Source organism: Ovis canadensis, chromosome 15 (assembly GCF_042477335.2).
Source record: "Ovis canadensis isolate MfBH-ARS-UI-01 breed Bighorn chromosome 15, ARS-UI_OviCan_v2, whole genome shotgun sequence".
NCBI classification, from domain to species: domain Eukaryota; kingdom Metazoa; phylum Chordata; class Mammalia; order Artiodactyla; family Bovidae; genus Ovis; species Ovis canadensis.
In genome coordinates this window covers 42,233,557-42,785,399 of record NC_091259.1, presented here as the reverse complement: position 1 = coordinate 42,785,399, position 551,843 = coordinate 42,233,557, and the positions used below count along the sequence as shown (strand labels likewise).

The window sequence follows — 551,843 nt, the reverse complement described above, 5'->3', positions numbered from 1 at the left end:
CTCCTTAACCCTTTCCTTGCCTCTCCCATCCGCTGTGTCAGCACCTGCCCCAGCTTCAGGCTTCTCCCCCAGGCCTAGATCCCGGGCCTGTTCTCCCACCTGTGGCCCTGGCTTTTACATCTCCCTAAACCTCTGACCACACGAGCCTTGAAGCCTCACACACTTGTGGTGATTTAAGGGAAGCCAATTGCAAACATAGCCCCAACCAAAAAGGAACAACTTCAAGGTGAAGGTTAAATGCTGCCTGAGTAAGCTCACTGGCCATATCTTTCCTCAGGAAATCTCAGAGCAGAGTGTTTCCTTCTTCCAACCTTCTTTTCAGAATTCCAGCTCCCCTATTCCTTGCTTGCTTGGGTTTTCCAACATGGGAAGATGGAGAAGCAGGAGGACCCAACTCCTTTTTTTTTTTTTTTAAATGAATAGCAACTCAGATCTTTTCTTGGGCTGAAACATGATAGAAGTTTATCTCTTTCTTACTATGGAAAATGAAAAGTAGATGTTCCTGTGTAGCTAGAACCTCGCATCCAAAATGATGCAGAGACCCCGGCTCCTCTGTCTTGAGGGTCCGCCATCTTCAGCACGAGCCTTTAAAAAGTGCTGTGCTTGTCTGCACCCCAGGAGGAGCGCAGGGAGCATGAACTGCAGGTTTGAGGGAGCAGGACTGAATGTGTCTGGCTCTCTTCCACTCACATCCCACTGGCCAGAACTCAGGTACATGGCCACACCTAACTGCAAGGGAGGCTGGGAGACGTGGTCCAGCTGTACGCTCAGGAAGAAGTGGAGGTGGGTCTCGTGGGCGGTGTCTTCTCAGTGAGGAGGTAGAGACAGTGTGGACAATGCTAGGGAGTCTGGCTGAGGAAACAGAAAAGAGACAGGGCGTAAGGTCAAAGCAAAGTTTGCTTGTTTGCTGGTTTGAGGAGGGCAGTAATTTGACCATGTATCCTGGAAGGAGCCAGTGCAGAGAGAAGGTTTCGCTGGGAAAGAGATCTAGGCTCTTAGAGGTCCCGTGGGTGGCACCAGGAGAGACAGTGATCGACAAAGCTGCCTCTGGCTGGGTAGGCCCTGCCCTGGATCTCTGTTTATCTCTGTGCCCCCAGTGTCTAACACAGGGCACTGAAAAAAGAGAAATAACATGCCTTTAAACGTGAAAGCAAAGGACCCGGGCAGCAAGAAGTTAAAGGGTATGGGGTGGGCTGAGCTGGGAGCCAGGTGCCCCCCACATACTGTGGCAGTGCCAGTTAATCCCCTGCAGCAGGCAGGAGGCCTGCACAGCTGTCTTTCCCAAGCTGGAACCATACCCTACCCGGCCATTTGCCCAGAGGTCTGGGCAACCCGTGGATGGGGGTAGGGGCGGGGGTGATAGGTGGGCAACACGGTGGGTGCTGGAATAGCCCCTGCACCCTTGGAGAACTTGTTCTCCAGAGCTGAGCATCCTCTGGGCTTGTTTCTCAGCTCTCATTCTCCGTGAAGACCCACCTCCCTCTGGGCTGAGTGTCCTCCCCAGGCAGCTAAATCCAAACTCTGTCTCTGTTCCTCCCACACCATGTCTGTTCCCGCCTCTGCCTGTGGCCTGTGCCTCACCCGGAATGTCCTTGTCCTCCTTCCCTCTAGGCAGCTCCTCTCACCCTTCAGACTAGCCTAGACTCCTACCTCACTGCAAAACTCCAGCCCACAGGATCCTTCTGTGGCCGTTAGCACCACCCCGTACCCCCAGCCCTACATTCTGATTCCCTTGGGTGTCCCATGCCAGCCTGTGTCTGTGCTCTGCTCAGGGAAGAGGGAGGCAGTCCAGCCTCCAGCATGTATTTATTATTCACCCATATCTCATTTACAACACAGGAGGAAGCTAAGGCTCAGAGAGGTTAAGCAACTGCACAGCTCTAGAGTGAGGGAGGCAGAACTTGAGCCCATGCTTGCTTAACTCCAGAGCCCACACTCATACTTTCCTTCTTAACTCTAGAGGAACAGGAGCATGAAGAGGGTCGTGGGGTGCCTGGTAGCTAGTGTCCCAGCCCCTTCTCTAGGAGGCCAGAGGGGACAGTGGAAAGAGGGCTCTAGTCTCTCTTCGGTTAGTTACCAGTTATAGGAATGCTGGAAAATTTCAAGCCTCCATCCCTCATTGTGAAGGGGGCTGACAGGTTCTGCATCCTAAGCTTGGCATGAGGGTCAAGTGAGCTCATGGATGGGAACGGGCTGGACAACTGCAGAGGCTGTGACTCTGTGTGAGGCTGCCTGGCTGAGCCAGGAGATCTCGGCCCAGCTGCGCCCAGAACAGGAGAATAAAAGGGGCTGGGAGTCCCACCCAGCCACAGCCCACCCTTCATCCAGGAGCTCCAAGGCTCATTGCTAGACTTTGCCTCTTCTGGGCCCCAGCCTGCGGCGCACCCAGCCTCCGCTCTACCTGAAGTCGGCCACCATTTACAGACTATTGGAGATGAAGACAGAACAGGAGGCCTTGGAAGAGCCTGGACTATGGGGCCAGGCTCTGTCTCTGAGCAGCTGTGTGATTCCTTCTCTCCAAATTCTCAGTTTCCTTGTCACTAAAATGGGAGAATGTGGCAAAGTGATGGTGAGAATGTTTCTGGATAAAGCCTCTGGCCTATGGTAGCTGTTGAATAGAACTACTATTACCACTGTGGACAGAACCTTAAAGATCAGCTTCAAATTCCACATTTTCAGGAGCAGCAAATAGATCCTAGAGAGACAGTGACTTATACAAGCTCTCACTGCAAAGTGAGCCAAGGTGGAGGAAGAATCAAATGACTCCAAACCCAGTGCTCGCTTCACTTCCTCCTCCAGGGAGTCTTCCCTGAGCTCCAACCCAAGCCGGGCCTCCCAGCTTCCACCTCACTGTCTCTGTCTCTGCTGCTCTCTGAGACACCTGCTGGGGCTTTGTCTCCTTCTGAGACAGGGCCTGAGCCTCTTGCTCTTGCTCTAGCCTCTCCAACAGTAACTAACACAAGGCTGGCTCCTCTGCAAGGTGTTCAGACCCAACCCGGGGATGTTCCTGGGATTTGGTCGAACTGGACGACATCCACTACCAGGATGGAGGGGAGCGAGGAGTAAGAGAGGGAAGGGTTAAAGGCTTGGCAGCTGGGGAGGGCAGCCTGCAGACACCCAGCCCAGCACTGGGAGGCCTGCACCATTCCATTCCTTTGCAGATCAGTTACACCCAGCTGTCTCCCTCCCCACCGCCAGTGCCCCTTGGATTAGGCGGGAAAGGATCCCCGGCCTGCAGCCTGCACACGGCCCATGGGGAACAGCGCCTGCAGCCCACGCCTCTGCGACAGCTGCTGAGTGTCAGACAAGAACATAGATCAGCAGGATCCTGGCAGAGGTGCCCCTAGCCCAGGCCCTGCCCCCAACATGTGCAGGAGGGGCTGCCTGAGGAGAAAGGGGGTCTGCAAGGGATTTGGGAGGTACAGGGAAGGGACTGCTCCCAAAAATATCTCCTCTGCCCATATGTCACTGTGCCTCAAATGCCACCATTAGACATTTTAGAAACTTTGGGTCTTCAAAGATTCCAATTAAAGCTACACTCCATGGAGTAGCTGGCATGCTTATGCACTGCTTGATGGAACTGTCTTGATAAAATTCAGGAAATATTTATTAAAGTATGGAGTCCTTCAAAAACTGTCTATTCCTTTGTCTCAGTAGTTCCACCATGGACTTTCACTTAAAGAAAAATGTAACTTAAGCAGTTTATAATATGGAAACATATTCTGGGGTATAGTTTCAAGATTAAAAACATTAATGGCCTGACTATGCTCAGATTACTCAAAAAAGCCATATGAAATGACAAAGAAAAATTTTAAACTAGAAAATTAGTACCTGTAATGAAAAATATGAAATAATTCCATCAATAGGTCAGATATGTGACATTTCTGAAAGCTGTGAAGCACAGTGTACAGGTTGGAAAGACTGATTGTTTTCCAGTTATGGTTGCTTCATTTACTAGTTTTGTGACCTTGGGAAGTTACTGAACTTCTCTGAACTTCAGTTTCTTGAACTGTAAAATTGGAATAATAATTATAATAGTTATGAGGATTATGCAAAGACTTTAAAAGTTCCTATGTGGGAAACATCCTTGTGATCCTTTCATAAGAGGAACCAGCATCACCCAACGAATGAATGGTATGGTATGTTTCTCCCCACTTTCCACCTACATAGTTGCTGGGGAACCCCACAGGGTGCCAATTCTAATTAATCTTGACTTTTACTATAAATATTATCAATCAATTAAAGCTCACTGGCTATTTGGACAAAAATAGTGTCCAAGTTGAGATAGCAGGGGAAATTTCCCTCAATGAAATACCACTAATTCAAGAAACAAGAAGGACATGAATAGTATTCTTATTAACATTCCCAGGATATTTATGTATCCATAAAATAGGAGGCTTATATGTAAAAATGCAGTAAAAAAAAATGTGTGTTTTAGCAATTGAAAACATTCATGACCTCACAACAGAATACTCTGCAACTGCTGACTTGCCTGGCAATTATAAGCAACTAGAAAAATTGGACAAAATACAATAAATTTGTGTCTTCAGACATCGGACAACAAGCAGTGCAGGGCTGGGATCCCCAAGGCAAGGGCAACAAATGAAGTGAATCTTACTAGAAAGCTCCATCTTTCTTCCTGGAGGTGTTTTCTGGAACAAAGAGGGGGAAGCCCCGGAAGAGTATGGCGGTCCCACGGAGCTGAGAAGACAGAGATCAAATTCAGAAAGTCTGAGGCAGCTGGGATTTGTGCGGCAGACTACCAGAGCAGAGGTTGCTGTGTAGAGAAAGAGCTCCAGAAACCTGCATAGATTAAGTCTGATGTTGAATACTAAGTGTACACATGTAGGGTGCACATTCATAAGGTTGAGAGGAGAATTATAAATTAATTGTCAACTGAGCAGTTCCTGGAGCTTATACAGGGCTGGGAGAAATTCAAGTGCTGACCAGAGTGAAGAGACCTCACTGAACATCAGTGTACTTAACTGACTCTCCAGAAAGGGTCATCCCTTAGAAATAGGACTGGATAAATAGAAATAGGAATGAGTAAACACTAACCCTAGAGTAAATCCTACCCTAAGCCTACCCTAACCAAGCACAGAAACACACCTCAAACTGATCCTGTTGTTACACAAGTAACTATAAGACCCAACAAAGTCTAAATATTCTTTAGAAAAAAAAATCCAGACATGTGACAACATAATAATGTCTAGAATTCAATTAAAAATTACTAGGCATGCAAAGAGGCTGGAAAATGTGACTCACAACAATGACAGTAATCAGTTCAATGGAAACAGACATGAAGCAACAAAGGTGATGATAAAAGCCGACAAGCACTCTAAAATAGCTATTACAAATATGCTCAAAAAGCAGAGAAAAATATGAAACTACTAAGGAAAAAAAAAGAAAGATATAAATAAAGAAAATGGAACTTTCAGAGGTGAAAACACAAAATGTTAAATGAGATTAAGAATAGATTAGAGATTTCAGAAGAAAAGATCAGTGAACTTGAAGACATAATAAGAGAAAATACCTAAAATAAATCATGGGCTGAAAAAATGAATAGTGTCTCAGTGGCCTGATGAAGGGACTTTAAAATCCATGTAATTTAAGGCCCTGAAGGAGAGAAGAAGGGAAAGAAAAGAAATAATGGCTGAATCCAGGATATATATAGAACTTCTGTAACTCAACAACAACAACAACAAAAACCACAATTTTTTTTAAAGGCAAAGAACTTGAACAGGCATTTCTCCAAAGAAATGTATATATCCAAATGGACAATAAGCACAAGAAAAGATGCTCACCATCAATAATCATTAGGGAAATGAGACTCAAAACACAATGAGATACCATACTCATAAGTATAGCTACTATTCAAAAAAGAAGTAACAAGTATTGGTGAGGATGCAGAGAAACCTGAACATTTATTTGCACACGGTTGGTGAACATATAAAATGCTCCAGCATATAAAATGAAAATCCCTCCAGGAAGAAAGATGGAGCTTTCTAGTAAGATTCACTTCATTTGTGGCCCTTGCCTTGGGGATTCCATAGTTGTACAGCCACTATGGAAAGGAAGGCTTTCTCTTAAAATTAAAATAAAATTAGCATATGATCCAGAAATCTACTTCTGGGCATATATTTTAAAGATTTCATAGTAGGGATACAACAGATATTTGTACACTTACATTTATAGCAGCTTTATTCACAATAATCAAAACACAGAAGCAGCCCACATCTCCACTGATGGATGAATGGATAAACACTCAATGCTTATGCATACAATGGAATATTATTCAACTTCAAACAGGAAGAAAAGTCTAACAGTTGCTAAGGATGAACATCATGCTAAACGAACATAGCCAGTTACAAAAGGAAAAATAGTGTATGATTACACTTACACGGTACTTAGAATAGCTTAGCTTTGTGGTTAGCCAATGAATTGGATGTAAGTTATGCTTAAACACTTCAAAATCCACAAGGTCCATACTCTGCCTGCTGGCCTCTATGTAGGCTGACAAGTGCACTCAAACTTGCAGTCATGGAATTGACATAGTGACAGTTTATTTTTCTGGGCTCCAAAATTACTGCGGATGGTGACTGCAGCCATGAAATTAAAATACCCTTGCTCCTTGGAAGAAAAACTGTGACAAACCTAGACAGCATATTAAAAAGCAAAGACATCACTTTGCCGACAAAGGCCAATAAAGGCAAAGCTATGGTTTTTCTACTAATCAGGTACAGATGTGAGAGTTGGGCCATAAAGAAGGATGAGCACTGAAGATTGATGCTTTTGAATTGTGGTGCTGAAGAAGACACTTGAGAGTCCCTTGGACTGCAAGGAGATCAAACCAGTCAATCCTAAAGGAAATCAATCCTGAATATTCATTGGAAGGACTGATGCTGAAGCTGAAGCTCCAATACTTTGGCCACCTGAATTGAAGAGCTGACTTATTGGAAAAGACCCCAATGCTGGGAAAGATTGAGGGCAAAAGAAGAGGGCAGCAGCAGATGAGATGGTTAGATAGCATCACCGACTCAATGGACATGAACTTGAGCAAATTCTGGGAGATAGTGGAGGACAGAGGAGCCTGGTGTGCTTCAGTCTATGGGATCACAAAGAGTCAGACTCAACTTAGCAACTGAACAACAAAAACAAAAATAACAAATTGACATAAGAATAACATATAGATCAATAGAGTAGGACTGAAAGCCAAGGAGTAAACCCAAACATTTATGGTGAATTAATTTTTTGACACGCATGCCATTACAATTCAATGGAGAATAGTCTTTTCAGCAAATAGTGCTGGAACAACAAGATGGCCATGTGAAAAAAGTGAAGTTGAACCCATTCCTTACACTATATACAAAGATTGACTCCAAATGGATTATAAACCTAAATGTAAGAGGTAAGACAATAAAAAAACTCTAAGAAAAAAATACAAGTAAATTTCCATGACATTGGGTTAAGCAAAGTCATCTTAGATGTGATATTAAAAGCTCAAGAGACAAAAGAAAAATAGATACCTTGAACTTCACCAAAATGAAAACTTTTGTTCTTCAAAAGACATCAGAAAAGTAAAACAAAAAATAAACAAACAAAAAACCCACTCCACAGATGGGAAAAAATATTTGCAAACTTTATTTCTGATAAGGGACTTGTATCCATAATGAACTATCCATAACAAAGAATTCCTACACATCAATATTAAATAACAACAGCAACAAAACTCAGATAAACCAGTTTTTAAAATGGGCAAAAAATCTGAATAGGCTTTCTCCAAAGAATGTATATCAATGTTCAAAAAGCACATGAAAACATGATCATTAGTCATCGAGGAAATGCAAATAAAATGCACATTCTTGCATCCACTAGAATGGCTATAATCAAAAAGTCAGATAATAATAGGTATTGGAGAAGATATGAACAAATTGAAATCTGTATACATTGCTATCAGGAGTGTAAAATGATGCAGCTACTTTGCAAATGGCCTAGTTGTTTCTCAAAATTTTAATCAAATGTTTTTCATTGTTGTTGTTGTCCAGTCATTAAGTCGTGTCTGACTATTTGTGACCTCATGGACTGAAGCATGCCAGGCTTTCCTGTCCTTCACCATCTCCTGGAGTTTGCTCAGATTCATGTCCATTGAGTCAGTGATGCTATCTGCCATCTCATCCCCTGCTGCCCTCTTCTCCTTTTGTCCTCAATCTTTCCCAGCATCAGGGCCTTTTCCAATGGGTCAGTTTTCAGTGGTTTTCATATGATCCTGCAATTCCACTCCTAGGTATAAACCCAAGTGAAATGAAGATATATGTCACACAGAAAAAATTCTGAGAAAGATTAATTACCAAAACTCACTCAAAAAGGAACAAAAAATATGTAGGACCTATATCAAGTGAATAATCTGACTTGATAAGCAAAATTTGTCCCACAAAGAAAACCCTAGGCCCAGATATCTTCACTGTTGAATTCTATCAAACATTTAAGAAATAAATAACACAAATTCCTACACAAACTCTTTCAGAAAAAAGAGAAGGAGGGAAAACTTCCCAAATTATTTTACAAGGCTGGTATTACCTTGATACCAAAGCCAGCAGAGACATGAACATCCTAATGTCTCACATGAACATGGGTGTGTGCGTGCATTTATGCATGCTCAGTCGTGTCTGACATTTTGCAGCCCTGTGGGCTACAACCCGCCAAGCTCCTCTGTCCATGGGATTTCCCAGGCAAAAATACTGGAGGGGGTTGCCATTTTCTCCTTCAGAGGATCCTCTCAACCCAGGAATCAAACCCATGTCTCCTGTGTCTCCTGCATTGGCAGACAGGTTCTTTAACACTTAGCCACCTGGGAAGCCCAAACATGGCTGCAGAACTCCTTAAAAAGAATATTGGCAAACAAAATCCAGCAACTTGTAAAAGGGATTGTATACTATGACCAAGTGGAGTATTTCAGGGATACAAGTTGGTTTAACATCCCCAAATCAAGTAATAATATTAATAAAGTGAAGAACTAGTTCCAAGATTATCTCAATAGGCACAGAAAAAGCATCTGACAAAATCCAACAGCCATCCATTAAAAGAAAATACTCTCAGAAAAGTAGGAACAGAAGGAAGCTTCTTAAACCAGATAAAGGCATCTCAAAATTTCTCAACTAATGTCACACTTAATGACCAGAGGCAGAATATTTTCCACTAAGAGATTCTACCAGTGCAATAAAGTAAAAAAAGAAATTAAAAGCATACAAAGTGGAAAGGCAAAAATAATATTGTCTTTATTCATAAATTATATAATCATCTATGTATAGAATCTTAAGGAACTACAAAAACAAGCTACTAGAACTATTAACACAATTCAAACTCAATATGTGAAACTCAATTATATTGCTATATAATAGCAACAATCTGAAAATAAAATTATGAAAACAATGCTAATCACAATAATATAAAAAAGAATAAAAGAGTTTGGAGTACATTTAAGAAACCTGCAAGACCTAGATACTGAAAAGTAAAAAACATTACTGAGAGAATTTAAAGATGTGAATGAATGGAGAGCTATATCTTCTTCATGTATTGGAAGACTTGATATTGTTAAAGTGGCAATTTCACTCCAATTGAAATTCTCATCAATTCTTGTCTCTAGTCTATTTATCTGTAGCTCCATTTTGTTTTCAAGATTTTGGATCATCTTTACTATTATTGATCAACCTCCCAAAGTAACAGAAATAAAAACAAAAGTAAACAAATGGGACCTAATTAAACTTAAAAGCTTTTGCACAACGAAGAAAACTATAAGCAAGGTGAAAAGGCAGGCTTCAGAATGGGAGAAAATAATAGCAAATGAAGCAACTGACAAAGAATTAATCTCCAAAATATACAAGCAACTCTTGCAGCTCAATACCAGAAAAATAAATGATTCAATCAAAAAATGGGCCAAAGAGCTAAACAGACATTTCTCCAGAAAAGACATACAGATGGCTAACAAACACATGAAAAAATGCTCAACATCACTCATTATCAGAGAAATGCAAATCAAAACCACAATGAGGTACCATCTCAAGCAGGTCAGAATAGCTGCCATCAAAACGTCTACAAACAATAAATGCTGGAGAGGGTATGGAGAAAAGGGGATCCTGTTACACTGTTGGTGGGAATGCAAACTAGTACAGCCACTATGGAGAACAGTGTGGAGATTCCTTAAAAAACTGGAAATAGAACTGCCATATGACCCAGCAATCCCACTGCTGGGCATACACACCAAGGAAACCAGAATTGAAAGAGACACATGTACCCCAATGTTCATCGCAGAACTGTTTACATAGCTAGGACATAGAAGCAGCCTAGATGTCCATTGGCAGACAAATAGATAAGGAAGTTAGGTACATATACACAAGGGATTATTCAGTTCAGTTCAGTCACTCAGTCGTGTCCAACTCTTTGCGACCCCATGAATCGTAGCACACCAGGCCTCCCTGTCCTTCACCAACTCCCGGAGTTCACTCAAACTCATGTCCACTGAGCTGGTGATGCCATCCAACCATCTCATCCTCTATCATCCCCGTCTCCTCTCGAACTCAATCCTTCCCAGCATCAGGGTCTTTTCAAACGAGTCAGCTCTTTGCATCAGGTGGCCAAAGTATTAGAGTTTCAGCTTCAACACCAGTCTTTCCAATGAACACCCAGGACTAATCTCCTTTAGGATGGACTGGTTGGACCTCCTTGCAGTCCAAGGGACTCTCAAGAGTCTTCTCCAACACCACAGTTCAAAAGCATCAATTGTTTGGCACTCAGCCTTTTTTATGGTCCAACTTTCACATCCATACATGACCACTGGAAAACCATAGCCTTGACTAGACGGACCTTTGTTGACAAAGTAATGTCTCTGCTTTTTAATATGCTGTCTAGGTTGTTCATAACTTTCCTTCCAGGGAGTAAGCATCTTTTAATTTCATGGCTGCAATCACCAGCTGCAGTAACATTGGAGCCCAGAAAAATAAAGACAGCCACTGTTTCCACTGTTTCCCCATCTATTTGCCATGAAGTGATAGGACCGGATGCCATGATCTTAGTTTTCTGAATGTTGAGCTTTAAGCCAACTTTTTCACTCTCCTCTTTCACTTTCATCAAGAGGCTCTTTAGTTCCTCTTCACTTTCTGCCATAAGGGTGGTATCATCTGCATATCTGAGGTTATTGATATTTCTCCTGGCAATCTTGATTTCGGCTGTGCTTCCTCCAGCCCAGCGTTTCTCATGATGTACTCTGCATATAAGTTAAATAAGCAGGGTGACAATATACAGCCTTGATGTACTCCTTTTCCTATTTGGAACCAGTCTGTTGCTCCATGTCCAGTTCTAACTGTTGCTTCCTGACCTGCATATAGGTTTCTCAAGAGGCAGGTCAGGTGGTCTGATATTCCCACCTCTTTCAGATTCTTCCACAGTTTATTGTGATCCACACAAGAGAATATTACTCAGCTATAAAAAAGGAATGCATTTGAGTCAGTTCCAATGAAGTGGATGAAACTGGAGCCTATTATACAGAGTGAAGTAAGCTAGAATGAGAAACACTAATAGAATATATTAACGCATATATATGGAATTGAGAAAGACAGTAACGATGACCCTATATACAATATACCAAAGAGACACAGATGTAAAGAACAGACTTCTGGACAATGAGGGAGAAGGCAAGGGTGGGACAATATGAGAGAATAGCACTGAAACATGTATATTACCACATGTAAAATAGATGACCAGTGCAAATTTGATGCATGAAGCAGGCACCCAAAGCTGGTGCTCTGGGACAACCCAGAGCAATGGATTGGGCAGGGAAGTGGGAGGGGGGTCCAAGACGGTGGGGCACCTGTACATCCATGGCTGATTCATGTTGATGTACGGCAAAAGCCACTGCAATATTATAAAGTAATTAGCATCCAATTAAAATAAATTAATTAATTTAAAAAAAGAGAAATTCTCATCAAAATCCCAGCAAGCTTGTTTTGTAGAATGTGACAAGCTGATCCTAAAACACATATGGGAATGTAAAGACCCAGATCAGACAAGACAACTTGGTAAAGATAAAAGCTGGAAAACTTACACTGTCTTTATTCAAAACTTACTATAAAGTGACCATAATCCAGATAATGCGGTATGGTCCTAAGGGTATGTGTGTGTGTGTATATATATATATATATATATATACCAATGAACTAAAACAGAAACTTCAGAAATACACCCACATAACAATAAGAAGTCTAAAAAAGCAATTCTACCATGAACAAAATCTCATTTGACATTTAAATATATATGATGGCAAACAAACACAAGTAAAGAGTCTCAACATCATTTGTTATTAGTGAAATCCAAATTAAAACCATAATGAGATTATACTACATACCCTCTAGAACGTCCACATACTGAAAGACTGACCCATCAAGTTTTGGCGAGAATGTGGATAAATGGAATCCTTGTTTCACTTTGCTAGTGAAAATGGAAAATCGTATAGCCACTTTAGTAACCGGTGTGTGAGTTGCTTTAAAAGTTAAGCACAGGGCTTCCCTGGTGGCTCAATGGTAGAGAATCCGCCTGCTGATACAGGAGACACAGGTTCAATTCCTGGTCTCAGAAGATCCCACATGCCAGGGAGGAACTAAGCCTATATGCCACAACTATTAAGCCTGTGCTCTAGAGCCCAGGAACCTCAACTACTGAGCCCACATGCCCACGAGCTCTAGAATCCATGCTCCACAACAAAAGAAGCCACTTCAATTAGAAGCCCATGCACCACAACTAGAGAGCAGCCCCCGCTTGCTGTAACTAGAGAAAAACCAATGGCAGCAATGAAAATCCAGCACAGCCATAAATAAACAAATGTTCTTTAAAAAGTTAAGCACATTCTTTGATCAGTTTGCTCGATCAAAAATATTTGTGTTCTGCCTTCGTTCATGCTGCCCAACCCATAGTTCCTGCACTTTTCAATAGTTCAGCTTCATGGGCTCTGATATTCCCACAACCCTGACATACAGTCTACATCACTAGCCAGCATGTGTGTGTGTCCACCCACGTACACGTGCAACAGAAACTTCCTCACACAATACTACACTGCTTGTAGGCAACACTTTCTGGCATGTCAAAATCCACTGGGTTTTGAAAAATTCTTATTGTATTCACTCAACTGACTTCTAACTAGTAGTAAACTGTAGTTTGAAAAACACCTCCAAAGTCAGGATAAAGGCACATCAGTTTACCTACACTGACTTTCTAAAGTTCAAGTTATCCTGTACGGACTGACCTTGATCTTCAAGTTGCTTTACATACTCAGAGGATAATGTTTTAGACAAACATACATAGGTTGAAAAAAGGAAGCACTAACCACTTAGAGTGGATTGATAGATTCCCATCACTGTCGGAGGCCTGTGGTTCAGGACCGGAACATGGAGCCATCCATGGATGTTTTTAGCAGCTCCTGAGTTCTGATTTCAAAGTCAACCATGTGTCTGATTAAAAAATAATTCACTCCAGGGAGATCAAATTCACTGAAAGTTACCTTCCTGCAGGACTTGGTTGTAGACATAGTTTAGGGTAGAGTACCCATAGCTCAGTCAGCAAAAAGTCTTTCTGTAATGCAGGAGACCCGGGTTCAAATCCTGGGTCAGGAAGATCTCTTGGAGAAGGAAATGGCAACCAGCTCCAGTATTCTTGCCTGGAGAATCCCATAGACAGAGGAGCCTGGCAGTCAACAGTCCATAGGGTTTAGTCACTAAGTGACTAAACCACCGTCACCACAAGGAAAAGGAAGGGTGTGTACCTGACTACAACCGTAAACAACAGGAAACAATAGCAACAATTCTGTGAGTGGAAGAAGGGATGGCTGAGTACAAACCTCCATATGAGATAATGCACCAGATGAAGCAAGAGAAGGGGCCGAGCATAAAGATTCAGTTCAATTCAGTTCAGTCACTCAGTCATGTCCAACTCTTTGCGACCCCATGAACCACAGCACACCAGGCCTCCCTGTCCTTCACCAGCTCCCGGAGTCCACCCAAACCCATGTCCATTGAATCAGTGATGCCATCCAACCATCTCATCCTCTGTCATCCCCCTCTCCTCTCGAACTCAATCCTTCCCAGCATCAGGGTCTTTTCAAATGAGTCAGCTCTTCGCATCAGGTGGCCAAAGTATTGGAGTTTCAGCTTCAACATTAGTCCTTCCAATGAACACCCAGGACTGATTTCCTTTAGGATGGACTGGTTGGATCTTCTTGCAGTCCAAGGGACTCTCAAGAGTCTTCTCCAACACCACAGTTCAAAAGCATCAATTGTTTGGCGCTCAGCCTTTTTTATGGTCCAACTCTCACATCCATACATGACCACTGGAAAACCATAGCCTTGACTAGACGGACCTTTGTTGACAAAGTAATGTCTCTGCTTTTTAATATGCTGTCTAGGTTGTTCATAACTTTCCTTCCAGGGAGTAAGCATCTTTTAATTTCATGGCTGCAATCACCAGCTGCAGTAACATTGGAGCCCAGAAAAATAAAGGCAGCCACTGTTTCCCCATCTATTTGCCATGAAGTGATAGGACCGGATGCCATGATCTTAGTTTTCTGAATGTTGAGCTTTAAGCCAACTTTTTCACTCTCCTCTTTCACTTTCATCAAGAGGCTTTTTAGCTCCATTTCTCTTTCTGCCATAAGGGTGGTGTCATCTGCATATCTGAGGTTATTGATATTTCTCCCAGCAATCTTGATTCTAGCTTGTGCTTCCTCCAGCCCAGCGTTTCTCATGATGTACTCTGCATATAAGTTAAATAAGCAGGGTGACACTATACAGCCCTGATGTACTCCTTTTCCTATTTGGAACCAATCTGTTGTTCCAGGTCCAGTTCTCTAACTGTTGCTTCCTGACCTGCATATAGGTTTCTCAAGAGGCAGGTCAGGTGGTCTGGTATTCCCATCTCTTTCAGAATTTTCCACAGTTTATTGTGATCCACACAGTCAAAGGCTTTGGTATAATCAATAAAGCAGAAATAGATGTTTTTCTGGAACTCTCTTGCTTTTTCAATGATCCAGCAGATGTTGGCAATTTGATCTCTTGTTCCTCTGCCTTTTCTAAAACCAGCATAAAGGTTAAGTAATGCAAACTAGAAGTGCAGAGAGCAGTCTGGATATGAGGGTAAACAGAGCCAGGGCATGTTATGACTTTTAAGGGAGGATATGGTTCAACATATTAACTATTCTCCCTTCCACCCATTGTACTATCTTCCATTCTAAGGCTGCTCTGGGAATTCAGTTGAACACACAAACAGCACGATAACAGATGGTGAGCAATTACTGATTGCAGTGATGGTTACAGAGCTGTATAAACTGCATTATACTTAATAATAAAAGACTAAAGGCTTTCTCCCTACATCTGAGAACAAAGGAAGGATATCTGTTCTTATAACTTCTATTCAGCATTGCACTGGAAATTCTATCCAGTGAAGTTAGGCAAGAAAAAGAAATAAGAGGTAGCAGCAGAGTCACAGATACAGAGAACAAGCTAGCAGATACCAGTGGGGAGAGAGACAGATGGGAGAGGCCATACAAGGCTGGGGATACAAGAGAAAAAAAATTATTATGGGATTTTAGGAAATCATGTGTACAGACTTTCGAAAATTGTAAAGCATTAGAGGATTTAAAGAATCTTACTTTCAATAAAAAGTTTTTAAGGTTAAAAAATAAAGTAATTTAAAACACTTTTAAAGAAATACAAGGTATAAAGAGTGGAGAGGAAAAAATAAAAGTGTCTCTGTTTACAGATGACATAATTGTTTCCGCAGAAAATCCCAAAGGGTCCACCAAGAAGCAACAGAACAAAGTGAGTTTAGCAAAGTGGTAGGATATAAGGTCAACATATCGTCAATAAGGAATTTGAAATCACACTTTAAAATAAGTCCTGCGTCTGCCAGGGCTACCATAGACTGAGTGGCATAAATAACACGTTTATTTTCTCATAGTTATGAAAGTTGGGAAGCCCAAGATCAAGATGTAGAGGTCTTTGACTCTCCATTCTCCTACATTGCTACTGGTCTTTGTCATGAGCAGCCACTGAAGGTTCAGGAAGAAGAGCCTGTATGTGAACATGAACCACCCTTTTGTCTGTTGCTCCCACAATCTCTGTACTTCTGTAATCATCCACATGTAGCCTTTAGCAATCTAAAACTTTTATCTCCCGAAATAAGTCAGAGAAGGACAAATACTATATAATCTTACTTAGGCATACAGATATAGAGAACTGATTGGTGATTTCCAGGAGTAGGGGGTTGGGGATGGGGGAAATGAGTCACAGAGGTCAAAAGGTACAAGCTTTTCAGTTATAAAATAAAGTCATGGGAACTATAGTTAATAATAGTGTGCTGGATATTTGGAAGCGGCTAAGAGAGCAAATCTTAAAAGTTCTTCTCACAAGGAAAAAAAAAATAGTTTGCAGCTATGTATGGTGACAGATACTAACAAGACACTGTGGTGATCATTTCACAATATATACAAGTATTGAATCATCAGGTTGTACACCTGAAACAAAAATAATGTTATACATTATTATACCTCAATAAAAAATAAATTCATTTGATGAATCAAAAATAAAAATTTTCTCTCTTTTCTTTTTACCTTTCTCTATGGCACCCTGGTGGCTCAGATGGTAAAGAATCTGCCTGCAATTTAGGAGACCCAGCTTTGTTCCCTGGGTCGGGTAAATCCCCTGGAGAAGGGAATGGCTACCCATTCCAGTATTCTTGCCTGGAGAATTCCATGGACAGATGAGTCTGGCGGGCTATAGTCCATGCAGTCGCAAAGAGTCAACAGACACAACTGAAGCGGTTGAGCACACATACCTAGGTCTCCTGCTCTACCAGAGGTAAGCAAATGCTCACTGTCTGTCTCTGCCTGAAGGGCCTTGTCTTCCCTGAAATTTCAACCTGCTTGGTTACCCTGAATCCTCCACTCTGGATAGGTTATTAGTTATTTCCTGCTACATAACAAATCATCCCCCAAAGGTACCAGCTTAAAGCAGTATAGGAGAAATATTATCTCACCATTTCCATGTCTCAGAAATATGAGAGTGGCTTGATGGGGTGGTTCTGGTTCAGAGTCTCTTATAAGGTTGCTGTCTAGCTGTCAGCCAGGGCTATAGACAGCTCAGGACTTGAATAGGGCTGAAGAACTCTCCCCAGCTCATGCCTGCAGCTGTCAGCAGGCTTCAGTGCATTGCTGGCTGTTGTTGAGATTTCAATTCCTTGCTATGTGGATCTTTCCGTGGGTCTGCTAATAGCATGGCAGCTTGCTCCTGCAGAGCAAATGATGAGAGAGAGAAAGAGAGGGAAGAAGGAGAGATAGCAAGGGAGAGGGAGAACTCAAGACAGAATACCACCTTCTTTTATCACTTAATCTTGGACACGACAAAGCATCACTGCTGTAATATTTTATGGCGTACGCAGGCTGACCCTGGAAGGGTATAAGTACACAAGGGTATAAATACCAGGAAATAGGGGTCACTGGGGACCATCTTGGAAGGTGGTCACTACAGACAGTTTCAAGAAATGCAGTAGTTTTGTAGTTTATCCAACTTTTTCTTTTTGTTAGTACAGGAACAATGAGGGACTCTCCAGTTTTCCACACCCCAGGCATAAGCAGAAGCCTTGAAACTGTATTTAAACTCCTGTCTTACACTTCTCACTTCTTTGTTTTCTTGCTCTGTATTTTGAGAGAATTCCTTGGCACTATTTTTTAGTTCGCTGATGCTATCTTGATTATGTTCATCAGGCTTTCCATTATTTTTTCCCCTACCAGTGAGGTTTTTACTTCCAAGAAAACTTGAGTGTTTTTTTTAAAATTTATTATAATGTATTATATGGGATTAATTATGCAAGTGTTTGATAACTGCTGTTGGTCCAGGGATGGTGATATGACTCAAAGTTACTCAAGTAGACTCAAGAAAAATACTTATATTCTATGGTTGAAGGGAGATTATTTTCCTCTTTCCCATTAAATTGAGTAAACAGGTAAAAATTCCTCTTTTCTGCTTGCAGTTACTTCATGACTAGGAGACAACCACCTTATGACATGGATTAAAGCAAAGCTGAAAAAGATTTTGAGGCTTGGATGCCATGGTTGAGATCCTATATCAACCAATCCTGAGGCCCACTTTATCTCTGAACTTCTTGCAAATGAGTTACTAGATTCTCTCATTGTTTGATCCAGTTTGAGATGGGTTTTCCTGTAGCAAGATCCATCCTGTACCCATGTAGTCAGTCTTCCATTACTGAATGAATCCCTACTTCAAGCAAACAGAAAAAGAATCACACAGATGGGAACCTGATAAGAATGGGCTTCCATTAATGTAAATTGGTACAACCGCTATAAAAAACAGTACAGAGTAAGACAGAGTTGCCATATGACCCAGCACTCCCACTCCTGGGCATATATCCAGAAAAACTCTAATTTGAAAAAATTACATGCGCCCCAATGTTCACAGCAGTGCTATTCACAATAGTCAAGGCATGGAAGCAACCTAAATGTTCATCAGCAGATGAATGGATAAAGAAGACGTGGTACACATATATAATGGGATATTACTTAGCCAAAGAATGAAGTAATGCCATTTGCAGCAACATGGATGTATCTAGAGATTACCACACTAAGTGAAACAAGTCAGAAAGAAAAAGACAAATGTCATATGATATCACTTAATATGTGGACTCCAAAATATGATATAAATTAATTTATTTACAAAACAGAAACAGACTCACAGACATAGAAAACAAACCTATGGTTACCAAAGGGGAAAGATGGGCAGATAAATTAGGAATTTGGGATTAGCCAGTACAAACAACTACATGTAAATTAAACAAGATCCTACTGTATAGCACATGGAACTATATTCAATATCTGTAATAAACTATAATGAAAAGAATATTAAAAGGATATATATATATGTAAAATGGAATCACTTTGCTGTATACCAGGAATTAACACATTACAAATCAACTACACTTCAATTAAAAAAAAGAATAGACTCCCATTAACATTGCCTTTATTCTTAGCCTCACTCTTCTCACTCCTTCTTTTACAAACTGATCCTTAACTTTGCCTCCCTCCCACTCCTCATCTCCAATGAGTGGAACTCAGAGCTGTCATGAAACACCTTCAGGACAACTCTGGCTCTCACTGACCATGAAGCCAATTCAGCCCCTGACTTAGAAAGGTGAAGCATCTTTGATGCCTGTTTCAGGGCTTCACACTAGTCAGACTCGTAACTGAGAGCCTTGCTGCCCATTCTCATCTGTCCTTGTTTGATCGCTCTCCTCTCTTAGGGCCCTCATATTCCTCTACATACAATCATTGAAAAACAAAAATAAAAGTATTAGTTACTAAGTCATGTCTGATTCTTCAGAACCTCATGGACCATAGCCAGCCAGGCTCCTCTGTCTGTAGGATTCTCCACGCAAGAATACTGGAGTAGGTAGTCATTTCCTTCTCCAGGGGATCTTCCCAACCCAGGGATCGAACCAGGATCTCCTGCATTGCAGGCAGATTCTTTACTGTCTGAGCCACCAGGGAAGGCTGTACAATAATGGGGCTGGACCATATGTCTCAAGGTCTCTCTTAGTTCTGACATTCTAGGATTCCTGTACTCTGAGATACAATAAACTCTATCTATTCTGGTTACTCAACACTCCATTCTGCATTTGGCACAGAGCCTTTCAGCACTGGTCTCCTGCACTATATTGTATGATCAGCATGGAGGGAGGAAGACAGAAGACCAAGTTCCCAAAGCTTCTGGCTCATGGCCCTGGAAGTCCCTGACTTCAGGCAGCTGATAACAGGGCAGCCTTTGCCAGGACTCACTCCCTTACTGGCCAAAAGGATTGTCCCTAGTCTATTGAGACACCCAGGGTATGAACAAACATGCCAAGAAATGATTTCCTCATCCCACGTGGGATGTGGGATGATGAAAGGGAAGACTAGGGTGATGGAAGGACACTTGGGAGATGAGAAGGAGTGGATTGGAAATCCCAAGGGGGCAGAGTCGGTCTATGAGATCTCAGTTCTCTCCCCATCACCTGGGAGCTCAGTTGGCCTTTTCCTCCCCCAGCCTCTCCCCGGCAGCTACATCAGCATCCCACCCCTCCCTATCCTGAGCCTTGCTCCAATTTCAAAGCTTTCTCCAGCCCCAGCTGGGTGGGGAGACCAAGGAGGGGAGAAGGTATAACTTTTGTCCTATTTTTGGGAGGGGATGTAAAGAAGGAGCTGGGTGAAAGAAGGCAAAGAAGTAGAGCCTTTTGAAATGAAAACCAGGCCAAGTTCATCAGAGATTAATGTAGGAAGCACTCCACTCATCTGATAGGGCCCAGATGGTGGGCAGACTTGTTGAGCTCGCTGACAGATCGTGATGGTCCACAGCCTGCCTCCTACTTCTCACCCTCATCTTGGAGAAAGAGATGCAGGCTTACCCCCTCAGGAACTTTGGGGTGCCCCACGGCTGACTCCAGACCAGCTGGGGCACCAGAACTCTAACTATAGGCTCTTTATGCCAACGGCTCATAAGCATGAGCCCGTACATGCCCATAGGCACCCACACACACAGAAAGGGGAAAAGAACAGACATGTGACCCAGGCTCCATCTTCCATGGGAAGCCTGGCCTGGAAAAGAAAGAAGCAGACTCTGGGCTCGCTCACTAGCCAGAAGTTGGTGGAAAGAGCGTTATAGCCATCATCGCAGCTTGAAGCCCTCCCTCCATCTCCCCGTGGGCTCAGTCACTGCTCCATCTCTTTCTTTCTCTTTCTAGCCAGGCTGACGCTAGCCAGAGCTGTCTCTATTCCCAGTCCTGCACTTCCTCATCCCTACTCACTCAACTCCTTGCCATCTGGATTCCACTCTCTTCATCCCAAGAAAGCTCTTCTGTTCCAACCATGTCCCTGCTAACTTGCAGGGACGTGTCACATCTCAGTTCTCAATGGTCTGGACCTCTCTGCATTATAAGACAAACTGGCAGCTCCCTCCTTGAGCGTCCCTCTCCTTCCAGCGGAGCTCTTCTGGTCTCCCGGCTGTCCTGCATCTGTCTTCTTCATTGGCTTTTCTCCTTTTGCCTTTCCAATGCCTTCTTTCTTGTTCCTCTTGGCACTGTCCTCAGTTCCCTTCTCTCTAGACACTCTCCCTGACACAGGTCTTCTCTCCCAAAGTCTTTAAACACCAGCTCTAGGCTGATGCATCCCAGAGCAACATTACCAGCCTCAGTCTCCCTCTGAGCCCCTGGTTTATCCAACCATCTGCCTCCTGAGAGCCCATTCTAGGCACCTAAAACTCAACCCAGCCCAGATTGTGGTCCTTATCTTTCCCTCAACTTCTCCTCCTGAGTTCCCCATCTCAGGAAAGGACACCACTGTCTATACAGTGGCCAGAGTCAGAAATCTGAGACTCACCACACCTTGCACATCCTCACCGCCAACAAGGTCTGTTGACTCTACCTCCTAAATAGTACTTGGACTCTGCTTCTTTCCATGCTCAATGCCCTCAGGTCCCCACATCTCCTCCTTTCTCTCCTGAAAAATTGTCAGCAGCTCCTATCTGATCATGCCGCCTCCATCCTTGCTCTTCTCCAATCCATCTTTCAAAAACATCACATGATAATCATTCTAATGCTATCATATTAGACAACATCCCCCCACCCCCCAGCTCCAATCCATTCATTGGATGCAGTTGACACTGCTTACCCTGCCGTTCAAGGTCCTACATATTTACCTCTAGTCTACTGTCCTGAGTGACAGTAAATAAGAAATATTTCTCTTATATGTTATTTCTCTTACATGTTACCCCTTATGCAATTCCCATGCACCCTACAATCCAGCCACAAAGATGTACTGCTCTCTCTATGCCTTGGCTCAAAGTGCTTAAAATTATTTTCCAGCTTTTTGTCTGGAAAACCCAGATGCCACCTTGTCCAGGAAGTCTTCCCAATTTACCAAGAAACAGGACTGTCTTGTCTGAGTTCTCATGGCCTCTTTCACTTGCCTCTAATGCAGCATTTATATTGACTTCTATTTTAACTCTTGGAGTTCTCCTTTCTTGGCTAAATTGTGATCTCCTTCAGAGTATAAATAATGTCTGAATCATCTTCATATAACCATTCTGTTGTTGTTGTTCAGTGGCTCAGTTGTGTCTGACTCTTTGCAACCCCATGAACTGCAGCATGTCAGGCTTTCCTGTCCTTCACCATCTCCCCAAGCTCACTCAAACTCGTGTCCACTGAGTCATTGATGCCACCCAACCATCTCATCCTCTTGTTCCCTTCTCCTCCTGCCTTCAGTCTTTCCCAGCATCAGGCTCTTTTCAAATGAGTCAGCTCTTCGCATCAGGTGGCCAAAGCATTGGAGTTTCAGCTTCAGCATCAGTCCTTCCAATAAATATTCAGGACTGATCTCCTTTAGGATTGACTGGTTGGATCTCCTTGCTGTCCAAGGAACTCTCAAGAGTCTTCTCCCACACCACAGTTCAAAAGCATCAGTTGTTTGGCACTCAGCCTTCTTTATGGTCCAACTCTCATATCCATACTTGACTACTGGAAAAACCATAGCTTTGACTACATGGACCTTTGTTGGCAAAGTAATGTCTCTGCTTTTTAATATTCTGTCTAGGTTTGTCACAGCTTTTCTTCCAAGGAGCAAGCATCTTTTAATTTCATGGCTGCAGTCACCATCTGCAGTGACTTTGGAGCCCATGAAATAGTCTATCACTGTTTTCATTCTGTAGCCCAGGGCTTAATGGGTGATGAAAACCCTTTGATGTTTAGCTAATTGATTCTATCAAGTATTGTGGCTGCCTTCCCTATTTCCCTATGCTGATTGGAGGATCCTGAGTACCAGTCTAGTTGACCCCAGAAAGAACATAAGCAGAGCAATTCTTTCCAAAATGGGTGTCTTTACTAGCATAAGCAATACTATGAACATCTTTGCACATAAAGCTATTTCTATATTTTGAATTCTTTTCTTGGGACAACTAAGAAAGAACAGCAATCAGACTACCTGATTTTCTCAGGGAAAGGATAAGCCCCAAGAGTGGGATAAGCCTTCTTTGCAGGTCCTCTTGGCTTCCCAAGTGGTGCAGTGGTAAGGAATCCACCTGCTAATGCAGGAGATGCAAGAGAAACAGGTTTGATCACTCGCTTGAGAAGATCTCCTGGAGCAGGAAATGGCAAGCCACTCCAGTATTCTTGCCTGGAGAATTCCATGGACAGAGGAGCCTGGCAGACTATGGTCCATGGCGTCACAAAGAGCCAGACTGGACTGAGGAAACAATCATACACACTCACATGCACTTGGGTACCTACCCTGGATCATACCACCAACCAGTGATTACAGGTGTCACATCTTATTAAACAGTTACAGAACATGGTGCCAAGAAGACCCGGGGACATGATGGAATGATTCTACACCATTGTGGGTGAGAATGCATGGCTCAGGGAAGGAGAGTAGCTCATCCAAGATTGTTCAAGAACATGACTAAGCCAAGTCTAAGGACCAGGGTTTCCTGAGTGTCATGCCTTGCTCTTGCTTCTGGCATCTCATGCCTTCTTTGGAATAGCAAGCAATTAACAATCCCCTGAGGGTAAGGCTAAAGACAGTTGCAAGAAAGAGTGAAGGTTCTGGGGGAAGCAGAACCCTTGAGGATAGGAAACAGTTGGCTTCTCCGAGGAAGGAGACCTTCACAACTTCTTCCATTCCCCTGTCTTCACAGGGCAGTACCTAGGTTCTTCCCCAAGGAGACGGGAATAGCAGGTGGGACTGAGGCACTTAAAGGATGCGGTGGAATCACCCTGTCCTCTCTTCATCATTCTTAAGATAATACATAGTATTAACAACGACAGTAATAATAAACATTTAATTGTCTAAACCTCTCAATATCGAGCCATCATGTTATTCTTATCTTCATTTTACACATTTGTAAATAGGTTCAAAGAAGTCAACCAACTTGTCTTAAGCCACACAACAAAGACTGGAAAGTCCTCGAAGCTGGGAAAGATTAGAAAGCAAGAGAAGGGCATGACAGCTGAATGGCATCACTGACTCAATAGACAGGAGCCTGAGCAAACTCTGGGAGATGGTGAAGGATAGGGAAGCCTGGTGGCTGCAGTCCGCGGGGTCGCAAAGAGCTGAACACGACTGAGCAACTGAACAAGAGACTGAAATGCGGATCTGCCAGATGACAAAGCCTACAAGACAGAAGTTTCCCAGCTTACAGCCAGTCTCAAGCCAGATATTTGCTGGGCAGGAGAGGCAGGAGTCCTGAGTGCAGACCCCTCACCTCAGAAAGAGTTGTGGTGAAGAATAAAATAGATAGATGTGAGCATACATCCATGGACACCTGACTGACGACAAAGATACCACTGCAGTGCCATAGGGACGTGATAATATTCTCGGTAAACAGTGCTGGATCAGTTGGATATCCATAGAGAAAAACATAATGCTGAACCCCTCCACCTCATACACAAAATCAACTCTGCTTGGATTACAGATCTAAATGTGAAATGTCAAACACCAAAGCTTAAAAAAAAAAAAAAAAGGAACATTTTGGAAATCACTTTGGCAAGTGATTTCCCAGGCAAGAATACTGGAGTGGATTGCCATTTCTTTCTCCAGGGGAATCTTCACAACCCTGGGATCAAACCCACATCTCCTGCATTGGCAGGCAGATTCTTTGCCACTGAGTCACTAGGGAAGCCCAGGGAATTGTAAATTAAAACAACAATGAGACAGAGTCCACTACAGACCATTCAGTTCAGTTCAGTTCAGTTCGGTGGCTCAGTCATGCCCGACTCTTTGCGACCCCATGAATCGCAGCACACCAGGCCTCCCTGTCCATCACCAACTCCCGGATTTTACCCAAACTCATGTCCATTGTGTTGGTGATGCCATCCAGCCATTTCATCCTCTGTCGTCCCCTTCTCCTCCTGCCCCCAATCCCTCCCAGTGTCAGGGTCTTTTCCAGTGAGTCAACTCTTCGCATCAGGTGGCCAAAGTATTGGAGTTTCAGCTTCAGCATCAGCTCTTTCAATGAACACACAGGACTGATCTCCTTTAGGATGGACTGGTTGGATCTCCTTGCAGTGCAAGGGACTCTCAAGAATCTTCTCCAACACCACAGTTCAAAATGAGCATCAGAAGGCCCCAAATCCTAAATACAAATAATACCAAATGCTTACAAGAATGTGGAGCAACAGGAACTTTCATTCATTGCTGGTGGGAATACAAAATGGTACAGACAGTGTGGAAGACAGTCTGGTTGCTGCTGCTGCTGCTGCTTGCTTCAGTCGTGTCTGACTCTGTGTGACCCTGTAGATGGCCTCCTACCAGGCTCCTCTGTCCCTGGGATTCTCCAGGCAAGAACACTGGAGTGGGTTGCCATTTCCTTCTCCGATGCATGAAAGTGAAAATTCAAAGTGAAGTCATTCACTTGTGTCCTACTCTTAGCGACCTCATGGACTGCAGCCTACCAGGCTCCTCCGTCCATGGGATTTCCCAGGCAAGAGTAATGGAGTGGGGTGCCATTGGAAGACAGTCTGGTAGTTTTTTATAAAACTAAATGTATTCATACCATACCACTGATCTAGCAATCAATCACACTTGGTATATACCCCTAAGAGTTGAAAATTTATGTCTGCACAGAAAAACTGCACATGGATGTTTATAAGTAGCTTTATTCATTTACCAAAACTTGAAAGTAACCAAGATGTTCTTCAATAGGTGAGCTGATAGATAAACTGTGGGATATCCAGATGGAGTATTATCCAGCACTAAAAAGCAAATGAGCTATCAAGCCATGAAAAGACATGGAGGAAACTTAATGGTATATTACTAAGTGAGAGAAGCCAATTTCAAAAGGCTACATACAATACTGCATTCTAGAAAAGGGAAAACTATAGAGATAATAAGAAGATCAGTGTTTGCAGGGATGAAGGGGAGGGAGAGTTGAATAGGCAGAGCATAGTGGATTTTCAGGACTGTGAAACTCTTCTGTATGATACTATGATGGCAAATACATGTCATCATACATCTGTCTACACCATAGAATCTACAACACCAAAAGCGAACCCTAATGTAAACTATAGGCTTCAGATGATAATTATGTGTCAATGTAGATTTACTGATTATAACAGATGGACCACTCTGGTGCAGGATGTTGATAGTGGAGAGGGTGCACATGTGTAGGGGCAGAGGGTTTTAGGAACTTCTTGTACTTGCCACTCAATTTTGGTGAGAAATTACAACTGCTCTTAAAAAAAAAAAGCCTTAAAAAAAGGTGACACACAGATTGCAAGAGACTATTGCAACGCAAATAGCCAACAAAGCACTCATATACAAACTCTTACAAATCAATGAGGGAAAAAAGACAAAGTAATTAAAAAAAAATTCACCAAGACTTGAGTAGATACTTCTCAAAAAAATTTATTTTCAAGTGGCCAGTAAATGTATGAAATGCTGCTCAGCTTCACTAGTTCTTAAGGAAACGCAAATTAAACCTATCACACAATATCACATGCATTCCATTACATGACTAAAAGGAAAATGACAGAAAATCCCAAGATTTGGTAAGGATGTGGAAGCCAGGACTTTGTGAACTGCTAATGGGAATGTAAATTGGTAGAATCATTTTGGAAAATTGATTTGCAGTATGTATCAAAGATAAACATATGGACAGCCTAAGGTCCAGCAATTGCACTCTTCAGTATATGCCCAGCAGAAATGCTTATATATATTCATCCAAAGATAGACCAGAATGTTCATAATAGCACCATTCATAGCAGACAAAAATTGGAACCCATCAAAAGTGTCTACCAACAGTACAATGGGTAAATAAATTGTGAGACACCGAAGAATACAATAATGAGAATAAACAAATTATACCTACTGTGTAGCAACAAGAACAAATCTTGTAAACATAAGTTTCAGTGAAAGAACCCAGAAATAAAAGTATAGTGTATGGTATCATTCAGATAAATTTCAAATCCAGGGGAAACCGTTTGTAGTGATGGAACATTTCTGTGTCCTGATTGTGATGGTGCTTACATGTATGTGATAAAATTTTATAGAACTATATACCAAACAAAGCTATACATAAACCTGGTGAAAGCTGAATAGATCTGTAGCTAAGTTTCTATCATTGTATACTGATGTCAGTTTCCTGGTTTTGATAATATACTATAGTTCTGTGATATATTATTGGGGGAAGCTAGGTAAAAAATATTCAGGAATTCTCTGTACTACTTTTGCAGCTTAGGAGTCTAAGATTGTTTAAAAAAATTTTTTTAAACAGATAAAATCAAGGGTGCAAAAGTTAGGAGAGTAATTTCCCATTGGGGAGTCAGAGGGACTGGAAGGGGTCATAGGATCTTCTGCAATACTGTAATGGTTTGTTTCTTAATATGGGGGGGGGGGGTAACAACACAGACACGTTCATTTTATGAAAATTCATCAATCTGTACACTTATGTATATTTTTTCTATGTATACTATACTTCAATAAAAAGGTTTTTTTAAAATATATATTTTTAAAAAACAATGATAGGAGCTTGGTCCAGTGTCCAGCACACTATAAAGCCTAGGAAGAGTGTTTCTCTGTCTGTGGTTTTCTCCTGCCTAACTCTCCTGTCAGGTTCTAACTTGTGTTGTCCCTACTGTGGTCATGTCCAGGTGAGCACAGTTCATAAAAAAGCCCCCTTAACCCATAAACTCCAAGACTAGGAATTCCAGGCAGATATTAGGGAATAACAAGACCTTCTGGCAGGACAAATACACTGCAGTACAAAGTTTCAGGTGCCTCCACTCAGGACTGAGCACAATAAAGAAGACTTATTGTAAATACTAGGCACATAATTTTACTAATAACCAATAATTGGTTTATTGGTTAAAACAAAAATACACCTCCTGAAAAAAAAAACTCTGAAAATCTAAAACAAATCTTGACAGTATAATATTCAAACAATATTCTATTGCTGTGAAGAATTTTATACAAATTACAAAGGGTATACTCTGATCTTGCAATGCCTCTGAGCGGGAGAAAGTTCAGTTATTTGAGCTTTTTTAATAAGCTGTGTTACACTCACAACTGATGCTGCTTCCCATAGTTCCTCAAAAGACTTTAATTTTTTCTAATTTGGAGAAAGAATATTCTTCCAAAGTCGAAAGGCATAAAAATTGTTCAGACTGTAGATTACATTTCAGAAAATCGGGTGCTTAGACTGTAATATTTCACAGTAACCATCCTAGCAAATTCAGGCTTATTTTTTGTCATTTAGCATTTAATGATTTTACACAAAGCAGCATTCTTAATACTTCTGAAGGATCACTTGGAAGTCCTTTTACATTGTTAGTGTGCCTGCTACACTGGATTTTTTCACCCAGTTTTAGTGGGTTTGGAGTAAGACATGCAAACGAAGCTGGACTTTGCCTCTGGAAATATTTGGTCTTGATAGGCAGCTAGTGTATCAATTACAGGATGAAAAATGATGAACTATAATCCTTTCCTCTAAAGAATCTGCAGATCAGAGAACCATCATATGCTCAACAGCAGATGACACAAAAATGTTTAAAGTATTATCCTTTCAACCAGGAGAGTTTCACAATGTGGGAAATATGGTTTAAAACAGTTGAGTTTTGCATAGGCTTTAAGACAATGCCATTGGCCACTGTACACTTTAGTAATAACTGGATTACGATTTATGCATCACAGGCCAGATACACAAGAAAATATACTTCTGTTTATTACTCTCTAAGCATTCTTTTTCTTAATTCAAAGTTCCCTAACAGATGCAGGTAGGAGAAAAACTGTACTCCAACTCTCCTAGTTAAAAAATGCTGTGCGTAAGTTCTCTCTGTGGTAGTTACTCAGTCCTTCAAGATGCTCCACACTCACTCCTCTGTCTCTGCTCCCTGAGTGCTACAGGGACCCCTGGAGGAGAGAGGTCTCTGGCCTGGCTTCTGCTGGGGAAAGGGGAGCTCAACCCACCAGGCTTCTGGTCACAAACCTCATCCATTGCTATGACTGGACACCTTGCAGTCTGTGCTGAGCACAGGCAGATAACTCAGTGATTGCTTTGTGGGAGATGATTGTTTTCTCCAGCTTCAGCTGCTACCTGGACCTCCAGTTTTGGGCTGCTAACTGCAGCGTCTTGTCGTGGGATCCTCATGCCTCCTCACAATGGGGGAGTCCTTGCGTCTCCACACCATGACCGCCAATCCTCAGTTCTCAGCCACTTTCTCTGTTTGCCAGAGACCTGTAGAGGCTTTGGGATCTCTTCCATAGCATGTGAAGACCACTTCAGGCTACCAGTCCAGATATGTCTTACAGCCAGACGGCGAGAGTGGGAGAAAGTGCAACAGTGGCATGAATGTCTGCAGCATTTCCTGATGTTGGTGGTAGATAAGTATTTCCTCTGCGGCATCTTTCATCTTCCTTCTCTATATCCCTGGGGCTAAGGCAGCACCCTCATCTTATGTTATCTTTTCCTAGCAACTGAAGGGCTCTCAGCTTCCCCCTCCTGTCTGTCAGGGCTGCTCTTACATCATCCTCTCCTCCTTCCCCACTCCAGCCCTACAACCTCAAGGTTGATGGTGGAAATGCTATAGGGCACAAGCCCAAACCACTTGGTATTACTGTGTGTGTGTATACACACACATATATATATAAAATCCCTGACACATGATTCTGCAGATTTCCATATACTTTCAGCTAACAAGCAACCAAGTCCCAAAGGACCAATAGATACTGACACAGTGGTCTAGCTGTATCAATGTTCACACAAGCTTCCAGATTCTTCTTGCAAAGAGCAGGCAATGACCAGTTCACGTAGGACCTTCCAATATACTGACCAGGTATATGTATATTATTTTTGCACATGAAAATGATTGCATAGGACAACCTAACCCTAAGATTTTAGAGTTGGATAAGGGAATGGCAATCCACTCCAGTTTTCTTGCCTGGAGAATCCCATGGACAGAGATGCCTGGAGGGCTGCAGTCCATGGGATTGCAGAGTCAGACACGACTGAGCAACTAATGCAACACAAGATTTTAGAGTAATAAATACAGGTGAAACATTCTTTGACAAAGTCTAAATTCCGAAAGCTGGATTTGACCAATACAGCAATTTCCTGTACCCTTAAAAAAAAACCCACTGGTGTTTTAATTTTTATCAGAACAATGCATTTTGCTTTCATAGCTGCTTAACAAAGTAAGGACTAGGAGGATAGTTATTGTTATTGGACAATTGACAGAATGTTGTATTAATGGATGGTGCAAAGATACACTTTAATACACCTTAGATCTTACTTCCTCTGTTGTTTAATTGTTGTACATCATGATACTGTAGTCATGTGTTTGAAACCAGAGTCTTCATCCTATATTTGAATCCTACGCAAGTATGCATTTCTTCCTTTTCTAATGCTTTCATGTTCATTTTAAAACGCTTTAGAGTATTTAACAGCCACAGCCAATATTCTTGCCACTCCTGAATCACATCATTCTCTCAGAGCACTGGTCTTAATGCAATGTCTTAATACCTCCTCTTCCCTGTCTTGAGCCTCTAGTCTACACATGAAGACTCTGCCTGCTACTCATGAAGAACAGGTCCAGGTAGGACCAGCCTCTGAGGTTGTCCACATCCAGAAAGAGAAGAACTGCATCCATGAGATCACTGACCACCATCCAGGTCTTCGCATTGGCTGATCTTTGGACAGTATCCTTAACCACTTAGGACTGGGTCTTTATTATTCTACCAGTTTCCTTCTCTCTAAATGCACAATATAAACAGCTAATACTTGTTGAGAATGTATTACGTGCCAAATATTTTATATTCATTATCTCCTTTAATCCTCATAACATGTAGATACTATGTACTGTGTGTGTGTGTTAGTCACATACACACACACACACACCTAGTCGTAGATACTATGTACTCTGTGTGTGTGTGTGTGTGTGTGTGTGTGTGTGTGTGTGTGTGTGTGTGTTAGTCTAACTCTTTGGGACCCCATGGACTGTAGCCCGCCAGGCTCCTCTGTCCATGGAATTCTCTAGGCAAGAATACTGGAGTGGGTTATCATTCTGTTCTCCAAGTATGTATTACTACTACCCCTATCTTGTATCTGTGGAAAGTGAGGCTCAGAAAACTTAAGTAACCCATCTGAAATCACACAGCCAGCAAATTATATTTGAACCCATCTAACTGCAATGCTCTCAGCTATTAAATTTAAGGCATACCAAAGTCAAATAGTTGGTCTATGCTGCTGCTGCTGCTAAGTCGCTTCAGTCGTGTCCGACTCTGTGCGACCCCATAGACGGCAGCCCACCAGGCTCCCCCGTCCCTGGGACTCTCGAGGCAAGAACACTGGAGAGGGTTGCCATTTCCTTCTCCAATGCGTGAAAGTGAAAAGTGAAAGGGAAGTCGCTCAGTTGTGTCCGACTCATAATCACAAAGCTAAAACGGGTCTAATCTGGGATTCAAATCCAGAGCTCATCTATCTCCAATCCTTACTTCCTCACCCTACAAGACGGGAAGCGGGCATTTTAAAGTCGGTTTATTAGAGTTGCATAAATGCAGAAGATCATAGCAGGAATTATTAGCCTTTAAGTAGAAATTATTTCAAAGGTGTGCGAGAGCTGGGTTCTTCCCACTGACTGGCTGGTGGGACTTACCAACCAGAAAAGGCGATCTTTGGTGAGCACATGGTGGATTCGACCAATGAAAGCTGCACATTGTGAGGAGTGGGTGGTAGATCTGACCAATCAGTAACTTCAAAAAGGGCCCTAGTCGGTGAAACTGACAAATCGAGGAGTCACAGCTAGACCTGCATCTCTGAGCTGGGAACGTTCTCCTTGGAAAGGTAATCTGACTTCCAAAATGGCTAAAGGCCACTCTGAGCTCTGACTGGCGCCAGGGTTCCAGGAAACAGGTCGGAGGCCATTCCCGCGCCAGCAGCAACTGCCAGCACGCCTTTGCTCATAGATTAGCCATGAGGTCAACCGTTTCAGTGACTCACCTCGTGAAAATGAGGCGGCAGTGTCAGGCCTTACTGTTTCTCTGTAAGCATTTAAATTGATTTTTACAGCTGGTTAAATTCTCCCCTTTGTTTTTATACAGAGGCTTAGGATATGGCTGGATATCAGCTCCAAAGATGTTACCAGGTAAAACAGTCCCCCACTCCAAGCAAGATGGGAGCCTCTGGGATCAATGAAACTGGCTCACCGAAACTGTGGCCAGGTAATGATCTACCTGAGACAGCTCCACGGGTGAGAGCTTGGGGAGAGTCACCACCAAGGACTGAGGGAGCTCCCTAACTAGAGACAGAGACAGCCACATCCTGAAACACCCTGCTCAGTGATGACCCCACCCATTGCCCCAAATTGAGATCACGTGCCTCCCATTTGGACAGAAATTTCAAGAGCTCCTGGAATTTTATATATGGAGAATCTCCATGGAAGGAGATCCTGGCTCCTGTGTCCCTCTAAGTTTATTTTCTGTTCAAAGTTCTTTTTTCCTTTGCCACCATATCCCCTACCTCACCCTTGCACACAAACGAGGTGCTGCTCCCAATTCACACAGCCTTCCAGGCATCACATCAGGTTAGTTTGGGTCACTCTGAAAGCAGAACAAGCAAGGCAAGGATTTGATGGAGGTGGTCTACTCAGGTGACCCCAGGAAGAAGTGTGGAGTAGGAAGAGCGAACCAGGGAAATAGGAAAAGCCAAAATGAGGGTGTGTTTCCTTCAGGCCTGTAGGCATAGCAGGCTCGAGTCCACTGGAACCTCTGAGAAGGCAGCAGATGCCTCGCAGAAGGGTCCACTCCATGTATGATAGCTGGAGTCTTTGTCTTCCCCCCACCCCCCTCACTGATTGGGAAGTTGTTCCTGGGGAAGTTAACTCCCTTACGCTTCCGGGTAGCATTTGCAGGCTGTGAGAAAGCTTGTGTGGTGTAGGAGATAACCCTGAATCAGAATCAGAAAGACTCTGGCTCTGCTTGAGGGAGGACACTGAGAATGAGTCAGAGCTCACATAGTTCCACATAGGTCTGTCCTCTTCGGCTGTGACTGAAATCAGAGGCAGGCCAGGCGCTGGCGGAGCAGACAACACTGGCTACACACCCTGACTGCAGCCCTCCTGAACAGTGTTACAGACGCTGAGGGAAAGCAACAGGGAAATAAAGTCAAAAGGAACAAAAAATGTGAACCCAAACTGAAGTATGGAGGGCTTCACACTTCTACCCAAAAGGCACTGGAGAAAACCATATGACTTTTGAACTCTAAATATTTGGGTTCAAATCTACTTAGTAAATTAGTGACATTAGGTATGCTACCTGACTGCTTTAAGCCTGTTTCCCCAAATATATGATAGGTATAAAAATGCTTACCTTATAAAAACAGTGATGTGCAAAGCCCCTCAGACATAGTACGCCCTTCCTCAACATATGGCAGCTCTTGCCAAAGGGCCAGCATGTTTTCCACACCCTCAGCCACCTGGAAGCCCCAGATCATCTCTGAGGAAAGGAGGCTATTTCACCTTTTCTAGATAGGAGCTGCCTAACATCCTGGGGCTTTGAAGGCCAAGACCTCATAGCTCTATGGTCTCTGCCGTCCTCCCCCTCAGAACCTCAACAAAACCACTTCTTGTCTTAGATATTAGGTTCGAATCATTTAAGAGGAACAAGGGAAGCAGGTGTGAGTGAGATATGTAAAATCTGGGTATTTAAAAAATGAAATTATGTGGGAAAGATCAGTCTTTAGGAAACTAGTCTTTTTTCTCAACTCAGTTCAGTTCAGTTCAGTCGCTCAGTCATATCTGACTCTTTGCGACCCCATGAATCGCAGCACGCCAACCTAGACAGCATATTCAAAAGCAGAGACATTTCTTTGCCGACTAAGCTCCGTCTAGTCAAGGCTATGGTTTTTCCCGTGGTCGTGTTTGGATGTGAGAGTTGGACTGTGAAGAAGGCTGAGTGCTGAAGAATTGATGTTTTTGAACTGTGGTGTTGGAGAAGACTCTTGAGAGTCCCTTGGACTGCAAGGAGATCCAACCAGTCCATTCTGAAGGAGATCAGCCCTGGGATTTCTTTGGAGGGACTGATGCTGAAGCTGAAACTCCAATACTTTGACCACCTCATGCGAAGAGTTGACTCACTGGAAAAGACTCTGATGCTGGGAGGGATTGGGGGCAGGAGGAGAAGGGGACGACCGAGGATGAGATGGCTGGATGGCATCAGTGACTCAATGGACATGAGTCTGAGTGAACTCCGGGAGTTGGTGATGGACAGGCAGGCCTGGCATGCTACAATTCATGGGGTCACAGAGAGTCAGACACGACTGAGCGACTGAACTGAACTGAACTGAACTGAGTACTAAAGAAAAACTTCAAACTTTCCTCTATAAAATTTTCTGTTTCATGGTCTAGGTGTCCATACTTCAGGATGAAGTAATAACCTTTGGGTGACCATGATAATAAGCAAACTCAGATTCCAGAGACGAGTGTTCCTATGCGTCAGATCCATCCATCTGTGTTCCTCAATTGTGCTGAAGTGTTACATCTATAAAATACATTTTAAAAACATATTGCTCTTATTTCAATTATTTCCATATTTTTATTCCTGCTACTCCCTAAATTTCCAAATTCCAATGACCTGAAATTGGACTTCTTTAATCTGGGTTAAAAGGATCATGTGCTTTGGTTCAAAACTTCCCTCCCCTGATCTCCTCTGTCTGGTGTCTGGGGTTGGATGGGAGCCCCCATATCAGACCCCATCACCCAGACAATGGTCTGCAGAAACACTTCTTCGGGAGGAGCAAGGGAAAGAGCCTGGACTGTAACCAAAGAGATCAGAGCTCTAGGTAAGCTCTTCCATGGACAGGTTGTGTGACCTTGGGCAGGTGACTCGCCTTCTGGGCCCCAGTTCCTGTTCTTTAAGGTAAGGCACTTAGACAAGAGGTGCTCTGAGAATAAGTGGATATGATCCTTGGGGGCCTAGGCAGAGGTCCCTGGATAGCTGGGATTTCCTGAGCTCCGCCATGGCGTCCCTGGTTTGGCTAGGGGCTCCCGCAGGGCAGGATCACGTTGCCCCAGATTCCAGGACTGGCTGCAGCACAGACCCAGGATCGGGTGACAGATCCATCCAGCCTGGACTGGCTCAATCTCTCAGCTACAGCCGCAGCCATGGGGGCTGGAAAACCAGAGCTAATGCAAGCCAGCTGGAGGCCAGGACAAGATTGATGAAGGACAGGGAGAGGATTTGGCCAGGGGGTTGGGGGACAAGAGCATAATTAGTCCTGCCTGCTTCCCAGAGGCCCCCAAGCTGGGTAAACCTCATTAATTGGGAACCCCCAGTGGGGAATTCCTGCTCATGACCCAGGGAAGGAAGGGCTTGTTAGGAGTTAATTAGGAGTAGAAGTGCCAATCAGGGAAAGTGTTTAAACTATTAAATGACTAAGCACCTGTTTACTTACAAACAACTGATATGTCAATTATCCAAGCATCAAAGAAGGCCCCCTAGATAGTGATTACCAATCTCGGGTGATCCTCAAGGTCATCTAGGAAACTTGTAAGCATCCATCTCCAAAACAGTGATCCTGATAGGTCAGCCAAGGTTGAGAACCACTGCCCTAAGCTAGCCACTAGCCCAGGATCTCTTGGCCCAATCTCAGTGGCTACTTGTAAGCAAGCAATAAGTAACACCCAACAACTACTATAGCTATTGCTCTTTCTGTAATTAATTTAACATTTACTAGGCACCAAAAATAATGTTTTGCGTTTAGAATGACTTCTTTTAATCCTCATAATAGCCATTTGTGGTAGGTGTTGTTATCACTTGGCTACAGAAGATGAAATAATTGAATTCAAATAGAGGGAAAACTCACTAAAAATAATGGTAAGTGGCAGAGATTGTATTTGATCCCAGATATTTTAACTCCAGAGCTCAAATCTTTACTGTTTTAATGGTCCCCAAAGCCCTTCCTGTCCTTTGGCTGAATAAGACAAATACTCTATTAGGCTTTTAAAGATAGTCATAGGACTATTCAAGATATTGTCCATTATATTGATGTCACCGAAAGGGGACATTAACTGATTCAAAGATTCTAGGTTTATGGCTTCCGCGCCTAGGCCATTTTCCTTTAGACAAGACTATCACCTGGAATTATGGATTAGAAGGAAGAAAAGAGGCCAGTCCCAGTGCAAAATGTCAACACATGTGCCCAGGTATTCAAAATGCTAAAAGCACTGGGCTCTAATCACAGCCACACCACGGACCCCAAGTGTGACCTGGAGCAAGGCACTGAACTTCTGTGGGTCTCAGTTTACCCATCTGTCAAATGGGAATGCTGCTAACTGTTTGCCTTCTGCTTTGTAAGAAACAAGTGAGTGGACTGTAAGCGAGGGAAAAGAGATTTCTCTGTAAGGAACTGTTCCAACTGATGTGGGGCATTCTTGATGTTAGGGAGCTTCTCACACAATTATGTGGCATCTTAGGGCTTGATAAGATGGCCTTTTAGGCCCCAGAGCCAATCTTCCCCTCCCTGGGTTGCAGGATGCTAAAGAAAGCACTTCCTAATTTTCTTTAGAAAACTGGCAAGATGGTTGACCAGATGGCCCCCCTTGGTCTTCCTGTGTGACACCTAGATTTGACTTTACTGGTTGAGCAGACCTAGCCCTACCCCTCAGGCCAACGGCAGCTTCTTCCAGAGCCAGCCTCACCTAGGGGCCCCATCCAGATGCCCGTTTAGTTCCCTTCCGGCCCTAGCGGAGGCATGAGCCTCCCCCGCCTCCTGCTCACTCCTCGCTCCTCGGCCGCCAGCCCAGCAGCTGTTGCCTCAGATCAGTGTGGACCATCTAATCCCCTCTCTAGAGCCCTGGCCCCCTCCTCAGGCAGTAAATTAAGGAGGATGTAAGAACAGAGGGCACCAGCGTCAGCAGAGCGGCATCCAAAACATCCTCCCCCACCCTGTGCCTGAGTCATAAGGCCCTGAACTGGCCCCCCTCTCTGCCTGGGGTGAGGGAGGAGGTGGCAAGGAGAACCAGGCATAAGGGAAGAGGGAAGCCGGAACCCAGAGGATGGAAAGGGTGTGGGGACTATGCAGAAGAACCAGGCTGGACTCCTAGAGGTGTTCTCGCTCAACTGCCTTCCCTGTCACCTGTGTGAGGCCCCAAATCCATACACCAGTGTGATAGGGCACGGAGCCTGCACGTTAGCTTCTTTGTCATGCCCTGCCTGCCTAACTCCACCTCTTCCACATGCCACACCCCTAACTGTCATGTCTCCATCCCTTAAGTGGACAGAGAATAGTCAACTGACAAGAATAGGGAACACCTCACTCTAGGACCCACCCCAAATCCCTGTGTTGAGGGGCTGTGGTGGAAGGAGCTGTGCTAACCTCCTGCCCCTAAGAGCAAGATCTATAGGGCCGACCTTAGAATTCTATCATTCTCTGACTTTAAAACACCATCTAAGACTGTCTACACATATGATGTATTGAAGTTCACACCAAGAGCTTCCCGGCCTGACACTGATCTACCAAAAACTGAAACTGGAGGAAGAGGGAGAAAGATGGCCAGATAAAACGATGTGGCACCTACTGGTCTGACCTAGAAAGAAGAGCCACCCAGCTTTTCAGAGATGCACCCTGGGAGGAGGAGCTGGCAAATATTGCAGTGGCTTTCGATGTAGAGATCAGAGTTGGGTGATGAACCGCATGAGCTTGAGATTTTAAGTCAGCAAAGTCAATATCATCTTTTAGACTTCATGGAGACATAGTGGGATGAGGACTCAGCCCTCAGAAACCAGATGGAAACATTTCACGTGCACAAAGAAAATGAATCTGTTGAGAGAGAAGAACAGACAATCCTGTGTGTCAAAAGCATCAATGTTTGTGTTTCAGCCCTGCTTTAAATACCATGTATATGCTGATGGCTATCCAATTTCTATCTTCAGCCAAGATTTCTCAACTAAACTTCGAACTTATATTAGCCTGCTTGATATCATCACTTGGATATACAATAAAGCTCTCAACCTTAACTCATCCAAAACTGAACTCCTGATCTGCTCTACGAAGCTTGCTCTACATATAACCTTTTCCATCTGAGCTTGCGGCAATGCCACCCATCATGTTGCTCAGGTAAAACACTACCTTTGAATCTTCTCTTTGTCTCTCCTCTCCATTCCCACATCCAGTCTGTCATGAGATCCTGTTGGCTCTACTTTCAAAAACTGTATCAAAAAGCTGACTACTTCTCACTCTCTCCACCACTCCCAATCCAGACCAAGCTGTAGCCATCTCTCACTGCAGAAGAGGTCTTGTGCAAGACCTCTTGTTTCTAACCTCTCTCCCCTGGCCAACACCCTATCTCCCCACCCGACCTGTTCTAAGCACAACAGCTAGGGGAATCCTTTGAAAATGCAAGTTAGTTCTTCATAATTTTTCTGCTCAAAACTCTTCAAGGCTCCACATTTCTTTCAGACTAAAATCCAAAGTCCTGGCAATGCCTGCAAAGCTCTACATGGTCTTGTTTCATCCACACTTGGCCTTCATCTCCTGCTCCTCTTCCTCTTTCTCTGCCCCAGGTATATTGACCACCTTGTTATTTCTCAAACTTGGTAGACATGCTTCTGCCTTAGAACCACCTTTGTAATTTTTCTCACTACCTGCAATATTCTCCCACCAGGTATCTGCCTTCCTAACTCCTCCTTCCAAAGACTCCTTCAGGTCTTTGCTCAAATTTCACCTTTTCAACAAGCCAAAGTCTGCCCTGATTATCCTTCAACTACAGTCAGTTTCCCTCTTCCAGCAGCCTGATCTCCCATACCACAATCTACTTTTCTTCTGTTTTTAATATATAACACAAATACACACAAAGTATATAATTCACTATTTACTATCTTTATGCTTGTTGCCGTCTCTCCCAGCTGAAAGGTAGTGACACAAGACCTGTATTTTGTTCACTGTTGTATCCCAGGTGCCTAGAACAAAACCTAGCCCATTCCTGAATGAATCAAGGTGGGGAAGGGGAGAAGAAAGTCGCCTAAAGCTCACCGGCCACGTTATAGAAATGGAGTTTGGCATATTGAAGCATGTCCCAGGGCTGACCCAGAGACCTATGTAAGCACATGAGGTCTCCATCCATCCAGATGTCCTGCTACAAGGGACTTAATGGCTAAAAGTCAAACATGCTGCAGACTCTGAGGTGCCTTCAGCACAGCTATAGTTATGACTGATTCAACCGAAAAGGGCAAAAACTAGAAGTAGCTTACTCACAATATTCCCCTGATTTATTCTGTGTATGCTGCCCTGTTACAACAGGATAACTGTCCTAGTTCTTGATTTAGTCCCACCTCTTAACATTAGATGTCTGTCCTCCCACCCAGGGTGGTTCCAGACCTACCTCATGACAATGCCATTTATTGATTCTTTGCCACTCAACTCAAATGGCTTCTTTTGTGGTCAACTTTTTCCCCATTTCCATTTTTGCCATCTGGCTTTGAGGAAGCACCTTTATTAGATTTCTATTGCTGTAGAACAAGTCACCCCAAACTTAGTGGATTTAAACCTTATCTACTCAATATCAACTGTCATTAGGGAAATGCAAGCTAAAGCCACAAAGAAGAAATACTTCATCCTTGCTAGGATGGTTTTAATTTAAAAAAAAAAGAGAGAGAGAGAGAATTAACAGTTGTTCATGGGGATGGAGAAATTGGAATCCTCACACACAACTTGTGGGAGTGTAAAAGTGTGCAGTTACTTTGGGAAGCAGTCTGGCAGTTCCTCAAAAAGTTGAACATAGGGTTATTATGTGACTCAGCAATTCTGCTCCTAGGTATATGCTTAAGAGAATTGTAAATGTGAGTCCACATAAAAACCTGTTCATGAATGTTCAGAGTGCTTTCTTCATAATAACCAAAAAGTAGAAACAACCCAAATATCTATCAACTGTTGAATGGATAAATATAATGTGCTGTATCTATACAAGGGATTATTACTCATCCATAAAAAGGAGTGAAAGACTGATACATACTACAATTTGGATGAATCTTGGAAATATTATGCTAAGCAAAAGGAGCCAGATGCAAAAGGCTGCATATTACATGATCCTATTTATATGAAATGTTCAGAATAGGCAAATGCATATATACAGAAAATGGATTAGTGTTTGCCAGGGGCTGGAGGAAGTGAGGATCAGGGAATGACTACTTAACAGGCTTCATTTGGGGGAGGTGAGTAAAATGTTCTGGAATTATACAGCGATGATGGTTGCACACTTTATGAATATACTAAAAAGCATCGAATTATACACTTTAAAATATTCATTAATTAGTTCATGGTTCTGTAGATCGGATGTCCGGACAGACTTGGCTGGGCTCTAATCTCAAGGACTTACAAGCCTGAAATGAAGGTGTGGAGGGTGGCATGAGGTGTATTCTAAGAATCAGCTTCCAAACATACTTGCTTGTTGGCAGAGTCCAGTCCTTGTGATTATAGAGCTGGGGTCCCTGTTGCCTGCTGTCTCTCAGCACCTGCACGCCACCTGCGTTCCTTCTCACATGGCCCCCTCTACCTCCAAGCTAACAAATCAGAGCTCTGAGTCCTCCTTATGCTTCAGATCTCTCTGACTTCCCTTTCTGCCACCAGGGTGTGAGAGTTCCTTGCTGGCAACGACTTGTGTGAGTAGGTTAGGCCCCCTCAGATAATCACCCCTTTTTAAGGTCAACTGTATAACACACAGCATAATACAATCAGGGGAGTGTATTGTATCTCATCACATCCTCAGATTCTAGGGATTAAAGTGTGGCATCTTGGGAGCCATTCCTGGGAATTCTGTCACAACAGCACCTGATAAATATTTGAGGTGGACTTGCTGACAGTTTGATCTCCCAGAGGAGCAAGCATTCCTGAGCACCTGTTCCACTTTGATGCTGGGAGTTCCATGAATGACCCTCTTGTCTTCCTGGTCCCTAGCCCAGCCCCAGCACAGGATACACACTCCATGAATACTCACCAAGTATTTGCTGAACTGTCCCTACCCTACAGTAGGTCTCTGTTCAGCTGAGAAGACAGAACCATAAACACATGGGAAAGCTTCAAGTGCTGGTCACTGTGAGAGGAGGGTATGCGTGCTAGGGGCACATGGGAGGCCATTTCTTTGAAACTAGTCTTGACTTAGATGAAGAGAAGAGATAGGAACCCTGAAAGAAAGTAACCACGTCACCTTAGAACTTGTGATAACCACAGAGATTATCTGCATGAGATAATGCCAAGCATGTGCCCAGTTTTGGAAAGGCAAATTATAGAAAGTGGGAGAGCAGACAAACTCCCAAGAGCAGATATGTTATTCAACGGTAACATTATTTTTCAGTTTAATTTCAAATGACTCCCAAGAAGAAAATTGGGGGCAGTTCGGGGGGAAGGGTCATATCCAAGGAGAACAGTCTAGATAATAGGGCCTCTGCCAAGTGTCTTCTGGTGACTGCACTCGTTCTTTCAACAAGCATCTCCTGAGAGCACAGTGATAGGTGGGCTAATTCAGGGACAACCACACTGTGATAGGTGATCTCTGCCTCCTGGTTTAATGTAATCCCTCCCCTTTGAATATGAATATCAGTGGAAGTAATGGAAGTTACTTCCAAGATCAGGTTATAAAAAGGTGCATCTTCTGGGAGGGGGTTGGGATTTCAGCCCAGGTGTCTTTGTCTGCCTATTTTGTCTGGGGCACCAGAATCTGCTAAGTGGTCTTCACAGCATTATCCAGTCCAGTGTTGCTGCCCCTGTGGCCCCCGGGTATCCAGGTCAGGTCACGGCTGTGCTTTCCAGTGTAGTAGCCATCACCCACCACAAGCATTTGAGACCTGGAGTTGAGAAGCACTCTCATTAAGACCAACTGGCAGTTCGGAAGTGATTTGGCCCAGATAAGAAGAAAATGGGAGGCAAATAATCCTTCTATACCTGTGAGGGTTTGGGAGTCTCCTGTGGAGGCGTGGGTTGACAGTGGCCTGCTGTGGGGTCAGAGGCACTGGCAGCAGCAATATCAAAAGACACATCTTTGTTTTGGGTGCATTCTCTGTCTCTTTCCTCTCTCTGATCACTCACTCTGAGAGAAGCCAGCTGCCATGTTGCAACTTGCCCCATGGAGAGTCCCTCATGGCAAGGAACTGACATCTCCAGCCAACAGCCAGCACAGAACTGAGGCCTGCCAACAGCCACATGAGTGAGCTGGACATGGATCTGCTCCTAGTCTTGCCACAAGATAACGTTAGCCCCAGCCAACACCTTAGTTACAGCCTGAGAGAAACCCTGGGCTAAGCTGCTGCTGGACTCCTGACCCACAGAAACAGCAGGGTAATAAAAGTTTATTGTTTTCAGCTGGTAAATTTGACTGTATTTTGTTGTGCAACAATAGATAACTAGTACAGGAAGCTTTATACTAGAAGTGACAGTACTTTACAACAGTTATGATAAAGAATAGAAATGAAGAATATACCTCAAATCAGAGGCAAGACATGCACCTGAGGATAAAACAAAGACAGGGCTCGACAGGAGGGAGTCAGGAGGGGAGAGGACTCATGCGGTGTGAGAGTTGGGAAAATGCTCAAGGTGGAAAACAGGATTTCTTGAGTTTTGTTTAGAAGCAGAATAAAGAAGACTTCCTGTCGGGGTGAGAGTGGTGAGAACGCCCCAACTTTATCCTGCATCTGTTGCCTCCACTGGGATCATGAGCCTCATTCATTCATTGCTCAAAGGCTGCCAAGAGCAGACTTGGTTTGGTTGCAGCAGACTGAAGAAGGAGATGCTGAATAAGATTGTTCTAGAACCGAAACCTCTGCCAAGTGCAGTCTTCTCTTTAGGCCCCAAGAAATCCCAAGAGCATGTGAAGTGAGATTGTTGAAGTGCTATGGGTGGCCCTTAGGAAGATCTGGAGGATGGAAGAGGTCATACGGGATGGAGCAGATGTCCTGATTTTCAGAAAGAAGGAGGCGGATCCATAGATACATGGGCTGGGGGTCCTGACCCGGGGAGAGGGTCTAGCCTAGATTCTGAAGAGAAGATGGTGAGTCCCAGGCCCCAGCCCAGCATCCCCTAAACAACTCAGGTCTAGCCTTGTGCAGTTTCTTAGTTTTTAAACAGCAAAGCATGAGCAATCATACCTGACCAGGATCCAGGGAAGGCTGTGGAAATGGCATATCCTGATTTCATCTGCCAGTTGACATCTCCTAATGTGGAAAGTGGAATAAAAGTAGTTTTAGGGATATTTATAAACATTTAAACAGTTATGACCAGAAATGACCAATTAAAGGAAAATTATCACTGAGAATATCCCAGAAACCTGTCAGCCCCCACTGGTTAATAATATTAACAGTTAGCATGTATTATGGATTTCTATTGTATTAATACTAGAAACCATTCTGAGTACTTTCCATGGATTGTTTCATCTGATTCTCAAAACAATCCTATAAGATGGATATTTACTATCAGTTCTATTGAACAGATGGAGAATCTGAGGTCCAGGGAAATTAAGTCACTTGACAAAGTCACCCAGTTAGGATATCACAGAGTCAGGGCTGGCAACCCAGACTGCCTGCCTTCATCTTTATCATGGGGCCCTGTGGCCACAGAGAAGGCAATGCCCATGTTGTCATACCTGGGAAGAAGCATCTTGGCTCAGCTTGCATGAGAATGAAGCAGGCTCAGACATGGGCATGCATGCCTGCAATCCCTGTGTCTGTCTGTGTTATGTGAATCTGCATAATATTAACCTGATATTTGTGTGCCTGTGTGGTCTGAACCAGCAGGTTGTTGGGGAAAATCTGAAAGGAAGGAGGCAGGGCACAGCAGCCCTGATCATACAGTGCCCAGGGTGCAGCGAAGCAGCAGGAAGTTGGTCAGTGGGTCAGGCAGGCGGTCACCCGAGCAGGAGGGTGACAGGTGGGCAGGGCTGTCGGGGGTGACTGGCCGGCTCCCACCTGCCAGGGCTGTCCATCAGCACCAATGCTGACAGTGCCTGAGGCCAGGACCCCCGCCAGGCCAGTCCCAGATGTGCACCCTTCCAGGGGACATCCCAAGGTGGCAGAGACCCCCTGCCCACAGCCAGTCCCAAGCCTTGGCCAAGCCCTAGGCACCCAGATTCCACCTTGTTCTCTCTCACTCATCCCCCATGCATTCATGCATCCTCAGTCGCTCAGTCGTGTCTGACTCTTTTGTGACCCCATGGACTGTAGCCTACCAGGCTCCTCTGTCCATGGGATTTCCCAGGCAAGAATACTGGAGTGGGTTGTCATTTCCTCTTCAAGGGGATCATTCCCACCCAGGGATTGAACCTGCGACTCCTGTGTCTCCTGGCAGGCAGATTCTTTACCACTGAGCCACCTGGGAAGCCCACTCATCCCCATGCTGCTGCTGCTGCTGCTGCTGCTGCTGCTGCTGCTTCTGCGTCGTGTCTGACTCTGTGTGACCCCATAGACGGCAGCCCACCAGGCTCACCCGTCCCTGGGATTCTCCAGGCAAGAACACTGGAGTGGGTTAACATTTCCTTCTCCAATGCATGAAAGTGAAAAGTGAAAGTGAAGTCACTCAGTTGTGTCGGACTCTTAGCGACCCTACGGACTGTAGCCCACCAGGCTCCTCCGCCCATGGGATCTTCCAGGCAAGAGTACTGGAGTGGGGTGGCATTGTCTTTTCCGACTCATCCCCATACCAGAGGCTAAAAGTTGCCTTGGACGACTCAGACAGTGAAAGCTAAATAATGGGATGAGACGGGGTGGGGACACATAGCCAGTGGGTGCCCTTCTACATTCATCTGCCTTCAACATTCAGGTGACAGGAAGTACATGACCTTGCTATCGTTATGGGATTGGAAAAGACAAAAGCTTCTCGGAGGTCATCTCAATCACACTTCTTTATTTTTCAGACAAGGAAAACTGAGATTCAAAGAGGCCACAGAATACCTCTGAAGGTCCTGGGATCCATCCCAAGGTCCAGCAAGAGTCGGAAATCTAGAACTGAAGTTCAGCTTCCCTGGGGGGAGATGACTTCTGCCTGGGAACAGGATGAGCAGTTGGAGGCTGGAAATATGTGTGGTGGGGGAAGAGGGGATCCTGGAACTTTACAGATCCAAGTAGGGGAGGGGGACCCCAGCTCTGGCCAGCAGAAGGGGCAGGGCGGGTAAATGAGAGGGGTGAGGCGTGAGGAGGGTGGAGCCCAAGTCAAATCCGGTGGAGGAGTGGGCACGGAGCTGGCATCGAATGGCTCTGGGGCAGAGTAGGGCACCGCCGGTCTTGCAGTGGAGAGACTGGAATGGGGTCGCGGAGGTGCGGGGAGCTCTAACCAGCCGAGGACCCAGATGGCGGCTGTAGTGGGAGGAGCTGGGGGCGGGGCAGTGGGGCGCTAAGGGCTAGATAGGGTGGGAGCCCAAGGTCAGTGTCTGCGGAGGAAGCGCGAGGGTTGCCCGGGACTGGGGAGGTGGGAGCCGGGTGGAGGGTGGGGAAGGCCCCGCGGTGGGCTGGGGCTGCGGTGATGGGCGGCGCGTGGCCGGCCGCCCCCAGCTGTGGCGTCGCTCAGGCCCGGCTTAGCGGGCCAGGGCCAGGGATTAGGGGCAGTGGCCGCACCTGGCGGGGCGGCCGCAGGGCTAATGCTGTGTGACCGCGCGGCCCCGCCCGACAACTGGCTCCCTCCCGCCGAGCAGGGCGTGTGCGCGGGGGTGTGCGGCCGCGGGCGCGTGCGCACGTGTGCCACCGGGGGCCCTGCGGCTGTCGCTGATGGCCGGAGGCTGCGCGGGCCTGAGAGGGTCTCAGCAGTGAGCTGCCGGGGGGCAGTGGTTTGAAGGTGTGTGGGGACTTAGAGGGGCACGTGGGGGCCACGTGACTGTGTGCCACTGGGACAGCCATCACCTTGTGATGGTGTCTCTCGGGTCCGATTCCCAGGGGCTCTGACTGAGTGTGTCTCTCCGACACGACAGTTTCTGTTATCACCCTGTGCTGACCGTGTGCCACTGTCCAGGACCTTAAGGCTACTGTGAGACCCACAGACTCTACAGGGATGTCTCTGTGTCTTTAGCATCAGGAAGAACGTCCACCTTCCCTGGGCCGGGTGCCCACATCCCCTGTGCAGACGTAGCCTTTGCAGCAGTCTCCTCCCTCAAGCTCTTTCCCCACAGCAGTGTCTCCGCCATGTATCCTCCTGGTGCTGAGTGGGGCTCTCTAAATTCAGACCTGCCCCCTCAAACCCATCTGGAACCCAGCGCCTTAGCTTAGGGGCCCCAGACTTGCTTTCACATGGCCGAAATAACCAGATCTTGGCAAAGTCAGAATTGAAAATTCTTATCTAATGTCGCAGATAAGCCTCTGAGCCCTTGCACCTGCGGTTCCCTAGGCTTCCCTGGCGGCTCAGACGTAAAGCATCTGCCTGCAATGCAGGAGAGCCGGGCTCCATCCCTGGGTTGAGAAGATTCCCCTGGAGAAGGAAATGGCAATCCACCCCAGTATTCTTGCCTGGAGAATCCCATGGACAGAGGAGTCTGGTAGGCTACAGTCCACAGGGTTGCAGAAAGTTGGACAGGACAGAGCAACTTCACCTTCTTTCTTTTCTGCCTAGAAGAAGGTCCCTCCCTTTCCTAGAAGGCAGGAGCCACCTCCACCAGGAAGCCCTTCCTGTAGCACCAGCCCAGCCCGCTCTTTTCTCTCCTTGAAGAACCTTGGATCACACCTGGCTTAGGCCACTCCAGTGTCATCTGCATCTCCTGGAGACAGGAGCTTCCTGAGAAAAGGCAGCTCTAGACACATGATAACAGAGAATGCTCTCTGAGCGGAGACGCTGGGCAGGCAGAGACATGGACCCTGCCCCTGCCCACCGATAACTAGCAGAGGCTGCTGGGGACCTCATTTCTAAGAGGCAGCAGAGTCTGGCTCACTCCTCCACATACACTCGTGTCCTCTGTCCTTCCAGGGAGGCTCCAAGCTGCTGGAGCAGCCCTAGGCGCCCAGCAGTGAGAAGCTGGGCTGAGCTGTCCTCACCCGCCCTCCGGCCTCACCCTGGCCCTTCCCCGGTACTGTCTGCAGAAGCCAGGCCCCACAGCAGGTGCCTGGACAGACTTGGAGAGCAGGCCTGGGCGCAGCGGGCCAGCCTCTAGCCAAGAACAAGACTCGTAGAGAAACAAGTTCCCAAATCCTCCTCTTCCTCCTTCTCCCTGCCCCCTCCTTGTGTGCTAAATTGCTTCAGTTGTGTCCAACTCTTGGCGACCCCATGAAGCCCGCCAGGCTCCTCTGTCCATGGGATTTCTCAGGCAAGAATACTGGAGTGGGTTGCCAGACCCTCCTCCAGGGGATCTTTCCGACCCAGGGATCGAACCTGTGTCTCTTATGTCTCTTGACTTGGCAGGTGGGTTCTTTACCACTAGTGCCCTTTTCTGCGTGCTTATTGTCTGCCTTACACAGTGCTTGACGCTGTAGGTACACTATTTAATCCTAAAGCAATCCCAAAATGTGGGTGTTACCATCCCCAACTTTCCAATGACACAGTAATGATTCAGAGAGTTCAGATGCCTTGTCCAAGGTCACCTCACTAGCCAGAGGCAGAGTGAGGATTCCCACTCAGATCTGTCTATGCCCTTGTCCCCCGTGCTGACCCTTGGATGCTGCTCTCATCCCCATGAATGGTGACTTCGGCAGACCTCTGCCTCCCATATTAGGTGGGAGCTGTGGGTGCAGGCAAGGCTCCCTCTCAACTGCCCCAGTGGAGGCATTGGAAATGCTAATGGATGGTGTTACCTTGGCTGTTAGTATGGCAAGTGAGTGAAGTGAAGTCACTTAGTTGTGTCCAACTCTCTGTGACCCCATGGACTGCAGCCTACCAGGCTCCTCTGTCCATGGGATTTTCCAGGCAAGAGTACTGGAGTGGGTTGCCAGCATGGCAAGTGGTAGCCTTCAAGTCCCAGCTCTATCTTACCTGCTCTATGACCTTGGGACACTAATCCTCCATCCCTGTTTCCTCATCTATAAAATGGAAGAGATAACCGACCTCTAGTGTTAGGAGTGGAGTTAACTCAGAAGTAGTTCTTGTCATACAGTAGGCAGTATATGTGTTAGATATTATTGTTGGTATTGTCTCCCACTAGCCTAGAAGTCACTTTACCCTGGTAACCAACACAACATTTTAAATCTTTTCCAGATTCTTTTCTGCTATGGGTTATAGCTGCTTAGTTGCTCAGTCACATCCAACTCTGCAGCCACATGGACTGTAGCCCGCCAGGCTCCTCTGTCCATGGGATTCTCCAGGCAGGAATACTGTTGTGGGTTGCCATGTCCTCCTCTAGGGGATCTTCCTGACCCAGGGATCGAATCCACGTCTCTTGCGTCTCCTGCACTGGCAGATGAATTTTTTTTTTTACCACTGGAGCCACCTGAGAAGCCCATAAGTTATTATATGCTATTGAATATAGTTTCCTGTGCTATACAATAGGACCTTGTTGTTTATTTTGTATAAAGTAGTGTGGACACCCCATCTTTGGATCCAGGGTAGGGGCTACAAGCAGCATAGTCCCCTGGCCCACATACCCTTCAGGTCCCAGGGCAGAAGGCAGACAGAGCCTCCTCCACTGTGTGGGAAACCGCCCCCCACACACACCCTGGGACCAAGATGCCTCCTTCTCACCCTTTTCTGGGTCTTCCCTGAGTAACTGGCAGCTTAGGCTTTGGGAATGGTGTCAAGTGGACCAGAAGTCACCCAGGAGATATCCCAAGCCAAACTTCTTTAGAAACAGAATCCTACCTTCAGATCCATAAAGCAGATGTGGGCATGCCATTTTGTTGTTACAAGTTAATTTTACCAGTTCAAATGTATAGTTCTTATTTCTTGTAAGGAACACTGTTTGTCTCTATCAGCTACAACTGAGCCTGGCACAGGCTAGGCCCTCAATAAATAATTGTTGATGGAATGGATAGTCAATTGGTAGGGGGGAAATGAGGTTATTTCGATAAATACGAATATGTGAGATGGGGTCACTAAGATAATTGGAGAATCCTACTGGGCTGAAATGCTCATCCAGCCTTTGTGGTAGCCCCGAGGCACTTCTGAACGGCCCAGGACTCCACCAAGCATAGTTTGAAAACAACTTGTCCAGCTCTCCTTTTAGTGAATGAGGACAGAGGGTCAGCAGCAAAGCTGGGCTGAACCCAGGCCTCCTGCTTCCTGTCCCAGGGCTCCCTTTCATCCTCTCAAACCCTCAGCATGATGCATTCTGGAGCCATGATGCAATGTGGTCCTTCCTGATCATTTTGCCCTGGGTGCCAGCGGCCCACCATCCTGTTCCAGACATTTCCCACCAGCCTCTGCCCCAGGCTGGAGCCAGGAGGGAGCCAGGCCCTTCCCAACTGACTCCAGTCCGGGCTCTGTTCCTAATGTGTGTCATCTGGCGAAGGAAGGCCCATGGCCCAAGACCCTTCTTGGAACCCTAAGTGGCAGGCATTCCCAGTGGGTTCCAGGTTAGGGTGGGTGAGGAGTAGGGGGATGGGTACAGCCAACGAGGGCCTCGGCAAGGGGGGGATCCAGAAGCGCCCCACATCATGGGCCCCACAGCAGTTGGGGGCATTTATGGGCCTTCCTATAAACTTCTGAGAGGGTAACTTTATCCTGCTTCTTTCGGCCAAGTATTCTCCTCCAGCAGCTGGTCACAAAGCTGGTTAATCTCCCAGAGTGCTCAGCCTAAAACCCGTGACTCACAGCACAGCCAGTGTGGGGGAGGGGGCAGCCGCCTCCAAAACGTGGCGCCCAGAGTCAGCTGTTCTGGGGGCCTTCTCGAGTTTCTCCAACTCAGGTCTGATATTCGGGGCTCTGCCTCCCTTCCCAGAGTCCTGCTCCTCACTGACCCCTAGATTCGAGCCATGAGATGCTGGGGCCCTGGGAGGAGGGCCAGCTCCATGCCTTGGCTTTGGCCAAGACCTCAGGCTGTCCCCAGGAATGACCAGCAGGCAGTGGCCTTCAAGGGAAGGGTGAGGTTTCAAGTGTAACTCTGGGAGTGAGCAGAGGAAGCCCTACAGCTGGGGGACCCTTACCTGTACGTACCTGAAAAAATTCCCTTCAACTATGACCCCCTCGCTTCAGAGCTGCTGTTGCTTTGTCAGTGTGTGACTTGAAGCCCATGAGTAATGGCTGAAGCAGGCTTGCAAAAAGTAACACAAATGTCAAGTAGCCTGATGTGGGCAGAATAAAATACAAGAGCTTTAAGGGAAAAAAGTGAAATGGCCTTGGAGTTGTAGAGACTTGGGTTCAAGTCCCAACTCTGCCACTTGTTAGTTGAATGACTTCTCTGAGCCTCAGTTTCTTCATCTGTAAAATGGGCTGAGTAATAGTACTAACTTCGGTGAGTTAATGTGAGAATCAGATGAGACTCAGTTTTGCCTACTTAGTAGGTGGGAGCTATGAATATTATTACCGATATCATCATCATCATCATCATTGCTCAGAAGGCAAAAGGCACATTTTTATTTGTCAAGGACTTGTGTCTGTAGTTGTAGGGAAGCTAATGGTTTGAAAGTCTTTCAGTGACTCTTCTCATCTGACAGGAATCTATGTAGATGAGCAGGACACTGCAAATGATCAGCGAATGTCTGTCAACCAGTGACACTGTGCTCATCGAGGCTGAAGACCAAACTCAAGAAAGAGCCATGGCAGGTACCTGAGGGAAGGGCTCTACCAAGTAAAGCACACATCTTTGTCACCCTTTGCTGCTGTGTCCCTAGCAATTCTCAGTATCTTCTACTCTATCCCAACGGTCCTGGAAGCAGCCTAAGATTCCTGTGTGAGGAGGAACTAACCACTTAGCAGTTCCCTTCATGGGCCAGGCAGGCCTCTGTTAGACTCACCTATCTGACCACATCTGATGTTCATGGGGAAGACACACCATTGTGTCCAGAGGGTAAACTAATCACATTAGGAGACCTAGTTCCTCGCGCCTAATGCTCATTGTCCCCACTGTCGTGAGACTCTGCAGCTCTTCACATCAAGAGGCCTATGTCTTCATCCCTCGGTTCTCAGTTCAATCAGGTAACTTGTTGTGGCTCCCAAGGGGCTTGAGCAGAGGTTTGGAAACATGCTACATGCTTTGGCTTGCACTTTTGCACCACTTCTCTCACCATGAAAACATGCCCAGCCAGCCTGCGGGATGATGACAGACCTGCAGAGAAGAACTGAGTCACCCCAGTCAAGACCAGCATGGAGCAGCCACAACAGGTGAGGAGCCCAGCTGAGCCCACAGCAGCCCTATCCGCATAGCCCACCTGCAGATTCATAAACTAAATGCTTATTGTTTGAAGCCACTGAGTTGTGGAGTGGAACATGACATATAAGCGTTATCATAGGAATAGATAATAGACACAAACCTTTTTCAAAAAATAGACTTTATTTTTTAGAGTAGTTTTCAGTTCATTTCAGTTGAGTCGCTCAGTAGTGTCCGACTCTTTGCGACCCCATGAATCGCAGCATGCCAGGCCTCCCTGTTCATCACCAACCCCCGGAGTCCACTCAAACTCATGCCCATAGAGTCGGTGGTGCCATCCAGCCATCTCATCCTCTGTCGTCCCCTTCTCCTCCTGCCCCCAATCCCTCCCAGCATCAGGGTCTTTTCCAGTGAGTCAGCTCTTCGCATCAGGTGGCCAAAGTACTGGACTTTCAGCTTCAACATCAGTCCTTCCAATGAACACCCGGGACTGATCTCCTTTACGATGGACTGGTTGGATTTCCTTGCAGGCCAAGGGACTCTCAAGAGTCTTCTCCAACACCACAGTTCAAAAGCATCAATTCTTCAGCACTTAGCTTTCTTCACAGTCCAACTCTCACATCCATACATGACTACTGGAAAAACCATAGCCTTGACTAAACAGACCTTTGTTAGCAAAAGAATGTCTCTGCTTTTGAATATGCTATCTAGGTTGGTCATAACTTTCCTTCCAAGGAGTAAGCGTCTTTTAATTTCATGGCTGTAATCACCATCTGCAGTGATTTGGGAGCCCCCAAAAATAAAGTCTGACACTGTTTCCACTGTTTCCCCATCTATTTCCCATGAAGTGATGGGACCAGATGCCATGATCTTCGTTTTCTGAATGTTGAGCTTTAAGCCAACTTTTTCACTCTCCTCTTTCACTTTCATCAAGAGGCTTTTTAGTTCTTCTTCACTTTCTGCCATAAGGGTGGTGTCATCTGCATATCTGAGGTTATTAATATTTCTTCCGGCAATCTTGATTCCAGCTTGTGCTTCTTCCAGCCCAGCGTTTCTCATGATGTACTCTGCATATAAGTTAAATAAGCAGGGTGACAATATACAGCCTTAGCTTTTCCTATTTGGAACCAGTCTGTTGTTCCATGTCCAGTTCTAACTGTTGCTTCCTGACCTGCATACAGGTTTCTCAAGAGGCAGGTCAGGTGTTCTGGTATTTCCATCTCTTTCAGAATTTTTCACAGTTTATTGTGATCCACACAGTCAAAGGCTTTGGAATAGTCAATAAAGCAGAAATAAATGTTTTTCTGGAACTCTCTTGCTTTTTCAATAATCCAGCGGATGTTGGCAATTTGATCTCTTGTCCCTCTGCCTTTTCTAAAACTAGCTTGAACATCTGGAAATTCATGGTTCATATATTGCTGAAGCGTGGTTTGGAGAATTTTGAGTATTACTTTACTAGCGTGTGAAATGAGTGCAATTGTGCGGTAGTTTGAGCATTATTTGACATTGCCTTTCTTTGGGACTGGAATGAAAACTGACCTTTTCCAGATTCACAGAAGAATTGAGTGGAAAGTAGAGAGGATTCCCATCTATCCACCATCCCCCTTAACACACACAATCTCCCCAGCTATCAGCATCCTGATACATTATTTGTCACCATCAATCAACCTTCATTGACACATCATAATCACCCAACGGCCATAGTTTTTATCAGGGTTCACTCTTGGTGCCTTCATCTCATGCTGTGCTCCTTAGTCTCTCAGTCGACTCTTTGCAACCCCCATGGACTGTAGCCCACCAGGCTTCTCTGTCCATGGGAATTCCCCAGGCAAGAATACTGGAGTGGGTTGCCATGCCCTTCTCCAGGAGATCTTCCCAACCCAGGGACTGAACCCAGGTCTCTCACATTTGCAGTGGATTCTTTACCATCTGAACCATCAAGGAAGCCCCTTATATCCTATAAGTTTAGACAAATTTATTGTGATATGTATCTACCATTATAGTTTCAAAGAGAATAGTCTTACTGCCTTGAAACCCCTGTGCTCTGCCTATTCATGTGTTCCTCCTGCCTGACCCTTGGCAATCATTGTTTTTTTGCTTTTTTTAGGATATCATATAGTTGGAATCATACAGTATGTAATGTTTTCTTCCACTTAGCAATATGCACTTAAGTTTTCTTCATGTCTTTTCATGGCTAGATAGATCATTTCTTTCTAGTACTGAATAATAATTCATTGTTGGATGTACCAGTTTATTTATGCATTGCCCTGCTGAAGGACATCTTGGTTGCTTTCTAGTTTTGATATACCATTTTTAGGTGAGGAAACGGAAGCTCAAAGTGGTTAAGTAGTACATAGCCATAAGTGGCAGGTTTGGGATTCAAATTTAGGTTTCATTCCAGAAATCACAAACTGAGGGGTGTAGGATCTCTCTAAACATTCAATAGGTGGACACCACCACTGAGTTGTGGACAGGTGCAACCTTAAACATAGCAGTTTATTGATTCCTTACTATGTTCCCAGCTCTGTGCTTTGGATCCACTTTTCATACAAGCTCTTATTTAATATCCACAACAGCACTTTGACAAATGTAAATTTACATATGTGGAGAGAGAGGCTCAGAGAGATTAAGGAGCTTGCCAAAGTCACATAGTCAGTAGCAGAATCGTCATAGGCAGCTTGACTCCCAGATCCCACAGTCTTAACCATACTATTGACATTACTTCCCTTCCTGTGGCTCTTATTTTTCATCTTTCTTAAAGGTTACTCCAGAATCTCTGCTTCCATCTCAGGGGCACACCACCTGCTAGCCTGGGGAACAGTCACCAACCTCTTGGCCATCTCTGCAAAGTGAAGAAAACTATCCTTGCTTACCTAGCAGGAGTTTGTTGTTGTTCAATCCCTCAGTCATGTCCAATTCTTTGCAACCCCATAGACTGCAGCACACCAGCCTTCCCTGTCCTTCCCCATCTCCTGGAGCTTGCTTAAACTCATGCGCATTGAGTCAGTGATGCCATCCAACCATCTCATCCTGTCATCCCCTTCTCCTCCTGCCTTCAGTATGTCTCAGCACCAGGGTCTTTTCTAATGAGTTGGCTCTTCGCATCAGGTGGACAAAGTATTGGAGCTTCAGCTTCAGCATCAGTCTCTCCAATGAATATTCAGGATTGATTTCCTTTAGGACCGACCAGCATGATCTCCTTGCAGTCCAAGGGACTCTCAAGAGCCTTCTTCAAAACCACAGTATTCCAAAAGCATCAGTTCTTCAACAATGGGCTTTCTTTATATCCAACTCTCACATCCATATGTGACTACTGGAAAAACCATAGATTTGACTTTATGGGCCTTTGTTGGCAAAGTGATGTCTCTGCTTTTTAGTATACTGTCTAGGTTTGTCATAGATTTCTCCCAAGGAGCGGGCATCTTTTAATGTCATGGCTGCAGTCACCAACTGCAGTGATTTTGGAGCTCAAGAAAATAAAGTCTGTCACTGTTTCCATTGTTTCCCCATCTATTTGCCATGAAGTGATCGGACTGGAAGCCATGATCTTAGTTTTCTGAATGTTGAGTTTTAAGCCCGCTTTTTCACTCTCTTCTTTCACCTTCATCAAGAGCTTCTTTAATTCCTCTTCACTTTCTGCCATAAGGGTGGTGTCATCTCCATATCTGAGGTTATTGATATTTCTCCTGGCGATCTTGATTCCAGCTTGTGCTTCATCCAGCCCGGCATTTCACATGGCGTACTCTGCATTAAATTAAATAAGCAGGGTGACAATATACAGCCTTGATGTACTCCTTTCCCAATTTTGAACCAGTCCGTTGTTCCATGGCTGGTTCTAATTGTTGCTTCTTGACCCTCATACCAGTTTCTCAGCAGACAGGTAAGGTGGTCTGGTATTCCCATCTCTTTAAGAATTTTCCATGGTTTGTTGTGATCTACACAGTCAAAGGCTTTAGCATAGTCAATGAAGCAGAAGTACATATTCTTCTGGAATTCTTTTGCTTCTATGATCCAATGGATGTTGGCAATTTGATTTCTGGTTCCCCTGCCTTTTCTCAATCCATCTTGGACATCTGGAATTTCTCTGTTCACATACTGTTGAAGCCTAGTTTGGAGAATTTTGAGCATTACTTTGCTAGTGTGTGAGACGAGTGCAATTGTGCAGTAGTTTGAACATTCTTTGGCATTGCCTTTCTTTGGGATTGGAATGAAAACTGACCTTTTCCAGTCCTGTAAGTTTCCCAAATTTGCTGGCATATTGAGTGCAGCACTTTCACAGCATCATCTTTTAGGATTTTAAATAACTCTGCTGAGTTTTCCCAGAGAAGGCACTGGCACCCCACTCCAGTACTCTTGCCTGGAAAATCCCATGAACAGAGGAGCCTGGTGGGCTGCAGTCAATGGAGTCATGAACAGTCAGACATGACTGAGCAACTTCACTTTCACTTTTCACTTTCATGCATTAGAGAAGGAAATGGCAACTCACTCCAGTGTTCTTGCCTGGAGAATCCCAGGGACAGGGGAGCCTGGTGGGCTGCTATCTATGGGGTCGCACAGAGTCAGACACGACTGAAGCGACGCAGCAGCAGCAGCAGCAGCAGCAGCTGTTTTCCAAATTTGCTGATATATTGAGTGCAGCACTTTCACAGCATCCTCTTTTAGGATTTTAAATAACTCAGCTGGAATTCCATCACCTCCACTACCTCTGTTCATAGTGATACTTCCTAAGGCCCACTTGACTTCACATTCCAGGATGTTTGGCTCTAGGTAAGTGATCACACCATTGTGGTTATCTAGGTCAGTAAGATCTTTTTTAAAAGATATATAAATATAGTTCTTCTGTGTATTCTTGCCCCCTCTTCTTAGTGTCTTCTGCTTCTGTTAGGTCCATACCATTTCTGTCCTTTATCGAGCCCATCTTTTCATGAAACGTTCCCTTGGTATATCTAATTTATTTGAAGAGATCTCTAGTCTTTCCCATTCTGTTATTTTACTCTATTTCTTTGCATTGATGGCTGAGGAAGGCTTTCTTATCTCACCTTACTGTTCTTTGGAACTCTGCATTCAGATGGGTATATCTTTCCTTTTCTCCTTTACCTTTCACTTCTCTTCCTTTCTCAGCTATTTGTAAAGCCTCCTAAGACAACTATTTTGCCTTTCTGGATTTCTTTTTCTTGGAGAAAAAGCAGCAATTCAGTCCAGCAAAGATTTCTTGTCTCCTTTGTTTATGCCTGCATAGTTTCCTGGATGTGTCTCAGCCACCACACTTACCATGTGCTTTATACAGTTTATTTCGTCAGGACCCATGTCATTTCCAGACACATAGTAGAGATGCATATAATTAGGATATAGCTTAAGCTGCTGAAACAACAAAGATGACTAAAAGTACAGTTTGTTTATTTCCTACATAAAATTCCAGGGAGGGGCCAAAGACTTGTAGGGAATAACAATACTGGGGATCCAGGTTCTTTCTATTTTGTTGCTTTGTGATCTTTAGTAAATAACTTCCATCACATGATCTAAAATTGTTATATTAGTTTCCTATCACTGCTGAAACAAAGTGCCACAAACTTAGTGGTTTAAAATAACTAGAGGGATGGGATGGCAAAGGATGGTGGAATGAGAAGGTGGCTCAAGAGGGAGGGGATATATGTGTACTTATGGTTGATTCACTTTGTTGTACAGTGAAACCAACACAACATTGTAAAGCAACTACCCTCCAATTTAAAACAAAACCAAAAACATACACACACCTAGAGCCAGACATCTTGGAGTGTGAAATCAAGGGAGCCTTATAAGGCATTACTATGAACAAAGCTAGTGGAGGTGATAAAATTCCAGCTGAGCTATTTCAAATCCTAAAAGATGATGCTGTTAAAATACTGCACTCAGTAGGTCAGCAAATTTTAAAAACTCAGCAATGGCCATAGGATTGGAAAAGGTCAGTTTTCATTTCAATCCTAAAGAAGGACAATGCCAAAGAATGCTCAAACTACCGTACAGTTGTGCTCATTTCACATACTAGCAAAGTAATGCTCAAAATTTTTCAAGCTAGGATTCAGCAGAACATGAACTAAGAACTTCCCAGGGTACAAACTGGATTTAGAAAAGGCAGAGGAACCAGAGATCAAATTGCTAACATTTGTTGGATCATAGAATAAGCAAGAGAATTCCAAAAAGACATCTACTTCTGCTTCATTGACTATGCTAAAGCCTTTGACTGTGTAGATCACAACAAACCATGGAAAATTCTTAAAGAGATGGGAATACCAGACCACCTTACCTGTCTCCTGAGAAACCGGTATGCAGGTTGGAAAGTAAGTTAGAACCAGCCATGGAACAATGGACTGGTTCAAAGTTAGGAAAGGAGTACATCAAGGCTGTATATTGTCACCCTGGTTATTTAACTTATATGCAGAGTACCTCATGTGAAATGTCAGGCTGGATGAAGTACAAGCTGAAATCAGGATTGCTGGCAGAAATATCAACAACCTCAGATACGCAGATGACACTACTCTAATGATAGGAAGTGACAAGGAACTAAAAAGGATCTTGATGAAGGTGAAAGAGAAGAGTGAAAAAGCCAGCTTAAAACTCAACATTTCAAAAAACTAAGATCATGGCATCCTGTCCTATCACTTCATGGCAAATAGATGGGAAAAAAAGTGGAAACAGTGCAGATTTTATTTTGGGGGCTTCAAAATCACTGCAGATGGTGACTACAACCATGAAATTAAAAGATGCTTACTCCTTAGAAGGAAAGTTATGACCAACTTAGACAGCATATTAAAAAGCAGAGACATTACTTTGCCAACAAAGGTCCATCTAGTCAAAGCTATGGTTTTTCCAGTAGTCATGTATGGATGTGAGAGTTGGACCATAAAAAAGGCTGAGCACCGAAGGACTGATGCTTTTGATCTGTGATGTTGGAGAAGACTCTTGAGAGTCCCCTGGACTGCAAGGAGATCAAGCCAGTCAATCCTAAAGGAGATCAGCCCTGAACATTCATTGGAAGGACTGATGCTGAAGCTGAAGCTCCAATACTTTGTCCACCTGATGCGAAGAACTGACTCATTGGAAAAGACCCTGATGTTGGGAAAGATTGAGTGTAGGAGGAGAAGGAGGGCAACAGAGGATGGAGACGGTTGGACGGCATCACCGACTCAATGACCATGAGTTTGAGCAAACTTCGGAAGACAGTGAAGAATAAACACCACCACCATTATCTTACAAGTGGCCTTCCAGGGCTAAGATTGAGGTGCTGGCAGAGCAGCATCCCTTTGCAAGGCTTTGGAGGGTAACTCTTTCCTTCCCTGTTCCAGCTTCTAGAAGCCATCTGCATTCCTTGGCTCATGGCCACATCACTCTGACGGGTGCTTCTGTAACCAGTCTTCTTCTCTGATTTCCTGCTTCTGCCTTTTCCTTTATGGACTCTTGTGATTACCTTGGGCTCACCTAGGGAATGCAGGAATATCTCCCTATCAAGATCTCTAAGTTAATCACACCTGAAAAGTCCTCTATGCCATGTGATCCACAGGTTCTGGAGATTAGAAAAGGGATGTCTTTGGTGGCCCATTAATCTAACACAGATGGCCACTCCAGCTCCTGTCATTCACCCTTATTCCAACCAATGGGGAGGAGGAAAGGAGAAGTCATAACCAAGAAGTTGCTTACAAAGTCCTTCCATTCATATGTGAAAGTTCCATTCAGAACTTACTCACATGGCCACAGATAGCTGCAAGGAAATCTGGAAAATGCAGGCTTCTGGTTGTGTTTCAGTCTAAAAATTATATTAGTAAACAAAACAGCAACAAAACAAACAAACAAACATATGCCACAGAGGTGCAATCAGGAAACTCCAGACTATAGGAAACTCTGCAGGACAAAAACCCCAGCTTTTGTTTGGCCACGCCGCAAGGGTTGTGGGATCTTACTTCCCAACCAGGGATTGAGCTGGACCACAACAGTGGAAGTGCCCAGTCCTAACCACTGGACCACCGGAGAACTCCCTAAAAAATCGAGGTTTTGTTTTTCAATTAATAAATTACAAAGGAAGAAAGATATTGAAGTTAGATTTACAGGGGCTTAAAAAGATGACCCAATCACAATGTGTAAGCCCAATTTGGATCATGGGTCAAGCAAACAAATAAACAAATAAAAACGTATCTGAGATAATTGGAAATTTGATTATTGTTTGGATATTTGGTGGTAAAAGGAGTTACTATCAATTTTTTAAGTAGCCTGATGGTATTGTGCTTATGACAACAAAAGTTCTGATCTTTTAGAAATACATAATCAGATATGCACAAGTGAAATGATATAATGTCTGAAATTTGTTCCACGACAGGAGGGGAAAAAGGGGACAGTGCACGAACAGGTCAGCTTTGGATATGAGCTAATGGTTGTCAGAGCTGGTAGCCAGGCTCTTTACACTGCTATGTCTCTTTCTACATTTGAAGTTATTCATAATTTCAAAAAACTGTAAAAAAAAAAAAAAAGGAAGAAGAAGGAATTTTGGTTAGGGAGGGAATAAGAGGCAGAGGAGGGGCTGAGTGGACAGGGAGCATATTTGATGGGTCCAGCATGACCCCAAGCCCAGATGTCTCTTCCCATGTTCTCCCCACCTCCCTGGCCTCTGGGACAAGCCACTGAGCCCCCAAGCCCAATCAGCTAAGGAGGGACAGTGAGACTAGAGACTTCTGAGCCTGGCAGATCAGAGGTCAGATGTCAGGGCAAAGGTGGCCACCTTTTGACCACAGAGAAACCAAATCAATGTCAGCCCCTGGTGACCTTACAATTGCCCATGCCCAGCATATGGGAGTGTCCTTGCTTAGAGGGCATGAAGTGGGGGCAAATTCATCCTTATCTATTCAGAGAATCCTGGGCATAAAGGGTCCTCAAGAAGCCATCAAATCCTTTCCCCTGTCTCCAAGATCTGGGCTTCCAAGAGCTGGCCAGATGTGTAGAACCAGGAGACCAGAGTTCCCTACCCAGGGCCTCCATAGCTAAGCCTTGGTGAGCCCTGGACAAGTTGCCTAGAACCCTGGGCCTCAGATTTCTACACTATACAGCAGGGATGAATGTTGTTACTGGTGTTGGGGTGGGGCAGGGCCATGGCCACTGAGCTGGGCACTTTGCTGGACCCCAGCCTTTTCCAGGGCTGCCTTCCACAGAGCTGCCTCCTCTGGCCTCTCCCAGCCCCCGCTCCCCCCCACCCCGCCCTGCCCGCACCAGCCTCGCTGCATCTGTCATCAGCCTACTCTGCTCCCCTCCCCGGGCCAGGCTTTGTTTGGGGGCGACTGGCAGGCTGCCCATGTGCACGGTGGAGGCAGCGACACCCACTGCGGCAGACAAGGCTTCACGGCTATATGGTTCCCCACGTTTCCAGCAGCCTTGTGCCCGCCATGGCCCCCGGCTCCAAAAGGTTCAGAGCCCAGAATAACCAGGCCAGCCCCCACACTGCCCCATCCTCACCCCACCCTCTGCTTACTCAGAGTTTCCATCCAAAGGGAGAGCTCGCCAGGCAAAAATAATTCCCAAGCCCCTACTGAGCACCGTGAGATGGGCCTCACTCAAGGATGCCACAAGCCTTGGCATATTGATCCGTTACAATCCTGAGAGATGGGCACCAGGAGTAGTCACGTTTGACAGCTAAGAAAGGTGAGACTCAGAGAAGGAAAGTGACTTCCCCCAAGGGAAGTGAGGGGCAGGGCCGGCATTTGAGTCTTTGTCCGTTGGAAGTCCAGTGGAGGTGCTGGGAGCACAGCTCCAGGCACCAGTGACCCAGCCTCTGTGTCAAGGAAGAGCAGCATCATATTCTCCAAGGCCACATTCAGGCAGGGCCTGAGAGAAGGCACGCCACACCTTCAAGCAAAGCCGAGGACTGACATTCATGGCCCCCCAGTGCTCCTTGCAGTGGGGACCCTCATGTTAACTGCCTTTCCAGTCTGAGGAACAGACTTCCACAGCTATGCTGAGCATCCCCCTCACGCAGGGCTCCCTTTCACTCACCCCCGCCCCGCTGGGCCAGCGGACAGATCAAAGGAAAGGCCTCTGCTCTGCATGCCAAGAAGGGAGCCCCAATAGGGAGGCAGGGAGGCCAAGCAGGCAGGGACCCCTGGCCAGACCCCTCCCTGAATGAGAGTAGAGACAGGAGGCCAATGTCTCTCTCCTTGTCCAGAGAGTGAGCCCCAAGTAGGGGTGTGGAAGGATTCAGGGCTGGGCAACCCCAAGCACAGCAAACACTCTGGTTTGGGCTCCAGTCCAGCCTCTCTTTCTGCACAAACTCGCTGTCCTCTTCCTGCAAGCCCTCCTTACACAACTCTCTGCCCACGACTGCACCCATTGTCCTACCTGGGAAACTAGTGGGCTTCACCTCAGAAGGGGGGCCCATTTATCCTTCTGGGGGGTCTGAGACCACAGGTGTCAAATGACCAGAGGAACCCCAGATAGTGTCTGTCAGCCACATGGGGACATCCTCTGGCCTGGCTTGGGCTGGTCTCTAAGCCTAGAATGTTGTTCCCTTCAGTAATCCTACTGGGCAACTCTGCTTACCCTCCAACACCTCAGGAAGAAGTATTCCCACACATCCTCATTGGGGCAGTCTTCACAGCTATCCACAGGAGAGTTCCTTACCCCTTTCAGGGGTGTTTTGAGGATTCACTCATGAGTCTTCCTCCTCCCACTTGATGGAACTCCCAGAGACCCTGTCTGAATCGGCTTCAGATCTTGCTGCATTGCCCAGCTTGGAGCCTGCAACCAGAGTGGCTGCTTATGGAGGAATGGAGGGAAGGGTAGGCCGGTTGGGGCACCTGGGCCATAAATCTCTTGCCCAAACTAAAGGGGAGACAGGAATCGAGGAGGCTTCATGAAGCAGGGCAGGATGTAGGGCAGAGACAGATGACAGATGTCCAGGGCAGCCTGGGTACCAGTCATGAGGCTCTCTGCTGTCTGTCTCTGCCAGGAAACCCCTGTCCTGGGCGCCACTGGCCAAGGGTGGGCAGGTTTGGGGGAGAGAATCAGGCCTCCCCCAGGCGCCCGACCTCCCCTCAGAGGCGTGTGCCTGGGGCAGCTGCTGGGGGCAGCAGCTGGTGTCTGTCCCTGGAGCCCAGCGGCTGTGTGTGCCTTAATCCTGGTTCCGTGGAGCCCCCAGGCTGGCAGGTGGGCTGATTAGGCAGAGAGGAGGCAACGGGATTGTGGGGAGGAACTGAGGCCCCTCCCCAGACCCCACAGCTGCCCACTGGATCCTGCCACGTGTGCCGGCCCTATGGCCGGGCCCCCCATCGCTAGCTCTTCCCTCGGCCCTGAGCTGCTCCTCCTCAACCCTGACATGGAGGCCTGACCTTCTCTCAGCAGGAAGACTCAGCTTAAAAAGTTCAAAGTAGAAACTGCAGGAAAAAGATGGATGCCACCGCCAATACGCCCACTTAGTATCTTTTTTCCTCGATGGAGTAGGGGAATTCCAGGTACATAGGTGGAGACAAGTGTTTACACTGAGACAAAGGTACAGATGTTGTTGTTCGGTGGCTAAGTTGTGTCCAACTCTTTGCAATCCTGTGGACGACGGCATGCCAGGCTTCTTTGGAGTCTTCAGGAGTTTGTTCAAGTTCATGTCCATTGAGTCAGTGATGCTATGCAACCTTAAGTCTGTGATGTATCCAAGGTATAGTTGTACCTGGCCTAGAATACAAGCATGTGGGACACAGGAGTGTTCCATAAGGTTGGTGTGCACAGTGTATAAGGTATACGTGTTTGTGAGGTATACATGGAGTGTGAGGTATACACATTGAATATGATGTGTAATGAGTGTAAGAAGCATGCACAGTGTAGACGATACGCCCTCTATATAGGATATACAGATGTATGAGGTGGGCATGGGGTGGGAGATACAGACAGAATGTGAGTCGTACATGCTGTGTGAGATGTGCCCAGAGTGTGACTGAGGTGTCCATGGGGTGTGAGGTGCACGCGGTGCGACAGATGTCCTTGGTGTCCATAGATGCATGGAGGGACGGCAGTGAGGGCAACGGCCCTTCCGAGGAAACGCGCCTGGCAGCTCTGTCCTTGGCCCTCCTGTGGGCTGTCATAGGCAGAGGAGACAGACAGACATCTGGTTTTTCACAGATCCTTACGTGCACAGAGTGGAGGGTGACTTGGAGAGGCCTCTTCCTCGACCTTCTGCAGCATCCACACCATCTTAGCGCAAGGACGATGCGCATACTTTGATAATATTATTTCTTGTGCCTGACTTAAATCTGTGATGCTTCAAGTTAAATTTGCATTTTAGAAATTATTTTTGAGAGTATATTCGGTGAGGATGGTGAACTCTCCTTTCATGAAGTTCTTCTCACCCCAGGAGCCTAAAGCACTCAGCCTGGAAGGCTAATTAGCACCTTCCAGAACCCTGCCTGCATTAGCACCTCTGGTCATTAAGCTCTTGTCACCTTATTTGTGCAGTTTAGTAAACCAGAGCAAGTTTGTACTTCAGACTTCAGGAACCTGGGTCCATGAAGACCTCTGTGCTCACCTGTGTGACTGAGAAAGGCTTTAATTACATTAAGGATAAGCTTGAAGGGCAAGAGACTGTATGAGTGAAATCCGTAGGTCTTTCCAGAAGCCAAGCATCAGCGGTTCAGAATCTGGGCCTCAGCTTTCCCTGCCTCAGTTAAACAGTCAGGGCTCCCATTAATTTCCCTTCCCTGGCTTCTCAGGGCTTGGAGAAGAACCTGGAGGTGGGAGGGATACCCAGAGACTGAGGTGTGTGTGCAGCGAGGTGCGCTTGGCCCCGGTGTGAGTTGGGGTAGGCAGGGTGAAAATCTGTGCAGCCTGTGGGGAGACATGCCCTTCCCTCCCCTCAGTGCCAAGCTCTCTCCCAAGCCTTCCACCTACTCTGTCAACACGCAACGCCTGGTACACGTGTTTCTGTGTGAACAAAGCATCACATCCTCACCTCACCCTGTCATTATGTCACCCATCCAAGCCATCCCCAAGCCCCATCTCACGCCACCCTCTCACCCTTAGCCTGCGTACACAGCATCAGACATTCAGGCCAAGGGCTCCTAGAACAGTGGAAGCCACACCTGTCTCTTCCTCAATGAATCATCTGCTTCTGGCGGAGGCAGTTATCCTAGAGAAGATGCTCAACGGTGATCTGTTCTCCCCACCCAGAACTTTCTTCCCCAGATGGGCATGAGGCTGGCTCCCAAGCCTCTTTTACCTCTTCGCTCAAATGTCACTGTGTCAACCTGACCCCTCTGTTTAATTCTGCCCTGGCGCCCCAGGTCCACTCACCCTGCTCTGCTTTCAAAATCTCTGTGCCTCCTAACCTACTCCATGATTTACTTATTAGAGTGCTTATTGTTTAGTCTGCCTGTTAGACTGTCAGCTCCACGAGGGCAGGGTTTGTTCTCTGCTTATACTTCCTGGCACAGAAGGTGCTGTGTAAATATTTGCTGAATGAGTGAACGAAGCACAGAGCGGATGGCCGGCACTGGGCATACGCCCCACTGTGCGCATACCACTCCATGAAGTCCCACCCTGCACACGAGGGGGTGCAGGATATCATTTGTGGTCTCCCTGTCCCCTTCCCTGTCCAACTCCCAGTTGCACCCCTTTTCTCCAACTCCCAGTTCAACTACTAGACTCCCAAGCCCTGTTTGTATGTGGGAGGCTGGGGAGTAGGGTAAAGTGGGAAATACGGCCACCTGTGGAGGATCTCTGGGACCCTGCCGTGAATCTAGGACCACATCTATTACTGTCCTCAACCCAGACTGGCCTCAGTTCAGGACTAGGGATCTCATTGGCAGAGACAGAACAGGGTTATCGAGGTGGATCCAGGGGCAGGAAGGGGAAGCTGGGAGGCAGAGGAGATCTGAAGCTGGCTGTCCCCCACCTGGCCCGCTCCTGTGTTCACCCCCTGACCCTGTGTCTTGTGCCCTCCCCCAGCAGATACATGGCCTGTGCCAGCCCCGGGGGAAGAGGCCACAGGTCCAGCCTGGGCAAGGGCAGGGTGCTTGAAGACCGGGGCAGGTGTAGGCTGGATTGGGTTTCCAGAGGCTATATATATATAAAGGCTGCCGGGTGCCCTGGAGCTGGCTGCTCCCTGAGGGTGCAACTCTGTGGGGCCCAGCCAGGCATGCATTCCTGCCCAGAGGCCGGCTCTCCATTTATAGCCGCAGGCAGGCAGGCCAAGGGAATTGAGGAGGGAGGACTGGAAAGGGTGGAGAGAGAAGAGAGCCCTCCCTCCCTCCCTGCTGCCAAAGGAGCCCCTCATTGTAAAGACCAGAAGCAAACTCGGGCAGGATGAGGTGTGCCCTTGCTCCAGACCACACTGCCCACCACTCTGCTTAGCCCTGAGATGGAAGGAGAGGTACTGGGGGAAGCCCACTCCATAGGTCCCCCAGTCCGTTGCTGTTGGCCTCTCCCAAAACAAGTCCTTGACTAGACTCTACAATGTAAGAGCTTGGACTCTTTCTGCTTCCAGACTTGACATCTTTTTCCCTCTCTGCCCCCAAGCCAGCACTACAACTAAAAGGTCCGAGGTCCCTGGGCAGACACATTTCTCCCTAATCTTTTGCAACAGGGATGGGATGGTGGTGTTGGCAAACCTTTGCCAAAAGATGTGGTGGCATGTCCAAGAGAGTGACCCCAAGCAGGCATGGGGGCCAGCCCTGGAAAGGTCTGTAAAGGTCACCAAGTTCAGTATTTCCCAAGCTCTTCAAGCAGCCAAAGACTTGCTGCAAACAAAATCCCACTTGGAAGTCTAATAGAAAAATGGCATCATACCCCCAGAATGTGTATGCATTTTAAAACCATGCTTTCTAATTTCCAGAGAAGATGAAGCTACAAATCAAGTCAAAAACTGTCAATGGAGTTTAGATTTCTAAGCCAAAAGAGATAAAATATTAAATGTGTTTGGTAAGTTTGAACATGCAACATTTACTTATTGTAAAGGCACCTTGATGACAGCCCTGAGGTGGTTTTTATGAATGCAAAACACAAAAAGCAAAGTTCTGATCGTTTAAGTGTCAGAATCTAATATATTTCTGTGTTTTCTTTGCTTGCTCAGGTTTGAGAAGAATCCAGATCTGCATGAATAAATGGCTTGAAGAGCTTTACCTGGAAATCTCATGGTACCCTTCAATTAAAGACTTTGATTCATTTATCCAAGAAACATTTATTGAGTGCCTACTATGTGCCTACCTTCCCAGGTGGTGCAGTGGTAAAGAATCTGCCTGCCAACGCAGGAGACCTGGGTTCATTCCTTGGGTTGGAAAGATCCCCTGGAGGAGGAAATGGCAACCCACTCCAGTATTCTTGCCTGGAAAATTCCATGGACAAAGGGGCCTGTGGGCTACAGTCTATGGGGTCTCAAAGAGTCAAACACAACTGAGCACACACACATGAGCACACACACATGTACACACACAGACACACAGACAGACACACACACACACAGTGTGCCAGGCATTCTGCTGAGGCTTGAACCAGTGGGAAGAAACATTTATTTCAAACTAAATTACTAATATGATAACTATTCACATTCCTCATTGTAAATTTAAGTCAAAGGAAAAGACTCAAGTTTATTATAAGCACCAAATGTTCCTATAGTATGCTATGACAATATTGCAGCAGGCCATGCATATTTGATGAACTAAAGATCATTCTTCAGGCAGATGGACCTGAGTCTTTCCTGGGAAGAGTGACCCAGCATGAACGTCTAATCGTGTATGCGACAATCTTGTTCAGAAGAAATACATGCAGCCTCATTAATGACACTTTTCAAGATGTTCAAATATATGCATAGAGACTCAAGGCTATGAGGCCACCCATTCAATCATTTGACATTTATCAAGTTTCTACTATGTGACAGCCACTCTGATGGTTTCAGAGTATACCATGGTGAACAAAGCATCCTTGACTTCTTGGGGCCACATCAATCAATGAACGAACCAACTAAGAAGTTAAGAGTGGCTGTGCTAAGAAGAAAATGAGCAGGGTGACGTGACTCAGCTACCATAGAGAGGATAGTCAGAGATATCCCAAGCAGGCGAGTTTGAGCTGAGACCTGATATATAAAAAGCAGCCAGTCTTGGGAAGGGCTTGGCAGAGAAGCAGCAAGTATAAAGCATCAAGGTAGGACCATGCTCAGAGTGTTGGCAGACAGGAAAGAAGGTCAGGCTAGCACTGAATGATCGAAGGGGATGGTGGGTCCAGGCGCAACTGCAGAGATGGGCTAAGGCCAGTTCATGTAGGGCCTGATAGCCCAGGTGAGGAGATGATAGTTTATTTAAAATGCAATGGGAAGCTTTATGGAATTTGAAGTAGGACAGAAATATAATCCCATGTACATGTTTAAAAGATTATTCAAGCCGCTGTGTATTGAATGGATCCTACTGAGACAAGAGTGGAAGTGAGAGGAGGAACCAGGAGGCTATGGAGGGCATCCAGGCCAGCAGTGTGGCAGTGTAGTCCAGAATGGTTACAGTGGAGATGCAGAGACTTGAGCGATGTCTTAGAGGTGGCATGGTCAGGCTACCCATGGGCCTAGACCTCCCCTTTGACACTCCAGCCTCATAAACCCCCTCCCTACTCGACCTTTCTACCTGGATGTTGAAAATGCATTTCAAATATTGTGCCATCCTGAACTCTGGGTCTGCCACCTACAATCCTGCTCTTCTCCAATTCCATTCTTCCAGGAGTCATCCAAATTTCTCTTGCCTACATCCAATCACAAAGAAACTGTGAAGATTCCATTCCAGTGGTCAGCACCATGACCACCCAGATTTAAGCCACAATCACCACTCACCTGGATTATTTCAGTGGCCTCCTAGTTGGTCTCCCTGCTGCGCCTTTGCCCTCCATAGCCAGCTTGCTCCTGTTAAAATGTAATTCTTTGCTGCTCAACCTTTCTGGTGACTTTCCATCTCAGAATACAAATCCTTTGCTCCCTCTCTGACCCCATATCTTACCACTCTCACATTTTCTCACTCTGCTTCAGATATACCAGCCTCCTTCATGTACTTTAAAGCTGATGAACAGTCCTTTCCCAGGACCGTTGCACATGCTCTTCCTTCTATCTGACTCCAGATAGCTGCTTCTGCCCTCCCTTCAGTCTGGTCTCTGCTCAAATGGAATCAAGCTAGAGAGGTCTTCCCGGACCACTCCACATAATGAAATAATTTCCATCACTTTTTTCCCTGTCTTGCTTTATTTTCCTTCATTGAACTTATAACCTCCTGACATCATACATTTCCTTGCTTATTTGTTTATTATCTGCCAACTAACCCTACAGTGTGAGCACCATGAGAGCAGAGCCTTGATTTTGTTCATTGCTGTATCCCCAACACCTAGACCAGTATTTGGTACACAGTGGACACTCCATGAGGTGTGCTGAATGAATAAATGAAGATGGTGCTATGGAGTGAGAGGAGGTGAGCACTTCCTAAAGGGGGACCTTCGGCACTACTAGTGCCAGAGGTGTAGAAGTGGCAGAGAAGTAAAGAAGATAGGGCTCCAGAAGAGAAGAGAAGGACTAAATTCTCAGAGCACAGAGGGACAGTGGACAGCTTCCAGAAGTTAGTGGGAAAGGAACAAGGATCACTCTTGCTTATATCTTTGGGCTCCAGGGGGAGAGACCCAGTAGAGGTGTCTGGTCCAAGAGATCTCTAGCCCAGGTGTGGAGAGGAAGGTGTGGACTGAAGTTCCAGGAAGAGGCTGAGCCACCCTACAGGACTGGAGAGGGAGCCCACCCCAGAGCTTGTGAGAGAGCCAGAGTTCCAGAGTTCCAGGCTGCCTCTTCCTTCTATTACTAGTCTCTCCCGTGGTCCTGCCAAGAAGGCAATGGCACCCCACTCCAGTACTCTTGCCTGGAAAATCCCATGGACAGAGGAGCCTGGTGGGCTGCAATCCATGGGGTCGCTAAGAGTTGGCACGACTGAGCGACTTCACTTTCACTTTTCACTTTCATACATTGGAGAAGGAAATGGCAACCCACTCCAGTGTTCTTGCCTGGAGAATCCCAGGGACGGGGGAGCCTGGTGGGCTGTCGTCTCTGGGGTCGCACAGAGTCAGACACGACTGAAGCAACTTAGCAGCAGCAGTAGCAGTCCGTGGTCCTGGCTGGGGAGAAATGCCCTGAGACCTTCACAGGAGCCTAGCCCTAAGACTACCTTGGCCTCCATAGGAGCTCAGTGCCCCAGCTGACAGCGGAGAGGGCTATAAGAAGCACAACTTCCAGCTGTCCAGCTGGTGTCAACGACAGAAGCAAGCCCTCTTGTTAGTATATCCTTGCACCTCGGACTGAGGGCTTCCACATCTTCGCTCTCTTTAGATTCTCACCGCCCCACCCCCTCAACCCTGCAATCACTCTGAGAGATCGCTATTAATATCCTCAGATTTACAAAGTGGGGAAACTGAGGTTCAGAAGGAGATGTGACTTCCACAAAATCACACAGGGAACTGTGGGGTTCTGCTCATTGGTCTGCAAACTCCGCTCTCAAAGACTCCACCCTGAAGTCAGGTTCTCAGGTGGTCTCGGCGTTCTAAGCCTTTGTGCAATGAACTTTCCCTTTTTTCCCCAGCAGAAGAGACATCGCGGCTGAGACCCGCACTGGACATCTCCCTGCGGAAACGCGCAGGTTGAATTGGGCAGAAGTTTGTCTCCTTCCCTTCAGACTGGGACAGGCCCTGAGTTTGGAGAGATTGGCACGAAGCTTTGGCAGCGATCATCGACTCCTGTGTAGATGCGGCTGGGTTTCCAAGCGAGCAGAGAAAATGGGCCCGCGACCCTCTGAGTGATTCCCTTGGCAGGAGCTGGCCAAGTGGTACAACGGCAACGTTCAGTCTCAGGTTCCCCCACTTGGACTGAGTCTCATTTCTCGTTGCTCATCTTCCTGCCTCTGACTCTAGCTTTCTGCTCTCTTAATGTCTCTCAATGCCTCTTGGGTTTACCCCCTCACCGTCTCACTAACTTAGCTTTGAGTGTACCTCTGCCTTATCGCAGTGTGTCTCTTTCCAAATCTCTCCCGATCTGATTTCTACCCCTATCCTGCTCCTGGGTCCCCACAAATCAGTGGACCAAGGGGACCCCAAAGTCAGCCCAAAGGTAAGCGCGCGTTGCCAGCGTTTCCCCCGGAAACACGAGGAGTCCAGGGCTGGAGAAATTTGGAAAGAGTGTGCCCGGGAGCCAAGTGCAGTTGCGTTGGGCTGCCAGCCTCTGCCTTCCTCCCCGCCTGGGGAGGGGCCCGAGCGCTCGCGCGCGGGTGTCAAGGGGTAGGGGGCTGGCCAGTCTCTGGCCCCAGCTGCCACCCTGGGGATCCCAAGCTCCTCCCTGCTCTGTTCCTATTGGCCTCGGGCGCCCCCGCCCCTAGCCGCTAGCTGGGGCTCGGGGGCCCTTAGGCTACTACGGGATAAATAGCCCTGGGAGCCTGGTGTGAAGGTAGGGGTGGGGAGGCCTCAGGGCGCTGCCGCGGCTCTCCTCGCCGTCCGTCCCTCAGGCGGGACAGGACCGGGGAGGGTGAGGAACAGCTGGTTATACATTCAGACCCTCAGTGCTTTGCTCTCTCATTGCCGGGGCTCCAGAACCGCAGTAAGTTTCTGGCAACCCCTGCCGCTGCCGCTGAGGCTGGGCAAAGCCAGGACCGCGCCGCCCCACGCCGGGATATGGAGCTGCTGTCGCCGCCGCTCCGCGACGTAGACTTGACGGGCCCCGACGGCTCTCTCTGCAACTTTGCAACAGCGGATGACTTCTATGATGACCCGTGTTTCGACTCCCCGGATCTGCGCTTCTTCGAGGACCTGGATCCGCGCCTCGTGCACGTGGGCGCGCTCCTGAAGCCGGAGGAACACTCTCACTTCCCTGCAGCGGCGCACCCGGCCCCGGGCGCGCGCGAGGACGAACATGTGCGCGCGCCCAGCGGGCACCACCAGGCGGGCCGCTGTTTACTGTGGGCCTGCAAGGCGTGCAAACGCAAGACGACTAACGCCGACCGCCGCAAGGCTGCTACCATGCGCGAGCGGCGCCGCCTGAGCAAAGTCAACGAGGCCTTCGAGACGCTCAAACGCTGCACGTCTAGCAACCCAAACCAGCGGCTGCCCAAGGTGGAGATCCTGCGCAACGCAATCCGCTATATCGAAGGCCTGCAGGCGCTGCTTCGCGACCAGGACGCCGCGCCTCCCGGCGCTGCCGCTGCCTTTTACGCGCCTGGCCCGTTGCCCCCCGGCCGCAGCGGCGAACACTACAGCGGCGACTCGGACGCTTCCAGTCCGCGCTCCAACTGTTCCGACGGCATGGTAAGGCCAGGACCCTGGGCTAGAGAAGTGCGGGCAGCTCTTGGTATATCAGGAATGTGTTTACGAGAGGGCAAGGAGCTGGCCATCTGGTAGGGAGGGTTGGGCGGGGAACCTTCCAGGGAGTGGACCCCCGGTGGAGTCCACTGCCACCCCAAGCAGCTGTCACTGGGATGGCCTAGGGCTTTGGGGACGCACAGGAAGAATACGATCCACCCGATTGGGGGCACTGTTAGAACACTGCTGCGCCGACACGAAAATCTGCTTTTTCTCCTCTAATCCCTGTTGCCGAAATGCAGATTTGTGCTCCTGGGTGACTGTCTGCCCTCTCTTTGGCCCGGCATGCTGCAGACAGCTCCTGCCCACCCTTGCTCCCGAACCCAGTCAGATCCGGGCCCGGAACTCTCGTTGCTGAGATTTGGGGAGTTGGGGAGTCGGGGAGGGGGCGGCTGCAGGGAATGGAGCTCCTGCCCTGCGCAGTTCCCAGGCCTGACTCGGTCTTCCTTTCCATTTGCAGATGGACTACAGCGGCCCCCCGAGTGGTGCCCGGCGACGGAACTGCTACGACCGCGCTTACTACAGCGAGGCGCCCAATGGTGCGTAATCGCGCCTCCTTCCCCATCCCTTTTGAGCTACTCTGGCTTCTCTTTATCTAAGACCTCCTTGCCCCCATCCTGGGAGATGGTACCGGGAATGAAATACTAAGCATGTAGTTCCCTCCTTTTTCATCCTGAAGTTTCGTGGGATCCTCACGAATTCTGGCTGGCCCTCAGTTTCCCCGTCTGCCTCAAAGCACTGAACTCGGAGGTGGGAGACTTATGCACCCCCGCATACTAACCTACCCCTCCCCGCGCAGAACCCCGGCCCGGGAAGAGCGCTGCGGTGTCGAGCCTCGACTGCCTGTCCAGCATCGTGGAGCGCATCTCCACCGAGAGCCCCGCAGCGCCCGCGCTTCTACTGGCCGACGCGCCGCCGGAGTCGTCTCCCGGCCCGCAGGAGGCGGCCGCCGGGAGCGAGGTGGAGTGCGGCACCCCCGCCCCTTCCCCCGACACTGCCCCTCAGGGCCTCGCGGGCGCGAACCCCAACCCGATTTACCAGGTGCTCTGAGGGGTTGGGCGGCCTCATCGGGGGGCGCCGCTGCCCACGGGCCCGAGGGATGGTGCCCCTAGGGTCCCTCGCGCCCAAAAGATTGCGCTTAAGTGCCAACCACTCTCCTCCCAACAGCGCTTTAAAAGCGACCCTCCCGAGGTAGGAGAGGCGAGGGAACTGTTGTGTTTCCGCCTCCCGCACCCCAGGGCAAGGACATGGTCCTTCCCCCCCACCACCCCCGCCCCCCCGCCCCACTCAGCGCTCTTCCCTGAGACCCGCTGTGGTGGCCACTTGATGTTACTCCGTGGGCCAGAGCTGACCCTTGAAGAGCCAGGCCCTTCCTCTTCCTCGCCCCCTCCCCCATGGCGGGGTGGGGCCCACGCAGGCCTAAGCCCCGCCCCCAAGACCCCCGACCGCTTACAGGGGCGTGCCCCTCCTTTCCGGAGCCCCCTGGTGACTTTAGCTGTTTCCCGCCGCTCCCTTCCCAAGTGTTAACGGGTGTAACGGTAACCACTCCCACCCCCCAACCCCCACCCCCGGTTCAGGACCACTTTTTGTAATACTTTTGTAATCTATTCCTGTAAATAAGAGTTGCTTTGCCAGAGCAGGAGCCCCTCGGGCTGTATTTATCTCTGAGGCATGGTGTGCGGTGCGACAGGGACTTTGTATGTTTATACGGCAGGCAGGCGAGCCGCGGGCGCTCGCTCAGGTGTTCGAAATAAAGACGCTAATTTATACCGCGGTGGCTCCGGCTTTCGCTAGGGTTGGGGACTGGATTTTGACAGCGAGGGAAATCCGCAAACTGGGCCAGCTGTACCGCAGCGACCCCTGTAGGCGGCAGACGGACTGCAAGGAGGAAGCTTGAGGCCTTTGGGAGGAAGGGGCGTGTATGTTTCTATTACGTGAGGAGGTTCTGACCATAACAGCTCGTCACAGCACACAGATCAGTAGTTCTCCTGTCGGGATGGATATTGGAGCGATCTGAGCAGTTAATAAAAGGTCCATGAGATTCTGATGTAAAATATCTGCCCCCCAGATACCCCCAGCCAGGTACCGGTATTTTTCAAAACTACTCAGTTCATGCCGAAGTGCATACCTTTGAGAATCACGCCCCTCCAGACACAGAGTGAAGCCAGGTATGGTGTCCAGAAGGATCCCTGGAAAATTATGTCTTCCAGATGCCACTCGAAATCCTCATAGGTATCATAAGGGGCTTAGAGCATTATGAGGGAAAACGAAATGAGTGTAAAGGGGTACCTCCAGGCTCTCGGTGATGGGTGTGATCACGAAAGGACAGCAGGGAAGGCCAGGCAGGCACAGACACATCTACTGTCGGATCTCATAAGAAGACACGGGTCCAGAGCCTGCAGGGAGAGGGGAGCGTGCACAGCTGCATCATCACAGGTGGCATCAGTGCTGGTTTCAAGCTATAAACACTCTGAGAGCTGAGAAGGGGCTTCTGATTTAGTCAGGGTGCTGGAGAGGGCTTCCTGGAAGAGGTGCCACTTGAACTGTGTCCTGAGGAACAAAAGACGACGCATGCCCAATGCCACTGACCTCCCCTCACACACATACACACGGGGGACACACAGACATACTCAGGGAACACACACACACAGAAGTACCTCTGGGAGGGCACCCCGGATGGATGGCTTGGCAAAAGTTCAGCCCAACCCCAACCCCTAATTCACATACACGTGTCACCAGGACCTCAATGGCTCCTATAATCCCACTACTACAAACGTTTTTTTCCCTGAAAACCTTATAGGCCCACTTTCAAGGGCTCCTCTCACCCAGGAGGGGCAGATGTGAAGAGTGCCTGGGGAATGCAGGCAATACATAATGGCAGAAGGAAGAGCCGGGGTTCTGCTCTCTGCTCTAGGAGAGCCTCAGCTCTCCCCCGTGTAGGGCCCCTGGGGAGCCACCCAGGGCTCTTTGCTGCTACTAATGATTCTCCACTTTTCATCTGGCTGCCACCCCAGATGTGCCTTGGGGTTCCTTACACTCCCTTGAGACCCCTTGGGGCTCATTCATGAATTTATTCATTCAAATGATGCCAGGTGCCAGGCTGGGTGAAGACAGAGACTCGTGGACACAGTTCTGACCTTGGGATGCACCCAGACATTTTGGGAGGCTGGATCTTTTAGCAACTGGTTACACGGTGATGAATTAAGTGCTAGAATGGGGACGTACGTGGAGAGGAGTACAGTAGGAACAGAAGGTATAGACAGCAAGCAGCCCCTAATAAGAATCTTGAAGGAGCTGGCCAGGAAAGAGCTGCCAAAGAAGGATGCTCCAAGCTAAGGATATAGCAAAGGCCAAAGGCCCAGAGGTGACAGAAGGTAAACTATGCCTTCACACAACGGGCCAGAGGTGAGATGGGGAAAACACAGAGGTGGGGCCACAATGGACCTCAATTAGGCTTTATCCTGAAGGCCATAGGGAGCCACAGACGAATCTAACCAGGGGAAGGATACAAAGAAATGTGTATTTTAGGAAGACCAGTCTGCGCTGGCAGAATGGATAGGAGGGAACAAGACTGGAGACTTGTCAGGAGGCCACCAGGGTTGCTCAGAGGAGGCATGGTATGGCCTGAACTGGGGTAGTGACTGGGGATGGGAGAGAAAGAGGAATAGAGACAGTGGTGCCAGATAAAGTGTAGGTGTTGACAGGACACCGGAGAACCTTGAGGGCAGAGTTCCTACCTTCACAGAGCTTAAAGAGGGAAACAGCCACTAGACAGAGACTCAAGTGATGTTAGAAATGGTGGGTAATATCATAAGAAGAAACAAAGGGAGGGCGCAGTGGGAGATGATGATGGAGTATGAGAGAGTAATCCAGCAAAGGGAGGAGGAGACAGAGCTTCTGCACTAAGGAACCAGTAGTTTAGAGGGTTATGGGCTCCTGTATATAAGAAGAAGGCCCCAGTAGCCTATAGGGTTACTACAGCCTATAGAGAGCTAGTGTGCAATTTGAAAAGGGGGTCTCCTCTTCCCCAAGGATGCTGTCCTGCACAAGGGTTCACGGCTAGGGACAGACAGCAGGCTGGCCTTCACCCCTCTCTCACCCTCACGGCCAGGTGCACTGAACTCTTCACAGAGCCTTGTGTCTGGAGGCCCTGAGGAAGGCGGGAGAAGGAGCCAAGGGTGACCCTGGACTCTTGTTTGCTTCAGGGTGGAAGGTGGTGCTGTTATAGAGATAGAGGCCTCTGCAGAAGAAGAAGCAGGCATGGGGGCAGACTTAGTCAAGGACACTTTGGTTACAAGTGACAGAAACCCAATTCAAACAAGGTTAAACCCTACAGGGAATATGTTGGAAGGACGAAGGGCCGTTCACATAAGGGAGCAGGGCTGCAAGCACCACAGCACCAGTGGGCCTTGAGAGCTGGGACTGGAGCCCCTCTTGCTCTTCGACACACCTCCTTCTTGCCTTCTCTGTCTCTCCTGGTCCATATTGGTTTTCTGCAGCAACTCAGGGGGTTACCTCACCATTTAACTCTACTTTGAAAATTCCCAGAAAAAAACTTCAACTAGATCAGCTTAAATCATGAGGGAAGATTTGAACCCATGCAGAGAGGTTCCAGAGATTGCATGCTTAGTGGCCCGGCCCTAGAGCCTCTGCAGAGGAAGTAAGGAGAGGAAGAGAGCATGTCAGGATGCAGGGGAGTAGCTAGAGAGTAGCCACCAGAGTGGCTCAGATGGTGAAGAATCCACCTGCCAATGCAGAAGACCTGGGTTAGATCCCCGGACTGGGAAGATCCACTGCAGGAGCCCACGGCAATCCACCCCAGTATTCTTGCTTGGAAAATCCCATGCACAGAGGAGCCTGGTAGGCTACATTCCACGGGGTTGCAAAGTCAGACGTGACAGAGTGACTAACACTTTCAGCTAGAGATCAAATCACCCCATGAATGATGGGGTTTGAGGTCCCCTCCTGACCTGTTTTTCATCTCAGTTCCCTGGGCAGGGCCAGAAGTGGGGGACATCTAGCTGAACCCCATTTGCAGTGTAGATGAAACATCCCTGCTCTTGGGGCCATTTCTGCCTGGGCTGGATCTGAGGAGACACTGGGCCATGCTCTCCGTAGAGGCATGTGTGTGTCTGTACACACGTGTGCTCACACAACAGCACACAAGTCCTCAGAACATACCGTCAAAGCTGGTATTCCTGGAAGCTAAGGACATTTAAGCTTTAGGTCCAGTCCTGTCCCTGGCATAAAAAGCCCTAGAAATAGGTTCACATGGTTTAGTTTTTTTTTTTTTTTCCACATATTTCAAAGTAAAATATTTTAGGAAACTGGTTATGACCATTGTTTCTATTCTGACTTCCTCCCTCATGTTGGGTGGCATTTATGGGCATGTTGAGGTCCTCTCAAGAGGTGTACAGCTTGTTTGGGTATAGTGGAATATATTTAAAATAAATGAAATATAAAACAGAAGCAGTAACAATGAACAATGAAATAAATTACAATGATTCTGACATTGAGAAGACAATTGTACCCCTAACATCTACTTAGATCATACCAAATGGAGCTGTTACCCTCGTAAGTTCAAGGAATTTTTCTTAATTTTGAACAGGCTGCATTCTTCATATTTAAACCTGTCTTTCTTATCAAAGCCCATCTGAGAACTCTTTTAGAATTAATAAGCCCTTTTACATGTGAAAATACTGTATATTTTGTTAGTGTAATTTAATTCCTTAAAATTTGAAATATATCTATAATCTATTGAATAATGATTAAATACAAATTTTTGCTTTCAGGTTCTTTGTTAGTATGCTTAAAGGTATAATTTTATTCTATCTTCATTAGAGGAATGATAAGTTGAAATTCCATTGTTAAAAATTATTTTTAAAAAGGATGCTACTCTTGTAGCATTAAATTTCATTATCTTTAGCATAAAGAGAAAATGATTATTTTCCTGTGGAGCTAGAGTGATACAGGCAGTGCGGTAAACATTATTCTCTAAAGAGTTATGCAGAGCCTTGACTCGCCGTATACATCTATATAGTTTTAAATATTTTTGATGTCATATCCTAGGACAAATTATAGATGGAATTGTCTCTGACTAACATTCACTTAATTCTTAATTATGTAAAATAATACCAGTATAAAATACTGGCAGGTTTCCCTGGTGGCTCAGTGGTGAAGAACTCACCTGTCAATGTGGAGGATGCAAGTTCCATCCCTGGGTCAGGAGGGTCCCCTGGAGAAGGAAATGGCAACCCACTCCAGTGTTCTTGCCCAGGAAATCCCATGGACAGAGGAATCTGGCAGGCAATAGTCCACGGGGTTGCAAAAAGAGTCGAACACGACTTAGCAAATAAACAACAACAGCAAAAAGCAATTTATTAAAAGAGATAACTTTCAAAGGGAATTATTGATAAGACTCTTGCATTGTTGGTAATCTCATCAACAAAGAAGAGTGAATTATCTGAGCATATTGAAAAAACGATTTAAGTTTTTTGCTGGTCTAACACAAAATAGTTACATCAACAAAGAATAAAATTCATAATATGCCACTATAACATGACCTCCAGTTCAGTTCAGTTCAGTTCAGTCGCTCAGTCATGTCCAACTCTGTGACCCCATGAATCGCAGCGTGCCACGCCTCCTTGTCCATCACCAACTCCTGGAGTTCACTCAGACTCACGTCCATCGAGTCAGTGATGCCATCCAGCCATCTCATCCTCTGTCTTCCCCTTCTCCTCCTGCCCCCAATCCCTCCCAGCATCAGAGTCTTTTCCAATGAGTCAACTCTTCGCATGAGGTGGCCAGAGTACTGGAGTTTCAGCTTTAGCATCATTCCTTCCAAAGAACACCCAGGGCTGATCTCCTTTAGAATGGACTGGTTGGATCTCCTTGCTTAGCATCAACAAATTTTTAAATGAACATTACCAATTTAAAAGCATTTATAATTAATCACCACACAGGAAAGCTGAAAATACCTTGAACTCCTATAGTCCACAGATGAGAGAAATTTGATGGAGCTTCTGCCAAATTTGACAATTTTAAAAGTGTACATTTTAGATACACTTTCCAATAGATGTTTCCAATAGAGTGGTACGCCTGAAAGAAACTTTCCTAAATTATCAATGATATCAAAACAAGTTTTGATCAACTGTGCTGAGGGAGAGACTGAATTAGCTCTTAATTCTCTATCTAGAAAATGACATTATAGAACCACATGAAGAGGAAATTAAAGAATATACAGCCTGACCGGATACGACTGAGCGACTTCACTTTCACTTTTCACTTTCAGGCATTGGAGAAGGAAATGGCAACCCACTCCAGTGTTCTTGCCTGGAGAATCCCAGGGACGGGGGAGCCTGGTGGGCTGTCGTCTCTGGGGTCGCACAGAGTCAGACACGACTGAAGCAACTTAGCAGCATGGGTGGAAAGGGGTGGGCAAGACTGAAAAAGGCAAAAAAAAAAAAAAGAGAGAGAGAGAGAGAGAGAGAGATCCAGAAGAGGAAGGCAGAAAGGATGAGGAGATGAGAAGGAAGAGAAAGACCAAAATGGTGATGGCAATAATGATGGAAAAAAATAAACTGGTTCTATCTCAAGTTTTTCTCTCCTATAAAACACTTAAATCCTCGGCACACAGCTCACTAGTATTAAGGGGAACAGTGTGAGGCTGTGTAGTATTTGGTTTTATACCATACAGCGTCACTTTTGTATAGTTAAATTTATTCCCCAGATAACATTTAACTGTGGATATTAGTTCACAAAGAACTTTCCCAGTATAAGTGAGGTGCAAGTCCCAGCTGATGTCAATGGCCACATGTTTTCCAGGATGTGGGCCTGGCTGTGCTGCTGACCAGCTCTGAGACCTTGGGAATGTGGCTTCACCCTTTTGGACTTGAGCTCTCTCTCTGTGTGTGTAATGAATTAGTGAATTTAAAAAGTATGTTCCAGTTCTGAAACTAACTTAAAGCATTTCAGAGAAAGAAAAAGATAACAAAATAAGTCACTACAGATAAGGGAGCTGGCACCATGACAGATTCTTCTTAGCATAAGCAAATTATTTATAGCCTCCTGGTTTATTAATCCTTCTTTTACTTTTCACAATTAAAAAAATAAGGGATATAATTTACATATCACAAAATTCACACTGGTAAAGTGTTGAATTCAATGGTTTGTACTATAGCCACCGCCATAGCAACCATCATTATTATCAAATTCCAAAACATTACTCCCCAAAGAAACCCATAGCCCTTAGCTGTCACTCCCCCTCTCTCTTCTCGCCCCAGCCCAAGGCAACCACTCAGTTATTGTCTGTCCCTATGAACTGGCCTATTCTGGACATTTGACATGAATGGAACCGCACACTAGGCGACCTTTGGTGCATGGCTTCCTTCACTTAGCACGTTTTCAAGGTTCATCCATAGTGTAGCAGCTTAAAAGTACTTCATTCCTTTTTATAGCTGAATAATATTCTACTGTGTGAATACATCATATTTTGTTTGTCCATTCATCAAGTGATAGATATTTGGCTTGTCTCCATTTTTTTTAGCTCTTATGAATAATGCTGTTATAAACAGTTGTGTGCAACTTACTGTGTAAACATAGGATTTTAATTCTTTTGGGGGTATACTTAAAAGTGAAATTGTTGGGTATATCATAACTCTATGTTTAAATTTTAGAGAAACTATCAAAGTCTTCCCCAAAGCAGCTGTACCATTTCACATTCCCATCAGCAAGGTATGAGTGTTCCAATTTCTCTGCTTCCTCAACAAGTGCTGTTATGGTCTTTTATTCTAGTTGTCCTCGTGGGTGTGAACTGTATCTCATTGTGGTTTGATTTGCATTTCCTTAATGACTAACGATGTTAGCATTTTTTATGTTCTTCTTGGCTATTTGTATATCTTCTTTGGAGAAATGTCTATTCAAATCTTATGTCCATTTTAAAATGAGGTCATTTGTCTTTTTATTATTGAGTTATGAGGGTTTTTATATATTCTAGATACTAGACCCTTATCAGATACATAGTCTGAAAATATTTTCTCTCTTTTTATGGATTGTCTTTTCTCTTTGTTGATATTGTTTCCTGAAGCACAAAAGTCTTTTTGGTTTTGGAGTCCAATTTATCTATATTTTCCTTTTGCTGCTTGTATTTGAGGCATCATATCTAAGAAACCATGACCTAATTCAAGGAAGAATTTTATAGTTTTAGCTCTCACATTTTAGGTGTTCATTTAGTTTTAGTTGATTTTTCTAGAGGATCTGAAGAGGGGATCCAACTTCATTCTTTCGCATGTGGGTAGCCAACTGTTCCAGTGCTATTCGTTGAAAAGACTCTTCTTTCTTCCATTGAATTGTCTTGGCACCGTTGGCAAAAATTAAATGACTATAAAATGTATGGGCTTATTGCTGGACTCTCAATTCTATTCCATTGATCTGCGTATCTATCCTTATGCCAGTACCACACAGTCTGATTACATAGCTTCATAGTAAGTTTTGAAATGAGGAAGTGTGAATCCTCCAAGTTTGTTCTTCTTCAAGATTATTTTGGCTACTCTGGGTCCCATCCATTTCATGAACGTGTCTGAATAACCCAGTCCTGATGGTATTTTCAGTAGTCGCAAACCTTGCCTGATACACTATGGGAGGCTGTAAAGTGGCATGTAAATTTAAAGCAGATTCATGTTGATGCACAGAAAGAAATAGTTATAAGGGAGGATGATGATTTTTTTTTCATTTTCAGCCATATTTGATGAAGCTTTAATACAACAAATGTGGTTTTGTTAACTGAACATCATTTGGTAGTTGCAAAAAAAGTTGCAACTGTTTTCATTGGTATTATGAATGCTTCCAAGTAAATACAGCATATTTAAAAGTATTATGTAGGTGTGTTAGAAAGTTAATAACAATATTAAGCTATTGTTTTTCTGGATTTTATAAAACATTTTTGGTATTTGTTGGCTTTCTAAATTTTACATTTGGTCCTGATTTCTTCTCTAAGTCTCAATAAATATTCACTTTTGTACATAACTTTCTGGTTTTTTTTTTTTAATGTGACCCCAACCCCTCTCCCCAACCCTCACCTCCGTGCCCCACCAAATGTCTAAACTTCAGGCCTCCCTGGTAGCTCAGCTTGTAAAGAATCTGCCTGCAATACAGGAGACCCTGGTTCGATTTCTGGGTTGGGAAGATCCACTGAAGAAGGGGAAGGCCACCCACTCCAGTATTCTGGCCTGGAGAATTCCATGGATGGAGGAGCCTGGTAGGCTACAGTCCATGGGGTTGCAAAGAGTCGGACGGACACAACTGAGCGACTTTCACATTCACTTTCACTTTCCGGACTCACAGAATCTGGACCCAGCCCTGCAAGGCTTGCCAACCAAGCTTACCTGCAGGCTGACTCAGACATGAGGGCCCAGGAGAACACACAAGGTTCCTATAGGGAGTCGCAGAGGGGGAAAGACTCTTGGTACAGCCATGCATCTCCAGCTACTTCTGGGAGAACTCGGTGGTGCCGACTGGTCCTGTGGGGACACTCTTGCTGTAGTGCCCACATCCACCCATTTTTCCTACATTTGCACACCTGACCATCCTATGCATCCTTCACCACAGCTATCATCATTTCCCACTCCTCACCTCCCTCCTACATTTAAGAACAAGAGGCCAGGTGTTGAGGTCCTTCTTCTTCAAAGTCAAGGCCAGGGAGGGCTGATGCTCTGCCCCTGAGGCCATATTGCCACTGAGCAACGGGCTTGGCTGTGAATGGCAGGAGCCCAGGAGAGAGACACAGGATAAGGCTGGTCACAGAGGGTTTGGAGGAGATGGGCAAACCGAGGGAAGGGGGATGAGGGAAGGAGAGGAAGTTAATGAGAGAGGCTAGCTCACTGAATCCTCACAAAATACTCCCTTTACACAGCTGAGGAAACAGAAGTGTGGAGAGAGAATGTGGCTAGTTTACACAGCTAGTAAGTAGCAAAATGAGCTTTGTAACCAAATTACTCTCCGTCAGTGGTTCTTGCAACCAGAGGAAGTTTTACCCTCTCCAAGGAGTTTTGACAATATCCACAGACCTTTCTGATTTGTCCTGAATGGGGAAGGAGTTCTACTGACATCTGGGCTTCCCTGGTGGCTTGGTGGTAAAGAATCTGCCTGCAATGCAGGAGGCCTGGGTTCAGTCCCCGGGCTGGAAAGATCCCCTGGAGAAGGGAAAGGCTACCGACTCCAGTATTCTGGCCTGGAGAATTCCATGGACTGTATAGTCCATGGGGTTGCAAAGAGTAGGACACGACTGAGAGACTTTCACTTTCTACTGACATCTAGTGGGTAGAGGCTAGGAATGCTACTAGACCTCCTAGGAGAGCCCCACGACAAAGGATAATCTGGTCCAAAATGTGAATAGTGCAGAGATTGACAAACCCTGCTCTCACACTTGCCTGGAAGATTCTTTACCTTGGCCCTTTCCTAGACTTTCGCTGGACTAAGAGATCTGAGATCCACTCGCCAAGGATCACAGGAAAAAAACAACTGTGCGCCCCACCCCATTCCCAGCTTCGGCACCAGGCTCAGTGCTCGCATCTGACAGCCACCGTCACCAGTTTCCAACTATGGCACCTCTAGTTTCACCCTCCCCTGTCCATCGGAGGGAGGAGTTCTGATCTGCAGAAGAGATAGGCCTGTGTGGTGCACTACTTATTACCTCCCCAAAGCCTGCTCTGTGCCCTGGTTAGGTTAGTTTTCAGATTTGGCCACAAGATGGCACCCCAACCCACCAGGAATATGAAGGCTCTTGGCCTTGGAGAGAGCACATGGGATGGGCCAACCTGTATCAAGGCCTGCTGGCTCTGGGCTTGGGCCAGTTCCAGAGCCTAGCAGGACCAGATCTAAGGTCTGCAAGGGCCAGGTGTGAGAACACAGGCCAAACTTGGCTTCAAGACTCCCTTCACCTCTTTCTAGCCCATATTCTGCCTTAGTTCATTCTTCATCACTCCCATCAACCCCCTCCTCCAGCCTCAACAAGAGAAATGACAGAGCTGAGGTGTTATGATATAGGGCTTATTATTATCCATCAATAAAGAAACTGACACAGAGAAGTTGAGTAATTTGCCCAAGGTCATAGCTAGTCAACGGTGGAGCTAGGATTTGAACACAAGTAATTTGGCTCCAAGGTTTATGCTCTTGACCACTGAATAACATCACCCCACTGTTAGTTCACTGTACCCTGAGCCCTGCCTGTATGCTCTTTAGTATCAGCCACTGATACCAAAGACACTCTGCATAGTACCATTGCTTTCCTCTGCAAGGGAGGGAGCAAATGTCTACGAGTAAGAGGAACAGCTCAAAAGTGGTGATGTTCTCATCTGGGCCGAGGGTCTGTGGTTAGTCTGTGGGTAAGAGGCTAAGGCTCTGTTCAGTGGTTCCTCCTCCCAACCCCCATTTCTCTCGGGTTATTTCCCTTCCCCCACGCCATGATGCCCTCTTGGTTTTTCTGGGCTTTATGCAAATGCCAGCCTTCTCACAGTGTGAAGAGGAAGTGAGAGAAGGAACTTTTATGTCTCTGCTTAGGATAGAGAAGGGGGGCATCATTTGGGGCCTCAGAGTGTCATCAAGGATGAAGGTGGGACAGCATGGGGCATCTCATGGGCAGCTACCCTCTCCCACCTGGGAGGCTCCTCTTTCTGAGCCAGCTCTGCTTACCTTATAGGGGATTTTAGGTGCGATGGATACACTTTCACACTCCCCCTCCCTCCAGCCCTGTCCTGCTTCTTTCTCTAGCCCTACATGGCCAGGCCTGACCAGGCCTTCTTCCAGCTTCCCTCTCCTAAGCACCCTTTGCCTCTCTCTGCCTCTCCCTCTGCTCCTACCCACCCCCTGGGGCATGCTTCAGTTTCCCATTATGGTTCACCATGGGGTAGAAGCCTGAGTGGGGTCTGCACTGACTCCCCAAGAAAACCTGGGTGGGTTTCCCCTTGACTCAGCCCTGGTGTAGGGCTCCAGACTCCTATGGCCTCTCACACGAGGATTCTAGGAGCCCAGCCCCTCTCCTGGCCTTTCTCAAATCACCCCGCCCTCAATGAGGAGCTACTGTGGCTCTGTGCACTGTGAGGGGAAGCAAGCAGGGAGCCCTGGTGCAGCTGAGAGCTCTTTCCTGAGGAAATGAAGTAAGCTACAGTGGAGGCTAAGGAGCCACAGGCTGATCCATGTGGCCCTGCAGGAGAGGGAAGAGGTGGAGCCCTGTGCCCCTCTGGTTGGCAGAATCACAAAAAGCTTCCATGGGGAGAAGAGGGACTGGATATCTGGCTGGAAGGAAGGGAAGGTTTGAAAAGGCTTCGGTCTTGTGTCTCCCCATCTTGATTTCTCCCAGCTCTGTGTGTGTGAAAGAGAGACCATCTCTCTGTGTCCATCTTTTTCTGTCCCTTCTGGGGACTCTGTTTCTCCGTTTTATCACCTCCTTGGGTTAAGGCAGAACTTTGTGACAGAACTATGTCCTGGGAATCTGAATTTGGGCCAACCTGGGCTGCACCAGGTCCGGCCTCCTCTTGGGTAGGGGGTGGGATTCACACTGATCAGGGTGAGAGGACACTGAAAAACACTCTCACCTTTGTATTACTCTGAAGTCATCGTATTGAAGGGGAAACATCTCCCCTTTACAAGAAGAATACAGATCAATCTCTGGAGGGAGGAAGTGCCATCCTGGCCCCGGACTCCAGCTCTCTCTGTGCCTCTGCCCATCTCTGCCCTTGTTTCTGCCATAACTCCACCTCTCTCTGTCTCTCAGTTGTCCTTCCATGACCCTTCGTCTCTTGCTCTGCCCCTTGCCCCTCTCCAAACCTCTCCATTCCTCTAGACCTTTGCCCCAGCACACACAGCTTTCCCTAGAGCTGGGCTGGGATTCCCCTGGCAAGTAAGGACAGAGATGCCTGCAGCACAGCTTCGTCCCCAAGCCCACAAGCAGGTCTGTGGGTCAGTGTCGAGGGACAGTTGTCTGCACAGTGAGCAAGTGCCGACAGGTAAATAGAGCCTCGTGTCTTCTTAATTAAATCGCCCTTTGCCCAGGCAGCCTTGTGTTCGATTGGGCTGGGCTGGATCAATAAGTCTCTTTTCCCAGCACAGCCACCCCTGGAGCTGGGCCTGACCTCCCTAGCCCTGTCCTGGCCCACCTGCCCACTTTCCTGACTGCCTGGAGCCCCTGGAGGGGCTTGTGCCTCTCTGCCTGGGACCAAGCCTGGAACAAGTAAGGAGTGAAGGGGTGATGGCTTCATTGAGTAAACTGAGGGACTGCCAGCAAACATGGGCTGAGAAGGCCCAAAGTGCAGCTCCCACCCCAGCATCAACGGTGAAGCCCAGAATCACCGCAGGGGGCTGCTCCTATATAGCCCCCAGATATTGCATCAGCCTCCCCTCCAGTGTAGCTGAAACCCTTCGAGAAAGGCGGCCTGTCAATGTTCAGGACCACTAGGAGTTGCTTCTTCTCACCTCTAAGGACAGAATCCCCACTAAGGATCCTGGACTAGTGTGGAAGGATCAGTGAGCTGGGATCAATATGCGCAATGAGGCACTCAAGGGAGACTAGGGTCAGCCTGGAGTTAAGAAGGGCCCAGGGTCAGAAAAGGGTCGAAAGGGGTTAATAGGGGTCCAGGATTATTAGGTTGTTAGCAGATGGCTTAGAGGACAATACAACCTAGTGGAGATGTGTGTAGTGTATAGGGGAGCGCGGAGAATTTGGAATCCATGCAATAGGGTACCTATGAAAGCGACATGGGGACTCCAGGTTCCCTGGAAAGGTCGATATTAAAGAACTGCTTGGAGCGATCCGGATCGAGGTGTCTCTAATAGCGGTCAAGGGTGTTTCATTTCACTAGGGAATCAGACAGTCCCTAGTTGGGAAAGACAGGGGCGGGTACCAAACCGCCTTCTCACCTCAATTTGACCCAGGGGCGCGGGTCGAGACGTCTCCCAGAGCCCCCACCCACTGAGTGGCGCTCCCCAGGGCGGAGCGTTGGCGGGTTCCTCTCTCCCACCCCTCCCCGGGAGCCGCAGGATGGGTGCCCGGCTGGCGCCCCCAGCGCCGGGGTTGAAGGAGGCCGGGCTCCGCGCGGGCCTGGGAGAGGGGCGCGGAATCAGGGCTTTTTAGGACCCAGCGCGGCGCCTCCCTCCGGGGGCGAGTGCGGCTGCGCGCGCCGTGTGCCCGTGTCCGGAGAGCGGCGGGCTGGACGCGGACCGCGCGAGCGAGCCAGCGAGCCAGCTAAGCCCAGCAGCAGCCCCGGCAGCAGCAGCGTCGCGGGCGGCGGCCGCCGCCGCTCCGCGCCTCGCCTCCCCGGCCTCACCAGCCTTGCCTCGCCGCGCCCAGACCCGCCACCCTCGCCTCCCCGGCCCGACCGCCGCAGCCCCCTCGCCTCGGTCAACAGCGCCAACCGCCTGCCCGAAGCAGGGCGCAGAGCGCAGGGCGCAGAGGCACCGGAGTCAGTGCCCGCCGGCCCCGCAGACGGAGCCCAGTCGGGAGAACCCTAGCCCGGCCCCGCGCAGCTCCGCAACAGTCCGGGAGCTGTCCCTTCAGCACCGCCGCCGGAGCCGGAGCCTGAGTCGGAGCGCAATCCAGCGGAGAGCCCCAGATCCAACCGGAGCGCACGGAGCGCAGCGCTCCGCGGCAGCAGCACCGAACAGCACCCCTGGTGCCCCTGCCCGGGGGGCCCGCCATCTCCTTCGAGAGGCGGGGAGAAGGAGAGAGGAGGGCGGGCGAGCGGACAGGCGCGCCTGCCGCCGGGGGGAGCAGGCAGCCAGGCAAGGAGAGGGAGGGGGCCGGAGTCCGCCCTGCGCCCCTAGCTGCAGCCGGGCCACGCAGGGAGGAAGGCAGCGGGCATCCATCTCCCCCGCGCCGAGAGCGCGCTGCGACGACCACCTCACAGCAGAGCGCGAGTTTCCCGGCTCCCTCTCCTTTCCCCTCCCCCTTCCAGGAGCTGATCTATGTCCGGCCCTGGAAGCAGCTGACCTTCCCCCGGATAGCTTTGTGTCGATTTCTCTATCTTCCCGCTGAGATGGGGACGGGAGCCCGGCCCCCCCACCCTCTTTTTCCTCCTCCCGGGGCTCGCCGCTGAGCGCCGCCTCCCCATCCCTCAACCCCTTCCCTCCCTCCCTCCCTCCCTTCTTTCCTCCTCTGCCTCCTCCGCAGCCGGACTAGCTCCCTCCCACATCTGGCGCCCGGAGACCCTGGGGATCCCGCGCACACTCCCTTGAACCAGCACCCTACAGAAAGCGCCCTGAAGGGCTTGGGTTGCTCTCGGAGTAGCCGGAGCCGCGGTCCTCTGTCCCCCCGACGGCTTGGGGGGAGGGGGGAGGAGGCCGCGCGCCCCCCTCCCCGGCGCCAACTCCCCCTGGCGGCCGCTCCCATGGGTGTCGCTGGGCCGCGCCATGCCTAAGGAGGCGCCGCGATGGGCCAAGGGGACGAAAGCGAGCGCATCGTGATCAACGTGGGCGGCACGCGCCACCAGACGTACCGCTCGACGCTGCGCACGCTGCCCGGCACGCGGCTCGCCTGGCTGGCGGAGCCCGACGCCCACAGCCACTTCGACTATGACCCGCGCGCAGACGAGTTCTTTTTCGACCGCCACCCCGGCGTCTTCGCGCACATCCTGAACTACTACCGCACGGGCAAGCTGCACTGCCCGGCCGACGTGTGCGGGCCACTCTACGAGGAGGAGCTGGCCTTCTGGGGCATCGACGAGACCGACGTGGAGCCGTGCTGCTGGATGACTTACCGCCAGCACCGCGACGCCGAGGAGGCGCTGGACAGCTTCGGCGGCGCGCCCCTGGACAACAGCGCGGAAGACGCGGACGCCGACGGCCCCGGCGACTCAGGCGACGGCGAGGACGAGTTGGAGATGACCAAGCGCCTGGCGCTCAGCGACTCCCCGGACGGACGGCCTGGCGGCTTCTGGCGCCGCTGGCAGCCGCGCATCTGGGCCCTCTTCGAGGACCCCTACTCATCCCGCTACGCGAGGGTAAGTGACAACTTAGCCGTGAGAAGAGTGGGGCGGGGAAGGCAGCGTCCTCTGCCTCCCTCGGGCAGGTTTGGATGCTCAAACTGGTGCCGGGGGAGTCGCAGCAGAAAGGAGGATGTTTGTGCGCGTGTGGCCGAGACAGAGTGACTCTCCTCAAGGGTGGCTAGCTTTGTACACATGTAAAGGCCTGTGTATTTCTGAATTGAGTATGTGTGAGTGAGTGTGAATGGGTGTGTTTGTGTGCATGAGTTGATGTATTTCTGAATTGAGTATGTGTAAGTGAGTGTGAATGGGTGTGTTTGTGTGCATGAGTTGATGTATTTCTGAGTTGAGTATGTATAAGTGAGAGTGAATGGGTGTGTTTGTGTGCATGTGTGCATGAGTTGGTAGTGTGGCATGTTTATGTAAGTGTGGTGGTGTATATTTGGGTGGTAAGGTATGCGGTGAGAATGAGTGAGCGTGTGTTGTGTGTTTGAGTGTGCAGGCGTGCCTGTGCATGCGCATTGCCATCTCCGCAGGTGTACAGGTGAAGCTCTGAACTGTCCTTTAGATTTGGGTGTGGGGAGGGAAGTAGGAGCCCTTCCTCTCTCCCAGGTAAGGGGCTTGTGGGACCAGCTAGGGCCCACAGAAGAGGGCTTGAGACCTGATCTGCTGCCTGAGATGGACCACCCCACCCTGGGAAGCAGCCTCAGACCATCCCAGGGAGATGGTCAAGGGGCAGTCTTTATGGCTAATTAGCTGATAGATGGGGTGGGAGGGAGGGTGTGATCCCTCTGAGACCTGCTGCTGGAAACAGAGCCTGCCCTTCTTCCTTGTCAAAAGGAGAGAGGGCTGGAGGGGGCCTCTGGGCTTCTGCCTGTGCTGCCTCTAAGACCTGTCCGGACAGGGAGGGTGTCTACAGGGGTGTGACAGGGAGGTATGTCTTCATCAGCCACTCCCCTTTAGTGACAGCAGCTTGTTGCCAGGGAGAAAGGGCACCCTGCTGCCCACCCTGGCCCATCAACTGGCTCCTCCAATCAGTTCCCTCAAATGTAAAGAGAGAGAGGGGGCCTGATGAATTCTAAGGGTCTTTGCTGCTTAGCTGAGTCCAAAAGGGAGACAGGGGTAGCAGCCACCTACCCTGGAAGAAACCCCTCTTGCCTTTGCTAGGCTTTGCCCTCAGAGATCTGAACAGAGGGGAAGGGTCAGAGCTGGGAATTTAAAGCAGAGTCCCTCCCCCATGTGTGAGCCACCCCTTAATCCCCTCCCAGGCAAGACATTACCTTCAATGCCCAATCTCCTTTACTGCTGCACACCCCTTCCCTCCTGCTCTGGGAACCAGGGATGGAGGTTCGGGCAGGGGAGGGAGCAGGAGTGCCTGCCTGGCTGACTTCAGTGGGGTGAAGGGACCAGGGGGCACTGAAGCGTCCACAGCAGGAAAAGGCTGTTTAGGCATAGGCCTGATGGACGTATTACTGAGATCTAACACTCAGTGTTTTAGCATCTGAGGGAGAGGGCAACAGGTCTTATATATTAAATCCTAGGTCAGATCTGTGTGTGTTTGGGGCGGAGAGGGGGTGTGTGGAGATGCAGTAATAGGGAGAGAGTTAAACCCTCTGTTTTGGAAAGCCTGCCCAAGGTCACCCAGGGAGTTAGAGGCCTTGGTGTACTGTGACCCAAGTCCCCTGGGACCCCGTCCTCCACTCAGTTGGCCACCAGCTCCCTGCCATCTCCAGAGGAGACTGGGATCCTCAGAGGTCTCCCCCCTCCCCTCTCCTGACAGAGGCCACCATAGCCAGGGGATTATGTAACTGGAAGCTGTAGCTGAGCTGTGAGGAGGGGCAGGAGAAAGGGGACTGGGAGGTTGAACTGGGGCATGTGGGGGCAGGGGGCAGGGGACAGGGGTTGCAGAGGCCCAGGTTAGAGCAGCTGCCCATTAGCCTGCATTTGACCTTGGGAAGCATCTTGCTACCATCACCACCCCCTTGTCCCCAGAAGCAAGGAGTAGGCCCAACTTCCATATGGTCCTCTCCACCTCCTGGTGCCCTAGCAAGAGGCTGAGTCCCCCACCCAACTCCTGGGGTCAGCTTCAGGGCTCTGCCCCTAGCCCCTGAGTTTCAGGATAGGCAGGGGTCATGTGGGAGATATTATAGCCCCCTACCCCGCCCATCTCCTCCCACAGGCCATCCCCCCATGCAGATACATGAGTTGACTAAAAGGGGTCGTGTTGGTGTACAGAGTCTTACAGAAAAGCCCTGGTTCTCTCCAGCATCCATTGAAGAGCAGCCTGAGGGAAAAGTTGAGCAGTGGGTGGGGGTGGGGGGTGGGGGGGTGTGTAGAAGGTGCCCCTTCAGCCTGTCTGTGCGACATTCTTTCCCCAGTGGCCACATAGAGTTGTTCCAGCTCCCTTGGGTGACAGCTGAGGACACTGGGGCCTGCCCAAGGGCACACAGGAAGTGAGGGCAGAGCCTGGATTAGAACCCAGGCTTCCCGCTGCACACCCGGCTGGCCTAGCTGCATTGCGCTGCCTCTCTGCGGCTCATCTGCGCAGAGCCCAGCCGGCTGCCCGCCCAAACTCCCTCCTCCGTCTCGGCTCCACCGCTGCCCCCTTTGTTTACCCCTCCCCCTCGCGGGCCCCAGGCCGCCTCAGATTGCTGTGTAGGGATTCAGATGTTTATTCAGGATTCCAGACCAGAATCCTGTGTGTGACATTGTAGATGTGTGTGAAAGACAAGCTGTATGTGTGAGAATCTGTGTAAGAGAGATTCTGTGTGGGTGTGAGAGGGTCTTCATGTGTGTGTGTGTGTGTGTGTGTATGTGTGTGTGTAAGGCCACATGAGAATAAAAGCATGTGTGAGTGAGACTCGGGGGGTGGGTGCGTGTGTGTGTTGAGATTGACTATGTGAGAGAGATTCTGTGTGTTTCTGTATCAGAATAATCCCGTGTGAATGTGAAAAAGACAGATTCCGTGGGTTTTGAAAGATGGACTTTGCGTGTGAGAATGGGACTGTGTGGGAGAGAGTGCATGTATAAGAGAGAGGGGGGACTGTGTGTGTCAGAGAGCTGCTCTGTGCATGTGTGCGAGAGCAGGGTTCTTGGGGAGGGTGTGAGAGACTTGAGGTGAGTGTATTTCTGTGTGTGGCGGGTGGGACACAGGAAGCTCTGCACGTAAGGTTGCGTGCGTGAGACCTTCTGTGTGAGAGGCTGTGGCGGGGAGCTCTATGTGTGTGACAGAGACCCTGTGGGTATGTGAGGCGCGTGTGAGGCAGGAGCTCTGTGCGGGAACCTGGTGTCACTGTGGCTGTGTGCACTTGTATGGGAGAGGGGCTTTGGGTTACCTGTGTGTGTGTGCCTTAAGGGAGGTGAAACTCAGACCCGCTTCCTGCCTGCTGCCTTTATCTCCTGGGGCTTCTGAGCTGCCGTAGTGAGTGGTTTTGCCCCCATCTCCCATCCTCAGTGGAAACGCTGCTCTAGCCCAGGCCAGATAGTTGTTGGTGCACAGTGAGGCCACCACACTGCAGGCCTTAGTGGTGGCCCTGGGAGATAGGGCGAACCAGGCTGGTGGGAGGTTCTGTCTGAACTCTTTGGAGGTGACAGTGCTAGCCAGAGCTGCTGGTTTGCTGGCCCCTCTCTCCTACTGGTTCCTGGATTCCCAGGCTGAGGGAGTGAGGGGTAGGGAAGTGAGCTGGGGCAGGATGAGCCCAACTTGTCTTTTGGCATGAGGGGTCATGCCCCAGACACACACAAGCAAAAGATGACGATGACACTTTGTGGTGAGGGCCGTGAAGGGGCTTCCTGGGACTGTGAGAGTAAGAACTATCCCGGAGGAGGTAACTCGGGGATGGACTTTGAGGTGCAAGTAGGAATTACCCAGGCAGAGGGCAGGGAACAGCAGTGCTAGCATGCAAAACTGTGGAGGTGTGGGAGCAGGCAGGGTCATGTGGGAGCAGCCTGGAGCAGCCCAGCCTTGAAAACTGCCCTCCTCTCTCCCCTGGGGGCCAGCACAGGTCTGAGGCTCTTGGCTTTTATCTTTGATGTTCATGTTGTCATCAGGAGCATTGTTTGGTGTCAAGTCACACATCACCAGTGGTGTGCCCTGTGCTACAGACCACAGAGTGTCCTGTGCATGTGTGTGTGTTGATGTGTGGACATCTCTCCCCCAAAGTCACTTGACTTTCCAGTGACAAAGAAGTGCCAGTGACCCCAAGCTTGGGAAGCCCCACTTCCACCCACCCCACTGCCCAGCTCTCCTCTGACACCAGGTCTCCATCTCTCTTTCTTGTCCCCACCTGTTTGGAACCTGATGTAGTTCTCCTCTCCCCCAACCCCCTGGGAAGGATCCTCCTCCGGCAGCTGGGATGAATTGCCCAGCCAGAGACTTCGGCCCTCCCTTGGGTCCCAGCTGACACTGGGCTCTTGGCTTGGCATGTGGAGGGACTGGGGACAGGGGTGCTAATTTATGGGCACATGTGAAGGAGACCCATGAGCAGGGCAGAAGGGCTCGGTACCTTCCCCTCTGGCCACTCTAAGCACTCCTCACCAAGTGTGTCCACCATCCGGTGTTCCTCACCTTCTTGCAATGTTTTGACAGGTGTCCGCATGTCTTTGAATGGTAGACAGCCTCCCCTGCGCCAGCCCCCCAACCAGTAATGAAGTTGAAGTGAAGTCGCTCAGTCGTGTCCAACTCTTTGCGACCCCATGGACTATAGCCTATCAGGCTCCTCCGTCCATGGGATTTTCCAGGCAAGAGTACTGGAGTGGGTTGCCATTTCCTTCTCCGGAGAATCTTCCCTACCCAGGGATTGAACCCGGGTCTCCTGTATTGTGGGCAGATGCTTTATCCTCTAAGCCACCAGGGAAGCCCTCCAACCAGTGATGAAAGTCACCAACCGAGTGTCTTCTAGTGAGTTCCTCAGCCTCTTCACCTCTAAAATGGGCATAATGATAGAACCTGTCCCAGAGGTTGATGGAAAGATTAACTGAGTTACCTGCCTGTTGGTGGAAAGCCCCAAGTCACAGGGCCTGGCATGCAGTCAGTGCTCAATAAATGCTGGCTTCTGTTATTAAACTCCTGTTGGTCGGATTAGCATTTCACTCCATGACTTTCTCTAAGCTCCACCCTTTGCCCTCTGTCCTATGCCCACTATCCTGGTTTCCAGCCATCTTTGTGTCCCTCAGGCCCACCCTCCTGTAGCTTCCCGACTCCTGTCCTGCCTCCAGCCCCTGGCCCTTCCATGTCATCCTCCACTTGTAAGCCGCAGAGATCTCTTCAACTCACAAATCTGTCAGCTCACAGCCTTGCCTGCTTAAAACCCGTCGGTGCTTGCCCAGCCCATTTGTGGCCCCTCGGGCCCTGCCTGTCTCTCTAGGCTCCTCTGGCCTGGCTCTCTCCATCACATCAGATGAGCTTCAGTCATCCTGGCTGCAATTCAGTTTCTTGCACATGACAGGTCCCCCTGCCTCACGGCCTTTGCATATGCTGTTCCCTTTTTCCTCCTGAGTTGCCCCTCTTTATCCCTGACACCCCTCCTCAAACCTCAGCTCCCTGGCAATGCCTTTCTGGACCCCATAGGCTGGGTCTAGGACCAGAGTCCTTCCCTTTAAAGTAGCAATCTAGTGTGTAACAAAATGCTCATTAACAGTCTTGCTTGATTCCAATCTGTCTCCTGCTCCAGAATCTAAGCTTCTTACATACTCAGCTTAATAGGAGCCATTATTGAAACAGATGAGGAAGGCGAGGCCCAAAGAGGCGTGCTTTGTCCAAGGTCACGTGTGACCAAGTTAGGGGGCTGGTTTAGAAACTCAGGTCTCTACCTCCTGGTTCCGTGGCTGGAAGCCCCGTCTACCTTACAACACCTCAGCGAGTACCGGGGTCTCGCACTCTTGGGGCAGGAATATGTGCTCCCTAACTCTGGGCAGTCTAGAATATGCCAGAGCTTTAGAGGAGACTGGCCTGATCCTCCAAGAGAGGGAAGTATGTTGTTTCAGAGGTGGGGGAAGGGAGCTGGTGGGGGCTCATTCCAGGGCCCACTGCCTGGACCAAGGATCTCGGGGCCTCCCAAGACAGATGAATATAGTGCTATGACTATTCTGAGCAGCCCCATGACCAGCGTATTCACTCTGGACCAAAAGGTCATGGCCTCAGGCTGCAGCCTCCCATGGGCCCTGGGCCAGCCTGACCACACCCTGGGTGCGGGCTCCAGGGAAAGGGGAACCTAAGAGGCTCTGGGGACGGTGAGATGCCCGGTCCTAGTGCCGGGGAACCACTTGCGGGGAGGGACCGCCGTTCACATGCACAGGGCTGTTGGGTGCTGCCAGGCCACCTCTAGCTACTGCCCTCATCCGGCAGAGGAAAATCAGGCTCCGAGCAGGGAAGACACTTGCCTAAGACCACACAGCCCATCAACGAGGCTCAAACTCCAACCCAAGCCTCTTGGCCTAGGGGCTGGCCATTTGTATTTATTTGCTCTGTCAGTTTTAAGAGAATGTTAAATTCCACCTGGGCAGCAGTTAGCTGCCCTCCTTCCTCCCTTCCCCACTCCCCTCCCAGGGCCCAGTACAGCTGGTAGAGACCTCTCTTACCCAGTCAACCCCTACTTGGCCCAGATCCTGTATTCATCCCCCAGGCAAGATTTTCCAGAAGCCCCTTTCTTGAGTCACCATACTAATGGCTACTGTTTACTACCCAGGTGGTGTTAGTGGTAAAGAACTCTCCTGCCAATGCAGGATATTTAAGAGACTCAAATTCAATCCCTGGGTCGGGAAGATCTCCTGGAGCAGGAAAGGGCAACCCACTCCTGTATTCTTGCCTGGAGAATGCCACACACAGAGGATCCTGGCAGGCTACAGTCCATAACGTCACAGAGAGTCAGACACAACCGAAGCGACTTAGCACACATGCACTTTATTTACTAAAGCACTTACTATGTATCAGACAGCCTTAAGGGTTTGATTTACGTATTCTCATTCAATTGTCAAACGAACACCCATGGAGCTGTACCATGATTATCACACCAATGTCCCAGATGAGGCTGTTGCAGCTCAGAGAGGTTAAGTAGCCTTTCCAAGGTCATTGTAGACCCTGAGTAGTGGACCAGCATTTAGCTGTAGGACCACCTGACCCCGGAGTTCCATCCATAACCACAATTCAGTACCGCCTCTTGTCGCTATTCCAGGGAACTGGGGGCTGTGGCTGGCTGTGGCACAGGCTTGGGTTTCCTTCTGTTTTCCTTCCTCCTTCAGCAAACTCTCTTTCCCAGAAACCTGTTCGGGAATCCTGCTCTGCAGTTCTGGCCCCTGAACCATGGCAGGTGAAGGCCCAGCCTGGTGGGGTAAGATGATGCCCTGGCAGCCCCCAAGAAGAGGCTTTTCAGAAGGTGCCTCTCCTGCCCCTGCCAGCCGTGCAGGCCCCCGGAAATGGCTGGGGGGCTTGGGAGGATCAGAAGTTATCCTACAAGAGGTGACACCTGGTGAGCATGCTGGCTCCTCCTCAGCTCCGCATTCGAGGCCTTCTGCTCTGGAAGCCGGCCACGGGTCCTGCTGCTCCCTTCTGCCAGGCTCCTCCCTTCTGCCAGGCTCCTCCCTGACCTCATCTTCAGCCCTCAGTCCAGCCTCTGGGTTTTTGCTCATCTATTCCCTCTCCCAGTAGCCTTTCTAGTTTTTGCTGAACCGAAAATCCATTCCCCCAGGTCCCTAATGCTTAGCCTGACTACTCCTGCCCTCTGTGACTCCTTTGGAAGTGCATGGTTTGGGTTGGGCAAGAAGTCACCAGGCTTGCCTGATTTGAGCTGACGGTCAGTAGGTCACTCCTGGGGGCCTGTGGCTTAGCACCAGCCCACAGACGAGGAGAGATGAGGCCGCAGACAGGACCCCCGTTGTGGGCATGAGGCAACTACACCAGGGCAAGATCTGTAGCCAGGCCACTAAGCCAACCAGGCTCCCATAGGCAGGTTCAGGCTATAGTTTCTCTCCCTTTGGAAGATAGTTCAGTTCAGGTCAGTCATTCAGTCGTGTCCGACTCTTTGCAACCCCATGAATTGCAGCACACCAGGCCTCCTTGTCCATCACCAACTCCCGGAGTTTACTCAAACTCATGTCCATCGAGTCGGTGATGCCATCCAGCCATCTCATCCTCTGTCGTCCCCTTCTCCTCCTGCCCCCAAGCCCTCCCAGCATCAGGGTCTTTTCCAATGTGAAGAGTCAACTCTGCATGAGGTGGCCAGAGTATTGGAGTTTCAGCTTCAACATCAGTCCTTCCAATGAACACCCAGGACTGATCTCCTTTAGAGTGGACTGGTAGAGGACCTTCTAAATCAGCAGTCCCCAACCTTTTTGACCGCAGGGACCAGTTTTGTGGAAAGCAGTTTTTCCATGAACCAGGGTGGAGGATGGGTTCAGGATGATTCAAGCACAATACATTTATTATACATTTTATTTCTATTATTATTATATCAGCCCCACTTCAGGTTATAGGGCATTAGATCTCAGAGACTGGGGACCCCTGTTCTAAATGACCACCAAGTCCCTTCACCACTCTGACACTCCAGGAGTCTAGAGTTCCAAGCTTCAGCTTCCCAAAGGCACTGTGGGAGCCAGGCTGTGCATGCATGCTAAGCTGCTTCAGTTGTCTCTGACTTTCTGGGACCCTGTGGACCATAACTCGCCAGGCTCCTCTATCCATGGGATTCTCCAGGCATGAATACTGGAGTGGGTTGCCATGCCCTCCTCCAGGGGATCTTCCTAACCCAAGGACTGAACCTGCATCTCTTGTGTCTCTTGCATTGACAGGCAGGTTCTTTACCACTAGTGCCACCTGGGAAAGCCCCGGGAGCTGGGTTAGTCCTTACCTATTTCTCCTTCCACATTCTGGGCCCAGCTCCTCTCTAGGGCACATATGAGCTCTCCTGGTGTCAAGCGGGCAGGAGCCCAGGGGAGGGGGTCTGAGAAGCTTCCTCCTCCATTCATTCAGGCTCCCGTAGTAATCCCGTCCTGCCTGGCGTCGCCATAGGCACTGGACCCCTTGGAGTCACCGGGTGTGTAGACACCCCCAGTCCTCTCATGGCATAAACCGGGGGGTACCACCTCCCTATGGTGTGCTTGCTCTGGCCCAGCGGGTGGCACCTACAGCTCTCTTCTCCAGGCCCTTCTCTTAGCTGTCTGCCCTTCACGAGTTGCAGAAAGGTGTACTGAGAGACCAGATGCTATGCCAGACTCTAGGAGCTGAAGCAGGGCAGGCTAGGGCTATCTTCGATGGTGCTGGGGCACTGCTGAGAAGGGAGGCAGTGGGCTGCTGCTGTGCTGGAAGGGCCAGGGGTGTTTGCAATCATTGTAATGGGGCTAGAGGGGTGTTTGCTGGGGACCCCCATCCGTGGCTAACTTTCAGTTTACTTCAGTTCAGTTCAGTCGCTCAGTCGTGCCCAACTCTTTGCGACCCCATGAATCGCAGCACGCCAGGCCTCCCTGTCCATCACCAACTCCCGGAGTTCACTCAGACTCACGTCCATCGAGACAGTGATGCCATCCAGCCATCTCATCCTCTGTCATCCCCTTCTCCTCCTGCCCCCAATCCCTCCCAGCATCAGGGTCTTTTCCAATGAGTCAACTCTTCGCATCAGGTGGCCAAAGTACTGGAGTTTCAGCTTCAGCATCAGTCCCTCCAAAGAAATCCCAGGGCTGATCTCCTTCAGAATGGACTGGTTGGATCTCCTTGCAGTCCAAGGAACTCTCAAGAGTCTTCTCCAACACCACAGTTCAAAAGCGTTAATTCTTCGGTTTACTTAGGATCCTTCAAAAACATCAGGCTTGAACTTCCCTGGCAATCCACTGGTTACGATTCCACACTCCCAACACAGAGCACAGGTTCAGTCCTTGGTCAGGGAAGATCCCACATGCTGAGCAGCCAAAAGCAGAAGACAGGTCCAACTCCTGGGCTCTGTCCCTGGAGAACTTGACTCCTGGGTCTGGAAGGAGATGGTCAGGATACTTATGCTCCAGAGTCTGTTCTCTGGCGATGCTGATACTCAGAGAAGGAGGATTTGCCTTGGGGTCTGGGACACAGGCATTGTTGCTCCTCAGTGTGGACCTCTGACCAAGAGAATCAACATCACCTAGGCACGTGGTAAAAAGAAAACGTTTCAGGTCCCAGCCCTGCCCCCAGTCCTACTGATTCAGAATCTGCGTTTTAACAAGATCTTCAGATGAATCATACGCACACCAGATTCTGAGAAGTGCTGAGGCAGGAAACCGTTCCCAGTGGAGGGGAAGTATCAGGACACAGAGAGGCCTGGACGGGTGTCTGTGGGTTGGCAGAGCTTCATGGGTGATTCTGATCTTTCCTTGTGCCCAAGACACTGACATCGGGGTGATGGGCCTGGAGGGTGAGCCCCCAGCTGGATAAATGACAGCCGCTTCCATCCGGGTGCTGAGACCAAAAACCTCGGCACCCATCCTTGATTCCTCTTTTTCTCTCACACATCAGCAAATCCTGTTGTCTCCGTGCTGAAAATACAGCCAGAAGCCGACCTCGTCACATTGCCTCCACCGCTACCTCCCTAGCTGAAGCCACCATTGTCTCCCCCCGCACCCCGGATTCCTGTGAACAGTCCGCCTGCTTCTGCCCTTTGCAGCGCCTTCTGCACACAGCAGCCAGGGCCCTCCGCCTGTCAGGTTGAGCCACCCCTGTGCTCTGCTCACTCAGGGAGCAGCCCAGGCCCCTACAAGGGTTATAAGGCTCCGCAGGAGCTGCCCGCACCCAGCTCTGTTTCCTCCCCACTCATCTGGCTCCTTGGTTTTCCGCCAGCGCAGTGCTCGTGCTTCTGCCTCAAGACCTGTCCTCTCACCCTGCCTTCTACCTGGAGCACTTTCCTCTCACTGTTTACTCCCTCACCTCCATTAGGCCTGTACTCAGAGGTCGTCTGCTCAGGTTGCACCCTTGCGATCCCTTCCCCCATTTCTTGCTTTCCCGTTTTCTTCTTGGCATTTAACAGCATCCAACTGTATTTTATTATTGACCTTGTTTATTGTCCACTTCCCCCACTAGAATATGTTGTTGTTCAGTTGCCCAGCCGTGTCCAACTCTTTGTAACCCATGAACTGCAGCACACCAGGCTTCCCTGTCCTTCACTATCTCCTGGAGTTTACTCAAACTCATGTCCATCACATCGGTGAAGCCATCCAACCATCTCATCCTCTGTTGTCCCCTTCTCCTCCTGCCTTCAATCTTTCCCAGCATCGGGGTCTTTTCCAATGAAATAGTAAAGAATGTTCTACTAGAATATAAACTCTATATTCTTATATAAGAATAAAAGCTTCACTAGAATTTAAGCTCCAGGAAGACAGGGATTTTTGTCTTTTACCCATTGTTCTGTGCTTGGTACCTGGAATAGGGCCTGGCACATAGCGGGTTCTAAATACATAGTCATTGGGAGAATAGATAAGGAGACCAGAGTTGAAGACCTAGGCCAGACATCAGCATCATGCTTCAGAGCCTATTACTGGCTGACCCGGTCCTTCTTTGCCTCACCTGGGAGCACAAGCCCTCCATCCCAACTCACTGCCCACAACCAGAGCTCAGAGACTGAAAAAGTATTTTTGAAAACCAGGATGTGCAAGCTCTTGGGATGATGACATTGTGCATTGCAAGGACTCTGAGCTCTCACGTCCACTTGGTCCAGCCGAATGCCCACATCTGACTTCCTTTGGGACTCTGTTTCTCCTAAAGACTAGCCAGGTTCTTTTTCTCCCTCTCCTTCCCCACCTCCTTCTCCGTTCACCTCCTTCCCTTGCTTTACCGCTCCCATTGACCCCTTTCCTCTGTCAGCTGTGTTTGCGTGAAGTTCTAGGTATTAGTTACTGGCTTTCAATACAGACTCATCCCCTGGAAGTCCTCGGATGCCTTTTGTCCCAAATTCCCCTGCTTAAAGCCACAGTCCTGTGTTCAGTAGAAAGTGCATGGGCTTCGGGGCCGGCCCCCACTTCCTAGTGACCCAGTCTTAGCGATATGCCCTGGAGCCCCGTTCTCTCCTTAAAAGCCTGGCCTCTTGAGCCAGGAGGCCTGCATTCGAATCCCAGCCCCACTTCCTCTTTTCAGCTGTGTGACCTTGGACAAGTTCCCTAACCTGTCTGTGCCTCAAGAGAGGGTTATTAATAGCACCTGACTCATAGGGAAGTCGGGAGGATTGAATGTGTTAAGCACTTAGCCCAGAACCCGAAACATAATAAGTGCTTAATTATCGTGGGTTCCATTATTGTCTTTTTAACAGTGCGTGGCTCTAGAAGAACCAAATCCTGGCCTGTTCACTACCTGCTTCCTTTTTCAGCAAATGACTCTCCCTTTAATACCTCTCTGAGGGTCACCTCACCTACTTGGCCCCAGGGGCCCCTTCTTCCAGAATCATCTCTCTCCCAGGAACCAGATCTCAGTGGTGTCGTCTTTGGAGGCAGGCCTGGATTCCGTCTTGGTCCTGCCGTAAACCTGCCGTGTGCCATGGGCAGGTCATAGCCCTCTTCAGAGGGCTTGGCACCCCCTCTGTTGTCACGGGCCACTCACACCTGCTCTGCCTCCCTCTCCAGGCGTAGCGGGGTGGGGAGAGAGACAGATGATGGAACTCCCGCCCACGGGCAGAGAGGGAGGGAGGCCGCTGACATCAGGCTGTGGTCAGGAGCCAAGCCCAGGGACCTAAGGTGCTGAGAAGTGTGCCAGTGTGGCGGGGGTGGTGGGCCGTGTCCAGGCATCCCAGTGCAGGGTGTTGAGACATATCTTTGCAGGGGATGCGCAGGCTCAGGGAGCAGTGGCAGCAGGGCCCAGGCCGACCCCAGGAGCTGCTGGGGCCTCGGGGCTAAGGACTGGGGCTCCTGTTGGTGCCAGTGGGCAGTACCTATCCTCAGGCTGGACTGCCCCACCAGGCTGAGTGGGAACAGTCTAATTTTAGCTGGAGTAGCCCCAGACAACTGAGCTCAGGGGACCAGAGCCAACCTTGCTGGACCCAGAGTCTAATACTCTGTCAGCCGGGCCCACGGCAGCCAGAGGAAGCTCACTCAAGCCTCAGGGCCTCAGATGCATGCCCCTTCTTCCCTGGCTTAACTTGGCCCTTCCCTGCCAGCCTGGCAACCCTAATTCTGCTTTACTTTCCCCCTGACCCTCTGCCCATGGTGCACTCCATCTCACCTTCTACCTCCCCCATCCACAGTGTAGGAAGGGACTGCTGTCCCTACATCCCGACTGTCCACATGAAGACAGTCTGTGTGGTTCCCCTGCCAGGGGGCTGCTCTTAGCACCTGGTCATTCATTCCACAAATATTTATTGAGCACCTACTTACTAGGTTGCAGACACTGTTCTAGAAGCTGAGAGTGGAGCAAAGAATAAAGCAGTCAAGAATCCCTGCCCTCAAGAAGCTTACATTCTCAAGCAGGGAGAATAAAAAGAAAGAAATACATGTACTATTTCGTGTGTCGGATGGTAAGCAGTGCTAGGGGGCTATACAACAGAGGGAAGACCCGGGGAAGGCTGGAGGTGGTGACTTAACTCCTGTGGCAGGGAAGGCCTCCCTGGGAAGGTGATGTTTCAGCAAAGACTTGCAGGAGGAGAGGGAGGAAGACATGTGGCATCTGCAGAGCAGAGTAGATGGGACAGGTAAAAACCCCAAGCAGGTGTGTGCCTGGGGTTCAAGGCGCAGAGAGAGACCAGGGTCCAGGGCTGAACTGGGGGACGGTAGGAGGAGAGCAGAGCTCCGCACAGCCCCCCGGGGTGCCTGACAGTGGGGTCTTACCCACAGTGCGTGTCCTTCCAGCACTTGGCTGTGCTCACATCTGCACTGCCATCTCCTCCCCTCTCCTGGCCAAAGGCACTGCCCAGTCTGGACCTCCAGGAAGCTGGGCCTCAGGGAAGGGCTCTTGCTTCACCATCCTGGGGGACCTCTGTCCTCTCCTCAAAGGCAGCTGCGCCCAGGAGGAGACACTGGGGCCACATGGGGCTGCCACCAGGGTAGGGGTGGAAGGGTGAGCTGCTCTCTGAGGGGTTGTTGGGCTGGAAGTTGGTGAGGGAGTCAGAGGTGAGGGGCCCGTTCAGGCAAAGGTCCTGTCTGCAGTTTCCTGTGGCAGAACCCTCACTCCGAGTGTGCTGAGAGAGATGGTTAGTGTGGTGGTGATGGGCCAGACTGGAGCCAGGCTTGCCAGGGTCCAAATGTAGCTCTATTGGCTGTGAGCCGTATGACCTTGTCAGCCTTGGCTGCCTCAGCTGTAAAGGGTGTTCTGCAGACGCTGGCCTCACCTGCTGTGGGGGGTTCTGAGAACATGAACCTGATGTCTGTGAAGAGAGGTGCTGTAACGGGGGGCTTCAGTGGTTCCCCAGGGCCCTTCTCTGCCTGTGCAGGTGGTACAGTGGGGGAGTGGGACTCCCTTGGACCTTGTCAGCAGGACAGGACTGAACATACAGCCTCCTGCAGGGGCTGCTATCTTAGCACTTAGAGATGAGTGTTTTATGCTCAACCTCAGGGGCTCTCTGAGCAGCTGGGAAGAACACAGCCACCCACTGGGTCACCTGGAGACTGCCTGAGCCCTGGGCTGAGGGCTGCCCTTTTGGAAGCCCACAGGGCTGTCATCTGCTAAGGGTCAGCCCTGGACAGCGTGCTTCTCCTCGTGGTGCCGTGGGCACTGGTCACATGGACCCTGAGTGGCCCGCACCCCTGGAATATGGCCCTTGTCCTTCTGGGCCTTAGTTGCCTCACCTATAAAGTGTACATGATGGTGTCACCTGCTTCTCGGAGATGCTGGAAGAACCCACTTAGACCAGAGGCAGAAAAGTAGTTTCTGAGGGAGAAAATACAGTCAGAACAGGGCTGTGGTTGGGTGTGGGGTCCATGAGGGGAGACCAGATCCCAAAGGCGGAGGGAATGTGAGGAGCGGACAGGGTGGGATGAGAGGACAAGCCTTGGATCTGGCTGGGCCTGGCTTTTGGTGCCCCCCACCTCAGTGTGGGCTTGGGCAGGTGGTCTTGAGCCATTTTCTCCTATGTGAGACGGGGAAGAGTCCCAGAGGGGTGGAGCCCTCGGCACGGAGCCCGGTACACAGAAGGTGCTCGCCAGGGGTTGGAGCTGGCTGTCTAGGGCACACTGAACCTAGTCCTGGGTTCAGATTCCCTGGGGATGGTGGTATAAGGAGGCCTGGCTGAGCCGCAGACAGGGAGGCAGCCGTAGAAGCCTTGTCCGGTAGCCCCATAACCTCAGGGTCATGAACCACTGTCACCAATGATATATTTAGTGGCGCAAAGGTCAGAAATGCCACTGGCTTCCCTTCTAGGCGGCAGGAATCATGTCTCCTGAGGCCTGGCTGTCACCAAGAAGATATTTTTTCCTTGACTGGCAGTCTGGGGATCTGAGTAAAGGCCTCAGTGTAAGAAGTCACCATGGTTTATACTGACTTGCTGAGGCTTTCCACGTCCAGGGCTCTTCCCAGACCCTGTTGCGCTACCCCAGGAAATGCCACCCTTGACTTCAAGGCAGCAGAGGAAGTCCTATCTCTCACTAAATGGAAACATTCTAGAGGATGGGATTTGGATGCTGAGGACTTCAGGGTAGAAGGCAGGGTGGAGCCACCCAGCCTATCTGTGGGTTTGCTGATACAAGGAATGGATGGTTTGTGGAGTGAAGGAGCTGGAAGCTAGGGGCAGGGACTGGCCTGGGGAACTGGCTCAATCTCAAAGGTGAGAGGCTCTGATGGAGCAGAACCAGGACAGGCTGGAAAGAAATTGCAGGAAGAACCATGTGACAGGGAGGTCCTCAGGGCCTGGGGGTTTTCCAGGCTCTCTGCAGCCACTGGAGGAGGCCGTGAGAGGAGGATTGGCCTTCAGTCCCTGAGGATTGACCTCAGACCGCACTGAGCATACCTGTGGTTTCAATCTGTTCTGGGGTGGGGAGGCCGCTCTTTCTCCTCAGGTCCCCAGCCTTGGCAAGCAGGCTTCCTTAATACCTCTGATGTGCTGGCTGAGGAGGGGCTCTCCTGAGACCCTGGATGAGCCTGGCTCAGGTATGCTGAGGTCCATCCACACCCAACTGCTTTTCTCCATCAATCCCCAAGCTCTAGACACAAACTCCAAGGCTTTTAATTGCCTAACAAGGGCCAGTCAAGGGACCATGGACATGGGGGGCCAAGAGTTGAGCTTAGCAAGGCTTGGCAGCTTAGATGCAGCTAGTCTGGAGCTGAGGCTCTCACTTTGCATAAGGCACAGTGCTGAGCCTACCAGGCCCCCTCCCCAAGCCCTGCTTCAGCGTTCCCCAGCACCAGGCTGCACCCGCTGCACACATGTGCACACACACACACACACACACACACACTGGCCCTGGCGATCTCCCTGGGAAACCAGGTCCCAGTGAGAGTGCCTGGTGTGCTGCTAACTGCTCATTACAGTCACAGCTACAGCTAAGTATAGCTCCAGCACACACAAGGCCAAGACAACAGGGAGAGTCTTTCCATAAAACAGTTCCGCATGCAAACACATAAACACTCGCACACGCGTGCTCCCCACGCTCATGGGCTCGGACACCCATGAACCCATACTTGCCCCAATGCAAAGTTTTACTCATTCACCCAGGCAGTCATTCAGTCAGTGTTTATCCAGGGGTGAGGCGTTTGGTTAAGAGCATGTGTTTTGGAGTCATGGAAAGCTGGATTTCAAATCCTAACTCCATCACCTTCCGGGTATCTGATCATGGGCAACTTCTTCAACCTCTCTGAGCCTCAGTTTCCTTCTTTGTGAAATTGGGATGGTAACTGCAGTATGGACCTCTGAGATGGTGCAGGGGCCAATGAGATGGGGCACTGGGAGTGCTGACGATGAGTCCAGCTCAGGATGCAGCACTCAGTGGATGTTTTCACCCTCACTATTGAATTCCTACTATGTGCCTTCCCCAGTGCCGGAAGCTTTATTTAAAGCTGTGACTTCTGGAGGTTCCTGTGAAACGTAAAATAGGCACTCAGTGAATGCACGAAGCTTGAATGAATGACCATGTGAGTGAAAGCTGCATCCGTGGCTCGCTGGATGAAAGACTCCATGCTCACTTGTCTCTCGTTCAGGCTGTGTCTCTGGTAGGACTGAGATGTTCTTACGGGTAACATGGGGATCCTACAAGAGGAGCTGGAGCGGGTCTGGGCCCCCTCTCATTTTGCAGATGGGGAAATGGCAGCACAATGGCACCCGGCAGCGGGCATCGTCCAGGCCGAACATTCGGCCCTGAGTCTAGAGCTACCGCCATGAGCCAGCCTAGCACAGCAACCCAGTGCAGTGGATGGTATCTGGCTCAGCCACAGCCTCTGAGTCTCTGAGCCTGCTCAGGCCACAGGCCCGGTCCCGGCTTGGGCAAACACAGGAGTCATACAGCCGCAGCAGAGCCTTGGCTGGGGCTGTCGGGCAGTCTGGGACCTCTGGGCTGGCCCTAGACAGCACTCCATCCACTGGGGCAGGGGCTGGAACTGGCATGGGAACATGAAATTTCCAACCTGGGTAGGAAACAAGATTCAGGATTTGAGGGCAGTGTCACCGTTCCCTACCTTTGAATAGGCCAGCAGCTGAACTGCCTGGCCTTTCTCCTCCCATCACACCTCCTCAAAAAGAAAGTGACATTTCCTGGTTCTTTTTTAAGCCCAGGCTGGCTGGGCCAGGCCCGGGTGTGGGGTGGGGAGGGGGCGGGCGGCACCAGGAGTCACACAGCCCGAGTCTCTCCTCACCTTGAGTGATCTCGAGGTGCTGGGAATAGACATGGTCTCATCTCCTCGCCATGTGTCCCAGATTCCAGCATCCTCACCCCACAGCCTGCACTCGGGTTTTGAATTTCATGTTCCCATGCCAGTTCTGCCCCCTAGGCAGGACTCAGGCTGCTGAATTCCGCAGTAAGCGCCTTCAGCTGGCAGCCTGCTGGGAGGGGAGACTGTCTGGCCTCTGAAAAGGAACTTTGGTGCCCTTGTGCCCATTCCCCTCATTCATGTTCTCAGCCGGTAACGGTGCAGGTCTTTGCCCCTGGACAAGAGATGAGTGTGACTGGGCCTGCCACCTGTGTAGACATGAGTCTGCTGTCAACGAGTATACCCGCTGCCAGTGTAGACCTGGATCTGCTCTCGGTCACAGTGCCCCTTGCCAGTGTAACACACCACCTCTATGGGAATGAAGCTGATGACAACACAGCGAAATGATTAGTGACTGCATCCAAGACCAGGTTCGTCACGGATTCATGGAGAGAGATTATGCCTTTACCAGCGTGGATATTGATCTGCTGCGAGTGTGGCCAGTGCTGGTGTAAACACAAGTTTGAAGCCAACGACTGCACGCGTTGCAAAGTAGAAGCAGATGCTGTATAAGTGAGTCTGTGACTGCGTGCGCTGCCCGTGCAGGCAAGGGAAAGTGGGCGTCAGAGGGGGTGATCTCCTGAGGAGGCTAAGGGAGTTGCTGTGCCCACTATGTAGACAGATGGGTTGAGGCAAGCAGATGCATAGGATGGGAAGCTGTGCTCTTGCTTAGCTGTGCCCCTGGTTCCCAAGGAAGGGACCCCTCTTCCCCTACTAGTGTGGAGCGTGTGACTTGAGTCTAACGGCAGGGCCAGTCCTGATCCTCTGATCTGACCGCCGCATGGGCCTTACATGCTAAGGGGGAGAAAGGCAAACAACAGACATGAAAATGAGCGAATTGGATGGTGTGAAGTGCCAACATTGTCCAGGTGGATGCTTAGAATGGGTAAGTGTTGCTGTATATACCTCGTACTTCAGTAAAGCTGGGGAGAGTTAGTGTTTGCCAAAGGGGGGCGTGCTCCATGGGGCGAGCAGAAGAAGGAGAATCAGATCCGCGTGGGGTGCTGGCTGACATTTTAGAGTGGTCAGTGGGCCGCGTGCAATGGCAGGAGAACGAGCCACGAGGACGCTGGGGAAGGGCACCCTGGGCTGGTGTGAGGGCCCTCAGGCGGGCGTGTGTCTGGCATGTTTAAGGATTGTGTTTGAGGAGGCGGTGTGGCTGGAACAAGCCAAGGGGGACAGCGATAGGAGATGAGCTTGGAGGCGAATGGAGAACCCAATCCCGTGGGGACCTCAGGGTGTTGTGAGGCTCTTCCTCCAAGAGAAACGGGGAGCTGAAGCAGGGTTTTGAGCAGAGAAATGACACAATCAGATTTACATTTTAAAAGGATCATGTGGCTGCTGTGTTGAAAACACTCCGAGAGCTCCAGGAATATTGGAAGCTGAGGGACCAGTTAAGAGGCTCTTACCGTAAATCTACGGATGGGGTGGTAATTGTGGTGGTGGGAAGTGGTCAGATTCTGGATTTATTTAGATCTGAGCCAACAGAATTTCCTTACAATTAAATGTGAGGTGTGACAGAAAGAGAGGTGTCAAGGATGACTCCAGGGTTTTTTGGCAAGAATGTCCTGGGAGGATAGAGTTGCCATCTCTTGCAATGCAGAAGGCTGCCGGCAGTGGGGGTGGTATATAGGAGCTTATTTGATGTGCTGAGCTGCAGAGACGCTAGTAGATCTCCACCACAGAGACGCGAGGGAGGTGGGTGCTGGAGTCCTGACGCAGATAAGCGTTTGGGAGTGTGCAGTTAGTGGTATTTGAATAGGTGATGGTATTTAAGCTTTCAAACTGGATGGGTCACTAAGGGAATGCGTGTCAATGGAGAAGAGCACCAAGGACTGCACTCTGGAGCACCCCACAAGTTAAAGGCTGGGGACAAGTTTGCCAAGGATGTCAAGAAGGAGCAGCCAGTGAGGTGGGAGGAAAATCAAGAGACTGTGGGGACCTGGAAAGTGTGACAGAAAAGAGGGAGTGGTGAGCTGTTTTAGAGGCTGCTGATGGTCAAGGAAGGCAAGGATGGGGAATTGTTCCTGTTCTTTCTGCTTAGAATGCTTGTCCTTGGACCTTGCATTTCCCTAGTGATTTTTACCTACCTTTCCAACCCCTGTACCCTTGTCACTTCCTCCTGGAGGCCTCTCCAGTTCCCAGGCTTGTTGTTAAAAGCCCATCGAATGCTGTGTGCATTCCCCTCAAAGTCCTCATCTCCTCATACAAATATGTACTTGCCTGCCTGGCTATTTGATAAATGTCAGTCTTTCCCAGCAAGACGTATGGCTGTTTTTGCTCACCTTGTATCCAGTGCCTGGCACAGGCCTGGGGTAAAGCTTAAATATTTTTTGGAGGAAACACAGGTGGGCAGTCAGCTGTGGTCCCACCTGTATTGTGTCCACTGCCCTCCCTGACCTGTCCCCCTTGGGGTCATCTTTTTGTGTCTCTCAACACACACACACGCACACATATGTACACACACATGCATACCCTATGGGGAGTCAGGACCCTTGACTCAGTGCAAAACCATAAGTGAGCCCTAGGGGAAAACTTCCCTGTGGATTCCTAGTGGACACTTCGTAGAGCATGGAGCCTCAGTTTTCTGATCTACCAAATGGGGGCAATAAAGGCTGTCCTACTGATGGCCCAGCTAGTGTGTGTGTGTGAGAGAGAGAGAGAGAGAGGGAGCGCGCGCACGCACACACACACACACACACACGCACACACACACGCATGCACGCGCATGCACAGTGTTTATATGGGATTCAAAATATGAAGATATTGTAAACTTTAGCCAGCTGTTCCTATGACATTATAATGGGAAGACAAATGTCTTCGTCCAAGGGTTGCCTGGATGGATATGAAAGAGATTTATAAATGGAAGCCCTGGAGTATGGTGGTTTTAGCATCAGGGAGACCTGGTTTCAAATTCTGCCTATTGCTTCCCAGCTGGGTGGGGTTTTATTTATTTATTTTTTTGCACACATCTTAACCAATCTGAGCCTCAATTTTCTCATCTGCTAAATGGAGTTACTGACGCCTCCCCTGGGGAGGTTTTTAAAGATAAATGAGATCATGTTTGCGAGAGTAGTCGTTATTCCTTTACGGCAGAGGTCAGTGAGGCTCAATGGAGCCCGGTACTCTCACCACTGAGGCGGCTGTGAGCGCTGAAAAAGGCCACGCGTGCCATCCATGTGGCCACCTGCAAGTGGGTGCCTAACACAATCAGGCTCTGAAACAGGCCGGGAGCTGGCCCAAGATAGGAAGCATGGATGGAGCCAGAGGAAGCCTGGCACGTGGGAGGGACAGCTCAGGGTGGGCCCTGTGGCCTATCTGCAGGTGTGGGCAGGGCTGTCAGAGGGAGGAAGTGTCCTGGTGACCCCAGAGGGCAGAACTGGGATCCCTGGCAGAAAGAGGCAGGGAGGCTGGCTTAAATAAGAAATACCTGTCTGGATAGCTGTCCAAAGACAGAATGTAGTCTCAAGGGCTCCTGTCACTGGTGGTCACCAGCAGAGACATCTGCTCTGGGTTATTGACCCAGCCCCAGAGGGAGTGCCTTCCTGCTCACTTCCTCATCTGGGAGTCTGAGTCAGGTGTTTCTTATTCCAGTCTGTGGCACAAGAAGGTTTGAGGCCCATGAGACACACGTACAACAGAATCCTTAGAAATAAGGAAGGAAAGAAAAGAAAATGTGAGTTGGATAATGAAAACAAGAAATAGCAACTCTCCATACTTCCCTGATGGCTCAGATGGTAAAGCATCTGCCTATGATGTGGGAGACCCGGGTTTGATCCCTGGGTCAGGAAGACCTCCTGGAGGAGGAAATGGCAACCCACTCCAGTATTCTTGCCTGGAAAATCCCATGGACAGAGGAGCCTGGTAGGCTACAATCCATGGGGTCACAACGAGTCAGACAAGACTGAGTGACTTCACTTTCACTTTCATACCTAGGTAAATGATGGGTTCAGCCTTGAGCATCAAATTTAACTGAGCTTCCTGGCAGTCAGAGCAAAAGAGGAAATATGAAGGGTTCCATAAGTCATCATTTGCTAATAGGAAAGTAGACAAGCTCATCCGGAAACAGACATAGTTCTATATCCTAAACTAGAAGAGGAATTTCCCATGTGGAAGACTGGTATTCCTCCAAGTTTAAGATAATGGGAGGGTTTCCACCTTGCAGTGCAGGAGATGCAGGTTTGATCCCTGGTCCAGGAAGATCCCCACATGCCGAAGGGAAACTAAGCCCAAACGCCACAGCTACTGAGCTCTGGAGTCCGAGAGCCGCAACTGCTGAGCCTGTGTGCTGCAGCTCCTGAAGCCCACTTGTCCTAGAGCCCGTGCTCCACAGCAAGAGGGGCCGCCTCAATGAGAAGCCCATGCCCCGCAACCAGAGAAAGCCCACATGCAGCAACGAAGACCCAGCGCAGCCGAAAAGAAAAACAAGTTAAACGTTTAAAAGATGCTAATGGAAGATGTTTACTGTCCATTTTCCAGCAGGAACCCTCAGGTCACAGGAGCAGGTGGGAAGGGCACCTTCTCGGGGGCCCTGACACCTGGTCTCCTTGGCCTGAGGCACGGCAGGGGAGCTCTGTGACCGCACAGCCCCGCTCCTCTGAGGCTCCGGGGCTTGTGGCTGACTGAGGTCGAAGCCAAGCTGGAGCAGCCTCATTCATCTCATAGGGCACAGCCAGGCCAATCTGCACTGTGGACATTTTCCATGGCTGTCTAAGGAGCCTTTGGAGGGTCTGAAATGCAGGGCTTTGGAGCAAAACCAATCCTGCCACTGAGAACCTCTGACATCTGGAGCAAGAATCTTCTCTTCCCTAAACCCCAGACTCGTCTGAAAAGCACTAATAACAGCAGAACTTACCTCCCTGGGCTGGCTTGTGGTTTACATGAGACACGATGCTAAGAGAGCCCCAGGAAGCCTGCTCGACAACAGGAAGCTCCATCATCATTTTGTCACCCGAGTTAGGGCCAGGAAGCACGGAGCTCACTGTGTGACCTTGGGTGTCCTTTCCCGTCAAGCCTCATTTCCTCGCAGTCCTCAGCCTGGGGCTCACATGGAAGACCCCACGGAAGTGGGCCTGTTGATCACCCCCACTCTGAGCAGCATGAGGCTGCAGTGCTGGGTCTGGGACATGGCCCCATCTTGGGCTGTGACCCTGGGAAACAGGCTCTGCAGGGCCAGGTGTTGGCTCTCCACAAGACTGTCATTTTCTTCTGGTTTGTTGTTTGCAGGCAAGTAGTTGCAACAGGAGCAAAAAAAAAAAATAGAGGGAAAAAACCTAAATTAGACACATTTCTCCCTTTAGCTGTTGCTGCTGTTCCTTGCAATCACTCCCCCACCCCCAACAATTTGGGTGGAAAAAACCCAAAATGCTGTGTTTGGATTTTTGTGGAGGGAAGCCTTGGCCCAGCTCCTGGAATACCAGTGTGCAAGGGAACTGGCAGTCTTGGGGTTTCTCCCTGCCCTGGAATTCCACCCTGGATCTGGGAAAGCCCTAGACACTCGGCCTTTCCCCAAGTGCCTCCTTGTGCCTTGCTTCCTGGGGCATGTTATTATTCTTATGATTGTCCCCATTTGAAGAAGGATGGGATTGAGCCTCTGCAAAGTGACTTGCCTGCCCTCACACAGCCAGTGGCAGAGCTGGGATTTGAACTCAGGTCTCAGAAGTCAAGCCAGGGACTCTCTCCCTTCTACCATGCCACCTACTTTCCAGCCCCCAGTGTGGTCTCAGGCTGAAGAGGTCCCTTGTGCATCAGAGCTACCGGGCACTTGGGTCTCACTGGCCTCGTGGATCCCAAAGTCCAGGACGGGGCTGGCAGCATCAGAGCCACAGAAGACATAGATTAAAGATAAATGTCCAGCCCTGCCCACTGCTGTGTGTACAGCCCAGGACTCTGCATTTGAGTCTCTGCTCAGTCCTGCTTCCCCAGCATAGTGGCCTCTACCCACCCCTGTCTCCTTTGTGCTATACCAAACGCCCCAGAGAGGGCCTCTTACTCCCTGCTTTCCCTTCATGCTTCTGGGGGCTCTGGGTTAGCTCTCCCCCTAAGTTCTCCTTGTTGCTAAATCCAGAAAGTTCTCCCTGACCCTGTCCTGCCCGTCTCTAAGGAAACATGGCTCCCTTGTCCTCAGGGGCCAGGGCTGACTTCCGATGGGCAGGCTTGGGCAGGAGTGTGGACTCGTCCTCACTTGTGTCGTATGGCTGAGCATGGGCATGGGGTGACTCTCTGAAGGACCAGGGTGCTGTTTTGTGATGGGAGTGGGGGCAGGGGGGCAGGTCCGCCTGAGTCTCCCAGGTGCCTCCAACTCAGCGATTCCCTGACCATAAGATTCTCAGCTTTTACATCTGACGTGCTCTGATGCTGCAGGTGCTATTTTGATGGGAGAGGGCCAGAGGTGGGAGAGGTCCACCTCTGGTTCATAGGGACTGAAGCAGCGTGTTCAGACACCTCCTTCTTTCTTTCTGTGTGCTGTTTCTTCTTAATCACAGCCACCCAGAGGCAGGGGATATTATCTTCCCCCTCCCTGTCCAGGAATGAAGGCTCAGAAAGGGGTGCTGTCCAAGGTCAGCAGCCAGGCCAGGCTCCAAACTCAAGCTGGTCTCACCTCGAGGTCCAGCCGTTTCTGCTCCAGCGGCTGCCTCCTTTGACAAGTCAGATGTATAGTACAATGGGAAGCATCTCCTGCCTGCTGCTCCCTGAACTGGGTGCCAAGAGGGCAGGATCAGTGAGAAGGACCAGGGCTGGAATGCGGATGCTGGACAGAGCACTCAGGATGCAGCCAGGCCTCTGACTGGGCATTCATAGTGGAGGCATTTATTAATGGACCAAAAAGGAGATGGACCCCAAAGAGCCTCCTGTCCCCCTCAGAGCCCTCAGCTAGGCCAGTACAGTGTGGGCGTGCCCAGCCTAAGGAAGCCCAGACAAGCCTAATTCAGTTTCCAAACTCAACTCGACCGACAATTTATTTAGGCCAATTGGCCATCCCGCTTGCTCTGCATCACTGACTCTGCATGGATTAACTTAAACGCAGCACACCCCTGCTGGGCAGATTTAATTAGGCAGAAAAACTGACCTGACGCCTCTAGGGGCTTGGGGCCTGGACACCAGCCAGGGCTCCCCTGATTAGTCCCACTGGCCGGAGCCTTGCCCAGTGTCAGTATCCTCAGAAGTGACCAAGTCCAGCCCTACTGTACCAAGATGAAACTGAGGCTCAGAGAGGGGAGGTGATCTGCCAAGGTCACACAGCGAGGGAATGGCCAGATCAGCATGTTGGCCCACGCACCACATCACAACCATGGCCTTACTTCTGGAATGCCAAACTGCAAGAACACAGATTCCCCACGGTGAACCCCTGAACAGTTCTGAAAGACAAGCACAATTTTCTAAAGATGACTGTGATATAAATAATTTATAATGAAAGTCACAGCACATCTTGGTCATTTTAATAGATAGTAAATTGCCTTTCTGATTTATAGTTTTAGGGGTGGGGTTACGATAAAAATAACTTGGTGATTTATAAAACATCTTCTTAAGTCAACAGATCGTTAGTAGGTTTGTCTGACTTTACAGCCAACAGTCTCACCACCCTGGTTACCATAGAAACAGGATGCCTCTCTCTGTTGCCATGGCTACCTCTTTCTAGAACACAATTGGTGGGTCTCTCACAGTTTGTGATTCTGAAAAAAAGAAAGAAGAAAAGCCAGAACTACCAGTTTGGGTTTATGCTGCCTTATCAGGCAATATTGCCTGCACTGTCTTGAAATTTCTCAGAGTAACCTCTGAGGTGCGGCCAGACTGGGTGACGGCTGGCCCTGGGCTGCCAGGCAAAGCTCCCTTTGTGGCCGCCTGTTAGACTAGACGCTCAGGAGGGTCAGCCTTCCAGCTGGTCTGGGTCCTCGATGTGGGGGCATATAGCTACTGCTGCTGGAGAGGGCTGGGGAGAAAGGATAGGGTCTGGCAAATGGCAGGAAATCAGGAATTGGTGGGTGACAGGCAGGTCTAGGGATAGGAAATCAGGAGTCTGGGCAGGGAGGCAGGCTGAGGGCATCAGGGAAGGCTGGGGAGGCTGAGGCGGGCTGGGACTGCCATCCTGTGGGAGAGTCAGACTTTGAGTCAGTCACACCCAGCGGGGGTGAGGCGGGCAGAGGAGGGGCCAGCTGTGCAGCGACGCCCGGCGTTCGGGGTGTTTGTGGGAGGCACGCTGTGTGGTGACCATCCGTGTGCTCTGAGTGTATACGCGGAGGGAGTGTGGGGGCTGTGTGGGTGTGTGCCTCACGGCACAGCGCCTGCGTGCTCGTGCCCGACGGGCAGTGACGTGTTCCAGTACAATCCGTCTGCCCTGTGTTTTCTGTGTGTGTGTGGTCAGGACCCTGGGCTGTAGTTTGTGTGGTCACTCGTCACAGGTGTGTGCTTAGGTAATGGGTCAGGTGCCTACTCTGGGCAGCAGTGTGTGTCTGGGGGTGACCGTCCTCAGGTGCCCAGCCCTTGACGGCAGCTCCTATATTCCAGCCAGCTTGGGGGGCTAAAAACACAGCTCTGTGCACAAGGGAGCTGGCCTTAACTGTGTCTGGATGACTCGATCTTGGAGCTTGACACCCATAGCTTGGACTCTGTGTGCCAGCCCAGGGTGCCGCAGGGACAGCTCCTAAGGCTCACTGCCTGGGCCTGCCGGGCAGAGGTTCCCTCTCTGCCAGGGGTCAGCTGATTCTGGGAACTCCCCATCCTTGTGCATCCACCCTGTCCCTCTGGCTGAGCTCCCTGAACAAGTTGTGGTCGTCTCTCAGCCTGCCCTCTCTGGGTCTGCCAGAACACGGTGGGCCAGATAGAGATGCAGGCTGGGCCATCTGAGGCTGCTGTCGGCATTGATTCCCCGAGCAAGATGGGGCAGCCTCCCCGCCCCAGGCACTAGCGAGCACTGGGCACCGAGGCCCAAGACCATTTCAGGCATTCTGGGCTCCAGCCTGTGGATTCAGGTATGCTGGTTCTCTCTCTCACTGGGGACAGACATAACCTGACCTCAGGGAGTCCGAGCTATGGGTGTCAAGCTCCAAGACTGAGCCATCCGGACCCCATCAGAGCCGGCTCCCTAGTGCACAGAGCTGTGTTTTTAGCCCCCAAAGCTTTGGCATCTCTGGTGGTGGACAGAGCTTAGACAGTGGAGCCGGATCAACTTGGGTCCAAGCCTCAGCTTCATCACTAGCCTTAAACCTTGGTTTAGTCCCTGAACCTCTCTGTTTCCTTCTTGACACAATAAGGTACAACCACCTGTCTCACCAGCTCTGTGGGAAGGTTAAAGGTGCACAGTAGGCCTTTTAGCTTCTTCTTTTTTTTTTTTAATGGATGTACTGGGTCTTTGTTACTGTGCACGGGCTTTCTCCAGTTGTGGCGAGTTGGGGCTGCTCTTCTTCGCTTGGGCTTCTCCTTACAGCGGCCCTTCTTATTGCAGAGCACAGGCTGTGGGGCATGTGGGCTTCGGCAGTTGCAGCTCATGGGCTCTAGAGCACAGGCTCCGTAGCTGTGGTGAACAGTCTCAGTTGCCACGGCATGTGGGACCTTCCCCAACCAGGGATCAAACCTGCGTCCCTGCATTGGCAGGCAGATTCTTAATGGCTAGACCACCAGGGAAGCCCCAGGCCTTTAGCTTAGACAGCTTCTCCTCTCTCCTTCGTGGCTCAGCTTCCCCGAGGATGGGCGGGAGGGCACTAGGAACTTGCTTGGCCATGGGCTCTTGCTTTGGCTTTGATGCACTGGGCTGACTTGCTAGTCGCTAGGCTTAGGAGATTGTGGCAGTCTGAGCAAGCTGGGGCGCTTTTCTCCACAGTGATCCGAAGGGCCCACTTGGACCCAGATGTTGCTGGGGCCCTGCCTGTGATAAGGGACTAGGTGCCAGCAGCAGAGCCTAGGAAGCCTGACTTCCACCTCCCCAGCTAGTATCTGACTCTAAGGCTGATCGCTGCTGCCCACCCCAGCACCCCCACTCCTTGGTCACTGAGGCCCAGAGAGGAAAGAATCTGAAAGGGATGGCCATTGATCCCTGAGAACCCAGGATTTGTCTATCCTAATTTCAGAAGACCTGATTGCTTCCTGGGCCTCAGTTTTCCTGTCAAGACCTGTTGTTCAAGAAGAGCCAATGGGTGTAGAGCTCTGAGGGCCTTTGAGGGCACCTGGGAGGAAGTGAGAAGCCCCCAGGGACATCAGTGCCCTCTCTGGGCTGTTCCTATGAGGCTCCCCAAGCACTAATGAGCACAAGTTGGAGACAGCCTTGCTGCCTCCCTGGGGGAAATTTAGAGGCTCCTTGGGCGGTTGGGTGGGGGGACTTCATTTGCTGCCTCCTAAGGGCCTCAGGGCCAAGAAGAAGTCTCCCCGGGAGAGGTGTCCCAGGAGAAGGGCTACTTAGTGGGGCACTGATGGGTAGATGGGTGTTTCCACGTGGAGATCAGCAGGAACACCCTGGAGGAAAGGGCAGCAGGTGCAGAGACACCGAGACGGAAGGTCAGAAATGGCAGAGGGTTGCATGTGGCAAGAATGTTGGGTGCTTGCAGGGAGAGGTCCCTGGGAAGTCAATGCGGTCAGGGCACAGGGAGCCTCACAGGCTAGGCTGAGAAGTCAGGGCTTTTCTCTGTGGCCAGATGGCCAAGCAGAGAGCTGGGATTCCGGTGGTTGCCCCCTCTGATAACTGGGTGGATGCTGTACTCGTGGCTGAGATTGAAGCCTACCGTATGCTGGCCTTTATGGCAGTGACCCCATTGAGAGAGAGTCCCATGTGCATGGAGGGGACAAAGGAGGACAGCTGTGGGACGATTTAAGAAGGGGATGCCATGGCTGATGGAGCAGAGAGGAGAGACAGCGCCTCCTGCCTTCCACCACTGGCCAGGATCAGGAGCCCAGAGGTGCAGCAGGCCCAGCCTCTTGGCATCGTTTAGAAACTCACAGTGTCCATGTTCCTCTCCTCTCTCAAAAAGACCAGGGCAGGAACATGACCTGGCCCTGGGAGTCTGGGCTGTGAATTCCAAGCTCTAAGATGGGGCCCTTCAGAGGGAATCTGAGGCCAAATACCCAGCATTTGGGGAAGTGTTCCTGGCTCCAAGAGCTTTGACAACTGCTAAAGGAAAAAGTGCTGGAGCTGGATGAACCTGGATCAGAGTTGGTGACCTCTTCCAGTGGCTTCCAGTTTGCTTTCCTGGCCTGCCCCTGTGGTGTCCCAGGTCAGCACTATCTGGACCCTTTAAGTGCTATTTCCAGAGTCGAAAAACCTGGCTTAAGTCCCCGCACTGCCCCCATCTTGTCCAAACCCCATGTACTTCACAGGGCTGATGGGGGCTCACCTTTTCAACCCACTGCATTTTACTTGTCTCTGTGTGTGTCCTTTATCTTCAGCTGTGCAGGGGGCTCCCTGGGGGCAGGGCTGAGGTCTTATTGCGCTCTGTGCTGGGCATAGCCTGGCGCTCGGTGAGGAATGGAAGGAAAAAAGTATGGATGGGTGGATGGATGGACAGGTAGATAGATGGGTAGGTGGAAGGAAGGAAGGGAGGGAGGAAGGAAAAAGAGAGAAGGAAGAGACGAATGAATAAATGCATGTCAGATGGAAAAGAGGGAGAGAAGGGAGGAGGAGCAAAGGAAGGGATAGAAGAAGGGAGAAAAGAAGGATAAATGAATATGTGGATAAAAAGGAGGGAGAGAGGGTAGAAGGAAGGATGAGTGGGTGAAAGGGATAAAGAAAGGAAGAAACAAAGAAAGGGAAGAAGGGAGGATGGATGGAAGGAAGAAGGCAGAGGGGTCACACTGGATAGTAGTCAAGTATCGAGTTTTTTAAAATTGCATGACTCTCTAAAGCCAGCAGGAGCCAGCATGCCATGATGAGTGGCCTGGGTAGATCATTTCCTGTTTCTGTGCCCCAGACTTCCCATTTATAGCATGCAGTGTCTTGGGCCAGATCATCTCTGAAGGCTGCTCTTACTCTGGTATTCTAAAATGCTGACTTTGTCCCTTCCCCTCTCCTCTCCCTTTCTGTCAACCTGGAATGTGTCTTTGAAGGTCCACACAGCTCTTCATTTCTAGATCTGTGCTAGGTTGGGTGTCAGGATGGCCACGGTCGACCCAGACAGGGTCACCACCGAGTGGGGAGCTACGTCAATACAAACCAAAGAAATTACTAGAAGCAGCACGCTGCCTCTTGTGGCAGATAAAGAGTGGCGCCTTGGCACTCCTTGAAGTTTTCTGTGAAGGCAGCTCTGGAGAATGAACTTGCTACCCATTCTAGTCTGTAGCCCAGAACCGCCTCCAGGGAGATGGCCTTACGCCGTTCATGGTCTGTCTTGACAGGCTGGGAGGAGGGGAGTCCAGAGGGGAGGGAAGCAGCAGGAACATGAAGGCTGGGTTCCTGGGGAAGAATCCCCTGGCCAGGGTTCATCTACCAAGGGCAGTGTTAAAGTTCCATGATCCCACACTGGAGGCTGTAAGAAGAGCCCTCGTCTGGAATTCAGTCTGAGAGGGAAGGTTTGAAACTCTGACAGCTGCTTGATTTTCTTTCCTAGGGTACCCATGTTTGCTTGTGGCTGGAGAAGCCCAGTGGGTCATCAGGTGGGGATGAGAGTGACCGAACCAAACCACAAGGTCTCCTGAACCTCTCTCAGGGGGCAGGTCCAGAGCAGGCCATTCTGGACAGACTGGGTTATCCTGGCCATTTCCTTCTCACCCGGGTGGGGGATCTCAAAGGACCAGGCACCCACGTATGTTTGGAAAACCTCAGTTCCCCAGCAGCTTCTTCCTTCCTCCCACCCACCCACTTCCCCTGGGGCCAGCCGGCCGCAGCAGGAGCAAAGCCACCTCTATGGTTTATGGTGCATTTGAGGACCCCTGGTCCCATTCTCCTTATGCCTGAATCTTCAACCTAGTATCTCTGACAAATGACTATTTAGTCTTTATTTCTGTATCTCCAGGATGGGTAACTCACTTCCAATACACGATGTGAGTTCCTGGGACAATAGAGAGGAGTGGGTAAAGGAGCTGTGTGAGGCCTTGGGGAAGATACATCTTTTGCAGTTCATCATAGGATAGAATATGAAGAGACTGCCTGCATGAGGTACAGATCCATGAAAAAGAGAGTGAACAGCCTAGCCTAGGGATGGAAGAAAGGTGGGAAATGTTGTCTTTGTGGGGCCTGGCTCCACCATAGCTTCCCTACCCTCCTTTCTTTGCAACCTCAGCCTCAGCCACCTAGGTCACTTTTATCAGTGGTGGGGTGGGGTACTAAAAGCTTTAATAAATCACATCTAGAGTGCAACGTCTCAACAAAGGAGAAGTTCATTTCCCACCCGTGTATTTAGTAGGTGTCTTTCCAGGGACCCAGCTACTTTCTTATGGTGGCCTTGCTGGCTTCCTTGGGCTTCAGCATTTGACTGGCAATCAGGGAAAGAGAGAGGGCATGAAAGGTTGAGCAGGAAGGTTTTGTGAGCCAGGGTGGGCCTTCACGCACACCCTTTTGTGCACTGGCCTGAGACCAGTCATATGACCCCGCCCAGCCTGGAGGGCAGGCTGGGAAATTATGGTCTAGCCACTCATCCAGGAAGAAAGGAAAGGCATTTGTCAAGACAGCGAAATCTCCGCCACAGCCTCTTAACCCTTCAGGTCTCTTAAGCCCATACTCCACGCTCTGAAGAGGGAAGGGTAGCCTGCCTGCCTGGCCCATGTCAGAAGGGGCGTCCTGCAGGCATCTTGCCCAGCCTGGCCCCAGACTGGACCTGGCCCAGAGGTACCCAGTCTCTCTGCTTCGGGGGTAGGGCCTCCCCTCTGACACTGTGTGTTTCTCCTCCACAGTATGTGGCCTTTGCCTCCCTGTTCTTCATCCTGGTCTCCATCACTACCTTCTGCCTGGAGACCCACGAGCGCTTCAACCCCATCGTGAACAAGACGGAGATCGAGAACGTGCGGAACGGCACGCAAGTGCGCTACTACCGGGAGGCGGAGACGGAGGCCTTCCTCACCTACATCGAGGGCGTCTGCGTGGTCTGGTTCACCTTCGAGTTCCTCATGCGAGTGGTCTTCTGCCCCAACAAGGTGGAGTTCATCAAGAACTCGCTCAACATCATCGACTTTGTGGCCATCCTCCCCTTCTACCTGGAGGTAGGGCTGAGCGGCCTGTCCTCTAAGGCTGCCAAGGATGTGCTGGGCTTCCTGCGCGTCGTCCGCTTCGTGCGTATCCTGCGCATCTTCAAGCTGACCCGCCACTTCGTGGGGCTCCGGGTCTTGGGCCACACTCTACGAGCCAGCACCAATGAGTTCTTACTGCTCATCATCTTCCTGGCTCTGGGCGTCCTGATCTTCGCCACCATGATCTACTATGCTGAGAGGATAGGGGCTCAGCCCAATGACCCCAGCGCCAGTGAGCACACCCACTTTAAGAACATCCCCATCGGCTTCTGGTGGGCTGTGGTCACCATGACGACGCTGGGCTACGGAGACATGTACCCGCAGACGTGGTCCGGCATGCTGGTGGGAGCACTGTGTGCGCTGGCGGGCGTGCTGACCATCGCCATGCCCGTGCCCGTCATCGTGAACAATTTTGGGATGTATTACTCCTTAGCCATGGCTAAGCAGAAACTACCAAAGAAAAAAAAGAAGCATATTCCGCGGCCACCGCAGCTGGGATCTCCCAATTATTGTAAATCTGTCGTAAACTCTCCACATCACAGTACTCAGAGTGACACATGCCCGCTGGCCCAGGAAGAGATTTTAGAAATTAACAGAGCAGGTAGGAAACCGCTTAGAGGCATGTCGATCTGACCTTTCACCTCTGCCCCCTGTAGCGATGACTCCAGATTCAGTCAGACTGCTTCCTTAGTTCCGTGGGTGACTCTGGACCCCACGCTCAGTCTCGAGGTGTGGCGTCTGGGGGCCCAGGGAGATGCTGGGCAGCCAAATTCACGAGGCGAGAGCCTGCTAGAACCTCACTGGTGGCCCCCGGTAAGGAGGTTGACACACTGGTCTCGTGGGGTTCTGAAGAGATGCCACGGCCCGCGAGGTTGCTGAGGACTCTCTTAGCAGGAGCCCAGGGGCTCCGCTGCTCGATGGGCAGGAGTTGGGCATGAGTCGCTGACTCAGGCCACTGACCCAGAGTCACGGCGGGGTGGGGTGGGTGTGATTGGGAAATGCCAGACAGCTGCCCATTTGGTCTTTACATGGCTCCCTTCGGGCAGTGCACATGGCACGGATGGTGCCTGGGCTCTGGCAGGAGGTCCCTGCAGAGACAGCAGCAAGGATTCTCACCCCCCAGCAGAGCCTGTCTCCATAGCTGAGTAGCATTCCTGCTCCGATGCCGGCTGCCTAGCTCCAGGCGCGTCCTCGGAGACGCCTCTTGCCCTCCGTAACAAGCTTACTCACCCCACAGCATGCGGAACCAGCTCATCTTCTACCACCACTCTAGAGTTTAGCGTTTATCTTTAGGAACCTGTTGGAGTGACTCTAGCTTTCACGTTGTCTGTTTGGGTTGATGGTCCAGTGGGAGTTTCCGGTGGCCTTCTTTCTGATGGAAGCGGCTGGTGAGCGAAGGACTAGAGGGGGCCACCACCCGGGCAGCTTAGATGAAAGCGCTTCAGACCAGCAACAACCTCCCACTGAGAGTGTTCCCTGTTTCCGGCGGTAGGGACTGCAGCAGCAATACACGACATCCCAACCAGTGTACGCCCACTTTCCCGTGAATTCAGTGGGGGTCAGGGAGGGGGGAGGGGGGCCATGAAACAATACTAGTCACCGTGGGATATATTCTCATATTCCATGGCTAGTGGCTCGTTATGGGACTATCTCAGTTTTATGAGAACCTGCACACAGCACATAAAGTTGATCATGGGGCTCTGGTCCGAAGATAAAAAGCCCATAGTCTACCTCTACCCATGGAATACCATCGACTTATTCTGTGGACACAGGGAGTTGAAGGGAATGAATGGCCCAGAACAGCATGGCAACGCTGAGCTCAGAAGGAGTGCCGGGGCGAGGGAGGGCTGAGTGGGTGACAGGTAGTGTGTAGTCTGCAGAAGATACCCCTGTGCCCAGGGCAGGAGGTAGGGGCTGCAGGCTCCCTCAGCCCTAGAGGAGCAAGTTGTCCCCTGGTTTGAATGGCCTCCCCAGTGGCTGACTGATTCTTTCTTCCCTGATGCCCCACTCTCTGGCCCACCACCCCATCCTCCTCCTCATCCGGCTTCATCCCATAGCTATTCTGCCCAGAGTGGTACCCCCAAAGTCCACGTCTCTGTCTGAGGTCTTTCTAGCCCCTTCACCTGGTCCCATACCCCTTCCCACTCCCTGGGATCCCTGTAGACACCTGAGAGGAATGTGGCTAGTGTTCTGGGCTGGGCCAGGAGCAGGACAGGGGTCTCAGAGGCTGGAATGGGAGGGCCTGGGGTGGGGCTGGACTCCTCAGCCAATGCATGGCTTCTGCTTAGCCAGCCAGGCATGGGCCGTGGAAAGCCCCTGCCCCACCTCTCTGCTTTGGATCATCTTGCCCTCCTGTTCAACCTCAGGAGCACTGTCACAGCGAGGAAAATTCCTGGGGCTCTGGGCAAGGGTCTGGGTGGGCCTTGCCCCTAGCTTCACTACAGGCCTCAGCAGGAAGAGTTGAGCCTGAGTGGCATCACCGTAGCACTCCTTGGCCCCCTGTCCCATCCTCCCCAGTGATTCACTCCAGTCGGGCACAAACCCTTCAGTCCCACACAGTGCCAGCACTCTCCATGTGCTGAGGGCACGTGTGCACGCACACACACACATGCACACACGCACACACACACGCACACACACGTGTACACATGCATGCGCGCACACACAGTGCAGATGTGTGTTCTGATATGTACACCAGCTAGCCCCAGGACACAGGCCCTCTTCCCGGAAAGCCTGTGCCCTCCTCCCAGAGCCCCTGCACCCTACCACCACGACAGCCCTGGCCCCAGGTCTCAGGGATCCAGACTGCCCTGGCTTAAGCCAGGTACTTGGAGCCCTTCTCTCTGCGGCCCAGATGCCTCACTCCCTCCCGTCCCCCACACTCTGCCTCCTCCCCTTTCCCAAGTTCTTATTGCTCCTAGGGGTGCTGTCTTGACATCCCAGACCTGCTCTGAGCCTGGTCCCTCACCAGAACCCTCCTCCCTCTGAAAGCTGGTGTGTGAGAACGAAATTATCACCCAAGTGATGAGGATAAGTGTGTGATCCTTAGGGGGTGTCTCCCTATCTCTGCATCCCCGAGTCTCTTTCTGTTGGCCTCCTTTTCTGCTTACAGCTATGCTCCTTGAGGGGCATGGGGTTGGGGTGTGTTGGTGAGTGAGTGCGGGGGAGGCCAGAACTGAGGAAGGCAAATGTGATGGGAGGCTGGACCCTGCAGGAACTGAGAGCTGAGATGCAGTCCCCAAAACCTTGACAACCTTTCTCCACCCCAAGGACAGTCAGTTGGCCCAGTGAGACCTGGGGTTCTCCATTTCTACCTTTAGAACCTGGGTTGGGGCAAAGTGCAACATGCTGGGCTCTGAGGGCACTCCCTGCCCAGGGTCAGATTCCTGGGACTTAGGCAAGCCGTCCCAGTCATGCCGGCAACACCCTCCCCTCCTCTCCCCTCCCCTTCTTGGTCTCTCCTGCAGCCTCAGGTTGAGTGTCTGGTATCCTCGGTACCAAGGCTGACGTGGCCCCAGTGTTTGGGGGGTTTGTCCCGGCAGGGGTTGTAGGGTCTCATGGGAGGATGCCAGGATGGCACCCCCATGGTCAGGGACTGGGGTTGATAGTCCAGGAGAAGCTGCTTCTCTCGCAGAAAGGGGGTCCCTCCCCGACCTGCAGTCGGGGGCCCAGACCCCCTGCTCTGGGCAGTTCAGAGTGCTCCCTCTGTCCTGCCATGTGCATTCACGTATGTCTCGTCCATCTCTGCTCCTGTGATGTGGGCTGCTCCTCTGTGGTGCTGCGTCTGGGGCTGTGGGGTCCCACCATAGGTGAGCAGGGGGCTGGCACAGGGGACGGGTGGTGGCCAAACCTCCCCCTTCCTGTCCATCAGCACCTAGGGCAGCAGCGAGGTCCTGAAAAGCACCCCTGTCTGGGTCTGCCCCGAGCTGGGACAGAGCTGCCCCTGCAGCCTCCAGGGTCTGCCCTGAGCAGCTGAGTTCAAAGCGCCCCCTGCCCCGGCCCTCCACGTCTCGCCTGCTGGCTGCAGTGGGTGTGGGAAGTGGTGTACCCCCCGGGGCAGGGGAGGTGGCGGGATTGGGACAGGGGTGACCAGGCAGGGTGTGGGCAGGGCCCCTCTGCAGGGGCTAACCAAGTTTCTGCTCAGATGCAGGGCCAGGGTGGGCAGCGGGGGGCCCTGAGTGGGGTCAGCGAGGCCCCCAGGTGGCTTAGGGGGAAGAAGCGGAGAAATAAGGGGCCCTGAGGCCAGGACTGGGTGTTCTTTTCTGTGTTGTTCACATGCTCTCTCTTTCTCTCTCTCCACTAATCATGTTTCTCTCTCTCTCTCCTCGTTCTGTTGCATGACTTGTGCCGGTTCTTGTGATTGTATTCAGCTCGTGTCTCTCACAGACCGTCCCCAGTTAACCTGGGGCTTTTACCCTGAGCCCCCAGCTGGGCAGCCCCCCTCTGGGGGACTAAACCCAAGGACATTCCCAGCCACCCCACCTGCCCCACCCTAGCCCTGCGTGCGCCCCCGGCGCCCGCTGCTGGTGTGAACAGTAAGTACCTTGGTGGTGCCTGGAGACCAGGGCACACAAGCCAGCCTGCTGGCTCAGGGCCGGACATCGGGTTCTCCTTGCTCCAAAGTTTAAAAAAAAATGACCCTCTCGCGGACACTCATCTCTCTCAGCCCATTTCAAAGCCTGGAAACCATCTTTGTGAGATGCTGCCCATGCTGCCATTTCATCATCGCAGGCCCTCGGGTCTAGTGGGGGCCAAGGGGCCCTGGGCCAGGGAGGGCAGGGCTCCCAGCCTTCTGGGGAGCAGGTGGGAACTGAGGGACCTGGTGACCATCTCATCTAAAGGACAAGGTCAGGGTATGAGGGGGCATTCTTGGGTGAGCTGGCGCCTCTGGCTTTTTTCATGAGTTCCCCAGGTTTGGTGAGCTGGCCACTTCTTGGCCAGTCTCTTTTCCAGCCCTCCTCTGGAGTTGGGGAGGGAGAGTATGGTTCCCAGTTTCTGAGAGCACCCCACATCGCAGAGAAGCCCACAGCCCAGGGAGGCTGGCTCCTTCAAAGAGCAGGACCCAAACACTCCCACCCAGGCTCGGCCTCTTCTCAGAGGACGTGTTTGGGAGAAGAAGCAGGCTCTGAGAAGGGAAGGGGGTCTGGCTCACACCCACCCAGGCAGCCCCCTCAGCTGCCCCCTGGCCCGACCCCTGCAGGGAAACCAGCCTCAACTTCAGGTCCTCTAAAGGCTGTGGGAGCTGGCTGCCGCAGGGGCACGGCACTGGGGGCAGAGTCACATGGAGGGTCTCAGGCTTGGCTACCCAACCCTGGGTGAGCCCTGCAGGCGGTAGATACCTCTGCTGGCAGGCGATGGCCAGTGGAGAGATCGCAAGTTCTGGCTCTCCCCCAGATGGAGGTGCTGCCTGGTAGGACTTGCTGTTTTCCCCTAGAAGAAAATGTGCACAGGGTACTATGGGCTCCAACTTCCGTCCCCCTATCCACTGCCTCCTCCCTTGAACTTCATTCCCCTCTCCCCAGAGACCATTGGGAGGGCCAGCCAGACTGGGAGGCAGGGCCAGGCTGGTCTGTGTGAGCACCTGTGTGCCCTCAGACACACCCCCAGTGTTAGGCCGTGCCCAGTTCCCCAGAGAGGCCCCAACCCCAGTCACGTGGTATCCGAGTTACCCTGGTAACTGGCCTTTCTGGTTCAGAGTGAATTGGGGACTGAAGCCCCTGGGATTTGTCAAGAAACACACTGTACATGAAATGCTTTGCCATCTTGTACGACAGACTTTTTTTTTAAGTTCCAAAATTATGATGGGATTTTTTTTTTTTGGATTTGCTTTACGAATAAACCTGATTGGTCCATTTCTCTTTTGACTGACTGCCTCTTTGTAGTGACATGATGTGTACACGGGTGGTGGTCCCGCCCGCGGGCACGCCGAGTGTGTGCACACGGAGAAGGATCACTTCTGCGTGTAGTTACATGATGTGAACAGGGTCACGGAGGAGGGTCAAACCGAGTGGAGACTCTCTCCAGCTTTTTGCCCCTCTTTAGCCTTTCAGAGGGCCTCCCCCTGTGCTCACACCCATGTTGGGCCTGTCTTCCCTTGAGGCTCTCACCCTGGAGGAAGTCTTTGAGGAAACCGCAGGCTTCCCTCGTAACTCAGTCGGTGAAGAATCTGCCTGCAATGCAGGAGACACGGGTTTGATTCTTGGGTTGAGAAGATCCCCTGGAGAAGGAAATGGCAACCCGCTCCAGTATTCTTGCCTGGAAAATCCCATGGACAGAGGAGCCTGGTAGGCTACACAGTCCATGCAGTCACAAGAGTCGGACACGACTTAGCAACTAAACCACCACTACCACCACCAGGGCCCACCTTGGGGACTGAGTCGGTGCCACCCTAACCAGGAAGAGTCTGCTTGGAGGGCAGAAAGCCGGGGAGGGGTCCCCAAGAGTGATGGGTGGGGACAGAGGCCGACAGAGCCCTCTCTGCCAGCTCCAGAGGCATCCACGATGCTGCTCTTGGATTTGGGGGAGCGCCCTGCTCTGGCCAGAGCTGCGCCCTCACCAAATGTGCCCCCACACTTCTTCCCAGGTTCCTTCTCAGGCTACCGCAGAGGCCAAGACTCGTCTTCCCCACCCGAGTCCATCAGCCGCTGTTGTCTTTACACATCCATTTGCTCTGCTTTGCGGGGGACGCTGCCGAGAGGAGACGGAGGAATGGGAGCCCCTCCCAGACCTTGGCTGCTGTCACTGCCTCATGCCTGCATTCTTGTTGCGCCTGTGCAAGCTGACGAGGCCTGCTTGAGGCAGAGTGAGGTGGAAGACCCTGGCGTGGTCTGGGTGGTGATCGGAGTGGACTGAGTGACCAGCTTAAGTCTGTACGGAGAGGGAGCTGATCGAGTGGTCAGCTGCATGGGGGACCAGGAGGCTGCGTGACCAGGCCTAGTCTGTATGGGTGATGGAGCATAGAGAGTGATCGGATTAGGTCCATATGGGGGTGGAATAGAGTGATCAGATAGGGTGTGGTGGGGGACAGCGTAAAGCAAATGACCAGAGAGGATCCCAAGGGCCTGGAGTGGAGTTGACCTTGGGGTTCGGGCGGGGCCCAGGGATGCCTGAGCAGACAGCTGGATGTGGAGGGGGCAGCCGGGCTCTGGTCAGCAGCGGAGGGATCAAAACAGGCTGCCACTCTGGACAGGAGTGTTTCTGCGTGTCTGTCTGTCTTCTCCCTGAGCTCTGTGTCTGGCCCTCTACCCATGATCGCATCCACACCATCCTGTCTCATCGGCCCCGCCTTGGACGTTGGGCCTGGCCCCTCAGCACCGCGCTTGCTGGGCCCATCACCAACTCATCTTTTTGCAAACTTTGAGCAAACCCAGGAACCCTCCTCCCCAGCACTGTGGGCAGCCCAAAGGCTGCCCGAACGAGCTGGGAACCTCCAGCCTTGTGCCTCTCCGGCTCACTTTTCCGTCCTCAGTCATGGGCTGCCCTTTGCTGATGTCCCACTCTGGCCTGTCCCCCTCCCCCTGCACTAAACAGTTTTCAGTGTCTCAATAGCTTCTGCTTATATGTTTGAAGATTCCAAACTGAATGGGGAGGTGGCGAAGGCCGCGCTGGCGAACGAAGACTGCCCCCACATAGACCAGGCCCTCACTCCCGATGAGGGCCTGCCTTTTACGCGCTCGGGCACCCGCGAGAGATACGGACCCTGCTTCCTCTTATCAACTGGGGAGTACGCGTGCCCACCTGGTGGAGGAGTGAGAAAGGGTATGTAGAGGAGGCCGGGGTGCTCTGCGTCAGCAGGCCTGCCTCGAGCTCCTGCACAGGGGTGGGTGGGGCGGCGGGTGAGGGGTGCTGAGGGGCAGGCAGGCACACTGAGGGGGGCAAGGAGCAGGAAGAGCCCCAGGGTCGGCCCCCGGAGGTCTGAGTCCCACCCTCCCCAAGTGGGACGGCAGACTGGCAGAGAGAACCTGAGGTCCACGCAGCTGTGGGTTGGAATTGAGCTCGGGGGTAGGAGGGGACTTGAGGACAGGCTGGCCGACTATGTTCCCCCAAGGCAGAGGGGTACCCAGAGATGTGGGAAGGTTCTCGACTTCCCCCAGGCTACTCTGGCAGATGGCAGGTCAGACCCCAAAGGCAAAGTGATCTCCCCTGTCTCTTGGCTGGGGAGACCAACAGGGTAGGCATGGGCTGGCTGGGACCTTGTGGGCCTAGCCACCCAAAATCCATGTTCTGGAAGAGGCATTCTCTAAAGAGAATCCATAGACCAGTTGGGGTGGGGGGCAGTCATGACGAGAGAGAGATAGCTTAAAGGCTTGGCAGTGAGGTCAGCGTCCTTGCATAGGTAAGGTATGTGCCAGTCAGGACACTGCCAGTGGCAGATAGGAAACTAGCCAAGAGGAGGTGGTTACGTACGGCTCTGTGCAGCCCCTTCCGCTCCGAACACCCATTTAGCGGCCCCAGGTGTGGTCAGCGCCCCCTTGTGGTTGGTGAAGGCGGAGCTCCGTGGTGGTCAGGGTTGGATCAGACCCTTGTCTTATAAACCGACCTCCTGGGGACAAGGCTTCCAAAAGAGCTTGAGCATGGACTGGGGAGAGGTTTGGGGCGGGGGCTCAGCGCACCCTAGGGATCCAGGCTCCGGACACTGGGCAGGGCCTGGAAGGTGGAGGAAGCCATACTCAGCACAGCGGGCTGGCTGGGCGGCTCATGCATGTTGGGGAGCGGCTCACAGGCTCACACAGGATGGTTGCATGCTGACTGGGGTGAACGGGTTGGGCTAGAGAGTTGGCTTTTTAGAGCAACAGTTGGTATAGCTGGTGGCCATTCACAACTGCTCCAGTATTTGAAATGGTTCAATAATATGCGAGGAGAAAATAGAGAATTCAAAATAAAGGGCAAACCCAGAAGGGGAGAGGCAGCCCACATGGAGACGGGGAAGTCCTTCTGGTGCTTGGTGTGCTCTCCTGATCCAGGCTGGCCTCTGCTTCCTTGCCCTGCCTGGAGGGCCCATGGACCCCAGTGCGGCATACCACGCTCCGCATGGTGCTGCATGGAAGGGGGGCTGCTGGCCTGGGGGCTGCCTGCCCCATCCTCAGCACCTTCCATGGATAGGCCTGAAGCTCCCCTTCACAATCGGCTTTCTCCCAAGTGGAGGCTCTAGAAAACCAGGATCAGGGGCAAGCCCAGGGGATGGGAGAGGAAGGCACTTTCCCCATGGCTGTGCTCTGCTGGTAAGGTCTCATGGGGCTGCCTGTCTCCCTCATCTTGAATGTTAGATCAGTCTGTATGGCCTGAAAGAGCAGATAGGAGAGTTTCTTGACGGGGCTTCCGGAAGCCCAGGGTGTGTGGGACAGAAGCAGCCCGTAGGGAGCAAGGAGTCCGATGGCAACCACTGTCTGCAGGTGGTACCCACTCCGCAGTCCCCCAGAGGCACTGAGGGTGGGGAGCCCCCACCCACATCCACCTGGTCCCGCTCTCATGGAGTCATGACAGCCGCTGAGGACTTGCTTTTCTCAGGATAATGCCAGGCCATGAGCTGTGTGCGGGGTAGAGAACAGTTAGGGGCTCAACCCATTCCCCCAGGAGGGAGAGAAAGAGGCGTGCTGGGCTGGCTCACTGCATGGGAGAACCAAGCCAACTGGAGAAGATCCTGCCTGCCTCTGCATGCGGCTGTTCGGTCTTTCCTCCTCCTTCCTTAAAAACTAAGTACCAAGCGGGATGGGAAAGCCAAGAAGAGAAGCTCAAGTGTTAATTGTATTCTTTACATACAGATCTTTGCAAAGAAAGCCCTGTCATTGCTAAGTATATGCCGACAGAGGCTGTGAGAGTGACTTGACCAGGCGACTTGGCCCAGGACACTGGTGGCTATTAAGCATCTGGGTGGACCTGCAGCCCCTCCTCGCCCTCGGACAGAGTAAATTCACGCCATGCAGGTTTGCCGGACGAGTCCGAGTGGCCCAGGCCTTGTACTAGGACGGACGTAGCTTTTCTACGGCCAAATGGTAACCGACCGTAGAGGATTTCTTTTCCTTCTTTTCCTTTTTTTTTTTTTAAAAACAACAACAACAACAACAACTTTTAATTTATTCGGGGAGGGGGTGGGATGGAGGGGTTCCTTAGCATGACTTGCATGAAGTTCAACAGAAAACCCAGCAATCCAAACCCACGAACCCACCCCCCAACAACTGTATGATTACCCTAAACCATGACAACATGAAGAAAAACAAGCAAGAGTCCTCTATTTTCTTTCAAAGCTCTTTCTTTTTATACATGTTGTTGGAGCCAAACTGTAAAGGCGTTCGGTAGAAACCTGTACGGTTTTTTTGGGAGGGGAAGGGAATGAGCAGGGTGGGGGCAGGAGTGGGGATGAGTAATGGATTGCTTCCCTTTTGTACACGGAAATTCGGAGATTCGAGAGTAAAGGTTCCCAAAAGGGCAGTCGGTCAGTCGTTGGTCATATTGACCTCACCTTCATAGTTCATCTCTCACGTGGAAACTGAAAACTTTGCTCCAAGTAGAATTGTGGAAATGCACTGCCGCCTTCTTCCCTCTGTTTGGCATGCTTGCGACCCAGCGGACGTCTCCCCAAGATCCCTGACAGCGGCTAGTCTAGGTTGATTCGATCATCTTAGCAGTGTGTAGATTCAGTGTGACCAACTCTCATAACAAATTGTTCATAGTAGATAATCAACACCGTATGGATTTTTCAAGTGTTCTTTCAGAGCACCAAAAAAGATCAGGACTGTGGGAAGGCCAGTCCTCCTCCACCTTTATCAAGGCACAACCCGGCATTGTATGCAATTTAGTACTTCAGAGTTTAACAAAAAAACAAACAAAAAACAAAAAAACTGCATGCCCAATGTTATGCAAAGCGATTCTAGCATGAAATAAATTTTGTATCATGGTTTCTGTATAGTCTAAAGCAGATTTGTTTTCCTGAAGCAATCGGAGGTTTGCAGAGACGCAGTTCTGCATCTCGAATAAATATAGTATTTTCCCAACAGAAACAGAGGACAGTAGCTTGGCTTTGGTCTGATTCTAAAATTAGTGGTGGGGTGGGGGGTGGGGAAGGATGATATTTTTGAAAAACACATGCTTGAGTTGAAAAAAAAAATGCAACATCTCAAGCTCTCACTGCAGCTCGCAACATTCCTGGAAAGAGAGCAATGCTGCTTTAGTTCAGCACCCTCCCCTCCCTGGGCCCTGGCCCTCGATAATAAAAAGCTGACTTTGGACATAAAGCATGAATTTGGGTTTTTATTGCCTCCAGCAGTGTCACAACTCGGTTCTGGGCCCCTGGTCGGGCCTTCTGCGGCTGGGCTGGGCTGGGCTGAGCCGGAGCCCTGGCTCCTCTGGTCTCAGGGACCCATCCAAGGTGCAGGCTGTCCTCTCACTGGGAGAAAGCCAGGACCGCTCTGACCACCCCACCCTGCCCCTCCCCAGATCCTGTTGGTTGGGTGTGGGGGGAGGCAGCCCTCAGGAGGAATCAACAAAAAAGGCCTTGACCTAAGACGGGCCCATCCTCTGGGGATTCACCAACATGGAAACGTCTCTATGGATCCTGCCGTATTCATGACCCTTGAATCTAGTTATGTGGAGTTCCTAACCCCTGCCCCTGCCACTGCCCTTCATGTAGACCATGGTCACCTCCCTCCTAGGGCCATTCTTGAATCTGATGGAGCCAGAGGCAGGGGTCTGATGGGTCTGAGTGCCCCACCCAGCTGTACCCTTGCTGGGCACTGTCCGGCAGCCACCCCATCACATACCCCTCATTCAGCCTGGTGGCATCTTGGAAGGGGTGCAGGCCTCTCCTAGAGTCTTGATTTGCTCACTTGGTCTTGATTTGCTTGGGTATTTCATTTGGTTTTGGTCAGGGGTAGGGTGGGGATCGGAGTTCCAATTCTTAGAGAATCATTAGAGAATCTCAGGTGGTAAAGTCCCTAATGGTCATGGCAGGCCACCTCTGAACACTTTACAGATGAGAAATTGAGGCCCAGATCAGGGGCCTCTGACCAGGACCACACACAAGTGGAGGTCAGTTCCTCCCGGATTTCCATTCCCTCGATCCCTGCCAGTATGGCCAAGTCAACAGTCATATGGTGGGTAGAAGTCCGAAGGTGGGTGTCGAGTTCTCACCCAACAGTTTCTCATCCCCTCTGAGCACTTACCTCAACTTCTCAGCTCCCTGTGCAGTCCAGCCACCAATGAATAGGGAGTGATGAGTGCAGCAGTGAGCAAGACCTCTACCCAGGGGTCACGCTGCCACAGAGCTGCCTAATCCACTCCACCTGAATAACAGCCATTCATAAGCATCAGGACAGAGAGCCAAGCGGTGTCAGCAGCTGCAGGGAGGCCAGAGTTCCTTCGACCTGGGGTCCGTCCTGGGAGAAGTGCCTCTGGTGGACTCAGGTGGGGCTTGGCACGAGGCCATTTGGAATAGGGGTTTTCAGGGACACGGGAGCTGATGGGGAACAGGGATTAACATACACTGAGCATCTGTCATGTGCAGGACACCCGAGACAAGCTGTCTGATGAGGACCCACAATAACTCAACATGCCCATTATAGAGGCAAGAGAAGAGGCACAGAAAGATAAAGTCACTGGTTCAAAGCCACGCAGCTGATGAATGATGAAGCTAAGTTTTTAACCCAGGTCTGACTCCAGAGCTTAGGTGAAGCCATCTCAAGTCCTCATTGAGGACTTCCTGGGCCTGGAGGTGGAATTGATTGGAACACCGGAGTTATTGGTCCTGAATACCAGGGTCCTCAGGCCATGGGTGTGACAGAAGGGCTATTTACCTGCTGCTCTGAGCTTTCCATGCACATATTTGACTACCTCAATTTCCCGCTTAAACACCTGTTGTCCTGAGAATGAAGCCAGAGTTCCTTAAATTGGCTGGCAAGGCCCTCCGGATCTCCTCTCGCAACTCTCACCTCTCTGTGCTCTGGTCGCTGGGGAATTTGGACACTGCCCTTTAGGACCTGGAACCCCCTTTCCACTTTCTGACTCACTACCCTCCAATTTCTATTTATCACTAAGTCACTTCACTCAGAAGTGGTGGATGCAGGTGGAGGGCTTTACTCTGAGCCCCTGGCCTGGGTTCACCATTCTCAAGCACAGCCTCATCAAATTTTGACCTGATAACCCACTGGGACTGAAGGTGGTGCGGTGTTAAGGGGAGCCGGAGTGCCTGGGAAGGGAGCCTGTGTGGCAGGTTAGGATGTAAACATCCCCAAAACCTGGTATGTGGCTGCCCTTCAACAGTCATTCCAGGAACCTCAGACCTGTGAGCACACAGGGGATCTCACTCCCCTCTCTTTCTTCCTTCCCTCATTCTCATAGGGCAGCATGGTGGGGGGAGGGGGAAGGCCAATCAGCTTAGTCTAGCAGAAAAAAAATCATTCTTAGAGATCAGTGGGCATTTTCTCAAGCTGGCTTCTATGGCTCATTAGCTAATCACCGTCAAATGATTGGCTATCCACAGCATAGTTAACAAACATTTGTTAGAGATGAAAGCAGAGGGTGGGTGGGGGTGAGGGCATCTTAGAGCTCACGCGTTCAGCCTCTCCACCCTATGGTAACCCTAAGTGTGTACTGACCAGCTCATTCATTATTACCCATTGGGCACGTCCTCTGTCCCAGGACCCGTCCTTGGTGAAGGGTTCCAGAATCAACCAAGACCTGGTCCCTTGCTCATGAAGAGCTCGAGACCTAGTAGGAATGAAGGGCTTGGGCATCTACAAGTCTGTGAATAACCAATAGGGTTCAGAGGACCCCAAAAGTCTGGGAGACACTGCCAACAGCCTCTCACCCCACTGAAAGCCCTGGGGCTTTCCGGTGCTGCTCTGATCCGGCCAGTGAGCTGACATGGAGAAGCCTGTCCACTGCTGTCACCAGAGGGGACTGAAGGGTCCGAGGTGTCGTCTACTGCCAAGAGCCATTCATTCTGGCATGAGTGGATTAGCTGGGCTCCACAGGCTTCTAAGAAGAGTCTGGCTCAGGTTCTGAGGCTTAGGGCCAGTGCACCACCTTACCCTGACTCAGGCTGGGAAGGAGCCCCACGATCTTGTGCCCACAAAGAAGCCTTGGCAGGAGCATGAGGGCTCAGCAGCAGAGGCTTCAGGGTTCAGATCTCTTCCAGCAGGTGCCAGAACAGGTAGGGAGAACTCTACACGGCTGTGCTGCAAGACAGACTGCATGTGGGTTCCTCAGGCATGGAAACCCTGTCTAGAAGGTACGGCCTGAGGACTCACCCATGTGGGGCTGCCTCTGATGCAGACCATTCAGCCTGTAGGATAGCAGGTGGCAGCCAGTAATGGTGGACTTGCTCCAGTTTGGGTCATTTCTGGGCCATCCGATTACTCCATCTCAGAAGGCTTGGTCTCCTTGGCAAGACCAGCTCAGTGTCCAGACAAGCCCTTCCTTCCACTCTGGAAGTGCTTAGAGGTTGTACTGGCCTCTACTGGTCCTGAGATGTGGGAGGACCAAAGGCTTTGCTGGCCAGCGCAGTGATGTAGACTCTAGGCACTGGTGTTCAAGGTCAGCCACTGGCCATGGGTGGTCTCTAGGTGCAGGCCTGAGGAGCTCAGGGTGGCCCTCATCCCCACTCTCCTGAGTCGAACCCCCTGCTGATCTCAGGACCACCCCTTGTCTGTACTCCTTTCCTGGCTCAAAGTACTGGATGGGTCACCTCTCGATTAGGACCCTGGGTCAGGAGTGAGGTGTGTGACCTTAAGATGGTCCCTTCCCCTTTTGGGGCCTCTCTTTTCCCACATGAACAACAAAAATGTTGGATAAGAGCAGTGGTTTTAAAACTTTTTCAAGGACCCCTTGTCAAGTGAAATCATATGTGAAGCCAGGTTAAAATGATGCTGCTGTGAATAAGGTTGAGGCGGGGAGGGGGGGGGGCGGGGCAGACCTCTGTGTAGTGGCTTTCCTTTACCCACAGCCCACGCGGTGGCCACTGTCAGGAGGTTGCTCTCAGTCTCAGGAGACTGCTAGGGTCTGGAATACAGTTTAGAGGCCACTAGGCTAGAAGGTGATTACAGTCCTCCAGTCATGATGTTCTGGGCCTTTGTAATATTCTCAAGCCTTTGGAGCCTAGCATTCGCAGATTCAAATGCTCTTCTGAGTCAGAAGGAGGCGCTGTGCAATGCACCACAGCCCTGGCTGGCTGGTTGGTGATACTGCCCCCCAGGGAAAGCCACTTTCTGAGGCCTCTGGACAAAGGCCTGCTGGCAGTCACAGCAGAGGGAAAGGTGCCATGGCCCCCAGAGCCATAGCCGCCACCAGGGAAGCCTGAGGCCTGTGGTCTGGCCTGGCCCCCATTTCACCCGAAGGCCCTCTTCCTGCAGAAGCCAAGGGCCTGGGGGGCAGAGCTCAGGGGTTAGGGCTCTTGATGCTGCTTTCCCTTAAGTTCCCCCCCTCCACAGGGTCCTGGTCCCTCACCCAGAAATACAGCTTGGCAACTACAGTCACACAGACTGGCTGCAGAGTCCTGCCTGGCTCAGAGGAAGACACTGACCTTGGGAGTTTCATTGGTTCTGAAGATTCCCTCGTCTGGCCCAGGGGTCTCTTTGGCCTGGTCTTTCCAGAAGTCTTGTCTCTTCCTCCACTTACTCATCTACACTTCCTCCACTCCCGCTCCAGAGCCCTCTCCCTCGGTCCCAGTCACCAAGGGAAGAACTCTATCCTGTCCAAGGATTCAGTCACCGGATCAGGGTACATCAAACCAGGGTACCTTGAACCAGCAGACTGTATGCTCTGGATGCTGAGAATGAAACCCCAGAGCTGAACTTTCTGTCCCTACCAGTTAGGGACAGGCTGGAGACTTCTTGCTGCTTCCTATGTCCTTGGGTAAAGACCTCTCATGCACTGGGTAGAAATGATGTCTGTTTCTAGAGCCCAGACACCAGGCAGGCAGCCACCCATCATTCTGGTCTTGTCGGCCCACCTACAGTGCCTCCTGAATCCCTCTCAGGATTGCTGCAACCTGACAAAGCAATTCTCCAGGGACACGTTAGGTGGGTAAGGTCACTTTATTCAAGGGTCTCTGCCACAAGCCCCCCATTTCTGAACCTGTCAGATTGGGCTTGGGGAGAAGTTTCTGCGTGTCTTTCCTTCTGGTTTCTTTCTTGCTCCATGGCTACTTGAGATCTGGCTTCCTCGATGGCGTCCGGGGAAGGACTGGTGACCCTGGGGTGCTGGCCCAGGTCAGGGAGGGCTGGCAGCTGGCAAAGGGCCAGGGAGTGGCCAGCCCCACAGCCCACATGGAGTCCCAAGGAGGAAGGCAGGCCCGGCACGGGCTTCGGGGCCCAGACATCCGCTTCGGTGCCGTCCCCGCACATGCCATGCTCGTTCCAGCCCCAGGAGTGACACACGCCACCTGAGACAGAGACAGAAACAGCCTGTTGTAGCCGTGGTTCTGGGGAACAGGCCCAAAACACTCCCCCTGGGGTGCGGTATCCCCAAGGACCCCAGGTTACACCTGAGGAAACCAAAGCTCGGCCGCACCTGGGGGCCTGCCCGCCCTCCTGGCTTCCTCCCCTGCCCTTCCGGGGCTGCTCTACTTCACTCCCCCCACCCTCCACCTTCCTGCCTCAAACCTGGCTCTCCTCCTTGGCCCCTCCTTCTCCCTCCCCCTACAGGCACCTCTCTCTCTCTTGCATGGCCGGCGTTTGCAAGCGCGCGCACACACACACACACACACACACACACACACACACACTCCTAGACCCGCCAATTCTGCCTCTGAAACTCTCTCCAATCCTTCCCCACCCCTCCATCTCCTGATCCCAACCCCATTTTCTCTCATCTGGGTCACACCAACAGCCAACTAACCAGGCTGCTCACCATCCACTCTGATCTTCAAGGAGCATCAGGATAATCTCTGACAACGGCAGATCTAACCAGGTCACTCCCCTGCTTCAACCCTTCACTGACTTCCCACCGCCCTTAAAGACCTTTTCTGGCCAGTGAGGCAGAGTGGTCTGGCTCTGGACCAGCCTGCGGGGCTCCCCTTTCACACTGTCCCCACCCCATTGCATGCCAGAACCCCTGCTTCCTTCAGCTCCTAACACATGCCCTGCAGGACTGACCTTTCTCTCCAAGTCCCGGCTTTGCTGGGCTTTACATCCCCCTCATGCTTCAGATTCTGTTTAGATCATGCTCAGAGGCCGGATTTCCCGGCACCCAGTCAGCCTGGATTCCTGTCATCGCCCTTGTACTTTTCCCTGTGGGCGGTGGATAGATGGTCTGGGTGGTGATGGGTTTATTCGCCACTCCTCACAAGACTGTCTGCCCTACAGAGAGGGAGGAACATGGATGCTCTGTTCACTGCCCTATCTCAGTTGTGGCTCAACAAGGTTCACTGAATTGATCAACAATTAAAGAACTCAGACTCCTACAGCCAATCTCTGAGCCAGCATTTGAGCGCATGTCTCTCCGAAAGCCCATGAGGCTCCCACCCCATCGCAGCACCTCTTCCTAGGTTTTGGACCCTTTCCTGGAGTCTAACTAAACTCACTCACATTTTTCTATGGTTGTTAAAAAAAAATTTTTTTTTTCTGGATATAAAAGTAATACATCTTCGTGGTAAAAGCGAGGGGGGGTGTAGAGACAAATATGGATAGGTGTAAAGAAAAGCAGACTCCTAGAATCTTGCCCACTGCAATGAATATTTTAACTATTTTATTTTACTTTTTTTGGCTGCACAACACAGTATGTGGGATCTTAACTCCCCGATCAGGAATTGACCCATGCCTCCTGCATCTTAACCACTGGACCGCCAGTGAATATTCCCACTATGAATATTTTCAGTCTCTCTTTCAAATCTTCAATTTGTGAAACCTGTAAATATTTGTGCACATATCATCTTGCTTTTCTGCCTTAATAACATAAACATTTCTCCATAGAATTACAGATTATTCAAAAAGTAAATTAAAAATAAATTGTTTGAAATTTTGAAAATACTCAATATGCAGAAAAGTACAAATAATTTAACAGAAAGACATGTTCCCCAATCAGATTTAGAACATAAGTTAACATTTTACCATATCTGTTTCAACCTTTAAAAAAATAAATTATAAAGATACCATTTAAGACCCACCTCTCATCCTTGGCCCTCCTTCCAGGAAGTAACCACTATTTGAAGTTGGTGTACATTGCCTGCATGCTTGTTTTATATTTTTCTACATATATGTGTCCTTAAGTACAATGTAATATTTTTAGTTTGTTTTAAAGATTTACATAAGTAGCGTCACTCAAATATATCTTTTGTTGTAACTTGCTCTTTATACCATTGTTTTTGAAATCTATCTCAGCTGATAGTTACAGATTTAGTTCATTTATTTCAACTGTGCGTAGTATTTTATTATGCATAAATCATATTTTACTCACCCATTTCCCTTCTGATGGACAGTTCTTTAATGATGATCATTGCTGCTATTTTATCACACAATATATAATTTACAACAATCCTATTACTATTGTTGCCACTATAAACGGCACTGCAGTGTGGAACACGTGTCCTTATACAAACTGGTGTTTGTGCACACTGATCCCTAGAAGTGTGAGTGTGGTGGAATCACACGTCTACATTTACCAGGTATGGCCAAGGGCTTCCCAGGTGGCTCAGTGGTAAAGCATCCGCCAGCCAGTGCAGGAGCCACTGGTGACGTGGGCTTGGTCCTTGGGTCGGGAAGATCCCCTGGAGGAGGAAATGGCAACCCACTCCAGCATCTTGTCAGGATAATCTCATAGACAGAGGAGCCTGGTGGGCTACAGTCCGTGCGGGTGACAGAGAGTCAGACGCGACTGGGCACGCGTGCAGGTACGGCGAAACCGCTCCTCACTGTGGCTGCAGCCTCATGGTTCATAGTCCCATCAGCAGTGGAGATGAATTTGTTTCCTTCTATCTTTGCCGTTACATTCTTTCAATTCTTATTAAATACATGTAATTATTTTGCAATTTTGACTACTAGTGAGATGAAGCATCTCTTTATGATACTACCCCTAAATTGCTTCTTCTATGTATTGTGTGTTTCCATTCTTTCATTCTTTGCCTGTTTTTGGTTGCTTGCCTTTTCTTTCTTCCTAATTTGTAAGTGTTCTTTGTGTATTCTTTTGTTTATATAATCCTTTGTTATAAGCATCGTGTCTTCTCCCAGAAGTCTGTGGTGTCTCTTCACTTTGTTTATGGTGTCTTTTGTTATAAAGATTATTTAAAATGACTGCCTAGTTTTGCCCATTACGGAGATTAAAGTTTCCTTAACCTGCATTTTATTATCAGATAGGTTGTTGCTAATTTTTCATTATTTTGTATAACATTTCTATGAACATCTTTGTGCATGATTCTTTGCCTACATTTCTAATTATTTTCTCAAATTAAGATTCTTAGAATGGGAATTTCTGGTCAAATGGCATGGACATTTTTGAGATTCCTGAGTATTGCTTTGAGTACTGCCAGAATACTTTACACAAAGGCCACTCGAATATAACTACAGCAATCTGTGCGAATCTCTGTAGCACTCCAGTATTGTCAGTAGTTATTCATTATTATAATATTTTAAAATATTTTCTAATTTGAAGGCAAAGATTATTACTCAAAGATTATTCAGTCACTCAGTTGTGTCTGATTCTTTGCAACCCCATGAATCGCAGCACACCAGGCCTCCCTGTCCATCATTATCATTATTTTTATTGTACTTTTCTCATTCCCACTGAAACTGAAAAATAATTCTTATTTTTCTCAGATATCTGTATTTCCTCTTTTGTGTACTTTCTGCTTTACAAGTTTTCCCTGTTTTGCATAGAAGAGTTTAAGTGTTCAGACCCAAAAGCCAGATGGCCTGGGTTCAAAATCGCAACTCCTCCATGTATTAGCTGTGACCCTGGGCGAGTTACTTAGCTTCTCTGAGCTTCAGTCTCATCTGTTAAATGGGGATAATAATAGTATCTTTTTTATAAAGTTTATACATACTTATTCATTTGCACTGTTTCTACTGTTTCCCCATCTATTTGCCATGAAGTGATGGGACCAGATGCCATGATCTTCGTTTTCTGAATGTTGAGCTTTAAGCCAACTTTTCCACTCTCTTCTTTCACTTTCATCAAGAGGCTTTTTAGTTCCTCTTCACTTTTTGCCATAAGGGTGGTGTCATCTGCATATCTGAGGTGATTGATATTTCTCCCAGCAATCTTGATTCCAGCTTGTGCTTCTTCCAGCCCAGTGTTTCTCGTGATGTACTCTGCATAGAAGTTAAATAAGCAGGGTGACAATATACAGCCTTGACGTACTCCTTTTCCTATTTGGAACCAGTCTGTTGTTCCATGTCCAGTTCTAACTGTTGCTTCCTGACCTGCATATAGGTTTCTCAAGAGGCAGGTCAGATGGTCTGGTATTCCCATCTCTTTCAGAATCTTCCACAGTTTATAGTGATCCCCACAGTCAAAGGCTTCGGCATAGTCAATAAAGCAGAAATAGATGTTTTTCTGGAATTCTTGTCAGACTTTTTATTTTTTTGGGCTCCAAAATCACTGCAGATGGTGACTGCAGCCATGAAATTAAAAGACACTTACTTCTTGGAAGTAAAGTTATGACCACCCTCGATAGCATATTCAAAAGCAGAGACATTACTTTGCCAACAAAGGTCCATATAGTCAAGGCTATGGTTTTTCCAGTAGTCATGTATGGATGTGAGAGTTGGACTGTGAAGAAAGTTGAGCACCAAAGAATTGATGCTTTTAAACTGTGGTGTTGGAGAAGACTCTTGAGAGACCCTTGGACTGCAAGGAGATCCAACCAGTCCATTCTAAAGGAGATCAGTCCTGGGTGTTCATTGGAAGGACTGATGCTGAGGCTGAAACTCCAATACTTTGGCCACCTCATGTGAAGAGTTGACTCGTTGGAAAAGACCCTGATGCTGGGAGGGACTGGGGACAGGAGGAGAAGGGGACGACAGAGGATGACATGGCTGGATGGTATCACTGACTCGATGGACATGAGTTTCAGTGAACTCTGGGAGTTGGTGATAGACAGGGAGGCCTGGTATGCTGCGGCTCATGGGGTTGCAAAGAGTCGGACACGACTGAGCAACTGAACTGAACTGATTCATTTACAAGGATTAAACGAAAAAGTATATATATAAAATACATGTATCGCAGTCCGCCCTTATGTGCAGGGGACACTTTTCAAGACCCTCAGTGAATGCCTGAAACCATGGATAGTACCAAATCCTATACTGGTTCTTCCTATAATAGTGGGCAGGTACCATGTACTGCATGGATGGGCTGCACAAAGGGTTCATTTACATCCTGGGCAGGATGGAGCAGGACAGAGCAAGTTTTCATTACATTACTCGGAATGGCATGCAATTCAAACCTTGTAAATTGTTTACTGCTGGAATTTTCCATTTAATATTGACTGACCATGGTTGACAGTGGGTAACTGAAACCACAGAAAGCAAAATTGTGGATGAGGGGGCACTACTGCACTAAATAAATATTTGCCATTATTGTTCTCAAGAGCCTTACTAAGATTATTTTAAGAGTATTAATTCTGTGTATATGTGGCATAAATATTTTTTCCCTCAGTTTTATTTAAAATTTTGCTTTGGGTGTTTTGATGTAAAACATAAATTTTATGGTGCCACATAGTACAATTTCTTGCTCTTTTATCTAATCATTTCTCCCATTGCTGTAAGAATTGGAAGCCCATCCCCATCCAGATTAGAAAATACTTTGATTGGTTTTTTTTTCAATGATCTGAGTTTGTAATTATCTTTACATTTCACTCATTAGCCACTGAAAAATCTGTTTTGTGGACCACTCTTTCACAGAGGGAGCCTGGCTGGCCTGGGATTACCCTTCTTCCTTTTCCCTGGGAGGAAGGCAGTCATTAGCCAAAAGCTTGGGCTTGGGGAAACACAGATGTCTGCCTGTTTGGCCCATGAGTGAGGAAATGCACACAGAGAGGATGAGCCCCAGGCTGCAAGTCCTGCAGTTCAGCAGGCGTTTCATCCAGGCCGATCTGAGGCACAAGGTGGACAGTGGGACAGGCTTCAGACCTGTGGGCTTCATTCGGCACCTGCTGTGGGCTTTGCGCCCGGCCCTGGTGCGGCACCAGCTGACAGTCAGCAGGAATGGGGGTGGGAGGAAGGCAGCGCTGACCTAGCAGCAGGACATGGCACAATGGGCACCTGGCAGGCCCCTCTCCTCCTGCCAAAGGAAACGCTCTGAGGAAGCCATGTGCAGGGCTGGGGTAGCCCACTGGGTTGAGAAGCCTGGCACAGGCTCAGATACAGCTTCTTCCAGCCCTCCCAAAGAGGCTGGCATGAGGGTAGGTGCTTTATATTCTTTATCTCACTTTATTCCAACAATCCTGTAGGGCAGTCACGCTTCAAAGATTAATCTCATTTTAGAGATTATGAAACTGAGGCTCTAGAACCCAGGAGGTGTGGCTCCAGAATCTATGCTAAACTCTGCATGTTCTATATCAGGGCTTGCCGAATTTATTCTGTAAAGGCAGACAGGAAATACTTCAGGTTTGATGGTCTCATACAGTCTCTGTTGCCTATTCTTATTCTTTATTACAAGACTTTAAAAATCATTCTTAGCTTGCGAGGCCATACAAAACAGGCCATGAATTAGATCTGGCCCATGGCTTGTAACCCACCAGCCCCTGGGACATATATAACACATACTATGGATGACTGTGGACTATGCTACGCTTGCCCCGGTTCTCACATCACCACACAGCTGTGTGACAATGGCACGTCTGTCCCCACCTCCCTCACGGGCTCCTAGGAGGAGGCCCACGTGCGCTGATATACATTGATGCCCTGGCACCCTGCCTGACACATAGGGACAGCTCACACCCACATGAGAAGGAGGAAAAGGCAAGGAAGGCCATGCTGGTGGGAAACCCTCCCCGTAGATGGGGAGGCTGAGGGTGGAATGACAAGTCAAGGGTTCCCCAACACTGCAAAGAAACCTCCTGTAGAAAAAGACCAGGCTGCTGAACTTGGAGAGTGAAAGATGGGCTGCCCTGTAATAGAAGGGCTCACCCAAGACTAAAGTTCTGAGCTCCTCCAGCATTTTAGAAGATGTTTCACACACATACCCGCCTCCCACCCTCACTGACGGCCACCTATTCAGGGGCACAGTGAAGACGGGAGGGCCCTCTGGGCTCAGCAAGGTGCTACTGTTCTCATGTAGAGGTGGGAGCCCATGACAAGTCTCCTCCTAAGCTAACTGGCATATGGGACACCCAGTTTCCAAAACAAGTGCATTCATGACTCCTGGAGTTACACAGGGATCTCTGCAGTGTGTCTGGCACTCACCAGGCTCTCGAGAACACTGAGATCTCACCTGATTGACCCAGAGCTGCTCCACGGGACCTGGGACACCTGTCTGAGCCTTGGGTCTCAATCTCTTCAGTCGTGTCCAACTCTTTGCAACCCTATGGACCAACCATAGCCTGCCAGGCTCCTCTGTCCACGGGGTTCTCCAGGCAAGAATACTGGAGTAGGTTGCCATGCCCTCCTCCTGGGGATCTTCCCAACCCAGGGATCAAACCCCTGCAACTCCTGTATTCCAGGTGGATGCTTTACCACTGAGTCACCGGGGAAGCTCCGAGACTTGGGTAGAGAGCTCATAGATACAGAAGGATTCCTCAACCTCTAGAGTTCAGTGCCCTGCCTATGGGGCTCAGCGGAGCTGATTTGGGCTGTGACAAGTGACAAAGCTTAGAGCCCACCACACTTGCATCAGCCTAAGAGCCCTGCGGGCAGCAGAATCTCAGGGTGGGATGGTCCCTGGCACAGGTTGGACACAGCACCTCAATCTGTTCAGGTCTGTGGCACCTGCCTGAGCTTCTTGGCAACCTGGGTCCTCACAGGGCCTTATGGTGCTGGGACTGCAGCCCAGCGCTAGGAAGAGGGCAGCTTTTCTGTGGGGAGCGTACTTACCTAGAAGAGGCAAACACCTGAGCATGTGTGGCAGAAACCCTTGGTTGTCCCTGAACCACAGAATTGAGACTATATTTCCCTACTTCTTATACAGTGGAGTGTGGCCAATGAGTTGTTCATTGTTCAGTTGCTAAGCCGTGTCCAATTCTTCGTGACCCCATGGCTTTCCTGCCCTTCACTATCTCCCGGAGTTTGCTCAATTCATGTCCATTGAGTCAGTGATGCCATCCAACCATCTCACCCTCTGTTGTCCCCTTCTCCTCCTGCCTTCGATCTTTCCCAGCATCAGGGTCTTTTCTAAGGAGTCAGTTCTTCATATCAGGTGACCAAAGTATTGGAGCTCCGGCTTCAGCATCAGTATTGGAGCTTCAGCTTCCAATGAATGTTCAGGGTTGATTTCCTTTAGGATTGACTGGTTTGATCTCCTTACTGTCCAAGGGACTCTCAAGAGTCTTCTCCAACACCACAGTTCAAAAACATCAATTTGTTGGTGCTCAGCCTTCTCTATGGCCCAACTCTCACATCCGTACATGACTACTGGAAAAACCATAGCATTGTTGATAATAGACCTCTGTTGGCAAAGTGATGCCTCTGCTTTCTAATATGCTGTCTAGGTTGGTCATAGCTTTCCTCTCAAGGAGCAAATGTCTTTTAATTATATTTGCAGTCGCTGTTTAATTCGCAGTTACTGTTCACAGCGATTTGGGAGCCCAAGAAAATAAAATCTGCCACTGTTTCCACTTTTTCCCATCTATTTGCCATGAAGTGATGGGACTGGATGCCATGAGCTTAGTTTTTTGAAGCAAGCTGAAATGTTCTGTATTAGTTTATAGAACTCTTCTTCAAAGACAGGTGGCATGTGCCCTTTGCCCCTTTCTTCTTTGTCCCTTCCTCCATCCTGTCACTGGAAATGTGGATATGATGGCTGGAGCTCTAGCTGCCTCCTCTGACCATGAAGATGAGGGCTACAACCTAGGGATGGTGTTTCTCGGTTTCATATAAATGTTACTTTAATTCTCACAGCAACCCTCTGAAGTGTTCTTGCCTCCATTTTATAGATGAGGTAACTAAGCTCAGAGAGGTAAAAGAACTTGCCCATGGCCATTCTAGTCAGGACTAGAATCCAGGGCTCCCGAGTCTCAGGGTGATTCAGTAGTTCCAAAATGGTAATAAAGTCACTGAATACTTAGTGTATGCCAGGCCCTGTGAAAAACACTTTATGTTTGTTAATTCACTGAATCCCCACAGCAAGCCTGTGAGATACAACCTAACACACCTGGTGAGAAGTGGACCTGAATTCCAAGCCAGGCAGAAGGGCTCCAGAATCTCTCTTGTCAATATGTCATCCTCTCTAGCAAAAGCCCTGCTCCTCAGGTAATGAAGACAGGTTCAAAGTCATGGCCCAACTGCACAGGGACAAGGTCAGTGATGGGAGGCAAGAGGTGTAGCAGGTGGGAGGAGGAGCATCCTATAGAAGAGCAGGATCCTCCCCGAGCCCTCATGAGCACTGGGGATGAGGCCGCAGCAGCTGCAGAAGACCCTGCTTCCTTCTGCCACCACCCACCCCACCACATCTTGGGGAGGGGGAAGAGGGGGAGAGATGGTGCAAAAAGTCAGCCTGCCAATGGTTCACCTTGCCTGCTGCCTGCCAGAGGCCAAACATGGACCTTGGGCCTCAGGCAGAGCTGCTCTTCTGCAACACCAGGCAGAGACAGAGACAGAGAGAGAGACAGGAGGGGTAAGGTCTGAGCACCTCAAGGAGAGCAAGGCTCTGGATTCAGGAAGGTGGTAGATGTCAGTGTGGATGGAGCTGGCCTCAGGGCCAGGCAAGTTTCAGAGGAATGTCTGAGTGTCCAGTCGCCCAAGTTCACGGGTATCTCACCATGTGGGCGGTAACTGGTGGTCCCTAGGTGCTGTGAGCAAGGAATTCAGGCTTCCTGATGTGTTTTGGATCCAGGTGGCAACCTCAGGACAGAAAGATGAGATTCAGGGCCAGAGTCTCTCTTGCCTGGACGATTACAACAGCTGGTTTCTGGGTGGGGGAAGTCAGGCTGAAACAGTGTGGACTAGGCCCTCTCGTGGACAATTTCCTGTCTCCCCACCATCTGCAAGGGACCTCTTAACCGACTCTCACGGCGGCCTGTCCCTCTTGGCTGCATCAGTGTTCTTTCCTCTGTTCCAGCCCCACAGGCTTGCCACTACTCTCTGAGTTCACCCAGATCTTTCACACAGTCACGATTCTGCTCAGATGGTCCATTTATTTCATCGTGTGGACGCCTCTCCTGGCTTGGGCCCTGTACTGGACACAAGACCCTGAAGAGGAAAATTGAGTTTCTGCCTTGGGGCTCCCAGGCCATTAGGGTACACACCATGTGTGTGCGTGCTCAGCCACTTCCGTCGCATCCGACTCTGTGTGACTCCACGGACTATAGCCTTTGAGGCACCTCTATCTATGGAATTCTCCAGGCAAGAATACTGGAGAGGGTTGCCATTTCCTTCTCCAGGGGATCTTTCTGACTCAGGGATTGAACCTGAGTCTCTTACGTCTCCTGCATTGACAGGCAGGTTCTTTACCACTGGTGCCACCGTGCTGCTGCTGCTGCTGCTGCTGAGTCGCTTCAGTCGTGTCCAACTCTGTGCAACCCCATGGACAGCAGCCCAGCAGGCTTCTCTGGCCACGGGATTCTCTAGGCAAGAACACTGGAGTGGGATGCCATTTCCTTCTCCAGTGCCGCCATGGGGAAAGACAATTATGGGGACCAATGGCATGTACAAGGGGGCTGGCACGACAGTGTTTACTGTGGTATTGTTTCTAATTGTGAAAGATTTGAACGGAAACCCCAAAATACCCATCAACAAAGGAATATGCAAAGAAACTATGGTTTGACCCTACCATTTGAACCATATATGGGTCAAGTATATTGAATAATATTGAATAATATTATGAGTTATTTATAATAATTGAATAATATTATGAATAATATCGAGTAATACTGAATAATATTATGAATAATATTATGTCAATATTATGTCTTGAATAATACACAGCTATTTAAAATAATGAGGTAGCACTCCGTGGCCTGACATGGGACAATACCTTGGACATTTTTAAGAGAAAATAGGATACAGAACAATATAGAGGAATTATGACTTAATTTATGCAAAGCCACTATATATTTCTGTATGTATAGATTCTGAAGAATACATCCCAAACTGAGAACACACAGTCTCTGAGGAAGAGAGGGAGACGTGGGGGAAGGATGACTGATATTTTCTCTGTTGTGTGTTCAAATATTTTAAAAACCAATAATATAGGATGATGATAAAAAGCAACAGTATTTCTAAGGGACAGAGGTAGCATAGAGGAGAGAATTATATGCTCTGTAGTGGACATGAGGCAGGTGTCCCTGAAAGTTCCAGGAATTAATTTTGAGCTGGATTTTGAAGGATGAATTAGAGTTCACCCATCTTAAGTAGAAGGTACTCACTGAGATTTGCCTACTTGGAGCAACCTTCACTGATCTTGCTGGCATCTTTTTGGCTGCAGGAGTAAATTTTGGCCCAGTGTAGGGCCGGGTCCTCCTGCGCTGTTGGAAGGCTGTTGATCTCACTTCCACTGAGTTCTTAAGGTACCCAGAGCTCTCTAAGCGCACACACCACACTCCTCCTGGATCTAGACGTGTAATGTCTCACTGGTCTGTGAGCTGGGATGAGAGCCAGGCCTGGGGTCTGGGTCACACTTGTCAACCAGCCCTCAGGTACGCAGTATGGGCAACTCAGGATGGAGCTACTGAGCGAACGTGGATACATCTGGGCCGTTCCCCTGCCCACAGTCTTTCTGAGGCTCCTGCTCTGTCTGGAGAGCAGCAGAGCTGGAGTACACCCCTGACACTGAGATCTAGTGCCATCAACGCCAGTCCTGTGCCTGGATCCTTATCTCCATCTCCCTATCTGTGGCCAGAGCCGCCTCCTGGCCACTGGCCTCAAGAACAGAGGGCCACGGTCACGCCGCCCAGAGAGGGGCAGCTCCTCCGCCAGAACAGCCTAGAGAGTGGCTGCGAGGACAATGGTCCCCCCGGGCCAGTCTGAGGGAAGAGGCACTCTCAGTGCAGGACATGTCTAATAATGCATCCACTTGTCCCTCTCCGGGGCCACTGATGCCCTCCAGGCAGGCTCCGAGGCAGCAGGAGGAAGCAGGCTTCCCAAATCAGGAGGGGGAGCCTGCTGGCCCCCAGCGTTACTCTGGAGATGCTTTCGTGACTGCAGCCCAAGAGGCTAAGCAGAAGCTGACTGGCCTGGGGTCCTTTCCAGATGAGGATCCACGACAGCGCTGAGAACAGGGTGAGAGGAAGAGGTGGGGTTTGGGACTGAAGGTGAGGGGGCCAGAGAGGAGGCTGTGGCTGTGCACCAGGTAGGAACGATGAAGGATTCAGGAAGGCAATGTTTAAAGGACATCCGGGATCTCACCAGCCAATCACTCTGCACGGGTGCTCCTGCAAGGGTGTCCTAACTGCTCTCTCTGCTGCCCCTGTTGTATTCTCTACACAAAAACTGAGTGAGGCTGTTCAAACAGCCTGTGCTGTTTGAACAGCACAGTGCTGGCAGTAAGTCAGCACGGCACTGCTCTGCTCAGATCCTCCGATGCCTCTTCATTGACTCAGATAAATAACAGCTGGTGTCAGCTTCTTCCTGGACCTCAGGTTCTATCAAGTTCCACCTTGCTGACATCACCAGAGCTACAATGACTGACTCTCTTCCTGTTCTTCAAAGAGCACTGGCCTCTGGGCCTTTGCTGTTCTCGCTGTCTGGAATGCTCTTGCCCTGAAGTCCACAGGTTCACTCCCTCATGTTGTCAAGTATTTGTTTAAATGTCACCTTATCTGGGCTTCCCAGGTGGTGCTAGTGATAAAGAACCTGCCTACCAACGCAGGAGACATAAGAGACGTGGGTTTGATCCCTGAGTTGGGAAGATTCCCTGGAGGAGGGCATGGCAACCCACTCCAGTATTCTTGCCTGGAGAATCTCAGGGACAGAGGAGCCTGGTGGGCTACGGTCCAGAGAGTCACAAAGAGTCAGACACGACTGAAGCAACTTAGCACACGTGCACACACATTATCTGAGAGGCCTCCCCTGGCGACTCTATATGAAATAGCCATCTACACCCCTCCCCATCTCTTGTCTCCTCATTCGCTTTATTTTTCTTTGTATTTTTAACCTGTTACTTACAATCTGTCTCCTGACCAGAATACAAGCCCTTTGAGAGCAGGACTGTTTGCTGCTATTTCTGCACCTGAAACAATACTCACAGTACACTGGCACTCACACCTGTTGTTTGAATGAACGGACACCCGAATGAATGAAAGGCTGGCAAGAGCAAGGAGCTGTCAGATCTTTCCCAGAGGCTAAAAGAGCCCACAGACCTGGGGAGGAGATGCCACACGCAGGCCGATTTCTGCTTACCATCAAGAAGAACACTGTAAGGACTGCCCTGGAGAGGGGCAGGTCACTGTGCCAGAGGTTCTGAGCCTCCAGCTGGTGACGGCATTCCTGTGGTGGGCAGAGTCTGAGATGAGACAGAGCAGAAGTCCTTCTAAGTCTGGAGAACTTGCGTGGTGGTGTGGGTGGGTTTGGATGTGAATGAGAGAAAGAGAGAGAGAGGAAGAAGATGGAAGTAGAAGAGCCGAGGAGGGGGACACAGGCCCTGGGCCTGAGGCTGGCTTCCTCGGACCTGACAGAGGAATGGCCTTGGTTCAGATGATAAATAAAAATGGGTTGAATGGATGGGGTTTGCCCTCAGAGGTTTCAGTCTGAGGCTGCAAGGCTGGGACTGTTCTAGCACCTCTGTTAGAATCTGATCGCTTAAACTGTTGTTCAGTTTTCCCTGTTGATCTCTCTCCCTTTACATAAGAGGAAGCAGGCCCGGAGTGGGGCAATGTCACGCCAAAGGTCCCCACCTGCAAGCCTTCTACTGCTATGTCCCCCTCTGCATCTCTGCGGGCGCAACATTTGATGGTGAAAACAGCCCAGTGAGGAAGGGTTGGGAAGGGAGGGAAAGCCGGGTCTGAGAAGGTTCAGAAACAGCCAGGCTGAGAGAGACAGAGGCCAGCTGTATGCACCCTACCTCCCAACACACACCCAGGGGTAAGGAGGTGCTGTGGCTGCCATGGCGGCCTGGGTCACCTGCGGAGAGAGTGTGCTGCGGCACGTCGGCCCCACTGGGTGACTATTCTTAGATTCAGGGAGCTAGGAGCGATGGATTTAGAACTTACGAGGTGGAAACGTGTTGGCCTGTTTTATAAACAACCAAACTCCTCCCCACAGACTGCCTTTCTGAATTCTGTGTTCTCCGTCAGAACTGTGGACTTTCTGGGCTTCTTGGCTGCACCGAGAGAAGGAACAGAAAAGACAGCTCGCCCTCTTGAGGGCCTGCCAGGACCCCAAGTGCAGCCAAGGGCTCTGCGCGACCCACTCACTGAATACAGCCGCTCTGGGAAGGAGGTGTTTTGATCACACTCTATGGAAGAAGAAACAGAGGCTGGGAGAGGCCCCAGATCAGCACAGCCTGGGAGGCGAGGCTGTGAGTGAGGAGGCCCAGGGTGGAGTCTGCTGCTGCCAGCAGGGGTCTGCCCTGGAGATGGAGTGGTAAGGCCACAGCGTGGTGCCTGTGGGGCTTAATCCCTTTCAGTGTTTGCACATCGCTCTCCTGTCTTCCAGACTTCTCCACTGCAGGTAATAGGGAAAGACTGAATGCGGGAGGAGAAGGGGATGACAGAGGATGAGATGGTTGGATGGCATCACCGACTCAATGGACATGAGTTTGAGTAAACTCTGGGAGTTGGTGATGGACAGGGAGGCCTGGCGTGCTGTAGTCCATGGGGTTGCAAAGAGTCGAACACGACTGAGCAACTGAACTGAACTGAACTGAATTCAGATAACCTAGTGGCCTGTCCCACAGCCCCTCCTCTTGGTAGGTCCCAAGTTGTCATCATCCGTCCTAGAAGTTTGGTCCCCAGAGCTGGCCGAGGGCTCTATCTAGACGCTTGGTTCCCAGCGGCTGCCTGCATCAGTGCAGCCTGAGGCCACAACAGCTGCGTTGTCCAAGTCGGCTGACTCTTCCCACAGCCTGCCTCCACCCCAAAACTGTTTCTGCAGGAGCTGCTGTACTGTGATGTACAAACACTGGCCTTAGCGCTGGTGTCTGGACCTGACTGGGAATTTCAAGATGTCTCCATCAAATATCACTTTTCTAAGTGAACACAGCCACTTCTGAGGGGTACCAGCAGAGGGGCGCAGTGCAGCACTGAGGCTTGGAGCCTGGCCACAGCATAGCCTCCTGACACTTTGCTCCCCACGCCTGTTTGGGAACCCCCAGGGTTCAGAAGAGGAGGCAGGACACTAGTGCATTAGCGGGGGTGGGAGGAAGAGCGTCTGTTCTCGAGTCCAGCAGCAGGTCCAGAAGGAACTACACTCAGGTTCGGAGGTTCGGGCACTAGAGCCCATTGAGAAGCCACGGGATGACACAAACCTGACCAGGAATTCTCCTTATGCTTTCCAGCCACTTCATAAATACCTGCTGAGTGTCTACTCTGAGCGGGGAGCTGTGCCCGGCTAAGCCTGATCCATTTGATCCACAACGACCCGGCTCCCACACAGGTGGGGTGCTCATCCCACTGTGACGGTGCCGGGAGCTGGGTGCCCTGGAGAGGGTACACCCAGAAAGGCGGCGGTCAGTTCTTCAAAGGGACCACACTCCCTTGGGAATAGGGTCTGTCTCTTATTGATCTCTTTTTATTCCAGATGGTAAAATTTCCTTGAATTTCATGACATTAAAAAAAATTATAGTACAATATAGGAAACAACTAAGGGATTAATACTTTCAATTTACATTAGTGCACTTTTTTCCTTTTTAAAAAAATGTTATTTTTTTAGAGCAGTTTTAGGGTCACAGAAAAATTGGAAGAAAGTATACCGTTTCCTGCCCCCACACTCACAGCCTCCCCACTGTCAACATTCCCTACTTGAGCAATACATTGTCACAGTCAACAAACCTACACTGACATCATTATGACCCAAAGCCCACAGTGTACATTTAGGGGTCACTCTTGCTGAAATTAAAAGACGCTTACTCCTTGGAAGAAAAGTTATGACCAACCTAGATAGCATATTCAAAAGCAGAGACATTACTTTGCCGACTAAGGTCCGTCTAGTCAAGGCTATGGTTTTTCCTGTGGTCATGTATGGATGTGAGAGTTGGACTGTGAAGAAGGCTGAGAGCTGAAGAATTGATGCTTTTGAACTGTGGTGTTGGAGAAGACTCTTGACAGTCCCTTGGACTGCAAGGAGATCCAACCAGTCCATTCTGAAGGAGATCATCCCTGGGATTTCTTTGGAAGGAATGATGCTAAAGCTGAAACTCCAGTACTTTGGCCACCTGATGCGAAGAGTTGACTCATTGGAAAAGACTCTGATGCTGGGAGGGATTGGGGGCTGGAGGAGAAGGGGAAGACAGATGAAGGAGAAGGGGATGGCTGGATGGCATCAGTGACTCAATGAATGGGAGTCTGAGTGAACTCCGGGAGTTGGTGATGGACAGGGAGGCCTGGTATGCTGCGATTCGTGGAGTCGCAGAGAGTTGTACACGACTGAGTGACTGAACTGAACTGAATGAACTTGCTGCTATACATTCTGTGTGTGCATGTGTGCTAAAGTTGCTTCAGTCATGTCCAACTCTTTGTGACTCTATGGACTGTAGCCCACCAGGCTCTTTTGTCTATGGGATTCTCCAGGCAGGAATACTGGAGTGGGTTGCCATTTATATTCTATGGGTTTGAACAAATGTATAGACAGCTATCCACCATTATTATTTAATTGTCCTAAAATTCTAAGGTCCACTTATTTCCCTCTGGTTTTACCTACCAGAGATGAATGAATGAGTGAGTAAATGAAGAGTTAGAGTGTCTATAAAGTTCAAGCTCAGTTCTAGCGGGAGGGGTATAGCAGAGAACACGGCCTAAGGTTCCGGTACTCAAAGGGCTTACATTCCAACAGGGGACCAACAGGCAAGCAGACACAAAACTCTTCAGCACGTGGCAGGTTACATGAGTTACGTAGAAACCAAAATAGAGTGATAGAATTAGAAGGACAGGTTGTAAGAAGTCTTTCCAATAAGGTGGCCTCTGAGCTATGACCTGAAAGATGAGGAGCCAGCCATACAGTCACCTGGAGGACGGGGTTTCCAGGAAAGGCCCAAAGCCAGAGGGAGTTTTGCTGATTCCAGGAACAGGCAGGAGGCCGGTGGGGTCCGGGGATGAGAGCCAGGGGAGAGGCAGGCCTCTGAGTGAAGGGGAGGCAGGGCCATGCGGAGGCGGGGGAGAGGGCCAGAGGGTGTGGCAGGTGGGCTAAGAAGCCGCTGGAGGGTGAAGAAGCAGGTGATCAGCTCTGACTCACATCTGAAAGGGCCGCTTGGTGACAGGCAAACAAGGAGGGAGACGCGTCAGGAGGCTTCTGCAGTGCTGGGGATCAAGCTGGCTAGGACGGGGTGGTGCTCGGAGAGGGCCAGCAGGAGTGGGGACGGAGGAGCAAATGGATTCACAGTCTATTTCAGAAGCAGGGTGTGTAGGACCTGCTGATGGAAATTTACAGGGAAAGAGTGAAAGAAGGGATCAAGAGGGACTCCCTGAACGATGGGCAAAGAACGTGCTTATTAAGGTGAGGCAGCCTGTGGGGAGTGGTCAGCCTGGGAAGCATGTCCGCAGTTCTGCTTTGGACATTTTAAGATGGAAGGACTTTAAAGAAATGAGTGAGTGACCTGAGTGAGAAGTGGGAAACCATGGGAATAACAAAAGGCAGGGGCTATGAGATGTGGGAATAACTAAAGGCAGGAGCTACCAGGTAAGTTTATGATGTGATGGGGCCCAGATGGCGCCTTTATCACTCTGAATTCCAGCTTTCTGAATGAAGCGCATGACTGGGATGTATGCATGCTACATGGGCTAATATATAGATTTCTTCCGTGAATGTCCCTACTTCATAAAAAACACATTACACTGGAAACAAAATTGCCACTTTGGATAATTATAACCCACCAGCCCAAGTTCTCCCACTGGTCCCATGGGAAGTGGCATTCTTCGTTCGAGTCTGTGAGCGGCCAGGCTGCTGGGCTGGGGTGCACAGGCTTGGGGTTCTCCCGGGGCCAGGAGACAGCAGAATCAGCATTCCCAGAGGATGCAGGGCTGGTGCGGGAACACTGCAGCCCTGCTGCCAAACTCTGCTTGGGCTGCCTTCTAACTCCCAGGGAGTGTGGGGCCACCCAGAAGTGAGGGCCTCGGGGCAGGCAGCTCCCTGGCCCTAAGAAGAAACAGAGCCACATCCAGGGAGGACCAGTGAGTCCCCGGCTGTGTGACCGATCACGTCCCCAGAAGGGGCTACTCAGCCTCCTGTGTCTCAGTCCCAGGTGACAGACTCCCCTCGCAGATAACAGGAGTAGAGGCTCTAAGGCTGAAGCCAGGCGCAGGGTGCTAGTCCTCCAAAGGCGCCCTAGCTCAGAAGAAAACCAGAAGTCTGGCTCTTGGCCTCTAAGGTTCCACACCGTCTGGTCCCCAGGCCCCTCCCTCATGCCCACTGCTGCTTCTCTGGTCCTCACTCACTCCTCTCCAGCCACAGTGGCCTCCTTGCTATTCCTCCAACTCCCAGGCATGCTTCCTGCATTAGCTTTCACACTGGTGGTTCCTTGTGTCTGGAACATTCCTCCTTAGACATCCACAAGGTTCTTCCTCTCCCTCCTTTCACTTGGCTCTTAGTTCAAATGTCACCTTCTCAGAGAGCATTCTCTGACCACTCAACCACCCCTCCACCCCTCACACTGCTGTTTTCCTTCCTAGTATGTCATGTGTGCATGTGTGTTAAGCTGCTTCAGTCGTGTCCAACTCTCTGCGACCCTACGGACCAACCATAGCCCGCCAGGCTCCTCTGTCCATGGGATTCTTCAGGCAAGAATACTGGAGTGGGTTGCCATTTCCTCCTCCAGGGGATCTTTCTGACCCAGGAATTGAACCCACGTCTCTTACGCCTTCTGCACTGGCAGGCCCACAGCATTATAGGAAAAACTAAATGAGCCCCCTAGTATGTCACGCCCCCCACCATATACCTGTCTTCCCACTGGAACGGACACTTTCAAGAGAGCAAAAATTTCATTTTGTTCAACTGCAGCATCCCCAGCACTTAGAACAGTGACAGGCACATAAAAGGTGCTCAATGAACATCTATTCTAGGAATGAGTGGGTGTCACTTGCCCCACGAGGAACTCATCTCCTTGAGGAGAAGCCAGCTCTGAGAGCTGGGCAGGCCGTCCACAGGGGCCATCAATCCAACGGACCTGCAGTGGGTATGAATAGAGGGGCAGTCGGGGAAGCCCATGTCTAAGGCACCTGCAGTTTGAAGGGCACTGGGGCCCCCACTGTGGGGGCAGGGAAACATTACAGCTAAAGACTGGGCAGACTCCATCTCCAGCTCTAGGAGCACCAGGGCCTGGCACATTGCAGCTCTTTGCAGAAGCACCAGGACTCACCTAGCTGCCTGCAGGCCGACCCTCCCCTTCCCGAGACAAGGAGAGGCCAGCTGTGGAGCAGACATCCCAGTCCTCACTCACCGGCCAGAGGCTCCAAAAGCAATTGTTGCTCACTGGCTACGGAGCCTGCCAGACTTGGATTTGATCTTGCCTCTGTCACCTACTATGTGTGTCTGAGCTTCAGTTTCTTCATCTGTAAGTAAGGACGATCATCTTTCTTTTCCTTTTTTTTTGAATGAACAGGTAGCATGCCCGGTGGAGTCCATCACAGTATACATGCCTAGATGGCCCTCGCTCCCATCCACATCTCTCCATCCACTGATGGACAGCCGCAGGCCTCTTGCCCAGAATCTACCCCTACCCCTCCTCGGTGTGCTCTATCTTGCTGCCAGCCATGGGTAAGCTTGGGAGAATCCCCCAGTACGGGGCGCATGACAGAAGCACGCCTTCCATCCTCTTCCTCCCTCCTTTCTGCCAGACTCCTTGCGTGGAGCCAGTAGATCAGATTTCACACAGGTTCTCGCCGCGGGTTCACGTGAGTGTTTGTCTGAGGTGTCCTGACAGGCACAAACCGTGAAGCGTTGCCACGGAAACCATTCTGGTACTCTCTGCGGTGTCATCTGTTTTCTGGCTGAGCTGCAGTGGTGGTGCGGGGGAAGGGCAGCGGACGCCGTACCGGGCTTACAGTCCCCACAGGAGCCTCTGCTCCCACAGGGCTGTACGGCCCAAGGGAACACCCTGCTTCTCCTTGGATCTGACTTACCTCAGCTCCAAGAAGCAGGCCACTGCTTCTCAGAGCATGGCCTGATGACCATCTGCACTTGTAAACAGTCAGAGTCCTGGCACCCATCTCAGACCAACTGTCGGAGTCTCCCGTGGAGGCTGTGATACACACCAGAGTTTGAGAGCCCCTGGTGGAGGAGTCAGATTAGTTAAGATGTTTTCAGCCTCCCAGTGGGTAAAAGATAACACTGAAGCTACTCTGGTTGGAGCAGGGGTGAGTGGCTCAGAGCCAACACAGCCTCCTGGTACCCTCAACTGACTCCAAGGAATCCTAGGTTTTCCCAGAGCACGGTTTGAAAATCACTGGACCAGATGATTTGCAGTGCCTTCCCTAGAAGGGGAGTCAAATATTCATTCATTCATTTACCAATATTTATTAGGTGCTTTTTGCTTTCTTTATCCCAAGTCTTAGTTTGAAGTCATAACTCTGCTACTTACTAGACGTGTAATCTTGAGCAAATTACTTTATCTCCCTGGGGCTCAAATTTTTCATTTGCATTAGGAAAATAATACTTGTTTTCCCTACCTCACAGGACTCTTACAATGATCAAATAATCAAATGAGAACACCTATGAACAAGTGGTTTGTTACTTGGAAAAGACTCTATAGATGCCAACAACTAGTGTTAGTAGCCTAACTATCTGAAATCTGCAGAACTGAATTAAGTCCTTTCAGGCCCCTACGGACTGTTACTTTCCTACTCTTTGCAGCTAAACCTGCAGAAAATGTTACAGGGTATAGGGGACCATTGGTCTAAAAGCTTCCGTTAAAAAAAAAAAAAAAGCAACAAATATGGCTCAGTTTGTTATCTTCCAAATAGAACATTTCTATATCACCCAAATTTTCTTCAATGATCATATAAACAATTTGAAAAACTAACATTGTTGAAAATATTGTCTGAAATACACAGTTCTTTCCCCAAAAACTCTTTTTAAACATCTGATTCTTTAAAATGATTTCAAATGAGGCACCCAGAGCAAGGGCAAATGCCAGGCTGGGCAGGGCTGCAGCATGGCCCCACAGGAGGAGCACGGGGCGGTTTTGCCACCAACTCAGCTCGTGATCTTGGGTGAGTCACCACGTCTCAAAGGGCCTCTGTTTCCCCACCTATAAACCGAAGGCAGCAGCTTTACTGATCTCCAAGGGCCCTGCCAGCTCTGATGGTTAGTGTTTTAGGACAACGGTGTGTAGCTTCCAGCACCCCCAGGCAGTCCTCCACAGCACAGAAGCACCTGCAGTTTTGCTGGGCTCGAGATGGCTCAGGGAGACCGCCTTTGCTGAAAACAATGTCTCTCTCCCCAGTCACTAAATCAGAATCTCAGACTTTCCAAAGCACCCTCAGCCCTACTACAAACCCAAAGAAGGAAGATGAGGGAGTAAGCATGTAGAGGAGAGAGGTGGCTCACCTAACAGCTGCACCTTTGGAGGTAATGGGGTCCCAGGAAGAACTACAGACCCAGAGAGGCTTCAGACGGTGGGAAGACCACCAGAGTTGACATCAGAGGATAGGACTGTGCCCCTCCTCCAGCCCTTACTGCTGTGTGCTTTGGGACCAGCCACTCCCTGCTACCAAGCTTCAGGGTCTCCACCACAACCTGGGCTATTACACAGGACAAATCCAGTGCTATGATGAGGCTCGTGTGAGAGTGAATGGAAACTTCTTGTATATTGTAAAGCTATACATTAGTTACCAGCAACACCATATATTGTGCCCAAAGATTGAGAGGGACCGACTCTACTGGTCCTTTAAGAAACACATAGCCCTGGGGCGTATAAGTCCTGGGTCTCAGGACAGGTGGGTACAAGTTACTTCACTGTGTGAGCTGAGCTACACAGAAAAGACTCTTGGCCTGGCCTGGTTCCAGTCCGATGGAGACCAGGCAGTACTGAAACTGAAAGCAGTCAACAGGAGCACAGAGCCCATCAATGTGGACAGTTCTCTATTCCGAGCATTCTTGTGTTCACCCAGTTAACAAACATCCCTCTTATATCAACTTCAGAGAGAGTACTACTTCACTGCCTTGGGTGTGCAAGGAAGGAAGAGGAGGGAAGGAGCAAAGATGAATAAGGTAGTCCCCATTTTTAAGGAATTTCCAGTCTCTTAATTAATAACATTTCCTGAGCTCTTACTATATACCAGGGACCCCACTGTACAACTTCCATGATCTCATTTCACACCCATAATACCCCAACAGGGTGGGAATGTTCAGGATTCCTATTTTACCGCTAAAGAAGCTGACATTTAGGCTCACTGGAAAACTAAGTGATGCAGCCAGGACTCAAACCAAGGTCATCTTGGTTCCATCTCCAGATCCTCAGTTCTAACCACTATGGTCCATGGCCTCTGTGTTGCTGGGGACCTTAAACAACCTACCTTCCTCTGTGGGTCTCAACTCCCTCTATGAACGTAGAAGATCAGTGATTCCAGTGGGCACACACCATACTGCAAATGACTACAAACCAGGATAGAAAGCAAGACTTATCCACCTGACATGAGGTGTGGAGATTGGTTCCCAAACCTCAGGAGAGGAAGGGGTATAACATAATCTGGGTGAAATGAGGCCAAAGGCTGGGATTTGTCAAATAGGGCTCAAACCAGCAGGTTTCAGAGAGGCCCCTCCACCAACCTCAGTTTTCCCATCACACTGAACTGCCTACCCCATCCCCCTACTCCAGCCACCTGCCCAGGGAGGCCTCTGTCATGCAGTTCCCCTACGTTCCCCCAGCTCCCCTTATTTTTCTCCGCCAGGAGTTCTCTTCTGATCCTGCAGCTTTCCCCAGGAGACTATAACAGACATTCCAATTCTATTGCATCAAGAAGACATCACATCAATGGAACAGCCTTTTCCTTTAAGACCCTGGTCCTTGGTGCAAGTCTCCCTGTCTTCCCAATTTGCTCTGTCTCTAACGGAGAAAGAGCAGTGTCCCTTCTCCATCTGAATCGTTCACAGCAGCAGATGCCGGTAAGGTTGCCTGGAGAGTCTGGAAATGCCATGTTGCCATGGTAACAACAGACCAAGGTTTGGGATGCTTTATCCCCAGTGAGCTGCCCTGGCAGTGCTACTCCAGGCTGCTGGTAGCGTCTTCCTTGAGGGACAACAATAACAACAAAATCCCATTAATGGACCAAAAACTGCTCTGCTGGTGCCGAGTTTCAGCTCCTGCAAACACACTTGTGGGCTACTTCCCCAGCCCCTCGGCTGTAAAAACAGGCCAGGCCCTGGCTGTCTGCACTGTGCCTTGCTCAAAGGGTAATATGGTTTTCAACTGGCTCAGCCAACAAAGCAGGCCCTTCCCCACTCCAGCCCCCAAATTACCACTTCTCTTGTTTGATGCCACCAACCAAAGTTCTGCCGGCATGGACCCTGGCAATTAGCACAGCATCCACATTTGTTGGGGAATTAAGAGCCACTGATTAGCCTAATTCCGTGCCATTTACAGGCAGCTAGTGTCAGCCTGAGATTGGCTTTTCCAAATGGTAGCCCAGAGGGAGGCATGATCATGGCTTGGGCTTGAAATGGAGCAAGGGCCTGGTGGGCCAGTCAGTGACCCAGAAGGAGGGCAGGACTCACCTCTGAGCCCAAGAACGTATCAGCCATTGCCTCCCTTAGAACTACCCACTGAAAAGGAAATGAAGCCCAGAAGCTATTTCCAAACTGAGGTCATGCCTATTTCCAAGCCAATCTTGTCCAGAAAGGGAGTCCATTTCCCTTTAATAGCATCCCTGCTGACTCTTGCTGGGAACGCCCAGCCATAGGACCAATGAGCCCTAAACTAGGGGCTCCTGAAGTTAGAGGCCTGAGTCAAACTCTAGCCATCTGGGCAGGACCCTGACACCCTGCCTATACTCTCCTGCCATCCCACCGCCTGAGCCTTTTATCTGAACCTTTTATGTATCCCCAGGTTGCTCTCTGACTGGAGCCTCTTGGAATTTGAATGCCCAGTGGTGATCACCTTAAGATTCCCCTGTCAGAGGACCTCTCAATGGGCCCTCCAGGATACTGACATTCCCAGGCTCACACAGGCCCCTACACCTGGACTGAGCCCAATCCCCACCTGGCAGGAGCTAACTCCACAGCTGATATGAGTCTCCCGGGTTTCTACCCTTTTCTGCCAGTTTGCTCATACACCAAATAAAGGGGTCATGACCACATGGAACTAGCTAACTAAATACGTGCCCACAGACCCTGGGGAACTTCCAAAATCTTCAAGAAAATATACAGGCATCAAGACCTGGCTTGACAGGCCTTGGCCACTGAACTTTCAATGCAAACTCTAGCTGCTTGAAAACAGGGACTTAACCAGGTCTTTCTAGTCATTCATAAAACACTTATTGAGTTTTATTGGTAGGTGCCACCAGGAATATAGAACGAACTGTTTGTGGCATCTGCCATCAAATCTAGGGGATCAGTAGAGACTTCCAAGCAGAAAAAGAAAGTGAGAGGAGAGGAGAGGAAGGGCATTCCAAGAAGGAAGCACAGGGCAAACAAAGGCTAGCTGAGAAGGCAGATGGAGCCTATAGATCTAATGGTGGTAGTTAAGCTTGGAAGAAGTGTAAAAAGAAGTAGAAGGAAGTAAACTGGGGGTAAAAGAGGGGAATACAATCCTCAAAATGCTTGACTAAAGATATGGACCTCAGGAACCTCCCTGGTGGTCCAGTGGTTAAGACTCCCTGCTCCAGATGCAGGGGACTTGGATTCAGTCCCTGGTAGGAAGATCCCACATGCCGCATAGTCAAAAGAAGAAAGAAGATATGGACTTTATTCAGGAGCTTTCAGGCAAGAGAGTAGCAGAATCAGAACCTGCTGACTGGATGAGAAGGTAAAGACCTGGAAAGGGTTGGCCTCTCCTGGCTCTGATCCTGGGTCTTCCTGGTGAAGGTCCTTCTGCCACAGTGTACATCAGGCTGGGGCCCCTAGGTAGGGAGGAAACCCTGGTTTTCACCTGTCTCATTTTCTTCTCTGTCTGGTGGCTCAGATCGCAAAGAATCCACCTGCAGTGCAGGAGAGCCAAATTCAATTCCTGGGTTGGAAAAATCCTCTGGAGAAGGGAATGGCAACCCACTCCAGTATTCTTGCCTGGAGAACTCCATGGACAGAGGAGCCTGGCGGGCTACCATCCACGGGGTTATAAAGAGTCGGACATGACTGAGCGACTAACACTTTCCTGCAGGTCCCACCAGGGCCCCAAGCTCTTGGGGACAAGTGTCCTTGGGTGGAAGGCAAGAGCCATCTCTTCAGAGACTGCTCTGGTGATAGGCCTCCCGCCTCACTCCACCCTCAGCCTGGGCTCCCTGGTCTCTGCTTGTGTTTCTGCACCCTCCTTCCCTCTCTCTCTCCTGGGCCAGGCCAAATGCTAGCCTAGCCTTCAAGGCTCAGCTCAAGTCTCCTTCCTCAAGAAAGTCTACAACAACCATCCCTTCACTGAGCACTTAGAATGGCAGTTTCAAAGCAGGAAGGGAATGAAGTGATCACAGGCCCAGACATCTCAACTACACAGAAGAGGAAACCTGGGTCTGGAGAAGGGAAGAACTTGCCCAAGACAGACGAAGAGCTATTGATAGATTCTCTGGACAGCTTCCTGTGACCTTCACAGTTCTACTTTGTGTCTCCCATCCACGTCACAGATTGTGAGACTGTCTGTGGGGACGATGACTTCCACATCTTTGCATCCTTCTCAGTGCTGAGCACAGAGTCCTGGATTGCAGGGAGCTTGGGAAATAGAATTCTCAGTAGCTGAAGGTCCCAAAGGCAACAGGTCTGTGGAAAAGCAAGACATGGGTGAAGAAGGCAAAAACCCTCCTTCCAGCAACTCTCCACTGTTTCTGGGATGCAAGCCAAGCTCAGCCACTGGATTGGGGGTGGGAACAGAGATGATGCATTCAAAGGGACTTTTATGTCCGAAAGAGATTTCTACAGAGCTTCCCGGGAAAGCAGCTTCCAGAGGCTGGCAGAAGGGTTCATGCTGAGGTCAGCTTCCAGCCTGGGGCACTGGGGATGTTGGTAGCAGCAGCTGAGGGAAGACTTCTCTTTTAAAGCTGAGTCTTCAGATTTTTAGGAAAAAAAACAAAAAAAACCTTCAAGATGACCCACTCCAATTCCTGAATTTTTTGAACAGGGTAACTGAGGTCTTGGTAAGGAAAGGGATTTGATCAGGTCATACAACTCATCAAGGATCACAGTGAGGACACGGTCCAGGGCTCTCAATCCCAACCCAGGGCTCTCTGCAAAGCACCTTTTCTCAGTGGGGCCCCACAGGGGTGTAGAAGGAGACTACCTGATGGAATTAGTGGCCACCGGTAAGTTCTACATTGTTTTTTTAAATGTCAAAACTCAGTTACTGAATCCCTGATGGGTGATGCGGATGTAAAGAAAAGTACTGGGTTTGACTAAGCCTTCAACTGAAGAAGCCTCCTGCTTGAGATTACAGAGCTAGGAAAAAGTGGAAGCAAAGTAAAAGACACCCTGGCCTCGAAGTCCTTCCTTTTTCCGCTGGCTCACACTGCCACACATGCTGTCTCTGTGCTCAGACGTGAGGGAGAAAGACAGGATGGACGGACATCTGAGGGGTCCGACGAAGCGCTCCGTTAGACACATGCTTCCAGGTGAGCCCCGTGCTGGGCGTGGGGGACACAGAGAAGAAACAAGACCAGCTTCCAGGTGAGCCCTGTGCTGGGCGTGGGGGACACGGAGAAGAAACGAGACCAGGAGTGCAGAGACTAGGAGGTGACTTCCAGGAAGACTCTAAAGGAGCAGCCTTCGTGATTGAAAGAGAAACAAACCCTGTCCTTTAAATTCTGAAGCAAGAATGAGGCTGACGCACAGGGATGGTGTGACGGCATGCTGGCGGGTCCTGCCTGGGGATGCGTGCCCCTGGCCACGGTCGTCACCCTCCTCACAGAGCCCAGCACGGGGTGAGCCCCGCACGGGGACACAGGAAGGCAAGCGGGGCAGAGCTGCTGGGTTGACGCGTGGATGAGGGAGGTGCCTCCCCGGCAGGGAGTCGAGATGCAGCTCCAGGCCTCTCAGAGGAAGGGTCTGTCCCCCCACCCCGAGGTGGGGAGTGCTCTCTCCATCTGTAGAAGGAGCAGGAGGCAGCTGGCAGGTCCAGAAATGCTGACACAGAGAGGGACAGAGCTTTCAGCCGCAACCAACTTCTCCATGGCAACGAGCTGATAGAAAACTGCACAGGAGACTGGGAAGGCCGTTTTATTTTAAAATAAAGTCACTCGCAGTCTAAAATCACACATGCAGAGCAGTAGCTCCTGCCTCCCAGCCCCTCAGGAAGGGTGGGCATAACCCCTAGGAAAGGTAGCTCCTTCCGACCTGCCATCCCCTGCCCAGGGCCCCAGGTGCCTCCACTCCTGCTGTGAACCTTCCCAGAGCTGTCAGGCAGAATCGCTCTCGCTCTGCAGTCCATGCTTCAGGGCACCACACCAACTCTGACAAGAGAGGGTAGGGGCTCCATCAGGGTCAGGGCTGGCCAGGACCTGCAGCAAGCAGGCTGCAGCAGCCGGCATCCTGGCACACCAGGGCAGGGGTAGCTGCAGCGGGGTAGGGGGTTGGCAGGGAGGACGAGCAGGGCAGAGACCCCTCTCCCTCTCTGTCTCCTGATGGTCACATCCTGCTTCAGCCTTCAGGGCTCAGCTGTGTTTGCCTTCATCTCCCCGGGATGGCTTAATCGTACACACCTTCCACTGTAAATCCAAAGCTTTCTGTTTACATTTCAAATATAAAACTTTTCATTATATACGTCTGCTTACAGAAGCAGACAGACAATCTGCTTTGCATTACACTTCTCACTTATTCTGCCCCCAGTAGAGAACCTGGCCTGTGATAAAGCCTCAGTAAATGTTTTCTGAATGGAATCTACAGCATGAGAAAACATTTTAATTTTAGTCGCTAAATCGGCCCTCTGTCAGTTTAAGGGCATTCACTCATTTCCCTCCAAAGCCTTGGTGTTTTGGGGGCATGAAGGCAGTATCATCCCCTCTTCTATGCTGCTGTCTTTCCTGCTGGGTCCCTCCACTAGCTTTCTGCCAACTCCAATGTGTTCCTTCCCTTATAGTTTCATAGACATCACTGTATTCAAAAGGGGACCCAAGAACAAGCTGGACTATGGATCCTGGGTTTAGTGCTAGCTGTATCACTTTCCATCTGTGTGAACTAAGGCAAGTCATTTAATCTCACTGGACCTTCTCTGCAAAATGGGAACAATTCATCTCCATACCTATATCCTGCCTACCTCATGAGTCTGGTATAAGGATGATGAATCATGAAGATGCTCTGGAAGCCACAAAGTGGTCTCTGGGGAAAGGTAAGGAGGAGTGTGGCTTCCAGCCTCTTATGAGGGAGGCATCTGAGGCCTGCACGGGGCAAGTGACTTGCTCACGACCACACAGGGAGACTGTGATGGAGCAGAGTCCAGGTCTTCTAATTCTTGGTCCAGAGCTTTTTCCCAACCTCATGCTGCCTTAGAGGTTCCATCCAGGCCTTCTTCAACTTTGGCAAAACCAACTCCACATTCCATTAAAACACGAAGCATTCTAGATCACCTGGGGAGGATAAGTCTCTGACCAGGAACAGCTCTGTATTTCCAGGCTGAATGACACTTGAAACATTGTAAGCAGGAAGTTAACTCTTGAGCCCCCCCATCAAGACTTTCCTTTCAATTTCTCAGTCACTGCTAACTTACCCATGCCAGAAATCTCATTCTGGCAGTAACACAGCTTTGCTGCGGCAGAGCCCAGGTCTTCTGATTTGACCCTAGAAATGGCAGCACTGCACATATCAGAGAAGCAGATCAGAATAACCTGGACCGGATATAGAGAAAACTTGATATGGCTTGGAGCACAGACTTCAATGGAAAACCACCAAGGCTACTCTAGGCTTGACTCGGGAAGTAGGGACACTGATTCCCTGGAGTGTGAGGTCAGCAGAAACAGATCTGAGGGTCATAAGAGGGACACAAAGGCCCTCAATCTAACAGCTCCAGGCCCTCATGTCAAAGATGTCACTGAATGAGGCTTCTTCAGACCTCTGTAATGATTTCGAAAAGGAGAAAAGGTGGAAGAGAGGGAAGGATACGTCCTCATCTAGAGCCCTAACCCATTCGTGATGTGATGGTTAATTTTGTGTCACCTTGGCTAGCCCATGGTGACCAGTTGTTTGGCTAAACACTAGTCTAGATGTTGCAGTAAAGGTATTTTTTAAAACATTAGTTTGGCTGCATTGGGTCTCAGCTGCAGCATGTGGGATCTTCATTACATCACGTAGGATCTTTTGTTGCTGTGCACAGACTCTCTGGTTGTGGTGTAGGCTCAGTAGTTGTGGCACATGGGTTTAGTTGCTCTGTGGCATGTGGGATCTTAGTTCCCTGACCAGGGATTGAAACTGGGTTCTCTACATTGCAAGGTGGATTCCTAACCGCTGGACCACCAGGGAAGCCCTTGGTAAAGGTATTTTTTAAGATCTGATTAACATTCATGATCGATTACAGTGGGCCTTGTCCAATCAGTTGCAGGCCTTAAAAACAAAGACAGAAATTCCCCGAAGAAGAAAGAATTCTGCCCCAAGGCTGCAACATAGGAAATCCTGCCTGTGTTTCCAGCCTTTGGACTTCAGACTGAAACATCAGTTCTTACCTGAATCTCCAACCTGCTGGCTTGCCCCAAGGATTTCAGACTTGCCAACCCCCACCACAATGGGAGACAATTGTTTAAAATAAACCTAGATAAATAGGTATAGTATATCTTATTGGTTCTGTTCCTTTAGAGAATCCTAACACAGGTAGCAGAGAAGGCGATGGCACCCCACTCCAGTACTCTTGCCTGGAACATCCCATGGATGGAGGAGCCTGGTGGGCTGCAGTCCATGGGGTCGCAAAGAGTCGGACATGACTGAACGACTTCACTTTCACTTTCATGCATTGGAGAAGGAAATGGCAACACACTACAGTGTTCTTGCTTGGAGAATCCCAGGGACAGGGGAGCCTGGTGGGCTGCCATCTATGGGGTCGCACAGAGTTGGACACGAGTGAAGCGACTTAGCACCAGCAGCAGCAGCAACACAGGCAGAGCTGAGTGTTTCCATCTAATTCACCTTACTGAATCCTCCAAATGAATGGAGAGTAGGTTTTGCTATTCTGATGTTTGTTCACAGATGAGGAAACTGAGCCATTTGGTAAGGAAGACTTCAAAGCCCTTACTTTATCAGTTTTACCACAGGGCCATGAAGAAGCAGAATTTCTCTAAAGAAGACTGGGACAAGAATTCCTGGCCAAATAGTGCTGCTGATTCCTCTGAGTTCTCCTTCTTGGAGGGAGGTAGCCTTTCCCTTCTCCAGGGGATCTTCCCAACCCAGGGATTGAACCCAGGTCTCCTGCATTGCAGGAGGATTCTTTAGCACCTGAGTCACAAGGGAAGCCCTTCTTGGTGGAGAGGCAATTAATGCCAACAGAAATTAGGGGTATGAATAGGCCTGAGCCCTGCTCACTCAAGCAGGAAGACTTGATTTGCAGAATGCTGTCTTTAGGATTTCCATCCTTTCCGGGATCTGTATCTGGACCCAAGACTTGGGTCTGTATGAACACGGTGGGGTCTCATCACTTCTACACATGAGCCCTTACTGTTAGCCTTTCAGGGAGTGGGCTTTGCTTGTCTCAGTAAGCTCCTGCCGGGAAGCAGGAAGGCTGTGCTCAAGCGATGAGCCCTCACTGGGTGCTTTCTCTATGTGAGCCACAGCCTTCCTCCACCTCTCAGCTGTCCTTTCTCCCATCCCCAGAGGTTTCTCACCACCACAGTGTCCCCTGGGGGAGGGGAAGCATTCTTCTCCTGAACAACTTTTACCGGAGGATCGAAGAGCCCTCTTGCTTCCATTCCCGTTAAAGCAGCTGAGGCGGAGTGGGATTTGCAGGCGGAAGTTTGTTAAATGCTAGGGGGCCCCTGAAAAGGAAACCATTACAGCAATTAAAGCACATCCACTGGCAGGCAGGGCTGCCAAGATGAGCCTTGACTCTTTAATAGCTCTCTCCTCTCTCCAAAGGGCTGAGACATACATCTGCAGCAGCCTCCGCTCAGCTTCCAGTCATCTGAACATGCAGTAGTTTCCTCTTGATTGCTATTTGGCTTACTGCTTCAAAGGCATGGCCTCCGGGGTAGAACCTCCCAACATGTTTTCAGGCCCACATCAAAAAATGATACTGTTTGGGACGTCTCTGGTGGTCCAGCGGTTAAGAATCTGCGCTTCCATTGCAGGGGGCACAGCTTCATCCCTGGTCGGGGAACTAAGATCCTGCATGCCACGTGGTGTGGCCAAAAGAGAAAGAAAGAAATGACACTGTTTGGGTAAATGTGGAGGTGGATGTGCAGTCCGAGGACTGGTTTCTGCTAGCCCAGGTCTGGCTACCACCCTTAAGTGCTGAGGGCATCGCTGTCTTGACACCCTGCCTGGGAAATCTGTCCTGCAGAGTCTTGTCCCACTCGGGCCCAAGTCAAGAGATCCGGAACCAACTCAGCCTCCTGGCTGGGCCAACCCCTTCACTCCTGGGACTGGTCAGAGGGTCATGCTTGCTCCACAGGTAATGGGCTGGGACGTGGTGATAGGTAAAAGACATCATCTTTCAGATGAAATCTTACCCCCCCCTCAACAGATGAGTAACCTTGCACATTATAGACCAAAGAGTCCTCAGAGGACCAGGAAAAGCGCTGCTCCCCCAGGAAGCCTGCCTGGCAGACACAGTCTCCCCTGTGTCAACTGAGACACCAAGAACCCATCCTCTCCTCTGCTGCTGTGTCAACACAAACAAAGAGTTGTCTGCATGTTCACACAGCTGCTAGAGCTTGGGATCCCCAACAACCAGCACTCCAGTGAGATGGACACAGAAGCTACCGATAATAATAACAATAATAACTAAAATTTACTGACAGTATACAAGGTATTGTGTTTCCCTGGTGGCTCAGACAGTAAAGAATCCACCTGCAATACAGGAGACCCAGGTTCAATCCCTGGGTGGGGAAGACCCCCCGGAGGAGAGCATGGCAACCCATTCCAGTATTCTTGCATGGAGAATTCCATGTACAGAGGAGCCTGGTGGGCTACAGTCCATGGGGTCACAAAGAGTTAGACATGACTGAGTGACTAACACCTTAACTTTTTTGCTTTTACCTCATACAAGGTACTAAGCACTACTCTGAGCACTTTACATGCTTTAATGTTTACTCATTTATCTTCATCATAACCCTTAAAGTTAGGTACCATCATCACATTCATTTTACAGTCAAGAAAACCAAGAGAGATTAAACTATTTGCCCGTATTACACATCTAATAACTAGCAGAGTGGGGATTCAAACCAAGGCATTCTAGCTCCATATCATTTAATCCCAAACAACAACTTTGCCAAGTTGGTCTTATTAATTCTGCTTTAGAGGTTGAGGAAACTGAGGCATAAGCATTGTCAGCTAAGACCACATAACTGCTGCTGCTACTGCTGCTAAGTCGCTTCAGTCATGTCCGACTCTGTGCGACCCCATAGACGGCAGCCCACCAAGCTCCCCCGTCCCTGGGATTCTCCAGGCAAGAACACTGGAGTGTGTTGCCATTTCTTTCTCCAATGCATGAAAGTGAAAAGTGAAAGTGAAGTCACTCAGTTGTGTCCAACTCTTCGCAATCCTGTGGACTGCAGCCCACCAGGCTCCTCCGTCCATGGGATGTTCCAGGCAAGAGTACTGGAATGGGGTGCCATAGCTAAAAAGAAGCAAATCAAGTATTCAACCCAAGGGCTGCATCCTTCCTCAAGCTCTTCTTTGTAAGGATTGTGTTACAAACACTCCAGGCTGAATTCAGGGAGGCCAGCTGACCTCATCTGTCTTCTGGGATGAGAACCAGCAATGGATGTCCACTGTTCTTCCAGCAGGTCATTTTGAATGGGTCTCCACAGTACTTTTTATAGATGATTACATACACAGCCCGTTTCCCCTTAGGGAAACAGAAGACCAAGATGAGCCAGCCTCCTGGGACAGTGGGCACACTTTTCTATTACACCGCATGGACTCTGTAGGGTTGCAGGTTTCTGCCCAGGTGCTCTTCTAGAAGTAGTCTAGTTATATATGAACATTCTTGTACCCAGTACTGAGTGAGATACAGGAAGCAGTGTTTCCCAGCGGAAGGACAAAGGCTTAGAGAGTCTGAGAGCTACTGTTCCCTTCTGGTGGGGATTTAGGCAAGTTTCTTAATCTCTGAGAGTTCCAATTTCCTTCTCTGAAGCAAAAAAAAAAAAAAAAAGGAAACAAAATTCTTCCTTTTGGGGCGGTTATGAAAAAAAAAAGTATGAAATTTTATAGCAGAGAAAGAAAACATGTTTACTAAGCACCTATAATATGCTAGGCTCTCTGTGTATGCATCTCATTTATGTTTCATAAAAATCACACAAGAGAGATATCTCCACTTTATAGACAAAACTGGAACTCAGGGAGGTGAATGCTGTTCAAAGCCACACCACTAGTAAGTGCCACACCCGAGCGGTGAACCCAGATTGTCTGGAATGCACCTGGAAACTTTACCACCTCACCAAACTCCTCCCTGAAAAGGCACAATAGGCTCTCCAACTCCACTGGGGTGGGGGGGTGCCTCAGGCTTTTGCCTGCCAACTTGGCCCTCTTCTGCAGGGCCAAGGCTGCACAAACCTTCCCAGAATTTGTTTCTGTGAGGTTTCAATAAAATACATGAACAGGAATTTCACGCTTGGACTTAAGTGATCGAACAGCAGGTGAAAGACCCTCCTGTGTCTTCTCCCAGGTTTCCGGTGGGACTCCTCTCTAGCTCTCAGATCTCAGGGGAAGGAGGAGAGGCTGTGATGGTTAAGGTTGTACAGCTTGATTCTGGGGAGGCGTTTCCTTGCAGAGCCTTGAGCCACCAGGATCTGGGATGCAGCAGGTGCTCTCATCTGCAAGATGGGTACAGAGCCTGGCCTGGGCAGCTCCAGGCCCAGTGGGTGACTCAGCACCAGCTGGCCCTGGCCCTCTGCCATGGGAGGACATCCTTCAGAAATTCATGGGCTGAGAAGTCAAAGCTGGGTCTTCAGAGTGCCTCTGATGGAGGTCTGTGACGGGGGCTGGGCTCTGCGAAGTCCCAGTAAAGCTGCTGCGGCTCTGCCTCGTGTCCCTGGCTCACTGTCACCCAGCCCTGGGGCCTCTGCCTGAAAAGAGCCCGGTAATGTTTCCTCCTCTCTGCCTTCATTCTTCCCGTCCTAGTTGAGGCCTGCATCCTCCTTTACCTGGCACAATAATATTAGCTAACAATACTCACTAATTTCTTCCTATGTGCAGACACTCTAAATACATTTTTAAAATTCTTATTCTTTTTTTTAAAACTGTCATAAAACACATATGACACGAAGTTTACTAACTTAACCATTTTTAAGTGTTCTATTCAGGGCTATTAAGTATACTCACACTATTGGGTAACCATCACCACCATCCACCTTCAGAGTGCTTTCTATCTTTTCATAATGAAACCCTCTACCCATTAAACAATAACTCCCCATTCCTTTCCCTTCTAAGTCCCTGCCAACCACTGTCGTACCTTCTGTCTGCTATGAGTTTGACTACTCTCAGAACCTCATAAACGTGGAGTCACACAGCATTTGTCCTTTGACAGCCAGCTTCTTTCACTCAGCATAATGTTTTCAAGGTTCGCCCATGCTGTGACGTGTGTCAGAATCCCCTTCCTCTTTTAAGGTTGAGTTAATATTCCATGAAATACATTTTCTTATTTAATCCTCCTAATAGTTTCTATGAGGTAGATACATTATTAAGTCCATTTTACAGAAAAGAAACTGAGGAACAGAGCGTCTAATTAAATGGGTCATTCATCTGGTAGGAAGCAGAGCTGGGGTTTGGGCCCAGGCTGTGTCACTCCTGAACCCTTATGCTTTCCCAATCTGCGATGAGCCCCATACCTTCTCTCCTACTTACAGGACTCCCAAGTTCCATCCTTCAAGCCAGTGATCTTTCTAAAGGCCAATTTAATATTGCCACTCCTCTACTTCACACCTTTGCTTGCTTCCCTCTGCTTACAGTCATCTTAAACTCTGGCATGACATTCAGGCCTGGCCCTGACCCAGCTTCTATCTGCTTTTTCTGGCCTTTCCCCTCTCCTAACACCCACTAAAACCCAAGTCTTCACCAGCTGGACTCTGCGCCTTTCACCTTACTATTCTCTACAACTGAAATGCCCACTCACCAAATCAGGCAAACTCCTATTCATCTTTGAAGGCCTAGCCTAAATGTCACCTCCGCCTTCCCAGACTTCTCCAGGAAGTGTGTCTAGCTTTTCCTCTCTCCTTCTCTAGAACCTGAATGCAGCTCTGTAAAAGCACTGATTGCGCATAATCTGATTTGTCAGTTTACAAATCTGTCTCCCACACTATACCTGTGGTTGCCAACATATTTGAGCATGAAGACTCCCTTTTAATATCAGAGAATTTCAGGGTTTTTCCATACACACCGATCAAAGCAACATTTAATGACAAAGTCACCACAAATTCAGAAAAGCTTTTAAATTAGAGTCACCATGATACCATCTATATATAGTCGAAAACAATGCTTTTTGCAGGTGTACAGAGGAATCTGGTGGCCTTGTGGCAGGCAGACTCTGGATTCTAAGGCACCAGAGCCTACAGTTTGGGAACTACTGCTCTGGCCTGAAGAGGCAGTCTTCTGATGAAAAGGAAGTAACGCCCATCGACCCTATTATATTCTAAGGCTGTGACAGTTACTTTTCATCTTTATCTCCATTAAATCTCAAAAAAGTCCACATTTTCCAAGTAAGAAAACAGAGCCTGGAAAGGTACAGTGCCTTGTGGGAGGTCACACAGTGAGGGAGACAGAGCAGAATCTGGTTCTGGATCTTTCTCTCCTCTTGTCACTCTGCCTCGGGGCAAGGACCACAGGTGTTCATCTCTGAGTGTCCGGCGCCTCACTTCCGGCTTTGCTTGGAAATGTCAGGGAACAAATGACTCAAACCGAGAGCCCTTCCCTACATTCTCAGGCCCTCCAGCTTGTAGCAGGGAGTCTTTGGTCAGAGACCACCCCCAGCTGCGGGCAAGCAGAGAGGTCCTTCAGACATCAAGGAACCAGACAAGGCGCTGGGCAAAGCTCTAAGACAGCACAGCATGGCTGCATCTAGTTTAGCTGCTGTTTCCCTTATTTAGTAGGTACTCCTGCCCCAGCTCTGGGCTCTGAGCCCTTTCTTCGCAACCAGTGCTCTGCCCCCACTCCCTTCCTCCCCACAAACTTCCTGTCCGGCTGCACAGCAGTTGCTCTCAGCTAACAGTTCCCTCAGGCTAGTTCATATTTGATCCCAATGCCTGGTAAAGCTAGGTGTGGTCTGCCTAACAGCCACTTGTGTTTGAAACCAAAGGAGAGATTTCTCAGAAATTCTGGTTGGTCAGGAGGCCAGGGGGGGACAGGAATGGGCTTCAGTGTCAGATACCTCCAGGTGTCCATCCCAGGCTCTGCTGCTTCCTTTCTGAGTGACCCTGGGTTAATCATGTAATTTCCCTGGGTCGTAGTGTCCTCCCATGGAAAATGAGAATAAAATCGACCTCCCAGGGTGAATATGCACAGGTCTTACACTCTCATACCGCATGGTAGGATGAACAGTGGCCCTCCAAAAGACAGCTCCGCATCTTAACCCCCAGAACCTCTGAATGTGGCCTTATCTGGAAAAAAGAGTCTCTACAGATAAGATTTTAAGTTAAGGATTTTGCGATGAAATGATTGTCCTAAATCATGGACGTGGATCCTAAGTGCCACCACAAGTGTCCTTGAAGAGAAAGGCAAAGGGAAGTCTGACACACACAGAGAAGAGGAGGAGGCAAGGCGACCGCGAGACAGAGACTAGAGTGAGGTCAGGGAACGCCAAGAAACACCGGAAGCTGGGGAAAGCCAGGAATAGGTTCTTCCCTAGAGCTCTGCAGATGTACCTAAATTAAGGACCCCAAAGTGAGATCATCCTGGATTATCCAAGTGGACCCTAAACCAGACACGTGTCCTTGAAGGGACAGAAGAGGAGAAAGACACAGAGAGAAGGCTGTGTGGAGAAGAAGGCAGAGACTGGTGTTTGCATTCACAGGACAAGGGATGCCTAGAGCCAGCAGAAGACAGAAGAGGCAATGGAGGATTTGCTCCTAAAGTCTCCAAAAGGAGTCTGACCCTGTCAAAGGCTTGTTTTCAGACTTCTGGCCTCCAGACCTGTGGTGAATATATTTCTGCTGCTGTGAGCCACTCAGACTATGGTACTTAATTACTGTAGCCCTGGGAAACGAACACATATTGTGTATCTCCCTAATACCACATATCATCCTTCATCTCCTGTATTATGTCAGAGCCATACAAACCACGTGTACAAGAGCCATACACACCATAGAAATCACATGCACAAGAGCCATACACACCATAGAAACCACGTGCACAAGAGCCATAGAGATTATGTGCACCAGAGCCATACAAGCCATATATGCACAAGAGCCATACATACCACGTGCACAAGGAAGCATGATTCGGGGAATGAAACTTCGTTTGATTTGGTCACTGCTGTAACCCTAACGATTAGCATGGTGTTGGGTCCATGGTAGATGCCTGAGGCATTTTTTAAAATAAATGAATGAATTATAGTTCTCAGAGAGCAAGAGCTGTCTATGATTTACTTCTATACCCTCAGCATGTCGAGGACACATGCTCCATATATGCGGAACTTCCTCCTCTCCCCTATATTCCAGCACTAAAGGGGCAACAATGAAAAAAGGGGCAAATCTCGGCCTGGAGCCCAGAGATAAGCTTCCAGGCTCCAAAGAATAGACCTGTTTCCAAACTACCTCTAAACAGAAGGCTTGGAGAGAACCCAGGACTGCAGAATCCTGGGGACGATGTTGTTTAATTAAACCGAGACTCAAGTCACCAGCGTCTGGCCCGGGCTGGGCCTCTGGGACCTGAGCCGGCAACATTTCATCATTAGGAGGAAAGGAGATGACAAATTCTTTCCTGAAAGAACCCAGCAGGCAGTCAGAATTACTGGATGTGGTAAATAAAACCATTATTTCCAAATACATATCCTAGGCAGCACTAAATGCATTCTCCCTATCACAGGCAATACTAAATTTAGAACTGGCAGTTTGAGTCATATGCTGATTCCTGAAGAGAAAAACTAAATTCAAGGAGGGGAGAAATGAAGTGAAATATGAAAATAAAAATGCAATCTTAGTCCCTCAGAGCAACCTGTCAAGAGAAGTTCCTGCAGGGAATTCTGGCTATAAAGGAACTCCAGTGGGGTGGGGCTGGGCCCTGCTAGCTGCCACAGCGGCAATGGCCTTGGAGGAAATTTCTGGAAGACCCTTGTGTGGAACTGCAGAGGCAGGAGGGAATGCTGCATGCAAAGCCACACCGAGGGGATACTGTCTCAAAGCCCTGTCACACAGTCTCACTGAAGCTATTTCTCAATCCTGCAGCGAAGGTTCTATCACACCACCACACAGCTGAGGTACTGAGCCTAATGGGGTGAAGTGACCTGCCCAAGTCATTCAGTGAGTAAGCAGGAGAGCAGGGATTTATTTCAATAAACTGCTAATTTTACAAGAGTGTTATTTTACAGAAAACTTGAAGAGACACAGTAGTTTCCAAACACCCCTCCCCTAGTTGCCCCTACTGTTAACATCTTAGGTCACTATGGTATATTTGTCATGCCTAAGGGACCAACACTGGTACATTACTACTGACTAAATGCTATACTTTGTATAGATTTTGACTTTTTTTCTTTAATGTCCTTTTCTGCTCCAGGGTATGGATACCACATTATATTTGGTTGTCATGTTTCCTTAAGATCTTCTGGTCTGTTAGAGTTCCTCTCACTTTCCTTGTTTTTTGATGATCTTGACAGTTTCAAAAAGTACTAGTCAGCTATTTTGTAGGATGCCGTCAACTTAGGTTTTTCTGATGTTTTACTCATGGTTAGATTGTGATTACGGGTTTTGGAGAGGAAGATCACAGAGAAGTACCCTCTCATCAGGTCATATCAAAGGTACAAAACGATTTATTACTAATGATGTTATTATAACTTTGATCACCTGGCCAAGGTAATATCTACCAGGTTTCTTCACCGTAGAGTTGCCCTCCCTTCCACCACTCCCCCTTCTGTGGTCTACTCTTTGGAAGCATATTACCAAGCAGAGCCTATACTCAAGGAATGGGAAGTTAAGTTCCAGCTCCTAAAGTAGGGAGCCTCTACATAAATTAATTGGAATTCTTCTGTGTGGGAGAGCAGGGATTTATAGACTGGTGGTAGCTCACAGGCTCTGAGAAGTGGAACTGTTCTTGTGAGTGAGAGGCTCACTTCCAGCTTCCTCATTTCCAAAATGCTCATGTTTCTTAGGCATAGACTACTGGTGATCTACTCAACTCTCATTCTCTCCAAATTTTATTCAGAGCAGTCAAGTGCCCAGCTAAAAGACTAACTTCCCAGCCTTCATTATGGTTAGGTGTGGCTAGGTTCTAGCCAAAAAGTTGCAAGCGGACACGGCGAGGTACCACTTCAGGAAAAGTGCCTTAGTGCTTGTGTGCTCAGTTGCTAAGTTGTGCCTGCCTCTTTGCAACCCCATGGACTATAGCCCACCAGGCTCCTCTGTCCATGGGATTTCCCAAGCAAGAATACTAGAGTAGGCTGCCATGTCCTTCTCCAGGGGATCTTCCCAACCCAGGGATCGAAGCTGCATCTCCTGCACTGGCAAGTGAATTCTTTACCACTGAGCCACCGGGGAAGCCCAGAGTGTCTTTGTAGGACCTCTTTTTGCCTTTTTTCCCTTCTGGGTGCTTCCTGCCTGAATGTGGATGTGGCAGTTAGAACTCTAGCAGCCATCTCGGGCCATGAGGAAACCTTGACCATGAAAACCTATGCGAAGGATAGTAAAATACAAAGATGGAGATTACTGGAAACAATTACACCCTAGTGAGCTGGGTGAGCTGAGTATCACTAGACCTGAGCTGAGTATCACTAGACCTCTCATATGTGAATGTATTAGATTCCTTGGCCTGCCATACAAAATACCACAGACTGGCTTAAAGGACAGAAGACTTTCTCACAGTTGTGCAGGACAGAAGTCCAAGATCAAAAGTTCCTTGGTCGCCTAATGGTTAGGATTCTGGGCTTTCACTCCCACGGCTCAGTTTCAATCCCTGGTCAGGGAACTGAGATCCCACAAGCTAGGTGGCAGAGTCAAGAAAAAAACACCAGAGTTGGTTTCTGGTGAGGCCTGTCTTCCTGGCTTGCAGATGGCCTGTCCTCTGTGCTTACAAGAAGGGAGAGTGAGCTCTAGTGTCTCTTCCTCTTCTCTAAGGACACCAGCCCTGTCAGATTAAGACTCAAGCTTTATGACTCAATCTCTGTTATCTCCTTCGAGGCCCTCACTCCAAGTGCAGTCAGACTGGGGGCAAGGGCTTTGACCTACAAATCTTGGGCAGACACAATTCAGTGCATAATAGTCACAGAAAACTGACTTATCTTTTTTTTAGTCATTATTATTTCTGGTGTCTATTGCTAGCATGTGCACACAAATCCTTAATGACAGACCATCAAAGTCTAAGGAAAGCTTTCTAAAGCTTCCACTTTGATGACCCTATGAGCTGAGAGTCCAAAGGAAAGTACCAAAGATGCCACCCTTCAAGTTACTTTGGACGCTGATTCATTAACATATTTGATTCATTCAACTGACAGACATGTATTCAGCACCTACCACATGCCAGATCCTGGGCTACGGGCTGAGGACACTACCATAACCAAATATGGTCCTTGGCTTCAACACATTTATAGTCTTTAATGATTGACTTACCCTAAACTCATCTCTTTCCAAAGGGAATTTCTATAACACAGTGAGTAAAACAGAAATGGAGATGCAAAACCAGGAAAAGGAGGAGGATCAAACATGTTATCCCTGCAAATTGATGTACACGCTATGTGTGACTCAAGCATTCAAGCTGGCCTTGAGCTTCCTAGGAGTCGTGACAAAGTACAGAGTGATTTGGTCCTGCTTTCTGAAAGGAGAATGAATCTTGGTCACTCATGGAAGCCAGATATAAGTGTTTTCCTTTCTGAACAAATTCCAGCCAAGTGACTTGAATGTCCTGCAAACTACTATTTCCTGACCCAAACCCCAATGATTGCTCTAAATTCCACGAACAATGCATTAGCTCTTAGGTGCTCATAGAATAAAGCCAGAGAGCTCCATGGTTTACAGGCATGGCTTCAGTTTCCTATTCTGGAGCAGAGGGCTTACTGAAGACCACGAGCGATCCCTCTCAGATGGTGCAGAGAATGGGGGCTAGTAAATTCGCAAAGCTCTGAGGCTTGGACATTAGGTGAATGATTTAAGAAGAAGAAACAGCAAAAAGACAAGGCCTCAGAAAAAGGGCAGGGAAGATGGAAAGATGTAATACTGAAATGAAGTCAATATGATTCACTCACCCATAGAGTTCCCTTCTTGGTATATCATATCAGGTGGCATCTTACTGAGTATGGGTTTGAAGGGCAGCTCTGTTACTCTGTTGCTAGCTCTGTAATTTCAGGGGTGTTAACAGCCCAGAGCCCTCGCTTCCTCATGTTAAATGAAGCTGATATCTACCTACTGTAGGGATTAAATAACAGAACATACATAACAACTTTTCCACAGTGCAATCATAGCAACAACAGTGTACCTATAAAGACGCTATCCATGCCAGGCACTGTATTACACACTTAACATGAATTAGCTCATTTAATCTTCACCATGAGATACATGCTATTGAAGAATTCAAAAGCTGTTGGCTTCTCCCCAAAGTTATGCCAAGCCACATCCTTGGATATCTTTGGAAGGAACGGACTAGTCCTTGGAAGGCTCTTTGAGAATCCATTCCATGCAAAGCAGGTTTGCTCTACATCCATTTGGTAACTATCTGTAATCCCCAAAGTTTGCTGCAACTGACACAGAGCTTTAACTCTTGGGCTTGCTGGTGGGAGTTTGTAGAACTCAAAGAAAACCCTAGCAGAAAGCTCTTTCCAAGCCCCATTTACGGTAGGAAGAAAGACACTGAAGAACTTGGAGAGTGCTATTCCAAGACAGTGACCAGGCTGGGAGGCTGGCAGGAACGGGGAGTTACTGTTTAATGGGTACAGAGTCTCAAAGTGGGTGGATGGAAACGTTCTGGAGATGAATGGCGGTGATGGCTGTACAACAAGGTGAGTCTACTTAATGCCGCTGAGTTGTACACATAAAATGGTGAATTTTATTAGGTATATTTTACCACAATAAAAACAGTAATAGTAATAACATTACTACTAAAGTAACCAGAGTGGTAAGGGGTCTAAAAAACATAAACGATGGAAAGCACCCAAAAGAACTCATGTATTCTGCAGGTAAAAGTTTTTGAAAACCCCTGGTTTTCAGGATAATGAGAATATTAGTTACTACTTATCAAGCACATCATATACACAGGCACTTTATCTGTATCACCTTTTATTCTCCATTATGGCTCTACCAGGCATTTCTTGTTTAGAGGGATCAGGTGATGAGCCCAGGATCACACATTTGGTCCACAGTGGTAATGATGAGCTTTGAACTGAACCAGTTCAATATACCACATCCTCCTATACCACACTGCCTCATTCAAATATGAAACAGCTACCTGGATCTTAAAATGCTGAGATTTCCTTTAGTCTTCAGAGCCTATTCTGAGCTGGGGTGGAGAGGGTGGTAGGAAGGGCAGACGTCCATCTTCTTGAAGGCTCCCTGGATTGCCAGGGCATGTGGGTGAACCTGAGCCTATTGACCGCCCTACACTCCAGCGATAGCCATTCTGATGACAGGAACCTGGAGACCTCTGAGATTAGAACTGGAGACAATACGAGCTGATGCTGCCATGGCTGCAGAGCGCCATGGGTCACAGTGAGCTCCCAGGGCCGGGGAGGAGGCCGCCAGCCAACAGAGAACACGAAGCAAGTTCCAAATACAGCCAGAGCTGCTGAAAGCATTACTCCCCCACAGAGTAGTCACCGCAGCCCAGAAGAGAAATTTTGAAGAGTAAGAGGATGGAAGAGGGTGAAGCAGAGGAAGGACCAGAGACAGATGAGAGGGTTCTGAAGCCTCTGTTCAAATCCCGGCCTACTGTTCTGCTGGTGAAAGCAGACTTGTAATCACTCTGAAGCTGGAGCACAATCTCACGACTGCCTGGGGTGTCTTCCAAAGTCTCTTGGCACCCCTTCTACTTCTCAGTGACCTCCCTCCTGTCACTGAGTCATGGCTTCTATAGACAAATGGACTTGGGAAATAGTCCTCAGGTCTAAGTCAGTACCACAAACCCCCAGATAACAAAGGTATTATGGCAGAGTCAAGGGACGAGTGCCAGGGAAATGGGTTTTCTGTGATGCTGGCTGTTGATGTGAGAACCCTGGACACGGACTGCCTCTTCCCCACTGGGCAAAATGCAGACTTGCTGAGTCTGAGGTTCTTTCAGAAAGCAGGAGAGCCTTTTGTAGGAGAGATGTTTGTAAACATTCTCTTAAAGGAAAACAGAGAAATTGTTTTAAGTTCCTCAAGAATAATGAGCCAAGCCTTGAGTAATAAAAAAATAAAATAAAATAAACATCTGTAATGTAGCAAGAAGTGGCTGTTACCCAGATGTGGCAGGACCTACTCTGCATGGCCAGAGTCAGCAGCAGAGGCATGCTCTGTTACAGAACCAGGAGCCATTATCAAAGACAAGGTCCAGAGACCCCGTATCTACTCCTGTCCTCATTCCCAACACATACCTGTATCCTCGAGTCATTAAGTCAGAACTCAAAATAATCTTCCAAATGGTGCATGCATGCATGTGTATGTGTGTGCACATATGTGTGTGCCTGTGTGTGTGTTCCCACCAATCCACAGGCTCTCACTGCATTTCCTTCATTCTCCTTCAAGAATTACCTTCTTGCTACAGCACAAGGAACTCTGCTCAATGTTAAGTGGCAGCCTGGATGGGAGGGGAGTTTGGGGGAGAATGGGTATGTGTATATATATATATGGATGAGTTCCTTTGCTGTCCACCTGAAACTATCACAACACTGTTAATTGGCTATATTCCAATATAAAATAAAAAGTTTTCTTAAAAATGAATTTCTTTGTATCACTGATGCTATCGTGAACACTTGTAAGCTGGGAGGCATGAGCTACACGGGCTGCTCTATACTGGCAGCGAGAGTCACCTTTTGAGAAGGACCCCTGGCATCCTGAGCAGAGTGTGGCTGACCACCCTGCCCTGCCACATGGATCTAGCTGGAGTTGGCTGGGCTCCACTCCACACAGGGCTTGGCTGTCGCCTGCTCACTTTGAGTGGAGGATCCAGCACTTATTTTAGGCCCTTATAAATAATACATTCTGTCATCTTGATTCTTCAAGGCCTTCTTTTAAGCTATTTTTTCCCTCTTTGGGAAAACCACTTTTACTCTACGAGACAGTTGTTCATAAATCAAGAGGAGCTCCAAGTGACCGAAGATTGAATTCCTGAATTTCTGACTTTGGAGGCAGTGAGCAGCCACCAAATCTGATTAGTTGAGGAAGAAGCTGACCTCATACAGAAAGAGGATCTTACTTCAAAGATGAAAAAACATTTACAATCTCTCTGATCCCTTGACCTCTGATCTAGGAAGTCCCAGTATCATACCTTTAAATACCATCTTCAATCCTTACCTTCCCAAGTCCCTATGGGTCATTTACGCTCAGTAAAAGGCTAAGGATTCCCACCAACTGTAAAAAGGAGACAAGGCTACATGCCTGGCATAAAGTCAAACCTCACTTGGTGAGCTCTTTGACTCTCCTTGTCTCCTGAAGCTCTCAAGAAGACACATTTATACCTTGAAAAAATATTATTTTTTCCCCTCTTAATTTATCATGAACTATTGAAGAAGTGTTGTTAATTAATACAGTACAAAGAAGCTAAGTACAGTGGACCAAGTGTTGAACTTGGAATTCAAGTAATCAGAGCTTGAATCCTGGCTCCACTACTTTATACATGATCTTGAGAAAGTTCCTTAATCTGTCTGGAGATGAGTGTCCTAATCAATAAATGGGGATTAATCCCTAACTTTGTAGTCCTTTTCAAACTTTAATGTGCATAAGAATTGCCAGGGAATTTTGTTAAAATACATATTCTGATTCAGCAGATCTCAGGTAGGGACTCAAGTTCTACATTTATTTCTTTTTATTTTTATTGGAGTATAGTTGATTTACAATGTTATATTAGTTTCAAGTGTACAGCAAAGTGAATCAGTTAAACATATACGTATATCCACTCTTTTTAGATTCTTTTCCCATATAGGCCATTTCAGAATATTGAATAGAGTTCCCTGTGCTATATAGTAGGTCCTTATTAATTATTTATTTTATATTTTATAGTAGTTTGCATATGCAAATCCCAATCTCCTAATTTATCCCTCTTCCCCTCACCCCCTAGTAACCATAAGCTAGTTTGAGATTCTGCATTTAAACTCAGAGCTAGCCAAGGTTGAGGCTGAGGACTTGATGATCACCTTTAGAGTAGGAAGGATATACCTGGTCATGACACTTGGTGCGTTTTGAAGGGCTAGTTTAATTTAGGATCTGATTCATTATCCATTGTTCTTCTGCCTTAAAACACTAAGAGAGAAGTTCTACAAGTCAACTTTGACTATGTATTAACCCTAATTCTTTACAGATAAGCAAAGTAGTAATTTATCTAGTAAAACAACAAGGGCTGGGGAAAACCACTTGTCACCAGTACTCTTTCCCCTAAAGAAAAAAAAAACAAAAACAAATCTAACCAATCAAACACAACACCTCTCCCATCAGCTGGCTGATATAGAAGGCAAACAAACAAATCTCCAGTTGAGGTTAGTTTGGGGGTAACAATGTACATTGCACCCCTTCCCCCCAAAAAAGCATTGTTTTAAACCCCAGTGTTTATGACTAAACCTAAAAATTGACTTAGAGTGATAGCAGATTTTGGTGAAAGAAGGAGAAAACTGAATTCCTGAAACTGGTTTGATGGGGGAGGAAACTGATGAGAGAATTGGATGGGATGGAAGGAGGCAGCCAGTGAGTGACAAGGACTATGTAAGGGGCTTTCCTTCTTGGAACAATGATACTTGTGCTCAAGACAGAGCTCTAGGGTCATCTCCTTGGTGACACCTTTCCTGACACCTGATACCTGTTCTTGTTGCCAGAGTAGTAATACCCAGCCTCTACCCACGCTGGAGCCAGTGCTTATCACACCGTATTGAACATTCATTTCCATATTGATCTCCAGCCCCTAGAGGTCAGGGACCATGTCTTATTTATCTCTATATTCTTAGCCCTGGCACGGTGCCCTGACACATATTAGGCACTCAGTGAATGATGCTGACTGAATGCATGAGGTAGAGGATATTGAAGAGAAAGCGTAACGATTTTGCTTCGGGTTTATCTTTCCTGGAGTTATTCATTCATATTGTCTCTTACTTGGTAAGCAGACAGGCTCCAGATGTGAGCACTCAGATCTTTTACCAGTACTCAGTGTATTTCAGTCTGAGACATATTTCAAACTTTCTTGACCCCAAGATTGTAAACTGAGCGATACACGTAATAATTTTATGTATATGTATGCTGTGTTGTGCTTAGTCACTCAGTCACGTCCAACTCTTTACAACCCCATGGACTGTAGCCCACCAGGCTCCTCTGTCCTGGGAATTCTCCAGGCAACAATACTGGAGTAGGTTTCCATGCCCTCCTCCAGGGGATCTTCCCAATCCAGGGATTGAACCCAGGTCTCCCACACTGCAGGTGGATTCTTTCCCATCGGAGCCACCAGGGAAGCCCATTAGTTTTATAAATATATGTACTTAACTTTTAACACTTTTTTTCCAAGTGCATTTCTTTTTTCACAGTAAATTGAGTACACAGTTTCTCAATTTTCAAACAAGGAAACTGAGGCCCAGAAAAAGTATTAAGTGATCTAAGGCAGAGTCTCAAACTTCAGGTACATAAAAATCACCTGGGGGCACTTATCCAAAATACAGATTCCTGGCCCCCACTCTGCAGTTCTGATTCAGAAGGGGTAAGGGAGAACCCAGGAATATGCATTTTCATGCTTCCAGGTTCTGAGGCAGGTGGTCTCAGCCCAGACCATCCTCAGGCCAGGAGTCAGGAGCTCGGTATTTGCTGGAGGTTGTCTCAGGGCTTTGGTTCCAAACCTAGAGTGATGTGATGGGAGGTAAGTCACACGCACAGACCTTCACAGGGTCTGGCAGGAAACCTAAAATTGGGGACACTGAGATGATGATGGTAGCTCCAGTGTCCCATATGTAAAGCCACGAAGTCAGAGTGCTGGCTGGTAAATGGATAGCATTGCTGAGGACTTACAACCTGGAAGGTCAGGCTCTGGAAAAGGTCCTCTAGGCAAGAAGGACCAAAAACAAACAAACAAACAAAAACAAAATTACAAAAAAAGGGTTAACATAGGAAACGTTGAGGGTGTTTGACGCATTTATGTTCAATTTGTTTCCCGTCCTGCTTCTGGGAAGGGAAAACTTGAAGGTAGTTTACCAAATTGTTACCAAAATGGGACAACTTGGTAAAGAACAGAAGCCAGAGCACATACCAGTAGACTCCTCCTTTCCATCTGTCTTCCACACCCAAGCCCCACCAGCTGGACCTCGGTGTTTCTCCCCCATCAGCTCCTTCCTTGTCAATCCACTGTCAAGGCCCTAAAAGCCCCAGGTGTTGCCTTTCATCCAAACTTTATACAAAAGTCTCCCAAAGCTCTGCCTCTCTGACCCTTGCCTCTCCTTTCCCAATTGACCTCCACTAGAAAGACTCACGAATCTCTCCCTAGTGCAGATCTCATCCTGGTGGGCAAAAGACCACTGTATTTGAAGCTGGAACATCTAGATCCGGTGCTGGCCCTGGCTCCAGAACTAGCTGTCTGACTTTGGGTTAGTAACTTCCCCGTTTTGGGATTCAGTCTTTATGTGTGAGATGGAGGGCTGGACTGGGTCATCTCCAAAGTCCTTTCCAACCCTTGGATTTTAAGCACACTGCAATGGCACTCCACTCCAGTACTCTTCCCTGGAAAATCCCATGGACGGAGGAGCCTGGTAGGCTGCAATCCATGGGGTCGCTAAGAGTCGGACACAACTGAGCGACTTCTTTCACTTTTCACTTTCATGCATTGGAGAAGGAAATGACAACCCATTCCAGTGTTCTTGCCTGGAGAATCCCAGGGATGGCGGAGCCTGGTGGGCTGCCATCTCTGGGGTAGCACAGGGTCAGACATGACTGAAGCGACTTAGCTGCAGCAGCAGCTGCAGCTGCTTAAAAACTATCAGTGACATCTTATTGCTTATAGAATTAAATATATAATTGCTTTACCCTGGAACACCTAAGGAGGCCCACTATAGTCTGGCCCTGAGAGAGAGATAGTGAAGTCGTTCAGTTGTGTCCAACTCTTTGCAACCCCATGGACTGTAGGAGTCTACCATGCTCCTCTGTCCATGGGATTTTCCAGGCAAGAGTATGGAGTGGGTTGCCATTTCCTTCTCCAGAGGATCTTCCTGACCCAGGGATTGAACCCGGGTCTCCCGCATTGTAGGCAGACGCTTTACCGTCTGAGTCACCAGGGAAGTCCAGTCTGGCCCTACTAAGGACTAAATGCTTGTGTTCCTCTAAAATTCTTCATGTCAAAACTCTAATCCCTGATGTGATGGTGTTTGGAGATGGGGCCTCTAGGAGGTGATTAGATGATTAGGGTGGAGTCCTCATGATGGGATTCAGTTCAGTTCAGTTCAGTTCAGTCGCTCAGTCGTGTCCCACTCTTTGCAACCCCATGAATTAGTGCCCTGATAAAAAGAGTTTTCTCTCTTTCTCTCTACCACATAAGGACACAGCAAGAAAGCCATCTGTGAATTAAAATGAGAGTTTTCACCAAGAACCCAACCATGCTGTCAGCCTGATCTTGACCTTCCACCCTTCAAAACTATAAGAGATAAATGTGTGCTGTTTAAGTCGGTCAGTCTAGAGAACCCTGTTATACAGCATTCTAAACTGACTCAGATGGGCCTCGAATTTTTTTTTCCAAAGCATTGTTCTCCTTTATGTTCCTTTTATTATATATAGTCAGACTGAGGTATTCCCTGTTCCCTAAACATGCCTGGAATGTTTTTTTTTTTTTTTTTTTTGCTTCCTCAACGCTTTGGTCATCATTTTATCTTAGAAAACCTACTACATCTATTTCAATGTGTATGGCCCTTACATTTTTTGAGGCCCAAATCCCATGGATCTCTTTTAGGTTTTCCCTTTTTATAGCCTTAAAATAAGGTGCTCCTCTTCTGACTGCGAGCACTTCATTTGCCCCCTCTCAGCTGGGATTACAGTCTTCCCTTGGTCTGGCTCATGCAGCCTTCTGTCAGCTCCTTGAGGGCAGGGCCTCTATGGTCTGCTACCCACTTGGCACAGGGCCCTACACAGAGAAGGGTTTGACAAGTAATTGTTGGATAAATGTCAGAAAGCATGTGCCCCCATTTTAGTTAGATCTTGAATTTCAGTGGGAGCTGAGGCAGAAAGGGTAACATGGGCAAAAGAAAAAATAGGAATTCCTATTGTAGTAAACATCTTTTTCTTTGAATTGGCCCCAAGGATAACAGCCATGAAAAGGGGCCCCTGAGCTTGGTGGTGCGGTGTACCCATTGCTCATAAAGACCAATGGCTGAATGCCTGGGGTGGTTTTCCCTGCCAACCAGAGCTTGGGCCAAGGGGCTTGACTCAGTGGCTGCAGGCTAACCAGGAGTTCTGGGCAGCTCCATCCCATGAGAGTATATCCTCATGGCCACAATGGCTCAGTGAATTCTAAGCCCTACATGGTGTATTAAGAGGCTGACTTCCTGCCTGTATGATGTACTTGAAGGGGTTTCCTCCTCCGACCTCCCCTAGTCCTGTCCCAGTTAATGCTCAGTCTACCTGGGGCCACAGTCAAGTGTGTACATTTTATCTTGCTGACTAGACTGTCAGTTTCTGCCTAGAAGGCTCTCGTACATCTTGTGTCTTGTTCATCTCCCTCTCTCCCACGTGCCTAGCACAAAGCCCTTCTCATAGCTGATGTCAATAAATGTTTTCTGGATGGATGCTCAAATTTAGATCAAATTGACTCAAATCCCAATTAAAATCCCCAGTCAGGAAGACAAGATTTAATTCATTTTCCTTCCTACCAAAAGGACAATCTTGCTGTTTAATATAACCTAATACATTTTCTTCACAACTCAGAGACAGATGCAGGTTCTGTTTTTAGAAGGCATATCAGAGATGTTGTAAAGTACTGCTTGATTTTGGTATTTTATTCTGATTAAATTTGAGGCATATCAGAAATATGAGTGATGACTTGGCTTGCTCTGAACCATTCTATTCATCATCCTCGAATCTGAGGACAGCAGAATGTCTTGAAGGGCCACGGAAACCAACCAGGTCATTGTATAGCTAAGAGAAACAAAATTCAAGAGCTGGGATTAGAACCCAGGTTGGATGTTTGGTTGGCTGGTTATTTTCTTTTCCTAGTTAATTTACTCAACACACACCACTGAGCATACACTGTGTGCCAAGTCCCATGCTGGGTGTCAGGGATATGGAACTGGCAGAGACAATCCCAGCCACCACTGAACTCTCAGATGAACGGTTACTTCCTGGTTTCTCAGCCCAGGATATTCTGCCTTCTTCAAAGGAGCTACATGACATTTTCAAAAGAACTTCCTGGCGAAAAGGATCAATGTCAGTTGGACACGGAAGCCTTACTTACATTTACTAAAACACTGTACTTCCCTATAGATCAAAGGCATCCATTTAGGGACTAGTGAAGCAGAATTCCTTGGAAATCTGGTACTTTCTGCTCAGCACTGCCTCCTTGCCGTTCATACAACCATGGCCACACTCAGAAATATGTTCCTACAGGCTAGATGGTTATTTCTCCCATCAGTCCAACAGCCATTCTCCTATGAACAGCAGGGACGCTGGGTTCTCTCTGACTGTCCTCCAGGTCTTGCACAATGAAGGCAATTTGTACTTGTGGCTGATGAAGTAACTGTAAAAGATAGTTTTTGGTCCTAGAACACTTCTCTCTTTAAACTCATCCACAGATTCATCTTCTTTCGAGAAGGGCAAATAAGCCTCATCCCCTGCCAATTCTGGCTGACTGGAAGTGACTACCTGGAGTGCTGTGTTAAGAATGTTTCTGAGGCTGCATCCAGACGCAGTAGGAAATGAGGATTTGATTGATTGGCAGTCTGCGGGGCAGCTATTTGCTTTGCATTATCTAGACCCTGGTTTTAAGACCTCCAATGGTTCCTGGATGCATAAAGGATTAAGTCCAATATACTCACCATGGCACAAAAGGCACTTTGCAGTGCAGTCAACAACCTTTCATAGCAGTCCATAAGCCGCCCCATCCCCCCTAAACCCCCGCCACACTCAGCTGTTTTCTGTTTCTTGGATGTAGCCCTCTCTTTCAGGAGCCTGGCCTTTGCACATACAATTCCCTTTTCTGGAATGTACTCCTAGCTCCTTTTGATGCCTGATTTCTCTGTGAGGCCTTCCTTTACTTCCTCTATGAAGAGTCCTGTCCTTCATATTTCCACATCCCCTTGTTTATCCCTTTGTCATTATCCTTACCCACTGAGATGTATCTATTTACATTTCTACCTCCCCCAAGAGAAGGGAGGTGCTAAAGACCAGAGCCTATCTCACTCACCAGGGACAGAACACCAGCCACAGATAAGGCCCTTGCTATAGGACTGCTGAATGAACCGATTCTTTGAAAATCTCCCCGTGTCACTCCTCCGAGCTGCCTTTCAGAGATGCAAGGACTAGCCTCTCTCTATCTGCAGTCTCTCAAACTTGCAGAGACACATCCTGGCAGTCAGGCCTGCAGCCCTTCCAGTCTACCTACTGCCAGGCGTGTGTCATCCCCCACAACTCCCAGTTTAGAACTGAAGCTAGGTATCATCTGGGTTTATACTAATGGGGTACTGAATAGATGGAGCAGAATGGATTATTTCATCTAATTCTTTTACTGAGCCCTGCTGTCCTAACCTCAACATAATCACAAATTCAGGTCATTTGTCTCCACTGTCATAACCCAGGCCAGGCCACGGTCAGCTCTCCTGGGCTATTCTAATAGCGGCTAACTGGTATTGCTTCACTGTTCACGTTTTACAATCCATTCTCCATTTGGCCGCCTCAGCTTTCCTTCAGGTCACATCACTCCTCTGCTGAAAGCCCTTCGGTGGCTCCCTGCTGATCCTAGACATGCCGTCTCTCCATGGCCTCTGAAACCCACTATCTTCCAGCTCCTGCTCTCTGAGCTTCAGCCTTGTCCCTCTGCTGCCCTGTGCCCCTAGCTGTCCAGATCTGCATTTCACTCCTCGAATGGCCAAGCCCCTTCCGCCTCCAGGTCTTTGTTCTTGCTGCTCCCTCAGCCTGGGATGCTCCAGCTTTTCCTTGAAGATCACAGCTCAAAATGGGACCTTCTCAAGGAGTCCTTCCCTGACCACTCTGTCCATCCAAAGTGCACAACGCACCTTGCAGATACTCCCCATCCCACAGTCAATTTATTTCATGGCACTTAAAACCTAAAATTCTCTTACCAATTGACTTTATGTTTTTTTAAATTAATTTATTTATTTTAATTGGAGGCTAATTACTTTACAATATTGTAGTGGTTTTTGCCACACATTGACATGAACCAGCCATGGGTGTACATGTATTCCCCATCCTGAACCCCCCTCCCACCTCCCTCCCCATCCCATCCCTCAGGGTCATCCCAGTGCCCCAGCCCTGAGCACCCTGTCTCATGCACTGAACCTGGACTTTATGTTTTTATTCTCCACCTCTCACCCTAGAATGTGAGTTCCATGAAAGCTTCTTGAAGGACAGACCTGCCTGCCTCCTTTATGGCCACACCTAGGGCTTGGCTGAGAGCAGGTGCTAAATAAATAAATTTACTGAGAGCCCAATAAATACATTTCTCAGGATCTCCAAAGATGGGGCTCCTATATTCTCCCCATGACCTATTGTGTATGCCTCTTAAACTTAAAATAATAAGCTGTAGAACATGACACTGGAAGTCAGGAGACCTGGTTTCAGGTCACTTCCATATGCGGGCCCTCATGAAACACAACATAATAACATGAGGGACTCAGGCAAGATGCCAAAATAAGAAAAACAACCTCTATTTGCCTTAGAGAAAGTTGGGAAAGGGGAGAGCCCCAGCTGGAGAGGCCAGGGAAAGCTTTAGCGTTCCAGAACACAGCCGTGGGGCAAATGTCAGGGGTGTGTAGCGTCATGCCAGGAGAGGATGGTGTTTCCTGAACTGGCAGAAGACTAAAGAGGCGGTACCTGCCAGAAAGCTCAGATCAGAGACTTGAAGTGACCCTCTGAGGGGTGCGGGGATAGTGAGAAAGAAAGTTATGGAAGGACTCCAGCATGACCTCAGCTTCCAAGTGGGTTAAAGGGGCTGCAACGGAAAGACTTGGATTAGGAGTCAGAGGAGGAGCTAGAGAAAGGAAGGAAGCATTAACTAAGTGCCTCAGCCATCATAGCCCTGTGCTCTGAGTTCCTGGTGGCTCAGTTGGTAAAGAATCTGCCTGCAATGCAGGAGACCTGGGTTCAATCCCTGGGTCAGAAAGATCCTCTGGAGAAGAGAATGGCAACCCACTCCAGTATTTTTGCCTGGAGAATCCCATGAACAGAGGAGCCTGGCAACTAGTGTCCACGGGGTTGCAAAGAATCGGACACGACTGAGCAACTAACACACACACATGAAGTTTATGCACATTCATTCAGTCCCTGTAATCACCCTTCCAGGGGGTATTCATATCCTTATTTTGTACAGAAACTGAGGCTCAGAAAAGATACTCTAGCTCTCTGAATTTCAGGATGCTTATCTGTGAAACCACTGCAGATGGTGACTGCAGCCATGAAATTAAAGGACGCTTACTCCTTGGAAGAAAAGTTATGATCAACCTAGATAGCATATTCAAAAGCAGAGACATTACTTTGCCGACTAAGGTCCGTCTAGTCAAGGCTATGGTTTTTCCTGTGGTCATGTATGGATGTGAGAGTTGGACTGTGAAGAAGGCTGAGTGCCGAAGAATTGATGCGTTTGAACTGTGCTGTTGGAGAAGACTCTTGAAAGTCCCTTGGACTACAAGGAGATCCAGTCGGTCCATTCTGAAGGAGATCAACCCTGGGATTTCTTTGGAAGGAATGATGCTAAAGCTGAAGCTCCAGTACTTTGGCCACCTCATGCGAAGAGTTGACTCATTGGAAAAGACTCTGATGTTGGAAGGGATTGTGGGCAGGAGGAGTGGGGGATGACCGAGGATGAGATGGCTGGATGGCATCATGGACTCAATGGACGTGAGTCTGAGTGAACTCCGGGAGATGGTGATGGACAGGGAGGCCTGGCGTGCTGCAATTCATGGGATCGCAAAGAGTCGGACATGACTGAGCAACTGAACTGAACTGAACTGAACTATCTGTGAAACAGATAGTAACAAAACCCATCTCTCATGTCTAGTGTGAGAATGCAGTGAGATATGGTTTAGAGAACCTACCACCATGCCAGATGCTTTGGAAACTTTACTGTTATCACCAGTATCAATAACCATCTATAATACTAATGACTAGTATGGGTGAGGTCACACAGCTCAGGAAGGTCACAGGTGAGAGGTGCAAATGCTGGACAATGTTCTCACTCTGTCAGGCTGCCGCCTACAAGGCCATGGTTTGAAAGACCGCTTTGCCAATCATTAGCTGCATGACACCAGACAAATCAGTGCACCTTGTAAGATCTATGTTCTCTTAATCTGAATAAAGAGGCCAAGAACTCTTCCCAGGTGGCACGTTAGTGGAAAAGAACCTGCCTGCCAACACAGGAGACATAAGAGATGGGGGTTTGATCCCTGGGTCAGGAAGATCCCCTGGAGGAGGGCATGGCAACCCACTCCAGTATTCTTGCCTAAAGAATCCCATAAACAAAGGAGCCTGGCATGCTACAGTCCATGGGGTCACAAAGAGCCAGACATGACTGAAGTGACTTAGCACGCAATTATTAGCTGCATGCATCAGACAAATCAGTGCCCCTTGTAAGATCCATGTTCTCTTAATCTGAATAAAGGGGCCAAGAACTCGACCCTACAGAGTCTGCAGGGATGCTAGAGGGGAAAATCACCAATTAATACAAATCTGCATTGTGTGTGTGCAGATGGAAACTGTGATGACTGGGATGGGCACCCTGAACCGGGACAAGTATCTTCGGGCTGGCGTGATTCACATGCATTAGATGCTGACAGATGAAGCCAGAGTCATGCCGAGGGCATCAAGGATCTTGCAGGCAGCAAATGGCCTTGAGCTGACAGTGACTTTGCTAGCTCTATCCAAAGGCTAGTCCATATTTTGCTAATGCTCCCCTGGAAAATAAAAACAGTGGGATCCTCCTAAGACACCATCAGAAACACGCACTGAGATTTTATCCAACATGTCAGAAAATAACTCCTCATAAAACTGGCTTTAGGAGAGAGCTGGCATGAGAAGGGAACATAGCCAGAATTCTTACAGGGGTCAGATTGCAGCAACACGCCACCCTCAGAACCTGAAAGGATTTCTCTGTAATGAGGACTGAGCTTTCCGGGGAAACTTAAGCCAGGTGGGCTAACTGCTTGTTGAGCCCATGTCTCCCCAGGCAGCAACAGGACAGTGTGTTCTGGGCCATTGCAGGCTGCCAGTGAGCTGACATATGCCCTGCTTTTGTGCTCTGGGGAGCAATGAATGTTCTGTCTGAGCAGAGCGTGCAGACCCAGGCCATGCGCACACACCGCAGTTGACGGCGGATGCAAAGCAGCTGAGCGGGAGTTCCTCAAAGCTTCTCCCTGTTTTATATCCTGGGGTGCTGGCTGCTAGGCTTAACTCAATTGACCCTCATACACACAAAACTCTGCAAAGTATTATGGACCTGGTTTTACAGACCAGGAGAAGGAGGTTCAGACAGTGGCTCGCCCAAGTCACACAGTTAGGAGACGTAGAGCTGGGATTGAGCTGTGGTCCTCCTGACTGGAAAAGGTCAGGAGAAAGGCAATGCCAAAGAATGTTCAAACTACCCTGCAATTGCACTCATTTCACATGCTAGTAAGGTAATGCTCAAAATCCTTCCAGCTAGGCTTTAACAGTGAAATAAGAACTTCCAGATGTACAAGCTGGATTTAGAAAAGGCAGAGGAACCAGAGATCAAATTGCCAACATTCATTGATCATAGAAAAAACAAGGATATTCCAAAACAACATATACTTCTGCTTCACTGGCTACGCTAAAGCTTTCGTGTGGATAACAACAAACTGTGGAAAAGTCTTAAAGAGATGGGAATACCAGACCACCTTACTTGCCTCCTGAAAAACCTGTATGCAGGTCAAGAAGCAACAGTTAGAATGGGACATGGAACAATAGACTTGTTCAAAATTGGGAAAGGAGTACATCAAGGCTGTATATTGTCACCCTGCTTATTTAACTTATATGCAGAGTATATTGTGCGAAATGCTGGGCTGGATGAATCACAAGCTGAAATCAAGATTACTTGGAGGAACATCTACGACCTCAGATATGCAGATGATACTACTGTAATGGCAGAAAGTAAAGAAGAACTAAAGAGGCTTTTGATGAAGGTGAAAGAGGAGCGTGAAAAAAAAACTGGCTTAAAACTCAACATTCAAAAAACGAAGATCATGGCATCCGGTCCCATCACTTCATGGCAAATAGATGGGGAAAAAGTGGAAACAGTGACAGACTTTATTTTCTTGGGCTCCCAAATCACTGCAAACAGTGACTGCAGCCATGAAATTAAAAGATCCTTGCTCCTTGAAAGGAAAGCTATGACAAATCTAGATACCATATTAAAAAGCAGAGACATCAATTTACTGACAAAGGTCCATACAGTTATAGCTATGGTTTTTCCAGTAGTCATGTATGGATGTGAGAGTTGGACCATAAAGAAGGCTGAGCACTGAAGAATTGATGCTTTTGAACTGTTGCACTGGAGAAGACTTTTGAATGTCCCTTGAATTGCAAGGAGATCCAACCAGTCATTTCTAAAGGAATTCAACCCTGAATATCCATTGGAAGGATTGATGCTAAAACTGAAGCACCAACCCTTCGGCCACCTGATGCGAAGAGCTGACTCACTGGAAAAGACTCTGATGGTGGGAGAGATTGAGGACTGGAGAAGAAGGGGGCGAGAGAGGATGAGATGGTTGGATGACATCACCGACTCAATGGACATGAGTTTGAGCAAACTCTGGGAGATAGTGAAGGACAGGGAAGCCTAGTGTGCTACAGTTCATGGGGTCGCAAAGAGTCAGACATGACTTGGCAACTGAACAACTTCTGACTTCAAGGACACTTCCACTTGGCAGACTTGCCCAAGGCAGACTTACTTTTCAAGATGAAAGGCAAAGCCAAGACTCAGGGAATCTTAGAGATGCAATTCTCAGTCTACCATCCCAGCCTGGGAAGGAGTGGCTCAGCCCCACCTGACACATGGTCATTCTCTGCAGCAAGATCTCCCCAAACACGGGCTCACCATCCACTGCAGTTGTATCAACTTCCCCTGAGTGCCTAAACGGCATAGTTTTTCTCCTCCCTCACTCTGAATGTGAGCTCAGTTGCATCCAACTCTCTGAGGTCCCATGGACTGTGGCCCGCCAGGCTCTTCTGTCCATGGGATTTTCCAGGCAAGAACATTGGAGTGGGTTGTCATTCCCTTCTCCAGGGGATCTTCTGGATCCAATCTGCGTTTCTTGTGTCTCCTGCATTGGCAGGCGGATTCCTTACCACTAGCGCTATCTGGGCTCCCTCACTGTACTGCATGTTAAATATACTAGAGGATTTCTGCAAGGACACTATGCTCCCTTTCAGGATGGTAATCACTGTCCTGAATTCATGTGGCTTGTAAGTTTAGATTTTCACAAGGCAAATGTTCTTAGAGCACATGGGTATTCACAGATCCTATCACATGGTGCCAGGGCTGGGTGAGTCACTCCTCTGCTCTTCCCCCACTGCCCGCCAGCCTCACTTCCTCGGCCATTTCAGACGAGGACGCAGAGCCGGTGCTGCCACGTCTCTCGCCCTCACCTGGACACAAAGGGATGCTCTTGGACAACAAACCAGAACACGTGGCCCAGACTTAGGCGTGGGAGGTGGAGCTCAGGCTGTCCAGCTGTGCCCCTTTTACAGTGAAGAACTGGCATTGATGCAGATCCTATCTAGGAAGCCTCTGCGAGAGAGGAGAGGCCCAGAGACAGACGGAGGGGGCGGGGATTCTTAGCTGCAGAGGGAGCCCCTCTGACAAACCAGCTCTCTGAAGTCAAGGACGTGTCCCCTTGATAAAAGTCCGCAGGCAGCATCCTGGAGCTTCAGTGTTCAGAGAAAGGACAGTATCCTGTGTGGTTTCTTTCTGGTCACAAGAACAGAAATGTCAGGACGTTTCTGGAGATGACATTTCCCAAAGAACCAGGGGTCCTTTCTGACTTGGCATCATGCTTGCCATATTAAAGATATATATTAATAGGAAATACTTTAATTAATAAATGAATAAGGAAATAAACACATCTCAACCACAAATTTGGAGGAAAAACACCTATGATAACATGCATCAATGCCTAAATCCTTTCCCTTCGGGATGCTGACTCTCTCCCTAGATTGTTCATACTCCTCCCTTAGGCTGAATTCTCTCATGACACCCCTTTTAAGTCAGTTAAGGAACTAGAACTATGAAGGGTGAGAAGCAGATTCACGAGTCCTCAGACCAACTGGACTAAACAAGCCTGAGCACTAAAGAGGCTGGATCTGGGCCAGAGCACCCCAAAATGTTCCAAGGTCAGTGTGTCCTACGATTGGCAGCCTAGCCCTCAGCATGGGTCCTCTACAGTTGGATATCTAAAAGGCACCTCAAATGTAGTGCATTCAAAATCAGATCAAGATCTTTCTACCCAAATCTAGGTGGTTTTTTTTTTTTTTTCCTTCCTGGTTTTGTTTGTTTGTTTCAGATTAGAATGGCAGGGCCATAATCCATTTGTCTCTACAGAAACCTGGGAGCTGTCCTACATACTTTCTCTTTCTTCATCAGTCCATCATGAAGTCCTGCCAATTTTACTTCCTAAATATCTCAAAGCCCTTCTCCTCTGATCTCACCACTCAGCCCAATCCAGCATTCTTTCTTTCTGGGACTAACGCAAAGCATCCTGGTTTCCCCACAGGTACTCTTGTAACCTCCCACCCATTCTCAAGACCACTACCAAAAGATCTCTTATAAATACCAATTGTTCATATTGCTCCCTATGTGTGCAACACACACATATATTAGCCTCTGCTTCAAATCCTTCAATGGTCTCCAAGCTCTTAGAGAAGAAAAAAAAAAAAAGACATCAGCGAGGCCCTGAGCTGTCTCTCCAGGCTCACACTCTTCCCCATTCTCTATACTCAGGTCCCACTGATTTCCTCAGTTCTCTGAAAGCACTAAGCTGCCTGTCACCTTAAGGGCCACATTGGTCCATATGCTTAGGAAGCCTTCCCTCACTTTATTCACTCCCTCACCTAATAAATGATCCTTCAACTCTCAGCTCAGATGTTACTTTCCCAGTGAAACTATCCCTGATCACCTGAAGTAGGTCAGGACCCCTGTTATATGTTCTCATGGCAACCTGTCCCTTTATCTCATAGCATTTATCCTAGTTTGCAATTTTATAATTATTTTAATAATTATCCTAGTGTAAGTATTTTAATAGTGTTTGATTCCCCCATGAGACTGCAAGCTCCTTGAAGGCAGAAATCACATCTGTTTTATCACCATTGCATCTCCAGGTTTCGGCACAAGGCCCGACACAGAGTAAGTAGTTGATAAAAACACACTGAATCAATAAAATACAGCTCTTCTCTGATTTTATTCCAACCAATCATACCAGGTTCCTTCCAACACCATTTCTGAAGTTCTCCTGAGTTTATCTTAGGAACTTCTGGGGGTTTTACCATCTCTCCTCTTCCCTCTAGAATCTACTACGATGGCCAACCTTCTATAGATCAAGAGATCATACCACTGTCACCTTCATTGTAATGGGTCATCACCATACACTGATGGGCTCCAAAATCACTGCAGATGGTGACTGCAGCCATGAAATTAAAAGACGCTTGCTCCTTGGAAGGAAGGCTATGACAAACCTAGACAGCATATTAAAAAGCAGAGATACCACTTTGCTGACAAAAGTCCACATAGTCAAAAATATGGTTTTTCCAGTAGTCATGTATGGATGTGAGAGTTAGGCCATAAAGAAGGCTGAGCGCTGAAGAATTGATGCTTTCAAACTGTGGTACTGGAGAAGACTCTCGAGAGTCCCTTGGACTGTAAGGAGATCAAACCAGTCAGTCCTAAAGGAATTCAACCCTGAATATTCATTGGAAGGATTGATGCTGAAGCTGAAGCGCCAATCCTTTGGCCACCTGATGCAAAGAGACCCTTTTCCAGGGTCACTGGAAAAGACCCTGATGCTGGGAAAGATTGAGGGCAGGAGGAGAAGAGGGCGACAGAGGATGAGATTGTTGGATGGCATCACCAACTTGATGGACATGAGTTTGAGCAAGCTCCAGGAGATGGTGAAGGACAGGGAAGTCTGCAGGCATGCTACAGGCCATGGGGTGGCAGAGTCAGACGCAACTGAATGACTGAACGACGACAACACTGATGGAGGATTTCCTTACCATGTGTTAGGCACTATGTCAAGTATCAGGAAGGTGATATTCACACAGTCCTCATATTAATAGTATTGACACTATAAGGTTCAATACTGAGCGACTGAACAACAACTGTAATGTATACATTACTAACCCTATTTGCTGATGAAGAAACTGAGACTCAGAGAGGGCTGGCTAAAACATGGTGGGGCCAGAATCTGAACCTTGGTCTAACTCTGAAGTCTACACTCTTAATGACAACCTGCTCCCCTAAAAAATGGAGCTAATAACACCTACTCATAGTGATGTCAGGAAGGCTCAGCACAGGAGGCACTTGGTAAAGGATGGCTGTTGCTGCTATTGTAATGTTGAAAGTATTGTGGGGAGGGATAACCACTGACCATTTTTCTCAGAGAATAATCCGGCTTTCCTTCCAGGGCTGAAACAGCTAGACCTAGTTTGAAAAAGATTTTAATAGGAACCAGCATGCTGTGGCAGTTCCAACACAGAGTCTGCAGAGAGGGGAGCTGACGTGCTAACAAAACCAACCCAAAGATCTTTGACCCTGGAAATTCTCCTCTCTAAATAAACTTGGGTTTCCCACTGCAAGCCCCAGACATTGGGCCTGCATGAGGGACCCAAACCTATAACCATTCCTTGAATTTCTTTTGCTACCTCTTTTCCTACCTTCCTGTAGCAGAGTAATAGAGAGAATACACTGCATTTGGAGTCAGGAGATTCTAAGTCCAAATACTGGTGTGCTCGGGACAGAGCAAGTAGGGGGCAACCAAGCTGCCTGGGCTTCAGTCAGAGTCTCAGGGTCCTGGGAAGCCAGGGAATGACGAAGGACCTTATTTCATCCTCAGTGGCTGGCTTGGGGATGATCCATTCTTCTGAGTCTCCTTCCCTCCTTTACCTATCACTTACCACGTAAAGGAAGAAAGCAACTAAAATATTTGAGAATGTCAAGCACTTTCACGTGTATATTCTCATGTATTAACAGTAAGTTAATCATTACAATTATCTGTAGCAACAGGTGCCATTATTCTTATTGTACAATCAAGGAATCTGGAGTTTAAAGAGATTACATGACTTGGAATAAATTACTATACAGTAAATGGTGGAACTAAGATTCACACCCATTTTTGTGAGTTTCTGAAATCTCTGTTCTTATCAAATCAGAAGATGTATAATGACTGAGTCTTATAGGAAAAATTATGAAAACTACTTGGATGTGCACAAATGGTAGCGAAGCCATGAAAACTCGGTTATTTCCTTCTTCTGCTCACTCAACACATCCCGTGTGCCAGGAACTGTGCTGAACTCCAGGGATACAGAGGTGGGCAAGATGTGGCCCCTGTTCCTGAGAGGTTCACGGTCTCATGAGGGGAGCTCTCTAGGGAAAGAAAAAAGATAGGAGAAAATCAGGAAAACTGGGCAAGAAAGAAAAGGCAGAGGAGTCTAAAACAGAACCAGTGGGGTTCTTGGAAGATAACTATTTCAAACCTGGCTGCACGACCTGGCATCACCTGGAGGACTGCTAGAAGTAAAAATTTCCAAGTACTCAATTCCCAGTTCTATACGTGGGCAACTGGCCCCAGTAATCTGTATATGTAACAATTATCCTAAGTGAGTCAGTAGCACCAGTTCACAGACCAGATGTGTAAAACTACACTAATCCATCCCCTTCATTCTGCAGGTTTGAGAGCTGAGGGACAGAAGGGGAAAGTGACCAGCCCAAGGACACACAAGAGTCAATGCTTCAGACTCACGTTTCCAGCTCACAGTCAGATGACTTGAAAATCATTTTTCAAAACTTCAGAATGATTTATTTTTGAGTGTGACAGATGCATTTTTTAAGTGCACATATGACATATTTTATGGACATGGAGTAAGTACTGCTTTAAGGATGACTTATATGCCTACTGGAAAACTATATTCTACAAAAGTACAGTATGGAAAATAACAGATCAATTTAGGAGACTAAAGTTGTACAAAGATATACAAAATGGATGCAGGTTTTCATAATTAACAATATTCTCACCCTCCGATTGCCTCTGACCTACATCTGACCTACCTGCTACCTCTGACCACCTCCATCCTAGGGGAGGAGATGGTAGGACAGAAAACTTTATTAATTAATCAAGTTATTTCAATATACTGGTTCCCAGACTGTGAGGAAGAGAAGGGGAAAGCCACAAACAGGTGCTTTAGGAGCTGGCTAAAGCCTTGTCTACTCACAGCATCTTCCTCTACCCAGAGTGATGTCCCTGGTCACTGAAAAAGTGTTGAGCCTCCCGGTGCTGACTTCTCTGCACTGAACTCAATCCCCCTGCCCTACTAGACCATCAGAAAGATCTTCTCTTCATCCCAGCTTGAGGTTCTTTCCACGGGGCTAAATGGAGGACTCAGGCAAAGGGCAGAGAAACAGAGGGGCTCTGCAGCATGAGGTAAGGCTGGCCCCTCCGTGGGGCTCCAGCGAGCTGCTCACCAGCCACCTCCATCAGCTCCCCTCTCCTTTCTGGTTCACTGTCGTTTGCCCGTATCTGCCTATGTGAGAACTCGCAGCAAACTCTACCTGCTCTTCTTCCTCTCCTTCTTGGCCATCTCCCTGGTGGTCCTGGTGAAAGGAATTCCAATCCTATTCACCTTCTAAGGCTCACCTACCAGATTAGCCACCTCCGAGGCAGAGCTGATCTTTCCTCGTCCACTTGCAGGCTGAAGGCTCCAAGGCTGGTAAGAGAGCCCAGAGGCAGGGGTCAGAGAAGTAGGAAGGAGAGACTCAGGAGAGCTCAGCATTCAAGGAGCTGGATGTAGAAAGGGTTCTGAGGAGGGGCTCATCAGCAGTGCTGAGAGAAGAGGCAGCCTCGGACAGGCTGGAGGTGAGGTTTGGCTTCACCGGGCACTGGCCTCCCCAGCCTGCTCTGCCACTGGGCCAAGTCCCACTCTTTTTTCTCTCTCACATTTTTCTCATCTGTAAGTGAAGAAATTGAACTAGCTTGTGTCCATGGTTCTCATTTCTGATTCTGATCCAATTTCTGAGTCTGAAATTCTAGATTTTCATTTTTCCCCCCTTTGGCATTGTATACAAATGAGTAAGATTGACACTAGGATTCAATAATTAATGTTTATAATCCAGGATCACAGATTCTGAAATCTTAGAGCTAGAAGAGATTGAGCAATCCATTTCTCTCTTTCCTACTGATTTGATGACAAGCAAAAGAAAGCCCAGAGAGGGACTGCAAGTTCGGTGAGGGCAGGAACTGTCGGTCTTATTCTCTGCGACATGCCTGGCGCATTTTCAAAAATACATGTTGAATAAATGAATGAACAAACGAACCCCCTCCTCTGAGATGATGCAGCCTGGGGCAGAGGAAACATCCTCACCACTTGCTTGGAGGGAGGAGCAGGATAAGGTGGGAGCCTCTGACTGCTTCTGGCCCTGAAGGTACCGTGCTCTCCAGCTGGAGAGCCAGAACAGAGCCAGGAACAGATTCTCAAGGCTGGCAGTGCCAGCGGCGGCTGGCCACAAAGTGGGCTTCTGCTCGAGTCCTCCGTGCTGTGCATAATGAATCACGATGTGTCAATTACTGCATTCTGTTAACAAGCTCGCGTCTGCCTGTGCATCGCCAATGAGTGCCCTGCAATTTGCCACAGATCTGCAGTTAATATGTGGCAGAGCAAGTGGGACAGAGCATTTTGAGACACCCCAGGTCCAGGGAAATCAGGTGGCTGGTTTGTTTTTGGCAGCTGCTGGCTTCGATGATTGGGCAGCAGCATGGAGAAATGTGCTTTCTCCTCTCTAGGGAAGAGGTCGGTATACCCTTTCCTGTCCTGGAAGGAATAGTTTGTCTGACTCAGGTAAATCCAGCTAGAGAAAGACATCTCTGTGCTGTTTTCTCTGAAGTGCCAAATAAAACGGGGCAGAAGTAGAATGGTAATTAAAAAAATCACCTCCAGCATGGTTTGATGCACTGGTCATTTGGTCATCAGCTTTGAAGTCTGACATGGGGATTCAAAAAAAATCTGCGTCCACTACACATGAGCTCTGTGATCTTCAGTAATTCTCAATTTCTCTGTGACTCAGTTTCTACATCTGTAAAATGGGGATAATAATACCTACTTTGCAGTGGTATTTGCAAGGATTAAATGATAATACATATCAAACCCAGAACAGTAGCTGGTATGTAGTGGGAACACAGTATAAGAACCCCCCATCATATTCCCTGGGGGGATTCTAACCTCCTGAGGAATCCTGGGGCCAGGACCCTAGGCAAAGCCAGACAAGAACCTCTGTCTTAGATGTGTGTGTGTGTTTTCCCTGGAGTGGCTCCACAGTGACGACTGCGGTCATGTGAGTATGCCAGGTCGGCCTTCCTCACCTCCACACCGGCTGTGTGAGAGATGAACAAGCCCTCCGGTGAGAGGGGAGGCTGCTCGTTTCTCAGGCAGCACCGCTGCAGCCCCTGACCTACTTTCTTACTAAAAATAGCCCCTCTTAGGTCACTGCCGCAAATTGAATTCCGCTGCTTCACTGCGCCCGGTAGGCAGGTGGGTGGGTGTCAGAGCACATTTGGTGAGCAGGAGCCCCCGCTTATGTGGCGCATGGCTGCCCAAGTCTGCTAATCCCACACTTCTACACAGAGGACAGGGGCTCCAGGGCCCACCCCACTGCACCCGGCCTCTCTTCTCCACACACAGCAGGCTACACCTGGCCCTGCCGCCAGGGGAGGCAGAGAAGGGGCCGGAAGGGAGGTTCTGGTTCCTGGGCTTTCATGTCTGAATAACTGAATTCAAATAGGAGCTCCACTCCCTTCTTGTTATTTAACCTTGGGCCAGACACTGGGCTTCCCAGGTAGCTCAGCTGATGAAGAATCCGCCTGCAATGGAGGAGACCCCAGTTCAATCCCTGGGTCAGGAACTTCCCCTGGAGAAGGGATGTACTACCCACTCCAGTATTTTTGGGCTTCCCTGGTGGCTCAGAAGGTAAAGAATCCACCTGCAATGCAGGAGATCTGGGTTCAATCCCTGGGTTGGGAAGATCCCCTGGAGGAGGGCATAGCAACCCACTGGGCTTCTCTGGTGGCTCAAATGGTAAAGAATCTGCCTGCAATGCAGGAGACCCAGGTTCATTCCCTGAAGAAGGGACTAGCAACCCACTCCAGTATTCTTGCCTGGAGAATGCCATGCACAGAGGAGCTAGGAGGCTATAGTCCATGGGGTGGCAAAGAGTCAGACATGACAGAGTGACTAACACTTTCAGACACTTAACTCCTCTTTCCCTCATCTATGAAAATGGAGATAGTGAAACTGATCTTAAAGCGTTGTTGTACAGATTTTTTAAAAAGCAGTCATTGGCCCAGAACAGGTGCGCGTAACACAGTCATCACAGTTATTCCTGTTGCCTGGCCTGCTGCTCCAAAATGCCTTCATACTGACACTGCTTGCAGCAGGCGCAGCAAGGAACAGGAGGCCCTCCAAGAAGGAGGAAGAATCCAGGCTAAAAGCACCTTAGCGGTACTTAGGTCAAGGGGTCCCACCCGTGACTAAGCATCACAATAACCAAGCGGCTTGTTAACAATACTGATTCCAAGTCTTTGCCCTGAAGACTGCGTTCAGGAAGCTTGTCCAGGGGTGTGGGAATTTGCATTTTAATAACCTTTCCTAGTGATTCTGACGCACTACTAGGTTTGAGAATCTTTGAATTAGGCCAGTCACCTCCTTAAAAATAAATGGATGAATGGATTACTGAGGTTTTTTTCCCCTTCCATTTTGAGCATAACGCAAGGTCATTACAAAATATGCAGAAAACATTGAAAAACAAAAAATAAAAGTAAGAAGTGAAAAATAATCAATACCTATTGCATGCCCATTAAACGCCAGGCCCTCTTCTAAGTACAGAGAATTTGGCCATAAGGCAGTTTTGACTCTCCAGAGATGTCCAGGCTATACATGGAGGCAGACGACAGAATCAGACACAGAAGACTAATACGATACCCAGGGGTGAGAGGCCCCTTATGCAGTGTACCAGAACAGAGGTGAGGGAACAATTGATTCTTTCTAGGAAGTCGAGGAAAGCTAAAGCTGGACTGGAACGAGAACAGGTGATCATCTGCTGGACAAGGGAGGGAGGGGCATCTCAGGAGGGATGTCAGGACATGCAAACACAAAGAAGAAAGGCATTTGTTAAGAAAACATCCTAGGGTCACCAAAGTGAGGTCACCCTATATGGTAAACAGTGGTGGCACGGGACACTGGTGTGAATGCCTGGGGCCAGATCGTGAAGAATCCCGGAGGACATCAAGAATGTTGCCTACATCAGGGAGTATGATTTTCCTAGTACTTCATATATGCCTTTTGGTTTTCCTGTTTATGTGTCCAAGGCTGTTATTCTTAGTAAACACAACAAATTAGTCGAGTAGATGGGTCATAAATTTATCTAATCCCAATTGCTAGATGTTTAGGCAACTTCTAATTTTACTAGATTATGAAACACTAGGATCAACATCTTTAATCATAATGACTTTTTCCACATTTAAGATCTGTCCTTAGGAGACAGTTTCAGGATATGAATCAATAAAAGTGAATGGACATCTTCAAGGCTCTTGATAAATAGTTTCAAAGGATTTTCCAAAAGTGGCCCATTTTTCATAAATGAGGAGGTAAAGCCCAGGGAGGTTACATGTCTCTTCCAAGTCACACTGTTGAAAAGAGATGGAACCTAGAGCAATTCTGGAGTCTCCCAACCCCAGGCCCAGGGTTCTTTCTTTATATACATTGTCTTCCTACAGATCAAGGAGGACAGTAAGATTTATTCAGCCAGAGTCTCTGATCACTTCCAGCTAAGGAAGTGGCTTTAGATTAGCAATGTATATGGGTAGAAGATGAGAGTAACATGTGTGTGTTTACATGCACATGTGAGCCTCTACATATGAGCTTTTCTCCCCTAAGCTCCCCGTATAGTTTCCACTTCAGTCAAGTCAAGCATATCTTACACTGTCTTACCTTCTTACCTTTGACCCTACATGAAATGTGTCCTGTTCTCCTAGTCAAATTCTATGCATATTTTAAGACAGACCTACATGATCCAAAAAGAATTTCCAGACTATGAGCATTTACTATCATAACATCCATATATGATACTATATTGCTTTGCAGTACCTCTTGTATTGATGGTGACCTCTGTCACATCTGACCTCTTATACTAAAATTATTTAAGTTTACCTATGAATAAAAATCTCAAAGGCATCTGTTATTAGAAAGAGATAAAACAAAAAAACCCACCCTCCTAAAGCTAATGAGAATATATTTACTCCAAAAAGGTACTTCTAGAGTTTGATGGGCTCAAAGACAGTTCAATCCATTCTCTCTGACCTTCCACATCACACCAACGGATATCTTGGTAGAATAGAAACAGTGCTGGACTAGGAGACAGAATGTTTCCATGTGCTACGGTTGGAGAATAAAATGGCAACCCACTCCAGTATTCCTGTCTGGAGAATCCCATGGGGAGAGGAGCCTGGCAAGCTATAGTTCATAGGGTTGCAAAAGAGTCGGACATGACTTAGCGACTAAACAACAACAAAATGTGCTAAGGACCTACTCTGACCAGGCACAATACCAGCTACTTTATATACATTACACACTTAGAATAACCTTAAAATAATTCCAGCAAGGGCACTATTATTCTCCCTGTTTTTACAGATGAGAAATGTTGGGACCAGAGAGACTGGGTAACTTGCTCAAGGTCAATACCATTAGTAAGTGTCAAAACTGAGATTTAAACCCAGGTATGTCTGACTCAAAAATCTGATTGTTGGTTGTTTTTTTTTTTTTTCTGCTTTACTGCACTGTCTTGGCAAATGTCACTTCAGTTCTAGCTCTGCTAATCTCAAGCTAGATGGACCCTGATGAAGCCTTCCCGCTGAGCCCTAGTTTGCTCACGTGTGAGATGGGGATAATTATGTCCCCATCCTGCCCCTCACTCCCACCCAGCACACCCAGGGCTGCTGCCATGATTAAATCATACAGTGAGTGTAGCTGACCTACACAGATGCACAGATTGCTATTAGAGTCCTGAACATCACGACGGCCATTGTGATGATGCCTGGAGACCCTGCCAAGATTCTCTGTCATTTAAGGAGGATTTAATTGCGCTCACTAGACAGCCTCTTCTATCAATAGCATCAGAAAGTGGATGGCTGCAATGCATTTCAAAATCATCTTCAACAATGACTGAAGCCAAGGGGTTAATACTCATAGAAAATTCATTAACCAGAACACTGCACCCCAGAGCACTCTGGGGAATCGTGGTCTCCCAGGACATTTTCCTACTCTGTCATTTTAGATGTATGTATTTGTACACAAATGTGTGTGCACCCACACACATCTATCACCAGCAGTCCATCTCTAGGAAGAGGGATTCAGCAGAAGGAAGGTTGAGCTGGGATTCCACCACTACGGGGCCAGTTATAAATGAGTTGGGGGTATTTATTCCAGCTTTCCAGAGGCTTCTGGTAAAATATCAGGAGACCTGGTTTAAGGTTCAGACTCTGCTGCTTAGCAGTTATATAATCTTGGGCTAGATTCTTGACCTCTCAGCCTCATTTCCTTTTACATAAAATAGGGATAATGCCTATCTTAGATACATGAGTTAACCTCCCTGGGCTGCTGTCTCCTCTGCTACAAAACCAATGCCACAGTCACTTTGCGTGACATGCTTACTGTGTCCCTGGCCTATGCTGAGGCTCCGCAGGTATTCTTTCACTTGTCTTCACAGCTCTGTGGGATGGGGACTATCTCCCATTGACAGAAATGGTGACCTGCACTCAGAGGACTTCACTAACCTGTCTTAGGTCACAGTGTTAAGCTGCAGAGCTAGGACTCGAACCCTGGTCTCTTTGATTTGAAACCCTGTGCTCTCAGCCACTAAACCACATTCCTGCCCACCAGAGAGGTGCTACCGGGAAGACATGAAACAACATGTGCTGTTACTATTACTCTTAAGTGACGGGTGGCCCGTGGTCTGCACTCCTCTTCTATGTCACACGAGACCGAGGAGGCTCTCTAGAGCTCTGAGCTTGGAGGGACCCTGTGGGGCACTGGACATTGTGAGAACAAGCCCTGCTGGAAAAACACGTACTGCTGTGCTCCCCAAATTCATGAAATCAGCCACACTGTGGACGCGGGCAGGGGTGATGGATGAAATTCCTCCACAGTTTTAAGGTGAAGGCTGGTTTGGTGGTGAGAGAACCTAGAGTAAAAACTGGAAGACTGAAGACTAAAGTGAAGCCCTCATGTCCAAGGATCAGCACGGATTTCCCTGAAGCTGACAGTAGATTCCAGTGAGGAGAAAGATGGATTCTGAAGACAGGGGAAGCTGGGCAGCGGCCTCCTCACCCTGATCCTCCGCTGCTCACCTCGAAAAGGAGGAAGGGACATATGCGGAAGACACCACATTCTCGAACCTTAGGCAGGATGTAACTAAAAATAGGACTGTGATTCCAATGTCTATTACTGAGTCCTCTGCCTCTGCACTCTGGAAACCAGATCGTTTCACCCCTCATCAAATCAACCTCCCCAAGGTGCTGGTTCCCACAGCTCAGAGACTCAGGGCAGCAAGAATCATTGAGAGTCTAATGACCAAGTGGTATAGTTGCAGGGCCCCTTACACCCACGATCTCATCTGAACTGTACAACAACCCTGTGAAGCAGGTATTTTCACTCCCATTTTACAGATGAGGAAACTGAGGCCCAGCTGGGCAATAGGACTTGCTCAAGTCACTTGGCTAGTAGGTGACAGTGCTGACTCCAGAGCCCATGCTTTTTCAAATACCTATGCCTGGTACATTTCAAAGTAAGAAGCTGAGCTTCATCTTAGGCTTAGTGAGTGAGGAAAGCAACACTGCCATCCAGCTTGCCTTAGGAAAGGACTCAGCAATGCAGCCATTTGAATGATTCACTCCTATGACTGACAAGAAGACTCCTCTTGGTTATAGCTTCAGCAGCTGCTACACCTTCCTGCCCCCTCCAGCTGGCTCAGGGAGTTCAGATTATTTAAATAAGAATTTTAGTGGCCTCCTGCCTCAAGGCATGATCATCAGAGAACTTTAAGTGATAAAACTGTCATAAATCATACAGTCAGGGTTGGGGACAGTAACAGGCAGAGGACCTTCTGAATAGCAGGGCAGTAGGTACAGATGCAAAGGAATACCTGTCAAAGTTTACAAAAACACTTCCCTAGCAAGTCCTGCATTGGACCCTCAGATGTAAGCGTCTCCATTTTACAGATGACGAACCCTAACGAAAAGTTAAGGTCTAAGGTTCAAAGTCAGACAGAGGCTGGGATAGCAACCTAAGTGTCCTAATCCCTACCTAGTGCTTCCTCCAACCCATCTGGCTCCTTAAAGTTGTGAAGACAGAAATCTGTAAGAAGTGTAGGAGGAAGAACCCTGTAGTCTTGTCCTCCTGAATGACAGGACCAGGGAGGGGAGAGTGGCTGTGTCAGTATCGGGCAGAGGCAGCACAGAATCTGAAACTCTGGCCTTGAGAATCAGAACTTTTCTTTCCAAATCTTCCCTTTGTATGAACTTGGGCAAGTTACTTCATCTCTCTTGTAAAATGTGCTTCATGATAGTACCCATCTTATATGATTGCTGTGACAATTAAATATGAGAAAATAAAGCATACATGCCATCTACACCAAGGTAAACCTTGGTGTTCGCTGTCACCATTTTCACCATCATCATTTTGAAGGCGCCCGGCACCTTCATGGCACATAGGAGGTGCTCGGTGAGTGTTCATTCCTTCTTCTTTCCCTTGCTCCCATACCTCCCAGTGCACAACCCTCCATCCATTATCTGCAGACCTGTCAGAGGAGGTCTAGGGTTGGAAGAGTCAAAGGGGGCTTGCTTCTTCCCAGGCAGCCTGCCGGGGCTAGCCTTGCTTTGGGGGGGGGCGGCACTGAGCTGGCACATGGTCGTTAATCACACCTTTTCTATATGCTCTCAGGTCACAGCCCAGCAATTAGTGACCCCATCCTGGATTTTCCTCAGAAGACAGCTTCCGCAGGTATGGCTCCTACTGAGGCTCTAACTCTTGCAATGGCATCCAGGTAGGCCCCTGCAACAGTTGGCCAAGAAAGCAGTTTCTGCCGTGGGCTAAATCACTGCAGCAGCAGGAATAATCACAGAATGGTCACGCTGATGTAACATCACCAAAGGCACCGTGACAGCATACCCTATAGCCACTTAGCAGAAACATTATCCAAAAACTACTTATGAAGATCTGCTTCACCAAGCTCTCTTTCCAGAAACTCTCTGGCCTCTCCACAGAGCTAAACGTCTTCCTGCCAATCTCCTACCACGAACGTCTATTTGGGTGTTTCACAGGCATCTCACAGTTGTGTATGATATGCGTGCACACTCAGCTGTGTCTGACTCTTTGCAACCCCATGGACTATAGCCCACCGGGCTCCTCTGTACATGCAATTATTCCAGCAAGAATACTGGAATCAGTTGCCATTTCCTCCTCCAGGGAATCTTTCTGACCCAGGGATCAAACCTGCATCTCTGGCATTGGCAGGCAGCCACCTGAGAAGCCCATCTCACACTTGGTTATGTTAAAAACAAATAAAGCCATCACCTTGCTTAAGCCTACTCTTTTCTATGTATATCCCTCACCGGTCAATGACAACACATCCACCCAGTCTGGCCAGCAGAAACCTCAGTACTATCCCTGATCCTGCTCATTCTTCTCCTTCTTTTCTCAACCCTGTTCGTAGCAGGTCACTTAGTCCCAACAAGCTGAGCCCGGCCTTTCAAATTGCTTCTGACTTTCTACCTCAGCTACCGCTACTTAAATGCCTTCCCCTGATGTAATGCGCTAGTTTCTCTATTCATCTCTGTTTCCAGCTTCTCTCACCTTCAGCTTAGCCTTCCTCCAATGCCCAGAATGATTTTCTTAAAATACAAGTTGGACCCTGTGATGGTTGGTTCTATGTGTCAACCTGTACCCAGTTAATCAATCAAATACTAATCTAAGTACTTGATGTGAAGCTATTTTGTAGTTGTGATTAACCTCTATAATTAGCTGATTTTATGTAACAGAGATTATTCTAGATAATCTGGGTGGGTCTGAGTCAGTCAGTTGACAATCCTAAGAAGAGAACTGGGGTTTCCCCGAGGCAGAAGTTCTGCCTGTTGCTGGAGCAACAGCTTGCCCTTCCTGAAGATTTTCCCTCTGGGTTTCAGACTTGCCTCTCCATCCTCCTGTTGTGTAAGCAGATTCTGTGCATTAAATCTCTTAACTGTATGTCTCTTACTGGGTCTGATTCTCTGGTTGATCCAGCAGAGGGGTCTTGTCTCTGAAACAAAATCCTTACTTGGATAGAACCTACTAGACTAGTGAAAATTGCCAGCTCCTGGTTTGGGCAGGATGTGGAGCTGTGGAAATTTTCACGTGCTGTCGGTGTCATGAACCAGGTCCTTTACATATATTGTCCTGTTTAATTGTCATTATAACATTTTAAGTATTCTCATTCTCTTTATCCACAAAGGAAAACGGAGGCTCAGGGAGGTTGTAATGTACTCAGAGGAACAGAGCTAGAAAATGGCAGGGCTGATCTGAAGCCTAGTCAGGTGACTTTCACGGACTTAGTGTCCCCCCTAAATCACATCAAATTAACTTGAGATGTATAAAACAATATTTACTCTATGATATTCTATCTTGCTTTTTATTCAAAATGATTACTTTTTCTTTCTAATCAAACTTATACTTTTTACAACACCAGGAAGGCTTTATGAGCAAGAAGGGGGTACCAGATTATTATTATTTTTTTAATATTTATTTATTATTTTGGCTGTGTTGGGTCTTAGCTGTGGCTCACACAACCTTCGCTGCAGCATAAAAACACTTAGTTGTGGCTCATGGTATCTAGTTCCCCGACCAGGAATGAAAACTGTACCTCCTGTATTGGGAGCACAGAGTCTTAGCCACTGGATCACCGGGGAAGTCCCTATCTTTATTTTTATAGTTGTGCAATTATAGCTCCTGAAGGGCAAGCAAATTACTTATAGTCACAAAGAAACAGAAGATTAATAAAAGCATCTAAATAGCCTATAAAGGTCCAGATTAAAGAGAAATCTTTCCCAAGGGAAGGGAAGTCTTAGATTTGGATGGTATCGGTTTCTGAGAACACATTGTTTGAAGCAAAGGGTTCTGGACTAAGTGGTGGAAGATCCGCTTTCTCAGTCAGCCTGGGCCTCCTCCCTGACAGCTCCCAACTGAACCCTGTCACTGCCCGCTCCAAGACTTGGGTATCTCATTCATAGAAGAGAACTGGGGATAAATGGTCTCTGGGGTCCTTTGGCTCCCACCCACTTTACTTCTACAGAATGAACATTTCCATGTATTGTGGGGGCTCTCCCTGGAGTGGATCAAGGTTAACGTGCAGTGTGGGCATACAGAGGTGATGCTGCAACCTGAGACATTTCAAAACTACACCCTTGTCCCTACCCACAGACTGGACCCCTTTCACTTTTTGTCTTCAGGGCGCTCCACTGCCAGTTCCACTGACAATGGAAAGTGTAAAGGCAGTACAACCCATGAGCTCATCCTTACCCCTCTGCCAATATTTCTGCTGCTCTGTCTGCCCCCTGCTCTGTTTCACTACTGCAAGCTGACCAGGAATCATCGAAGCAGTCAACACCCAATGTCTACCATTAGCCCTCCTCTGACATTTATGCCCAATTAAGTGTTACTTTGTTGACTTCAGCTCACATATCTGCCCTTGCTAGATTCTGATCTTATCATCCTTTGTATATATAAACCCTCCCAGTTTCCTGATATCACAGAAAGTAGAACACTCTGCTATGCTTTCATGGGGACAGGCTGAGGCTAGAGCCTTCTGGCAGTCACAAGAGATTCCCTTTGCAGCTCTTATTGATTTATTGCTGAATAATTGGGGAGAATATCACTCACTAATTATGAATCCACCACTTTGGATACCCCGACCCTTATACTGGAGAGCGCCCAGGACAATACTCTTCTCCTTGAGTGAATGATTTAACCTCTTTGTGCCTTAGTTTCTCTATCTTGAAACAGGTATAATAACAGTACCTACTTTATGGTTGATACAAAGAATAAATTCATATTGTATAAAACTGCATATATGAAAAAGAATATTAAAAAGAATGTATGTATATGTATAACTGAATCACTCTGCTGTAAGGCAGAAAGGAACACAACATTGTAAATCAACTATACTTCAATAATGTAAAAAAATTTTTAAAGGAAAAAAAACTCCATATGGTCCATAAATATTTGAGAGTTGATAATTTCCTGTTTTGGCTTCCTAGGCCCTTGTTTCCTCTTCCCTTCCCCTCAAAACTGAATTACTGAAACCTTTACTTTTTTTTTTAAGCACAGCTGAGTTCATGTAGCAACCCCTAGGAGAGACTCAAACATTAAGAAATCAAAGGAAAGAGGTCTGATTTCTATTCCTGGGCTGCATTTGCTGAAAACCTGCGATGTGCTGCTGCAGAGGACGATGGCGGATGTGGGACCTCGGGTGTGGATGCACAGAAACTGCCCAGCAGAGAGCCGGGCCAAGGACTCCTGATGCCAGGGCTGCCAGGTCAGCGTGACACAGGCGGGGGCCTCGGAACTCGCCTCAAAAGTTGCTGACGCTCTGTCTCCAAAGACGTGGTGGTGCCATGCAGTCAGGACTTGGGGGCTGGCATCCTGGGCTCAGCCTCTGAATTACTGCGTGACTTTGGGCAGATAATTTCTTCACTTGAGCCTTCCATTTCCTCTTTGGTAGGGATGAGGTCATTTCTGCAGTCTCCTCCGCCTTCAGACTGTGATTCTAGGACCCTATATCTCTTCTTACATTAGAGCAGCTAAAATTCTCCTTGCCTTACTCAGAAAGGCAGTTTCCTCCCAGAGTAGAAACCTGTAAGCCTTTGGTCATCCATTCCACTTGAAAAATTAAATTTCAAAAAGTGTCTATCCAAGAATCCCTATCATTTTACTTGTGTGTTTTTTTCCTTCTTGATATATAAAATGCCATTTGCCGAACATTTTTGCAAGTCAGTTCCCAACTGATGATAGTAAATTCCCTTCATATGCAGAATTTATCTAAAAGGTGCTGCCTGAATAAAGCGAACAGACTCACAAAAGCTCACAAAACACAAAGGCCACGTAAGAGGCTACTGGTATAAGCTTGTGTGCTGCTCTAGGGCCACACTGTGCAGCTTCCTGACCAAGTCAGCCTCTTGGCTGCCACAGGAAAAGGCTGGGACTGGCCTTGGGCTGGACCTGGAGTTGTGTTTAGGGTGGGACCAAGTCTGGGCCCAGGAGTCTGATGGGGACTCTGGTGCCACGATGCTGGAGGTAACAATCAGACATCCAGTGTTCTGAACCCAAAGGGCAGCAGCAACTTCCTTGCCTCAAGCTGAAAACCACAAACTTACCGAATTCATATCTTACAAAGCCACAAAATCAAACCCACTGCCATTCCTCCAAGACTCCTTTGTTGAACAGCTATTTGCTCCTGGAAACAGATCAGATCAAGTCCCAACTCTGCCTTAAGACCTTTCCTGCTCCCTCTTGCCATACAGGATGAAGTCCTAGCTCCTCAACCTGCAGACATCCCCGCAGCCTTGTCTCCCACGGCTTTGTTCCCCTCCCGATCCCTTCTTCGCCCCCAGTTTGCATGCCTTCTGCAAGCCATTGTTCAAATTGATCCCACTCCTTGGAAAGCCTTTCTCTTCCTCCTGCTTATCCTTGAAGACTCACCTCAAACATCATGTCTTCTTAGAAGTATTCCCTAACCCCATGCTAGGGTAAAGGTGTGAATTTATGAATTTTATGAACAAGACCCAAAGTGTCAGAGGTGGAAGAGACCTTGAAGATTACCTTACAGATTTCTTTTATTTTATCCATAAAGAAAAACACACCCAGAGAAGGAAAGTACTTGCCCAAGATGAAAGCAACCAGCCTGTACTCAGGTCCCTTGGCCCAGGACTCTTTCTAGTACTTGGTGCAGCTTCTTAATGAATGACTAAATCTATGAATGAGCAAATGGGCAAACAGAATGCTGAAGAGAGCACTTCGGAAGGAGGAGTCACAGCTGTTCTGCATTTAAGGGCTTAGGTGCACCCAGGCGGAATGGGGAATTCCACAGAGATGAGCAGTAACAGAGACAGTGGCTGTGGGGTAGGTGTTGTTTAGGGGCCGTGGTGCATGCTGAGGCCTGTGGCTGCTAAGAGGCAGCATTGTGAGACTGGGTGTTCACAGGGAGATATCAGGGTGTCACCCAGACTCAGGAAGCTTGCTCCTGTCTAAGAATGGACAGAGCAGGCTTCCGGACCTGACTTCTTGGCCATTGTTAAAGCTGCCCCACGCTGCACATGGTCTCTAGATGCAGTGCTCTGAGGACAGACTGGGATACAGGCTGGTCTCTGCTCCTCTAGACAAGTACTATCAGTTTCTGCTGCCTTTTCCTCTCTTCAGAAGCCATGTGCATGCTATAGGCTTGGTAGATGCTGCTTGATGTGTTGATTAAGCCAAAGCCTGACCGCTGCAGGGAGCATGTGGTGAGGGGAGAAAATGCAGACCTCAGAGTCAGTGGATGTCAGCCTGAATCCAGGGCTTCACCTCTTTGAGTCTCTATTTTCCCATCTGGAAAGTGGGGATAATTCTTATATGTCTTCTTTTTACCTTGCATGGTGATGACCTAATAAAATGATGTAAGCAAAATGCTCAGAGTACATATAGTAGGTACCCATTACTGTCAGTTCTCTTTTGCTCTGTAAAAAAGCATTATTAAAAGAAAAAAAGTTCACTGCTGCAACCATCAACTTCTGAGTGTCTTCCTAAATAATGCTTAATGGAGCCACACTGTCTATATAGTAAAGTTAATGCCCCCAGAGACATGGCCTTAGCTGACCCTCTGCTGTCTTGCTGGTGGACCAATTGTCTCTCAACCGTAATTCACACTTTAAAGCCTTCCTTCCCTCTGCTTGTGTTGATCCCTCAGAATGCCCTTTACCCTTCCTCCACTCAAGAAGCCCCTCTGCCATGAGGATTTCCCAAATTAATCATTCCTCCCTCTTCACTCTTTCTTTTAAGTGTTATCCCCCTCTGCTTTGCACTCATTCATATGTTCATTCAGTATTTAAGTACATATCATGTGCCAGGCCTAACGTAGCTCCCTTTCCCATTAAACATGAGCTCCATAAGCTCAGACCATTTGCTGTATTCCACCTCAGCACCCAGAATGCTACGGGGCACATTATGAGTCACTAGCAAGCTGATGGGAAGGGATAAGGGAAATACTGTATGTAATATTCGTTCAGCATTTAACAAACATACAAACACCTACTGCATGCAAAGCAAGTATAGACAGTGCAGGTCTATTAAGATGTACAACACAGTTTATGCACATGAGGACAGACTTGAGCAATGAAGCAGACTTCAGAAGTATTTCCCAGAGGGGATCCTAAGGTCCGGAGAGGGAGGGTGCTTGCCCAGACAGAGCTTAGTGGCAGACAGAGCTGGGACCAAAGCTCAGCCCTTCTGTTGCAGAAGGCTGTCTCTATCTCATGCTAACTCTGTATTTTTTTTTACTTTGAATTCACTTTAGTAAGACTTACTTTTGCAAGGCCACAGGCCTCTTGAGTATTTGCAAACAACTGCAGTGAGACACAATTACAGGTTCTGCTACTGTAAGCAACTCTAGAAGGATCAGTATATTAAGCCAAAACATGGTGCCGAATCTTGTGCCCAGAAAGGCTGCATAGAGATGAGTAATTTAGCAATTCTGTGAGCCTCCTTGACATTCTGGCACCTTCACCTGAGGTCTCATGTGGAATGACTCCTGTGGAGTGACACAAACATTGCTTATTTAGGAGTAATAGTGGGGAAAAAAATTCCATTTTTATGGAGAGCTAAGGAGGAGAAGGCAATGGCAACCCACTCCAGTACTGTTGCCTGGAAAATCCCATGGACGGAGGAGCCTGGTAGGCTGCAGTCCATGGGGTCACTAAGAGTAGGACACGACTGAGCGACTTCACTTTCACTTTTCACTTTCATGCATTGGAGAAGGAAATGGCAACCCACTCCAGTGTTCTTGCCTGGAGGATCCCAGGGACGGGGGAGCCTGGTGGGCTGCCGTCTCTGGGGTCACACAGAGTCAGACACGACTGAAGCGACTTAGCAGCAGTAGCAGCAAGGAGGCATTTTTTTTGTGATGTGAGGCTATGCTTTGAAAACAAATGACTCAACAGAAATGTGACTCAAATGATAACCAATGGTCTGCAAAAATATCTCTGATTAATTGTGAAACACTTCTCTTGAATGCAGATCTGACCACATTCTAGCCTGGCAGTGAAGAAAATAAGGTACCTCAAGTGGTGTGATAGAGGCAACAAGTATATCACCTCCAAGGCTAAGAAAAGTGGGACCTGGGACAGAGTACTCAGGACCTAAGAAACGAAGTAAAAGAGGCCTCTCTGCCTTTAGCAGCCCCCCTCCACTTAGCAAACAGCCTGGGAGATCACAATCACTTAGAAAGTTCCTCGAGAGCCAGCCACAAGCCCTGTCTAAACAATAGGAGCTGGACCCAAGTACTGGCCCCAACTGTGCCACTGATTAGTTGGGCAATCTTGGGTTAAGTCATTGCTCCTCATTATGCCTGAGGGCTATACTGGTAGTGACAGGACCCAGGAAGGCAGCCAAAAAGAGTGAATTCAATAAACAGTGTTGAGACAATTGAGTAGCCATCTGGAAAAATAATGAAGTTGAATCTGCACCTGACATATATCAGGATAAATTCCAAATAGATCAAAGATTCACATGTAGACTATAAAACCATAAAGTACCAGAAAAAAAAACAAGGAAAGTCCTTTATACCCTGGGATGGGGAGGGATTCTCTAACTCAAAATCCAGAAGCCATATTCTAAAGCATCCAGAACTCTAGGAAAAGACTGGTAAATTTCATTTACAGTGAAAGAAAAGTTGCATGATAAAAACCGGACAAAATAAAAACATCAAAAGCAAAAACAAAAGGCAAAGATCTAGGAAAATACATGAGCAATGCAAATCACAGACAAAGGCCTAATCTTCCTAATATATAAAGAGCTCCTAGAAACTTATTAGCAGAAGACCAACAACTCAATTGCTGAAAAGGACAAAGGAGAACTTCCCTGGTGGTCCAGTGGTTAAGACTCAGCTCTTCCCCTGCAGGGGGCATGTATTTCCTCCTACTGCATGGAACAAGCACCTACTGCACGCAGAGCAAGTATAGACAGTGCAGGTCTATTAAGAGGAACAACACAGTTCATGTACGACACTACTTTGCATGCAGTAGGTGTTCAGTCCCTGGTCAGGGAATTAAGATCCTGCCTGTCGTGCAGCACAGCCAAAAAGGGGAAAAAAAAAAGGAGAGAACATGGAGGGATATTTTCATTTTGATGACCTTGAAATAGGCAAAGTGTTTTAAGTAGGACCCAAATACCTCAAATCATTAAAGACTGATTAGCTAGACTTCATTAAAATTAAGAATATCTATTGATATTTATCAAAAGATAAATATCATCACTGTTTACATTAAAAGAACAAAGGAGAAAGTCACTGCCCAGGAGATGTCCGCAATATATATATATGCTACAAAGAAACTGAATTCATAAGACAAAGGATCTCTACAAATTGTTACGAAAAGCAGAGACAAAACTCACTTTAAAACAATGAGCAAAGTCTTCATGCTAGACAAACAGAAGCTATGTGCGTGGCCTATAAGCATATACAAAAGTGCTCCACATCATTGGTTACCAGAGAAATGCAAATTAAATCACAGTGAGACTCCACACTACACACCCAGCAGAATGGCCTAAATCAATAAGACAGAAAATACCTGGCAAAGATATGGCACAATTAGAACTCTCATATGTTGCTGGTAGGAGTATAAATTAGTACAACTACTTTGTAAAACTGTTGAGCAGAATCTACTAATGCTATACATATGACCTAGTAACATAGAAATCCTACTCTTAGTTACATTCTCAAGAGAAATAAATGTGTATGTTCACCAAAAAGCATGTAGAAGAACGTTCATAGCAGCTTTATCCATAATTTTCAAACTGGAAACAATTCAAACGCTCTTCAGCAGTTATATGGATTAATAAATTGTAGTATATTCATAAGTGACATATTACTCATCAATAGAAGAAAACGATTGCTACACAGAGAGTGGATGGTTTTAATGGACACAGTGTGTTGAACTAAAGAAGCCACACAGGAGTTCATGCTTTATGATGCCATTTATATGAAGTTTAAGAACAGGGAAGAACTGATCTCTGGAAACAGAAGTGGGACAGTGGTTTCCGGTGGGTTACTGACTGAGAACAAGCAGGAAGCAGCCTTCTGGGGTGCTGGAGATGGTTTGTATCTTGTGCTGGGTGGTGGTTTCTTAAGTAGATACATATGTAAACACTCATCAATCTGAACCATTAAGATTTGTGCACTTTACTATTTACATACTGTACTTCAATTGAAAAAGTAAGATAAGCCAAAACCACTCTGAGCAGTTTTTCACCTATTAAATTGGCAAAAATCCCAAAGTTTCCTAACACATTATTACGGAGGCTGCAGAAGCAGGCACTCTCATACACTGCTGTTGGGAGTGGAAAATGGTACAATTCCTATAGAAGCCAATTTCTGCAGTATCTTGCAAAATAATAAATACTCTTTAACAAAATAATTTTACTTCTAGGAATTTATCCTACTGCTATACTCACCTAAACATGAAATAACACACATATACAAGGTAATTCACTATGTCACAACTTGTAATAAGCAAAAGACAGGAAATCACCTAAATCTCCAGCAACAGGGCACTGGTTAAATAAATCACGGTACATAGGTACATAGGTACTAAGATCATGCATCTGGTCCCATCACTTCATGGCAAATAGATGGGGAAACAGTGAAAGTCAGTGGCTGACTTTATTTTTCTGGGCTCCAAAATCACTGCAGATGGTGATTGCAGCCATGAAATTAAAAGATGCTTACTCCTTGCAAGGAAAGTTATGACCAACCTAGATAGCATATTAAAAAGCAGAGACATTATTTTGTCAACAAAGGTCTGTCCAGACAAGGCTATGGTTTTTCCAGTTGGTCATGTATGGAAGTGAGAGTTGGACTATAAAGAAAGCTGAGCACCAAAGAATTGATACTTTTTGAACTGTGATGTTGAAGATTCTTGAGAGTCCCTTGGACTGCAAGGAGATCCAACCAGTCAATCCTAAAGGAGATCAGTCCTGGGTGTTATTGGAAGGACTGATGTTGAAGTTGAAACTCCAATACTTCGGCCACTTGATGCAAACAGCTGACTCATTTGAAAAGACCCTGATGCTGGGAAAGATTGAGGGCAGGAAGAGAAGGGGACAACAGAGGATGAGATGGTCAGATGGCATCACCGACTCAATGGACATGGGTTTGGGTGGACTCCAGGAGTTGGTGATAGACAGGGAGGCCTGGCGTGCTGTGTTTCATGGGGTCGCAAAGAGTCGGACATGACTGAGCAACTGAACTGAACTGAACTGAACTGAACATAGGTATACTAGAATATTATGTAGTGGTAATAATGAACTAGAAAGGCTTTTTAAAAATTAATTAATTTAATTTGGCTGTTTTGCATCTTCATTTTGGTGCACAAACTCTCTAGTTGTGGCATGTGGGCTCAGCAGTTGTGGCACACGGGCTTAGCTGCCCCATATCCTGTGGGATCTTAGTTCCCTGACCAGGGATTGTGCCCAAGTCTCCTGCATTGCAAGGCAAATTCTTAACCACTGGACCACCAGGGAAGTCCCTAGAAAGGCTTTTATACTGATATGAAAAGATCTCCCAGATCAATTACTGAAAGAAAAAAATCAGACAGTAAAAAGCATGTAGAGTATACTACAATTTATGTAAAAGAGAAGATAAAAATAAATCTTAGCATTCACTTATGTATGCAAAAAGCAACTAGAAGGATATGAAGAAACTAATAATAGCATTAGTTTCACATGTAGTAGAAGGGTTTTGGGGCACTGGATAGATGGAAGATAAAGCAGGAGGGAAGTTTTTCATTTAAAATCTTTTTGTGCTTTTTAAGTTTTAAATAATGTACATGTATTAATTATTCACAAATTAAATAAGTAAAAGAAAATTTTAAAGAGAAGGGACACCAGAAGAAGAATCCTAAAAGGGATGGGACTCTCAGAAGGTAAAGAGGGAAACGCGATAACAACACAATGTTATCAATGTCACAATGTTACCTAGTTACTATGCAGAGAACTGCTTAATCTGAACCAGACTGCATATAATCTAAATATACAGAACTTGCCAACATGAAGGGGAACTAAATATTGAAATGAAGAGATGAAATAATCTTATCCGGTGGCCTTAAAAACAGGCTAGACTGTCAGGGTCTGCAGGAAGGCAGCAGCAGGCAGGAGACCACAGACTCTGGAGTTAGAGGCCTGGGTTAAAGACTCGACACACAGGTTCCTCCTGACCTGATGACCCGGTGGTGCAAACAGTTCAACCTAAGCTTCAGATTCTCTCATCTAGAAAGCGGGGTTAACAACCGTGCACCAACTGGGTTTGAGGATTAAATGGGACAAAATAAGTAAAGCATTTCCACTCTGCCCATCCCATTGTGCACGGGACCATATAAGCCTGTCCTTGCCTCGAAGATCTCTACAAGGCCCTGGGGTTTGGAGGTACTGCCTCTCAGATCTATAGCCAGTGTCAAAATAAGTTAGCTCTCTCGATTCAATTCCTATGCGACCCCACTTGACAGGTCTCAGGCCACGCCAGTCAGCTGTTCTGCTACACATATTAGAAAAGCACAAAGGTTCAACAGTTAGAAATAATCAGTGAAAGGAAAATAATAAAAAATAAAAGATCCTTGCACAGATTATAGTTCCAGTTTGGTAAAAGAGCTGCTTTTGCTTGGAGGAGGAGGCACTACACTTTGCTGCCAAACATCTAACCCTTTACCAATGCCTGTCTGGCATGCGTGAGTGCTCCAGGAAAGGGCCCCCAGTAAAATCCCTTCTAAGGGCCTGCATGAAGTGGGAGAGAGGAAATGCAGTCAGCTCTTTTTTCTCTGCAGGAAGGGGAGGCTGAACAACTGCACATCAGGAGAAAAGGCAAACAAATTGCCCATTCAAGCCAAAGTAAGCCGCTCCCAAGGGTAAGGGAAACAGCTGGAGCCCATTCAGCCAGACACAGAGGTGAGGGCCCCAAAGACAGAGCTGGGCCTGGGACACCTGCCCCTGGCAGCCAGGGATCCTCTGAGCAAGTGGCGGCCACACGCCCTCATCTCACCCCTGCTCACCTCAGCTATGCCCACGAAGGGGAGCCGGCCAGCTTCGTCAGAATGTGGAGGGTAATCCTGGGTGAAAAGGAAGGAAGGAAGCAAGCAAGCAAGCAGCTGAACTCGTGACCCTGCCAAGTTCACCCGCTGAGCACCTATGCTATGACAGGCACTGGGCAGGCGCCTGACACACCTGTGCCATTTGGAATAATAACTTTTAGAGTTGGGTATTGTGATGCTGGTTTTACAGATGAGGAATCAGGCTCAGTGGGAAAGAACGACTGTACAAGGCACACAGCTAGACAGGGGCCAGGCCGGCCACGGCCAATGGCTTCCGCTTTTCCTTCCTGTCACTGAGTTTGTCTACACTCAGCTCCAGAGGCTCTTCCTTTGTCTAATACAGGAGCCTGCCCTGCCTCACCATCCTCTCTAGCCATGGGGGCAACCTTGTGGCAAACACAGCCCAGGTCAAGAGAAACTTCACTGGACAACTAAGGAAAGAACCAAAGCAAATTGTAAAAGAAGGAGGAACAAAGAAGCCCGGAAGCAAATGAAGTAGCAAAGTTGAATCATTGATGTTTTGACTTTATGGGTTTCCCCAGTGGCTCAGACAGTAGAGAATCTGCCTGAGATGCAGGAGACTCCGGTTTGATCCCTGGGTCAGGAAGATCCCCTGGAGAAGGGAATGGCTACGCACTCCAGTGTTCTTGACTGGAGAATTCCATGGACAGAGGAGCCTGACAGGCTACAGTTCTGTAGGGTCGCAAAGAGTTGAACACGACTGAGCAACTAACACTTTCACTTTAAGAAGCTAACGTGGCTGCTGTGGGGCTTCTCTTGGGCTGGAACACGCAGGGCCCCAGTCCCTGTCTGGGATAGTGAACAGTAGAACCCTGACATTGAGCAAAGCTGGGCTGGCACTCCTTCCAGGGCTGTTGAGGTTTCGAGATCCCCCAGATCAGTGTACCCAGGCCGCAGCTTACAAATCCATTCTGCTGCTCTGCCGAGATCCTGGACCCCGACAAGCTAGGTGAGGGAGACACTTCTCTCTCCACTTTCTGGAATTCCTACCATGAGCTTCAGCCTTCTTACAGTCACCTTAATATTACTTCCTTAAATTATATTCTCAACATATAATAAAAGCAACACCAACAACAGCTAACATTTACTGAGCCTTTATTTTTGTGTCAGGCACTGTCAGCACTTTACATAACAACACTATGAGGTCAATAATATGATCTTCCAGGAGAGGCAGTCAAGCCACAGAGAGTACCCTGAGGAAACCAGAATTGAAAAAGATACACATGTACCCCAGTGTTCACTGCAGCACTGTTTACAATAGCTAGGACATGGAAGCAACCTAGATGTCTACCGGCAGATAACTGGATAAGGAAGCTGTGGTACATATACACAATGGAATATTACTCAGCTATAAAAATGAATGCATTTGAGCCAGTTCTAAAAACGTGGATGAATGTAGAGCCTACTATACAGAGTGAAGTAAGTCAGAAAGAAGAAGATAAATACCATATATTAACACACATATATGGGATCTAGAAAGATGGTACCAACAATCCTACGTGCAGGACAGCAAAGGAGACCAAGACATAAAGAACAGATTTTTAGACTCAGAGGGAGAAGGGGAGGGTGGGACGGTTTGAGAGGATAGCACTGAAACATACACATTACAATATGTAAAAGAGACAACCAGGATGAGTTTGACATGTGACACAGGGCACCCAAAGTCAGTGCACTGTGACAACCTGGAGGGATAGGGTGGGGAGGGAGGTGGGAGGGGGGTTCAGGCTGGAGGGGACACACTGTACCTATGGCCGATTCACAACGATGTATGGCAAAAACCAGCACAATATTGTAAAGTAATTATCTTTCAATTAAAATAATTTTTTTTTAAAGACAGAGAGGCTAAGTCATTCATATTCAAGGCTATACGGCTCATAAACAGAGGTACCAGGATTTGGATCTGGGAGATAGGATCCCAGTATCTGTGCTCTTAGTCACTCCCCACCCTCCTTGGCCCTGAGGAGGTGAGAGAGTCGAAGAAGCATTTTTGGAAAAGTCAGGCACAGAGTGCTGTCATCTACTGCTACTTAGCCCTGAGCACCTTGTTTCACCTCTGAGTCTCAGTTTTCTTCTCCATGAAGTGGGTACAACAAATAGGCTTTGTGGAGTCCTGTGCATTTTAAGACAGAGTAGGGCCCAAGTTACATTGTTTCAACCATCTCCCTTCCCCCTCCCTTCTGGTTTGATGTGTTTCTTCTCCTCCCAACCAGCGAAGTGTGGCTTCTCTACATTCTGCTCCAGTCTATTCCGTAACTGTTTTGCACCCATCGCCTGTGTGACCTAGCACCAGGCATGGAGGGCCTGGATCTCGGGGCTGAGACTGAAGGCAGGGAAGTCCACTTGAAGGCAGCAGGGGCAGGAGGGTGGCGAGGGGAGCCGGCCGTGAGAGCCAGGCATCCAGCTGGTAGGAACTCTGCTCCTCCAGCTTGTCTCCCTCTTGCTGGCCTCCTGCCAGGGCTCACAGGGGCTTCTTGTCGCTTCCTGCTGCACAGCTTGCACCCTGCCGGGCACCCACTGAGAGCACCATGCCCCCAGGGGCGCTCAGCCTCTGATCCCAGCTCACACGCGGGCAGGTATACGTGTCCAGAGTCCTGGGACTGGGCCCACCTTTCCTGACTCTGGAACCATTCATTCAGCAGACTGAGCCAAGCCCCAGGCTTTGGGAACTAAATGGAAAATAAGAGGTTTGCCCTCAAAGAGTTCACCAGTATGCCATGCCCTGCTCTCCCACTGGCTCTGCTGTTTTCCCCACTTATGTAGGAACGCTGGACACACCTTTCCAGAATGTCATCATTTCTCTCTCCCAACCAAGAATTACTTCACTAGAACAGTTACACTAACAAGTGACTTTCCCCTCTTCCTACCCTGACCAAGCGAACTGAAAAAGAAATGGAATAGTTACTTTATTTCTTACACATCTCCTATATAATACCAGGTACTTCAGATATATTATCTTCTCTAATTCTCACAACAACAATCCTGCAAGGTGGAATTATCCCCTTTAACAGATGAGGAAAAGATGGAAGCTCACACAGAGATGGAGCCGGTTTAAACCAGGGCTGTCTGCGCTCTGTCTACAGCCCTAGGCTGCCTGTCGGCTCTGCCTGCCACCCTGCTGACTCCGGCCCCCTCCGTCAGCAGCATTTTGTTCTTTCTCGTATTTAGATTCCCTGCAATCTTATTGTTTGTGCTGGTCCCAGAAGAAGCCAACCTCTCTTCCAGTCCAGTGACAGCAGCAGCCGCAACATCCGAGGCACTGCCTCTGATTCTTTGATTAGCTTGTCTTAATTACACCCAGGCTGGAGCACTTCCAGTATAAAGTATCTGGTGTTGCAAAGCACACAGGTTTGCTGTTACATTTTCTCACTCCCTCTCTGACTCCAGCCCCTTTCCTCCCCCCACCCCCTCTGCTGGCTGGCAGCCTACCTCCTCTGCTGTCCTTGGTTCTGCCTTCTTGCACATCACATTTGGGCCTGCATAGCAGTGCTTCAAACTGCCACCCCAGGCAGCTGAGCCGGCCAGTCTAGCTTAATCCAGAAAACAGTGCTTGAGTTTCTGCTGAGTGCCAGGCACTGCTCTGGGTGCTGCAAATAAGCAGGAAACAAAAGGGAAATGCAGGGGCCTTGCCCTTCAGAGGCTGAGATTCAGAGGCTGGGAGAGGGATGTTCACAGAACAGACATCACCTACTCAAAGCAGACAGCAGTGGGGTTGTAATAGAGCCCTAAGATATTGGGCTGTGATGACCTAAAAGGGTGAGATGGAGGGGGTGGGAGGGAGGCTCAAGATAGAAGGGATATATGTATATTTATAGCCGATTGATACTGCTGTACAGCAGAAACTAACAGCACTGTAAAGTAATTATACTCCAGTTAAAAAATACCCTTAAAAATAAAATACTGGGGCTGAAGGGAACTTGGTTTTCTGTTTTAACTGCTCCATTCCACAGATGGGGGACCTAAAGATGGGGGCAATTATTTGAACGAATGATATTAGATAATATCAACTAACACTTCTAAAACCCCTACTAGGAGCTAAGTGCTCTTCTAAGTGCTATACACATATCGACTTCTTTAACCTTCACAACAGCCCCAATAACCCCAAGATGCTATTGCCCTTCTCATTTTAAAAATGAGAAAGATGAGGCATGGAGAGCTAAGCACCTTGGCTGGGGTCACACAACTAATAAGTAGAAGCCTGCATTGAACTCAGATAGCCAGACTCTATACTGTCTCTTTAACCTACCGACTGAGTCTACCTGCGGAAGTAACGAGAAACATTTTTGAAGGAATTACTCACAGGCCTGATTATAAAAACCACTGAACCTTGGTTATCAACAGTCAATAAGAGGAAACATCAATTAATCAGAGGCTTGGGAGTTCCTGAGTGCCATGAAACACAAGGCAGGAAAGCGGTGGGCCAAGCCCCCTCCCCCCCAACCACCAACCCGTCTCCAAAGAAAGAGCCAAGCAAGAGGGAAGAACTCGGCGCAAAGGACTGACTCAAGAGCCAGGAGCAGCCCAATCCTCTTCCCCTCCTATGTTCGGCTCTCTGCACATGATGCCCTCAACCTGTAAGATCTTTAATTTCCCCCAAAATGCCTCTTCCTGAAGCAGGGAGGCTAGCTCAGGTACCTTTTTAAATGCTCAATAATATGAATAGAAATTTTAGAGAAAGGGCCTCTAGCAAAGCCTTGGTCAACTAAACACTTCCATTTCCCAGAATCTCCCCCCAACATACACACACACACACGCACTTTGCCCTTTGCTTAACCAAGAGTCCTCCAGTTCTGCCCATGAGTTTCAGAATAAACGCAGTTATCAGGACACAAATTACTTACGAATCACCGCCAGATTATGCTCTGAGCCACAGGAGATCTGTAAAAAGAAATAAAATAAGTTATATTATAGATATAAATAGAAAATTTATTTAAGCCATTATATTTTATGATCAGAGTTATTTTTAAGGATATTAACATCCAGTTTTTGAGCAATTTTAGGAAGTAGAAAGGGGCACAATGAACAAAAGGCTATAATTACAATACACTCACAACTCCATAAAAAGTGAAAAAAAAATATTCAATGGAAAAATACCACAATGTTAATGTATTTGCTTGTAGGCAGAGACCATAAGTGATTTTTTTAATCCTTTATTCTTTATACTCTTTTTTATTTTTTTAATTTTCTATAATGAGCATGTGTTACTGTAAAAAAATGAAAACATAAGGCAATACAAATGACAGTTTTGGAAAACTGAGCTAAAAGGTCCATCACTTTGGCCTGGAATGATAAAATGAGCAAAGAATTCAGTGGAAACAGACTTGCCCAAGGGAAAATGCTTGACTTCTGCCCATCTGCTCACTCTCCCTTCTACCTTCTAGCCACACAAACCACCTGCAGTTCTCTGAACACATGTCCTCTCACACCTCCGGGCCTTTACACATGCTGCTCCTCTGCTCTGCATGGCCTCTCCTGAACTGCCTACCTCGAAAACTTCTTTTCATCCTTTAAAATTCCAAAGCATTCAGATACTCCCTTGCTACTTCTTCTAGCTGACTGAAGCACTCCTTCCATTAGGCAATTTATATATATCCCCACTGCAGCAATCATCTTGTCGTCTTTTACATTTTTTCCCATTTCCTCACTAGACTGTGTGTATCTTGAAGACAGCGCTCTGCCTCATTCTCCTCTGCACTACTCACAGATGGACTGTACAAGGTCTGGGGCTCAGAGAAAATGAATGAAAGAACAAAGTACCTAAAGAAGAAATACCTAAGAGACAATCATTTGGGGTTCTGAATCCAGTGCTGCACCCAGTGAGAGCTATTTCTTGCCTCTCAGTCTCCGCATGTCCCAAATGCTACCAGAAGGAAGTGACTGGGAAAATAAGAGCATAAATTGTCCCCCAGGTACTAATTAAAAGGAACTCCAAGCTCTGGAGAATATCCTGCGACCTTTACTGTGATGCTTACTTTAGCTCCTGGCAAGAAAAAGGGCTTTAGGTACTTATGGAATGTCAACTGGAAGAGCCCTGGAGATCACCGAGTCCGATCTTTCACACGACGTGGAGAAAATGGGCTTAGGAGGAGGAAATATAACTTGCATCAGGTGCCAGTGGAAGTGTGTTTGTGCCCAAATTAAGACTAGAGCCTCTCTGAGTCCCTCATTCTCACAGTGTCCTGGTGCCGTAACTTCTTACTCTTTGCCAGTGAAAAACCACTTGGCAGTGATATTCAAGGGTAACTAGCACAGGCCCCTGACAGTCAAGGTAACAGGCTCAAAAGACATTTGAGTATGGCAGGCCTGGTGGCTCAGCTGATAAAGAATCTGCCTGCAATGCAGGAGACCTGGGTTTGATCCCTGGGTTGGGAAGATCCCCCGAAGAAGGGAAAGGCTACCACTCCAGTATTCTAGCCTGGAGAAGTCCATGGACCAAGACCATGGAGTCGCGAAGAGCTGGTCATGACTGAGCGACTTTCACTTCACTTCAAGAGAGAAGGGGCAGCCAGGCTTCTCAGGCTTTTTCCTTTGTAAAATCTATGGGTCTAGGATCTTAGTTTCTGCAGGGAAGAGGGCTACCCACGTTTAGTTGGAGTCCCTGACACTGTCTGGCAAAGAAGTACCTGGATATTAAATATTTCCAGGGTGACTAGTCTCTGAGCTCCTTTGAGGCAGGCTCTGTATCTGATTTATCTGAGGGGTCCCCCTAGGCCTCACCCAGGCCATACACACAGCACAAGTTCATCATGTGCTTCCTGGTTATACTGAGGCCGGTTCTCTTGGTTTTGTCATAGGAAGCTACTTAGATGGAAGAATTAGGAACAAACTTAGATGTCTAACAATAGGAGAATTCTATGTAAGTTACAGTAGAGCCATCTGATGACTTGGAAAGTATTATGCAGCCTTGGGAAATGATGCTTACAATAAAGGAAAATATGTGTGATATCCTATAAACTGAAAAACTACATAAAAATTGTATATGTAATATAATCTCAACTCTATAATAAAACATGAATAAAAGACTGGAAGGAGTTATTCCAAAAATTTAATAGTGATAGCCTCTGGGCTAAGGATAAGGGTAAGGATAAGGTAAGGGTAAGGATAAAAACAAAGATAAGGGGGGCATTATGAGTATGACTATGCCAAAGCCTTTGACTGTGTGGATCACAATAAATTGTGGAAAATTCTGAAAGATATGGGAATACCAGACCACCTGACCTTCTTGAGAAATCTGTATGCAGGTCAGGAAACAACAGTTAGAACTGGACATGGAACAACAGACTGGTTCCAAATTGGGGAAGGAGTATGCCAAGGCTATATGTTATCACCCTGCTTATTTAACTTATATGCAGAGTACATCATGAGAAACACTAGGCTGGATGAAACACAAGATGGAATCAAGATTGCCGGGAAAAATATCAATAGCCTCAGATATGCAGATGATACCATCCTTCTGGCAGAAAGTGAAGAACTAAAGAGCCTCTTGATGAAAGTGAAAGAGGAGAGTGAAAAAGTTGGCTTAAAGCTCAACATTCAGAAAACTAAGATCATGGTATCCAGTCCCATCACTTCATGGCAAATAGATTGGGAAACAGCGGAAACAGTGGCTGACTTTATTTTGGGGGGCTCCAAAATCACTGCAGATGGTGACTGCAGCCATGAAATTAAAAGATGTTTGATCCTTGGAAGGAAAGCTATGACCAACCTATTCAGCATATTAAAAAGCAGAGACATTACTTTGCCAACAAAGGTCCATCTCGTCAAGGCTATGGTTTTTCCAGTGGTCATGTATGGATGTAAGAGTTGGACTATAAAGAAAGCTGAACACTGAAGAATTGATGCTTTTGAACTGTAGTGTTGGAGAAGACTCTTGAGAGTCCCTTGGACTGCAAGGAGATCCAACCAGTCCATCCTAAAGGAGATCAGTCCTGGGTGTTCACTGGAGGGACTGATGTTGAAGCTAAAACTCCAATACTTTGGCCACCTGATGCAGAGAGCTGAGTCATTTGAAAAAACCCTGATGCTGGGAAAGATTGAGGGCAGGAGGAGAAGGGGATGACAGAGGATGAGATGGTTGGATGGCACCACCGACACAATGGACGTGGGTTTGGGTGGACTCCAGGAGTTAGTGATGGACAGGGAGGCCTGGCGTGCTGTGGTTCATGGGGTCGCAGAGTCGCAGAGTCGCAGAGAATCGGACACAACTGAGCAGCTGAACTGAACTGAACTGATGAGTATGGTTTTCCCTTTGCTTTTTTCTATGCTCTTTAAATTTTATACACAATTTTAATAATCAGAAAAATTATCTAGTAAAAATAAGAAAAATAAATATAATGCAGTTCTCGCCACAGAGGAGTAAAATTAGAAAAAAAGGCTCTTGACTATAAAATAAATATTCTATAAAATCTGACATGTTCTGAAGTAGTAGGGATAAAAATTTGAAGGAAATAATTCATTAAATTATAAAGGTAGTTGTATCATGGTGATAAGATTATAAGATTTTTTTTCTTTTAATTCTCTATTTTTCAAACATTCTTTAAATGTTAGAAATTAAAGCCACCATACACTGAGGACTCATGTGTGCCAGGTGTCATGCCAAGACACTTTATAAACACCATCTCACCTTACTCATTACAGCAATCTTTTAGATAGGTTTGACTTTGCTCATTTTAGAGAAAAGAGAACTGAGGTTCATATATATTCATAACTTCCTAGCTTACCAAGTGGCAGCCATAAAACTAAAAGCCAGGTTTGTCTATCTCCAAGCTCATGTTCTATACTGCCAGGTTACACTACCTTTATTTTTTTTTTTAATGAAGTTATTTCATTTTATAAATGCAGGCAGAAAGGGCCGGCCTCTGACTGCCAGGGCTCACCCTGGGGCTGCAGGCTGCAGAGCTGACCAGCCGTGAAGACCAGGGGTTCCAGAAACAAGTCACTGACAAACGCCAGCATCAGGCAGCAGATGCTGCTGTGAATTAATGAGCGAGACAGTGATGAATGGATTTTGTCAAGGCAATATAGTGCTTGAAGCTCAAAGTTCCCTGCTGTTTCTTGCTGTCTGCGCGTTGGCACAGAGGTCAGGAGACTGAACGCCACAGGCCACAAAATCCCAGCGCTGCACTCCTTCAACAAGATTGTGTCAATGGCCATTTGCTTCACATTGCCTCTGTCAGCATCTACCCACTGCCCAGCTTTCTAGAAGACTCTGTTAACAATGGCAGTGTGCCCAGGAGAAAGAGAGTCAGGGTCAGAACCAGGTGAATGCTAAGCCCTCCGCTTTTTGGCTCTCCGACCTTTGGCAAGGTATTTAGTCCTGGAGCCTCAGTGTTCTCAGGAGTGCAAGATAGAAAAGAGTATCCTCCCATCTGCCTGACAGAATTGCTAGAGGACAAATGACACAGTCCATCCCCTGACATCCATGAGTGTCATCTTCCTTACATATAACCCTGCACATATCACGCCCCTAGAGAAAACCCTCCACAGGATTGCAGCATTGGAAGGGCAAAGTCTAAGGCACATGGTATAGCTTACAAGGTCCTTGCAAGTGGGCCCCTGTTCACCTCTCTGGCCTCCCTTTTCCCCCTTGCTACTCATGAACTCTCAACCCCAAGTCACATATTCCTTTTCCCATTCACACTAGCTACATTTTCTGTAAGAATATCACATGATTTCAGACTTTAACACATGCTGTTCTCCTTGACTTGACTTCCCTTTCTCCTACTCTCCATCTAGCAAAATCCTTTATGATTGTTTACGTTGTGCCTGTATGCTCAGTCCTGTCCGACTCTTTGCAACCCCATGGACTGTAGTCTGCCAGGCTCCTTTGTCCATGGGATTTCCCAGACAAGAATACTGGAGTGGGTTGCCATTTCCTTCTCCAGGGGATCTTCCCAATCCAGGGGTTGAACCTGTGTCTCTTATGTCTTCTGCATTGGCAGGTGGGTTCCTTACCACTAGTGCCACATTACCTCGAGGTAAAGCCTTCTCGGACTTCTCAAAGTCGAGCCAGCTGCTCCAGCCTGGCTGTTACCACAGCACCATGCACCATGGCCCCTACCGCATGATGTTTACTTTTTGAACTGCGTCTCTCACAGATCCAGCAGGGTGCCTGCCCAGTAACGTGTCTGCCACATAGCCCAAGCACAAGGCATGGAGGGGCCCAGACAAAGATGGGCCCAGAGATGTGAGATGATCCCAAAACAGTGTGAGTAGTGGTGTGGAGATGGTGTGGAGATGCCAGTCCAAATGCAGAAAGGCACTGCAATGCACCATGAAGGCAGGAAGGGAAAGATATTAGAAGAATAGACAGGAGAGATGAGGGAGGGTGTCAAGAGCACAGGACTGTTCCAGGGTGGGTTTCAGCTTGCTGGTTCGGGCCTTCAGGATTCAGGGGGCACATCCCCCCAACAGTGAGGAGTGGGGGACAGAGGAGTTTATGGAAAGTTGTCCCGTCACTCAGTCCAAACACTAGAGGGGTCTGCTCTGCTCAGGCAACTCAGCCTGAGGAGGCAGAGCTGCAGAAAACAATTTCCAAAGCCTCAACTGCCATGGGGACAAGATCTCCTAGGATCCCTCCTATGGAGCTGGACTCTATCAGTTCTCATGAAGGAGGCCACAACTCCCCCTGGGCAGGATCCCACTAAATACAGTTGGACAGTGATAGGCTGGGGCAAGAACTGACTGGTAGTAGACACTACCAGTAGATGCTGAAACATTAATGGGCCAAGTAAAGGGATAACTAAAAGCGTAAGTAGAAATTAGATGACTAGGAAAATATTTGCCAAACGTTGAGTATGAGTGCTTTAGTTTCCACCATCACACTTGTACCATTTCTAAAAGCTGCTGACTGGCCCTTATTGAGTGCTAATGGCCAAGAACCTGGCTAACTGCTTTGCCTATATTATTTCATTTAAACCGAAACCAAATCTAAAATTCTTTTGTTACAACCACTTTACAAATGAGACAATTGGGGTTCAGAGAGGTGAGGTAACTGATCAGAGTCTTACAGCTGGTGGAGGTGCTGGATTCTGTGCTCATTCTCCTTCAACATTTCTGTCCTGTTAACTGTCCAAACCCTTCCTAGTGCCACGTAGCATGTTCTCACATCTGGCAACCCTGTGTCAATTATCAAGGAATCTTATGCTGGGAAAGCCCCAGGTTTACAAGGCCATCTGCCTCGGGTTACGAGTATCTACCTCTGGTAGATCTAGGTTTACCTCGATCAAGGGCTGGTCCAGGGCTTTTTCTCAGGGGACATGGCTGTAAAATGGCAACAAAGATTTGTGGAAGCTATCACCTCGTGGGGAAGGCCACCAGGTTGTTCCACTCCGCACACTTTGATCAGGGAAATCAGAGTAGAGCAGGGTGCGACCAGGACGCAGGGAAAGAAGCATTGAGATTCCAATGAGGGAAACCAGGCAGAGGCCAGACCAACGCCGAGGCTGGTGCCCGTCACTATCCAGGGACCATCCTCAGCGCGGGGACCTCCCAACGGCGAGGTGGCAGCTCAGAGACCACCCTGGTGCGTAGCAGCGTGACAGGCCTACTGATTGGTTCTTCCTCGCGCCAATGGGCCTGGGCGCCGGCCGATGCCATGGCAACAAGGCGCACGTGTGAACGCACGTGACGGCGGGCGGGCGAGCGGGCGGGGCGTCCACTCCGTAGGGTACTCTGCGGAAAGAGAGCTTTGGCGATTCAGCCTCAGCTGCCCGACTTCACCGCAGGTCCTTGGCCAGCGCCCCCCGGTCCGGAGAAAGAACAGACTGGCAAGCAGCTCCAGAACGGCAGCCTCGCGCCGACTGGGATTAATGGGTTAACAGGGAAGGGAATGGGCGCCTCAGCGCAGCCTTTGCTAAATTCTGCCCTAACCCAGCTGCCACCTGCATAGAACTCAAGGGAGAGAAGCCAGAATTTCCCAGCCTGTTAGAAAAGCAGGCTGGGAGGCTGGGCATGTTTTACAGCAAACTGCAGTCCTGTCAGTCAAAGGCGTTTTACCACTCGACTCTGAAAAAGCTTCATAGGTGGTCCTTGGTGACAGCAGAGCGGCAGCGCGGTTGCTTGTTTCTGGAAGCACCTACCCTTACAAAGACACCTCTGACTCCCTTTGGGGGGGCGTCAACTTTTGACTGAAGCCTAGATGTCAAAGGAGGCCAAAAAAAAAAAAAAAAATGAGACCTCTGGGGCCAGGGGTTTCAGCTTGTCATCCACCTCAAAATCCAGGGAAGGAAGAACGCGTGCACCCTGCAAAGCCTATTTTTCTTTCTTTCGTTTTTTAAATAGATTTACTATTGTTTTTCTTTTGAACTTTTTGTTTTGTATCAGGATACAGCCGACCAACAATGTTGTGATAGTTTCAGGTGAACAGCCAAGGGACTCAGCCATACATATACATGTATCCATTCTCCCTCCTTTTGCACAATCTATACCTAAGAATAGGCCACCTAATGCAAAGAACTGACTCATTGGACAAGACCCTGGTGCTGGGAAATATTGAAGGCAGGAGGAGAAGGGGACGACAAAGGATGAGACGGTTGGATGGCACCACCGTCTTGATGGACATGAGTTTGAGCAAGCTCTGGGAGTTGGTGATGGACAGGGAAGCCTGGGGTGCTGCAGTCCATGGGATCGCAGAGTTGGACACGACTGAACGACTGAACTGACTGACTGATACCTAAGACAATGAACCTTAAACTAGGTCCTACTTCCTTCTCAAATGGAGAGGTTGGGGCGGGGAGGAAGAGAGCTAAAATTTGTTAAGTGCCTGGGTGCCAAATGTGTGATATTATGGAATTTCACTTTACTCGCAAACCTGCATCCTCCCAGCTACTCTTAGAAGTGGGGATCAATCTTCTAACAGGTCAGCAAACACACTTAGAGAAGTTAAATAAGTCACACTGGGCTATTTACTAGGTGAGCCTTGATCCAAAGCCTGTGAGCTTTACCCGCTACACATCCTGCCCCTCTTCTGGTTCCAGACTGCCCCCCGGCATTAAGGCTCAAACTCTCAAGAGACTAACAGCTCTCTGACTCCTTTGTCTCTCTCCTACTCTGTCTCAAGAGCCTGTTAATTCTGCCTTCTCCGTGTCTTGATTTTTTTAGCTGCTACTATCTTAGTTCAGTCCTTTCCACTCCAACTTGGGAGCTTTTGAGAGCTGCCTCTCAAGCTTTCTTCTCGCCGTCCTCTCATGGTCTGATTTAAAAAGAAATTTTTTAAGTTGTCATAGTCTCAAAGCCTCCAACTTCCTGCCACACTTGATCTCTCACTCCTTTCCTACATTAACCCGGCAACACAAGTCTCTTCTCTGTCCCTGGGAAATCTCTGTGTTTTCCCTCTTTTGCACCATTATTTGCACCATTCTCCCTTCTCCATACCATTCTGAACCTACCAACTTTACAAGGCCCAGTTCAAAACTCACTGCCTGGAGGAAGTCTCCCAGATCATCTCAGCCCTTAAAAGATCTGTCTTCTCTCAAATCCTACCACTTGCCTTGGCTAAAGTTGGCTTTTGTCAAACCTCCTTTCTACTGTTAATAATTTGGGTGTGGGGGTAGGGCATATCTCCCCAGGCAGTGTAGGGTAGTGGGAAGAGCTTGGAACCAGAAGATCTAGATTTTGAGTCCTTGCCTTGCCACCTCGTTGTCATAGGACCTTGGGCAAATCTCTTCACCTCTCTGGATTTCAGTTCCCTCAACTTTAGGATGGGATGGTAACAAACAAGTGAATCTCATACATCCTAAAACCCTTTCACACCCTATCCCAACTTCTACAGAATAGAATTCACTTTGAGTTTGACCGTGTTCTGTAGACATCTCTCCAAAACATATAAAATATACAATTTGGAGAACATATAAAGGAAACTATAAGCACTTGGAACTGGCATATGTTCACTATGAACAGTTCATTTCCTTTTTTCAAAAATTACTCACTGCCAGATAAGGAGAGGACTTGAGAAATGTCTAGTTAATTAGAATATAATATACACAATTAAACTAGCCAGCCAGCCACTCAGAATGCTTGCTTTTCCCATAGTGCACTCAAAGAAAATTCCTTTCTCCTAAGTTGCTATGTTGATACTATGTGCACTGTGGTATAATTGGTGTGAATGGGCTATTGATGGATACCTGTACAGAGAAGGTTAACGCAGAGATTGGCCACAGTCTGTGCAGTGGCTTAATGTGAAAATTCTGCCTGAAAAATGTTGTATGGTATAAGTCGTCTTGTTGGTAGCTGGAGCGGTAACCGGAAAAAATAGACACAAGAAAGGTTAATATAAAGAGGAGCTACAGTCAGAACAGTCAGAAGCAATAGGAGCAAACTAAAGAAGAGTAGCTAAGTCACTGGAATGTGAGATTTCTAGATCTTACTGCTGACAGTGTAAGAAAGTCTATATTTTTGAGCTATCTTGTGTGTTAAGTGACTTCCCAGTTGTTCTTTTATAAGGCATTTGCTTCACCTGTTTCCAGTACTTATGCCCATACTAAAGTAACCTGAGAGTATCTCTGATCCTTGTAGACTAAAAGTGCCAAACACAACAATGCATCTGAATTTCAGTAAAGGCAACACCAGGAAGTTACTTGTGCCCATGAAAACAAGATACAACTACGTGAGCTGAGCACCTAACCTCAGAGACAGGTAATTAACAGAGTCAGGCCAGCATGCTTCTCCAAAAAACTGAACCCTTTGCCTAACAGCCAAGACAGGCTGTAATTTATAAAGACTGCCAATACCAAATGCTGATGAGGATGTGGAACAACTGGAAATCTCTTACGTGGCTAGCAGGAATATAAACTCAACTGCACTGAAAAGTTGTTTGGCAGTATCTGCTAAAAGTAAATACACACAGACACACACACCAGGAGACTCAAGTACCCAAAATAAATGGTTACTTACTTCCATCAAAAGACATGTATAAGAATGTTCACAGCTGCTTTATTCATAATAAATAAAAACATAAAATTACCCAAATATTCATCATCAATAGAATGAATAAAGTATAGTATAATCAGAATACTTTATAACTTTGGGGGGGGGTAAAAACCCTACTGCTATTCAAAAAATGGATAAATCTTCAAGAATAATAGTGAACAAAAGACACCAGACACAGAAGAGTAAATATTGTAAGACACTATCTACATGAAGCTCAAAAACAGGCAAATTTATTTCAAATAAATAATATAATTGTTCTGAAGAGGGGAAAAAGAACCAGTCCTAGTAACTTTTCAGCCCAGTACTTTGACTAAATAAAGTCTGTTTAAAAACAAAAAGAACTGTTAAAAATACCCTTACTCTACTTAGTGGATTCATTTTTTTCCCATAGCAGTATGCATGTATTAATTCTGAAAGTATTTTGTATATATTTTAGGACTGTGCACATGAAATATATGAACGTTCTTGGGAGCTAGAGTTTTCACAGTAGATAAAGAAAACACAAATATGTAATGAGAGAAGGCGAAGAGGAACTCTGTGGATATAAGGTTAGAATTAGACATATCAGTATGAACTCACAGTTTTCTACATGTACACACACAGAGGTTGAGTTAAACCAATATGAAATTGTCTAGAAGCAATGACACCCCAGCAGCAGTGAGGTCACTTGATGTACCGATTTTGTTTTTTTTTTTAATACTGTTTAAGAAGAATCGGAGCTCCCTGAAGGAATGGCTGATTCCAGGGTTGAGACTGGGAAAGAACAGTTTGAGCCTGGAACATCTATTTGTGCCAAGAAGAAAAGAAGTGATCAGAGAATGACAGGGATATGTCAAAAGGATATAGAAGCTTGAAGGATCCCCCACTGGCTAAGTCAGAGAAAATTGGGGCATCAAAATGAATAATGATAATATATTATAGCTCATTAAATACAAGAAAGAATCCTAAGTATATACTATAGTTATGAACAATAAATAAATAAGGGAGCAAGGAAAGCTCTCCCTTATAGTAAAGTGTAGAAAATTATAAATGTAAAAGTAATAATAATTTTTTTATCAAGAAAATAATTTTTTGCAATATAATGGTGAATTCAGGCAAGAAACATTAATAGATGTTAAAACTATTGAGCCAAAGTATGAAGAGGAACAGGATATTTACATAGTCTCACTTCACTGACTCACATAGTATCTCTTCACAGATTACTTCTTAATTACGAAGAAAGGAGAAATGGTAGCTTTATAGTAAAGGAGGCAGACGTCACCTCACTAAGCATCACTGACAATGGCATAAATCAATATCAGTTGCCTCTTCATGTGATACATTAAAGAAATATCACTTACTTACTATTCCTGCTGAAAGTGCCTAATGAAATCAGATAGAACCAAATTGAGGGTCATTGTACTAAACAACTGTCCTGTGCTCTTAAAAAAAAAAATCGATGTCATAAAAGATAAGAAAAGCTATTCCAGATTAAAGGAAGCTAAAAGACATGACAGCTAAATGCAATATATGATCCTGGATTGGATCCTACATCAAAGTGAAAAATTGTCATAAAAGATGTCATTGAGACAACTGGAGAAATATGAAGATGCTCCGTAGATTAGACAACAGTGTTCTATCAATGTTAAGTTTTTAGAAAAGAGAGAGACACACACACATAAATGCACACAAATGTGGTAAAATGTTAAAACATGCTGTGTCTGGGTGACGGATTTGGAGAGTTCTTTATTCTTGCAACTTTTCTATAAATTTGATATTTCAAAATAAAAAGTTAAAAAATATAAATAAGCAAAACTAATCTATGGTGGAAGTGTAGAGCAGTGGTAATCTTGGGGTAGGCGTATCTGAGAAAGGTCAAGAGGGATGCTTTGCTGAGGTGCTGAGGTGCCTAATTTGGGTGATTACATAGGTATTTACAAATGTAAAGTTTCATTGAGTTGAACACTTAAGATCTGCATATTTTACTGTGTTTAAGTTATACTTCAATCAAAACAAACAAACAAGAAAAAGAGAAAAGTAAAGTAAAAAGTAGGCTTCCCAGGTGGCTCGATGGTAATGAATCCACCTGCCAATGCAGGAGACACGGGTTCAATTCCTGGGTTAAGAAGATCCCCTGGAGGAGGAAATGGCAACTCACTCCAGTATTCTTGCCTGGGAAATCCCACGGACAGGGGAGCCTGGTTGGGCTATAGTCCATGGGGTTGCAAAGTGTCGGACATGGCTGACACACACACACACATACACGAAGTAAAAAAGCACAGTCTTCCTTCCTGAATCATTCAGTTCAAAAGCTGAAGGAAGGAAGGTGGCTAAGCAGGGGAGTGGATGATGGGAGCCCACGTGAGGCAAGTGGTTCAGCAGGGTTGGCTGCAGCCCCGGGAGCTCAGAGCCTGGCTCGACAGCAGTGGCCTGCTGGACCGCGGGACCCCAGGCACGGGAGATCATAGCAGGACTGTGGGCAGTGCACTGGTTTCATACAGGGGAACTGATCAAAGAAGTAAAAGCAGTGAAAACAGATGAGACAGTTGAGGCTCATGGAGATTAAGAATCTGGCCCTAAATCTGATACTTGCTAAATTACCTGACCTTAGGCCTAGGGATTTCACCTTTAATCTTTCATTTCTTCAGTGTATATCCTAATACCTGCATCACAAGATTGCAGAGATTCCATAAGATCAAGTATACCAAAGCATCCAACCCCACTCCTGATACTGGGTTGGCCAAGAAGTTTGTGCAGGCTTCCTATAAGACGTTATGGAAAAACCTGCATGAATTTTTTTTTTTTTTGCCAACTCAATACTTAGACATAGTTCAATAAATGTTACCTCCATCTCCTGTGATATCCCAACTCTTTTTATATTATAAAGCCTTTGGAAAATATGTCTTTATATTAATTTTCATTGTTGTAAATTATTTTAAATATTAGGCTTTTCTTCATAAAGTTTCCCCTGCAATAAGACTATTTCATACTTCAGCATGTTCTACAGATGCTCTGTGTAAGCCATTGGTGTCCACACACAGGAAGACTCAAGTATATGCTTATCTCATAGGCAATACAATGAGCGCAGTTACATGGGCAGAGATGCATGGGTGGATCAGCCTTGAGGTCAAGAGGCTGAACATAATCTCAGAATATTAAAATTGATGGGCTACATGGGATAAACTGCCACTCAAACCAATGTTTCCATAACAAGAAAACCACAGGCCCCACTACACTAAGGGAGTCAGAGAAGTGGTCTTAGTTCTGGCCTTAACTCTTGCCTGGAATTCTGCAGCAGCTTCTGTAGTGTCCCTCTCCTTCTCAGCCTCTCCCTACTCTGCCAAGATGCTCTTCTGAAAGTGTACATGGATCAGCTGTCTCCGTGTCACCCAAACCCACACTCCTTGTCTGGCATTGAAAATCCTCCATGGTCTAGACCTAGAGTGGTTCTCTGGCCTCTCTTCCAGTTGAATCATCCACAGATACTTGCATGCCAGCCTCATCAGATCCCAGACATTGTATCGCCCTACTCCTCATCACACCCAGCTCACACTGTCCCCTTGGTTCGGGGTAACTCTCACCATTCATTCTTGGGAAGGAGGAAGACAGCAGAAGAGGCGAAGGGAAAGGACTGCTAACATCTATGACTGCTAAATCCCATGTAGACACTTCATGGGAATTAACTCATTATATCTTCATTTGATACATTACCTGAGGAATCGAATGGTTAAATACCTTGAATAAAAGCACATAGCTATTAAGTAGCCCGGCCAGTTCAGAAGTAATTACTCCCTCCTCTGGGCTCTGCTATAGAAATAGCACTCATTCCACTTATTATTAAGTGGTTCCCATGTCTCTCATCCCAGACTTTTTAAGTTGTAACTTCCTTAAGCATAAGGGTTGTGTCTCATTAATCTATTTCCTCAGTGCCTTGCACAGTGCCCTGAACATAGTAGGTCCTAAACAGATGTTTGCCAAATTGAAGTCACTTATCTGTGTACCTCCCCCAGCTTTTGGCTCAGAATCTGACATTCAGGGTAGATATTAGGAAATGCGGAGAAGGCAATGGCAACCCACTCCAGTATTCTTGCCTGGAAAATCCCATGGGTGGAGGAGCCTGATAGGCTGCAGACCATGGGGTAGCTAAGAGTCAGACACAACTGAGCGACTTCACCTTCACTCTTCACTTTCATGCATTGGAGAAGGACATGGCAACCCACTCCAGTGTTCTTGCCTGGAGAATCCCAGGGACGGAGGAGCCTGGTGGGCTGCCGTCTATGGGGTCGCACAGAGTCGGACACGACTGAAGCAACTTAGCAGCAGCGGCAGCATTAGGAAATGCTAGATGAATGACACTGGATTTATCTGAATTTCCTCAGCTCTCACCATGCTTTCATAAATGCTTTGAACTCTGTAAGTAATGGTTGAAGTCAGAGACTAGATGATCCTTCAGATGTTCAGATTTTAAGTCACTGGATAAACAGAATGGCCTCTCAGGACAATGACAGCTAGATCCCACAAGGTCTGAGGAAAAGCCCCTGGATGGGAACAGTTTTAGAAAGTGGATTCCTAGTGTGTGGATGGAGACAGCACAACCCTACCCTCTCTCAGTTCTGTTCTCTGCAACAGAACAGCAAAAACAAGCCTACAGGCTGACTCTGAGCCATTTGTGCACAAGACCGGAGAACCTTTTTTTGCCTTTGCTGCGACTACACAGCAGAGCTTGGCTGGGCCACTGCCAGGCATGGGGCAGGACCACCTGAATGTGGCTCTTGACCAAGAGGCCCCTCTGGTGCCCTGGAGCTCCTCACACTGAGGATCAATTTGCTTTTCTGACTAGAACAAAACAAAGTCTAGAGGTTCAGATCCCAAAACTTAATTCTTTCTGGGATTACAAAGCCCAGAATGCAGATAAGATGTGACAGAGATGTCAAAACTTATCATAACAAGCGGGTGTGGTATAACACTGAATGCAGCGCCAAGAATGACCTTGCCTCAGCAGCAGCTGATTGTGCCATGTGACCCAGCCCGACATGTGTCCTTATGAGGTGGCAGTCCCACTGGTCAACAGTCTAATGAGAGCTGCCATCCTGACCCCAGGGGAGGCCTGCTAGAATCCCACTGCCTTCAGGCCCATTCCCAGCTGAATGATCATCAGAGGTGCTCTCGATCTACTGATGTGACTCTGCAACTTTTCTCATTCCAAACAAAGTTGTGGACTACCAGGTATTATTCTGGGCTCCCTACTTAAAGTAATTTTAAAATAACATTTATTAATTTTTTTCAGATCATAAAAGTAACACACAGTTATTACAAAAAAATATAATAAGGAAAATAACACCATAAGGAAAATAATCCCACCACTCATTATTAACACATAGCAGATTTCCTTTCAGTCTTTCTTTTCCCTAACAATATCTGTCTGTGTGTGAATAAAATAGACATAATTTCAGAAACACAGTTAGGGTCATGCTATATATTCTGTCTTATATTATGACTTTTGCAATAGACAGGGAGAAGGCAATGGCAACCCACTCCAGTACTCTTGCCTGGAAAATCCCATGGACAGAGGAGCCTGGTAGGCTGTAGTCCATGGGGTTGCGAAGAGTCAGACATGACTGAGCGACTTCACTTTCACTTTTCACTTTCATGCATTGGAGAAGGAAATGGCAACCCACTCCAGTGTTCTTGCCTGGAGAATCCCAGGGATGGGGGATCCTGATGAGCTGCCGTCTATGAGGTCACACAGAGTCGGACACGACTGAAGTGACTTAGCAGCAGCAGCAGCAGCAGCAATAAACAATGTTATATTTCTCATGTCATTACTTTCATTAAAAATGTGATTTTTATGGCTTTGTAGCATCAAACGAATGTACCCTAATTTCATTGTTTCCCTATTCTTAGTTACCTAGATTGCTTTCAATATTTCACCATTATAAATTGTGTTATGACAAATATTCTTGAACAAAAATCTTTGCCTAGATCTGATTATTTCCTTGGGATAAATTTTATAAAAAGAAGAATTATTGGATATAGAACTTTGAATTTTTTTAAGACACTTGTGTAATACAGGCAGCATGTTTTATTAATGTCATTGCCAAAACAGATCACATCCAGAAAAAAAAAGAACAAAATGGGGAAAGAGTAACAATGTAGAAAGAATAATAGTGGCTAACATATATTAGTTATATGTAATGTGACATGAGAAAGTGATTAACAGCTTTGCATACATTAGCTCATTTAATCTCTGAATTTATCTTATAAAGTATGCATAGATAAAGAAATCAAAGTTCAGAGAAGTTAACTTGTCCAATATCTCAGTAAGTGGTATAGCTGAATTTAAATTCAATTATGTGTGATTCCTGGCTTCCCTGGTAGCTCAGCTGGTAAAGAATCTGCCTGCAATGCAGGAGACCCAGGTTTGATTCCTAGGTCAGGAAGTTCCCCTGGAGGAGGGCATGGCAACCCACTCTAGTAATCTTGCCTGGATAATCCCATGGACAGAGGAACCTGGCGGGCTACAGTCCACGGGGTCACAAAGAGTCAGACACGACTGAGCGACTAAGCACAGCACAGCATGTGTGACTCAAGTGTACACTGACTGCTATGCTACAACATGTCCTGTAAAAGATAAAGGGAACACTGTGAGTGTTTTCAATCTAGAGAAGAGAAAACTTGAATGGTGCAAGGGCCATGGGGCAGGGAGAAAGGGAATCAGACAGCAGAATGAGATGGCAGAATGAGGATCAATGGATAGAAATGGTTAAAATGTCAAAGTACAGCTTCATATCCAAAAGGCCGTTCTAAAAATGAAAGTCTATGAGAAATGGAAGGGCTGTCTCCAGCTGGCCTAATCGAATCACACCCTTTAGAAGCAGAGCGTTTTCTGTGGCTGACGACAGGAAAAGTCAGAAAGATTCAAGCACCAGGAGGACCTGCAGCACTGTTGCTGGCTTTAAAAATGGAGAAACAAGGCCGGGAGGGCGCCATCTAATCCAAGACCAACAACCAGCAAGGAGATGGGACCTCAGCCCTGTTGCCACAAGGAACTGAAATCTGCCAACAAGCTGAATGAGCTTAGAAGCAGACTCTTCCCTAGAGTCTCATAGACTTCTCTTGTCAAGTTCCTCTTACAATATGCCCCATGTATCGAGAAGGGCTAAGTATTCACAATAATTTAACACTATTTTTAAACATATTTAAAATGAGTAACAGGCAGCAGTGATGACTAAGGAACTCAAGACTCTGGTCCTGCCTTCAAACAAAACAGAGGCCAAATATTGTTGAATTAATTACTTGTTCTAGCAAATGTCAAGTTGTAACCATAAAATGCCCCCACCACCCCCTGCCCCCCCGCCCTGCGCTTCACACAGCAAGAAAGCTGCATGGCAGCGGGGAGGAGCGTGTGCTCTTCCATCACAGACTGTCAGGAAGCTACTGCAAGAGACGAAGTGAAAGAGGTCTCACTTCTGGTTCTAGCACCTGGTAGTCCTGTGAACTTGGCCAAATTACTAAGACTTTCTAAGCCTATTTTCTCATCTGCATAGCTGGAATCACAGCAATAATCTCACAGGACTATCACCAGGATTGAATTCAGTTACCTGTATTTAATATTTCGGACAAAGTAGATACTTAGGTTAGTTCCCTTTCCACTTTGGTCACTGGAAATCTGATGGTTCAGAGAAACAAAAGAGGAAATGGAAAGTTGTTGAAAGGTCGGGAAGTGTTTTTTTCCCCATACCCCTTTTATCTTTCACTAAATATTTAGAAGAGAAAAACAACTCTTCCTAGTTTTTTAAATTTGATTCTCTCCAAATATGTCAGTCATGATAATTTTATGAGCAAACAAAACATTTTTATATTCATCAACAATGACTTTAGACCTCTAAATGGCACTTTAAAAACATTGTATATACACAAAAATAAACTCAAAATGTATTAAAGACCTAAATGTAAGACCAGAAACTATAAAACTCTTAGAGGAAAACATAGGCAGAACACTCTCTGACATAAATCACAACAAGATCCTCTATGACCCACCTCCCAGAGTAATGGAAATAAAAACAAAAATAAACAAAGGGGACCTAATTAAACTTAAACTTAAACTTTGCACAATGAAGAAAGCTTAAGCAAGGTGAAAAGGCAGGCTTCAGAAAGGGAGAATATAATAGCAAAGGAAACAACTGACAAAAAATTAATCTCCAAAGTATACAAGGAGCTCATGCAGCTCAATACCAGAAAAACGAACAACCCAATCAAAAAATGGGCCAAAGAACTAAACAGACATTTCTCCAAAGAAGACATACAGATGGCTAATAAATGCATGAAAAGATGCTTAACATCATTCATTATTAGAGAAATGCAAATCAAAACCACAATGAGGTATCATCTCACACTGGTCAGAATGGCTGCGGTCAAAAAGCCCACAAACAATAAATGCTGGAGAGGGTGTGAAGAAAAGGGAATCCTCTTACACTGTTGGTGGGAATGCAAACTGGTACAGCTACTGTGGAGAACAGTGCAGAGATTCCTCAAAAAAACAAGAAACAAAACTGATATATGACCCAGCAATCCCACTGCTGGGCATAAAAACCAAAGAAGCCAGAACTGAAAGAGACTCATGGACCCCAATGTTCATCGCACCACTATTTACAATAGCCAGGACATGGAAGCAACCTAGATGTCCATAGGTGACGATGGATAAGGAAATTGAGGTACACGATGGAGTATTACTCAGCTATAAAAAAGAATGGATTTGAGTCAGTTCTAATGATATGGATGAAACTGAAGCCTATTATACAGAGTAAAGTAAATTAGAAAGAGAAACACCAGTACAGTATATTAACACATACCTATAGAATTTAGAAAGATGGTAACGACGATCCTATATGCAAGACAGCAAAAGAGACACAGATGTAAAGAACAGACTTTTGGACTCTGTGGGAGAAGGCGAGGGTGGGATGATTTGAGAGAATAGCATTGAAACATCTATATTCCCATACGTAAAATAGATGACCAGTGCAAGTTCGATGCATGAAGCAGGGCACTCAGAGCTAGTGCTCTGGGACAACCCAGAAGGATAGGGTGAGGAGGGAGGTAGGAGAGGAGTTCAGGTTGGGGGTACACATGAGCACCCATGGGTGATTTGTGTCAATGTATGGCAGAAACCACCACAATATTGTAAAGAAATTATCCTCCAATTAAGATAAATAAATTAATTTTAAAAGCATTGTATATATTTCCATATTAATCAAATGTTGATTTTATCCTTAAAAATGGCTTTTTTTCTATTTACAGTTTCAAATTTTCCATCAGTAATAACACAGTCCAGCTTTATTGAGCGCTATGGGCCAAGTACAATGCTAAGAGTCTTTTTTTTTAATACACACAAAACATCAATCTCAGCATCGATGTCACCTGAAATATACTTTTTACTTTAACCATTCTACAGTCTATCTACTTAAACAACTAAAAATCATTCCAACTCTCTCATTTGATTTTTTGGGCTCCAAAATCACTGCAGATGGTGACTGCAGCCATGAAATTAAAAGACGCTTACTTCTTGGAAGGAAAGTTATGACCAACCTAGATAGCATATTAAAAAGCAGAGACATTACTTTGTCAACAAAGGTCTGTCTAGTCAAGGCTATGGTTTTTCCTGTGGTCATGTATGGATGTAAGAGTTGGACTGTGAAGAAAGCTGAGTGCCGAAGAATTGATGCTTTTGAACTGTGGTGTTGGAGAAGACTCTTGAGAGTCCCTTGAACTGCAAGGAGATCCAACCAGTCCATCCTAAAGGAGATCAGTCCTGGGTGTTCATTGGAAGGACTGATGTTGAAGCTGAAACTCTAGTATTCTGGCCACCTGATGCAAAGAGCTGGCTCATTGGAAAAGACTCTGATGCTGGGAGGGATTGGGGGCAGGAGGAGAAGGGGATGACCAAGGATGAGATGGCTGGATGGCATCACCAACTCGATGGACATGGGTTTGGGTGAACTCCAGAAGTTGGTGATGGACAGGGAGGCCTGGTGTGCTGCGATTCATGGGGTCGCAAAGAGTCGGACACGACTCAGCGATTGAAGTGAACTGAATGCCTTCAACTGTGCTTATTATTAAACTAAAAGTTGCCATTTATTCCCTAATAACCTTTTCAGCGTATGGAGGGTCAGTGGCTCATTGATTTTACCTGGAGGGACTGGGAGAAAATGACAACACATTTCTGACCATTCTAAGTGCTCCTTTAAACTTTCATACAAACAGGAACTTCGGTTGTGATAATGTCAGTTATAATCACCAGACATTCATCTCACACATATCAGGTATATATTTGCGTCTGAGGGCATGCGCTGGGGAGACTGGACTCAGGCAATATCCAGTGGCATGGACAGTACATCAGAGGTTCAGAGACAAACAAAGTTCGCCAGAGGGCGACGTTCAGCTGGACTGTAAAAGACAACCAAACGTTTGCTTAACAAAGAGGAAGGACAGAAGGGAGGAGGATAGCAGTGGTGAAGAGCACTGAACACAGACATGATTTAGGCTACCCACCAGCACCTGAAATTCCACCTGCACAAACAAAACAAATCATCTACCACCAAACGAGCCCTTCCCACCCCCATATCTGTTTCCCGTCTAACTCTCTCTGTTAGGCATTGCCATCATCATCTCTGCAGTCACATTGGAATCGTCTCGGAGTTCTCTCACACCCCAAGCCCAGCCCGTCACCAAGTTCTGTAATTCTGTCTCTCGGGTTCTGCTCTCATATTGTCCCTTTTCTCCATCCCATTGTCACTGTGATATTTCAGGCCTCAGAACAAGTTGCACTGGACAGTTGCAATAGCTGCTAATTATTTCCTGTTTCCTCTTCTAATTTATTGGGTGCCCAAGGTAAGCTTTCTAAATCTCAGCTCTAAGTAGCAACTCACTTGCTCAAAATGTGCTAATGGCTCCCCTGCACCTATAGACCAGGCCATAAATCTTTTTTTTTTTTTTTTTTCAGCTGCGTAGCTTGTGGGATCTTAGTTCTCCAACCAGAGATTGAACCCTGGTCATGGCAGTGAAAGTGCCAAGTCTTAACCACTGGACCACCAGGAATTCCCCAGACTGTGAATCTTTTAACCAGACATTGAAGTTGATCTATGAATAGGCTACAGCTTATCTTTGTAGCCTCACTTCCCACTACGTTGTCCCCTATAAGAACTCTGTGTTTCAACCAAAGTGGACCACTCACTGATGATCTCTGCTGACACCAAAGGCGTTTCCCTCTCTGTGACTCTGTCTATGCTAGTCCCTCTTCTCTCTTCTCTTGGCCTAGTTTCCTACGTCTTTCTGTCAAATACTATTGCCCATCCTTCCTGCTCAGTAGAAATCTACCTCCTCCATGAAGTCTTCCCTAATCCTCCTGCTAGGAGAAACTCACCGTTCTCAGATCTCTACAGCACCACTTCTGTAGTCCTTGGACAACAGGAATTTTATTCCACACCAGCCTAGAGACTTTTTAGTTCTTACCCACCTCTAGCACCCAGTCCATGGCATAGCAGAAGAGAACATGCTTTTCCCCTCATGGCCTCAGCTTCCACATCTGTAATATGAACATAATCCAACCCAACTCACAGGAATATCGAGAGAATTATATCAGGTAATACATGCAAATTACCAGCACACAGTAGGTAAATCATCAAATCTAAAACCCATTCCTCTCTTTCACACAGCAGGGTTTGTTGAACCAATAAAACCCTGCATGCTTCATAGTTTGCAAAGAAATGTTATTATTTTTTTTTTTTCAGTGAAGGAGGGAAAGAGAGATGGAGGAAATACATGAGCACCGAGTCACTAAATATGTAGGAGATATGAGTAGCCCTGTCTGACGGGTATGAACAACCCACACTGGAGATGGCAGGTTACACTATGAAAGAGCTGGAATGCTTAACCTGATAGCTTCAGGGAGTTTTAGATTCCGGATTCAGGAAGTGTTTAGAGTCTACCAGTCTACATGAGGCGATGAAGGACAAAGGACCAGGAGGTCACGAAGAGGCTGCTATAGTGCTGCAGGACAGAGGGCACAGCTACCTGGCCATGAGGGGATTCTGGCCACCAGGGAGCAGACAGGGATAGGCGGGAAAAATGACTGGATTGGTGAGTGCTGACAGATCAAGTGACTGGAGGACGCCTATCAAGCCAAGTCACAGAGGGCTCCGGGCTCCGGTAATTAGGAGAACAGAAGAACAACCAGAGAACCGAGAGATAGCCAGGAGGTGGGGCGAGCATAGGGCACACGCAGAGAGAATACAAATTGCTCTTTTGGTTTGAGGTGCAACACAGGTGGAAATGAAGAAGTAGTGCTTAGTGGTCCTGAGGGACTGAGAAACCACTGTAGAAACAAAATCCTCCTTTGGTACATGAGGGCCGATACGGATTCCCTGAAGAAGAATCAGGTAAGACAAAGGGTCCCACAGGCCAACCCCCTGAACTCTCTGGGGAACAAGGAACAGGGGATGCAGCACGTGTCTGCCTGTCCACCAGCCATCACCTATCTGGGAGGAGGTCACGTCTAGGCTGCTTTCCTTCCGTACATTGACAAGACACAGGACTGCAAAATGGGGGTCCCATATTGTTTCTCTGTTAAATTCAGAGATTTAATGCCTTCCCTAAATAGAGAGCTGGATTACCCAGAGAGGATAAAGTACATTGAGAGCCTAACGTCCAGTCTGGCATTAGAGCTTAAAATTTATGAGCTGGGTGACCATGGCTTAGTCACTTAAATTCTTTGGCTCTCGGGTGTTTTATTTGTTAAAATGCAATAGCAGTATCTCATGTGCCAGAATGGACCAGAAGATTTCAGGAGGTCTCTCAGTTCAGAGATCTATGATCCGGTACTTAATCTAAACCCCGCAGGTCAGACTCCAGTCTCTCTGAACCCCTGGGCTGTGACTCACTGCAGAACCCCACATGGTACAGAGATGCTAAGAAACCTGGCAAGAGCATAGTTCAGGGTGGGGGTAGAAGTTCCAGCTGTCGGGTCCCAGTCACAAGAAGGCACAGCAAGAATATTAAAGCTGGCCCAGGGACAAAAGATAATTAATCTTCAAGGCAATAAAAATATTTAGTTCATTCATCTGAGAGAAATGACAAGAGAGAAGATAGATATTTGCTTTTCTCCCCACTCTGTTCTGACAAGGTTGCTCTGGATGGATCGCAGAATGTTTAATGAACATTTAATATGAGAGCCTGAGATGCAAACAAGTAAATGATGAGGGGCCTTGGAAGCAAGCAGCGGAAGCTGACATTGTAAAAACTGCAACCAGGGCAGAGGTTTCCAGAGAAGAGGTTTGAGAAGAGAAGCTTATTTGCAATTGTTCATGTGACAAGAGCCGACTCCTTGGAAAAGACCCTGATGCTGGGAAAGATTGAGGGCAGGAGGAGAAGGGGGCAACAGAAGATGAGATGGGTGGATGGCATCACCAACTCAATGGACATGAATTTGAGCACGCTCCAGGAGATCGTGAAGGACAGGGAAGCCGGAGGTGCTGCAGTCCATGGGGTCGCAGAGTCGGACATGACTGAGCAACTGAGCAATAACATGTGACAACACAACAAGAGAAATGAGAAGACAGGGGTAGATTTGAGGGACACTGCAGAGGTGAAATCACCGGATTTTATAATTTTTTAAAGGTCTTTATTGAATTTGTTACAATGTTGCTTCTGTTTTGGTCTTTTGGCCATGAGGTATACGAGATCTTAGCTCCTAGTCCAGGGATGGAACCCATACCTTGCGTTGGAAGGCAAAGTCTCAACCAGTAGACCACCAGGAAGGTCCCAGTATTTGATCACTGAATGGATAGATATGAAAGAGAGGATGGGGCACACTGAAGCTGCCTGACCTTTCTAACTGTTCCCAGAATTAGGGAGTCACCAAAGTAGGCAAGAGGTCAGCCATGGAGAGAGAAACAAGGGGAACCTCTATGCCCTCTATGCTGATGATCTTTAAGAAAACAACAGCCATCAGCAGTGAACAATCCTCCTCTACCTCATCTTTACAGGCTTTAAAGGCATGAGCAGAAAGCACCAGAGCAGCTAGCCCATATCTGTTCCATGCCCAGAACAGAGCAGTGGGCATCTGGGGCCGGAGAGTGGGGTACATTAGGGGAAGTTTCAGAGGGAAGAGGAGAAAATATGAGAAGCCCACTGCTTTAGACCTTATCCTGGTTGTGTGTCTCGTACCCTGTGTTCCTTAGAGAGGGTGAATGAGGGCTCCAAGAACCAGAAAAGCATCGTCAAGGCTGGAAGTGGAAGCATGGGTCACAGCAGAACCAGTGGGGCAGAGGGGGTCCTCCAGGAGAAGAGCCTGGGTCCTCCAAGCTGCCTTGGCAACAGCCAGCATGAACAGCTGAGAACTAGGGACCACTCTTAAGTGTCCCTGACCAATGAGGCCAAGGCCAGGGGTGGATAAGCTCAGGAAAGACTATAGAGGATCCTGGCCAAGCTACACTGAGCCTGTATGGGCATTCTACTGTGACGCCTGCCTTTCGCTTCCTTTATGTAACCATGTTAAGGAAGATAGGTGACTCTTGACAAACTTCAAATTACAGCTTTTCTGTCTCTTCCAACCACTTCTGTGAATGTTCAGATGATGTTCACTCTACTGACAAGTCCTAGTATGACCCTAAAATGAGAATATATGGAAATTTCTATGAATGTGTCAGCCTCTGGGGTGGAAACCTGCCAAGTATCAAGAAGCATTTCTTCTTTCCTTCCCTCCCTTCCTTCTCTCCCTTTCTTTCAGCAAATACCAATTAGATGCTAGGCCTACTAATTTGCAAGTGAATATAACCTTCTAAAGCCAGGAAAATTATTTAGAGGCATTTAAAACCACCTGCTCTGACCTAAAATAAAATAAAAGAAATTCTGATTTGAGGACAGGATCTGTTCTGGCCATCCAACTACCAGGACCATCAGAGGCTGATCTTCAGAGCTGGAATGTCTGATGACTTTTCTAATGGGGCTTATTCTTCTGTTCATTCCACTTAGCTCACGCCAGAGGCTACCTGACATGTGAGTTATCAATATCAACTGTATTTCAAAACAAGCTGGCCTTGAGGTTGGCTTTGAAAGATCCTGTACAGATTGTACATTTGCTCAGAAAACTTTGGTATATCTATCCAAAACTAGTATACATTTCTGCATTTCAACTGTAACATCAATACTTGATCCAAAGACAGAACTCCTCACATTGAATTGAGACTATCCAAAAGATTCAAGGAAAATTACTAGAGAGGTTGTTTCATTCTTACTCTCTGATTTTGCCTTAAAAGGGAAAAAGAGATGCTGTATAGAGTTAAAATGGTCAGGCAAAAGTTGTATTTAAAGCAAATTTCAGTAAATTTAAGTATATTTTATTAAAAACAATTTTCAGCCAAAATGAGCCAAATACTCTCACAGAATAACATAAAAATTCAATGACCTGGATTTCTGCCATGCCCAACTTTTCTGACTGTGAGAATTTGAGCCCTTGCTCTGAGACAAGACCCATTTCTACCAAGCATTCTTGGGGAGGCACCAGCCCTTCTGAAAAAGCAGTCCTGGCCTGATCTGGTTTGGCTTGAGGAAGGAATGGAATGTAACTAACCATCAAGGATCCAAGTGATCTAGGAGCCCAGTGCCAGCAGGGCCCAGGTCCATTCCCTAACTGGTAATTTATAGGTAGAGACCACTGAGTATCTCTGGGTTCACATAATGGGATCAAAAAACAATAATAGGAGTGAAACCCAGAAGGAGGAGTGGATGTTCTCCAGACTCTGTCAGAAATGAGGCCAAGTGCATGACTGGGCAGAGTATGGTTACAACAGCATTGAGCTGGCCTATCTTTCCGTCCCCTTCCTCTCATGCCTTCACTTGTCCATCTACAAAATAAGGAGCCTAGAAGAACAGATTCTTGAGGATCTATCAGCTCCTACATGCTGAGATAGATTCTAGCCCCAGAACAGTGAGGAGGTCTCCAGTTACCACAAGGCAGTCCAGAGGCAGCATCCTCCCCTCAGTGCCTGCCATGTTGACCCAATTCATTGCTCAAAGCGTAGTTTGAATGCCACTGCCTTCAAGAACTTGCCCCTGAACCTTCTGGCATAATCACTCCCATCTCCTTTTAGAAGACCCTGATTTATCTTGGTGCTCAGCACTGAGACTTTCAGAGATGAATTCAATAATCTTTGGGGGGTGCAGGGTGAGAGAGGAAGGAAGGAAAATCAGGAGAAAGGCAAATGGAAATGGGACTGTTAGGGGAAGCATCGGAAAAGGCAATGGCAACCCACTCCAGTACTCTTGCCTAGAGAATCCCATGGATGGAGAAGCCTGGTGGGCTGCAGTCCATGGGGTCGCTAAGAGTCGGACATGACTGAGTGACTTCACTTTCACTTTTCACTTTCATGCATTGGAGAAGGAAATGGCAACCCACTCCAGTGTGCTTGCCTGGAGAATCCCAGGGACGGAGGAGCCTGTTGGGCTGCCATCTATGGGGTCGCACAGAGTCGGACACGACTGACGCAGCTTAGCAGCAGCAGCAATAGCTGGGGAAGCACACTTATTGAAAACGCCCACCCTGGCCAGGCACCATAGTAACAATTTGCATAAGTTGTTTTATGACAGGAGGTCCTGGGGAGGAATAGGGAATTAATAAGCCTCCACCAATCACAAGAGTTCAAGAAAGGTCAAAAGGAGACATCACCTGTCCGACAACCTCCCAGAAGCCTTCTCTCTGGCATCCATCTTGGCTGAACAAGGCGTGCACCACCAGGAAGGACTCTGAGTCAGAATAATTGGCCAAAGACAACCCGGAAACTAATCCCATCATCATAAAACCCGAAACTGCTAGCCACGTGGTAGAGCTGCTCTCCTGGGTTCCCTTGCCCTCCTGCTCTCCACCCGGGTGCCCTTTCCCAATAAAATCTCTTGCTTTTCAGCACATGTGTCTCCTCGGACAATTCATTTTCGTGTGTTAGACAAGAGCCCAGTTTCGGGCCCTGGAAGGGGTCCCCCTTCCTACAACAAATGGCAACTCTGGCGGGGACTCTTCTTCGCTGAGACTGACATCCTGACTACTCAGGGTACTCAGGGGCCAGCTTGCCTGCCAATGGACCAGACCCAGTGGCCACAACTGGGACCCTTTTGTCCCTGGTCTCCTCCTGATGTGGACAACTGGCCAGAGTGCCCCGAGTGGTAAGGAACAAGAGACTTTATTGACCTCTCTCCCCTTCCCTCTCTCTTTCCTTTCCTTAACCCTTCCTATCCTTTCCTGTTTTTCTAGTCCCCCAGTCCTGGATGCAGGAATCTGGTCGAAGGGCCTCAGCCTGAGCTGAGGATTGGAGACTGATCACCTCCTCTTGGCAGAGAACTCGAATTTTGGTTCTGGTCTGGTCTGATTTCTGGTAGGGCCGAGTTCTAGTCCCCCCTTCTCTGGAGGCCCAGGGTAAAGTCCCATAATGCCTGGGTATCTACAGGTGGCAGGAGATGTCTGTAAGGCCACCCTTTTCCCCCCCTCTCCCGCCTCCTCCCCCTTCTTCTTTCAACCTGGCTTCTTTTCCTCCCTTTGAAATCTTTGAAGACCTGAGATATTTTCCTTTACCCTGTTAGTACTGGGATCTGAAGTTCTGTGTCTCTATAGGAGGTTTTCTGAGAGACCGTATTCTTGTATTTAAGGGAGTGTCTGATGAGGACTGCCAGGTTTATATGTGTATGTTTTAACTCTGTGCTCTGTGTTATGATTTTTGATGGCCATTTTGCTTTGTCTGGCCACCATTTGGTTTAGACCTGCCACCATTTTGTTAGAATTTAATTTTCTTTCCCTGTGTCTTGAGACCAGGGCTCTCAGGAACACTTATCTAGACCATCTCTAACTCCTAAGACTGAGGAAAAATGGGAAAAAGCCTTTAAAACCTTTATTTATTCCAATGGTTTTTTAATAAACTAGTAAATTTTATATTGTAATATCTAATTCATGACTCAACTTAGAAAATGAAGCTAGATCTTGCACTGTGTCTAAACGTCTTGGTATGTCTTTATCTCTGGGTAATATTTTTGAGGTTAATTTGTAAATGAGCTCTATTAATTGGTTTAAAAAAAGGTAAGCACTTACAAATCAAATAATTCTAAATTAAACAGTAAATTCCAGGTTCATGTGAACTGGGAAATATTCAGTATTAAATACCTGATATTAATGTTGGTCAGGAAGCAACAGTTAGATCTGGACATGAAACAACAAGACTGGTTCCAAATAGGAAAAGGACTACATCAAGGCTGTATATTGTCACCCTGCTTATTTAACTTCTATGCAGAGTACATCATGAGAAACGCTGGGCTGGAAGAAGCACAAGCTGGAATCAAGATTGCCAGGAGAAATATTAATAACCTCAGACATGCAGATGACACCACCCTTATGGCAGAAAGTGAAGAGGAACTCAAAAGCCTCTTGATGAAAGTGAACGAGGAGAGTGAAACAGTTGGCGTAAAGCTCAACATTCAGAAAACGAAGATCATGGCATCTGGTCCCATCACTTCATGGGAAATAGATGGGGAAGCAGTGGAAACAGTGTCAGACTTAATTTGGGGGGGCTCCAAAATCACTGCAGATGGTGACTGCAGCCATGAAATTAAAAGATGCTTACTTCTTTGAAGGAAAGTGATGACCAACCTAGGTAGCATATTCAAAAGCAGAAGCATTACTTTGCGAACAAAGGTCCATCTAGTCAAGGCTATGGTTTTTCCTGTGGTCATGTATGGATGTGAGAGTTGGACTGTGAAGAAAGCTGAGCGCTGAAGAATTTTGAACTGTGGTGTTGGAGAAGACTCTTGAGAGTCCCTTGGACTGCAAGGAGATCCAACCAGTCCATCCTAAAGGAGATCAGTCCTGGGTGTTCATTGGAAGGACTGATGCTAAAGCTGAAGCTCCAGTACTTTGGCCACATCATGTGAAGAGTTGACTCACTGGAAAAGACTCTGATGCTGGGAGGGATTGGGGGCAGGAGGAGAAGGGGACGACAGAGGATGAGATGGCTGGATGGCATCACTAACTCGATGGACGTAAGTTTCAGTAAACTCCGGGAGTTGGTGATGGACAGGGAAGCCTGGCGTGCTGCAGTTCATGGGGTCGCAAAGAGTCGGACATGACTGAGCAACCGAACTGAACTGACTAATGTTTGTCTGTTGACCTATCTAATATAGACATGTCTTAGAGTAATTAACATTAAGTAAAATATTTTCTTTGTACCTAGGTTTAATATAAGTTAAATATTATATATGTTACAAGTGTGTCAACAAGGAAATTACCTCAAGTGAAGAAACTTCTAAAAAATGTAAATAAGATATGAGCTTTTATATAAACTCTATTAAGAATAATTATTTTTTAGAAATATCTGTCTAACATAATAAAAGCTATATATGACAAACCCACAGCAAACATTATCCTCAATGGTGAAAAATTGAAAGCATTTCCCCTAAAGTCAGGAACAAGACAAGGGTGTCCACTTTCACCGCTACTATTCAACATAGTTCTGGAAGTTTTGGCCACAGCAATCAGAGCAGAAAAAGAAATAAACGGAATCCAAATTGGAAAAGAAGAAGTAAAACTCTCACTGTTTGCAGATGACATGATCCTCTACATAGAAAACCCTAAAGACTCTACCAAAAATTACTAGAGCTAATCAATGAATATAGTAAAGTTGCAGGATATAAAATCAACACACAGAAATCCCTTGCATTCCTATACATGAATAATGAGAAAGTAGAAAAAGAAATTAAGGAAACAATTCCATTCACCATTGCAACGCAAAGAATAAAATACTTAGGAATATATCTACCTAAAGAAACTAAAGACCTATATATAGAAAACTATAAAACACTGATAAAAGAAATCAAAGAGGACACTAATAGATGGAGAAATATACCATGTTCATGGATCAGAAGAATCAATATAGTGAAAATGAGTATACTACCCAAAGCAATTTACAAATTCAATGCAATCCCTATCAAGCTACCAGCCATATTTTTCACAGAACTAGAACAAATAATTTCAAGATTTGTATGGAAATACAAAAAACCTCGAATAGCCAAAGCAATCTTGAGAAAGAAGAATGGAACTGGAGGAATCAACTTGCCGGACTTCAGGCTCTACTACAAAGCCACAGTCATCAAGACAGTATGGTACTGGCACAAAGACAGAAATACAGATCAATGGGACAAAATAGAAAGCCCAGAGATAAATCCACACACATATGGACACCTTATCTTTGACAAAGGAGGCAAGAATATACAATGGAGTAAAGACAATCTCTTTAACAAGTGGTGCTGGGAAAACTGGTCAACCACTTGTAAAAGAATGAAACTAGATCACTTTCTAACACCGCACACAAAAATAAACTCAAAATGGATTAAAGATCTAAATGTAAGATCAGAAACTATAAAACTCCTAGAGGAGAATATAGGCAAAACACTCTCTGACATACATCACAGCAAGATCCTCTATGATCCACCTCCCAGAATACTGGAAATAAAAGCAAAAATAAACAAATGGGATCTAATTAAACTTAAAAGCTTCTGCACAACAAAGGAAAATATAAGCAAGGTGAAAAGACAGCCTTCTGAATGAGAGAAAATAATAGCAAATGAAGCAACTGACAAACAACTAATCTCAAAAATATACAAGCAACTTATGCAGCTCAATTCCAGAAAAATAAATGACCCAATCAAAAAATGGGCCAAAGAACTAAATAGACATTTCTCCAAAGAAGACATACGGATGGCTAACAAACACATGACAAGATGCTCAACATCACTCATTATTAGAGAAATGCAAATCAAAACCACAATGAGGTACCACTTCACACCAGTCAGAATGGCTGCGATCCAAAAATCTGTAAGCAATAAATGCTGGAGAGGGTGTGGAGAAAAGGGAACCCTCCTACACTGTTGGTGGGAATGCAAACTAGTACAGCCACTTTGGAGAACAGTGTGGAGATTCCTTAAAAAATTGCAAATAGAACTACCTTATGACCCAGCAATCCCACTTCTGGGCATACACACCGAGGAAACCAGAATTGAAAGAGACACATGTACCCCAATGTTCATCGCAGCACTGTTTATAATAGCCAGGACATGGAAACAACCTAGATGTCCATCAGCAGATGAATGGATAAGAAAGCTGTGGTACATATACACAACGGAGTGTTACTCAGCCGTTAAAAAGAATACATTTGAATCAGTTCTGATGAGATGGATGAAACTGGAGCCAATTATACAGAGTGAAGTAAGCCAGAAAGAAAAACACCAATACAGTATACTAACACATATATATGGAATTTAGAAAGATGGCAATGACAACCCTGTATGCAAGACAGCAAAAAAGACACAGATGTGTATAACGGACTTTTGGACTCAGAGGGAGAGGGAGAGGGTGGGATGATTTGGAAGAATGGCATTGTAACATGTATACTATCATGTAAGAATCGAATTGCCAGTCAATGTCCGACACAGGATACAACATGCTTGGGGCTGGTGCACAGTGATGACCCAGAGAGATGTTATGGGGAGGGAGGTGGGAGGGGGGTTCATGTTTGGGAATGCATGTACACCCGTGGTGGATTCATGTCAATGTATGGCAAAACCAATACAGTATTGTAAAGTAAAATAAAGTAAAAATAAAAATTAAAAAAAAAAAACAAAAACAAAAAAAAGAAATATCTGTCTAAAATAGTGTAACTATTGGTGTATCCAGATTGGTGTAACTTAAATTTCTAAGGGTTGTGCTAAGTGTGCTAAGTGTTGAAAGTCTATTAAATAGTTAGGTCATTTCAAAATAAATTAAGATTTTGAAACATTTACTGCTAAACACCAATTTCCTTTTACAGAGAAACTAAAGAAATTTGGAACTATAAATGAATAATGTTTGGTGCCATCCTAACACGTTCTAAGAAGGCAAGGGTTTTAGAAATTATCACTGGTATTTATGCTCACCAATTTATAAAATGCTAATATAAAAGTTAGTTCTTGATTGCTAAAGGAAAGTATAAAGTGTGTTTTCAGTTTTAAAAAAAAAGGTATAAAAAATACTAAACAGTTATGCATGATCAGGATTTTCTAAAATTGGATTACAATTAGTTAGATAAATGGATTTTGTTTAAAATGACACAACCATTTAAAAAAAAAAAAAAAAAACTGGTTAGAGCCAACTAGGTCCAAGATGGCGGGAGCTGACTTTCACTAGACCTTGAGCCTTGGTATTTACGCTCATTATGACATATCAGCAAGCTAAATGATACACCCATCAACACTGACTAAATCTGACCAAATGTTCTAAATGTTTTTCATTGATCTTTTCGATAAAACTTCCTATCAAATTCTTTTGAAGTTCCTTAAGTTCCCACTTCAGAGGGCCCCTGAAACATCCCAAAGAAAGATATTAAACTGTGTTTATTTGGTTGGTTAAATTACATGAAAAAGATTTTGAATGAGTAATAAATCTGCTCATGTTATAATATATGGTAAAATTACTAATACAGATATCCTAGAAATTATATGGAGTTCTTAACATTTTGATATGTCCTGGTATTCTAATGAAAAACCTGATGACTTCACAAAAGTTAACAAAAGACTGAATGAACCAGCGAATATGCTTATAACTTTTATGGTTTCTATCTGAAAAATTACAGGTTTGAATCTTGAGTTTCCCGGGAGTAGGGAAAACCTTCCTCTCAAACTAATTATGAAAATAATTTGGTAAAATTATACATTATAAACAAAACAATTATATTTTCTCTTTATCCGACTCCTCCAGAAATTTGAAACTCTTAGTTTTCCAGTAAGTTTATCAAATGAGCTAGGAAGGTTATCTCACTAACAGGTACAAAAATCTCAAGGAATTTTTGAGACCTTAAAAAGGAAAGAATTCACCTAGATTTGTTAGGCAAAATCTGTGATAAGCCTTTGGTGTGAGTTTCCCAGCCCTGTTTTATTTTAAAAGTTCAGTCTGAGATTCTATAAAGGTTTCAGCAAAATAAAAAGTCTATGATCAATTATGGTTATATAAATCATCAGACCAAAATTAGTGAGAACAGACCTATTTTGCAAACAAGCTAGCCTTAATTTGGTTATATTTGATAAAAATGAGGGAAATTTTAGAGAGAAAAAGATGTTTCAATAAATGTTAAATCCCAGTTTGTTAATGGAGGTCTACCAATGGAGGTAGTAAGACTCATTTCTTAGACAGTTCTTTGCTGTTATGTGATATTAATGTAAAATTTAATTGAATTCTTAAAGAACACCCTAAGTTTGTTTCTGAAGCTTATCTCAGTAATCTTTCTTTGGATGAAGATCAGATGCCTCATGACCTGCAACCAGGACTGGAAAGAGACATAATTTAAGGGATTGTCTCCAACCTGGATGGAAGGACTATTTTATCAGGAGAAACTACACTACACCAGGATGAGAAGACGATGACATCAGAGGTAGACAGCTTGTCCAAGATGCTGGACCCGATTCGTATGATTAGTTATAATGTTTTTTTTGACTTCTTAGACCTTTGCATATAAATCAAATGCTTTTCTATCATAGGCCTGATCCTGTGCCAGTTTTAGAAAACAATCCAATTGTTGTGTTTGTGGCCAATTACCTGTGTCTAGTTCTGGGTTACCTTGGTAAATTTCTCTACTACAAGATTCTAACTGGTTGGCCTTGAAAAAACTTACTTAAAAAATTATAGTCATATTCAGGTCACTGTGATATTACTAGATGGGATCCCCTCACCAGGCCAATTAATAATGCTTGCTCTGACTCTGGCTATAAATTTGAGCTTTTTTCTGTTACTCAGGCTCACTCAGAGCAACAAGAAAAGTTTCAGCAAAGGAAGAAAAAATCTCCCACAATTATGGGATGGATTTATATAGATAACACCAGGCTATGGTAATTTAGGTTTAAAGTCTCCTCTGTGTTGGAAACAATTAAATCATACTAAGGACAATCACATCCATACATGACCACAGGAAAAAACCATAGCCTTGACTAGACGGACCTTAGTCGGCAAAGTAATGTCTCTGCTTTTGAATATACTGTCTAGGTTGGTCATAACTTTTCTTCCAGGGAGTAAGCGTCTTTTAATTTCATGGCTGCAGTCACCATCTGCAGTGATTTTGGAGCCCCAAAAAATAAAGTCTGACACTGTTTCCACTGTTTCCCCATCTATTTCCCATGAAGTGATGGGACCGGATGCCTGTGAAGAAGGCTGAGCGCCGAAGAATTGATGCTTTTGAACTGTGGTGTTGGAGAAGACTCTTGAGAGTCCCTTGGACTGCAAGGAGATCCAACCAGTCCATTCTGAAGGAGATCAACCCTGGGATTTCTTTGGAAGGAATGATGCTAAAGCTGAAGCTCCAGTACTTTGGCCACCTCATGTGAAGAGTTGACTCATTCGAAAAGACTCTGATGCCTGGAGGGATTGAGGGCAGGAGGAGAAGGGGACGGCCGAGGATGAGATGGCTGGATGGCATCACGGACTCGATGGACGTGAGTCTGAGTGAACTCTGGGAGATGGTGATGGACAGGGAGGCCTGGCATGCTGTGATTCATGGGGTCGCAAAGAGTGGGACACGACTGAGTGACTGAACTGAACTGAACTGAAGGATAATCAGTCTAGTAACACTAGGAAACTGGGCTATGTGCCTTATAGACGGTGGTGCCAATATATAATTTCCCTGGAAGATAAAGATTCTACAGAGTAGACCAATTTAGATGACCTGAGATATACTGGACTACATCTAATGGAAGCTCTTAACTTAAGTCTTACTTGTGACTTTACTAATACTGCTGGCTATGTTATTTGTATTTCACCTGTTTTACAAAATTGCTGTTTCTTACACTGCCGTGTGTCTGAGGCTTCTAATAAAATAATATATAGTCCCATATGAGATCGATGATGGTAACAATATAACTTTAGATACGGGAAGAAGCAACAAGTGGTCCAGAAAATTTTGGATACTGTTTTACGGCCTAGTCCAGTAACGGCACATTGAGTGGCCTGTCAACAAAATCTTTGCCAAACCTGAGAATGAATATTCTTAGCTCCATGAGATAAAATGATCATAAAATACCCTCCTCAAAATCATGGTAAAGTTTATGAACAAAAAGGGGCTCTGTCAACTCAAGACTGACATCTGCCATCTACATCTACAAAGATTAAATCATGACCACTGCAACTGCTGCTTTTCAACGCCCCTGAAAGGAGTTCAGGGTGAAAATCAGGAATAAGGCACTCTGTGCTCTGGGAAAAACTGGCAAAACAGGCCTTCAGATAGTTAGATCTTTTCAAGAAAAGATTTTACGAGTTCCAATTCTTGCATCTTCTCATACACAGGAAAACACTGACGTCATTAATGGTGACATCTGTTTTGGCTATTAAAAAAAAATTTACAATCAAAAGTCAAAATAGAGTAGCTATGGTTCAGACATCCTGGAAAATAACTAGGTGATACTATGGGTATAATTTCAGATTAGACATTGTATTGCTAAACACTTGAGTTTTCTGAGTCGTGTCAGGCTTAGGTGCCACCATTCTCAAATCAATGTCTGCTGGAAGCTAGTAATTGTAACCTTCAGTTCAGTTCAGTTCAGTTCAGTTCAGTCACTCAGTCGTGTCCGACTCTTTGCAACCCCATGAATCGCAGTACACCAGGCCTCCCTGTCCATCACCAACTCCCGGAGTTCACTCAAACTCATGTCCATCAAGTCGGTGATGCCATCCAGCCATCTCATCCTCTGTCGTCCCCTTCTCCTCCTGCCCCCAATCCCTCCCAGCATCAGCATCTTTTCCAATGAGTCAACTCTTCACATGAGGTGGCCAAAGTACTGGAGCTTCAGCTTTAGCATCAGTCCTTCCAATGAACACCCAGGATTGATCTCCTTTAGAATGGACTGGTTGGATCTCCTTGCAGTCCAAGGGACTCTCAAGAGTCTTCTCCAATACCACAGTTCAAAAGCATCCATTCTTCAGCACTCAGCTTTCTTCACAGTCCAACTCTCACATCCATACATGACCACTGGAAAAACCATAGCCTTGACTAGATGGACGTTTGTTGGCAAAGTAACGTCTTTGCTTTTTAATATGCTATCTCAGTTCAGTTCAGTTCAGTCGCTCAGTCGTATCCGACTCTTTGCAACCCCATGAATCGCAGCACGCCAGGTCTCCCTGTCCATCTAGGTTGGTCATAACTTTCCTTCCAAGGAGTAAGTGTCTTTTAATTTCATGGCTGCAATCACAATCTGCAGTGATTTTGGAGCCCCCCCAAAATAAAGTCTAACACTGTTTCCACTGTTTCCCCATCTATTTCCCATGAAGTGATGGGACCAGATGCCATGATCTTCATTTTCCGAATGTTGAGCTTTAAGCCAACTTTTTCACTCTCCTCTTTCACTTTCATCAAGAGGCTTTTGAGTTCCTCTTCAATTTCTACCATAAGGGTGGTATCATCTGCATATCTGAGGTTATTGATATTTCTCCTGGCAATCTTGATTCCAGCTTGTGCTTCTTCCAGCCCAGCGTTTCTCATGATGTACTCTGCATAGAAGTTAAATAAGCAGGGTGACAATATACAGCCTTGATGTACTCCTTTTCCTATTTGGAACCAGTCTTGTTGTTCCATGTCCAGTTCTAACTATTGCTTCCTGATCTGCATATAGGTTTCTCAAGAGGCAGGTCAGGTGGTCTGGTATTCCCATCTCTTTCAGAATTTTCCACAGTTTATTGTGATCCACACAAAGACTTTGGCATAGTCAATAAAATAGAAATATATGTTTTTCTGGAACTCTCTTGCTTTTTCAATGCAACCTTACTTTTTTATAAAACTAGGCAACTGGCTACCTGGCTACAAGTCTCCCCAAAGTACCAGGTCCAGACTGGGTTTCAGGCTTATTCTTCTAAAAAGAAATGAGATTTATTTTGTCTATTAAAATTCCAGTTATCCCTCCTCCAGCTACTTCTAGCTGGCTCTGTTACAACAAAATGGCAGACCAAGGGATTGAGATTTTAATCATACAAGGCTCAGATCTAGGACTTGGAACTCAGGAATACTTCCAATTCAGTGTCTATTCTCCAAGCTATGACCCATTTTGATAGGAAGTTATCACAGTCATAGTTGCCCTGTTCCCTAAATTAAAACTGAGCAGGACTCTGTGGGGCTCTGGCACAGAGATCTGTTCTGTGTTCTCCATTTCTTGTCTGTAGGATATAGGCTTCCTTCGGCCTCCTTGACCTTCCCTGAGTTCCAAAGGGTCGATTCAAACAATTGCTAATCAGGGAAGGGAGGGGTTATAGAAATAGAGGAGAAACAATCAAATGGTGGTACAGCCTTGAGGCAGGTCCTGGCTCCTACTCAAAGAAATATGCATAACAATGTGTTTGAGTTCTTCTACAGAACTGGAGCCCCCACCCAGGCGGAGGATGGTAACTTCAGACTGAACACAAGATTCCTGGAGCACAGCTCTGTTGCCTCACCACCAACCAATCAAACAAACAAAAGTCACAAACCCTGCAGCCCTCACCCCAAATGTTGCCTCCTGTTTCTGGGGACCAGTGATGACCATCCTGTTAGGTCTCCTGTTTGGCCCCTGTCTATTTCATCTCTGAGAAGAGCCAACAATTTCAAACTAAATTGCTGTTATTACAAGGGTAAATGCTGGTTTCAGACAAAAAAATACTTTGACTTAGATCAGGTAGAGAGAGACTTCTGCTCTGCTAGGCAAATCTATCCCCATGCACAGCAGGAAGAAGTTACAGAAGAAAGAGACCTCCGCCCCAATTCCCAAGAAATATCTTGAGTGTGAAGTCTCTCAGGGGGTAGTTGTTAGAGGAAGCATACTGATTGAAAATGCCCACCCTGGCCAGGCACCATAGTAACCATTTGCATGAGTTGTTTTATGACAAGAGGTCCTAGTGAGGAACAAGGAACTAATAAGCCTCCACCAACCACAAGAGTTTGGGAAAGGTCAAAAGGAGACATCACCTGTCCGACAACCTCCCAGAAGCCTTCTCTCTGGCATGCATCTTGGCTGAACAAAGCATGCATCACCAGGAAGGACTCGGAGTCAGAATGATTGGCCAAAGACAACCCGGAAACTAATCCCATCACCATAAAACCATGTGCAAGCCACATGGCAGAGCAGTTCTCCTGGGTTCCCTTACCCTCCTGCTCTCCTCCTGGGTGCCCTTTCCCAATAAAACGTCTTGCTTTGTCAGCACATGTGTTTCCTTGGACAATTCATTTCCGAGTGTTAGACAAGAGCCCAGTTTCGGGCCCTGGAAGGGGTCCCTCTTCCTGCAACAGGGCCAAGCCTTTCCTCAACACTGTGCAGGACTCTCAAACCCCTTGACAAATCCAGCTCTGGAAAACCAAAAGACTTGCTCCACGGTTTGGAACACCAGTGGCTGATGAGGGTTTCATGTGAATTAATCTTTGGCTTTTTTTTTTTTAATTAAGAAAAAGCCATTCCTGAGCTGCCAGATATAAGAGCTTTGCAGTTGTAGAGAAACAGAAGGCAAAATGGCCACAGGAAGGATCACCTGCAAAGGCAAGTGGGGGGGGGTGGGGTGGGTGCTGCAGCGCAGAGCTTGGGGGGCGGGGTGCTCGCCGGCCCAGGCTCTGGGAGACAGTGCCATGCTGTGGCCACCTGCCGCCTGTGCGCCGCCTTCCGCAGCCGCTGCAGGTACAGGAGGCCTGTTTCCTGACCCAGTTTTCTCCCCAGTCTCTATTTAGCTGTTCGCTAGTGATGCTTCTGGCATGCCAATCAGACACTGCAGCCTTCAGGGCAGTTTGCTACAACAAATTCACAGTTCCTAGTAAATTCAGTGGAAAAGTACTGTGTCAAGCAGCCTGATTAAACTGACGTCATTTCCACCACCATACACTTTTGTCAAATAAGAAAAAAAAAAAGAACACTCAAGGAAAAAAGAGAAAAGAAGGAAATCATGTCTTTTGGATCTTATAAAATCGACTGTGGTTGTGATGCATTTGAAGAATGAGTCTGCCCGTTGTCTTTAGAGCCAAGAGTCTTGGGCCCTAGGTGAGAGCTAGGGCTGTGCTGGAAAGAGCATTAGAGTCCAAGTCTGGAAACCCCTCTACCCCTTGCTCACCCTGCAACCTTAGACAGGCTATTTCCAGTCCCTTTGGAAGTGGGGGGTATGGGAAACCATCTAATAATATACACTTATTGCTAAAGCAGCCTGTAAGTCTGATTCTCCAAACTGTCAAAAAAAAAAGTTTTTTTATGGAAAAAAAGAATCATGTATTTTATGGAGCGACTGAAACAAAAACTGAAGTAGAGGGCCTTGGTTCTGGTCCTAGCTTTGCTACTAGCTAATCACGACCTTGGGCAAACCACACCATCCCCTAGAGATCTCAGAGTCTTCTGCAAAACAAGGAAGATGAGCTGGATGATCTCCAAGGCCCCTTCTGGTGCTGATGCTCTATTCTGTTCCGTAGAAGATCAAACCCGTCAGCACAGCCATGGAGAGGACAGTTCCGAGTGTCACCAACCTGGAGCATCTCAATCTGCCCACACCATGCTTCCTCTTCTCTTGATGGGGAGTAGTTACTTGCTCTTTTCTGTGTTTAAAGATTTTTCTATTCCAAAAGTGCAAAATACTTGTCCTCTCCTCCTTTAGTGGTAACTTAGCAAATAAAGTCACCTTGTATCTCACTCCCCCCCAGGTAGCCTCTTAGAAGAGGCTGGCACCATCCAGACAGAGGGGGAATGATGGCTACCAGAGGAAACCTGAGTGATACCTCTTGGTTGATCTGCAGCGTCACTGTTTCCAAGTGCAAACAGAAAGAATGCCCTGGACAAAGACCAGACAGATAATAAAGGTAGGGTTAGCCAGAAGAAGAAGGACCTTGCAGGGAGAATGGGGTAAGGGAAGAGAGCCAACTGGAAAACAAACATCAGATTTCTCTTCTGACTGCAAACAGGGACCGCATAAAGGAGAAGGCAAGGCAGCACATGTAAGGGAGAGACAAAAGAGCATGTGTCCTCTCAATTGCATGGACAGCTAACCAGTTAGTAGCTCCAGAAATTCCACCTTCCGTATATTCTGAATCCATTCACTCAGTCTGTCCATTATTGCTGCCCTAACCTCAGTTCAAGTTCTCATCAGCTCAGGCCTCAGTTACTGCCACAGTCTTCTGACTCACCTCTTCTCTCTCTCTCTCTGATCCATTCTTCGCCCGCCACCATATCTATCTTTCTAAAATGCTATGCTTAACAAGTCACTCTTCTACTTAAGATCTTTCTATGACCCTTCATCACCTTTAAAATGAAATAAGAGTCCTGTACAATCTGGTTCCAGACTACTTCTCTTGCCTAATCCTCACCATCCTTACAATCTCTACTCCAATCAGGTCAAAGTGCTTGCAATTCCCTAAACTTGATGCTCTGGGTCTTTATATAAGCAGATCTTTCTAACTGGCACTCTGCTCTCCCCACAATTCCCCCCAACCACCACCACCACCACTCGCTCTAAGCCAACTTCAACCCACCCCTTAGGACTCAGTTCAGACATCAGGCTCTCTTCCAAGAAAACTTCTGTGACAAGCCCCTGCCCTCTGCCAAATCTGGATCACATGTCCCTCCTCCTATGCTCCCACAAAAACATTTGTTTATGCTTTAACAATCATTACCAAATTGAACCATAAAGGCTCCTGATTCTTTATGGTTTCCTCAACCATGTTTTAACATCTCAGAGCCCCCAGTCCTTAAAAACAGTGGTTGACATCGGCATACAGGAAATGCTTGATGAGTAAGTGAATGAACGAATAAATACATGCAGGAAACTGAGCCTACCTGATAGGACGGAGAGCCTTAGTCTATCACAGAGGCAAGACTGACGGGAAGAACCTTGAGCAACATTGAACAGGTTAGGAGAAAAAGGACAAGGGTCTAAGGTTCAGATCAAGGGTAAACTTGACAGTGGGTAAAATAAAGGCAGAGACCAGCAGGAGCTCTAGCTAAGAGAGATGAACGGAGTTCCATGGTCAGCATGGGAAGTCACAGAAAAATCTCAGGGTCTGAGAGAAATAAACTCCTTCCTGCTGAATTCTATGGAACACTTCCAAGACTAAAAAGATGGAGAAGCTGCAGAAAAGGTAATAAACAGTTTAGCTTGGAATCACAGAAAAAGCTGGAGCTTATGCCAGAACAAGTCTAAAAGATCAAAGAGTACTGGTAGGAGAAGCCAGGAGTACAATGGAAGGAGAACAGGGTTTGGAGTGAGATGGCTCTGGGGACCTTGGGCAAGCCAAGCCTTTTCTTTTTCTCTAGGGAGCTTAGATTCTTCATCGGTAAAATGGGAACATAATACCCATTTCCTAGAATTCTTTAAAGGAACATATGAGATATGTTGCACTTTGTAAGTGAAAGGAACAATGTAATTGGCCATCTATTATTATGAATGTTGACCAGAGCCGTGCTTCTTCTGTCCCAAGGCATCTGGTGCTTCTAAGTTGTTCCATATTCCTTGTGAAGGGAAGGAACCCATTGATAAATGAACGTGCTCCAAGATAATGAGGGGCCCAATATGTTATCATTTCCAGTGGGAGATGCTGCTGCAAAGAATGGTGCTAACAAGGATGAGCCTGCAAGCTAGATCAGAGCCCAGCAGGCACAGAGCAATGTGTCACTTTGTGTGAGTAACTATCACAGTGTGGATATCTTATTGATGATATGACTAAGTAAGCATCATTACACTATGAGACTCATATAGAGGACAAGCCAGAACTACCTCTGTAAGGAATGGAGAGACAGACGTGAAGGTGCCAAAACCCTAACTTTTCCTATTGCCATGTGCATAAATGCCATTAAAGCAGCCCCAACCATCGGCCTCTTGGCTCTTGCATGAAAAAGCCCCAACCCTTATGCTTTATATCTACATGAGTTTAGAATACGCTGCCTAAGCCCATCCCAACCCCAGTTTTCTCATCAATAAAATGGATGAACAACTCCTGTCCTAATTAAGTCACAGGACTGTTGTGAGATTCCAATGAGATAAAGGGTGTGAAAGCTCCTTGCAAGCTGTAAAGTCGGTGCGTATCTGAGGGACTGACATTCTGAAACAGACTGTGAATAAGGTCAACCCTGGCAAAACAGATCCAGGGAGGAAAAAAATAATCTGTACTAGCAACTCTGGCTTTGCCTGTCCTTTTGAGCAGCATATGACCCTGGGGATGCACCAGCTACAGGCAGCATCTGGCCAAGGGCAGGCAGTCCTCTCTGCACAAGCCTGTATCAGCAAACTAGACCCAGTCACCACCTCCCCCCATCAACCCTGCTTTCCTCCAGCCCCCCACACATATGGTGTCCTAGCCTATGCAGATATCCTATGCACTCAGAAACTTCAGCTCTTTGTAGATGAACATATTCAGATAATGAGAGGCTCCTGGAAGTATACCCCCTGGCCCATGGCTCCCGGCCCTTGCTTAAAGCTGTCTCTGGAGGCAGGCTGTGCTCAGTACACCCAGACAAAGCTTAAGAAATTAGCAGCTCCAGATACTGGTCGTCATACCCGATGGTATCCATGGTGCTGGAATTAACCAGAGATGAAGTAAAAGCACACACTGCCACATTAAAATAACAGAAACCTCTGTCTCAAAGGTTCTGAGTTTCATGTGTAAAAATTCTTCCCTAGATAAAACGGCCTATCGTTTCAGGAAGGAGGCCTTAACAGCACTCTCAGTTCATCAGTTACGCCTAGGACAAAAGTGGGCTAGGGGTGCAGTGGCACTTGGCTCCCCTGGCTTGATCAAAAGGTACTGATCACTGCAATGCCAGTGATTCCACCAAGAGCCCTCAAAGAAGACCACAGCTGGAGGGTGGGCAGGCTTTGCGGCCTAGCTGTACCTCACCCCTTGTCTCCAATACCAGTGATGCAACCCTAGGTCCAAATTACATGGACCATGGTACCACCTCTTAACTGGCCTCCCTGTCAGCTTCCAAGCCATTCATCCTCCAAGAGCAGTCAGGGAAAAGTCTGATGATGTTGCTTCTGTTTAAAAACCATTCATAGTTCTCTCTGACTGCAAAACTGAATGAAGCTGAAATCTCTAAGCCTAGAATTCAAAGACCTTCTCAAGCTGGCCACAGCCGACAATTACAAATGTTGCTTTAATTATTCCCTTTCATGTTCTTTAGGCTCCAGCCCCAAATAAACTCCTTCTGATACCTGAACTCAGCCTGTAACTCTTGTCTTTGCACTTTGTCTATGCTGTGTTCTCCATTTGGAATGCTTCTTTCTTATCCAAATCCTACTGGATTTTCAAGCCATCTCAAACCCTACCTCTTCCATGAAGCTTTCCCTGATTTTTCTAGTTTACATTATTTTAGCTACCCATTATCTATACTTGGGAAGCTCCTATAAAATACTGATGTCCAACCATCACTCAGAGATGCTGACTTAGTATGGAGTAGGACCTGGCAACTGATTTTTTTTTTTTAAGTTCACAAGGTGTTTCTAATGTGCAGGATTTAAAGATCATTGTCCTAGTTAGAAGTAACCTTTCTCTTCACTGAGCTGAAGGGAAGTTTTACATAAATAGACATAATTTCTAGCTTCTTGTGTATTTTTATTTTTAAAAAATTTTACTGAGTGTTTATTTTATCCATGCACTAACCTAGGTGCTTGAGTATAGCAGTGATCAAAATAAAACCCCTGCTCTCATGGGGCTTACATTCTGATAGAGAGACAGATACAAGACAAATAACACAAAGTCAGGTGATAAATGCCACTAAAAGTAGGGTAAGGAGACAGAGAAAAAAAGGAGAGGGCCTCTTTTAGAGACAGTGGTTAGAGTATGTACACAACTTATCTACCCCTAAGACAGCATGTTACGTGACAATGAAACCTGCGTTTAATTTACTTTTGTTTCATTCATAGCTTTTTGCATAGTGCTTGGCACATAATAGATGCTCAATAAATAAATGATTGTATATGAATGAATGAAAGAATGAATGAGTGAATGGATTTGTGTGGCTTATCTATAGCTACATCACCCATAGCATACAGGGCAGTACTTGAAATACTGGAGACTAGATGCTCAATAGATAGTGGTTGAGTGGGTGAATTTGACTGCATTTTGGGACAAGTTATTATGATGGCACATGTTCCTGGGAATAGGTCATCAAAAGAGCACATAATATCAAGCTGATCCTGAGATCACTGAGCTCAATCCCCTTATTTTAAAGATAAAAGTGATATCCAGAGAGGTGATTATCTAACCTAAGAACACAGAAGAAATCAGAGGGACAGCTGACCTGAGTCCCTACCTCTTTTGACTCTGGGTCCAGTGCTCATTCCATCAAACTGAAATACTGCTCCCATTAGCATCAGAAAGTTACCCTGAGAGCTGTTACATCAAATGGCTCAAAAACTAATTCAAATTAGCATCAACAGAACTAAAGAAAGTCTCAATTTTCTTTGGTTTCACAACAATCTTTCCTGATGGCTAAAACATGGTACATTTAACAGACAACTTTATCCTTGCTACACCTCACTGCCCCATTCCACCCCCATCAAGACAGGCAGACAGGACCTCCTCCCTCCCCAGAGTAGGCGAGCAGTTGGTTATTTCCAACTGTAAATATAACTCGAAACATTTCCCATTTTCTATCCTTAGCCATAGTTTCAATGAAATATGGAATACACAACCCCAGGCTAAATGCAAAATCCTATGCAAAGAAGCCACTGGCTGGAAAACCAGAGAAGAGCTTAAGGCCCTGGCAAAGTGAGGGAGACCATCAACTGGGGCTGTTGATGAAGTGATGGGGTATGTGTGCTCCAAGCAAGAGGCTGGCTTTGTTGTGGGAAAACAAGCCCTGACCATAGAGAAGCAAGTACAACATTTTCTTTTCATCTTTCTTAAAATCCTGTGGAATCATAGAATCCATCTGGATGAGATGGAGACCGATTTCCTAGAAAAATATTCCAAACAAAATGCTTTTCCTCAAGACAGCCAAATATTATACAGTCAGCCCAGGCTTCCTTGACTGGCCTGGGCTTCCTTGGCCTTCTAATAAATAGAATGCTCCATCACCTAGTCTTTCTGCACCTTTACAATCAAGGGATGGTCAAAATGCAGGCTCCCAAGGCATCTAGGGCTCCCAAAGGGTTTTCTGAAACATCAAAGAAAAACTGGACTTAATGTAACTTTTAATGTAAACATATGGTGTTCTATTGCTGTGTGTGTGTGCGTGTGCTCGGTCGTGTCTGACTCTTTGTGACCCCGTGGACTGTAGCCAGCCAGCCTCCTCTGTCCATGGAATTTTCCCGGAAAGAATACTGGAGTGGGTTTACCATTTCCTACTCCAGGGGATCTTCCCAACCCAGGGATCGAACCAAAGTCTCCCGTATCTCCTGCAGAGGCAAGCGATTTCTTTACCACTGAGCCACCTGGGAAGTCAGGGAAGCCCCTCTATTATAGCATTTCTTTGAAACTGGCAGTTTTAATATGGGACATAGATGAAAGAGAAGTAGAGAGATGATTAACTAGATGAGAGAGTTCCAGGCCTACCTGACTGTAAGAACCACCGGAGATACTAGGCCTCACCATATGAAATCACCAGGGTAGAGACCTAGAAATGTGTATTTTTAGCAACCACACCAGTTGACTCTTACAAATCAGTTAACATGGGAAACACCGAGACAGAAAATCACAGTATCCACTTCAATAGAATTTTTATCAGAATTAAGTGGGACTATATAAAGCTTTTGGCACAGTGCCTGGCACATAATAAGTGCTCAGCAAGTATTGCTTACTGTCGTTATTTAATTATTAATAAGACATTCCAGAGCCTTGTCAGTTAACAATTATCATATGGACTTCTACAACCAAAAGAGCAGAGAGCACAAGTACCCTGGTGTTCAAGAATTACCATTACTTCCCTCTTTTTTCTTATTAACTTCATGCCCATTACCTCACAACCACAATGGTTCTCAAAGTGTGGTCCCTCGCCAGCAGCATTGGCATCATTTTGGAAATTATTAGAAATGAAAATTTTTAGAACCCAGGCCAGATGTACTGAATGAATACATCATTAGCAGTGGGGCCCAGAAATCCAATTTTAACAAGCTTTCCAGGTGACCTGGAGGCAGGCCGTAGCTTGACAGCCATCACCCTAACCTCTTGCTACTCCAAATATGGTCCCAGGATCAGCAGCGTGGCATATTAGAAACAGAATCTCAGGCCCCATCCCAGACCTACAAAATCAGATTCTGCATTTTAATGAAGCTCCCAGGTGATTCACACCCACCATAATATTCGAGCAGCACTGTCCTAGACCACAGAAACTTCCAAAATGCACAAAATAAAAGGAAAATAAATGTTCTGTTGTTTTGAATGTTGTTAAATGACATTTATAAGTACTTATTAGGACTTACTGTCCTTTATTCAGGTTACCTTGCTGATCCTCATTAAGCCTAGTGGTAGAAATGTTTATTCCTGCTTTACAGATTAGAAAATCGAGGCTCAGGTCAGTAAAGTACCTTGCGGAAAATCACACAGCTAATAAGTGGTAGAGCTGGTTATCTCTCTGTGACCTTTCACCTCAGAGTGCCTTTGGATAGTGGCTGGCAGTCTGGCTAAGCAGACATTACCTGCCTGCCAGTACAAATGGGGCATCTTGAAAAAAAGAGGCAGTCCCCAACTTATGAATGAACAAGCCACCAGAATTGTGTGATTCTAAGTCAGATATTTGGAACTACTAATGGAATTACTCATAACAACTATTTACATCATGGCTTCTACGAGAAAATGCCTCTGAGTTATAGCACCAGACGATAGCAGCTCCATGCAGACTCAATACACCTGGACTCCAGAAACTTGTTAGTACTGCATTCCTATCAGCATAAGGGAAAGAACTGCCAAGGCAAATCTCTCTCCAGATGTTCTGGTTTGGAAAACATCCACTCAGTCTCTCACTCAAAGATTCACTGAGTGCCTCCTCTGGAAAAGGTGCTGTGCCAGGTGCTATGGGTGGTAAAAGATGAAAATGATCCATGCCTCAATGAATTTATAGTCCTAGAAGGGAAATAAAGTACACACACCTACATCCCAACCTAAAATCCAAGGTGGAAAGCTGTGAATGACAAGAGAAATGCTGTCGAAGTTCAGAGAAGGGGGAGATCACTTAGGACATTAGGATCAGGGAAGAGTTCACAAGGAGGTGCCATCTAAAGCCGAGTCCAGAAAAGCAGGCAGATCATAGATTAGGGAAAACCAGCACTTCCGGCAGGCGGAAGAGTGTGAACAAAGGCATGGAGGGTGTGAGGGACTTCCCCAGCAGTCCAGTAGTGAAGGCTTCATCTTCCAGCGCAGGGTGTGTGGGTTCGATCCCTGGTTTGGAGCCTGGGTGACTGGAGAATGAAAATGCCATTGGGAAACCTGGAAGTCCAATGGAAGAGCAAGATGCGCTACAGATGCCTTTCCACTGAATCTGCACAACCCCATGACCTCTGTCCTCAGTTTCCCTTATTCTTGCCCATGCTCACTCTGTCTGCTTGAGCCATGCTGGCTTCCTTGCTGTTTCTCAAACACACTAGGCCCGCCCCTACTTTAGGGCCTTCATATTGGGACATTCTTCACCAGATACCTGCATGGCCACCCCCTCACTAACCCCACATCTTTTCTCAAATGCTTCCCTCTGGAAGTCCCTAAGGATTTCCCAAAGGCCTTACCCCACCCTCTTTCTCTTTTCTTCTTTTTCTTGTACTCATTATCTTCTAACACATGATATACTTTTCTTAATCACTAGGTTTACAATTTAATGTCTGTCTCCCCTCAATAAAATGTAAATTCTACCAAGAATTTCTATTTCCCAAATGCCTTGAATAGCACATAACAGACACTCAATAAATAATTTTTCAGTGAATAACCTCCTTTTATAGACGAGGAAACTGAGGCTCAGAGAGGTCACACAACTTTCCCTCAATAAAAGTGGCGTCCTATATTCAAACACAAATCTAACTCCAGCTTCCATTCTGCCAGGCTGAGTCTTGCTTTAGACAACTTAGAGGAGGCAGTGGTCTACCTAGGAGGAAATAATAAGAAGGCAGTAAGAAATGTGAAATTAGAACCGACAGCAACCAGACCCACAAGACAGTAGACTTGGCCTGGCTGAGGCCTGAACTGCCTATGGCCTGAGAAACAAGCACTTTGACCAGAGAATCACCAAGAGAACCAATGGCTTCATTTTCCAAGTGCAAGTCTGAAGAATCAGGCCAAGTTCTCCAGCAAAGCAGCTCCTAATTTTTCCAGCTGTCTAACTTGTCAAATTATAAACACATCTTCAGGGGAATGTATTTAACAAAGGGACATGTTCTATTTCCTTTTTTACCACCCATCCAGTGGATCTGCCCTTGGTTTCCTTGCTTTTCCAATCCCCCTGCATAATCCATACATCACAGGCTCAATTTACAGCACAGTACATTAAGGCACTGGAGCCGCTTAAAATAAACAGGGTTGGCAAACTGTAATTATTTCCAGCAAAAGAGTTGGTGCTGCATTTTGACAGTCATCTGATATATTATTGTACTCGATGCTAAAACTCAAAGCTGTGAAACTGCAAAATTAGAAGAAAGCATTTTTTTTAAAGTTTCTAACGTACTCATTATTAAATTATAAGGCAGGTCATTTGTGGTGAGTCAGTCCCAAACCGGAAGGATCACAATGAAACACTGCAGAAAGCTTGACTTCTTCATGTAACCTCTAGCATCCACCATCCAAGGCCATTGTGAAGATTAAATGAGATGGCACAGCCAGCCCAGCACCCGGGCCAGAATAGGTCCTCCATAAACGTCAACTTTCCTCCTTAATTGTTATTGTGATTTTTCCAGCAGCAGAATTTACAAACTACTTCCATTTGTTCATTGGTTCATTATCCCATCATCTCCCAAGAGCTCTCAGTCCACCAGGGAAAGACAAGTAAACAGACAATTCCACACATGGGGATGAGTGCCAAGAAAGAGGAGACACAGAGGGCCATGGACATGCAGAGAAAGACCCTTTACCACAGAGCCCCTAGGAGAGCCAACCTAACCGAGCCAGAAGGAGGAACAGAGGTCCGCAGGGTGTGGGGGAAGGTGAGGAAGGCAGAGGTGAGCCCCTGGGAGAGTCAACCTAACCAAGCCAGAAGGAGGAAAAGAGGTCCGCAGGGTGTGGGGGAAGGTGAGGAAGGCAGAGGGGCCTGGAGGCGAAAACAAGCACATGACTTGGGTAAACGGCAATTAGAACTGTCCTCAAATGACCAGTACAGGGTAAACAGATGGCACCTAGACCTACAGCGGCCCCTCTTTCTGTGCTGAAGTGACAAAAGGCACTGACTCCTCTGAACAGTGGGAAACGGCTGCCATAGATCACCCCCCTTAGTCCAAATTCCCAGTCAAGTGATCTCCGGCCCTAGCCACGGAGCCTCCCAGGATTGTTCACAAAGGTGAAACAGGAGAGATGGCTCTTGAAAGGAGGACTTGATGAAACCTCGGTGACCTGGCGGCCACAACCAAGCGTGCTGAATCAGCTGCACTTCAGGAAACACAGTGTCCTTGGGGGACGGGGCATATCACTTACACCCAGAAAACTGCTCCTGTCCGCGAAGGACAAACTGTGAGACATTTAACGTTGGCCTTCAATTATTAAAGGAGCCCAAATGAGCTCTGGCAGTAAGACAGATCACACACACTCATGGAGAGGGCTCCGGCAGGCCAGCCTAAATCGTCTTGAGGTTATTCATCAAGACGCCAACAGACGGGGTGAGACAGAGGGCTCCCTCAGAGATTGTGGGATCATACCCAGAGCTTATGGAGGACCCTAGGAAGAGACCGCCATGCCCAGGGCAGGGAAGAGAAGGTCAAAAGAACCTTCCACCACTCTTGGTAGAAAACACAGGGCTTCTTTCCTAGCCCCTGCTGACAAAGATCTTATTAACGACTTTTCGCTCCTTGGTTGGCACTTTCATAGGGGCCAGTCTGAGGCTTCCTGTGTGGTATGTTAAGCTTCCTCAATCGTCTCCTCTGCGGGTATTTTTCAGTGCCTGGGGGACAGCAGCAAGCTGAGGCAATGCTTAGGACTGACCAGGCTTCAAAGGCTACTCTCTGTTTACTGGCAACACAACCTCAGTCTCAGTTTCCCATCGATAAATAAAGATTCAAGCAGTTGCTATGAACTTAACTAACACACATATTATTACATAATAACCTGGCACAATACACACAGGAGGGGCTCCTTATAGTTTGCTCCCCACTCTTTTATTCCCTTTCTTTGTGCCCCTGAAGAATTAGAATGTTTTCTTCTGTAGGCACTGGATTTGCCTCTTTTGATGTTGGATCAAAACAGTTATCCTTTAGAGCCTCTACCTGGTTTGACACTAACATCCACATGGGGGGTTACTCTAACAGGGAGAAATGTGGGTAAGATCCTGGGGATAGCTCGCATCTCTCCTTACTCTGACCTCAGACAGTCCACCGCACCTCCAACCCCCACTGACTCATCTATGAGGTCCCCGCCGGTGCAACCTTCTCTCCTCACACCTGATTCCTGTGCTGGTTCAGCGCTGCCACAGGCCCAGGGATCACCCTCCAGACCTACATAGGCCTCAGCCCCTCACGTGGTCTGGGCTACTGTATCCCGAGCCCCTGAAGAACAATGGTCACATCTCAGAGCTCTCTGACCTGCAAGAATCCAGCGCATGGCAGAGGCCTAGCCAGAGCCTGTGGGGTGAGAGAGACAGGGTGCCAGAGGGCCCAATCCTGGGACATGTTCTTAGAAGTTCTGTCCTGAGGCCAAGAAAAATTTTCCTAGGATGGAAACGCTCCAGGAAGCCGAGGCAATGACAAATGAGCTGAGCACAGGCAATCTCCAGAGACTCCTGGTACTCCAGAAACCATCCCACTCTCACCCACGCCCTCCCCCGCTTGGGGCAGTTTGTGTGAATGGGGCAGGAGGGAGACAGCACACGCTCCAAACTTGATGGAGGAGGCGCTGCAGAAGGACTGATGAGAAACTCAGAGTGGAGCAAAGTGGAGTGAGACGCAGAGTGCGGGTCACAGAGGGAAGCAAGCAGGGCCGGGTGCGCGGGCACGGAGCACAGCCCCAGTGCGCCCTCCCCCTGCACTAAGGCGCCCTGCACCCCCTCCGCACGGGACTCAGCATCCTGGCCTGATACTGACTTACCTGTCTCACCAAGTAGACCACAAGCTCCTTGAGGGAAAAGCTGATGTCATCTTGCATGTTATATCTACAGTATCTAGCATGCCTGGCCTGAGCCCCGGATCTCCTAATTACTAGTTCTAGGATCTTTCCAAGTCACTGAAACACTCTAAGCCACAATTTCCTAGTCTGTACAGTGGAGAAAATAATAAGCTCTATGCCCATGGAGGACGAAATGAGTGAATGGAAAGCCCTAACTGTAGCCTAATGCCTGACTCAGAGTCAGAACTCAACAATGGCTAGATAGTAATAGCACAAAGCAGAAACTTATATTCATATATTTACTTTATAAAGAGACCCAAGGATTCAACCCAATTTGGTAAAAATGCACACAGAGAGGTACATTTAGGTTTTTTTTTTTTTTTAAGTTTAGCATTTGAAAAATGCTATCTAATGGGAATTCCCTGGTAGTCCAGTGGTTATGACTGTACACTTCCACTGCCGGAGCCTGGGTTTGAAAATCCCTGGTGGAGGAACTGATATCCTGCAAGCTGTGTGGCCAAAATAAATAAATAAATATATACATAAATATGCTCTTTAAAAAGCACCAAAAATCAAATGTACAAGCAAATGCTTGATGTATTTGTGGTAAGAAAGAGGGATAAACATTCAAACAAATGATTACAAAATTATACAATTAAAAAAAGACCAAGAATACATCTGAATTACTAAAAGCAGAAAAGAGAAAGAAAACACCTAATTTTGCCTGGGCATATACTTGAATTAGAAACTAAAGAACTAAAATCTTCTCAAAGGACCGGCAAGTGCAAAGGCACAGGGGCAGGGAGGGAATCCGAGCAATCAGGAACTGCTCTAAGTCTGGCCACAAACAGGGTCCGTGCAAAGGAGCAGTGGTAGTACATGGGTTGAAGAGACCGGAAAGAACCAGCAATTCCCTGCAAGCTCTGCCAAGGAGAACAGACTGCTTCTGGGAGACCCTGAGCAAGGAAGGAACGAAGTGCACGGGCACTTCCTGTGTGGAAAGTGAGGAAAGGGGGCAAGACTAGGGATGAACAGGGAGACCACAGGGTAGTAAGAGGGGTTGATGTGGGGTGGGGGAAGGGAGCAGAGATGGAAATAAAGCCAGGGGAAAAGGAAGCAAGCCAGCCCAAGGAGCTGGTAGAAACTGGTCTCAGAAAAAGCACAACTGGCCCTTGGCACTCCCCAAGGCTCCTTCACATAAAGTACGGGCCTAGGAGTTCGATCAGTCACCTTCTCTCCTCATTTGCTACCTTACAATTTGTGCAACAACAAAGAGGCATGAATATGGAAAATTCCGCCTGAAAGCTTTGATTCAAGTAAGCAGACCCAGAGGTCAGAGTTGCCACTGAGAACTGGACAAAACCACCTACAGCAGGCCTGGGATCAGGGCCAGCACTGCTGTACTCACATGCAAACTTGGGACCCAAGTTTCAGGGACAAAACCTTTCAGGTGTACTTTTTTTTTTAAAGCTATTTACAGGAACCCAAGGTCCTCCAAGTACTTCAGAGAAATGGCTTGTATCTAGTTTGTTCTTAAAGAAAAACCACTAGCCTCTCTGCCCTACGTGTCTGAGTGCCAACAAAAAGATACAATGAGTCACCAAGTCTCTAGGGTCCCAGAAATCAATCTGTCACTCTGTCTGTCTCTCTCAATTTCTCTCTCTCTGTGATGGAAATATACTATTGTCCTGTGAAACAAGCTGCATCCTAATGGTCTTCTGGAGAAGGAAGGCTGGTTCAAGGCCATATGTGACCATTCCTGCTACAACAAAATGGTTGCTTCTGCCACTTCCTTCCTTGGTTTCAATCTAATTAGACGGAGCTAATGAGTAGGCAGCAATGGTGCTTGGTTCAGCTGTTCCAGACCCAAGTGTTCCTTCCTTATTAAAAATAAAGACACCCAAGGGCTCAATTTGGGGGAAATGCACATAGAGAGGCACATTTCCCTTGGAAAAAAAAAGTTTTGCATTAAAAAAGTGATATCTTTTTATTAACTACCAAAAATTGAATGTGCAACAGCCAGGTCCCCAGCGGTACCTGTATGCATTTTCAAACCCGTCTTCAAAGACAGAACATTAGAAAGAGACTCAGCTGAGTTCTAGTATCAGCTTGGCCATTTACCAGCTATGTGATCTTGGGCAAAATATGTAACACCCTGAGCCTCCACTTCCTCGGTATCAAATGGGTAGAATGCTCTGCCTATCTCACAGAGTCTGGGAGAGGAATGCCTTGGGAAGTGTTTTGCACACTATAAAGCACTTTGTCAATACCTACTCAGTCAAGACGTATTTACTGTGGGCCTAGCAGGCACCAGACATTGCTCCCCGCTTGACTGTCACTAGCACTACCAACAGTGCACCCCTTCCAGCTTGGTCCCTGGATGTCAATTTCAAACACAGCCTGGCTGAGGGGTCTCAAGTCAAGTACCCATTCATCCAGTCTTCTCCCATTGAAGCATTTAGTCACTTGCCTCACCAGGAGACACCTAATGATATCTCAGCCCTTGGAGATGTTAGTATAAGTGATGATGGGAGCCTCTTGGCACCTCTGATCCCCCAAAGGGCCAGACCTGAGAAGCTTCCTGCACCTTAATCTCTATAACCACAGAATAAGATGATTCTTACAACGAAAGTAGCCAAAGGCAGGAAGGGTGAGCAGGTAAACAGACGGTAAGCCTGCATGATTACATTTTTCTGGTCTCAGAGTGCCTGGCCCTATGTTCTCACCAGGTGATCTTCCCTGTGGGCTCAGTCCCAGCCCAGTCCTGAGTAGTCAGCCCTGCCCTCAGTTAGGAGAGGTTTCAAGTATCTGAGGTTAGCAGCTCAGAAGCAAACTTGGGGTGGTGCCATTTCTGTTTTGACCTTTTCCTTGGCTTTCCTCACTGGGCATTACTCCAGAAACCATGCCATCCTTGCTCTGTGCTAGACATCCAGCAAGTATACCCCTAAATTCTGTCCTCTATCTGAATCCCCACCTATCAAATCGTTCAACCAAGATCAGAGTCCCACTTTGATATTACTCCAAGAGATGACTGTGATGCAGAATCTAGCTGGGAGCCTCCTGCAACCAGAGCTCTTAGGAATTCATCTTCCACATCCACAAGTGCACAGCTCAGCATCTAGTATGTTACAGGCACACAATAAATATTCACAGAATGAAAAGTGTGCCCACTTGCCTGTGTGTTCAGTTGCTTAGTCGTGTCCAACTCTTTGTAACCCCATGGACTGCACCCACCAGGCTCCTCTATTTGTGGAATTTTTCAGGCACAAATACTGGAGTATGTTGCCATTTTTTCCTCCAGGGTATCTTCCTGACCCAGAGATCAAACTGGTGTCTCCTGCATTGGCAGGTAGATTCTTTACCACTGAGCCATCTGGGAAGCCCTTGCCCACTTGCTGAAATGACCGCAAACTGCCTGCACCTATGTCCCCTCCCCAACTCCCAGGACCTTCTTGACAGACAAAAGTGTGGTTGCTATTGTACTGTTCTCTGGGTGCCATGCTTTTCCCACAACCCCAGGTCCTCAGTGGCATCTCTGGGTCACACCTACCTATTGCATTCCAAGGACGTCCCCTTTGCCACTGGCCTGTATAAGCCAAAGGGCTAAGCAAGTCTGATGACTGGCTCAGTGTCATATACCACCCTTTCTGTTCCTGGAATCTGAGAGTTAGTTCAGTCTATATGCTCAGCTGGGGCTACCTGGTACCTTCTGGCTGCTGTGTGAAAGGGACTCAAGTTCTGCTCAACAAGCAATGCTGATACCAAGAGTGGTGTGAGGGGGGCTCCATTTAAGATCCTAAGGCTAATACAGAAAAGTGAAAGAAAGTGAGTGTTATTCACTCAGTCATATCCAACTCTTTGCGACCCCATGGACTGTAGCTCAACAAGCTCCTCCGTCCATGGAATTCTCCAGGCAAGAATACTGGAGTGCGTTGCCATTCCCTTCTCCAGGGGATCTTCCTGACCCAGAGATTGAGCCTGGATCTCCTGCATTGCAGGCAGATTCTTTACCATCTGGGCCACCAGGGAAGCCCCTAACATAGAAAATGTCTCACTAAAACCTAAGAAAGAAGAAATCCAGGTGGGTCTAAACTATAACATACTACATTTTGGCTCTGTGAGGTTGCTCAAAACTTGATAATGACAACAGGAAACATTTTCATTTCCTTCATTCCTTATTTCTAGTTTTCAGATCATCAGATGAAAAGCATATACAACATCAAGGGAAAGTGATGAAGTGAGATTTAGTCCTGGTCTTTTCCACTAATTTGCTGTGTGACCTCAGGCAAGCCACTCTTCTTATCTGGGCCTCTATATCCTCTGTTGTACAGTCACAGGGTAAGATCTGGTAATCCATTTCTAAGGCCCCTTATATGCCTGACATTCAGCAATTTCCTAGCTACTCAACGGGGGAGTTCTCAGACCCCAGCATCAGCATCACCTGGGAGCTTGTTAGAGCTGCAGAGCAGACCTACAGAATCAGAATGTGCATTTTAACAAGATGCCTAAGTGATCCACACACACACTGCAGTTTGAGAGACACTGTTCTACAGCTCTCAGAAAGACCCAGGCCGACCTAGAGCATGACATCTTCTGCAAGAAGCTGGAAGAAGAATGAGTCTGTCACAGGACTTTGCTGGATGTGATTAGAAGCAGCTGGCCAGTAGTAAGGACTGGGGAGGGATGCTGCAAGATCCTTTCAAACTCAGCTGTGATCCATAAAATATCTCTCGAGTACTTAGCGTCTCTAAATTTGAAGCCTTTAGACAAAATGACTTAAAAATACTAATTATGCACGGAAGTCTAACCATGAACCAAGCATTAGTGAATCCAGAGCTCCTTCTGTACTGGCAGGTGGCCAGCAAGCACTGAACAGAGCTCTAAAATCAGCAAAGAGGTCACCTCTGAAACGGCAGCACTCTTCCCAGCCCCACTGTCCCCTGACTGGTCCTCGCTTACTGGCGGACTTCAGTCTTTATTGGAATCTCATGGATAAGACCATACTCAAAGGAACACTGCCTGAGCCTACTGGCAGGACAGAAATGGGAGAGGGTCATAACCTCTGAGGTGATAGACCCATATGGAGTCAGTCCCATGGGGCAGAAAAAGAAGGGGAGAAGCAGAGATTGGAAGCAGCACAGATTAAACAAACTTTGTCCTTGCTTCCAAATCCAGGGAGACCAGGTTTGAATTTGGTGATATCCAGCTGAGAAAGTCTCATTTGGCCAATGAGGCTTTGAGACAGCAGAGAAAAAATTCTAAGCCTTGTGTTCTACGTGTCCCTGGGAGCGAGTCTCCCTGTCCATCCCCGTCTCCTGTTCCCCATCGCTCTACTCCACACTGTAGAATTATTCATCTTTGATTGCATGGCTACATCACTCACTTGTTGTTGTTCAGTCGCTAAATCGTGTCCAACTCTTTGTGGACTGCAATCCACCAGACTCCTCTGTTCATGGGATTTTCCAGGCAAGAATAATTGAGTGGGTTGTCATTTCCTCCTCCAGGGGATCTTCCAGAACCAGGGATTGAACCTCTGCCTCCTGCACTGGCAGGTGGATTCTTTACCACTGAGCCACTGGGAAAACCAATATCAGCCACTATGCAAGGGCTATATCTCAGCTGCCTGGTGGGGATAGGAGGAGAAAAGAGGGGAGAAGGGGCTCAGACTTGATGACTGTGCAGGTCATCAGCAAGTTAGAAAGGGACTCCTTTCTTGAGACACTCTCAGTGTCACAGTGCACATTTTTCATTCTGAATACACTATGAAAAATAATTTATAGCCCTCAGAGCCCAGCTCCAAAACCTCTCACTGCACCTGCCAAAGGATCCTCCTCTACGAGATGGTTTTAGGATGACACAATAACTACATACATTGTTCAGGAGGATTTCTGACCACCTGATTTCCCTGACTCTGATAGAAATCTCAAGTGGAAATCTGACTATAGAATTCTCTGTAAGCTGTTAGCTACAGCTATACTCTGCTTCCAAAAATCAACCTCCAAGAACTCCTAAAGGAGCAAGGTGACAGGACTCCTGATTACCTCTTGATTATCCTTCTTGAATACCCCTGCTCTTACTGTGGTGGGGGACATGAACAAGATTACTCTGAGTACTTATTGAATGGACTCTGGCCAGCTCCGGTCTCACCTAGGGAGGGGTGAAGGGCTTGCCTTTGTGAGACCCCTAGGATTCACCTTCTCCAAGGATGCCCTCTCTGGCCATCACTGTTGCATTAGATGCCACCCCAAACCACCGCCCCCACATCTTGTATCTGTCTTACCCAGGCACTGAAAGCTTTGCAAGGACAAGACTGTAAAACTTGTCTCTACATCTGTGGTGGTCTACACACAGGAGTCATTCAACACTGCTTTATGAGTGAATGAATGGACCAAGCAATGAAAAACAAACAAGAGCCAAAGACCATTTCCTCAGTTTTGTCATTGTCTGACCTTGTCATTTAGTTAGGCCTACTCCTCAGCCCAGAAGTTAGAAGAAAAAGAGAAGACCCAGGAGCTTAAATCAGGAAAAAACTGGGATACAAAGTGGCTTGGAATTTTTTCTGGACCAAGGTATACTAATGATAGGCTATTCTCACCTATTTCAAGGTCTGCAGTGTCGTGCTACTCCTATCAGAACTGTTTCTTCTTTAGAAACACAATACTGTTGATATTTTAGATATTAAATGCAATGTGAAACAGCACATATTTGTTGTTTAAAGTAACATTTGTTGAACCTCTGTCTGTAGAATTCTATTTCTCTGTCATGAACTAGGAATTTGCAAATAGTCAGAGTTACAGAAGCACTCTGGGCCACCCACTTTTGTGAATATAAAAGCACTTAAGTAAGGCAAGCTGACTTTGGTGGAATAGCCTCTATTTTTCATCCACTTATATAACTCTGCATTGTCAAAGTGCACCAATAACTGGTGCTGTCATCTCTCATGCCCCCAAGAAAAACCTCCTTTGGGGCTCTTTCTACATTTATTTTCAATTGCTGGATCCCCAGAGGAAAAAATCAAATCACTGACGCTATTTCAAACTTCATGCTCAAGGCAGCCACTAAGAGGATAATGGGGCAGTTCAGCTTTTGCTCTCTTTGAGGCAGGAAGACACCCCATGGCTGTGACGGAAAAGCAGGACCCGTGTGAGGACATTCAAAATATAGCGAGGAAACCCAAAACAACAGAAAGCTAAGAAGAGATGGAGGAAAAGGCTGTTTGGAACTATGACTCATTCCAAGGTAACTTATGCTATTACGTAAGAAACAAAATGAACTTCCAGAATTGCCATTCATTTATTGTTTCATCCATCCATTCATTCATTCAGCCAACATTCACTGGGTGCCCATCATGTGCCAGGCACTGTGCTAGGAAGGCAGCAGCAGAAGGTGGATTTCTAGTAAATAGCAGGACATCAATCCACAACTGCTCACTATGTTCCTGCCTAACTAGCTTTCCTTCCGGTCACTGTGCAAGGTCCTTTCACCCTTCAGCACAGGGCTCAATGTAAACATTTCTCCTCCAAAGGGTCTTGTTTGATTTATACCCCAACCCCATTCATTGCTAGATAAGCATCTCCTTCTAACACTCTATATACTCATCATTACTCTGTCTTCCCCAATAGATGGTAGTAAGCTCCGTGTGGGAAGGGACTGCCTCTCCAGTGACTAGCATAGGGGCTGAAAAACAATAGAACTCAATAAATACTCACTGAACAAATAAATGGACTGGGATTTATGGGTGAACTACAGGCCCTGACAGGTATAGTACAGAAAGTATGGGATCTGGAGTTCAACAGACTCAAACTTGAACCCCAGCTCCAGCACTCATTAGCTGTGTCACCATAAGCAAGTCCCATGATCTCTCAGCACTTCAGCTTCCTTATCTGTAAAATGAAATTAAACTTGATGAAAATGTGCTTGCATGCTCAGTCACTGAGTCATGTCCAATTCTTTGTGACTCCATGGACTATGGCCTGCCCGGCTTCTCTGTCCATGGGATTTCCCAGGCAAGAATACTGAAGTGGTTGCCATTTCCTCCTCCTCCAGGGGAGCTTCCTGATCCAGGGATTGAACCTGAGTCTCCTGCATCTCCTGCATTGGGAGGCAGATTCTTTATGACTGAGCTACCTGGGAAGCCCCTCATTAAACTGTGGCAAAGATTAAATAATATGATGTGAGTAAAGTGATTGGCACAAAATAGACATCAACAAATAATACTTCCTAACCCTCCACCCCTACCCCAATTCTCTACAGTAAAAAACAAATTAATAACAGTAAGACAGGGCACCAACCCTCTAAGAACTTATCAATTTATCAAGACAGGAATCAAGCACAGAGTAACAAGATTGGAACTGGGCAGGTCAGGATAGGGGTAGCAACCACCCAGATGACATCTTACTGACTCCCAGGCTGTGAACTGGAGCCTCTTCAATCTACCTGATCAAGGTACAACACTGGGCCCAGGACTGAGCCTGAAGCTGGAGATCAAATAGCTGTGGCTTTGGGAGAAGGTGGCAGAAAATGGCCTTTGAAGCATAGAGAAAAAAGCACACACAACTCTCCTCCATAAACCTGCTGTCTGTAGCTAACTGAAGGGAACCCAAAGGTCTAAAACAGACTACAGTTACCTTGTAAGACTGGCAAGGGGAAAGTAGTGCAGTGCAATGGGAGGAGAGCTGGGCCTAGACTTGGGGCAGGACTCAAGTCCAGACTCTGCCACCTCTCACCTGTGCTTTCAGTTCAGTTCAGTTGCTCAGTCGTGTCCAACTCTTTGCAACCCCATGAACTGCAGCACGCCAGGCTTCCCTGTCCATCACCAACTCCTGGAGTTCACACAAACCCATGTCCATCAAGCCGGTGATGCCATCTAACCATCTCATCTTCTGTCATCCCCTTCTCCTCCTGCCCCCAATCCCTCCCAGCATCAGGGTCTTTCCCAATGAGTCAGCTCTTTGCATCAGGTGGCCAAAGTACTGGACTTTCAGCTTCAACATCAGTCCTTCCAAAGAACACCCAGGACTGATCTCCTTTAAGGAGGGACTGGTTGGATCTTCTTGCAGTCCAAGGGACTCTCAAGAGTCTTCTCAAACACCACAGTTCAAAAGCATCAATTTTCGGTGCTCAGCTTTCTTTATAGTCCAACTCTCACATCCATACATGACCACTGGAAAAACCATAGCCTTGACTAGATGGACCTTTGTTGGCAAAGTAATGTCTCTGCTTTTTAATGTGCTACCTAGGTTGGTCATAACTTTCCTTCCAAGGAGTAAGCGTCTTTTAATTTCATAGCTGCAATCACCATCTGCAGTGATTTTGGAGCCCAGAAAGATAAAGTCAGCCACTGTTTCCACTGTTTTCCCATCTATTTCCCATGAAGTGATGGGACCAGATGCTATGATCTTACTTTTCTGAATGTTGAGTCTAAGCCAACTTTTTCACTCTCCTCTTTCACTTTCATCAAGAGGTTCTTTAGTTCTTCTTCACCTGTGCTTTGGGGCAAGTCTTTTCCTTATCTAGGCCTCATATCACCATCTGTAAATGGAATGGCCTAGACTAGGATGATGTCCCAGGGCCCTGACAGCATGGAAGAGCTGAGATTCCAGATGTATGTCTATCAGCTGTGACCAGCGGGCAGAGGGAAGCTCACCAATCACCCACATCACTGACCTAATGTTCTCCTGCACCTTCAGTTACACAGCAGACAAAATGGTCAGAAGGAAAAGCTAACACAGTATTTCCTGAGCCTATTTAGTCTCCCGATTCAGCCTTGCATCTGTCCCTTCCAGGCTGGCAATTTACTAGGCAATATCATCACAGGCACACCCAGAACAGCTACCATTTGTCAGTTGCTTGAGTATCTCAGGTCTTTTTTTTTTTTTTTAAGACCAGAGTATTATAAAGATTCATCAGTAAAATTGCTAAATAGGGTTGGCCCAGAAAACAATCTTCTCTTTACTTTGTTTCCATCACAAAAGCAATACCTTTAATGAGTTGTTGACCTGTCCTAGAAATCAGACTACCATCAGAAGAGACATGGGGACAAATATTTAATGCCTACTTCCAAACAAGTGATGCTACACAGTGTAGCATCAATATATCCCATTCATAACCCAGAGCCTTTCTTTTACGGAAACAATACTATAAGTGATCCTCAATATCCCAGGCCTTCTGCCTTGCAACAATATCCACCCTCACCCCCAAACATATACCCAAATAATAGCTCTTAATGTAGCCATTTTTCTTAGGGATGGAGAAACAGTGTTAAAACACACATTCCGTCCTTAAAGTCTGAGGCTACAGGTTAAGAGGTCTCAGCTATGGGAAAAAAAGTGGCAGACAGGAACCCAGTCTGAATGCTAGAAAATGTTCTCTGTAGGCACACAGGCCCGAGAATTAACTGCAAAACACTGCCCAATACCCACACCAGAGAGACCACATAACCCTGGGGCAGTGGGTTTTCAGAGTGTAGTCCCACGGCGTCAGCATCAACACCATCTGGGGACTAGTTAGAAATCAAGTTCTCGTGCTCCATCCCAGGACTACTCAATTAAAACTGTTGGGTTGGGTTCAGCAGTCTGTTATAGCAAGTCCTCCAGAGAATGCATGCTTAAGTGTGAGAATCACCGCCTTAGAGCATCCCAAATGCCGAATATTTGCAGTAAAAGAAAAAAAATTAAACCTTAGAGAAAAACAGGGAAACCAGGTAAGAAATAGGTTTTTAAAATTATCTTGAGGGTTGGCATTTTTAGAAAAAGCAGGCTTATCAGAAGAGGAAGGAAGAGACAGAGACATCAGTACTGCTGGTTCTGATGCAGAAGGGAATGTCTCCACGTATTCAGGGGTCTCTGGGGTGTAGGGCCTCAGGCCTTTTCCTGTGTGGTACTTCATTTCCAAATATAGGCCTTTTCTGGCCCTTAGCTGAGAACTCATCACTTTAGAGGGTGTTCCCACACATTCACTAGCAGGGCTCTCAGTAACTACAAATAAAGTCACTTTTTTTTTTTTAGGACTCATAAATAGGATGATGAAAAGTCAAAAAGGAGCAATGAATGTTGTGAAGTCACTAAATTAAAAAATGAAGGGAGTACTAAAAGTAAGAGGGAGAAAGAAATATGTGAGTACATATGAGAAGGAAATTAAGGTAGGATTTGTTGAGCTCTGAATAACAAACGAAAGAAGAAGAGGGACAGGACCAGTCCAAGAAGGAGAAAAGAGGTAAAGAAAAAATGTTGAGATATTTCTTTTCTCTTTAATTGGAGTACAGTTGATTTATAATGTACTGTTAGTTTTTGGTGTATATCAAAGTGATTCAATTACACAGATATATGTTTTTTTTTTTCAGATTCTTTTCCTTTATAGCTTATTAAAAATACTGAGCAGAGTTCCCTGTGCTATACAGTAGGTCCATGTTGGTTACCTATTTTATATAGTAGTGTGTATGTATTAACCCCAAACTCATAATGTATCCATTCCCCTCCCTTTCCTTTGATAACCATAAGCTTGTTTTCTTACCTTTGTGGATCTATTTCTGTTTATCTGTAAGTTCATTTGTATCTTTAGATTCCACATATAAGCAATAGCATATGATATTTGTCTTATATCACTTAGTATAATAATCTTAAGGTTCATCCATGTTGTTCCAAATGGCATTATTTCATTCTTTTTTATGGATGACTGATATTCCATTGCATAAATATACCACATCTTCTTTATCCTTTCATCTGTCAATGGCCACTTAGGTTGCTTCAGTGTCTTCACTATTGCACTTAGTGAAGCAATGAACACTGGCGTGCGTGTATCTTTTCAAATTATGGCTTTCTCCAGATATATGCCCAGAAGTGAGATTGTAGGATCATATGGTAAGCCATATTTTTAGACTTTTTAAGGAACCTTCATAACTTCTCCTTAGTGGTTGTACCAATTTATATTCCCACCGACACCATAGGATGGTTCCTTTTTCTCCACACACTCTCCAGCATTTACTATTTGTAGACTTTTTGATGATGGCCATTCTGACTGGTATAAGGTGATACCTCATTGTAGTTTTGATTTGCATTTCTCTAATACTTAGCAATGTTAAGCATTTTTTCATGTGCCTTTTGGCCATCTATGTCTTCTTTGGAAAAATATTGTTGGTCTCTGCCATGAGGTGACAAAATAAACGCAGCACAGCTTAGTTGCTGTCCAAAGCTTTCATGGTGATTTGTCTTTTCTTTTTTTTATTGCTATGTGGTAAGAATGGTGATGCAGAGCAACTTGCAGTGGGGTAACTGGGGGAAGGGAGATAATTATAAGCAATGGATGGCTATTATGCATGTTAATTCAATCAGTGACCTTAATTAAGGAGTATCATAATATTTAAAATGTGGGAGCAACAATGTAATAAAAAGTGCCCATGATGATAAAGGCTATATACTGAGTTTCATACATTAATATTTTACCACAACTAAATTTTAAGATAGTACATTTTAGTTTAAAATATCTATTTTCCTGGAATGAAATTCAATGTCAAGTTAGGTCTAATCTTATGATCCAAATGCAATTTTCCTCCAGCACACCACAAAATGTTAAATACTGAGGAAGACAATAATAATGTATTGTAACAGCAAATTTCCTGTAGAAATGGTCTGAGGTTCTACAGGTCACAAAGGAAAAGACACACATTGTTAATCATAAATCCATCTAAAGACAGTTTATTTCTAATATCTTTCATTTTAAATGGAAGCTTAAACAACTCTCTGGGCTTGGAAGGTTGTAAATTTAATGACGTTGTTCCAATTCACTACTGGGTCCCATTGATTTTCTCTCGTTTTAATCTGTATTGATTGATTAATGTCATTTTGTGACATCCAATCGGCAGATTGAGGAAGAAAAATGATATGCATTGAGTTGAGCCCCTCTTAGAAAGAAGACTAACCTGGGACTCAAAGAGAACTGGGTTTTGGTGTTTGCATCTGGTGTTGCATCTACTGGGTTTTCACCCCAGGGAAAGTCACTTCATCTCTCTGGGCTTCAAGTTCCTCTTTATATTATTACACAATAAAATAATCTTTGTAACGATTCACCAAATTTTTGTGATGAGCAAGCGAGAAAACAAAAAGTTGTTACTCTGAGATAGTACCTAGATTCCACTAAATTCGAACCAAGCAAGCAAACATACCCTTGCTGAAGAATGAACTGGTGTGAAAAACTTTTAAAATTAGACAAAGAAAACTATGCTGCTTTAAGGATTGCAGATATCAGGACAGTCAGGTAGGAAAACTGAAAAATAGCTCTCGGAGTTGTTAGATACCCTGATTTTGGATCATCAAAATAACTGTCTTTGGAAAAATTGAGTTTGAATAATCTCAAACATGATGTTAGAGTTACCATAGCAACAGATAGGACCATTCAGTTGAGGCAATCAATAAGAGCCTCTGCTTGTACTATGATGACAGCTACAAGAAAGTTTCTACTAAAGGTGATACCTCTGCACTTAAACATACAGTTTTTAAATGCTCACAGAATTAACAATAATGCTTTAGAAAAAAACTGAATAACAAAAAACACTAGGATATTTTTAAAAATGTTGAGATACTTGAATGAAAGCTATTACCTGGGTATTTTTTTATCACTGCTATTATCCAGGAAGGAATACCAACTAAATGAGTCCACAAACAATTTACTCTGAATGTTTCTTAAGCTGCCATATTAATAAAAGGTAATATAATACATGGTAAATATGTACTCAACAAAACAAAAGCTTTCAACCTTTCTTGATTATTAGTGGATACTCAAATTCAAATAAGCCAAACCACCCTTCAAACAATTCAGATCACAGAGTTAGACAAATATTAGCTTAGCTTGCTTCCCAGCTGGTGCCCAGACAGAGTTCAATCCAGTTACATAAGAAAATAAACTTCCCGTGTCATTTATCTTTAACTCACTATCTTGTTGAACCCATATATCTGACAGCTTTCCTCCAGGTAAGACCCATGGCTTAGACATTAGCTGTATTATTAACAACAGTGGTCTACTTCAGTGCAATGGGACTAGTGGTGGGCCATGACTGGGGGAATCTTAATGTAAAAACTTCATAAGTGAAAAGTGAAGTAGCTCAGTCGTGTCCGACTCTTTGCTACCCCTGTGGACTGTAGCCTACCAGGCTCCTCCATCCATGGAATTTTCCAGGCAAGAGTACTGGAGTGGGTTGCCATTTTCTTCTCCAGGGATCTTCCCAACCCAGGGATCGTACCCGGGTCTCCCACATTACAGGCAGACGCTTTACCGTCTGAGCCAGCAGGGAAGACATAAAGGCCCATAATTCTCTGGCAATTCCAAAACAAACAGAGCTCTAGGCCTCAGGCTACATGAGATTGGTAGCCATGGAAGAAGAAGGAACTAGAGGCCAAGCTGCATTAAGCAACCTCAATCAAATGAGTTTCTAATAAGATCACAGAACCAAAAATAATTTATCCTAATTTTATTTTTGTATAACAATAGGTAAAATTATTTGCAGAAAGAAAACTCAATCTACAATTCCATCATCCAAACCACATCTTTTTTTCATTATTCAACATCTCCATCAAATCCGTATCTCCACACAGACAGAATTTTATGCAGATATATGGCTACTTCCCATTTCTCACTTAATCTAGAGAAAGAATTTTCAAACTGTGTCTGAGACAAACCTTGCATTTCTTAGACAAACCCGTGGAGCTCACAGAAGAACCAGCCTGCCAGCAGGCAGCCAAGTTGAAAGGCCTCATTCTCCTGTTCCTATCCCTAAGCCCAATTCATTCAGAGCAGCTCCATTTTTATCTGTCTTAGATATTAAGATTCTGTATAAAATTTTATTTGAAAATAAAACAAAATATTGTTCTATTTCTACTAAGCATTTAAAAACTAAGGATGCACAGTCATGAAATGTTAGAGCTAGAAAGAACGCTAACTTAAGTTAGAAATCCAATGCTTTTATTTTACAGGCACTAAAAGGAGACCTCAAAAAAACAAAGACTTGCCTAAGCTTATACAGGTGATTCGGAACTAGAATTAGATCCCAGGTCTCCATCCCCAACTAGTTTGGGAACTATTCATTTGCTCCTACAATAAATAGTTAACAAATGCTACTGTGTACACTGATTTAAACATTGAGAAGTTAAAAGAAACCCCCAATCCTAACCTCATGGCACTTAGAATTTAGTAGAGGAACATAGATGATAAAAACAACAGATGAATACAGTATACAGTATATTAGAATAAAGTAAGGAAGTGGGATAGAAGCATCAGGATGGGAGACTGGAGGTTGCAACTAATGAATGTCCTCAAAGACTACTGTCATGAGGCCTTTATGTCCCTGATCATACGATAAGAATATGTATGTATGTGCTGTAGTTCTCACTAATTCAGACTAACTCACTCAGAAAAAGAAATAATCTAATGGTGAGTCTGTCTGAAATTTCCCAGGACTCTATCTATTGGAAATAAAAGCCCAACACTTGTTTTAATGGCATACAAAACAAATAAGTATAATAAGCAGAGTGTTAAAAACTCTTTGGTAAAAATGTTAGACAGGAAGATGGCAACATAGGACAATCCCAAACTCAACTCCCCCCACTGATACATTGAACCCACAGTCATCATGGAATGATTTTCTCTGAAGAAAACCTAAATACTGGCAGAACAACCCCTTCACCTTGAGCAAATGAGAGGGAAGACACATCATAGCAGGTAGGACAGGCTGAGACACAGTCTTGCCATGATACGCATGCCCAGCACAGCAACCCATAATTGGCAGATGGTGGGAGTAAAAACCCAGAGCTTCTCCCAGAGGAGCAAAGAGTTTGTACCCCACATCAAGCATCCCAGATTTTAAGACCAGCACCTGAGAGACAAGCCCCCAGAACATGGAGCTCTGAAGTCCAATCTACTTGCATGAGGCTGTGGTAAACTGAAGAAGGTCTTTTAAAGGGCCCTGGACTCACCTGTGCCAGAGTCCCATACAGAAGCAGTGATCTGAAAAAAGCCCACTTTACATGAACGAGACTCATTCCCTAATTTTAAATGTTAGTCTGAGGGACAGGGGCCTGCTGGGACACTCCAAGGACTGAGGCTGTTTGGGAGCCATCTTCTACGCTCTCCTGGTGGTGGTTTAGTTGCTAAGTCATGTCCGATTCTTGTGACCTCATGGACTGTAGCCTACCAGGCTCCTCTATTCATGGGATTCTCCAGGCAAGAACACTGGAGTAGGTTGCCATTTCCTTCTCCAGGGGATCTTCTTGAACCAGGAATTGAACCTGGGTCTCTTGCATTGCAGGCAGATTCTTTACTGAATGAGCTACCAGGGAAGCCCTAAAAGGCATACTGGGAGAAAAGTCCAAATCAGCCTCACTAAAGCCAGTAGGCATCATCTTTTCTTCTTTTCTTTGTGTTGGGTTGGCCAACAATTTCATTCCAGTTTCTGTAGGATGTTACAGAAAAACCCAAATGAATTTTTTGGTCAATCCAATACTTCCTTTCTTTTTTCTTACTTTTCTTTTCATTTTTCTCTTTTCCTTTTGTTTTCTGCTTTTTTTTTTCTTTTTTCTTTTTTCTTTTTCCTTTTTGCAGTGAGAGTTACTTTCTCTCTGCCTTATTCTAGAGCACCAGTATCTCAGAGAGGGGAGTTCCCACACACCCTCTAGTGGTCTGGTTTTTCTGTATGGGGGCCTGGTTTTTGTGGCTGCCACCCAGGGGAAGCCCCTTGATCACATGGCTCTGGAGGCTGGGGGTCTTGAGTTTCTGGGTGCCATGGGCCTAACAATCAGAGAGACAGTTCTTGGCAGACTGTCACTCCTAGGGCACTGTGCGGACCACAGACTGAAACACACCCCCTGCCTTTCTGAGAAAGAGGCCTAACATGCTTGTGCAGGAACTGAGGTCTGAGGGGCAAGTGTCTGACCTGGCACACTTAGAGGAACTAACAGAGGGGCTCTCTGGGAATGAAAGCTGAAGAATGCATTTTTTTTTCTTTTTATCTTTCTTAACTGAAGTATAGTTGCTGTACAATAGTATATAAGTTACAGGTGTATGATAAAATAATTCACAATTTTTAAAGGTCACACTCCATTTATAGTTACTATAGAATATTGGCTATATTCCCTGTGTTGTACAATATATCCTTGCACCTTATTTTATACCTAACAGCTTATACCTCTTAATCCACTGCCCTATATTCCCCTCCCCACCTTCCTTCTCCCCACTGGTAACCACTAATTTGTTGGAGAATGCAATTTTTACACACTCTCTCTCTGCCTTACACCAGCTCATCTTACAGAAAGGAGCTTACATCCTTCTCTGGCACCCCAGTTTTTGCAGGTGCTTCCAGGGGACCCCTCTCCATCACCTAGCTCTGATGAACAGTGGAGCTTATGCTCATGCATCTCACAAAACTATAAACAAGCGAGAAAGAGTTCTGAAACAGCTAACACCCTCAGGGCATTGAAAGAGGCAATAGACCCAGGAGCTCAATCCTTCTAGAAAGAGACCTATTAGCTGCAGCCTGAGGGGCAGGCTTCTAAGTAAACACACATCCAAGGTTGACTGCAAACCTTTCCTGAGAGCTCAGAGGACGGGCACTATCTTTGTGCTCCCCCTCTGCCGTACCCCAGAGAGTCACGGTCTCTCAGAGGGGAGCTCTTAAATGTATCTGGCACACCAGTTTTTACATCTGGTGCCCCGGTTTTTGCAGCTGCCACCCAAGGGATACCCTTTAATCACCTGCCTCTGAAGACCAGGTAAGCGTGTGTTCCTGGGTCCCATGGGACTATAACAATCAGAGAGGCAGTTCTAGGCAGGCCACCACAGCCAGGGCACTGCACTGGCAGCACACTGAAACACACTCCCAACTTTTCTGCTTGCTGGTCCTGGAGCTTCAGCCTCAGCACGCATCTGGAGCCTACAGAGGTGCCCCAGGCAATGTAGGCCAGAGGATGCCATCTTTGCACTCTTCCCCTGCCTCACTAAAGCTCACTGGTATCTTCCAGAAAGGAGTCTGTGCACACATCTGGAGCCCCAGTTTTTGCAATTGCTTCCTAGGAGACACCTCCAAATTAACTGGCTCTAGAGGCCAGCGGGGCTTATGCTTGCAGTCCCACAAAACTGTGTATATTTATATCCTTTAAAAGCTGTTGCCTGAGGGTCTAGCTTTCAATCAGCCTAAATCTAGCTGCTGACCAAGAGCCTCCTGTCTGGGACACAGACTGGTCCTGGCACATCCTCAACTACTGGCAACTGTTAAAAATAAAATAGGCTGCTTGGAAAAATCACAAAGGTTGGATAGACAACCAAGAATTAGGGTAGACCTGAATGCTAAGGTTCATGTCCTACAGAAGGTAATCCTTCAAGACTGGGAGAAGTAGCTTGTTTCATATACTGCATAAAAAACAAAGTCAAGCAAAATGGGGAAATGGAGGAGGATGTTTCAAGCACATTGTATCTTCACCTCTCTTTTCCTTCTGGGACTCCTATAATGTGAATATTAGTCTGCTTGATGTTGACCTATAAATCCCTTGAGCTATCTTCCCTTTTTTCCTTCTTTCTTATTTTCTTCTTCTTCCCTTTTTTTTTTTTTTTGCTGCTTTTATTGGGTGAGTTCCTTTGCCCTGTCTCTGAGCTCATTGAATCTTTCTTCTGCTTCATCTAGTTTGCTGCTGAACTACTCAAGCATATTTTTCATTTCACTTATTGTATTTTTCAGTTCCATGATTTCTGTTTGAGATTTTCTCACATTTTCCATCTCTTTGTTGAAGTTTTCATTTCGTTCATCATTCTTATCTGAAGTCCAGTGAGCATTTTTATGACCACTACTTTGAACTCTTTATCAGGTAAATTACTTATTTCAATTTTATTGAGCTTTCTTCCCCCCTGAGGTTTTACCTTGTTCTTTTGTTTGAAACATATTCCTCTATACACAGACTTAACATGAAGGGACAGAAAAAGATATTCCATGTAAATGGAAACCAAAAGAAAGCTGGGGTAGCTATACTTATATCAGACAAAATAGGCTTTAAAACAAAGACTGTAATAAAAGTCAAGGACATTACACATTGATAAAGAAGTCAATTGAACAACATGATATAACTTGTAAATATTTATGCACCCAACAAAGGAACACCTAAATATATAAAGTAAATATTAACAGAACTAAAGGGAGAAATACATAGCAACACAATAATCATAGGAGACTTTAATATCTCATTTACAATCAAGAGGTAGATCATCCATACAAAAAAATCAAGAAGCTTTAAATGACATGATAGACCAGATGAACTTAACAGATACATACAAAATAGTTCATCCAAAACCAAAAGAATAAACATTCTTCTCAACTGCACATGGAACATTTTTCAAGACAGATTAAATGATAGGCCACAAAATAGGCCTTAACAAATTTAAGAAAACTGAAACCATATCAAATATCTTTTTGGATCACACTAGAAATCAAAAACAAGAAGAAAACTGGAAAAGTCATAAATATGTGGAGCCTAAGCAAGATGCTACTGAATGACCAAAGGGTCAATGAAGAAATCAAATGTGAAATAAAAATCTACCTTGAAACAAACAAAATGAAAATATGACACATGAACATTTGTGGAATGCAGAAAGGAGTTCTAAGAGGGAAGCTCATAGAAATTAATGCCTATCTAATGAAAGAAGAACTATCTAAAATAAACAACCTACGACGCTAAAGCTGAAGCTCCAGTACTTTGGCCACATCATGCAAAGAGCTGACTCATTGGAAAAGACTCTGATGCTGGGAGGGACTGGGGGCAGGAGGAAAAGGGGACAGCAGAGGATGAGATGGCTGGATGACATCACCAACTCGATGGACGTGAGTCTGAGTGAACTCCGGGAGATGGTGATAGACAGGGAGGCCTGGTGTGCTGCGATTCATGGGGTGGCAAAGAGTCGGACACGACTGACCGACTGAACTGAACTGAACTGAACCTTACACCTCAAGAAACTAGAAAAAGAAGAACAAAGCCCAAAGTTAGCAGAAGGAAGGGAATAACAAAGATCAAAGCAGAAATGAATGAAAAAGAGACTAAAAAAGACAAAACAAAAGATGAATGAAACCAAGAACTGGTTCTTTGAAAAGATAAACAAAATTGACAAACCCATAGCTAAGCTCACCAAGAAAAAACAGAAGGCTCAAACAAATAAGTCAGAAATGAAAGAGGAGACATTATAACTGATATCAACTGATATAACAAAAATGCAAAGGATCATAAGAGACTATCACAAATAATTATACACCAACAAATTAGACAGCCTAGGAAAAAATGGATAAATTCCTACATATAACCTTCAAGGACTGAATCATGAAGAAATAGAAAATCTGAACAGACTAACTGCTAGTAAGGAGATTGAATCAGTAATTAAAAACCCTCTATAAACGAAAGTGCAGAACCAGACACCTTCCCTAGTGAATTCAACCACACATTCAAAGAATTACTCTGAGTCCTTCTTAAAGTCTTCCAAAAACAGAAGAGGGGACACTTTTCAAACTCATTTTATAAGGCCACCATTACCCTGATATCAAAATAATACAAGGTACTATAAGAAGAGATAATTACAGGCCAATATCCTTGACGAACAAAGATGAAAAAATATACAACAAAGTATTAGCAAACTGGATTCAGTTCAGTTCAGTTCAGTTTAGTCACTCAGTCATGTCCGACTCTTTGCCACCCCATGAATCGCAGCATGCCAGGCCTCCCTGTCCATCACCAACTCCTGGAGTTCACTCAGACTCGCGTTCATTGAGTCACTGATGACATCAAGCCATCTCATCCTCGGTCGTCCCCTTCTTCTCTTGCCCCCAATCCCTCCCAGCATCAAAGTCTTTCCCAGTGAGTCAACTCTTCCCATGAGGTGGCCAAAGTACTGGAGTTCAGCTTTAGCATCAGTCCTTCCAAAGAAATCCCAGGGTTGATCTCCTTCAGAATGGACTGGTTGGATCTCCTTGCAGTCCAAGGGACGCTCAAGAGTCTTCTCCAACACCACAGTTCAAAAGCATCAATTCTTCGGCGCTCAGCCTTCTTCACAGTCCAACTCTCACATCCATACATGACCACTGGAAAAACCATAGCCTTGACTAGACGGACCTTAGTCAGCAAAGTAATGTCTCTGCTTTTGAATATGCTGTCTAGGTTGGTCATAACTTTTCTTCCAAGGAGTAAGCGTCTTTTAATTTCACGCAATCACGATCTGCAGTGATTTTGGAGCCCAAAAAAATAAAGTCTGACACTGTTTCCACTGTTTCTCCATCTATTTCCCATTCAATACTACATTAAAAGGATCATACACCATGATCAATGGGATTTATTCCAGGGATGCAAGAATCAACACTGTACATATACTATGCTAACAAAATAAAAAATAAAAAATATAGGATCATCTTAATAAATACAAAAGAGCATTTGACAAAATTTAACATCTACTTGTGATATTAAAAAGCAGAGACATTACTTTGCCAACAAAGGTCCATCTAGTCAAGATTATGGTTTTTCCAGTGGTCATGAATGGATGTGAGAGTTGGACTGTGAAGAAAGCTGAGTGCTGATGAATTGATGCTTTTGAACTGTGGTGTTGGAGAAGACTCTTGAGAGTCCCTTGGACTGCAAGGAGATCCAACCAGTCCATTCTGAAGGAGATCAGCCCTGGGTGTTCTTTGGAAGGACTGATGCTGAAGCTGAAGCTCCAGTACTTTGGCTACTTCATGCGAAGAGTTGACTCATTAGAAAAGACTCTGATGCTGGGAGGGATTGGGGGCAGGAGGAGATAGGGACGACAGAGGATGAGATGGCTGGATGGCATCACCGACTCGATGGACATGAGATTGGGTGAACTCCGGGAGTTGGTGATGGACAGGGAGGCCTGGCGTGCTGCGATTCATGGGGTGGCAAAGAGTCGGATACAACTGAGCGACTGAACTGAACTGAACTAAACTGTGACAAAAAGAAAGTGGGTAAAGAGTGGTCATACCTCAACATAATAAAGGCTGTATATGACAAGCCCACAGGTAAATCATACTCAACCTTCCTTTAATCTCAGGAACAAAACAAAGATGTCTACTTTCACCACTTTATTCAACATACTATTAGAAGCCCTAGCCAGAGCATGTGGTCCACTGGAGAAGGGAATGGCAAACCACTTCAGTATTCTTGCCTTGAGAACCCTATGAACATTATGAAAAGGCAAGATGATAGGATACTGAAAGAGGAACTCCCTAGGTCAGTAGGTGCCCAATATGCTACTGGAGATCAGTAGAGAAATAACTCCAGAAAGAATGAAGCTCAGTTCAGTCCAGTTCAGTCACTCAGTCGTGTCCGACTCCATGCAACCCCATGAATCACAGCATGCCAGGCCTCCCTGTCCATCACCATCTCCCAGAGTTCACTCAAATTCACGTCCATCAAGTCGGTGATGACATCCAGCCATCTCACTCTCTGTCGTCCCCTTTTCCTCCTGCCCCTAATCCCTCCCAGGATCACAGTCTTTTCCAATGAGCCAACTCTTCGCATGAGGAGGCCAAAGTACTGGAGTTTCAGCTTTAGCATCATTCCTTCCAAAGAACACTCAGGGCTGATCTCCTTTAGAATGGACTGGTTGGATCTCCTTGCAGTCCAAAGGACTCTCAAGAGTCTTCTCCAACACCACAGTTCAAAAGCATCAATTCTTTGGCGCTCAGCATTCTCCAAATTCAGACTTAAATTGAAGAAAGTAGGGAAAACCACTAGACCATTCAGGTATGACCTAAATCAAATCCCTTATGATTATACAGTGGAAGTGAGAAATAGATTTAAGAGACTAGATCTGATAGATAGAGTGCCTGATGAACTATGGACAGAGGTTCCTGACACTGTACAGGAGACAGGGATCAAGACCATCCCCATGGAAAAGAAATGCAAAAAAGCAAAATGGCTGTCCAGGGAGGCCTTACAAATAGCTGTGAAAAGAAGAGAAGTGAAAAGCAAAGGAGAAAAGGAAAGATATAAGCATCTGAATGTAGCGCTTCAAAGAATAGCAAGAAGAGATAAGAAAGCCTTCCTCAGTGATCAATGCAAAGAAATAGAGGAAAACAACAGAATGGGAAAGACTAGAGATCTCTTCAAGAAAATTAGAGATACCAAGGGAACATTTCATGCAAAGATGGGCTCAATAAAGGACAGAAATGGTATGGACCTAACAGAAGCAGAAGATATTAAGGAGAGGTGGCAAGAATATACAGAAGAACTGTACAAAAAAGTTCCTCACAACCAAGATAATCACAATGGTGTGACCACTCACCTGGAGCCAGACATCCTGGAATGTGAAGTCAAGTGGGCCTAGAAAGCATCACTATGAACAAAGCTAGTGGAGGTGATGGAATTCCAGTTGAGCTCTTTCAAATCCTCAAAGATGATGCTGTGAAAGTGCTGCACTCAATATGCCAGCAAATTTGGAAAACTCAGCAGTGGCCACAGGACTGGGAAAGGTCAGTTTTCATTCCAATCCCAAAGAAAGGCAATGCCAAAGAATGCTCAGACTACCGCACAATTGCACCATCTCACATGCTAGTAAAGTAATGCTCAAAATTCTCCAAGCCAGGCTTCAGCAATATGTGAACCATGAACTTCCAGATGTTCAAGCTGGTTTTAGAAAAGGCAGAGGAACCAGAGATCAAATTTCCACCATCCGCTGGATCATGGAAAAAGCAAGAGAGTTCCAGAAAAACATCTATTTCTGCTTTATTGACTATGCCAAAGCCTTTGACTCTGTGGATCACAATAAACTGTGGAAAATTCTGAAAGAGATGGGAATACCAGACCATCTGCCTCATGAGAAATCTGTATGCAGGTCAGGAAGCAACAGTTAGAACTGGACATGGAACAACAGACTGGTTCCAAATAGGAAAAGGAGTACATCAAGCCTGTATATTGTCACCCTGCTTATTTAACTTATATGCAGAGTACATCATGAGAAACTCTGGACTGGAAGAAGCACAAGCTGGAATCAAGATTGCCGGGAGAAATATCAATAACCTCAGATATGCAGATGACACCACTCTTATGGCAGAAAGCGAAGAGGAACTAAAAAACCTCTTGATGAAAGTGAAAGAGGAGAGTGAAAAAGTTGGCTTAAAGCTCAACATTCAGAAAACGAAGATCATGGCATCTGGTCCCATTACTTCATGGGAAATAGATGGGTAAACAGTGGAAACAATGTCAGACTTAATTTTTTTTGGCCTCCAAAATAATTGCAGATGGTGATTACAGCCATGAAATTAAGAGACGCTTACTCCTTGGAAGGAAAGTTATGACCAACCTAGACAGTGTATTCAAAAGCAGAGACATAACTTTGCCAACAAGGCTATGGTTTTTCCAGTGGTCATGTATGGATGTGAGAGTTGGACTCTTGAGAGTCCCTTGGAATGCAAGGAGATCCAACCAGTCCATCCTAAAGGAGATCAGTCCTGGGTGTTCTTTGGAAGGACTGATGCTGAAGCTGAAGCTCCAGTACTTTGGCCACCTCATGCGAAGAGTTGACTCATTGGAAAAGACTCTGATGCTGAGAGTGATTGGGGGCAGGAGGAGAAGGGGATGACAGAGGATGAGATGGCTGGATGGCACCACGGACTCGATGGACGTTAGTTTGAGTGAACTCTGGGTGTTGGTGATGGACAGGGAGTCCTGGCGTGCTGCGATTCATCAGGTCACAAAGAGTCAGACACGACTGAGCGGCTTAACTGAACCGATCCAGAGTAATAGGCAAAGCAAAGAAATAAAAGGCATCCAAATTGGGTAGGAAGAAGCAAAACTCACTATTTGTTGATGACTTGATATAAAAAAAAAAAAACTCTAAAAAATCCATCAAAAAAAAAAAACCTGTTAGAATAAATTAATTCAGTAAAGTTGCAGGATACAAAATCAATAGACAAAAATTCACCACATGTCTATACACTAGTAACAAATTATCAGGAAGTGAAATTAAGAAAACAATCCCATTTATGAATGTATCAAAAAGGAATAAAATACCTAGGAATAATATTAAACAAGGAGGTCAAAGGCATACACTGAAAACCATAAGACATTGGCCAAAGAAAACACAAAATAATGGAAAGATATTCCCTGCTCATGAATTGGAAGAATAAATATTCTTAAAATGTCTATATTAGCCAAAGCAATCTGCAGAATCAATACAATCCCTATGAAAATTCCAAAGGCATTTTTCACATAAATAGAATAAACAATTCTAAAATGTTTGGAAGCACAAAAGACCCCAAATAGCAAAAGCAATCTTGAGAAAGAAGAACGAAGCTGGAGGCATATTACAAAACTATCGTAATTAAAAGAATACAGTATTGGCATAAAGACCTAAATCAATGGAACATAATAGAGAACCCAGAAATAAACCAAATATAAATGTCAATTAATTTATGACCAAGGAGCCAAGAATACACAATGGGAAAGAATAATCTCTTCAATAAATAGTGTTCCGAAAACCAGACAGTTATATGAAAAAGAATGACATGGGACCACTATCTTATACCATACAGAAAAACGACCTCAAATAGATTAAAGACTTGAATGTAAGACCTGAAAATCATATAACTCCTAGAGGGAAAACTAGGCGGTAAGCTCCTATATTGATCTTGGTGATGAGTTTTTGGATCTGACCCCAAAGGCAAGGGCAACAAAAGCAAAAGTAAACCACTGGGACTATTTCAAACTAAAAAGCTCTCCACAGCAAAGGAAACCATCAACAAAATGAAGAGGTAACCTATCAAATGGGAAAAAAAAACATTTATAAATTATATATCTTATAAGCAGTTAATATCCAGGGGATTAGGGGCATGAACTCTCTGTCAGTCAAAAATCTATATGTAACTTGTAGTTGGCCCTCTACACATGTGGTTCCTCCTCATCTGTGGTTCTGCATCAGTAGATTCAACCAACTGTAAGTACTGTAGTATTACCTATTGAAAAAAATCCACATATAAGTTATATAAGGGTCAACTGTAAAAAGAACTTACATAACTTAATATTAAAAATTCAATTAGTGGGGAATTGGAGAAGAGACTCCATGTGATGGCAACTTCTTCACTTCTCTGCTTACTGATGATAAGAGAGTAGAAAGTGTATTTCGGGGAGAAATGAGTGAGATCATAAATAAAGTTCAAACAGGAGAGAGTGGAAAGTTGGACTAGCATGGTCGTGATGGAGATGCAAAGAAATAGAGAATCTTTAAAGATGGAGAAGTCTTGAGGCTACTGTAAGAATAAGACTGAAAACCAGAGGCAGGAGGCTTAAGTCCAAATCCTGAGAACACCAGAGAACTGACTCCAGAGAACATTAATCGATAGGAGCTCGTCAAACGCCTCCATACCTACACTGAAACCAAGCACCACCCAAGGGCCAACAAGTTCCAGAGCAAGACATACCACACAAATTCTCCAGCAACACAGGAACATAGCCCTGAGCTTCAATATTCAAGCTGCCCAAAGTCACTCCAAACCCAATGACATCTCATAACTCATTACTGGACACTTCATTGCACTCCAGAGAAAAGAAATCCAGCTCTACCCACCAGAATACCAACACAAGCTTCCCTAACCAGGAAACCTTGACAAGCCACCCGTTCAATCCCACCCGCAGCGAGGAAACTCCACAATAAAGAGAACTCCACAAACTGCCAGAATACGGAAAGGCCACCCCAAACACAGCAATATAAACAAGATGAAGAGGCAGAGAAGTACCCAGCAGGTAAAGGAACAGGATAAATGCCCACCAAACCAAACAAAAGAGGAAGAGATGGGGAATCTACCTGATAAAGAATTCCAAATAATAATAGTGAAAATGATCCAAAATCTTGAAAACAAAATGAAGTTACAGATAAATAGCCTGGAGACAAGGATTGAGACGATGCAAGAAAGGTTTAACAAGGACCTAGAAGAAATAAAAAAGAGTCAATATATAATGAATAATGCAATAAATGAGATCAAAAACACTCTGGAGGCAACAAATAGTAGAATGACGGAGGCAGAAGATAGGATAAGTGAGGTAGAAGATAGAATGGTAGAAATAAATGAAACAGAGAGGAAAAAAGAAAAACAAATTAAAAGAAATGAGGACAATCTCAGAGACATCTGGGACAATGTTAAATGCCCCAGCATTCGAATCATAGGAGTCCCAGAAGAAGAAGACAAAAAGAAAGACCATGAGAAAATACTTGAGGAGATAACAGTTGAAAACTTCCCTAAAATGGAGAAGGAAATAGCCACCCAAGTCCAAGAAACCCAGAGAGTCCCAAACAGGATAAACCCAAGGCAAAACACCCCAAGACACATATTAACCAAATTAACAAAGATCAAACACAAAGAACAAATATTAAAAGCAGCAAGGGAAAAACAACAAATAACACACAAGGGGATTCCCATCAGGATAACAGCTGATCTTTCCATAGAAACTCTTCAGGTCAGGAGGAATGGCAAGGACATACTTAAAGTGATGAAAGAAAATAACATACAGCCCAGATTATGGTACCCAGCAAGGATCTCATTCAAATATGAAGGAGAAATCAAAAGCTTTACAGACAAGCAAAAGCTGAGAGAATTCAGCACCACCAAACCAACTCTTCAACAAATGCTAAAGAATCTTCTCTAGACAGGAAACACAGAAAGGGTGTATAAACTTGAACCCAAAACAATAAAGTAAATGGCAATGGGATCATATTTATCAATAGTTACCTTAAACATAAGTGGATTGAATGCCCCAACCAAAAGACAAAGACTAGCTGAATGGATACAAAAACAAAACCCCTATACATGTTGTCTGCAAGAGACCCACCTTGAAACAAGGGACACATACTGACTGAAAGTGAAGGGCTGGAAAAAGATATTCCACACAAATAGAGACCAAAAGAAAGCAGGAGTAGAAATACTCATATCAGATAAAATAGACTTTAAAACAAAGGCTGTGAAAAGAGACAAAGAAGGACACTACATAATGATCAAAGGATCAATCCAAGAAGAAGATATAACAATTATAAATATATATGCACCCAATATAGGAGCACTGTAATATGTAAGACAAATGCTAACAAGTATGAAAGGGGAAATTAACAATAACACAATAATAGTGGGAGACTTTAATACCCCGCTCACACCTATGGATAGATCAACTAAACAGAAAATTAACAAGGAAACACAAACTTTAAATGATACAATAGACCAGTTAGACCTAATTGATATCTATAGGACATTTCACCCCAAAACAATGAATTTCACCTTTTTCTCAAGAGCACACAAATCCTTCTCCAGGACAGATCACAACCTGGGCCATAAATCTACCCTTTGTAAATTCAAAAAAACTGAAATCATTCCAAGCATTTTTTCTGACCACAATGCAGTAAGATTAGATCTCAATTACAGGAGAAAAACTATTAAAAATTCCAACATATGGAGGCTGAACAACATGCTGCTCAATACAACAAATCACAGAAGAAAAAAAGAAATCAAAATATGCATAGAAACGAATGAAAATGAAAACACAACAACCCAAAACCTGTGGGACACTGTAAAAGCAGTGCCAACGGGAAGGTTCATAGCAATACAGGCATACCCCAAGAAACAAGAAAAAAGTCACACAAATAACCTAACTCTACACCTAAAGCAACTAGAAAAGGAGGACATGAGGAACCCCAGGGTTAGTAGAAGGAAAGAAATCTTAAAAATTAGGGCAGAAATAAATGCAAAAGAAACAAAAGAGACCATAGCAAAAATCAACAAAGCCAAAAACTGGTTCTTTGAAACAATAAATAAAATTGACAAACCATTAGCCAGACTTATCAAGAAACAAAGGGAGAAAAATCAAATCAATAAAATTAGAAATGAAAATGGAGAGATCACAGCAGACAACACAGAAATACAAAGGATCATAACAGACTACATATAATCAGCAATTATATGCCAATAAAATGGACAACTTGGGAGAAATAGACAAATTCTTAGAAAAGTACAACTTTTCAAAACTGATCCAGGAAGAAATAGAAAATCTTAACAGACCCATCATAAGCACGGAAATTGAAACTGTAATCAGAAATCTTCCAGCAAACAAAAGCCCAGGTCCAGACAGCTTCACAGCTGAATTCTTCCAAAAATTTAGAGAAGAGCTAACACCTATCCTACTCAAACTTTTCCAGAAAATTGCAGAGGTAGGTAAACTTCCAAATTCATTCTACGAGGCCACCATCACCCTAATACCAAAATCTGACAAAGATACCACGAAAAAAGAAAACTACAGGCCAATATCACTGATGAACAGAGATGCAAAAATTCTTAACAAAGTACTAGCAATGAGAATCCAACAACATATTAAAAAGATCATACATCATGACCAAGTGGGCTTTATCCCAAGGATGCAAGGATTCTTCAAAATCCTCAAATCAATCAATGTAATACACCACATTAACAAATTGAAAAATAAAAGCCATATGATTATCTCAATAGAAGTAGAGAAAGCCTTTGACAAAATTCAACATCCATTTATAATAAGAACCCTCCAGAAAGCAGGAATAGGAGGAACATACCTCAACATAATAAAAGCTATATACGACAAACCCATAGCAAACATTATCCTCAATGGTGAAAAATTGAAAGCATCTCCCCTAAAGTCAGGAACAAGACAAGGGTGCCCACTCTCACCACTACTATTCAACATAGTTTTGGAAGTTCTGGCCACAGAAATTGGAGCAGAAAAAGAAATAAAAGGAATCCAAATTGGAAAAGAAGAAGTAAAACTCTCGCTGTTTGCAGATGACATGATCCTCTACATAGAAAACCCTAAAGACTCTACCAAAAATTACTAGAGCTAATCAATGAATATAGTAAAGTTGCAGGATATAAAATCAACACACAGAAATCCCTTGCATTCCTATACACTAATAATGAGAAAATAGAAAAAGAAATTAAGGAAACAATTCCATTTACCATTGCAATGAAAAGAATACTTAGGAATAGATCTACCTAAAGAAACTAAAGACCTATATATAGAAAACTATAAAACACTGGTGAAAGAAATCAAAGAGGACACTAATAGATGGGAAAATATATCGTGTTCATGGATCGGAAGAATCAATATAGTGAAAATGAGTATACTAGCAAAGCAATCTATAGATTCAATGCAATCCCTGTCAAGCTACCAACGGTATTTTTCACAGAGCTAGAACAAATAATTTCACAATTTGTATGGAAATACAAAAAACCTCGAATAGTCAAAGCAATCTTGAGAAAGAAGAATGGAACTGGAGGAATCAACCTGCCTGACTTCAGGCTCTACTACAAAGCCACAGTCATCAAGACAGTATGGTACTGGCACAAAGACAGGAATATAGATCAATGGGACAGAATAGAAAGCCCAGAGATAAATCCATGCACCTATGGACACCTTATCTTTGACAAAGGAGGCAAGAATATACAATGGAGAAAAAGACAATCTCTTTAACAAGTGGTACTAGGAAAACTGGTCAACCACTTGTAAAAGAATGAAACTAGAACACATTCTAACACCATACACAAAAATAAACTCAAAATGGATTAAAGATCTAAACGTAAGACCAGAAACTATAAAACTCCTAGAGGAGAACATAGGCAAAACACTGTGCGACATAAATCACAGCAGGATCCTCTATGATCCACCTCCCAGAATATTGGAAATAAAAGCAAAAATAAACAAATGGGAGCTAATTAAAATTAAAAGTTTCTGCACAACAAAGGAAACTATAAGCAAGGTGAAAAGACGGCCTTCAGAATGGGAGAAAATAATAGCAAATGAAGCAACTGACAAAGAATTAATCTCAAAAATATACAAGCAACTCCTGCAGCTCAATTCCAGAAAAATAAATGACCCAATCAAAAAATGGACCAAAGAACTAAACAGACATTTCTCCAAAGAAGACATACAGATGGCTAACAAACACATGACAAGATGCTCAACATCACTCGTTATCAGAGAAATGCAAACCAAAACCACAATGAGGTACCATTTCACGCCAGTCAGAATGGCTGCTATTCAAAAGTCTACAAGCAATAAATGCTAGAGAGGGTGTGGAGAAAAGGGAGCCCTCTTACACTGTTGGTAGGAATGCAAACTAGTACAGCCACTATGGAGAATAGTGTGGAGATTCCTTAAAAAACTGGAAATAGAACTGCCATAGACCCGGCAATCCCACTGCTGGGCATACACACCGAGGAAACCAGAATTGAAAGAGACATGTGTACCCCAATGTTCATCACAGCACTCTTTATAATAGCCAGGACATGGAAGCAACCTAGATGTCCATCAGCAGCATGGATAAGAAAGCTGTGGTACATATACACAATGGAGTATTACTCAGCCATTAAAAAGAATACATTTGAATCAGTTCTAATGAGGTGGATGAAACTGAAGCCTGTTATACAGAGTGAAGTAAGCCAGAAAGAAAAACATCAATACAGTATACTAATGCATATTTATGGAATTTAGAAAGATGGTAATGATAACCCTATAGGCGAGACAGCAAAAGAGACACAGATGTATAGAACAGTCTTTTGGACTCTGTGGGAGAGGTCGAGGGTGGGATGATTTGGGAGAATGGCACTGAAACATGTATGTTATCATATGTGAAATGAATTGCCAGTCCAGATTTGAGGCATGATACAGGATGCTCGGGGCTGGTGCACTGGGATGACCCAGAGGGATGGTATAGGGAGGGAGGTGGGAGCGGGGCTCAGAATGGGGAACACGTGTACACCTGTGGCAGAGTCATGTCAATGTATGGCAAAACCAATACAATATTGTAAAGTAATTAGCCTCCAATTAAAATAAATAAATTTATATTAAAATATTAAAAATCAATTAAAAAATGGTCAGAGGATCTGAACAGAATTCTTTCTAAAGAAGACAAATGGCCAATAGGTACATAAAAACATGTTTAACATCACTAATCATAAGGGAAATGCAAGGAGAAGGAAATGACAACCCACTCCAGTATTTGTGCCTGGGAAATTCCATGGACAGAGGAGCCTGGTGGGCTATAGCCCATGGGGTCACAAAAGAGTCAGACACGACTTAGAGACTAAACAAAAACCACAATTAATATTAGATATGCTATTAGATATGATATTCTTAAAGTTTACTGATATAATATGTAACTATTTCTACTAATACTAAGGTGTCAATTTAAAAGTTACAATCAAGTATTTAAAGTTCACTGTGTACAAATTATCAAAAGGAAAAAAGGGCTGTATAATCCTAAGAAAGAATTCATATTAATAATACCCTAAATCTGTCTCGTTCTCCATATTACCATCTAGTTCTCTCTTTTTTTTAATTGAAGTACATTTTATTTACAATGTGGGTTAGCTTCAGGTGTACAGCACAGTGACTTCATTTTATACATATATTTCATATATGTGTTCCCTGATAGTTCAGTTGGTAAAGAATCTGCCTGCAATGCAGGGGACCCCAGTTGGATTCCTGGGTCAGGAAGATCCACTGGAGAAGGGATAGGCTACCCACTCCAGTATTCTTGGGCTTCCTTTGTGGCTCAGCTGGTAAAGAATCTGCCTGCAATGTGGAAGATCTGGGTTCAATCCCTAGGTTAGGAAGATCCCCTGGAGAAGGAAAAAGCTACCCACTCCAGAATTGTGGCCTGGAGAATTCCATGGACTGTATAGTCTCCATGGGGTGGCAAAGAGTCAGACACGACTGAGCAACTTTCACTTTCATTTCATATATGTATATATTCTTTTTTCCAATTATTTTTCATTATAGTTTATTACAAGATATTGAATATAGTTCACTGTGCTATACAGTAAATCCTTGTTGTTTACCTTATTTTTAAAAAATAAAGGAAATGGAAATCAGAGCTACAATGAAATATCAAAACCATGCCTGTTAGAACAACTATTATAAAAAGAAAAGAAATAACAAGTATTGACAAGGATGTGCAGAAAAGGGAACCTTTGTGCATTGTTGGTGGGGATGTAATTTGGAGCAGCCACTATGGAAAACAGTATGGAGGTGGTTCCTTGAAAAATTATAAATAGAACTACCATATGATCCAGGTAACCATATGATCCAGCAATTCCATTTCTGGGTATCTACCTGAACAAAAAGAGAACGCTAACTCAAAAAGGTATATGCATTCCTATGCTTACTGCAGCATTATTCATAATCGCTGAAGTATGGAAACATACTAAGTATCCTACGTCAACAGATAAAGAAGATGGGTATATACAAGACAGATAAAGAACAGATGTATAAAGAAGATGTGATATACACACACACACTACAATATTATTCAGTCTAACAAAATAAAGAAATTTTGCCATTTATGACAACACGGATGCATGGATAAACCTTGAGGGCATTATGCTAAGTGAAATAAGCCAGACAGAGAAAGACAAATACCATATGATCTGATTTATATGTGGAAACTTAAAATTTTAAAAGTTTTAAATAATAAAAAATAATAAGCTTATACATACAGAGAACAAATTGATGGTTGCCAGAGAATAGGGGTAAGGGCTTCCCAGATGGCTCAGAGGTAAAGAATCTGTCTGCCAATGAAGGAAATGCAAGAGACACAAGTTTGATCCCTGGATTGGGAAGATCCCCTGGAGAAGGAAATGGCAACCCACTCCAATATTCTTGCCTGAGAAATCCCATGAACAGAAGAGCCTGGCGGACTCTTCTGAAAGACTGAAAACTCTAATTCAAAAAGATACACACACCCCAATGTTCATAACAGCACTGTTTATAGTAACCAAGTCCCTAGGGTTGCAAAGAGTCAGATACGACTGAGCAACTGAGCACATACTCACAGAGGAGGTGGGGAGAGGGATGAGCAAAATAGGCGAAGGTATACAAACTTCCAGTTATAAAATAAGTAAGTCATGGGGATGTAGTGTCTAACATGGCAAGTGCACTTAATAACACTGCACTGCATATTTGAAAGCGGCTGAGAGAATATACATTAAAAGTTCTAATCACAAGAAAAAATATTCTGTAAATGTATGGTGACAGATGTTAACTAGACTAATTATAGTGATCACTTTGCAATATATACAAATACCAAATCATTACACTGTAACACCTGATACTAGTATAATGTATGTCAATTATACCTCAATTAAAAGTAATACAATTAAAATGTAAAATGGTACTTTAGAAGCACACATGAGCAAGACTGCACTTGGCTTGCACTTGGTTGCACTTGGCTTGCACTTGGTTGCACTTGGCTCTAAAAGTCAAGAATATAACCCTCCCGCCCAAAAAAAGAGAGAGAGAGAGAGAAAGAAATAAGGAGACCTGCCTGCCAGCTTATTCTGCCATGTGACATTGGATGGCTAAGTTCTCTGAGACTCAGTTGCCTTATCTGCCTTCCCTTTTAAGGAGGTCAGAGTAAATATTCTCTCTGAAGTTCCATGCTATCATTCACAGCTCAACATCCTTTATTCTGCCAAAAGCATTACATAATATCTCAGTAATCATATCAGCATTATTATCTGAATCCAAAATAACCCTAATAATAACACATTACATTTATAGAGTTCTTCACAGGTTTCAATGTGTTTTCACATGCATTATTCTAATCTGACAAGTAACAGAATAGCATTTTTTTTTTCATGTTCTAATAGGGAAAGCTGGTCCTCCATCATTCCAAGGTAACATGAGGTTTCCTGCTCTCCAGGGCCTATTCTCTTTTCTGCGTGTGGTTCTGACCAAGGAAATAAACAAACCCCTCACACAGAAACTAACAGTGAGGGGTGCCATTCAACAGGATTGAAGATGGCAAGAGCATTTTAAAGTCCCTTTAAAATCCCTTCCTCATTTGAGGGGAACAGGAAATTTTCCAATGAGATGCTTCAGCTGCTCTGGCATCTTTTCTAGTGAGAAGTAATCAGCACAAGGATCAAGGAACAAAATTCTTGATGGCAGTATGGCGGTAATTCTTGCCATACTAAATATGTGTCAAGATTGTTGGTGGAAATGTAAATTGGTGCAGGCACTATGGAGAACAGTAAAAAAACTAAAAATAGAGCTACCATATGATCCATCAATCCTACTCCTGGGTATATTATATACCCAGAAAAGATGAAAACTCTAATTCAAAAAGATACACACACCCAAGTGTTCATAACAGCACTGTTTACAGTAACCAAGACATTGAAGCAACCTAAATGTCCCTCAGCAGATGAATGAATAAAGAAGACTTTGTATATGTACAAAGGAATATTACTTAGCCATAAAAAAATGAAATTTAAAAAAAAGAATGAAATAATGCCATTTGCAACAATATAAATGGACCTAGAGATTATACTCAGTAAAGTAAGTCAGACAAAGACAAATATCATATGATATCACTCATGTGTGGAATCAACAAAAATGATACAAATGAACTTACTTACAAAACAGAAACAGACTCACAGACATAGAAAACAAATTTATGATTACCACAGAAGGGATAAATTAGGAGTCTGGGATTAACAGATACACACTACTATATATAAAACAAGAAGCAATTTCCTATTTACAGCACTACATTCAATACCTTGTAATAACCTATAATAGAAATGAACCTGAAAAAGAATATATATTTATACATAACTAAATCATTCTGCTGTACACCAGAAATGAATAAAACATTGTAAATCTGCTATACATCAATAAAAAATAAAGTTTTTAAAAATAAAATGTCTTTAAAATATCTGTCAAAGCAAACACTCAACGGTTCCTTTTGTGTCTGTTTTGTATTTTTCAAAAATAACAGTTTTATTGGCAATAAATTTGAGAAATGCAAAATGTGTGTATGTGTGTATATCAAGATCCTTAAAAATTCTATATCCTTTCATCCAAGAATCCTATTTCTAGAAATCCTTCTTGAGAAAACAATCAGAGATTTGACCAAATTTTTAAGTACAAAGATGTTTATCACAGCATAAGTTTTAGTAGCAAAAAATTTAGAAACAACCTACACTTCCATAAATAACCACATAAATTGTGGCATATCCAAATAATAGAATGCTGTTTTTAATGTTAAATAATTATTTTTTAAAAAATATTTAGCAATATAGGGGAAATGTTCCCAATATAGTTATAGATGGAAAATCTGGCTGCAAAGCAAACATACAATATGCACATCTTGTGGTGCTTTTTTTTTTAAATACATGTAGGAAAAACTGGAAAAATACATTAGAATGTTACAAGTTATCTTCACTAAATAGTGAAATTATAAATGATCTTGGTGTTCTATAATTCTGCAATGAGCATGCCCTATTTTTACAACCAGAAATTAAAAGTTATTTTTTTAAAAATCCTTGTCCTACCTACCTCCCAAAGTAGTGATGAAAGCAAATATGAAGGCTGAGCTTTCTAACAGTAAGAATTATCCTAAAATGGAATCCCCAGGGAGAGGGTACGAGCATCGCCGTGTGACCACACAGCTCTTGATTAGATCAAACATTTGGAACTTGGAATTCTAGAGCTTTCTGTGAAATCCCTCCACCCTCAGCATGTGTCTTGCATTATTGGCAGGGCAGACTGAGTTGGGGTGGTCCCATTCTTCCTGCTGCTTAGCAGTATGTGCTGTGAGGAGTGAAGCAAGCAGTCAGTGGCCAAGAAAGAGAAACCCTCTAGGGAACCAATCCTAGCAGACAATAGCCACTGTACCCTTACAGCCCCAAGTGGTAAAGGTCCTTCTGCCCAGCGCACATGTTGCTGGGACCCCTGCTACTGGCCCTCAGATAACAGTCCTCATGATAACCTTCCTGAAGACCTAAACTGGTCCTAAAGGCTTTGTTCTGCAGCTGTGATCCACTCATGGCATGGAGGAAAGGACAAGTGAGAGTGTCAAATATAAACCTGAGATGTTTTTCCTTTGTCCCACTATTTGTTTGAGCCAACAAGTTTCAAAAAACAATATACTTCAATAGTTGAATAGCTTGGTCAACAATAGAGAATACGCAGCTTAACTTAAACTGATGCCCCAGCAGGTACTGAAGCTTGTAATAAATGAAGAAAACTAAGAGAAGGATGGGGATCTGTCCATGCAGCAAGTTACTAGCTAGAATACCAGGTTATAGGGTCTAAACCTGGTATCCTGACTTCCAGTTTGATGTGTGACATTACAGAATCTCTGACCCAGCAGGGACTCTAGAACCCCTGATATCAGGAGATGCCCCCATACTCTCCAACCTTCTATGCGTCTCTTTGCTCAGTATCAGAGGAGACTTCAGTCATTATTTCAAGTTGTCAGTGACTACAATATGGGGAAATATGAAGTTCATACTTGGGACTCAAGAGTGACTGTAAGCAAACAGGAAATGACAGCACATGCTAGGAAGGACGGCATGAGGAAATGAGAGAAGCCCTGCTTCCCCAGGGTGGCTGATACAGAACCAAGTTAAAGCAAGTGAACAAACAGCATCTTAATGCTAAAGAGATGCATAAACAAAGCTACATATTCATACAGCTCCCCAGAGCAGACAGGCAGGAATACTTGTGGCTCTCAGAGAAGACTGAATTGATGGAACAGATGATGGTGAGGGAAAGATGATCCATTTTCACCTTGGTTTCTTGTTCCTCCTTAGCTTGGCTGCAGCCTCGCTCTCATCAGACAGTTCCCTGGGTGGGACAGCGTATAACAAACGTAATAAACCTTGAATGCAGGAAAGTCACATTCTTGACTCTCTCTTTAAATGATGACTCTAATACCTGGGGAAGGGGTAGGAGTTTGGCGATGGTATTTCCCCTACCATTCCATATTTTCATATTCTCAGAAGAACAAATGATACAGAAGTAGAAGGTGGGGCAGGGCTGGGAGGAAGAAGAGTGGCAGGACAAGGAAAAAGAGAAAGGAAGATTAGGGTAGAGGAAAGAAGTGAGAGCAGAAAAGCATATTCATAGTAAACAAGTTGGATGACAATGCAGGAAACATAGGAGTTTCTTCTAACATAAAAAAAGGATGGTGGACTTCATTACTCTGAATTTTATCCACCCACAGACCTGTCTCTGCCTCCCTCCCCTAGCCTGTCAGCTTCCAGGATAATGAAGTATCAGGGTATATCCGGCAAGAGCATTTTGAGGGTGGACAGAAAATTCCACCTCAACCCCACCTCTTGCACCAGAATACTCTGAACTGCCATGAGTCTCCTCAGCTGGAAGGACTGCTAACAATGGTGAATTAATTTGGGCGTTTCACTGCAGAGGAGCAGAGGTGCCACCTCGCTGCATGAATACAGTGTACTGCTGGCTTCTGCTGGATCATCTGTGTGTGCCCAGACATCACAGGCAGCAGGATCCTGGGGGCCAGAGCAGCCTGGGTGAGGGAGGGGGAATTCACGAGCCAGCAGGGAACAAAGACACAAGGGGTATCCCCAAAGAGCAAACACACTGCAAGGCCAGCTCCTGGGTCAGATTCGTAGCTCAGGGGCACCCTGTCCATCTGGCAGCAGATGGCTGTTCTATTCTAGACTTGGCCATTCCCCTTGAGAAAACCTCTTCCGTAATGGTGTTCTCAGTCCCTTTCTCAATTTGCTCTTAGTGCTCAGACATCATCAGAACACGCAACCAAGAGCAACAACACAAAGATTCTCAGCAATATTTGGAAAGGAGAAGGAACACCATTATTTATTTTATTTTTAATTAAAGGTGCTAACTGCAGAGGAAAGAGACCCAGAAAAACCGTTTTAGTAACACAGGCAGTACACCCTCCAGCGGGCTGCTCCTTCCCTCTTCCAGCCTAGCACAGAAAAGGAAAGCTGAACAGGGTCTAGTGAATCAACTGAATTCACTCTCACAGGCATCACAGGGAAGCTTGAAAACCACTTTTCAGACCAAAAAGAGGAGTCAGAGAAAACCTGAGCCACCCTGAAACCTCAGTACTCCTCTCAATGTACTAATGTCTGAGAATGCTGACAAGGCCACCTGGGAGAGCACGAAAGACAGTGCTCTGGGAGGCTGGGCGCAGGCCCAGCACTGCCACTGGCCTGCTGCGCAGCCACGGGCCAGGCGCTCCTCTTCCCTGAGTTCGAGCACCGGCCTGCTGCGCAGCCGTGGGCCAGGCGCTCCTCTTCCCTGAGTTTGAGTGTGCATGCATGCGTGCTCAGTCATGTCCAACTCTCTGCAACCCCATGGACTCCCCACCAGACTCTGTCCATGGAATTTTCCAGGCAAGAATACTGGAGAGGGTTGCCATGTCCTAATCCAGGGCATCTTCCTGATCCAGGGATCAAGTCTGTGTCTCTTGCATCTCCTGCATTGGCAGGCAGATTCTTTTTTTTTAATGAATTAATTTTTTAAATTTAAATTTAGTTTTAATTGGAGGAAATTGCTTTACAATATTGTGCTGGTTTCTGCCATACATGAATCAGCCATATGTATGTATGTCCCCTCCCTCTGGAGCCTCCCTCCCACCTCTCACCTCATCCCACCCTCCTAGGTTGTCACAGAGCCCCAGGTGGCGCTCCCTGTGTTACACAGCAACTCCCACTAGCTCTCTGTTTTACACACGATAGTGTATACGTTTCAATGCAACTCTCTCAACTCATCCCATCCTTCATCCCAACTGCGTCCACAAGTCCATTCTCTGCGTGTGTCTCTATTCCTGCCCTGCAAATAGGTTCATCAGCACCATTTTCCTAGATTCCATATATGTGATAATATACAATAATCGTTTTTCCCTTTCTGATTTACTTCACTCTGTATAACAGGCTCTAGGTTCATCAACCTCATCAGAACTGACTTGAATCCATTCCTTTTTATGGCTGCATAAAATTCCATTGTATATCTGTAAATCAAATTATTTTCATTTTTATTGTTAACATACTGTACTTTTACAGCAAACCTTCAAGTTAGGTAATGTGAATCCTTTAACTTTTCTTGTTTTTCAAGACTGCTTTGTATAATCAAGGTTCTTTATGTTGCCATATAAATGTTGGAATTGGTTTGTCAATTTCTACCCCAAGAAAAGCCTCTTTGACTGGGGCTGCTTTAAATCTATACATCAACTTGGGGAGGACTGACAATACTGAGTCTTTCAATCCATAAATGTTATTTATCTTTCCATTTATTTAGGTCTTTAACTTCTCACAGCACTGTTTCAGAATTCTTATATACAGGTCTTTCAGATTTTTTTTTTTTGTTAAGTTTATACCTGAATATTTTATTATGTTTTGCAATATAATCATAAAAGAATACTTTTAAGATCTTTCAATTTTTTGTTGCTGCTGTATAAAAAAATCAATTTCTGAACGTTGAGCCTTTACTCTGTTAAATTCACTTCTTGCTTCTATCTAAAGTTATCTTCTAGATTCCTTAAGACTTCCTATGTCAACAATCATCTCATCTGCAAATAAAAACAGATTTATTCCTTTCTCATTTTTAAGCCTAATTTTGCGTTTTCTTACCTTATGGAACTCACTAGAATCTCCTTCCAGTATGAGGTTTAATAAAAATGCTGAGAGAGGGCACACTTGCCTTAGTTTAATCTTAAAAGGAACACTTCCAATTTTTTACCATTAATTATGACATTTGCTTTTTATAAATGCCCTTTATTAGACTGTAGAAGTTCCCTTCTATTTCTAATTTGCCAAAATTAGAGTTATTATCAAAAATGGATGTTAAAATTTTTTCCAATTTTATTGAGGTATAATTGACAAATAAAAACTGTATGTATCTAAGATGTGCAATGGAATTTGATATACATATACACTGTAAAATGATTACTACAATCAAGCTAACTAGCACACCTATCACTTCACATAGTTACTTGTGTGTGTTAAGAACACTTAAGATCTACAACTCACTTAGCAAATTGCAAGTATATAATACAGTATTATTATCTATAGCTACCATACTACACGGGCTTCCCATGTGGTGCTAGTGGCAAGAACCCACCTGCCAATGCAGGAGACATAAGAGACATGGGTTCAGTCCCTGGGTTGGGAAGATCCCCTGGAGGAGGTTGTGGCAACCCACTCCACTATTCTTGCCTGGAGAATCCCATGGACAGAGGAGGCTGGTGGGCTACAATTCAAAGGGCCACAAAGAGTTGGACATGACTGAAAGTGACTTAGCACACACACACACCATACTACACATTAATCTCTATAATTTATTCATCCCACATAACTGAATCCTTTGACCAACATCCCCGCATTTCCTCCACCTGGCAATTACCATTCTACTCTCCTTCTATGAGTTTGATTTTTTTTGAAACATATATTTCTCTTTTTTCTTAATCAGTCCAGCTAGTTATTTGTTGATATTTTCAGAGAATTCTTTTGGCTTTGTTATTTTTCTCTATCTTTGTCAGTTTCCTATTTCATTAATTCCTACTCTTATCTTTATTGTTTCCTTCTTTCTACTTACTTGGGGCTTACTTTTCTTTTTTCAGCTTCTAAAGGCAAAACCTTAAGTCACTGAATTGAACACTTAATAATATGTGCACTTAAAATTATCAATTTCCCCAAAAGCATTGCTTTGGCTGCAGCCTACAAATTTTCATTATTATTCGGCCAATAAAATGGACAACCTAGAAGAAGTGGACAAATTCTTAGAAATATACAATCTCCCAAGACTGAATCAGGAAGGAATAGAAAATATGAGCAGGCCAATTACCAGTATAAAATCAAATTAGAAAAATAAATAAACAACTTACCAACAACAAAAAGTCCAGGACCAGACAGCTTCACAGGTGAATTTAAACATTACCAAACACTTAAAGAAGAGTCAACACCTATATTCTTAAACTAGTCCCCAGAATCACAGAAGGAACATTTCTCGACTCATTCTGTAAGGCCAGCACCACCCTAATACCAAAATCAGACAAAGACACCACAGACATACACAAAAATTTACAGGCCAGGGCTTGCCTGGTGGCTCAGATGGTAAACAATCTGCCTGTAATGCAGGAGACCAATGTTCAATCCCTGGGTTGGGAAGACCCTCTGGAAAAGGGAATGGCAACCCACTCCAGTATTCTTGCCTGGAGAATTCCATGGAGAGAGGAGACCTGGCAGGCTACAGTCCATGGGGCTGCAAAGAGTCAGACATGACTAAACAACTAACACACATACATCACTGATGAACATAGATGCAAAGTCCTCAGCAAAAATATTAACAACCTAAATTCAACAAGACATTAAAAGAATCGTACATCATGATCAAATGGGGTTTATCCCAGAGTCGCAAGTATGGTTCAATTTCTGCAAATCATTGTGATAGATTATATTAACAAGTTGAAGAATAACAATCATATGATCATCTCTCAATAGGTGTAGAAAAAATTTTTAAGGAAATTCAGCATGAAGTTTTTAAACCTCTTTTTGAAACAAATTCTAGCAAAGTTGCAATACTATATATTTTGAAATAAATTCTAGCAAAGCTGCAATACTATATAAAGAAAACTCCTATACTCCAAATATTAACATTTCACCATCTTTGCTCCCTTTCCTCTCTTTCTCCATTTTTTTTTCCTGAACTATCTCCGAGCCAGTTACCAATCTGATGCCTTATCAATCTAAAATATGTGAGTGTATTTGTCACCAAAACCATCAATACTCTCTGCATAACAACAATTCAACTATCAAAACTAAAAAAGTAACACTGGTATGTGAGTACCCACACAACTACAGACTCCATTTAGATTTCTCCCATCATTCCACTAAAGTCCTATACAACAAAGGCTCCAATTCACAATGGTATATTTCATTTAGAAGCCACACCCCTTTAGAATCCTTCAGTTTGGAACAGTTTCGCAGTCTGTCCTTGACTTTCAGGACCTTGTGAAAAATAGGCCTGTTTTTGGTCACTCTCCACTTCCTTCATGGGGTTATATTTTTACATTTTATCTGAGTTTACAGTTGCTTTCTGTGGGGCCTGCTCCAAAAGAACTACTTCACCATTACCAGAAATGGAATCAAGACGGGGGTTCAAACCTCTTCTCACAGCAGATACCAAATGGAAAACCTGTCTATATGACTAGCATGAGCGTTCTCACATCTACAAAAGAGGAATAGCTCTGATAAGCAGCCTCGGGCTTCCCTGATAGCTCAGTTGGTAAAGAATCTGCCTGCAATGCGGGAGACCTGGGTCTGATTCCCTGGGGTGGGAAGACCCCCCTGAAGAAGGGAAAGGCTACCCACTCCAGTATTCTGGCCTAGAGAATTCCACGGACTGTATAATCCATGGGGTCACAGAGTCAGACATGACTTAGTGACTTTCACTTTTTCTTATAATTTTTCCAAACATCTATTTTATTATTATAATTAAGATGATACCTATTTGGAGTTAAAGATCAAATAATACAGAAAAATATCAAGTGAAAAGAAAAACTCCCATATCTAACATTAAAAGAATTCTCCTTCATGAGCAGAGTCTCTCTATGCTTGACACACCAGTGATAAAGAAACTCTAGCTGAGAATCAGAAGATCTGAGTTTCCAATCCTGGTGCTACTGCTCCAAAAATGGCTTTAGGTAAGTCACTGATTCATGCAAAAAGTATTTACTTAGCTCTTGGTAGCATATATAACTCTCTGCATCTGTTTCCTTATTTGTGAAATGCACATAACAGTATCCATCTTTTCCATATGCCTCACAGGCAGGAAAATAATGATGCAATATTGTACGTTTGGGTGTGCTGAAGGTTAAAAGCCTAACACAAATATAATAATATATCAAGTATTAGACCTCTGGAAAAATCAACATGGAAATCAGAAGACTTAGTTGGAACATGGGAGACAAATTTAAGACGAGATGTGAATGGAAGAATCCATATTCTGCTTGGTTTTATATTATTATACTATCAACTACTGCATTGAACCAATGCAGACCATTTCCATTACCATATAAAGTTCTAAAGGAGAGTACCGATCTATATTATTTTATATAATATATATTCTTAACTGCCTGATATTAATGTTGTTAATTATTGATATTAATGTTGTTAATGTTGTTTCTGTGGAATTAATACATAGCAACTAGCCTATGAAACAACAACAAAAAAAGTTTTAAAGCTAAAAAGAAATCCAGATAGGGAAGAGTTCTAACCAAACCAGAATGGTAGTGGCCTTGCGTATGTGTTAGGCACACAGTCGTGTCTGACTCTGCAACTGCATAGACTGTACCTTGCCAGGCTCCTGTCCATGGAGTTCTCCAGGCAAGAATACTGGAATGGGTTGCCATTTCCTTCTCTGGTAGTGGCCTTAGAGCTTGGGGAAAAAACCTTGGAATTGCTTGTCATTACACAGATCTAAAAGCTGAAGCCCAGGAAGCAGATTCTCTGACTCCAAGCCCCACAGAGAATTAACATTCAGGTTTGAAATGCAATCCTGGTTATTTCACAGCCTAGGCTTTGCAGTAGCATCTGGATTTTAATCACAACTCTGTCACTTACTAACCATGTGGCCTTGGACAAGTGACCACCCCCAAGCCTCACTCTCCTTATCTAAAAACTGAGGAATAATAACCGCAATGATTCTGGGTTGTCATGAGGATTAAAGGGCTTAGCAAAGAACCTGGCACCCCACCGAGACTTAGAGGATGCTACCTGCTGGCATTATAGCTAAGACACTGCTCTTTTCACTACACTGCAAACTCTGATGGGGAAGGCTTCGGCCCCCACATGCATCATCACCACAGAGCTGGTGAGTGTCGGAAAAAATGGGGAAATTAATGCAGCTTGGCAAAATGTGCCCAGGGAGCAGAATGATAAATGCCTGTATAGTAGTAACTATGGAACTGCTCCTACAAGTCGCCATGCAGTAGTGGAATTTTCACCTTGAGGGGTGCCAAGGGAAATGCACCATTTTCTTGCCTCTGCACTCTCGCCTTTACATCAGCATCTGAGGAATGGAACACTGCAGACTAAGAAAGCTCCTTCTGTTTCAATGCCCCTCAAGCTGAGACAACCAGAGGAGTCAGTGTTCTGTTTCCATTCCTCTTCCTCCAGAATGAATACATCACAACTCTGTTAGCAATCAGCAGCTACCCATCTGCAGACCTGTCCAAGCCTGCTTCTGAGTAGGTGGAGCTCAAATCCCTAAGGATTCTCCAAGCACCTGCTGTGTGACCTAGCCTCTTGCCCCCTGCTCATCAGGGTATGAGATTGCCCCCAAATCCTAAAATACAATGTCTACTCTGCAGTACCATATGCTTTCCTCTGGAAGACCACCATACACGGGGTGATTAGATGCTAGAGTAAAACTAAATAGTAACAAGTGACTCAGACTTCTGAGGAGAGGTTTCCATTCAATTCCATAACTAGAATTGAAGCAACTACTGCTTTCTAGACACTGTGTCATGCACGAAAGATACAGCCACAACCAAGACATGGTATTTGTCCTCATGTAGCTTACATTTGAAATGGTAACTGTCTAAGGTAATCAGCTGGGTAAGCTGTAATCTGAATCTTGTAAAGTCATACAACTTGGATTTGCAGGTAAGGGGGCTGGGGTTGAAATATGCCAAAACTCATCCATGTTATATCTTTTTGCTTTTTCATACTGTTGATGGGGTTCTCAAGGCAAGATTACCAAAGTGGTTTGCCATTCCCTTCTCCAGTGGACCACGTTTTGTCAGAACTCTCCACCATGACCCATCCGTCTTAGGTGGCCCTACACAGCATGGCTCCTTGCCACTATGAATGGAAATAAAAGCTCAAGAAAGGACCCTAAGCAATTAAAATAACTCCTCCTAATTCTTCAAAGGTACATTTCACTGTCCCAGCTTTAAAGTGGCAGTTTTGGGGGAAGGAAGGGCACCACTGGCCTAGTCTGTGCCCAGATACCAAAGAGGGGAGAATGAATTTCACAGGTTCTATCTCCTCTGGCACCATCTGGCCGTTTAGGAGGTGGTGGTTGGTGAGCACCATTCTCAATCACCTCTGCCCTGTAGCCTGCACAACCACTATCCAGTCACCTGGGTGTCCATTCTTTCATGATACTGCCACAGAGCCACTGTGTAGCTCTGCCACTTCCCAGCTGTGTCCCCAGATAAGTTACTTCCCCAAGCTTTGATTTCCCCATCTACGAATGGGAATAACATAGTATACTGCTTCACGGGAATGCGGTAAGAATTGAAAGGGATGTTTATACAGTGTATGATGGATGGCACATAGTCAATGTTCAACAAAAAGGAGCCTTTATTATTTCTTAAAAATCCTTAAAAAAAAAATCCTAGGGTTCCCCATCATGTCTTTCTTAATTGCCAATCTCTGTGCTCAGACCCAAGCCTGCCAACACCATCCCCACGTTTATCATCTCAGAAGCAACCAGCCGCTTCCCATAGATCTTTCAGGAGCCTAAAAGGCTTGATCTTCTTCTCACCTACCAAATTCAGTCTCCCCCAGACTGCAAATTTCATCTCCTATGAGAAGCTCTCCCAAAGATTCAAGATGCCTGGCCAACAACTATTCTATGACACTGCCCCTAGATCTTTCTGCTCTCACGGTCTCAGCTCTTACCTGTAGGAGATTCATGCCGTCAGTCACATCCCATTTCGAAAGCTGTAGAACTCTGTGTCCTCCCTGTTGTCACATTCTAAGTCCACAGCTCAAATGCACTGACAGGTAATAATGGATAAAGAGGAACCCAAGAATCACGGAAATGATTCATATCAAACTCCAGCTCTATGACAACTGACAACAATTTCCAAAGAGCTGTAAGAAATGGAAGTTGCCTGAAAACCCACAGAAGACTAGATATGACAAAGAAATCAACCAGCTTAACTAACATTTGTTTGTTGCTTCATGGTTATAAAATACTTTCACATTCATAACATCATTTTGACAACCACTCGGAGAAGCAGGCCTAATAAGCAGGATTATACCTGACAGATGCAAAACCAGAGGCTCAGAGCAGTTGGTCCAAAAATCAAATGACAATGTAAAGTCACTTGATTCTCCCAATTCCCTCTCCTACTGGTTGCTCCTTCACACAGACTCTTATCCTCAAATGATGTGCATGCTCTAGGTTAGTAATGATATTAAAAAAATCTTACCCAAAAGGGCTCCCATGGAAATAAAACAGAGAAGATACTCAACAATGACTAAATTATCTTTCTAGATGAGGAACTTTCCTCAAGCAATCCCGGCAGTGCTGGCTACAGCGACACATATATTTTGATCAGCAGCCATGAACAACTGTCCCCAGCCAGCTGGATCTCCTGAAGTGGCACCTGGAAGGTCCTAAAGGCAGCGACAAGCAGCCCCCAGCACCTACGAGTGGCTTCGACTCTGCCTCCTGCTCTCCTTTCTCCTTGCACTTTTGGCCCCTCTGAAAAGCCAGAAGATTCACGGCTGATTGTCACAGCAGCTGCTCTTTTCACAAAGACATCTCTGACTGCTTCCATTTCTGCTACCACAGTCAGTCTCCCCCATCTTGGATGACACCAGGCATCCAGTAAAAAAAGCTCCCATACAAATAGCAAGCTGCAGATGCAGGAGGTGGTGGCCACCACCTGCAGAGCTCCCACAGACAGAACCACTGCATCACAGAAGGGAATTACAGAATCACACAAAGACTAACTTCTTCCTTCTAGTCATAATTGGGTGGTCCCACTATCAAATGACCTGGCGTCTTGGGGTTCTTAAGGCTACATGCCAAAAGAAAGGCCTGGTTTTGCTTCCTTGGAAGTGATGAGAATGTTTTCTCTTTACCTACCTCATGGGGAGCCTACCAGCCAAGGCCTCAGCACCTCAGGACACTGGAGGCAAAGAAGAGTCTGGAACTGAACGGGATTAACCTTGGGGAAGAGGGGTAACTACAGGGTTGGTTCCTAAGGCAACCATTCAGTATAATATATCCAAAGGAACTGGCAAAGAGAGGCTTGATTCAGACCATTGCCAATACCAAAGAAGGCCTCCAGCAGGAAGCTCCAAGCAGTGATAACCCTTGGAATTAAACACTTGACGCTCTACTGGGGAACCAGCCATTCCAAACAAGGTCCCAAACAGTGACCAGGGGTCCAGGACACAGAATCTATTCCCCGGGCAATGAGACTGGCAAAATCCAGGGTAAGGTTCCTGTCCCAGTTCTCTGCTAGAACTGGCAGAGAGATCCAGCTGTCTGGACTGGATGAGTGTGGGAGGGAGAAGGCATTTAAGAAAGGCAAAAGGAAGGCCAGAGTTCATCACAGCCAAGAAGCCAGGCCTCCAGCAGCCTACCAAATTCCAGAGCTGGAATCTCAAGAGGTCTCAGGGAAAAAGGGAGGTGGAGAGAAAGTGGAAAGCAGCTCAACAGAGTCAAGGCAGGTGGGTAATGACACCAAATGAAGGAAAACTTTGAAAGAAAAGACAAGTCTGTCAAGCTGGATGGCAGAAAAACTGAGATGAATACAAGACATCACCCTTGTTATTCACTGGGGGTGTGGGGAGCGGGCAGCAGTTGTCCAAGCAGCTAAGGGCAAAGGAAGGCAGAAGAACCAATCCATGCAAAGACCCAGAAGTAACAAACAACATGATTTCTCTGGTTTGGCCACGATGAGTTGCAAAGTGCAAGGGAGAAGTGATAGAAGGTGAGGTTGGATATTGACAGGGGTGGGATCAATCTCTTAGGACAAGTCAGAGATTCTGGACTTCATCCTGTATGGGAAGCCATCAAAAAGTATATTCATCCCCATGACAATTATTTGCTGATGACCTACTGTGTGCTAGGCACTAGTTAAGGTGATGGAGACACAGTGGTGAACAAGGCCAACAACAATTCTGAAACTCACGCTCTAATAACCGCATTCTTGGCACACTGGCTGTGGGGACTAGGGACTCTGTGTTTCTTGTACCTCTTGAGGGCAGAGGTTGGGTCTCATTTTCCACTATATCCTGAAGGCTCAGCTAAATTTCTTCCATATAAAGTTTTCCAGTTGGGTTTCCAATAAGTGTTTATTGTGGGAAAGGATGCTTTCTGTATTTTTTTAAAATGTTTTTTAAAAATAAGATCCTAACATGGTCAGATTTATATTTTAGTTCATTATTTTGGCAGCTGGGTGGAGGCAGCCAGAATGAGCCCAGCTAGAAACAAGGGGTTCTCAACTAAGGGGTGGTCATTGTCATCAACAGATAGTAGGGGTCCAAGCTAGAGGGACAGTGGTGGAGATGGAGGTAGTTTTAGTCCCCTGGACGACTGATTCACTGACAGCTCACTCAGCCTTCACAGACTTTGTACGTCTCTCATCAAACCACTGCAGCCTTCTTTGAACCCTCATTGGCTCCTGTTTTCACTCTAAACCTCAGCATGATTTACTTTTACCCTGGGACAGCCAGGTTTTCAAGGTCAAAGGCAACAGTAGAGAGCTTGGTCAGCTCCAGGATGACCCTGGGCACAGCCTGGGGCAGTCGTAATGCTGCAGAGCGTGGTGGTGACACATGAGGTCACTGGGACTTTAAATCAGCCCTGATGAATTTCCTCTGCTGCTGAGAGGAAGCACTGGAAACATCCTTGCTGTGGATGCTGATGGCTACTTCAAAAGACAGGAATTCACGCTCCCAGGAACCGCATGGAGATTGGCCATGGATTCCCAAGTACTGGGCCTCCAGTATTTCCACTGGTTGTGATTCTAAGGGCTTCCCTCATAGCTCAGTTGGTAAAGAATCCACCTGCAATGCAGGTGACCCTGGTTTGATTCTGGGTTGGGAAGATCTGCTGGAGAAGGGATAGGCTACCCACTCCAGTATTCTTGGGCTTCTCTTGTAGCTCAGCTGGTAAAGAACCCACCTGCTATGTGGGAGACCTGGGTTCGATCCCTGGGTTGGGAAGATCACCTGGAGAAGGGAAAGGCTACCCACTCCAGAATTCTGCCCTGGAGAATTCCATGGACTGTATAGTCTCCGTGGGGGTCCCAAAGACTTGGACACGACTGAGCAACTTTCACTTTCACGATTCTAAGAAGTTTTGCCACAAGATCTAAGATGGTTCTTTGTAGCTCCTAAGATCTCAAGTGATTAAGACAGAAGAGCAGCTCTGATTCAAACTTATAATAAAACATGTATCTGAAGTACAGAGTGGCTCGCATGTTATGAACCCAATAGTAACTCTTTTGTACAGCACTTTACAGTTCATAAGAGCCCTTATATAGTTTATTTGCATTTTTCAATAATCCTGTGGGCAAGGTAAACTAGATATTATTACTCCCATTTTGTAGATGAGAAAACTAACGCTTGGAGAGGTTTTGACTGGCCCAAAGACATATGGACTATAGGTGACAGAGCAGAAATTCCAACCCAGGTTTCACTCCATATTCAAGCCTCTGTCCACCAGAGATCCAACTCCAGAAAGCAGTAGGCTTGACCGTGGTCATGAGTTAACATCTCTGTGCCAGTCCTCATTGAGGCCAGTCCTCTCTTCGCTGCTTTTCCTCAGGAAAGGACCCAGTCTGGAGTCTGCAGAGTGCTACCAGGATGCACCCACTGCAGAGTAAAGCGAACTATCCCTCCCTGGAAGCCTCCTCACACTAATCTCATCACGGCAGCAGACAATGTGTCTTTTGATCTAAGCAAGATTTATGCCCCCCAACAGGAGTTCTTGCACTGTGTCAGCGCACTTCTCCTGATGATTTACTTTGTACCAAGCCTCGCCCTAATTATATAAAAATAAATAAGACACTTAGGCCCTCAAAGAGCTCCAGGTTGATTTAGAGATGGACAGACTAGTAAGGACTGTATTACTAATAAATACGGTATTACAGCGTCAGGTTAGCAACTTTGCCTTTTCTTTGTGAAAACTTGGCTCACAGCACTGTGCCTGGCCCACAGCAGGATGCAGTAAACACTGACTGGATAAATAAACGAAACTAAGATAAAACATGACAACAAATGGTGCACACACTTCAGTGAAAGCATTGCTCTTCTCCACCTTAAAACTTCCATCTTCCCACAGCCCCTTTTCTCTTTATGCCTGTGCTGAAAGAAAAAGCATCCTTCTTTCCTGTTGGAACTAAGCCCTTCACAGCGATGTCCCTCTTCAGCCTCATTGCATTGGCAGCCCTGTTCCAGCCACATCCCCCAGCCCCTGCCCTTGCCTCTGTCCTCAGAAGATTTCTCTCTTCCCTGCTCTCTGATCCTTGCGTTCAGGTTTCTGTCCCACCCCAGGTTCCCCGAGCTTATAAAACTAACAAACCAAGCTCTCCTTTCAAGTGTCTGTGCTCGTCCTCAACCTCCTTTGACCACCGAATCTCCTGATTCTGTTGTTCACGCCTGCAGCTGGGTTTCTCCTCAGCCTTCCATTTGTACCACGTCCTTGCGTTAGCCTCCACCTGAGCTGGTCTCTGATGCATCATCCCCACTCCCCATCGCCAAGGCCAGTGGTCTCGTCTCTCTCCCTGACCTCCTGCTGAAATCCCCCGGGCTTCTGCGACGCTGCAGTTCCTGGCTCGCTTTCTCCCTCTCCTGTCAATAATCATCTCTATCTGGCTGCTCTTCCTCTGCTTTCCTCTTAATGCAAGTTCTTGCCAAGATTCCCCTGTTACTTCACATTAACTCCCTTGAGAACTAACTTAATGTCAAAGCTTCCAATTCAGGAAGCCTTTCCAGTCACCACCTCCCACCCCCACCACCCCACCCTACCCCAACCCTGTAGAACCCAAAAGAACCACAGGGACTGAAAATGCAAGAAAGAAAAAGGTCCCCGAGGGCAGGGGAAGGGATGGGATCAACAAAGTTTCAATGTCAGACTCTCACCGCCTCTGACACATTCTGCTTGTCCTGCAATGAACTTTTTACCTAGCCCTGCCACCAGCTCACAAGCTCCTAAGACAGGACCTGTCCCACTCTGCTCTGCTGCCCCCGTTCAACTCATGGAGTGCTCAGACAGACAGGCAGACATAAGCATCTGCTGGATAAAAGAAGAAAAACCAAAGATAAACATGCGTGAAGGCATAAACTGGTCAACTGTGAAACACTAAAAGACGATAAGGCTCGCCATCAACAGACTTCATAGGAAACTTCCAGGTTGCTCAGGCATTTTACAGGTCTGTCCATTTTCTGGCTCTGTTGGACATTTGATGCCCAAATGCCTGAGAACATGGAAGTGCTTATTCTGGAACTGGCCTGGGATTGAGAAGCACAGACTGTAGCGACAGAGAGAGAGAGGGAGAAGCTGAAGAGGAGCTGAAGAGGACCGCAGCCTCGGAAACCATCTCTTTCTCAATGTGTTCAATCAGTGAACATCCACTAAGCACCTCTGAGGTGCCAGGATCTATGCCAGACACTGGGAACATGGCTTTGAACGAGATGATAAGGTCCTTGCCCTCCTGGATCTTATATAGTTCAGTGAGAAGAGGTGAATAAATACAAATAAATAAGAAAAACAGCGGGCAGTAAATAAGCGCTTCTGCATCAGATCCTTGACCATCAATTTCAAACAAGACAGCCCTGACTGGTGACTCCTTCTCTCTCCTGAGTGTTCACACAAACAAATCCAGTTCCCCGCTTTGAGGTTTGTTTTGTGTTTTTCTCCTCCGGTTAGGTCAGCAGCTACAGCATAGATGTGCTGGCTTTTTTAATCTCCAACGAAACCCTGTTTGGATGAACACTGCCCCCCGCATCTGGGGAGGCCTCTGAAACCGCTCCACGCGGACAGCTTGGGCAGCCAGACGCCTTGGTCTCAGAGACCTCCTGCCCCTTAAGAAGAGCCAGGATGCTGCGGATTACTTCCCAGAAAGCTACTTGGGGATGCTTTTTCAGGTTGTGTTCCATTCTGTCAGAGCCCTCCGGACTCAGCTGATTGCTGGTGGTAGATTTCTGTGTTATTTAGGGCACCAAAGTCCCACAGTCTTGACACAAACTTAAAATTAGAAATGTATTAAATATAGGAAAGGAGGAAGGTCATTCAGGAAAGGCAGCCTTCTGAGGGAGATGCAGGACAAAGACGCTCTGGAAACTTCCAGGTTCATTAATGGGTTTTACACAGCATTCAAGTGGTATTTCTCCTTCAGAAATAACACTGTGGAAAGCGTAGGGGACTGGCTCAAACCTCAGCTAACACAGCTGAGTGAGTGACTCTGCAAACTAAAAATAGCTTCTTTCCCACTCATTCTGACAGATTTCACTTAGACCCTGTGCACAGGTTGATTCTCCAACAAACAGTTTCAGTCCTGTAGCAAAATGAGGGTTGGTGACATTTGGGCTTGACAATTACCCAATCCCTGGTTCAACTTTTGTTTATTTCCATGTTTCTTGCTCCAATGGCTGCATATGTGCACACGTGCACGTGTGCACTCAGCTCCCTGGCTGGGATCTGGTGCTCTTCAACCAGACGTGGGCAGAATTTAAACCAGGAACATGACTCAGGACCATGGCTGCAGACGGAGCCCAGAGCCAGGCTCTCAGAAACAGTGGGAAGCAGGCTCTTTGTCTCAGCAAGCCTCTCCGTGTCTCAGTTTCCTCACTTATAAAACAAGGATAAACATTCCTATTCTGGCCTACTTCACAGCATCACACTGGGATCAAGAGAGAGAACGCACATGAGAGTTACTTTCTTTTAGACAGGACTCCTACCAGAAGGATGGATGGCAGTGATGGAACAAGTGAAACAGGCAGCCAGACTATAAAATTCAGCTGGACCACTGGCCGGGTCAGCCATCCCGCTCCTTGACCTTCCTTCCAGGAGCTAAAAGCAGATCCAGATTCAAGGCTTTAGTTCATGTTGTCCCCTCTGCCTGGAATGTCCTTCTCCCTTAGCTAAACTCCTATGCATCTCTAAGAACCCAGTCCAAACACTTTTTTTTGGTTATTGTCTTCAGAGTAAATCATTCCATCTTCACTGCTCCCTTGGCCTTTTGCACATATCTCCCACAGCACTTTTCACTCTACATGGTAAGGAATTTATTTACACACCTGGAAATTCTTTGATGGCAAAGAGTATTTATCTTTGTACCCACCTCCCCAGCCACCACCGTGTGATCCAAAGTAAGCATATGGTAGGTGTCAACCAATGTTCCCCAAGTTGCCTACAGAATGGGCAACAGCCCAAAGCCAAGAAGGGGATAAACCCAAGAGACATGCACAAAGGTGGGATAACACACACAGAACCAGCAACGGGGGTGGCAGGAGGGGGATGTAGGAACGTGGAGTCACCCAGGTCTGCTGTTACCAGCAATAAGGTCACAGCCACAGGGACAGGAGTCAGAGCCGAACTGCAAGTCCTGGGAGGGCCAGGTGGGAGCATCCAAGTCCCAATGACCTAAACTGGAACTGGAGGCCCTGGGCATGAGGAACAAGGGCAGAAAGCAGAGCCAACATTTCCAGATCTGCCAAAGTAAGGCCAGTAGCTTGGGGTTGAGTGACCTTGGCTGTGACACCTAGGGACTCTAGAGGCAGGAGTCATTACAAATTTAAGTAATGATCATCTCCTTAAAATAAGAATCAGACATGGAAGGGACTTTAAGAGGTATAAGAAACTTAAGGAATCACCTGGTCTAACAACCCTAACCTATATATTGGAGAACTAAGGGTACAGGAGGAATGGGGTTTATCCAAGTTTAGCCAGTCAGGGCAGAATCATGGGGCTTCCCTGGTAGCTCAGCTGGTAAAGAATCCACCTGCAATGCAGGAGACCCTAGTTCAATTCCTGGATCAGGAAGATCCACTGGAGAAAGGATAGCCCAGTACTCTTGGGCTTCCCTGGTAGCTCAGACGGTAAAGAATTCACCTGCAATGTGGGAGACCTGGGTTCGATCCCTGGGTTAGAAAGATCACCTGGAGAAGGGATCAGCTACCTACTCACTCCAGTATCCTGGCCTAGAGAATTCCATGGACAGAAGAGCCTGGTAGACAACAGTCCATGGGGTCACAAAGAGTTGGACATGATTGAATGACTCTCCAAATAAAAGGAGGTGGGTACAGGAGGAAAGGGGTTTGCCCAAGTTTACCCAGTCAGGGAAGAATCATGGCTAGACCCAGGTCTTTTGAACCCCAAGCTGGACCTTGTACCCTCAGAGGCTGTTGACCTTCAGTCAAGAATGTCTCCTGATAGTTCTACTAACATAACAGGTACCCTACTCTAGCTGCTTCAGAATCCTGGGGGAGCCCCACTGAACCCACTAAGTGAGTACAGATACTTCTGTCCTACTGGGAAGTGTGGGCTTCTCCCTTTGGGTGGAGTTCGGAAGCAGTGTTCCACAGGAAATGAACAGAGAGTAGCCCCACCGGGCACTTAGAAAGCAAAAGGCTCCTGGCAGGGAGCAGACAAAGCAGTTCACCCACACCCTACCCTGACATGTGCATGGGGGTAATCCCAACCATTGTGCTCACCCTGGAATTTTCCAAGAGTGGTTAGAGAGGGCCAGTACCTAAGGCAAAGCTGAAAGTACATGAAACACAGTCTTCAGTACTGTAAGAACACTGAACCACGGCCTGTCTGGTCTAAAATCTCAGTCTTTCTCAGGCTAGAGATAAGACGGGGCTCAGAAGAAAAGAACTGGGACTCTCAAAGAATCAGAGATACTGACTCCCAGAACTTCCCTGCCAGTGAGCATACACAGGCAACATTGTTTCATCTCTACAGAGAGTATGAGAGCTTCAAGTCCAAGTCCCAGCCCCACAGTTTACCTACTGTGTGATCCAAGGCCAGCAACTAACCCATTAGTCTCCTTATTTTTACCACAGTGATTATAACATCTATGTCCAAGTTTATTGTAAGAATGAAAGAATAAATGTAAAGCATTTAGCATGCTTCCTGGGCCATAATAACCACCAAGTTACACAGGATTTATTTGCTTTCCTTTGTTCGTGGGAGGGGTCAGTCAGACCGGAGTCCAGCTGTGTCTACCTGTGCCTTCCTCTCCCACTTGGTTGTCTCTCTGGATCCTCCTGGGCAGACATCCTACCTGAGGCCTCAGCCCAGATAGCTCCCTCCTCCCTCCGTTTATCCCTGGACATAGCAGAAGGTAACAGGTCAGCTATGGGCTACTCCGGTCAGCAATCAGCTCAGTCCAAGGCTGTTCCTTTCTCCCCAGGTGTCTGTGCACCTCCCTGGCCAAGCCCCTACTAGGGTATCCCCCGGTTTATTACTGCTCTGGTCTTCCCTAAGGTGAACCCACTCCTAGCAGCTTACAGCTCTGGGCCTCCAGTAAATAGCTGCCTGAGCAGCCAGACCTAGACATCAACAGCAGAGAGAATTCCCAGATCCAATTTACCAACAGGAAACGACCTGGGGTCTGCGCCTGCAGTGAGACCAGTGAGTACACACACTGGTACCAGCTTTCCGGAGTCTGGAGAGGAAACGGAGGGGAGCACAGAAATGAAGCTGCTACAGGGCTCAGAGCTCAAGCTGACTCCTCACACCGCCCTTCCAAGAAGCTCAATAAAAAAATCACATCAGGATGAGGCTCTCCAGCTATCTGCTTGCACTGCCACAGGGCTACATAGCATGACCACTGCCGGGCCTTCCAAGGCTCCAAAGGGGAAGAAGAGAAAGGACCCCACAGGTACTGCATGCTGGGCAGATGCCAAAAACTTTGCGTGTGATCTTCATCGATGACCTTCTGTGGTAGGTATTCTTGCCTCGTCTTGCCAATAAAACCAGAGACTCAGAAAAATCCATGAAGCCAGTGTGCCTCTGCTATGCTACCTGACCACTACATCTTAAGCATCCTGGGAAAGAAAAGGAAAGCAAAAGAGTCTGCAGCAACAGGTACCAAGCTCTCAGCACCTTCCTCACTCAGCAGACAGCACTAGCTCAAGTACTGCATTCCCTCCTTCACTGGAGTCAACGTCTCTCAAACACAATCTACAGAAATACAGCAGAAGCCATGAAGATGCTCATGGCCTTTGCCCCTGCAATGTCATCCCCAAGATTTTCCCTTCAAGAAACAGTTAACAGAATATTTGCTGCAGAATTCACAATAGTGACTAAAAAAAAAAAAAGAAAGAAAGAAAAGAAATGATCTCAATGTCCAATATTCACAGAATGGTTTGGAAAACCCCAGAACCTTCAAACCATATAATATTAGACAGTTATTTTGAGTAATCAAAGACCAGGAAGAAACAAAGCAAGGCATTTGTGATCAAATAAATGAAGTCTGACTATAAAAGATCATAAATGCCATCACTACAACTTTGTAAAGTGTCTACATGTGTATAGGCAGAAAAGGAATGTGGTTGTGTTAGGGTGGCAAGATAACAGGTGGTTTTATTACTAGCGTTATCATATCTAAATTGGTATTGTTCCATTCCTTTACAACAAAAGAAAAAACAGACAGACTCAACCCAGCACCAAGGAAAGACCCAGGAGGACCAGGGCTGGGATGTGAGGCAGAAATTGAGAACCGTCCTACATACCCGGAAGGAGGAGGCCAGGCAGGCCCCAGGGGAGGGGAAGCCCTCTAGGTATGGAGAGGGTTGTAATTAGTCTGATGCTAATTACAGAAGTCTCACTAGCTTATTAATTTTTTGACAGACTCAATGAAGACTGAACTCCTACATGAAGCCAACTTGGGTTCAGAGGCACATTTCCTGAGTGGCCATCCTCCTTCTTCTCAAAAACCTAGCCTTTTCTTTTCTTTTTTAAGGACAGCAGTAAAATAAAGTTTAGTAAAAGAAACACATACCCTGCAGAAATTAAGACTCCTGCCTTAAATGGAGAAATTCAAGACATTTCAGGGAACGAAGGGGCTTGAATAAGCAACTGAACGACTGTGTTTTCTACACTGGGAAATATAAACAGAAGCGCAAACTACTCAGCTTAGTAGTAGAGGCCCCTCTGATAAAGTTCCAACTCATCCTTCTGATATTATCTCATACTCCCCACCACAGACACCCCAGGCTCCAGCCAAACAGAACCACCAATGCTCCCCAAACACCATCCTCACTTCCCACCCCAACTCTGCTGCAGCTGCGGTGCCCACCAGAAAGTCCTCCTTTCCCTCTCATGCCTGCTCAAGTCTCACCCATACTCCAAGGCACAGCTCAAGCCAGGCCCTCCACAAAGCCCAACCCAGCCCTGTACCCTGAATGCAGCTCTCACCCTCCGAAGTGGACCCAGAGCCCCTGGAATCTCTAAAGGAGTCACAGTCTGCCCTACAGTACAGGTATCTGGGTAACTGCCTTTTCTACCATATTCAACGTGAACAACAAAGCAAAGACCCCTTCAGGCTCCTGTGTGGAACTCACTGTATGGCTTGGACTATAAGCACACAGTAGGCCTTCAGTGAACACTCCCCCAAACGACAAGGAAGAGAGACACATCACCCCTGTGGAAAGAGGTCACTTCCTACCTCGGTTGCTCCCGTTAAGCAAGGCAGACACGAAGGTGTGCCCTTCTGTGGCCCGGAGCCAGGGAGGGATGGATCCTGTTTCTCTGACTGCCAGCCTTCACGAGTCTCCACTGTCCTCCCCAGCTGCCCGTAGTCCGCTCGGCCCCAGGTGAACACCTTGCCGGTTACTACAACAAAAACAAAACTTGAATTAAGGCTATATTCCATGGCTGTGCTCCCAGGGGTAAGCAAAGAACTACAAGAGAATGCGTGATCACCCATTTCAGTACCAGTACCACGCAGCAGGGGCCTTCCTACCTTCCTGTAAAGAAAGTGCACACATGCACATGTTAACAGATATGGGAAGTGAGGCTCAGAGAGGCGAGATGTCTGGCTTGACCAAGATCCAACAAGGGGTGAGTGCCAAAGCTGGGTTCTAACAGAGGCTGCTCCTGCAGCCTGGGCTCCTGCCTTTTACATGTGGACATGGCCACCGAGAACACTTCAACCGCTCTGTATGTAACACTTCTAACCCCCCTCCCCTTCCCCACACCCGCCTTGCACTTTGCAGGGGAAAATGATATCTGTTCTTGGGCTCCCCTCCCTCTCATCTAATCCAGAGCCCCCCATCAGCCACTTTGCGGTTCCCCAGGCTCCTGATCTGCCCCCGGCCACAACCTCTCAGTGGCCACTGGCACATGTCTTCCCCTCCATGTAACACAGAGGACCATCCAGAGTCTGTGCTCTTACCCGCAGGAGCAGTGCTAACAGTCCCAAGGCGAGTGCCTATGTGTGCTAGAGCAAAGGGAGTGAGAGGGGAAAAAAAAAGACAAAATCACTTGGAGCCAGAAAAGCAGTCAGCCCCCCCAGATGCACCACCTGGGAAGCTGGCCAGCGCTAAAGACGACTGAAGAAAATGAAGTTCGGAAAAAAGGAACTGGCCTTTCTTCTCCCCAATAAGAGAGAATTCACCGAACTTCTTCAGTTGTACCAAGTGCCACATTTGTTATTTCAACAGAAATGCAAAATCTGACGAGGCATAGATTATTAACAGATTCTCTGCAATAAATATGCATAACCATGTGCGCTGTATAAATTCTTTATACATGTTTGTTTTAACAAAGAAAAACTTTGCTTAAGAGACAAAACACCAAGTAATGCATATTAAATTCTAGACAAATCTACTACATACTCTGTGTTTTAGTATCAGAGCTTCATCTGGCCCCACATTCAACTTATGGTTTATAGTGTCAGTGAAAAAACAACCAGAGAACTCACAGGGGAAATGTCAGAGTTGTGAAGGGGTACCGGGCTCCGCAGGAATACAGTTCTCAGGACCAATCTGCTCACAGACACCAACATCAATACCAAGAAGTTCTTCCTGGCTTCCTCAAAGGGGGAACCAAGTCTGTGCAACCCATGGGGTAGCAGATATATTACAAGAACAGGGAGAGGGTCCATTCAGATGTGCTGTTTCCTGGCCCCACACGCGCTGTTCCTTTTGCCATGGATGCCCTTTCCTTACATCATTCACCTGACAAACTATGATTCAACCTTTAGAGTCCAGCTCAGGGATCCCAGTTCTGCAAAACCTTTCCTGACTTTTAAACTCTCCTCAGAATGGAAGAAACCTCCTTCCTGCGAGCACCTTTATTACTGTGCTCATCAACCACTATGATCCCATGAAACAGGTGAGAAGATTAAGGTTCAGAGAAGTGACCAGCCCCGGGTCACACAGTTAAGCCACATCTCCTTCTACTAGTTCACGGCACCACTCTGCATTGGTTATCCACACTGGCCCACATCAACGTCTCTTAACTCTTCCTTAACTTCTGTAAGGTTAGCGGTGGGGAGCTGGGTGGAAGCTCAAGGGCCCAGGACCCACAAAGCATTCCCAACTGGGAAACTGTCCCTCTGCTTGAGCTGGCTGGGATTTACCACCAGGCTGCCCTAGCAAGAGCCCCAAGAAGCCAGAGGATGAGATTGCTATTTCTTAAAGGACACTAGCATTCCTCCGCTGAGAAGAACTGGCAAGTTGCTAACTGCAAGACTACAGAAAGAACTGTGTTATCACAAACCCCACAGTGAATCCTTTCTTATCAAGTAAGACATCTTAGAACCTTCTCTGCTATTGATTACTGATGTCCAAGACAGGCAAGACTGCCAGAATATGGCACTACCATGATTACATTTCCAATAGCAATTCAACCATTCCACTTATACAGCACTTTTCACCTTCAAAGCACTTTACAAAAATGAACTAATTAATCTCCATGCTCCCTGGGGATGCCACAGACATTTTATTAGAGACAGTCAGGCTGCCTGGATGGCCAGCCTTCGAGCGCCAACCTAAGATTGCTCAGTCAGGTAGGTCCACTCCCCGAAGCTGTCTGTTTCTCCCCAAAGTACATTTTGCATCAGAAGGCTCACAGGGGACAGAGGAAGTGATCCCTTTTTTCTTTTCCTTTAAGCTGACCACCTTCCAGGTGTCTAGCATATTCACAGACCATATCTCAATCAATCCTCATAAGAATTCTGAGAATTATAGTTTATTAAGCTTATTTTACAGATAAGATTAGATGACTTGAGAGGTTAGATGACTTGATCAAGTCCATGAAACCAGCGGGTGATAAAAAGCAAGATTCAAACCTCTGTCTTCTGATTCTAAGACCAATGGCAGATTCAGTGATTGCACAGCTGCTGTCACAAACTGATGAAACCTGGCTGATGAAACAGCCGTTCTCACAATGTTTGAAGAGGGGGAAAACTCAGATTAAATGGATATGTTCTGTGTACCATCCAGCTTTCCTCACTAGAATGGCCTCCTTCCCAGGAGACCATTCAGAACTTGGAACTACAAGCACTGAAATAAAGGCATTAAACACAAGGATTATGATTTTTAGGTCACCTGGAATAAAAGAAAACAATGAATCCACATACAAAAGACGTTCATTAATGCACTGTAGATAAATGTCTGCCTGCCTCGAGCTGAAGCATGCTGGCAAATCCAAGCACATTCAGATCCCAAATGTATAACAAATGAATCTTTACCTTATAGTAAATAATAGCACAGGGCTTCCCCAGTGGTTCAAGCAGCTAAGAATCCACCTGCAATGCGGGAGACGCAAGAGACGCGGGTTCGATCCCTGGGTTGGGGAGATCCCCTGGAGAAGGAAATGACAACCCATTCCAGTATTCTTGTCTGGAAAACCCCACGGATCGGGGTGTCTGGCAGGCTACAGTCCATGGGGTCGCAATGAGTCAGACACAAGTGAGCACACAGCACATCAGCACAAATAATTATATTTTACTGTGATAAAAAAAAATAGATACATTAATGTCATCCAACAAGTATAGGTGTGTGTCTCCAGATAAATGGGAGAAACAATATACACCTCAAAATAAAGTCTGCAAGTAAATTATAATTTAAAGGCACATCCATGTGAGAGTTAACATAGGATAACCAAGAAACATACATGGCCAAGGGTCCCAACGCAATGGAGAAAGCAATGGGGCCACATGAGTGGTATTGATAAGGTAGGTCTAGGGAACTTAGAGGGAGCGTTCCAAGTTGGAATTGTCCCAGAAGGCTTGATGGAACAGGTGGCATTAAGGTGAACTTCTGGATAGGAAAAGAAAATGAGAAAATCAGGGAGAACACTCCAGGAGCAGGGAGAGGGGAGAAGCAATGACAGAAATCCAAAAGCACGAAGTGGGCAGGTGGAGAGTGTGAGGGTCACGAGGCTGGGAGGTGGAGGTGAGTCAGGGCTGCCAGACTGGGGCCACCACAGGGCAACGCCAGGCTCAGGCTCTGGACCTGACCTTCAAGACTTGTTTGCTTGCACTTCTATCAGCAAAATACTTTCAACATACCACTGATTGTATATCCATATATATATATATATATATATACACATATATATTCATTTATTTATTAATGTATGTACTTGCATCATACATATTTGTGAATTAGATACTTTTATGCAAAGATATAGATAAAAGTAAAGGTGGCAATGCCAAAGAATGCTCAAACTGCCCCACAGTTCCACTCATCTCACATGCTAGTAAAGTGATGCTCAGAATTCTCCAAGCCAGGCTTCAGCAATACGTGAACCGTGAACTTCCTGATGTTCATGCTGGTTTTAGAAAAGGCAGAGGAACCAGAGATCAAATGGCTAACATCTGCTGGATCATCGAAAAAGCAAGAGAGTTCCAGAAAAACATCTATTTCTGCTTTATTGACTATGCCAAAGCCTTTGACTGTGTGGATCACAATAAACTGTGGAAAATTCTGAAAGAGATGGGAATACCAGACCATCTGCCTCTTGAGAAACCTGTATGCAGGTCAGGAAGCAACAGTTAGAACTGGACATGGAACAACAGACTGGTTCCAAATAGGAAAAGGAGTACATCAAGGCTGTATATTGTCACCCTGCTTATTTAACTTATATGCAGAGTACATCCTGAGAAACGCTGGGCTGGAAGAAGCACAAGCTGGAATTCAGATTGCTGGGAGAAATATCAATAACCTCAAATATGCAGATGACACCATCCTTGTGGCAGAAAGTGAAGAAGAATTAAAGAGCCTCTTGATGAAAGTGAAAGTGGCCAATACGTTGGCCACCTGATGCAAAAACCAACTCACTGGAAAAGATCCTGATGCTGGGAAAGATTGAGGACAGGAGGAGAAGGGAGCAACAGAGGATGAGATGGTTGGATGGTACCATCGACTTAATGGACATGAGTTTGAGCAAACTCTGGGAGATACTGAAGGACCAGGAAGCCTGGTGGGCTGCAGTCCATGGGGTTGCAAAGAGTCAGACATGGCTTAGTGACTGAACAATAAGAAAAACACCTTTATTCAAAACTATCCAGTATAAAAGACCCTGATGCTGGGAAAGATTGAAGGCAGGAGGAGAAGGGGATGACAGAGGATGAGATGGTTGGATGGCATCACCAACTTGATGGACATGAGTTTGAGCAAGCTCCAGGAGTTGGTGAAGGACAGGGAAGCCTGGTGTGCTGCAGTCCATGGGGTCGCAAAGAGTCAGACACAACTGAGCAACTGAATTGAACTGAGTATAAAACACACTCCAAAAGTAGAAAATTTAAAAGAATGAAATAAAAACACAAAAGCCATCATAATTTTCTGTCCCCATGCCCTGGCAATTCATTGGGCATGCTCACTCTAGGGATGACTGCTACACGGGCTCTCAGTCTCAGACTGCAGACTTTGGGGCAGAGGTGGGGTCTGATGAAATGAGTGTCTTGGGGGTGCGACATTCTGCAAAGAATTAGGGGGGCAGTAATAACACTCATAGTTAACATTTCCTTCCACAGCACCCACTGTGTGCCTAAGCACTCTGTCCTAGGAATTCTCTACATACTGTTCTAAGCCATCTCTATGTAGTATCCTAACAACACCATGAGATAGGTACTCTTACCAGCCCCTTCTTACTGACAGGGAGAAGGTTCTAGGGGTGAGGAGAGGGGATAAGCAAAGTCATAGTAGGAGTAAGTTAAAAGGAAAGAAAGGAAGGGAAAGAAGTCACCACAGTGACACAAGCCTGAGATGTATCAGCCACGGCCAGGGCTGAAGTCACGAGGGGCTGGGGAGGTAAGGATTTGCAAGGCTTGACACCTCATTTGATGCGAGAGAAAGGGGATGGGAGGAGGTAAACAGCACTCTGATTTCAGGACTTCAAGCTTAGTGGGAAGGCGGTGATGCCATGAAAAGGAACAAAGGGGCAGAGATGCTAGACTGGGGGTTCCACTGTTGGGACTCAGGCAACACTATTTTGTTACTAAGTGATTTAAATCCTCTGGGCCTTTTATAGGCCCCTTTTGATAAGCATCTTAACAAACAGTCAAATACAAATAAAGGGGGAGTGAATGAGGAGAAAGAAGACGAGGTGCCAAGCCCTGGATGCTGTGGAGTCAGAGCAGACTCGGGAAGGGGGGTGGGTGGGGAATGGTCACGGAGCCAGCTTCCTTTACCATCCAGGGGGCTGCCCAAGATGTTGGTAAAGGCAGGGGCTGCAGCCACAGCAATAGGCGCAGTGAGAAGCAGCGCCCACAGTATCATCAGTCCTCGGGGGAAGGGGAATCTTCACCCTGTTCAGGAAAAGGGGTCCTGAAGGCGACAAGAAGGTAGACTACACAGTAATATAAGGAACATCCATATTTTCTTAACAGAATCTGTCCCAGGAGGAAACAATGCCACTGAAGATATCAAAATGGAGTTATAGCAAATAGAGGTGGATGTTACAAAAAGAATCCCACAGGGCAGGCAGAGGAAAGTCCACACAAGCTCTTTAGTCCCTCCCACCTGGAATGTTCCAGGATGCTATGACACCTTCTGGAGTACACACACACATGGAGGAAACCTCTGTGCACTGAGGAGTTATATTTATAATTCACCTGTCTACAAACACCTATTACTCTCAGGGTTATTAATTCTAAGTCCTTGGAGTATAAGCACCTCATTTCTATAACCCATCCTCCATTCTGCCATGTGGACAGAGACTTTATAAAAAGGCACTTGATGATAAAAACCAAGAAGTTTTCAACACAGAACTAACTGCCCGAGAGTCACCGAGCAGGAGAGAGGAGAACAGAGAGGGGAGCTCAGAGCACAGGGGCCGGAGGCCAGCACACCAGGCTACGGCCCTCGGGTAGACATGTCATCCTGCTGTTTCTCAAGGCCTCTACACTGCTTCCCTTCATCCCACTGTCTCCTCTACCCCCCACCCCATTCACCTAGTCAACTCCTAATCACTCTACAGCTCTGCTCAGTCCTCAACCCAAATCAGACTCTTCTGTGAGATGATCTCAGAGAAGCACTTTCCTCATCTGGGAACTTGTCTCAGTTTATAAATGTACACTCATTAGAAGGACTGTTGATTAAAGTCTGTCTCCCCTCCAGAGAGTTGGCTCATGATAGCAGGCGCTGTGTCTGCCCATTCCTGTATCTTAGAAAAATGCCCAGCACAGAGTAGATGCTCAATAAAATATTTGTTGCTTGAATGAAAAAATGAACAATCTAACCATCTCCACTCACCTACTTCTTGCTCACCACTACTAACCTTTGTCACTTGCTGGCTCTATAATCTTGAACAAATGACTCAACATATGAAAAATGGGAATAAGAACACCTTCTTTGTAGGGCTGTTGCAAGGATACTTTTTCATAAAGTGTATGACACATAACAGTAAATGTTAGCCCTATTACCATTATCCTCCTCAACTCAACACCACCAGGATTCCCATCGCTCCACTCCCAGTTTCTACCGATTTGCCAAATCTTCTCTGCCAGCTGCCGACTACCAATATCTTCAGGCCATTGCTTCTACTGACAATAAGAGAAGAGTACTGAAGTTTCACCATTGGATTTTGGGATTTTTATTAGATGCAAGCATAGTATCTGGCACATCGCATCATAGAGCACAAATAAATTTAAACTCAAGGGTGAAAAGGAAGAGGGTGGAAGAGAGCAATGGAAAGGAGATGAAGCAAGGTGAGCTGGAGAAGATAAGATGCTTTAACCAGAGACTCAGAGACCTGGATCCTAAGCCAGGCTTCTCTCCAAGACTACATTACCTTGAACACGTCCCTTCCCTTTGGGACCTGCTTTTCCCATCCACACAGTAAGAGGACTGGGAGAGATGACCTCTGAGACATTCTCCTGGTCTAAACTTTAATAATGATGTCTAAAAATTTTCAGGGTCAAAATGAGTGCTGTACAAGGAAACCAGAACTGAGAGACATATGTACCCCAATGTTCATTTCAGCACTGTTTGCAATAGCTAGGACATGGAAGCAACCTAGATGTCCATCAGCAGATGAATGGATAAGGAAGTTGTGGTACATACACACAGTGGAATATTACTCGGCCATAAAAAGAACACATTTGAGTCCGTTCTAATGAGGTGGATGAAACTGGAGCCTATTATACAGAGTGAAGTCAGAAAGAAAAACACTGATGCAGTATGTTAATGCATATATATGGAATTTAGAAAGATGGTAATGATGGCCCCATATGCAAGACAGCAAAAAAGACACAGATGTAAAGAACAGACTTTTGGACTCAGTGGGAGAAGGCGAGGGTCAGATGATTTGAGAGAATAGCACTGAAACATCTATATTCCCATACGTAAAATAGATGACCAGTTCAAGTTCAATGCGTGAAGCAGGGCACTCAAAGCCTGTGCTCTGGGACAACCCAGAGGGATGGGGTGGGGAGGGAGGTGGGAGGGGGGGTTCAGGATGGGGGGGACACATGTGCACCCATGGGTGATCCATGTCGAAGTATGGCAAAACCACCACAATACTGTAAAGCATTTAGCCTCCAATTAAAATAAATAAATAAATTTTAAAAATGAGTGGTGTACAACCTAATCTTATTGGCACCTTCTGAATATCTAGTCTGACCAGTGTCCTCAACTAAAACATCCACTTTAATATCAAAGTGAATATCATCACTTCATGGCAAATAGATGGGGAAACAGTGGAAACAGAGGCTGACTTTATTTGGGGGGGGGGGCTCCAAAACTACCACAGATGGTGATTGCAGCCATGAAATTAAAAGATGCTTACTCCTTGCAAGGAAAGTTATGACCAACCTAGACAGCATATTAAAAGCTGTCATTACAAAGAGACATTACTTTGCCAACAAAGGTCTGTTTAGTCAAGGCTATGGTTTTTCCAGTAGTCATGTATGGATGTGAGAGTTGGACTATAAAGAAAGCTGAGCACCAAAGAATTGGTGCTTTTGAACTGTGGTGTTGGAGAAGACTCTTGAGAGTCCCTTGAACTGCAAGGAGATCCAACCAGTCCATCAGACCTGGGTGTACACTGGAAGGACTGGTGTTGAAGCTGAAACTCCAATACTTTGGCCACCTGATGTGAGGAGCTGACTCATTTGAAAAGACCCTGATGCTGGGAAAGATTGAAGGCAGGAGGAGAAGGGGACGACAGAGGATGAGATGGTTGGATGGCATCACCAACTCAATGGACATGAGTTGGGGTAAACTTAGGGAGTTGGTGATGGACAGGGAGGCCTGGCATGCTGCGGCTCACGGGGTTGCAAAGATTCAGACACACCTGAGCGACTGAACTGAATATCAAAGGCCACTAATGTGGTTAACAATCCTTTTTTACTTCAGTATAGTTGATTTATAATGCTGTGCCAATCTCTGCTATACAGCAAAGTGACTCGATTGTACACATACATACATTCTTTTTTTTTTTTTTTGAAGTACAGTTGATTTGCAATGTTGTGGTAACCAGTTTTAAAAATTGGGAACCTGGCTGTATATCTTATTTTTTCTTTTTTTTGTAAAATTTCCCAAGTCTCCAAAGTTGTACCATGAAGAATATCACATAACAAAAGTTTGGAATTTTTTAAAAATTAATATAGAAATAAAAATTCCAAACATGAGCTGTCCAGCTAAAAAGAAGAGAAGTAATTTGCAAAGAGATTGAATAAAAACATAAGGGCCTGGGGAGAATTATTTATTGGGAGCTGACTCTGTGCAAAACTCTATTTTAGGCATTGCCATGAAGTTCTATAATTTGATCAACACTGAACAATGGGTGTGAACCCCATTTTACAGAAAAAGAAACAGGTCACAGAGGTTAAATGACTTGCTCAAGATCACACAGCTTGTGAGTGACAAACCTGCAACAATGATGATAATGATAATAGCGTGTGTCCTAAGTGGTTTCGGTCATGTCTGACTCTGCGACCCCATGAACTGTAAGCCTGCCAGGCTCCTCTATCCATGGGATTTTCCTGGCAAGAGTACTGGAGTGGGTAACCATGCCCTCTTCCAGGGGATCTTCCCAACCCAGGGATCAAACCCACATCTACTACATCTCCTGCATTGCAAGTGGATTCTTTACCACTGAGCCACCTGGAAAGCCCCAATAATAATAACTAATATTTGAAAGCACTAACTTTATGCCAAACTCTTGACATGGATTGTCCTGTTTAGTCCACGAACCGCCCGTGAGAAGGCATTATTACAATCCTCCAGTTACAGGTAAGTTAAAGCATAGGGAGGGGTGAAGTCTCAGGTTCAGAGCTTAGAGCTGCCCCTAGTCAGCGCCCCTGGTCACTGCCCTGCAGGGGACCCACCAGTCCGTGTCTGGCTCACACTGCCTCTCCAAAAGGGAACAGTGTATGGACTTCCAGAGGTTGTTCAGAGTCCCAGGGACACCTGTGTGGACTAGGGGAACAAAGCTGGCCTGGTCAGTTTACTAAGGGAGCATCATCCTCGGCCCATACAGCAAAGACATGCCAGACGCTCCACACAGCTGCTCCATTTTCACCATCGATTTTATTAGCTGTTCAGCTGGGGGCACTGGTGAGAGAAGACCAGACAGACCGTACCTGAGGAGCCCCAGACCGTACCTGAGGAGCCCCAGACTGTTCCTGAGGAGCCCCAGACCAGCCGCAGGACTGTCTATACCCTGCAGGATGGGGGCTTCCCAGACAAACGCAGGGAGGGCTGGTTTCTTCTCCAGTCCTGGTGAGGGCGTCTTGGGAAGCCCCGGTCCTAGACTGTTCGTGTGTTTAGCTCTCTCGCCCTCCACAAGCCCGTTCCTCCAAGCACCTCTGTTCTCTCAGCACCGATGACAGCCCTTCTGTCAAGGGCACATTCCAGCTCCTCGCTCCCAGGCCTCAGGGTTGTGCTGTGCCCCAGCCCGCATTGCTGGTCAGCCTACTTGTTCCACCCACAGGATCCCTTCTCACTCTTCAGAGTCTGGCTCCAATGCCACTGCCTCCCTAAAACATTCCATTATCCCCTAAGTCACAACAGGCCATCCCTTTCTTAGGAGCCACTGGCATGATGCTTACACCCTGTTCCAACTACTATCCTATGCTGCCAAATAGGAGATCATTTGATGAGATGTCTTACATCGCCCACTGTCTTGGTCAAGGTTCTCCAGTGAAAAAGAACCAGGGGGTCCCATAGAGAAAGACAAAGTAGAAGGAACTGGCTCACCCAGTTATGGAGGCTGGCAAGTCCAAAATCTGCAGAGCCAGAGTCCAAGTTCAGAGGCTGTTAGTTGGTGTCAGGCAGGAGAGTTTTACTCAGAGAAGGGTCAGCCTTTTGTTCCATTCAGGTCTTCAACTGATTGGATGAGGCCCACCCACATTAGGGAGGGCAGCATGCTTTACTCAGTCTACATATATGAATGTTAATCTCCAAAAACACCCTTATAGAAACACCTAGAATAACATTCATGCAAATATCTGGGCACCTATGGCCCAGTAAAGGTGACACATTAAAAAATTAACAACCATATAAACCAAAGGGTGCAGAACAGTGACCCTTCCTATGCTCGCTGTATCCCTCACAGCACCTAGCACAGGGCCTGCCCAGAGCAGGTGCTCAGTATTTGCTGAAAGGAAGAAGAGTTGCAGGCATTGCTTACCACAGGCTTTTGTTTGCCACAAGGATGTCACAGACCATCCCATCCAACTCCCCACAAAAGAAAACAAAAGTGAGGAAAATAAATAACTCTTCCAAGTCACACAGACTACTTGGAAACAGAGCCAAGCACTCTTAATATTCAATAAATAGTTCCTGAGCACTTTCTACACACCGGGTGCTGTCCCAGTGCTAGGGGCCACAGCTGGGAAGGAAACAGACAAAACCTCCTTCCTTGATGAGGTTTACATTCTAGCATTTGGGGGCGGGGGGGTGGGGAGAGGAAGACAGAACAAGAGACAAAAATCACATGAAATATACCCCCTGGCAAAGGATTTTAAGTGCTATAGAGAAATACAAAGTAGAGAAAGGGGCCGGGCAAAGCAGGCGTGGGAGGGGGAGGCCAGGACAGGTGCCCAGCTCCACACTTCCTGTCTGGGGCTTTTCCTCTGTAGCACACCCCCTTTCTTAAAGGAAGACTCTTGCCTTGAGGAGACCTCATCCAGCTCCTGAAGGGGCAGTGAGATCGGCTCTAACTACCTCTCAGGTCTATGATGAAAAAGGAGACAATAAATATGAAAGCACTTTATAAACTCTAAATAGAGGAACTGGCAATATGACTATAACTCTTTCTCTAAAGCCAGTTTGCAAGAACCATCCTGAGAGGCTGGACTGCGATCCCCGGCCCTGAGGATGCTTCTCTGGCTGAGTGCAAGGGCTTCCTGCTCCTCCAGGGGCCCAGTGGCACACCGGACCACTAGTCACACCTAGCAGTCACTTGGCACCCACAGGGAAAAAAAAAATCCCAATAGAGGCCGCTGGCTCTGCAGATGTTTTCCATCTCATTCCACATTCCAACTCCAAAGCTTCTTTGCACACTTTCAGAGTCTTATTAATAACATTTTAAAATGTAGATTGCTGCCTAATCTTAGCTGCGTAATTAAAAAAATAATCTTGCTTCTCTCCCTCCCAGCAAGAAAGGGAACTATACCCCAGGGCTTCTGCAGCTAAGAATCACACCCTGCAGAAAAGCTAGCAGGAGCCTGGGTGGCGGGTGGGAGTTGGGGGGAGTTGAAGCCAAGATGGGAATCTAATCCTTGATTTTCAAGAAAATGGAAAAGGAGGTGAGGGATTTGCCCGAGGATATACAATGTATTTTGGCAGAGCCAGAACCAGAATTTCAGCTTCCTGCTTTCCAAGAGCCTCTGTCCACGGCCTCGTGGGGAGAGGAGAGGAAGCAGGCCACCAGGACGTTCCTGAACCTAGACAGCGCATTAAAAAGCAAAGACCTCACTTTGTCAACAAAGGTCCATACAGTCAAAGTTATGGTTTCTCTAGTAGTCATGTATGGATGTGAGAGCTGGACCATAAAGAAGCCTGAGTGCTGAAGAACTAATGTTTTCAAATTGTGGTGCTGGAGAAGACTCTTGAGAGTCCCTTGGACAGCAAGGAGATCAAACCAGTCCATCCTAAAGGACATCAATTCTGAATATTCATTGGAAAGACTGGTGCTGAAGCTGAAGCTCCAATATTTTGGCCACCCGATGCAAAGAGCTGACTCATTGGAAAAGACTCTGATGCTGGGAAAGACTGAGGGTAGGAGGAGAAGGGGACGACAGAGGATGAGATGGTTGGATGGACATGAGTTTGAGCAAGCTCTGGGAGTTGGTGATGGACAGGGAGGCCTGGTGCGCTGCAGTCCATGGGGTCACAAAGAGCTGGACACAACTTAGCGACTAAACGATAACAAGGAACCTGTACCTGTGTGATTGTCTGTCAGCAGCGCTCACTGCATCAGGACAAACAGCTACAGGTCTCAACTGTTGAAGGTGACTGTGGGACCAAGGCTCAAAATTCTTACATTCAGTTCAGACTCACAGAGCACCAGAGCAGCAAGGGTCCTCAAGGGACTCAAACCCTACGCCCACCACGTGCTTCAGCCATAGAAGTGCAGTCCAGTGAGCAGAGTGACTAACTTACCCAAGGTCACATAGTGGCTTAGAAGCAAAACAGGACTAGAACTCAGGTCATTCTGGCTTCTAGCATATTCTCCTCACAGATTCTTAGAAAAACCTCAGTCAACCTATCAAAGCTTTCATTGTCACCTGCATCAGTTAATTACCCAAGGCCTCCTGGGCTCCTTGGCAGAAAAGAACAGAGACCAGTGAGGCCCACACAGCCCCTCACTGCCTGCCTCCCTAGCATGGCTTCTTGGAAGGCCCAAGGGCAAGGTAATGGAAAGAAACACATCCCCACCCTTATCTCAGAGTTCTCCTCTCCCCACCTAGAACTGCCATCCTGGCCCTGAACTTCGCCTTCAATTGCTGTCTCTTGCAAATGATCATCAGCAGTTTCCATCTCTGTGAAGCTACAAAAAAAAGAAGAAAAAAAGGCCAAGCACTGCACCCAGCTGTTGGTGAGGCCGAGTTTTCCACTGATGACGATGACTCACGGTGCCCAAGCTGGAGGCTGAGCTGGGAATGAGACTTGGGAGATCCGGCAGGGCCAAGGGAAAGCCGCAGTTCTCCAGCACGCCTGGGCCTGCAGAGAGGCGCTGCCTGGGTCCCTTGGGTGAATTCCCGGCACTCGGCTGTGTGAACACAGCTCCCCCTGCAGGCCAACCTGAGGCCAGCGGGACCGAGAGCAGGAACAAACCATTACCTGGGGCCAGGGCATCCTACAGAATTCACCGCGGCATCCAAGCTGTTATGTTAGGAAACCAGGATTGCACCTCTGAAACCCCAAGAGATCCCACAACACTATTTGCATCCTTAGTTTTCAAAGAGAAACTGAACTGTTAATTAATAGGAGGCCCAGATTAAGATCTTCAAGCAGAGAGGCAGATGTTGCCCCTGAACTTTGGAAGGGCAAAAAATTCACCCAGGGGTAGGAGCACGGAGGGAAAGCAGCCTGTCCTGGGATGCCAGTCTGTGATCAACCAGCAAGAACACCTTGGGACTTGACTCTGGATGGTGCCTCGAATTTCTTCTAAACCCACAGACTATCCCAGGTTCTTCAGCAGCATGTGTGTGTGCCCAGTTGCTCAGCTGTGTCTGACTCTTTGCAACCCCATGGATTGCAGCCCGCCAGGTTTCTCCATCCAGGGGATTCTCCAGGCTAGGACACTGGAGAGGTGAGTGTAAAAGACCTACTGGGGAGGCTTCCCTGGCAGTCAGTGGTTAAGACTCGGCACTTCCAACGCAGGGGACGTGAGTTCAGTCCCCGGTGAGGAAACTAAGATCCCACATGCCACATGGCATTTAAAACAAAATTTTTTTAAGACCTATTGGAGCCCTAAAAGAGCTGTACTCACAGATGGGGTGGGGCAGGGGGGTTCTCCCATCCCCACCTTGGAGGACCCTGCAAGAGGGAGACCTGAGAAGCAGGACAAGGGCAGGAAGAGTCTGTAGAAGTAACACCCACTCACTGTTGGTGCCCGAGAATGTCCCACTTGCCTCAAGCAATGGCAGTAAGGAGCACCACCAGAAGAGGCCATAAGGAGGACCATTATGATCAAGCACTCATCAGGAAAGGGAAGATAATCAGACGCGGAGTCCCAGTACTTTCAACAAAAGGGGCACTGCAAGTTATACTCCAATTGCTCACCTGAGGCCTCACGGTGTGAAGAAGGGCCACCAGGCCAGATCCACAGAGGGACAGCCCGTCTTCCACCGTCCACATCCGATCTCTCCCACTCTGCTCCCTGAGCCCATCTGTCCCTCAGGCCCCAGAAGAAACATCCTTTTTACCAGTACCCCACCCACCAACAAACTGCACCAATGTGACCCTTCTGTAAAAACCCAAGCCAGTTTAAGATGACCTCGGGGACTGACACTAAGTCCCACCAGAAACGGTGAAGCTACAGTGCCTTCCCCAAGTGGCTGGCTTTTCCCGGGCCAGGGACTGGGAAAGGCATCTGCTGCATGGGGTGTTTCATTGCAGAGGATCAGCTCCAAGCAAATCAGCACAGCACTGTTACTATGGACCATCTGCCAGGACCCGGAAACAGCCCTGTTACATAAAGGGGCTGGTGTAATGAAATTTATTAAACTGGATTCTTCCTTCCTCCACAAAGGAGATGAAGCAATTAAAGTCTCTCTCATAAGAGGTGCTGCAGGGCAGTGAAAGGGCCATGGGCTCAAGACCCCTGGGTTCTAATCCTGGCCCTGTATCCATGAGCTGTGGGACCATCTCCCCAGGCTTCTCTTTCCTCATATTTCAAGTAAGGATGAGAATGTCTCTTCCAGCATTAAAATTCCATAACTTCTTACTGCTTTCACCAAAATGGCCAAAAAGTAAGCATACATTGATATGAATTTTGTACTGTAGAGTTTTCTGAAGAAGAGCGATGCCTTCATATTTGCAGACTAAATGAGAACAGTGCTGAGCGGAGCCCCTGGCCCAGGGGCTGGCTAGGGGAAGGTGCCCAGAAGAGAGACCAGAGCTTTGAACCTTCTAGCACCAGGCAGGAAAGGCCCAAGGGAGTCACACGTAGGTCTCTGGGAAGCAGTGCTTCAGTGAGCCACGGCCTATGCACGCAGCATCTGCATGTATTGTACACAGTGCCTTCATATCCAGGATCTTACGTGATCCTCCTCATAACGCCCTCCAGTTGACAAGGTGACACTGCCAACCCCATTTCACACTGAGCAAGATAAGGCCAAGTAACTAGGTGGGGTGAGGCCACGTCTCTTAACCTCTCTTCCTCACACATACAATGGAGAGGGAGCCTTGCTAGGCAAACTTTGTGTAAGGATTAAATAGACAATTTTGCAAAGCCCTGGCAAAACGCCTGGCACACAGTGCATCCTTGGTAAACATGAATAACCATTCCCTACACCCTTCATCTCCTTGGGGAGGTGTGGGAGAAACCCAAAGCTGCTCATCCAGTGATTCAAGATGGAAGGAAATGTGCCGTGGTCCCCGGGGCCTGAGACAGCTCCCCAGAGGCCGAACCAGCGAGCCAGGTGACTCCAGTCCCCATCTGTTTTGCACTTTCTATTAGATCACAAGGGAGAGGACTCCCTAGAATCCAGAGTACCTCAGCCACAGAGAAGAGGCTGCAGCAGAAAGCTGCCTATAAGAGCCGCTCCAAGGAAGGGCCTCCCTCCCTTGTTCACGTCTCTCACCCCTTCCCCGAAACCTTCAGCCCCTCCTCCCACTGCTCACAGCAAAGCCAGAATAAATCCATAGCTATATTCTTGAGGGATTCCAGTCCCTTCTGATCCCATCTGACCCTGTGGTAAGCAAACTACACCAGGGAGCACTTCCTACTGCTATACCTTTGTTTCCAGGATTCCTTCTGCCTGGAATGCCCTCCCCTCTCCTCAGCCTATTCAACAAGAATTTGTTGAATAGTAGAGTGAGGATGGGAGAAGGCGATGGCACCCCACTCCAGAACTCTTGCCTGGGAAATCCCATGGATGGAGGAGCCTGGTAGGCTGCAGTCCATGGGGTCGCTAAGAGTTGGACACGACTGAGCGACTTCCCTTTCACTTTTCACTTTCATGCATTAGAGAAGGAAATGGCAACCCACGCCAGTGTTCTTGCCTGGAGAGTCCCAGTGACGGTGGAGCCTGGTGGGCTGCCGTCTATGGGGTCGCACAGAGTCGGACACAACTGAAGCGACTTAGCAGCAGGAGCAGCAGCAGCAGAATGAGGACGTGGAAGAAGGAGTGTGCGAGGGCATGAATGACACGGTATCTCCCCCTGGAGGCAGCCAAATTAGGGATTACGTTTCTCGTTTGACAGATGAGGGTATTCAGGCCCGGAGAGGCTAAATGACCAGCCCAAGATCGCCCGCCAACTAGCAGCCGAAGTAGGACCTGAACCTGGCTCTTCCGGGTTCTTTTGGCTGCATCAGGCTTCCTCCTGGGGTAGAAAGTCACTCTTAGATTAGGAAAGAGCTGATCCAAGATTCCTCAAAATGGGCCAATTTCATCCTGGCCCACATCCGAGAGCACTTTAAGGCACTGGCTGTCACTACGATTACTGAGCATTCCCGTGAGACAGGCAAGGTCCCCAGAGGAAGGGCAAGCACAGTGCCATCTGTCAAGAACCTAAAAATGATGGTGCAATTACAGCCCGGTCACTTAATGCTCACTTTTAGAGAGCTCCTGGAACAAATCAATCCCCACCAGGAAAGAGGAGGAGGGTTCTCTGAATGGAAACTCAGCCCTCTTGCCAGGGACCAAGGAGCCCTTCCCAGAAGCACCCTGTGAGCTCGCGGCAGGGTGGGCCCCCACCCCTGCCTCCCCTGGACAGACTGGGCAGCCACGGGCCCAAGGCAGGGTCTGGCAGACATGCAGCAGCAACCTGGGGCCCTAGGCCTCACCGTCAGCCTCAAGGAGCTGAAGCTCCCTGGCCCTGGGCCTCTCCAAGAAGGTGGGAAGAGGGCAGGGCCTCGAGCCAAGTCATCCAATTTCGGATGCCAGCCTCCAAAAATGGCATCTCTCCCACATCCAAAGCTCCAGGCGCCCATGCAGCTAACTCTCACGGAGCCCTTTTCTATGCCAGGGGAGAGCTGAGGAGCATAAACCAGACTGGTTTATTTCACCTAACTTGCTCACACCTGGTGAGGGGAGAATGATGACAAATGAGTAAACAAGCCATATGTGGTTTCAGGGAGTGAAAACTGTTTGGGTGGAAGATAAAGGTGGGCAGAGTAGACTGCATCTGAGATAGGCGAGGGGGCCACCTCCGGCGTGGCGGACAGGGAGGGCCCCTGTGAGAGGTGACAATGGGCAGAGGGCGATGGGCACGCGGCAGTTGCTACACAGGCAGGGCTCAGGGAGACGAGCACGCCCAGCAGAGGGAACTGCTGGACAGGAAAGGCACTCGAGCTCTTCTCAGATGGCCTTCCACCGCCAGGTGCCGCCCCGAACCTGCTCCACAAACACCTGCCCTTCACTGCTTCTCAGGCCCCCTCTCCCCAGCAGCCCACCACCAGCTTTCTCTACAGAAGAGAAAAACCTATTTGTTCCTCCCTGCCCTCCAGCCTGGGGGAGTCACTTGCTACTTTTCGAGGGCAGTCTCTTTGAAGGGAGGTAGCAAAGGCAACAGAAATGAGTCTGACCTTTGATATCAAACAGAGCATGCTTCCACTGTCTGCTTGGTTAATTAGCTGTGTTACTTTAGACAAGTCACTGAGCCTCTCTGAGCCTCAAGTTCCTCACCTGGACTGCAGGGGAGATGAACCCCACCTCAGAGGGTTCTGGGAAGTATGGATGTGTACCCAGCAGAGCATGGGTACTTAGCATGTACCCAGAACATGGTACGTGCTTGGCAAGATTGGTTCCCTGCCCTACTCTGACTTCCTGGGAAATTTTTTTAAGAGAATTTTTTTATTCAACCAATTGTGCTAACTTACTGCAATGTGCAAGGCCCTGGGCCTGCAGATCTGTTGGGTGTGGGACTCTGAGATGACCCTTGACAAAGATTCCATCATGGTACAACCTGATAGGAGGACTGTGAACCAGAGGACAACTGTGCAGGCAGGAGGGGAGTAGAAAGACAATGGACGCCGTCCTTACTGAGGGTGGGAGGGTGGAGACCGTTAAGACCAGACGCTCGAAGAGATCAAGACCAACACGGACAGTTAACTACTGCCCCCTTCCCTTCCCACCTCCAGGTCACTGGTCCATGGCCTAGGTCTTTGTCTCCTGGTTCTTCCTGTGCGGCGGCCAGCTAGAAAACAAACCAATCTCAGTTCTTCTAACAAGCGAGGAGATAATCACATGTTAACGCACGGTGAGACCTCAGGTATTGTTGTTGTTTAGTCACTAAGTCATGTCTGACTCTTTTGTGACTGCATGGACTATTGCCCACCAGGCTCCTCTACGCATGAGATTCCCAGGCAAGAATACTGGAGTGGGTTCCCATTTCCTTCTCCAGGGGATCTTCCCAACCCAGGGATCAAACAGGATCAAACCCAAGCCTCCTGCATTGCCAGTGGATTCTTTACCACTGAGCCACCAGGTAAGCCAGAGACCTCAGGTACCCTACTTCTTTCTCTGGGCCTGGGAGTGACCTCTGGGGTGCTTTCAGCTCTGACCTTGCTAATTCTAACTCTGGATGCTGGCTTTATCGGCTCACCCCACGACTATCTGCCTGCCCACTGCTGCCATCTGGTGGCCTCGTGGGACCAGCTGAACTTGGCTTGGGCCAGGCCCTCTGCAAGGCCCTTATAGAAAAACACACACTTCAAAGGGTAAATTTTGCTTCTGCTGCAGCTGGACAGACACTGCACTCCTCTAGACCACGGATCAATGGGTGTTCATTGCCAAACACAAAAACCAAAAATAACGCCAAAACTTCAGCTCTCTAGCTGAGATGACACAGCTGCAGCTGAGAGCTTGACTTCCCTGCCCAAAGAAAGGAGGAACCTGCCCAAGGTCACACCGCTGCCAGCTCCCAGACCATGCTCATTTCTGCACTGTTGTTTGGTTTTCTTTTTTTATGTGGGGGGGGTGCGGTGTTCTTTTTTGTTTGAGTGCTGGTTTTTGGGGGGATTTTTTTTGGTCATGCTGCTCAGCATTTGGGATCTTAGTTTCCAAGTTTCCAAGCCAGGGATTGAGCTCAAGCCCCCGCATTGGAAGCATGGAGTTTTAATCACTGGACCACCAGGGGTGTCCTACCAGAGCACAGTTCTACTTTACCACAATGCTTAGGGCCAGTGAGCACCCTGGAAACCAAAAGTAAAGTCAACCCCAGGTCAAGGAAATAAAACCTTTGGAAGGTGGCAAATAAAGTGCCAGGACTCCCTGCAAACCTCAAGAAACGGCAAGAGAGGACATGTGAACATGTGAGTACTGCTTGCAGAAGTTCACTGGAAATAACAAACTGGAGACGGTCAGCGTGCCTCCTGCCCTTGGAGGACGTCATTCAGGAGGATGTCTGCAGGTCTTCAGTAAACCAGCCTCCAAGCACTACCACAGCCCGGATCCTAGGCTAGGCAGACCACAGGAGGGTGACAGAGATGGAGGAAGACACATGGGTAGCATCACGTGTTTGCATGGGTTTCCCCCACCAGAGGCTGCCCCTTGGGGTCTTGTTTTATCTTCTCTTTTCTACCTCCAGGCCTCTTGGCACCTGGCCAGAAGAGCTGGGTGAATGTGTACACAAGCAGATCCCTCAGATTCCTGCACAATCAGGAGAAACAGTCCATCTTCTGTGCGTGCAACTGATCACATTCTTAGCTCTGTCTATAGCCTTCTTCTTAACTCTATAATAAAGACCCAGAGGAAAAAAAAAAGAAACCTATGTGACTTAAAGTAGGTCCCTTGCCTTTTCTGGCCTCTATTATCTCACATATGCATAACTGAGTTCTGCTGGGTGGTCTTCAAAGTCCTCTTCAATCTAAAATTCTAGAATCTGAAATCAAATTGAGACAAATCAAGGCCACTTTTCACCCGCAGAGCAGATAGGGCAAGTAGTCAAACAATGCTTCCCTCTAGTGGTGTGACACTGTCACTACACCCCCTGGTCTCAGCCCCATTCAGTTTCATCCCCAACTCTGAATGGGAGAGATCTTACAGCTAGCCAGCTAAATCCAGGGACAGAGGAATGAAAGAGAAAGAAAGGACCCAGTCTCAAGGAATCAGCTGGTTCAGCTCTCAGCTGAATCAGCTCTCAGCTGGTTCCATGACAGCGAAGAAATTCTCCACTTTTAGGAATGAGTGTATCTTGAGCTCAAAGGACTGTTTGTGACCTCCAACTCCCTTCTTCAGATGAGGAAACCAAGGCTCAGAGATGTGCAGAAAGGTCACAAAGTTTCCTCAGGCCACAAAGCTGACTCATGACTGAGCCAAAAATAGGCCTGTGCTCTCCTGCCTCCTTCTACAATCTCTTGCCTCTTTTCCATGCGACCTCCCAAACGAGGCCCATGGAAGTGATGTCAAGGGCATATACTCACAAGAATACACCAGCAAAGGGGCCAGTTCCCTGCACTGAGGGACAAGAAAGTTTATTCACTGACATTTATGGGGGATATAATCAGGCTGCAAATTACATATTCAGCATAGAAAATACAAAAGAAAAGAAAATTCACCCATGTAAACACTCTTTTTGGAAAAAAAAAATAGAAGCTGTAGTACAGTAACCTTGCAATCTACTCTTTTTACTTACCATATCATGAGCATATTCTTCGGTTATTAAATATCCTTCTAAAACATTCTATGTAGTGGGTATATATTCCAACATATGTTTGTACCATAATTTATTTAACCAAACCCCCTACAATTTCATTTGTTTCCATGGATTTGTTTTTGTCATTATAAATTAGGCTGCAATGAATGGTATTACACTTAATCTTCCAATGTATCCATAATAATTTCCTTAGGTCAGTTTTACTTTTTTTTAATATTATGGAATTTCAGAACTGGGATGGCCTTTGGATATCCTGTCCATAACCTGCTATTGCTCAGATGGGAAGAAGGGGACCAGAGAGTTCTGTGTCTTACCAGAGGACAAAGAGAAAGCAACAGAACCAAGTCCCAAACCCTCCACACATTAAAATGAGACCTTCCCCAAGGATTTCACACCCCTCTGTGACCACACTCACCTCCCCTTCCCCTAAAACCCTAGAACCTTCAGTGTCTGGGCCACTCCTCTGGCTCTTTGCCATGTTTTATAATTTTTCTACTAAATATTTCATTTGTTCACCCTACTATAAAATTCCTGAAGGTAGTTCTGGATTTTATGTTTCCCTGTAGTCTATAGCATACTGTTAATTTCATCTAGGTAAGCATTCCATTTGGAGAAGGGAATGGCAGCCCACTCCAATGTTCTTGCCTGGAGAATTCCGTGGACAGAGGAGCCTGGTGGGCTACAGTTCATGGGGTTGCAAAGAATCGGACATGACTGAGTGACTAACATACAAGCATTCCACTAATACCTGCTGAAGGATCAAGGATAACTAGGAATGTTCTTTCTTGCTGCTGTGAGAATCACGGGCAAAAATTGAGAAAAGATGCTTCTTTGAAGAGTAAAAGAAATTTAGTTCATCGGTTAGAGCATTCTGAGATATGTGCTTCTTAGAGTCAGAGTAACAGGTTTGGGGACAAAAGACCAGGTTCAAGTTTTAACTATGTCCAACTACGTGAACCAGGGCAGTACAGTTAACTGATTAGGCACCTGTCTGGAAAGCAAGGATAATAACACCCATCTTGCCACCTTCCTATGAGAAAATGGAGGTGAAGGCACTTGACAGTGATACAGCGGTCGACGAGAGCTAGGACTGCTGTTATGTTATTATAATGTGATAATGTGTTACAGGACTTATGGGGAAAGGAGTTGCTTCTGTGAGTCCCGGGATGGCCTCCAGACCTGTGCTCCCGGAGCACCAGCTCCAGTTTCTACTCCACATGCAAATCCATTAAAGGAACCTCTGGCTACACATTTCAGGTAAGAATTGGTGTTTTACTGAGGCTGAACTTCATGTACAGAAGGAACTATTATGCCTGGTTTAGGTCGCTTGGTGTGTGTAGTTAAATCATGCACATTTCCTCCTCATCTCTGCAGAGAAAGTGACAAGGTGTAAAGAGCACTAAACCCAGGCCATGAGACCCCAGTCCTGTCCTCCCTCCTACCTCACTCTCAGTGCGTCCACCTCTTCAGGCTTCAGTTTTGCCATCTCTAAGCTGAGAGAGTCAGACCAGATGAGATCTAAGTTCTCATCCATTCCTGACATGCTAAGGATTCTAGGATAAAAATAGTGGTTTAAACAAGAAGCAAAAACTATCCACTTCAAAAAGAGTCCTTTGAAAAAATAAATAAATAAATAAATAATTTTTTTTAAAAAAAGAGTCCTTTGGGTTCCGTTTGACTTTCAACCTTTGGGTTTTCAAAGTTCTAAAGCACAAACATCAAGAATTCCAACATCCCTGCTTTATATAGAGCCCATGAGGTCAGAACCTCCCTGAGCTCGGTTGAGGTTTCATGACATAAGGTCCCAGAGAAGACAGAGTAATATACACTATCACCCTATTCTGGAGGGATCTTGGCCCCCAAACAGAAAAATCAGCATTAAGTATATTTATAAACTCAGTTTAGTGTGAATCAGTGGCTGGGCTTGGATTTCGCTAATGCTTAGACATCAAATGCAATAAAATATTTCTCCATCTGTGACTCTTGAAGAAAGGAGAATGGCTAAGATCCGGTCCCTTCCACACGTACCATGCAATTCCCCACTTTGAAGAAATGAAAGAATAAAAAATATCTCAACTAAAAGGACATAACCAAGAACCAGGAAAATACTGAAGGGGGGGGGGGGGCGGAATTACTGAAAAGTAGAACTGAATTTGCAGCCTCGATGCTGCCACAGATGCACGTTCCTGCCTCTCGGTTTCAGTTTTCTCACTTCCCAGGTGAGAAAGTTTCTCTTTCCATTTCTGATTCTTGAAAAGATAAGACTTCAGGACCTTTTAAGGTGACATTGAAGAGAGTGAAGAGTGTCAAGAACTCTGTGTTGGGGCTCACTTTTTCAGTCCATAGCCTGCGTGAGACCGCAAGGCTGTTCTGGGATACTGCATGGCCCAGGGAACACTTCTAGCATCCCCAAGGCAGCTGGGCTCTAAACATTCTAACCAATCCTATATTAAGGTTTGGATCTCAGGTAAATCGTTCTCCATGAAATTCTAATAAATCACCAGCAACAAGCACTTAGCATCTTTAAACATTGATCTTTCTGCACTCGCCAGGACAGTCCTGAGTCAACCTGTTACCTATCCAGAGACATTCAGATCCAGCCCCATAGAGACCTCTGCCGGAAAGAGAAGATATGGGGCATTTGACTTCCTGATCACTCCAGTTTCAAAGGACAGAGGAAGCTAGGGTATACTGAACCAACGCAAGCCCAGTCCTGTGCTGGATGCTGGAAGATTTGATACACCATCTTATTTAATCCTCATCCAAGGTCAGCAAAATTTCCCTGCTTTCCTAATGAGGAAATAAGCTCAGAGAAATTAGGCTTATTCATTAGCCCAGCACGCACTGAGTACCTACCTCGGATGTGCCAAGTACTTTGCTAAGCACAGAGGACACAATGCTGAGCAAAACAGATGTGGCTCCTGTCCAGATGGAGCTTACAATCTAGTGGGATGGAAATGAGTTAAAGAATCCTATAGAAAATAGCACAAAGGAGAGACTGTAGTGCTTGAGAAGAGAGAAAAGGGAAAAGTGATGAGTCAGGAATGTCAAGGGAAGGCCTCCCTGAGGACGTGATGATTAAGTTGAGGTCCAGCGGGGTGTGGAAAAACGTATTTAACTAAGTCAAAATGAAGAAGGAGAGCAGGGATAAGTGTGACAAATAGAAGATCAGTTGCAAAGGTACTATGATGGGACATACAGGATGCACCCAGGTACCAGACGAGAGGTCAGCTAGAGATCAAGGGTTTGCATGGTCAGAAACAGGGCTGGAAAGGCAGGCAGAGGGCAGACCATGCAGGGCCTGGCAACCACTAAGGACTTGTCTTTATCCTAAGAGCAATGGGAGACGCTAGAACTCGACACATGGGCTTGAAAAGATCTTCCAACTGAGAGATGGGGAACAGAGTGGGTGAGAGGGACTGAATGAATGTGGGAAGATGAGGTCACCAGGCAGGGGCCACTGTGGGACCCCGCAAGAGGTGACATGGCCTGAACTACGGGGTGGAGCGGGGGCGCTGGTGGTGGGGAGAGGTGGAGCTGCCACCACTGTCAGAAGCTGGCAGAGCCGAGAGTCACAGCTCAGTCTGTCTGACTCCAAAGCCAGGCTTCTCTCTACCTCACCATTTGGTCATTCATTCAGCAGTTAGTTACTAATCCTTTACCCTGTGCCCAGGCCTGTGCCAGGTGCTAGGGATATAGCTGTGAACAAACGCTGCTCTCATGGAATTTACAGCCTAGACGTTAAACAAATAAGAATGCAAATGAGACTCCCCTGCTGGTCCAATGGCTAATGCAGGGGACACGGGTTCAATCCTTGGTCCAGGAAGAGCCCATAGGCCACAGGGCACCTAAGCCCATGCGCCACAACTACTGAGCCTGCGCTCCAGAGCCTGGGAGCCACAGCAAGACAAGATACTACGAGAGTCCATGCAAAGAAACTAGAGAGTAGCCCCCGCCCACCACAACTAGAGAAAACCCACACACAGCAGTGAAGACCCGGCACAGCCAAAGAATAATGAATAAATACTTTTTTAAAAAAAATGCAAATGGATGTATACAGTTACAAATTGGGGTGGAGTGTGATCAGAGATTTTAACAGGGAAAACTACCTGTAAGGCCATGACAATCCTACATTGATCATATCAGAGAGCTACATGCCTGCTGCATGTAAGTGAAAAACCTTAGAAGACTGCCTGTCAGAGCTGGATCTCAAGCAAGGCACCCCTAGCCAGTTCATGAGCCCTGTCTCCAGCCCTGCACAGACCCTGCTGAAATAAAAGCCCTTCTAAAAGCACCTGCTAATTCCTTAATATTATACTCACACACCCTAACCACAGTCATCCCCACTTAGGTATATGGAGCATTTTACAATTAGTTAGGACCATTCATGTAGCTCAGCTGATAAAGAATCCACCTGCAATGCAGGAGACCCCGCTTTGATTCCTGGGTCGGGAAGATCCCCTAAAGAAGAAACAGGCTACCCACTCCAGTATTCTTGGGCTTCCCTGGTGACCCAAACTAAAGAATCTGCCTGCAACGTGGGAGACCTGGGTTTGATCCCTGGTTTGTAAAGATCCCCTGGAGGAGATCATGGCGACCTATTCTAGTATTCTTGCCTGGAGAATTACTTGGACAGAGGAGCCTGGCAGGCTACTGTCCATGGGGTTGCAAAGAGTTGGACACAACTGAGCCGCTTAAGCAAAGCACACAGCACAGCACCGTTCAACAGACTGACTCATTTGAACCCTATGGCAGCTGACGGAAGGGAGGTAGGTTTTAACATCCTGGCTTGAGAAATGAGGAAACTGAAGCCTAGACAGGTGAAGTGACTTCATTAAGGTCATCAACTAAGAAGGCACCCAGATCTGCCATCCAGTTCTCACAGGAACCACTTCAGGCCAGGAAATCATGAATCTCAGAGGAGACAGCTGCAGGTCACCGAGCCCAGATAAAGTCACCCAGGAGTCCCATGAAGTTCCCGAGAACAATGATCAGGGACATTAAGCAGCTTGGGAAAGGTTTCTAGAATGCAGCTCCACCAGCCTGAGACACAGGTACCTTGCCAACTTTCCCAGATTAGAACAGGTTCTCCTGGACTCTTTCCAAGTGCTTCTGACTAACGGAGAAAAGTATTTTTCCATCGCAAGCACTGCAGGCAGGCACCAGACTCCTGGTGGGGGAGAGCAGAGGCTGCATCCCAGAGTCCCATGCGCATGAACTGCAAAAGTTATCCTGGTACCATGTGGCCTGCCCTCGCTCAGCACCTGCCTCAGGGGTGGCCATCTTGGGCAGCGTTCCTTGATGGTGGCACCACTACCAGCTGGGGCTGGGTGTTCTGTGTTGCGGGGGCCACCTCTGCATGGTAGGACATTTAGCAGCATCCCTCGCCTGTACCGACTAGAGGCCAGCAGCACCCCAACCCCAGATGTTACAACCACACACATTCTGAAACCTTGCAGACATCCCCCAAGGTACAAAGTGGCCTGTGGCTGGGAGTCACTGGTGTAGGGACTATCACACCAGTAAGGTGACAGCACTGTCTACTTCCCTGCTCTCATCCTAACCCAGTCCAGCCCACCTTACTGGGCAGATCCATGGTCACGGCCCATAAACTGTTTTTAATCAATATCACACCCTAATGCCTTGCAGAATGAGACAGGAGGCAGCCTTCTATGCTGATGTGGCTGCAGGTAGGTCCCAGGAACCATTCTCCTCCGGACCTTGTGAAAACAACTCGAATCAAATAACTCCTTGCTCCAGTAATGAGTTGCTTCTGACCCTCTAAGCAAATTTTGTTCCTGTTAACATGAGCAGCTGGGTCTGATTAAACTGGAGGCCCTGGCTGTTTTCTTTTCAATGACACCGTGCCAGGGCAAAGGCGTCCATGACTGCTGGGGAAGAGGGTAAAACTGGTGAGTCAAACAGCAGGGGTCTCTCATCCACCCGAAACTCATTGCGGCAACCAGGCCACTCCACATCCCAGCTTCCAACCACTCTGCACTCGGGAGAAAGGGGAAAGGGACAAAGCACACAAACAAGAGATCCGAATCAAGGTAATTAAACAGTGAAACTTTACCCAAAGACCATGCTTTCAAGGGGCAGTAAAAACCTGAAGCTGAGCCCCACAGAGAAGCTGGGGTGACTCAGGCAGTGTCAGGGACATGGGTTCCAACCTCCCACCCCGAGGGCCGTGCCGTTTGCCCAGACGTGGAGATCAGAATGAGTTCCAACGGTGCAAAGTCAGAATCAAAGCAGCAACACCTCTATGCCTTTCTTTAGTCAGCTGCCTAACCAGCTAACAGGCTTACTGACAGACTCAACTAAACCCACTGCCGCTTGGTAGTAAGTGTATCCTGCTGCACTGCGATTCTCTGAAGACTGACTAAGCATGAAACGCCCACCTGTTAACACCCAGTGACTCACACTACTGCTAGTGTCTGTGCCCCTCTGCACGGTGACTTGGCTCCACTGATGCACTGGGATCGGACGCCAGACCTGTCTCCCCCACTGACAGTGGGCTCCTCGAGGGCAGGACTAGGAGCAAGCACAAGGAATGGTACCTAAACGGATCCTCACCATGTGTATGGTGGACGGATGGGTAAAACCTTCTGCCTCTGCACTCTTCAGCCCGTCCACACATGGCAGGGACAGGGCATGCGTGCGCGCCAAGTGACTTCAGTCATGAACAACTCTTTTCGACCCCATTAACTACAGCCTACTGGGCTCCTCTGTCCATGGGGTTCTCCAGGCAAGAATACTAGAGTGGGTAGCCATTGCCTTCTCCAAGGGATCTTTCCATCCCAGGGATTGAACCTGTGTCTCTTATGTCTCCTGCATTGGCAGGCAGGTTCTTTACCACTAGCGCTACCTGGGAAGCCCCAACAGGGCATGGCCCATCTCCTCTGTTTCTTCAAGCTTAGCCCACTGCTCAAAAGGTTCCCAATAAACAATAATCGAATTCAAAGAGACAAACTGAAGCCTTCTGATCATGGACCTCTTAAGAGGAATCCTCGCAGTCTACCCTGCCTCATTGGAGTATGTTTAGTCTCTTTTAACTAGAAGGTTTAACGCAGCCAATGAATACTTTCTTTGGGAGGCGGTGGAGATACAGATGTGAGCAAGGCTAATATGGGGCTTCCTCTCACAGAACTCACTGTCAGGAGGAGAAGAGAAACAGTTAACAATTATACAAATAAGTAGCTACTATGCTCAGAGAGTCTCTTTAAGATAAATTTCTGTAGATGGTCCCAATCTTTAAGCAGTCTGAACTACTGTGAGGAAAGTCATGACTTGCCTCCAAATGAATGACATCATTAGAGCATCCTCTGAAAAAGTAAATGCGGAAAGTTTATTATACACCTTGGTTATACAGGCCTCTGTTTCAAAGCAATCTTAAAAAAACAAATTTAAGAACCAATTAAAAGCATCATGGATGTAAATACTCCTAAGCCTATGTTTGTGTGTTCAAACATGTAGTATGTGTGACTAACCAAGGATAACTGAAGCGGACTTGAACACCTGCAGAAGTCGAAGGCACTGGAATAAGTCATCAGGTATTTGGGGGTCTACTGATCGGCATGGCGCTAACAAGCAGGCCAAGAGCAAGCAAAGGGACTCCTGAGAACCCCTGAAGTTCAGAAGGCCTTGACACGATGATGGATCGCAAGAATCACAACCTGCCAGCCTGGGAAACTCTGTGTCAGCAAGAGCTCTAGGAAGGTTGGGAGGAAGGGCGGCTATGAAAAAACAAACCCTGAGAACACAGTCAGGAATATGAAGACTAGGAAAGAAGAAATGCCCTATGGGAAAGATGAGAAACAATAAGGATGAATCAAGAAAAGACAAAGATGCCAAAAGCTGGATGGCCCGGCCTGGTAAAGTAACGTCTGAGGGAACACGTGAGATATTCGAATCAATGTACAATTTGTTAGGGTTAATAAAAATCCAGACCAAAACACCATGCCAGCTATGACTCAAAATAATGCTCCTGCCTCAATCTTGAACATTTAACTTAACAGTTTCTGATGCCTTGAATTTAGACTCAGGTGGAAATGCAAATAGAGTCACTCCTTTAGCTATGAGAAGGCAAAGATCTTCCCAACAACCTGGACAAATTCCTGGGTGGTGCCTGTTCCTTCTCGACACCTCATGGACCCTTAGAACCACAAGGAGTTAACCTAACCCAGCCTTACATTTTTGGATACAAATCTATGATCCAGAGAGGTAAAGCCGCATATCTGACTGACTGCAGAACTATTAATAGATCTCAGGTCCTCCCCTTCCCAGTCCTTCAAGCTTTTCATCACGGAAAACCAACCTACCTACTGCCGCGCATTCATAGCTATTTAGACAGCTGTCCCCCAGCTGCTCTTCCCAACCACAAATTCCCTGCTGTTCTCTCACCTGTCTGAGCAACCAGGTGTGTCCACCCACTCCAGACAGCAGCGATCTTTTCATTCTGGAAACAATGTGCTTCTATTCTCTGGGGCAGGAGGAGGAAAGCAGCCTGGGAAGCCAGTTGCCCGTGTTTGTTGCTTCCCCAAACATACAGCTCTCCTGCATCTTTAAACAAACAGAAGGGAAACAAAAGAGGTAAAGAAACATTAGCCCAAAATGATGGAAAATAACCAGAGTCTGGGGGAAAAAAGTGATTCAAAGAAGTTGTATTATTCTTACCCTACAATATTGAATAGGGCAAAGCAAGATACCAAATTCATGTATAGCATAATACATAAGATTTTTTTGTAATTCTATAAATAGGAAAAAAGGCCAAATGTTCTTAACAGTTTGTCAAGGAACAGGAAAGTGAGTTTATTTTTTCATTAATTCATTCAACAAATATTTATTCAACATCCACCATGTGCAAGACATATGGTTCTCTGTTTTCTACATTTTTTAAATAAATGCTTACCTTTTGTTAGGAAAAATATATATTAGCTTTTCAAAAAACAAGTTAAAAGACAAATCATTTAAAGTTTAAACTTTATAAATATCTGATGATTTCACCACATGCCCTGTTCAGCGGAAAATATAGTTATTGTATCACATTCGCATAGCACCTAAGCTCATTTGAACCTCACAATAATCCTTTGATATAAGCAGGAATGAGACTGACTGACATTGTGATTTAATAGGAAGAGAGCAAATTCAGAGTCAAGTGACTCTGGCTTCTATTCTTGGATCTGCTAACTAGTTACTGACCTTGCACAAACCACTTCCTCTCCAAACCTTGGTTTCACCAGCTGAAGACTGGAGGGAAAGCTGATGGTGAAGAAGGGCACTATAACTGATGCACAGTAGAGATTAGCGGGCGACTGCGGCAAACCAGAGGGCACATGGCTGTCCAGAAGGCATTCAAATTCAGCAAATCTTTAACTGGAAGTCAAACAAAAGGGGGCACAGGCCACAGTCTGGCTTATGAATCTACAGTCTGTGACTGCTTGGATGATCTCTCAGTGCTTCCCCGACCCTAACACGTAACACTGTGCAGGACAGCACATGGTGCCCACAGGCGGCTAAGGAGCCAGAGTCACTTGACTCTGAAATTGCTCTTTCTATTAAATCACAATGTCAGTCAGTCTTATTCCTGCTTATACCACAGGATTATTGTGAGGTTCAAATGAGATGTTTTGAAGACAAAAAAAAAAAAGCACAATGTACTGCAAAAACTTATGACTTTTGTTTGTACAAAAACTTAAAACTTTTGTTTGTGCAAAAACAAAGAGTATGGCTCCTTAAGAATTTTCATATTGATTACACGTTGCAATAATATTTTGGATGTACTGGGTTAAGCAAAATAAATTATTAAAATTAATTCGCCTGTTTCCTTTTACTTTTTGCAATGCAGCTCACATTATATTTCTCCTAGACAGCACTCTTCTGGAAGATAAATTAACCAAGGCTCAGAGACATTAAGTGACTTTCAAGATTGCAAGGCTTATTAGGGATCAAGCAGGACCAGAAGCCAGATTTTCCACTTCCACTGCAGCCTGTGACCTCCCAATAAAGGTTTACAACATCGCTTGCCCTGGAGCAGCTTGATCTATTCTCAAAAACCAATCAGAAGCCAAACAGTATCATTAAAGGATATGAGGCCAAGACTTGGGGTTTAAGTCCCAGATCTGCTGCTGGATCACTCTTTGACACTGGGCACATCACTTCACATTCTGGGTCTCTGTTTCATAGTCTAAACTCTGTGCTCGGTCCCTCAGTCGTGTCTGACTCTTTGCAACCCCATGGAGGGTAGCCCGCCAGGCTCCTCTGCCTACAGAATTTTCCAGGCAAGAATACTGGGGTGGGTTGCCATTTCCTTCTCCAGGGCATTTTCCCAACCCAGGGATCGAACCTGTGTCTCTTACATCTCCTGCACTGGCAGAGGGGCTCTTTACCACTAGGGCCCCTGGGGAAGCCCAAGTCTAAAATGAAGGACCATAAATCAGTGGAGTCTTTGTGTCCCCCGGGTGACCTTGCAGCACTGACATACCGCAGTTCTATACAGCAAATTTGGTCTGTTTCATGCCTAGAGAGAAGACAACCTCCCTAGACCTCACCAGGGTGTGTTAAGTATGAGGATCCCTTACAAGAGGGAAGTGGAGCCCCTCGGCAAAGCCTCCACCCATGAAAGAGACTGCTGAGCTACCAAGGTGCCACTGACAATGAGCCTGTGTCCGTTATAAGCCTTCATTTATCTTAGTAAGTCTAAACCATCTTTTTGCAAAGACAAACTGTCTTCCACATGCAGATCATTACGCTGTGCATCAGCAGGCAAAATTAAATTCTGCTGCAATGCCAAATAGTTACATAAGCTGCAACTCCAGAGAGGTCTAGAGAGCACCGAAGAAAACGCAGTGTGTCACAGCTTGAACCGGACCAGGAAAGAGGGATATTAATCTTGACCCTTTTAAGTCACATTCAAAATATCCAAAACAAATTCATCTTGTGCATATACTCTAAAAATCACTAAATTGCACACTTTAAAGGAGTGAGTTTCATATATGAAGCACATCTCAATAAAAAATTCAACATCTGTGTTTTTAAAACACCATAACAAAAGTACCCGCATATGAAATAATAAATCGTTTTAGTAATATAAGATTTTTGAAGAAATTGATATTAACGAGCAATTAGAAGAATCTCTAGGTTTACATAATACTAGCCATTTTAAGTTAGACTAAAAGTTGAAACCTCTTAGTCTATTCTTATTCTTGGAAAAGAATGCCTTCTCCCAGAGCTAGTGAGGACTACAAGGGATGAACTAGTCACTTCTCGTCCCCTCTATAAAAGGGGAGGTGGGGGATCACATGCCCAGAAGAGTCCCTTAGAGCTGTCATTCATTTCAGCTCACCCGTTTTAGCATATCTACAAATCTACCTAATATGAGCCAGAGGCTAAAAACAGGTATTTCCTTCATTAGTTAGTTGCTTTTAATTCATTAAATTTCAAATTATCTATAATTCAGAATTTATAAAGTGTTTGCTGCTGCTAAGTCGCTTCAGTCGTGTCTGACTCTGTGCGACCCCATAGACAGCAGCCCACCAGGCTCCACCGTCCCTGGGATTCTCCAGGCAAGAACACTGGAGTGGGTTGCCATTTCCTTCTCCAGTGCGTGAAAGTGAAAAGTGAAAGTGAAGTCGCTCAGTCATGTCTGACTCAGCGACCCCATGGACTGCAGCCTACCAGGCTCCTCTGTCCATGGGATTTTCCAGGCAAGAGTACTGGAGTGGGGTGCCATTGCTCTTGTGTTCTGGACACCATAACAACTCCTCAAATTTGATGTTGAAGAATGCATGCCCCCATTATCTTACAGATACAGTGTACACATCTTTAATTTCCACATAAAACACTGAAAATACAGTGTAGGAAAGTCATTTCCCTTGGCTTAAAAAATGAAATGCGTTCAACTCGGGGCAAGAGGGCTTACCAACATAAATCTCTCATAGCTATAGTCTCCAGACTACCTGCAGGAGTCAGGGCAATCTGGGCTTTGAAACAGATAAACTTTGAGAGAGATAACTTTCACTTTCAAGAAAATGCTGGGGCTTTCCTGGTGGTTCAGTGGTAAAGAATCCACCTGCCAATCCAGGAGACATGGGTTCAATCCCTGATCCGGGAAGATCCCACATCACAGAGCAACTAAGCCTACAACTACTGAGCCTGTGCTGTAGAGCCTGGAAGTCGCAACTGCTGAGCTCCCGTGCCACAACGACTAGGGGTGGTAAACCACTAGGGTGAAGCCCACGCACCCTAGGGCACGTGCTCTGCAACAAGAGAAGCTATCACAGTGAGAAGCCCTCGGACCACAACTAGAGAGGAGCTCCCACTTGCTGCAACGAGAGAAAAGCCTGTGCAGCTACAAAGAGCCAACACAACAACAACAAAAAAAATGCTGCATTGTCACCAGACAGTTTATACTGTATTGACTAAGTGTGTCAAATAGATGGATGGATGGATATATAGCCAAGACAGACAGATGTACGTAGTGTGTGAGAGAAAAAAGGCTAGATAGAGAGTGAAAGCGAAAGTCACTCAGTCATGTCTGACTCTTTGAGACCCCATGGACTATACAGTCCATGGAATTCTCCAGGCCAGAATACTGGAGTGGGGGCAGATTAAAGAGATGGAATAGAGAGATCAACTAGAGAAATATATAAAAACATAAAATAAATTAGAAAAATATACACACAAGGAGAAGGCAATGGCAACCCACTCCAGTATTCTTGCCTGGAGAATCCCAGGGACGGGGGAGCCTGGTGGGCTGCCATCTATGGGGCTGCACAGAGTCGGACACGACTGAAGCGACTAGCAGCAGCAGCGGCAGCTTAGCGGTATATGGAGACCTTGGTTAGATATAAAGATGGAAGATAAAAATAGAAACATGTAGTTAAATAAAATAGAGATAAACAGAGAAAACAGACAGGGCAAGAGATAAAAGGAGTAGAAAGGCACAGGGCTTCCCTGGTGACTCAGCTGGTAAAGAATCTGCCTTTAATGCAGGAGACTTGGGTTCAATCCCTGGGTGGGGAAGATCCCTTAGAGAAGGGAACAGCTATCCATTTCAGTATTCTGGCCTGGAGAATTCCATGGACTAAACAAGATCGCAAAGAGTCTGACATGATTGAGTGACAAAGCAAAGCAAAAATATGCTAATTTGGGATTAAATAGCTAGAGAAGAGAAAGCTAGAGAACCTAGACAGCTTAGATAGTTATACGTGTGTATGTGTTAGTCACTCAGTCATGTCTGACTCTTTGCAACCCCATGGACTGTAGCCCGCCAGGCTTCTCTGTCCATGAGATTCTCCAGGCAAAAATACTGGTGTGGGCAGCCATTCCCTTCTCCAGGGGATCTTCCTGACCCAGGGATCAAACTCGGGCCTCCTGCATTGCTGGAGACTCTTCACTGACTGAGCCACCAGGGAAGTTTAAAATAGTTACATCAGACATCAGAACAGATTAGATGAATAACAATCAGTTCAGTTCAGTTCAGTTCAGTCGCTCAGTCATGTCCGACTCTTTGCAACCCCATGAATCGCAGCACACCAGGCTACGTTATACATAAATTTACTGTTGCTCATACGATTTGACAATCACAACTACTCTGAAAGATATTTTTATCCCTATTGTACAGCTGAGAAAACAAACTCAGAGGAAAGGAAGTGAGCCTCTATTTCACATGAGTGTTTTAATGTGCATTATCATAAGAAATTCTGAAAACTACCCCCAAAATATTTTATAGACAAGTCAATGGTCTCAGGAAGGTCGAGTGACTTGCTAAGAGCACATCAGCAGTGGCATCATTATCCCGACTCCATCGTCTATGCTCTTCCATCTGTATCCCAACAGCAACACTTGAGGCAGAAACACCCGGAATTCTGAATGGCATGTTACCTACCTGTCAGTGAAGCTGAGTGATCAGAGCCAGCAAGAACACATACTGCTTGAGAATTCTCTAGGCCTACCAAAAAAAAAAAAAAATTCTTTGGAAATCACATTTATAACAGAACAAATTGGGTAGAGAAGGGCCACAAGCAGTGACCCACCAGCTCCTGGGGAGAAACTAGGCCAAAGCGTGAAGGTCTGAGTCAGCAGCTCTGGCCAAGATGAGTGGCGTGGGAGAGAGACTGGTGATATCCAGGAGGCTGAACAAATAAGTAAATGTTTTGAGGATAAAGGAGTCAGATTTCCCACTATCAGAAAAGAGAAGGAAGGAACAGATATGAAAAGGTAGAAGGCTAGAATCAACCATTTGACACTGGATTATAACTGAAGTCAGTGTACACTCATGGTTTCTACAAAAGATAAACAAACATAGGTGTACGTAGGTATAAACACAAGTGTGTGTCCCTGTATATTTCCTTGCTCTGTCCATGGAGTGGGCCCAGCAGCAATGACACCTCTTATATTTAGCTGCTATCAAGTGCAGACACTGAGACACAAGTCCAGGCCGTCTAACGACACACAGACAGAACTAGAATTTGAACTTGCCTCTCATCTCAAATCCAGGCTCTTCCTCCCTAAATACACCGCTTTCAGTGATGAGGTATAACCCCAATCAACTCTGCTCAAAGCTGTGATTATCTGGTCTGGCATGCAGATATGCAGTCTTATTTCGTAACTTTCTTCTGACATTTGTTTAATTTATTCAGTTCAGTTCAGTCACTCAGTCATGTCCAACTATTTGTGACCCCATGGACTGTAGCATGCCAGGCTTCCCTGTCCATCACCAATTCCTGGAGTTTGCTCAAACTCATGTCCATCGCATCAGTGATGCCATCCAACCATCTCATCCTCTGTTGTCCCCTTTTCCTCTTGCCCCCAATCCCTCCCAGCATCAGAGTCTTTTCCAATGAGTCAGCTCTTTGCATGAGGTGGCCAAAATACTGAAGTTTCAGCTTTAGCATCATTCCTTCCAAAGAACACCCAGGGCTATAGTAGTAGGAGTAGTCAATAAAGGAAAAGTAGATATTTTTCTGGAACTCTCTTACTTTTTCTATGATCCAACAGATATTGGCAATTTGATCCCTGGTTCCTCTACCTTTTCTAAATCAGCTTGAACATCTGGAAGTTCATGGTTCATGTGCTGTTGAAACCTGGCTTGGAGAATTTTGAGCATTACTTTGCTAGTGTGTAAGATGAGTACAATTGTGCAGTAGTCTGAACATTCTTTGGCTTTGCCTTTCTTAGGGATTGAAATGAAAACTGACCATTTTCAGTCCTGTGGCTACAGCTGAGTTTTCCAGATTTGCTGGCATATTGAGTGCAGCTCTTTCACAGCATCATCTTTGAGGATTTGAAAGAGCTCAACTGGAATTCCATCACCTCCACTAGCTTTTTTCATAGTGATGCTCCTTAAGGCGCACTTGACTTCACATTCCAGGATGCCTGGCTCTAGATGAGTGATCACACCATCGTGATTATCTGGGTCATGAAGATCTTTTTTATATAGTTCTTCTGTGTATTCTTGCCACCTCTTCTTAATATCTTCTGCTTCTGTTAGGTCCATGCCATTTCTGTCCTTTATTGTACCCATCTTTGCATGACATGTTCCCTTGGTATCTCTAATTTTTCTGAAGAGATCACTAATCTTTCCCATTCTATTGTTTTCCTCTGTTTCTTTGCACTGATCACTGAGGAAGGCTTTCTTATCTCTCCTTGCTACTCTTTTGAACTCTGCTTTCAGATGGGTATAGTTTTCCTTTTCTCCTTTGCCTTTAGCTTCTCTTTTCTCAGATATTTGTAAGGCCTCCTCTGACAACCATTTTGTCTTTTTGCATTGCTTTTTCTTGGGGGTGGTCTTGATCACTGCCTCCTATACAATCTCATGAACCTCCAGCCATGGTTCTTCAGGCACTCTTATCAGATCTAATCCCTTGAATCTATTTGTCACTTCCACTATATAACTGTAAGGGATTTGATTTAGGTTATACTTGAATGGTCTAGTGGTTTTCCCTACTTTCTTCAATTTAAGTCTGAATTTTGCAGTAAGGAGTTCATGATCTGAGCCACAGTCAGCTCTGGGTCTTGTTTTTGTGGACTGTATAGAGCTTCTCCAGTGTCTTAAAATATCCCTCATGCCATCAAGTATCCTATAGAATTAGAAAGGGACAAAGCAGATGTTTTTGCCACTTTCATCAGAGAGGACGAAATGGTCCCCTAGTGGCCAGGTTGGGAGAGGATGCCCAGGGTCCCAGCTCCAGAACTGACGGTGATGATGTAAAGATGGAGGGAAGGTAAAGCAAAAGACTTTGAGGGCAGGAAGCTGATATCTCTGCTACTGTCTCATCAGAAAACTCCCCCAAATCACCTCTGAATCTAACCTGTGCCCTGAGAAGATTCCCAACCAGATTAAGTCAAATCAAATAAAAATGTTACTGATTCCTTTTAGATACAAAATCTGTACAAAAACAGAAAGTAGACACAGTCCCTGGCCTTAAAATGCTCATCATCTTTGGCATTTGGGAAAACATGTAAACAACTCATAACAATACAATACACTGTGCTGTCCCTGCGGAGAAAGAAAATGCCAGCGGAGGCGAGAAGAGGGAAGAGTCTTTCAGTTGCAGCTGAGCTAGGACCTGAAAAATTATCAGGATTTTTCCACGGAGAACAGAAAGGAAAAGGCATTCTGCACAGAGGTAATAGTCTGCCCACAAGCACAGAGGGATGAGAACACAGTGCATGCCCAGGGAGCAGTGAATACCTTGGTGAGGCAGGAAAAATGTTTGGGAAGGATGAGTTTATATTACAAATGCTTTCAATGTGAGGCAGACTCTCTGGCGTGTGTCCAGTGGTCCCTTCTCCTTCTCTGAGAGAACTCTCCCCAGCTCAACCCCTGGGCTTCAGAGGGCTAACCTTTTACCCCCGCAGCAGGGGGAAGCCTTGAGGACTAAATCAGATCAGGGACTTCCCTGGTGGTCCAGTGCCTAAGACTCCACACTCCAATGTAGGGGGCCTGGGTTCAATCCCTGGTCAGAGAACTAGATCCCACGTGCTACAACTAAAGATTCCTCATGCTATAACTAAGACCAGGTACAGCCAAATAAACAAATAAATATTTTTTTAAAGAGAGAGAGTGGGAATCAGAGCACCCCAACAACTTGTAGCACACTCCCACTGTGGCTCACTTCTCAGTCTTCTTTCCCTGGTTCCTACCACCCTCAAAAACCCCTCCTTTGTTCTGAGCTAGAGGAGAGTAGAGGTTTCCTGACAGATTTTTCCTAGAGCCAACCCTCAGTTAACTGGATCACAAAGTCAGAGAGCCAGAGAGGAAGAGAAGGAGGAAGTGGAGACATGTACTACATATGGGGAGAGAAAGGCCCACCAAGAGAGTGCAGAGGGAGAGAGACAGGAAGTCCTAGAGGCCACCTTCCCAACAAAAGGCTGACCAGCAGACCGGTAGGCAGCACCCTTCCTATCTGCTCTTCATGTGCTCATGGAGAGACTTCCCTAAGGGAACACTTCTGGCCCCTCTCTCTACGTCCTCACCCGCTCCTGCTTTCCTTTGGGGAGTGGCTGGGCAGGCATGGTCTTCGTGGCTTCTCTCTCTGGGCTGTGCCTGCCTGTAGAGGGCCCCTCCTCCAGGTGCTCAGTGGCACCAGGAATTTAGCAGGACTGCCTGCAGCTGCTCCTGTACCTGGTGGGTAAATCCAAGCTGGGATTCAGAACTTGGAGGCTCACTACTGCTACCCGTTATTTCCAAACACCTAACTCATGTCTTCCGATCTAACTGTTAACATTTTTAGAACCACCATTTTGATTTCTACATACCTGACTTGCATCTGTCTCTCAATGGGTTCTGAACTCTGGCACCTAAGAGGGGTACTTTTACTGGGCCTATAAAAATCCCCCAAAATTAAGAGACCTACCAACAGAGAGTTAAGCAGAGAGACCAAGAAACAGCAAAAAGAAAAATGCCATTTACCCATTTTCTGCATGCCTGTATCTCCATTTCCAGACAAAGAATGAATACAGGACTCAGAAGAAATAAGGGCCTTACCTGTCACTGTGCTGGGTTCCTTTGCTGTCAGAAACAGTGGGAGAGTCTGCCCAGGACACAGTCGCCGTCCAGATGATGCCAAACCAGTTCCCCACTGGAACACAGTGCCACTAGCTTCCCGCAGCATAGGAGAGAAAAAAGGGAAAATGTTTACCTGGATTAAGACTAGATGGTGCTTTCAACCTCATGCCATAAGAGATTCCCCATTCATGGTTAGTTAGCATGAACGAAAAAGCTTATGAAAAAGTTTACTGCCTCAAGCAGTCCTATGGCTGGTCCTAGGGATTGCCACCAAGCCAATCATAAATCCAATTTTCAGGGCAATCTAAGACCATCAGTGGAAATCCCAACATAGTAAAATTCCCTTCAGAAAGTTCTCCTTTGACTCCCCTGGAGTCAAATTTGACTCCTTCAGAGTCAAATTACTGGAATGATATCTTTTTCATGATTAAGCTGAAAAGACAACCCAGACTCCAGACCAAGCAGGAAACAACCTTGAAGCCTACCACGTCCATGCCTCACATTCACTGGATGAGAAACTAAAGCCTGAAGAAGGCACGTGATTTGTCCAAGGTCATACAGGGAGCAGGGAGCAGAGAAAACACCAGGACTCAACTCTCCTGCACCTAACATAGTGCCTGTCTACTACACCAAGATCAATTCTGAGATTCCTAATTGTCAAATAAATACATACTTCTGACTGCAAGATAGCTTCTTAATAGCCACCATTTCCACACGTGGAATGGTCTTTTGTTTCCTTATTCACTGAATCTAATTCATATACCAATGTTCTGAAACTCATACAAATGCGTAGATGAAATATCATATTTTTGGCTTACAGTCAGATGTATGTAACTAGGCTCCATCACCCAACAGCAACACCAAGATACTGCTCTTCCAGAAGCATCCTATACCCAATGGTCCTCCAGGCTGAAAACAGACAAGCTTACTGTGTGAAATGTGAGTGGTGATGATTGAGCGCAAAGTGAACAAAACACAGTGTTGAAGTGAAACGAAACTTACCAGCTCTTCAACAAATTCCAAGAGAAAAACAGAGGAAAAGGTACATAAAGAAACTGGAGATATCCAATAAAGGACTGATATTTAAAACATATAACAACAAAAACAAAACCTGATTCAAAAATGAGCAAACGACTTGAATAGACTTTTCTCCAAAGAAAATACACAAATGGCCATAAGCACATGAAAAGATGATCAACATCACTAATCATTAGGGAAATGAAATCAAAACTACCCTGAAATTGCCACTTTACACTCATTGGGATGGCACTGGGATTGCTACTACAACCAGGGTTGGCAAGGATGTGAAGGAATTTGGAAATCTTCTGCACTCCTGGTGGTCATGTAAATTGGTACAGCCACTGTGGAAAACAGTATGGCAATTCCCCCCAAAACTAAACATAGAATTCCTGTATGATCCAGCAATAATACTTCCGGGTAAATATCTGAAAGAATTGAAAGCAAGATCTCAAAGTGATATCTGTACACCCATGTTCATAGTCGTATTATTCACAATAGCTAAAATACGGACACAACCAACTGTCCATCAACAGATGCATGGATAAGCAAAATGTGGTACACACATACAGGAGAACACCATTAGGGCTTAAAAAAGAAGGAAATCCTGACATTTGCTATAACATGGACAGCCTCTGAGGATATTATATTGAGTGAAATAAGCCACAAAAAGACAGAGATTCCACTTACATGAAGTATGTATGACTTCACTTACATGAGGTACCTGTATGAGTGGTCAAAATCATGGAGATAGAAAGTGGTCAAAATCATGGTGGGTGCCAGGGACTGGCAGGAGGGGAAATGAGGCTCTATTGTTTAATGGATATAGGGTTTCAGTTTTGCAAGATGAAAAAAGTTCTGCAATGGGCTGTGGTAATAGTTGCACAATAATGTGAACGTACTTAATCCCACTCAATCGTACACTTAAAAATGATTAGGATGATAAAACTATGTTATGTGTATTTTATCACAATAAAAAACTAAAAGGAATAGGGACTTCCCTGGTAGTTCAATGGCTAGAACACCATGCTCCCAATGCAGGGGGCCCAGGTTTGATCCCCGGTCAGGGAACTATCCCACATGCTACAATGAAAGATCCTCATTGAAGATCCTGCATGCCACAGCCGAGACCTGGCACAACCAAAATAAATAAACAGATATTTTCAAAAAGGAATAAATAAATTTTAAAAGAGAAAGAGAGAGACTTGAGATACATATTAACTAACTGAAATGATAGATCTAATTTGGATCCTGAACCAAACAAAACCATAAAAAGTATTTTTGAGACAATCAGGGAAATTTAAATACTGACTGGATGCTTAATGAAATTACAGAATTACTGATAATTTTTTGCAGATATGATGGTGGTTTTTTTTTTTTTTTGGTAATGTTTTCAGAAAAAGTCCTTATCTTTTTGAGATGCAGGTAGAAATATTTACTGAAAAAAGTGGGGGAAGAAGAGGACCTTAAAATTAAACACATAACTGTGTTTCTCTGTAACTTGACAAAAAATGTACACATGAGACCAGCGGTCACAGAATCTTGGTGGGCAAGGGGCAAGGAAACCAATGACAGGCAATTCTCTGGCTGGCCCTGCTAATTTCTAAGGGAATCTGCTTATAAAAGTATAATCACTACCATACAACTCAGTCATCACACTCCTGGGCATTTATCCCAGAGAAATGAAAATTTATGTTCACATAAAAACTTGTCCACAAATGTTTATAGCTTTATTCTTAATAGCTAAAAACCGGAAACAGCCAAATGTGTTTCAATGGGTGACTGGTTAAACAAACTGTGGTTGTTATAGACTGAACTGTATCCCCCGTAAATCCATATATTGAAGTCCTAAACTCCAATGTGACTGTATTTGGAGATAGGGCCTATAGAACGTGATGAAAGTTAAATGGGCCACAAGAGTGAGGCTTCTGAAAGAACTGGTATCCTTTTAAAAAGACAAAGATTCACCCGAGATCTCTGTCTCTCTCCACATGCGTGTATAGAGGAAAATCCACGTGAGGAGAGAGCAAGAAGGTAGCATCCGCAAGCCAGGGGGAGAAATGTCACCAGAAACCAACCCTCATCTTGATCTTGGGCTTCCAGCCTCCTTAACTATGAGAAAATATTAATAAACTCCTGTTGTTTAAGCCACCCACTCTGTGATATTTTGTTAATGGCCACCCTAGCAAGCTAATAGCGTTTAACTAACAGAGTATATATAACTAATACAGCTATACTATGGAATACTGAAGCCCCCTTGTGGCTCAGACAGTAAAGTCTGCCTGCAATGCAGGAGACCTGGGTTCAATCCCTGGGTTGAGAAGATCCCCTGGAGAAGGAAATGGCAACCCACTCCAGTAATCTTCCCTGGAAAATCCCATGGATGGAGGAGCCTGGCAGGTACAGTACCGTCCATGGGGTCGCAAAGAGTCGGACACAACTGAGCGACTTCACTTTCACTTTTTCATGGAATACTACTTAGCAATAACAAGGAGCAAGTTATTGATACTCCCAGCTTGGATGAATCTCCATGGAATCATAAGCTGAGCAAAAATGCCAACCCCAAATGGCTATACACTGTATGATACCATTTTATAACATTCTTACAATGACATTATTATGGGAGAACAGAAGAGCTAAGAAGGGGGTGAGGGTAGGTAGAAAGTGGGTGCAGCTATAAAAGAGCAATAAGGGAGATCCTTGTGAAGGTACTCTTCTGTATCTTGACTGTGTCAAGACACTCTGGTTGAGCTATTACACTATAGTTTCACAAGATGTTATCACTGGGAGAAACTGGACAAACAGTGTGTGTGATCTATTTCACTTCTTACAACTGCATGTGAATCTGTAAGTCTATCAAAATAAAAACCTTAATTTTTCAAAAAACTATAATCAACCCGAAGCCCCAGGTGACCACCATGTAGCACCAGACACTTGATCATCTCTACTCCTCTCCCGGTTCCAAGATTGGACTCACCAATGCTTGGGCCTCGGCTGCCAGAGCCGGTTCAGGCTGTCCTTCAGCCCAGAGGAGTGGGAGCAGAAAGCAGAAAAATGAGCAAGAGAGAGAAAAAAGGGTCATGCCTCCTCCACTTTCCACCTCTGACCTCACACACTCTGTCAGCCCTATACCCATCACCCTCTTAGAGGGCAGGAGACAAGCTCACTAGAAGCTTTTAAATTAATAAACATTAAAATCCACTAGAAAAGCAATGCAGCTCATGACAAAGAATATGGGTCTTGGAATCCAGCCTAGACTCTGATCCCAGCTCACCTTTTATTTCCCAACTCCCTATGTAACCTCAGACAAGCTCTTTAGCTCTCTGGATCTCAGTTTCTTCATATGTAAGACATACAAACAATTATGTATAAAATAAAACAAGCAATAAGGATATATTGTACAAGGAACATGGTCAATATTTTCTAACGACCATAAATGGAATGTAATCTTTAAAAACTGTGAATCACTATGTTGTATACCTAACACTTATGTAATATTATAAGTCAACTATACCTCAATTTAAAAAAAACTTAACTCACATTACTGCATGGCTATGAAGATTAATGAGCTACTAATTAAACGAAGGGAGCTTCCCTGATGGCTTAGCGGTAAAGAATCCGCCTGCCAATGCAGGAGACGCAAGAGATATAGGTTCCATCCCTAGGTTGGGAAGATCCCCTGGAGAAGGAAGTGGCTCCGGAAATGGCTCCCACTCCAGAATTCTTGCCTGGGCAATCCCATGGACAGAGGAGCCTGGCAGGGCTTCAGTCCATGGGGTCTCAAAAAAGTCGGATGCGACTTAGCGACTGAACAACACCAAACAATTAAACCAAGAGAACCTAGCACCAAGCCTAGAACACAGTGAAAAGCTAGACCACCTCATTTCCTTCCTCCCTACCTGCTGAAGGCTCTCCCACATGACCTCTGCCTTGCATCCCCTCCTTTTAATCAGACTGGAGCACAGCAGACACTCTGAATTACTCCTTAAAGTTTATTTCTTCCAAAGCTCCATGTCTCCTTATTAAATGCCCATTAAGAAAATAATAGCAAAATGATCACCTGTTGCAGCTAAAGCATGCCTCAGTCCAGCAGCAATACTAACAACCTTCTCTCTCAGGAGCTGTCAAAACAAAGAAAAGGATGGTGATCTCAGATCTCTCCACCTACAAAGTGTTACGTACTTTATGCCCAAATACAATGCAGCATGGTCCTCATTATGCGTCTGATTAGTGTGCCGCTCCCAATTCCCAACATTTCCATTCACAAATGCCTCTATATGTATCCCTAAAAGGCAAAATATTTACCAAATACCATATGGCACTCAGGGCTAGGAGGCACCTGCAAGGTCACTCAGTCCAGGGGTTGGCAAAAGTTTTCCATAAAGGGCTAGATAGTGAAAAGTTTAGACTCTGTCACACCACTATACTCTGCCATTGTAACGTAAAAACATTCATAAATATATGAATAGGTGTGGTTGTGTTCCAATAAATCTTTATTTACCAAGGGGTCTAGTTTGCTGATCTCTGATCTAGTCCAATCCACACTCAATGCTAGAAACCCTTCGACAACACCCCACCAGGGGTCATCTAACCCCTGCCCAAATACCTTCTTCCTGTAACACAGGCTCACCACCTCCCCAGGTGCCTGCCCATATTTGCACAGTTCCATCTGTCTCCCTAGGTGGAACCAAAGCTAACTGGCTATTGCTTCTGACAAGGCTTTCCAAACATTTGAAGTCAGTTGTCACGTCCTCTCTAAGACATCTTGCAGTGGCTTTAAAAATAGGTCCTCCGGGGGTGGGTGTGGGAGGCTCAAGACGGAGGGGATATATGTATACATAGAGCTGATTCATTTTGTTGTACAAAGGAAAACTAACACAACATTGCAAAGCCATTATACTCCAAAAAATAAAATTTAAAAACAGGTCCTCAAATTCTTTTAGACTCCCCGCTTCAAGATATGCAGCTTAATTTCCCTCACTTTCACTGTAGGCTGGTCTTAGTGACTTGCTTCTAGTGAATGGAATAAGGAAGTGTTGAGTGACTCAGAGACTAGACGATAAAAGGTATTAAAGCCCCTTGCTTGACCAAAGGCGGTGAAGTTTTCTTTCCCTCTCATCACTTTTCAGTTCAGTTCAGTCGCTCAGTCGTGTCTAGCTTTTTACAACTCCATGAACCACAGCATGCCAAGCCTCCCTGTCCATCACCAACTCCCAGAGTCCACCCAAACCCATGTCCATTGAGTCGGTGATGTCATCCAACCATCTCATCCTCTGTCGTCCCCTTCTCCTCCTGCCCTCAATCTTTCCCAGCATCAGAATCTTTTCAAATGAGTCAGCTCTTTGCATCAGGTGGCCAAAGTATTGGAGTTTCAGCTTCAACATCAGTCCTTCCAATGAACACCCGGGACTGATCTCCCTTAGGAGGGACTGGTTTGATCTCCTTGCTGTCCAAGGGACTCTCAAGAGTCTTCTTCAACACCACAGTTCAAAAGCATCAATTCTTTGGTGCTCAGCTTTCTTTATAGTCCAACTCTCACATCCATACATGACCAACTGGAAAAACCAGAGCCTTGATTAGACGGATCTTTGTTGACAAAATGATGTCTCTGCTTTTGAGTATGCTGTCTAGGTTGGTCATAACTTTCCTTGCAAGGAGTAAGCGTCTTTTAATTTCACGGCTGCAATCACCATCTACAGTGATTTTGGAGCCAGAAAAATAAAGTCAGCCACTGTTTCATCACTTTTGGGGGAAGCCGTATCACGTCTGAACAGTCCTACAGAAAGGGCCATATGGCAAGGAACTAGTCTCCTGCCCATGAGAAAGTGGAAGGAGGAACCACCAGCCCAGTCAAGCCTCCAGCAGACCTCCAGCAGCCTGACTGACATCTTGACTGCAGCCTCATGAGACCAGCTAAGCTGTTCCCAGATTCCTGACCCTCCAAACTGTGAGACAATAAATGCTTGCAGTTGTAAGCTGCTAAATTTCAGGGGATGTTTATTACACAGCTATACATAACACATACATATCTTTTCTTTAGGCCAAACATCCCCAATTCTATCAGCTATCATCGAGTTTCCAATTCCCTCCCTCGCTTGTTTTCTCTCCTCTATGCTCTGGTTACTCAGACTCTCTTTTAAGGGACTGTATATGCACAATCACAGCCCCTGTGAGGCTTTACCATATTTGCTGATTTAGGTCCACAGTGTCTTTCTAAAGGAGGCCTGGCATGCGAGTCACATGCCTCCATGGAGTCACAAAGAGTCAGACACAACTTGGTGACTGAACAACAACAGTGTCTTTCTAAACTTTAGAGTCCTCAAAGGCAGGGTCTGAGTCTTATTCACCTCAGTGCCCAGAGCCGAAGAACCAAACCCACACCAGGACACAACATCGCTGACGTAGTGTGATCAGCACAAAGAAGGACAGAGCTCTGGCCTCCCTTCTTCTGTAGACTATACTTCTATTAATTCAGCCCACAATCACATTAGCTTCAGGAAGATCAAATCTTACTGTTCACAGAATTTGAAAACACTATCTTTAAATTTTTTTATTTTTTTTCTTTTCAAAGGTAAATAAAGGGGCTTTACATGTGGATTCAATCTCTCCAAAATAACTTATCTCCAATCCTTTCTCTCCACCTCACTGCTGCTGCTTTAGCTTGGGGCAGGATCATCTCTCAGGTGGATTATTAGCAAGAGCTTTCTTGCTGAGGAATCTTCCTTCACTCCACACCCCCACACTTCCCCACGTGGCCCCTCTCTAATTCACTGTTCTTACCATTTGTCAGATACTACCGGCCTGCTCCCCACTGGCACTTCTACCACTTCCTTACATTACAATCATACTAAGTTGCTTGCAGCATCTCTAAAACTCCTGTTTTAAGCCTGTTTTATCCTTCTGTTTGCAATGTGCTTCTTTTGTACCTACTCTGCACATCCTCCTATCCCACACCAGGTCAATTTCTACTCAACTTTCAAGATTCAGCGTAGGTCTGTTCTCACCCTACCTTCCCCTAGAAAGAGTTCAACACTCCCTTTTGGAGGCTCCACAAGCGTCTGTCATAGTTCTAACATGGTAATGCATCTAGGTGTTTCTATGTCAACACGTACTACTAAACTACAAGGTCCTCGAATGTTACAATTTGGTCTTACTCCCCTTTGTCTCTCCTGCCTAAATACAGCACCTTCACACAATAGCTGCTATTAAATAAATGAATGAATTTCTCTTACACTTCACTTTAGCACATTTCTCCCATTGTTCTATAAGATACGCATGTCAAAATATTCTTACCTTCTTATTTTGTCATCCAACATATTTTAACCTTTGTTCCTCTGTCTTCTTTCATCATGTGACTCAAGCTAAATTAATTACAACTTTTACACAGGTTCTTAAAAACTCATCTATTTGCTACTATTAATAGAAGCTGGAGCACTCCTTACAACAGGGACTACACATTCTAGAATTCCATGTACACCATATGCTATACAGACTGAGTGTCTGTCCTCGTTGAAAAGTCATATGTTGACTAATCCCCAACATGATAGTATTTGGAGGTGAGGCCTTTGGAAGGTGATTAGGTCATGAGAGCAGAGCCCTTATGAATGAAATTAATGCCTTTATAAAAGACAGTGCTTTTCCCTTTCTCACGTTTAAGGACACAGCAAAAACAAGGCTGTCTATGGACCAGAAAGTGAGCCCTCACCAAATACCAAATCTGCTGGTGCCTTGATTTTGGACTTCTCAGCCTCCAGAGCTGTGAAAAATCAATGTTTGCTGTTTGAGCCACCCACTGTATGATATTTTTGTTAGAATAGCCCAAAGGAACTAAAACACCATGGAAACCATGACCCCAAATAATATTCCCCCAATACCAGCCAATTAGAATTCAGGTGATAGGCACAGACCCAAGCTCTATCCAATGAAAACAGACCCCATTCTTAGTCACTGTTTAAGAAAATTAAGTATGAATGGAGCAGCTTAGATGAAACTCAGTTTAGATTCCAATGTAATTTCTCTAAAAATTTGCTTCCATATCTTCAGAAAAATGTGTACATTTTAAGTACAATGCAGTGAAAAGAGCTCCAAACTAAAACCAGGAGTCCTAATACTTGTGCCATCCAATACGGTAGCCTCTAACTACATGTGGCTGTTGAACACTTAAAAGGTGACTATACTGAACTGAGATATACTCTAAAGAAAATCTATACCACAGAAAGAGTCTTCATATAAGTTAAAGAATATAAAATGTCTCATTAATAAAATTTATATTGATGATACATAAAATGAAATAATCATAGATTGGATACATGAGACTAGTTTAAAAGTTATTAAAATTAATTTTACCATGTCATACCATGACTTAAAAAATGATATGCAATGAAAGAAACCACACACAAAAGGCTACATATTATTTGATTCCATTTATATGAAATGCCCATAAGAACTGATGCTTTCAAACTGTGGTACTGGCGAAGACTCCTCAGAGTCCCTTGGGCAGCAAGGAGATCAAACCAGTCAATTCTAAAGGAAATCAACCCTGAATATTTGCTGGAAGGACTGAGGCTGAAGCTCCAAGACTTTGGCCACCTGATCTGAAGAGCCAACTCATTGGAAAAGATTTTAATGCTGGAAAAAATTGAGGGCAAGAGGAAAAGGGGGTGACAGAGGATAAGATGGTTGGATGGCATCACTGTCTCAATGGACATGAGTTTGAACAAACTCAGTCATATAGTGAAAGAGGGAAAGAAGCCTGGCATGCTGCAGTTCATGGGGTCGCAAAGAGTCAGACACGACTGAGCAACTGAATCACAAGAGCAACAACAATAAGGGGCTGTTGAGAGGTGAAAATGGGAGTTGACGGCTATTGGGCATGCAGTTTCTTTCGTGATAATAAAAATGGTCTAAAAGTAGATGATGGTGATGGCTGCACATCTCTGTGAATATACTAAAAACCACTGAAACATACATTATTTATTTACATTTTTATTTTTACTTTTTGGCTGCACCACACAGCATGTGAGAGCTTAATTCCCCAACCAGAGATCGAACCTGCCCCCTCCTCCAACCCCCTGCATTGGAAGCATGGAGTCTTAACCACTGGAATACCAGGGAAGTCCTGAAACACATTTTTTAAATAGTGCTCCTAGAAAATTTTAAGCTACATATGTGGCTCACGTTACATTTCCACTGGCCAGCACTGACCTATGCCATCTGCCTCCTTTAGTGTCCTTAGGGAAGTCACTTCCAATCAGAACTATATCTAACACAGTTTCCACTATGATAACTTTTAGAATTTTAAGATGTCATTAATGTCATTATAAGATATATTAGTTTCATTCTTTTACTTCACAAAAAATTATAACATGTATGAGAGCTAGCAGAGTCTTTTCATTCACAGCATCCATCCCTCCAACATAATTTTCCCAGGAGAACCTAAGTTTTCCAGCATACATTCTAACTACCCCATGAGTTTTCAGGGACCCAGCCAGCCTTTCAGGGTTGGGGGGATAACTGTGATACCTGGAGACCCTTTAACAGGACATAGGCAAGCTCAATATCAAGTGCCGTCCTTACCTCGATGGCCTGGGGGATCACACATCTTCGAGGCCCATGAGGAACTCCCAGCTGGCCAAAGGAGTTGGATCCACATGATAGAACTTGACCATTTTCTGCAAAAAAATACAAATACTTGAACTGCAGATTTAAGAAGTAAGATATCTAAAGTCCAATGGGTAAATTCTGCAGGATGATAACAGCAAAAGGAATGAGAGGCACCAGTGCTTCAGCCCATTCAATCCATAGTTCCTGCTCTGTTTCCCTAGGAATAAAGACTGGGCACTGGGCTGAGCATCTCACACAGACTGCCCACTCCGTACCTGATTAATGACAGGTTAACCATGAAGAACACTTAGCTGTGTGCCTCATGTTGAGATGCAGGATACTTATCTCCCACTTTTCACATTTCCGTGGAACAGAATTTCCATTACTTTAATATGTGCTGTGCTTAGTCGCTCAGTTGTGTCTGACTCTTTGCAACCCCATGGACTATAGCCCACCAGGCTCTTCTGTCTGTGAGGATTCTCCAGGCTAGAATACTGGAGTGGGTTGCCATGTCCTCATCCAGGGAATCTTCCCAACCCAGGGATCAAACCCAAGTCTCCTGCATTGCAGGTGGATTCTTTACTACCTGAGCCACCAGGGAAGCCCAAGAATACTGGAGTGGATAGCCTATCGCTTCTCTAGGATCTTCCCGACCCAGGAATCGAACCAGGGTCTCCTGCATTGCAGGCAGATTCTTTACCAACTGAGCTACCAGGGAAGCCCCTACTTTAATATACTTCAGGTCTTTTCCCTGCCCTTCTCCATTTGCACTGCTTTCTGAAGAAGAAGGGATAACCTAGCCACCTGGTGAATTTCAGAGAAGAAACAGGACATGTATGGCTTAGCACCTTCCTCTCAGGCACCCTGGGCTGACACACAGGAGGTCTCCCCTGTTAAAGTTTAGGGGGCAGGCTTGGATTAGAAGAGTGTCAGCAGAACTTCTTGGTGTGACAGTCAACACCATCCTCCAACTTAGCTTGTATCAGTAAAAAGCTAATCGTTTGCTCTCCACCTGTCTGAGCGTTCTGAGTCTGTCTCACAAGTGGTCCCAAAAAGCAAGAAACAGTGGTATCTACTGACTGCCTACAGCTCTGACCCAGGCCCACACTCTAAGTATTTCATAAACGAGAACTATCGTTTGTGTGTGCTCAGTTGCTCAGTCGTGTCTGACTCTTTGTGGCCCCATGGACTGTAGCCCACCAGGCTCCTCTGCCCATGTAATTCTCCAGGCAAGAATACTGGAGTAGCTTGCCATTTCCTCCTCCAGGGGATCTTCCCAACCCAGGGATCGAACTCAGGTCTCTTGCGTCTCCGCATTGGCAGGCATGTTCTTTACCACTAGCAACTGTTTAGATTCTAATAATAACCCTCCAGATTTTCCATCCCAACCTCCTTTACTGTTAAGACTCTCCTTGCAAAATGCACCCCACAACTTGCCTTGATGCTAGAAAGCACATGTGTGTGTGTGTGTGTGTGTGTGTGTGTGTGTGAATATTTATTTGGCTGTACCAGATCTTATCTGTGGCACACGGGATATTTAGTTGTGTCATGTGAACTCTTACTTGCAGCACATGGGATCTAGTTCCCTGACCAGGGATTAAACCCAGACCCCCTGCATTGGGAGCATGGAGTCTTAGCTACTGGACTACTAGGGAAGTCCTCTGTGTGTGTTTTTAAATACAAAGCGGGTTTCATTGAATCAGGGCGCTCAGCGTCATGCTCTTCTCACCGAAAGCCTTGGCAGTGATACAGATTTACCTAGAAGTGGACTCACCTGTGACTTAGCAGCAGCGGCACTCACCTGTAAGTATAATAGTAAAGTCCCAGCCACAGGCCACCTGCTGGATGGCACAGCCAAGGAGCGATTTGCAGGGGGTAAAATACAGGACCTCCTCTGTGTGACCCAGCCCCAGCTGCCCATCTTTGTTGAGGCCACACACAAAAAGGCTTCCTTCATCTGCAAAATACAAAGGTTTTGGTGGTAGCATGTGCAGGGGAAATTACAACCGCCAAAGTGAGCAAAAGGATTTCATAAATTATTTGGAGTCATGGGCCCACTAACTTTTTTCCCACCCAAGTTAATAAGCCATGCATGTTATTATGCTCTGGACCTAATGGCACAGGGCCAAGGGGTTACAACCTAATATCTAAATGGAAACTCCAAGTTCTACAGCAGTGGCCAATCAATCACCAAATTGAGCATCTACTGTAACAATAAAAGCCATTATCTATTTGGAATATAAAATGTGCCAAGTACTCTTCTAAGGGCCTCGTGTGTGTGGCCAACTTATCCTTTATGCATAGTGCCAGGGTGCACAATACTGGTAGAGGCCCACAAATATGTTTTAATTTAAATTTTTTAATATAAAATATATGTAATAAAAATATATAATACTAAATCTAGCCTGGATTATATTAATCTTCATATCAGTGCCACTGTAAGTATAATTTAAAATATTTCTTTATAGAGGGAGGCCAAAGTGTCAAGTACTCATGAAAGTCATAATGCAGTCCTGTTAACTTACAGATTCTCCTCATCCACCATCATCATCTTCATATAACAGAGAAGCAACTGTGGCACAGAGAAATTAAGTAATTTGCCCAAGGCCACACAGCCAATAATTAAAAGAACCAGGATTTAAACCCAGGAGGTTTGATTCCAGAGCTCAAGTTCTTAATCAGGATGGAACATGCCCTCTTTGGCAATATTATAGCACTTGTAATCCTTACTAAGTACTTACTAAGTACTACTCCAGCTACTGTGAGGGAAGATTAAGGAAAATACAAAGTTCTTGCTCTCAGGGAATATTCAACTTAACTTCAAAGACTTCTAATTCATAGGTGAAAGTTAAATATCAATATACAGCATAAAGTATAATATACATTGCAACTTGGCCACTATTTGTCTTATAACTTGAAGCAGTTTTCCTCTCTGAGCCTCATGTGGAGAGGAGAGGGAGGGGAAGAAAGGGGTGGTCTTGATCTCTGAAATCCTTTTGGCTCTGACAACCTAGGATTCTCTGATGGTAGCCTGATTTCATCACAAAAATGCTGTCCTCTACAAAATGCAAAAGGCTGAAAGATGGTAATATAACACCCTAGGGGGAAATGTCCAAATAAGAAAGTGAGAAAGCTATACGTTCTTGAAGAAAGTTACCTGTGACAACAGCAGAGTGTCCCCCTCCTCCTGTGATCTGCTTGATACAACCAGATTTACAGAAGTCACTCAGTTGCTGGGCAGAAAGCACATCTTCCCTGTGGCCAAGGCCAAGTTGCCCATAGCTATTTGCACCCTAGGGATAAAACAAGCCAATCATGAAACGTATGGGAACCTCAATAACCTCAACTGGTCGATTTGAATCTACCAGTCCCCACCTTTCTCACCCTGACACTCCTCTCTGAGCCTATGACAGATTAGACGCCATAGGCTCCTTCTTAAGAAGATGTTATACAACACCTACACTTGGACAGAGATCCCAGAACACCTCAATTTCCATGTGGGTGGAGCCATCAGCATCCACAGCTCATCCTGGGATAATCCTCAGCTTCCCCTTCCAACTTCCCAGCCAATACGTGTTGCTTCAGGGAGACAGCGTAGGATTTCCTTCTGATAAAAGCTAATTATCTAGGAGAGCTAAAGTAAGATATAATCAGGAAAAATAGGAACAAAGTGGGCGGGGAAGAATGTAGTAGTACTAGTTCTTATCCCTTCTCCCCACAGCCTCACTGGGGAAACTGGCAATGAGTTTCTGGAATCAAAGTTAGCTGCGGATTTGTGCCTGCAACAGAGCGCATCACTGTTATTTCATACGCACAGTGAAACAGATTGGCAATGATCTCTAAGGACCTTTCCAAGTACACTGTTTTGGGACTCTAAGACTCACGCCATGAGATTCCTCTAAGGAAACATATTTCTCCTTGGTGGGCAATATGTGTGTCATCATTATTATATGATAAAGGTCCAGAATCCCTAATCTGAAACCTTTGCAGCCAGATGTATTTCAGTTTTGGAAGTCTACAGACTTCAGAAAAGCAATGTGGTATATAAATCATACACGCGGCTGCAAGGACTGGGAACAGCACTCCGTGAGTAAAATATTATTTCTGCAGTGAATGGTACGAATACTCACAGTTAGTGGTCAAAGACTGTAAACAGCCTCATGTCAAGTCAGTATTGGGTTTTCAGAGTTTCCTGTATTCAAAATTGAAGATAAGGGATTATGGGTGGGCCTCCAGGGAAAATCTTATTAAGATTTTGAGAATCCTTATAATTTCTCCAACTACCTACTGCTGGTTGGTTCTTAAGTAGTAAAACTTTCAAAACATGTTCGTTTTGTAAGTCACCTGAATGAAGAAAAGTGATTTAAACTCAAAAACGCATGCATGCATACAAACTCCTGTCCCGTGTGGTCTATTCCACAGCCATCCCGGCTGCAAGGACTCCCTGCTGGACGAGCAAGCCATGCAGGGACACAGGTCCCAGAAGTCCCAGAAGTCCCCAGGGCAATATTAGCTACCAACAGCTGAGTGCTTGCTTCTCTGTATGCTGGGCATTAATTCTCACAACAGAGGAGAGGGTATTATTGCTCTCAGTTCACAGATGAAGAAACTAAGGCTCAGAGAGGTTAAATAACTTTCCATGGTCACACAGCTGAGTAGACAAGTCAAATGCCCCACTCCTTTCATTATACCCTATTTTGCCCCTAAGAATAAAGAAAAAAGGCATATATGGTAAACCAGCCCAGACCTTACCTAGCAGGAAGCTAACTGTATGACCCTATCTAAAATAGCACCCCAAGCCCTTTACGTCCTTTTTCTGCTCTATTTTTCTTCATAGCACTCTCTGGCATTACATTACATGTTTACTTGTTTACTGCCTACCTCTCCCACTAAAAAGTAAACTCCATGAGGGCAGGAACCTTGTTCTTTTCACTGCTGTTTCCCCTGCATCTGAAACGGTGCTGGTCCAAAGAAGGTGGGCACGTATTTTACAGTGAATGAATGTAAGACCCTATGAGTCTCTACCTAGAAAAGACCAAATGAAAGTGTGAGGTGGAGAACAAGTGTACAGGATTTCTCTGTTAGCTGTAAGAGCTCCATGGCTGCCCACGACCAGGGCTACAGGTTGCTGAACAGAAAGTAATGCACCAACATTATGGGATTCAAATTTGGCACCAAATTTTTGTGATGCAGCAAGAGGCCCTACACCCATGATAGAGCAAAACAAAGGGAAATTTTAATACAACCTATTACACCTGTACTTGCTTCTCATCCTTATAAACAGTCCATACATCACACACACACACACACACACACACACACACACACGTCTCTATAAAGGTAAATTCCCATGTTATGAACTGAACTGTGTTCCACTGAAATTCATCTGTTGAAACCCTAATCTCAGTGCCTCAGAATGTGATTTGTATTTGGATTCAGGGCCTTTTAAAAGGTAACTAAGGTTCCATGAGATCATAAGGATGGGTCCCAAATCCAATATGACTGGTATCCTTATAAGAGGAAACACGTGAACACTCCCCACCCACAGAAAAAGCCGCATGAGGACACAGCAAACAGGAGGCCATCCCATCCATAAGCCAAAGAGATAGGACCCACACGAAACTTAACGTGCTGATACCTTGATCTTGGATTTCTACCCTCCAGACTGTGAGAAAATAAATTTCCATTGATTAGGCCTCCCCATCTGTGGTATTTTGTTATGGCAGCCTTAGCAAACTAATACATCCCTCCACACAGATAATGCGGCAGGAAGAATACACAATCAAGACTCCAAGCACAGCAAGGAGGTTAGGTTCAACAGTATTTTTGCATCAGTACTGATAAGGCCATATCTGAAAGGCCTTGTCAGTAATCTGTCTACACAGACCCCAGTCCCTGGCCTGGGACAAACACCCATCCCCGGCACACAGCCAATCCCTAATTCCACCCCCAGCTCAAGGGCCATCTCAAAGGCACATAAAGAGTCAGACTACCTCAAGCCACGCCAGGCTCTCCATTCTGCCCGTCAGAAGCAATCCCGCATTCAATAAATGCTACCCAGTACTGATAATTAGCTTTTAAAAAAATTAGTCAATACATACTGGTTTTAACAGCAATACAGGTCTTATCCTCTCCCACCTCCTTCTCCACCATCCCCAACGCAAGAGCTGCAAGTCTTTAATTCTTGTGCTTTTCCCAAAAGACCTGCACATAGTTCTGCACACAACAGGTACTCATTCATCCATTAGTCAACAAATGTGTACTGAGCACCTTACAATGTGCCAGGCATAAGCCCTGCACCATACAAGGCAGGCACAGTACCCACCCTCCTGATGCCTACATTCTAGCGAAGGAGACTGATATTATTAACAAGTCATACATTTCAATACAATTATGCGCTGTGAAGAACTACAAGACACTGTGTCTGCTTGTTCCCGTGCATCTGGTCGGATGCCTGCCACGCTCTCCTGTACACAGGCTGTCCTCTCGCCCAACCACGATACATAAAGATGACCCCGTCTCTCAGTGCTCTGGTCAAACCAACACCAGCGCAGTCTCCCACACTCCCAGTGCAGGCAGGTTCCAACCAGAGCCGAGTATCTGCAACTATGCAGGGTCTCCGCCGCGTGCACGGTTCAACACGGCAGGCCTCACACCAAAGGATGCTCGAACTAGGCGGGGGTGGAGCTGGGGAAAGGCCTCCATCCTCCTGGCAACGGGAGGATGAGAAACACAGGTGGCCCCACAGGGCTGTAGTCTCTGCACAGAGCCCGCCGCGCCGTCTTTCCCAGCGCTATCGAGGCCTGAAGTCTGTCGCGGACTCAGACACTGTGTCCGGGTAGCAGGTTCTTCCCTCTGCGCCGCAGCTCCTCCGATCCGAGGCCCCTAAGTCACCCCACGAAGACTCTTCCCTCCCGATCCTCTCCTACCCAGACCCCAGTCCAGGATCCTCCAACCCGGAGCGCCTCTCGGACCGCGACCACTGGGCCCCAGCGCCGCCCACACCCAGGCCGGGGGCTTCCCAGGGTCTGTGCGACCCTCAGTCCCAGCTGCCTCGGCCCGGGGGCGGAGTCACGTACCCAAGCGAAGAGCGCGGCCGCTGTAGGGACGGCCTCCAAAGAGTGCGGTTCTGGCTCCATGCGGGCACTCTCAGCCGGCGCTTCCGTGGGGGCCGGCGCGGGAACCCGCCCTCCCGGAGAGAGGGCGGGGCGGGGGCGGGGAGGGGGCGGGGCGGGGTGGGGCGGGGCGGGGCCCTCATGGGCAGGGGGCGGGGTGGGGCGGGTCCTCCAGGGTAGAGGGCGGGGTGGGGCGGGGTGGGGCGGGGCGGGGGCGGAGCCCTCCCGGGAGCGGGGTGGGACCCGCCAGGGAGGGAGCGGGGCGGGACCGGCCGGGCAGGGGGTGGGGCGGGGCCCGCCGGGGGAGAGGTTTGCGGAAGCGGGGCAGGCCTGGGAAGGGATTGGTGTAGGGTGTGCGGCGCCCACGCCGGGGAAGGGTTGCGGCTGGCTGTGGGCCGCCCCCTCTTGCAGCTGGTAACCTGGCTCCGGCGGGAGCGGGTTTGCAGCTCCCCCATCACCCCGCCCCGGCGCGCTACGAGCGTCTCCGCCCCCTGCCTCCGTTCTCGCCCGGCCGCTTGGCGTCTCCTTCCCTCGCCTCGCACCCTATTTTTAGTAATAATTCTGTACGCTTGCACTACGCCAAACGGTTCACAAAGCTCGCTCAGGTTAGAGCCCCATGACGGCCCAGAGTGGCTGACAGGACGGGGATTGCATCACCATTTTGATGGGGAAGAAATTGAGCCTGGGAAGGGGGGTGGAAAGGGTCCTGACTCTGTCTTAGGCCGAACTGGCTTCGGGCCTGCTTTGGTGTGGTTTGCAAAATCGAAGGGTGCTTCCTAGTGGGCGAATGTAGTGTCTTACAGCGTTGCTCAACGCCCTAAGCTCCTGGCACGGAGCGGGAACTCACCCCTGCGATACTGAACTAAGGAGGCTGGTTTTGAACTGATTCCCGCCTGCCAGGGCGGCCTTCTAACCCTCAGCGCTGCCAGCATAGCCCCGGCCCAGATTCTGATCATCAGGTAATAACTTGGGTAATAACTGAATGATTTTCATCCAGCAAAAATTTTCATATAAAACAGCTTTTATCAAACACACCTTTATATACTACCGGACCATTTTTCTGAAGGAAAATGTAGCAAAGAATACTAAGAATATGAAGATGGTCATTTAGCTAGTAATTCCACTTCTGCTCATTTATCACAAGAAAAAAAAAAATGGAACTATGCACAAACCCTTGTACTGCAAGTTATTCATTATGGGGTTACATATAATAGTAAAGAACTTAGAATCTAAAGTCCTTAAATTTCAAAAACAAATTGATTAAATTGTATAGCCATGCACTTGAATACTAGGCTGCCATTAAAAAAAAAGTTTTGTAAAATAGTAACATACTCATGATGTATCATTAAAGCAAATATTATATCAATTTCATGCACACACACGCTGGGTGTTGGATTACAGGTGATTTTTATTTTCTTTTTTGTACTTTTTGTACATAACCCAGACTCCAAGCCACAAATTATCTTGCAGGTACAAATGGGGTCACATTAAAAAGATAGTCCATATTCAGTGGTTCTTGACCCCTCTACTGACACAAGCCTCCAGTACTCATCACCCTTCATACCTGAAAGGCCCTGGCCAGTGTCTCCCTGAGCTCTTATAGTACTTCCCATTCTTTCACTCCTCCCACTCCTTGGTGTTTCTGCCTTAAGACCACTTAAGGGCAGCGCTTCATGTTTACCTGTTCAGTCTGTGGCATCTTGAAAACATGGAGGACTGTGCTAATAAAAATGAAAAGCTTAGAGGCAAAGCAGCTCTTTGTTCTCAAGAGAACTTGATGTGCAAAAACTATACTGTTTGCTGATTGTTTTATGAGTTAAATGATTCAGTGAAAGTCACTCAGTCATATCCCGTTCTTTGTGACCACATACAGCCCATGGAATTTTGCAGGCCAGAATACTGGAGTGGGTAGCTGTTTCCTTTTCCAGGGGATCTTCCCAACCCAGGGATCGAACCCAGAGGCCAATTCTCTACCAGAGCCACCAGGGAAGCCTGTTTTATAAGAGTGGCCTTTTATATGATCAGAATATCGTTCCTTTTTTAAAAACTAATTAATTGATTAATGGTTTTGGCTGTGGTAGATCTTCATTGCTGCACACAGTCTTTCCCTAGTTGTGGTGAGCAAGGGCTACTCTTCATTGCAGTGTGCAAGCTTCTCATCGCAGTGGCTTTTTTTATTGCAGAGGATGGGCTCTAGGCGCGAGGACTTCAGTAGTTGCAGCACACGGGGCTCAGTTGTCCCGCTGCAGGTGGTATCTTCCCCAACCAAGGATCAAACCCTTGTCTCCTGCATTGGCAGGTGGGTTCTTAACCTCTGGACCACCAAGGAAGTCCCTGACCATTCCTTTTAAGCATATGTAATTCCCTGGTGGCTGCCTGGAATGCAGGAGACCCGGGTTCGATCCCTGGGTTGGGAAGATCCCTTGGAGACGGAAATGGCAACCCACTCCAGTACTCTTGCCTGGAGAATCCCATGGAGGGAGGAACCTGGTAGGCTACAGTCCATGGGGTCGCAAAGAGTTGGACACGATTGAGCGACTTTATTTACTTAATAGTATAAAATGAGACCCTCCTCACCTCCATTTGGCTAAGACTCTAAAGTAGTAAGTGCTAATTACTCCCACATTATTAAATGAGGTACAAAACCACCAAAGCAGAACTTGTGAAGGTGTCTAGAAACCTTCACATACCCTGGAAGTCTATGAAAGAGATTGAAGAGACTGAGAGAGAATTCTGAGAGGATATGTGCAATATTGTCAGTGTATGTGAATCCTGCCCATTCTGTGTCTAAGGAAAGGCAAGTGTCAGCAAGGCCACTGAGAGAGCTTGTCCTGTATCCCTCCAGATTGGGACCAGGCAGGTTGCTGTCTGGGCTTCCCTGGTGGCTCGGCTGGTAAAGAATCCGCCTGCAATGCGGGAGACCTGGGTTCAGTCCCTGGGTTGGGAAGATCCCCTGAAGAAGGGAAAGGCTACCCACTCCAGTATTTTGGCCTGGAGAATTCCATGGACTGTACAGTCCATGTGGTTGCAAAGAGTCAGACACAACTAAGCGATTTTCACTTCAGGTTGCTGTCCAGTTCATGCTGAGAAATGTCCAATGGCTTCTGGCCAGATAACTGCTCTGATAGTGAGCAGAGATATTGATACTTTGGAGGGGTCTTTCATGTCCAGAGTTTTTTAAGACAAAGAATGTCTGAATATCTCCTATGTGAGTGTTTCCCATGCGTGAGCAAATTGCCCAGGGTATAGTGTTAGACCCAACCCATGGGAATTTCTGGAGGGCTGAAGGGACCCCCACAGGAGAGTTGACTACTTGATTCATAGAGGCTGAGCAAGATGAATTCAACATCCCAGTCAGAGACATTAATATACCCAAATTAAGAGATTCCAAGAAATAAGAAGTGGGAAGCTCTTTCAAAACACCCACAGACAATGAGTCAACACTAAATACTTACCAAGTACAGAAAGCATATATACCAAGTTAATAGTATCAAACCAAAAAAAACTTCTTACTCCTTACCTCTCCTCCTTATCACCATCCCCAAACCCTGGAGGAGCCAGAAGCATTCTTGTGAGTAGAGAATGAGCCACAAGAAAATAAAAACACAAAGCACATCTCTTCCTTTCTCAGTTCTAGAGAAGAAAAACTTTAATCTTAAAATTTAATGTTTTGAACTTCTTCATAACACTGGAATTTTTAAATACTGAAATGAGAGAAAGAGCTTAGAAGCTAAGGACTTAAAGTGAACAGAAAATTCAAGACAGGGACCTGAGATTTCGTCCAAAGGGGCACATGAAGGAACAACCTAGAGTCAGTTTTCATAGTGAGAGGATCTGGAAGAATACAGTTGTTAACCAGTTTCATCCCTTGAATGTACATGCATCAGTACTTTAACTAACTTATATTATTATGTTATATCCCTTAATACAATTTCTTGAAAGTGTTGCAGTAAAGCTACTATCAGTATTTGAACTATGTACATACCACTGACTAGCTCTTCCCATTAGCAGCTTGGTTGAGTTCAGTTCTTGAATGAAGCTCAGTTCAGTTCAGTCACTCAAGTCATGTCCAACTCTTTGCGACCTCATTGACTGCAGCATGCCAGGCTTCCCTGTCTGTCACCAGCTCCCCAAGCTTGCTCAAACTCATGTCCATCGAGTCAGACGTAAGTTTGAGCAATGAAGCTAGATACAAATTATTTGATGAATTATTGAATGAAGCTAAATTTGAATTATTTGATGGTAACACTTTCAGGTGCCTTGTCTCCCCATAAGAGGAAAATATGAAGTTTTTTGAGTATGCGGAATACATCTGTATCCTATACAGGTTAGGAAGTTTTTTCTTTTAGATTATCTTATTTGATCCTCTCAATATTACTGGTATAATAAGTATTGTTGGGATCATTATTTTATAGATGAGAAAACTGAAGCTCAAAATTAAATTATTTAGTCCAAGGCCAGATTTCCACTTTTAATATAGGCAGATTAGCTAGCTACAGACCAGTTCTCTCACCAAAAACAATTAGGAAAGATGGGAAAATATTTTTAAAATTTGTTTTAAGCCATTGGAGAGCTATGAAAGCAGCCAGAATTTGGAGGGCCAGGATCTAAAAGCTGAGGGATTTCATTTGGCACTACTTTTCTGCTTGAAGCATTTGCTAATTAGCAAGCAGTGACTTGGAGGCTAAGAAGCTGAAAGAAAAAAAAGAAGGAGCTGGGCTGAAAGCAGCAGCTGAGAAACTGAACAGCACTTTTAGCAGTTTTATGCGATCAGGAGGAATCAGAGTAAAGGGAAGGAGAGCAGAAGTCCAGGATCCCCACGGAGAAGCCCTGGTACATACTCAAAGCTCTCCTTTGAGATTCCCAAAGAGCTGCACCCTAAGAGCAGAGGTGACCTGGAAATAAACCAGCCCTCAAAGACTGAAACATATCATCCAGTTGACTTAGTTCCTACTTGGACTGAGATGAGCATCCCCTGCCATTATACACTGCCTGCTCAAGCAAAAGTCAATTCCTTCTGGAGAAAGATAAAGTCATCCAGAAGCTATGAAGGATTTCTGATGAGGAGATTAATGATTCTTTGCTGTTGTTCAGTGGCTAAGTCACTTCTGATTCTTTTGTGACCCCAAGGAGTATAGCATCCCAGGCTCCTCTGCCCATGGGGTTCTCACTGGAGTGAGTTGCCATTTCCTTCTTCGGGGATCTTCCTGGACCAGGGATCAAACCCACGTCCCCTGCATTGGTAGGCTGATTCTTTACCACTGAGCCACCTGGGAAGCCCCAGTGATTCTTTACATACGGCTAATAAGTTTATTTTTACAGAGTCCTCTCACAATGTAATTCTTACAATAACCCAGGAAAGTACATCTAACCCACGTAACAGATGAGAAATATGAGACTGAAACTTGTTACTAGGTTTTCCAGGTGTATTTGATTTCACTTATATCACATATTCATAGGCTTTTTAAAAAGAATAAGGATGTTACAGATTTTTGAAACTAATAAAATTGCTAATATACATTTAAATCCATTTTAACATACATTTGACAAAAAATATATACTTATTGAAAACATAAATTTTGTGTCCTTTCATTATCCAAATGACTAACAAACTTTCAAATCATAAATGTGTATCACATTGTAAAATAAAGACAAGACTGAAATAAGACCACAGTGTCTTTATACATTTCCTAGAGATTAATATATGAACTCTATTATGTGTTGCTCTAGTAATTCCAGGATTTTTTTCTTTCAGTTTAGACACACTTTGGTGTGTCATTACCACTGTATAACTCCAAATGACAAAATAGGCAGATTAAGAAATGTAGACATTCTGACAACCAGATTTTAAAGTGTTCTTCAAAAAGTCAGGAAAATACCGTCTATGTCTCTGAGTAATAACTCACTGATTAAGAATTATGAACCACACTTTTTGTTCAAATCTATTCTGATATTTGAGTAAGTATTAACATATTCCTTGAGGCTTTGAAGAAATATATTTAAAATGCATGAAAACTCTAAGACTCTCAGGATTCCTCATTTACCAAATATCACAAATTCAGAGGTTAGAAGATCTGAAATCAATCATAAAATATTTCCATTATTCTGAAGATGTGAATTATAATTGTTGTATCTTTAACATTTACTTTAGTGTGCTTTAATCATAGTGATTTGAAATACCATCGTTTAAAAATTCAATAACTATGATTCTTTACCATAATCAAGGTTGTATGAAAATAAGCAGGCACAGTATGCATAATTTGTTGTTATTTGCTATCTATCATGGTTTGCTTCATAGATTTCCTTGCAACCAAATACTATAAACTACCTAACAAGTATTTCAAATGGTTTCAGATTAACTGACTTAGATCTAGTACTATCAAAGGTATATTTAACAGTTGATCAGCTATTAAAATTTACAAGTAATGTAAAAGTCTGAAGTAGCATAAATTACTCTTCCTAATTCTATTTCCTTGTATAACATAAAATGAAATAAATTTTAAGAGTTTTAAAATTTTCCTTTGAGGCCTAAAAAGCATTAAAATATCTAGTGATCTGTTGGGAAAAAAATGTTACATGGTATACAATTTGACTATTAATGTGAAAAAAATTAAAGACACAGTTTTTAAAGTAGCTGATTAAGAACAGAAAATTGGCTGAAAATATGACCCTGGCTTCCCTGGTGGCTCAGACAGTAACGAATCTGCCTGCAATGCAGGAGACTCAGGTTCGATCCTGGGGTCGGGAAGATCCCCTGGAGAAGAGAATGGCTACCCACTCCAGTATTTTTGCCTGGAGAATCCCACGGACAGAGAAGTCTGGTGGTCTACAGTCCATGGCATCACAAAGAGTCAAACACGACTGAGTGACTGCCAGTTTCAGTTTCATTCACCATTAATAGAAATGAGATCACTGGGAGAGGAAACTGATGGAGCACAATATTCAGGTGATTCTGAGTTCCTTTTTGGACCTATAGAGTTTAAAATTCTTGGCAGGGCTGCCATGTTGCACAACTCCATTTCATTCTATGTAAATAGTGTGACAAGAACTTACACAACATTGGCCTAAGTTATGGGGCATTAGATGGAAATATCTAGTAGGCAGTTGGATTTAAAAGGCAAAAACTCAAGACAGGTGTTAAGAGTTAGAACTGCAAATATGGGAGACATAGGTAATAAGAATTGAAGTTATGGACATGGGTGACATCTCCATGAACAGAAAGCAGAGAGGAAAGAGGGCCAAAAGCAGAAACTTGAGGAAAGTCTTCTTTTCGCGGATGCAGGGAGAATAGGAGCAAACTGAAGAAATAAAGCCTGTCCTGTGGACTCCAGAGTTACCCGTTAATACCAGACCTGCTCCCTATACTACACCGCTGACACCACATAAAAGCCAGTGCTAGCTATCTTCACTGTTTCAGTGTCAGTCCGAAAAGGCTCTTCCTGACATTTCTTACACCATTTTCTTCCCCATTCCCTACCCGATACCCTCACTCCTGGCCTTCCTATTTATGGTCTCCCCTTAAAGTGCTTGGCACTGCTTTCCAACTTTAACTTGGTATGTCTCTCCTCTGTCTCAGTTTGAACTCTCCCTCTAACAACACTGTCTCCTACTAACCTGAGGACATTCTCTGGGGCTGCATGTCTGAGTTCAGGACCTTGCAAGTGGCACGCCTACCAAGTTCCCTTTGGCCTCCTGAGTAGGACAGATCTTGTAAAACATACACAGCGCCATAGAAAGAAAAGACCATCCCCAAGGAAGATGGTCACTCGGCAGGGGCTCCCTAGTGCCTACAAAATAAAGTCACAAATTCTTAACGATTATGTCCCAATCAGCCTTTCTAGATTTAGATACTCCTCTTTCCCTATAAGACGTTACACTTAAAATTAGACTATCTGCTCTTTACTAGGCACATTTCATATGCAAAGCTCTCTCTGCTTTTGCTCAAGCTAGCAGTGGAGAGAGTTGGTTTCCTATTAACTCGAGGCATGTGAATGTGACCAAGCTTGGCCCAAATTTGATGATAAGTTAGATGCTGTAGAAATAAGAGGATCTTAGATAACAATATGGATTAGCTCCATAATAACCATCAAGGCGTTTTAAGTGATCATTGTACTCAAGAAGAACTGGGGAAAACAAAATCAGACTAAGAACAGATCTATACATTGGGTCAAGCAAATTCTCTATAAAAACTGGGATGGTTGGTGAATTGTATAGCATGTGAATTATACTTCACAAAAGCTGTTACCAAAAGAAAAAAATAAGTAGTGGCTAAAATATCTAGATGTGTACTCGGGGTATCTGGGTACACATTTTCAAAGAATAATGGTCCCTTAAAGAATGGGAGTAGAGACTATTGTTTGGCTGCTGTCCCTCCACAATCGCCTCTTCAAGCAAAGCCACAGTTGCCCCACAGGCCTCCAAATTGGTGCTCAGATGCTTTCGGGATTAGAACTGGTAACTGTCAGATGCTCAGCTGCCTGCTGACCTTAGCAAGGGCATCACTGACAACATCAAGCTCATGCTGAAGCTCGTTCATGGCGCTGGTTATACTCTTGGTATCTTTCAAGATCTGAATACTCCGTGTATATGGATTATACTTCACTCCAAATGGACGCTTGATTGTTTTGGTAAATTCTCTATATAAGAAAACAAATAAGAGGCAATCAGTTTCTAGGGGGAAAATGATGAAAACAGAATACTGTCCATTAGTCTAACATTCAGTTCAGTTTGGTTCAGTCTTTGCGACCCCATGAATTGCAGCACGCCAGGCCTCCCTGTCCATCACCAACACCCAGAGCTCACTCAAACTCACATCCATTGAGTCAGTGATGCCATCCAGCCATCTTATCTTCTGTCGTCCCCTTCTCCTCCTCCCCCCAATCCCTCCCAGCATCAGAGTCTTTTCCAATGAGTCAGCTCTTCGCATGAGGTGGTCTAACATTGAACATATCTAAACCCTATGTATACTACAAGTCCTTTTTCAAATGCCATTAAGCTTTCCCTTTCCCCTAGCTGGAATGAATTGCTCCTAGATAAAAGAACAATGTTTCATCTGTATCTCTTTAAGGCTTCCAATTTGTTATATAGTAATTTGCATGCATTTTGTTTTCCCTATTAGATTACAAACTCTCTGATAGGAAGGAATGGGAAGTAACCAGTTTCTCAGTGTATCTGATTCATATTTGCAACCCTGAACATCACTGTAAACAACACATCCTAAATATTTACTGTGGAAGGGAGATATGTTCCAGGTAGAAGGTGCCTAGAGGGCTTCTAATTATTAGCTGCTTACTTCTGTGACTTGTTACATTACTGGACCTATCTAAGGCAGAGGCAAATTAAGGCATGAGGAAGATATACTTTACCTCATCTTCTCCTTTGCATCTTCAAAGCTTTCAGATACAAAGTAGACCTCCTGAAAAGTTGTGATGAGACACTCCTGTTTGCATGTAATCTTGGGGTCAAAGGGCTTTACTTTGGCATGTCCGGAAAGAGCGTGCTAGAGGACAAAGAGTCCGTAAATCAAAAAATACTATCCATTTTCATAGATCACCTTCTTTACACAGCTGCCAGAATCAGCACACCTCTGAATATATTATTAACACAGTGGTCCCAATCTACAATTCCAAACTTATTTCCTACATCTCTATTTAATCCACAATACACTAAACCAAAACAAATGAACTGCTATTCCCTATAAATGCCCCACTCTTTATAACACCCTTCTCCATGTAGGATGTACCCAAGGATCTTTATTTATTTACTGTTAATATAGCATCTGCTTTCTACCCAACAGTAGTTATTCCTGTACATGACTTTTACCCTCTAGCAGGTGGTGGGCTCTTTGAGAGTAGGACTGTACTTTGGACAATACTGAATACACACTCACCACCTAACAAACAGAGGTTCATTCCTTTATTGGATACATAATAAATCTCATTGAAGAATTCCCAAGAAAGTACTGAAGTTATTATTAGCGCACCAAAAACAGTGAGGAAACAGCAAGACTTTGTTAAGCAAAAACTTTAAAATACTTATTTATTTAGAAGATATATCTATATTCTGAATAGGCATCTATATTCAGAAAACTTAGGAAAGAGAGAAAAATACCTCTTAGGTATGCTTACTGCCACCCCAAGTATTTTCCGCAGTAAGCTCTTGTTCAAATCCAGAAACTATTTCAGGTCGTATCAATTACATTAAGTGAATATGGTTACGTGCAAATATTTACAACTCTTACTTTGAGTTCACTGATGGAAGAAAGTAAGCCGGCACCGAAGACTCTGAGCTGTCCCTCTTGTTTGCACAGACCAAACTCCACAGTGAAGAAGTAGCACTGCAAAAGGACATCAGTATTTCTCTCACATCATGAATGGCTCAACTTAAAACAAATTATGACTCTTAGTCACTGACCCAAATTACCCTGGAATAAAATCCAAGACCCCCAGACTAGCTCACAAGTATTTCTACAGTCTGGCCTTGACCAAGTCAGACTTCTCAAAGTTTTGTTCCGGGAACTCTTACATACTTTTAAAAATAACTGAGGACCCTAAGGACCTTCTGTTTATGTGGGATATAGCTAACTATATTTACCATATTCAAATGTAAACTGAGACAAAATTTAAATATTGACTAATTAATTTTAAAATATAATAAACCATTTTATGGGCTTCCCAGGTGGCTCTGCGGTAAGGAATCTGCCAGCAATGCAGGAGACCCAGGTTCAATCCCTAGGTCAGGAAGATCCCCTGGAGAAGGGAATGGCTACCACTCCAGTATTCTTACCTGGAGAATTTCATGGACAGAGGAGCCTAGCGGGATATAGTTCATGAGGTGACAAAGAGTAGTATATGACTGAGTAACTAACACATTAAGTTCCTTGAAGGTGGGAATTAGACTTTACTCATCTTTATATTTCCAGCATGTTGTCTTATAAAGTGCAAAAAAATATTTTTAGCATCATTTTTAGAGAACCTATCATTTTTACTGCAAAAAGGGTATATAAACTATTAACATTGTTGTATTCTAGTGTTCTTTGTTTCTCTGCCTTTTTTTAAAGCTCATGTCTTCTTTGAAGTGAAGTGAAGTGAAGTCGCTCAGTCGTGTCTGACTCTTTGCAACCCCATGGACTGTAGCCTACCACATCTTCTTTGAATAAACCTTAAACCTCTTCTTTTAATGTTATTTGAATTATTTAAATTAAATTAAATATGAGCAGAGACAAATTTTCTAATGCTCATCTGGAATATGTACTTTTAAACTACACAAATACCCACATCCCACCCCAGTTAAGAATTAATGATCTGTACAGCGATTTCCAGATTTATACCGTTGCCAGTTTTTGAACAGCCTCTTCTGAAGCTCCAAGAGAAGCCAGGCCAATTTCTTGGGAGAACTGAGCAAAACTAGGTTCAGCCAAAAGAGGGACATGACCTAAGAGTTCATGGCAGGTATCTCTGAAAAAAGAGGTACAAGCTGTCACACCATGACGTTTAACATAAATGCATGACCAACCATTCAATCAAATAAAAACCTGATCTTACTTTTATTCAAACCGATCAGGTGGTATTACTTTGGAAATGGACCACAAAGGACATTATTATAGTAAAGAAATCATTTTGGTTCAAAACCTTGAGCATTCACAAACACATATACATAAATTCATGCAAATACCCACAGACTTCCATATGTCGCCCCACCTCCACCCCCAAATCAGGTCTCTGTTCAAATGTCACCTTCTCAGAGAGTCCTTCTCTGATCACTCTTTTCAAAATAGAAACACACACACATACACACACACATTTGTCCCCCTTCCCTGCTTTATTTTTCTCCACGGAACTTATATTCTAATTTATTCATATTTACTTGTTTATTTTCTGTATTTCCCATTGGAATATAAGCCCTATGAAGGCAGGAAACTTTGAATTTTTTTCAGTCTTACATCCCCTATGCTTAGAACAGTACTTGCTACCTAACAGGTTATCAATTACTACTAGTAATAATAATGGCTAACATGTATAGCGCATAAGAACATGTATTACAGGCCAGGCACCATTCAAAATGCTTTACATGTGCTTATTCACTTGATCTTCAAGGAAAAAAAAACCAAACTCATGAGGTAAGTACCATATTGATGGATGGATGCTGCAATAGAAGTACTTACGGTTCTGGAGTGTAGAGAGGATCCGAACTGTGTCTCACGTACTGTGTGCAGTGAAAAACTCGAAAGGCTAAACCTGATAAGAAATCCCTCGGTGATAAGTAACCAGCCACAGGACGGATGGAAAAACCTGTGCGTTCTGCAAAGCAAAGGAGCAAAATGTTCACCAGAATAGACTGGTTACCACAACATTTTAATTCTGCCAGTGGCACCAAGTTAACGCTTTGAGGGAGAACATGAAACTAAAATGTGTCATACAAGTCATAATTATTAACCACTTACAGTGGCCAGACAGTGAGTTAAGAACTTTTACACATGACATCTCCTTTCATGTTTATGATTGAGCCAGCTATAAAACTATGGCTCAAAGACTCAATAATGTGCCCAAGGCCACACAGTAGATGATAAATGTAGGATGAACCCAGGCCCTATACTACACCTTGCTATCTCCATGAAGAGGTTAAACTATTCTTTAGACAATCTTTCTTTTCTTTTTTTTTTATTAAAAAAAAACTTTAAAAATCTGTTAGTACAGATCAACCATTTTTTGAAACTATGACATTTTTAGCCAGTACCCTCTTGTAGTTTCTTTATTTTATGTGAACTGACTGGTGCTCTTTCATTCCCCAGCAGTTGAGACTGCATGCCCACTCTAAAAGTTATTTGCTGCAGTGGCTCTGGGGACCTCTATAAGCTCTAATCCTGTCCTTCATTTCAAACTCTCAGTTCAGTTCAGTTCAATCACTCAGTCACGTCTGATTATTTGCAACCCCATGGACTGCAGCACACCAGGCTTCCCTGTCCATCACTAACTCCAGGAGTTTGCTCAAACTCATGTCCATAGAGTCAATTATACCATTCAACCATTTCATCCTCTGTCATCCCCTTCTCCTCCCGCCTTCAATCTTTCCCCGCATCAGGGTCTTTTCCAGTGAGTCAGTTCTCATCAGGTGGCTAAAGTATTGGAGTTTCAGCTACAGCATTGGTCCTTCCAATGAATATTCAGGACTGATTTCCTTTAGGATGTACTGGTTGGATCTCCTTGCAGTCCAAGGGACACTCAAGACTCTTCTCCAACACAGTTCAAAAGCATCAGTTCTTCAGTGTTCAGCTTTCTTTATGGTCCAACTCTCACATCTATATATGACTACTGGAAAAAACCATAGCTTTGACTAGATGGACCTTTTTGTTGGCAAAGTAATGTATCTGCTTTTTAATATGCCATCTAGGTTGGTCATAGCTTTTCTTCCAAGGAGCAAGCATCTTTTAATTTCATGGCTGCAGTCACCATCTGCAGTGATTTTGGAACCCAAGAAAATAATTGCTTCCATTGTTTCCCCATCTATTTGCCATGAAGTGATGGGACCGGATGCTATGATCTTAGTTTTTTGAATGTTGTATTTTAAGCCAGCTTTTTCACTCTCCTCTTTTACATTTACCAAGAGTCTCCTCAGTTCCTCTTTGCTTTCTGCCATAAGGGTAGTGTTATCTGCATTTGTGAGGTTATTGATATTTCTCCCGGCAATCTTGATTCTACCTTGTGCTTCTTCCAGCCTGGCATTTCGCATGATGTACTCTGCATGTAAGTTAAATAAGCAGGGTGACAATATACAGCCTTGACAATATACTCCTTTCCCAATTTGGAACCAGTCTATTGTTCCATGTTCAGTTCTAACTGTTGCTTCTTGACCTGCACACAGATTTCTCAGAAGGCAGGTCAGGTGGTCTGGTATTCCCATTTCTTGAAGAATTTTCCATAGTTTGTTGGGATCTACACAGTCAAAGGTTTTGGCATAGTCAATAAAGCAGAAGTAGATCTTTTTCTGAAACTCTCTTGCTTTTTCTGATCCAATAGATGTTGGCAATTTGATCTCAGGTTCCTCTCAGTTCAGTTCAGTTCAGTTCAGTTCAGTTCAGTCACTCAGTCTTGTAGGACTCTTTGTGACCCCATGAATCGTAGCACACCAGGCTTCCCTGTCCTTCACCAACTCCTGGAGTTCACTCAGACTCAAGTCCATCGAGTCAGTGATGCCGTCCAGCCATCTCATCCTCTGTCATCCCCTTCTCCTCCTGCCCTCAATCCCTCCCAGCATCAGAGTCTTTTCCAATGAGTCAACTCTTCGCATGAGGTGGCCAAAGCACTGGAGTTTCAGCTTTAGCATCATTCCTTCCAAAGAACACCCAGGGCTGATCTCCTTCAGAATGGACTGGCTGGATCTCCTTGCAGTTCAAGGGACTCTCAAGAGTCTTCTCCAACACCACAGTTCAAAAGCATCAATTCTTTGGCGCTCAGCCTTCTTCACAGTCCAACCCTCACATCCATACATGACCACTGGAAAAACCATAGCCTTGACTAGACGGACCTTTGTTGGCAAAGTAATGTCTCTGCTTTTGAATATGCTGTCTAGGTTGGTCATAACTTTTCTTCCAAGGAGTAAGCATCTTTTAATTTCATGGCTGCAGTCACCATCTGCAGTGATTTTGGAGCCAAGAAAAATTAAGCCTGACACTGTTTCCACTGTTTCCCCATCTATTTCCCATGAAGTGATGGGACCAGATGCCATGATCTTCATTTTCTGAATGCTGAGCTTTAAGCCAACTTTTTCACTCTCCTCTTTCACTTTCATCTAGAGATTTTTTAGTTCCTCTTCACTTTCTGCCATAAGGGTGGTGTCATCTGCATATCTGAGGTTATTGATATTTCTTCTGGCAATCTTGATTCCAGCTTATGATTCTTCCAGCCCAGCGTTTCTCATGATGTGCTCTGCATATAAGTTAAATAAGCAGGGTGACAATATACAGCCTTGACGTACTCCTTTTCCTATTTGGTTCCTCTACTTTTTCTAAATCCAGTTTGAACATCTGAAAGTTCTTGGTTCACGTACTGTTGAAGTATGGCTTGGAAAATTTTGAGCATTACTTTGCTAGCATCTGAGATGAGTGCAATTGTACAGTAGTTTGAACATTTTTTGGCATTGCTTTTCTTTGGGACTGGAATGAAAACTGATCTTTTCCAGTCCTATGACCACTGCTGAGTTTTCCAAATTTGTTGGCTTATTCAGTGCAGCACTTTAACAGCATCGTTTTTAGGATTTGAAACAGCTCAGCTGGTATTCCATCACCTCCACTAGCTTTGTTCGTACTGATGTTTCCTAACACCCACTTGACTTTGCATTCCAGGATGTCTGGCTCTAGGTGAGTGATCACACCATCATGGTTATCTGGTTCTTGAAGATCTTTTTTGCATAGTTCTGTGTATTCTTGCCACCTCTTCTTAATGTCTTCTGCTTCTATTAGGTCCATACCATATCTGTCCTTTATTGTGACCATCTTTGCATGAAATGTTTGCTTGGTATCTCTAATTTTCCTGAAAATATCTCTTGTCTTTCCCATTCTATTGTTTTCCTCTATTTCTTTGCATGGATCACTGAGGAAGGTTTTCTTATCTCTCTTTGCTATTCTTTGGAACTCTGCATTCAGATGGGTGGGTATAGCTTTCCTTTTCTCCTTTGCCTTTAGCTACTCTTCTTTTCTCAGATATTTCTAAGACAGCCTCAGACAACCATTTTGCCTTTTTGCATTTCTTTTTCTTGGAGATGGTCTTGATCACTGCCTTCTGTACAATGTCACAAACCTCCATCTACAGTTCTTCAGGCATTCTGTTTATCAAATCTATTCCCTTGAATCTGTTTGTCACTTCCACAGTATAATCATAAGGGATTTGATTTAGCTTATACTTGTATGGTCTAGTGGTTTTCCCTACTTTCTTCCATTTAAGTCTGAATTTTGCAATAAGGAGTTCAAGATCTGAGCCACAGTCAGCTCCCAGTCTTGTTTTTGCTAACTGTATAGAGCTTCTCCATCTTCAGCTGCAAAGAATATAATCAATCTGATTTCAGTATTGACCATCTGGTGACATCCATGTGTAGAGTTGTCTCTTGTGTTGTCAAAAGAGGATATTTGCTACAACCAGTGCATTCTCTTGCCAAAACTCTGTTAGCCTTTGCCCTACTTCATTTTGTACTTCAAGGCCAAACTTGCCTGTTACTCCAGGTATCTACTTTTGCATTCCAATCTCCTATGATGAAAAGGACATCTTGTTCTGATGCTAGTTCTAGCAGGCCTTATGGGTCATCCTAGAACCTTTCAACTTCAGTTCTCACATTCTGGTAATTCCAGTTCTACCCCATTCCCTTGTACTTGGATTCTCCCACTCTGATGGGCCAAAGAATTTTCCACAAAGATGGAGATGTTCATTATGTGGACTACCCAATAGGGTATCCACTAGCCATGTGTGGCTACTGAGCACTGAAATGTGGCTAATATGGTTGGGGAACTAACATCTTGATTTACATTTATTTTAATTATTTAAACAACCACAGTTGTCTAGTGGCCACCATATTTGCCAGGGTAGGTAGCCCTTTCCAACTCACATTTTGTTGGAACTGACTCTTAATTTTGGTTTCTGTCTTTGACACTTTCCCTTGAAACATCTTTAGCTATAATATAAGCTCTGCAGCCTGCCCAAACTCCAGACCCCAAGTGATCAGCTTTCAGTTTCATATCCATAACAAAATATTTCCTCTAAATCTCATGCAAATGTGATTTGATAATAACTTCTGTAGCATATGCTAGTCTATCTTTGTTAAGCCCCACAAGTTCATGTGCTTTGGTTCTCTGCCATTCTTAATCACTACTATTTTTAAACCTAGTTTTCATAGGAACTACTATCATGAGTTCTTCCCTTGTAAAAACTATATTGCCATCTTCTGTTTAGTTCTTAGTTTTGTATGCAGTGGTTGAGGAGTGAGAATTATGGAGTTGAAAAAATATGTAGATGTTTATAACAGCCTATGTAATAAATTCTATTGTGATTGGAAGATACTATTTTTGATGTAAACATCTACATATCTATTCAACTCCATAAGATAAACTCCCTTTGAGGCTTCCCTGATAGCTCAGTTGGTAAAGAATCCGCCTGTAATGCAGGAGACCCTGGTTCGATTCCTGGGTCAGGAAGATCTGTTGGAGAAGGGATAAACTACCCACTCCAGTATTCTTGGGCTTCCCTTGTGGCTCAGCTGGTAAAGAATCCGTCCACAGTGCAGGAGACCTGGGTTCGATCCCTGGGCTGGGAAGATCCCCTGGAGAAGGGAAAGGCTACCCACTCCAGTATTCCGGCCTGGAGAATTCCATGGACTGTACAGTCCATGGGGTCGCAAAGAGTCAGACATGACTGAGCAACTCTCACTTTCTCTAAACTCTCTTTGAGTCAACAACATAACTTCTATTTTTTCCCCTAAGGTTCTAATCTGCTGAGATCAAAGGGGATGTTTATTTCTCTTACATACTGTAGACTCTGGAGATCACTGATCATTTTATTTCTTATTTCAGCTAGGAAAAAATAAGGAAACCTGGCCCAAGTAAGCATGATGGACTAAAAGGAGGAAAGTTGTCCTTACTCTTCATTTATGCTTCCCCTAAAACATCTTCTTTCTTGGGAAGACAGTAGAATCTTAGTGTAGAAAGGGGCTTCAGAGATCATTTACTCCAAGCTTTCCGAAGATGCCTGAATCTTCTCTATCACAGGTGGGTATGGAACTTTTGCACGAACATTTCCATGGATGTAGAACTTATTAGCAGGCTGCATTTCAAATGGCTATTTTAGCAAGATCTCCATTTTGAACTAAAAGTTTGCTCTTTCTATCCAACTGTCCTTTACTTTAGAGCTGTATAATAATCCCTCCAATACATAAGATGACCTTCAAATATTTAAATAAAGCTATAAACTCCCCTAAATTCCCAGGTTCCCTAAGGATCCTTCAGATTTTATGTATCTGATACATTTTTCTATCCCCTCACAATTCTGCTTACTTTCCTCCACATTTGCTCCAGGTTATGAATGTCCCTCTTCAAATGTGGTGCCCAATTCTCCAGGACAGAATACAAAAAAATTCTGACTTTCCATATAACCAGATGTTAGTCCTCTATAAAAAATTCTGTTGTGGTTGAAAAAGAGTTCAATACTCCTCCTATAAAACTTAATTAGCTCATTACCTTTTAAAAAGTTTGAGACATCTTCCAATTGTGGAATATTATCTTCCCGGTATCCACAGTATTTAGAAAGCAAAGGTAAGTTTTTGAGATACTCTCTGCAGGCGTGAGTTGGGTAAAGTTTGTTGAGCTCTCGGAACACAGTTCCCCAGGTCTTAATCTCTTCTTCAGTGAATTCAACCCTAGGAATGGGGTCTCCACTAATGAGATAAAGAGAAGTCATTTTGAATTAGCATCCAATAAACAGTAGCATATATTTTGTTTTCTATTTACTGTATGAGCATAATTTATGCCATTTATTTCATTTTTTCAAAGTTTTAAGTTATTTTTATAGTACACTTACTGTTTATAGTTCATAGCCAAATCTGCAAAATACTTTCGTCTTTTACGGTAGACGTTGTCTTTGAAGCCCTAAAAATTAAAGAAAAGTTTTTAAATATCCATTCTAAAATATACTTGACAAATGATTTAGAAAACATTTCATTATTATGCGAGTGACTATAAAGAAGGGCTATATAACTTATTTTGAGCAAGCACTGTTTAGAAGTTTACGATCATTTTAAAGTCAATGTTATATGATAGCTTTATATGATAGTGACTACAAAGATAAAAGATACTATGGATATAAAAATACTACAGTAGCTACAAAAATAAAATAGTTTGAGGAAAAAGAAAAGTACCACCCTAGTTAAAGTACATGGCTGTTTTCCAAGGGCAAGATTTTTTTCTTAATTGTTTGACTACATCTTCAGTTATATTTTCCTATAAAGTAATCAATAACAAAGTAGTAATTACTAATATTTGATATCATGGCAGCTGAATCTAGCCTCAGAGTTTATTGCAAAATGCTGACATATTAATCACTTGCAGAAGAAAATAACGATAATAAAAACAGACAAAATAGCAACATTAGAATTTATACCTATAAAAGATATTTAATAAAAACAATAAGCAAAATAAGGCATCAAACAGTAAGTCTCAGGAGGAAATAATCCATGATACAAAATTGGAAAGAAGGGGAGGACACCTGAAAGGAAAGAATGAGATTTGTATGTTTAACGTAGATTTACAAGTCCCTACTATGCACCTGGCCTTGTGCTAAGATTCAGAAAAACACAGCACAATCTGGGTCTTCAAGGAGCTTATTTTAACCAATGATTTTGAAGCATATGATAAATGGCTTGTTAGAGACAGGCACAAATACCACTCGAACTCACAAGAGAAACTCGAATCCAAAGTATGTGAAGAGGACAGTGGGAGTAAGGAAAGGGTCCCCGGCATTGACTCCTAAGCTAAGTCTCAGAAGAGGAGCTGAGAGAGCTAGGTGTAGGACAGGAAGCACAGCACCAAGGACAACACAGAAATAATAGCATGTTGTGCCTGGGAAAATAGACACGATCCGACATTGAGGAAGTCTGGAGAGCGAGCTGGAGCGTGGTGAAGACTAGTTACAGGCCTGCTAACAAAGGTCTGTTTGAGAGCCTGGATTTTAGTCTTGGGGTAATTGGAAGCCATTAGGATTTTTTTTAAAATAACAACTTTATCAAGATGTAAAATCACATACCTTAAAATTGACATTTTAAAGTGTATAATTTAGTGGCTTCTAGGATATTGTGAACCACCTCCACCATGATTCCAGAACACTTTATCACCCCAAAAGAAACACCCTACTCATTTGCAGACTATTCCCGTTTTCCCTCATCCCCAGCCCTGAAAGCCACTAATCTACTTCCAATTGCTAGGAATGTGCCTGTTCTGGACATTGTATATAAAAGAAACCACACAATATATGGCCTTCTGTGAATGGCTTTTCTTTCACTATGACAGAGATTTCAAAGTTCTTCACCCATGCTGTAGCATGTTGAGTGTTTCACGCTTTTCTATGGCCATTAAAAGGAAAGTGAAGTCGCTCAGTTTGTGACCCCGTGGACTGTAGCATACCAGGCTCCTCTATCCATGGGATTTTTCAGGCAAGGGTAGTTGAGTGGGTTGCCATTTCCTTCTCCAGAGGATCTTCCCAACCCAGGGATCAAACCTGGTTGCAGGCTTTACCATCTGAGCCACCAGGGAAGCCTCATGGCCATTAGTATTTCATTTTGGGGACATACCATGCTGAAGTTATCCATCCATCATGATGGATATTTGGGTTGTTTCTACCTTTTTGCTACTATGAATAATGCTTTCATGAACAACCATTTACAAGTTTTCACATGGACTTATATTTTCAATTCTCTTAGATCTGTACTTAACGCACAAGAGGGGTAATTGTGACACTCAGGCTTTAGATCATTCTTGTGACTATAAGGAGAACAGAATGGAGGTTGCAAGGATGAAGGCAGGGAAACCAGTTAAGGGATATGGTAAGAATAAACAAGGAGCAAATTTAAGAAGTAGTTAGGAGGTGAAAATCAGTAGGCCTTGGTAGTAGGTCAGTAAAACTGATTTACATCCTTTTCCCCTTTCCATAAACATGCCCCAGATTTTCTTACCTTTGAATCTTTGCTCGTTTTGCAATGAATTGTCCTTTCTCTCCATCTCTTTACTGCCCAAATTCTCTAAGGCAAAGTTAACAGGTTACCTTTCTCTGATCTCTTCAGCTAGAAGTGTTTCCTCCCTTGTGTACATCTCAAAACAGCCTTTGCATGCCACTTAGCACACTTTTCATATTTAAATCTTGTATGTGTGTTTATATATACCTGATTTACTTTTGCTGCTAGACTGTAAGCTCCCCAAGGGCAGTTATAGGAATTCATTCATTCCAATACTTACTTGATAAGATATTATTATAAATTCACTGATCAGCTGGGAGCTGTCTACAGCAGTACATGGTCACATTTATACAGCTAATGAGTGACAGAAGCTAGATTAAACCCCTGGCCTGTACAACTCTAATGTGGACTTGCTCTTCTCCTCCCCTCCTAGGATCCTAGATGTCCATAAGAAGTCCTAATGCTCCAGACTTAGTAATGCTCCAACTCATACCTGTACTGTATCACATTTTAATAGAAACTGCAGACACAGTCTTAACTGTAGCATAATTCTTGGAAGAGCTCTCAATTTTAAGAATTCCAGACACGGGACAGATGTTTTGGAGCCAATGAAATTGGATGCTCTTCAGTCACTTGGTATCAAGTCCACCAACATGAAGGTCTAATAACACTTCCTGAAACTCAGATTATTCAAGATCCTTATTTAGTCTAGAATAAGCACTTTCTCTAAAAAAGAAAAATAATACCCTTAACATTTTAGTTCGTTTTAAATTATTTTCATGAAAATATTATATTTTTATATTTTATATTTAAAATATTTACAGGATGGTCAGCATCCAGTTCGGATCCATACATCAGAACTCTGTTGGAACAATGGTCCAGGTCAGAAATCTTCTTTGGAAACCAAGGAACAGTTTCCATACCTGCAAAATACAAAAACCACTACCAGTTGAAGAGATCCTCTTAAATTAGGCAATAAGAAAGAAGAAATTAAGGAAGTCACAAATCCATTTGGATGAGATTTTTTATTTTGGCTTGCACTTTGAGGCAAAATGTAAACAAGTAAGTTGCTCTAGTTCTATTAAGTACATCTTATTCAAAATTTTTGAATTTAAAAATGTTTTGAGCCTTAACTTCCTAAGTCTTGGAGAAATGATGTATTTTAGTCACAGACCAAAAGTTCAAAACAGTTTAAGCTACAACTTTCAGTTAAATTCAGTTGCTCAGTTGTGTCTGAATCTTTGCAACCCCATGAATTGAAGCACGCCAGGCCTCCCTGTCCATCACCAACTCCTAGAGTTTACTCAGACTCAAGTCAATTGAGTCCGTGATGCCATCCAGCCATCTCATCCTTGGTCGTCCTGTTCTCCTCCTGCCCCCAATCCCTCCCAGCCTCAGGGTCTTTCCCAGTGAGTCAACTCTTCGCATGAGGTGGCCAAAGTACTGGAGTTTCAGCTTTAGCATCAGTCCTTCCAAAGAACACCCAGGACTGATCTCCTTTAGAATGGACTGGCTGGATCTCCTTGCAGTTCAAGGGACTCTCAAGAGTCTTCTCCAACACCACAGTTCAAAAGCATCAATTCTTCGGCACTTAGCCTTCTTCACAGTCCAACTCTCATATCCATACACGACCACTGGAAAAACCATAGCCTTGACTAGACGGACCTTTGTTGGCAAAGTAATGTCTCTGCTTTTTAATAGGCTGTCTAGGTTAGTCATAACTTTTCTTCCAAGGAGTAAGCATCTTTTAATTTCATGGCTGTAATCACCATCTGCAGTGATTTTGGAGCCAAGAAAAATTAAGTCTGACACTGTTTCCACTGTTTCCCCATCTATTTCCCATGAAGTGATGGGACCAGATGCCATGATCTTCGTTTTCTGAATGCTGAGCTTTAAGCCAACTTTTTCACTCTCCTCTTTCACTTTCATCTAGAGATTTTTTAGTTCCTCTTCACTTTCTGCCATAAGGGTGGTGTCATCTGCATATCTAAGGTTTTTGATATTTCTCCTGGCAATCTTGATTCTAGCTTGCGCTTCCTCCAGCCCAGCGTTTCTCATGATGTACTCTGCGTATAAGTTAAATAAGCAGGGTAACAATATACAGCCTTGACGTACTACTTTTCCTATTTGGAACCAGTCTGTTGTTCCATGTCCAGTTCTAACTGTTGCTTCCTGACCTGCATATACGTTTCTCAAGAGGCAGGTCAGGTGGTCTGGTATTCCCATCTCTTTCAGAATTTTCCACAGTTTATTGTGATCCACACAGTCAAAGGCTTTGGCATAGCTACAACTTTAGCTATCTTTAAAAAGTAGATAAGGATGAACTTTACAGATCAAGGTGCAAATTTATTAAAAACTCTGAATGTTTTTAAATTTAAATGTTTAAAACTCTGAATGTCTTTAAATTTAAATACTTTTAAATTATTAAAAACTCTGAATGTGTGACTTAGCTGGTAAAGAATCTGCCTTTAATGCAGGACACCTGGGTTTGATACCTGGGTTGGGAAGATCCCCTGGAGAAGGAAAAGGCTATCCACTTCAGTATTCTGACCTGGAGAATTCATGACTATACAGTCCATAGGGTTGCAAAGAGTTGGACACAAGAAACTTTCACTTTCACTGAATGTTTATTTTTGTTGATTAAAAGTATCCTAGATATCACATATGTCTTTGCCACTTTGATCTTCTTGCCATCCCTCATACATACAAGCCTTCCTAAAGCTCTTCTCCCTGGAATAACTATTCCACTCCCAGTCCTGCTCCACCTCATCATTCAATTTTCCTGAGGATATCCTTCTCCTTCAAGACCCAAATCAAATGAGCCTTCCCTGACCCTGTAGGTGGCACTAATTCTCTATCTTCTAGGTTCCCGGGACTATGATTCTAATTCTTCAAAAGCTTTTACTAGAATCTGGGGAGGTGGGCTTGGGCAAGTAACTTAGAGTATATAAGTTTTCACAAAAACTGGTTGGGGTCCTTGGCTAAGAGGAGACTCTGCCGTGGGCCCACCAGTGTAACAAACTGCACTCCACTCTCTGCGTTGTCCTGAGTGAGTTTGTTTCCTGGAACGTGTGGCTACGACAGTGTGTTTGGAGGGCAGAAATCAGAAAACTAAGGCCTGGCTAAGCATCCAGAAGAAGAATAAACATACTTCTGACTCCTAGTGTTATCCATGAAACTAACAGGTTGACACAAATACCATACTGTCTGGACTACCAGATGTCCTGAAATCAGATATAATAAAAAAGCTAGAGAGATTAGGGAAAGATGGCAGAGGAATAGGACGGGAAGACCACTTTCTCCCTCACAAATTCCTCAAAAGAACATTTCAACGCCGAGCAAACTCCACAAAACAACTTCTGTAGGCTGGCAGAGGACATCAGGCAACCAGAAAAGCAGACCATTGTCTTCAAAAGCAGATTTTTTAATCTTTGCTCTTAGGTTTTTGTTGTCAATTTTGTACATTTAAAAACCCAAACTTCACTACCCAAGTTTACCTGAGAGCGAGATTACTGGCTTGACCACTCTCTCCTCCTCTGGACTCTCCTTTTTCTCCACCAGGTGGCCTCTGTCTCTTCTCCCCCATCTCTTCTCTATCCAACTCTGTGAATCTCTGTGTGTTCCAGACGGTGGAGAACACCTAAGGAACTGGTTACTGGCAGGATTTGTCTCTCTCCTACTCATTCTTCTCTCTTATCCTCCTGGTCACCTCTATCTACTTCCTCTCTCTCCTCTTCCCCGTATAACTCTGTAAATACCTCTGAGCGGTCCAGACTATAGAGCGCACATAAGGAAGTGACTACTGGCTAGCTTGCTCTCTCCTCTTTTGATCTCACCGCATCTCATTCCAGTTACCTCTAACTACCCCCTCCATCTTCTCTTCTCCTTGTAACTCAGTGAACTTCTCTGAGTGTCCCTCAATGTGGAGAAACTTTTCATCTTTAACCTAGATGTTTTATCATCAGTGCTGTATAGATGGAGAAGTCTAGAGGCTACTGTAAAAATAAAACTGAAAACCAGAAGCAGGAGGCTTAAATCCAAAGCCTGAAAACATTAGAGAACTCTTGAATTCAGGGAACATTAAGCAATAGGAGCTCATCAAATGCCTTCATACCTACACCGAAACCAAGCTCCACCCAAGGGCCAACAAGTTCCAAAACAAGACATACCACGCAAATTCTCCAGCAACACAGGAACATCCCCCTGAGCTTCAATATACAGGCAGCTCAAAACTATCCCAAAACCTTTGATGTCTCATAACCCATTACGGGTCACTCCACTGCACTCCAGAGAGAAGAAACCCAGCTCCACCCACCAAAACTCCAACACAAGCCTCCCTAACCAGGAAACCTTGACAAGCCACTGATAGAACCCCACCCAAAGTGAGGAAGCTCCATAATAAAGAGAACTCCACAAATTACCAGAATATAAAAAGGCCACCCCAAACGCAGCAATATAACCAAGATGAAGAGACAGAGGAATACTCAGCAGGTAAAGGAACAGGAGAGTTGCCCACCAAACCAAACAAAAGAGGATGAAGTAGGGAATCTACCGGAGAAGGAATTCCGAATATTGATAGTGAAAATGATCCAAAATCTTGAAATCAAAATGGAATCACAGATAAATAGCCTAGAGACAAGGATTGAGAAGATGCAAGAAAGGTTTAACAAGGACCTAGAAGAAATAAAAAAGAGTCAAAATATAATGAATAACGCAATAAATGAAATCAGAAACACTCTGGAGGCAACAAATAGTAGAATAACGGAGGCAGAAGATAGGATTAGTGAAATAGAAGATAGAATGGTAGAAATAAATGAATCAGAGAGGAAACAAGAAAAACGAATTAAAAGAAATGAGGACAATCTCAGAGACCTCCAGGACAATATGAAACACTCCAACATTCGAATTATAGGAGTCCCAGAAGAAGAAGACAGAAAGAAAGATCATGAGAAAATCCTTGAGGAGATAATAGTTGAAAACTTCCCTAAAATGGGGAAGGAAATAATCACCCAAGTCCAAGAAACACAGAGAGTTCCAAATAGGATAAACCCAAGGCAAAACACCCCAAGACACATATTAATCAAATTAACAAAGATCAAACACAAAGAACAAATATTAAAAGCAGCAAGGGAAAAACAACAAATAACACACAAGGGGATTCCCATAAGGATAACAGCTGATCTTTCAATAGGAACTCTTCAGGCCAGGAGGGAATGGCAAGACATACTTAAAGTGATGAAAGACAATAACCTACAGCCCAGATTACTGTACCCAGCAAGGATCTCATTCAAATACGAAGGAGAAATCAAAAGCTTTACAGACAAGCAAAAGCTGAGAGAATTCAGCACCACCAAACCAGCTCTCCAACAAACTCTAAAGGATATTCTCTAGACAGGAAACACGAAAAGGGTGTATAAACCCGAACCCAAAACAATAAAGTAAATGGTAACGGGATCATACTTATCAATAACTACCTTAAACATAAATGGGTTGAACGCCCCAACCAAAAGGCAGAGGCTGGCCGAATGGATACAAAAAACAAGACCCCTCTATATGCTGCTTACAAGAGACCCACCTCAAAACAGGGGACACATACAGACTGAAAGTGAAGGGCTGGAAAAAGATATACCACGCAAACAGAGACCAAAAGAAAGCAGGAGTGGCAATACTCATATCCGATAAAATAGACTTTAAAACAAAGGCTGTGAAAAGAGACAAAGAAGGCCACTACGTAATGATCAAAGGAACAATCCAAGAAGAAGATATAACAATTATAAATATATACGCACCCAATATAGGAGCACCGCAATATGTAAGACAAATGCTAACAAGTATGAAAGGGGAAATCAACAATAACACAATAATAGTGGGAGACTTTAATACCCCACTCACACCTATGGACAGATCAACTAAACAGAAAATTAACAAAGAAACGCAAACTTTAAATGATACATTAGATCAGTTAGACCTAATTGATATCTATAGGACATTTCACCCCAAAACAATGAATTTCACCTTTTTTTCAAGTGCTCATGGAACCTTCTCCAGGATAGATCACATCCTGGGCCATAAATCTAAACTTGATAAATTAAAAAAAATCGAAATCATTCCAAGCATCTTTTCTGACCATAATGCATTAAGATTAGATCTCAATTACAGGAGAAAAACTATTAAAAATTCCAACATATGGAGGTTGAACAACACACTTCTGAATAACCAACAAATCACAGAAGAAATCAAAAAAGAAATCAAAATATGCATAGAAACTAATGAAAATGAAAACACAACAACCCAAAACCTGTGGGACACTATAAAAGCAGTGCTAAGAGGAAAGTTCATAGCAATACAGGCATACCTCAAGAAACAAGAAAAAAGTCAAATAAATAACCTAACTCTACAACTAAAGCAACTAGAAAAGGAAGAATTGGAGAACCCCAGAGTAAGTAGAAGGAAAGAAATCTTAAAAATTAGGGCAGAAATAAATGCAAAAGAAACAAAAGAGACCATAGCAAAAATCAACAAAGCCAAAAGCTGGTTCTTTGAAAGGATAAATAAAATTGACAAACCATTAGCCAGACTCATCAAGAAGCAAAGAGAGAAAAATCAAATCAATAAAATTAGAAATGAAAATGGAGAGATCACAACAGACAACACAGAAATACAAAGGATCATAAGAGACTACTATCAGCAGTTGTATGCCAATAAAATGGACAACGTGGAAGAAATGGACAAATTCTTAGAAAAGTACAATTTTCCAAAACTGAACCAGGAAGAAATAGAAAATCTTAACAGACCCATCACAAGCACGGAAATTGAAACTGTAATCAGAAATCTTCCAGCGAACAAAAGCCCAGGTCCAGACGGCTTCACAGCTGAATTCTACCAAAAATTTCGAGAAGAGCTAACACCTATCCTACTCAAACTCTTCCAGAAAATTGCAGAGGAAGGTAAACTTCCAAACTCATTCTATGAGGCCACCATCACCCTAATACCAAAACCTGACAAAGATGTCACAAAAAAAGAAAACTACAGGCCAATATCACTGATGAACATAGATGCAAAAATCCTCAACAAAATTCTTGCAATCAGAATCCAACAACACATTAAAAAGATCATACACCATGACCAAGTGGGCTTTATCCCAGGGATGCAAGGATTCTTCAATATCCGCAAATCAATCAATGTAATTCACCACATTAACAAATTGAAAAATAAAAACCATATGATTATCTCAATAGATGCAGAGAAGGCCTCTGACAAAATTCAACATCCATTTATGATAAAAACTCTCCAGAAAGCAGGAATAGAAGGAACATACCTCAACATAATAAAAGCTATATATGACAAACCCACAGCAAACATTATCCTCAATGGTGAAAAATTGAAAGCATTTCCCCTAAAGTCAGGAACAAGACAAGGGTGTCCACTTTCACCACTACTATTCAACATAGTTCTGGAAGTTTTGGCCACAGCAATCAGAGCAGAAAAAGAAATCAAAGGAATCCAAATTGGAAAAGAAGTAAAACTCTCACTGTTTGCAGATGACATGATCCTCTACATGGAAAACCCTAAAGACTCCACCAGAAAATTACTAGAGCTCATCAATGAATATAGTAAAGCTGCAGGATATAAAATCAACACGCAGAAATCCCTTGCATTCCTATACACGAATAATGAGAAAGTAGAAAAAGAAATTAAGGAAACAATTCCATTCACCATTGCAATGAAAAGAATAAAATACTCAGGAATATATCTACCTAAAGAAACTAAAGACCTATATATAGAAAACTATAAAACACTGATGAAACAAAACAAAGAGGACACTAATAGATGGAGAAATATACCATGTTCATGGATCCGAAGAATCAATACAGTGAAAATGAGTATACTACCCAAAGCAATTTACAAATTCAATGCAATCCCTATCAAGCTACCAGCCACACTTTTCACAGAACTAGAACAAATAATTTCAAGATTTGTATGGAAATACAAAAAACCTCGAATAGCCAAAGCAATCTTGAGAAAGAAGAATGGAACTGGAGGAATCAACTTGCCTGACTTCAGGCTCTACTACAAAGCCACAGTCATCAAGACAGTATGGTACTAGCACAAAGACAGACATATAGATCAATGGAACAAAATAGAAAGCCCAGAGATAAATCCACACACATATGGACACCTTATCTTTGACAAAGGAGGCAAGAATATACAATGGAGAAAAAGACAATCTCTTTAACAAGTGGTGCTGGGAAAACTGGTCAACCACTTGTAAAAGAATGAAACTAGATCACTTTCTAACACCGCACACAAAAATAAACTCAAAATGGATTAAAGATCTAAATGTAAGATCAGAAACTATAAAACTCCTAGAGGAGAACATAGGCAAAACACTCTCAGACATAAATCACAGCAGGATCCTCTATGATCCACCTCCCAGAATTCTGGAAATAAAAGCAAAAATAAACAAATGGGATCTAGTTAAAATTAAAAGCTTCTGCACAACAAAGGAAAATATAAGCAAGGTGAAAAGACAGCCTTCTGAATGGGAGAAAATAATAGCAAATGAAGCAACTGACAAACAACTAATCTCAAAAATATACAAGCAACTTATGCAGCTCAATTTCAGAAAAATAAATGACCCAATCAAAAAATGGGCCACAGAACTAAATAGACATTTCTCCAAAGAAGACATACGGATGGCTAACAAACACATGAAAAGATGCTCAACATCACTCATTATTAGAGAAATGCAAATCAAAACCACAATGAGGTACCACTTCACACCAGTCAGAATGGCTGCGATCCAAAAATCTGCAAGCAATCAATGCTGGAGAGGGTGTGGAGAAAAGGGAACCCGCCTACACTGTTGGTGGGAATGCAAACTAGTACAGCCACTTTGGAGAACAGTGTGGAGATTCCTTAAAAAATTGCAAATAGAACTACCTTATGACCCAGCAATCCCACTTCTGGGCATACACACTGAGGAAGCCAGAATTGAAAGAGACACATGTACCCCAATGTTCATCGCAGCACTGTTTATAATAGCCAGGACATGGAAACAACCTAGATGTCCATCAGCAGATGAATGGATAAGAAAGCTGTGGTACATATACACAATGGAGTATTACTCAGCCGTTAAAAAGAATTCATTTGAATCAGTTCTGATGAGATGGATGAAACTGGAGCCAATTATACAGAGTGAAGTAAGCCAGAAAGAAAAACACCAATACAGTATACTAACACATATATATGGAATTTAGGAAGATGGCAATGACGACCCTGTATGCAAGACAGGAAAAAAGACACAGATGTGTATAATGGACTTTTGGACTCAGAGGGAGAGGGAGAGGGTGGGATGATTTGGGAGAATGGCATTCTAACATGTATACTATCATGTAAGAATTGAATAGCCAGTCTATGTCTGACGCAGGGTGCAGCATGCTTGGGGCTGGTGCAGGGGGATGACCCAGAGAGATGTTGTGGGGAGGGAGGTGGGAGGGGGGTTCATGTTTGGGAACGCATGTAAGAATTAAAGATTTTAAAATTTAAAAAATAAAAAACTAAAAAAAAAAAGCTAAAGTAATTATCCATTTAGTTGTACGTGTATACTTTTTCCCCCAAAAAATAAAAGTTTTCCATGAGAAAAAAAAAAAAAAAAGCTTTTACTATGTTTTACTGTAATGAAACCGTATATGGCTGTCTTACAGAAAAGAACTGGAATGACTCTAGGGTATGATTATTTTTTTATATCCCCATTTCTTAGTAGAAATATCTGACACAAGCTGCTGTTCCCTAAATATCAACTGAACAATTTAGCCACTATAAAACTCATCATTTTATAGACGAGGTAACCAAAGTCCAGGGCTTCCCAAGTAAAGAATCTGCCTGCCAATGCAGGGGACACAGGTTCGATCCCTGGGTCAGGAAGATCCCCTGGAGAACAGAATGGCAACCCACTCCAGTATTCTTGCCTGGAGAATCCCATGAACAGAGGAGCCTGGCGGGCTATAGTCCATGGGGTCACAAACAGCTGGACATGACTGAAGTGACTTAGCACACATAAGCATACAAACACATAACAGATGACAATCAGCACTTATTACATCCCCAATCTTGTAACATAATCTGAAGGGATTATTTAAAATTGAGGACCATATACAATAATGACTGATTTATTTGCTTGTGTTTTGCCCTAGGTAAACTACAAGGATTTTTTCACAATAGAGATTTTAGACTATATCCTTGCTATCTGAGCATCCAAAAACTTAGAGGGCTTTACTGCTTTTCCATTTGGTTTTGGTGGAAGTGAGGGCAAGGAAGAATGTATTTCACATATAAAGTATTTCATATCATAGTTGTCAGTAATTGTCAACAGTTTCAGCAGATTTAAATATCCATTTAATATCTGCTAAGAATCTGCCCTGTAAGAGTTATTAAGTGCTCAGAGATTGTGAATTTGAGATTTGTGAAACCAAGAAATGCCTGACAATTTAAAAATTGAGATAACTAAATGGATTTCTAACTATTCTGAATTCTTTATTATACTCAAGGTTTCCTTTTCTCTTCTCTCACCTTTGATAAAATGTTGCTTTATAATTTTTCTTTAGCACCTTGAGCAGTTACATTTTGTATTTCTTTATTATCAGATTGTAAGCAATTTGAAGAGACAGTGTTTGATTTTTACTTTCATGCCTTTAAGATAAACATAAGATCAGACACATATATTATGCACTTTATCATCTGAGTAGCATTTTCACCTTTCAACTTACCGTCTTCCTTCACAGTAAAATTATCTGGTAGATTCACAGAGAGAATATTAGAATGAGACTTCAATAGATGAAAAATATCATTCAGTTGTTCTCTACTGATATCACAGTCAACAAAAATCTCAAATTCTGAGCTTCTTCTCTTTGATTTTCGGGACTCGATGTGTAACAGGTTCACATGCTTCTCCTGTGGAAAGAAGAAGGTGAAGAGTATCCATGGCTGCCGCAAATGGTTATAGTCTCTGAGCGAACTGCTTTCATTACTGCTGAAAATCAATCTCATCATTTGTCACGGTAGCCAGCGGGGGGGAAAGTCCATTTCCAGTCCTGCCAGCAGCAAAACAATTCCTCCTAAATGTTAGGTACTTTTTTTTTAAGTTTGAAAAATTCATCACACCCTCCAGAAACCAATAAATGAAATGAACACCCACTAGGGAGTCCCCCAGATTTCCACAACTGATTGGCATTCAAATCAAAAGACCTAGTCTCCTAGATGAAAAGAACTCTTTGAAAATTCTCACAAATAAAGGCTAGCTTTTTGAAAAAGTTATCTTAGTGTCTAGTCCTTCAGAAAGAAAAGTTTCCTTTGAAAAAATCCATTTACTAAAACTAGATGAACAGCTTGAACACAAAATGTTGAATACCTCCAATCTCCTAGGCTACAAACTCAAGTAACAAGCTGAATCAGATTGCTTCGTCTGATGTCTTCCCATGCCAGCCTGAGCTATGGGTGCCATATGTGTAAACCTGCTAGGGGAGGGTATCTTCTGTTACCAATTTGGGTAGTGAGGGAAAACCCTGGTGGCATAATCATGAAACATAAGAACCAATCATCCAACCTCTAAAAAGTGAGAAAGAGTAGATGCTCTCCAATATTAACATGTCGAATCTAAATTAATTTTATGAACACCTGTATAGCCAGGTAAGGGCGGTGAAGCATATGAAGAAAGACAAGACATACAAGGAGCTGACAATCTAGTTGGCTAATACATGAAAGACTAAGTGTGTGTGTGTGTGTGTGTGCACGCAGGCATGCACGCACGCACACGCTCAGTCGTGTCCAACTTTTTGTGGCTCTGTGGACTGTAGCCCCCAAGGATCCTCCTCTGTCCATGGAATTTTCCAGGCAAGAATACTGGAGTGGGTTGTCATTTCCTACTCCAGAGGATCTTCCCCGCCCAGGGATCAAACCTTCATTTCTTGTGTCTCCTGCATCGGCAAGTGGATTCTTTACCACTAGCACCACCTAGCGAGCCTGAAAGACTTCAGAAAATACAAATAGTTTGGCTTCAGGGGCAGAAGATGTTCCACAAAGGGAAAAAGCATCATGAGCTAGAGAAAGTAGAAGCTTCTATGAAGTAGATAGGAACTGAGGCGAGTCTTAATAAACAGAAGGGGAGAAGTGGGATTCCAAACAAAAGGGACTTGTATGAGTAAAAGTAGGGATGAGATAATTATCAGGGAGCATGAACTTGATAAATAACAACAGAGAGTGAGTGTCAGGGATGTTGGGAACTGGAATAGGCAGGGTTCATCCTGGAATGTAGAATCTATCATGGAACCAATAGAAGAAAGTGAGCTACAAATACTGGAGCTGATCAGGAACAAAGGAGAGTTTCAGTGAATCTATTTCTTATGAATTTTATAAGAAATATTTTTTGAATGATTACTTGAACAAATGTAAAGCTATACATTATGTTTTTGGAGAAAAAGACACAAAATGTCATTTCTTCCTAAATCAATCTAAAATTGAGTGCTATTAAAATAAAAATATTGATGGAATGTGGCAAGGAAATATAATCAAATAATTTAAAAGTCCATCCAGGAGAAAAATTTAGTCAAGAAGATACAAGAAAATTCCAGTAAAGTTAAAGCAATAAGTGAGACATTCCCTATCAGATATTTCAATTACAGAGAGGCACAGAGAGGTTAAGCAGTTTACCCAAAGGCACACAGTTAGTAAGTGTTCAAGCTGGAATTCAAAGTCAGGCTGTCCAAATCCATAGTCTATGCCCTTAAACACTACGTTGTAATCTTGTACTAGGTACATAAAGAAATAAAAAGTCAGAATAATGGATAATATGGCTTTTCTCTGAGCAAGATTTACATAATCTTAATAATGAAAACACTAAAGACTGATATAGCCAAAAATTGGGGCATAACTACTCTGGGAAGGTGGGGGAAAGGGGAGTTGAGGAGACCTCTAGAAAGGGAGTTGTGCCAAGGAAGCTAAATGTTTACTTCTATCGGAGAAAACCAATAGGTAATATCTACAAATGGAAAAATCAAGAAATAGCAGCAGAATACACATATTGTTTATAAATGTAGAAGTTAATACCATACAATATAGTTAAAAGAGTTGAAAATGGTTGCCCCCTATAGGTTGAAAAAGTGAAAAAAGAGAAAGTCAAACCTGGGTCTCCTGCAGTGCAGACAGATTCTTTACCATCTGAGCCACCAGCGAAGCTCAGTGGATAGGAATCCGCCAGCTAATGCAGAGGTCACGAGTTCACTCCCTGGGTCAGTAAGATCCCCTGGGGAAGGGAAAGGCAACCCATGCCAGTATCCTTGCCTGGGAGAGGAGCCTGGCAGGCTACAGTGCATGGGGTCACAGAAGAGTCAAACACAACTTAGTGACTAGACAACAACAACAATCATCTCTCTACTAACATAACTGTTCAGTGTTTGTCTTCTGCACTGGACTGTGTGCACTGGGAGGACGGGCACTGGGTCTGCTCTGCTCCCCTTTATCCAGCAGGGCACTGTGCCCTTAGTGAAGTGAAGTTGCTCAGTCGTGTCCAACTCTTTGCGACCCCATGGACTGTAGCCTACCAGGCTCCTCTGTCCATGGGATTTTCCAGGCAATAGTACTGGAGTGGATTGCCATTTCCTTCTCCAGAGGATCTTCCCAATCCAGGGATCAAACCCGGGTCTCCCACATTGTAGACAGACGCTTTACCATCTGAGCCACTAGGGGGGAAGTACCGTGCCCTTCAGTTCAGTTCAGTTCAGTTGCTCAGCCGTGTCCAAGTCTTTGCAACCCCATGAATCACAACTGGCACTCAGTAAGCACTCGTGTTCTGACTGGCTGACCCAATTTCCTTAAGACAGATTTATGAAAGTGAAACTACTGGGCCGAAATGTGTGAACACTTTCAGACTCACAATACATATTGCCAGATTGTTTCCCTACATATCACAGCAATTTTCCTTCACATCAAAGGTATAGTTAAGTGCCAAATGCACTGAAGCTCTGACAGTAAGGAGTAGTATAATTGTAGAATCCTTGCTATTTTGCTGTATAAAAATATAATTTAACATATTAATATCAATGATATCATTAAAATCTGAATATTTATTTAGCTAAAATTAAAATTTGCTTCCTCAAAATCTATGAAGTAAATCTTTCTTTCTCCACTTCATTACTTAAGTAATAACTTGTTTCTATAAATTGTTTGTATCCCTTGCCCACCTGATAGAACTGAGCAATATTTTAGAAATTTAAATGCTTAAAACATTTCTGTAGTCCACCAATGACGAATTTACAAATAATCTTATAGATCCATTTCATAAAAGTTTTATGCAAAAATATGGAGAATATTTACCTGGAAGATTTTCAGTGCTTTCATAAGTCCTCCAACTTCATTTTTTAAGGAAAAAATAAGGGTTGCTCTTTCCCTTTCAAAGGAATGGTCTTTGTTATCCTTATTGTCTTCAATCATGATCAGTTTGGTGTACTTCTCTAAAAACAAAGTATGAAAATAGAAAGATCTAAAAAAGAAAGTTATGCGATGTAGGCAATGTTTGATAATACAGATATTTGAAACTCAGACAATATTTGATAACATTAACCAAGTTTTAGTTTCTTCACCTATAAAACATGAGTGTACAGATATACTTTGCAAGGCCATAATGAGACCAAAATAAGCTAAAAGATTGCCTAGCATAGTACTTAGAATATAACAGGCATACAATACATGTTAGTAGTTTCTTTCTCTCTTTTTTCCTAATCCAGTGCTTTCAGGGTATGACTCAAGCCCATGGGCTTCTTGCAGTCGTCCTGACTGTTGTGGTCTGAACTGAGCACCCTTCCTCTATGAGAACCTACCTCCTCTCCCCCTACAATTTTAGCACTTTGTTAAACTAGATCTTTCTTGTTTTTTTAGTGTCAGATGTACAACTTAGTGATTCAGTGTTTTCATAGATTATATTCCATTTAAAATTATCATAAAATACTGATATATTCTCTGTGCTGTATAATATATATATCCTTGTAGCTTATTTATTTTATAGGTAGTAATTTTTACTGTTAATCTCCTATGCTATTTTGCCCCTTCCTCCTCTACTCTCCCACTGGTAACCACCAGCTGTTCTCTCTATCTGTAAGTCTGTTTCTGTTATTTTCATTTACTTGTTTCATATTTTAGATTTCACATGCAAGTGATAATATACAGGATTTGTCTTTCTCTGACTTATTTCAGTAAGCATCATACCCTCGGGGTCCATCCATATTGCTGCCAATGGCAGAATTTCATTCTTTTTATGGCTAATATTCCATTGCATATGTATACATATTTATATATTGTTGTTGTTCAGCCACTAAATCATGTCCAGCTCTCACAAGGCTCCTCTGTCCTTCACTATCTCCCGGAGTTTACTCAAATTCATGTCCATTGAACGGGTGATGCCATCCAACCATCTCGTCCTCTGCTGCCCCCTTCTTTTGCATTCAATCATATATATATGTCTCTGTGTCTTGGCTATTATAAATAATGCTACTGTGAATACTGGGGCACGTGTATCTTTTCAAAGTAGTGTTTTCATTTTCTTTGAGTGTAAGCCCAAGAGGAATTTCTGGATCACATAGTAGTTCTATTTTTAGTTTTTTGAGGCACTTCCATACTGTTTTCCAAGTGGCTGCACCAATTTACATTCCCACCAGCAAAGCAGAAGGGTTACCTTTTCTCCACATCTCACCATTTGTTAATTGTAGTTATACTGGGTCTTGAATGGCTTTCCTCAAAAGTGTCACTCATACATGGCTTCTAAAAAGAGAGCAAACTCCTTCAGAACAGGGATAGGGCCTTTTATTTCTTTTGTAAATTCAAGAGTCTGGACAGCTCTGGACACAGGTGGACTAGATGGATAACTGCTAGCCTAGAGAATTCTGGTTCCAGCTAAGTATGTGCTTTCTCTCTGACTGTGGAATCCCCTAGGCCATGAGCCCTGAAGCCATTTTAGTATTGGCCTACAAATGCCATATGATTACAAATACAACTGTGTGTATATGTGTTGAGGAAGGTGAGAATAGTGTAGCAGATAGATGTAGGGTACAGTAACTTTGTACTGGTGACTCTCAATTGACAAATACACACTTGAGAAATAAGATTTAGATTAGTAAATGGAAACAGCATGTTGAAGATTTACGGTTATTAGTTTTCTTTGGGTTATTAATTCTTCCTAATTGCCCAGTTTTACATCATTGTTCTAGCAGAACTGACGTTTAACAACTTAAATTGACATAACCAATCTCACTGCCTTTTGCCACCTTGCATGCATTGATCCAAGACTGTGGAGCAAGTATCATAGGATGGCATGGGCTTGAAGCCAGAGAGACTGTGTTCCAGTACCCCGCAGTTCAAACTTCACGAACTCGTGGAAGCCTTCCCTGACCTCCTCAAGTCAACCCCTAGTGTTGATTCTCATTGCACCAGATACTTCCTACTCATAACAGCAGTCACAGGTGCAGCTGTAGCTCACCTGTATATATGGTTGTTCTGTATTTACAACTAGCCTATGAGTTCCGTGGGGGGCAGGGATCACATATACTTTCATTCACCATTGTTAGTACCTAGCACAGTCTCTGCACATAACAGGGACCAAACAGATGTCACACAATGAATAAATGAATGACACTGGCGACAGACATGGTCCCTACCCTCAGGAAACTATAAGAGTCTTATATAGAAGAACAATGTGAAGGCTAAGCACTGTAACAGAGAACACAGATGGTAGAGTGATGGCAGTGGCTAGATTAATTATCTCACTGTGTATTTAGAGGTGCTTCACTGAAGATGTGTTTGGATTCCTCTCCTAAAGAAAAAGGGGAAAGAGTTCATGAGGATGTGAAAGACGACGGATGACTGGGGAAAGACAACAGGAGGTGACCAAGTATTTCAGAGCACTGAGGGATCACGTAGGCATGGTAAGCAGGTCAGATCCTTCAAAAGGCTCTGTGCAGTTAATGCAGAGGAGTTTGGACTTGATCTTCTATGCCCATCCAGATACCCATCTCAGGTACCCATACAATGACCAGCCCGATGAAAGGCTAAATGAGAAAAGTTAGGACAAGGTAATTTTCCATTAAGCTAAATTCTTGGCTTGGAAATGCTTTCTATAGGCTGATGCAAAATGAGGGGCTTCATGAATTTCTGTCCTTCTGACCAGAGAACTTTGTGAGTTTTCTCTTTTGGCCATAATGCCCTTTTTAAAACCCATACTGTGTAACATTTGGGGGTACCTTATAAGAAGTAACCCTAAGAGCCCTATCTGGCTTGATAGAGGTTATAAAGTACCAAATAAAGCTCAGGAATTTCCAACTGTATGGTCATAAACAATAGTCTGCTACTAAATTTGCCAATGGAGTACAATTTTCTGTTTCAGAATCCAGTCTTTGATACCTTTGAAATTTAGTTTTAAAAAATATTTATCAGGCAGATACTAAGTTGAAGGACTTCTACATATAAGTTCAGAGAGTGTGAAGATAAATAATTTCCCATGCCATGATAACAAGACTCCATCCATTTTTAACAAACCAAGAGGTGGGTAAGGGAACTGATACATGTCAAATGCCTATATATATCATGCACTAATATTGTCCCATATAATTCTCATAAAAAATCTTGGTGGAGAGAGATAGGAATTATATTCATTTTATAAATGAGAAACCTGAAGCTCAGAGAAACTAATCTGTCCATGGTAACACAGCTAGAAATGTTAAGAACACAGATTGAAAACTGGCCTATGAAAATGTGAATGCTAATGTGTGTATCTGCCTTCACAGAATTACCCTAAAAATGTTCAGAAACACAAAAAGTAGAGCAAAATTCCTAGGATCTAGTTGAAAGTTGATGTCTCAGATGAACTAGATATCTACCTTGGCATCTTCTCAACCACTATTTACACTGCAACAGTGTAAGGAAATATCTAATCACTGGTCTAACATTTGTCAGTGTATGACCTTGGGCACACTACCTAACTTTTCTAATACAGCAAAGCAACCAAACAGTTAATCAGAACTCACAGCATTCAAAACTTGCTTACACATTTTAAACACATAATGTGACTTGGTATTCTGGTGTTTTCCCCAGAGAAGAAACTAAGCTACTTCGGGTATCCAAAAATATAAAATTCAAAATTTAACAAATACTTATCAAATCATTGAGATTAAAACTGAAACTGCTTAGATATTTCTAACCGTGTCAATCTATTCTCTGCAACTAAGACAATCTCTGTGTCAAATGCTTTAAAACCAAATGGCCAGTTAAACTTAATGATAATGTGGATTTTTTCTATGATTCAAATGATTACTAGTGGTAAAACAAATAAAATTTCAACACAAGCATATTTATGTGAATGAATTACTGTAGTCAGTATTATGGCAGTAAAGATGAAAAAGACAAAGAAGACTATTTGCCTCAAAGGAATTCACAGATTTATTATGAGGGAGAGGAGGAGAGACAGACTTTCCAGCAAGGACAAATAGGCAGAAGAGAACAGTATACTGAGATCCGAGCTATGATATCTGAGAAGCACACCAAACCTCACCTACTTCCTCACCCTGTGACCAATATCCCATGAGATTCTAAAAGTGTTGGAGATGGTTTGTGGCCCATCCCTAAGTCTCTGAGCAGAAAAGATTTATGGATGGGAAGTAAGACATCCAAAAAGGGATTTTCAGCTTCAAAGGAATTGACCATTTCTTAAGGCAAGCTTAATTATACACAGGAAATTCTGAATTGGTGGCTCTAGAGCTAAAAATTCAGGGATGGTCTCAGATTTGCATTCTTAGAGATGTGAAAACCTTTGGAAACAGTTCTTACGTGTCTAACCATCACTCAAAGACCATGCACTTTTTTTTTCTCACAGTATTGGTGACTTTATCCTATAGTATACAGCTGCCAAAAATAAGAGAGATGTAAAATGACAAAGCAGATTTCTGTAATAAATCCAACTACAAATCCATGTAGACAAGTTATAATTTCTATGTGCATTAATTTCCTTATATGCAAAATTGGATGGAGGCTAATTAGCCCCAAGTTTGTGGCTATAAGGAGAAGCAGTATAATATATGAAACTCTTAGAACAGATGCTGACCTACACTAAGTACTCAGTAAATATTAGCTCTAACAATGGGAAGTGCATCCCACATTTTCCAGTCTTTCAAAAAAAATATTAAACATAATAAAATTGATGTCCTAAAGTTCCCTGGCTAAAAACTTTTCTTTCCCTGGGAATTAAGCATTTCACAAGATAGTTATAAATCTACTTCTTATAATAGAAAGCACATGAAAAGATTCTGTTATGGCATAAAATTTAAGTATTCTTTTGTCTTGAGGTGTTTTTCAGTTTTATTTGTTTATTTGCTATGAAACCCCTAAGTGTATTAAGTTCAAAATCTCAAGTGAATAGTTTAGCAATTCTTTTGCAAACAAACAGATGAAGACTCCAAAGTACAATTTACTGAGTCAGTCTATATTTACTGAGTCCCCATTTTCCCTCATATTATCACCATAACATGCTGAAGTAACAGCATACTGAAAATATGAGTTATTTCCTGGTCTACCACTATTTTCAGAATATAAGCAAACTTTAACAACAAACAAGGAACAGAAAACAGGAAAGAAAAATGATGTTTTTTCCAGTCAGTGGTAACACCAACAGAGTTCAGATCTCCTGATAGTTCATCCTTCAACAGTCCCTCAGAGCTTAGAATGCAACTCTTCATATCAAACTGTATCAAGACTTTATTTCACATTTCAAACTGACCCTTGACCTCCTGTGGCAGGAGCCGCTGTAAGAAGGTACTAATGCTCATAGCTAATCCATCATTTTGGGCTTCATAATTCTTTCTTTTCTCCCTGGTTCTGAAATGGATCCAGTGTTGCCTAATGCGTGGGGGTAGAGGAAGGTGAAGGATACATTAACTGAATATTTATGACAGGTAGGGCATATACTGAGATTTTGAAATATTCCTATCCCTCTTGTTAAGTCAATATAAGAATGAAGTTTTGCAAAAGGGACTTCTGCTAAGAAACTAGAAGAAAAGAGTTCTCTCCACTCGCCAACTCTCACCCCAAAATCAACTTAAGAACATAGGGCTTTGATCTTTACTAAAATTTGGCCACAGCTTGACCTGATAGAACTTATGAAGCATTTTTATTCTGTCTTTATTGTTACTCCCAAACCCCTTTTAGAACCTAAACATTTTCCCCTTGTCACTTTTTTTCTTTCCCCCTTCAGGCTACCTACCCCCTCTTACTCCTTCAGGGGCAAAGCCCACCATACTACCCTAGTAAGATAAAAGGTTATGAACTATTCAATGGGTCACACTTGTTTGGACATATGTCTCATGAAGAAGTGTATATTTTACTTTGAAAGCAACACTCTAATAGGCCAGTGCCAACTGGTACTTCCCATTTTTCTGTGAGAGGCAGTGAGCTATTCTCCTATCACCTTTCCTGACCTGAGTAAAGATACACTGGGATATAGGAACCTGCCATGTGAAATGATGAACACATACCAAGAAGACAGTCTGAAGTCCAACATGCCCTTGGTATAGAAGAGGTCAAGGTGTTTACACTGACTGTTTTCTCCATTTAGTTTAATCTGTAACAGTGTGACTTAAATTTCTATGATCTAGGAAGTACAGCGCATTATTAAATTAAAGTATTTTGAGAGCATGGATGCTATTTGAAGACAGAATTAAAAGCTTCTAGAAAGACTGGTGTGAAAGAAGAGAACCCTCCAGAGAACCTTGATGTTCTTTTCTGAATGGAGGAAGGGAATGAGGATGAAAGTAAAGATGAAATAAAAAATAAAATATGAAAATGTGAAAAACATTATTTCAGGAAATAAAGGCACCAGCAAACAAAATGGTAATAGAAGATACATCCCTGCCTGAAGATAATCTGACAATAATACATCTCCAAATGAACTCCAGTGAACTTCATAGGTCACAGATTATAGCTTTACAGAACCATGTATAGTTATTTTAAGCTGTGCTCATTTCTACTTTTAAACCAAATAAGTGAATTCCATCCTTCTTTGAGAATTAATTCACAGGTGCAAACTTTCACTGGGTTCGAAAGTTCAACTCTAGTCTTTTTGCCCTAAGTCAATTAGAGTAGAGCATCAGTGGGGAGTTAATTTTAAACCTCTGTAAACCAAATGGCCAGAGGCAAGATTAAGCTTACCTCGACTATTAACAGGATCTGAACTAGTAGGTCGGATGCCTCTTTGTTAGCTGCAACCTTGTCCTGGAGCTCTTAGTCCTGTGTTGGGGTGGAGGTGATGAGATGAGATGCTGAGAGGCTTTGCATCAGAGACACCCTTCTCTTTGGGAGTGTCTAAGGGAAGGTTCCCTCTGCAGGAGTAGAAGGAAAAAAAGAGATGTTGCAGTTTGACACAGAAGAGAAGAGTGCGTCTGTTTCTGCTAGCATAGAGGAATCGTGCACTCTTGGGTTCACCTCCACTTCAATTCCCTCATCTGTAAAATTCAAGACATATCTACTTCACAGGGTTTGTTGGGGAGGTGAAATCAGATGACATGTAAAGAGCCTGTTTCTGGCACTCAAGAGGTCCTCAAAAATAGTATCTTTTCGCCCCAAAGAGAGTAGGCGGAAGGGAGAAGAATGAGTGAGCACAGGAGCACAATTTCGACTTCCCAGACCCAGCTCCCCACAAGCATTTACCTCCCGGAGGATGATCCTGCCTCTCCCCGAGCCAGCCCAACGCCCCCAAATCCTTGACTGTGGTCCCTGATCCCAATGAGAAGGCACCAACCCACTCACCTCGAAGGCAGCTTGGCTGTGAGCTAGGTCCGCGCGCAGCCTCGCGCTGCCCGCCTCTTATAGAGGCGGGCGTCAGAGCCGACCAATGGGAGCCCGAGACGGCCGTGCAGTGACCAATGAGGAAAGGGTTCGCCTGCCGGGCGGGGGTTGACGGGGCACCCAAGGAGCTGACCTCCTCTGGGTGCTGACTGTCCCTGCCAGCCTGCGCGGAGACTGGCACGCCTTAGCCTTTTAACTAAACTAATGTGAAGTGAAGTGAAGTGGCTCAGTCGTGTCCGACTCTTTGCGACCCCGTGGACTGTAGCCCACCAGGCTCCTCCGTCCATGGGATTCTCCAGGCAAGAATACTGGAGTGGGTTGCTATTTCCTTCTCCAGGGGTCATCCTTAACTACAGAAGTCCGACCAATATTAAGCAATCAAGTTGGAAATTCCCTCCAAATCAAGATAACATCCGTTATTGACATCGTAGCCTTGCACTGCTTTTCCTGCTTGGCGACAGAAGCAGGAATCCGCCGCCTCACCCCCACCCCACCTCCCAGAATATGTGCTCTTAGGTTAATAGTCCAGCCCAGCCTCATCGTTCTCTTGGTGCCTTCCCTTGTTCCTTAAAACAAGGCAATTGACCTTTTAAGAAGTGCTCAGTACCTTTCCAATTTAAGAAACTTTATTATTTTTTTTTGTAAATGTAACTTTGATTTATTTATGAAATATTTTAGTGGAAGATAGTAAGTTCAAGAACAAAATGAAATAAATTTGAATGAATTGCTTTACATTTGGACAATTAGACATAGATATCTGAAAATATTTCAGTAAACATTCTAGTAAGGAACTTGCAAAAAATACATTTGATAAATTTGTATTGTCAATTTTAAGCATGAAGCAAAAACAAATGTATAAAAAAATGCTAGTCACATAATTAATTTGTAAAATTGAATATATATTAATGAAAAGTACTTTAGCACAGTTATTATAATCCCATCATTACTTTTGAGTCATGGATTAACAAATAATAAATTTAAATAAAATATATTCAAGATCTTCAGTAATAACTATGTTGAGTCATATATCAAGTAGTTGTGTTTACTGAGGGAAAAATCCCTCTTAGGAGACTCTTCCTTGGCTATTATAAAGCTGCAAACAGATGAGCACGCTATATTAGAAAATCGTACGTGAACAATGTGGCACTAAGGTCAAAAATTTGGACTAAAGTACTTGTTGATTGAGCACTCAGTCCATAAAATCCTGTCCCAAAAGGCTATATATGTGCTTCAATTTTTTTAAAGTCAAGTTTGTTGATGTATAATTTACTCCCAGTAAAATTCACCCTTTTGAGAAGTACATTTTTGAGTTCTGACAGATATAGTTGTGTAGCCACCAAACGAACAGAATATAGAACGTTTTACTCACCTCAAAAAAGCTCCCATTTCAATTCTCTCCCCCTACATCCAACCCTTGACAACCACTGACATAATTTATGTCAGTCTAGTTTTTCCTTTTCTGGAATGTCATACAAATGGAATTATACTGGCATGTGTTTTTTGGCTCCTGGCACTTAACATGATGTTTTTGAATATCATCGATTTTGTTGCCTGTCTATCAGTAATTTGTTCCTTTTCATTGTTGAATATGGATATATTTTTAAAATGCAGGACACCTGCTTCTTTCAAGTGCACTCTTCCTTTTATCTGCCTAATAATTCTATGAGATAAATATTATCCTCATTTTACAGATAAGGAAACTCAGGCTCAGAGAGGTTCTGTGACCCTTCTCTGGCACAGGCTGGTAAATAGAATCACAAATTAAACAAAAGCATTTTGACTTTAAATCTCGTGTTTTTACTACAATTCCATGAAAATCACTAGCTAGGTACAGACGTTTCAGAATCAAGCTGTGGTCAAAGACCGCTTTCCTGAAGTAAGTTGGGTCTATGGGAGTGCTTGAACCACCTCTGTTAAGTCATTCAAAGAAATCAGGAGAACAAGTTGGGCACTATCTCTATGTGAAAAGTTTTGAGTAATTGATATAAATCTATCTAAGGTCACTTTGAAGGACTGCGCAAAGCAGGAATTGTCTCTGGACCTCACTGAACATACTCAGCTCCCACAATCCTAGGAGCTTGCAGGCATTTGGGCTTTCCCACTACTCTGACAGAATTCTAAGGTAATGCTGACTCTCCCCTAGGTATAATGTTTGACATCTCAAACATTGTGCTTGGAATTCCACCAAAGAATAATTTTCACTGGAGCTAATGATACAATTTAAATTAAATTCATACACTCTGACAAGGCACAGAGAAAGAACTATCAGTTGGAGAAAATTTATATATATATATATATATATATATATATATATATATATATTTGCCTAATTAGAAGAGCTTATAATTAATATGAAATTGATATCATAGAATGAAAAAATTACATTTCCATGGAAGTTATGGAAGAGGTAAATTAATCAAGACTTGAAGAAAAGAAGCCGTCTCAGTAAATGTATTCATTTTCCACCATTGCTGGAACAATTTGCAACAAGCTTAGTGGTTTAAAACAACACACATTTATTATCTTATAGTTCTGAAGGTCAGATCCAAAATGGGTTTCACTAATCTAAAATCAAGGTGTCAACTGGCTTATGTTCCTTTTGGAGGCTCCAGAAGAAAATCTGTTCTCTTGCCTTTCCTAGCTTCTAGAGGTCCCCTGTGTTCCTTGGCAGTAATAAACCATAGTGGAAAGGAATATGAAAAAGAATATAACTGAATCACTTTACTATACACCAGAAAAAGACACATTGTAAATCAACTCTACTTCAATCAAAATAAATTTTAAAAAAAATTTTTAAGAGACTTTCAATTGCCTTTAATGCTACTCTCCAAGTTAAGGACAGAAGTGTCACCACTGGATTCAGCAACAGGGAAGTCACTGGGATCCTCAATAAAAGCAACATCAGTGATATATGGCAGAGGGAATCCAGTTTGTATGTGCAGAGGTAAGATTAGGCTTCAGAAATAATATCAGCTCCTTCAGGAGGTTTATTGTAGAGAGCAGCATAAAAAATGTGGTACAAACTGGAGGGGAATATGAGGTGAAGGAAGGGATTTTTTTTTAAAAAAAAGGAGATAATAGAGAAAGAATGATCCAATAGGGCAGAAGAAATGGATGACTTAAAGAAATGAGAAGATAACTGTAGAAGCCAAAGTCCACCCCGCTGATCTCATTAGTTCTAATAGGTCAGTCAGGTAAGCCTCCTGATTTCCTAGGTATATAATCATATGCACTGAAAAGGCAGCTGAAAAACATCTTAGTACTTTTCAAATAAGTGAAAAAAAGATCATCCTGCGTGAGTAGAATGGTTTGGAGGCCATATAGAGGGATATCTGGTTGGCTGACATAGTTGTTTCTCGAATTGGCCGATGGAAACAGGAGTATTTGCCTTTTAATAATCAATGAAATTCAGTTTTCTGCCTTTATATTTTGACAAGAAAAAGATTGATGAAAAACAGAAGTTATGAAAAATAACAATTTGACCCTTTCTAATATTTAAATCTTATTTGTTTTTCATCCTATTCAATTAGTCGGGCTGTCAGAGCAATTTTCAATAATAACATCTTGTTTTGTTCCAGACTTTAATGCAAATGTTTCTGTTTCAATTAAGAATCCTATCTGCTACAGGTATTATGTTAATGAAATTTTCTTTTATTTCAGATTATAAAGGAGTTTTTCTTAGAAACAGATGTTACAAATTTTATCAAATTGTTGGCATTTACTGATTTGAGTTCTTTTTAAAGTTCATTTCCTAATGTTAACTTATCCTTGCATTCATAAGATAAATTCATTTTGTTCATGATGGTTTTATGGTTTTTTTTAATATATATTTTGTGTGTTTGCTCAGTCATGTTCAGCTCTCTGTAGCTCCATGGACTGTAGCCTGCTAGGCTCCTCTGTCCATGGAATTTTCCAGGTAAGAATACTAGAGTGGGTTGCCATTTCCTACTCCAGATCTTCCCAACCCAGGGATCAAACCTGTCTCTTGCATCTCCTGCATTGGCATGCCAATTCTTTACCACTAGTGCCACCTGGGAAACACAAATAATATATAATTCATACATCTTTTAATATGGTGTTAAGTTGTATTTCTTGGTATTTTGTGTAGAATTTTTGCATCCATATCAATAAATAAGACTGGTCTATAGTTTCTGGCTCAGTCAGTAAAGAATCTGCCTGCAATGCAGGAGACCCGGGTTTGATTCTTGGGTCAGGAAGATGGCAACCCACTCCAGTTGCCTGGGAAATCCCATGGACAGAGGAGCCTGGCAGGCTACAGTCCATGGGGTCACAAGAGTCAGACGTGACTGAAGTGACAAAACCATCACCACATAGTTCCTTTGTGTATGACTCTTCTTATTCAGTTGTTATCTCTGTAGAAATAATTCAAAAATTTTCCACCATTTTCTGTTGCCTTGAAGTAGAGATGGGGTAGTTCTTTCATTACCTTTTCAACGTCAATATCAGTCTTTTAGAGTTTTCTGCCTCTTTCTGGGTTTAGTATTGAATCTTTCCCTAAAAAAATTTTTTTTTAATTTCCTTGTGGTTATGTTCTGGTTTTCCTTCTAAATTTTTTTCTTTATTGCACCTGAATCAGAGAATGTATCTGTATGATTTCTACTTAGAAAAATTTATTAGGATGTCTCTTGTGGCTCATCCCATTATCTCTTATGGATGTTATATTAAATTTGAAAAGAATGTGAATTTTTCATTTGGGGGTATGTAATAATCAAGGCAGAGTAAGCAATCCTATAGTAATGAATTATCCTTTTATCATCATAACATAGTAAAGGTTTATTTCTCTCTCACTCTAAGTCCAGCGTGTATTGGGTGACTCTCTGGGGAAGCTTCCCTCCATGTGGTTCTGTGTGGTTACTCAGGGATTCAAACAACTTCATCCTGTTGCTCTGCCATCTCAAGCCATGGCTGTCACCCAAAGGGAGAGTTTCCCAGTAGTATGCCAGCTTTTAAATGCTTTGGCCCAAAAATGATACTTGTCATCACTGTTCTCACTTCATTGGTTATCACTAATTGTATTGTTCTTTCTTACTGCAAGAGAGCTTTGAGGTCTAGTCTCCCAATAAGCCCAGAAGAACCAAATATGGAGAGCCCAAGTATTCTTTACTATAGAGCACAAAGGTCTATGTATGTGTGCATTCAGAGCATAGGAGTTAAGAGCATGGACTGTGGGGCCATACACAGTCTTACCATTTACTTAGCTGTGTGATCCAAGGCAAGTTACTTACGTTTTCCGTAACTGGTTTTTTCCATTTGTAAAATGAAGATAGTAACATGTCTATCCCATAGGACTGTTATAAGGATTAAATGAATACATGCTTATAAAGTATTTAGAACAATGTCTAGCTCATAGATTTGATAATTAAAACATAAAATCAACATTTAAAAATAGTTATTCACATTCTCCATGTCCTTACTTTTAATTTACTTTAATTTTTTTTAAACTTGGTTTGTCCATTTCTGAAAGGCAAGTTTAAGTTTCTTACAATTTAAAAAAAAATCTCCTTGTATTTCTAACAATATATTTGTTCCCTCTATTATTTGGTATTTTAAAGTTTATGATTGTTATATCTTACTAATTTTATCACTTATAGTTTATGAAATAAACCAAGTGTCTCTTTTTGCTATTAACTTTATTCTTAATTTTTTCAATTCTTGTTTTCTATTTTATTACTTACTTAATCATTATCCACCCCTTTATTGAGTGCTGTCTGTCTTAGGTTTGTCTCTTGTAAACAACAAAAAACTTGATTTTGTCTTTTAGGAAAATCTTTACCTTTTAATAATGAGATTTAACTCATTCATATTATGCATATATTTCACCCTAAAATGTATATTTTTCTTTCCTAGCCAAACTTTTGCTGGATAGATCAAATTTTCTTTGGTCTCCTTCTTTTTTAAGTAGTGGTTCCACAACTTTTTCTTATTTCAATAGTAATTATCTTTGAATGCTTAACATACTTAAATGCTAATGTTCATACATTAACACTTAACAACTGTAACAAACGCCCCATCAACTTTTACCAGTGATTGTTTGATATTAACTAACAAACTTCCTGATTTATTGGTTCATTGCTTGTAGAAGATATTACTGTTTTTACGCTCTGCATCTATTTTCTCTTCTTCCATTAGCAGAACCCCATTTTCCTCTGGAGATCCACACCTCTCCTAGTCTCAGTCCATTTGCTTTGGGTAGATTTTATTCTACCTACTTTCCACCCAGTTCTAGGGTAATCACATGACTCTAAACTGCTGATCAGAGAATTGTAAGCCTTTAGCCAGATTAATCAGTTCAACGATGGTAACATGATCTGATATGAGCCCATGCGAATCAGGCCTACGACTTATTTATAATTCAGAAAAAGATCCTCTTTCTTATCTTTAATCTTGGAGGATAAAAGCCTGGAGTTAACGAAAGTTAGCCAGTGGAGAAGGACACCAACATGAAGAGACGGCTGAAAGATGAAGAGAAATTAGGACTAATGACTTTGTTTGAACGTCTGGAACCAGCCATACCCGAAGCTTGCCTCCCATTTTTTATTAAACCAAGGACTAAGTTTACCATGAATTCATATTTTATTTTCTTGAAGTAAATCCTTGACTTTTTTTTTTCTAGAAAGACTTGGATGGGTATTAATTATATTTTCAGAATACTCACACAAGGAAAAGCGTTCCAGTTCTGGAGACTTACTTACTGTCTTTGTCATTTCATGTGTCTCTTCCGGAAAAGAATAAGTAAAACTCACAGAGCATTTCATACCATGGCAGTCCCATGTTCAATATGATAGATATAGGAAAAGGAGAATTTTTAGGTAAAGAAATAGGCTTTACAGTCAGACAAATTTTGATTCAAATTCCAACTATCTCTGTGATCATCAAAAATTTTCTTAACCTTTCTGAACTTTTCTTCATCCAGAAAAAAAAGATGATATAATCTCCCTTGTGAAACTATTGTATTAATAAGACTATGTATGTAAATTCCCTGGTTCGGGGATCAGGTCCCAGCATACACTAAGCACTCAATAACTGTAGGTTTCCTTCTTTTTCCCTTCCTTTAAATCTCTTGAATATAAAGTAGAATAGCACCAGAGACAGGAACATTTAAATACATGTCTTAATACAAATACTTTGTTGAGTTGAAAAATAGCATTCATGATCTACACAATTATTTTTTAAAAGTTGCAGTCCCAAGATAACATACTTCTAAGATAGCCAGAGTCATGCTGAATTTTCAGTTTTGAGTTTTGATATATTAAATAATATATCAAATCTGAGTGTATATTGTATGGAATGTATGGAGGGCTTTCTCTTTTTTGTGTAGTAAGACCTCAGATGTTAGAAGCCATATGGGGTTCTATCTATTTTCAAATGGAATTCATTTGATGATGCCAAGGGATGAGAGAGATCAGGCCACACATAATCTTTTGAGTCCTCAAGCTCTAAATCTACTAAATCTCCCTCCAAAAACAGTAATCTTCACACCATGGTGTCTTCAGGGATCACGCATTTCTGATAACACTCACATGGCTTTATGGGGGAGAGTTGTGTACTAGTCTGTTGACACACAGCTTTAACGCAAGTTTCATTCCAGATCTGCTTCAATTCTCAATTCCACTTCTAAAAATTACAACTGGAAACCCTGTTTATCATTTGAACATTCTTGCTTCAACACATTACTCCAAGAGATCATTTGTGGTCATTTCTAACACAGTGAACAAAGCAGTCCAAACAGACAAAAGCCTTCTACTTTTTGTGCATTACAGCTTGCCTGAAGTCACACAGGGAACGACAAAGGGGAGCCAGAATCCAAGACCTCACTTAACCCAGAGAATTTCTCACCTCAATGTACCACCAAATTTAAAAAAAAATTGACTAAGGAATCCAAAGGACTTCTTTTTTTAGTTTCTTCAGGTTTCTAGACTTCTTTGGCTTTGGGCTGTGAGTCATATGGAAACCTCCTAGTCCATTACTGAGAGGTAATTACGAATACCATCTGCAAGACCCAAGACAGTCCAAATCCAGGAAGCAAGATTTACATAAAAGGCAATGCAAATGGTGCTCCCTTGAGTTGTGCAAAACAGCATTCCTGCTCAAGTTAATAAATCAAAGTGTGAAAAAATGCCACTAACTACAAGGTCATGCTGGTTATTCAGACTTTTAGGACGAAAGAGACTATCTTACAGCTTGAGAAACAACTGGAGAAACAGGCCCCACTGCCTGGGCATACTTGGTTCCCCCCGCTGCTGTCCTGTTTGCTTTGTACTGTTTAAAGAGGCATCATCCCTCCTCTCATTCAACACAACTAGTCATTCCTCCTACAAGTCAAACAGCATTAGCTGCAGCTGCAGAAAGAAAAGCCAGTAACATTTTTCTAATTAACGATCTCCGAAGCTTCTATGAAAGGGTATCACTGAGCCTACATCAAGAAAAATGAGCAAACTTGATGATTAACGTCCCGTCTCCTTTGTTTCTCCAACTGAGCTCAAGATAGTGTGACCAAGCTTTCACATTATCAGGAAGATTCTGAAAGACTCTAAAAGTGACCACTTAGAAGAGTCAAGAGAGGAAGGTATACCATTCAGACAGACAAGGAGTGCCCCTCTTGGAGTTCCACAGGGTCAGAAAGGAGAGATGGGAAAATCTACCTAGCTGGCAATTATACCCTGGATCTCACCCCAGAGGAGGTTAGTTGGGGGCACATTTTCTTAAGTGCCAGATATTAGAAGACTATAGATGCTATTACAGCAGAATTTAATCCAAAAAGCCCCAGTCTTTCCCTACAGAGAGAGAAGCAGCCATGCCCTTAATCTGCCTTTAGTCATCACTGGGGGCTCTGGCTTATGTGTTACATAATATTTTCCTCAGAGTGCAACAAAGACACTGATAATCAGATGCATCAATAACTTGAATGTGACCTGCTAAGTAGGTGTTTAATAACAGAAAGAGCCAAGAGGACTCACACCAAAGCATGATCAGGAAAAGGAAGCCTCAGAGAACCCCGAGCAGCCTGTGCACCCTGTGGATGATATGGGTAAATACAGATCACACAGCCACTTGGCAACTTCAGAGCCACTTCCAAACACCGCTGAGAGCCTCTCATCAGCGGCTGCACAGCGAGGTGTTCTACCGCTTCCTCTGCAGGCTGTGGTCGTGCTCACCCTATCGAGAGTCAGGGAGGTGACCTCCCAGGTGGGTACCTGGCCAAAGGCAAGGAAGAGGAAGCGCTGCACATGGCCCTGCTCTCTGCCAACTGGCCCACATGTGCCGCAGACATGGTTATTGTTTGTCTCTGTAATAAAGTCATTGAGTGAATTCTGTAGAGCTTTAAATCAGCTGCCTAAGCGTCACCAGGCAACTCCTCCAGGAAAAGGAGCGGGGGATGGTGAGGTACAGACCTCCAGGGACAGTAAAAAGACAAGTGTGTCTCTTGAAAAGGCCCTTGCACTGGAAATGCTATGACATCATAAACTTTGTGCTGACCGTGAAATCCAATCAATACAGTGGTCCTGGAAGAGGCCCAAGCAAGTGAAGGGTCCTTAAACCAATGGTCCCCAAATTCGCTGTACATGTGAACCACTTGGGGGGCTTTAAAAATCCTGATGTCCAGTTTGTACCCCATACCAATCAGAATGTCTAGAGGTGAGAGTTGGGCATCAGTAATCTTTTTTTAAAGATTTAGATTCCCAAGGTGATTTCTAGGTGCATCAGTTTGGGAACCACTGATTTAAGTTCATTAGCTTCAGGTAAGCCCCCCTCTAGAAATGGAGCATAGTTTTTACTTACTTATTTAACATTTGTGGAGCGAATGTCACATTCCAAGCACTGTATCCCCAGCACTTAGCATTGTGACTTCATGTAGCTGGCAACTGCTAAATGCTTGCTCAGTGAATAAATGAAATCTACTTACGCAGTCTCTCTTGTTTCACATAGAAGACTGGTTGTGTGTTAGACCTGGAATTCTCCAGTTTCTCTTTTCCTTTAGATAGGCCAGCTTTTAAAGGAACACAGGGTTTCACCCCATGATAGAGATCCTTCATGGCTCCACCATACATATTAGGTGGTCCCTATAAATTCTAGATACAGATGTCAGTCAGCAAGCCTCCTGAAATGAAATCTTTTTCATCTATTGTCTTCCTCTGTTTTCTTGGAAATGAATCTATGCAGAGAAACACTGAGTATATCTGACTGCAGAAATTCCAAAAGGAGTCTGTAAGGATTCTCACTTATCTGCTAAAACTTTGGCAACTCCTCCTCTCTTTCTTCATGTTGCTGCTGCTGCTAAGTTGCTTCAGTCGTGTCCGACTCTGTGTGACCCCATGGACGGCAGCCGACCAAGCTCCCACATCCCTGGGATTCTCCAGGCAAGAACACTGGAGTGGGTTGCCATTTCCTTCTCCAATGTATGAAAGTGAAAAGTGAAGGTGAAGTTGATCAGTCGTGTCCGACTCTTACCTACCCCATGGACTGCAGCCTACCAGGCTCCTCTGTCCATGGGATTTTCCAGGCAAGAGTACTGGAGTGGGGTTCCATTGCCTTCTCCGTTTCCTCACGTTACAGGGTCTCAAAATTCAATTCACACTGGTACTCTGATAGAGAGAGAAAAAGTAACAGCTTCATTTTGTTACCATAATAAAGCTGATATTTTCTGGGTCTCCATCTGTTAGTAGCAGGAAAATTTAAAAACCAAATATCCAATTCCAATGAAATTCACTCTGGTCCAATAATTTAAAGAGGTCCTTCAAGACTGCAATCTTTAATTAGGAAGAAATAAAAAAGGCTGGTGTCTTACACAGCCGCCTCCTAAGATGCTGTCCAGGTACATAGAGGAGGGGTGTAGCCAAGGTGTCACGGTAGATGTGAAGATTTTGTTCTTTTCCACTTGGACTTCTTGGCTTCCAGGGGTCTTGTTGTTGCTTCGTCCTCACTTGAGGTAGTGTCCTAGTTTCTGCAAATTCAGCATTTTATCTTGCTGGGTTTGCCTCGGGCTCCACAGTGCTCCGAGTGACTAGGCCTCATCTCAGCTCTCACTGGCAACAAACCCTTGAGTCTCCTACATACACATCATTGCTCCAACCTCCTGGATCAAGGCCTCATCCTCTCCAGCCTCTGCTGTGGCATCACCATGTCCTGCTACAGCAGGCCTGCTGGCATATTCACCAGCTCTCAGAGCCTCCCTCTGCAGGCGGGATGGAGTCAAGCCCCGGGCTGGAGATGCTTTCCTTATGTGGTCCCACGAGAAGCGGGGCAAGTATTTATCTGATGTCCTTAACTGTGATGGCAGATGGGCAACAGTGGAAGGGAGCTTGCTGTTAGGCCTGTATTTAACTGCAGGGAGCTCTCTACCCACAAAGAGACCTATATATCTCTTAGAGTTATGTAAGCCTCAAGAGAGCCCCAATCTCTGACTAGCATGTAACTTTGAGACGTGAAAGTAAGTCATTTCCGAAGAGACATGGACTCTGATTTTTGGAGATAAAATAAATGCTTGTTAACTTTGTTTTCTTTCTGTACCGAATTGTCAACTTCTTAATCCCACTGAGCATCGTGCTAAACACATAGCGAATTCAGCACACTACAACTTTCACACCATGGCATGCATCACTGAGAAGTGTTCATTCACAATTCAGTTTCTCTCTTCCTGGTTCAGCAAACTCCAACAAAGCACTTACTGACCGCATATTGGAAGTTTATCCCTGGTTTGAGATGTGACAGAGACCTGTGTTCTATGAACATCCATTTTCTCCCACAGAAGACTAAATCCTCTGCTACTGGAACACTTCAAGACTCAAGAGCAATGTTAACAGAAATCAATACTAGCATATAGGGTGAGCGAACTGGTCCAAAGTGATGAAAGTAAAAGTGAGTTACTCAGTCTATCCAGTTCTTTTGAGACTCCATGGATTGTAGCCCGAGAGGCTCCTCTGTCCATGGATTTCCCAGGGAAGAATACTGGAGTGGGTTACCATTTTCTTCTCCAGGGGATCGTCCCAACCCAGGGATTGAACCCAGGTCTCCTGCATTGCAGGCAGATTCTTTACCATCTGAGCTACCAGGGAGAAAGTGATGGTATAGCCTAAAAAGAACTGAGCTCAAATTTCAGAGCTGGAAATGAATAGATTTTAACCAAAGCATTTCCCAAACTCAGGATGTGGCAAATAAATTCATGGCAGCGCTTCTGTGGTAGAAGTAGACACAGATAAAAATCACTGCTGCTGCTGCTAAGTCGCTTCAGTCATGTCCAACTCTGTGCGACCCCGTGGACGACAGCCCACCAGGTTCCCCCGTCCCTGGGATTCTTCAGGCAAGAATAATGGAGTGGGTTGCCATTTCCTTCTCCAATGCACTAGACCAACCCAATTCATTTGATGACAATGACATAAGCTACAAAATCCCCTTTCTGCTCCCTTTGTGTTTATTTCTAGGAGCACAGATAACCTTCCATGTGTATCTTGGGTCCAATGCCCAGTGATTCTGTTGTGTTTGGAGTTATTTAGGCATTTGGGCATTAGACTCTCTTCCTGTACCTATCTCTTCCTCACTGTCCAATTGCTTTCTTCTGGTTCTCTATATCCAGAATTGCAAAAAAATAAATACCAGCTCCAGCTGGCAACAAACCCTTGAACCTGTCTCATCACTTTTCCAGGTTTCGAGAAGAGGCGAGAGGAAGAATTTTTTTTTTTCCTTTTCAATTAATTTCCATTTCTTTCAAGTCTGAGTAACCTCTGAGCACAGAGCAACCAGGATGATATGATTATGGAAACTATTAATCTCTCCATCAAAGGAGAGCCAAGTCATGGTTACGGAGCAGCTGGCACGTTCCTCCAAAGGGCTTCTGCAGCATGATCCTCCTGGTTTCCTTTGGGCTGTAAGTGCTCAGGGCACAACCTGTGGCAACTTCCTAAAAGATAAAATAATCCTTGAGTGCCTTGTGAGTTGTTCTGGAAAACTGTGTGTCTTTTCAGCAACAGTCCTAAATAGCCAACCCACATTAAAACATGTTCAAATAGAAATGAAAGATAAAAACTTACTAAGATTTCACATTAGTCAAGACTGATCTGAAAATGTGAAATTTGGATCTTTAAAGATCATTTAGGTATCACTTTATGGGGGCAACAAGCAAAGGGGTACATTTGGAGTAAGAAATCTCCAAATTGCTTTAGATATTGAATACTATAATCACAAAAATTAAAGTAACTTCTATAAGTCAGTCAGGACACAAAAGACAGTTACCTGGTCTGTCCAAACATTTTTTTTTTTTTTAATTAAAGAATTCAATTTGAGGACTGTGTTCCAGGGTCCACAAGGTTGACAGATTTTTTTTTCTACCACTGGTGACAGAATACAGATTTCTCTGTGGTGGGGAAGTTAAAGGACGTAAGTTTGTCCACGTGAATGCTAGCTGACTGACCACGTAGATGTTTGTTCCTGGTTAACACCAGCTGCATTTTGAAGAAAGCACACTCATAGGTTTACAAATGCCACCAGCCTTCCCAGACACAGGTCCTAGGAGAGTTAACTTCCAAAGATGCCAATTTCTTCAAATGGTATAGGGTCAGAAAGAGCCATTCAAAATAAAATTACATGATCCTACATTGACTGAGTGACTTATAATAAAGCCGTATGTCTACATATATATATTCTTGAACTGTGGACTATGATAAATATACATTCCCCACTAACCCACACGCCTTGCTTTCAAAACATACACTCCTTCGTGGAAGCAAGCCCAAACTTCAGGAAGTCAAGCTCCTTCAGAATACAGAAAGCCTCCCTGTCCTTTCTTCCACTGTCTCATGGCTGGAGTCTGCATGCACAACGGGCCTGACCAAGCAGGAAATTGTCAGTTTAGGGACTGTTCCCTAAAATGTTTCAATTTCTCATGTAATCATATAAACCCTGAATGGTAAGCGGGAAAACCCATAAAATTATAAACAGATGCCGTGATGTCAAAGGAAAAGAAAGAGTTTAATAAGCAGGCTTCTTTTATTACAATAGACTTGACGTCATTATTTATTATTTCCAATACTAAAACACAAAGACACTTGCCACATTATGGACCAGGATGAAAAGGACATGTGGACTTTCCTGAGTCTTTTAATATCCTCTTATTGACAATAGATAGAAGAACTGAACAAGGACTGGAAACAGGAAATGATTTTAGTGATTTCATTACAGTAACAGAGAAAAGCATTTCCAATGGCAGAGATGGGCAGATGGTCTCCTAAGCCTCCCACTTCTAAACAGCCTGCAGGTCACCAAGCCCAATATTGATACAAGCTCAGTATGTAATTAACTAGGTGTCCTAGTGAGCAGAAATGTTTTTATAAATACATGCTGTAGCCTTAGCAGTAGAACACGGAACCTGGTGTTTAAAAGTTAATTTAAAATCATTTCGCAAGGAAACGTATTTAGAGGCAGCAAGAGGCACATAGTTAAGACTGCCGCTAAAGAGCTCTTGATGTTCTAGTACAAATCATGTTTGCAGTAAAGTTTCAAATATTGTATATTTCACTTAATATAGTGAAAAATAAATGCGGTTGCAGAATTTTCAGATACTTGAGACTTTTCAGATCTCATTCAAGAAAACTTAAAAGGCTTTGCAATATATTTTGAAATCATGACACATGACGTCTCCAGCTTTGGTTTTTTTTTTTTTTGGCTCAAAACTGCTTTGGCTATTAGGTGTCTTTTATGTTTCCACACAAATTTTATGATTTTTTTTCTATTTCCGTAAAAAAAATCAGGATTTTGATAAGTGCTACAATGAGCCTGTAGATTATGTTGCATAGTATGGCCAATTTAACAATATTAATTCTTAGAATTCATGATCATGGATATCTTTTCATTTGTGTCTGCCTTAATTTCTTCTGTCAGTGTTTTATAATTTTTCAGTGTCTAAGTCTTTCACTGCCTTTTTGATGCTACTCTAAGTGGGACTGTTTTAAGAGCAGACATATAGACCAAAAAAATAGAACGGAGCCCAAAAAGAAACCCATACACACGCAACCAATCTTTGACAAAGGTGGCAAGAAGATACCATGGGGGAAGGACAGTCTCTTCAGTAAGTAGTGCTGGGGAAAACTGGGTGTCCGTGTGTGTAAGAATGAAAATGTACCTCTCTTACATCATACATAAAAATTAACTCAAAATGGATAAAAACATAAATGTAAAACTTAGACTGTAAAAACTCTGGGAAGAAAACATGGAGGGAAGCTTCTTGATAGTAGTCTTTGTAATTATTTCTTGGATATGATACCAAGAGCACAGCCAAAAACAGACAAGTGGGCCTACATCAAACTATTCTGCATAGCAAAGGAAGCAATCAACAAAATGAATAGGCAGCCTACAGAAAGGGAAAAAATATTTTTAAGCCATATATTTGATAAAGAGTTAATATTACAATATAATGGGAAATCTGCAACTCACTAGCAAAAAAAACTTCACAAACAACCTGATTAAAAATTTGGCCAAGGAACTGAATAGACATTTCACCAATGAAGATGTGAATGGCTGACACCTATATGAAAAAGTGCTCAACGCCGCTAATCACCAGGGAAACACAAATCAAAACCAAAATGAGATTACCACTTCACACCAGTTAGGGTGGCTATTATCTACATACACTAACGAAAGGTAAGTGTTACTGAGCATGTGGAGAAAAAGGTACCCTTGCACACTGTTGGTAGGAATGCAAACTGAAAGTGACATCTCAATAATACCACGGCAAGGTGATCAGGGCTAGTATGCTCCAGATCAGCCTTATCCTGACAAAGATGGAAAAAAAATCATTATTTTAGGAAAAAAGAGTTGGGAGAGGGGATGAATTAACCGTTTTCTTAGCTAAGTTACTTACACTTCAGCAATCTCACTTCTGAGTATCTAACCAAAGGAACTGAAACCAGGATCTCGAAGAGACAGCTTCACCCTCATGTTCACTGCAGCACTCTCCACAAAGCCAAGACACAGAAGCAACCTAAGTGCCCACTGACGGGGAAGAGAATACGGCATATACACACAATGGAATACTATACAGCCTTTAAAAAGACGGGTGTATTTAGACTGCTTATATTAACTTAATGCTCAACTGGCTGAAGCAAAACGACTTGGCCAAGCTCAGAATCAAAGGGCAGAGAAACACACTCCAGTCACCAAGAAGCCATGGCAAGAGAATGGACACAGAGAGGTGAACTGTGGACAATGATCTGCTCTGCTCCAGGCTGAGTGACCCTTCTGTTCTTCTATGCAGGACCATTTCTTCCCCTGTTACTCCACAGAAGACTCTAGAATGTGAGCTCCACTTGGCCAGATTCATGTCTCTTTGTCCACTACAAAATTTCCAGTATGCATATCCTGTCCGTTAAGTTGGCTGCTGTCTTCCTAATATTTAGAACACGTGGTACATAGTAGACAATAAATATGACTGGCTGCCCCCAAATAGGGTCTTCAGCCTTGCAAGTTACATGATTTTCAGAGTCCAGCCCTGAACCTGCTTCTGCAGAAAGCACCATTTTAAAATATCACTGTAATTGATATAAGTGTTAATTTTTGGTAAACTCTTCAAACTGTGTAGCATTTAAAAAAAAAAGTTTTAACATTGCTCACTTAAAAAAAACTATTATAATTTACAGATTTAGGAAGTTTTCAAACATATCGAAGTACTATGAAAATATGCACCACTTCATAATGTTATAATAGCAAGAAGCATCAATAAGGCAGGTTCAAGGCAGAAATGGAAGTAGAAAATAACATGGACATCCCGAGCCTCCCCCCATGTATCCTTTTTCTCCCTCTGTAACCTGGCCACTCTGAATGGCACTGTTTTGTTCAGACACCCAAGGTTCCTGTGCTCCCCCTTTTAAAATGTGCCCTCAGGAAAAGAGAATGCGAATTTATACACTGACGTTAAACATGACAATAACTTGGAGTATTACTCTTAATAGGCTTCTTTGCATCTTTACCCTTAAACTTTAAGAGATAACAGAAGTAGAATTTTTACCACTGGCGCGCCGGTAGAAGTGATTACATAGGTGCCTTTAAAAGCTCACATTAAAGTCACATTCCACTTGGCAGACAGGCTACCACCAAAGACACAGAAATATACATAAAGCAAACCTACCAATTAAGAGTTTAATCGATAAGATTTTAATTTCACAGTTCAATTCTTTTTGGCAGGGTACTTTCAACACTAAAATTACCCCCAAACTGGAAATGCTATATCTCTTACAAACAGCACAGGAAAACCCTGTGTTTTATCAGCAAAGGTCATTCAAGGAAAGAATACAAAGTGTGAGGCAAGACTAATGCTTTAAAGATTAAAAATTTAAAAGATTCTGCAACAGACTGAGAAGAGGCTATACCAGAAGAGAGGCTTTAAAAGCTGGCTTTTTCATTCATAACTGCTATTTTCTGAAAATCTACTAAAAGTCCACTTTCAGTAACTGAAATAATACCAACTGGGTACTTCCTATAAGTCTACCTGGTTGATTCTCGGAATACGTTTCATTAGGAAGCACTACACTAAATGATACAGTGTGACAGGAAAATCACGTATAACAGTCTGTAAACAACCAAGTTATGAAACTTCCTCAATCTTAACTTATCTGAAGTCACTCAAGAAAATCGTTTCCTGAAATTAAACCAGATAATTTTGCTAATGTGCTTTCATCAGAATGTTAGCATTTTCATCTTCATACGTAAAACACTGGAAAAAACCTGAACTGTAACAAAGCTAAACTAGTAGTTGCTTTTGATTGTTACTAATAACCTAGCATGGAATCAATACAATTAAAATGGATAGAAAGGTTTGCATATTGCGGCAAACACCATGAACTGGGTATACTATCTCCCTTCTCTCTTGCCTTTCTCTCCTATAGAGGCCAGAAAGAAAACAAGTACTTAATTTCAAATACCTGCAATTAGGGACAGACATAAGACACGGTTCTGGCCAGGGAGAGCTATCTTTTCTAAATAAAAAGTAAAGATTTGTTAAGAGAAAGCCCCTTGGCCTCTTTCTCTTTTTACTTCCATGAATGTGAAAGAAAGGACCAGAGATATTATAGTCCCTTTAACCAAAAGACAACAATAATGAACACAAAGGTCTACCCGGCAGATCACATAGAGATAAAAGGAGTCATGGTCCCTGAGCCACCTTATCAGGGCTGGACTGCACACTTCTGGACTTCTCATTGCATAAAATGCATACAAGTTAACAGATTAAGCTACTGTAGTAGGGTTTTCTACTAGTGCAGCTGAATGCACTTGCAGCAGATATGAATACAAAATTCTGAGTAAAAATCAAATTGAGTTATGAAGAAAATCCTCAGTGACCTCTCAAATATTCTAAAAAGGACCTCTATAATAATTTTGTTTTCTTTATCTGAAGACAAATACTATACAACCAACACACACACAACAAAAAAAAGGAGGGGAGGGAGATGATGTTTGATGGCAGTGAAAATATTTCAATGCCAAACAAAAATGAGATAAGGCTGGAGGAGAAGGGCATGAGTATAATACCAAACAATAATGGTGCAATATTTCCTATTTGTCAATTTCAACAGTCAGCGAGTCAGTTTCAACAGTCAGCGAGTCAATTTCAACAGTCAGCGAGTCCATTTCTTGGGCAGAGGATTCTAATAGTTTTTAAGTCTGAATCTTCAGACTTGGGAAGCTTTCCTCCAGGTTACCAGCAAGAGTCTTATCAACTTCACGGAGGATTTTGAGAAAGTCTTCCACCTGTGAGTTAAACAAAAAAATCAAATAAAAATAAGCAGAGGAAAAGATACCTTAAAAGATACAGACTACTGTCTATAAAAACGCTCTATGTCTTCTAAATAGTCCAATGGAAAATAAATGGTAACAGATCGTCAGATAACAAGAATAGTACTTCCTAGATAGTCCTCTGAAACACCAAGGAAATGCCCAGCCCTTATCACTTCGTTTACTTTTACTTTTATTTGTTTTTGGTTGTGCTGGGACTCCGCTGCTGTGTGAGGGCTTTCTCCAGTTGCGGCAAGCAGGGGTTTCTCACTGCAGTGGCTTCTCTTGTTATGGAGTGCAGGCTCTATGCGGGCGAGCTCAGCAGTTGCGGCATGTGGCTCTAGGGCACTCAGGCTCAGCAGTTATGGCTCACGGGCTCTAGAGGACTGGCTCCGTAGCTGTGGCGCACGGCTTAGTTGCTCTGAGGCATATGGAATCTTCCCAGACTAGGGTTTGAACCCATGTCCCCTGCATTGTCAGGAGGATTCTTATCCAACTGGTCCACAAGGGAAGTCCCCTCGTTTATTTTTAAACCAATATTTCTCCTCCTATTGATTCCCCTTGAGGGTCCATTACCAGTTATATTATCATCCTCCTTTCTGACCCACTTCCTCACTCCCACATTCCACATTCCATTTTTCTCAAAAAACATTATTTTGAAATTGCCTCTAATGGTAGCCAATGCAATGTAATTTGAAGGACCATAAAAACCTACTGACTGTACCTATCTAAGAATCTTATTTTTAATTAATATATATGCTACAACAGAAAAGGATACTATAAATTCAGGGTTGATCCCTCTGTTGTTCAGGCTAGTGCCATGAATTATCCAGCAGTCATCTATCTGACAAAGGCACCGAGTCATGTGCAGTATATGCACTCTTTCTGCACAAAGGCCTCAGAGATCAAGTGCTTAGTACTTAAAACATTTTACGGAGTAATCCCCTGAAACTCAGCCACCTATACATTTACTCATACTCACCACAGGGCTATAGAAAGGAAGAAGATTTTCAAATGCACAGGAACACTTCTGTTTGCTTAACTGGCCCTCCTTTAGTCCCTGAGTTACAGTCTCCTAAAACAAATAAATAAAAAGATCTGTTATCAAAAAAAGGAAAATTTCTAAAGCTACATCTGGCGAATAAATACAAATCAGTGTATCCAGTTCCCCACTGATCCTACAGGCATGTCAAATGTTCCAAACTGAACCCGCCATCATTTCTCCTTGTCTAACCCAAACATGTGCTCCATTGAAGGCACCACCACCCCCGAGGCCTGCTGCACAACCAAAACGTAGGGTATCGCCAAGACATCCTCTTCTGCTGCTAGCCCCTCCACCTAAGTGTTTAGTTCTACTCTGCTAAATCTCTCTCATCTCACCCCTGCTCTCCATCCACTCTTCCACTGTCTAAGCTCTCACACTTTTTCCTTGAGGATTACCAGCCACAAGAACCTATTGGTTGGTCTCCTGTCTTGCAGCTTCAACTCATTCTAATCCTCTACTACTTCTGGAGGAATCTTTCTAAACAGGTCATATCACTTGATGCTTCAAAAAAAAAACTCTAGTAGTTCCCCAGTTTCCTCAAGGTTAGGTCCAAATTCCATTAAGTATGGCATATCAGAATTTTCAAGACATATCCCTGGTTTATTCTCAGCCCACTTTCTTCCCATATTCTTATCACATAAAAATTAAGAAACACCTACATCCCTCCCTCCAAAAAAACAAAAACAACAACAAACAATGGGAAAAATACTTGTAACAAATATGCAAAAGATATAGAGTTACCCAAGGAGTTCATACAAAAATCAAGATGGATAAGTTTATAAAGCAGGAAACACAAATAATATACAAATATATGGAGAGATATTCAATCTCACTAATAATAAAAAATTATTAAGGCTAAGGTTTTTCCAGTAGTCCTGTATGGATGTGAGAGTTGGACTGTGAAGATAGCTGAGCACCAAAGAATTGATGCTTTTGAACTGTGGTGTTGGAGAAGACTCTTGAGAGTCCCTTGGACTGCAAGGAGATCCAACCAGTCCATCCTAAAGGTGATCAGTCCTGGGTGTTCACTGGAAGGGCTGAAGCTGAAACTCTGGTACTTTGGCCACCTCATGTGAAGAGTTGACTCATTGGAAAAGACCCTGATGCTGGGAGGGATTAGGGGCAGGAGGAGAAGGGGACGACAGAGGATGAGATGGCTGGATGGCATCACCGACTCGATGGACATGAGTTTGGGTAAACTCTGGGAGTTGGTGATGGACAGGGAGGCCTGGCGTGCTGCAATTCATGGGGTCGCAAAGAGTCGGACACGACTGAGTGACTGAACTGAATTGAACTGAATAATAAAAAAAAATGCAACCAAAATAAGGTGCAATATATCATCTGTTGCATTTTACTTAAAATAAAAATTATAATACACAACAACAAGGATCAAGTAAAATCAACATTTTTCACATGTCAAGAGCATTTTGGCAATATATAGCCATTTATGCCTCAGTCATCTTTACATTTATCATGTCAAACCCAGCCATTTAGCTTCTGAAAATCTATGTTAAGGTAATAATCCCAAATCTGGAAAAGGGAAGCATGATAAATCACCAAAAATACAAATCATCAGAATAACTAAAGCTTGTTTTAAGGAATACTCTTCTTAAAAGCATCAATGAATATGATCTTCATAACTGCATGCATAAATATATTCTTCCTAAAATACATGGCTTCATGGGAAATAGATGGGGAAACAGTGGAAACAGTGTCAGACTTAATTTTTCTTGGCTCCAAAATCACTGCAGATGGTGACTGCAGCCATGAAATTAAAAGACGCTTACTCCTTGGAAGAAAAGTTATGGCCAACCTAGATAGCATATTCAAAAGCAGAGACATTACTTTGCCAACAAAGGCCCGTCTAGTCAAGGCTATGGTTTTTCCAGTAGTCATGTATGGATGTGAGACTGGATGGTGAAAAAAGCTGAGCACCAAAGAATTGATGCTTTTGAACTGTTGTGTTGGAGAAGACTCTTGAGAGTCCCTTGGACTGCAAGGAGATCCAACCAGTCCATTCTAAAGGAGATCAGCCCTGGGTGTTCTTTGGAAGGAATGATGCTAAAGCTGAAACTCCAGTACTTTGGCCACCTCATGCAAAGAGTTGACTCACTGGAGAAGACTCTGATGCTGGGAAGGACTGGGGACAGGAGAAAGAGGGGATGACAGAGGATGAGATGGCTGGATGGCATCACCGACTCGATGGATGTGAGTTTGAGTAAACTCTGGGAGATGGTGATGGACAGGGAGGCTTGGTGTGCTGCAATTCATGGGGTCGCAAGGAGTGGGACTCAACTGAACTGAACTGAACTGAGAAAGAATATGCTCAAAGAAAGAATATGCTAACAATCCTGCACATATTCAGGAAGAATACTTCTTAAGACAAGTTTACAGTAAATTTTGAAAACCGATTTTTTGGCAAATTGAGTATTAAACAAACTGGTTCTCAGTGAAAATTTTTTCAGTGTATTGATGTGGAGTCAGGAAAAGTGCTTATAATGTTAAGTGAAAAGAGTGGCCTTTAAAAATTGTATAACTGGTGAGAAGTATATGAAAAGCACATAAATAAATATACCAATTTACGTCAGCTGTTAGTTTGAGTATAAACTTATAGTGATAAGTTTCTTCTTTCCCTATTTCCCCAAATTTATGTAAAATTAAAAAATAAAAACACTAACAATAAAATTGGAGAGCAGAAAGTAATCCATACTTTCTTTTGCGGAAGAAAGCATTTATACTTTTCTCCTACCTTTGTTAACACTTGGAAAATATTAGAAAGAAATTCACATGAAATATCCTTCAAGATTTTCAAGTGGAAATCCTCTTGGGTTACATCAGACTTTTTAGTTTCTTCTGTGTTAGACTCCACTGAGTTCTCTGGTTTCTTCTGACAATGTTCCATATTTTGTAAGACACGAATCAGGCTGTCAATTAGAGGAAGATCCACTGTATAAACAAATCAAGGCGCAAGGAATCAGCCAGTTAAATTTGGTTACCATTCATTCATTCCTGCACATGTACTGAACACCTACTAATACTAGACACCACTGTATTTTAGGTACTGTAGATATGGCGGTAAACAAAATTGTCAAGGCCTCAGACTTCAAGAGGCTTACGTTTTTATACTCTCAAATAAGCAAATGAATAAAACAGATTGAAAAAGAAACCCAAAATGATGAAAAAGAATAGATATCAAAAAATATAATTCAGGAACTGCCTCCTCCCTCAAGATTTAAGTTTGTAGTTTGAAAATACCAGGGAAATGGATAAAAAATAGTCAACATGGAGATATATGCTTTATCAGATTTTAAGGATTTTTTTTAAATGAGGGGCATTATAATTGTATTTTGAGACAAGTTATAGTTATTAACCTTATTAAATCTCAAATATACTCACAAAACAAAGCAAATAAATCATATGCTGAAGTATTTCAATATAAATGTACATCATGAGAAATATGACAATATTCAGATCAAACATAACTATCAACATATTTAAATGGTTTAACTCATTTACTGAAAAGAAAGAACACATCTAAAGCAAAGTATTCAGAAAGGCTGAAAAAAATAATATAGACAAAGGTATCAGAGGCAAATGCAAACAAAAGGAAAACAGGGGATATGAACTTTATATCTGATATAAGAGGATTTGAGCAAAAAAAGTAAGTATTATGGGAGACAAAGATGGACAATTTATAATGAATGTCTCTATACTAAACAATATGCCATCAACATTCATTAAACTACAAACGATGAAAAGGGCAAACATATTGGCAGTAAAATATTAATTTTCCCTCTTTTCATATCAAATCAAGTCGAAAGAAGTAACTAAGGTTTATGGAAGACCTAGTAAGCATAACAGCTGACAACGCCAACATTTATAGTCCAGCTCAGGCCTCTCTTCTCCGCTCTAGACTCAAGACTGTCAGCTCAACTGCTCCAGCTGGTCATGGAGTCGACATCTCAACCTTACTAGGTTTAAAAGCCAGTCTTTTCTACCTTAGTAAATGGCAATTCTTTCAGACAAAAATGCCAGACAGAACTTGACTTTTCTAACATTCATTCTACTAGTCGGCAAATCCTGGCACTATATAAAAACGATCAGAATCTGACTATTTTTCCCCACCACCTCCCCATTACCTTAATCAAATTATACCACCTCTTGCCTCAAGTTCACAGCAGCCTCCTAACTAGTCTCCCTTTTGCCCCCACAGAAAGCCTGTTAAAGTCTGCTCATGTCTGTCCATCCTCTGCTTAAAACTCCCACAGTTTCCTAGCTCATTCAGAGCAAAACACAAAATCAAGCCCTCTCTACCCAACCCCCATTACCTCTCTGGCCCCAGGTGCTATTTCTCTTTCCCATGTGGTCCTATCCCAACCATATACACTTCATTGCTCTTCTTCAAATATACCAGGCATACTTCTAATTCAGGGCTTTTACACTTGCCGTTCTGTCTGGAATGCTTTCTGCCCAAGTATTCACATTAGTCACTTCATTACTTCCCTCACATTTGTACTCAATGTCATCTCTTCAGTCAGGTAACTAATCCATAAATGCAAAAAAGACACTTGAAAAAGAACAAAGCTAGTGGAGGTGATGGAATTCCAGTTGAGCTCTTTCAAATCCTGAAAGATGATGCTGTGAAAGTGCTGCACTCAATATGCCAGCAAATTTGGGAAACTCAGCAGTGGCCACAGGACTGGAAAAGGTCAGTTTTCATTCCAATCCCAAAGAAAGGCAATGCCAAAGAATGCTTAAACTACTGCACAACTGCACTCATCTCACACAATAGTAAAGTAATGCTCAAAATTCTCCAAGCTAGGCTTCAGCAATACGTGAACTGTGAACTTCCTGATGTTCAAGCTGGTTTTAGAAAAGGCAGAGGAAACCAGAGATCAAATTGCCAACATCCACTGGATCATAGAAAAAGCAAGAGAGTTCCAGAAAAACATCTATTTCTGCTTTATTGACTATGCCAAAGCCTTTGACTGTGTGGATCACAATAAACTGTGGAAAATTCTGAAAGAGATGGGAATACCAGACCACCTGACCTTTCTCTTGAGAAACCTGTATGCAGGTCAGGAAACAACAGTTAGAACTGGACATGGAACAACAGACTGGTTCCAAATAGGAAAAGTAGTACGTCAAGGCTGTATATTGTCACCCTGCTTATTTAACTTATATGCAGATTAGATCATGAGAAACGCTGGGCTGGAAGAAGCACAAGCTGGAATCAAAATTGCTTAGAAAAATATCAATAACCTCAGGTATGCAGACGACACCACCCTTATGGCAGAAAGTGAAGAGGGACTCAAAAGCCTCTTGATGAAAGTGAAAGAGGAGAGTGAAAAAGTTGGCTTAAAACTCAACATTCAGAAAACTAAGATCATGGCATCTGGTCCCATCACTTCATGGGAAATAGATGGGGAAACAGTGGAAACAATGTCAGACTTTATTTTTCTTGGCTCCAAAATCACTGCAGATGGTGATCACAGCCATGAAATTAAAAGATGCTTATTCCTTGGAAAGAAAGTTATGACCAACCTAGATAGCATATTCAAAAGCAGAGACATCACTTTGCCAACAAAGGTCCATCTAGTCAAGGCTATGGTTTTTCCAGTAGTCATGTATGGATGTGAGAGTTGGACGGTGAAGAAATCTGAGCACCGAAGGATTGATGCTTTTGAACTGTTGTTCAAGGGACTCTTGAGAGTCCCTTGGACTGCAAGGAGATCCAACCAGTCCATCCTAAAGGAGATCAGTCCTGGGTGTTCATTGGAAGGACTGATGCTGAGGCTGAAACTCCAATACTTTGGCCACCTCATGTGAAGAGTTGACTCACTGGAAAAGACCCTAATGCTGGGAGGGATTGGGGGCAGGAGGAGAAGGGGACGACAGAGGATGAGATGGCTGGATGGCATCACCGACTCGATGGACATGGGTTTGGTTAGACTCCACGAGTTGGTGATGGACAGGGAGGCCTGGCAGCTGCGATTCATGGGGTCACAAAGAGTAGGACACGACTGAGCGACTGAACTGAACTGAACTGAATAAAATAAAACTGGATTAGTATCTCCTCAAATGGTACAACATAAATAGCTTAACCCTAAAACAGCATCAGGATTAATGAAGCTCTAGAATCATGGCCAATTAAAGTCAGGAAAAAGGTAAAAATCACCATTATGACATAACCCCAGAGGTATAAGGCAATCCATTAAATAACAAAGAAGTAGAAAAGTGAAAAAACATCTAGGTTCGACTAAAAGGAGTGTCAGATAAAGTCCAAAATTACCACTGGAACAACCACTAAGAGAATTCAGTTGGAGAAGGAAATGGCAATGCACTCCAGTATTATTGCCTGGGAAACCCCAAGGACAGAGAAGCCTGGCGGGCTACAGTCCATGAGGTTGCAAACAGCTGACATGACTTAGTGAGTAAGCAACAGATGGAAAATTAATATACAGAAACCCAACAGTCCTCATGTATTCCAACAGCAATCAGTGGACAATACCACAGACAACAGCAACACACAAAATGTTTGCGAATACACCTAATAAGAAATATGAAGATCTGTATGAAAAAAATCATAAAACATTACTGAGAGACATAAGACATAAAACTCATAAAACATTACTAAACAAATGGAAAAGCACATGTTCTCAGATACTCTATAAATTTAACATCTCAATCAAAAAAGTCAAGAAGACATTTTGGTTTGGTTTGGTTTGGAAGTTGTCAATCTAATTCAGTGTTAAAAAAAAGAATAAGAGTCAAAAACACACTGAAATATTAGAATGAAGGAGGACTAGCCCTCCTAGGTATCAAAACATAAACTCTTAATAATTAAAACACTATTGCTATGAATATATGAATAGAGCAACAAAAATGAATCAAGTATATATGGAAATATAAAACACAGTAACAATGATCTTTCAAATCTGTGTGGGTAAACTGGTTTATTCACTCAGCAATGTTGAGACAGCCGGGCAGCCATCCGGAAAAAATGTGAAACCACATCTCACATGTAACACCAGAATAAATTCTAGATGGGTCATGGATTTAATTGTATTAGTCATAAAAAATTACTCTGTGAAAGACCATGTGTTTGCAGAGGAAAATATTCATTTTTATTTCTCAGTGAAAAAAGCTGCCTAAAAAACAGGGGAAAAAAAAAATACTAATGGATGTGAGTGTATAGTAGTTATCTCTGAATGGTCAGATTACAAGCACTAGATTTCCTGTTATAAATTTAATTTTTTTGTGTTGAGCATGTGGTATTTTTTATTCAAGGGAATAAAAGCACCGAAAAAAATGGAAAAAGGAATAAAATGAACAACAAAGACCTCTGATGAACCAGAGTTTAACTTAGTGAACTAAAATTACACTTGCCTTTTCCTATCTTTAGATACTCCTGTTCAGTCTGGGAAGCATAGATGGCAGACAACACTGAAAAAACCGAGGCCAGCACTGTTTTCTGTTCCTGCAGTATGATGGGCGGATCATCAGACTGGCAGAATTCATGGCACACCAGGTCAAAAAGTAAATTCCAAGTGTCTTTTCCAGTATCTGGACACTGTACTTGATAAAGATGATGAAGAAAGTAATAATTAAAAAACAGAAAACACTTAAATGAATAACTATTGTGCTCCCCCACTCAACATCTTACCAATTGCTTGAATTCCTTCATCTACTGTGGTGAGCAGCTGTAAGACATGCATGTAAACATCGAGCCCTTCTGGATTTTCAGAGCTAAATATAAAAAGCAAAAGCCCTGAATCAACTCTCAGTCTGTGGAATTGTGACCATTCATTTATTCAGTAAATATTTATCGTGGTACTAGGCACTGCCCTACATGCTAAGGATAAAAGAGGGAACAGGACAAAGTCCTTACATTCTAATGGAGGAAACAGTCAAAAAACAAATATTATGTAGTACAATCAACACACACTGGGCAAGAAGTAAAAATTCGTTTTGACCTTGGCCCATGAAAGCAACAATGCAGAAACCTACCAGGTGACAGATACTTCACCATGCTGGTTTACTTGAATCATCAGACAAAAACTGACTGAGACCTCTACAGAATGAATGCCCACGGCACCCAGCACTGACAATAATGCTGTTCTTAAAACTTCCCAGGATCATCTCACCCGCTGAGCTGGGAATGCTAAAATCTGCTAAGTATAATTTTTGTGATAAACAATCTGGATTCCTAAACTCACAGACTTAGTTCTTTAACCACACAATTAAGTGAAAAGATAGTGAACAACTAAAAGATGGTTCATAAGTGCCTACAGCTTGTAGGCTCTATGTTAGAGGCTGGGAAAACAGATACATATACGACACCCTTACCTTCATGAAATTTACTGTCTAAAAGGAAAGACGATAATTACAGGGATAATAAATAATAGTAAAGTGATATGAATGTAACACTAGAAGATATCCAAGTAGCAGACTTAATTTAGTTTGGAGAGTCAGGGGATGTATCCTAAGAGAAACATTTTGCCCTGAAAGGGCCAGAGAAATGTTGGAGGCAGAGACAACATGGTGTGCAATGGCTTGGAGTCACGGTGGCTTGGTTCAGTTGAAGAAACGAAGGAAATTTCCTGTAGCTGAAACAGAGGACACGAATAAGGATGGAGAAGCACTGTATAGGGCCTTGTAAGCCAGAAAAATCTGGACCTCATTCAAAGGAAGGCAACTGAAGAGTCTGAAGCATGAAAGTGAGATGATAAGTGTATGTTCTGGAAAGACAGCTCTATAGTCTAGGCCTGGAAGAGCGAGCCTTGAGGCTGGGAACTCAGGTTAAGAGAATGGTACAGCTGTCCAGCTGTGCAACTGTCAATCATAGCCTGGCAGGGGCACAGACAAAGTTCCAGAAAAGCCAGGAAAAGAGACTTCCCTGGTGGTCCAGTAGTTAAGAATTTGCCTTGCAATGTGGGGGATGCAGGTTCAATCCCCAAGCAGTTCAACACCCACATGCCAAGGGGCAACTAAGCCTGGTACACCGCAACTAGTGAGTCTGCATGGGGCAAAGGTCCTACATGCCACAACTAAGGCCTGCTAAAGCCAAATAAATAAGTATTTTTAGAAAGTTAGGAACAAGGCGTGGAGGTTGACTGGCCATGGGAAAAGGGTGGGATAGGGAAGTGTCAGTAATGGCTTCCACAGTTCTCCCACATTATCCAAATGGAATAATGGTCACCTCATTTATTGAGATTGAGAACACTGAAGAAGCAGGTCTGGGGGAAAATGCTGAGTTTTATGCTCACCTGGATAAAGGACATAAAACTTATAGGTCTCAGTGTGGATTATTTGGAATTCCCTGGCAGTCCAGTTGTTAAAACCCTGCACTGACACTGCGGAAAGCCCAGGTTCAATCCCTGGTCAGGGAACCAAGGCCCTACAAGCCACAGGGAGTAGCCCCCCCAAAAAAGTAGGTCAAAAAGCATTAAGAATGAGTTGACCCACAGGCAGATCAATTCATAAATTAATCTTCTACTGACCAGCAAAAACCAGTTTTGGTGCTCTACAAGGAAGACACCAGAGCCCAAAAGGCAGTCACTTACCGAGACTGGCACATACATGCAAGGAGCAAGAAAACAAATGATATCTGACATTAAAGGAAGAAGTTGTCACACGGCCAGTAAAAAATAAAGCACAAAGAAAATCTTTTCCATTTGATATAAAACTATACAAAACGGCATAAGATTTTAGCCTACTGCTAGGTAATACTAGTATCAGAACAGGTATTTTGCAATCATTATGATTCTTGCAAAGAGCAAATACACTGTCACCAATATTAGTAGTGAATCAAACCTGTCAAAGATCAGCTATGTGCTACTCATCCCACCGAAAGGTAACTAAGAAGACATGTGATGTAAGGATGCTTCTAGCAACGGGGTTTTCCCAGAGCATTTTGCACAGAAGGGCTCACCTACCGCACTTGTTTGGCAGCTTCAAGTACACACGGCACAATTCGAAACACTGGCTGCTGTTCAGAATCTTCCTGGGGTTGGTCCAGAGCCTGAACAGCCCCAATTCTAATCCATTCCAACATCAGCTTCTCATCCAAATCAAACAGCTTGTCCACAACCTCCCCAACCTTTACCAGCAAGTCAACTGCAGAGAATAAAAGAGATATTGAAATAAGAAACAAAATTTTTAAAGCAGTAAGTCTAATCAAAATTCCTAAAATTTGAAGGCTAAATTTTATCAAAAAAAGCTAAAAGGCCCAGGTTCAATCCCTGGTTTGGAAACTAAGATCCTACAAGCCACAGGGAGTAGCCCCCAAAAAAAGTAGGTCAAAAAGCATTAAGAATGAGTTGACCAATAGGCATATCAATTCATAAATTAATCTTCTACTGACTAGCAAAAAACAGTTTCGGTGCTCTATAAGATCTAGTTATCACTCTTAGGAAGATACCAGAGCCCAAAAGGCAGTCACTTATCCAATCAAAATTCCTAAAATTTGAAAGCTAAATCTTATCAAAGTATTACTTATTCCAAGAGCAATCTGTTTTCTACCTTCATTTAAATTTGCTTGTGTTCCTTCAAGTGGGAGATTTATCGGTATCTCGAGACCTTAAGAAGAAAGTTTATATCTTGAACTGAAATAGTTTCTCACCTAACACTTAGTTTTTAAGTGACCTCTAGAAATAGTTACGTGGTTTCCTAAAAATTAAATATAATTTTAAAGATTTTTTTTCTAGATTACATGGTGACTTACCATTTGTTGAACTTGACATGATAAAGCAAATACTATCATAAATAGCTGGATTGTCTCGAATTCTTTCAACCCAGACACTGGCCACTTCTGTCTGGGAAAGGCAAGTAAGCAACAACCTACGTGAAAAATGTGAGCTTAATACCTATCTTTCAAAAACAGTAAAGAAAATTCAAGAGGGAAAGGGCAACTCTATTCTCCTGGGTCCCCTTATGGGCGAGTATAGAGAATCCATAAAAAGAAGAAAGCATACCTGCTTGTTTCCAGCAGAGTAGGAGGGTCTGAATCATGCAAACAGTGCAGCAATACCTGGCTACGAAAACAAAACCGGTAACCCAATGTGCCTCCCTTCTCTCATTTCAAACACCACAACAGAATTTTTAGCTTTTTAAGCATTTTAATTGTGGAAAAATGGCTTACAAACATAAAAACCAGTAAGATGCAAATCTACATTTGGGGAACAATTATAAAGCAAGACAGAGAACAGAGCTGCACCTCTGTAGCCACTCTGTGTCCCTTTACAAATCACAGTTCTCCTTCCCACCTAGAATGAGTACGATCCTGACTTTTCCAGCAATCAGTTTCCTGGTTTACTCTATAGTTCACTTATATATTTTGGTTTTGAACTTTATATGAAAGAAATGATATTATATGTACTCTATTGCATCTGAGCTCTTCTGCCCAACACCATCTCTTTACAATCTATCCATCTTGTTCCTGCAGCTGCCGATACACTGCTGTGGAGCATTTCATTGAATGAATATAAAACAATTTATTTTTCCAGCCTACTACTGATGAACATTTGGGTTGATTCCAATTTGGGGCTATTTCAAGCAATAGTCATAATACTTTTTGTATGAGTATCCTGATTTATGTGTGCAATTTCTCTTACCATATACCTGTAAGCGGCATCACTGGGTCACAGTGCATCTTCTAATTTGACTAGGTAATGCCCAATTGTCCCAAAGTGGTTGAAGAAATGTATATCTTATCAGCAACGTACACTGTTCCATATTATTCTTAAGATAAGTATTTAATTAAATTTATAAAACTCGTCAGTATTACTCATTCAGATTTTTAATAGGTATCACTAGACACCAAACATAATCCTGAGTCATTTATTCCATGAATGATTGTCAGTTATGGAAGAATAAATACCTTAAACTAGGATCTTAAAGTCCTTCCACACCTAGAAGAGGTAATAACCTCTATTTTGTCTTTCCTCATGTCTTTTTTTTTTTTTTAGTTTTTTATTTTTTTAATTTTAAAATCTTTAATTCTTACATGTGTTCCCAAACATGAACCCCCCCTCCCACCTCCGTCCCCATAACATCTCTCTGGGTCATCCCCATGCACCAGCCCCAAGCATGCTGTATCCTGCGTCAGACATAGACTGGCGATTCAATTCTTACATGATAGTATACATGTTAGAATGCCTAACCTCTATTTTGGAAGCCCCAGGTACCTGAATCCTGTGATAAGCCCTACAGCTCTTCCTGAAAATAATCTAGAACAGTTTTCTTAACCTACTGTAGGCACGTATTTCTTTAAGATTCTGATTAACAGAATTAAAAAGAGACCTATCCTCTAAGCAGAAGCATGAGAGCCTTTGAATCACAGGGGCAACCCTGTATCCTCTAGTCTGTTGGAAGCCAATCCACCCACCATCTAAGTCACAATTCCCAGGGTGACTGTGGTCAACAAGTCTAGCTGTTTTAGACTGCAGCTCTGCGCCTCTGCATTCCCTGAGCCTGAACTGTTCTGGACTCTGGTCAGGGGCTCCATCTCCAAGCTATGCCCCACTGGTTCTTATCCCATGTGGGTGACAATTCGGGCTCCTCTGCAACCAATGCTGAAGACAGGCTTAAATTCTGAATCATGTCCACAAATAGTATGGAAGCCCTCAGATACCATCATCAACATGGAGTGAAGTTCCTGGAGTGTGCTCACCAGGAGAAAGGAAGTACTACATTCCACGTTTTCCTCTCTTTTATGTATAAGGATTTCCTTAGGGATGCGAAACATGGATCTGTCTTTTTAAAAACACAGTTATTATGTAGTAAAACTTACCCAAGATTTTTATCACTGCTGATGGACACACATATCTCCTGGAAACAGGCCATATTACCTAATATCCCCACACAGATTTCCTGCCAAATCAAATTTCACATGTCACAATGGTGACAAGGTGAAAGACATATATACAAAAACAACGACTTGGAAAAAAAAAAAAACAACTTTTACTGAGCGAAGTCTGGGAAGAGAAAAAGGGAAGCAACACACGGGAGTATACTGCCTGTGCCCTGATTTGACAACTGTCCAGTAGTATTTGAGAGGCGACGAAAAACACAAGAAAAAGAAAGATCAAAAGCAGGCAGGAGTTTGTGGAAGAAGAAACCTTATGGATGAACTGAGTCATAACTGATTGATAGGACTCGAATGTACAAACAAGACGGGCATTCAAACGAGAGGGAAAGTGTCAGCCAAGACAGGAAGCGGATAATGCAATAGAGTGAACAAAAGCTAACACCCAAAGCTGCCTCTATTATCACAGTTACTGGGTCAGACAAAAGGCCCATTCAGGTTTTCCCATGACACCGTAAACAAACTTTTTGGCCAACCCAATATTAGTAGCACATGGTGGGAGGAGAGCGTGAGATAAATACAGCGGATAGAAAGGATCAGGATTAAGGGCCCTAAATGTCATGTTGAAGAGTTTAGACTTAATTTGAGTTATCTGAAGTCATGAAGGTCCTCAAGAAAGTTGTCAACATACTGTAATATTTTAGGAAAATTATTTTGGCAGCAAAATGTATAACACATGATAGGGAAATTTTTTTTAAAGACGCTAACTTCAGTAGTAACAACTAATATTTATTTAGCACTTACTATTCCCATGCACTTTCCATGTACCATTTCATTAATAATTTACAAGGTATGTCCCATCATTATCCCCATTTTTCAGATGAGGAAATCAAAACACAGAGAAGGTAACAACTTGCAGACTGATCTGTAGCCACTTCAGAACAGTAAAGTGAGAAATGAAAGACTATCCAGCATCTTAGGTCACTGCTCCAGAGAGGCAGCTTTAGAAATGTACATACTCACTCTTAATCGAGGGCATCTGGATTTGGCCAATACTCCCATAAATATGTCAGGAGCATTAAATTCTTGGAGAAACAAAGCTACATCCTGAAAAGAAAAGTGATTATTAACTTGGATGCTGAATATTCCTCCTGAAACCCAATAGCTTAGGCAATCTTAAAAAAAAATGAATTTCATATACACTTCTCTTCAGGCACAAGGGAAAAAATGCATAAGGCTAGGAATTGTGTCAACAGACAAAAGTAATATGAGAGCACTGTGGTATCCGGCCTCAAGGCAATGGAACAATTCCACAAGCAAATCGGAAGTGACTGTGATATTCCAGAGCACCGTCCTCCTTTCTCTGCCTTGGATGTAGTTATCTTAATGATCTTTCTACCCACCAGGAATTCTCATTAATTCATTCAAACACATTGCTGATTCCAGGTATCATGCTAGAACATGGGAGAAGGGGGAAAAAAGTAAGTCATAATTTTTTTGTCTTCTAAGAGCTTAACACTAGAAAAAGAGATAAAAGCTCCTATTGGGTCATGCCCCAAATCAGAACTTTTGTTTTCAAAATCCTCAACAGAAAAAATTCTGATCACAATGTAATTGCAACAGCTTCACATGTTCAGCCTAGAGAGTCTGCCTGGACCCCAGAGCCTAAACGGACACATCATACAGGTGAATGAACCGGGGGTGGACATGTGGCCCAACCTCACTAGAAATGTGAACTCCAAAACTAAATCAATTAGCTGTAGAGATTTTCACTGTAAAATACTGAAATAAAATTAAGCTTCTGGCTGCCTATTGCCTTGGATATTCACCAAACCTATGGAGTGTATTCGCAATAGTTTAACTTAGAACACATGATAAGTGGCTCAAATGAAAACGCCCTTCAAAACGCCCTCAAAGAGAAAGGCAGTAATCCTTCAAAGCAGCTGAAACCGTGGTAACTTGCATGACTGCTGGCTAGGAGAGAAATACTATACTTATTCAGAGATCATGGTCAGACAGAACAATATCTTCAAAGATATATTCCAAACTGAAAGTCACAGCACCAGATGCTCTCCACCCTAAGTGATCAAGCTGTCTGTCAAGTGTGCATCTCTCTGCAGCATGCAGGGATTTACTTATTTAATGACAGTTAATGACTCCTGCAGTAGCGCAAGGTAGCCTAATAATATCAATGCCAGTAATAGTAACAGCAGTGAACATTTATTGAACAAGCAGTAAATCCCAGTGAAGTGGTTTGCACACTATCTCATTTAATTCTAAAAACAATCTTAAGCAGTAGTTACGATCATTACACTAATAAGCAAACTCAGGTTTTAAAAGGTTACATAACCTGCCCAAGGTTATACAAAAAGTAGGAGAACAAAGTCAGAATTTGAAATCTGATCAAGCCCATGCTCTTAGCCAGCACACCATCCTAACTCTAACTCTTAGGTATTCATCCACTCATTTGGTCCTCATAAAATATTTACTGAAAAACTCAAGTAATAGGCACTGTTCTGAACTCTGGAGACATACTAGGGATAAGGTCTCAATCCCATCTAGTTTTCCTTCTAGAGGTATAAACAAATAATAAACATACAAACAACTAATCTATTAATACATAAATTCTAAGTACTACAAAGAAGATAACAAGATGGTATGTGCTAGAAACCAAGGTAATGGGGCCTACTCTAGATAGATCAGAGACGGTATCTCTGAAGAAGTGACGTTAAGCTTTTAAGAGAAGGAACTTAAATCTACAGAAGAAACAGGCTCAAAACAATCACTGAATAACAAGAATGAACAGGTTTCACGAAAGCAGAGGAGAGGAATCCTGCCTGGAGTGTCTCCGGAGACATCACAGGAGAGATGACATCAGAGCTGGGCCATGAAAGACGGGGAAGATTTTGTGGGGTGGAGGACATTCCGTGCCGGGAGCTCCATGAGCAGAGCATGAGCGCGTGAGAATGCAGGAAGCGCCTGGAAGCCTCTGGCCCTGCTCAGACACTGAGTGGCAGGGGATAAGGCTGGGATGAGCTTCACTGGAAGGACTCTACCCCAGAGAATCAGCAAGCAGCTCTGTTCTCCAGAGGCGCTTCAAGAACCACCACAAGGGACAAAGAGAAGACCAAGAGCATGACCTTCCCTCCACCCATGATCTCAAACAGTGGCTCTATTTCACCTTTTTATATTTGAGGTTTTCACACTAACATTTCATTTGAAAAATGAATTTTATTTCTTTAAAAAAATGTTTTCACACCATAGCTTCTTAACAATTGGAGGACAAACAGAGAAGACTTGAACAATACTCTCAACCGACCTGATCAAACTGACATTTACAGGACACCACCCAGCAACAGGAGTATACACATTCTTTTTAAGAGAGAACACGGAACACTTACCAAGACAGATCAAATACTGGGCCATAAAACAAGTCTCAATACATTTAACAGAAGTCAGAGTGTTCACTAACCACAGTAATAGAAAGATAGCTGAAAAATCCCCAAATATCTGAAACTTAAACAACGTACTGCTAACTCATTAACCAAAAAAAATTAAGGAAAATTAGAAAATATCAATTGAACTAAATGCAATGAAACATATCAACATAACAGAAGCTGTACAACAGTTCTAAAGCAATATTTAGAGGAATATTTATAGTGTTAAATGCCTATATTAAAAAAGAATGATCTCAAATCAACAACCTCAGCTTCTACCTTAAGAAATTATACAAAGAAGAGCACATTAAACCAGAGTAACCAGAAGAAAGGAAATAATAAAAGATCAGAGTGGAAATCAATGAAGCAGAAAATAGTAAAGCAACAAAGAAAAATCTGTGAAGATTAAGGAACCATCACTACATATATTAGAAGGATAATAACAGACTACTGCTGCTGCTGCTGCTGCTAAGTCGCTTCAGTCGTGTCCGACTCTGTGCAACCCCACAGACGGCAGCCCACCAGGCTCCACTGTCCCTGGGATTCTCCAGGCAAGAACACTGGAGTGAGTTGCCATTTCCTTCTCCGATGCATGAAAGTGAAAAGTGAAAGTGAAGTCGCTCAGTCGTGTCTGACTCTTAGTGACCCCATGGACTGCAGCCTACCAGGCTCCTCCGTCCATGGGACTTTCCAGGCAAGAGTACTGGAGTGGGGTGCCATTGCCTTCTCCTACTATGCCAATAAATTCAATAACTGGGATGAAGTGGATTAACTTCCTGAAGAACACAAACTACCAAAGTAACCAGAACAGCCCTGTATCTATTAAAGAAACTGAATTTACAGTCTTCCCCACTACATACTGCTAAGTCGCTTCAGTCGTGTCCAACTCTGTGCGACCCCAGAGACGGTAGCCCACCAGCCTCCCCCGTCCCTGGGATTCTCCAGGCAAGAACACTGGAGTGGGTTGCCATTTCCTTCTCCAATGCATAAAAGTGAAAAGTGAAAGTGAAGTCGCTCAGTCATGTCGGACTCTTCGAGACCCCATTGACTGCAGCCTACCAGGCTCCTCCATCCATGGGATTTTCCAGGCAAGAGTACTGGAGTGGGGTGCCATTGCCTTCTCCGAACATACTGCTGCTGCTGCTGCTAAGTCACTTCAGTCGTGTCCGACTCTGTGGGACCCCAGAGACAGCAGCCCACCAGGCTCCCTCGTCCCTGGGATTCTCCAGGCAAGAACACTGGAGTGGGTTGCCATTTTCTTCTCCAATGCATGAAAGTAAAAAGTGAAAGTGAAGTCGCTAAGTTGTGTCCGACTCTTAGCGACCCCATGGACTGCAGCCTACCAGGCTCCTCCGTCCATGGGATTTTCCAGGCAAGAGTACTGGAGTGGGGTGCCATTGCCTTCTCCGAACATACTAACAACCACTAAATGGTGAGTTTTATGGTAATGATTTGTATATCAATAAAACTCATTTTTTTTTAAGTAACATATATATATATATATATATATACACAAAACTAAAAACAAACAAAAAACAAAATCTCCCACAAAGAAAACCCCAATATCAGATGGCTTCACTGGTGAATTTCACCAAATATTTAAGGAAGCATTGATAGTAATTGTACACAAACTCTTCCCAAAATGCGAAGAAGGAAAACTTACCATCTCATTCTGTGGAGACAGCGTTACCTTGGTACCAAACCAGACAATGAAAAGAAATGAATCTCTCTCATGAATATACATGAAATTTCTAAACTACATTTTAGTAACTTGAAAATCAATCAATGTAGTTCATATTCACAAACCAAAAAGAAAAACCACATGACCAACTCAACAGATTTAGTGAAAACATGATAAAATCCAGAGACTTAAGGACTGAAGCATTCACCATCTCCTTACTCAACAGTCTTTTCAGCTTCATTTCCAATCCCATACCTCATCCATGGACATATCCCATACTCTGCAAATTTCATTCTCCATTTCTTCATCAAGCTCCATCTGCTGCTCCTCGTCATCCAAGCTGGATTTGGCATTTTCAGGGCTAACCATCTTCAGAAACACAAAGTAAGGAGATGAATAAAGGCTGTCCACAGCACTCCTCCAGTAATATTATCCCATAATCGTTTAGAAGTCACAAAGATTAGTATCCTCAAAGTACCTTCTTCTCCAAGAAGCTTATTTTAAAAAACTAGTACCTGGGGCACCTTGGGGAAATACTGCTGCTAGGCACTGGGGTAGAAATATAAAGGTAAATAAGATTTACTTACTTCCAAGTAGTTAAGGATCCAGTGGGGAAAAGACATATAAACTGATAATCACAACAGAAAAGGCAAGTGATTCCACTGAATTGTGGACAGAGTCCTGGAAATAAAAAGATGGACCAGTGACCTATGTCTGGGAGCTCTCCCAAACTTCTCTTAGGAGGGGATATTGAAGCTAAATCTGAGGGGAAATCAGTTTGTCATCCTGAAGAAGAGAAGACAGAGAAAAGTACAAGAGTTCAGAGTTAAGAAAAGGCCTAGCATGTGTGGGGAATGGTGAGCAGTTTAGCATGCCATGGGCAGATAAATCTGGAAAAGCTGCAAAGAGCCCTGGATTTCCGTCTAAGAAATAGGAGTTTTCCACTGTAGGCAACAGTAACTATGAGAACTCCCATGGACGACTTTTTTTTTTTAGATGATTCGGGCAGCTGTGCAGAAGATGGACTACGGAGGCCAGTGATTGAAAGCAGAGGGAAAAGTTAGGGAAACATGAGAAGAACGTTCACATTTATTGAGAGGTTCCTATAAGGCAAACTACGGTAAGCATTCTCTAGCTATCATAATCTTATTTAACTCTATAAACAATAATACAAATACTACCCCACTTTATAGAAACCAGGAAAGAAGTCGGTTACGTGAGTTGCCCAAAGTCACGGAGGGCAAACCGCGCTTTTGACATTAGAGCTGCAGGAAGCCCATTTATTCTACCTCAGTGAAAGTCCTCGAAACAGATAAATTACGACCTGGGCTTCAGAAACGACAGCGGCAAAGGGGCGCAAAAACCCACCGCATCACATGCACTGCATGTCAGCAATGCATTTACACGGTCACGTATATTTGGAAATTTTGTAAAAATAAAACATTCTAACCAAAAGCATTCCAGCATCCCTACCGTTACACTTCTGTTTGTATTGAGGGGCACAAAGAGTGGCGCCCGGCAGTTTTGGGGTCCGCGGGTAGACAGCCTGGAGGCCAGGGGTAAGGCCCGGCCGCGGGGCCTGGGGCGGGGTCGTCGAAGGGACGGCGGCTCCCGGGGCAAGAGGGGGGCTGCCCGAGGCGGGGCGGCAGCCTGGGGAGAGTAGGGGGAGCCCACGCGAGGCGCGTTTCCGCACCTGGATGAGCCCGCTGAGGACGCCGAAGAGCCAGTGCTTGCTGTAGACCGTGCTGCCTATGCAGTCCCCCCCGGCCGCAGCCTCCCCGTCCTCGTCCCGACTCGGCGGCGGTGGCGACGGGTTGCGGTCCATGTCTCGGCCGCCTCTGGCGCGCGGGAGCTCCTCCGGAAGCCGCGGGAGGAGGCGAGAGACCGCCAGGCGCCAGAGGGCCCAGCGCAGATCCCGCCACAGCGCCCTCTGCTGCCCGGAGCCCTGCCGGCCTGAATACCCGCCGAATGCATTTGCCGACTGGGATGGGGAGCCCAAATTGTCTTGGTCTTACCCCAGCTCTCTACCCAGGACCCCAGCGCGGTTATATTCATAATTGTTATTTGTCACCCTCCCTGGACCACATATTCCATCTCTCCAGGAGCTCTTAGCCTGATTGGAATGGCCAGGGTGCGGGGACAGGGAACAGGAAGATGTATCCGCTACAGACGTGAAACTATTCGGACCTCTGCCCTTTGGGCACAGTTGCCATTCTTAAAAACATCGCTCTTCTCCCAGGTGTGTTCGGAATCCTGGGAAAGACGAAAGTCACCAGTAAGAATGTCAGTATTACAACTCAGTTCAGTTCAGTCGGTCAGTCGTGTCCGACTCTTTGCGACCCCATGGACTGCAGCACACCAGGCCTCCTTGTCCATGACCAACTCCCGGAGTTTACCCAGACTCAAGTCCATTGAATCGGTGATGCCATTGAGTCGGTGATGTATTTTCAGTTCCTGCTACTATTTAGTCTGATGGTACTAAACCTCAGACCCCATGCTCCTCCACACCCCACAGCAAATATTTTAGAACACCCCTTTAAGGAAATGAAATTTACGGATGATATAACCTACCTCAAAAGGTAATGTCAATAATACCAATATGATTCCTTAGAGAAGGAAATGGCAACCCACTCCAGTATTCTCACCTGGAGAATTCCACGGGCGGAGAAGCCTGGCAGGCTGCAGTCCATGGGGTCACAGAGAGTCAGACACGACTGAGTGACTAACACACACACACGCAATATGATTCCCTTACAGAAATGAAAAATAAAATTAATTTAAAATAAAATCAGTTCAGTTCAGTCACTCAGTCGTGTCTGACTCTTTGTGACCCCATGAATCGCAGCACGCCAGGCCTCCCTGTCCATAACCAACTCCCGGAGTTCACTCAGACTCACGTCCATCGAGTCATTGATGCCATCCAGCCATCTCATCCTCTGTCGTCCCCTTCTCCTTCTGCCCCCAATCCCTCCCAGCATCAGAGTCTTTTCCAATGAGTCAACTCTTCCCATGAGGTGGCCAAAGTACTGGAGTTTCAGCTTTAGCATCATTCCTTCCAAAGAACACCCAGGGCTGATCTCCTCCAGAATGGACTGGTTGGATCTCCTTGCAGTCCAAGAGACTCTCAAGAGTCTTCTCCAACACCACAGTTCAAAAGCATCAATTCTTCGGTGCTCAGCCTTCTTCACTTCTTCACATCCATACATGACCAAAGGAAAAACCATAGCCTTGACTAGATGGACCTTAATCGGCAAAGTAATGTCTCTGCTTTTCAATATGCTATCTAGGTTGGTCATAGCTTTCCTTCCAAGGAGTAAGCATCTTTTAATTTCATGGCTGCAGTCACCATCTGCAGTGATTTTGGAGCCAAGAAAAATTAAGTCTGACACTGTTTCCACTGTTTCCCCATCTATTTCCCATGAAGTGATGGGACAAGATGCCATGATCTTAGTTTTCTGAATGTTGAGCTTTAAGCCAGCTTTTTCACTCTCCTCTTTCACTTTCATCAAGAGGCTTTTTAGTTCCTCTTCACTTTCGGCCATAAGGGTGGTGTCATCTGCATACCTGAGGTTATTGATATTTCTCCCGGCAATCTTGATTCCAGCTTGTGTTTCTTCCAGTCCAGCGTTTCTCATGATGTACTCTGCATATAAGTTAAATAATAGTATGTATTTTAATGTTTTAACTGCTCAGGCACAAGAGTACTAGAAGATATCAATATACTCAGTTCAGTTCATTTCAGTTCAGTCTCTCAGTCGTGTCCGACTCTTTGCAACCCCATGAATCGTAGCACGGCAGGAAAGATCTCCAATTTTGGCACATACATATCAGATTACTGTGAGCCTCATATTTACAAATGGAGAATGACTTAGGTGTGGTTCCTGAGGGACCCTGCTTCTCAAAATCATGAATAGATGATGGTAAATTTCTAACAAAATAAAGTTCCAATTTACATAGCAATTACAGTTATGGAAAATTTTATAATATATTAAAAGTGAGCAAAAATACTCTGCACTATTATATAAAATACATGTGGGTCTTAGGCTCAAATAATTATCCACATTTTTTCATCTTTTGTTCAGGGGCAGACTTTGTGGTATTTGAATTATTCAGTTTTGGAAGCCCATTTTAGGGAAAACACTACAAAATTACAAACAGTAAGTTAGTTACAATATGAAATATTTATTTAGAATGGGAAAAAAGAAATCACAGCAAAACACCAATTTAAAGTAGCCAACTAATACCTTATAGTGAAATCCAGAAAAATACCTGTTTTTATTAATAAGCAGCCTGACATACTTCCACAATCCTTTTTTCTTATTTTAATAGACTTTATTTTTCAAGTTTTAGGTTCACAGCAGTATTAAGCAGAAGGTACAGAGATTTCCCATAGAATCCTTACCCCCATTCATACATAGCCTCCACCATTATCAACATTCTCCACCAAAAACAATAAACAACATTTGATACAATTGTTGAACTTACATTGGGGTATCATTACCACCCAGAGTCGATAGTTTACATTAGGGCTTACTCTTGGTGTTGTACATCCTATGAATCTGGCAAATTCGGTGGTACTGGTGGTAAAGAATCCACCTGCCAATGCAGGAGATGGTAAGAGACAGGCGTTCAATCCCTGGGTTGAAAAGATCCCCTGGAGGAGGGCATGGTAACCCACTCCAGGATTCTTGCCTGGAGAATCCCATGGACAGAGGAGCCTGGGGGGCTGCAGTCCATAGGGTTGCAAAGAGTTGGACATGACTTAAGCGACTTAGCATGCATGCAAGCCCACTGGGGCATCTTTATCATCCAGAATCCATAGTTTTCATTAGGGCTCACTCTTGGGGTTGTACAATCTATGACTCTGGCAAATTTGTAATGGCGAGTATCTACCATTATAGTATCATACAGAGTAGTTAGTTTCACTGTGCTAAAAATCCTCTGTGCTCTGAGTATTTGCAATCCTTTTTAAATATAGTTTTTGCTATGATTTCTTTGATCACCTTTTTATATGACCATGGCCTTGTAAGGTCATTTTCTGTGACCAAAAAAATGGTAATTTTGTCTTTAGCATAGTTGTTTAAATATTTAAAAATTATTATTGGTAGTTTAGGAAATTATGGGATGGGGGAGCCTGGTGGGCTTCCGTCTATGGGGTCGCACAGAGTCAGACACGACTGAAGCGTTTTAGCAGCAGCAGCAGCAGCAGGAAATTATTATTGATAGTTGAAAGCTCCTTTCAGCTTCACAACTTGTTATTGATAATATTCTGTAAAGTTTTGACCACTTGTACTTTTCTTTCATTTTCACAGTGTCAAGCTTCCCTATGCTGGGGGAGTATTTTCTACTCAGCAGAATTGTTTGTACAAAAAAATAATTATTCACTTTTTTGAAGGGTTAGATTTGTCTGTAGGACCCTTTGGGAGTACTGTATTCCTTGGAGGAAGATTTGATCTTTTACAATGATTGTAGACTAATCAAAGTTTTCATTTCTTCTTGAGTCGGTTTCGGTAAATTGGGTTTTTCTAAGAATTTGATGATTTTTATCAAGTTTTAAGCTTTACTGCCGAAGTTTTTCATGGTGTTCTTAATATCCTCTCCACGATTTGGAGCACAGAGTTGTGGACAGATAACTGTTCCATATAATGGTCCATATATGGTTTATAAAGCATGGTTCATGTTCTGGACATAAAACTGGCATGCCCTCCATGTGGAGGGCCGACTATACTGTGTCATTTTATATGAAGCACTTAGTATTTGCGGATTTTGGTTTCTGCAGGGGTCCTGAAACCCATCCCCAACAGTTATCAATGGATAACTGTAGTTTTACTCTGAATTATTTCTGAGGCCGGCCAGCAGGTCTGCAGTGATTGGGTCTTCGCCACTCCAGTCCCATTCATTGGCACACTGGTCGGCCCTCGAGTCCTCTTACCCATAGCCACTGTCGCCATACTTAGACAAGCCTGTGACTCTCTTAGCATTCTCTCTGGCATCACTGGAATGGAGAAGCGTGGGGAGGAGATTAATCCAGGGCTGATGAGCCACAGCTGCACCCTCCCCACCTCTCCTCTTTCCAAGGAATCAATGACTCTGAGAGGAGCCAAGGAAAGAGGGGCTAAAACTGAAACAGCGCACGTCAGCCCAACTTAGCCCTTGGTTGGTGAATAGCTCTCATAGGGAGAGGGCTGAGAATTGCTGGTTCCACCAGCCTCATTCTGCTCTTCAGCCACTCAGACCCCACACTGGGCACAGAGCAGGAGGGTGGGTAAGAGGAGGAGGGCCCACAGCCGAGCTCTGCTCACCCATCCCTGCATCGCCAGCGTCCCTGGTACCTGATCACTTTAGCAGCCCAGGTGCTCCCTGGTCCTCTTTAGGCAGCATAATAGTTCCCTGGGAGTGGAAGTATTTGTCTGAATCTTTGTAGTTGGCTTCTCTCATGTCAGTAAGAAATGGCCAGTATTCAGGTTCGATCCCCTGAAGATGGAAATGGCACCCCACTCCAGTATTCTTGCCTGGGAAATCCCATGGACAGAGGAGCCTGGCGGGCTACAGTCCATGGAGTCTCAGAAGGGTTGGACATGATGTAATACTATGGGGATGATCAATAAACATGATTGTTTTTAAAAAGGAGATAATGTACCAATAATACTGGCCATTAATAATAATTAATCTCCAGTATTCTTGCCTGGAGAATTCCATGGACAGGGAAGCCTGGCAGGCTACAGTCCATGGGGCCACAAAGAGTCAGACACGACTGAGTGACTAAAACTACTAATACTCTGTCATGTCAAGTAGGCCCTCCATATGTCTTTAGCCACTGGAAAGGGAAAGAAAATGATGAGATGAATGTGATCATATCTTGGCAAAATAGAGAAATGATACATTTTCTTCCCACTGCGTCCAAATTTCAGCCTTTGAGTAAGCCCGTGGAAATTATTATATTGGCTTGAAATAAAGATTCCTTTACTTTTCACTTCTCTGATTTAAACTTGTGAGAATCACACTTGGTGCAAGTTTTATTCTGTTTGATTCCATTTTAAGCCTGTTGGTACTTTGTTTCTGGTGGGTGTGCAAGAAGAAGTCAGATGCTCTTTAAAGGACATTTGTTTATACAATGAACCTCTACCTGGAAAAATACAGGAAAGGCTCTGACCAGAACTTGAGAACAAAGGCAATACTAAGGGAGGCTGCAGATACAGGATAGTTCTAACAGAGTAAAGGGGAAAATATTCATCCCTGTACACTCAGTGAGGACAACTTGGTTCTGCATACATCTGAGTTCAGTTCAGTCACTGAATTGTGTCCGATTCTTTGCGACCCCATGAACTGCAGCATGCCAGGCTTCTGTCGGTCACCAACTCCCAGAGCTTACTCAAACTCATGTCCGTGGAGTCAGTGATGCCATCCAACCGTTTCATCCTCTGTCATCCCCTTCTACTCCTGTCTTCAATCTTTCCGGCACTGGGGTCTTTTCCAATGAGTCAGTTCTTCACATCAGGCGGCCAAAGTATTGGAGTTTCAGCTTCAGCATCAGTCCTTCCAATGAATATTCAGGACTGATTTCCTTTAGGATGGACTGGTAGGATCTCCTTGCAGTCCAAGGGACTCTCAAGAGTCTTTTCCAACGCCACAGTTCAAAAGCATCAATTCTTTGGTGCTCAGCTTTCTTTATAGTCCAACTCGCACATCCATATATGACTATTGGAAAAACCATAGCTTTGATTAGACAGACCTTTGTTGGTAAAGTAATGTCTCTGCTTTTTATCATGCTGTCTAGGTTGGTCATAGCTTTTCTTCCAAGGAGCAAGCGTCTTTTAATTTTATGGCTGCAGTCACCATCTGCAGTGATTTTGGAGCCCCCCCAAATAAAGTCTCTCACTGTTTCCATTGTTTCCCCATCTATTTGCCATGAAGTGATGGGACCAGATGCTATGATCTTAGTTTTCTGAATATTGAGTTTTAAGCCAACTTTTTCACTCCCCTCTTTCACTTTCATCAAGAGGCTCTTCAGTTCTTCTTCGATTTCTGCCATAAGGGTGGTATCGCTGCATATCTGAGGTTATTGACATTTCTCCCAGCAATCTTGATTCTAGCTTTTGCTTCATTCAGCCAAGCATTTCACATGATATACTCTGCATATAAGTTAAATTACCAGGGTGACAATATACAGCCTTAATGTACTCCTTTCCCGATTTGGAACCAGTCTGTTGTTCCATGTCCAGTTCTAACTGTGGCTTCTTGACTTGTATACAGATTTCTCAAGAGGCAGGTCAGGTGGTCTGGTATTCCTATCTCTTGAAGAATTTTCCAGTTTGTTGTGAGCCACACATTCAAAGGCTTTGGCATAGTCAATAAAGAAGTAGATGTTTGTCTGGAACTCTCTTGTTTTATCAATGATCCAACAGATGTTGGAAATTTGATCTCTGGTTCCTCTACCTTTTCTAAAACCAGCTTGAACATCTGGAAGTTCATGGTTCATGTACTGTTGAAGCCTGGCTTGGAGAATTGTGAGCATTACTTTGCTAGCATGTGAGATGAGTGCAATTGTGCTGTAGTTTGAACATTCTTTGGCATTGCCTTTGTTTGGGATTAGAATGAAAACTGATCTTTTCCAGTCCTGTGGCCACTGCTGAGGTTTCCAAATTTGCTGGCATATTGAGTGCAGCACTTCCACAGCATCATCTTTCAGGATTTGAAACAGCTCAACTGGAATTCCATCACCTCCACTAGCTTTGTTCGTAGTGATACTTCCTAAGGCCCACTTGACTTCACATTCCAGGATATCTGGCTCTAGGTGAGTGCTCACACCATCATGGCTATCTGGGTCATGAAGATCTTTTTTGTATACTTCTTCTGTGTATTCTTGCCATCTTTTCTTAGTATCTTCTGCTTCTGTTAGGTCCATACATTTTCTGTCCTTTATTGAGCCCATCTTTGCATGAAATGTTCCCTTGGTACCTAATTTTCTTGAAGAGACCTCTAGTCTTTCCCATTCTATTGTTTTCCTCTATTTCTTTGCATTGATCACTGAGGAAGGCTTTCTTATCTCTCCTTGCTATTCTTTGGAACTCTGCATTCAAATGGGTATATCTTTCCTTTCCTCCTTTGCCTTTTGCTTCTCTTCTTTTCACAGTTATTGAGACAATTATTTTTGCCTTCTTGCATTTCTTTTTCTTGGGGATGATCTTGATCACTGCCTCCTGTACAATGTCATGAACCTCCATCCATAGTTTTTCAGGCATTCTGTCTATCAGATCTAATCCCTTGAATCTAGTTGTCACTTCCACTGTATAATCGTAAGGGTTTTTATTTAGGTCATACCTGAATGGTCTAGAAGTTTTCCCTACTTTCTTCAATTTAAGTCAGAGTGGTCTGGGCATATTTGGCACCTGGGAAAATTCAATTAGCAGGTAATAAAAGTGAGTAAAAAACCTAAGAGATTTGAAGAAACAGGGTAATTAGATGCAGTAAAAGGGCAACTGGTCCACCAGTTCTAAAGTTCAGTGTCCTCTCCAGTAAAATGGAGGAGTGTTGCCTCCCTGGGGATGTTTATGCAGAAGAATTGAGGGAAATACAGGTTTAGTTTATAGAACATTGTAGGTGCTCAGTACACTATCACTCTCTGGTCCTTAGGAAGAGTGCGATAAAAAAAGAAAAAGAATGAACCAAGATGAGTGTGATAAAAAAGAAAAAGAATGCACTAAGATGAGGAGCAGAGAGTTATGGACAGAAGGATCTGGTCAACTAAAATTAAATGGCAACATCTTTTTTCTAAAAAAAAAAACTGCTTATCAGGAAAACAAGAAAAATCTAATATAGAATTATAATCATGGTTTATATGGTGACTCTATGAGATAACCTATCTCCTTTTTATATATTTGTTATGTTTGGCATTTGGAAAGATAGTATTGTTGAGAGTTATGACATCTCTATTATTCACACTGATTTAAATAGCTCCTTGGAATCCAGAATTCTCATAAAAATATTTCCAAAATGCTTGACGTACGTATCTTATCACCTAAGAATAGGAAAACCAGAGGTAACTGTGCATACTTCAGTGTGTATAAAAATTAACTGGGGTGCTTAATAAAGGCCAAATTTCCAGTCTCAGCCCCAGGGGTTGTGTTCAGGGGAGGAGTTGTGTCTGGACCCAGGCATTTCCACAGAGCACCACAGGCCACAGGTGATTCTCATGCAAGTGATCCTAGAACAACCCTTGGAAGAACATTGACCTCAGAGATGAAAAGAAATTTTTAGCTGGGTCTGTGAGAATTTCGATCAAATTAACAGCAAACTTTTAAAACTGTTAAGTCAAAAACTATCAGAGAAGAAAAACACAAAAAATAATTTTGTGAAATAAATTTTGGGCACTTCACTCTGGCTAGTGAGGTCTACATATCTTGCTGTAGGATTCTCACCAGGTCTCAGCCTCAGTAGAACCATTGTCAAGGTAACTCATGGTGCCATTTTTTGTGGGGAGGAGAACTCTATAGAGTTTCCTTCCAAAGACACCACATCCCCACCATCTGTCACCTGCTCAGATAAACAGCAGGACGTGTGTGCACAAACCCCTCACTCTCCTACATGAACTCTTGTCTAGGAGGCAGTAGAAGTGCCAGCGTTAACAGCAAGGTCTGGGAGCTCACCATACAGGGTTAAATCCTGCTCTGTTGAAGGACTTTGTTATGTGTCTAAATCTCTTGTTGCCTCGGGTTCTCTGTTAAGGGATAATGGTACCTACATTTCAGGGCTAAAGGATTAAAACCTGAGGATGAAAACGAGTTTATTTATACATACAAAGCTTTTAGAACAGTGCCTAGAGGAGGCTCAGTTATTTTAGTTGCAAGTATTAAGTGGGTGGATAGTGTGAACACTCCCCAACCATTCGATGCATGTATCTCATGGCTACCAGACTTGGAAATGAGCTGTCCCCTGGTTGCCCACAAGGGGGAAGCAGAGCCATTCTTGTATTTAAGGAACACCTGATGGGGCTTCCCTGACAGCCAGTTGGTAAAGAATCAGCCTGCAATGCAGGAGACCGGGTTATATTCCTGGGTCGGGAAGATACCCTGGAGAAGGGATAGGATACCCACTCCAGTATTCTTGTGCTTCCCTCGTGGCTCAGCTGGGTATGAATCCGCCTGCAATGTGGGAGACCTGGTTCGATCCCTGGGTTGGGAAAATCCCCTGGAGAAGGGAAACTCTACCCACTCCAGTATCCTGGCCTAGAGAATTCCGTGGACTGTATAGTCTATGGGGTCGTAAAGAGTCAGACACGACTGAGTGACTTTGAAAGGCTTTCCTGATAGCTCAGTTGGTAAAGAATCCTCCTGCAATGCAGGAGACCCTGGTTCAATTCCTGGGTCAGAAAGATCCGCTGGAGAAGGGATAGGCTACCCACTCCAGTATTCTGGCCTGGAGAATTCCATGGACTGTATAGTCCACGGGGTCATAAAGAGTTGGACACAACTGAGCAACTTTCACTTTCATTTTCACCCCTGAACCCAGATTTCTTCCTCACTCCTGTTGAAAGTTGGGGTCCAAACTTCATGTGACTTCAGGTTTGGGGATCTCCAAAGAAGAGTGCAAAGCTGGTCAGAAAAGCCTGACAAAGTGCTACCACAAAAAGCAAGCTCCTTTTCTGCCTGTTTGTGGCCTTTGCCCTGTGAGGATGTGGCCTCTGCTCAGGTGAATCCTTGGGGAAGCAGACACAGCCTCCCCTGGCCCATCCTTCGGTCCTCATTTTGACTAGCTTCCTTGAAGAATCTTCCCCATCTCTGACTGCTGATGCCCAGGATCAGGAAGCAGAAAATGATGCCCATGGAGAGCTTCATCCTGCTGCAGAGAGATACACAGACTCAACCAAGGATGAGAGGTCTTGGGGAGGGAGTTGTAATGTTGATACATCCTTACATTCCAAAAATAAATGCCACTGAATTTATATCTCAATAGATAGATATATGATAAATTGTATTATGGAGGATCCAGTTCTCATTTTCGTGTGAATCCTGGAATCCCAATGATTTCTTGTATGAAGGATTGCAACGGGCTTTTAGCATAAACCACTTTCCAGTCCAGTCATCCTCTATCAGCCCTGAAACCCAATGTACTGGGAGTTACCCAAAGGCATGAGGAGTCTGGGCACCACGCCTCTGAGGTGATGAGACAAGGTGAGCAATGCTCTGGTGTTTGTGGACCACCTGCTCACCCCATCTCTGCCTTCACACAGGAGAAGCATATGAGGGAAGCCCTGCCCCCTGAAGCACTCACACCTGGTGAATTCTGTCAGAATAGTAGACTCAGGAAGGCAGCAGAGAGCTGGGGCTGCAGCACAGGAATGCTGGTGAAGAGAGAGAGTCTTCAAGGAGGAAAAGAGTTGGAAAGTTCTAGCACCTCACCTTTGGCTGTGTCTTCCTGCTGAGGTTCCTGGTGAAGCTGAGCTGCCTGTGCTGGCTGCCTGGGAGATGGCACTGGTGCTTTATATACTGAAACTCAGCTAGAGGAACAAATCAGAAGATGGGTTTGAAGCAAAAAAAGAAAAAAGAAGGGAAATTTGGGGAAATCCCTCTTGACCAGAACACAGCATTCAAAACAGCAGTATTATTCTTCACTCACATCTAATTTCCCTAAATTGTGCAATCCTGCAGCTTTCAAGAGAGTAGAAACTTAGGCTTTTTCTGTCTGTTTCCAGCCTCACTCCTGGTGGGGACAAGGTGTTTTTCCCCCACACAATAATGTACTAACATTTTCTGTGAAGGGTAATCAATATTAGAAAAAGAGAGTTGATTGCCTAAAGAATGTGAGGATACAGGGTGAATGGAACAGCAGAATAGGTCCATTGCAAAGGACAGCTCAGGATGAAGCTGGGACCCCAGGGTACAGCAGTAGGAAAGAAGGAAATAGAAACCAAGGAAAATCAAACTTCCAGCACCCGCATAGGGTGGACTTAGCACTGGGGAAGGGAATTCTCCACTCGAGTGTATCTATGAACAGACACTGTTGAAGATCATAATGACAGGCTATGTGGAGAGAGCACTGTAACCCCAGGAATGTTGAACTACAGTGTAGAAATTTGCCATAATGTTGTGTAGCAATGACACCTCATAAAAATGATCAGGAATGGACCCACTGGCTGTTAAATGGCCAGAACCGAAGATTTGAGAAGGATGCAGAGAAAGCTGGAACTTAGTACAAGAATGCTGGGAGGGTGTGATGTCAGAGAACAGTTGTTTCAACCAGAAAACAGGACTGGGCTTTATTCTGTGAGTTTCGTGAGACAATCCTGAGAGGAAACTTCATGCAGGTGCTATCACAAGGAGGAGTCTCTGATGAACTCCTTGCCCCGTCTCTGCCTCCTCATCCAAAAGGGAAATTTCAAAGGCCACTGGATTTCCCTAGAGGAGAAGGGATGGTGCGTGTGTAATACGCCAGAGATGGTTGGTGATTCAGAGGACTTCAGATCTGCTCTTCCTGATGGTGCGACCATGAGTTGGAAGCCTCAGGAGGGCAAGTAAGGCCCAGTGCAGGGAGCACCACCTCAGGATTCTTGCCTGGAGTGTTTATAGGAGAGAAGGAATGCATTGGAGACACAGAAAAGCAATCTCCAACACAGATACAAGCAAATCACAGAGGCTTGGGAACTGAGACGCTAGGAGATGGTAAATAAGAGTCTGGAAGGACATGGGACTTGTGCTCAAGTGGTAACCCTGAGAAAGGGAAGAGGGGTGAAGAACCTGCAATCTGTTATTAATAGCAGACTTGGGGAAATAGTAGGTGGACATTAGACAGAAGAACACTGGCCCCGGAGGAAGCAAGCCAAGTGAGGGTGACTCGTCTGTGGGAATCATTGTCTTAGAATAGAGCCTCTCAGAATAAGGATGATGCCTCCTCCTGGGTCTGGATCATATTTTATTTCTTGTAGGTGTAATGAGATGAACATGTAAGGCAGATAGTTGTCTAAAGGATTTCTCTGTCCCTCTGGTTCTTATCCAGGCAAAAACTAAGTAACATTCAAATATTCCCAACAGAACTTATACTCCTTGGGAAAGATGGGGTTCCCTCTGGTCCAGGTACTCCAGGTCCCTGAGCTGGCTCAGCTGAATATGAGTATGCATGGAGGGGAGAAGGGATGCTGTCAGCCACCCAGAGTCACTGACGCTGGGCATGCACTGGGGGCTACTCCATAGAGGGGGGCTGTGACATCCACCCCCCTTTCTCCTGCTGTCCTCCTACTTTCCTCAGGGCAGAAATCATGAGCCAGTGATCACATTCTGTTGCAACTCTTTTACTTAGTTTGGAGCCATTCATTACTGGAAATCCACTCCCCACTTCCTCATGTCACTCCCGTCATTTCTTCTTTGATAGAACCATTAGAGAGAAAGCAAGGACAATCTCTAAGAAACCAAGTCAAGCATTGCAAGTTCTTCACCTTGTTTCTTAATGCACTCTGTCTTCCTGGCAGGGACATGCTTAGACTAATAGACAACAATGGTGGTCAGTTCTTTTCATTTGTTTTTCCTGCAAAAGAAAGGCACCCTGTCTTGGCCATCTCAGAATCTTCAGGCTTTAAAGGGATCTCCCAAGAGTCTCCCATGAGTCGCTGTGTCCTGATTCGCATAGATGGTCTCTGCTAGCGCCTATGGTCCCAGGGTGTTAGTAGTGGCAGTTAGTAAATAGTTCTGCATTTAACCTGGGTTACATAAGAAATTAGATGGTACCCTCTACTCCAAAAGCCATGTGTGACAAGGCTATTGAGACACCTAAGGGATCTCCATTTTTCTCTCACACTTAATATAAGCTGTAGAGAATACCAAGGCTATGAAGAATCAGAAAACAGAATAACAAACAAAAAAAGCCCCACAGAATAGCATCTGAGGCCTAAGTCCCAGACTCAGCGGGACAAAAGGAAACACTCATGAGCAGTTCCATCAATGTAAAGTGAAGAAAATAATACCTACCTTATAGAGTTGTTTTTAGGATTAAATGGTTAATGTTTTAGGGCTTGGATCAGTTCTGGGCACATGTGAAATATTTAATACATTTTAACTCTTCTAGAGTAAGCAAGAAAATTCATAATAATTTATACTTTGTAGAAGACAGAAAGATAAACTAATATATTATTGTGAAAGCCATGCAGTATTAATACATTAACAAGTAAGACTATCAAACAGAATTAAAGTTTTAAAGATCAAGGTTTAATTTTACAGGGTATAGCAACATTTTTTGAAGCCTGGGTGTCTTTCAAGTTTTCTTTGTTAGAAATAACTGTTGCAAGGATAGTTTTTGATGTAGAAAACCATCTGTATTTCTTGAAGTTGCTAGAGACGAGGAGATAGTCTCCCCTTATGCTGGCACGACTTCTTTCACCAGCAGTTGAGTGGACATATAGTTTTTCTAAGACTAAGCCCTGGAATCCCACTACATAGCACTGAGAGAAAAAGAGACTGGCTTGAGAAATTCAAAATTTACCGAAAGGATAAAAGGCCAAAGTAGGATAGTGAGCGTGGAATATTGAGTATGTAATCTTTTGTGTCTAAAGTCACCCGTTTTGTTATGTGTGTGTATGCTCAGTAACTCAGTCATGTCCGACTCTTTGCAACATCATGGACTGTAGCCCACCAGATTACTCTGTCCATGGAATGTTCCAGGCAAGAATACTGGAAGGGGCTGCCATTCCCTTCCCTAGGGGGTCTTCTCAACCCAGGGATCAAACCTGTGTCTCTTGCATCTCTTGCACTGGCAGGCAGATTCTTTACCACTGCACCACCTGGGAAGTCCCATTTTGTTATAGTTAATATTTTATCTGAATTTCTGTCTACATGGGTTCCTTATTCTCTTACTTTTCAGATTTGTCTGTCTAATATAAAATGCCTGTTTAGTATCCAGGTGAGAACATTTGTGAGCATCCTTTAAGGGTTAAAACTCACATAGCATTTAAAATATTACTGGTTTGAAAAATAAGTATTATATTCAGCCTCATTAAAATACCTTTTCTAAAAAATTTAAGTCTTCATGGACTGGAAGAATTAGTAGTGTTAAAATATCCATACTACCCAAAGTAATCTACTGAATCAATGCAATCCCTATTAAAATTCCAATGCCATTTTTCACAAAAATAGAACAATCCTAAAATTCACATGAAACCACAAAAGACCCCAAATAGCCAAAGTAATTTTAAGAATAAAGAACAAAGTTAAAGGTATCATAATTCCTCATTTCAAAATGAGCTATAGTGGTCCAAACAGTATGATGTTTACATTAAAAATGGGCACATAGATCAATGGACCAGAATGGAGAGCCTTATGCATAAATGGTTAATTAATTGATGACAAAGGAGCCAAGAATATATAATGGGCAAAGGACAGCTGGTGTTTGAAAACTGGGCAGACAGTCTTCTAAGAGCATGAAACTGAAACACTATCTCATACCATTAACTTAACTTGACTCAAATAGATAAAGACATGGATGTAAGACCTGAAGCCATTAAGGTCCCAGGAGAAACATAGGAAGTAAGCTCCTTGGGGCTTCCCAGGTAGCTCAGCTGTGAAAGAGCTGCAGTGCAGAAGAAGGAGGAGACACGGGTTCGAGCCTTGGATTAGGAAGATCCCCTGGAAAAAAGCATGGCAAACCACTCTAGTATTCTTGCCTGGAGATTCCCATGGACAGAGGAGCCTGCTGGCTACAATCCATAGGGTCACAAAGAGTCGGACATGACTAAAATGACTCAGCACACATGCATAGCACCGGGAGCTCCTTGACATCAGTCTTGTAAAGATTTTTTGGGGGGTTTAACACCAATGGCAGAGGCAACAAAAGCAAAAATAAACAAGTAGGACTATCTTCGGAGAAGGCAATGGCACCCCACTCCAGTACTCTAGTCTGGAAAATCCCATGAACAGAGAAGCCTGGGAGGCTGCAGTCCATGGGGTCGCTAAGAGTCGGGCACAACTGAGCGACTTCACTTTCGCTTTTCACTTTCATGCATTGGAGAAGGAAATGGCAACCCACTCCAGTGTTCTTGCCTGGAGAATCCCAGGGATGGGGGAGCCTGGTGGGCTACTGTCTATGGGGCCTCAAAGAGTCGGACAGGACTGAAGTGACTTAGCAGCAGCAGCAGGACTATCTTAAACTAAAAAGCTTCTGCACGGCAAAGGAAACCATCAACAGAATGAAAAAGTAACTACCAAATGAGAGGAAATATTTGCAAATCATATATCTGGTAATGGGTTAATTTCCAAAATATATTAAGAACTTATTCAATTCGATGGCAAAATAAAACAATCTGACTTAAAAATGGGCAGAGGATCTCAGTAGACATTTTTTCCAAAGAAGACATATAAATGGTCAACAGACACATGTGAAGGTGCTCAACATCACTAATCATTAGGGAAATACAAAAACCATAATGAGATATCATCTCACACCCATTAGAATGGCTCTTTTAAAAAAGAAACAGCAAGTGTTGGCAAAGATGTGGGGGAAAAGGGATAATTGTGCACTGTCAGTGGGAATGTAAATTGCAGCAGCCACTAAGGAAAACAGTATGGAGGATCCTTTAAAAATTAAAAATAGAACTACCTAAAATATTAGTTTAAAAGTATAACTAAATGATCTAACAATTCTGCTCCTGAGTACTTATCTGAAAGAAAGGAAAGCATTAACTGGAAAAGATATATGCAGCTCCATGTTCATTGCAGTATTATTTACACTAGTCAAGACGTGGAATCAACCTAAGAGTCTGTTGATGAATGAATGCATAAAGGAAAGGTTATTTATATACTAATAGAACATACGTGCACGTGCATATGTACACACACACACACATATATATATTCATACATAGAAATATTATTCAGCCATGAAAAAGGAGAAAGTTTGCCATTTACTATGACTTGGATGGACCTTCAGTTCAGTTCAGTTCAGTTGCTCAGTCGTGTCCTACTCTTTGCGACCCCATGAATCGCAGTACACCAGGCCTCCCTGTCCATGACCAACTCCCAGAGTTCACCCAAACTCATATCCATTGAGTCGGTGATGCCATCCAGCCATCTCATCCTCTGTCATCCTGTTCTCCTCTTGCCCCCAATCCCTCCCAGCATCAGAGTCGTTTCCAATGAGTCAACTCTTCGCATGAGGTGGCCAAAGTACTGGAGTTTCAGCTTTAGCATCATTCCTTCCAAAGAACACCCAGGGCTGATCTCCTTCAGAATGGACTGGTTGGATCTCCTTGCAGTCCAAGGGACTCTCAAGAGTCTTCTCCAACACCACAGTTCAAAAGCATCAGTTCTTTGGTGCTCAGCTTTCTTTATAGTCCAACTCTCACATCCATACATGACCACTGGAAAAACCATAGCCTTGACTAGACGGACCTTTGTTGGCAAAGTAATGTCTCTGCTTTTCAATATGCTATCTAGGTTGGTCATAGCTTTTCTTCCAAGGAGTAAGCATCTTTTAATTTCATGGTTGTAATCACCATCTGCAGTGATTTTGGAGCCCCCCAAACATAAAGTCTGACACTGTTTCCACTGTTTCCCCATCTATTTCCCATGAAGTGATGGAACCAGACACCATGATCTTCGATTTCTGAATGTTGAGCTTTAAGCCAAACTTTTCATTCTTCTCTTTCATCAAGAGGCTTTTTTAGTTCCTCTTCGCTTTCTGCCATAAGGGTGGTATCATCTGCATGGACCTTAAGGGCAGTCTAAAGTATTTAAATAAGTCAGACAGAAAAAGACAAATAGCACATGATCTCACTCATATGTTGAATCTAAAATAAAAATCAAAAGCTGAATTTATAGATACAGATTAATCATTGCTAGAGGCAGGGAGTGGGAAATGAATGAGTGGAATGAAGGGGATCAAAAGGTACAAACTTCCAGCTATAAAATAATCAAATCCTAGGGATGTAATATGCAGCATGGTGACTATAGTTAATAATATTGTATATTTGAAAGTTGCTAAGAGAATAAATCTTAAAATTCTTATCACAAGAAAAAAGAATTGTAGCTATGTGTGGTGGTAGTGGATGCTATCTATACTTCTTGTGGCAGTAATTTCACAATACAGTCGTCCTATAATATCTGTGGAGGACTGGTTCCAAGACTCCTGTGGATACCAGAATCCTCAGATGCTCATGTCCCGTATATAAAATGGTGTAGTAGTTGCATATAACCTCAGACCTTCCTCCCATATGCTTTAAATTATCTCTATTTTACCTATAATACCTAGTACATTATAAATGCTATGTAAATAGTTGCCAAACCAAAGAAATTCAAGTTTTGCTTTCTGGAAATTTTGTTTTTCAAATATTTTAGGTCCCAGTTTAGTTGAGTCCTCAGATATAGAACTTGTGGATGGGAAGTTCATTATGTTGTACACATGAAACCAATGTAATTTTCTACATCAGTTATATCCCAGTGTTAATTAATTGAATATGTTACCTTACAGAAAGAATTCAGCACCATGGACCCTTTCTTTCTCCACCTATTGATACTGAAACGCTGTTGATGAACCATGAAAAGACCCCAGGATTCTTGGCCTCCAGATGAGAAGAATTCAATCTGGGGCCAGAGACGAGGCTTGATCACTCAGAGCTTTTGTGCAATAGAGTTTTATTAAAGTATAAAAGGGATAGAGAAAGCTTCTGACATAGACATCAGAAGGGGGCAGGAAGAGTACCCCCTTGCTAGTGTTAGCAATGGAGTTATATACTCTCCAATTAGTTATTACAATGAATCCAAAGAATGTCTGGAGGTTGTAAAGACCTCACTAGACCTGCCGTCCATGGGGTCGCACAGAGTCGGACATGACTGAAGCGACTTGGCAGCAGCAGCAACAGCAGCAGCAGACTTACTCCCATAATTTACATTTTAAGATAACAGGATTAGCCAGAAGGTTTTTTCTGGAGACTGTCCTCAAGCGGGATACATTATTGTTATATAATCCTAAGGAACATAGAGGGAAAAAAAAGTTTATCCTTTCTTCCTCCTTGAGAATTCCAGACCCCTCTCTCCTTGGGGACCCCTGGACTTCTCATCAACCTGCCTAGGAAATGATTCTCTCAATACTACATATCATCCAACAACTATAAATCTCAATTTGATGGGTAAGTATTGACGAGCACATGGATCCTCCATGTCAAATCACAGCGAGAAGGTCACCACTTGATTAGTCTCAGCTGTATCAGATAACACACACACCAACCAAAAAATCAACAAATTATTTGGAAATTACTAGACTGATTCAAAGGCTTCCCTGGTGGCTCAGGCAGTGAAGAATCCGCCTGCAATGCAGGAGACCTGGGTTTGATTCCTGGGTGGGGAAGATCCCGTGGAGGAGGTCATGGCAACCCATTTCAGTATTGTTGTCGGAAAATCCCGTGGACAGAGGAGCCTGGGGGGCTACAGTCCATGGGATCACAAAAGAATCAGACACACAACAGACTGATTTAAGAAACAATGTATGTGTAACAGAATCACTGTGCTGCTCATCTGAAACTAACACACTATTGTAAATCTACTATACTCCTACAAAAATTTTTAAAAAGCAACAATGTGTGCTATACCCAAAACCTTTTTAAAAAAAAACCTTTTCATTTTGCATTGGGGTATACCTGATGAACATTGTTGTGACAGTTTCAGGTGGACAGAGAAGGGGCTCAGCCACACACATGCATGTATCCATTCTCCCTCAAACTCCCCTCCCATCCAGGCTGCCACACAAAACTTGGCGGGGTCCACTGTGCTATGCAGTAGGCTCTTGTTCAATACCCATATCTTTTGCTGAGCAGTTTTAGAATTTATGTAATTTTGTTCTTATGAAGGTCAGTGGCAGAATAATTAAAATTAATGTATTAATTTATATTACTTTACCAGCTAAAGCTTTTAACGTATTCCTCTCCAAGAAGCCCCCAATCCAGAAAACAGCATATTACTAACATCGCAGAAGCCTGTCATGTCCCTCTCTCTTCCACACGTTTCTCTCCAAAGGTAATTTCCATCCTAAACTTAGGGTTATCATTCCCTTGCTGTTTTAAAATAATTTTTTTATCACATATGTGTATCCATAAACAATATATTTTTACGATTTTTGCCAGGTTTTGAACTTCTGTAACTAGATTTATGTTGTATAGTTCACTGGTCATTTACTTATTTTGATCAACAATATGTTCTTTAAATACAGGCATGTTGATGAAATACAGTAGTTCTTTCATTTTCAGCACTGAAGATTATTGCAAAACATGGGTTTATCAGTTTATTTTGACATTTGTGGGTTTTTTTTCCTGTCTTGGTATTACAGTGTTGCTCCTGGCAATCTTGTACACATATCCTGGTAAGAGAGTTCAAATGGTACAGACCTAGAAGTGAAACAGAATATGGTTATGTTGAAGTTTAGCTGATAATACCAAATTGTCTTTCCAAAATGGTCATATATATATATATACTTACATATTTATATATTTTACATATTTATATCCCCACAAGCAGTGGATCCATGGCCCCTTTGCTTCACATTCTAGGCCATATTTGTTTTTTATGTCAAGTTGGTGGGTGATAAATAGTATCAGCTTGTATTTTAAATTTGTTTTTCTGATTGTCAGTGGGATTTGTTATTTTTATACATTGATGAGCCATTTGTGCTTCCTCTCCTGTGAAGTTTATATTCATTTCTTTTTCCTTTTTTATTGATGAGTAAGAGGCATCATCGACTCAATGGACATGAGTCTGAGTAAACTCCGGGAGTTTGTGATGGACAGGGAGGCCTGGCATGCTACGTGGTCCATGGGGTTTCAAAGAGTCAGACATGACTGAGCGACTGAACTGAACTGAACTGAACTAAACTGAAGAGTTCATTACAGAATTCATACTTTTGATTATGTATGTTGCAAGTATCTTCCCCCAGTTTGTGGCCTTTATTTTCATCTGTTTTCGGTCATTTTTATGGAGTAATGTGTTTGGTTTTATATTTAACAAACTTATGATTCAACAAAATGAAAATGTACAGCCATGCACTAATTCTTTTAAAATACTTTTTATTTCCCTTTATTTTTCAATTTTTAGAGTAATAAATTTTAATCCTAGGAACTCCAAAGTTGTCTAATGAATTTTGCCTTTTAAAAAATTTCCTTCTGGTATCTTTTGATGACTACTAATGCTTACCCTTGTGGTAACATTTTTTTCAATTAGGAACCATCTTTTAAAGTGAAAAATTATCTTATTCATTCCTCTGACAACCAACTTTTATAATTTGCTAATGTATTTGCTCAAGGTACAGAATATATACAACCTATGACATAGCTATCTTTGCAAGCACCTTTAGAGGTAAACTTTCATTTTTCTCTCGAGTTACAGTGCATGTTGAGTCGCTCAGTCATGTCCAACTCTTTGGGACACTATGTAGCTCACTAAGCTCCTCTGTCCATGAGATTTTCCAGACAAGAATGCTGGAGTGGGTTGCCTTTCCTCCTCCAGCAGGAAAGGTTCCTCCCTGACCCAGGGATTGAACCCACATTGAGATCAAGTTACAGAGTTTTCTTTAAAAGCCAGTGCCTTTTAAAAGAGTTTGTTTTGCTTGCTATTTTCTCCTGGGAAATCTACAAAACTTTCAACTTGGATTCAAAGGTTTAGCTGGTAGTCTCTACCCTTTAGAAGTGGATTACCCTGTGGTGTGCTAGAATTAGCTCATATTAGCTCAGGGGAGCTGATTACTACATTTTCGGGGAAGAGCCAACTGTTAAGTCTTGGTCATTTGAAATTAACGACGGTAGGAGTATTTGGGCATGCGTGCATGCTCAGTCACTCAGTCCTGTCTGGATTCCCCATTCCCTATCCTTCAGTTCACTCAGGGAGATTAAAAGAGAATATTCCATTCAAACAACTTAAGAAATATTAAATTCTTGTGTACACTCTTGATTATGTGGCTGCATTTCTCCCCAGGGAAACAAACTTGGTGTGAGGCGGGGAGACTGCGGTGGGGCGCGGCGGGTCGGGGGTGGGGGGCAACGGATACATCAGAAAAGAAAACGTTTTACACAGCAGCTCTGTCTTCCTGAAACCAGGACCTGCACCTATAGGTTTATCCGGTAGAGGGCAGCAGCTCCCTGATACTGAGGTGAGGCAGCCTTTTAAGAGGTGGGTAGTTTCGCTGAAGGTCGGACACGACTGAGCGACTTCACTTTCACTTTCACATTCATGCATTCGAGAAGGAAATGGCAATCCATTCCGGTGTTCTTGCCTAGAGAATCCCAGGGACGGGGGAGCCTGGTGGGCTGCCGTCTATGGGGTCGCACAGAGTCGGACACGACTGAAGCGACTCAGCAGCAGCAGCACTTTCTGCTCTGGAGGGCTCCTCACTGTGCCCACACTCCAGGAGCCTGAGAAAACATCGTCCACTGGGCTGCAAGTGTCAGAAAGAATGACCAACCTCCCAGAATCACGAAGTCTGGCTCCAGTCACTCTCAAACCTAGAAACAGCCAGTTAAGAAACCAGATCTACCGCGTTTCTCCTCTCAGCCAGCTGCTGGTGGTGCATAGGCAAGACAACACTGCATTCTTCTGGCAGAATCCACAATCAACAACAACTGCAACACAACACAACCAAACCCAATAACTGTCCTACCATTCAACGACTGTAGCATTTCTCAGCATCAAGATTCTTCAGCAACATTATTTTGAGCTGGTTAGAACCAGTCCACAGAGACAGAGATTCCCTGTTGTTGTTTAGTTGCTCAGACGTATCTGATACTAGTGGACAGTTGTTTGCAGAAGTTTATAAAAATACTGATAAATAGGAATGGATGAATCCAGAAGTGGAACCGTGCTAGGTAACAACAAGCTGAAAATTGTCACAATGCCTTTTGATGAATGGCCCAAAGTGAACTTTAAGAAGAGATTCATGTCATCAGGAGAACTTCCCCTGGTGGCCCAGTGGCTGAGACTCTGCCCTTATAGTCCAGGGGCCTCAGGTTCAGTCCCTGGTGAGGGAACTAGATCTCACATGCTGCCACTAAGAGATTGCATGCCACAACTGAAAAAAAGAAAAAAAAATCCTGCATACTGCAACAAAGATTGAATATCTCATGTGCCCCAACTAAGAACGGCACAGCCAGATAAATAAACATTTTTTAAAAATATGTATCACCAGGGAACTTGCCTTACAATGTAGTTGCTATCTGGTTTTCTAAATTATATAACAGTATTGTTAATATGATTATCATTATAATGATGAACACTATTCTTATCATAGGTACTTAATTAGATGTAGTAACATATGGGTAGTAAATGATTAAATTAGTTACAAAAACTGAGTTTAATTGTGTCTATGGAGAAGTACTCTGCTGCAGTTCTAGATAGCTGCTTAACTGCTCTGCTTTTTATGAGCCATGGGCACCTGGTAATGAAACAAGGAAGACACAAGACAAAGAGCTCCCAGCGATAGCATCAAAAACCAGATTTGTTGCTCTTTTTCTCAGTCACCTAAATCACTTGTGATCTAAATCTTCTCTCTGGCTTTTTCTGACTCCGGGAGTGGGACAAAAAGCTTTAGTTTATAAGGTTTAATTACCATTGTGTACATGAAGATCATTTTCCCTCATAACTCATATTCAGTCAGGTATTTATTCATAAAAGATGTGTTGAGTACACTTATTAAATTGGTATAGCACAGTCTCTGCATTTATTCATTCTGACATTTACGGCCAGTATGATCATGGGAAAGTTATTTACTCTCTTCATACCTCAGTTTCCTTATTAATAAAATGAATTTTCATAGCAATTTCTATGATGTAGGGTTATTGTATGATAAACTTAAAAGCACTTATATTAGTGCATCACTGAGTAAATATTCAGTTCAGTTCAGTTCATTCGCTCAGTCATGTCCGACTGCTTGTGACCCCATGAATCACAGCATGCCAGGCCTCCCTGTCCATCACCAACTCCTGGAGTTCACTCAAACTCGTGTCCATTGAGTCGGTGATGCCATCCAGCCATCTCATCTTCGGTTGTCCCCTTCTCCTGCCCCCAACCCCTCCCAGCATCAGGGTCTTTTCCAATGAGTCAACTCTTTGCATGAGGTGGCCAGAGTATTGGAGTTTCAGCTTCAGCATCAGTCCTTCCAATGAACACCCAGGACTGATCTCCTTTAGGATGGACTCCTTGCAGTCCAAGGGACTCTCAAGAGTCTTCTCCAACACCACAGTTCAAAAGCATCAATTTTTCGGCGTTCAGCTTTCTTTATAGTCCAACTCTCACATCCATACATGACCACTAGAAAAACCATAGCCTTGACTAGATGGACCTTTGTTGCCAAAGTAATATCTCTGCTTCTGAATATGCTATCTAGGTTGGTCATAACTTTCCTTCCAAGGAGTAAATATTAGCTACCCTTTTAAGGACCCTGTGTAAAATTCTATGGGAGGTTCTGAAGATATAAACAAAACATGAATTCTACCCCTAAGTAATTCATATTTTAATTTATTTTTTAATGATACATAAGAAAATATTGTGAATGATAAATTCTAAAACTAATGGAATTAATACTTTTGACTTTGACCATGATGGAGATTTTATTTAACCTGTTGATTTAATCGACTAAATAATGTCAAAAGTTTTCAGACATCGAACAACAAGCAGTGCAGAAATGTAATCAGTGAGAGAAGGGAAACAATGTGAGCCCTACAATTGCCCCAACTTGCAGGCTGAATGCTGTTTGCAGGCCACAGCACAGAGATGGGGCAGGGGGGCTGGCAGTGTCTCTGAAATGAGCAGAGATCAGAGTTCAGGAAGGCCAGATAACTTGACTGGCATTTCCAGGGAAAAGGACCAGAAATGAGAGAGTTGCATAGAAAGACAACTCTACAAGCAGGCAAAGGGGGCCCCTTGGGATTTGCACTGAATTACAGATTTCAGCACACATGAAAAATTGTTTTACCTGAAAGTGTGAACAAATACACAAGAAATCAGTGAGCAAATAATTCCCAGTGATCTCGTAGGGATGGAAACAGTTTTTGTTCCCACCAGCCAAACAGGAAAGACCTTTTAATAAACGGGACATTATTAAGCGTAAGGGGGATAAATTATCCCTATTGCAAAAACAAACCAAGCTTTTTCTTGAGACAGTTTTTAGAACAATGCCTAAAACAATGCCGTCCACAAGTAACATAAGTGCCTGGGAGAACACAGTTTAACCCACCCTAAAAGAATACAAACCTAATTCATGACAATTTAAGGCAACATTCAGCCTCCAGACAAAATTGTCAAGGCATACAAAGAAGGGTGATATTGTTATATATAACAATGTAACAATGTATATTGTTCTTTATAACAATTATACAACAATGTACATTGTTATAGGTAACCCCAGGGGAATTCAGGAAAGGAAACATGTAGAGCAGTGTGAGCATGCTTGTCCTACCAGGTATGGGTGAGAGAAAGAGTCAGAAGATTCTAATTTTTGGAAATGGGATTTCAAGAATGCCTTCAAAGTTTGAGAGTAGTTAACATTGGAAAAGACTCTGATGCTGGGAGGGATTGGGGGCAGGAGGAGAAGGGGATGACAGAGGATGAGATGGCTGGATGGCATCACCGACTCAATGGACATGAGTTTGAGTGAACTCTGGGAGTTGGTGATGGACAGGGAGGCCTGGCGTGCTGTGATTCATGGGGTCACAAGGAGTTGGACGCGACTGAGCGACTGAACTAAACTAGACTGAACATATATTAGAAATATTTTCTGGCTTTTTTTGTTTGTTTTTTGTTGGGCCATACTGCACAGTTTGTGGGATCTTAGTTCCCTTACCAGAGATCAAACCCAGGCCTCTGGCAGTGGAAGTGCGGAGTCCTAAGCACTGGACCTCCAGGGAATTCCCTAGAAATATTTCCTGGATACTGTTATCTTTATCAATGTAACCCCTAATATTTCAACATAGTCAATTGTCAGGGAGGAAGAGATTTTCTTCTGCCTTTCTAGGTTCCTCCGGTTGGTCTAAGAAGCAAGTTGATATGAGACAGATCAAGGGTATAAAATCAAACAAAAGTTTAATAACATATATTTGGGAGGGGTTTCCCGGGTGGCACAACTCGTAAAAGAACCAATGCAGAGACGCAAGACTTAGGTTCTGTCCCTGGGTTGGGAAGATCCCCTGGAGGAGGGCATGGCAACCCTTGGCTTGGAGAATTTTTGCCTGGAGAATCCCATGGACAGAGGAGCCTGGGGGGCTATAGTCTATAGGGTCGCAAAGAGTGGAACACAGCTGAAGTGACTTAGTACACATGCATGCGTACTTGGGAGAGACCCAGGAAAACTGAGTAACTTAGGAAACAGACCAAAGCCCTCATTTTAAATACCATCTTCAGCTAAAGACAAAAGAGGATGCTGAGGGTAGTGGTTTGGGACTTCAAAGGAGAGAAGGTAATTCACAGAGACATGGAAAAACAAATGTTTGCTGAGCCAGGCAGAGATAATGGGACCCAGAGTGGACTTTGGTCTCCAGGTCCTGCCAGGTTCCCCCACCACACCTGGTCCACATTCTTTACAGACATCTCTGCTGATAGCTCTATTCTGGGAACAAGCCCTTTGTCTAAACTCTTTGGGCAGCTAAGGGGGAGACAAAAAGAAAGACTCCTTAAGTCTTCGGTTTTTCAAAAATCATCAGCCTAAAATAATCTTCATGACAGACACATTTTGGGGTGGCAAATTTTGTTCCCCTACATAATCAAATATATGAAAGTCAAAAGGATTCTATTATAAATTCACCTTAGTGGCAAACTGAAAATCCATTCTCTCAGTCTAGTAATTGACCAGGCTGAGCCTTACTGCTAGAAATATTTGCTCTGCCTTTAAAATACCTAATCACTTTTTTTGTGTGGGTGCTTGTTTTTCTCATAGCTAAATACCATAAGGGAGTCCCTGATCCTCTTGGGGTTAAATTTGAAAGCTACATTTTGTTAGTAATACATTCCAACCACAAGAGGGAGTGCAAGACACACACATGCTGCCCTCCCTTCCACTTCTACCTAACCTCCATACCAGACCACCTTACTTGTCTCCTGAGAAACATGTATGCAGGTCAAGAAGCAAGTTAGAACCAGACATGGAAAAATGGACTGGGCTGGATGAAGCACAAGCTGGAATCAAGATTGCCAGGAGAAATATCAATAACCTCAGATATGCAGAAATACCACTCTAGTGGCAGAAAGTGAAGAGGAACTAAAGCATCTCCTGATAAAGGTGAAAGAGGAGAATGAAAAAGCTGGCTTAAAACTCAATATTCAAAAAAATGAAGATCATGGCATCTGGTTCCAACACTTCGTGGCAAATAGAAGGGGGAAAAGTGGAAACAGTGACATTTTTTCTTGGCCTCCAGAATCACTGCAGACGGTGACTGCAGCCATGAAGTGAAAACATGCTTGCTCCTTGGAAGAAAAGCTATGACAAACCTAGACAGTGTGTTAAGAGCAGAGACCTCATTTTGCCAACAGAGGTCCATTTAAGTCAGAGCTATGGTTTTTCCAATAGTCACGTATGGGTGTAAGACTTGGACCATAAAGAAGGCTGAGCACCAAATAACTGATGCTTTCTAATTATGGTGCTGAAGAAGACTCTTGAGAGTCCCTTGGACAGCAAGGAGATCAAACTAGTCAATCCTAAAGGAAATCAACCCTGAATATTCATTGGAAGGATTGATTATGAAGCTGAAGCTCCAATACTTTGGCCACCTGATGCGAAGAGCCGACTTATCGGATAAGACCCTGTCACTGGGAAAGATTGAGGGTAGGAGCAGAAGAGGGTGACAGATGATGAGATGGTTGGATAGCATCACCAACTCCTATCCAGGAGTTTGAGCAAACTCTGGGAGATAGTGAAGGGCAGGGAAGCCAGGTGTGCTGCAGGGCATAAGCTCACAAAGAGCCAGACACAACTGAGTGGCTGAACAACAAACAGCAACCAGACACAGGAGTAATTAACAAGTTTACTGTATTGCACAATATAAGGGTCACTGCTCACACTGCAGTCTGTGACATATTTCAAATTCAAGACCTATTAGGGCCTAGGTGATCTGGTGCTTTGGATGACATAAGTGAGCCAGTTAAAATTTACACACACACACACTGTGTGTGGTTGGTGCAATAAGAAAAGCCAGGGGTCTCCTACCACTAAAGGCAGTGCCCTCCCCCTACTATAATTCCCATATAAAATATTGCTGGTATAGGGAACTCCCTGGTGGCCAAGTGATTGGAACATCTCCTCATCCTCTGTCGTCCACTTCTCCTCTTGCCTCAATCTTTCCCAGCATCAGGGTCTTTTCCAATGAGTCAATTCTTCACATCAGGTAGTGAAAATATTGGAGCTTTAGCTTCAGCATCAGTCCTCCCGATGAATATTCAGGGTTGATTTCCTTTAGGATTGACTGGTTTGATCGCCTTGCTGTCCAAGGGACTCTCAAGAGTCTTCTCCAGTAGCACAGTTAGAAAGGATCAATTCCTTGGTGCTCAGCCTTCTTTATGGGCCATCTCTCACATCTATACATGATTACTGGAAAAATCATAACTTTGACTCTACAGATCTTTGTCGGCAAAGTGATGTCTCTGCTTTTTAATGTGCTGTCTAGGTTTGTCATAGTATTTTTTCCAAGGAGCAAGCATCTTTTAACTTTATAGCTGCAGTCACCATCCACAGTGATTTTGGAGCCCAAGAAAATAAAAATTTAAAACAACTATATTTTTGGATAGTTCATTGTTAATGAATAGATATGCAACTGACTTTTGTTTGTTGATTCCGTTTTATGCTTCTTTAGGCCATCAGAGTGGTAAGATATCGAGGATCAGTATTAGAGTGTGAACTTAAGGTGTGAACTGAGGCTACTTTTAGTCATGAATCTCCCTCCTCTAACGGATGAGAGAAACCTTGGCATACCTCACATCATCCAACTCAGCTCCAAGGCCAGTAACAGAGTGCATTCCTTCTCTTGCCCATATCCTCTAGGGATTCATGGGAGGGACTGCAGTTGCTGAAGACAGCTGGTCACAAAATTGAGAATTTGGAATCATGGGTCCCAGCCATGTCCCTTTCTATTGATTTTCAACTTAGACACAAATATTAAAATATTGGCAGAAGTGTATTGCGCAAATGTGAATAATGAACATTTTATTGTTTACAGATTGTGTCCTGGATAAAAGGAATTTAGTGATGAAGACTTTAGACTTTAAAACAGTTGGCATTTGAAAAGCTTAATAATTCACAAAGCAATATATTTCCAGCTTCCAACCTAGAAGCATCCTGGTTTTGGAACAGAATCAGATTCACAGAATGGAAGACTGGAATTCCATTTAACAAGGAATGATGTTTAAGAAGTTGAAAAATAGAAGTCTTCTATATCAGATGTGACAAGGACATCATGAATGAGCCAGTTCTATAAACTAAAAGTATTCTCATTTCCTTGAAGATCCTTAAGGCGTAGGTGATATAAACTTGTACTTTGGACATGGCTCACAAGGCATATTTAATAGAAAGTCTGTCTGTACTCTCTGCTCTTCACGCATGAGAATGGCAACCAAACAATGCCAAAAAGGCACTGGCAGGAGGAACTCACAGCTGTCTCCTCCATGTGAACCAAAGCCGGGGTGGACAGAAATAAGAGCAGCTGCCAGGAACAGCTGAGGCTGATGACAAACTGATGCAGAAATGAAAACCCGATCAGACGTTCACTCCGGGAAACCTGAAAATGACAACTATGTTGTGGTTTAGAAATAATAACCCTTGAATTAAAATCAGTTGCCCTGGGTTCCAATCAGGGTCCAGCCATAAGCTAGATCAGTAGCTTCATGCAAGTCACTGCTGCTGCTACTGCTAAGTCGCTTCAGTCGTGTCCGACTCTATATGACCCCATTGATGGAAGCCCACCAGGCTCCCCCATCCCTGGGATTCTCCAAGCAAGAACACTGGAGTGGGTTGCCATTTCCTTCTCCAATGCATGAAAGTGAAAAGTGAAAGGGAAGTCGCTCAGTCATGTCTGACTCTTTGCAACCCCCTGGACTGCAGTCTACCTGGCTCCTCCGTCCATGGGATTTTCTAGGCAAGAGTACTGGAGTGGGGTGCCATTGCCTTCTCCATGCAAGGCACTACATTTCTATTCTTTTCAGTTTCTTCAATTCTAAATTAAGGTGGTTGTGTATTCTGCACCATTAGTCTTGGTCCAGATGTATAAAAGTGCTTCTCAATGTCAGGGAAGGGAAAATTACCACCCCCCCAACCCCTGGTAGTTCTTATGGCTGCACTAATAATAAAATTGGCACAAAACAAGAGAAAGAGAAACAAATTTAATCCATGCGCACAGAGGTCTCATAAACATAGGCTCTAAGAAGTGGCCAAAGGAGGCAGCGTTTATACTTTTTTAGACAGAGAAAAATAAATTTGAAAGAAATTGCCAGGACAAAGATATTTAGGTTTGGGTGCTTATTTAGTTAGAAATGTAAGCTAAATTTTGGCTTGGATAATAAATTAATAGAAAAGTAACAAGATTTACTTATACGGGCTTCATGGCTCTGTATTTTCTATCTCTGGTGATAAGAATGTCTTTCTTACCTCCCAGTGCAGGGAGGATACCATTCTATGGGACATTCATTTCCTGATTCTGAGAGAGAGTCAAATTGTTCCTCTTGTATGGGCCACTTCTTAAGCAACTTAATTTCAAAAAAATAAGTATGCCATTGAGTCATATTTTAGGATGACCTGCCCTAGGCCCTGATGTCAAAATAAGACATGCATACAGATAGTCTAAAGAACCTGTTTAAAATGCAGGTTCTAATTCATTGGTTTTGAATGGGGTCCAGGGTTTTGTATTTCCAGTAAGCTTCCATCACATTTGATGTTATTCACATTTTAGCTAGTAAGGCACTAGAATTTGCTGGTTCAGTTTTCCTGGTGGAATCAACCAAAAAGGAGACAGTAAGTTATCTGATTGGCCCTTTTAAAGCATAGGATGAAGAGGGATGTGGACACAGAACAGACTTGTGGACACAGAACAGACTTGTGGACACAGTGAGAGTAGGAGAGGGTGGGACGAATTAAGAGAGTAGCATTGAAATATATACATTATTGTACGTAAAATAGATAACCAGTGGTGATTTGCTGTATGATCCAGGGAGCTCAGCCCCAGTGCTCACTGACTAATCTAGCCTCATGAAGCCTCCTCTTCCTGCCTGAAAACCAAGTTGCAACTATTCGCCTCTTACAAGAAAAAAAGACAACCTTTTGTCTCCCTGGAGTTTTTGGTGCATAAATTTTGTTGTCCCCTGGTAATTGTTAGATTCCGGAAACCATGCTTCCCTCTTGCTTCCTGGTTCCTCCCAGATTGTTTTTCCGTGAGTGAGCCAACAACACATGTTGTGTCACCCTCTTGACAGAAACCAGAAGTCTCCAAAGTTTACACAGAATAAGCCAATCTGTGTGGTAACATCTTTTCTAAATTCTTCTCCGCTTATTCCTAGTCCCTCCCACCATTCACAAACCATCAATCTAGGAAGAGGCGGGGAGGAATTCCCTGGTGGGTCTAGTGGTTAGGACTCCGCATTCTCTCTGCTGAGGCTGGGGTTCCATCCCTTGTTGGGGAACTAAGATCCTGCAGGCTGTACAGCACAGCCGATAAAAAAGGAAAAAGAGTGGAGCCAAGAGATAAGGAAAAGTAAAACTTTCAGTGATTTCCTTTAAGAGTTTTATCTGGTGCTCTTTCCTTCTTGTGGGCCCCAGACAGCTTGTGAAACATATCACCTGCTTTTCTGGACTGAATTGTGTCCCCCCCCCAAAAAATTTATAAGATGAGGTCCTCAATGTGACTATTTGAAGATAAAGCCTTGAAGGAAGTAATTAAGGTTAAATGAGGTCATCAGGAAGAGATCAAATCCAATATGACCATGTGGGCAGAAAAGGAAGAAACCTCCAAAGCATGAGCAGAGAGGAAAGGTCTTACAAGAATGGCCAAGAGGGCCTTTCCTGGTGGTCCAGTGGTTAAGACTCCACACTCCCAGTGCAGGAGGGCTTGGTTTCGATCCCTGGTCATGGAACTAAGATCTCACCCACCGTGCAGCATGGCCAAAAGGGAAAAAGAGTGGGGGGAACAGGAAAAAGTGGCCATCTACAAGCCAGGAAAGAAGGCATCACCAGAGACCACCTCTGCCAGCACTTTGACCTTCGACTTCCAGCCTCCAGAACTATGCGAAAATAAACTTCTGTTATTTAAGACACCTATTTTGTGGTCTTCTGTTACGGCAGCCTGAGCAGACTGATATACCTGCCAATAAGCACTAAAAAGTGCCCGGAAGAGTCTGGGAGTTTATACTATCCTGATGGCAAGGCTGCTTCTTTTAAAACATGTCTTTGAAATATCTAACATACACCTATCATACCAAATTTCACACATACATCATAAACGAAGAGAAGAAAAGAATTTCCTGGCAGTCTGGTGGCTAGGGCTCAGCACTTTCACTGCCAAGGCCCAAGTTCAGTTCCTGGTTGGGAAAATAAGATTCTGCAAGTTGCACCATGAAGCCAAAAAGAAAAATGCAGAGAAGGAAAAGAACCCCTACTGGAATTGTAACTATCTAACCATGATCCCAAATGGACACCATAAAAATATTCTCTAGGCAAAACAAATAAAACTTCTCCAGTAAAGAAATGGATGTTAAATGCTTACCCCCATATATACCATGACCTCACCTTGCCAGATAAGGAATGTCTTAAATAGAGATAAAGAAGACAAGTTAATGGAAAAAGAATTATTCACCGTTAAAGCATAATCTGGGAGTACCAGACCCAGAGAGATGTTATGGGGAGGGAGGTGGGAGGGGGGTTCATGTTTGGGAATGCATGTACACCCGTGGTGGGTTCATGTCAATGTATGGCAAAACCAATACAGTATTGTAAAGTAAAATAAAGTAAAAATAAAAAATAAAAAATAAAAATAAATAAAATAACTGAATATATCCTAAAAAAAAAAAAGAACTTCTGAGACATTTGAGGGATCTGTTATGTGCTAGTCACAGATAAAGAAAGACAAAACATTAAAAAGCTTGGAAAGAAGAAAAAGATATAGAACACAGTGAAGAGAGAGGCTTATATAACCATTTACATGTGGGTATCTTCTGTCCAGCCCTCTCAACATTTTGCATTAAAAGGATAATATCCATGAGTCATCTTGAATCTTCTCAGGTCCTTTAAATGAGGAGAATATTAATTAATGTAAGACACCCTAAATAGATGAGGCTTCCCAGGTGTTGCTAGTGGTAAAGAATTCACCTGCCGATGTAAGAGACGCAAGTGACAAGGGTTCGATCCCCGGGGCAGGAAGATCCCCTGGAGGAGAAAATGTCAACCCATGCCAGTATTCTTGCCTGGGAAATCCCATGAACAGAGGAGCCTGGCAGGCTACAGTCCATGGGGTCGCAAAGAGTCAGACACGACTGAGTGACTGTGCGCACACCCATACCTTAGATATATGACTTGATCGCAACATGAGAGAAGAAGCTAGAAATCAAGCCAGGTGAAATTTCGTTACCTGAAAAATAAAAGTCAGCATACAAATTGCCTATATCACACCATACTACATCCATTTTCCTTAAAGACTGTGGTTTACATGACTATTGAACTCAGAAATTCTCCTCTGATAGGGAAAGTGGAGTGCTGAATGGCTACCTCCACCTGCAGAGCAAAGCAAATGCCAAGGAAAGGCGTGTCCCTTGCCTAAATATATCCCCCTGAAATAAATAAAACATTCCCTGCCCATAATTCTGGATCACAGTCAAACTGGAGGGAAGAGGGCAGGACACAACCTTTGAAAGAATAACATGGCCCGAGGACACAGCCTAAACTGACTAGAACCAAACAGATCCAAGATGGTGGGCCAGTTGACTTCCACTAGACATTGAGCCTCAGAATTTGTTCATCAGCACTAAATGACTCACCTACAGGTGCCATGACAGTTTCAAGGGCAACCACAAAGGTAAAGAAGTGGGCCCAATTCCTAGAAATCTCCACCCCTTCCCCCAAATACCTGGAATACTCCTCCCACCCATTAGCCTATGAAATTACCCACCCGGATAAAAACTGACAACCCCATACCCTGGGGCCAGTCTCACCTTCTGAGACGGCCCACACTGTCTGTGGAGTGTGTTTTCTCTAAATAAATCTACTTCTTACCTACCACTTTGTCGCTCACTGAATTCTTCCTGCTATCAGATATCAGGAAGCTGAGCTTCATTAAGTCCTGAGACTAGATGTGATCTCGGTTAAAAGACTGTGGTTCAAGCCCCAGTCTGGATTATACAGTTTCAGCAGTACTTGTCAAATGAAGAAATAAATGAAACTAACCATGGCATAAGACACAAGAGACAGATGAAGACGGAGCTGTCTCCTTTACTGCTGATAGAGTCAATAGGAAAACATGGCTTTGACTTCCCTATATATGTCATCCAGGAATTAGAGGTCACACACTCTGGTTATGAGCAGTTCTGCCAATGAGATGAACACCTCATCAGACGTAGAACTTGCTCAGCTAAGCTTACACATGGTGAGAACTTAGCCTGAGATCCTATGCACCCTCTCAGGAGGCGGCAGATTCTGAAAAAGAAAACTCCAGAAAGCCTAGTCAAACATGTTCAGTCTTTTCTCCCCAAAGTGCCAATCAGATAAGTCAGTCCTACTGCTTCTGCTGAAGTTGGGCAATAGTCTCTTTACAAGATAACACGCCTCCAGGAATTCTTTGTTTATTTTCCCCCCATAACTTATTAAACTGGATGCTTGCCACATCAGTTTTCAGTATGCTTTTCTAAGAAGCAATTCTAAACATTTAAAGCTTAAAAAAAAATTCCTTTAATTGTACTTCTTTAGCTATGTTGCATATATTTTCATATGTATGGGGAACAAAATTTGCTACCCCAAAATGTGACTCTTTGGAATGAAGATTACTTTAAGCCGATTGTTTTTAAGAAATAGAAGATTCAGAAAGTCCTTCATGTTACCTCCCTGTAAACTACCTAAAAGACTTTAGATAAAGGGCCTGTTCTCAGAGAGAGTGATCACCAAAGATACTGGCAAATATGGACTCAGTGTGGTGGGGAAACCTGGCGGGACCTAGAAATCAGAGTTTGCTCTGGGTCCCATCGTCACTTCATGGTCCAGCACACTTATTTACCAAACGTTTTCTTTTTTTTTTTTTTTTTAATTTTTGGCTGCATTGTGTCTTTGTTCCTGGATTCAGGCTTTCTCTAGTTGGGGCGACCCAGGGCTACTCTCTAATTTTGGCACATAATCTTCTCACTGCACTGTCTTCTCTTGTTGCGAATACAGGCTCTGGGTTTCCAGGTGGCTCAGTGGTAAAGAATTCACCTGCACTGCAGGAGACTCAGGAGATGCAGGTTCAATCCCTGGGCTGGGAAGATCCCCTGGAGAAGGAAATGGCACCCCACTCCAGTATTCTTGCCTGGGAAATCCCATGGACAGAGAAGCCTGGCAGGCTACAGTCCGTGGGGGTCACAAAATGTTGGACACAACTGAACTCAAAAGTGACCAAAGCAGGCAGTTTTATAATTCTTAGACAAAGAAAAAATAAATTTGAGAGAAATTGACAGGACAAAGAAACTTATGTCTAGGACAAGATAGTAAATTAGTAAAGAAATTACAAGGTTTGTTTATATAAGCTTCTCAACCCTGAATTGCCTGTCTCTGGTGATAAGGATGTCTTTACCTCTCTGCTCAAGGAGGGTACCTTTCACACGGGAGATTTATTTCCTGCTTTCAGGAAGACAGAGAGGAGAATAAAAGGGTCCCCCTTGCACTAGCCATTTCTTAAGTAACTTTAATTAAAAGTTTGTGGTGTCCTATCGTGGGCCCCAACATTTGTTTTACTCCTATTAATCTGTTTCATGTCAAATTTAATTCTTAGATCAGCCAGAAGCAACTAGAAGGGCAGAGGAGATGTTTTTTTTCTCCTCTTCCAGAGAGACATAATATTTTTGTTATCATTCAGTTCCAAGCATTTTTTTCTCTCTCTCTCTCTCTCTTTTTGTTGGCCACCCTGCACACACAGCTTGCGGGATCTTGGTTTCCCAAACAGGGATTGAACTCTAACCCTGACAGTGAAAGAGCCACGTCCTAACCACCGGACCCCACCAGGGAATTCCCTAAGCATTTTCCAATGGTATACTTTATGAATTCTTTTTTCCCTCAGATTTTATTAAAAGTGTGATTTTAAAATTTCCAAAATAGGGGGATATTTAGAGTCATCTGTTTTTTATTATCTAGTATTTCCTTCTAATTTAACTTCATTGTAATGTGAGAACTTGTGTTCAGGTAGGATCCTGATTTGTAAGACATTGTTTATGACTCAGTTCTCTGTAAATATACTATGACTGTTTGAAAAAGATATGTAGTCATATATTATGATCACCATAACAAGTCTAATTACCATCTGTCACCAAACAAAGATAAATATTATTGACCATATTCTCCATCCTATCTGTTTTATCTCCATGCACGCTATGCATGCTAAGGCACTTCAGTCGTGTCTGACTCTTTGTGATCCAATGGACTGCAGCCTGCCAGGCTCTTCTGCGCATGGGATTTTCCAAGCTAGAATACTGGCATGGGCTGCAATTCCTGCTCCATATTGTGCATGTATATGCCACCTCTTTTTCACCCATTCATCTGTTCATGGGCACCTGAGTTGCTTCTCTGTCTTGGCTATTGTAAATAAGCTCCAGTGGCCATAGGGGTGCATGCTGCTGCTGAGCTGCGTCAGTCGTGTCCGACTCTGCAACCCTGTGGACGGTAGCCCGCCAGGCTCCTCTGTCTATGGGATTCTCCAGGCAAGAATACTGGAGTGGGTTGCCATGCCCTCCTCCTGGGAATCTTCCCAAACCAGGGATCAAACCCACATTTCTTACGTCTCCTGCCTTGGCCGGCAGATTCTTTAACACCAGCACCACCTGGGAAGCCCCATAGGAGTGTATGTATTGTTTCAAATTAGTGTTTTTCTTTCTTTGAAAAAACACCTAAGTAGAATTGCCGGTTCTGTTTTTTGCTGGTTCATATAGTGGTTCTATTTTTAATTTTTTAAGGAACATCCCTACTGTTTTATACAGCAGCTATACCAATTTACATTCTCACCAACAATGCATGAGGGTTCTCTTTCCTCCACCCCCTCACCAACACTTAATATTTGTTGTTTTTGATATAGTCACTCTGACAGGTGTTAAGTGATATCTCACTGTGGTTTTGATTTACATTAAGGATTAGGGATGTTGCTCACTTTTTCACATGTCTGTTGGCCATCGATATGTCTTTTTTTGAAAAATGTCAGCTCAGGTACTCTGCCCATTTTTTAATCGGATTATTTTTTCTATTAAGTGTAGGAGTTCTTTGTGTATTTTAGATATTAACCCTTATATTGGCTATATTGTTTGCAAACATCCTCTCCCATTCAGTAAGCAGACATTTCATTTTTGTTGATAGCTCCCTTCACGGTGTAAAGATTTTTACTTTGATGCAGTATCATTTGTTTATTTTTGCTTTTGTTTCCCTTGCCTAAGAAGATAGATCTAAAAAATATTGATATGAGAAATGTCAAAGAGTGTATTGCCTATGTTTTCTTCTAGGAGTTTTATGGGTTCAGGCCTTACATTTAACTCTTTAATCCATTGAGGTTTTTTGTTTCTTTGCTTAGGGTATGAAAAAGTGATCTAGTTCAATGCCTTCCGGAAGGGTTGCTTCAAATCAAACTGTGCCAGTTTTTCAGCCTTTGGTCTCTTCCTTTGGAAGGGCTGTCCTCTAATGACTAGCTTTAAAAAGACTTTAACCTGGCTCCTCTAGAACCAAGCCATCTTCTTTGAACTGTCTGGGATTGGCTTGTAAGCTCTTTAGATTGAGCCACTGCATATATAAACTGCTTATGTCATTCGAAAATTGTTCTCTAGAGGAAAAACCTCTAGGAAATGGGATCCCAGTTATCTAGGTATGTTGAAGATATCTTGCTTACAGGGGCTCCACATGATTTTAAGTTTAAAACCATGGTCTTTGACTACCTGATGCAAAGTGCTGACTCACTGGAAAACACTCTGATGCCAGGAAAGATTGAGGACAGGAGGAGAAGAGGGCTACAAAGGATGAGATGGTTGGATGGCATCACTGACTCAATGAACATGAATTTGAGCAAACTCTGGGAGATGGTGAAGGACAGGAAAGCCTGGAAAGCTGTAGATCATGGGGTCACATAGAGTTGGACATGACTGAACCACTGAACAACTCTGACTGTGGCTACTAAAATGTTTTTTTCTGCCTACAGTCTCACATTTTACCTTCCATAATCTTCTGGGTTCCATCACCTTCTTCATAACAGCCCTAGTACTCTCTTCTTCTCTCCTACTAATTGCCTACCATGTATTTTAGGAGAAATGTTTATGGCATAAGTTTAAAAATGCTCTTCTAAAGCTATTTGCCTGTTCAATTTTATTTCCTAGGAAATCCAACCCAATCACATATTGTATGATCTCTTAAAGCAAGATCTGAAGATGAAGATTTGAAAAAAAATGAGCTTCAAGACCTGTGAATGTCTATAGCTGCAGGATAAGTTAGGACAAGCTTGGTTAAGGCAGGCCTGCGTGCAGCTGCTGGGGAGCTATTCCCAGCAGTTTCTAGAGTTGAAAATTCTTCTTGCCAAGTTCTCACTTTGTGATTCCTCTCCTGAACAAAAATCCACCCAAAACATCCCCTCTCCCCAGTTTTCATGCCTCTCCAGTTTCCCCAAATCAGCCACTCTTTCCTTCCCTGAAATTTCATGATTCATTTCCATTAACGCTTTTGCCAATTTTCATAGTAAGACTTACTGTTGTTTTCCTTTTAACAACTTTTTGCTAAGTATAAATTAATGCATGTGTGTGTGTTAGCCACTCAGTCATGTCCAACTCTTTGTGAACCCATGGACTGTAGCCCAACAGGTTCCTCTGTCCATGGAATTCTCCAGGCAAGAATACTGGGTGGTCATGCCCTTCTCCAGGGGATCTCCCCAACCCAGGAATCAAACCTGGGTCTTCTGCATTGCAGGCAGCTTCTTTACTATTTGAGACACCAGGGAAGCCTAAATTAATGCATGGTCATCATAAAAATTAGTTGAAGACAATAAAAAAGTTGACATAAAAAACTTAACACATAAAAAAGAAGACAAAAATCAGTTGAAGATATATAAGAGCACTTAACTTCTCTCACCCAGAGTCAACTTATTTTTATTTTTTACTGAGTGGTTCCTTTTAGGTTCAAATCCATTGGAAAGTATAATCCCAATAAGTGTCTGAGTGAATCAGACAGCCAACAATGACTTTGTGTCTTGCATGTAGAGCCCTGTAAGGGAGGTGCTATAAATAAAGGTATGAGGGACATATTTTAGAGAGAGTTCTGAAAAGCCTCAAGAAACCATGATCCTATCCAGGTTCATCCACTATAGCACTTACAACATTGACCGAAATTGCTTTATCTCACTCCAGTCAGTTTCCTTATATGTATAATAAAGAGGCTAGACTTACAAAATTTCAGGTTTATTTCCAACTAGCATTCTTACTTATTGTCTTTTTGTCCCACGCCAAATTGTGTTTTACTTTCTTGTATGTTTGTGTTTTGTGGTTTTGTTTTTTTTTTGCCTTCTTATATTCTGTGTCTGTTCAAATGCTCAAGTGTCTAGCATCTAATAGGTTCTCAATATAGGAAGGAAGGATGGAAAAAAGGAGACACTTAGGAATATGAAAACAGTTTTTCCCCTGTCAAAGAAAGACTCAAACAAGAGTTTTTGGAAAATAAAAATGGATTTGCTTGCAAATTACACCAGAATCTAGACCTTTGAAGAATTGGCTCACCAAATAAGAAATAAAGCAGGAAAAACTTTACCAAAATTATCAAGTGTTGGGGAGGGTAAATTTTTCTTCTTCCCTTTTAGATTCTTCAACTGGCCTAATAATTAAATTGACATAAGATAGATTAATAGGGAAAAAAACAATTTAATTATTTATGTATGGGACCTCACAAGGACAATGAGACCCAATGACGAGTTGGGCAATTGAGTCTTATAACCTATCCTGGGCTAAGGACTAGGATAGGGACCTGGGACTTCAAAGAGGAAGAGAGTAATTCACAGGATGATAAGAAGAGCAGTTGCTTATAATTAGATGTTTTTCTGACATACAGATAAGTCATTCAGAGAAAAATAATTACTTCTTTCTGGGCCAGGCGCCTATCTCAATTAATTCGGGTAATTAAGAGAAGGGTAAACATTTTTCTTGAGTCCGCTGGCTCTGGATTGCCTTAAACTTAGAATAACCTGCTTGCCACAGCGGCACATTAGCAGGAAGCTCATCTGAATAAGCTATCTGCGACCAGCATCCCGTGCTTTCTCATCCCGAGTCTCCTCGGGGTGCACAGTCATTGCGGGGGGCGGGGGGGATGTGGCTGCAGGATTTGACCGCTAGGTGGCAGCATCCTTTTTCTATCCTAAGTTCCCTCAGGGCTCACCATCTGGAGCGGCCATAATATGATGGCTGCCAACATCCCTTGTTTACTGGCATGGCAGGCAATAATTCAGTTCATAGTATTACAATGATTAAACATTGCCTCTGTGGTGAATAAAAGGAAAGTAATTTACCTACCTGGACTTTGGTTTTCTAGGAAATTACGACTGTATGTGACTGTGATGTGTTCAGTCATGTCTGACTCTTTGCTACCCCATGGACTGTAGCCCACCGCACTCCTCTGTCCATGGGATTTCCCAGGCAGGAATACTGCAATGGGTTGCCATTTCCTTCTCCAGGGGATCTTCCTGACCCCGGAATCAAACCTATGTCCCCTGAGTTTCCTGCATTGGCAGGTGGATTCTTTACCACTGAGCCACAGGACTGAAGCCCAATTTACTTGTTTATATAATAGCAACATAGCATCAAAAGTATGTAGCCAAGAAGGGTTCTTCCAAAATGCCTTCATTTATAAATGCAATCATAATAGTAACATTAACTCACAGGGTTGTTGTAAAGATTACAAAGACTTAGTGATTGTAAAGAGCACTTAGAATAGTACCTGGAATGCAGTAAGCACTGTGCAAATGTGCTTTATCACTTTAAAAATTTTTATTGAAATATAGTTGATTTGTAGTGTTGTGTTGTGTTAGTTTCAGGCACACTTCAAAGTGATTCAACTATACACACTCATATATATCCATTCTTTTTCAGATTTTTTTCAATTACAGACCATTACAAGATGTTGAGTATAGTTCCTTGTGCCATGTAATAGGTCCTTGTTGATTATCTATTTTATACACAGTAGTGTGTATATTTTAATCCCAAACTCCTAATTTATTCCTACCTCCAATTCTCTATTGCCAACCATAAATTTGTTTTCTATATCTGTAAGTCTGCTTCTGATTGTGTAAATAAGTTCATCTGTATCATTTTTAGATTCTACATATAAGTGATATCACGTGATATTTGTCTTGCTTCTTCTGGCTTACTTTGCTTAGTACTATAATCTCTAGGTCCATCCACGTTGCTGCAAATGGTATACTTTCATTCTTTTTTATGGCTGAGCATTATTCCATTGTTTGTATGTACCACTTCTTTATCCATTTATCTGTCAATGGATATTTAGTCTGCTTGACTTTGATTATCATGACTTTTTATTTTAACCAATTTTTATAATGAAAAAAGTTCCTTATCTTTATTTTTTTACTTTGAGAAATGCATACCATCAGATTTGGGTCATCTACAAATTTTGTACTTGAATTTGTAATCTCACTGAGATCACTGCAGAGCAAAAAATGACATTTTAGAATAACACTCTGAATCTTAAATGTAGTGAAAGCTTAGTCTGACTTTTAAAAGGACACTGAGAACATTTTTAACTCCTTTCTGATTTTATACACTGCTTCTCATTTTTGTACTTAGCAGTTATTTTCAAAACCCAGAAATTTTACCAGCAGTTCTGAGGCACCTGAGTTCTGAAACAAAAGACGGTATTTCATATTTTGAGAGCTAGGAAAAACCAAACTTTTTTCTTAGTGATGGTTGCCCATTCAAAGGAAATTCTAACATGAGTCATCTTCCTGGAAGACAATGTTTTAATCTTTTAGCCACTGGACTAAACTTGTGGCAGCTAATGCACATAGAGGAAGTCTTATCTTTAAGAAAAAGAATACTACCTTACAAATACAGACTAGGTAGAAAAATTAATACATATTTTATTTTATTTTGGCCCTTCCAGGCTGCTTTCAAGATCTTAGTTCCCCCACTAGGGATCGAACCCTTGCCCCCTGCAGTGAAAGCACGGAGTCCTAACTACTGGACCACCAGGGAATTCCCAATATGCATTTTAAATGAGGGGGTAAAACTCACAACAAATTACTATTTTAAAAACCAAAAATACTATAAATATCACATAATTCAGAAAAATACAATATTTTATGAGCTGATGCTCCTCTCTTTAGCTGATGTTGCTGTATTTTTAGCTGCATACTCTTTAAGCATTCAATGATTTTCCAATATCATTTTCTATAAAGAAAATGGAAAATTTTGGTGACTTCTCTGGTGGCTCAGATGGTAAAGCACCTGCCTACAGTGCAGGAGACCCAGGTTCGATCCCTGGGTCAGGAAGATTCCCCTGGAGAAGAAAATAGCAACCCACTCCAGTACTCTTGCCTGGAAAATCCCATGGACGGAGGAGCCTAGTAGGCTACACTCCACAGGGTCACAAAGAGTCGGACATGACTGAGCGACTTCACTTCTTCACTGTTTAATCATTCAGTGATTTTGCAATATCATTTTCTATAAAGAAAATGGAAAATTAATTTAGATTTCCTCTAATATGGTTAACTGAAGTGTGTTTTTAATTTATTTATGTTTTAGAGAAGTCACTTTTAGCTTCACAACATATCTGTAATGGATAAATGTATATGATTCTGTCAAACAAGATAAACGTCTACAGTACCTTTGTAATAGTATACGCTGCATTGTGGAGGATACATGCAGCAGCGGGGAATTTCTGCCTTGAATGGGGATCAGTGATAACCGTCTGCTCGCCTTCTCACATGACCAATGATGGGAAGAAGTTTTTTCACAGCCTCAATCTTGCTCTTACTTCTGACTCTGAACATTTTAAATCTTACTTCTCCTTCATTACCCGTTCTTGGGGAAATACAATTAAAAACAAAATCTCTCACAAATGCAACAGAGAAAGAAAATACTTTCAATATTAAATAAGCATTAAAGGGGGTGGTAGGGAGGTTTGGGAGGGAAGGGATATATTTATACGTATCAGTTCAGTTCAGTCGCTCAGTCGTGTCTGACTCTTTGCGACCCCATGAATCGCAGCACACCAGGCCTCCCTGTCCATCACCAGCTCCCGGAGTTCACTCAGAGTTGCATATAGCTGATTCATATTGTCGTACAGCAGAAACTAACACAACGTTAAAGAAAATAAGCATTAATCCAGAATGTGATGCATATCACAGGCAACCAGCTAAGAATTCGCAAAGACAGAAAGAAACCTCAACCTTGCATATAACTAGGCAAACACAATCCATTACATATATTTTTTCAAGATAAACAATAACTAGGTCCAAAGTAGGAGGATTTGACAGCACCCTTTGTAAGACAAAGTTCATCCTAGATTCATCCAGTAATTGGAGTGACCAGCTGTGTTTGCTAATTGGCTTTATCCAGAGGAAAAACAAACTTCTCATATCTCTATGATAGAGAGAGTTTTGCAACTTGAGCAAAGCACCCAAGTCAGCTAGGCTTCTACCCTCCCACAGGAACTGTGAGATAGATAGAGCCCTATATTGCTTGCTGTTTACATTTCAAAAAGATGGCTCCCACATCATTGAGAAAGAGTTCTGGGTCCAGAAGCTGGCAGGAAGGCCTACATTCGTGTATGCTCAGTCACTGAGTCTCTTCTGAGTCAGTCTTTTCTGACTCTTTACAACCCCATGGACTGTAGTCCACCAGGCTCCTTTGTCCTTGGGATTTCCCAGGCAAGAATACTGGAGTGGGTTGCCATTTCCTTCTCCAGGGGATCTTCCTTACCCAGGGATCAAACCCGAGTCTTCTGCATTGCAAGCAGTCTCTTGAACTGCTGGCAGATTCTTTACCACTGAGCCACTGGTAACCTCCCTTAACTGGCTCCCCTTAACATCTTTTGTGTTTAGCTGAAGATGGTATTTATGGTGGTAGCTCTGGCCATTTTGGTGAATTAACAGGCTTCCCTAGTAGCTCAGCTGGTAAAGAATCTGCCTGCAATGCAGGAGACCCCAGTTTGATTCCTGGGTCAGGAAGATCTGCTGGAGAAGGAATAGGCTACCCACTCCAGAATTCTTGGGCTTCCCTGGTGGCTCAGCTGGTAAAGAGTCTGCCTGCAATGTGGGAGACCTGGGTTTGATCCCTGGGTTGGGAAGATCCCCTGGAGAAGGGAACAACTATCCACTCCAGTATTTTATCCTGGATAATTCCATGGACTGTACAGTCCATGGAGTCATAAAGAGTTGGACAAGACTGAGCGACTTTCATTATTCAGTGTCCTGAACCTCTCCCATGTATACAGAGGGTATACATGTCATTAAACTTCTGGTTGTTTTTCTCTCTTCTATCAATTTGACTACTAGACCATTCAAAACACCTAGAAAGCAGTGGTTTTTCCAGTAGTCATGTATGGATGTGAGAGTTGGACTATAAAGAAAGCTGAGTGCCAAAGAATTGCTGCTTTTGAACTGTGGTTTTGGAGAAGACTCTTGAGAGTCTCTTGGACTCCAAGGAGACCCAACCAGTCCATCCTAAAGGAGATCAGTGCTGAGTGTTCATTAGAAGGACTGATATTGAAGCTGAAAGTCTAATACTTTGGCACCTGATGAAAAGAGCAGACTCATTTGAAAAGACCTTGATGCTGGGAAAGATGGAAGGCAGGAGGAAAAGGCGATGACAGAGGATGAGATGGTTGGATGGCATCACCAACTCAATTGACATGAGTCTGAGTAAACTCCGGGAGTTGGTGATGGACAGGGAGGCCTGATGTGCTGCAGTCCATGGGGTTACAAAGAGTCTGACATGACTGAGCAACTGAACTGAACTGAACTGAAAGAACATAGAAAGGGTACAAGGAATATTTTTGTTCCCCAACAATTCCTAGAAAAAACTCCTAGGGCTATTTGGTTCTCCCATAACAAAGTTTTCCATTTAACCCTGGTCCTCTCATTTCCCAAGCACTCAAGCGCTCAAGGAGAGAACACGATGAGGGCAAGGGAAGAATGACTGGGTGGGGCCAGGGGACAAGCCTCGTTCCATCCTGCACTTGGAACATCACTGTATTCTCTAAAGATTTCCCACTGATAAAGTACTCCTACCTTACCAGATTTCCTATACATGGTAAGTTTTCTCTGAGAATTTACAGACTGCTTTTCTGTAATTCATTGATGGACCACCTTAGCTCCCAGATATATTTCTAAATATTCAATTGTGAATGGACTTTAAGTTGCTTCCCACTGCAGCTCACAGACCTAAATTACATCAAGATATATGATCTAGAAATCTAATTTAAATATCCAAAATTTGAAAGATAGATGACAAGTTTGCTGAATACTACAAACCAAAAGGAGGGCCTAAACAAAACATGTAGATGAGATCAATAGGGTGTCATTACTTTATTCCACACAAGGATCAAAAGAATTCTCACTTAAGTTATCTAACTGAATATGTTTTGGTCATTATTGGGACTTACTGCTCAGAAGAAAGAATAGGTTAAGAAAAACTGAGGTTCTCCCCTTAAGAAGACAAGGTGAAGGAGGAAGAAAGAAACCAAGAAGATGAGAGTGTGTACAGGAGGGAAGAGTTCCAAAAAGGAAGCAGTCAGTGGTATTGATTAATACAGATTGATTTTCTTTTTAATGAGCACTAAGAAAATCCTTTTGGGTTTGACAGGTAATAAGAACACTTAAGAATGCCGTAAGGGGGTTTCGCTGGTGGCTCAGCGGTGAAGAATTCACCCGCCAGTGCGGGAGACATGGGTTCAACCCCTGATGGGGGAAGATCCGACGTGCTGTAGAGCAACCAAGCCCATGTGCTACAACTGTTGGGCCTGATCTCTAGAGCCGGAAGCCACAACTACTGAGGCCCTCGTGCTCTACAGCCCATGCTCTGTAACAAAAGAAGCAACTGCAATGAGCCCACGCACCACAATGAAGAGTAGCCCCCTCTCGTCACAACTAGAGAAAAGCCTGCACCGCAATGAAGATTCAGCACAGCCAAAAATAAATAAAATAAAAATTATTTAAAAGAACAGTCTTAGGTATAATATATAAATTCACTAAAATTTTGAAGTGGAAACCAAATCTCAGGACACTAAAATACATATTAGTTAAGAAAGTGTACAATAAAATACATCCAAGATAGCTCAGTGACCAATGTTTTATTAAGGTAGAGAATTGTGCTTTCTTAAAGAAGAGGAAAAGGAGTTCATTAGACAGAGGGAAGCGAGGTGCAGTTGCCAAAGAGAGCAGAATATTTGATCAAGGATACTCTGAGAAATGACAGGTAAAGAATATCAATAATACTAGCAATAAAATAACTGCACACATAAATAGCTTATGTGATTCTTCTTTTGACTCCTGCTACATAACATCCTTCTCTAAAATCACCATCTTCTCCCCTCCTAGTGCTGTCTTACTTGCTTTTGAACTCTCTTAAATCTCTCCAATTCTGAATAAATTATCTCTTGGAGATCACTGCACTTTCCAGTTTCCATTCAATAAATTTTGGAAGAATTCAGGACTTCCCTGGTGGTCCAGTGGCTAAGACTCTGTATTCCCAAAGTAGGGGGCCTGGGTTCCATCCCTGGTCAGGGAACTAGATCTCACATGCCATGCCACAACTAAGACCCAGTGTAGCCAAATAAAGAAATTCTTTTCTTAATTTTTGGAAGAATTCAATAAATAACCATACAAAGTAACTCGACTAGACTAACCATCCCATCAAAAACACTCAAGGAAAGTTAGACAAAATATATGAAACACCTATTTTCAGACACTGGACATAAAGAAATCAAGGATATTCGATCTGTAAGACAAGGAAGATTGATTAGTGGACTCATAGTGGAGCCAGGGTTCTCCACCTGGAGGTGTTTATCAGCAACCAGTGTACAGAGGGCAAACCCAGGCAGGATATAGCAGTATCACTGAAGTAAAGAGACAAAGTTCAGGGTTAAAGGAGGCTGAAGCAGCTAAGGAAGAGAGTACAAAAAAAAGGAAGTATCTATGTAAAGAAAAATCTTCAGATATCTGCATAGGAGTGTTTTGTAGTTTATAGCTGAAAATAATAACCTGTATGTGTGTGCCTAGGCTGAAGCTCCACAAGCCCAGGCAAAGAAAAACTATAAGAGAAATACTCAAGGCTGTATACTCTCACCTTGTTTATTTAACTTACATGCAAAGTACATCATGCAAAAAGCCAGGCTGGATGACTCACAAGCTGGAATCAAGATTGTCAGGAGAAATATCAACAGTCTCAGATACATAGATGATACCAGCCTAATGGCAGAAAGTGAAGAGGAACTAAAGAACCTCTTGATGAGGGAGAAAGAGGAGAATGAAAAAGCTGGCTTAAAACTCAACATTCAAAAATCTAAGATGATGGCATTCAATCCCATCACTTCATGGCAAATAGCTGGGGAAAATGTGGAAACAGCAACAGATTTTCTTTCTTGGTCTCCAAAATCACTGCAGACAGTGACTGCGGCCACAAAATGAAAGACGCTTGCTCCTTAGAAGAAAAGTTAGGACAAACCTACTGAAAGCCGCTCAGTCATGTCCGACTCTTTGTTGACCCCATGGACTATACAGTTCATGGAATTGTCTAGGCCAAAATACTGGTGTGGGTAGCTGATCCCTTCTCCAGCAGATCTTCCCAACCCAGGAATCAAACCAGGGTCTCCTGCATTGCAGGCAGATTCTTTACCAACTAAGCTATCAGGGAAGCCCCCATGGCAAACCTAGACAGCATATTAAAAAGCAGAGACATCACTTTGCTAACAAAGGTTCATATAGTCAAAGATACGTTTTTTTCAGAAGTCATGTATGGATGTGAGAGTTGGACCATAAAGAAGGCTGAATGCCAAAGAATTGATGCTTTTGAACTGTGACGCTGAAGAAGACTCTTGAGGGTCCCTTGTACAGAAAGGAGATCAAACCTGTCAATCCTAAAGAAAATCAACTCTGAATATTCATTGAAAGGACTGATGCTAACACTTTGACCACCTGACACAAAGAGCTGACTCATTGGAAAAGACACTGATGCTGGGAAAGATTGAGAGCAGGAAGAGAAGGGGGCAACAGAGAATGAGATGGTTGGATGGCATCACTGGCTCAAAGACAGGAGTTTTAGCAAACTCCAAGAGATAGCGAAATACAGGGAAGCCTGGGGTGCTGCAGTCCATGAGGTCACAAAGAGTTGGACACGACTTAGCAACTGAACAACAACAACATGGTCTAAGATTTTTTAAAATGTGAACATAATGAAGAAGGAAATGAAAAATACAAAAAAGAGGCAAATGTAACTGAAGAGCACAGAGAGCTGGAGCAAAATTTTACTGGATTGGTTTAATTGCTAATATACTGCTTCAGAATAAAAATAAAATTTGAAGATTAAGTATAGAAACTATCCAAGCTATATGTCAGAGGACAGATGAAAGTCATTGATAAAAACAAAGTGAATAGACCCTCAGCGGCCTTTGGGACAATATCGAACAATCTAACGTACATGTAATTGGAGGACAAAAAAAAAAAAAAGACAGTGACAAGAAAATTTCAAAATTGAATGAAAAATATCAATTCACTGGTTCACAAAGCTCAACAAATACCAAGCAAGACAAAGAAAAGAAAACTCACCTATACATATCATAATTAAATTGCCAAAAGTCAATAATAAAAATATTTAAAGCAAACAGATTACACATATGCATAATATTGCTGATATCTCACTAGAAGCCATGCAAATAAAAGGACAATGCAACAATATCTTTAAATGACTTGGGAAGCATAATAAACTGTTTAATTCTTTACACAGCAAAAATATTTTTCAAAATGAAGGACATGTAATGCATTTCAAACAAACCAAAGCTCGAGAAAAAATTTGCCATCAGACCTTCAGCACAAGTAATGTTTAAAATTAGCTCAAAATAGACCACAGACTTCAACATCTAAATGAAAACATAGAAGAAAATCTTTGCAATCTTGGGGTAGGCAAAGTTTTTTTTGAAAAATCCAAAGAAAAATAATATCAGCCATAAGAAGGAAAAAATGATAAATTAGATCTCAAAATTTAAAACTTCTGTATATCAAAATATAAAGAAAATCAACAGTGGACTTCTCTGGCGGTCTAGTGGTTAAGACTCTGTACTTCATCCACAGAGGCCAAGGGTTTGATTCCTGCAGTTGGATTGAACTAAGGTAATTAAGATCCCATATGCCTCACGGCACAGCCAAAAAAAGAAAGAAAGAAAATCAACAGTAAGCTAGAGACTGGAAAAATATTCTCAATTTTTCATCTGACAAAGGACTCATATCTAGAATTTAAAACTTTTATGACAATAATAAAAGGAAAATCAATTTAACTTTTAAATAGAGAAAAGATTTAAACTAATTCTCCATAAGAAATTGTATATGAACAGTCAATAGGCATATAAAAATGTGCTCAACATCACTAGTCATCACAGAAATGCAAACTAAATGAATAAAAAGAAAAACCATACTCCTATGATATGCCTTAAAAAAACAATAATAAATACTGGTGAAATATGGAGCCACTGGGACTCTCAAACGTTTGCTGATGGAACTGTAAAATAGTGTAACCTCACTGCAGAACAGTAGGCTTTTTCGTTAAAAATTAAATATATACTTACCTCATAATTTGAAATTCTGTCTTAATCATTAACCTCAAGTAAATAAAAACATATACTCACCAAAACATTCCTGCATGAGTGTTCAGCTCAGTTCAGTCACTCAGATGTGTAGGACTCTTTATGGCCCCATGGACTGCAGCAGGCCAGGCTTCCCTGTCTATCACCAACTCCCGGAGCTTGCTCAAACTCATATCCATCAAGTCAGTGATGCCATCCAACCATCTCATCCTCTGTCGTCCCCTTCTCCTCCTGCCTTCAGTCTTTCCCAGTATCAGGGTCTTTTCCAATGAGTCAGTTCTTCACATCAGGTGGCCAAAGTATTGGAGCTTCAGCTTCAGCATCAGTCCTTCCGATAATATTCAGGACTGATTTTCTTTAGGATTAACTGGTTTAATCTCCTTGCAGTCCAGGAGACGCTCAAGAATCTTCTCCAACAACACAGTTCAAAAGCATCAATTCTTCGGTGCTCAGCTTTTTTTAATGGTTCAACTCTCACTGGAAATACGTACATGACTACTAGAAAAACCATAGCTTTGACTAGATGGACCTTTGTTGGCAAAGTAATGTCTCTTATTTTCATATGCTGTCTAGGCTTGTCATAACTTTTCTTCCAAGGAGCAAGTGTCTTTTGATTTCATGGCTGCAGTCACCATCTGCAGTGATTTTGGAGTCCCCCAAAATAAAGTGTGACAGTTTCCATTGTTTCTCCATCTATTTGCCATGAAATGATGGGACTGGATGCTACGACCTTCATTTTTTGAATGTTAAGTTTTAACCCAACTTTTTCACTCTCATCTTTCACTTTCATCAAGAAGCTATTTAGCTCCTCTTTGCTTTCTGCCACAAGGGTGGTGTCATCTCCATATCTGAGATTATTGATATTTCTCTTGGCAATCTTGATTCCAGCTTGTGCTTCATCCAGCCTGGCATTTCACATGATGTACTCTGCATATAGGTTAAATAAACATGACTATTCACCACAACTTTATTTATAATAAAACTGAAACTACTCAAAAGTTCATCAACTAATAAGTGAATTTAAAAGGTGTGATATATGAAATTCCTTGGTGGTCCAGTGGTTAGGACTTTGCACTTTCATAATTGAGGGCTCAGGTTCAATCCTTGGTCAAGCAACTAAAATCCATACCCCACCTCCTCACTATACACACACACACACACACACACACACACACACATGCAAAAGATAGTCATCCAGTGGAATACTACTCAGCAATTAGAAGGAATGAACTTTTTATGTTCAAAAATATAGATGAATCTCAAAGGTAGTTTGCTAAGTTAAAGCATCCAAACACAAAAGAGTATATATACTATATGATTTCATTAATATAAAACCATAAGAGTCAAGAAATCTATAGATATAGAAATCAGGTAAGTGATTGTGGTATAACAGAGCGTTGAATTAGACCAACTGCAAATGGGCACAATGGAACTTTTTGGAGTGCTTTGAACTTTCTAAATCTTAATAGAAGTGGTAATAGGCACATACTAGTGTTAATCACTCAGTCGTGTCCCACTCTTTGTGACCCCAAGAACTGCAGCCAGCTAGTTTCCTCCGTCCATGGGATTTCCCAGACAAGATTACTGGAGTGGGTTGCCTTTCCCTTCTCCAGGGGATCTTCCCGACCCAGGGACTGAACCTGGATCTCCTGCATTGCAGGCAGATTCTTTTACTATCTGAGCCATCAGAAAAACCAAAATTTGACCCCATGGACTGCAGCCCACCTGGCTCCTCTGTCCATGGGATTGTCCAGGAAAGAATACTGGAGTGGGTTGCCATTTCCTCCTCCAAGGGATCTTCCTTACCTAGGGATTGAACCCGCCTCTCCTGCATCGCAAGAGATTATTTACCACTGAGCCACCTGGGAAACCCAAATAGGCATCTACATCTGCCAAAATTCATTAAATGGCATATTTAAAATGACTGGATTTTATTCTATGTAAATTATACCTCATTAAAGATTTTTTAGGTTATAATTCCAACCCTATTTTCCTCTTTTTATAGTCTCCTCCAACAATCAGCAATATACATGCTATTTCCATCAACTTTCCCTCAACAATTTAAGGTCTTGTCTTTTCACTTATCACCATAAGATGGTTCATAAGAAAATCAAATATAGTTCTCTTACTCTTGCATTTCTTAACACCTGGCCATTTTTTATATTATTAATCATATTTCCTGCTGCTGCTGCTAAGTCGCTTCAGTCATGTCTGACTCTGTGCGACCCCATAGACGGCAGCCCACCAGGCTCCCCCATCCCTGGGACTCTCTAGGCAAGAATACTGGAGTAGGTTGCCATTTCCTTCTCCAATGCATGAAAGTGAAAATTCAAAGTGAAGTCGCTCAGTCATGTCCGACTCTTCGCGACCCCATGGACTGCAGCCCACCAGGCTCCTCCGTCCATGGGATTTTCCAGGCAAGAGTACTGGAGTGGGGTGCCATTGCCTTCTCCAACTAATTCACTAGTTTAGTATGCAATAAAATAAAAGAGGCTTAATTCAGTTCATCAGAGGATCTCATTTAGTTGCTAAGAGACCACTGATCTCTCTTCTTGGAGAAATAGATAAATTCAAGATCTAAAACAAGTAACATCATTGCTTCCTAGACCTTGATTAATTACTTCAGGAATATAGGGATGACTAGTACCATTTAGGATTTAGAAAACTGCAAATTCCTCAGCTTGATTTACAAATAAACTTTTAGTGAGTCCTCCTTTTCCTCCTGGGAGTCTGTGAAGCACATCCCTGGAGACTGATGTCCCAGAGGAATCAATAAAATTACCCCAGTAACAAATCATTATATTCAGAGAGGAACTCTTGACCTAGATCAGTGTGAACTGATCTACTAATCATTTTCAATACAATTCCCTATGCTACAGAAGTCTCGCCATTTCTTAAAATCTTTATGAATAGAATTCAGTGATGCATAACAGCATTTGCCTTAAATCCCAGAATGATTCATTTTCCTTGTGCAAAAGAAGAAGGAAACTTTTCTGATCCAATTAGACTGCCTTTAAGACCAGTTTCTCCATTTCTTTCAGTCTGCTTGTGGACAAGGACACATCTCAGGACCGAAGTGTCTCCCCGGGAATCCTTAGTGCTGTGAGTATTGTGTTAAAGAGAGGGAAAGAGTCCTCTTTGGAAATAAAAGTCTGCTCTTCTCTAGGATGAATGGATATAGTAGCCTTGATGCCTTGAAGCCTTGCTATAAATTCCAATAAGTGAATTTCAGTCTCACGCAGAAAATCAGAACGATGAGTTGGACTTGGAGCTTCCTAAGTAAAATGAAGGTCTAAATTCACTACATCTTACCCAAAATCATCAATTCCTCACATGAATTTCAAACTGGTTGTCTCTGTTCTCATCTTAGCCTAGGAGAATTCCCCAAGTAGTGATCTTTGATGCACTTCCCCTTGTGCAGTTTATAGTATAGATCCTGAGTGCCCCTGCTGTAAGATTGTAAACAATTAAACATCTTCAGCTTGATTGTATGATCAAAGTCTTAAAAAAATTGAAGTTGGTCTTTATCAACAATTAAAAAACAAAATGAATAAGCAAACAAGGATCTCTTGGGCAGCACAAGGAACTCTGCTCAAGGTTATGTGGCAGCCTGGATGCAAGGGGGATTTGGGGAAGAATGCATACATGTATATGTTTTGCTGAGTCCCTTTGCTATGCACCTGAAACTATCACAACATTGTTAATCAGTTATACAAAGTAAAAAGTTCAAAAAAGTGAATAAGCAAACAAAACAAAACAAACAACAAAAAAAAGCCCAAAGCTTGGGACATATTGCCCTTAGCCCAAATCCAGAAAAGAAATATATTAATACTTTTCTACTTTTTGTCTTCTTTTGAGACTATGAAAAGATTAAGAAACTTGAAAGACGCTTGATTGCAACAACATAGCTTGGGAGAAAAATGACTCAATTCCATCTCAAGCCATTGAGCATTAAATGGGTTAAGGAAAATATCTGTACTCTGGGAAGTCTGGAGAGCTAGGATAATATCCAAAACATAATAGGAAATCCATAGCCTTGATCAGGAAAGATGGAGCCGAAAGTTTTACATGGAGAAAACCTTACAAAAGAAAAGTTAGAAGCAGCAGCAGACTTGACAAATTATTCAGCAAACCGTCCCTGTTAAAACACATCTCCAACATTTGAAATATAGAGATGGTAGCATTTTGGAAACATATGCAAATATCAGTTTATGTAAATGAATAGGTAACTGGGGACACGGTATCAACAAACTTTCCACTTAAATAAGCATTAAGAAAACATCTTTTGAGGGCTTATTTCGTCCCAAGTTCTATGCTTTGGTCTTACAGATACTATATTGCTTCCCTCAAGGGCCTTAGAGTTTACAGAGCAAGCAAAGGAAGCAGTTAATACAATTTTCTAAGTGTTCAGATATAGATAAGCCCAGGGTGTTATGCAAGCACAAGAACATTAGAATAACATCTTTACTAGACCAGAGATGGAAAGTCAGAGAAGTTTTCCCAGAAGGTGGTTCCTCAGCTGAGATGCTAAGTCAGACAGGATTTAGTCAAATAACGAAGAGATTGGGGAAGGGCATTCTAAGCAAAAGAATGGCATGAACAGGAACAGTGATTAGGAGACAAGAGAGAAGCTGGGCTTTCCCTGGTGGTCCAGTGGCTGAGACTCCGCACTCCTAATGCAGAGGACTGGGGTTTGATCCTCAGTCAGGGAACTCAATCCCACATGCCGCAACTGAGAGTTTGCATCCTGTAACTGAAGATCCTGAATGCTGCAACTAAGACCCAGTGCAGCCAAATAAATATTTTAAAAAGATAGAGAGGCTGGCACATTCAGGGAATTAGAGCAAGGGTTAACAAACTGTTTCTGTAAAGAGCCTGACAGTGAATATTCTAGGCTTGGGGGCCATCTGTTCTCAGTTGTAACTACTCAGCTCTGCCACTGGAGCACAGAAGCAGCCAAAGGCAATATGAAAAAGAATGAGTATGGTCCTATAAAACTTTATTTACAAAAACAGGGCCAGGGTTTGCCAAATTCTGAACCTGGATAATTCAATAAGCATGGAACAAAAGAAAAAAAAAATGGCCGATGTTCAGGCTGGAAGCTGAGGTTAGTAGGACAAGATCATCAGTGGCCTTGAATGGCATACTAAGGAATTCGGATGCTACCCTCAAGGTCCTGACCTTGTCACTGGGGAATCTTGAAAGAGCTCATTCACCCCGGGCAGCCCTTTTCTCTATAGAGCGTAAATGTGCACGTGTGCTGGAGAGGAAGGCTGATAACATGTTTCACACACACACGCATTTGTCCCATGTTAGCAAACTCCCTGATTCAAGGTCCTCCCCGCAAAAAAAACTTCATGAATCCATCTTTTAAACTGACTTACAGGAGGCTTGTCCCACCCGTGTTAGCTTATCAGAAGCGCCTAGACAATCCTGACTGTTCAACTCAGTCTGGATTCTCTGCTCCAGCTCTGTTTCGCAAGCATTGATTGGATTCTTATCCAGAATGAATTTCCCCTCCACATTCAACTCTGTTTTCCTATTGAACTCCTCTAGGACTCAGCTTAGGCAACTTCCTTTCTGGAAAAACTTCGTTAACCCCTACCCAGGCTGGGCAAATCTTCTCTTCTGATTGTTCCCTAAACAATCTGTGCACAACTCTACATTTTCACTCACTCACTAGGTTGTAATTGTATGTGGGCTCTCTCCCTATCGAAATGATAAGCTCTCTGGGGACCTCCCCGGTGGTCCAGTGATTAAGACTTGGTGCTTCCAATGCAGAGGGCACAGGTTCCACACTTGGTTAGGGAAATAAGACCCCACGTGGCTCTCAGTGTGGCCAAAATTTTTTTTTAAGAAATTTTTTTTTTAATGAGAGGCTCCCTAATCCCCTAGCAGGACTTGGAACATAGTAAGCTCTCAATAAGTGCCTGTGAAATAAATAGGTCTAATTCCTTAAATTCTGAAATGTTTAGCCCTTAGAAATTTTGTTTTATCCAGGAGAGAATGCCACTGTTTTCTGTATGGGGAATGATGATAAACCTCTATCTATCCTGTTTAGAGGGACCAGGCTCATGGCCAGCTATACAAGCCATTAATAGAAATTCAAATACATCTCTGACTCTCATAGTTTCATGGAAGAGAACTGGGTTTGTGACATTACAGACAAAAAATAACTCTTTAGAAAAGAGATGGGAGTGAAAGATGTATTTTTCTACCCTGAACTCTCAGAGAATTCATGCTCTCTCATATAGAGATACAATTAAGCAAACTATCAATCAGCTGTGACCTATCTCTTTATGTTAAATTTCCTGCATACTTTGGAAATTGGGTGATTCATTTCAGAGCAGTTTATCTTACCCATATCAAAGAAGAACCATATGAAAGAATAGCCTGAGTAAGACAATAAATAATTTTACTATTTTCTGGTGAATTTTAGTGGAACAGAAAGAAAGTGCTCAGTCTATGAAATTTTGCATATACAAACAGGAATGCTTTCTGTGGTATAGGAAGACTGTTGTGTTGTGTTAGTCACTCAGTCATGTCTGACTCTTTGTGACCCCAGGGACTGTAGCCCACCAGGCTCCTCTGTCCATGGGGTTCTCCAGGCAAGAATACTGGAGTGGGTAACCATTCCCTTCTCCAGGGGATCTTCCTGACCCAGGGACTGAACCCAGGTCTCCTGCATTTCAAGCAGATTCTTTGCCATCTGAGGCCCTAGGGAAGCCCTGGTATAGAAAGATACTTAGCTACAACAGACAGTTTTGATAGGAATGTATTCCAAGGGTTTCCAGTTTGTTATCCTTAGCATTTGCTAGCCTTTTCACTGTGATAAGTTTGTGTCTGCAAATCTTTATCCAAAATACATTTATTAGGTTGTTCTATGTATTAGGCCCTGATTCAGTTGGTCTTGGAATTTTGAATTAAAGTTTAGTACATTTCCCCACTTGCTAAGCAATTTTATTCATTTAATTTTGAATATTTTTTAGTTTACTTTAAAAAATGAATCTGAATTAGATTGGAACAAGGTTCTTTAGAAAAACATCTGCTCTATTATTTAAGTTGTATCTCATTGCTAATATACAACAGCAATGATTTTTACTTATAAAAATACATATACGTGTGTATATAAAAATCAGCTTTTTAAAACATATTTATAAGTTAAGAACTTTCTTTCAGAATATAATATGTGAGTGTGATTTACTTATGAGCCTACAGCTGGGTGTTTGTAGATAAGTATGCTCCATGGTTTCAGACTCTGCAACCCCATGGACTGCAGCCCACCAGGCTTCCCTGTCTATGGGATTTTCTAGGCAAGAATGCTGGAGTAGGTTACCATTTCCTCCTCCAGGGATCTTTCTAGCTGAGGGATGGGACCCACATTTACTTCACTGACCAATAGCACTCTGCCACCTGGGAAGCCCCATCCCACTCGATACAGTGTTCATTTTAAAAAAACTGTGTGGATGATGGACAGATAATTATAATGGTTATTCTCATAGCTGTATAAAGGTGAAAAAGTACTTTTCCACTACTCAAATGTGCTTTTCTAAGTCCATTAAAAGTTGGTTTACCTGGCAAAGGAACAAGCCAAATTATGAGTAAGGAAGGAATGCTTGGTGTGTATGTACATGTAAAGGAAGGGTATGTCATGAAGGACCTTAAATAGAATCAGAATTAGCTGTTTCTTTTTAACTTTTTATTTTATGTGAACTATAGCTCATTAAGGCTTCCCTGGTGGTTCAGACAGTAAAGAATCTGCTGGCAATGCCAGAGACCCAGATTCAGTCTCTGGGTCGGAAAGATCCCTTGGAGAAGGGAACAGTTCCTGCTGTTCTGCCTGGAAAATCCCATGGACAGGAGCCTTGAGGGCTATAGTCCATGGGGTCGCAAAGAGTTGGACACAACTGAGTGACTAACACTTTCACATAGCTCATTAACTGTTGTGATAGTTTCAGGTGGACAGCAAGGGGACTTGGCCATACATATACATGTATCCACTGTCCCTCCAATTTTTAAAAGTATTTATTTTATTTATTTATTCAGCTGTGCCAGGTCTTAGTTGCGGCACAAAGGATCTTTAGTTGTGGCATGTGAATTCTTAGTTATGGCACGTGGGATCTTAGTTCCCTTACCAGGGATTGAACCCAGGCCCCCTGCATCAGGAGTGTAGAATCTTAGCCAGTGGACCACCAGGAAAGTCCTCCCACCTAAAGCCTCTTAATCAATTTAAGGGTCTTTCAAAACTGTTTGAAATGAACCAGGTTTTGTTTGATAATGCCTCAGTACAGCAACTTCTATCTTGATATAATACAAATTTTTAGATAAACCTAAAGGTGTTTATTCCCACGCAGTACCAAATCCTGAGGGTATCAGGGTGAAAATTTCCAGCTGAAGTATGCCAGTTTCTATGCTTCAATCCAGGTAAGCCATGTGTTTAGGAGACGAGTAGACGTCTCAGAGCCAATGTAACTGCTGAGTCTTTCTTGCTGCAAAGCTCAGCCTCCCCATTACATTAAGATCTTACGTTAGAGTTAGCCTGTAAGATCCTCTAAGGCAGGTGACAAACATTGGTTTAACCCTGTTCTGAGGGAAGACAGCTGGCAGAAAAAGTTTTCTAGAGAATGATGACACAGATGAGTCACAGTTTGTAATATTAAATACAGTAAGTCCCCTACATACGAAGAGTGCATTTGGAAGTAAGCCAGATTTGTTCGTTAAGTCCAACAAAGTTAGCCTAGGTACCCAGCTAACACAACCGGCTATACAGTATTGTACAGTAATAGGTTTATAAAACTTTTCACACAAATAACACATAAAAAACAAACGTGGAAAAAATAAACATTTTTTAATCTTATAGTATATAGTTCTTTGGAAAGTACAGTAGTACTGTTTACACCACCGCTGCTTTACACTTGCTTCCAGACAGCCTAGGCTGGAAATAAAGATACTACACTCTTGTCTTCTATGCAGTGTGTCTGCGTGTGTGTGTCTTAATCTTTCAGTCATGTCTGACTCTTTTCGATCCCACGGACTGTTGCCAGCCAGGCTCCTCTGTCCATGGAATTCTCCAGGCAAAAATATTGGAGTGGCTTACCATTTCCTTCTCCAGGACTCTATACAGTACTTTACAGTAAAGCATAACCACATGTCAAGAGACGCATACACTTGACAATGTACTCCAGACACATGGACGAATGTACATGATTAGACATGCGAACAGTCATATCTTTGAAAGTTCACAACTTGAAGGTTCATGTGCAGGGAACTTACTGCATTATATATGTCCCTTTTGCAACAGCAAAAAAGACTGTCATCTAAAGTTCAGTAAAATTGTGATTTTTGGAAAAGGATTATTGCATATTTCTTTTAGTATTGAACTGAAAATTGCAAATGCAAAACAAAGTGTATTGAGATAAAGATGTTATTACCTGCTTTTCTGAGAGAGGATCTGTCTTGGGGCTGGGCAGAGGAAATGAGTCATTTGAAGGCAAAGAGGAAAAACCAAAGGGCATGAATATCATCAGGAGCCCTATCACCAATCAAATGGTTTAAATTGCCCTGCATGAGAAAATAAGCATAGTATGTAGGGCTTCTCTAGACAGGAAAACAGCAAAGCAGGAAAAGGGATAGGGAGGGACTTCCCTGGTTGTCTAGCGGTTAAGAATCTGACTTTTGATGCAGAGGACACAAATTTGATACCTGATTGGAGACCTAAGATCACACAGGCTGCAGGGCAATGAAGCGGGCATGCCACAACTACTGAACCCCCACGAGCCACAACAAAGGGCCCATACATCACAAGGAAAACTCGGCACAGTCAAAATAAAAATTAATTAATTAATTAGATGGAAAGGAAGAAAAAGGAAAGAGGGAGGAAAGAGCCAAAAAGATGGAATACAGCAGAAAATTCTGTGGGGAGAAACCAGTGAAAATTCTAAGTTGGGGTGCCTCCAGCATATTTTAAGAAGGGAGATACCTTGGGACTTTCCTGACAGTCCAGTCATTGAGACTACGAACTTCCACTGCAACGGGCATGGGGGTCCAATGCCTGGTCAGGGTACTAGGATCCTGCATGCCCCTTGGCGAAGCGAAAAAAAAAAAAAAGGATATGGTAACACTCAACTTGAGGTCACATTTCCAAAATGTTCATCTGTCTTCTTCTCAAGCCTTCAGTAAAGAAAGTCTCCTACATTACCAAATGCACATATGGACAGGATGTCTATATTGTTGTTGCTGTTGATTTGCTAAGTCGTGTCGAACTCTTCTGTGATCCCATGGACTACAACCCATCAGGCTTCTCTGTCCATGGGATTTGCCAGACAAGAATGCAGAAGTGAGTTGCCCTTTCTTCCTCCAGGGGATCTTTCTGACCCAGGGATCTAACCTGTGTCTCCTGCATTGGCAGGCAGATTCTTTACCACTGAGCCACCAGGGAAGCCCAGACAAGAGGGTAAGGTAATGTAAAACACCTTGTGTGTTAGTCGCTCAGTTGTGTCTGACTCTTTGGGACCCAGTTGACTGAACCCACCGGGCTCTTCCATTCATGGGATTTTCCATGCAAAAATACTGGAGTGGGTTGCCATTTCCTTCTCCAGGGGATCTTCCCAACCCAGGGATTGAACCCCAGTCTCCTGGATTGCAGACAGACTCTTTACCTTCTGAGCCACCAGGGAAGCCTCCTTGACAGATCCTATAAAGGAGAGAAAAACAAATGTGAGAGTACATTCAGGCTCACCAAACTAAAAATAAACACCAATGGGATTCATGCATTTTCCATGCTTTATTGATGTATTTGTATTGTGTACAAAACTGTGCTGGTACTGCGTCCGCTGAAAAAAAATATTTTTTTGTATTCTGCCAGAGAATCAATTCTAGGAGTTAGAAATGCCAGTTGCAAAAGCCTTTCCAATGGTGACGCTTCAACATCTGAGCATCGAGAATGAAATGAGGGACTTTCCTGGTGATCCAGTGATTAAGACTCTGAACTTCCACTGCAGAAGGTATAGGTTCAATCCATGTTGGTGGGGGAACTAAAATCCTGCATGCTACAGGGAGGAAACAAAAGAAAAAAGTAAAGAAATGAACTGCAAGAAGACTATGTGGCCCTGCCTTAGACTTGAGGTTCTTTTGCCAATATGGCAGCCCCCAGAACCACCAAGGAGAGTGTTGTCTACCCGCAAGTACCTGCAGGAGCTGGAGCACTGTCTTGAGGAGAAGGAGCCCTGGCCACAGACACAACATGCCAGAGCCTGAGGCTTCACATTCACCCTACTGTGTCTTGGGGCTCAAGAGCTAAATGTTATCCCAAAATGTACATATCCCTGCTTTCTCCAAGAGAGAAAGAAATTACTCAAGGACCCACCCCAAAATATCATAAACAACCTCCTACTCAGATCCCTGAATATTAATTATTTTTCTACTATCTGTAACACTAATGACGAGGTTGAACTCCTTGGATCTATCAGAGCCAAATCCTTGTCAATGAGCTCTTGTTGTTCCTGAAAATGTACATGGGCTTCCCAGGTGGTGCTATTGTAAAGAACCTGCCTACTGATGCAGGAGACATAAGAGATGTGGGTTCGATCCCTGAGTCAGGAAGATCCCCTGGAGAAGGGCATGGCAACCCATTCCAGTATTCTTGCCTATAGATTCCCATTGACAGAGAAGTCTGGCAGGTTATAGTTTACGGGGTTGCAAAGAGTTGACCACAACTGACGCGTCTGAGCACTATTGAAAGTGTACACACTTTAGTATGAACAAGTGTTTCCATGATGTGTTCCACAGTAAACTAGTTATTCAAAGCAGGGCTCAGTATTCAGATTAGGGGAGATGCAGAGCTAGAGGTTGAGCAGGATCCTTCACTACTCAACATCTCAGAATCTTTAATACTATGTTGAAAAAAATATTTTCCAACGCCCAGGTTTATGCATATGAAAGTGCAATCTTGGGTTTTTTTTTTAAAGAACTGTATCCATAATTATGATGTAAATCAGAGCAATGACCATTCCCAAAGAAGACTTTGCAATCCTCCCTTTAACCAATTAAATGATAGCTTCATGTTGTTGTTGTTATTCATTCAGTGGTGTCTGACTCTTTGCAATCCCATTGACTGTTGACTGTAGCTCATCAGGCTCCTCTTTCCATGGGACTTCCCAGGCAAGAATATTGGAGTGGGCAGCTATTCCCTTCTCTAGGGTTTTTTCCCAATTCAGGGATTGAAACTACATCTCCGTCATTGCAGGAGGATTCCTCCCTGAGCCACCAGGGAAGCCCGATGGTTTCATGATCCTACATTCAGTTCAGTTCAGTCACTCAGTTGTGTCCAACTCTTTGTGACCCCATGGACTGCAGCACCCTAGGCTTCCCTGTACATCACCAACTTCCAGAGATTACTCAAACTCATGTCCATTGAGTTGGTGATACCATCCAACCATCTCATCCTCTGTCATCCGCTTCTCCTCCTGCCCTCAGTCTTACTCAGCATCAGGGTCTTTTCCAATGAGTCAGTTCTTCATATCAGGTGGCCAAAGTATTGGAGTTTCAGCTTCAGCATCAGTCCTTCCAATGAATATTCAGGACTGATTTCCTTTAGGATGCACTGGTAGGATCTCCTTGCAGTCCAAGGGACTCTCAAGAATCTTCTCCAACACCACAGTTCAAAAGCATCAATTCTTTGGTGCTCAGCTTTCTTTATAGTCCAACTCTCACATTTATACATGACTACTAGAAAAACCATAGCTTTGACTAGATAGACCTCGTAGGCAAAGCAATGTTTCTGCTTTTTAATATGCTGTCTAGGTTGGTCATAGTTTTTCTTCCAAAGAGCAAGCATCTTTTAATTTCATGGCTGCAGTCACCATCTGCCGTGATTTTGGAGCCCCCTAAAATAAACTCTGTCACCGTTTCCATTGTTTCCCCATCTATTTGCCATGAAGTGATGGGACCAGATGCCATGATCTTAGTTTTTTGATGTTGAGTTTTAAGCCAGCTTTTTCATTCTCCTCTTTCATCAAGAGGCTCTTTAGTTCGTCTTACACTTTCTGCCATAAGGGTGGTATCATCTGTGTATCTGAGGTTATTGATATTTCTCCTGGCAATCTTGATTCCAGCTTTTTCTTCATCCAGCCTGGCATTTCACATGATATACTCTGTATATAAGTAAAATAAGCAGGGTGACAATATACAGCCTTGATGTACGATTTTCCCAATTTGGAACCAGTTGGTTGTTCCATGTCCAGTTCTAACTGTTGTTTCTTGAGACAGGTAAACTGTTACTTCTTGAGACAGAAGACAGGTAAAGTGGTCTGATATTTCCATTTCTTTAAGAATTTTCCACAGTTTGTTGTGATCCACACAGTCAAAGGCTTTGGCATAGTCAATAAAGCAGAAGTAGATGTTTTTCTGGAACTCTCTTGCTTTTTTGATGACCCAACAGATGTTGGCAATTTGATCTCTGGTTCCTCTGCCTTTTCTAAATCCATCTTGAACATCTGGAAATTCATGGTTCATGTACTGTTGAAGCCTGGCTTGGAGAATTTTGAGCATTAGTTTGCTACTGTGTGAAATGAGTGCAATTGTGTGGTAGTTTGAACATTCTTTGGCATTGCCTTTCTTTGGGATTGAAATGAAAACTGACCTTTTCCAGTCCTGTGGCCACTACTGAGTTTTCCAAATTTGCTGGCATATTGAGTGCAACACTTTCACAGCATTATCTTTTAGTATTTAAAAAAGCTCACTGGAATTCCATCACCTCCACTAGTTTGGTTGGTAGTGATGCTTCCTAAGGCCCACTTGACTTCACATTCCAGGATGTCTGGTTCTAGGTGAGTGATCACACCGTTGTGGTTATCTGGGTCATTACGATCTTTTTTGTACAGTTCTTCTGTGTATTCTTGCCACCTCTTTTTAATATTTTCTGCTTGTTACATCCATATCATTTCTGTCCTTTATTGTGCCCATCTTTGCATGAAATGTTCCCTTGGTATCTAGAATTTTCTTGAAGTGATCTCTAGTCTTTCCCATTCTATTGTTTTCCTCTATTTCTTTGCATTGATCACTGAGGAATGTTTTCTCTCTCCTTGCTATTCTTTGGAAATCTGCATTCAAATGGGTATATCTTTCCTTTTCTCCTTTGCCTTTAGCTACATTATTTGTGAAAAACTTCTCCTTATCTAGATCTAACTCAGTGTTGGGCTGCATCCCACAGGTCTATAAGGCCTGCACTTGCCCAGCTTTAAGAACAAAGAAAGAGCCTGGAGTCAACAACAGAGACATCAACAGTTTAATGGATGGAGGATCTTACACATCTGAAGCCAGTTGCTGGAGCAACACCCCTCCAAGTATGGGCCCAGTGAGCAGGACGTGGTGGCAGTCTTCATTTCCAAGGCAGGGAGGGGGATGGGGGGAAATGACGTCAGGTGGATTCATTAGTTACCAGGTAAACCAGCAGAGGAACAAGCCCCTCACTGCCCCTTTGAAACTTTGAAAAAAAAGCAATCACTAACTGGGGCCTGAGGCAAGTACTGGGTTGGCCCAAAGTTTCCTTTGTTGTTTTTCGGAGCATGCAGTTGGCCTTCTATATCTGTGTTTTTTGTATCTAAGAACTTAACCAACACAGATTAAAAATATCCAGAAAAAAATTCCAGATGGGACTTCCCTGGTGGTCCAGTGTCTAAGACTCCGTGCTTCCAAAGCAAGGGGTGTGGTTTCAATCCCTGGTCAAGAAACTAATATCCCACATGCTACATGGCAAAAAAAAAAAAAAAAAAAAATCCAGAAACTTCCGAAAAGCAAAACTTGAATTTGCTGCACCCAAGTATCTATTTTCATAGTGTTTACATTGTACGTACAGCTATTTCCCAAGTATTTACATCCTATTACATGTTATAAGTAACCCAGAGATGATTTTAAGTATATCAGTTCAGTTCAGTTCAGTCGCTCAGTCGTGTCCGACTCTTTGCGACCCCATGAATCGCAGCACGCCAGGCGTCCCTGTCTGCACATATATATAGGAATGCAAGTGATTTTTGTGTATTGATTTTGTATCCTGTGACTTTACTAAATTCATGATTAACTCTGTTTAATTTTCTGATAGTATCTTTAGGGTTTGCATCTGTAAGGAAATAGTATCTGTAAGGAAATAGAATTATTAAAAAAAAAGAAATCTGTTTTTAAGAGAATGTTAAAAAAAAGAATATATATATATATATATATATATATATATATATATATATCAGTCAGTTCATTTCAGTTCAGTCACTCAGTCGTTTCCAACTCTTTGCGACCCCATGAATCGCAGCACGCCAGGCCTCCCTGTCCATCACCAACTCCCGGAGTTCACTCAGACTCACGTCCATCGAGTCCGTGATGTTATCCAGCCATCTCATCCTCGGTCGTCCCCTTCTCCTCCTGCCCCCAATCCCTCCCAGCATCAGAGTCTTTTCCAATGAGTCAACTCTTCACATGAGGTGGCCAAAGTACTGGAGTTTCAGCTTTAGCATCAGTCCTTCCAAAGAAATCCCAGGGCTAATCTCCTTGCAGTCCAAGGGACTCTCAAAAGTCTTCTCCAACACCACAGTTCAAAAGCATCAATTCTTTGGTGCTCAGCCTTCTTCACAGTCCAACTCTCACATCCATACATGACCACTGGAAAAACCATAGCCCTGACTAGATGGACTTTAGTCGGCAAAGTAATGTCTCTGCTTTTAAGTATATAGGAAGATATATATGGATTGTATGAGCTGTATGAGCAAACAAAGGAAAAAGGATTCTTTCGGACCAGGCTGCCTTCTTTGAAGGGAAGGTACTGCAGGATCTTTATCATGCAGATGACCTCACTAGTGTTGATGAAGTACTTTCAGACTGACTGTTTTAAAGGTCACATTTCTGGGAACGGTTGAAACTTTGATTAAGTCTTGGTTTGCTATCCTGGGGAGCAAATGACCCTATTTGGGGCTTCTTGCTTTTTAACAATATTAATTACAGAAAAGTAAAACAAGGAGATGTCACTTTTATCCAACAGATGGATCAAAATATACAAATTTGGCAACATAAAGTAACCACATGGATATGGAAGGAAAGATTCTCATACACAGCTATTAAGTGTATACATTTCTCAGCATTTGTGAGAATGCTAGTGACATTGTTGCATAAATGCACGTAGAGTATGTTTATTACAGTGTTGTCTGGGAGTCCCAGACTGAGGCCACAGATGCAGGGCCCAGCACCAAGGTTATCTTTGGAACTGAATGAGCCCTATAGCAACCGTTGCCAAAAGACCCCGGATCCCTACCAGGCAGCTTCCTGGCCCCTGGTATTTTGTATTAGGCAAAAATACCCACCCTAACCAATCACCTAATACCACCCTCCCAGCAGGATTTTCTTCGTGTTGAAACTATAAATACTGGCTACTAGTCCATGAAAAGCATTGGCTCTCTCTGGTCGGTCATGAGGTCCGCCCGCTGCATATGTTGGGACCGCATTATCTTTGCTCCCTGCTCTTAATAAACTTACCCCTTTCTGAAATACTCTGTATTCGGAAATTCCTTTCCAACCCACACTCAGACTGACACAACACTGTCCATGATAACAATTATAAACAACATATATTATTACTAGGCGAATGGCTATTCAGACTGTGGAATGTCATGCAGAAAGACAGAAGGAATAAGGATGAAATATATGTACTATGAACAGATGTCCAAGACCCCTTGCTAATGTTGTGGAATCCAGAGTCACAAAACACACCTCAGAGGACACTCAAGACAGTGGAGTACAGTTTATTATGCTAGCAGGTCCAAGGGGAATCAGCTCCCAACAAGGACCCTGATGTTTCTGAGAGGCCCAGTTTTATACCACGCCCCCTGGCCCCCACAGGACTGGTTACATGTTAGCAACCTCTTTGTTGTATATGACTGAGTTTTACAGTAGGTGCTAGGAGAATAAACAATTAAGGTTAAACCCTATGTGTGAGGGGGGTAGGGGGGACAATGATTTTACATCAAGGGGGGATGTCTTCATGGTTAATCTAAGAGGGGCAGCCTGACCTGAACTACAATATGCGTTTGCCATCTGTAGGAAGGGAAGTCTCCAGGAGATATGATTTTCATTGGCAACAGTCTCCTCACTCTTGGGCAGGGTTCAGGCCCAGTTTACATCTTGCTTTAAGATGGATGACAGGTTTCAGGATGGGAGTCTCTCCTGCTTTCCTCACACTGGCCCCACCACTAGGAGAAAATGGCAAACTGATGACTCCAACACGAACACACACATACATGTGCATACACACAAAAGGAGCAGGAAACTGAAACCCACTCCAGTATTCTTGCCTGGAAAATTCCATTGACAGAGGAGCCTTGAGGGCTACAGTTCTCGGGGGTAGTAAAGAGCTGGGCAAGACTGAAGCCACTAAGCAGCAGACCAGCAAGCTTCTACTAAGCTCCAATCAGTTCACATGCAAGATATTATTTAGCCCTTACAGTAACAGTATTACTTGGCCCATTAAAGAAGATGGACACTGAGGTTCAGAGGTGGATTTGTCCGAATCCCTACAACTGATGGCAGCTACAAGAGGCAGTAGTCAACCCCCAAACTGCTCTTTTCTACCATGCGTCCCTGATAATGCAAAGAAAGGGGGGGGAGGGGACCAAGAAAAACAGGTAAAGATATAGGTATCAAAATTAAAACGAACAAAACAGCTGAAACAGAAAAAAGAAAAAAGAGTTCCCCCCACACACCCCCCGCTGCAAGGGCACGAGTGTAAATGCACTCCCACCACAACCCCATAGCCCGTCCCCCTGCAGAGCGGGGCAGGAGAGCTGGACAGAAGCGATCTATCTGAAGCCCTTGACTCGGATTCGCGTCCCGGTGAGCCTCCTAGAACGAGGGGGCACAGAGAAACAAGCAATCCTCCCAGAGCCTAGAAAGGCCCCAGGGCGGAGAGGGGGCGGAGCGAAGGGCAGTTTCCGGTTCCGGGCGCAAAAGCCCCACGTGTTCCGACCCGCCGGGCCCCGCGCGGCTCGGATCCGGCGGCGCTGCCTCTGCCGGGAGTGGGTGGGGGAGAAGCCGGGGCAGGGGAGGAGCCGCCGGAGCTGTTGGAGCCGTGAGTGCTGGGGGCTGGGCCGGGCCGGGCCGGAGCGGGCTGAGCGGGGCTAAGCGGCGAGGAGGGGGAGGGGTCGGAGACCCCGCCCCCCTGGAGCCCCGGGGGAATCGTACTGTCCTGGGGAAGGGGTGGCGGCAGTGCGTGGAGGGGGCCGAGGCGTGGTGGTCCCCATGTGTCTTGGAGGCCGAAGCTAGAGCCTCCGGGGATGTGGATGGCGATACATGCTTCTTTCTTTGCAGCCACCGCCCTCCGCCCCCTCCTGAGGCCTGCAGAAACGCAGTTAGTTCGTACCTCCCGTTGCTTCCGCGCCAGCGGCCCCCCTTCCCCCTGAAACCGAGGGAGGAGTGGTCGAGGCCCCTTCAGTTCCGGCGGCCTGAACTGTTTTCTCCAGCGGCTCGGTGTTTTCTCACCCCGCTTCTCACCTGGTTAGAGCAGTCCTCCCGAAGGCTCCCTGTCCTGGCGAGTCCCATCACTTGCCAACCACTAACTCCGCTGCAACACACGTAGATACACTCACCCGTGATTTTATTACCCGTGATCATCGGAGGCTTTGGAGACCATCTGGTCTGTGCCTTTTCAGCTCACCGTGACCGATCCGAATCTTCTTTCAAGCTAGCGACTGCTGTCTTCACTTGCAACTTGCAACGTCCCTTCCTCAACCCCTAGCAGCTAGTTTTGGCACTTCTCGACACCATCGCTACCCGGGCCCGGCTTTTTGTCTGGTTTCACTAAAAGTTTGTTACTTTGTCTGCCATGGATTTGCTTCATTTTCTCGGAAAGTTGTCAGCCAGGTTTTAATTTTTCTGGACACGGATGTTCTTTTCTCCTGGTCACTTTGATAACCCTGCCTGCCTTGGTCCTGGGGTGCTCTCACATCTTAGCACATCCAGGGTCTACTTAGAGGCTAGACTTACAACTGTTGCTTTTTGTCTGTCCACATTCTGCTGGTGACACCCAGGGTAGCCTCACTCAGAAGCCACAAGGAAAGCTAGTGGAGTCGCTCATCCCTCCAACTTCTCTTCCAAGCTGCTCTATGGGCCTTGAGCCAGAAAGCCACTTAGGAAGTGTGAAGCAGCCATGGGAGGCTTGTTAGTGGGAGATACATGACAGGGGAGCTGTTAGGGATTGCAGGCATTTTTCTTGGGTAACTTTGTGCTTTTACCGTCCGGTGTAAGAAGGTTGCCAGGGGTGCAGGGAGGATGGGAACTTTTCTTCCTAGGACCAAACACCTGGGATTCCTAGGCTTTCCTCCTTTCTTCTGCTCTACCACTTTTGCACTCTCTCTGTATATACGTCAGTAGACAGTCATTTCGAGGGCATATCAAGGTTTACTACTAAATGAGGGACTCTTGAGCATTATAAACTATACAGATGAGGTAAGTTACAGGTTTACAACATTATTTTTCCAATTATTTGGCAGAGGCGTAAAACATATAATGGTCCTAGACACTTTTCTGCCTTTACATTTGGGCAGCACTGGAAAAGTCGTACCTTAGATTTCCTTCCTTTGCTTTTGGTACTGGTCCTCAGACTTAGCAAGTATCGGCATCCCCTGGAAGGCCCACAGGTTACTGGAGCCACCCCCAGAGATACTGTCTGTAAGTCAGAGCTGGGTCTTGATCATTTGCATTTCTAACAAGTCCTCTGGTGCTGGCGCTGCTGATCTGGCTTTCTCAGAATGAGAACCACTGCCTTTGGCCAAACTTCTTCACACGTCCCAGTGGTTTGAGCATCAAAAGAACTGTGTGTGAGCACCTCTCTGCTTGAAACTAGTAACACGATCTTGTGTGGGTAGTATAACTACTTAGGTCTGAGTTCTTTCATTTGTGAAATTAAGAAAATGTCCTTCTTTGCAGCCAAGTGCAACATTATCTTAAGCTGAATTGATGGTGAAATACTGAGTTTTCCCCTTGATTTTCTTAATTCTCTTAATAGGAGCTTTAATTTTGTTCATATAGCTTATACCCATATTCTCAAGTTTTGCTGTGAGTTCCTAGTATATTAAAGTCCCTGCTGTTTTTTTAACTACATTAAATTCTTTCAGATCAAGGCCTGTGCTTTTTTTCCTCTTTCTTTGCCCAGCACCTTGAATTGTGTGGGAAACACAGTTGATGTTCAGTAGATATTTCTGGGCTGAATGAACTTCATCCCTTGCCTTTCTCCTCTCTTGAAGAAGTTTCTCTCCACTAATTCTTTGTAGCAAAGTAGTATGTGTCCATGCCACCTGATTCTCCGCAGGGGATTGAAATAAATGCTTATGTCAAATTCCTGTAACTGTCCCCAGAAGCCCTGGTACCCACTGATTCTGAACTACAACTGAATATTCAAGTTGGAGGAAGAGAAGTGAGCCACTTAATTGAATGCATCACACTTTTTATTGAGCATCTTTTTTAATCAAGTGTTTACCAAAGCGTTAAGAACTGGAAATATCAAAATATATAAGGAGGCCCTTGCCTTCAGGGATGGGGCTCACAGTGGGAGACAGACACTAAACAGCACAAGAATGGCATCCTGTGATTACTTCTACTTTAGGGCCGTCACGTAGTCTGCAGTGGAAACCTGGTACCACTCTGATTCTTCTCGTCCAGCAGGCATGGGTCCCGTCCTTCATCATCTCATCATATGGAGGGGAGCAAAGCCAGGAGGAAGTCATCTAGATACAGAGCAGGGAGTATCTTGACAGAATATTAATTAAAAACTGAAAACATAGTGAATGACTTTTGAATTAACTATTCTGAATTATCCATATTTACACCTCAGGTCAGACTATGTTTACAAAATATATTATCCTTTTTTTTTTTCTCATTAAATAATGGTTCCTCTATGTGATTGACATTGACCATATTCATTGTAGTGAATTAAATGCATTTGGCTAGTTTAACTCTTGTTGGCTGCCGCATAAAAGCTGCTGCCCTCATCAGGGTGGATGTCAGGTTGGGTGGTCACCTTTTTCCTACTTCAGATTAGTTTTTTTTTTTTTTTTCTCCCATCCCCCTCCCAGATTAGTTTTTGATGTTCAGTTTTAAACTGAGGCATATAGATTGGCCCGCTTTATTCAGGCTATTAACCACTGAGTAAAAACCTGTAAGGTTAAAAAGCCTAGCTTCATGTTGGAGGTTAACCACTAGGCTCGTGGTGGCAGGATGTGTTAATTCTGGACTCACAACCTGTATTTGGCCTCTGGCCCTTCTCAACTCTTGAGTAAATTCCTCTCAGTATCTTCAGGCTAAGCTAATAAATTATGGCTCAAGTGCTCAATAAAGAGGCCACATATCCTTGTACCCCTCAAAGCTCCTCCTCTGTTAGCATCAAAAAGCTGGATAGTTTCTCAAAATGATCCAGCTCTCTACCTTTAGGTAGAAAATCATCCCCATTTTCAGGATAAGTTGATGTGACTTGTCCCAGATGATAATCTCCAGGAGGAAGAACACAGGTTGTCTACCTCTGAAGGCAGAACTGTCAACAGTGGGACAGGAGTGCCTCCTGGGCCTGTGGACATACCTATCAGTTCAGTTCAGTTGCTCAGTCGTGTCCGACTCTTTGTGACCCCATGGACTGCAGCACCCCCAGGCTTCCCTGTACATCACCAACTCCCAGAGCTCACTTAAACTCATGTCCATTGAGTCGGTGATGCCCTCCAACCATTTAATCTTCTGTCATCCCCTTCTCCTCCTGCCTTCAATCGTTACCAGCATCAGGGTCTTTTCAAATGAGTCAGTTCTTTGCATCAGGTGGCCAGAGTATTGGAGTTTCAGCTTTAGCATCTGTCCTTTCAATGAATATTGAGGACTGATTTTCTTTAGGATGGACTGGTTGGATCTCCTTGCAGTCCAAGGGACTCTCAAAGAGTCTTCAACACCAGAGTTCAAAAGCATCAGTTCTTTGGCACTCAGCTTTCTTTATAGTCCAGTTCTCATATCCATACATGACTACTGGAAAAACCATAGCTTTGACTACCTAAAGGAAACACTTTGCTGTTGCTGCTGCTGCTGCTGCTAAGTCGCTTCAGTCGTGTCTGACTCTGTGCGACCCCATAGACGGCAGCCCACCAGGCTCCCCCGTCCCTGGGATTCTCCAGGCAAGAACACTGGAGTGGGTTGCCATTTCCTTCTCCAATGCATGAAAGTGAAAAATGAAAGTGAAGTCGCTCAGTTGTGTCTGACTCTTTGCAACCCCATGGACTGCAGCCTACCAGGCTCCTCCACCCATGGGATTTTCCAGGCAAGAGTACTGGAATAGGGTGCCATCACCTTCTCCGAGGAAACACTTTAATTAAAACTAAAGTGAATTATTGCGATTATTATAGCTTTATTTGCAGTTTTCATGTTTATATTTACTCTCAATTACATTTTTAGACCTTGATCCTAACCACAAAAGGCTACAAAATTTGGGGGCAGGAGATATTTATGTCTTTATATGTTAGAGTCTAATGAAGCCAGAAAAAATTAAATGGCAAGACTGTCATATAGTTTTTAAACATGGTTTGAAGTACACTGATCATGATGTGTTAGAAGGCAAGAAGTCTGTGAAGTTTTTCCCTTTCATTTCTTTTACCTTCTGGATTAGGTTTGCAGAGGCCGTCTTGGGTATACAGGTTCAGCTCCAGATGGCTGCAATAAAGGAGATCCCACAGTAAAAAAACATCAATTTTTTTGGTTTCCCAAGAAATTCTGTTTCCACTGTACTGTAATCAATTGTATGCAATAGTATGCAATAGCATTGTGTCTAAAAAAATGTATATACCTTAATATTAAAAGGCTTTATTGCTTAAAAAAAAAAGATGCTAACGATCATCTGACTCTTCAGCAAATGATAATCATTTAGCTGATGGAGGGTCTTGCCTTGATATTGATGGCTGGTGACTGATCGGGCTGCTGTTGGCTGAAGGTTGAGGTGTCTGTGGCAGTTTCTTAAAATAAGACAACAGTGAAGTTTACTGCATCAGTTGATTTCCTTTCATAAACAGTTTCTCTGTGGCAAGCAGTGCTGTTTGATAGCATTTTACTTACAGTAGAACTTCTTTCAAAATTGAAGTCATTTCTCTCAAACCCTGCCACTGCTTTTATCAACTAAGCTGTATAAATTCTAAATCCTTAGTTGTCATTGCAACAGTTTTCATAGCACCTTCCCTGGAGTGGATTCCATCCCAGGAAAACACTTGCTTCCATAAGAAGAGGTTTCTTATTCATGAAGGTTTTATCATGAGATTATAGCATTCAGTCACATCTTCAGGCTCCATTTCTGATTCTAGTTCTCTTGCTATTAAATAATAAGACTTGAGGGTCGAAATTAGTCTTTCATCCATGGGCTATGGGATGGTGGTTGTGTGAGCAGGCATGAAAACAACATTAATCTGTACATCATCAAAGCTCTTGGGTGACCCAGTGCATTGTCAATGAGAAGTAGTATTTTGAAATAAGTCTTTTTTACCCTTAGAAATAGGATTCATCAGTGAGTTTAAGATACTCAACAAACCATGTTGTGACAGATGTGGTGTCATCCAGGTTAAGATACTCAACAAACCATGTTGTGACAGATGTGGTGTCATCCAGGTTAAGATACTCAACAAACCATGTTGTGACAGATGTGGTGTCATCCAGGTTTTGTTGTTCCATTTATAGGGCACAGGCAGAGTTGATTTAACATAATTCTTAAGGGCTGTAGGATTTTCAGAATAGTAAATGAGCAGTGGCTTAAAACTGAAAGTCACCAGCTGCATTAACCCTTAACAAGAGAGTCAGCCTGCCCTTTGATGCTTTGAAGCCAATTATTGACTTCTCTCTAGCTATGAGGGCTTCCCAGTGGTGCAGTGATAGAGAGTCCGCCTGCCAGTGCAGGAAACGGAAGAGATGTGGGTTCAGTCCCTGGGTTGGAAAGATCCCCTGGAGTAGCAAACAGCAGCCCACTCCAGTATTCTTGGCTGGACAGTCCCATGGACGGGGAAGATTTGTGGGCTACAGTCCATGGGGTTGCAAAGAGTCAGACATGACTGAATATACACGCTGTAGCTATGAAAGTTCCAGATGGCAACTTCTTCTAGTAGTAAAAGGCTGTTTTGTTTACATTGAAAATGTGCTGTTTAGTGCAACCACCTTCATGAATTTTCTTAGCTAGAGCTGGATAACTTGTTGTAGCTTCTTCATCAGTACTTGTAGCTTCTCCTTCCACTTTATGTTTATGGAGATGACTTCTTTCCTTAAACCTCATGAACTAACCTCTCCTAGCTTCAGACTTTTCTTTTGCAGCTGCCTTAACTCTCTTGGCCTTCAGAGAATTGAAGAGGGCTAGGGCCATACTCTCAGAGAAGGCAGTGGCACCCCATTCCAGTACTCTTGCCTGGGAAATCCCATGGGTGGAGGAGCCTGGCAGGCTACAGTCCATGGGGTCACTAAGAGTCAGACACGACTGAGCGACTTCACTTTCACTTTTCACTTTCATGCATTGGAGAAGGAAACGGCAACCCACTCTAGTGTTCTTGCCTGGAGAATCCCAGGGACGGGGGAGCCTGGTGGGCTTCTGTCTATGGGGTCACACACAGTCAGACACGACTGATGCAACTTAGCAGCAGCAGCAGCAGGGCCATACTCTGGATGAAGCTTTGAAATGTGCCCTCCTCATCAAGTTTATTCATTTCTCATATTTTATTTGAAGCAAGAGACATGTGACTCTTCCTGTCACTTGAACACTTAGGGCCCACTGTAGGGTTATTAATTTTCTTAATTTCAATATTATTGTGTCTAAGGGAATAGGACAAGAGAGAGATGGGGGAACAGCTGGTCAGTGGAGCAGTCAGAAAGTACACATTTATTGATTGTTTGCTATCTTATATGAGTGCAATTTGTGGCACTCCAAAACAATTACAGTAGTAACATCAAGGATCACTAATCACAGATCACCATAACAAATATAAAAATAATTAAGTTTGAAATACTGCAAGGATTATCAAAGTGTAATTACATCAAGTGAGCTAATGCTGGTGGAAAAATGGCTTGCTCCATGCAGGGTGCCACAAACCTTTTCTTTGTAAAATGAAACAAACAAACAACCACATTATCTCTGAAGCATAATAAAGATGAAATGCAGTAAAACAGGGTATGCCTATACACGCTGGATTTGCCTCAGGTTGCCTCTTCCTGTTCAAGGGAGGGGACAGAACTGTGATTTAAGTAGAAGCGTTGCTAACGTGGTCTTAGGCGGGAGAACCTATCTTTAAGTTTTCATCCTGTCTGTGTCCCAGGGACCTTGTTTAATCTTTGCTTGTAAGTGCTTTCAAGGACTCTCGTCTTGGTTTAACACTTTATTTTTTCTTTTTCTGGCTGCACTGAGTGGCTTGCAGGATCTTGCTTCCCTGACCAGGGATTGAACCTGCACCATGGCAGTGAGAACAATGGACTAACCACTGGACTGCCAGGGAACTCCCTTGTATTAGTCACTCAGTCATGTCCAACTCTGCAACCTCAGGGACCATAGCCCGCCAGGCTCCTCTGTCCATAGAATTCTCCAGGTAAGAATACTGGAGTGGGTAGCCATTTTCCTTCTCCAGGGGTCTTCCTGAGCCAGGATTCAAACCTGGGTCTCCTGCATCACAGGCAGGTTCTTTACTGTCTGAGATACCAGGGAAGCCCAGAAAACTCCCGAGACACTGTACTTTAGATATAATAGTAAACAGACCAAGATTTTAAATCTGTGCATTTAAATTTTTTTCTTGGAATTATGATGAAATAAACACAAGCTGGAATCAAGATTGCCGGGAGAAATATCAATAACCTCAGATATGCAGATGACACCATCCTTAAGGCAGAAAGTGAAGAGGAGCTAAAAAGCCTCTTGATGAAAGTGAAAGAGGAGAGCAAAAGAGTTGGCTTAAAGCTCAACATTCAGAAAACTAAGATCATGGCATCCGGTCCCATCAAATAGATGGGGAAACAGTGGAAACAGTGTCAGGCTTTATTTTTTTGGGCTCCAAAATCACTGCAGATGGTGACTGCAGCCATGAAATTAAAAAACGCTTACTCCTTGGAAGAAAAATTACGACCAACCTAGATAGCATATTCAAAAGCAGAGACATTACTTTGCCGACTAAGGTCCGTCTAGTCAAGGCTATGGTTTTTCCAGTGGTCATGTATGGATGTGAGAGTTGGACTGTGAAGAAGGCTGAGCGCCGAAGAATGGATGCTTTTGAACTGTGGTGTTGGAGAAGACTCTTGAGAGTCCCTTGGACTGCAAGGAGATCCAACCAGTCCGTTCTGAAGGAGATCAGCCCTGGGATTTCTTTGGAAGGAATGATGCTAAAGCTGAAGCTCCAGTACTTTGGCCACCTCATGCGAAGAGTTGACTCATTGGAAAAGACTCTGATGCTGGGAGGGATTGGGGGCAGGAGGAGAAGGGGACGACAGAGGATGAGATGGCTGGATGGCATCACGGACTCGAAGGATGTGACTCTGAGTGAACTCCGGGAGTTGGTGATGGACAGGGAGGCCTGGCGTGCCACGATTCATGGGGTCGCAAAGAGTTGGACACGACTGAGTGACTGAACTGAACTGAACTGAACTGAAAGGACTTTTGCTTATCATTTAAATCTTGCCTTCTTCCCAAAAGAATTTAAAGTAATTTGAAGGAAAGAGAACAGAATATATGGAGCATCTGCCATATACCAAGCTCTGTGCTGAGCAGTTCGGTGTGTTACTTCATTTATCCTGTAAACAACTATGTGAGGTGTGAAGTGTTGGCCACATTCTGAAATTTGGACTGAGGTTTAAGGAGTATCCCCTGGCTAATAAATGAGGAGAGGGGTCCAGACTAAGGCTCCAGAGCCCCTAACCATTATATGTAGAGTGTGGTTAGATATTAGCCTAAGAATAACTAACAGTAAAGTGGAAGAATCTTTCCAGTAGGAGGATCTTAGTGGGTAATCTTTAGTTTTAAAGAACAGTGCAGGAGTGGTAAAGGGCAGTGAACAATCTTTATTGGCTGATTTCTAGAACAGCAGGAGGAGAAGTTGCCAGGTCTGGTTAGCCCCAGTGAACAGACATTCACATCTCCAGGCTCTGGGCCTGCATCATTCAGAGAAGGGAGACTGGGAGGGATTTAAGTATCAGATGAATATCATCATTTGAACCTCTGATCACTGTTTGCTTCTGAAGATTATTTGCCAGTAAATAGATCCAGCAGATCCTATCAGTCTTTAGGTTAGATGCTGTAGGACTATAGACCACCCACGTAGTCACGTTTTAAGCTAGAGACCCAGCTATCTTTTCACAGCCTGTAGTGTTCTGTTCTTGTCAGTAGGATTGAGTTAGGGCCTTCACTGGCCTGCGCGCGCGTGTGTGTGTGTGTGCAGGCATGCATGTGTGCTCGGTCGTGTCTGACTCTTGGCCACCCCATGGACTGTAGCCTGGCTCCTCTGTCTATGGGATTCTCCAGGCAAGAATACTAGAGTGGGTTGCCATTTCCTCCAGGGGATCTTCCCGACTCAGGGATTGAATCCGTGTCTCTTGAGTCTCCTGCATTAGCAGGTGGATTCTATCCCAACTGAGTCACCTGAGAAGCTCACTAGCATGGAGCTCACTCAGAGACAGAGACAGCTGGACCAA

General features: G+C 44.8%; 6 protein-coding genes, 1 non-coding gene and 1 pseudogene across 20 annotated transcripts in view; 4 read left to right on the top strand and 4 right to left on the bottom strand.

The window, feature by feature from the left end:
• Positions 1–67,955: 67,955 nt before the first annotated feature.
• On the top strand, positions 67,956–73,373 carry MYOD1 (myogenic differentiation 1). The gene is made up of 3 exons (XM_069554248.1): positions 67,956–71,550; positions 72,065–72,143; positions 72,404–73,373. Exons 1-3 carry the CDS (start codon positions 70,921–70,923, stop codon positions 72,652–72,654), a joined length of 960 nt encoding a protein of 319 aa, XP_069410349.1. The 5' UTR covers positions 67,956–70,920; the 3' UTR covers positions 72,655–73,373.
• Positions 73,374–86,666: 13,293 nt separating this feature from the next.
• Positions 86,667–131,780, top strand: KCNC1 (potassium voltage-gated channel subfamily C member 1). The gene is made up of 4 exons (XM_069554251.1): positions 86,667–88,592; positions 120,217–121,150; positions 128,119–128,307; positions 130,311–131,780. The coding sequence occupies exons 1-4, from the start codon at positions 88,023–88,025 to the stop codon at positions 130,373–130,375; spliced, it is 1,758 nt and encodes a 585-aa protein (XP_069410352.1). The 5' UTR covers positions 86,667–88,022; the 3' UTR covers positions 130,376–131,780.
• Positions 131,781–136,558: 4,778 nt separating this feature from the next.
• Positions 136,559–392,942, bottom strand: SERGEF (secretion regulating guanine nucleotide exchange factor). 5 transcript variants are annotated; one of them, XR_011445941.1, is made up of 13 exons: positions 392,812–392,929; positions 388,890–389,025; positions 387,534–387,689; positions 385,706–385,800; positions 380,190–380,250; positions 375,092–375,205; positions 370,988–371,050; positions 365,503–365,661; positions 335,538–335,704; positions 330,820–330,931; positions 225,966–226,002; positions 137,637–137,840; positions 136,559–136,924 (listed from the first exon to the last, which is right to left on the bottom strand). XR_011445941.1 is itself a non-coding variant. In XM_070289324.1 (12 exons), the coding sequence occupies exons 1-11, from the start codon at positions 392,869–392,871 to the stop codon at positions 225,980–225,982; spliced, it is 1,146 nt and encodes a 381-aa protein (XP_070145425.1). In that variant the 5' UTR covers positions 392,872–392,929; the 3' UTR covers positions 136,559–136,924; positions 225,966–225,979. The 5 variants fall into 5 exon arrangements, 4 of the variants coding, with proteins under 4 accessions (XP_070145425.1, XP_069410341.1, XP_070145426.1 ...); XM_070289324.1 differs by lacking the exon at positions 137,637–137,840; XM_070289325.1 differs by lacking the exons at positions 136,559–136,924; positions 137,637–137,840 and adding an exon at positions 198,636–199,076.
• Positions 392,943–398,252: 5,310 nt separating this feature from the next.
• On the bottom strand, positions 398,253–435,765 carry TPH1 (tryptophan hydroxylase 1). 5 transcript variants are annotated; one of them, XM_069554230.1, is made up of 13 exons: positions 435,388–435,765; positions 434,791–434,960; positions 429,293–429,360; positions 427,921–428,057; positions 424,320–424,503; positions 414,373–414,473; positions 411,405–411,472; positions 411,065–411,261; positions 405,011–405,146; positions 404,177–404,303; positions 403,088–403,183; positions 402,213–402,346; positions 398,253–401,483 (listed from the first exon to the last, which is right to left on the bottom strand). In XM_069554230.1, the coding sequence occupies exons 4-13, from the start codon at positions 428,035–428,037 to the stop codon at positions 401,309–401,311; spliced, it is 1,335 nt and encodes a 444-aa protein (XP_069410331.1). In that variant the 5' UTR covers positions 428,038–428,057; positions 429,293–429,360; positions 434,791–434,960; positions 435,388–435,765; the 3' UTR covers positions 398,253–401,308. The 5 variants fall into 5 exon arrangements, with proteins under 5 accessions (XP_069410331.1, XP_069410330.1, XP_069410334.1 ...); XM_069554229.1 differs by having other exon boundaries at positions 429,275–429,360; positions 435,388–435,422; XM_069554233.1 differs by having other exon boundaries at positions 435,289–435,390.
• A 13,625-nt stretch (positions 435,766–449,390) lies between these two features.
• Positions 449,391–475,100, bottom strand: SAAL1 (serum amyloid A like 1). Its single transcript, XM_069554228.1, has 12 exons — positions 474,868–475,100; positions 473,430–473,543; positions 469,080–469,163; positions 468,042–468,121; positions 466,225–466,284; positions 465,975–466,090; positions 465,187–465,367; positions 462,915–462,997; positions 462,638–462,826; positions 457,998–458,194; positions 455,186–455,278; positions 449,391–454,179 (listed from the first exon to the last, which is right to left on the bottom strand). The coding sequence occupies exons 1-12, from the start codon at positions 474,997–474,999 to the stop codon at positions 454,087–454,089; spliced, it is 1,422 nt and encodes a 473-aa protein (XP_069410329.1). The 5' UTR covers positions 475,000–475,100; the 3' UTR covers positions 449,391–454,086.
• Positions 475,101–479,010: 3,910 nt separating this feature from the next.
• On the bottom strand, positions 479,011–485,008 carry LOC138420515 (serum amyloid A protein-like; annotated as a pseudogene).
• Positions 485,009–516,768: 31,760 nt separating this feature from the next.
• Positions 516,769–516,842, top strand: TRNAC-ACA (transfer RNA cysteine (anticodon ACA)). Its single transcript has one exon. It is a non-coding gene; the product is annotated as a tRNA-Cys (tRNA).
• Positions 516,843–542,096: 25,254 nt separating this feature from the next.
• ZNF202 (zinc finger protein 202) overlaps positions 542,097–551,843 on the top strand; it is a 22,443-nt gene continuing 12,696 nt past the window's right edge. The window contains exon 1 of one of the 6 annotated variants that reach the window (XM_069554226.1): positions 542,097–542,250. The gene's annotated coding sequence lies outside the window, so the exon portion shown is untranslated. Of the gene's footprint in view, positions 542,251–548,948; positions 549,755–551,843 lie in introns of those variants that run through there. The other 5 variants (XM_070289321.1, XM_070289319.1, XM_070289322.1 and 2 more) reach the window with 5 other exon arrangements.

Bases quoted from the DNA above. Each gene is read 5' to 3' on its own strand.
- MYOD1 (XM_069554248.1), top strand. From the start codon at position 70,921: ATGGAGCTGCTGTCGCCGCCGCTCCGCGACGTAGACTTGACGGGCCCC. The intron at 71,551-72,064 runs GTAAGGCCAGGA...TTCCATTTGCAG, and splicing joins CCAACTGTTCCGACGGCATG to ATGGACTACAGCGGCCCCCC. The intron at 72,144-72,403 runs GTGCGTAATCGC...CTCCCCGCGCAG, and splicing joins CTACAGCGAGGCGCCCAATG to AACCCCGGCCCGGGAAGAGC.
- KCNC1 (XM_069554251.1), top strand. From the start codon at position 88,023: ATGGGCCAAGGGGACGAAAGCGAGCGCATCGTGATCAACGTGGGCGGC. The intron at 121,151-128,118 runs GTAGGAAACCGC...ATATGTTTGAAG, and splicing joins TTTAGAAATTAACAGAGCAG to ATTCCAAACTGAATGGGGAG. The intron at 128,308-130,310 runs GTATGTAGAGGA...CTTTACATACAG, and splicing joins TGGTGGAGGAGTGAGAAAGG to ATCTTTGCAAAGAAAGCCCT.
- TPH1 (XM_069554229.1), bottom strand. The intron at 424,504-427,920 runs GTAAATATTCTC...TTCTTTCCACAG, and splicing joins AAGCACTGAAAATCTTCCAG to GAGAAGCATGTGAACCTGTT. The intron at 405,147-411,064 runs GTAATGAGCTAA...TTTGCTTTGCAG, and splicing joins TGTCTCAAACTTTTTAAAAG to AACGCACAGGTTTTTCCATC.
- SERGEF (XM_069554240.1), bottom strand. From the start codon at position 392,871: ATGGAGCCAGAACCGCACTCTTTGGAGGCCGTCCCTACAGCGGCCGCG. The intron at 371,051-375,091 runs GTAAGGCCCTTA...TTTTTTTGGTAG, and splicing joins GGAACCCAGCACAGTGACAG to GCCTAGAGAATTCTCAAGCA. The intron at 136,925-225,965 runs GTAAGTAATTTG...TCTCTGTCTCAG, and splicing joins GCATAATCTGGCGGTGATTC to GTGGCGTGTGTCACTCCTGG.
- SAAL1 (XM_069554228.1), bottom strand. From the start codon at position 474,999: ATGGACCGCAACCCGTCGCCACCGCCGCCGAGTCGGGACGAGGACGGG. The intron at 458,195-462,637 runs GCAAGTGTAATT...TTGTTTATACAG, and splicing joins GTATCTAAAGATAGGAAAAG to TGGATCTTCCTCTAATTGAC. The intron at 455,279-457,997 runs GTAGGAGAAAAG...TATTTGTTTTAG, and splicing joins TTTTCCAAGTGTTAACAAAG to GAGACTGTAACTCAGGGACT.